A 528481-nucleotide genomic window follows, 5' to 3' on the forward strand; every position below is an offset into this window, starting at 1 on the left:
GTCAAAAATCATTTAAAACGTTTCTTTTCTATGTGAAAAGAAAAGAAAAGAAAAGAAAAGAAAAGAACCAGTGATGGTTAGAAGATGACAGCAGCATCTTACCACTGATGGTAAGAAGATGACAGCAGCAGGGAGAAAGTGGAACTGCTTAATTCATTATTTGCCCAAAAGGAAAAATTAGTCCAACCCATCAAAAGCAGTACCATAGATACAAGACAAAATAGACATGAAAAAGGTAAAATAACATGTATCTTACTCTAGCCAAGTTCAAATCAGCACAACCTGATGGATTACATCCCAGAGTTCTGAAGGAAGTAGCAGATAAGATCTTGGAATCACTGAGGGGGCGGGGCTGACATCGTGATGGGACGACGGAAGGTTTCAGTGCTCCGAGACCACCTGTTATTATTATTATTATTTATTATTTCGAATTTATATACCGCCCTTCTCCCTGAGGACTCAGGGCGGTGTACAGCCAAGATAAAAAACATAGAATACAAATATTAAAACATTTAAAAATATATATAAAATTTGGCCCAAAAAATTAAAAATCACAGACTAATTAAAAGGATTTAAAAGTTTTAAAATTTCTTCTTAAGCCAACCCGGCTTGCTGGAAAAGATAGGTTTTCAGGGAACGACGGAAGGCATTGAGGTCCTGGATTCTTCTTATCTCCGGGGGCAGCTGATTCCAGAGGGTGGGAGCCCCCACAGAGAAAGCCCTCCCCCTGGGGGCCACCAGCCTGCATTGTTTGGCTGATGGCACCCTGAGGAGGCCCTCTCTGTGGGAGCGCACGGGTCGATGGGAGGTCATCGGTAGCAGTAGGCGGTCTCGGAGATAGCTAGGCCCTATGCCATGGAGCGCTTTAAAGGTGATAACCAACACCTTGAAGCGCACCCGGAAGACCACCGGGAGCCAGTGCAGCTCGCGCAGGAGTGGTGTTACATGGGAGCGCCATGTTGCTCCCATCACTACCCGCGCTGCTGCATTCTGGACCAGCTGGAGCCTCCGGGTGCTCTTCAAGGGGAGCCCCATGTAGAGAGCGTTACAGTAGTCAAGGCGAGAGGTGACGAGGGCATGAGTGACTGTGCACAGGGAATCCCGATCAAGAAAGGGCCGCAACTGGCGAATCAGGCGAACCTGATAAAAGGTCCCCCTGGTAACAGCCGTCAGATGTTCCTCCAAAGACAGCTGCCTATCCAGGAGGACTCCCAGATTGCGAGCCCTTTCAGTGGGGGCCAAAGACTCGCCCCCAATAGTCAGTGATGGAGTCAACTGACTATATCGGGATGCCGGGAGCCACAGCCACTCAGTCTTGGAAGGGTTGAGCCTGAGCCTGTTCCTCCCCATCCAGATCCGCACAGCCTCCAGGCACTGGGACATCACTTCAAGGGCATCGTTGGGGTGGCCTGGGGTGGAGATGTACAGCTGGGTGTCATCAGCGTACTGGTGGTATCTCACCCCAAAGCCACGGATGATCTCGCCCAGCGGCTTCACATAAATGTTGAACAGAAGGGGCGAGAGGACCGATCCCTGCGGCACTCCACAAGTGAGAGGCCTCGAGGTCGACCTCTGCCCCCCTGCCAACACAAACTGCGACCGGTCGGAGAGAAAGGAGGAGAACCACCGTAACACGGTGCCTCCCACCCCCAACTCTTCCAGCCGGTGCAGCATGATACCATGGTCGATGGTATCAAAAGCCGCTGAGAGATCTAATAGGACCAGAACAGAGGAATAACCCCTGTCCCGAGCCCTCCAGAGATCATCAACCAGCGCGACCAATGCCGTTTCCGTGCTGTGCCCAGACCTGAAACCTGACTGGAACGGATCCAGATAGGATGTTTCCTCCAGGAATTGTGGAAACTGTTGCGCGACCACACTCTCAACAACCTTCGCAATGAAGCGAAGGTTGGAGACAGGACGATAGTTAGCCAATATTGCTGGGTCCAGGGACGGCTTCTTGAGGAGAGGCCTCACCACCGCCTCTTTCAGGGCAGCGGGGAAGTGACCCTCACTCAAGGAAGCATTAATAACGCCCTGGAGCCAGCCTCGTGTAACCTCCCGGGAAGCCAGTACCAACCAGGAGGGACACGGGTCCAGTAAACATGTGGCCGCACTAAGTCTCCCCAAAATCCTGTCCACATCATCGGGAGTCACAGCATCAAACTCCTCCCAGATAACATTCTCAAGACTGTTCCTCGTCACCCTGCCCTGATCTACCCAGTCAGAGTCCAAATCCCCCCGGATCTGAGCGATTTTGTCATACAGGTATTGTCCGAAATCCTCCGCCCTGCCTTCTAAGGGATCCTCCCGCACTCCCAGATGGAGCAGGGCGCGGGTCACCCTAAACAGGGCGGCCGGACGATTCCCTGATGACGCAATAGAGGCGGAAAAGTAGTTAGACTTTGCCGTCTTTATCGCCACTAGGTAGGTCTTAATATGCGACCTTACCAGTGTTCGATCAGATTCAGCGAGACTGGCCCTCCAACCGCTCTCCAGGCGTCTTTTCCGGCGCTTCATTTCCCTCAGCTCCTCAGTAAACCAAGGAGCCACCCGGGATCGGCATCGGGTCAGAGGCCGCAAAGGCACAACTCGGTCCAAGGCCCCACCAGCCGCCCGATCCCAGGCGGCTACCAGGTCCTCGGCCGAGTCATGTGCTAGATCCTCAGGAAATGGCCCAAGCTCCGTCTGGAACCTATCAGGATCCATCAGGCGCCTGGGGCGGATCCATCTAATTGGATCCGCCTCCCTGCGGCGAGGGGTCGCGGTTCGAAGATCTAGGCGAAGGAGTGAGTGGTCAGTCCATGACAAGGGTTCCATGTCTATATCCCCTATAACAAGACCACTCAACCACTGGCCAGAGACAAAAATCAGATCCAGAGTGTGACCTCCCCTGTGAGTAGGGCCATGAACTAACTGGGTCAGGTCCATGGCCGTCATGGAAGCCATGAACTCCCGAGCCACCTCAGACGTTTCACCGACAGATGGCAAGTTGAAATCACCCATGACTAAAAGCCTGGGTGTATCTACTGCCACCGTGGCTATCACGTCGAGTAGCTCAGGAAGGGCTGTTGCCACGCGGCAGGGAGCCAGGTACGTAAGCAACAAGCCCATCTGAACCCCACGGCCCCACCTCACAAGGAGGGACTCACATCCGGCTATCTGAGGCACAGTGGTCTCCCTCGGATCCAGATCCTCGTTAATAATAACCGCCACCCCCCCGCCCCTCCCCTGGGCCCTCGGCTGATGGAATGCTCTGAAGCCTGGTGGGCACATTTCAACCAGAGGGACGCCACCCTCCGGGCCCAACCAGGTCTCCGTAATACCCGCCAGGTCCGTTCCTCCCTCCTGTATAAGATCGTGAATGAGGGGGGCCTTATTAACCACGGACCTGGCATTGCATAACATCAGCCGAAGGCCCAGATCCTGAGTATCTAAGCCACCTAGTCTCCAAGAGGAGCCATGGGGACCGGGGCAAGCAATTGCTCTCAAACAGCGAGTGCGAGCCCCCAACACATGATATGGTCCCCTGCTCCCGCCATATCTGCCCCTCCCATCTACCGTGCTGATGGTACAAACCTCATAGGTATCGTCCCCCATCCCTTTCCCAGTCCCTCGACCAACACCTCCCAAATCGTTACCCTGTGCCGGGCTCGGCTCTGACCCTGGTGGATTTCCCCCCCCATCCCCCAGAGTCTTCTTCCCAATTTCTCTAGAAAGATCATTACAAACCCCCCTCCCAGAACCCCTTAAAATCTTAAAAAATTTCCCTAAAAAACCCCACAAATTCTTCCTTGCTCCATGCCATCTCTCTGGACTCCAAAGTCCGTCATCGAGATAGGCCCTCGATAATGTGGAGGGCCAAACCTGCGAGTGGGGAGAATCTCGCAGGGCGAGGAGTTCCGACACCGAATACATTTGTTACTGGGAGTAGTTATGGCTTATAACCAGGGGATCAATCATGATGATTTAAGAGTCCAACGGAAAAGTATATAAGTCTTAGGTAGTATACATTGGAAAACGCCACTGCCTTCATGGTAGTGGGAGGAGTCCAAGAATAGTCCAGAAACGATGGAAATAATAGCCGAGGCTGACTCCCTCAATACTCATACCTAAGGTAAACTTCTCCTTTCGGTTAGGGAGGACAGATAGAGCAATGCCAATCCATAGGCCCAGAAGTATAAGTCGGTTTACAGAGTTAGTGCAGTGGGCATATCAGGAGATGATCCAATGGAAAGTAGATGGAAAATGATGGTGGTATCCAGCTGAGACTGAAAATGGCCTGGATAGCGTGGGACCATCATACGGGCGAAATCCGGCAGAAAAGGGGGGGGAGCAATACAGAGCGTTTAGGGGGGAAACATCCCCATAGTCCTCTTCCGGTCCTCCACATCGCCCCCCAGGTCTTTCCCGGTCACAACGCTCACCCGGTTCAGCCTCCACCAGTTCATTGTGGGGCCTCTGGGCGTCAGTGAGCTGGTCACAAACGGCCACACACCTCACAGCCGCCCAGGTCAGTCTAAGATGATCACGCCGGAATTAGTTCCTGCCATCTCCCTCGCAGCCTTCAGGCTGCCGCCGCCGCCTCCACCGCCAGCCCGCAGCCGCCATCACAGCCTCCTCCCTGGCTGGCGCCACAACAGCTGCCAGCCTCTCCGCCATCCTCCTCGTCTTCCCCAAGCCCCGCCAACACCTCCTGGGCACCCAGGACTCCGACGAGGCTCCGACGAGGGGTCCGCCGAGAGCGCTGCGCTGCCGCCGTCTCCGCCGCTGCTCAGGCGACTGCCAGCTGATCGCAAAGGCCGCCGCCGCAGCCATCCGGGCCGACAACGCCCCCAAACGCCTCCTCCGCAACACCCGACTCCCTCTGGCCAGGAAGCGCTCCGGAGAGCTAAAAAGCTCTCAAAAGGTTGACAATAGCCTCCGCTAGCCTGGTAGGGGCCATAGTTGTTTCGTCTGGCCCCCAAAGACCCCCCGTGGTCCAAACAGCACCCCCTCGGTGGTAGCGGCTCAGCAGGAAGCCGCCATCTTGAGCATGCGCAGAAGAAGACTCAATTCAATGTTGATGGCTGACACCACCGCTGATATCTTCACAGCTGGACGGTCCAAATTGGACCTCACTGTCCCGTAGAGACAGTGATAGAGGGCACATCCTGCAGATCCCAGGGACACTGCAAAGTCCCTGGTTGATCCAGGAGAAGCCCTTTTTTCTGGCTCTGAAGAGGCAGCCATTAAGCTGCTGAAGTTGGGACAGCTCCAGAACAGAAGAGAATGAGTGAAAGTGTTACGATTTGGTGAGAGACTTTTAAATTAAGATTTTAAGAACACCCTGAAGTGAAAATATAATTACAATTGAAGATAGAAGAAATTAAGTGGCGAAATTGAGCCTGAATTTAAGTTAATTTTCCTGCAATACAATTTATTTTTATTTGTGGATGCTTGTGGAGAGTTCTACTTTTAAATTTGACTGGACTGGATTGGAAGGGAGATTTCCTTTTTTACCTGTTTAATTGCTAAATTTTTGGTGCCTTTTTTAGTTTACAAGATTTTGGATTAATTTTGTTACCTTTCCCTTTGGCCAAATTTTAACTTTTAATTCTTTTTTTCTTTTCATTGGCTTTATTGTATATTGGAGATAGAGGGAGAGTGGAAGAAGCAGGAAATATTACCATCTAGTGGACTGAAACATTGATAAATGATAAAAGAAAGTAGCAACTGTGTTATAATTCAAGGTCATTGAGCCTGTTTATAGATAAAACTTAGAAGAGCTTCAAAGAGTGTTTACAGGATTGTTTATGCAGGTGCTCTTTGGAGAAACTATTGTTGACAGGCAGATAAAACTTGAAAGAAGAAGATAACAGTGACTCTGGAAAGAGAGCTGTAAAATTGAGTGAGAAATATAAAAGAGCTTTTGAATACTACACAGTTGTGGACCTCTATATTAGATAGAAAGTTTTCTTTCTTTTTTTAATTTTATTGTGTGGGTGCTGTTTTTTATTATTCCACTTCTCCCCCTTCTACCTATTTTTAATAGGATTGTGTCTGCTTTTAGGAGACATTTAGTATTTTTAAGTTTTTGAAATAGTTTTTTTTCCCTTTTCTCTCCTTTTTTTCCGCTATTCTCCTTTTTCCTCTTTCATAATACGTTATTGTTTAATTGGATTAAGACATACAAGAGCCTGAAGAAATTATTTTTTGGTTTTTTCTTTTTCTTTTTTTCCCCTTTTCTCTTTTTTTCTCTCCCCCCCCCATTAATTGGAGACTGTTAATTAATTTGGTTGTTACCTCTCTATTTAATTGGATTAGGGCACACAAGAGCCTGAAAATTGTTTTCCTTGGGTTTTTTTTTCTTTCCTTTGCCTATGGTTATTTGGGATAATATTTGCCCTCCATAAAAACGGATTAGGATTGAGAAGAACCTGAAGTTACTTTATTTTTTTTAAAAAAATGAATAGATTGCAACTACTTTATAGATATGAGTAAAATGACAGCAGTTATTAGTTCTTCCAGATCAACTCCTTCTTCACCATCGGGAGGACAACGATCAATACAGGCAATGTTGCAGCAGGAAAAGGAGAAGGATTAGAGATATGGACAGTAGACTAGAAGAGGTTGAATGTGATAAGAGTGGATTAGGATGGGAGATGGACAAATAAGAATTTTATTTAAGATTTCAAAATGTTGAAGAAGAAAAAGGAGAAAATTTGGCAGAAAAAATGATAGAAATTTTGGCAGAAGCATTAGAAATCACCAAGGAAAAAATGTTTGATGGCATTGACGAGATGTATCGAGTATATACAAGATATGCAATGAGAAATAAACTACCAAGAGACATTCATATAATATTCACCAAGAAATCAATTAAAACACAAATATTGCAGATTACAAAAGAGAAAACACTGCAATACAAGGGCAAGGAAGTTGTGGTTCTGAAGCAAATACCGAGAAGAGTGAGAGAGATGAAAAGAGAATATCAATTTTTGACGAAAATGCTGCTTCAGAAAGGTGTGAACTATAGATGGCTGATACCAGAAGGTTTGGTGTTTACATGGCAACTTCAAAGATTTAAAATAGATTCAATTGATAAAGCCAAAGCATTTTATGCTGAATGTCTAAGAGAGAAGGAAGTAGAATTAAGAAGGGAAGAGTCATTGCTTCAATTACAAGAGGAGGATCTAGTGATGATTGAAAAAGAAGAAGGTGTAGTAGAAGGCGCAGTAGGAGGTATTGTAGAACATAAAGATCAACGTGAATTGTGATCCACTAGAGCAGTAAAGCTTTCATATAAAGTATAAATATGGAAGAGAAAAAATTGATTACAATGAATATAAATGGACTTAATATAGCAACTGAAAGAAGAAAGGTATTTCATAAATTGGAGAAATTAAAATTGGATATAATTTGTTTACAAGAAGTGCATATTAAAAAACAATATGAACAACTTTTGGTACAGCCTAAATTAGGGAAATTATTTGCTTCACTGCCACAATGCAAGAAAAGAGGAGTGGTTTTGTATATTAGAGATATAATACCAGCAGAAAAAAATTATGCAGATGAAGAGGGAAGAATCTTGATGGTGGAAATGATAGATAACAACAGGAAAATATTGTTAATAGCAATATATGCTCCAAACGATAATCAAGAAGATTTTTATAGAAGATTACACATGAAATTAATTGAGTTGGACTATGATAATATTTGCATGATGGGAGATTTTAATGGCATAGTGGGTGGGAAAATGGACTATAACACACAAAAGACAACAAAACAAAGTAGAAGAATTCTGCCGAAATCTTTTTTTAAGATGATAGAGGAAATAAATTTAAAAGATGTATGGAGAGAAAGAAATGCAAAAAATAGACAATATACGTTTTATTCTAATAGACATTTATCATGGTCTAGAATAGATATGATATGGATTACAATGGAATTGACTTCGAACATAGAAGAAATTGATATAGAAGCTAATACTTGGGTAGACCATAATCCAATGACGGTGAGAAGGAAAGGACAAAGGAGAAGGCCTAGATGGACTTTAAATATTACAGTATTAAAAGAAAAGGATTTTGTACAGAAAATGGAGAAAGAATTGGCTTTTTTCTTTAAAGAAAACAGAAAAGAGGATACATCATTGCAAAATTTGTGGGATACTATGAAAGCTTATGCCAGAGGCCTGATAATTGACTATACAAGGAAAAGAAATATTAAGAAAAGACAAGTCTATAAAACATTAGAGGATGATTATAAGGAACTTGAAAAAGAATTACAGAAATTCCCACAAAAAAGGATATTAAAATGAAAATGGATACAACTAAACATAAAATGGGATTAATAGAAAAAGAAGATTTAGCACAAAAAATTAGAAGTGCCAAACAGAACTATTTTGAAGATGCTAATAAACCAGGCAGATGGCTAGCATATAAATTGAAAAAAGAGAGAGATTCAAGGAAAATAACACAATTAGTAGATGAACAAGGACAAATTAGATTTGGGAATGATGAGAAGAAAAATATTATACAAGATTATTATAAAAAACTATATGAAAAAGAAAATATAGAGGAGGAAAGTGTTAAACAATATTTATACAAGGCGAACCCCAGATTTCAAAAGATACTGAGATAATGCTAGAAGGAAATATAACGATGATGGAATTGACTGAAGCACTTAAAAAACAAAAGACTGGGAAGGCACCAGGCCCGGATGGATTGCCTGCGGAAGACTTTACAGGAATCACTGAGTCTCCCACTGTTAGAAGTTATGAATGAAGTAATGTCAAAGGTGGAAATACCCAAATCATGGTTGGAAGCATACATTACACTTATCCCAAAAGAGGATGCTGATCCACAACAAGTCAAGAATTATAGGCCTATATCCCTGCTAAATTCTGACTATAAAATCTTTGCTTCAATATTGGCAGAAAGACTCAAAAGATATTTAAATAATTTTATACATTCAGATCAAAATGGATTTCTGCCAAAAAGGCAGATCAGAGACAATTTGAGGATAATTCTGGACACTTTGGAATACTATGAGGCACATCCTGAAAAGCAAATGGCTTTGATGTTTTTAGATGTACAGAAAGCCTTTGACAATGTGAACTGGCAATTTATGTTATTACAGCTGAAACAGATGGGCTTTGTGAGGAAATTTATTCAAGCCATAGAAGCCATATATCATAAACAAACGGCAAAAGTAACGATAAATGGAGAATTGACAGAATCTATTGAAATACAAAAAGGAATGAGACAAGGCTGCCCACTATCACCACTGTTGTTCATGTTAACATTAGAAGTACTAAATAGAAATATTAGAGAAGAAAAAAAAATAAAAGGAACGAAAATTCAAAATCAAGAATATAAATTGCAAGCGTTCACAGATGACCTGGTGTTTATTCTGGAAGAGCGGCTTGAATCAATAAATAAACTGATAGACAAAATAAGAGAATTTAGCAAGGTAACAGGTTTGAAAATAAATAAAGATAAAATGAAGATTTTGACAAAAATATATATTAAAAAAACAAAAAGAAGAATTGGCGGAAGTATCAAAGATGCAGGTCACGAACAAGTTTAAGTATTTGGGGATATATTTGACAGCAAGATGCAGTACACTTAAGGAGAATAATTACAATAAGCTTAAACAACAGATAGTGACAGATTTGGCTAAATGGGAGAATTTGCAATTATCATTGATAGGGAGGATATCAACTATTAAAATGAATATATTGCCTAGAATTTTATATTTGTTCCAGACAATTCCAATTAGGTTGGGGAAAGTTTATTTTGAAGATCTGAATAAAATTGTGTTAAAATATATATGGCAGGGGACTTCCGGTTTCCTTGTCTTCGGCGACGGCGGCGCTCTTTGAAGCTCCGCCAGCCCCGCCGCCTGTAGAGCCGCTTCGAGACGAAGAAGCGGCTCGAAAACTTCTAAATCCACAGGATTGAAGAAGGAGAGATCGCAGGGCACAGGTTGAGCCCCTGTAACCCCCCAGGGAAGTTTCTGGGGAGAGAACAGGCGTGGCTCCCTCCCAACCTGCTGGAACTCCGGGCGACGTGGGACGATTCTGCTTTTGCAGAACAAGCCGGCTGCAGGAAACTTAAAGCGAAAGAACCAGTTTTAATAAACAGCGAAACTACCTGAATCCTGAAATTTGGAAACGCAAGTATTAGCACTTTGTTGACTTTTCAATCTGAGAAAATGCGAATGAGTGAAAGTGCTTTGAAAAAATATGGCGCCTAGCTTCAGAGTTAACGAGCCAGCGAGTGTGGATTGGTGAAGTTACTTTGTTTTGCTACAAAGTTTCCAAGTTGCTACTAAGCTGCCTTGCTTGTTATAAGAGAAATAACTGGGAAATTTTTTCCCTTTTCAATATTGGACTTTGCTTTATTTTAACCCTTGTTTGATCAAATCTGGGGGACTTTTTTAGAAGTCTTTGTGCAGGAGGGAAAGGAAAAGGAACTTCCCTCTTTAGAAAAACTAGATTACGAGCCAGGATGGCTTCAAAGAAGCAGGAAGGGAAGGCATTAGGGGGGGGATCCCCCACACACAAACATCAAACGCAACTTCCCCCTGCTCAACAGCTACAAACCCAGAAAAAAGAATTTGATGTGGGAGATTTAAAAGAATTTATTTCTAAAACTCTGGATGACAAATTTCAAAAATCTCAACAGGGGATAGATGATAAACTTCAAAAATCACATCAGGAATTTATGCAGGAAATTAATGAAGTTAAAGACATGGTGAAACAGAATCAAAATAAGGTGACCAAAAAAATATCAGAAGTGGCGTCTGGCCTGGCAGAATTTATTGGGAAAGTTGATTTTAAAGTTGAAGAATTCAAATCAGAAGTTAATGTTAAGATGAAAGACAATGATTATAAAATTGATGAAGTTGACAATAAAATGCAGAGAATTGAAGATGAGATTGTTATGATACAATTCCGGGCGATGGAATTTGCCATACGGCTTCGGGGAATTCGAGAGGAGGAGAGACAGGACTTGAGACAGGTTTGCTCTGAAGCCTTGGCTAAGATTTTACAAGCTAATCCTGATTTGGTATTTCATAAAATAGATAAAATTTACAGAGTGAACTCTTGGGTGGCCAGACAAAGACAATTGCCTAGAGATGTGGTCATATACTTTACTGAGAGAGAAATTAGAAATGTTATCCTGCAAAAATCTTTTCACACTTCTGTACAAGTGGGGGGCTCACGACTTGAAATTTTTAAAGAATTACCTCCTAAAATGCTGAAAGCTAGAAAAGAATTTGGTTTTCTTGTTAAGGAATTGAAAAATTTACAGATACCCTTCCGGTGGGACGCACCAGCTGGGATAATTTTTAGATATAAGGGAGAAGGATATCGGTTGAATACCGTGGAGAAGGCACAACACTTTTACAGTACTATTCTTAAGGAAAGAACACCATCTCCACGTACATCTACAGTTTTGGAGATTAAGGAGAGTGAAGAGAGGCAATTGAAAGAACAGTCTAAGCAGGAATTAGAAAACGTGCAAGGTGCAGAAGGAGGTTTTCTGAGTGAACCCTTGTTGGATTCTTCTCCAATTTTGGATTTGATTCAGTTGACAGAAGTTAAAGATCAACGTATAACTAGAGCCCAATCCAAGCTACTTAAACAACAGCAACAACAACAACAGGAAAGACAAGACAAGAAGGCAGTTAAGAGTACCGTACAAGAGAGTGGAGCTATGGGAGGAGCGAGATCAAAGCTCTCGGATGAACTTCAAATATTTTGCTCTGTGCTCCAGAAAGAGGCTGATGACCTTTAAGTGTCTATCTTGGAATGTCAATGGGTTGAATTCAGCACAGAAAAGGAAGAAATTATTTACATATTTGAAACAATTTAATAATGATATAATATGTTTACAAGAAACGCATATCACAACTCAAGATCAAAAATATTTGATAAACTCAAAACTAGGAGCACATTATATATCTTCAACTTCGCAGAAAAAGAATGGTGTGGTTATTTATGTAAATAAAAAATTAACAGCGAAAGTTATAGAAGCAGATCAAGATGGTAGGTTTGTAGCAATTGAATTGCTCACAGCAAATGGTCAAATTCTTTTGATTGGAATTTATGCTCCCAACCAACAACAGGATAATTTTTATAAGATGTTACATATTAAAATATTGCAATGGGACTATAGATCTATTTTAATTATGGGAGACTGGAATGGAGTAATTGATTCTAAACTAGATAAAAAGAGCTTGGCAAAGTCTAGAATTAGACTACCACAGACTTTTTTTGATATGAAAGAAGATATGGAATTAAAAGATGTTTGGAGAATACATAATCCAAATGAATTGGACTACACTTTTTTTTCGGATAGACATAGATCTTTTTCTAGGATTGATTTTATCCTGTTGTCAAATGATCTACTTGTTAAGACAAAAAGAACAAAGATTTTTCCAAGAACTCTGACTGACCATAGCCCTGTATGGATAGAAATTGAGATGGATAAGGTTGAGAGACGTTCTTGGAGATTAAATGAGAACTTGTTTAGATATGAAAAAAATACAATAGAACTTAAAAAGCATTTGAAAGAATTTTTTGAAATAAATTTGAATAAAGGTACCCCAATTGAAATTGTTTGGGATGCAAGTAAAGCTTATATGAGAGGGGTACTCATCTACATGAATTCTAAACATAGACTGTTCCGACAAAAGAAAAGATTTGAGTTGGAAATGGAAATAAAGAATAAAGAACAGTTACTTATTAAAAACCCAACAGATGAAAGAATACGAAGTGCTATAAAACTTTTGAAAGACCAATTTCAAATGCTTATGGCGGAACAAGTTGCAACAAGTTTACAATATGCGAAGCATAATACATTTTGCAACGCTAACAAACCGGGCAGATGGTTGGCTTACACATTGAGGAAAAAACAAAGTATACGGACTATTGATAGTATTGATATTGGAGGGAAAGAAATCTTTCAACAAAAACTAATTAAAGAAGCTTTTGTGGATTATTATACTAAACTATATGCCAAAGAAGAGGTGCAGAATGGACTTATAGAAAAATATTTAAAGGATAAGAGAGTTACAAAAATTACTGATCAACAAAAGGAAAGAATGAATTATCCTATAACAGAGGAGGAGATAACAGTAGCAATTAAACAGCTAAAAACAGCCAAAGCTCCTGGCACGGATGGTTTGACCGCAGTGTATTACAAAACTTTACAAGCTGAAATGGTGGGACAACTTAGAGATTTATTTTGCAATATTCAACAAGGGGGCAAAATACCCCCATCTTGGACAACTGCTTATATATCTTTGATACCAAAAGAACAAGTTGGTCCTAAAAAACCAGAGAACTACAGACCAATATCTCTTTTGAACACAGACTATAAAATTTATGCGAAGGTATTAGCCAACAGGTTGATGCCAGTAATCCAAAAGGTGATTCATGCGGACCAAGCGGGATTTATTGAGGGCAGATATATGAAGGACAATGTAAGGCAAGTAATAGACTTATTGGAATATCTTGACAAGAATAAACAGATTTCTGCAGTGCTGGTTTTTTTGGATGCGGAGAAGGCCTTTGATAGAGTGGATTGGAATTTTCTATTAAAGACTTTAAAAAAGATGGGCTTTGGGGACCAATTTATACAGGCGATCTCAGCAATTTATCAAGAGCAAAAAGCACAGATTATTATTAATGGAAGTTTGACGACAGAGTTTAAAATTGAAAAAGGAACAAGACAGGGATGTCCGTTGTCCCCACTTTTATTTATTTTAACATTGGAAGTCTTGCTAAATACAATACGGGACTCAAAAATTTTGAAAGGCATAATGATAAGGCAAGAGGATTATAGAATAAAGGCATTTGCAGATGATCTGGTGGTTACCCTATCACAACCAATGGAATCAACAATCCTGATGAACGACATTATACAAGACTATGGTAGAGTTTCAGGTTTTAGAGTGAATTCAAAAAAGACTAAAATGATAGTCAAAAATATGACACAAGATCGTAAACATGAGTTTGAAAGGAGGGCAGGTTTTGAAATTGTACCTAAGGTAAAATATCTTGGAGTTCAGGTTGCAGAATCAAACATGAAATTGTTTCAAAATAACTATGAGGTGTTGTGGCGAGAGGTTCAGAAAGACATGGAGACTTGGAAAAAGCTGCAACTGTCTTTACTTGGAAGAATAGCAGCAGTTAAGATGAACATTTTGCCAAGATTTCTGTTTTTGTTTCAAATGATTCCGGTGCTTAAAAGTGATAAACAACTGAAAGTTTGGCAAACTGGACTTAATAAGTTTGTCTGGAACGAGAAAAAGCCGAGAGTGAAATTGAAAATTATGCAAGATGTTCCAGAAAGAGGAGGCCTTAAACTTCCAAACCTACAGTTATATTATGATGCAGCAGCTTTAACTTTAACAAGTGATTGGTTTGGAAGTAAAAAGGCTGGAATATTGAATGCAGAAAGTTTTGATCTTGAATTTGGATGGCATGCTTACCTATTTTATGATGACAAAGTTGATAAAGTATTTAAAAGTCATATACTTAGAGACTCTTTGATGAGAGTTTGGAAGAAGCACCGACTCAAATGGGATTATAAAATACCGCTATGGCTGGATCTTGGTCATACCTTGTGGAATACAAATATAATGTCACTCGGGGGGTTTTTATACAAAGAGGTTCTTTTTACAGATGCGGGCAGATGGCAGCTGAAGACATTGCAGACACTGTTGGACGAAGGGATTAATTTAACCTGGTTACAATATAATCAATTACAATTGAGATGGAAAGAGGACCAAAAAACTGGTATTATGTTGCATGAGGAAGAATTGGTTAGACATATAAGAGAGAAAGGTCCAATGCATATTAAAAGGCTTTATAATGTTTTGCTAGAAAGGGATTCAGAAACGGAATTAGTTAAAGATTGTATGATTAAGTGGGCACAAAATTTTGAAGAACCAGTGATGTTGGAAACATGGGAAAAAATTTGGGTTCAGAATGTTAAATTTACACAGTCGCAGAATTTGAGGGAAAATTTTTATAAAATGTTTTATAGATGGCATTTAGATCCTAAAAAGTTGTCATGTATGTACCCTAATGTTCAGCCAAAATGTTGGAGATGCGAATGTTTGGATGCTACGTACTATCATGTTTGGTGGACCTGTAGGAAAGTTAAGGCTTTTTGGATAAAAATATGGTGGGTCATGCAGAATGTTTTGAAGAAAAAAATTCAATTTTCTCCACAATTGTTTTTATTGGGTATAGTTAAGGGTTTCACACGGGGTGAAACAAAATTAATATTGTATATGATAACAGCAGCAAGATTGTTGATAGGTAAATATTGGAAGAATGAAGCTTTGCCTACTATCGAGGAATGGACTTTGAAGATGGCCAGTTTTGCAGAGATGGCGAAGATTTCAGCATATTTAAAAGATTGTTCACAAGAGACTTATGAATGGGAATGGAAAAGGTGGATAGAATATGTTCAGAACAAATACCAAACTAGAAAGTACCAAATAGCTTTTATTTGAAAACAATGTATTAGAAATATCTTAATGTGAAGAGATAAAGAGGGAAAATTATATAGGGGGAGGGATGGGTTCAGGTATATATATCAGTGTTATTAGTTATGAGTACATAATAGGGAAGTCGGGGGGGGAGGGTTAGGGAGGGTTAGGGAGGACGGGAAGTTTGGGGAGGGAGGTGGGGGGGTGAAAAAAGGGGTGAAAATGTAATTGTAAAACTTTTGCAATAAAAAAAAATATATATATGGCAGGGTAAAAAGGCGAGGATAAAATTAAAATTGTTGCAAGATATTAGAACAAGAGGAGGTTTTGGTTTGCCGAACTGGGAATTATATTATCAAGCTAGTAATTTGATGTGGATTAAAGAATGGATAATGTTAAGAAATATTAGATTGTTGATTTTAGAAGGACATGACTTGCTGTTGGGCTGGCATGCTTTCTTATGGTACAAGAGTACAAAAACACAGGGGTATTTTAGAAGACATGTTATACGAGAGTCTTTGTTATCAAATTGGGAGAAGATTAAAAGACATCATTATTTAAAAATTCCAGTCTGGATATCGACCATTGAAGCATTCTCATACTCAATAACATTTAGAAAGGAACAAATTGTTAGATATAGTGAATTATTGAATGAAAAGGGTGAACTTAAATCGAAGCAAGAATTAGAAGACCAAGAGATAAAGATGGATTGGTTTTCATACATGCAAATACAGTCTAGATGTGATAAAGATTCTAAGACAGAGGGTTTTTACAGTAATTTGACTAATTTAGATAAAATTTTAACAGGTTCTGATGACTATGTAATTAAAAAATTGTATGGTTATTTATTAGAAGTAAAATTGGAAGAAGAACAAGTTAAAGAAACAATGATTGCATGGGGGGAAAATTTTGGTCACGGGATTGATATAGAGAAATGGCAAAAATTGTGGTCACAAAATTATAAAATGACAATGTCAACAGCATATAAGGAGAATTTGTATAAGATGTTTTACAGGTGGCAACTACCCCCGACGAGAATAGCCAGAATGTTCAAGAACAAATCGGAGAAATGTTGGAAATGTCATCAGACTCCAGGCTCATATTACCATATGTGGTGGACATGTATAGAAGCTAAAAGGTCTCTGTAAAAGGTCCGCTCCCCCCTCCTGAATTAGCTCACAAATGAGGGGGGCTTTATTAACAACGGACCTGGCGTTGCACAACTACTGTCCTGTCTCCAATCTTCGCTTTGTGGCGAAGGTTGTCGAGAGTGTGGTTGCACGACAGCTCCCACAGTACCTGGATGAAGCTGTCTATCTGGATCTGTTCCAGTCCGGCTTCAGGCCTGGGTACAGCACGGAAACGGCATTGGTCGCGTTGGTCGATGATCTCTGGAGGGCTCGGGACAGGGGATGTTCCTCTGTCCTGGTCCTATTAGATCTCTCAGCGGCTTTTGATACCATTGACCATGGTATCATGCCGCGCCGGCTGGAGAGGTTGGGAGTGGGAGGCACCGTCCTACGGTGGTTCTCTTATCTCTCCGACCGGTCGCAGTCCGTGTTGGCTGGGGGGCAGAGATCGACCTCGAGGCACCTTGTTTGTGGGGTGCCGCAAGGGTCGGTCCTCTCGCCTCTCCTGTTCAACATTTATGTGAAGCCGCTGGGCGAGATCATCCGTGGATTTGGGGTGCGATGCCATCTGTACGCTGATGATACTGAGCTGTACATCTCCACCCCAGACCACCCCAACGATGCCCTTGAAGTGATGTCCCGGTGCCTGGAGGCTGTGCAGGTCTGGATGGGGAGGAACAGGCTTCGACTCAACCCTTCCAAGACCGAGTGGCTGTGGATGCCGGCGTCCCGATATAGCCAGCTGGTGCCATCTCTGGCTATTGGGGGCGAGTCATTGGCCCCCACGGAGAGGGCTCGCAACTTGGGCGTCCTCCTGGATGCACAGCTGTCTTTTTTTTTTTTTTTTATAAATAATTTTTATTGAATATAAATATTAAAAAAGACATACGTAACATATACACAACGAACATTTATACAACATATACACAAAAAGAATATAATTTCTTCTTAAGCATTTTTTCAGAGTGACGTTCTACAATTCTACTTATAATATATTCCTTCACCTTTCTGTAATCTAATAATATTTTTATTACATATATATGTATCAATCGGTAATATATCCCCTATATTTTTTGTGTATTTCTAATTTTTAACCAATTATACCAACTATTCCATATTTTATAATAGTCTGATTCTTCTTTTTCTTGTAATTCTTTGGTTAACCTATCCATTTCAGCGCATTCTAAAATTTTCCCTATTACTTCTGTTTCACTTGGTATTTTTTCTTGCTTCCAATTTCTTGCGTAGATTATTCTTGCAGCAGTTAATATGTGAATTGTAAGATATTTAATATCCTTAGGGTATGATTTGTTAAATATTCCTAATAAAAATGTTTCTGGTTCTTTTTCAATCTGTGTTTTTGTTATTTGTTCCAACCATTTTTTGATGTTAGACCAAAATTTCTTTGCTGCCGGGCATGTCCACCATAAATGATAGAAAGTCCCTTGTGCCTTTTTGCACTTCCAACAAATTGGGCTATTTTTAGGTTGTATTTTTGCCAATCTGGTTGGAGACATATGCCACCGATAAAACATTTTCAGTTGGTTTTCCTTGTACGCCGTTGCTTTCGTTAACTTTAGGTTTTCCTGCCAGAACTTTTCCCATTTTTCCAAAGGTATTGTGTGTTTGATATTTTGAGCCCACTTAATCATCGTTTCTTTGACTGTCTCTTCTTCCAATTTATAGCGTAGGAGAAATTTATAAATTCTACTAATTAGTTTATTTTCTGAATCTAATATAATTTTATCTATTTCTTGTTTTTGATTGTAAATTTCATATGTTTTTATATGCTCTCTATATTTAGATTGTATTTGAGTGTAAGTCCACCAGTCTATTCCTCTGTGTAAATCTGTCTCCAATTGTTGTTTTGTCTTTAGTTTGCCTTGATAGTCAATTATATCTTTATATCTAATTATTTTTGTCTTATCTGTTAAATTTGGGTGTCTAATTGATTCCGCCGGTGCTAGCCAATTTGGTATCTTCATATAATGTTGTTTTTTAATTTTAAGCCAAATTTGTAATAGTGAGTTCCTTATTGTATGTGTTTTAAAATATGAATGTGTTTTGTATTTCTCATCCCACATAAAGGAGTGCCAGCCAGTTTGAAGTTCGTGTCCCTCAATTGTTAAAGTTCTAGAGTCCTTTAATTCTATCCAATCTTTGACCCACGATAGTACTGCTGCTTGGTAGTATATCTCCCAGTCAGGGAGTGCAGCTCCTCCTCTATCTTTTGTATCCTGAAGCAGTTTAAATTTTATTCGTGGCCTTTTCCCTTGCCAAATAAATTTAGATGTTATTTTATTCAGCTTTTCAAAAAACGGTTTATCTATTTTAATTGGGGTGACCTGAAACAAATATAGAAATTTAGGTAATATAATCATTTTGATAGCCGAAATTCTTCCTAGGAATGAAATGTGTAAATTTTCCCATTTTTCTAAATCTTTCTTTGTTTGTTCTAGTAATTTATCATAATTATTTTCTTTAATTGCTGATGTTCTTGTGGATAAGCAGATTCCTAGATATTTTATTTTTTTTGTTGTTTGAATTTGTATATTATCTATCAAATCTTTTGTTTGGATTTCCGTAAGGTTTTTAACAATTAGCTTCGATTTATTTTTATTAATTTTTAGTCCAGCCACTTCTCCAAATTCTTCTATTTTTTGAAACAAATTAGGTATAGATTCCATAGGATTTTCTGTCAAAAACACTAAGTCATCAGCAAAGGCTTGAACTTTGTATTCTTCTCTATTAATCCTTAAACCTTCAATTCCTTGATCTTCTCTAATTTTTTTCAACAGGGTTTCCAATGATAGAATATATAGTAAGGGGGAAAGTGGACAGCCTTGTCTAACTCCTTTTGTTATATTAAATTTGTCTGTTATATCATCATTCATAATTATCCTTGCTGATTGCTTGGTATAGATTTCTGCTATAATTTTCCCAAATTTTTCCCCAATTTGCATATTTTGTAGTTGTTCAATCATAAATTTCCAATTTTGGTTATCGAAGGCCTTTTGGGTGTCAAGAAAAACCAACACTGCCTGCTTCTCCGGGTGTGATTCATAGTATTCTAAAGCATTAAGTATTATTCTCATGTTGTTCTTTATTTGGCGTCCCGGCAGAAATCCATTTTGGTCTGGGTGTATATATGTATTTAATACTAATTTAATTCTTTCTGCCAAGATTGCTGCAAATATTTTGTAATCGGCATTCAATAATGAAATAGGTCTATAGTTTTGTATTAACTGGAGATCTGTGTCTTCTTTTGGAATGATTGTTATTATGGCTTCTGTCCATGAATTTGGTATCTTGGCTTTCTCCATAGCTTCATTATATAATCGCAACATATTCTCTCCCAATACTTCTTGCATTGTTTTATATATTTCTACCGGTAGCCCGTCAGGACCCGGTGTTTTATTGTTTTTTTGCTTTTTCAGTACTTCGTCTAGTTCTAATTTGGTTATTGGCCTATTGAGAGTAATTCTTTGTTCTTCTGTGATTTTTGGCATTTCTGATTTCTCTATGTACTGTTTTATTTTATCTTCCTCTATTTTCCCCTGATTATATAGATTCGCATAAAATTTCTTAATAATATCTTTTTTGGCCTCTTTACTATGTTGAATTTCTCCTTTATCATCTTTCAATTGGTATATCATTCTTTTTTTCTGTTCTTTTTTCAGTTTATAGGCTAGCCATCTGCCCGTTTTATTTGCGTGCTCAAAATAGTTTTGTTTCGCCATTTTTATTTTTTGGGCTAGTTCTATTTGGTTTATCAAATTCAATTTATGCTTAATCATTTCCCATTCTTCTCTTATTGTTTTGTTCTGGGGCTTTTCCTGGAGTTTTTGTTCTATTTGTTTTAGGTCTTTCTCTAATTTATCTAATTGTTTTTTCTTCTCTTTATTCTTTTTCCTCGTATATGCTATTACTAGGCCCCTTATATATGCTTTTAAAGTATCCCATGTGTTTTGTAAAGAGGTTTCCTCTATTTTATTTATCTGAAAGAATATTTTTACTTCCTTTTCTAACATCAAATTAAATTCTTTTTCTTTACATAATCTTTGGTTCATTGTCCATCTCTTACGTCTTCTTTCCCCTTTCCAGTTTATGAATAGTGGATTGTGGTCTGCCCATTGGTTTGTGCCTATCTCAATTTTTTCTACTTCTGTTTTGATACTTGGGGTCATCCATGCCATGTCCAATCTTGACCAGGAGTTATGCGGATGGGAGTAAAAGGTGTATTGGGCCTCTTCTTCATGTGTTTCCCTCCATACGTCTGCCAAGTTTAGTTCTTCAGCCATAGTAAAGAATTCTTTTGGAAGTATTTCTTTTTTCTTTTGTTTTTTTTCCCCAGTTTTGTAGTCTTTCTTTGCATTTACTATTGCATTATAATCCCCTATTACACAAATATCATCATATTCTAATTCTGCTAATTTTATATGTAGGTCTTTAAAAAAAACCTGTAGTTTTTGGTTAGGTGCATAAATCCCTACAATTAACATTTTCCTTTTTCCTATTTCTAATTCAACCATCACCACTCTACCTTGCTCATCGGTATAAACTAGTTTAGATTGTATTTTTTCTTTTACGTAAATCACTACTCCTTTTTTCTTTTTTGGGGCCAGAGATAAATATAATTTTCCTAATTTGGGGTTTTCTAGGATTTTTTGATAATCTTTTTGAATGTGTACTTCTTGCAGACATATTACATCTGCTTCTAATTTTCGTAATTTTGTGAAAATTTGATTCCTTTTCTTTGGGGCATTTAAGCCATTAATGTTTACCGAAAAGAGTTTGATCTGTTCATCCATTGCCTATTATATCTGTTTTTTGGTGTTTCTTGTTTCCATCCGTTCTCTAGGTTTTGCACCTTCTCTCTGTTCTCTCTCTTTTTCTTGCCTCTGTCTTATTTCTTTTTCTTCCTTTGTTTCTATTGGTTCTTCTTCTTGACTTTTACTATCTGTTTCCTCCTTACTTTCCTGTTCTACTTCTAGTCTAAAATGTGTGTTATGAAATTCTCTTGCCTTTTCTAGAGTATCTATTTTATATCTTTTGTCTTCCCACGTAATTAAGATCCCCTCTATTGGCAACCATCTATACATTATCTTGTATTTGATCAGTAGTTGTGTTAAAAATTGATATTGTTGTCATAGATTTCTTACTCTTCGGGGTATCTGTTTTAAGATTATAATTTCTTTTCCATTATAGATCACCGTTTCTTCTCTAGATTTCTTATAGGCTTCATCTCGGATTGATTTTTTTAAAAATTTAACATGGACTTCTCTCGCCAATCTGTGTCTTCTTATATAATTTGTTTGTACACGATAAGTTTCTTCCAATTGTCCTTTTATTTCTTCTGGCTCTTTTTGTATCATTCCTGCAATAATCTCCACCATCTTTCCTTCTAAGTCCTCATTTTTTTCTTCTGGGACATTTTGAAAACGCAAGAAGTATGAGGCCTTTTCCATTTCGAGCATGGCCAAGGAATCTGACATTTCTTTGTTTAGTTGTAGGGTTTTTTGTTCCATTGCTTCTACTTTTAATTCCACGTGATCTATTTTTGTTTCCGTTTTCCTAATTCTCTGTTCATTTTCTGCTATAGAATTTTGAATGCCCCCAATTTTATCTTTCATGGTCTTAATATCTTCCTTAACTTCTCCTAATTCATTTCTGATCTCTGCATGGAACGTTCTCATTTCTTCCTGATTTTCAGCTATTTTTTCTTGTGTTTGAAGCAGTGTTTCCTGGATCTTTTGAAACATATCTTGTATTACATTAGGTGCCATTTCCAGTTTTTCTTTTTCTTTCCCCATCATGCTATCTATTGTTTTTTGTTGTGAGGGGGAAGGAGTCATTACTAACGTACTAGTTGTAGGTTTTTTCCCTGTCTTTGTTATGGTGGATGTTGTAGACATTTTTAATATTCGTGTAAAGCTTTCCAACCTTAACATCAATTATTAAGTTATTCCTTAATATCTCTTTTCCCCTCCAAATACTACTTATACACCACACAACTTATATATAGTTATATTATATTATATTATATTGCCAGTTATCCCAATTAAGCAATTAATTCTTGTTCACAGTATAAATCTATTTACTTATCAATCAGGATTTTAATTTAATTTTCTTAATTTTCTAATTAGCAATCTTTTCAGTTACCCCCTTTTTTCAATCAGTCTATCTCAGAGATATATAAAAATCAGTCTTTCGCTTTAACAATAATTCCTTATCTAACTACAATTCCACAATACAATTTATAGCTATAAAAATATTGTCAACTTATATATTTCTTTCAAATATTAAACTTATTAACTAATTAAACAGTTCAAAATTAATAATTCACTTAATTTTTATTTTCTTTAGTCCTTATTGTCTTCTTGCTTTACCTCTCTCAGTCTGTTCTTTCACAATCATGAAAAACGCAATCTGTGTCGTCTCAGTCTTTTTTTTTTTTTTAATTTCTTCTCCCAGTCATCGGATCTCTGCATTCAATTTTCAAATCTTTTTTTTTTAAACTTGAGTTCTTATTATCCAAAGTTATTTGTAAATCCAGAGTTCGAAAACCCGACAGATCTTCTGTATCCGTGAAATTCACCACTTAGTCCGGTATTTCAGTCTCTGCATTCGGTTTCCAATGTTTGGGGTTTGAATCAGTTATAATTCCCAAGATCAAACAGCTTGTCTCTATATCCACAAAGTCCACAGGCTGCTCCCTTTGATCAGCTGTAAAGGTCCGCAGTCAGACCGCTTCGAGCGCTATTTCTCCTTTTCTTATATTTGCTTAGTCATTCTATGGGATTCTCTCTTCCGCGCTATAATTATTCCCCCTTTTTTCCTTCTGCTCTTGTATCGCCGCTGTTGTAACTCACTTGTCTTTCTCTGATTCGCTCGCGCGTCCCATTTGCCGTCTCTGTTGTAGGTGATCTATCTGACAGTCACTCGGATTTGCTTCCACTTTTTGCTTCGATCTAGGCGGGCGCCATCCCTCCTGTCCGCCGATAAGGCCGACTTCTTCTCCACCAATTTAAGAGGTTGATCGCTCGACCTCCCTGATGACAGCGCAACACCAGGGGGCTTCGCGAATTCCTCTTTAATTTCCCGATCCCTCCAAGTTCGGGAATGCCCCTAAAGAGCAATTAATGAGGAAATTTGGGTTTCAGATGACGGCGGTGACGTCATCACGAATGGGTGAGGAAACGGAGGCTCCGTCTCTGAAACCCAAATTTGCACAGCTGTCTTTAGAAGAGCATATGATGGCCGTGGCCAGGAGGGCTTTCTATCAGGTTCGCTTGATACGCCAGTTGCGTCCCTTTCTGGATCGGGACTCCCTATGCACGGTCACTCATGCCCTCGTCACCTCTCGCCTGGACTACTGCAATGCTCTCTACATGGGGCTCCCCTTGAGGAGCACTCGGAAGCTCCAGCTGGTCCAGAATGCGGCCGCGCGGGTAATTATGGGTGCAACATGGCGCTCCCATGTGACACCTTGCCTGCGCGAGCTGCACTGGCTTCCAGTGGTCTTCCGGGTGCGCTTCAAGGTATTGGTTCTCACCTTTAAAGCGCTCCATGGCTTAGGGCCCGGTTATTTATGAGACCACCTTCTGCCACCGATAACCTCCCACCGGCCAACTCGGTCCCACAGAGAGGGCCTCCTTAGGGTGCCGTCGGTCAAGCAATGCCGACTGATGACCCCCAGGGGGAGAGCCTTCTCTGTGGGGGCATCTGCTCTCTGGAATGAGCTACCCCCAGGAATACGACTAATCCCGGACCTCCGGACCTTCCGTCGAGCTTTGAAGACCTTCCTATTTCAGCAAGCTGGGCTGGCTTGAAATTTTAATGGGTTATTTTAAGGGTAATGGGTTTTAATTTTTGGGAAGCCAATTCAATTTAATTCTGCTTTTAAATTATTTTAAATTTTATATTGTATGTATTTTAATTTTGGCTGTTCACCGCCCTGAGTCCTTTGGGAGAAGGGCGGTATACAAATTTAAATAATAAATAAATAAATAAAAGATATTGACTAAAATCCACACATGGTTGGAAAAAATGACAAAGAAACACATTGACTTTAAACCCGAGATATTTTTATTAGGGATTTTACCAGAAACATATAATAGAGAACTGAGATATTTAATTGTGAATGTTTTAACAATGGCTAGAATTATATTTGCTAAAAATTGAAAAAATGAGAAAATACCTACTGAAGATGAAGTTATTAAGAAAGTTATGGAATGTGCTGAAATGAGTAAATTGACATTTGAAATTAGAGAACAGGAAGATAAACAACATTATATGATATGGGATTTATTTTATCAATGGCTAGATAATAAAGCATGGAAATGAAGTATGAAATATGAAATAAATGTAATAATAAAATATATGAAGCATTTTTACGGGAAACAAGCCATTGTTAAATATTTGTTAAATGAGAATAATAGTATAAAGGGATATAATAAATTGTCAAATAAGAGAAATTAAATAACCTGTAAATTTTGGATATGGGATTAAGCACAAAAGAATTATAACCAATCGACACATTTTCTGTAATTGTAATGGATGATGATTGTTTTATGTTTTGATTTGTTTAAAAATAAAAAAAATTCAAAAAAAAAAAGATATTGAACCATATTTTTCAAAGATCCTGGCGCACTGGGAAACTACTACTACTAGAAGACTGGAAAAAAGCTGGTGTAGTTCCCAACTTCAAAAAATGGGGGAAATGGATAAAAAATACAGACCAATCAACCTGACATCAATACCTGGGAAAATCCTGGAAAAGATAAACAAGCAACAGGTCTGTGAACACAAAGCTATTACTAGAAGCCAGCATATGTTCATGAAAAACAAATCATGCCAGACAAACCTTATTGCATTCTTTGACAAAATAACTAAATGAACAGACTAGTGAAGTGGATGTAGTATACTTGGACTTCAATAAGGCATTTGACAAATTAGACCACAGCCTGGTTCTTGATAAGATAGAAAATTGTGCAATAGACAGTATCACTATCAGATGGATTTGTAACTGGTTAACCAACAAAAAAGATTTGTGAACATCTAGAAACAAATATCAAGAATGTTTGCAGGAATTGGGTATGGTCAGTCTAGAGAAAAAAAGAACTGGGGTGACACGATAACAGTGTCCAATATCTGAGGGGCTGCGACAAAGATGAGGGGGTCAACTCAGTTTCTAAAGCACCAGAAGGCAAGATAAGAAACAATGGATGGAAACTAATCAAAAAGAAAAGCATCTTGGAATTAAGACGGTGAGGACAATTAACCAATGGAACAGCTTGCTTTCAGAAGTTGTGGTGCTTCATCACTGGAGGTTTTTAAGAAAAGACTGGACAACCACCTATTTGAAATGGTACAGGATCTCCTAAGCCTGAGCCGGTAGTAAAAAAAAATGCTTTTAAAAGGTAAAAAAATGGTTCCAACGATCGCACAGCACAGCTGTGATCGTCGGAGCCTTTTTTAAAACCTTTTAAAAGCATTTTTTTACTACCAGCTCTGGTGAATAGATAGTAAAATAATGCTTTAAAAAAGTAAAAAAAAAAAAAGGCTCCGACAATTGCAGCTGTGGTGCGCGATCATCGGAGCCTCTTTTTTAAAAACTTTTTAAAGCATTTTTTTACTACCTATTCGCCAGAGCTGGTAGTAAAAAGATGCTTAAAATGGTATAAGGCAGAGGTGTCAAACTCAAAGCCAGCGGGCCAAATATGGCCTGTGGGGTACATAGATCTGGAAACAACAAAGGACCGGCCCGCGGTGCCCCTGCCAATGGGCTCTATTTTCAGCTGTGACACCCTAGGCCTCTCTGCCAGTGAAAATGGAGCTTGGGGGGGGCTGTGCAGCCGCTGCAAGTTCCATTTTCACTGGCAGAGGGTTGCAGGAGGTCATCGCTGCTGAAAAAAGCTCACGGGGGCCATGCATGGTCTTCCTGAGCTCCATTTTCGCTGGCAGAAGGTTGCAGGAAGCCGTCACAGCCGAAAATGGAGGTTAGGAGTCTGTTTTTGCTGGCACAGGCACCCCAACACAAGTTACATCAAGCTAGTGATGCCCACCCTGGCCACACCCACCCCAGCCCCCCAAGGTCAAACACAACCCTGATGTGGCCCTCAATTAAATTGAGTTTGACACCCCTGTTATAGGGTCCCCTGCTTGAGCAGGGAACTAAGCAAACTAGGTATGTCTAGTCTAACCAAAAGGAGTAAGGATGACATGATAGCAGTCTTCCAATATTTGAGGGGCTGTCACAGAGAAGAGGGAATTGACTTAATCTCCAAAGCACCTGAGGGCAGGACAAGAAGCAATGGGTTGAGACTTGTTAAAGAGATCCAACCTGGAATTAAGGAGAAATTTTCTGATATTGAGAACAATTAGTCAGTGGAACAGCTTGCCTCTTGACGTTATAGGTGCTCCATTGCTGGAGGTTTTCAACCGTTTGTTCAGGATGAAATAAAGTCTCCTGCTATAAGCAGAAGATTTCCAAGATGCCTTTCAGGGCTATGATTCTTTAGGTATTAATGCTATATGGTCCTCTATATACTTGTCTTGTATCTTTCCAGTCTGTAGAGTTTGGAATGTTTGCAACAGTTCATCTTCAAAAATGTTTTTAATGAGAGACTGGTAAAGTGTCTGGTCCAGGTACTTTCCCCATTTTGATCTTTTTTATATCTCCCTTGCTGTTATAGGTCCAGTCATTATTTCTGTTTTTCTGTGATCTCTGATAAATTTTGTTTCCTTAAATATTCAACAACATGTTAAGAGTGATTTGCTTTTCCACCTAGTTACTTCTTCACTCTCACCTTGACAACAATTGAGAGGGAGGTGGTGGTTGGAATGTCAGAGTGAGAATGGAATGCCAAGATTCTGTCTGCAGATCATGAGACCCTGCTGCCATGCCTGTTTGAATGTTTGATGTTTGAATGATCCAGGCTGTTCTCATAACAAAAGAAGCGGATGTAATCAGACAACACAATGAATTGAGGGGGGATGTCCAAAGGGAAAAAGCAATGGACCAGGAGGCAGTGCAGGCAGTGGTCGAATGGGCCTCTCCCCATATGCGTAGTCAGCTACAAAGTTTTCTGGTTTGCTAACTTCTACCGGCAATTTATCCTGCCGTTTGCCCAAATTGCGCTCCCAGTCACCAACCTGTTAAAAGCCACGGGGAGTGATAAAGCCAAGGCAACCTCTGAACTGGGCCATGGAATGCCAAGCGGCATTCCAAAAGCTAAAGAGATTGTTTTTGGCAGAACCAGTGCTGAAGCACTCAGACCCAGAGAAACCTTTTGTCATTCAGGCAGATACCAGCAATGTGGCAGTCAGGGTGATCCTCTTCCAAGAGAACAAACAGGGCTTGTTACAGCCATTTGTATACACCTCCAAAAAATCAACAGACACCTAACAGAGGAGGGCTGTCTGGGAGAAAGAGGGCCCAGTCCACTGGGCCCTCCTTACATGGAGGCATTTTCACACCTGGGAGTAAAATTCCTTTCCAGGTGTGGATCAATCACAAAAATCTGGAGGCCCTTAAGACCCCACAGAAACTATCCCCAAAGCAAGTACGCTGGGCCCAATACTTCAAATGCTTTGATTTTACCCTCAAGTACCTTCCTGGGGAAAAAAACTTCCTGGCTGATGCCTTATCCAGACTGCCGCAATATAATAGCACAAAATCAGAAGTAGTCAAACCCCTGCTCCCAACCTTTCAGTTAGCAGCTACAGTAATGACCAGAGCACAAGCGAAAACAGATCTCCCAATGGACAATGCCACAACCCAAGTGTTTAAACAACTCCTTCTCACTGACAAATGGTTCCAGGCCCATAAAGACACTTGTTTACTAAAAAATGGCCTGGTATGGCTGGGAAGGAAGTTGTATGTCCCAGCTAGCCAGAGGTTTAACCTTATGAAAAACTGCCACGATTCAAAACTAGCTGGTCACTTGGGATTTGTAAAAACACTATACCTAATAAAGAGACAGTTCTTGTTGCTGTCCCTAAAAAAGGACATAGAAAGCTACATGGTGAGCTGCCCAACCTGTGCAGCAGCAAAGAGGAGGCAGGGAAAAACTCCTGGGCTGTTACAAGCAGTCGCCAAGCCTTCAGCAATCTGGAGAGAGATCTCCATGAATTTTATCATAGAATTGCCTGAAAGTGCAGGAAACACTGTCATTTCGGTGGTGACTGACTTATTCCACAAGCAGATCCACTTTATACCATGCCAGAAAAAGCAAAAGCCCTAGCCAAGATGTTCCTACTTCATATATACCACCTGCATGGAGCTCTCCAAAGGATTATATCTGACCAGGGGGTTCAATTCACATCAGAATTTTAGAGAGCTTTCCTAAGCCTCCTGGGTACTGACTAGGGTCTGAGTTCGAGTCATCATCCTCAAACAAATGGTGGATTGGAACACATGAACTCGGTTCTGGAACAGTGCCTAAGATGCTTCATGAACTACCAACAGGACAATTGGACTGACCTACTGCCTTTTGCAGAGGTTCCCTACAACAATGCAGTCCACTCGAGCACAGGCTTCACCCCATTTAGAGTTGCTTCTGGTAGCCAGAACTACCTGTCAAGGAGCCTACAATACCTTCCCTTAAAGAGTGGATACAACAACTGCAAAGTACTTGGCCAGTAGTAAGAAAAGCACTCGAAGCCAGAGCAGCCTTTAAAGCACAAGCTGACAAAAAGAAAGTAGAACCCAAGCCATTCAAAGTAGGGGACAGTGTATACTTATCCACTAAGTTCCTACAGTCCTTACAACTGTCAAAGAAACTAGGGCCTAAATTTATAGGTTCTTTCCCTATCAAACACATTATAAATCAGCAGGCAATGGGGTGTGCGTGTGTGGCCGGTGCAAAGAACAGGATGGTGATGGCACTGCAGCGGTATGTTCGGCATGTTCGAGACCTCCAGTAGTTTTCAGCACAAGAAGCCTCCAACCAGCCGCTGCTGCTGGGAAGCGGCTGGCAAAGAGGCGGCAGCTGGGAGGCTTCTCACAGTCACACTGAAAAAGAGAGCTTGCTTTCCCCTCTGCCACCAGCCACTGCGAGAGGAAGGTAAGCCCAAAGAAAGAGGTGGTTGTGGGGAAGGAAGCGGGGCATTTTGCGACAAGGGGGTGTGTGAGATATGGGATTGTGGTGAGCCCAGCAGCGATGGCTCAGCCCTGGCTTGCCTTCCCCTCTGCCACCAGCCGCTGCGGGAGGAAGGGAAGCCCAAAGAAAGAGGCAGTCATGGGGGAGGAAGCGGGGCTAGGGCTGGGGCCTCTGAAGGAGGGGAAATGGGGTGACGCGTGCGACTGGCGAAGGGAGAGCTGGCAGCATGCAGGAGGAGGCCTTTGACAGATTAGGCCAGGCCTGGGCAAAAATAGGTAGAACGAAAGGCTGCAATAGGTGTAAGTTCAAATTTTTTCCCTACCGAGTTCTGTGGGTGTTGCTTGGTGGGGGCGGTCATGTGACTGAGTGGGAGTGGCCAAGAGTGATGTCAAGTTGGCCATGCCCACTCAATCACATGACCCCCCCCCAAGCCATGGCCACAAAACCGGTAGGAAAAAAATTGAATACCACCACTGCCGGTGTGTGTGTACAGTTCACTGCAACTGTAGCAGGAGATTTTGAACTTGATAGGTCTGGAGGGAGTTTTTGAGCTTCATCCCAATGGCTTAGCTTTGCCTTTTAGCCTAGTACTAACAGGGCAGCAGAGGGCAGCAGAGTGAGCTATCTCAATGGTGGAGCAACATTTAAGATGCTATGTAAACTATCAGCAGACTAACTGGGCTGAGCTGCTGCCGTTTGCTGAAGTATCTTACAATAACTCGGTGCATAGTAGCATGGGGTTTCTCACTTTTAAGGCGGCTACAGGGTTTGAATTCATAGCCATGTCGGAACTTCCCCAGGGGACCCATTCTCCACGACACTGGTAGTATCGGTGGACTCTCTGAGAGGCATATGGGTTACAGTGCTCAAGTAGGGCGGTATAGAAATGTGATTAATAAATAAATAAATAAATAAGGCACTAGGAAAAGCAAGGCAGGTCCAGAAAAAGCAAGCAGACTGAAAGAGACCCCCTCAAAGAGAGTTCAAGGTGGGTGATAGTGTACCTGTCCACAAAATATTTAAACTTAACGGCCCTGTAAGAAGCTGGGTCCCAAATATATAGGTTCTTTCCCCATTGTGCAGATTATTAATCCAGTGACAGTTGAGCTACAGATGCCAAAGAGTTCTAGGCGGGTCCATCCAGTGTTTCATTGTAGCCTATTAAAGCCCTTCTGAGACTCTACACCAAGGCCAGTTGGGGGACCCTTTCCGGTCCTCATAAAAGGGGAGGAGCACTATAAAATTAAAGATATCCTGGACTCCAGGCACCACCAAGGAAAGTTACAGTATCTTGTGTAGTGAAAAGGCTACCCCACAGTGGATGCAGTATGGGTGGTAACCAAAGCAGCGAAGCTAATAAAGAGATTTCATTCCAGATACCCGAAATGACCGAAGTGAGACTAAGGTTTTGTACAATGGATAATTGCTCATGCTTGTGTATGTTTATATGTATTTCAGATGTATCTTTCTTTTGGAGGGGGGGTTAGCCATGTCAACAGTGATTCTCTCTTTCACCTAGTTACTTCTTTGCTTTCAGCTTCACAACAATTGGGAGGGTGGTGGTTAGAATGTTGGGGTGGGAATGGAATGCCAAGTTTCCATCTGCTGCCACCCCCAAGGTCACACTGTGAAGATGTTTGAATGATCCAGGCTATTCTCATAACAAAAGAAGTGGATATAATTGGACAATTGTCAGGGTTCCCCAACCCCAACGAGGTGCAGGGCAAGATGTCCTTGACTTTCTGAGAAAGGAATGTTATTATGACTATATATCACCCTGGCTCCATACAATCTCCCCTCCCAGTTTCCCACAATAGGAAATGTGGCAGGCCTGAAGATCCAATGAAAAAGATGGCTTCCAGGCCTGACAACAATGCAATGAACTGAGGGGGATGGCCAAAGGGAAAACACTAATATTAAAACCATTTCCCCATTTTTCTTTTCCCAATTTATATACCAACAATTTCCCTAGTTATTTGCAAATTCATTTTTTGTATTGCATAATTTTTTGTATTGCATAATTCATTTATACCTCCATTTGTTTTACTGTTAACAAAGACAATTGCTGTTATAAAAGGTTAATTTGTTGTGAAATAATTTTCTTTTTGGGGAATTTTTAAAAAATAATTCTTTCATTTTTATCGAATCTAAAAATTTCTTGTTATCTGTTTTTTTTAGTTTCATATTATGCTGTATGAAATGTCCCCTCATAAAAAACTATAATTACACCCCAAACCATTCTTATATCTGTAGCTTTATTAAGATTCTTGTCAAAGAATTTGTTTAATTTTGTTTTACAGTTTTCCATTACTGTTTCCTTTTTCTACAAAGTTTCATTTATCCTCCATCTGAAGGAATTTATTTTCCTTTTAAGTATTAAAAAAACAGCACCTGCCCTCAAATGAAGACATGTTCTGGAACAAAGTCATTATATTGCAATGATAATTATACAACTACACGAAACACATTCACTTATAGAAATTGTTTCAAATTCTCAGAGACATCCAGGCATATGAAAGGAATACAATTATTTAAACAATAGGAAATCATTATCAAATGAAAAAGGAACTATTTGCCACATGTTGCTCTAAAGTTTAAGAGTTCAGAACAGTGGTGGGATTCTGCTGGTTTTTAGGCGGTTCGGCCGAACCGTTTGTTAAATTGCTGACTCACCCCACCCCTTGCCTCGCCCCTCCGCACCACTATTTATTGCCAATAAATAGTGGTGGGCGAGGGGCGGGCGAGCCAGCAATTTAACAAACGGTTCGGTGTTTTTTTGTAATTTTATTGTCCCGTGGAGCTTCAGCATAGGCTAATTAGCCCGTTAATTAGATCGGCCTCCCGACTCTCAGCTGATTTGCTCTCAGCTGTTTTGCTCAGGGCTCTGCTGCTTGCTTGCTTGCTGGAGCAGATTTTTTTTCCCCTAGCTATGCTGAAAAATGAAACTGAAAGTAAAGCAGGCTGTTGGCTTTGCTGTTGCTGCAACGTTGAAAAATTAAGCAGGCAGATTTCATTTCTTTTTCCTCACCAAAAAAGGTAGGTGCAACTACCTTTAGTGAAAAGGTAGTTTTCCCTAAAGAGGTAGTTCCTCTTTAGGGAAAAAGAGGAGAGTTCAAGATTTTAAAACACAAAAGAAAAAAAGCTCTATTTAACTAGGGAATTGTAATAATTGAGATACTATTAATTGTATATTGTGTTGAAAGCAGAAATGGTTAAGTTGTGGTTTGGAGGAATATATGGGGGAAATTATTTGGTTTATTATTATTGGTAAATATAATTAATTGATTTGTAAGAAATTGGATTGCATGGAAATAATTGGAATATTCATGTTCATATTGATTAATATACAAAAAAGATAGTTATATAACTAATTGATTTATATTAAAATGTTGAATTTATATTAAACAACTGTAATATTACATAATTAACCAATGTGAGGATGGATATAAAAATAGATGACAATGAGAAGGGGTATAATATAGAATAGAAGGGAAAAATTGAATTTGATTAAGATTAGAGATGAGGATGAAGGGTAATATTGGTTTTTTTAAAAAATAGATAAGGAATAAATATGGCAAAAAGGTAATATAGAAATTGTAAATTTAATTGAAATGACTAAACACTGTTTAAATTTGTGAACCGGCCAAATACTCTGTTCAAAGAAAATACATTGTATGTTTGTATGTGTCCTCACATTTTATGTTTTTCGCCCTATCTTGTCACCATGGTGAAGAGAAGCAGTTGTGAAATGAGTGACACGGTTGTTAAGAATGCTACAATGGGCATAAATGATGACCAGTCATAAGTGCAAAGACCGGTCAAAAGTGCGAAGTCCTGTCAGAAATCACTTTTTTCAGCCCTCTGGGTAGTCCTTTTGTGCATATGGACTACTCAGAGGGCTGAAAAAGTTATTTTTGACTGGTCCTCGCACTTTTGACCACTCCTTGAACTTACGACTGTCCTCACATTTTACGTTTTGCGCCCTATCTTGTCACCGTGGTGAAGACAAGTAGTGATGAAATGACTGACACGGTTGTTAAGAATGCCGCAACGGGCATAAATGTGAGGAAGGTCATAAGTGTGAGGACTGGTCATAAGTGCGAGGACCAGTCAGAAATGACTTTTTTCAGCCCTCTGAGTAGTCCCTATGCACATAGCCACGCCCATCCAGTCACATGACCAGCTAGCCATGACCACCCAGTCACATGACCACCAAGCCACACCCCCAACTAAGCCACGCCCACAGAACCGGTTGTTAAAAAAATTGAATCCCACCACTGGTTCAGAAATATACAAATGAGGCATTCTGCCTGAACAGGACTGTAGAGAAATTTATCTGAATCTTTCTCTTTTAAAAATGTATTCCTCTCAAAACATCTTTTCTCAGAACCTTTTATCCATGATGTTTGAGACAGGCAGACAGCTTTCCATCAGTATGATTTGCTTGTCATCTAATTTTAGTAGTCTTGTTTTTCTAGTCCTCTTCCATGTAAAAGAATGGATGAGAATACCACCTGAGCCTCTTTGAGCTTTCTTCTTACAGCTTCAATAGTCATGGATTACTACATGGATTAATAGGAAGGTATAATTGTCAATGGATTTACAAGTTATTTTATTATTTTGATAACTGATCTTCAGTTTAGGCAAAGAGTACCTTCCATAAACCAGTCAGGGACTCTGGTTGGTATTTACTTTTCAGTTCTTTGGAACAGTAAATCACAATTACTACAACCTTTTGTTTTCTTGTGAGGTGCAGTATATCTCTTCTGCTCTTCAGTAAACCAAACTTGTCTCCTGTTCCTCAGGGTCTTTTTTTTTCTTTTTCTTTTTTGTCTGAAGGCTTGAAGCCAGTTTTTTCTGCAAGAGTCTGTTTTTTAGTTCCAGTGGTACAGAGTACATTCTGCATCTCTCGCTTTTGTGACAGACTATTGTCCATTGAATGTGCTCCTTTGTTTGATTCTTAATTATGGAGAGTTCCTTTGTCTTCCAATTCCTGTTATAGCACCAGCTTTTTCTGATATATAAATATCTACCTCATTGCCATTCACTATTCCAATTCTTTAATGTTTTCTTCAAGGACTTGCTTCCAGTTCATGCCAGGTTGTTTTCAGGCAGGAACTCTATAAGCACAGAAAATTATGACTGTCCAGTCCAATTTATTTATTGATCTCCATCTTCAATTGTTAAGATTCTGCCTTTTATGCTTTTTATTTTATGCTTCTTCTTTTCTCAGGTTCTTAGGTTAGCTAATTACCGCAGTCCATTTAGAGAGAAAATTTGTTAAGAATATTCCTACTGAACTCTCCTGACTGATTCTAATTTTTTGATTAAAAAATGTCAAATGGTGATTTCATTGCAAAACATCCAAGTTAGAATTCATAGAGAGATGCATTTACATGCAACAATTTATACATACAACGACAAAAGTATATATGTAAGGCGAATGGGAAGTATTTATTTCTGAGCCTTTTACTTTCATACTTGAAATCTGTTGATGTATGAGTAGGATTCATTTTGTCCATGGCTCTCCTTTTCTGTCAGCAATTAAAGTACATTTCATTAAGAAAAGTATAACAATAGCTGATGGAGTTGGCTGAAATGGCAAAAATGACTACTTCAATTAAAGATAAGTACTTTTGTTTCCACATGGAGACTGCTTCTGAACTTCATAGTTGATGTGGAAAAGAATGAAACTCTGACTTTGGGTTTTACCTATTAGACTGATAGATTTTTATAGACATGCAAAAAATTGTGATTTGATGTTAATGCCTTATTTTACTGTAATAGAGAGTCAGAAGTCAAGGTTTCTGTTTCTTTTTTTCTTTCCTCTCTTCTCCTTTCCTTTCCACCCCCCTTTTCTATTTACTTTGTATTTTGTATTTTATGAAACTTTATAATTCAATAAAAATGTTGACTATGAAGAAAAGTATAATAATAACCTTTATCCAGCAAATTTCCTTTCTGGAGATGAACCAGCATATTCAAGCTATCACTATCATATTACCTTCATAATCAATTATGCCTATCTTATTAATAGAGCATGACTAATGATATATATTCCTTTTTTTCATTACTTACCTGAGCTTTCAGAATGCTGGTGACCCAGTCCCATAACTCCGATTGCCCTGTGCATGTTAAATACCTACAGAATAAACACTTGACAATTACTGTCAATTCTGGTGATCTTTGTCTCATTAACTTCTCTAATTCAACAAATAGCATAGGATTCACCAGAGCAGCTACAAAAAAGTCTGAGTTTTTCCAGAGAAAGAACTCACTAATGGAACATGAGAAGTGCCCAGAATTTTCTAAAAGCAGCCAAGAAAATAACTATTGTTATTGCTGATCTTTATGAACTCATGAATAGTATTCCATTTTTCCCCCTGAACTTGTAGTTATAACTTTCTTTTATTAAAGATTAAAGGAAATTTACCCTTCAAAGCTGTCAAACTTCTTGATTCAAAGGTTTCTAATAGGTTAAAACTAGTTAACGAGCTATTTTCTTAAGTGATTAGAAGGAAGTTATGTGAACTTAGTGTCCTTTCAAAGCTGCAACTGTTGTTTGAACAAGATGGCTATTTCCTTGTCTCTAAATCCACTAAAGCCTGCTATTTTGCAGTCTGGAGCACTTGTATAATGGTATGTAAGAAAGATGCTGCTTACAGAATGGTCAGATAAGAGACAGCATAGCTCACAATTGGATAGTGGGTGGGGCAGGAAGCTCAGAAGGGACCCTTCCTAATTTCTCAGCTGTAAAGATGACGGCAAGAAATTGTAGTTTCAGACTTGCAAAATTCTATTCATGTAGCTTTACAATAAATTAGAATTAGCTTATTTGGTTGTATTTCTTGTCTGGTCTACCTGGTAAGGCTGAAATCAATTTTGCATATTTCCTTTATAGCTTTAAAAACTAGGGAGGGTTCCTTCTGAGCCTTTGCCCTGCCCATCATCCAGCTGCAGGCTATGCTGTCCCTTATCTGACTGTGACCTAGGCAGCATCTCTTTGCCCCCTCTCCCAGGGTCCTTCCCACATACCATTACAACTTGTGGGAAATTAAAACTTTGATTTTAGAAAATTATGGACAGACTAAGGGGCCAGATAAATTTGAAATAAGATTGTGGAATTAATTATTAATTATTAAGAATCCTTCCTGTGGAAACATGTTTTTGTTTTGAATAAAAAAAAACCCATAAAATAAGATTTTAAAAATTGGACACTAGAGGGAACTAGAGGGTATTAAAGATTACAATTAATGGAACACATGCAGTTGACGTACAATTACAGCAAACAAAATATTCTAATGGACATATTGAAAGATATTTTTGAACAATGGATTCAGATGATATTTGCCTCTATGGAGAGACTGTGTCTAAAAGATGTTATGGAAGATCTAGCAAGATCTAGAATTGAATGTAGATTTATAAATGACAGGCTACAAGAATGATATGGGAAAAGATGTTACATTGGACATACAAAAGTCATCAGCTGATGATTTAATAATTAAAAGGGATATAGAAACAATAAACCAAGGATCACAACTTGGGTAATTTTTCTATTTTAAAGGATCTTTTGAGAAGGGACAAAGAAAAATGAAAAATAAAATCAAATTGTACAAAAGTATTTGAACAAATTTAAGATTAAGATTGTTAGAAATAGAAATAAGGAATATAAATCTGGTTTATTTGACCAAGGTTAAAATAAATATGTCATTATCTCTGGTAATTTTTAGAATAAAATAGAATTCAAACAACAATTGATAAATCATAAGAAACCAATAGGAGATGATAGCAGGCAAGATGAGAAGATGAGAAAAGATGAGAAATGAGACAGTGCTGTGGCGAATTAACTGTTCTGCAGAGTGATGGCACAGGGGAAAAACTATCTTTGTGTCTAGTTGTTTTGGCATGTAATTCTCTATAGTAGAAGTTGAAATACATCATGTCCAGGATATGAGAGGTCTGTAGTTATTTTCTCAGTCCTCTTTCTGGTTCGTGCAGTATATAGATCCTAAATGGAAGGCAGGCTGGTTGCAATTGTTTTTTTCTGCAGTCCTAACTTTCTGTTAAAATCTGTGTCTGTCCTGTTTCGTTGCTGTGCCAAACCAGACAGTTATTGAGATACAAATGACAGACTCAATAATTCCTCTGTAGAACTGTATCAGCAGATCCTTGGGCAATCTGAGCTTTCTGAGTTGATGCAGGAAGAACATTCTTTGTTGCACCTTTTTAGTTATGATTCTAATATCAAGTCTCTATTTCAAGTCCTTGGAGATAATGGAATGTAGAAACTTGAAGGTCTCTACTGTTGATACTGTGTTGCCTACCATGTTTCCCTGAAAATAAGACCACGTCTTATATTTTTTTGAACCCTGAAATAAGCACTTGGCCTTATTGCCATGTGCTCAAAAGCCCGATTGGGCATATTATCAGGGGATGTCTTATTTTGGGGGAAACAGGGTAATATTGTAAGAGAAGGTAGAATAGGAGAGCTTCTTCTAAAATCTACTATCATCTCTAAAGTTTTAAGTGTTCAGCTCCAGGCTGTTCTACTGTTTTACTGAAAATAAGACCCAGTCTTATATTTTTTCAGGCTCCAAAATAAGTGCTAGGCCTTATTTTTGGGGTAAGTCTTATTTTTTTTGATGTACAGGAAGTGCTGAGTGTGGGGGTTGTCACGAATGGGAGCACTGCTACTGTCAGGCCAGCCCCCTCTGTCCTACCATCTGCTTGCCCATGGCCACAATGGACCAAGCTCTCAGCGCATCCCAGCTTCTGCCCTGCCCTGCCAGCTGGCCCTGCTGCTGCTGGAACACTGGAGCTTGGGTCTTGCTCAGGCTGCTGCTACGACAAGGCAGTAGGCCGTGCAGCACAAAAGGATCGACTGCCCCTTCCCCTTGCCTCTGCCTGCTGCCGGTGCTGCCATGTGTTGGAATCACTTGCTTCCATTAATTCAGGTGTCAATCCATCCCACTGTCTCTTGGCTTGCCTGAAGCCACGAAAGGGCACAAGGCCACATGGCACATCAGGATTGCCTCCCCCATGCATCTGCCCAGCTGCTGGGCATGCTGCACTTGCTGCAGCTGGCCTCACTGGGGCTCTTCACTCTCCTAGCCATGCTGCTCTCAGCTGCCTTGCTGGGCTGCTCCTGCCTGGTTTGGGTTGATTCGGCTCAGATCTATGATCTCCAGAATGCCTTCCCTTGCTGTTGGCCTACCAGGGCCCCTTTGCCAGCGGTCGCCAGTGGAGCCATGTTGCCCATGCTGCCTTTGGGCTCTCAGCTGCTCTGCTGGGCTGCTCCTGCCTGGTGTGGGGTAAATCGGCCGAGATCTATCACCTCCAGAGTGCCTTCCCTCACCACTGGTCTGCCAGGGCCCTTTTGCCAGTGGTCACCAGTGGTGCATGCTGCCCATATTGCCCTCAGCCTCTACCACACCTGCAGTTGCTCTGCTGCTGCCGCCTCAACTTCCCCCAGCCCAGCCCATCCAGTGGGCCAGTGCTGCCACCACAAGATGAGGTAAGACAGGTGGCAGGGGGTGAAACTGCATCCCTCCACCTGCCAGACAGCAAAGGTGTGCATGCTGCCTGGCTTGTGGGATGCATGGGGCAGCTCCAATGGAAATTAAGCTAGTGGGGGCTGCTGGGTAGCAGCCTGGGCTTGGCTAAAGATGCCGAAGGAGTTGCGGGCAGTATGACTCCACTTGCTCTGCTTGCGAAGAGGCCCTGGCAGTGGCAGGGAAAAGCACTCTGGAAGTCATATGGTAAATCTGGGCCGATTTGCCCTATGCCAGAGAGGAGCAGCTCAGCAGGGTGCCCGAAAGCAGCACAGCCAGGAGGGCAAAGAGCCCCCATGAGACCAGCAGCAGCAGGTGCAGTAGGCCCAGGAAAAGGTGTGGGAGGAGGCAAGCCTGCATGGCCTTTTGTCCCATTGTGGCTGTAGGCAAGTGGAGAGACTGTGGGCCAGGTTGACACCCAATTTAATGGAGGCAGCGATTCCGACAGATAGCAGCACCATTAACAGGCAGAGGCTGTGTGGGGGGGTGGGGGGGGAGGTGATGCCAATGCACCACAGGGCCTTGTGCCTTGTCATAGCAGCAGCCTGAACAAAATCCGAGCTCCAGGCCTGGTGGCGTGCAAACTGTCACTCACCACTTCCTGTGCTGGCCACACTTACCCTCGTCCCCAGGCTGATGATGATCTTCACTAGGGCTTATTTTTTGGGTAGGGCTTATATTCAGTGCACACTTAAAAATTAAGCTAGGGTTTATTTTTGGGATAGGTCTTATTTTGGGGAAAACATGGTAGCTGCATCACAGGGCCAGTTTGTCTACCTCTCATCTATATGCAGACTCACCATCATTTTAAATAAAACCAATGACTGTTTTATTATCTGCAAACTTCAGTATTTTAACAGAGGGATCCTTTGGGATGCAGTCATTGGTATATAGAAAGAGTAATGGAGAGAACACATAGCCCTAGGGGGCTCCTATGCTAAGTGAGCAGGTATATGGTGTGAATATCCCTAGCTTCACCTGCTGCTTCCTATTCATTAAAAATCTTACAATCCATCTACAAGTGTAGGCACAGCTAGCTAAGGCAGTTTAGAGAGCTGGATTTCAGGAATGGTGGTGTTGAATGTCAAGCTGAAGTCTACAAAAAGGACCCTTACATAGTTCTTTGGGGATTCAAGATGTTGTAAGATGTAGTGCAGTGCCATATTGACAGCATCATCTGCCAATCTATTTGCACTGTAGGCAAATAGGGGTCTAGCAGCATATCTGTGATGGCTTTCAGGAAGGCCAACACTAACCTTTTGAAAGTTTTCATAATTATGGATATCAAAGCCACCGGTCTATAGTCATTCAACTCCTTGGGCACCAGAATGGTAGTAGAGCATTTGAAGCAAGAAGGGACAGAGCACATTTCCAGTTATTTATTAAAAATGTGGGTGAAGATGGGGTCCAATCAAGCAAGAGGGAATTACCCTGTCTGGTCCTGGTGCTTTTCCATCCTTTTGTCTGTGAAGTAGACCTTGCACATCTTTTTCCCTGATAACCAGAGATAGGGGATCCAGAGGGATGGAGTTGGATGTAGGAGCTGTTGTTGGTATATCTGAGATGGAGAAGGTAGTGATAGTTGACAGTGGTCTCCTCTCAAACTTACAGTAGAAACCATTCAGGTAATCTGCCAGTTACTGATTCTCTTCCACAAGGTTTGTTTTGGCCAGTGATATTTTAAGGCTTTTTCACACATTTGCTGGTTCATTTGTGGAGAGTTGATTACTCAGCTTTTCAGAGTAGCTTATTTTATCTGCCCTGATCTCCTTTGTTAATATATTCCTGGCCTGATTGTACAGTTTTCTATCCTCTTTCCTGTAGGTTTCCTCTTTGGCACAACATAGATGTTTGAGCTTAGCTGTGAACCAAGTTTTATTATTACTGTAGATGCATAAAGTTTTGGTTAACATACATAAGTTGTCACAAAAGCTAACATATGTTACAGTGTCAGTGAGTTCATCCAAGTTCACTGAGGCAGCTTCAAAAACATTCCAGTCTGTGCAGTCGAGGCAAGCCTGTAGCTTTAACTTTGCCTCTTCAGTCTAAGATTTCATTGTTTTACCTATTGGTTTTATGATTTTAAGCCTTTTTCTATAAACAGGTAGAAGGTGGATCATACAGTGATCAGAGTGTCCCACAGCAGTTCTTGGCAGAGAGCAATTGGCATCTTTTATTTTAGTAGTCTATAATATTCTTGCCTCTAGTGAGATAGTTGACATGCTGAATGTATCTTGGAAGCTCTTGGTTTAGGTTGGTACTATTAAAATCTAATACAATGAGTAGGGAGCCTGGAGATCTCTGTTCAGCTCACAGGATTTGGTCAATTAAAGTTTGCAATGCCTTGTTTATGCAAACTTGGGGTAATATGTAGACCCCAACTAGGATGAATGAAGAAAACTCTCGGGGGGAATTATAGGGTATGCAATTGATAAATAGTGTCTCTAAGTCCACATCACAAAATGTCTTTAGTGTAGTGACATTTTTACACCATCAGTTCTTAATATAGAAGCAGATACTTCTACCCTTCTTTTTATGGGATGTTTCTGCAATTGTATCTGCTCTATGAATCTGAAATCCTGGGATTTGCAAGCAGCTATCATTAACTGAATCATCCAGTTAGGTTTCAATGAAACAGAGGGCTGCTGAGTTGTAAAAGTCTGAGTTGTTCTTATTTAAAAGGAGCAGTTCTTCTATCTTATTTATGAGTGAGCGAAGATTAGTTAAATGAAATTCTAAGTTGCATTAATAGAGAGATTGAATCAAAGTCACGTGAAGTACTAGTACCACTCTATAAAGCCTTAGTAAGGCCACACCTAGAATACTGTATCCAGTTTTGGTCACCACACTATAAAAAAGATGTTGAGACTCTAGAAAGAGTGCAGAGAAGAGCAACAAAGATGATTAGGGGACTGCAGGCTAAAACATATAACGAATGGTTGCAAGAACTGGGCATGGCTAGTCTAGTGAAGAAGAAGGAGCGGGGTGACATGATAGCAGTGTTCCAAAATTTGAGGGGCTGTCACAGAGAGGAAGAGGACAACCTATTTTCCAAAGCACCTGAAGGCCAGACAAGGTATAATGGATGGAAACTGATCAAGGGGAGATTCAACCTAGAAATAAGGAGAAATTTTCTGACAGTGAGAACAGTCAATCAATGGAACAGTTTGCCTTCGGAAGTTGTGGGTGCTTCATCACTGGAGGCCTTCAAGAAGAGACTGGACAACCATTTGTCAAATACAGCAAGGGGAAGGGAGATTTTCTTACCCCATGATTCCCGAGTCTCTGAAAAATGCCTCCTTGCTTGCCCCTCCTTTTTCTCTTGTTTCTCTTCTGCCTTTTTCTAATTGCCATGTTGAGAGAGATAACTGATATTCCCTCAGTCAGAATTTCCTCCGCATTTGAAAAGAAGGGAGGAATAAACCCAGAAAACTGCTCATTATTAAAAGTCACTACCTGATTGTCAAAACCTCATTTCTTGAGTATGAAATTTGCGAGAGTCACAGAAAATAATAGAAAACATCAGTACTACTACTGATAGTTTTTGCTGATGTCAGAATTGAAATAAATATGCTTTATGGATTTGTTTATAGATAAAAATGGGATATAGGAAGAAGCAACTGTTGATTTTAAGAAAAGGTGATGTTACTAAAATTGTTTATACATGAAGATAGGAAATCACTTCTTTATATATTACTTTTCCTTTTATCATATTCTTAGTTTTCTTTCTTTTCTAATTGTATTTTTCTTTACTTCTTTCTTTTCTGTACATTCTATCTTTTAAAATTTGTATTAGTTTTTATTGTTTTTTTTATTTGAATTCTATAGCCACTCATCTCAACAAGTGACTCTAGGTGGCATACATCATAAAAACAAAAAAATGAAAACAATACAAAATAAATATATGAACATATTTATATTATAAATTATAATATTTAGTAAAATTATTTTTAAAAAAGGAAGTCATGAATGATCATCATCCTGGAGATGTTGCAGTTCTCCCACCTTTAGTTTATCAAAGAAACTATGTATTTAAACTTCTTTAAATCTTCTACGACAGCATAATAAACTACATCTCTGAAAGTAGAAAATAGTATACCATCATTGTTTCCATCTTTTAAAGTTGAATATTTACTAGTTATACTGCCTACATCTTCAGCGTAACCAGGAGCATTAACTCACCAAGGGTTTTCATCAATAATAGAAACTGTGCATTAAATTTTGAATGGTGACATTCGTAGATTGAAATGCAGCCAATCAAAATATGGTAAGGACATTATCTACTATTGTATAAATGAGATGAAACAATATTTGTGAATTCTACTGTCATTCCTTTCTCAACTTCTCTGTGCTTGAGATGAGAAAAGCCCCAAGAAGAAAGAACAAACTGAATGTAGAAATAAGCGTGGTCAGTGCTTGAACAGGGGGTTGGACTAGAAGACCTCCAAAATCCCTTCCAATTCTGATATTCTGTGTTCTTATAATGGACAGTCTTCAGTATGCATTGTATGATTCAAGTCCCAAACTACCCAACCCCAGATTTTTTTCTAGATAATATTGTAGATAATATTGGATTATAATGCACTGTATTTTAAGTTGTATGTTTAATTTTAGGTGCAGAATTATATAACTTTAGGTTTATATTCACTTCACTGATCATGTTTTTGTGAAAGATACTCACAATTGCTGTTTTTGAAGAATTAGAGTAAACCCCCATCTGTAATAGTGAGAAATACAGTATGATTATAGTTTAAACAAACTAATGAGCTGAAACTAAACACATCTGGGGCTATTCTATAGGCACTTAAATAAACAACCACATCCCCAAAACCTGTAATCCCTAAATTCTTGATAGAAAATTTTGTTGATAGTAATGCTTTTCTTTCTTTTTTGCGTGTGGAAAGGTTGGAGCGATAAAAGGTACCCTGAGCCATGCAGGCAATTAAGACATTTCACTCCTTAAAACTTCTCTCTGTCCCCAAATCAGGTTGATTTTTCCTGTTTTGGACATACTTTAAGGTGCTTGACCATCTTCTGTACCACATACAAGCACAAGGGCAAAGGATGATTCTAGGGAACAGAAAAAGTTGCCCCATCAAACACAAAGAACCTAAGAATGTATCTTCACAGAGAAATGCAAAAGCTTTCCAGATGTCTTGTCCCTTTGCTTTTTTTTTTTTTTTTTTGCTGTTGTTTCATTTCATGTATTAAATTATGAGAAATGTATATTAAGGCTTCTTGGCAGAACTGGAACTTACTATGTTCTATGCATAAAACTACAGATAGTCCTGTAGTTTGTTTAGTGACTGTTGAAAGTAACAATGGCACTGAAAAAAGTGACTGATGGCCATTTTTCACATTTCAAACCATTGCAGCAGCATCACGGTCACATAATCAAAATTCAGACACTTGACAATTGTCTTTATGACAATTGCAGTGTCTCAGGGTCATGTGATCTCCTTTTGCGACTTTCTGACAAGCCAAGTCAATGGAGAAGCCAGATTCACTTAACAATGTTATTAACTTAACAACTGCAACAATTCACTTAACAATTGTAGAAAGAAAGGTCATAAAATGGGACAAAATTTACTTAACAACTGTCTCACTTAACAACAGAAATTTTGGGCTCAATTGTGGTTATAAATTGAGGATCACCAGTATAAAGAATAGTAATCAGTGCTTGGACAGTTTTGACATTTGGATATCTACCAAGCTGTAAATATTGCATCTGATAGTCACTTGCCGTGAAGGTGGTTTCAGTTTTTTTCGGATCCCCAGGTAAACCTTGGCCGTATCCAGTAGCCACTCTCGCTGTGGCTTGACACTCTAGAGGTGTACAATAGAAAGACAACCCTCAATTCATAGATATAAAGAAAGGGTTACAGTGTAAATCAGGTAAATCATTGTCCATCTTTATTTCACTTCATCCAGGACATTTGACTAGACAATTACTATTCAAGCTTAATAAAGTGGAAATATTTTTTCTCTATATAAGCATACTTGAAATAGCTTTAGTCACTTGCATATGTAATCTATTATACCAATTCAACAAAAACTCAAGACTATTTCTGGGTTCTTGAGAAAGACAACATTCAATTTAGGGACTTAACTTTTCTATTTCCTTACTTTTATTTAAAATGCTCTTGTTCAATAACTTAAGATTACTTTTTGTCATAGGATTCATTTCCATAGGATGCCTCAACCAAGACCTGTGAATTAAATTTGTAGTGCCATATAAAAGAAGAGACCCCAGACTATCTTGCACTATCTTGCAGCATTGTAGCTAGGAGTTGCAACAGCCTGCCAATTAAGCCACACACAGGTGTGGGTCTGAGTGAAACTGGGCTCCCCATTCATGAGAAATCCCATGAATACCTATACAAATGTCTTTTTGCCCAATAGGGAGCAACTGCAATGACTTCAGATACATGTTCAGAAGATAGTCATCCGGATACAGTGGAAAGACATAGAGAAGCTCTTGGGACATTTCATTGTTAGGGCAGTCTCACCTGAGACTTTCTCTGTGGGGATCTAGGAGATATGTTGATCCAGGTTATGGTTGGCAACAATGTAAAGCTGCCTATTGGAGAGTGACAAATCTTGCTGTGATTTTATAAATTCACAGCAAACAGGTAGGGACAAAGCTGGATTGCAAATTTCATCAAAAAGGAGCCCATTGATTGGAGAAATTGCTGGATCTTCCTGTCTTTCTCTTTGGGCTCCTAGTAAACATTAAACGATGACAGTGTAACAAGCAAGAGAAAATAACTTCTGAGACTGAGATCTCACAGAACAAGGAATTCCCCCCACAAATGCAAGCAACTAGCAGGAAATGGGCTCATGGGGCGGGGGGGAGAGACACCCCTGATTTCTGCAAACCAATTTCTTGCAGCTCTCATTGTTTCCAGCAGTTCTTTGCTCAGTCATGCGTAAGCTTTTCTGATGCTATTCATGTATAACCAGATCTGTACTATGTGACCTTGGCTTGTTTCTGGCTTTTTCATTTATATTTCTTCATCTTGATCTTATTTAGCCTCTTTTCATGTATTGAAAAGTTTGACTGATATTTTATCTGGCTCTTTAAGAGATTCATTGCTACTGGGATCAAAGAAGAGAACTTGTCAAGGATGCCAGAATATTCACAAACTGGGATAGAGATGGCAAAAGGTCAGCCATGGGGGACTGGCTGGAATAGGACATGGTAACAAGGTCAGCCAATGTAACTAAGTTGCATAGAAACTAAGTCAGCCAATGAGGGCTGTTTGGGAGCTGAAACAGCTTGGAGCCTGGGCTTGGTTTAGGCTTAGTTAACTGCCCTGTATAGAGGAAGTTGTCTGTATTAAGCTCTGAGTCTGCTGCTGGAACTGAAAGCAATCTCTCCTCTTTACCACATTGGAAGAATCTGCTATTGGTATTGTACAATTATCTTCATGTGTTATATGTATATAAAGAAGTTAATGAATCCAGCTGAATCAGTTATCTGTTTGTGCTTTCTAAATTTGATTATTTCTGCAACAAACTCTGACGAAGGATTACTAATTTGATTCAGTAAAGACTCTAGATTGAGGATGTCCTATGTGATCATCAATGAAACAGAAAATCATACAATCACAGAATCATAGCATTAGAGCAGGTGATGTAGGCTATTGAGTCCAATCCCCTGCATGGTACAGGATTCCAGAATAAAGCCCTGAAAGATGGCTATGTAGCATCTAATTGAATCCATCTAGTAAAAGGTGTCATGACTACCTGTTTCGTTAATTGGTTCCACTACTAAATTTTGTATTGGCTGGAAGCTTTTTATGACATTCAACCAGAATTTACTTTTCTGTAACTTAAATCCATTATTCCATGTCCTATATTATGACTGAAAAGAAAATAGATCTTGATATTTTATATGTTATTCTTTCAAGTATTCAAAAAGTGTTATCATATTTCCCCCTTCAGTCATCTTTTCTGGAAGTTAACCATTACCAGCTTCTTTCATTGACTCTCAAAGGATTTGGTTTCCAGTCTCTTGAAAATCCTCAGTATACTTCTCTGAACCTGTTTCAATTGCTCTACACATAGCTCTGGTGAAGACTAAGCAGAGCTGGAAGGTGGGGAAAATTTGTGACATGACTGGAGGGCAACTATGAAAACCCTGACCTGGGAGAGGAACAAGAGGTTCTACCAACCTGGAGAAGGAACCAGAGAACCACAGCTGAGCCTGTCACCTGCCCTAAGACAGCCACACGAAGGCCAGAACCCTGCTCTGATTCCCCAAGAGACAGAGGTAGTGTCCAATGCCAAGGGATTGGCCCCAATAGTCTCTTGGCATCAGAAAATCAAGGAAGCACTGACAGGAGTGATCCAGAGGATCCAGAGCCAAGCCATGCCACCCAGAGGGGGGCTCCTGACATGACCATTGACCAGAGAGTCAAACTCATTAAAGAAATGCTTGGGGAGCTCTTGACTCAGTCTCCCATGGAGCAGCCCATTTCTGTACCTGGACTGGTAGCAGCAGCCCAACCTGCCAACCCAGCATCCCTGATTCCTGTGGGGCCAGTGAGGCAAAACAATTGCCAAATCCCAGAGTTGAAAGTAATATTCAGAGGAAAGGCAGAACATCTGAGGTACTTCCTCATCCAGGTTTGGAACTTCATGGCACACCATGGACTGAGCTTCCTGGATGATGAAGCCAAGGTAAATTGTATCACTGTGGTTCTGGAGGGGGAGGTGGCTAACTGGGTGGTTTCACTCCATGATGCTGGCACCAAAGAGCTCTATTTTATTTTATTTTTATTTAATTTGATTTATATGCCGCCCTTCTCCGGAGACTCAGGGCGGCTTACAGTGCGTTAAGCAATAAGCAATTGACTACTTCATGTTCACCCTGAGGTGATGGTCCGAGGACCCTCTGGCAGATCAGAAAGTAAAGAGAAGGATCAAGACCATCTGGCAGGGCAGATGATCAATCACGGCCTACATCCAAGAATTCCAAGGGTTTGTCTAGCTGGCTCCCAGACTGGCCACAAGACATGGAATGGAATACTTTCAACAAGGCCTCAACCTGGAGGACCTAATCACCTGCCTGTCCCAGGGGTCACCCAGAACCCTGTATAGTGGTACATCCTGGCTGGTGGGGGGGGGAATGACTTCGTCATTATCCACGAGACCATAGAGTGAGGTCTGTGGGGGCAGAGTGCTGGAGAAGAGGGTTTCCCTAAAGATAAGTAAGGGGGAGTCCAATCCCAAGCAGCACCTGGGTCTGCTTCCGTTGCAGCAGAGAGGGTAATCAGGCAGCTGATTGCTCAAGCCCTCATCCGGGGCCTATGACTAAGCACTCCTCACTAAAATGAGGGAAAGCTATGGCCAAACCCAAAACTACTGCCAGAGAAGGGGACAAAGTCAAAGAGTTTTTACTCTTCAGTGAGGAGGAAGATAACCTGGTGAAGAGCCAGAAAGGATGGCAGCAGTGACGATAATCCACTGGTGACTGGTGACTCAAAATTAATGGTAGTGAGAGTGCAACTAAAAGTAGCCTCTTCGGGGTGGAAAGTGTAACTTTAATAGTATCTGGATGTACCCGATATTTTATAAGTCCAGCTGTAGCAGAGGGCTTGGAATGCAATTCTGCAAAATAAAAGTACTGGTGGCATTCCAACAGTTGGACAGCTCCTTAGCGGCTCCTCTAGATTTGTAATAGAACTCTGATGAAGGACATGTTGGCCCACCTAACCAAAGGCAAAATCTTTACTAAGCTGGACTTGAGAGAGGCGTATTACCGGGTTGTGGATTAAAGCTGGAGCTGCCCATTGAGTTGTTTCCAGTTCCGGGTTCTTCATTTCAGCCTGCAGGGGCACCCACCATGTACATACAACTAATTAATGAAGTCCTGTATGAACACTTATTCAAGGGTGTCTTGGTCTATTTGGTGACATCTTAATTTATACCAAAACCTGGAGGAGCATATGAAGCTGGTAGAGACTGTCCTGCAAAAGCTATTGGTGGCACAGTTGTATGTGAAACATTCCAAATTTCACCAACCCAAATTGGACTATTTAGGCTACTGGGACTCCCATGAAGGAGTGGAGATAGAGCCAGAAAAGGTGCAAGCACACCTGAAAGCAGTTTCCTGGCCTTCGTGAACTTTTATAGACAATTCATTCCCACTTTACTCAGATTGCTCTGCCATTAACCAACTTGTTAAAAATTAAAGCGGAAGGAAGGCCTAAACCTGGAACCCCTCTCAAATGGTCCATGGAATGCCAGAAGGCTTTTGAAAAACTCAAGTGATTATTCTCAGCTGACCCAATTCTGAAACACCCAACCCCAATAAGCCTTTTGTCATATAGGCAGATGCAAGTGATGTAGGAATTGGAGTCCAGCAATCTGGCAATTCTCCAGAAGGACCCCAAGGGGCCTTGCAACCATGTGCTTACATCTCCCAAAAACTATCTGAGGCAAAATGTAGATTGATAGTTTGGGAAAAAGAGGCTTATGCGGTGAGATGGATGTTACTCACATGGGACACTTCCTGGAAGGGAACAAGGAACCTTTCAAGGTCTGGACTAAAGGCCTAGAAGTGCTGAACCTCCACCCCCGAAAGTTGTCCCCTAAAGTGAGGTGGGAGCAATATTTCAATTGATTTAACTTTATGTTAAAGTATTTGCCTGGGGAAGAAACTTTCTAGCAGATGCCTTGTCCAGAATGCCTCAGTGTAATATTACCAAGAAGAAGGTGGTGGACGTCATCATCCCTGCCAATCAAATAGCATCACTGGTCACCACCAGAGCTCAGCACAAAGCACTGCCAGATTTGTCTAAGGACATGATCTGGGAATAAAAATAGTCCTGCTCCAAGATGAATGGTTCTTAAAAAAACAAGGAAAACATGTGCCTGCATGATGGACTTGCATGGGTGGGCAGCAAACTGTATGTGCCAGCCAGCCAAAGGCTCTTAGTTTTGCAGAGGAGCCATGACTGTAAAATCACAGGACATTTTGTTTTCATTAAAACCCTATACCTGATCCAGCATCAATTTTGGTGGTGGGGCATGAAAAAGGATGTAGAAGCTACATGGCTAGTTGCCCTATATGTGCAGTAGCAAAAGGGATGGTGGGCAAGCCATGGGGGCTATTACAACAGGTGGCTAACCCATCAGCATCCTGGAAAGAAATCTCCATGGATTTCATTGTTGAGCTACCTGAAAGCTCTGGGAACACAGTGATTTGGATTACCACTGACCTTTTTTCAAAACAAGTATATTTCATGGTGTGCCCAAAGATCCTCTCTGCACAAACCCTGGTGTAGGGTCTCCTGTTTGACAGGGGTGGGAGTGGGGGGTGGACTAGAAAACCTCCAAGATCCCTTCCAACTTTATTATTTTGTACTATTGTGTTAATTTGTCAGATTACTATACCTGTTTCTCTTTGAGTAGAAGCAACTTTTGATCCTTGATGACAAAGTAGCGTTCCTGAAATTTGTTTCCCAGAAGCTTGGCCAATTCCTCACGGCATTTCAAAAGACCATATTTTGGGCTCTCACGTTTAGTATCTACAGCAAAATAGAGACATTGGGAATAAGTTTTACAAAGAGAACTTATATTTCAAATACATATACCAGGCAAATTAGTTATAGAATCATTATTTAGTAGTTATGTGACAGATGTGTGATATCTTTTTAATTTCACAATTCTTTGCTGAATCTGAATATCTTTTTCTAAAGAAAGATGGCAATGGGAATAAACACATCCTGTGGTGCTCCTGAAGATGGAGCTGGATTCTGCTGTTAAGTGATTATGCCCTGGTGAAACACTGAAGGGTCACCCAACACCCGAGTGATGACATAGGAGCTCTGCCACACCGAGTGATTTTAAACACAATATACAAAGAAATATAAAACAAATCCTAAGAAAGAAATCCTGCAGCCTCCAATCTTGGTGCCTCTCCTCCATTTCAGGAGCAATGTAAAGCAAAATGTTTTGAAATGGAAGCTTATGAAAGAGAGATCCAATCTAGAATTAAGGAGATTTCCTGTCAAAACAATTAATCAATGGAACAGCTTGCCTCTTTGAGTTGTGGGTGCTCCATTGCTGGAGATTTTCAAAAAAAGATGGGACAATCATTTGTCTGGAATGGAATAGCTTCTCCTGCTTGAGCAGGGGGTTGGACTGGAAGACTTCAAAGGTCCCTTCCACTCTGTTATTCTGTTATTGTGTTAATTCTTGAGTAAATACAATCATCAACATCAAAAGGATTTCACATTGCTGTTTTAGTGGGAGATGATAGATACTGGAAAACATGCATTGTACTATTTATTCCTCCTCCATAAAATACTTTTGGACATACTCTTTTATATTATCAGGCCAGCTAGGCCAATACTAGGCAAGACAGGAATGCTATAGAAAATGTTCTGATGGTTTTAAAAACAGTAACAAGTATACTTATCTCTTAAATAATAGGCTCACACACCTGTGAAAAGACAGCTTCCTTCCTCGATGGACAACTTTTTCACAAGTAAATATGCAGAGCTGGGTTTTGGTAACTTGCACCATTGCAGGGCCTGCTCTAGAACTTTCTCCTTGGGATGCAAAGGATGCTCTGAAAAATGATGTTCAGAAAAAGAGTCCAAAGTTTAGTATATGCGGGTATCAGGAGGCATCCAGGAAAATAAACATCAGAAGTATGTTAAGGATGTGGTATACTATATCTTTATGCCAGGGAAAACAGAATATCTGATGGAAAAATTGACCCAGACCCTTGAAGTTGAAAGGGACTGGATGAAGAAGAACAAACTCAGATTTAATCCCAAAACAGAATTAGTGTGTCTGCAGAAGAACTCTCAGATGTCAAGAAAATACTGTATTCTCTTTTGCTCTGGATGGGATGGCACACGCCCTGCAGAAGATGCAATATCTGGACTTCAGGTTGACGTCGAGGCGGGATCGGACACGCGGCAGGATCGGACACGTGAAGTGGTCTCCATGCTCCCGTGCTGAGTTCGTCCTGTTTATGGGCTCCAGAGGGAGCCAAAGATGCCCTGTAGGGGCAGTGAACCAAAGACAGGCACCCTGCGAGGTCAAGGAGAGTCTCAGCTCTCTTGTCTGGCCCGGGGTTCTTTTTCCCTCTCAGCCATGGCAAGAAGAAGAGGCAGCTAAAGATGAATGCTACAAAGCTGGGACAACCGAAGAACCACTAAGCCTGGTGCTGGAGAGAAGTAGATGAACGGTGTTGGAACTGGGGGAGAGGATTTTTCTTTTGCTCTAAATTTAACCCCAATAAACAATCTAGAGCTACTTGCTCAGAACTATGTGTTAAAGCAGCATCTAAGCATTTTGGGGCATTCAGAGGAAATACCTCTGAAGGTGGTACCAGAAATGAAGGTGCAGGAAAGTAAAATAATAGATTTTGAAATAAATAGAAAATTGGATTCCTAAATTTGGAAGATGTGGTACTGGGAAGGTATTTTAAATGCTGGAATTATTTAATTACAAAACTTATTCTACTTTTACAGCTGTTTTATAACCAAAATGACAATGGACGATGGACTAGTAAATTGAAATTTAAGTGGAGAGTGCCACCTGCTGCCGAAAGGAAAAATTACAAATCTGGGAATACCTATATCAGTGGTTCTCAACCTTCCTAATGCCGCGACCCTTTAATACAGTTCCTCATGTTGTGGTGACCCCCAACCAGGGGTGGGTTCTAATTTTTTTTACTACCGGTTCTGTGGGCGTGGCTTATTTTGTGGGTGTGGCTTGGAGGTCATGTGACTGGGTGGGCGTGGCTAGCTGGTAATGTGACCGGATGGCCATGGCTATGTGTATAGGGACTACTCAGAGGGCTGAAAAAAGTCATTTCTGACAGGTCCTCGCACTTTTGACCGGTCCTCACACTTATGACCCTCCTCACATTTATGCCTGTGCAGCATTCTTAACAACCATGTCACTCATTTCCCAACTGCTTCTCTTCAACATGGTATAAGATAGGGCAAAAAACGTAAAATGTGAGGACAGTCGTAAATTCGAGGACTGGTCAAAAGTGCGAGGACCAGTCAAAAATAACTTTTTCAGCCCTCTGAGTGGTCCCTGTGCACAAAAGGACTACCCAGAGGGCTGAAAAATGTGATTTCTGACAGGTCCTCGCACTTTTGACTGGTCTTCGCAGTTATGACTGGTCATCATTTATGCCCATTGTACCATTTTTAACAACCGTGTCACTCATTTCACAACTGCTTCTCTTCATCATGGTGACAAGATAGGGCAAAAACATAAATTGTGAGGACAGTCGTAAGTTCGAGGACTGGTCAAAAGTGCGAGGACCAGTCAAAAATAACTTTTTCAGCCCTCTGAGTAGTCCATATGCATAAAAGGATACAGCAATAGAGAGGGATGAAGGAAGGGAAGGGAAATTAGAGGAGGAGTGAAGGTAAGAGAGGGAGGAAGAGAGGAGGAGAAGGAGAAAGAGGAAGTAGGAGAAGAAGAAGTGGGGGAAGAGAAAGTAAGTAAGAAAGAAAAGAGAGAGGTGGTAGGTTTGAGGAGAAAGATTGCTGTACAATAAAAAAGATGAAAGGGAAGAAAGCCAACCCCAAACAAATATTAAGATATTAAGATAAAGAATGAATTGTTAAACGTTAAAGAATAAAAGAGAACAAATAGGAATAAATAGCAATAATTAGAAACACACATACAAACATACAACGTATTTTCTTTGAACAGAGTATTTGGCCGGTTCACAAATTTAAACAGTTGGAGGAGGTTAGCACCCACCCCTTTCCTAGAAGAATGAAATATTTTGGGAAATATTAAAAAGACAGAATATTATATTTCCCTGGATGAGAAATGGAGGAGCATATTTTACAGACAAAGCAGCTCCCACCTTCCTGCCCCCCACCCTTTATTAATGGGCCAGAGGCAGAAAGTCAATCCTTTGTCAAAGGACATTTGCAACACAATAGCAACAGAAACTAACACAATGGGCCCCATCAAGCCATGTGATCCTGTCCACCATTAAACCATCTTTCCAAGCAATCTCCATGTTTCCAGTGTCTTTTTCCCCACTTGGAGCAGAACCCAGAAGGATATTTCTTCCAACACAGTATTTAGTCATTTCAATTAAATTTACAATTTCTATATTTCCTTTTTACCATATTTATTCCTCATCTATTTTTTAAAAAAACCAATATTACCCTTCATCCTTATCTCTAATCTTAATCAAATTCAATTTTTCCCTTCTATTCTATATTATACCCCTTTGCATTGTCATCTATTTTTATATCCATTCTCACATTGGTTAATTATGTAATACAGTTGTTTAATACAAATTCAACATTTTAATATAAATCAATTAGTTATATAACTATCTTTTTTGTATATTAATTAATATGAACATGAATATTCCAATTATTTCCATGCAATCCAATTTCTTACAAATCAATTAATTATATTTACCAATAATAATAAACCAAATAATTTCCCCCATATATTCCTCCAAACCACAACCATTTCTGCTTTCAACACAATATACAATTAATAGTATCTCAATTATTACAATTCCCTAGTTAAATAAAGCTTTTTTTCTTTTGTGTTTTAAAATCTTGAACCTCCTCTTGCCCTAAATTTCCCATTGTTTGCAGTTTTGCACTTACCTTTTTTGGTGAGGAAAAAGAAAAAGAAATCTCTCTGCCTCATTTTGTCACATTGCAACAGAGACCCTTCTTTAGTTTCAATTTCGCTTTTCAGCATAGCTAGGGGGAAAAAAATTTGCTCCAGGAATTTACCTCTTTGCAGCTAGCTCTTTGAAGCCCCGCGGCAAGAATTTAAAGTTTTTTTCCCCTCTAGCCACCAGCTGGGACTCCGGAGGCAGCAATAGATTGGGAGTGGGCGGGGTAAGCGAATGGCGACCGGGCGATCCAACAGAGGCAGAGGGTGAGTGAAGGCATGGGGGGGGGTGAGAGAGGGCTTTGGCGACCCCTGTGAAATGGCCATTCGACCCCCAAAGGGGTTGCGACCCCCAGGTTGAGAACCGCTGACCTATATGAAGAACAGTGAAAATGCCCATTGGATTACTTCTAGCCACCCTATGACTACTGAGAGCCAAATATGAAAATGAGGAAGCTATTCAATTAAAGAGACACTTGAATGTTATACTAGAAGACTGAATCTGTAAAGGGGCTTTTGATAACCTCTGGGATTACTTAAATGGAACTGATTGTTAACCTATGGGACATAAAGAACTGGGACTAGTGTATTCCTTGAAGGGAAACTTAAAGACTGAATAAATAGTTCTTGGACTGCTAGATAAAAAATGATTTTTTAAAAATAAAACAGGATACTTAAGAAGGAAGAAATGAGTGGAATTGTGAAGGAGATGGACTTACTTTTTCTTTTTTTATTGAAAAGTTTTATAAGAAATACAAACAATTTTCTCCCCCCACCCTTTCCCCCTCCCCACATAATAAAAAATATGCATTTTCTTATACATAATAAATCCTACATATACATATTTCCCTTAAAGAAAGCATTAAAATAAAACAGTAATTAGGAAATGTCAATTAAAAATGACAAATGTATATGACCATATGAATTGCTGAGTTAACAGAATCCTTTGTCTAGAAGGGTATAAAACCATTGTACCTAATTTCTGTCTTTGTTCAACGCTTCATGTACAGAGCTTTGAACCTATTGCGCAATATACAAATTGTCTCTGATTAATCCAAAAGTTGTGTTTTTCTTATTAAATCCACAACATTTATGGCACCCTGCAGATGGGACTAAGGAGGAACTTTTGTTCTACCAGACAGCCTGCCTCAGCGGGAATCGACGCCTCCCCAAGGAAAATCCACTGGCTGGCCATTAGGACTCCTTTGAAGTCCACGGAGATTCAGTGAGGAGGTGCCGTAAACCCGCTGACGAAAACAGGCCAGTCAAGAATCCTTGAAGGTTAATCAGACACAGAGACTCAACATAAATACATAAGAAAGAAAGAAAGAAAGAAAGAAAGAAAGAAAGAAAGAAAGAAAGAAAGAAAGAAAGAAAGAAAGAAAGAAAGAAAGAGGAAAAGAAAACAGGTAAGTATAAATCAGAGAGTTAAAGTCTCTCTGTTTAGAGGTGCCTACTCTTTAAGGGGTAGAAGAGTGGGGCTTGATCAACCCCCTGGGGGACCAGGTGGCATCCTGAAGTCTCTGGAATTAAGTATTTAGGTATTGGAATTAAGGAACTAAGTATTGTGTGTAATCTTATGTGTGGTAAGAGAAAAACTAATTGCAGTGTTATAAAATTTCTGATAAACTGACATTCTTAAACAGCCAGAGAACTCTGAAAGAACTAAGAATAAAGAAGACATTGTTTACTGTTCTTCTCACCCAGGGTTTAGCAGGCAGTAAAAAGGTAAAGCCTGTCTAAATGGGAAAACAGATATGACTTGATCAATTTGGTGTGATTTCTGTTAAATATATATATGTATATATATATAATGATAGTGTGTAAAATTGAATGGAATTGAATTGATTGTGATATGTGTGGCTGCCAGCAAAGTGAGTAGATTTGTGCTTGAGGCTGTGGGAGATGTTTGAGATGATTGTAATGGTGGGATTTTTTTGTATGTGAAATTGGTTTAAACAAGAAGTCTGATTGCAGTACAAATGTGAAAGCCTGTGTGTTGATAAAGTGAGAAATTAGAGAAATACTGAATGTGTTGCTTTGTTGTAAGAATGCTGAATGGAGGAGGGAAGCGAGGCGTGCTTCCTTGCGTGCTGTAAAACATTTTTTTCCTCTCCCCCCTTTTCTTTTGTAAGAGAGAAACAGTTCCTTTTAACTTTTTTTTCTCCTTTCTCTCACACCCCCACCCCTCCTCCTCTTTCTGCGAAGCCTCTTTCATTAACATATGAAAGCTATGCAGATACATTCTCCTTTCTGCTCTGAATACATTTTGATTTTATTTTTATTTTTTTCTTTTCTGGCAATTTTTGGAGGTTTAATACGTTTAATTAAACCTGTACTCAAAATCCTGTTGTTTCGCCAGGCTGGGTTAGCAACATAATTTTAAATTGGATGTTTTAAATTTCTGGGGTTTTAAATTGAGCTGAATCCATTTAATATTTTTAATTATTTTAAATTGGTGTTTGTCTTGTTTTGTTTTCAAAAATAGGCTGGACACTGCCTTGAGTCCTTCGGGAGAAGGGTGGTATAGAAATAAAATTATTTTTATTCTTATTTTTATTCTATCTCAAAGAAATGATTTTGAAAGATTTTTTGAATCTGACTTGCATTTTCCGGGAGGCAGAGAATTACATTTTGCAGCTAAAGTTACTGCCCTTTTAGGAATTGTTACAGTGATGAGTTAGAAATTACAATATGTAGTAAGAGAGATTCAGTGGCATTTTTGTCTAAAATGTTAGATTCTGCCTCGAGAGTATGCTTGTTTTTGTTCACTTCAGTTTACAAGGAGATCAGATATTGGTGCTGAGGAGCTAATTTGTTTATAGAGGGATATACAATAGTTGAAGGAAGAGAGGAAGTTTAGTGGGAGCCAGAAGTTTGTCTACACAGACTTGTGCTGACAGCGGTAGGAGAATTGTATAAGAAGGAGTTAGAGAAAGTAGAATTGATGGGAGGGACAAGGTATGTGATGTGTTTTTGGAAAGTTATGGAAGTTGGCAGAATGAAATGTGGAAGTGCTAAGAAGTAGAAGAGAAGTGGTGTTTTTCGTTGACAGAGATCAGATTAAGTGAACAAAGCATTTGAATACACTTAATCAGTGAAGGGAGTGTTGGAAGATTTGAGAAGCTCAATATTAAAAGAGCAGGGAAATTCCCCTAAAGAAAATAAACAGAAACTCCGGCAAAGTTTCGGCCCCCACCTTTGCCAATGGGTCATTAAGAAACTGAGACGCCACCTTATTTTCCACAACAAAGGAAGAATAAAAGATGTGTTTGTTTGTTTCTTGCTTGCCTTACTAGGAACAATAAACTGATTCCAGGAGTTTTGAATTCAGGAAGGGAAAGCTCTGCCTTTCAGCAATCTTTAAAGGGAAAGACTCCCCCCCCCCCGGACAGGAGTAGTAAAAAAAAAAATCACTCCTGATAGAAAGGAGGGGTGGCATCTCCACCTCCATCTATAAACAAGCAAGAATTAAGATAATTCTATGCAAAATTAATTGAATCTGGACCTTGGAGTTTGAAATGGATGGGACATGAAAGAGGAATCCTTGAAAATTTGAAACAGGCTTTAACCAGGGCTCCTGTATTGGGTTTGCCAAATTTGGAAAAGCCATTCGGTCTCTTTGTAGACACACACACACAAACACACACACACACACACAAATTGAATTGCACGAGGGGTGTTGGCTCAGAAAGTAGGAAATTGACCTTTGGGGGAGCCCTCATTGTAAGCACCCCACATCAAGTCAGAACTATCTTTCAGTGGTGGTTATCTGATTCAAAATTCTAAACAAAAAGAAAACAATTTTAATGCAGCAGACAGATTTGATTTTAACTACAGATCACAATTTGAATGAAGCACAGTTCTTAACCAACACCAGATCAATGGATCACCTTGGATGAGAACATTATGGTGTTGAAATAATTGGTTTCCATACAAAAATAAGACCTGATTTGGAGGGACACCCCCTGGAGACAAATTGCTCGAAATTGGTCTGCTCAAACCTTTGAATTGTATTCATTAAATTAAGCTCTATGGACAGGGAGCCTGGATAGCTCAGTAGACAAATGCATTGTAATTTAACACCAGCTGTCTGCAATTACTGTAAATTCGAATCTCACCAGGCTCAAGGTTGACTCAGCCTTCCATCCTTTCTAAGGTAGGTGAATTGAGGACCCAGTTTGTGGGGGGCAATAAGCTGACTTTATGACAGCTATTGCTTAATGCATTGTAACCCTTAGTCTCTGGACATCATTTGGCAAAATATGGGTGGAGTCATTGGGGACTTCAAGCTATTGTAGATGAACTTTTAAACTAAGCTTTGGTTGTATTGGGATATATCCTTTAGTAACATCAATTATAAACAAATGTTTGGTTTGTAAAAAGGTGAATGAACATGCTGTCAGAAAACAACAGATGGGTAAGAGGTACCACCAGCTTTAAGACCATTTCAATGTATTCATGTGGATTTTACAGAATTACCAAAAGTGGGGAGTGTAAAATATTTATTAGTCATAGTGAACCACCTCACAGGGTGGGTTGCAGCTTTTCTCTGCAGTAATGCTACAGCAACAGTGGTGTCAAGAGTTTTACCCAACCTAGACAGATTATCATCATATGAACTGTTGTTTGGAGTAGTTTTCACTACAGGAAGCATATGCATTAATTCCCTGGAAACCAGAGACAAAGTATTGAAACAATATGTGTATAACCTGTCCAGATATTTTGAAGTTTTTAGGAAACAAGGACTATTAGCCCAAACACCACCTTTGAAGTTTCCAGTCCACAAATTCCACCACGATGATTGGATGTTAATCCAAACTGGACGGAAGTTAGACCCCAAGTGAACGGGCCCAATCTCATCAAGAAGGTCCAGTGAAGTTGATGATCCAAAGGATCCAAGGGACTGGTAGGCAGCCACCAGTGGGAATAGCGTTCTTCATCATCTGGACTATTTTTGTATTTTTTCTTTCTTAGGATTCAGTGGTTGCCTATGCTGTTTCCCAACTGAAAAGGACTACAACTGCTCAGATTCCTTTGCGCACTCACCCAGATGTATTGGTTTTGTAATTGTGCTTTTAAGATCTTAGGAGGACGATCCTGGATCCACTGGATGAGACTGATACCAGGTAACAAAAAACTGACAGGCCATTGGCACGGAAGTTTAAGAAGAATACACCCTGCTGAGTCCTACTGGCAACGGGCTCTCTACGCACGGTGGTGATCAACAGCCCTGCCAAATCACTCCGGAAGCTGATTCCCAGCGCACGGCAGAAGATTCATCAGGAGGAAACTACCTTCACATTGCACATATACATTTTCTTAGCTTTAATATAACACTTTCTTACACATGCTAATGTTATTAGGAGTTTGGGAGTGCGTTTTGTGGGTACTTGTTTTTCTAATCTTGCTAGTAATTTTGTTTTACATATATAAGGAACGTTTTTGTGATAGACCTAGGATTTTTCTTGCTACTGCTATATCCCAAACCACATGCACCACTAACCCTCTCCCTGACGTAGTGAGCTTCACACCATAGTTGATTATGATTTGTTTATGGCTTTGGACATTATTTGCACTAGGACTCTCAAGTGAACATAAAATGAACATTGATTCCGCAAGTAGAGACACTTTAGGTCAAGTTCGCTCCCACCAAAAATGCATTGTCTATGCACGGGGTTCTTACTTTAGACCTAAGTCAACTCCACCACCTAAGGTTGCACTATTGACATTCCCAGCTGAGGGGGGAATAGATAAGGAAAATGGGCCTCTACAACAATTGCATAGAGGAGACTATATATCACGGATTTTGGAATAAAGTCAAGATCTTGTTAAACAGTATGATCCTACCCTAGGTCAGAAATGCTGCTTATGTTTATCTGCTAGCCCTGCATCTTATCATGCTGTTCCTGTCAAACCACAACTCTGGGTTAGAACAAAGGCTACCAGAAATAAACTTTAAGAAGGGAAAGTGGGGTGGATGGAATCTGTCCAAGACCATTTCAACCTTCAGAATTTCCACTCTGGTTCAACTTAAAGTCCAAATCAGGTTTGTGTATCCTTTTTCCACCTGGAAATATTATCTCTCGATATGTTTTTGAAGGACCAATTCTCAGAGATAAACAGAAGGACCCCTCACTGGAAGTCCCATTGCAACCACTGGCAGGAATGTTTGTGGCAGGGACTTAGGGGTCTGGACTAATGCAAGGAACTACTGAGTGCATGCCTTTTCCATAAATCTTCTTATGTGGAAAGGATGCATATTTGTGTTTACCAACAAACTGGACAGGAACATGTAACGAATCAGGTGTGGTCAGAGAAATTGCCAAGGAATTGCAGGATAGGGCTTCCAAGATAGGTCAGAGGTTATAAACAACTGACATGTGGTTTTCTTGGTTGCCTGGATCCGGGTGAATTAATATGGCTGTGGCAGGCCTAGCTTTTATTCCTTGTGCAATCCCTATGCTGAAACAGCTATCAATAAGAGCAGTAAAGGAGATTCAAGTTGAAAAGGAACTAGCTTTGACAGAACATTTTCTTAATCAACTTGGTCCCTATCCTGTGGAAGAACATAAAGATTCTGAGGCAGACCCATATGAGGAAATGGAACTTGTAGAAAGAGGTAGAGAATCTCCCCAAGAATCAAGAGAGTAAAAAAACAATCAAGAACTACCTATCCTTTACTTTTATTAATTATATTTTGTTAGACCCTATATATGGTAGATTTGTTTATTGGAACCTTTTATACTCAGAAGTTAAACTTATAAGAGAATAGTGAAAGTTTCTGCATTGAAAAACTTTCAGAGGGGGGAATAATGTAAATGAAGCGGGCTCTGATAGATGACCACTGGATAACTTTCTATTCACTCTATTCTAAAAAGCAATGCATCCGGTTGGAAAAAGTACAAACTCAGCCAAAATCCTTTTGGTACCTCTAGGAGGCCTCTAAGTTGTCAGAAGAAAGGAACATTCTAATGACATACAGCTTAAAGGTTGGTTAGGTCAAGGGGATCCACATGAGTTAAAAGTTGTCTATCGTCAGAAGATGATTTGAGTTTATGCTTCAGTAATCTACAAAAAGAATTATAACTGTTTTGCAAAGAAACTCAGTAATTAGGAAATGTCAATTAAAAATGACAAATGTATATGACCATATGAATTGCTGAGTTAACAGAATCCTTTGTCTAGAAGGGTATAAAACCATTGTACCTAATTTCTGTCTTTGTTCAATGCTTCATGTACAGAGCTTTGAACCTATTGCGCAATATACAAATTGTCTCTGATTAATCCAAAAGTTGTGTTTGTCTTATTAAATCCACAACAGTATAAAGGCAAACTTTTAATTAAAGTCAGTACCAAATTCTTTCCCTTGGTGCCAAATCCTTTTCCTGGCCGCTTCCACTTTAAAACTTTCTCTTAAGGGGTAATCCAGTAGCTGTATCACTGTTGCAAATGTTAACAAGCATTAACAATCACTTTCCCTAGTAGCTTCCTCCTCCCGCTCTCAGACGCCATTTTCTGCATTTTAAAATGGAGTTAAAGTGTTACTTGCAATTTTTTTTCTTTTTTCTCCTGGTTTGCTCTGTCTGCAATCAAGGTAAGGATGTTAAAAGTCCCCTCATTTATTTTCAGCAGATTTTTGTCGCGGCTTCTAGCTCTGCTTTAGTGGAGTCGTCCCTGGTCCGGACCAGCTTGACAGGCTTCAATAGGGAGCCCACATCCTTCGCACCCCAGGATTTCTCCTAGCACACTTGGGGGGCTCTACCTCCGCCTGTCGACTCTTCTCTCTCCCCTTTGCCCGGGGAGAGGGTTCCAAGCCTCCAGATAGCTGTTTTTCGGCTGTTCTGGGGCTTTTATGGAACCAGGGATCGGGCGCTCATAAAGGAGTGTCTTCGAGGCTCGCGGAGCCAACAGGAAGTCGACTTACTTTTTCAAAATACAAAAGACATGGAGAAAAGATTTAAGGAGATTATGGAAAAAATGGAAAATACCATACGAGGAATGATGAGCATAGACCAAGATGCTTAGGAAAAGGAGGAGTCAACAGAAGAAATGAAGAAGGAAGAAGACAAAGAGGAGACAACAATGAAAATAATAGTGACTGATGAATTAAACCAGGGGGAAAATATATTAAGAGAGTGGGAAGACAGGGGCCTGGGTAGAAATGTTAGAAATTAGGCAGTGGAAGAGAGTACAGGTGGGAGGAATACCTAGTTTGAACATCCAAAAGCAGACATAGACAGAGACAAACATTTAAGAGGGGAATTTGGGAGGCAAGAAAAAAAAAAAGCATAGCAATTAAAGTATTGAAGCAGACAAGAGATGATGGATGGATGATTTCTCTTTTTTGTTGTTGTTCTGGGTTGCTTTTCCTTTTCTCTCTCTCTCTTTTCCTTTTTTTTCTTTTTTTAGGTAGGTGACATGATTAGAAATTAGATAGGAAAGAAAGGAAAAGTTTCTTAATAAAGGGTGATATGATTAAAAGCTCGAATAAGTGATAGAAATAAGAGAAGGGGGAATATTAGTGTATGCATTTTTATATCATAAAGTGAAAGTAATAAGAGAAAACATGGAATAATTGAACAATGATAGACTATAACGTAATACAAGTGTGTATTATTATGAGAAATACATAAGCGGATTGAATGTAATGATTATGATTAACCTGATTAGTTTTATTTGTATTAGAATGTATGACACCCAGGTGCCACACTGTTCACGCATTGATTTTATATTTTTATTAAAAAAACTTTTTTAAAAAAGAAGATGCAATATCTGGGGCTTTTCTTGGATTCATGATCCCATTAAAGCAGAATCCTACCTACATTACACAGTGATTCATTTCTTTGTTCTCTCTTGGTTACATCATTATGTTTTGTTCTACATGAAGCTGTTGTTGTTGATGTCTTGGAAGCTACAACTGGAGCAAATAGCAGCTGTTGATTGTAGAAGCCAGTTTAGCAGAATGGTAGTTACATTGTAGAACAGGGGTCCCCAACTCTGGGTTGCGGCAAACAACCAGGCTGTGACCTATTCACAACCGGACCATGTGAATGGTGGGTCAGTGTGCATGCATGCGCATGCAGTTCAACTTGTGCAAGCAGCAGGCTCGTATGCATGCACATGCAGCTCAACTTGCATGCGCACCAGCTCACCACTCATGCAAGTTGAGCTGCGCTTCTGCATGCCAGCCTGCCACTTGCATGGCCCAGTTCCCCTCTTCCCCAACTCCAGCCAGAACCACCAAGCTGGGGACTGCTGTTGTAGAAGGTATACTTGCTGCTGGTAGGCTTTAGGATGTAATTTAAAATGCTGGCTATCAAATGTAAGTTACTTTATAGCCCATAGCTTTCATACTTTGAGGTATGACAGATCATTTAACAACCATTCAAAGTTGCCAACAGACCTCCCAAACACTACATACAACCCTGTTTCAAAGTTGCAAAGCCTACAGTGCTCCCATGTCATTTGCCCTTATGACCAATTGTAAAGATGCTGCAGTGTGCCCACCCAACTAGTTCCTGCCCCATTCTGCGCTGCCAGATCCCCACAGGGATCTTTTCCACCTGATAGGGTTCCACCTGACAGGGTTCCACAGGCCTCTTCCCACAACCCCCTCACAATTGCTCGCTTATCTTCCAAAGATTTCCAGAGCCTAAGAGGTGGGGGAAGGGAAAGAGAACAAGCCATTCTGTTGCTAGGCCACATGGCATAATCCCACAAAATGCATCTTTTTCTGAGCTGCAAATTGCTTCAACTCAGTCACCTGTGCAGTCTAGCAATGAAGCAGTTTGCAGCTGAACAGGCTTGGAAAATAATGGCCACTTGTGGAATCCATGGACACCTGTACTTTGTGAAGAAAAGCTTAATTCACCAGCAAAGGCAGCCCATTTTCCTCCCTGCCAGTAATCTTAGCTCAGATTTCAAACCGGCAGAGAGCTGCTCCCACTCCCTCAGTGCTAGCTAGCCTAGTGCAGGGTGGGAAGGGAAAAGGGCTGCTTTAAAAATAAAATATGCGATAATCATACAGCCTTAACTTTATACAGAGAAAAAAGAAACAAAGTGTTTTTACTGACCTAGCTCTCCATTTTCTAAAACTTCAAAGGTCAGCCAAAGATCTCGGCTAGCTGTTACATTTCTCATCTTAAGCACTTGATTTGTTAGTTCTTCTGCTCTCATTTTGGGAGAAACCTGTAGGGTAATTAAGAAATAGAATTCTAATTTTCAGTCAATCCATTGTACAGTGTATATATTAATACCTTTTTGTCATAAAAATCAGTGATGCCTTAGTGATAGTTGTGAACCTCTTTTCTCCATCCAAGAGTGCCCTTGGGCAATTTGCACAAAGACACTCCATTGCTTACCTTAAGAGTAACACAATAGTCAGGATTCCTCTGCTCCAGATATACTTCCAAGATGATATCGCCAGCCTGTGAGAGCTGTAGAGAGAAAACTGAGGTTTGTGCACAAATGACATGCAGAGGCAACCGGGTCCCAGAGAGAGAGGACAACCAGATTGGAGACCACCCAGCTGATGGGATGCTGCAGTAACTCAGCTGGCCCCAAGACCAACCCTCCCCCGAGGCCAGTTGAAATGCTACAAATGCAGAGGGATAGGCCACTGTGCAACTCCAGCTCCAAAACCCAAGCCAGAGCCACCACCCAGGGCGCAACCTGAATGAGACCCCAGGCATGCCGCTCACAAATCCCAAAACGCCCTCCAGGCTGTAGAGGTCCCTCCCCACCCAGCCAAAGGGGGGGAACTTCAGCTAACAACGACCAATCACCGGAACCCTATGACAGTGAGGATGAGGGGGGAAACGACCTGATGGTGAGTGAACCTATTCACCCTTTCGTCTTCCTGATACATCTCACAGCCCCAAAAACAGGGACCCAGGGCACTTTTGAAGCCATAATAGACTCAGGTTGCACTAGATGTTTGATTAATTTACCCATGGTCTTGAAATTAGGGATCAGAATGAAGAAATTGGCCCACCCAATTAAATTCAAACAGGACAACGGGTCCCTATTGCGGGGAATCCATGCCACCCACCTGACTGAACCAGTGAGGCTAGAGCTAGTGGACTGCTGGGAATCAATTCAATTCGTAATAGCTCCAAAAATGACAGAGACTGTCATACTAGGGCTCTCTTGGCTAGACAAGTGAGGCCCGACCATCTGGTGGCAAGGAGGCAACCGGAGGCTGAGATTAGCAACCCCCTTCGCACCAGCAAATAGAGGCATCACCCACACAGGAATCCCCCCCTAGAGCGCCACCAAAACAACTGGCAGCTACCTCTGAGCAAACCCCAGAGGCTGAACGGATCCCTGGAGAATATTAGAACTTCACTGAAGTGTTCAGTGAAACCGAATGCAATGTCCTACCCCCCCCACTGCGCAACGGACTGTGCCATCAAAGTAATCCCCGGGGCTAAGCTTCCCAAACTCAAACTGTATGCCATGGCGCCTTGGGAAATGCAAGAAATGTGCAAATAAATAGACAAAAACCTAGCAAGAGGGTTCATTGAGCCGACCAAGCCACAAATTGCAAGCCCAGTCCTATTTAAAGAAAAAAAAGGTGGGACTATGAAATTATGCATGGATTTCATGGGATTAACAGCGTGTGTGTGCACAACCTATACCCCCTCCCTCTCATGAAGGACATGTTGTTCCACCTAGCCAAAGAAAGGTCTTTACTAAACTAGACCTCAGAGAAGCATATTACTGAGTCTGAATCAACGAGGGAGGTGAATGGAAAGCAGCTTTCAACTGCTCCCTAGGAAGCTTTCAATTCAAAGTAATGCCTTTCGGGCTGCAGGGCCCCCCAGCAGAGTTTATGCAGTTAATAAATGAAGTGCTCATTCTTTCATTAAAAGTTCTATTGGCTCAGATAAGGGGAAACAAGAAATTAAAAGGGTTAAAAATTAAGAAAGAGGAATATATAACATAGGCCTTTGCGGATCATATGGTGTTTATAATAGAGGACTCCTTGGAGACAGGAGAAGTCCTACTACAGGAAACAGAAAAATTTGGCATAATCGCGGTCTTAAAAATAAAAAAAAATAAAACGAAGATACTCACCAAAAATCTTACGAAAGGCCAAAATAAGAAATTAGAGAAGAAATTAAGAATTCAAATTGTAAAAAAAGTGAAGTATCTGGGTATTTGGATAATGGCAAGAATATCTTCAATAAAGGAAGATAATTATTTGAAGCTACTGCAGCAAATTCAAAAAGATTTAGAGAGTTGGGCAAAATTACAAATAACATTGATTGGAAGAATTGCTACTATAAAGATGAATATCCTACCAAAAATCTTATATTTATTTCAACAGTACCTATAAAATTGGGGAAAAACTTTTTCAAAAAATTGAATAAAACGATTAGTAAGTTTATATGGTTGGGGGAAAAGCCCAGAATTAAATTAAAACTCTTACAAGACTCTAGAAATAAGGGTGGCTTTGGTCTCCCAGACTGGAAACTTTACCATCAGGCTGCACTAATATCATGGTTCAAAGAATGGATAAATTTAAAAAATGGAAGAATTCTAACGATTGAAGGGCATGATTTACAGAGGGGTTGGCATCAGTGGTGAAATATAAAATTTGTTACTACCAGTTCTGTGGGCGTGGCTTGGTGGTGGTGGGTAATATGACTGAGTGGGCGTGGCCAACTTTTTTTTTTTTACTGTTAAAACCATTTTTTCTACAACCTCTTCAGCTGAAGAGGTTATTAAAAAAATGCTTTTACAAGCCTCTGACAATCCCAGCTGACTTGCCTGATCAGCAGAGGCTTTCTTTTTTTAAAAAAAGCCTCTGATGATCCCAGCTGATTTGCCTGATCGTCAGAGGCTTCTTTTCCTTTTAAAAACATTTTTTCTATAACTTCTTCGGCCGAAGAGGTTGTAGAAAAAATGTTTTTAAAAGCCTCTGATGATCCCAGCTGAGCTGCGCAATCATCAGCGGCTTTTTTTTTTTTTACTTTTAAAAGCATTTTTTTTGGCCAAAGAGTTTGTAGAAAAAATGCTTTTAAAAATAATTTTAAAAAGCCTCTGATGATTGTGCAGCTCAGCTGGGCAATGGGGGGGGGGGCAGGGATTTTTGCTACCGGTTCTCCGAACCACCCGCCTCCATCACTACCGGATCGGGCGATCTGGTCCGAACTGAGAACATTTCACCCCTGGTTGGCATGCCTTTATTTGGGAGGGAAAGAATAAAGCCCACACATATTTCCAAAGACATCAGGTGAGAGAAGTATTGCTAGAAATTTGGATGAAGATTAAAAGAAATTTTTACACAAAAGTACCAAGATGGATATCGATGATGGAAGCCTTGGTCTACCCCAATTTAATTGACTTAAACAAAATAGTAACCTATAAAGAGTTGCTAAATGGACAAGGAAATATGAAATCCAAACAAGAACTATTAGAAGAAGGAATTAAAATTGATTATTTACAGATCCAAACAAAATACAAAAAAGACTTAGAATTATATGGTTTTCAAAATGGACAACAAGAAATAGATAAAATATTAACAGAGACAGATGAAAAGATAATTACCAAAACGTATAACTGTCTCCTCAAATTTAAAATGGAAGAGGAAACAGTGAAGGAAACAATGATAATTTGGATGAAAAATTTTGGATACAACATAGAATTGGACTACTGGGAAAAAATATGGGGAACAAATTGTTGTGGCCCCGCCCTCTGAGCCTGTCCCATCGGAGGAAGAAAACTCCGAGCATGAGGAAGAGGAGTCAGCCAGGCCTCCCTCTCCAGGCCCCTCCCCTATGGCACTGTCTCAGGAGCCGGCCGAGGGAGAGGAGATGACAGGTGTCTCGGATGAGAGTGAGGGAGAGACGTCATTCCTGGATGCACGCCTCCGAAGGCATGATAAACGATTGCAGCAGCTCAGGAGGCGTGCTAGGGATTAGAACTGAGTCACTGGACCACACCCCAGAGACTATATAATAGAGGGTGGTGGCCAGTGATCCCTGTGACGAACAAAAATAAACCTTGGATAGTCACTAAAGCCTCGTCCGAAACTGTTGAGAGGAATATTAATTCTGTTGGACTCTTGTACACTGAGTATATTATCTTTCTGTTTCTATGGAAATAAAAGCACTTGGCAGATGGTGTGTATATCGCTGCCAAGTTGGAGATAAAGACCTGGGTGTGTGCCAAGTGCTTCCTTAACCCTCGGCTGGCTGTGTTTGTGTGTGTGTGTATGGATGGGGACAGATCACCAATTATAAAATGAAGTTGTCAGCCACCTACAAAGAAAATATTTATAAAATGTTTTATAGGTGGCATTTACCCCCGGTGAGATTGGCCAAGATGTCTCCAAACAATCCACCGCACTGTTGGAAATGTAATTATTCACAAGGGACATACTACAACATGTGGTGGACATGTCCCAAAGCAAGAGAATATTGGCTTAAAATTTAAAAAAAAATTGGAGGAAATGACTGGGAAAAAAATTGATATGAATCCTGAATTATTTTTGTTAGGGATTATAAAACAAAAAATGACTGAAGAAATTCAATACCTCATACTCCACATAATTACAGCCACTAGAATCTCATTTGTCCAAAACTGGAAACAACAACATGCTCCAACAAACACGATGATTATAAAAAAGGTGCTGGAGTGTGCAGAAGCAGACAAATTAATGATGGAACTTAAGGACAGAGAGGAAACAATTTATTATGAAACATGGAACAGATGGTATGATTGGCTGGAAAAGGAATCTAAAATTAATGGATAGTGTATAGCAAAAGAGATGATATTATAATGAAATGTTATATTTAATGTGTAGTAGGTATGTATATAAAATGTATTAATTATATGAATAAGTATGTAACAAACAAAATGTGTATGTATATAGTTGGCTGAAAGATAAATTGGATATTACTAAAAATGCCGGTATTGGAAAACTGTAAAAGTGTAACTTTTAAGATTTAAAAAATGTAAACATTGAATAAAAACAATTGCTGGGTAACAGTTTATATGAACTGTGAACCAGTTAAAAATAAAAAGGTAGGAGTGGAGGAAACTATACCTGGGGATCAATTGAAATATAATTGTGAACCAGTTAAAAATAAAGGTGGGAGCGGAGGAAAGCACTGCTGGAAAGCAACTATTTAAGTTGCAAACCAGTTATAAAATAAATATAGGAGGAGTAAAGGAGATAAGGTTGGTGTGTAGTTAAAATCATACTGTGAACCAGCCAAAATAATGTAAGGTCAGGAGTGGAGGTAAGCCTTGCTGGAAAGCAGCAGATCAAGATGTGAATCAGCTAAAAAATAAAATTAGGAGGAAGTGGAAGAAACTTTACAGGAGAATAATAATATAACTGTGAACCAGTTAAATAATCAGATTGGAGTTATATAAACTATGAATTAGCCAAAATAATTTTAATAGTGTAAGAGAATAACTATGGAGTAACTAAATCAAAATAAAATACTTTGGAAGTAATAAACTACAGAGCGAAATGTTGATTGATTTTGTAAAAATTCTAAGAGAAAGGGGAAATAAATTTTTGATAAGATTTGGATATTAGTTGTGATCAAGAAGAGGTGAAATATAGATTTGGCGTAATGGGTCTTAAATTGAGAAATGTATATGAAATATTGATTGTTTAAAATGATAGAGATTTAGAATGGTGTTTATAGTTTAGAATGTTGGGCGAAATAATTGAATGATAAATGTTTAGAATAAGATTTTTTTCTTTCTTTTTTTTAAAAAAAAGATGTAATTGGATAAAAATGGGTACAAAATTGATTGTGGGAATCTTAATAATTGTACTTATTATATGACGGAACAAGCACCTGCTCTAAAAAGATGTATTTTATGTTTTGTGTTTTGAAAAATAAAAAAAAAATTGGGAAAAAAAACAATTTTTTAAAAAAGAGTTAAAATCCCCAGAAGCCACTTCCGGAGGTGGAAAAAAAAATTAAATGAAGTACTGCATGAGTACCTCTATAAGAGGGTCTTTTCTACCTGAACAACATCCTCATCTTTACTGAGACCATAGAGGACCACATACCCCTAGTCCGCCAGGTGCTTGAAAAGCAGTAAACCTATACATCAAGCTGTCAAAATGTGAATTTCATCACTCGCGGCTAGACTATGTACATTACCGAGTGTTGAATGAGGGGATAGAGATGGACCCAGCCAAAGTACAAGCTTTCCTAGAATGGCAGCCCCCTCGCACCTGCAGACATACATATTTTCCTGGGATTCGCAAACTTTTCAGACAATTCATTTCTTCCTTTGTCAAATTGCCAAACCCATGATAGACCTCCTAAAGACAGGGAGCCCAGGGACAAAGCCCCACCTGGGGCAACCCCTACAGTGGGACCTAACTTGCCAAAAGGCATTTGAAACATTAAAAGAGCTTTTTGCAAAAGAACCTGTATTGAAACATCCTGACCCCGAACAACCCTTCGTCATCCAAGAAGATGCCAGCAAAGTGGCAGTGGGAGCTGTTTTACTCCAAAGAAATTGCCAGGGAAAACTACAACCTTGTGCCTACACCTCCCGTAAACTCACTGACATGGAAAGACGATGGGAAGCATGGGAAAAGAGGCTTTTGCAGTAAGATGGGCACTACTAACCTGGTGCCAGCTTTTGGAAAGGGGGGAGAAACCCTTTGAAGTCTGGACTGACCATAAGAATCTGGAGGCCCTTAGGACCCTGTGGAAACTGTCATCCAAACAAATCTGCTGGGCTCAATACTTCAACCACTTCAACTTTGTGCTAAAATACATCCAAGGGGGGAGGAATTTCCTAGCTATCACCCTCTCCTGAATGCCTCAATACAAATGTGGGAAGGAGGAGGTAGTAGATGCCATCATTCCCGTTATCCAAGCCACAGCCCAAGTAACCACTTGCCAACAATGCTGCAACCGGTAAGGCCAAGTGCAAGCAATCTAACCATGAAACTCAAAACCGAACTGGAAGCAGACTCTTGATTCCATGACAACCAACACATCTTGACAAAAAGGGAGGACCTAACATGGAAGGGGGTGAAACTCTACATCCCCGAGTCCCTACCTACCTCAATTCTCTGGAGAAGCCATGATGTTAAATCAGCAGGCTACTTTGGATTCTTAAAAACTTTACACTTAGTGAGGAGACAATTCTGGTGACCCAGCATGAAGAAAGATGTGGACAGTTAAATAAAAAGCTGCACCATCTGTGCCACCATGAAAAAGAGACCAGGAAACCCCCCCCCCCAAGGATGCTGCAACAGGTGGCAGAGCCAATGAGGGCATGGGTGGAAATTGCAATGGACTTTATAGTTGAGTTGCCAAAGTGCAGGAGGAACACAGTGATTTAGACTGTGATTGATTTATTCTCCAAGCAGGCACACTTCATATCCTGCAGCGGACTACCCTCAGCCCACTAGCTAGCCAAACTCTTCCTGAAGAACATCTACTGCCTGCATGGAATACTGCGCAGAATCATCTCAGACAGAGGGGTCCAGTTCACAGACCTTCCAAGTTTTGGAGGGAGTTTTTGCGATCCATTGGGTCATCCCAGGGCTTTAGCTTGGCCTTTCATCTGAGCACCAATGGCGGGGTGGAGAGACTTAACGCCATGGTAGAACAGTACCTAAGATGCTACGTGAACTACCAACAGTCCAATTAGGCGGGACCTTCTACCATTCACAGAGGTTGCTTACAATAATGCTGTTCACAGTAGCACGGGATTAACCCTTTCAAGGTAGTAAGCAGTATGGACTTCGTCCCAATGACGGAATACCTAAGGGAACCTCCCTCCTCAGTCAGGTTAACAGATTGGCTGTTAATGCTAAAAGTGGCATAGGAAAACATCAAGAAAGCGCTAGCTAAAGCGGCACAGACTTATAAGCAACAGACAGACAAACACTGAGCCCCACAATGGCCATTCCAGTTGGGGGAGAAGGTCTACCTCTCCACAAAATACTTGTCGTGGCCCACCAGCAGCCAGCAGAGCTGGCAGCAGATTCGGACAGTGAGGAGGTTGGGGAGAAACGTGGGCTAGTCCTGGAGTCTGGGGAAGGTTCGGACGATGGCTCTGAGCCAGAGGCAGAGAGGGGGCCAAGGCCATCTGATAGTTCTTTGCTGCCTCTGGAGTCTCTGGAGTCTCACATCAGCAAGGCAGAAGAACAACGTGAGCTTGTTCCCAGTGTGCGCATGCACAGAGCTGCCAGGAGACAGGAACAATTAAGGAAACAGGGTCGACTTGGGAGTAAGGCTTGGTGATGATTGGCCCCTCCCATAAGACATAAAAGAGAAGCGAACGGGACATGAGCTTTTGCAGGAAGCAATTAGTTCATCTGGCCGATTCAAGATTTGAAAATTCTGTTTGTGACTCTGTGCCAAGTTTGGCCTTGCCCTGCATCTGGAAATTAGCTCTTTGGCAGCGTTCCACATGAGATAGGTGGGTTTTGATAACCTTCCTCTGAAAGACTGTTTATCAAACCTTGCAGATTGTAAATGAAAGTAATTTACAGCCATATGAATTAAAGAGGTTTACCGGGACTAAGTTTGTGCTGTTTAATTTCTAAGGAAGCCTAGGTCAGAACAATACTTAAGGTTTAAACTCCCCAGCAAGACGCTGGGTCCTAAATTCACGGGGCCATTCCCCATAGTAAAGATTATCAACCTGATCATGGTGCAATTGAAACTACCCTGACTGCTGGGGAAAATACACCTGGTACTCTACAGCAGCCTCTTAAAACCTTTGGTCAGGTCGACCCTGAGACCACCACCCTGTGAGCCCCCAGATACAGTGGTCATAGGGGGCCAAACCCATTATGAGGTGCAATGTATCCTCGACTCTAGGTGTCACAGGGGGCAACTCCAATACTTAATCAATTGGGGCGGGGGGCTATCGTCTATCAGAGGCATCCTGGGTAAAGAGCAGAAACATCCAAGCTGATTGCCTCATAGCCAAGTTCCATGAAAGGAATCTAACCAAGCCGGGGTGGGGGGAATCACACCCCTAAAAGATACATCTGTACTCAAATTGTTTTTCCTTTGCACAGGTTGCCTTCAGGAAGTGAGGGAAGCTGAATGTCAACTCACGAAGCTTTCCTGACCCGCTACTGAATTGCCATAGGCAGGGGGATGGGAAATTGCATCTCACAGCTGCACCAAGGAATTTGCACCTCAGTCAAAACAAAACACATCCTAGCTGGCCGAAGTCAAGACCATTTCAACGGAGACCTGCAATGGCCAAAGGGAATGACTTCTACAACCCATGAAATTGCTTCATTGGGGAATGTGACTGGTGACACCTTGGGGGCAGGGGAAAACAGGGTCAGAGGCAAGGCGTGAACTGGGTGAAATCAGAGCTGGCTTCACTTTGTTTGTGCTGACATGACGTTCCTAATAAACAACTGGATTTTTCTTGAAAAATGGCTTGAGGCTCCTGCTTTTATTAGGGCATTGGTCAGAACCCTGACAGGTGCATGATTACAAAGCCTTGAATTCTATCATAGTAAGAGACCGCTATCCATTGCCAATAATTCCAGACCTATTAGAGACTACAAAAAATAAGAATTTTTACAAAACTAGATCTCTGCAATGCTTACAATCTTATTTGAATAAAAGAAGGCCATGAATGCTTAACCACCTTTGACACCAGATATGGCAAATATGAATAACAGTGCTGCCTTTTGGTCTGTACAAAGCTGTATTTTCCAGATTCATGAACCAAATTTTTGATAGATAAATTTGTGATTTTATATTTAGATGATATTTTAATCTACTCTGAGAATGAGGCTCAGCACACAGACCAGGCCAGAAAAATGTTTCTTTGATTTGCAACAGTTAGACTTCTTGGTCTACTGTATTTCCACAAGAGGCTTCCAGATTGACCCCCAGAAGGTCCAAGCTGTACTTGACTGGCAAGTCCCTCGCACAGCTAAGTTGTCAAATGCTTCCTGGGCTTTGCTAGCTTCTACAGGAAATTTATACCATGCTTTGCTCATAAAGTGAAACTATTGACTCAACTGACTAAGAAAGGAGTTACATTTGCTTGGACACACCAATCAGCCTTCAAAGAGTTAAAACTTTTTGCTTGCCAGCCCCTGCTTCAGTACCGGAATACATCCAAGAGATTTATAGTCCAGACTCCATACAGATGCATCAGTTGTAGCTGATGGAGATGTTCTCTTACAAGAGAGAGGGAGAGACAACAGTCTTCTTCCATGAACCTTCTTTTCTAGAGCCCTGATGCCAATTTCCTTCTTTTTGGGGGGGGGGGGGAGTTTTATTTTAAAAACACTTAAAAGTCCTTTAGTAACAGTATCTCACCCAGATTGTTCACACCTTCCATCTTCTCACTCTTCTGGTGACTGCTCCAGCTTCATAGTGGCTCGCACCAGCCACCTTCCCAGCTATCAGTTTAGGAAGCTATCTCTGGATCGATCAGGGAGTTGCAGACTCCCTGAGACCAACAGAGTGTGCTACCCTTGTTTATCACCCCTTCAAGGTGATTTAGGACCAGATAGGTCCACCCAGCAGCTGGGATTTCAATGACCCCATGGAGCTTTTGTGAAATACGTCATAACACTGTGAAGTCAGCCCCACCCCCCTGCACTTGTGTCAGATAGACGGGTGCAATTCCAATCTAGATTGTGGAGCGCACTTTTTCAGTTACCATATCAACATCAACCTCTACTTAGACCATCACCCATCCATGAATGGAGAATCTGAGAAGACTAACCAGCTCCTCCAACAGGTACTACAACCAAGACAACTGGCCATTGTCGCTGCCACTTGCAGACTTTTCTTACAATAAAATTAAAATTAAGATAACCTTTCTGTTACAGTGAGTACACTGGCACATTAAAAATGAAATTCTGTTGTCTGCTCTCAAAAGAAAGTATATGTCAGGTCCCATAATTTCTATAGGAATGCTGACATTCTGGTGGGAGGGGGAGGCTTAGGGGGATCTCTGTATGGGGTTTCTGTTTCTATTTCTTGCTTTGCTTTGCTGTAACTTTTGGGACCTTGGGAGGGGGAATGGAATATGCCTCATCTCTGAAGAGGTACAGCAGCGTTGCCTGGGAGATTGGCATTTATTACCTACTTGGCCAGAGTTTCTCATAACATTTTCATACACTGGGATTGGCTCAATGATGTATTGGACTTTGGGAGGGGCTCTGTCTGTAATGGTTTAATCTAACATTTCAGGTGGGAAAAGTCATGTCCTGCCTACATCTCTAGCTGTCACAATCTTCCAATAAAAGTTTCCTTTTGAAATGGATTTCATTTCAAGAGTTCTGCTTTCTTGAGAAGACTGGCAAGGCAGGACCTTACATTAGGCAGGAAGTGCAAACTGGTCAACCTGGAGAGGCAACAACCCTACTATGGGGACCGTACATATGATGTCTACCCAGGGCAGTGATCAAGAAGATGCTGAATGCTAGGGAGGAACCTCAACAAAAACCCAGCAGGAGGAGACCCTAAGTGCCTGGGCTGAGGAGAACATTGCCTCTAGTAGCTCTACAAAACTGAGGTGGTCCATCAGCATCAGAAAGAAAGGAGGCTGGGATGGCAGAACCAAGGGAGTCACCTTCACCCATGGGAGCCACCAGCAAGGCTGGAAGCGCAAGCTGGAGAACTTCTACAACAATGATGAATTGAAGGAGGCTCCAGGCTGATCCAACCAACTCCTGAGAGAAGCCATCCATGGCATGTGGATCCAAAGCACCTCGGCGCTGTGGGCAAGGACAAAGTGTGAGAGGAAACTACCGGTGAATGGGGGGAGTCCCCAATCCCAGGAATGTCTGCTGATAACACAGAAGCCACTGGAAAATCTACTGTCACCCCAGAAAATTTGGCTTGGAGGGACCATGACACAGGGCATGGCTTGCGGTTCAGCAGGAGGAGGCTTCTCCCACTAGAGTGAAAGGCACCCTCATGGGTATCAAGTTCAATGGGGACCGCCAACAACTAGGTTTTTTTCTTGAGCATGTACTAACCTACATGTATGGGAGGGACCTCCCCACAGAAGGAGTCAAAGTCAGGGTTGTCACCTTGTCCCTAGAAAGGGCAGTTGTGTGCTGGATGGTGACCATCCACAATGCAGATGCCCCAGAACATCAAAACTTCAACCGTTTTATGACAGCCCTGAGATGGAGATTTGAGGACCCCCTAGCCAGCTGAAAGGCCAGAGATCACATCAGATATGTCAGGAAAGGACGCCGACTGGTGAATTGAGGAATTCTATGACCTGGCTTGCCATGTGGATTAGTCAGAGGAAATACTGGTGAGCTGGTTCAAGGATAGGCTCAATGATGAGCTGTATAATGCCTGCATAGCCCATGGAGCCCCAGTCTGCCTGCGTGACTGGTACATTTTGGCTGAGGAAGCTGAAATCGACCAAGCCCGTAACCAGTACCATGCGAGTCACATCTGGAGGAGGTCCCCACCCAAATGGAGAAGGAAGACAGCTAAACCTTGCTCTGCCCTGCCATGCTCGACCACCTGATTCAACTGCGGAAAGGATGGCCATTGCGTGGCTGATTGTTGTGCAAAGGTCCTGCCTGACAGGGAGAGAAGCAAACCTTGGGAAGGCCTGCAAAACCACCACAGTGCCCCAGGGACACCGCTTTAAAGAGACGCACGGTCATGTAGTTCCCGCCAGAGTTGCCTCTAGTGCCGAAAACTCTGACCCCTCTGGCAGAAGAACCTGACGACTCAGGGAGTGACTATGATGACCAGTTGGTAAGTGGGACTGTCAAACCCATTTTAATCCCCATAGAACTATTAATCCCACTAATGGGAAGAAAAGTAAGAAGTAAGGCATTGTTGGACTCGGGATGCATGAGGAACCTAATAAGCCCTGCTTTACTTGGAAGATTGGGAATCCAACTGAGGACATTAAAAACTCCAGTTTCTTTTTGCCAACTTAACAGGTCCATCGTGGGAGGCACTCTAGCCATGTGCGCTACTGAACTGCTGGAGCTCACAATGGCAAACCACTCCGAAACCATTGCTTTCATAATGATGCCAGGAATGGAGTGGCCTCTAGTTTTGGGATTAACCTGGCTAAAGACATGGAACCTGAGGGTGGATTGGACCGAGGAGACCCTCTGATTCCCTAATGGTGAACTGGCTCAGATGGAGAAGCCTTACAAGGCAGGAATGTCACACTGTGAGGAAGTAGCTGCTGCCACAACAAACAGACCCTTACTGGGCATTCCCAGGGAGTACCAAAATTTAGTGGATATGTTTAGCGAAGCGGCTTCGGATGAACTCCCCTCATAGACTCACAGACTGTGCCATTGAGATTCTACCAGGGGCTAAATTACCTAAGCCAAAAATATACAAGATGACCCTTCGGGAGCTGGATGAACTGCACAAATTCATAGACAAAAACCTCAGGTGCAGCTTAATCAAACCTGCCAGACCCAAGGTGGCCACCCCAGTACTGTTCCGAGAGAAAAAAGACAGCTTGCTATGTCTATGCATGGACTATAGAAATTTGAATGCTATTTGCAAGGAAAATGTGTACCCCTACCTCTGATGAAGGACATGCTGGCCCACTTGGAAAAGGGCAGGATTTTTTTTTCAAATTAGATTTAAGGGAGGCTTATTACCAGATTTGAATTTGGGAGCGAGATGAATGGAAAACATCATTTAACTGCCCGTTGGGGTGTTTTCAGTTCAAAGTTTTGCTGTTTGGACTCCAAGGTGCTCCGGCCATTTTCATGCAGCTGATTAATGAAGTACTGCATGAGCACTTGTACAAGGGGGTTTTGGTTTATCTTAATGACATATTGATTTATACTGAAACTAAGGCTGAACATGTGAAATTAGTGCAGGAGGTCTTGAAAAAGCTAAGATCAGCTACGTTGTTTGCCAAACTATCCAAGTGTGAATTCCACCAAGACAAAATAGATTACTTGGGATACCGACTCTCCCACCAAGGAGTGGAAATGGATCCCACAAAAGTCAGAGTGGGAGTTGCAGAACTTCCTGGGCTTTGTCAACTTCTATAGGCAATTCATCCCTTCTTTTGCCCAGATAGTGCTTCCAATTACTAACTTATTGAAAACCAAAGCGATAGATAAGCTGAAACCCAGCCAGCCACTAAAATGGTCTATGGAATACCAAACAACAAAACTGAAAAGACTTTTTTCGGCTGAACCAGTGTTAAAACACCCGGATCCAGAGAAACTGTTTGTAATTCAAGCCAATGCCAGTGACATGGCAGTTGGAGCAGTCCTACTCAAAGAAAATGAAGAAGGCAAATTGCAACCATACATGTACACCTCTAAAAAAATAACTGAAACTGAACAAAGGTGGGTGATATGGGAGAAAGAGTCTTTTGCAGTCAGGTGGGCACTCCTGACTTGGAGACATTTCCTGGAGGGGAATAAAATACCCTTCCAGGTATGGACCCACCATAAAAACTTAGAAGCTCTCAAAACCCCGAGGAAAATGTTCCCAAAACAGGTCTGATGGGCACAGTATTTCCAATGGTTTGATTTTACTTTGAGGTATCTACCAGGGGGAAAAAACTTTCTGGCAGATGCCTTGTTCAGACTACCTCACTACAACAGTGCTAAAGTGGAAATAATTAAGCCCATGCTCCTGGCTTCCCAGCTGGCAGCCAAAGTTGTCACATGCACCCAGGTGAAGAAAGACCCCTCCGCCTTAGACATCATCACAGAGTTCAAAAAAGCATTGGAAATAGATGAGTGGTTTTGCACCCATAAACATACCTGCACAATAAAGGATGGGTTAGCTTGGGTGGGAGACAAACTGTATGTTCCAGCTAAGGAAAGATTGAAAATTATGCAAGCCTGTCACAAATCCAGATTAGCTGGTCACTTTGGGTTTGTGAAGACTTTACAGTTACTAAAGCAGCAACTCTGGTGGCCTTCATTGAAGAAGAATGTAGAAAGCTATGTAGCAAGCTGTCCCATTTGCACTGCTGCTAAGCGCAGGCAGAGAAAGACCCCTGGTCTACTCCAGCGAGTGGCAGACCTTTCAGCACCCTGGAGAGAGATCTCTATGGATTTTATTGTAGAATTGCCTGAGAACTCTGGGAGAGCTCATTTCAAGAGTTCTGCTTTCTTGAGAAGACTGGTGAGGCAGGACCTTACAATATATATCTATCCATATACATACATATACATAACACACATATGCTCTCACTCTCCCTCCCTCCCTCCCTCTGTCTCTCTGTCTCTCTCTGTCTCTCCCTTATGTGTGTGTGTGTGTGTGTGTGTGTGTGTGTGTGTGTGTGTGTGTGGCTTATTAGAAGAGCAACTTGCAGCCCAAGACCTGTTGAAACAGCAACTTGCACATCGGCAGGAGGGTCCACCCATAGCAGTAGGAGACAAGGTCTGGCTCTTTACTAGGTTCTTAGCCACTTCAAGACCTTCCAAGAAACTAGATGCTAAGTTTGTGGGTGCCTTCAAAGTTTTCCAACAAATCAACCTTTGGTCTTCCACCTACATTACCCCCTTCAGTGAAGGTGCATCCAGTCTTTCATTTAGCATTATTTGTCAAAAATGCCACCCCCCCAAGCACAATAAGATCCCAGTGACACCCACTACCACCAGTCATAGTAGAGGGAGAACCAGAATACAAGATGGAAGAAATCTTCGACTCTTGGAAAAGAGGCAAAGACCTCTTTTCTTGATTCATTGGAAGGCCTACCTGATTTCTGATTGCTCCTGGGAAAATGCATGGTATGTTCATGTCCCCAATTTGGTTTGTCAGTTCCACCAGCACTTCCCTGACAAATCAAAGCCAACCAAACTACCAGCACACCACTCAGTTTTGCCTGAGGAATCTCTCAGCATTTTCCTGAAGGAGGAGGGAGACTCACCTATGATGGGCCTTCCCCATCTGACCTTCAATTCCTGGGAAGAGGAGGGGAGGGAACCTCTAATGATGTTTGTATTAGAGCAACCACCACCAGGCTCACCAGCTGCTGCAGAGGAGTGTGAGGAGGATTCTTTTGAGATGGTCTCCCTTCTGCCCCTGACATGTTCCCATGAGAACTCAGACTTTGAAGCACAATGCTGGAATGGAAAAGCAGCATAGAAGAACCCATGGAAGAGGAGGGGGGGCCAAGATGAAAGGATGGATGATCTAGGAGATGACCAGGCTGAGCCCAAGGGAGGGGTCAAATATATAATAAGTTGTGAATCCCTGTGCACCCACAAGAGATCTAAGTCCAGCCCACCTTGGATGCCTCCCTTATCTTCCGCTCATTTCTCTTAATGGCAGGCTGGTCAGATTCTTGCACAGAAGTTAAGCTTGCAATAATTCGTTATACTCAATTGAACTGTCTGAATCTCCTGATTTTCTCAGCACTTGACATTACTATTCTTTGATCATATAAATATTGAAAAGGTGTACTATCCCTGTCTTAAGAAAATGTTTATTTAATTACTGGTGTGGTAGAATCACTTGCTGAAGAAGAAGAGGCTCCTCTATGGGAGTAAAAATACATTCCAGCCTGGAGTCAGTTCAGGGAGAAAACATCTGAGTTCAAACCCTTATCTGCCAATTCCCAAGGGAAGGTAGACAATTGGGTGAGTTTCTTGTATTATAAGTAATCAGCAATAAAGTGTCCTCATGGGCATATACACAAAGTGGTTTTGGTTACTAGCCCCTGATAGCTGATTTCTTGGTAAGCTAGAAAAAAGTGGGATAGATAGCATCACCATCAGATGGATTTGTAACTGGCTGACAAACAATAGTCAAGGAGAAGTTCTTACTGGTACTACATTTACATGGAGGGAAGTAAGCAGTGGGGTTAGTACTGTCTTAGGCCCAGTACTCTTCAATATCTTCATAAATGACTTAGATGAGGGAATAGAAGGGGTATTTACCAAATTTGTGGATGATACTAAGCTGGCAGGAATAGTCAACATCCTAGATGATAGGTTCAAGATCCAGATGGATCTTGACAGACTTAAACACTGGGTTTTATTTAACAAAATGAAATTCAATGTAGAGAAAAGTAAAGTCTTAGGCAAGAAAATCCAAAAGTACACATAGAGACTGGGTGAAACCAGGCTTAATAGCAGTAACTGTGAAAGAGATTTTGGAGTCTTAGTGAACAACCATTTAAATATGAGCCAGCCGTGTGCAGCGGCAGCCAAAAAAGCCAAAGGAACCCTAAATTGCATTAACAGAGGGATACAATTAAGATCAAGTGAGGTACTAATACCACTCTATAAAGTAAGACCACACCTAGAATACCGCATCCAGTTTTGGTCACCATACTATAAAAAAGATGTTGAGACTCTAGAAAGAATGCAGAGAAGAGCAACCAAGATGATTAGGGGAGTGGAGGCTAAAACATATGATGAACTGTTGCAGGAACTGGGCATGGCTGGTCTAGTGAAGAGAAGGACCAGGGGAGACATGATAGCAGTGTTCCAATATTTAAGGAGCTGCCAGAGAGGGGTCAAGTTATTTTCCAAAACACCTGAAGGCCAGACAAGGAATAATGGATGGAAACAGAACAAGGAGGGATTCAACCTGGAAATAAAGATAAATTTTCTGACAGTGAGAACAATCAACCAATGGAACAGCTTGCCTTCAGAAGTTGTGGGAGCTTCATCACTGGAAGCTTTCAAGAAGAGACTGGACTGCCATCTGTCAGAAATGGTGTAGGGACTCCTGCTTGGGTGGGGAGTTGGACTAGATGACCTACAAGGTCCCTTCCAACTCTATTCTGATGTTGTCAATATATCTGCTAAGCAATACACAAAAGGGAAGGATAGTAGGCACTGTAGTACCTTCACATCCTGCCAGGTAGTAATCAAACTGTTCTCCAAGTCCATTTGTAACACCTGGTCTTCACCGATCTAGAGTAAAAGAAAAGCTACAGTAAAATACACATAAAACAAATATGTAATGATACAGTGGGAAGGAGACTCAGATTCACATTAAAAATATGAACATAGTTGTCAATCAAATCCTCTATCACCTTGACTTCTTGTTCCCCTTTTCCATTTGTCTGGAAGAGACTGGGAGCAAATAGTAAAGCTAAGTTCTTGGTGCTCATGTGATTGAGATTGACGCATTTCTGTACCCTGCAGTGGAGAGCAAAAAAGACCGAATTAAAAACTGTGTCCAATAAGGGGAGGCAGTGAGCAGAGGGAAATCTGCAGGGTCTGTTATACTTGCAAACAGAAGTCTAGGTATAACTATCAACAAGAAAGGATGGAGTGTTAGTTACATGGTGCTCTTGAATAAGTAGGCTATCTATATTCATTTCAGTCTGGATTCAATCATGGGATGGAAACATGCTTTTTTTTTTGAGACCTGAATGGGGGGATACATTCCTTATAGTCCTTTTAGACTTCTCATGAGTGTTTGATAACACAATATCATTCAGCATCAACTGCAAGAGTTTGATCTTAGAATGAAACAGAACCACTGAAGCAAAAGTATCTCTAAGTGGATGGTATCAGTAGTAATTCTCATGAAGCTCAATGCTTCCCAGCCCCCCGCTGCTTTAACATTTACACAAAACATCTGTATGTGTTAATCAGTTTGGGTTGAGCTGATGATAGGCAGCTTTATATTCTCAACTTTGGCCAAGCCATAAATATTTTGAACAAATGTTTAGAGACTGTTGAGGCTTGGAAATTGAATACTAGCAAGATGAAGTAACTATCTATACAAATCTTCATCTGCTTCAGACATAATTCTGGAGCATTGGACTTGCTCTTGAAAGAGGAGTTATATGATATGGAGGTCTCCTTGGATTTACAGCTCCTGACAGATAAGAAGATGAAAGCTTTAGCAGGGGGCACTTTGTTCATCTCTGGATGTATCTTCCCTATTACAGGAGGCAAGGGAGTGGTCACTCATACATTTACTACCATACTACAATGTGATATACTGTATATTAGGCTGCTGTTGAGGATTACTTGAATATTGCATTGGTTCAAAAAGTAATAGTTTTGGCAAATGTAACTACTGTTATCATATATTTTACAATTGCTACACTGGCTACCAGTAAATTTCAAGATACAATTCAAAGTGCTGGTTTTAACCAATGAAGTCCTATAGCTTTCTTCTTCACGTAATGGGAACACCATTACTGTTGGGCTTCTGGAAATGTTTGAAAACTGGAAGCATTTGGGAGTAAGACCTGTCACCATTGCACATATTGCCACTAGATATTGTAGATTTGGTTATTTTAATCTGGTTGAATTTATTTATGACTGCTAATAATTCAATAGTTGATTGCAGCAGCGGGGGGACAAATCTTTTAGTAACAAACATGAAGGGCTTTCAGAAACAGATTTGTGTCTTAGAAAATAAAAATGGACCTGGGAAACAGATTCAAATCTAAGGTTCAAAAGACCAAGTGTAGCAACAACTACACTATAGAAAGTAGTAGTTTTTTTGTTTTTGCTGATTATTGTCCTTGATTTCTTTCTTTCTGCAGAGCTCAAATTCCACATTCTGAGGTCTTAATCTTCGAAACAAACGTATCAGTATATCTAAGGGGCACTTAAAAAAATAATATGTCATGAAAGTTCTGACAGGAACAAGTGAGGAAGAACAGACTAACCGATACAAGTGGCCAATCAAAGCAGCCAAGGTTCTGCGGTTGAGATGGGGCAAGCAGTTCATTAGCTCCTTGTATCTTTCCAGGCACTGGGGTTTCTGGGAAATTTCTAAGGAAGAGAACCATAGAATTAAATTTTAGTGACTATAGTTTGCATGAAATCAAAACATGTCCTATATTGATCAGAAATTTGAGGTACGTTCACCATATAGTTTGTGGTTTTTCTCTTTTTGCAAGATATATTGATTCAAGTGTAGAGACCAAGGGACAAATAAAATGGGTATCAGAAAACAAGGTTTCTATATGTGCATTGTTTATAAGAGGACTGTGGAAGACACATACAGTTTCTGAGAATTTTCTTCTGTGTCATCTGTTGATGATTCAGGTTACTTCTTAAGACAAAGTATATAGTTCTTATTTTTTCTTTCTTCCCAATTTCTCTTTTGTCAGTGAATAATCTTGCTGAGCTAGCCCTCACTTTTTTATTGAAGATTTTATTGAAGATTTATACACACTCAAGGTATTTTACTTAAAGCAAGCATTGGCAACTTTAATTATGACTGTGTACATTTTTTTTTTCTGACAGGGAAAATAGAATAATAAGGTTGGGAGTGACTTTGGAGGTCTTCCAACCCTCTTCTCCAGCAGGAAACCCTGCTGGAAACCCATTTCTGAAACCATTTCTGAACAAATGGTTGAGAACAAATGATCTCTTCTTGGAAACCTCCAGTGATAGAGCATGCACAACTTCCAAAAGTAAGCCATTCCACAATTAATTATTCTGTCAGGAAATTTCTCCTTAGTTTTAGGTTGGACCTCTGATAATTTTCCACCCATTACTTTTTGTCCTGCCTCAGGTGCTAAGTTGACTCTTTCTTCTCTGTGACAGCCCCTCAAATACTGGAAGAGTACTATCATATCACCCTAGTCTTCACTTTGTTAGATTAGACATACCCATCATGTTTCCGCGAAAATAGGACATGTCCTGAAAATAAGGCCAAGCCTGATTTTTGGGGTGGGCCCTCCCCCAAAAATAAGCCCTAGTGAAGGAGTGGGCATGGCCAGCACAGGAGGCAGCCTTCCCTTCCCCGGTCACCTCATTGAGGTTCGGCCCCTTAATTGCTGCCCACTGATCAGCTGAGCCAGCAAGGGCTGTGTAACTCGGCCCAGATCTCCACAGAACCTCCCCAGCTGCAGCCTCCTCCCCCTTTTCCTGCTGATCATTCTTTATTTGGGATCACAGCACAGACTGTGCTGTGCTCAGACATCCCCAAAATGCTCCATCCGAAGCCTTCAGCCTTCCAATCCTGCGAGGGGCATCTGTACTGTGATCCCAAAGAAAGAATGGTGTGTGTGTGTGTGTGTGTGTGTGTGTGTGTGTGTGTGTGTGTGTGTGTGAGAGAGAGAGAGAGAGAGAGAGAGAGAGAGAGAGAGAGAGAGAGAGAGAGAGAGAGAGAGAGAGAGAGATCCAATTCAACCTTGGAGAGTTATCCAGGGCTGGCAGCAATGTTCTCTCTGTCCCCCCCCCCTCTCACACACACACAGGTCCCTCCCCCCCAACCCTCCCAAGGTTCCTGCGAACTCCTGCACCCCACCTGCCCCTTCCGCTGCCCCCGCTGCCCACGGCATCAACCGTAGACCTCAAGTGCCCACTCCTGCACCACGATGGCAGCCCACACACTCTTGCTACTGAGCACCCGCAATAGCAGCACCAGTATCGCTGTCCCGGGGCTTCCTCGGCAGGGCAGCCAGCAGTGGCAGGGAGGCCTCCATACATGGCAGGTGGAAGTTGGCACATGCGCTTCTGGTGGAAGCAGAGTCGCACGGTGGGGCAGTCGCAGAGGACTACAACTTGCAGCTGGGCACGGGGCTCTCGGTGGGGATGGCTGAGGCACTGCGGGTGTTGCTGGTGCTGCCGCTGCCACCTGCGGAGGCACCGGCCGGCCCCCTGAGGCCAAACTCAACTGTGGGTGAGGAGTGCTGGCCATGGCTGGGCTAGCTGAGCTACGTTTGTCAGGGCTGCCTTTGGTGCAGCTGCCCAGCATCTCATTGCTGGGTGCCTGGGAAGAGTAAGCAGGGCCTGCAGGAGGAAGGGAGAGCAGCAGGGCCCCCACAAGGCTCCCCTCTCCAGGAAGAGTCCAGCCCAGTCACTGTCCCATCCGGTGACTCCCGAGGTGGAGGGGCTTGCCAGCGGGTGCTCTGGTCGATAACTGCTCAGGTGGGGGGACCATGGGATGATTGGAGTGGAGAGGAGCAGGGGGGAAGGGGAGGACTCCAGCGACCATCACCATAGAGTGGGAAGTACACTCCCAGAGTGGCGGCTGCCCTGGCTGGGGTTTGGAAGCTGCAGAGGCAGAGTTTGGGGGAGAAAAGGAAGACTTCTGCTGCTTCTGCTTTTGGCTGCATGCAAGGAAAGCAGCAGAAGTATTTCTTTTTCTCCCCCAAACTCTGCCTCTGAGCTTCCAAGTTTCTCTGCGGCCTGCCCTGCCCCATCCCCTGCCCCATCTGCCATCTCCAAATTGTACTCCACCATGAGACATGCGTCTTACCAGAGACTTGCAGCTCTGTCGCGTTCCTTGCCGTTGTGCCCAGGGAAACACATTGTAAAACCTCAAACTCACGAGTTTTCTTTTATAATGTGTTTCCCTGGACACAACGGTGAGAAATGCAACAGTGCTGGAAAGGTAAGACACACATCCTGCTTCTCGCCTGCCCCACTTGCCATTCCCAAATTGCATCCCTAAAGGGGGCGGGTGGCTAAGCAAGGGGCAGGAGCCCTGTCATGCCTGGTGAGGCAGGGAGAAGAGATGGCAAGGGAAGCCATGTCTCGCTTCATGCATCTCGCTTCTTCCCCACCCCACCTGCCAGAAATGAGTCTTTATGAGACTCGTCATGCTGCTGCCTCCGTCTCATAGAGCAGGACTCTGCAAGGCTTGTGCCATTGCACGCACGAATGGCAGCACTGCTGCGAGGTTCGACATACCGGTGCAGCCACAAGCTGCAGGACACCAGCTGTGCCAATATGATGAAGTTGCAGCGGTGTTGCTTTTCATGCATGCAACGGCACAAGCCTTGCAGAGTCCTGCTCCATGAGGAAGCGGCAGTGGGACATGTCAGGGCAGCGGTGGCCAGCCGCTTGGCTGGCATGAAGAATGGGGAGGGGAGGCAATGGCAGTGACGGGACATCCAGTCCCATGCTCACCGCCTCCTGCACCCCCAAAATAATAAGACCCCCCAATAATAAGGCCAAGCCCTTATTTGGGGGGGGGCAAAAGAAAATAAGTCCCTCAGGGAAACACGGTAGTTCCTTCAGACGTTTATCATATGATTTAAACTCCAGACCCATTATTATCTTTGTTGCTCTTCTCTGCACTTTTTCTAGGGTCCCAATATCTTTTTTGTATCATAGTGACCAGAACTGGACACAGTATTCCAAATATGGTCTCATCAGTTCATTATAAAGCAATACTATCAATTCATGTGATCTTGAAACTATCCTCTGTTGATGCAACCCAGGACTGCATTGGCTTTTTTGACAACTGTTGAATCACGTATGACCTATTCTATACTTGTGCATTTGCTTTTTCTTGTTCTTGTGTAGGGCCACCACTGAATTGTGTTTTGTTGGATAACGCCCAGTGTTTGCCATTGAATTTCAGTGATATCATCTAGGATGGTTTGGAGGAACTGTAGGAAAGATTCTGGATGGGTTGCATGCACACTGCAAGGCATAGTTGCCCTCCTCTGTTTTGAAATATAGATAAAAATATGTTAATTAAATTTAAAAATAGTTTCCCAAGGATTTACATGGATGATGGAGATGGGCATTTCAAAAATGTAACAAATAAATAAAATGATAAATTGTATAATTTTTGGAGGCTCAAGACAAAGATTCAAGAGAATGGCAGCTTCGCAATGAACTAAGTAATACAGACAACCAAAAAATGGTCTGCTGTCATAGAGACCCAAGTGGCTTGATAAAGTAGGGCAATATAAGAAAGAAGGATGAAACCTGTGGTCTCATTCCACTGGGGATGTAAATGTGTAGTGAAGATAGTATCATCAAGCTCCCGGAAAAATCTCTTCAACACATCTGTGACATCTTCAACGAAATTGTTACTGATATGCAACTTGACATTTCTTGCATCTCGTCGGAACTCCTCCATCAAAATTTTGATACGAGATTTTGCTCCATTCTTCCGATAAATACCTTCATGCTGTAACCCTGATGGAGAAGAAAGGGAAACAGGCTTTATAATAATATGAAATGTATATAGACATTCTCAGTCATCCAGGTCATGATTGTCCCAAAAGTGCTTTTTCAAAAGGCAATTGGACTTTGGGGTTTTTTTTAAGCTGAAGAAGTTTCTTGGATGAGAAGAGAATGTCTTCAAAGAAACAACAAAGTCCAGTTGCCTTTTGAAAAAGCACTTTTGGGACAATATGAAATGTAATATTTAATATTAAATGTTAATATACATATAACATAATATCTTAATCCTCACCAGTGTAGAAAAAAGAAACAAGCATGTAATAGCTACTTCACCAATCCAAGCAATGTTGCTATCTGAAATGGCTTTCTTTCCTACTGGCTACTGTACGGGCATTGGTCAGAGAGGGGGGTCTAACTCTCCTCTTCCTCCCTGAACAGGTGCTGCTGGCCAGCAGCTACCTTGTAAATGACACTTAGAGAAGTTAAATTGAAAAACAGAATTGGGGGACTTCCGGGGTGGCGCCACGCTGGTGCGGTGCAGGGGAACTAGACTCCGTTCTCCCTGCCTGATTTTTTGCATTTTGGAAGCCAATAACGGCAAAGCAGGTCCTTGGAGGGGACAGCTATAGTGAGGGGAACATCCAGAGGTGATGGGGAGAGGAGTGATCCCCCGTTACGAAGGGTGAGAGCCCTGAATACCGGCGTAGAAGAGACCAGCTGTCAAGGCGAGGTCCAGAGACGTGGTGGCCTGACAAAGATATGAGAGGAAGCAGAAAGTGAGAAGAGCAGAAGTATCAGTGGATAGGAAAAAGAAAAAACGTGGGACACCGAACTATCTCTCTGGTGGATGGGATTTACAAAAACTACTGAATAGAAGTGAGTCTCCGAGGTGGAGGTGGTGGTGCCTTAGCGGTGGGAGCGGAAAATGAAGAAGTTGGAATTCCTGTGGATTGGTGAGGAGGGAAAGCGATTGTGAGTGTGGATTGAACAGTTGATACCTTGGAAACAGGGTTTTGAAAGAAAAAAACCTGCAGTGAAATTCAGCAGGAAGAAAGAAAAGGCTACCTTTTGGGGACAGTGGTGATTGAAGTGAAGGAAAATAAAAAAAAAAGTGAAGAGAAAGACAGTGACAGTGCAATTTGAAGGCAGCCACCGTTCTGGAAGCAGAAAACAAGGAAGTTGCAGAGTGAACAGAGAGACTAAAGAAAAGAACTGCGGTAACTTAAATGACTTTGAAGGAGACCTCTTCTTAAAGAATTGTATATTGTGAATACCTGGATATTTCAAACTTTTATTGTATATTCTAAATACTTAGATAAGCCCGAAAGAGACTTACTACTGAGAAATTTACATTGAATTATTAGCTCTAAACTTTAATAGTTTATAGAAATATATTGCTTTTTCTGATTTCAAACTTTTGATTGATTGATATGTATATTTAAACAAATTAACTAGTCTTAAATACCTACTGTTGATTAATAATTGTATACATAGAGATCCTTATATTTACTCATAGGTATAATAGTTATAAGAAATTTTAAGAAATTGGATGCTAACACTGTATTATTATTGTAAGGAAGGTTTAGAGTGAAAAACGTGACAATTGATGGTATTGTGGAATAATTTTTTCAAAAATTTAAAAATGTCAAATACATCCACAGTAACTAAGGTGGCAAAAAAAAAAAACCAATGTCAATGACAGCTTCTCTAGCAGGGCAAAAGTTAATTACAGATATGGCGTGCAGTGAAAAACCAGGACCAACACCAACCCTGCAAAGTCTACAATCTTCATTAAATATGATTCAGGAGTTTATGATAAAAATGCAGGAATCAATAACAAACAATCATGAGGATATGAAGAGTGAATTAGGAGAAGTAAAAGAAGACATAAAGAAACTGGATAATAGAATGGGAAAAATTCAAGATTCAATAACTAAAAATGAACAGAAAATAAAAGCGATAGAAGTAAGAACGGATCAAACTGAAAAGAAACTAGAAGAAACCAAAGAAAGATTGACAGCGGCAAATAGAGACTTAGTAGAGGCAATTACTCATTTGGAATTAGAGAGATCTTCCTTTATCTGAGGTTCCAAAATATCACAGAAACAAGAGATGAAGACCTACACAAATTGATGACAGACATTCTAGCTGACCCACTACAAATAGATAAAAATGAATTAATGATGATTGATGAAATATATAGGGTGCAAACAAATTATGATAGGAGACACAGACTACCACGGGAGATACATACAAGGTTTGCAAAAAGAGCAGTCAGGGACAAAGTTTATAGAAGAACGATGGGTGATCAATTGGCCTACAAAGGAAGAGAGGTCATAACTCTCAAACAGATACCAAAGAGAATAAGAGAGAAACAAAGAGATTACCAGTTCCTTACAAAACAATTAATAAAAAATAAAATAATATTTCGCTGGTTGATGCCAGAAGGATTGTTAATAACATGGCAGGATAAGAAAATAAGGATAGACACAATGGATAAAGCTCAGGAATTTTATGCACGATATATAGAGGAAGAATCAGACAGCAGAGAAGAACTGGAAACCCAAAGTCAAGAAGAACAACAGCTAGAGGAAAAGGGACTGGAACAAGATACGAGAGAGAGAAGTGATACTGAGACCCAGGAAAGAGAAGGAATGAGAACAAGAAAGCAAAAGGAAATGAGACAAAGGAGGGAAGTAAGGGTGACAAATAAGTAGTGGAATGGAGGAAGAAGTGACATTATTTTCAGTTAACATAAACGGATTAAACTCACCGATAAAGAGAAGACAAGTAATTGCTAAACTCCAAAAACAAAACACAGACATTATCTGTTTACGGAAGGTCCATACGAAAAAAGGAGAAGGTAATTTTTTGGAAGCCCCTAAATTAGGTAAAATATTTTTGGCCCTAACAGAAGTAAGGAAAAGAGGAATTGCAGTCTATATAAAAGATTGGTTAAAACCCAAACAAATATATGCGGATAAAGAGGGAAGAACGTTATTGATTGAGGTACTAATAAAACAGAAAAGAATATTAATTGCAGTCATATATGCACCAAACACACAACAGAAAGAATATTACTGCAAATTACATAAACAAATTGTAGAATTGGAAATAGATAATGTATGCGTATTAGGAGATTTCAACGCGGTGGCTGATCCCCAAAAAAGACTACAAATCAGGAAGTAAAAAAAAATTATGAAAGGAGAACATTACCAAAGACGTTCTTTGAAATGACCCAAGAGTTAAATCTGAAAGAATTTGGAGAGAAATTAACCCACAAAAAAAATATATATCAATATACGTGTTTTTCCAACCCACATAACTCATAGTCCCGGATAGACATGGTCTGGATGGATTCAGAAACAGGAAAAACCGTAGAGCAAATAGAGACAAAACTGAATACCTGGGCAGATCATAACCCAATAATAGTCAAATGGAAGGGGGAAGAAAAAAGAGATGGACCATGAATCAAAGGATAATGAAAGAAAAAAATTACGTTTAACACATAGAAAAAGAATTAGGGTTATTCCTACAGGAAAATTGGAATGAAGAAATAACTATACAAAACCTGTGGGACACAACTAAAGCTTACATCCAGGGTCTTACAATAGCATATACTATATGAAGAAATAAAAATAAAAGAAAACAATATATAGAATTGCAAGAGAAATTGGGAAAATTAGAAGATAAAATGCAGAAAGAACCCCACAACCAGGAAATTAGAGATGAAAAAGATAATTAAACATAGACTTAATCTAATTACACAAGAAGAAATAGCGCAAAAAATTAGAGCAACCAAACAAAACTACTTTGAAAATGCTAATAAACCGGGAAGATGGTTGGCTTATAAATTAAAAAAAGAAAAAGAAAAGAAATTAATACAACAACTAGAAGATGAAAAAGGGATAGCACACCATCAGAAGGAAGAAAAGGAAAATATAGCAGTAAGATATTATCAAAACCTATATAGTCGGGAGCATATAGAGGAAGATGACATTAAAAGATATTTACAGCAGAGAAACCTCCCAACACTACCAGAAAACATAAAAGAAACATTAGACAGAAAAATAACGATGTTAGAACTAAAAACGGCAATCCAAAAACAAAAAAGCAATAAAACACCGGGCCCAGATGGAATCCCAGTGGAATTTTACAAAGAATTACAAAGACCACTGGAGAATTTAATATTACAAACATATAACGAAGTACTAGAGCGAGCAATGATACCAAAATCTTGGATGGAGGCACTGATAACCTTAATTCCCAAAGACAATGTGGAAAAGAAAAAAAATCCAAAATTATAGGCCAATCTCGCTGCTGAATGCTGATTATAAGATATTCATGACAATAATGGCAGAAAGGATGAAACATATACCAAACGAAATCATACAACGAAACCAGAATGGATTCCTACCCACCAAACACAAGAATAATATAAGAACGATAATGAATACACTAGAATATTACGAAATACATCCAGAAAAACAGGCAGCTTTGATATTCTTTGACGCACAAAAAGCATTTGACAATTTAAATTGGGATTTTTTAATTAACCAACTAGGAGTAATGAATTTTGGTGAGAAATTTATTAGAACAATAAAGCAATATACTCAAACCAGAAAGCAAAAATACTATTGAATGGAGAAATAACAGAAGGTTTCAGTATAACAAAAGGAGTTAGAAAGGGATGCCCCCTATCTCCTCTGTTATTTATTTTTTCAATAGAAATACTGTTGCAACAAATTAGGCAGAATCAGGAAATCAAAGGATTAAAAATTAGAGGACAAGAATATAAAGTACAGGCCTTTGCTGACGACTTGGCATTTATTATAAAAGAACCCTTAAAGACAGGATTAATACTATTACAGGATATAAACTGATTTGCAAAGTGGTGTTCTGTCCCCGTCTCACACACGCACACAAACAGTCAGCCAGGAGTTAATAAAACCAGCAGTCAGGAATTTCTTTGAGATAACAGCATTGGCAGCAACCCAGTAGCTGCTTGCCAAAAACTTTACTCACAAAGGGAGGTTTTCCTCCTCCGTCGGATAAACCAAAATAAGTTCACAAAGCCAAAGAATTGTCAAGTCCAGTCCATAATAAATCCAAGGAAGGCATATAACGAAGTTCCAGAAATGCAGTATGACTTGCTAGCTTTTCAGTTTTGTCCATCACAAAGCCTGAATGGCCACCACACCCCTTTTTATCCCCTGTGGGGTGTGGTCCAGTGACTCAGCTTAATCTCTGGCACACCTCCTTCTCTGCTGCGTGCGCTTATCTTTCCGACGCTGTCAGGGATCCAGCCAAGACTTATCTCTGTCGCTGTCTAACTGCGGCTGCTCGGAAGTGCCTGGCTCCTAGCCTATCTCTTTTCCTTTGGAAGACACCTGAGGCATTGCCAGAGAGGAGGGTCCTGGAGAGGGAGGCCTTGCCAACTCTTCTCCTTCACTTTTGGAGTCTCCTCCCTCTGATAAGACGGGCTCGGGGGTCAGAGTCACAACAAGTGGCAGGTCTCAAAATAAATAAAGAGAAAACTAAAATAATAACCAAAAATTTAACCAAAACACAAAATGAAGAACTAGAGGAGAAAATGGGAATTTTAAGAGCAAAAAACATTAAATACCTGGAAATATGGCTGTCAGCAAAATGTAGTACGATAAAAGAGGATAATTATAATACACTGATAAAACAATTACAAAAAGATTTGGAAAATTGGAAGAAATTATAGATATCACTAATTGGCAGAATTTCAACAATTAAAATGAACATATTACCCAAACTGCTATACCTTTTTCAAACGATACCAATAAGATTAGAAAAGAATTTTTTCGAACAAATAAACAAAATAATATCTAAATTTATATGGGCAGGTAAAAAACCTTGCATTAAATTTAAGGTGTTACAAGATAGTAGGAACCACGGGGGTTTCGGTCTCCCAGACTGGGAGCTCTACTATCAGGCAGCAGCGCTGACATGGTTAAGAGATCGGATTCAACTTAAAAACAAAAGAATATTAGCATTAGAAGGGCACGATCTCCAAATAGGTTTCTATGGGAAGGTAAAAATAAAACACATTCATATTTTCAGAGGCATATAATAAGGAATTCTCTATACAATGTCTGGGTAAAGATTAAAAAACACCACTATATGAAAATGCCAAATTGGCTATTGACAATGGAGGCAATGACACACCCAAATACAATAGACCTCAGTAAAATGGTAAGATATTCAGAAATTTTAGACGAGAATGGAGAATTAAAATCAGTGCAAACATTGAAAACAAAAGGAATAAATATAGAATGGTGGCCCTACCTACAAATCAAAACAAGACTAAAAAAAGATAAAGAACAATTCGGCATATATGAAAAACAATTGGAGTTGGATAAAATTTTATTGGGAACAGAAGGAAAAATTATTACAAAATTATATAAATTTCTACTAGGACATAAAATGGAGGAGGAAGTTGTAAAAGAAACGATGATTTCTTTTGGGGAAGGAATTTTCTTTTTGGGGAAGGATTTTCTAGTTGGGGAAGGAATTTTGGCCACAACATAGAATTAGAACAGTGGGACAAACTATGGGAAAGGAACTACAAACTCACAACAGCAGTTACCTACAAAGAAAACCTCTATATAACAAAGCCGGGGCAAGCTCGGAGGAACTTTTTGCCATTACGCCGACGAGATGCGAGATATCCATTTGTTGTTGGATATATTAACTTTATCCTGAGAGGATGTGTATGTTTGTGGGTGTGAATGGGTTAGGGATAGGTTAGAATTTAATTATTAGAATGGAAGGAATGGGTTTGGAGTGGCTGGAATTGGGAAGAATGAGGGAGCCAGGGGCAGGAAATGGAGTCCCCTCTGCTGAGTGTACAAGCAGAAGCAGATGGGGGCTCAGATGGGAACCCTGGTTTGGTATGAGTGGGATGCCTTGCTTGCTGGAGAGGTGAGGGGCCACTGAGGTGGGGAAGGGGATTTCTAGGGGGATGGAGAGCCGGAATATCACAGTTATGACTGGGAGAGGTATGGTGGGAGCCAAGGGGTAGGCCGCTTTCGGGGAACTAGGACTCACTATTATTATTTATTTATTTATTATTTATTATTTAAATTTCTATACCGCCCTTCTCCAGAATAGGACTCAGGGCGGTGAACAGCCAGAATAAAAAGACAATACATACAAAATTTAAAAACAATTTAAAATAATTAAATATTATTGGCCGTAAATTAAAATAACCCAATTTAAAATCAATTTAAAATTAACTCAAGCCAGCCCCGCTAGTTGAAATAAATGGGTTTTCAGGGCCCGACGAAAAATCCGGAGGTCTGTTATTGTACGTATCTCTGGGGGGAGGTTGTTCCAGAGGGTGGGCGCCGCCACAGAGAAGGCTCTCAAAGCCTTCTCAACTACCTCAAAGCAATTACTTGTTCCAGCCCCTTTGGTTCTGGTTCACCGGGCTCACCTCCTATACCTGGTGGCTTGGGATGTCAGGGCCCTGGCCTCAGGCTGCTGCTGTTTAATGCCAGGTCTGTTGTTAACAAGGCTCCCCTCGTTCGGGACTTAATCCTGGAGGAGGGGGCTGACCTGGCATGTGTAACTGAGACATGGCTGGGCCAGGAGGGGGGGCGTTCCCCTCTCTGAGATGTGCCCAGACGAGTTTCAGATACTGCATCAGCCGTGACTCCAGGGAAGGGGCAGCTATTGTGGAAGAGGAGTGGCAGCTATTGTCCGGAAGAGCCTTTGTCCTCACAGGATCCCTGCCCCAGAGATTGTTGGGTGTGAGTCTCTCCTCTTGAGGTTGGACTCAAGGGTTCAGTTGGGCTTGTTGTTGACGTACCTGCCTCCCAGCTGCATGACAACAGCCCTGCCTGTGCTGCTAGAGGCAATAGCCGGGTTGGCGGTGGAGTTCCCCAGGCTCATGGTACTGGGGGACTTCAACCTACCGTCACTTGGCGATTCCTCAAATGGGGCTCAGGAGTTCATGGCTTCCATGACAGCCATGGACCTGACCCAAGTAGTTCAGGGTCCGACCCATGAGGGGGGACACACACTTGACCTGGTATTTCTCTTGGAGCAGTGAAGATATGATCTGGAATTAAGGGGTATAGAGGTCTCTCCCTTGTCGTGGTCAGATCATTTCCTGTTGAGGTTGGACTTTAAGACGCCATTCCTCCATCGCAGGGAGGTGGAGCCGATTAAGTGGTTCCGCCCCAGACGCCTAATGGACCCTGAAGGGTTTCAGAAGGAGCTTGGGGAAATACCTGACTCCCTTGTCCATAGTCCAGCCAAAACCCTAGTGGAAGTGGACAAGGCTGTAGGGGCGATGAGCTCCTCCACTTGCTTGTTGGACCCGTGCCCCTCCTGGCTGGTTTTGGCCAGCAAGGAGATGACATGAGGCTGGCTCTAGGCTTTAGTTAATGCTTCCTTGAGGGAGGGGTCCTTCCCGCAGCCATTAAAGGAAGCGGTTGTAAGGCCCCTCCTCAAGAAGCCTTCCCTGGACCCAGCAGAATTAAAAAACTTTCGTCCAGTCTCCAACCTACCCTTTGTGGGAAAGGTTGTAGAAAAAGTGGTGGCACTTCAGCTCCTGCGGTCATTGAATGAAACGGATTATCTGGATCCTTTTCAGTCCGGCTTCAGACCTGGCTACAGCACAGAAACTGCCTTGGTCATGCTGATGGATGATTTCTGGTGAGCCCGAGACAGGGGTCATTCCTCTATCTTGGTGCTACTTGACCTCTCAGCGGCTTTCAATACCATCGACCATGGTATCCTTCTTGGGCGACTAAGAGAGCTGGGAGTGGGAGGCACGGTGTTGCGGTGGTCCACCTCCTATCTCTCTGGTCGATCACAGTTGGTGCTGGTAGGAGGACAGAGGTCGTCCCCTAGGCCCCTCGTCTGTGGGGTGCCTCAGGGCTCGGTCCTCTCTCCCCTCCTATTTAACATCTACATGAAACCACTGGGTGAAATCATCTGACGACACAGGGTGGGATATCAGCAATATGCTGATGATACCCAGCTGTATATCTCCACCCCTCATCAGTTCAGTGAAGTGGTAGATGTGATGTGCCGGTGCCTGGAGGCTGTGAGGGTCTGGATGGGAGTCAACAGGCTCAGACTTAACTCAGACAAGACCAAATGGCTCTGGGTATTGCCCCCTAAAGACTATGTCGATTGTCCATCCTTGGTTCTGGGGGGAGAGAAAGTGCCCCCCCTCAGAACGGGCTCGCAATTTGGGTGTCCTTCTTGTCACTGCGTTTTTGTATTTACCAGCTGAGCTCATATTTTTGGACTTTAAGATTTTCCGTAGCTTGCCAAACTTCTTATCAGTAAGCTAACCACGCATGGCCGCATTCCTTTCTTTCTACTTCACACTTTTCTTTGTTCTCTTGCCAAAGAAGTCCGGCTGCTGAGAGGTAGCTGGCAGGAATGTTGCTAAAATGTAATTATTTTAGATTAGTAAGATGTTTTACTTTCTTTATAACAAATAAATGAGTTTATTCTTAGAAAAATATATCTTCGGGGTTTATTTTCTTACAAAAGTATACACAAGGAAAATGCCACAATCCACGTCTCTAAATCAAGGTGCGATTACCCAAAAGCAGAATGGGATTAATCAGCACCCTGACACTTCTAGACTCACAGCTGAGATTGGAACAACATCTGACAGCACAAGGGACCTTTGCACAGGTTCGTCTGGTGCGCCAATTGCGACCCTACTTGGATCAGGAGGCTCTCCTCACAGTCACTCATGCCCTTGTCACCTCACGGTTGAACTATTGCAACCCGCTCTACATGGGGCTACCCTTGAAAAGTGTTCGGAGTCTATAGTTGGTCCAGAATGCAACCACACAAGTTATAGTGGGTGCACCTAGATACACCCACATTATACCAATTCTCTGCGAGCTACAGTGGCTCCCTATCGGTCTCTGGGTGCAATTCAAGGTGTTGGTTATTACCTTTAAAGCCCTACATGGCTCAGGACCAGGCTATCTTCGAGACCGCCTTCTACACATAGCTCCCAGTGACTGGTAAAATCCCACAGAGTCTGTCTCCTCCGGGTCCCGTCAGCTAAACAATGTCGGCTGGCGGGCCCGCGGGGGAGGGCCTTCTTTGTGGCTGCCCTGGCTCTCTGGAACCAATTACCTCCTGAAGTCCGGACCGCCCCCACCCTATTGGCCTTCTGGAAAGCGGTGAAGACCTGGCTCTTCCGGCAAGCCTGGGGCCGTTGATCTTGTTATAGTGATCTTGCGAGACCTGGCCACAAATTGGAGTGTATGTGTTTTAACGTTTTAATGTTTTAATGTCTTCTTTTAACTTTTGTATGGGATATTTTTGCATTGTTTTATTCTCTGTTGTAAGCTACCCAGAGTCCCTTGGGAGTTGGGCGGCATAGAAATGCGACAAAATAAATAAATAAATAATGTTTTATAGGTGGCATTTGCCACCTGAGAGATTGGCCAAGATGTATCCCAACTTATCACCTAATTGTTGGAGATGTAACTCCAGGAACATTCTACCATATGTGGTGGATGTGCCCCATCACAAGGAAGTATTGGTGTCAAATTCAAAAATGGTTGGAAGAAATTACAAAGCAAAAATTTGAAGATTTGAAAGATTTGAAACCTGAATTGTTTTTATTAGGAATACTGGACCTGAAAATGAATAAAAACCTTCAATACATTATATTGCACATACTTACCGCAGCAAGAATCACATTCACAAAAAGTTGGAAACAAAAAAATATACCGTCAGATGAAACTAATTAGGAAAATTCTAGAATGCGCAGAGATGGATAAAATGACTATGGAGTTGAAAGAGAGAGAGGATTCGGACTATTATGAAATATGGAATAAAATGTACACTTGGCTCGAAAATAGAAATCAGAACAAGAAATGTTTAGCTTAATATTGATGAAACTTAAAGTAACTGAACAACATTAAATAAAGAGAGGTAAATATAAACGAATATAAATGTGTAGATAAGAACAAATGAATATTATAATGTATATATATATATATATATATATATATATATATATATATATATATATATATATATATATATATATATATATATGTATGTTGGAGTAATGCAATTATTCTACTATTGAGTAGTAAATAGAAATGATAGAATAGAGAACTACAAAAGCAAAGTACGTAAGTTAATACAAAATGCTGTAAAATTACCATTAATGTTATGTAATGTTCAATACGTTATGTTTTGACATGTTTCGTTTTTATATATGCATGATTGTTTTTTGTGTTGTTTTTAAAGACAAACTGTTTAATAAAAATTATTTTTTTAAAAAAAAATAAAAACAGAATTGTTTCTGATGTTATAAGCCAGACTTCCCCAACATTTCTGATTTTGCGGACCAGCAGGGAGGCAGGGGGCAGACAGAGGATGGTTTCACATGAGTGGCTATCAAGTGCACATGCAGTTCCATTTGTGTGAGCAGTGGGCACGTGCCTCCCTGCTTGCATAAATGGAGCACACACTCACACACTGCTCATGCAAGTGGAGATGTGCATGAGCACACACTCTTGCCCATTGCATCCGTGGCCCAGTTCCAAACAGCTCATAGCCCAGTAGTGGACCGTGGACCGCAAGTTGGGAACCCTTGTTCTAAGGCACCCAGAGCCACTTGGATGAGTTGGGCAGTTATAGAAAATGAATAAATGAATTAATAAAACAATGAGAACTTTCTTACCAGCTCTACTACAGTTGGTAGCATGCTAGTGAGAAGGTGAGTGACAAGGAACACCTTTGTTTTGCATTCTGCACTGTGTGCCAATTTGCTTCTGAGTCCAATCCAAGGTGTTAGTTGTGACCTATAAAGCCCTACAAGGCATGGGACCAGGCTATCTACAGAACCATTTTTGCCCCATTAGATTGGCCCCTCCCACCAGTCAGGCAGGGAAGATATGTTGTAGATCCTGTCAGTTAAAATAATTCCAATTGACGGGATCTAAGCAGAGGGACTTCCCTGCTGTTGTCCCTGCTCTTTGGAATATTCTCCCCTTGGGGATGAGGCAGGCCCTACTCTCCTGGCCTTTTAAGAAGGAGTTTAAAACATGGCTTTGCGGTGACTTCCGGTTTGGCATTGCTGCGGGATGGTCATGGGTAATGGGGCTCCAGGAACACAGGCCAAATTCTCCTCATTGGGGGGCCCTTAAAGGGCTAGAGTCACCCTGAAGCTACCTCGGGTTTGCCAACTTCTACAGACAGCTCATCTCCACTTTTGCAGAGATGGCACTCTCTCTCATGGAATTGTTAAAAATGGGAGGGGGATCCCAAGTCGAAGCCAAGTCAGCCTTGGCCTGGACCCTAGATTGCCAATGAGCCTTCGAGGCCCTAAAGAAAATATTCGCTGAGGAACCAATCCTTAGGCACCCTGAACCAGAGAAACTGTTCATGATCCAAGTGGATGCCAGTGACATGGCCGTACAGTGGTGCTATTGCAAGAGAACCCCCAGAGACAGTGACAACCCTGAGTTTACACCTCTAAAAAACTCACTGACACTGAGAGATGATGGGTGGCAGCAATGGAGGAAGCATAATTACATCACAGGGAGTTAAAAGAAGAGAAAAATTGCTATTAAAGTAAGATAAATGATAGGAGGAGAGGTGGAGAGGGAAAGACAAATCATAGAATAAATCATAGAGAAAGAAAAATAAGTGGAGAAAGGAAAAGGAGAGGAAAGACTGGAGAAATAGGAGGAAAATGATCCACAGTGAACTTGGGCTGCTGAGAGAAGCCCAGCTACACCTGAGCAGCCTACCCAAGAGCACGGAGGCCCATTGAAGTGAGGTGAGCGGAGAAGCAAAACACGCCAGCGGAGAACAATTAGGCATGTGGGGCCCAGCTGTGGAGCAGGGAGGAAAACAACCCATGGGGCAGAGAGGAGAGCTGACTGAGGGCAAAGCAATGACTGGCAGAGAAGGAAAAGGTGAGCCGGTTAGAGAGACAAAGGAGCAGGGAGGAGGATGAGGAGAACCGGCTGTGGAGAGGAGACAAGAGGCGAGCTTGCCATGGGCTACCCAGTTGGTTCTGTTGCTGGGAGAAGCAGCACAAATGGGAGCCATGTGGCGGAGGAGCCAGGAGCAGCAGCAGTGCAGCAGAAGGGAGAGCTGGCAGTGAGAGGCAGCACAATGAAGCAGATCCTGAGAGGAGCGTGGAAAGCAATGGGAGAGCATTGGTGCAACTGGAGGCTGTTGGTGTTGGTGGAGCATTTCAGCACAGTGGATCAGCAAACCGGTGACTGAGAACAGCAACAGAACAGTGTGGGAGACCAACAGGCAAGGTGGGAGGGGTGGACTGAGAAAAGCAGGGAGAGCTGAATACCCGGTAGTGGCAGGAGAAAAACAAATCGGAAGGGAGGATAAAAAGACAACACAGGACACAAGGCAAAAGAAAATCAAAGGCAAGTAGACACTAGCAAGTACAGAACATATAAAAGCAGAGAAGTAAGAGATAATTAATTTTTATAGTTATGTATTTGATCTTGGCTGTTCACCGCCCTGAGTCCTTTGGGAGAAGGGTAGTATATAAATATAATAAATAAATAAATAATAAAATTTATGAAACAGATCAGGCAGGTTATACATTAAGAGATCAAAAAATAGAATTGGATAAACAGAAAGACATTCCATTTTTTTTATTCAAATTCTTTTTAAATATAATAATTCCAATGTCAGGCATGCCTCCATTCAAAAGTCAAGAAAGGAAAACTCCAACTCCATATTTGTAGAGAAAGGAACTTTTACTGAATTTGAACTGATAGCAATGAAAGAAAAGCAAGATCTGAAGCAAAAGGCGTGAAAGGTACATATTGAAAGTATCCCCAAATCCCTCCCCCAAAGACCCAGGGTAAATGTCCCATCCCCATCCCAATTGGTTTCATGTGGGCAGCATCTTCAGGTGTTTTCTTCCATCTGGTATTCCAGAACGGTTGACTTTGACTGGGCATTTTGACCAAAAAGCTTCCAAGTTAGTCAATATTATATTTGAGGTCCCCAGTCCAGCTTCCTAGTTTCAAAGTTCTTTCACTCTTTTAAGAGGTTCTCTAGTCTTTTTTTAGAAGCATGGTTAGGTGACTCAGTGGCTAAGACACTGAGTTTATCGATCAGAAAGGTTGGCAACTCATTTTTTCTAACCAGGTGTGTATTTTGGTCCAGTATTTTTTTGCTTTTGAACATGTCCACCACATGTGGTAATACGTGCCTGGGATTTGGTTGCCCTTCCAGCACTTGGCAGACATATCCTTAAACATTCTGGCTAATCTTGCTGGTGGGAAGTGCCATTTATAAAATATTTTGTATAAATTTTCTTTATATGCAGTGGACAATGTCAATTTATAGTTTCTGTCCCACAACTTTTGCCATTTGTCCAATTCTATGGAATATCCAAACTTTTTAGCCCGTGCTGTCATAGTTTCTTTTACTTGCTCCTCTTTCATTCTAATAATCAATAAATAATTATAGAATTTTTTAATCAGTTTGTCCTCTGGTCCTATTAAAATTTGACCCAATTCTGTTGGTTCTTTATAAAAAACATATGTTTTGGCATCTTTATGGTATCTAAATTGTATCTATGCATGCGGCCACCATGCTAAGTTTATCCCTTGGTTATTCAATTCCTGTTTGTTTTTCAATTCCCCCTTCTCATTTAAAATATCTTTGTATCTTACAGTTTTTCCAATGTCCATCACATTTGGGTATGTTAGTGCCTCTATCGTGGAGAGCCAGACTGGTATTTTCAAGTAATGTTTTTCCTTGATTTTTGCCCATACTGAGAGTAGGGCATTTTTAATGTAGTGTTCCTGAAAGTATTTATGTCTTTTCCATTATTTTCTTAATAACTTCGTCTTGCGTTGGCATTTTCTCATTTTTCCAATTTTTAGCAAACACAATTCTAGCCATTGTTAATACATTCACAATAAAATATCTCAATTCTCTATTGTATATTTCAGGTACAATCCCCAATAAAAAAAATCTCTGGTTTAAAGTCTATGTGTTTTTGTGTCATTTTTTCCATCCATGTGTGGATTTTAGTCCAGTATCTTTTAGCTTCTGTGCACGTCCACCACATATGGTAATATGAGCCCGGTATCTGATGACATTTCCAACATTTTTCAGATTTATTCTTGAACGTTCTAGTGATTATCGTCAGGGGTAAGTGCCACCTGTAAAACATCTTATACAAATTTTCTTTATATGCAGTTGACATTGTCATTTTATAATTTTGCGACCACAATTTTTGCCATTTCTCTACGTCAATTCCATGTCCAAAATTTTTCCCCCAAGCAATCATTGTTTCTTTAACTTGTTCATCCTCCAATTTAACCTCTAATAGATAACCATACAATTTTTAAATTATGTTTTCATCACTACCTGTTAAGATTTTATCTAAACTAGTCAGGTTGTTATAAAAACCTTCTGTCTTATAACCTTTATCATGTCTAGACTCTATTTGCAAATAAGAAAACCAATTCATCTTTATACCTTGTACTTCTAATTCTTGCAAAGATTTAAGTTCACCCTTTTCATTCAGTAATTCACTATATCTAACAATTTGTTCCTTTCTAAATGTTATTGAATATGAGAATGCTTCAATAGTTGATAACCAGACCGGAATTTTTAAATAATATTGTTTTTTTACCTTCTCCCAGTTTAATAGCAAAGCCTCTCATATGAAATGTCTTCTAAAATACTTCTGTGTTTTTGTTTCCTTGTACCATAAGAAGGCATGGCAACCCAGTAACAAATCATGCCCTTCTAAAGTCAATAATCTGGCATTTCTTAGCATTATCCATTCCTTAATCCACATCAAACTTGTCGCTTGATAATATAGTTCCCAATTAGGCAAGCCAAAACCACCTCGTATTCTGGCATCTTGCAACAACTTTAGTTTTATCCTCGTTTTTTTACCCTGCCAAATGTATTTCAGCACTATTTTATTCAAATCTTCAAAATAATCTTTCCCCAATCTGATTGGGATTGTCTGGAACAGGTATAGGATTCTAGGAAATATATTCATCTTAATCGTTGATATTCTCCCTTAAATAAATTTTAAATAAAGTATTTAACTTTATTTGTGACCTGCATCTTCGATATTTCTGCCAATTCTTCTTTTTGTTTTATTAACATATTTTTTGTCAAGATCTTTGTTTTGTCTTTATTTATTTTCAAACCAGCAACTTTTCCATATTCTCCTATTTTGTCTATCAATTTAGTTGTTGATTCTAATGGATCTTCAAGAATAAAAACCAGATCATCAGCAAATGCTTGCAATTTGTATTCTTCCTTTTGAATCTTTATTCCCTTTAGATCTTTATCTTCTCTAATATTTCTCTAATATAGTGTTTAGCACTTCTAATGTTAATACAAACAATAAAGGTGACAGTGGACAACCTTGTCTCGTACCTTTTTTTATTTCAATAGACTCTGTGAATTCTCCATTTATTATTACTTTTGCTGTTTGTTTGTAGTATATGGCTTCTATGGTTTGAATAAATTTTCCACCAAAGCCCATCTGTTCCAGCTGTAATAACATAAATCGCCAGTTCACATTTTCAAAGGCTTTCTGAGCATCTAAAAATATCAAAGCCATTTGGTTTTCAGATTGTGCCTCATAATATTCCAATGTATCCAGGATTATTCTCATATTGTCTTTAATCTGTCTTTTTGGCAGAAACCCATTTTGATCGGAGTGTATGAAATTATTTAAATATCTTTTAAGTCTTTCTGCCAATATTGAAGCAAAGATTTTATAGTCTGAATTTAGTAGGGAAATAGGCCTATAATTCTTAATTTGTTGTGGGTCAGTATCCTCCTTTGGAACAAGTGTAATATATGCTTCTGACCATGATTTAGGTACTTTCTTCTTTGACATGACTTCATTCATGACTTCTAACAATGGGAGATTCAGCGATTCCTGTAATGTCTTGTAATATTCTGCTGGTGTCTGGGCCTGATGCCTTCCCATTCTTTTGTTTTTTAAGTGCTTCAGTTAATTCCATCATCGTTATATTTCCTTCTAACATCACTTCAGTGTCTTTTGAAATCTGGGGTAGTATATTCATCCTCTAATGTTTTATAAGCTTGTCTTTTCTTAATATTTCTTAGTCTATAATCAGGCCTCTAGCATAGGCTTTCATTGTATCCCAAAGGTTTTGCATTGATGTATCTTCTTTTCTATTTTCTTTAAAGAAGAATGCCAATTCTTTCTCCATTTTTTGTGCAAAATCCTTTTCTTTTAATACTGTGTTATTTAAAGTCCATCTAGATCTTCTCCTTTGTCCTTTCCATTTCATTGTCATTGGATTATGATCTACCCAGGTATTTGCTTCTATGTCAATTTCTTCTATATTAAAAGTCAATTCCCTTGTCATCCATATCATATCTATTCTGGACCATGATGAATGTCTATTTGAATAAAAAGTATATTGTCTATTTTTTGCATTTCTTTCTCTCCATACATCTTTTAAGTTTATTTCCTCTATCATTTAAAAAAAGGATTTCGGAAGTGTCTTTCTACTTTGTTTTGTCATCTTCTGTGTATTGTAATCTAATTTCTCATCCACTATACTGCTGAAGTCTCCCATCAAGCAAATATTATCATAGTCCAATTCAATTATTTTCATGTGTAATTTTCTATAAAAATCTCCTTGATTATCATTAGGTGCATATATTGCTATTAAAAATATTTTCATATTGTTGTTTGTTATTTCCACCATCAAAATTCTTCCATCTTCATCTGTATAAATTTGCTCCACTGGGATTATGTCTCTAATAATAAAACAACTCCTCTTTTCTTACATTGTGGCAATGAAGTGAATATTTTCCCTAATTTTGGCTGTACCAATATTTGTTCATGTTGCTTTTTAATATGCACTTCTTGTAAACAAATTATATCAAACTTTAATTTCTCTAATTTATGAAATATCTTTCTTCTTTTAATAGCTAAATTGAGTCCATTTATGTTTATTGTAATCAGTTTTTTCTCTTCCATGTTTATATTTTATAAGAAGGGTTTATTGCTCTACTGGATCTCAGTTCACATTGCTCTTTGTATTCCCCCTTGCCACCCTCTGCACCTTCTTCTTTTTCAATCATTGCTAAGCATTGTTCTTGCAATTTGATCGTGATTCTTCTCTTCTTATCTCCTCTTCTTTCTCTCTAAAGTATTCTACGTAAAAAGCTTTTGCTTTATCAGTTGAATCTATTCTGTATTTTTATTGTTGCCATGTAAACACCAGGCCTTCTGGTATCAACCATCTGTAGTTCACACCTTTCTGAAGTAATATTTTGGTCAAAAAATGATATTCTCTTCTCATCTCCCTCACTCTTCTTGGTATTTGCTTCAGAACCACAATCTCCTTATCCTTATATTTCAATGTTTTCTCTCTGGTAATCTGCAGTATTTGCGTTTTAATCGATTTCTTAATGAATCTTATATGAACTTCTCTTGGTAGCTTATTCCTCATTGCATATCTTGTATAGACTCGAAATATCTCATCTATACCATCCGTCATCTTTTCTTTAGTTATTTCTAATGTTTCTGCTAAGATTTCTATAATTATTTCAGCCAAGTTTTTACTCTTTTCTTCTTCTATATTTTGAAATCTGAGGTAAAATTCTGATTTGGCCATCTCCCATCCTATTCCACTCTTATCTCGTTCAACCTCATCCAATCTACTGTCAATATCTCTGATTTTTTTTATCCCTTTGTTCTTCCTTTTCTTCAATCTTTTGGAGTCTATCCTTATATTTCTTGATCATTTGGTGTATGTTCTCCACTTTTTCATCTGTTTTTTCTGTTCTTTGTTCAATTTTTTCTGCTCTCTGCTCAATGTTCTCTACTCTTGATTGTATGTTTTGAATTCCTTGCCAAATCATCCGCTTCCTTATCCTTCTCTCGTTCCTTCTGCTTTTACTGTTGCAATATCATCTGTATTGATCGTTGTCCTCCAGATGATGAAGAGGAAGGAGTCAATGAACCAATAGCTGTTGCCTTTCTGCTCATTTCTGTGAAATGGTTACAGAAATTTCAAACAAATAAAAAATCTTCAGGTTCTTCTATACCTTAATCCATTTATATGTAGTACAAATATTGTCCCAAATAGCAATAAGAAAAGGAAAAGCCCCCCCCCAAAAAAAACCCTAAAAAAAAAAGAAAGAAAAAAAGGAAAGAAAAAATCTTCAGGCTCTTGTATGCCTTATTCCAATTAAACAAAGGGATATTAAACACATTAACAGTCTCCCATCAAAGAATGAGAAAAAGAAAAATCAAAAAAGGGAAAAAAAGAAGAAAAAATAAACACTAATAAAAAAATCTATGTGTATATAAAAAATTAAAAATCTTTCAAAAAATCACAGTCCAACTAAAAATAATTAAATAGGGGAAAAGTGGAGAAGTGACACCAAAAAAAAAAAAAAAAGAAAGAAAGAAAGAAAGAAAGAAAAGAAAGAAAGAAAGAAAGAAGAAAAAATAAACTTTCTGTCTGAAAGGAAAATCCACAACAGTATAATACCCAAAAGTTCTTTTGTTAATTCTCACATAATATTTACAGCTCTTTTTCCAAAGTCACTGCAATCTTCTTTCTTTCAATTTCAGACTCCTGCCCTTAATAGTTTCCCAGAAGAGCACCTGAGTAAACAATCCTGTAAACAGTCTCTGATGCTCTTCCCACTATCTTATCTATGAATAGGCTCAGAGTCCTTGAAATGTAGCACAATTGTTACTTTCTTCTTTTTTTAAAAAAAAAAAAGATACAATATATCCAATCCACTAGATGGCAGTGTTACTTATTTTCTCCACTTCCCCTTCCCTCTATATCCAATACATGATAAAATAACAATGGAGAGAAAAGAAAAATAAAACAGTAAAACCAGTAAGAATTTGTGCTAAAAAGGCACTAAAAATTTAGCAATTAAATAAATAAATAAATAAATAAATCCAGTCCAATCTGGTCCAGTCCAGGTTAAAGAATAAAATTGTCCATAAACATCCACAAGTAGAAGTAAATTAAAAAATAGGAAAAACTACCTTAGACTCAGGCTTAATTCCGCGCTTAACTTCTTATGTCTTCAATTTTAGTTGTCTTTTCATCTCAGGGCGTTCTTTCAAATAATCTATTTAAAGAGTCTTTCACCAAGCTGACACACTTTCTCGTATTCTCTTCTGTTCCGGAGCTGTCCCAATTTCAGCAGCTTAATGGCTGCCTCTTCACCGCCGGAAAAAAGGGCTTCTTCTGGATCAACCAGGGACTTTGCGATGTCCCTGGGATCAACAGGATGTGCCCTCCACTATCACCATCTCTATGGGATGGTTAGGTCCAAAAAGGACTGTCCAGCGGTGGAGCAGGGGTGAAATGCTCCCGGTTCGGACCAGTTCGGGTGAGTAGGTAGAGATGGCAGCGGGTAGTTCAGAGAACCGGTAGCAAAAATCCCTTCCCCGCCCCCCCCCCCCAGCCTCCACCTTGCTTACCTTAGCTGCTGGTCGCAACGCCTGCTTCGCTTCGCTTGCTGTAATCCCTGCAATCCATTTGCATCAGCAAGCAACTTAATCTCCCTGCCTGCAATCAAGCTCATCGGTGAGCAGCTCTATCTGCCTGCCTGCCTGCCTGCCTGCTTGCCTTGTCCCAGTAAGTTTTTTTCCCCTTTGGGAGCTTTAAAAAAAATAGTTAATTGGGGTTTTTTTTAGTTGTTCTTTTTTTAGACCTAGCCATTTAAAGTTTAGGAAGTTTTAAATTTAGCTGCTTTTATATAAAAATAAAAATAAAATAAAATAAAATAATATTTGTGCAGGTTTCTGAGATTTTGTGTGTTTCTGTAGGGTTTCACTCTAACTACACAAACATACAAAATCTCACAAAGCTGTATGTGGAATTTTGTGTGTGTAAAGTGTGAAAGTTGGTTTTTTGGGGGTTTTGTGGCTGTGAGAGGTTCCTGCTTGTTCCAGGGGGCATTTTGGGTCTAGCACAGCTGCTTTTACATTGTGGGTGAGCCAGTTGTATTGTGTTGTGTTTTATAGGTTAAAAAAGGACAAAGAAATGACATCGACCTGGCCACGCCCACCTGATCAACAAGCCACACCTACCCAGTCACCTTACCACCGAGCCACGCCCACTAACTAAGCCACGCCCACAGAACCGGTAGCAAAAAAATTTAGATTTCACCCCTGCGGTGGAGATATCGACGGCGATCTTGGAGCTTCAAGATCGTCTGTTGTACCGTCGCGATGTCAGCTCCTCCCCCTCTCTCTATCTTATCTATTTTTACCAAATGCTTTTTTCTCCTTCGCTTGGGTCTGTCAGCAGGTCATGTATTTAGTTGCTGCCATTCCAGAGAGGTGAATAAAGACCTAAAGGCCTCTCCTTTAGAGTCTCATTCTCAGAAAGATGTCAATTTCTGGGGTAAATTCCTCAACAGGAGTTGGAAATTAAGAGTAGCTCACCCAGATCAAACAAGCTGTTTTCCACTCATCTCCTTTATTGCTCTTTCATCGGAGCTGTCACAGCCTTGGTCCGGCCAGCTTAATGGTAATCTTCCCCCCCCCCCCGTCAGGATGAGAGGTTTTCCGGGATCAAACAGTGAGGTTGCAGACTCCCTGTGATGTGCAAAACTTCCCCCTCTGCCTCCACCACTTCTCCAAGGCAGCTTTGGTCCAATTGGACCTCCTGTCAGGTAGAATACAGCAGCTTAACACAGAGCCCTGTGAAAGCTCACCGTTCTTTTGTTTATTTATGTATTTATTTATTTGCTTTTATATCGCAAATTCCATTTCTAAATTGAACAGTGTGTTTTCTAGGTAACAAAAGTGTTAAAATTTAAACATCCTCATGATCATTATGATCATATCAACATACAAACATATAGTAGATATTATCAATCATTGTTATAAAGTATACTATCTTCCATATTGACATCAATTATATAAGCATCAAAATGTTTACTAATCAATTTTTCTTTCTCATATAATCCATATTTTCACATAAATCCATCCCTCTGACCTCTATCGATTAATCATTTGTAAAAAAGTTTCCATGTCATAAAATATTCAGAATCTTCTTTTTTTTTAATTCTTAGCATTAACCTGTCCATTTCTGCACATTCCATTATTTCTTTGATTATATTCTCATCTGTGGGGGTTTCTTCATTTTTCCAATATTGTGCATATACAATCCTGGATGCTGTTAAAATATGTAGAATTAAATATGTATTACCTTTATTATAATTTTCTGGTAGCATGCCCAGCAGGAATATCTCAGGTTTCAAGTATGTGTTGTTTTATCATAGCTTCCAGCCAGGGGTGCAATCTACTTATCTTCCTTACCGATTCGGAATTGCATGCATGCACTTGCGCGCGCAGACCCTCTGCGCATGCACAAAAACTCCTGCGCATGTGCAGAGGGTAAAAACACATTAACACAGTAATGACACCCGGGCGGGTGGGCAGAGCCTTGCACTGCCATCGCTACCAGTTCTCTGAACCACCTGCCACAATAGCTACCGGATCGCCTGATCCGGTCCGAACCTGGAGCATTTCACCCCTGCTCCCAGCCATATGTGAATTTTCTTCCAAAATTTTTTTGCTTTGGGATATGTCCACCACATGTGATAATATTGTTGTGACCTAGGCTTCCTGAGTCATTAAAACAAATGAGTAGTCCCAAAAACCTCTTTTATTGCAACAGCTGTGAATTACATTCATTCACAGCTGAGTCCCAATTAGTTGCAAAAAGTCCTTCGGGAGAAATCCTTTGGGATAATCACCAACCTTTATCTCCCTTGACATTCTGCCAAAGACCTACTTGGCAAAGCCACACGGATTCCAGAATCAAACAGAGATGCTGACTGGGAACAGAATTAACAATGTTGCTTTTCTGCTCCTCTTTTAAGTCTTATGGGAGGGGCCAATCATCTCGAGGCCTTATTCCTGAGTCATCCCTTTTGTTTTAACTGTTTGTGCCTTCTGGTAGCTCTGCGCATGCATGCACTAGGAATGGGCTCCTCCTGTTCCTCTGCCTCTCTGCTGTCCGACTCTGGAGGCTCTGGAGTCTGCGCATCACTCCCAGATGGCCATGGCCCCATCTCTGCCTCTGACGCAGAGCCCTCATCCGGGCCTTCACCAGACTCCAGGACTGGCCCACGTTCCTCCCCAACCTTCTCACTGTCCGAATCTGCTGCCAGCTCTGCTGGCTGCTAGCAGACCACAACAAATATGAATCTGGTATTTGGTTGCATTTCTAACATTTGACAGATTTATCTTTGTACATATTCACTATTCTTGCAGGTGACGTGCCACCTATAAAACTTTTTATAGAGATTTTCTTTATACGCTGTTGACATTGTAAGCTTGTAGTTTCTATTCCATAATTCCTGCCATTTGTCTAATTCGATTGTATAGCCAAAATTCTTAGCCCAAATTATCATAGTTTCTTTTACTTGTTCTTCCTCCAGTTTAATTGTTACTAAATAATTATATATCCTCTTAATTATTTTTTCATCTGCTCCCATTAGCATTTGATCTAGCTCATTTGGTTCTTTATAAAACCCATACACCTTCCTATCTTTTTCAAATCTGGATTGTATCTGTAATTGTGGCCACCATGATAGGTTAATCCCTAATCTATTTAGTTCTTGTTTAGTTTTTAATTCTCCCCTTTCATTTAGTATGTCCTTTTATCTTCCCCATATTTATGACATTTGGGTGTATCAATGGCTCCATTATAGATAACCAAACTGGTATTTTCAGATAATGTTGCTCTTTGATTATGGTCCATACTAGCAGTAATGCCTTCCTAATGTAGTGCCTCTGGAAATAGCTATGTATCTCACCCTTCTCATACCATAAAAAGGCATGCTATCCCAATGGCAAGTCATGACCCTCCAGTGTTAGTAATCTTGTATTCCTCAAATTAATCCACTTTTTCACCCATGTAAGTACCAATGCTTGGTAATATAGCTCCCAATCCGGAAGACCAAAACCTCCTCTACTCTTAACATCTTGTAGCATTTTTACTTTTATTCTTGCTTTTTTACCCTGCCATACAAATTTTAATATTACCTTATTTAATTCTTCAGAATATTTTTCCCCAGCTTTATTGGGATTGTCTGAAACAGGTACAATGACCTTGGCAGGATATTCATCTTAATTGTAGGAACAATAGTAAGTTTTTCCAGTTTTCCAAGTCCATTTTAATTTGTGCTTTCAGTTTATCATAGTTATCTTCTTTGAGAGATACACATCTTGCTGTTAATTGGATTCCTAAATATTTAACTTTCTTTACAATCTGCATGTTCAACATTCTTGTAAATTCTCTCTTCTGTTTATTTTTAAAGTTTTTAACCAATATTTTCATTTTCTCTTTGTTTATTTTCAGTCCTGCAACTGCACCATATTCTTCTAACTTTGCAATTAATTTACGTCCTGTTTCCTGTGGATCTTCTAGAATAAATACCAAGTCATCAGCGAAGGAGTACTTCTCCTTCTTTATTCTCATGCCTTTTATTTCACTATCTTGTCTAACATTTCTAGCTAACACCTCTAAGGTTAATATAAATAAGAACGGGGATAAAGGACAGCCTTGCCTTGTATATCGTTATATTAAAGCTCTCAGTCATATCACCATTTATAATCACCTTTGCTGTTTGTTTATGGTATAGTGTCGTAATCATACTAATAAATGTATCTGAAGTCCATATGTTTTTATTTTAAGAACATAAACTGCCAACTCAAATTGTCCAAAGCTTTCTGTGCGTCAAGAAAAATCAATGCCATCTGCTTTCCGGAGTGCATCTCATTATTATTCCAATGTATTCAGGATCATCTGCATATTGTTTTTAATTTGCCTTTTGGGTAAAAATCTGTTCTGATCTACATGTATAAAGTCATTCAAGAATCTTTTCAGTCTTGCAATTATTGAGGCATAAATTTTATAGTCTACATTTAACAATGATATCAGTCAATAGTTTTCATTTGTAGTAAATCAGAGTCTTCTTTAAGTATCAGTGTTATAATTGCCTCTGTCCATGTTTTGGGAATCTTTGCTTCAAACAGTTGTAGACTGTAGGTCTTCGTTGTAGATTTCAAATATAAATGGACCTAAGGTGTATTGTAAGTACTTGTAAAATTCTGCCGGTTAGCCATCTGGTCCTGGTGTTTTGTCATTTTTTTGCCTTTTAATTGCTTCCATTAATTCCATCATTGTTATTCTTTCCTTCAACATTATCTTCACTTCTTCTGACACTTTGGCTTCTTCCATATATTGTTTAATTTTATCTTTTAGTATGTTTTCTAGTATAGTTTTTCATAAAATTCTTTTGTTATTTTTTTCTTATCTTCATTTTTGTGTTGAATTGTACCCGTCCCGTCTCGCAGTTTATGTATCAATTTCTTTTCTTTCTCTTTTTTAAGTCTGAGTGCCAACCATCTCCCCAGCTTGTTTGCATTTTTGGGAAAAGTTCTGTTTGACTGCTTTAATTTTTTGTGCCAGTTCCTCTTTCTCTAAAATGTTTAATTCATGTTTTACTAATTCCATTTGGTTTTTACCATTTAGTTTTTGTGGGTCTCTCTGTAATTCCAATTCAAGTCTTTTATAGTCTTCTTCTAATCCCTTTCATCTTTTCTTCTTCTCCTTATTTTTCCTTCCTAAATAGGAGATCACTAATTCCCTAAAATATGCTTTGACCGTATCCCATACATTTTGCAGGGACGTTTCTCCATTTTTATTCTTTTTTAAAAATAAATCCTTTTTCTTCTCCATTTTTTGTATAAACTCTTTATCTTTCAGTGCTGACTGCTTTAATGTCCATCTTGGTTTTCTTATCTGTCCTTTCCATTTAGCTTTTATTGAATTATGGACTGCCCAAATCCTTGACTCCACTTCTACTTCTTGTATATTCTCTTGCAATTCCAATGACATCCATATCATGTCAATTCTCAACCATGATTTATGCATATTTGAATAGAAAGTGTATTGTTTTTTCTCCAGTTTTGATTCTCTCCAAGCATCTTTAATTCCTATTTCCTCCATCATTTTGAAAAAGGTCTTTGGTAAGGTTCTCCTAGCTTTTTGGTTTGTTTTACTACTTTTATAGTCTGATTTTATATCAACAATTGCATTGAAATCTCCCACAATACAAATGTTATCATACTCAGTTTCTATAATTTTCTTATGTAGTTGTTCATAAAAGACTTCTTGCTTGGTATTTGGTGCATATGTTACTGTTAATAGTGTCTATTTAAAATTTATCATTACTTCTACCATCAGAATTCTCCCCTCTTCATCTTTGTTGATTTGTTTTGATTCTATTGATTCTTTGATGAAGAGGGCCACCCGTCTTTTTCTGCTGTGCTAATGAGGCATATAGCTTCCCTATTTTAGGATTCTCCAAAAGTTTATAATGGTCATTTTTTATGTGTACTTCCTGGAGACAAATCAAATCTAAGTTCAATTTTTTAAATTTGTTAAAAAAAAATTCCTTTTCGCTGAAGAGTTCAATCTGTTAACATTAACTGACATTAAAGTAATTTCTTCTTAAAGAGAGGCACCTTGGAAGACCAAGAGGAACAGACAAGTTCCTCGAAGGTCTGAAGAAACTCTCTCTGACTCAGCAGTGGGGGCGGCGGCCATTGTGGCTGCCAAGAAGCTGAGGCAACCAGTCTAAGTACAGAGCAGGAGCAGTGACTGGAACAGAGTTTTGAAGCCGGATGAGTGACAGCCAACTCATAGGCAAAATAACAGAAAAAGATTTTTAAACTTGAAAGAGTCCCTGTGTAAGAACAGCGGCTAACAGGCATGGGGGGAAAGAAAAGAAGATGTTTGAAGCGGAAACTTAAATTGACAAAAACCCGAAAAGAAAATTGACTTTTGAATAAAAATACTTGGAGAACTTAAAAAATTAGAAGAAATAACCCCAAAATTGGCTAAATTGGCTAAAGGATTGGAAAGAAAATAAGCAGATCCTTTTCCTTTGAATGTTAAGAAAAACAAAAGAGAAATTGGAATTTAAGCCCTGTAATAGAAGTGCTATACTAAAAGAGAGAGAGAGAGAGAGAGAGAGGGAGGGAGGGAGGGAGGGAGAGAGAGAGAGAGAGAGAGAGGGAGAGAGAGAGAGAGAGAGAACCTATTGTTTAATTTGGACTGGACTATAAAACTGATTTGGCATTTTCAAAGTTAAAAAAAAGAAAAGAGAAACTAGTAAAGATTGTTAACGTGGATTGAAACAAAATAGATACTTTGTTAGACTGCTAATTGGAATTATGGATTGTAGAGAGACATCTTTAGGAGGAATAAGAACATTGCAATTTGGAACTTTTCTTTTGGAAAACTCTGAACTTTAATAGTGATAACAGCCATGAGAATTTTTGTGGAGGATTTCTTTGTCTGCAAGTGGCTTGACTATGGGTGGGGGGGGGGAAGAGGAATACAACAAACTTTTAAATTGGAATAATACCACCTAGAAAGAATAAAATGGTGCAGGAAATTAGAGAAATGATGAAAATGATGTATTCGTCATGGAAAACAGAAATAAGGGAAATAATTATAATGTTATATGGAGAACCGAAACCTGAGGACCCAAAAATTGTGATAGGGCATACTCAAGCAGATAAGGAAATAATGATGGAGAAGCAAAAAATTGAGATTGAATATAAAGAAGATAAAGAGAAAGAGATTGACTGTGGAAAATTAAATGATTATGTGGATAGTAACAATAAAAAGGAGGCTTTTAGAGATTACATCGGGATTTACAATGGAAAAAACAGAGAGGGTGGAAAGAGACAAAGAAGGAAAGAAGGGTGGAATAGAAAGAATACAAAACAATTTAAATGATTACACTGGGATTAACAGTGGAAAGACAAGAAAGAGAGAAAAAGGGTGGAAAACAACAGGAAATACAAGGCAAAATAGAAGAGTCCAGGACTTTGAAATACAAAATGATTACACTGGGATTAACAGTTGGAAAATAAGAAAAAAGGAAAAGAGATGGGAAATAATGGGAAATATAGGGCAAAATAGGAGACTTCAAGATTTTAAAGTACAAAAGAAAAAAAGGGGAAAGAAAAAGGCAAAAATAAAAATAGAAAGGGAGAAAAGGAGAAAGAAATGAAAGAGAAATATGTTATATATATTTAGAATTGAAATTTGAATTGAAGTAAAAAATAATGGAAAATCATATGAATATATAAATGAATTGAACAATAATTGGAGTTTCCGGAAGCGAGCAGCGTGACTGGTTGGGAAAATACCAGGCTCCAATGAGCCTGGTGAAACCCAGCCAGACGAACCGTCACCGGGGGGTCTTCGGACCGGATCTGTCCTGTAGGGACAGTGAAGAAGGAGAGGTAGCTCGGTAGTTACAGAGGAACAGGCAAGTTCCTCAGAAAGCCTGAGAAAACTCTTTGATCCGGCAATGAGGGGTGGCGATCAGTGCGAATTGCCATGAAGCCGGAGCATCCGGAATAAGTGTTGTGCAGGAGTGAAGATTTGGACAGAGTACTGGTATCGGGTGAGTGATTGGCGAACTCACAGGTAATAAAAGAAAAATTGGAAAATTTTAGAATTACCCGGACATTAAACTTTCTGTTTTGAGGGAAAACTTTGAAGCAGTGAGAAAAAAATAATAAAACCTTGAACTTTTAAAATGATAAGCTGTGAGAACTAAGGAGGATTTGTGTGTCTACAAGCAGTTAGTCTTTGATGATTAAAAAAGGAGGATTATAATGTGGATTTAAATTGAAATAATATCAACCCAGAAAGAATAAAATGGCACAGGAACTTAAGGAAATGATGAAGATGATGTGCTTGGAAATAAAGGAAATGATTACAATCTTGCATGGAAAATCGAAACTTGATTAATCTAAGACTGAGCTAGAATACATGGAAGCTGAAAAGGAAATGACCAATGAAAAACAGGAAAGAGAGATCGACAACAAAGAAGAAGACAAAGACAGAGAGACTGACTATGGAAAATTAAACAATGAAATACGTTGTAATAATAAAAGGGGGAACCTTAAAGATTACAGTGGGACTAATAATGGGGAATATAGAAAAAAGGGAAAGAAACAAGGAAGGAAAAGAGGGTCGAAATGAAAAAATATAAAAAGATTAAATGATTACACTGGGATTTACAGTAGAAGTACAAGAAAGAGGGAAAAGAGATGGAAAATAATGGGAAATAAAGGGCAAAACAAAAGATTTTATGATTTTAAAATATAAAACAAGTATATTGGGATTAACAATGGAAATATAAGAAAAAGGAAAGAGAAAGGAGAAAGAATGAGAAATATAGGGCAGAATAGGAGAGCTCAGAATCTTAAAACACAAAAGAAAGGAAGAGGAAGGAAAAAGAAAAAAATAGAAGAGGAGAAAGGAAGAAAGGGAGAAAGAAATGAAAGGGGGAATAAATTTAGAATTGGAAGTTTTAACAGATAAGATGAATGTTAGAAAAAAGATAAAATAGTGATACCAATTAAGTGACTTAAAATGATGGGAAATTATAGAGATGTATGAAGTAAATGAAATAAGATTTATGTTTAATGTTTTATGTTTTAAATATGCTCTATTGAAAATTTGAGAAATTGAAAGAATTGTCATATTTTTAAGTGCAGTGTTGGGAGGCCGAAACACCATCCAGTACACAAACCCAAGATATTTTTATCTCACCTAAGGTTGTCTTTTGCAAAGAAGAAAAGGGTGTCGGCACTCAAGGGCAGGCAGATCTAACCATAATTTGCAAAATATAACTATCAATGGACGGCACAAGGTGAACGCTCCCGGTAGGCCTGCTTTTAATGAAACTCTATCAGCTTTTTAGTTTCTTTCTCCCACATATTTCTTTCTCCCACATATTTCCCCTGTGAAATAATTTAAACAATTTAAACAATTCTGAAAATAGAAGATAGCAAAGAAGTGGGAGTGGAAGATAAGCCGCTGTTTGGAAAAGAGATTGGTTTTTACCTCTGTGGTGCCTCAGCTGAGACCATCATCAAGGCCTACTTTAACTACGATTGCTGAGGGAGGATAAATTGTTGCGATATTTAATTTCGCTGAGAGATACTGGATCAATTATCTACCAAAATGGTAAAGAAAAGTAAGAGGCAGAGATCTTACTCTCTCTCCCCAAAATCTATGACAGAGTTTAACTACTCCAAGCCTCTTAAACAGCTTAAACTGGATGACTTTATGGAGAGGTGTAATCCAGAACCCCAAGCCGAACTTCGAACTTTGTCTCCATCGACTGTATCATTGGGAGAGGGAGATACAGAAAGGGAGCTTTTTTTTCAGATTTAAACTCGATGATTTTTCAAGCTTTATCCCCTCTCCTACTTCTAGCTGTTTAGGAGAAGTTCCGACATATTCAGACCTCGGAGAGATAGTCTGTACTCAGAGCATGTTAACTGCGCATACAGTAGATTCAATATATGACCTACTGACATCGATCAAAAGAGACATCGAGAGGATCTTTCAATATTTAAATAACCCTCACCCTGCAGCTAAGGAAGATGAGACTGCACACCTTCCCGATGCGCGGAGAGAGTGGAAGGGTTTAAGATCTCAATCCAAACAACAAAGCATTCCAAGTACTGATGTCAACCCTCATCAAGGAAGAAGGTTGTTAAATTGCTTTAAGGATAAGGAAAATCCCATGCAACAGAGGACAATGGACTTCAAAGGAAAGGATAATTCTCTCACTTGCACAGCTATTGAAATCTGATCCTTTACTAATAGATCTACTCAGATACAAAAAACTTCCCCAGCATAGCAATTGTGTTCGACTAATACTGCATTTTGACAGCAATACTATTCTGAATGCTGTAATGAAAAGAAAAGGATCCCTGCTCAGATTTGAAGTCATTCCTACAAGAGTCTTCTCGAGTGGGTCTATTAAACCGCTTTTACAAGGACTCAACCAAACATCAAAAATGGTATCTAGGAACCACTTTGCTACCTCCAGGGTCTTTCCTCTAGAATCCGGAGAAACTATGGAGACAGACCAGACCAGGGAGGTCCCATATATGAAGGCAAGTACCGATAAGCCCGAGGATGTTATTGTGGAGTTGGGATCGTAGAAACACCCAGGAGCATAGAAGAGTTCAGAGGCAGATGCATAAATAAATGTCTTAAATGTATTTATTGATATGATAAATCATATTAACTATGTACAACAGAGATCAAGTCTCATGAGGAACAAACATGAAAAGAGAGAGATGGAGAGAGCAAGGTGGGAAAAGGTTGGAGGGGGTTTTATACTCAGGGTAAGCCCCTCCTTTCCACATAGGGGTGGAGACACTCTCTGCCTCCACTGGTGTCTATATGACATAGGTGCCAATGGCTTGCAAATACTTGACAGCTATAATCAGCGAATTTGTCTCCTTGTCTCCAAAGGAGCAAAGGTCAATGTTAATTGAATTTGACTTGTTAAGATCTTCGCTAGCAGAAGCCTGCAGTTTAACGAGAAGGCTGTCCAAGTTGGAAGAACGGGGAAAGCATGATCAGACAAGGCCTAAAGTTGTTAAGTCCGTCCAGCGGGATAGAAGGGAAGGCAAAAGACTTTTCAAAGAAACAAAGACCATGAACGTAGCGGCAGAAGTTCACTCTCCCCCAAGTGTGCAACTGCCCTCACCTGTCTTGTCTCCCTTAAGAACGGGTGAGACACTTCCGCAACACGGCCTTGTCACCTCACGCCTGGATTATTGCAATGCTCTCTACATGGGGCTCCCCTTGAGGAGCACCCGGAGGCTCCAATTGGTCCAGAATGCGGCCGCGCGGGTGGTGACAGGAGCGATGTGGCGCTCCCATGTGACCCCCCTCCTGCGTGAGCTGCACTGGCTCCCAGTGATCTTCCGGGTGCGCTTCAAGGTTTTGGTTACCACCTTTAGAGCGCTCCATGGCTCAGGACCAGGGTACTTACGAGACCGCCTTCTGCCACCAGTAGCCTCTCACCGACCAGTTCGCTCCCATAGAGAGGGGCTCCTCAGGGTGCTGTCGGCCAAACAATGTCGACTGGTGGCCCCCAGGGGGAGAGCCTTCTCTGTGGGGGTACCTGCCATCTGGAACGAGCTCCCCCCGGAGATACGGAGGATCCAAGACTTACGCATCTTCCGCCGCGCCCTAAAAACGTTTTTATTCCAACAGGTTGGTCTGGCCTAACTCTCCCTTCTAAATTGGCTTTTAAATGGGTTTTAAATGTTTTTTAGATAAATTGGATGTTTTAATTTTTTGAGTCTAAATTATTTAATCTGTTTTTAATAGTTTTTAACTTTTGTATGTCTTTGTATTTTATTTTTGGCTGTTCACTGCCCTGAGTCCTTCGGGAGTAGGGTGGTATACAAATATGAAAAAAATAAAATAAATAAAATAAAATAAAATAAATAAACAACCAGAGGCCACTTTTGACTCCTTTGGCACTCCAGAGAAGGCGGTGGTAGTAATTCCGGGCCCCTCCTCCAGAAGGGTGGAGGGAGAGACACAAGGAGTAGTGCCTTGGGGTGATTGACTAGACAACAAATGGCCAATAACTAGGGCATCTTATATCCCTAGCCTTTCCCTCCTGTCCTGGAATATAGCTGGCTGGAAAGGCACTGCAAACCGGATGGATCTTATAAAACTGATTTCAACACATCATCTCATCCTCCTTCAAGAAACCTGACTGACTACTAATGATCTACAGATCAGCTTACCGGGTTTTGCCTCATGGCATAAACTGGCAGGCAAAGTCAATTTAAGAGGGAGGGCAATCGGGGGCCTAACCACGATGGTCAAAAGGGATATGGGATGGAAGGGTGAAGAAATTTCTTTAGACCCTCAATTCCAATATATTCTGCCTATTAGATTTTCGTTCAGGGGGATGGACTTACTTAATTAATGTATATATTGCTCCTTTTTCACTCCACCTACTAGGAAGGGATTTGTGGGATGAATTAGATTCAGTATTAGCTACTTTAAAGGGATGTTTTCCCCAAGCAAAAATTATATTAGCTGGAGATACTAACGCAAGACTAAGCCCCTCAATGAAGAGCTATGCTAAGCGAGGCCTGGTACCAACTGGATACCTTTATAATGAGTTCACCTGATCCTCAATGGACAAGAGGGCCAATAAATATGCCCAGAGGTTAATTTCTCTGCTGTTTATGAATGATATGCAAGTACTTAGTGGCCTGAGTGAGGGGTATATATATCCCTATACTTTCTTGTCCAACAAAACATCAACCTCTATTGATTATATTTGCACTTCCTCTAGTTTAGTACACCATTTTTCAGATGTAAGAGCTATATTTAGAGAGGAAAGTGACCACTTTCCCATCACGGCTCTGGTTTCACTCTCTTCAGAAGTTAGGCCTCATTTAAGAGAGGAAATTGATACCTTAGTAAATGCCCGGGTTTATAACTACAAAAGGTTATATTGGCACAGACTTGATGTTGAATCTGACCACTTATCTGGGCTCAGACGAAGCCAGACAGCTAGCAAGGGCAATTTCCCAATCTAAGCCCGGAGACAACACCCTAATACCAGTTTATATAGAGCTAACTTCTACTCTTAAGAACTTAATGATCAGAATGATAGAAAAGTAGATGGGATCTCTAGAAAGTGGTTTGATGACGATTGCCATAGGCTGAGGGCAAATCTAAGAGCCGCAGTTAGGAAAGTTAACTGGTCCAGACAGGATGGTGATTATTCAAATATGGTTCAACTCAGGAGAGCATACAAATCCCTCCTGAAAAACAAGAAAAGTAGCAATAACACCAGGATATGGAAAGAGGTAGAAATGGCAGCAAAATCCCAATTCCCTACGATCTTTTGGCACAAGATAGTCGGTATATTAAAACAACGTTCCCCATTCATGGACACTGATATATCAGCAGTAAAATGGGAGAAGCACTATCTTGCTTTATTTGACAGTAACAATACAACGAATGTCTTGCAACTGGATGTACTCCAGCAGGAATTAAGGAAATGTCCGGAATGGACACCAGTTACCTCTACTGAAGCTAAACATATAATACAATCCTTAAAGGCCGGGAAGGCCCCCGGAGAGGACTTGCTGCCTCCCGAACTCTTTAGGTCCAACATTGATTTCTGGGTACTGGTGCTGGTAGCACTGTTTACTTATATCGATAAAGTAGGGATAATCCCTGAAGGGTGGAGGTTAGCTATAGTTTTTCCAATTTTCAAGAAAGGTGACAGAGCCGCCCCATCTAACTATCGCCCCATCAGCCTTCTCAATATAATTTCAAAAATGTATATGAAGCATCTGCTAAATAAAATAGAGGACTGGTGCTTGGATAAGGAAATTCTGGCAAATGAGCAGGCAGGTTTTAGATCGGGTAGGTCTACTATTGACAATTGTTTTGTCCTTTCCCACTTAATTAATAAATACAAGACCCAGGGGAAAAAACTATATACCACCATTGACCTTACCGCTGCTTTTGATTCTATAGATAGGAACCATCTGTGGAGGAAATTACAAGCCATGGGGATGGACCCCAGACTTATTTTGTTGATCAGGACTCTCTATACTAATACGGCAATTAGAGTCAGATATGCGGCAAATGGGGCCTCAACAAACAGCATACCGACAACTAGAGGAGTGAGGCAGGGCTGCCTGCTGGGCCCTACTCTTTTTAACCTTTATATAAATGATATCCCAACGCAGATGGAAGATCTTCTGATGCATAGCCCCCAAATAGGCTCAAGATTTATTAATGTATTAATGTACGCCAATGACTTAGTGCTGTTTTCTAGAACCCAAATAGGGATGAGGAGACTTCTTGCCAAGCTCTCACGTTATTGTACTACAAACCATTTGACTATAAATGTAGCTAAATCAAAAGTTTTAGTCTTTGGCAATAAGAATAAAAAGCATAATTGGCATATTAATGACACAAATATTGAGCAAGTTACCCAATATACCTATCTTGGAATTGTTTTTTCCAGTGCAGGTGGTTGGACTCCACACCATCAATACCTTTCTCAAAAGATCAGAGCTGGGGCAAGCCTTGTATCCAAACTAAGTAAACGTATTCAACCAACCTCGATTTTACCAATTCGTAAAGTCTTTCAGGCTAAACTTGTTCCGATTATGCTCTACGGTGCTGAAATCTGGAGTCTTACAGAGGCCCCCATATTGGAGAGAACTCAAAATAATTTGTTAAGGAGGATGCTGGGGGTAAACAATTCCACTTCGGCGGCAGCCGTCAGAGCTGAATTGGGACTTTTTTCACTGCACACCTGCACAATTACTAGGGCGGTAGCCTACTGGCTAAAAATGACTCAGATGGAAGCCAGCAGACTTCCCAAAATCTGCCTAGAGGAACAGCAGATTTCAAATCCTCAAAGGTATTCCTGGCTAACTCGGCTGTCAGAAATATTGAATTGATATGGCGTAGGGTTCCCATTGTGTGACACACTGAAGCAAGTTAAACAACGGATTAAAGATATACATGGGCAAATGGACATGGCAACTCTTTCAACTAATCACTCCCTTAAGCTTCTGACAGCAGTTAAAACAACTTTTACCCTGGAAAAATATTTACATCTAGAAATGTCATCAGTGGAGAGAGAGCTATTTGTTAAGTTTAGATTTGAACTTTTAGACACCAACGTCAAATTTGGCCGTTACCGGAAAATCCTGTATGACGAAAGAACATGTATATGTGGGGCAAACGTCGTGGAGTACACGGTGCATATAATATTTGAATGTAGGTTGTATGAGGAAGTAAGAAAACAATATCTGTCCCCAATTATAAATAAATTTCCCCACTGGAATGTAAGGCATAAATTATCATTTCTATTGAAGGCAGACTCTCCTCCCCTGGTAAGGGCTATCACTCGCTATCTTAAAAGGATGACAGCAATACGAGCCAGTTATATCGAAAAGAATTTCATTGATTGTAAGAAAGATGAGCTGAGTTAGAGAGGAGCTATCTTATTTGGGTTATCTAGTTTTGGAAATCTAGTTATTGAACTTCAATATTGTTAAATTTTAAATGTCATATATCATATATTTTTAGACTGTTATTTCTGTAACTGTTTGTTTTACCTTTTTCTTTCTTACTTTTTTTTTTTTGAAAAGGCCTTCAGGCTATTCAATAAAAGAATACACTGCTAAAAAATGCAGTGTTGGAGGTTTATAAAATGATAAGTTGTAATAATATGAATAAATTTAATTGGGGGAATTGTAATAAATTGGAATATTTTAAATTATATATTTGAAATGTAATAAAAAAGGGAAAGAAGGCAAATTAAGATTAAAATAAGAACTAATTAGATTGGGGCAATTAGAAATGATTAAGATGTGAATTATAAATATATATTGTTAACAATTAAAAAGATAAGAAGAATTTTGAGAAAGATATTTAATAAATGAAAGAAAGGTCGGGGTTGCCTGGATATCATAGTGAAAATATTAAATTGAAAATCTATACAGCAATAGAGAGAGATGGAAGAAGTAGAGAGATGGGAGAGAAGGGAAAGAGAGAGAGGGATAGAAGAGAGGGGAGGAAGGAAGGGAAGGGAAATCAGAGTAGGAGAGAGGGTTAGTCAGGGAGGAAGAAAGGAGGAGAAGGAGAAAGGAAGGGGAAGTAGTAAGGAGCAGGAGAAGAGAGAAAGAAAGGAAGAAGGAAGGAAGAGAGGGAGAGGGAAGAGACGGAGAAGAAAGATTGCTGTATAACAAAAAAGAGGAAATGGAAGAAAGGCAACCCCAAACACACATATGAAGATAAAGAAGAAATTGTTAAAAAATAAAAGAGAATAAATGTGAACAAACAGGAAAATTAGAATTTGAGAGTGACTGAAAATGTTATTTATATAAATAAATATAGAAATATTGAGATATGAATTAAAGAAAAAATAGGAAAAAAAGGAAGGTTTTGGCAAAAATTGTAATTGAGTAAAATGTATTTGAACTTGAAAAATTGTATAAGATAAGAAATGGCCAATACTCTGTTCAAAAAAAGATGCGGGTGAATGTGGGGGGGGAAATCAATAAAACTTGATTAAAAAAAAAGAATTGAACAATAATTGGGACATTTTTATCTGCATTTCTGGAATTTAGATAATGATAAGTCTTAGAAATATGAATAAGTTTAGTAAATTAGAGGAAGACAGCTAGAATATTTTCAAACTTAATTAACGGAATTGTAATAATTGAAATATTTTTAATTGTATATTGTGATGAAAGTAGAAATGATTAAGTGGTGGTTTTGAGGAATATATGGGGAAAGCTATTTGGTTTATTATTATCATGTAAAGAGAAAAAATGGCTACATAATTAACTGACTTTTTAAGAAGTTGGATTGTATGGAAATTGTAATAATTGGAATATTCATGTTTACATTTCTGGAATTGATATAAAGAAATACATGGGGAAAGTTATTTGGTTTATGATTATTATATAAAGAAAAAAGATAGTTATATAATTAATTGATTCTTTTTTTTAAATTTTTTTTATTGAATTAAAAACCATACACACAGAGAACACAAACAAGTACAAAATAAAACAATACACAACATATACAACATTTAAACATAATATCTTATTTCTTAAGAAAATACATCGATAAATTGTATTTCTCAATATATATTCCCACATCTCACCTTATATAACGATATTTTTTGAGATTTTGTCGTAATTCTATTGAATTTCCTTGGTACACGATTTGGTTCAAATCTTTTAGGATCATCTTTTTATTTGGTTTTCCTTTTCTGTAGCCATTGATACCACTTTTGCCAAACCAGATAGTATTCAGATTCTTCCTTTTCTTGTATTTCTTTAGTGAGTTTGTCCATCTCAGCACATTCCATTACTTTTGATATTATTTTATCTTGTGTTGGGATTTCTTCCGATTTCCAATTTTGTGCAAAGATGATTCTTGCTGTGGTCAGAATATGTGTAATCAAATATATTGTTTCTTTTTCATAGTTATTTGTAAGTATACCCAGTAAATATGTTTCCGGTTTTAATGGTATTTTTTGTGCTGTTATTTCTTCCAGTTGGATTTTGATTTTATTCCAAAATTGTTTTGTTTTTGGGCATAACCACCACAGTGGTAGTATGTCCCTTTTTGTATTTTGCATTTCCAACAAACTGGGGAAGTGTTGGGAAACATTTCTGAAATCTGTGCTGGGGAAGATGCCATCTGTAAAACATCTTATAAGCATTTTCTTTATATGATACTGATAATGTCAATTTACTGTTGACTTTCCATAGTTTTTCCCATTTGTTTAGTTCAATGCTATATCCAAAGTTCTTCGCCCATGTGATCATATTTTCTTTTACTATTTCCTCTTCTAATTTGTATGCAAGTAAAAAATTGTAAATTTTAGTTATTAATTTCTTATTTGGGCCCAGTAGTATTTTATCGAGTTCATTTGGTTCTTTTTGAATTCCATAATTCTCCATGTCTGTTTTGTATCTGGATTTTAATTGTAGGTATGGCCACCAGTCAATTTCTACCCCATGTTCTCTTAATTCTTCTCTTGTTTTTAGTTTTCCTTCTTCATTTAAGAGTTCTTGGTATGTTTTCATTTTATTTGTATCCATCGTATTTGGGTATATTTGTGCTTCCATTGTTGAAAGCCACCGGGGGATTCTATCATAGTGAATCTTCCTAATTTCAGTCCAAATCTTTAGCAATATGTCTCTCACAATATGTCTTCGGAATTGTTCATGTTTTTTGGGTTTCTCTTCCCATAGATATGCGTGCCATCCTTTCGTCAAATCAAAGCCTTCTAGTGTTAGTATGTATTTGTTTTTGAGTTCGATCCACTCTTTAATCCATGTTAGTGCTGATGCCTTGTAGTAAATTTGCCAATCTGGAAGCCCCATTCCTCCTCTTTCTCGTTTATCTTGTAAATATTTTAGTTTCACTCTTGCCTTTTCCCCCTGCTAGATATACTTTAATATCATCTTGTCTAAATCTTTGAAATAATTTTTTCCTGGGTTGATTGGTATCACCTGGAATAGATACAGCATCCTTGGCAAAATCTTCATTTTAATGGAGGCAATTTTACCTAGGAATGATAACTGTAATTTAGACCAAAATTCTAAATCTTTTTCTATTTGTTTGGCCAATTAGTATAATTATCTTCCTTGAGTGTTGATATTCTATTGGTGAGCCAGATTTCTAGGTATTTCACCTTCTTCACTGTTTGTATTCCTAGTATGTTTTCCAGTTCTTTCTCTTGATTTTTGGTGAGGTTCTTCGTTAGCATTTTTTTTATTCTTTTTTTTTATTGAAAAAGTTTTTCAAATACAGATTTTTCCCCCTTCCCCCCCTCCCTCCCCCTCCCCTCCCCCATGGCTTCTCCAAGATGAAATCCAAATTGATATCACATTGTATAATACTTTACCACCCTTTTACACCACCCCCTATGTGCTAAACATTTCTTTCTAACATTATTATTATATCCCCCGTATACTATACATTTCAAAACAGCATTCGGCTATAAAACTATATAATAGATCCTAATTTGGCATTTATTCTACTCATAAGCTACTCATTTCCTCCACCCCCATACGTATATCTCTTAATTCAAATCTTTTAAGTATATTAATATTTAAACATAACATCCTTTTTCCTAAACTAAGCAATCAGTAGCCTAACCTATCTCCTTGTACCATATCAATTTTTTTTCACCCACTTTCCTGCAGGTCTACCATACATAATATATTTAATATCTTTATTCTTCTGCCCGTATCACTAAAAGATATTTCCATATATAAATAAAATCCTCAAATGACTTTAAATTTGTATTCCATATAGTATCTTCTGTAATGTCTTTCAACTAGATTGTTAATTCCATCGACCATGTTCGGGTAACATCAAATCCTGCTTCCAACAGTGTATTTAGTATCTTCAATTACCATCTGCCCGCATCATTGATAAGTATTTCTGTATATAACCCCCCCCCCCCCGAGTGACTTTATATTTGTATTCCATATGGTATTTTCTATAATGTCTTTTGTCTAGATTATTAATTCCAACAACCAAGTTAGGGTAACAACCAGATCATCTGCATGCTCCTATTCCATAGTTCTCTTGCCTTGAAGCTCAACATATGCGTAGTCCCTCTTTCATAGAGTCCATAATAGAAAGTTCCAGTCCACTCAATCACAGGCCATCTTCCACATCCCAAAGACACCAGCACTGCAGAGATCTGTTATTCTTCTCAAAATAGTATAAGTCTGTAATTTGCCTCCGTTATGTTTTCATGTATCTGCCTTCTATAAGTCCCGCTTATTATATTAAATCGTCTCTAAATAACTGGTATTAGTCTGTTGGATAAAAAAGTTTTTTTTAGTTTAAAATTTTTAAGTTTTGTAGAACCTGCTTTTTCTTTTCTTAACTTGTTGTGGCTTAGATCCCCACCATGGTTGCTTTTTTAAGACTTGTATGTTAACTGATTGAATTACATGCTGGTCTTTAACTTGATAAGACATCAAATCGAGATCCAAAGCCACCTCTCTTATATTTATAGGTGATCCAACTATAGCCTCTGAGGGTGAATCCAAAAGTGGCTCATCCAAAAAGCCCTCTGTAACTTGTTGTTTTTCCATTACCTCCATCTCCATCTGCTTACCCTGAGCTGCAATCTCTTGTTCATTTTGCTTTTCTTTGTCACCCTCCTGTATTCCTGACACTGATGACATACGTGGAGATGTTGGGCCCATTTTAAAAACCTTGTAGTAAAATTCTTCCGCTTTTTCAACAGTGTTTAATTGATATCTTTCTCCTTGATATCTCAATATTATACCAACTGGAGCATCCCACCTAAATGGGATGTTTTGTTTCTTTAGCTCAGTCACCAAAAATCCAAAGTCTTTTCTGTCTTTTAACATCTTAGATGGCAGCTCTTTATATATCCGGATCTTCATTCCATTCACTTCTAGAGTGGAGTTAAAAGACTTTTGCACAATATCATTTCTTATTCCTTTATCAGTAAAATAAATCACCACATCCCTAGGCAATTGCCTTTGCTTTGCCACCCAAGAATTTACTCTGTAGACCTTATCAATTTTACAGAATACTTCTTCAGAGCTGCCCTTTAAAATCACAGCCAGAGCTTCAGCAGACATCTTTCTCAAATCCTCTCTTCTATTTTCCTTTATTCCCCTCAGTCTAATCGCAAATTCCATGGATCTGAATTGCATCATTGTAACTTCATTTTCAATCCTTTGCGTTATATTATCTACATTGTAAGTCTTGTGATCAGCTTCCTTCACTTTTGACTCTACTTCTAAGCTATTTTCTTGAATCATTGTCAAATCATTTTCAATTCTTTGCATTTTATTATCCAAATTATAAATCTTATAATCAGCTTCCTTCATTTTAGACTCTATTTCTAAGTTGATTTCTTCCAATTTTTTATCCATTTGTACAATTACTTCTGAAAAGCCTTTCAAAGCTATTACAATATATCGCTTCAGGTTATCATACTTTTGTTGAACCAACTCTTTAATTTCCTGTCTAAATTTTTCAAAATTCTGGTTCATAATCTCATCATGTCTTGCCAATGCCTCCACAACAAATTCCTTTAAGTCTTTAAAACCATTCTTCTGCGTCTGTAAGTTCAAAAATTGCTCTTGTGATTTATAAATGGGGGAACCCCCCCCCCCGGCAGCTTTGTTGTCTGGCTTTGTCAGCTTTAGCGCCATCCTGCCACGCAAACAGACTCTTTTTAAAGAAAAAGTCTTCTCTCCACACAATATCAATATCAAATCTCTAAGAAAGGAGAAGCATGAAGCAGAAATTTTTCCCCTTCTCTTCTAGCCAGCGCTATTACTTCAGATACTTTGTAGCATATTAAGCCATTCAGACAGAAGGACTTTCGCTTTCAGCTTTCTTCTCAAGCCTCTAAAGCCAGCCACCATTTTAAACTTTTTTTCCCCCTTTCACTCTTTCTTCATTCTTAAAATCATGATTGTGGAATTTCAGCTTCTAGAAGTGCATCATTAAAACTTGTATTAAAATGTCATCTAGTGATTGCTGGAATGTCTTATAAAATTCGGATGGTATGCCATCTGGACCCGGTGTTTTGTTGTTTTTTTGTTTCTTCCTTGCTTCTATTAGTTCTGACATGGAAATCGGTCTATTCAATAATTCGGTATGGTTTTCTTTTAATTCCTGAATGTTCATTTTGCTTAAATATTCTATAGTGTCTTCCTCGCGAATTTCTTCTTTTGCATATAGGTTTTGAAAGAATTCCCTTGCGATTCGTTTTTTATCCTCATTGTTATGGTATATTTGTCCATCTTCATCTTTTAATTGCTGTATCATTTTCTTCTCTTTTTCTTTTTTCAGTTTGTAAGCCAACCACCGGCCAGTTTTATTTGCATGTTCGAATTGGTTTTGTTTAGCCATTTTAATTTTCCTTACTATGTCCGTTGTTGTGATTAAGTTTATTTTATGTCTTGTGAGCTTAATTCACTCTTTAATTTCTTTATTATGTGACTGTTCCTGTAATTTTAATTCATATTGTTGCAAGTGTGTCAATAAATTCTCTTTTGTTTGTTGTTTGTCTTTATTTTTTTTATTTTTTTTTCTATGTAGGCGATTGTTAGGCCTAACAATCGCCTACATAGTTGTGTCCCATAAATTTTGATGTATGTTCTTTTACATTAATTTGAAAAAATATTTTCAATTCTCTTTGGATCATTTCCACATATTGTTTGTCCTTTATAATGTCTTTATCCATCATCCATCTTTTTCGTGTTTGATGACCCTTCCATGTTATTACGATCGGACTGTGATCTGCCCATGTATTTGTTGCAATTTCTATTTGTTTGATGTCTAACCTAAGGTCTGCTGTCATCCAGGCCATGTCAATTCTGGACCATGATTGGTGGGGAATCGAATAAAATGTGAATTGTTTTTTATTTTGATTGATTTCCCTCCAAGCGTCTTGTAGTTGAAATTCTTGTACCATATCCTGAAATGTATCCGGTAGCGATTTTTTCCTGGATATTTTTTTTTTACTACTTTGATAGTCCTTCTCTATATCTACGATTGCATTATAGTCTCCAATGAGACATATATTTTCATAGTCCAATTCTTTAATTATATTATGTATTTTTTTGAAATAATCGGTTTGGCTTCCATTCGGCACATAGAGTGACTCTAATAGTATGGTTTTCGTTCCTGTTTTTATCTCAATCATCAGGGTCCTACTCTCCTCATCTGCAAATATTTGTTTTGCTTGTATATTATTTTTAATATATATTGCTATGCCTTTCTTTTTTTGTTCTGATAGTGCGGTATAGAGTGTTCCCAGTCGTTTATTTTCTAGTAATTTTTGATGTTGTTTTTTGATGTGGACTTCTTGTAATGTTATGATATCTGTCTTCAATTGCTGTAAATTTTTGAATATACGGGTTCTCTTTGATGGGATATTTAAGCCATTCATGTTAATTGATATCAGTTTTAGTTCCTTCTCCATTCCAATCTTCTATTTCCTTGCTGTCCTAAGTCTTCTTGTGTTTTTTGCGATAATTTGTGTTTTTTCCCTTGCTCCCTCTCTTTCCATCTTCTCTTTCTCCATTCTTGTTCTTCCTTCTCGTTCTCTCTGTACTTCATCTGGTGAGCCCTCCTTATGATGAGGTCTTGTTGGACTTCAGTTTGTTGTTCCTCTTCTAATGCAAAATGCCTGTCAAAAATTGTTGTGCTTTTTCTAAGGTGTCAATTCTGTGTTTTTTGTCTTGCCATGAAACAAGGATTCCCTTGGGTGTCAACCACTGGAACATTATTTTATGTTTATTCAATTATGTTGTTAGAAAGTTATATTTTTTTTTGTTTCTCTTATTCTTCTCAGTATTTGTTTTAATGTTATTATTTCTTTATCTTTGTAAGTGATTACTTCCTCTCTCATTATTTTATATATTTCTTCTTTCACCGATTTCCTTGCAAATCTAATATGGATCTCTTTAGATAATTTATTCCTTCGGGCATAATTTGTATATACTCTATAGACTTTGTCTATTTCTTTACTAATTTCCTTCTTATCTTTTGGGTCGCCTCTGCTAGAATCCCCACCATCAAATCTCTCAGATTCTCTTCTCTGGTCTCAGCGATATTTTGAAATCTTAGGTAGAAGGATGCCTTCTCCATTTCTAAGTACGAAATTGAATCTTCCAATTCTTTATTCCATGCTATTTGATCACTTTCCATATTATCCAGGTTTTTTTTCTGCTTGGTCCATTTTTGTTTCGATGTTTTGGATCCGTTGTTCATTTTTTTGCGATGTTTTGTTGTATCTTTTCCATCTTATCATCCATTTTTTAAAAATTGTCCTTTATCTCTCCTACATCTGATTTCAGTTCTTCATGATTCTTCCTGCTTTTCTCGTGGTTATTAGCTATTGATTCTTGTGTTTTATTCATCCCCTCTTGTATCATCGCCAAAACTGAATGTATATTTTGAATATTGAATGCTGGGGGAGTTTTCTCTTTTTCTATAGATAGCATTGTGTCTATCGTTTTCTGTTGTATCAGTGATGCAGTGGTCGATGTCTGGTTGGAAATTATTCTTTTACTTATTTTAGTTGTCGCAGATGGGCTGTAGTTATCATCTTAATTTTCTGTTTCACCATTTCCCAAATTTTCATACACAGCCTACTTTATAAAGTCAATTCGTTGGAATTTCTTGTTGGTAAATTGTTTATATGAATTATGTTGATTGTGGGAATAGGATATAGTTGTTTAACTTTCAAATCGATTTTCAGGAGTTTTCAGGAGTTTTCAATATCATTATATAAGGATCAAAATATCATTAGAGGGGAGCAGGGAAAAAGTCAAATGTTTCAGCAAATCATGTGTCTATTCTATCTTAAATATACTATTAAATTTTATTAAATTCTTACTTATTTGTTAAATCTTATCAGTATTTAAATGTCAATTCTTATCTTAAACAATAGTATATGTATATTCTATTTCGGTTTGTCAATATACTAATATATCAATGACTCAAGTTTATAATAAGTTATATCAAAAGAACAGGGGAAAGACAAGAGAAAAAAAAGAAAATAAGAAAATAAGAAAATAAGATATTTGATTATAATATTGTTGTCTATTCAATTCCTAAAATATTATCAATAAATTACTACAGTCAAATACTATTCTATCTTTCCTCCTCATATTTCTATAAGTAAATATGTACTGTTTTCTTATTCTCTTAGTTTATCAATTCAATTTGCTATATACTATAGATTTAATCTTATAAATTATAATACAATATAATATAAATATAGAAAATTAGAAGAGGATAGAGAAGGTTTGATTAACTGAATTAATTAATTGAATATATCACTAAATCAACTTAAGTAATAATTACTATACAAATCTTAATAGCTGCATTCAGTTTCCAAATTCGTGGTCATTGTAATTCTCAGCTGATCTTGCATCATTCAAACTTGTCTCCCATAGAAATTATTGCAAGTGTCCTTCAATTTGCTTTCCAGTAGTGTTAATATCACAATATCAAAATCCCAGTGTCACTTAGTTATTTCAGGGTAAATACCCTAATATTCTTGTTTGAGTCCACCGTTTGTTCGTTAATTCCAAATACAAAAGTTCCATAGGTCCACTCTCACTTTCAGTGACTACCTCTCCTCAATTGCCTCAGCTCCGTTTCTGTTTGTAATGAGTCCAACGTTTCCTTCTTCAAGTCTATGCTGGATGCCATTAATAACCCCAAAGTTTAGTTTAGTTTCCCGTTTCCTTGTCTTTAATTACTGTTCTTATGGTCTCTTATAGTCTTTTATTCCAATCGCCTTGTAATGTTCTTTAATATTCCTGTACTCCTTTCGCAGTCCAATCAATCCTCGCCAGGTTCCGAATCCCAATCAAGTCAAATTCAATATATTTTATAATCCAATATATCTTTAATGTATATTCTTTTGAATCCACATTATTTCCGTTGCCTATCAATTCCTCTTAGTCACCCTCTGGTTGGTTTCTCCACTCCGCTCTGTTTACTTTCACTTCGCCGCTTTCTTTTTGGCTCCGCTTAGCCAATTAGTTTGGAGACTCTCTCTTAATTATATTCTTTTTTCCCCCTCCACTCTATAGTTGTACCTTTTAAAATTTTTGCTTTGTTCTTGTTTTTTGCCGATGTCTTCTTTATTTGATCTTCGCTTCCTTCTTAGTCAGCTGTCAACGTTCAGGCCAGCCAGGAATGGCTGGGTTTTTTCCAATCGGAATTAAGGGGTTTTCCCTGAACCTTCGGGGCGATTGCTGCTGCCTCCGAGGTCCTCGGGACTTCCCCTTTAATCTATTGACCTCTTCGTGGTCAATAGCACTGAGAATCGGCTTCCAGATCGAAAATTTGGAACTTAGGGAATGGAGCTCAGTCCCCTTTGTTCCTGGCACGGTGATGTCACCGCCGGAAGTCAATTAATTGATTCTTATTAAGATGTTGGATTGTATTATTTAAGGAAATGTATGCTATAAAGCAATTGGGTTTATTATTCTTATAAGAAATGAATGATTGTAACACCACATAATTAATTAATTTATATTAAGATGATGGATATTGAAATAGATGACAATGGAAAACATCAGTAACTATAATAAAGGAATCATATTAGATTAGAGCCTTGATGGTACAGTGGTCTAAGCACCCTGTTATTAACACAGCTGCCTGCAATTACTGCTGGTTCGAATCTCTCCAAGGCTCAAGGTTGACTCAGCCTTCCATCCTTTCTAAGGTAGGTGAAATGAGGACCCGGTTTGTGGGGGCAATAAGCTGACTTTGTATAAAATATACAAAAGTATGAAGGCTATTGCTTAACGCATTGTAAGCCGCCCTGAGTCTCCGGAGAAGGGCGGCATATAAATCAAATAAAAAAAAAATTAGATTAGATCTTAAATTTGAGGGGTACAACATAGAATGGAAAGGAAAAATTGAATTTGGTTAAGATAAGAGGGTAGGATGAAGGGTAATATTGGTTTTTTTAAAAAATAGAGAGAATAAATATTATGGCAAAAATGAAGTATAGAAATTGTAAATTTGGTTGAAATGACTAAAAATTGTTTAAATTTGTGAACCGGCCAACACTCTGTTCAGAAAAAATACATTGTATGTTTGTATGTGTGTTTGTGTAAAAAATAAAAAAAAACATTTTTTTTTAAAAAAAGTAATTTCTTCTTCCATCTTTTTACTTGTAAATAGGTCTAATTGTTCTAGTGGTTCTTATTTCTCTCTGTTCTTTTGCTCTAACTCCTTCCCATTCCACTCTTTCTTTTTTTCCCATTGCACTCTCTTTTAACTGTAGTAGTTTCTCTCCAACTGATATGTCTTGTCTTCTTGTTTTCTCTCTTTTCTCGTTCTCTTCCTCCATGGTGAAGTATTGATCATCAAATTTAATTGCCTTGTCTATTGAATCTAACCTGTATCTCTTCTCATGCCAAGTCACCAATAAGCCTTCAGGTTTCAACCATCTGAAGTGTACATCATATTTAATCAATTTTCTTGCCAAAAATTGATATTCTCTTCTTAAAGCTCACACTCTTCTTGGTATCTGTTTTAGAATAGTTATTTCTCTCTCTTTATACACCATTGGCTTTCCATTAGCTTTTTGAAGTATTTCCATTCTCGTTGTCTTTTTCAAGAACCTAATGTGTACTTCTCTTGTGAGTTTATTCCTCTTTGCATAGCCTGTATGGACCTGAAAAATTTCACCCATCTCTGATAATGCCTCCTGCTTGCTCATTTCCAAGATTTCAGCCAACAATTCTGCCATTTTATCGGGGAGGTCTACCCCCTTCTCTTCATCTATATTTTGGAATCTTAGGAAGTATTCAGCCTTTTCCATCTCCAAGGAGATGGAAGCTCCTCCAAGCTCTTCTCCACCTGAGTTAATCTCTTGTCCAGAGGTGAGTTTCAGCAGGTTCTGACCAGTTCTGAAGAACTGGTAGTGGAAATTTTGAGTAGTTTGGAGAATTAGTAAATACCACCTCTGACTGGCCCCACCCCCATCTATTCTCTGCCTTCTGAGTCCCAGCTGATCGGGAGAAAATGGGGATTTTGCAGTAACCTTCCCCTGGAGTGGGAAGGGAATGGAGATTTTACAGTATCCTTCCTGTGCCACACCCACCAAGCCACACCCATAGAACCGGTAGTAAAAATTTTTGAAACCCACCACTGCTCTGGTCCATTTCCACCATCTTTTTCTCCATTTGTTCTGATTTTTCCTCTACTTCTTTAATTCTGTCTTCATTCTTTATCATTATTTGTTGGATATTTTCTACTTTATCATCTATTTTTTGTATTCTTTCATGTAGTTTAGTCATTGACTCCTGTAGTGATTGAAACGTTGCTTTTGTTTCTTTCCTGCAGCAAAAAAATTATCCAAGGAACTCTGGCTTGCCGAACTTGGGGCAGCAGATGATGTTGCTGAACAGGGAGCCAAAGTATTTTTCTTCATCTTTCAATATTAACACATAGGATATACAATAACTTCACAACACACTCCCAACTATTCCACCATTCCCTCCCAGTTGCCTCCCAACTTCAACAACCTTTTTATAACCATTTGCTAGATTCCTCTATCAGTCTTTTTACCACTTCTCTCCAGCTAGCCTATAATATATCAGTTCAAAAAGTACTTTTAAATATGGTTTTTCACCCTTCTTCTCTTCTTTTTTTATCACAATGTTATATAGAAATAGAATATGGATATGAGTACTAATTACTTTCCTAAAGTCCACAAAGTCCAAGATATGCCTCTAAAAGATTTTATGATTTTATAGGACAAACCAACATATCTTTCCCAAGTCATCTTTGATTCTTCTTCTCTTCCTCTTTAGTAAATAGGCTATCAAAGTTTATTTGTAATCCACTTAAGCCCACATATGTCCCCAACAATCTTTCACAGAATATCCCAAGAGATCTTGTAAAACTATTTTAGTCTCTTCTTTTCTTCTCCTTCTACAATTATGATATCAAAGATTAATTGTATTCCACCAAAGTAATTTATACTCCAGCCCAATTTGGCAACTCTCTAGTTACCAGACTTCTGGGTTTTAAAAGTCTCAAGGGAAAGTAGGAAGGAACAAAAGAAGGGAGAAAAGAAAAAATCCAAAGGCATTCTATTCAGAATGTTCCCAGCTGCAACCTGCTTGCTTATTTATTATCTGTTAGAACCTGAGAGCTGCTAATTTTGCACTGTCATAGTTCTTTCACTCTCTGCTCCAGCCTTCCAGACTAAACAAATTGCAGGTGTCAGAAGGTTGTTCTTATTTCATTTATTGTAATGCACATTCCAAGATCATGTCTATTCAAAAGTCCTTTCACTTCTTAAACACTTTATCTGCCAGCAGGTAACAGTAGATGGCGCACGTGTTCTGTTTCCTCTATTTTAATCCCATCATTCCTTAATTTTAATGCTTAAAGTTTTTCTTTTTACAGTCAAAAGTTTCCAAAGTTAATTAAAAGGGGCTAACAGAACTTCACCCCAGTTAATGCCTTAGTCTCTTCTTTCTATCTCTTCCACAATTTCTTTTAACAAAATAATAATTTCTTCTATGTCTTTTTCGTTAATGACTAATGATCTCTTCGCTACCAAATCCAGAGGTGGAAAGTTTACAATCCCACCTCCTATTCTTTAGTCTCACTCTCAATTAGATCCAGTTTTGAGGGAGAACCAAGTCTTTTCTTTTAAAGCAGAGTTCAGAAAAATCTCACCTAGGGCAAACACACAGCTTGATGCTCTTCTTCTTTTAACTTTCCAGTCTGGCTGCCATTTTCTGACATCTTGTAATGACCGTCTATCACTCCTCACCAGTCTGAGAGGTTTTCCTCTGTTCCCACAGGGATTTGCGGGTTCACAGGGTATCCACTCTTCTTCACCCACCCCTACAGGGTTAGCTAGGGTCCAGTGGTGGGTTTCAAAAATTTTCACTACCGGTTCAGTGGGCATGGCTAGGTGAGGGGCATGTGACTGAGTGGGCATGGCCAACTTGATGTCACTCATGCCCATGCCCATTCAGTCACATGATCTCCCCCACCTAGTTTTTTAGTTTAGTTTATTTGATTTGTATACCGCCCTACTCCCGAAGGACTCAGGGCAGTGAACAGCCAAACAATAAAATACATAAATACAAAAAATTTAAAAACCAGATAAAATCAAATTAAATCATTTTGGCCCGGACAAATTAAAACACCCCAATAATTTAAAAACAGATTAAAATTTACATATTAAATATTAATATATACATATTACATATTAATTACCTAGCCACACCCACAGGAAAAGGTAGGAAAATTTTTGGAATTTCCACCTATCTCCCCCTGCCTCCCCATTTCCCCTCCTTTAGTGACCCCAGCCCTAGCCCCACTTCCTCCCCCACCACCATCTCTTTGTTTGGGCTGCTTATCTTCTATGGCAGTTAGTCCAGAGTCCGGAAGGCAAGCTGACTGGAATTTTCTGCAGCCCTCAGCCAGCCGCTGCTGCTAGAAAGTGGCTTGCAAAGAAGCCTCCCAGCTGCCGCCAAAAAGTACTGGAGGTCATGGAAAAAGCTGCTGCCATCACCGCCCATTGCCTTGCAAGTCCAATGGAATCTGCATGCACAAATGTTATTTGTGCATGCAGATTCCATTGGACTTGCAAGGCAATGGGATGCGCGTATGCAGAGAACATGGCAGAGATAAACATGGCAGGCGGGGTGAGCAAGCGATGACTGGGGGACTGGTTCGAGGGCATGACCAGCTGGCCATCGCTACCAGTTTGGTGATCTTGGTTAAATTTCCACCAACAATTCGCATGAACCAGTGCAAACTGACTGAATACCACCTCCCTATGGACCTCTAAGTGGGGGGGGGGGGGATTTTGATGTTTTCCACGGAGCCCCGTGGAGTTCCGTTGTATCGCTGTGGCACTAGCCACCTCTCCTCCTAAGCTCACTATTCTTGCTGTGACATCAGCTCCGCCCCCCCCCCCCAATTTTTTTCTGTTATCCTGATGCTGTGATTTAATGTTACATATCTATTCATCTAAAATGCCATATCTAAACACAAAGCTTAAATATTTGTGGCACTAACAAGTTTATTACATCTCTGACAAGTGGTGACTTACTCAAACACACAGTGAGAATCTACAGTTGATGCAAAACCCTGAGAAAATGATTAATATCAAAATATAATCTATTTTTTAACACTAATGTTCTGCTTAGAAAGTCAAGTATGACTAAGGATGGATGGGAGAGATGTTAGATCATTTCTATTGTCATAATATTTTTCTGTTATTAATAAAAATGGCTGTAATTCTATTTAATGTTAAACCTTGTGTACCAGGATATAAAAGTATTGTATCCTAGATCAAACCATGAAGTTTATACAAGAATTGCTCCTGAGAGAAGAGGAAAATGAAATGGGCACTGGAATAGTATATAAAAACACCTCCATATAAAGGGTAGCTAAAAGTGGCATATAAAGAGAAAAACAAAGAAACAAGCAGGGAACAGCTTCTTATAAGTTTCAATAAAGGATGGAGAACAAGTAGTGGTATCTGTCAAAGAAAAGCAAACCAAAGCTGAAACAACTATGGAACAATCTGAAATGTCTTTCTGTTATGCATTAGCAACTGCTAAAGCATTATATAAATGTTTAATTTCAACCATGATCCCTACGAATCTCATTCTGCATTAACCTCATACAAAATATGCCACAAATGTTTACAACATTTAGACCATAGACCATCCACATCAATGGTATCAACATAAATAGTTGTTTTTCTTTTTTCTGTATTGGTCAGACTACACCTAGAAGTTTGTATCCAGGTTTGAGACACATAGTGGAGCATGTCCAGAGGAGACGAAGCAAGGTGAGATATGGCTAGAAGGAAAAACTGAAAAAGAACATCTGAAGGTGCTGAGGATAATTTGATACACTTGATAGCAATCTTCAAGTACATGAAAGCCATTGTTCATATTTGTTTCCAGAAGATAGAAGAAGCAGATAAAGAAATAGATTTCAGTGGAGCATCAGAAAAAAAAATTCCAAATGATAAGAGCCATTTAACAATAGAACCAAATATTCAGAAATGGTTGACTTCCTCAGTGGCATAAATGGCATTTGTCAGGGATATTGAAATAATGGATTCCTGTCCCACACAAAAGATTGAACTAAATGATCTCCAAGGTCACTTCCAATTCTTACATTCTAAGGTTCTGTCAATTTATTTGAAATTGCTGGTCAAGAAACTGGCTCAGTTTTCCAAAGATGCAAACACTGATAAAGAATTACTGTAGAAAAGCTATTAAGATATTATGAAAGAGGACTTCCGGTTTGCTGGCCGCCAGCGAAGACGGTCTCTTCTTAAGGACCGCCAGCCCCGCTGTCTGTAGAGCCGCTTCAACATAGAGAAGCGGCTTGAAAACTCCAAAATCCGAAGGATTGTAGGAGGAGAGAAGGCAAGGCACTGGTTGAGCCCCTGTGAGCCCCCAGAGAATCGCTGCTGGGGAGGAAACAGGCGCGGCTCCCTTTCAACTTGCCAGACTCTGGACGGCGTGGGACGACTCTGCTTTCTGCAGAACAAGCTGGCTGCTGCAAACATTTTAACTGAATGAAACCAACCTTAACAAATAGTGGAAGTATCAACTTGAACCCCCAAACTTGAAAATCGCAAGTATTAATGCTTTGGTGACTTTTTAAATTAAGAGAAAGTACGATCGAGTGAAACTGATTTGAAAAAAAAATGGCGCCCAGCAGCAGAGTTAACGAGCTAGTGAAAGTGATTCTGTGAAGCTACTTTGATCTGTTACAAAGTTACTCTGCCTGTAATACAGAGGAATAGGAGAAGAGGAAAAACTCTTTCTTTAAAATCTGAGTCTGCTTCAGTCTAGCTTCTATTTGATTAAACCTGGGGGACTTTTTTAGAAGTCTTTGTAGAGGTGGAAAAGGAAAAAGGATTTCCCTTTTCAGAAAAACTAACCTACGTGGCAGGATGGCTTCAAAGAAGCAGGAAGGAAAGGCAGCGGGGGGGGATCCCCCACACACAAACATGAATTACAGCCTCCTTCCACCCAACAGACTCAGAAAAAAGACTTTGATTTTGAAAATTTAAAAGAATTTATCTCTCAGGCTTTGGATGATAAATTTCAAAAATCTCAACAGGAAATAGATGATAAACTTCAAAAATCTCAACAGGAAATTATGCAGGAAATTAATGAAATCAAAGATATGGTGAAACAGGATTATGGCAAGGTGACTAAAAAAATATCAGATGTGGCGTCTGGCCTTGCAGAATTTATTATTAAAGTGGACTCCAAAGTGGAAGAATTCAAATCAGAAGTCAATGTTAAGATTAAGGACAATGACTATAAAATTTCTGATGTTGATGATAAAATGCAGAGAGTTGAAAATGAAATTATAATGATGCAATTCAGGGTGATGGAATTCGCTATAAGGCTTCGAGGAATCAGAGAGGATGACAGACAGGATTTGAGACAGATTTGTGCTGAGGCTTTGGCAGTGATATTAAAAATTAATCCTGATGTGGTTTTTTACAAAATAGACAAAATTTACAGAGTGAATTCCTGGGTGGCCAGACAAAGACAATTGCCTAGAGATGTGGTGATATATTTTACAGACAGAGCAATAAGAAATGATATCCTGCAAAAATCTTTTCTCTCCTCTGTGCAAGTGGGGGGGGGGGCTCAAATTGGAGTTTACAAAGAATTGCCACCCAAAATGCTGAAAGCCAGAAAAGATTTTGGCTTTCTAGTAAATGAACTGAAAAAACAAGAGATACCATTCCGGTGGGATGCCCCAACTGGTATAATTTTGAAATATAATGGAGAAAGACATCGCTTGAATACTGTGGAGAAGGCGGAGCATTTTTATTCTACTATTCTTAAAGAAAGAACACCATCTCCACATACATCTACAGTGCTGGAGATCAAGGAGAGTGATAAGAAGCAACTCCAGCAAGAATTGCAAGAACAGTTTAAGCAGGTGGAGTTAGAGGAAACGCAGGGTGCTGTAGGAGGTCTTTTGGAGGAGCCCCTGTTAGAATCTTCTCCAATCTTGGACCCGGCTCGAATGGTTGAAGTTAAAGATCAGCGTATAACTCGTGCAAAATCTAAGCAACTTAAAGAAAAGCAACAACAGGAAAGACAATACAAAAAGGGAGCTAAGAGTACTACACAAGAGACTGAAGCCATGGGGGGAGCAAAACCGAAGATTCCGGAAGATATTCGGCTATTCTGCTCGTTGCTTCAAAAAGATAAAGATGACAATTAAGTGCTTTTCCTGGAATGTGAATGGGTTGAACTCAGTACAGAAAAGGAAGAAGTTATTTGCATATTTGAGACAATTTAATAACGATATAATTTGTTTACAAGAAACTCATATCACAACTCAAGATCAAAAATACTTGATAAATTCTAAATTAGGAACACATTTTATAGCTCCAACTTTGCAAAAAAAGAATGGTGTGGTTATTTATGTAAACAAAAGATTAACAGCTAAAATTATAGAAGCAGATGAAGATGGTAGATTTATAGCAATTGAACTGCTTATAGTAAACGGCCAAATTCTTTTGATTGGAATTTATGCTCCCAACCAACAACAGGATCACTTCTATAAAATGTTACACACTAAAATACTGCAATGGGACTATAGATCTATTTTAATTATGGGAGATTGGAATGGAGTAATTGATTCTAAACTAGATAAAAAGAGTTTGGCGAAATCCAGGATCAGATTACCGCAGACTTTTTTTGATATGAAAGAAGATTTGGAATTAAAAGATATTTGGAGAATACATAACCCAAAAGAATTGGACTATACTTTTTTTTCTGATAGACATAGATCCTTCTCTAGGATTGATTTTATTTTGTTGTCAGATGATCTACTTGTTAAGACAAAAAGAACAAAGATTTTCCCAAGAACTTTGACTGACCATAGCCCAGTATGGATAGAAATTGAGATGGGTAAGACTGAGAGATGCTCATGGAGACTAAATGAAAACTTGTTCAGATATGAAAAAAATATAATAGAACTTAAAAAGCAGCTGAAAGAATTTTTTGAAATAAATTTGAATAAGGGTACCCCAATTGAAATTGTGTGGGATGCGAGCAAAGCTTATATGAGAGGGGTACTCATTTATATGAATTCTAAACATAGACTGAATCGACAAAAGAAAAGATCTGAATTGGAAGTAGAAATAAAGAACAAAGAACAGCTACTTATTAAAAACCCAACAGATGAAAGAACACGTGGTGCTATAAAACTTTTGAAAGATCAATTTCAAATGCTTATGGCGGAACAAGTTGCAACAAACCTACAATATGCGAAGCATAATACATTTTGTAATGCCAATAAACCAGGCAGATGGTTGGCCTACACATTAAGGAAAAAGCAGAGTATATGGACTATTGATAGTATTGATATCGGAGGGAAAGAAATCTTTCAACAAAAGTTAATTAAAGAAGCTTTTGTGGATTATTATACTAAATTATATGCTAAAGATGATATGCAGAATGGACTTATAGAAAAATATTTAGATAATAAAAGAGTTACAAAAATTACTACTCAACAAAAGGAAAGAATGAATTATCCTATAACAGAGGAGGAGATAATGGCAGCAATTAAACAATTAAAAACAGCTAAAGCTCCTGGAACGGATGGCTTGACCGCAGTGTATTATAAAACTTTGCAAGCAGAAATGGTGGAACAACTTAGAGACTTATTTTGCAATATTCAACAAGGGGGTAAAGTTCCACCATCATGGACAACAGCTCATATTTCTTTGATACCAAAAGAGCAAGCAGGTCCTAAAAAGCCGGAGAATTATCGACCAATATCTCTTCTGAATACTGATTATAAAATTTATGCAAAAGTACTAGCCAACAGATTGATGCCAGTAATTCAAAAGGTGATTCATGATGATCAAGCAGGATTTATCGAGGGTAGATACATGAAGGATAATGTGAGGCAAGTAATAGATTTATTGGAATATCTTGAGAGGAATAAACAGGTATCTGCAGTGCTGGTCTTTTTGGATGCGGAAAAGGCCTTTGACAGAGTGGATTGGAATTTTCTATTAAAGACTTTAAAAAAGATGGACTTTGGGGACCAATTTATACAGGCGGTTTCAGCAATTTACCAAGAGCAAAAGGCACAGATTATTATTAATGGAAGTTTGACAACAGAGTTTAAAATTGAAAAAGGAACAAGACAGGGATGTCCGTTATCCCCACTGCTATTTATTCTAACACTAGAAGTCTTGTTAAACACAATTCGGGACTCTAATATCTTGAAAGGTATAATGATAAGGCAAGAGGACTACAGAATAAAGGCATTTGCAGATGATCTGGTTGTTACCCTAACACAGCCAATGGAATCAATAATCCAAATGAAAGACATTATACAAGACTATGGTAAAGTTTCAGGTATTAGATTGAACCAGAAAAAAACTAAGATGATAGTTAAAAATATGACACAAGACCGTAAATACGAGCTTGAAAGGAGGGCAGGTTTTGAGATTGTATCAAAGGTAAAATATCTAGGAGTTCAGGTTGCAGAATCAAATATGAAACTGTTTCAAAATAATTATGAGGTATTGTGGCAAGAGGTACAAAAAGACTTGGAGACCTGGAAAAAACTGCAGCTGTCTTTACTTGGAAGAATAGCAGCAGTTAAGATGAACGTTTTGCCAAGATTTCTTTTTTTGTTTCAAATGATTCCGGTGCTTAAAAGTGATAAACAACTGAGAGAATGGCAAAGTGGAGTGAATAAGTTTGTCTGGAACGAGAAGAGACCTAGAGTGAAATTGAAAATTATGCAAGATGTTCCAGAAAGGGGAGGTCTTAAACTTCCAAACCTACAATTATATTATGAAGCAGCAGCCTTGACTCAAGCAAGCGACTGGTTTGGAAGGAAAAAGACTGGAATATTGAATATAGAAAGTTTTGATCTTGAATTTGGATGGCATGCTTATTTATTTTATGAGAACAAAGTGGATAAAGTATTTAAAAGTCATATACTTAGAGACTCTTTGATGAGGGTTTGGAAGAAGCACCGACTCAAATGGGATTACAAAATACCGTTATGGCTGGATCTTGGTCATATTATGTGGAATACAAATATAATGTCACTCGGGGGGTTTTTATATAAAGAGGTTCTTTTTACAGATGCGGGTAGATGGCAGTTGAAGACATTAGAGACACTGTTGGACGAAGGGATTAACTTAACTTGGTTACAATATAATCAACTAACACTGAGATGGAAAGAGGACCAAAAAATTGGTATTATGCTGCATGAGGAAGAATTGGTTAGACATATAAAAGAGAAAGGTCCAATGCATATTAAAAGGCTTTACAATGTTTTGTTAGAAAGGGATTCAGAAACTGAATTGGTTAAAGATTGTATGATTAAGTGGGCACAAAATTTTGAAGAACCAGTGATGTTGGAAACATGGGAAAAAATTTGGGTTCAGAACGTTAAATTTACACAGTCGCAGAATTTGAGGGAAAATTTTTATAAAATGTTTTACAGATGGCATTTAGACCCCAAAAAATTGTCGTGTATGTACCCTAATGTTCAGCCAAAATGTTGGAGATGTGATTGTTTAGATGCTACATATTATCATGTTTGGTGGACTTGTAGGAAAGTTAAGGCTTTTTGGATAAAAATTTGGTGGGTCATGCAGAATGTTTTGAAGAAAAAAATTCAATTTTCTCCACAACTGTTTTTATTGGGTATAGTTAAGGGTTTTACATAGGGTGAAACAAAATTGATATTGTACATGATAACAGCAGCGAGATTGTTGATAGGTAAATACTGGAAAAATGAAGCTTTGCCCACTATCGAGGAATGGACTTTGAAGATGGCCAGTTTTGCAGAGATGGCGAAGATTTCAGCATATTTAAAAGATTGTTCACAAGAGACTTATGAATGGGAATGGAAAAAGTGGATAGATTATGTGCAGAACAAATATCAAACTAGGAAGTATCAAATAGCTTTTATTTGAAAATGCTATATTAAGATAGAAATATTTTAATGTAATGAAGATGAAAAATTATATGGGGGAGGGAGGGGTTCAAGTTTTATACAAAGGGCTTTTTTTACTTTTGAGTATATTGTGTGGAAGTCTGGGGGGAGGGGAGGGTTAGGGAGGGTTAGGGAGGTTGGGAAGTTTGGGGTGGGTTGAGGGGGGGAAAGGGGTAAAAATGTAATTGTAAAACTTTTGCAATAAAAAAAAGATATTATGAAAGAACTTTAGCAATTGTTGTATATCAAATACAAGCCTACTTATAGTGAAATCAAGGTTCACATTCTTATGCTTTATTTTCTTGCTCATGCAGAATAATAGACTTAAAGCCACTATTTTTCAGGCAGGAGGGATGGTTTGATTTATCGTATTTTTCGGAGTATAAGACACACCTTTTTACCCCCCAAAAGGGGGTGAAAATTTAGGTGCGTCTTATACACCAAATGTAGCCCTGCCCACCCACTGGCCCCCACCCTTTGGCCTGTGCCTCGCAGCAGTTACCTCCTTGCAAGCAAACAGCAAGAAAAAACAGCCCCTTTCAGCTTCAGCATAGGTTAATTAACACAAGTTGATTAGATCGGCCACCCAACTCTCAGCTGATTTGCTCTCAGCTGTTTTGCACGGGACTCTCCTGTTTGCTGCAAAAAGTGCTGGAGCAGATTTTTTTCCCTTAGTTATGCTGAAAAAACAAAACTGAAAGTAAAGCAGGTTCTTTGCTGCAACGTGACAAAATGAGGCAGAGAGAGATTTTTTTTTCTTTTTTCTCACCAAAAAAGGTAGGTGCAAACAATGGGAAATTTAGGGCAAAAGAGGAGAGTTCAAGATTTTAGAACACAAAAGAAAAAAAAAACTCTATTTAACTAGGGAATTGATATACTATTAATTATATATTGTGTTGAAAGCAGAAATGGTTAAGTTGTGGTTTGGAGGAATATATGGGGGAAATTATTTGGTTTATTCTTATTGGTAAATATAATTAATTGATTTGTAAGAAATTGGATTGCATGGAAATAATTGGAATATTCATGTTCATATTGATTAATATACAGTACAAAAAGATAGTTATATAACTAATTGATTTATATTAAAATGTTGAATTTGTATTAAACAACTGTAATATTACATAATTAACCAATGTGAGGATGGATATAAAAATAGATGACAATGGGAAGGGGTATAATATAGAATAGAAGGGAAAAATTGAATTTGATTAAGATTAGAGATGAGAATGAAGGGTAATATTGGTTTTTTTAAAAAATAGATGAGGAATAAATATGGGAAAAGGGAAACATAGAAATTGTAAATTTAATTGAAATGACTAAACACTGTTTAAATTTGTGAACCAGCCAAATACTCTGTTCAAAGAAAATACATTGTATGTTTGTATGTGTGTTTGTCTAAAAAAAAAAAAACCTTTAAAAAAACAACAACAACCAAAAAAGGTAGGTGCGTCTTATACTCCAGTGCATCTTATACTCTGAAAAATATGGTACTTTGATCACAATAAGGTATAAATTATTTTTGGTTGATTGAAGGAATCTCTGAGTAACTTACCATATTGAGTGATAAATGAAATACAACTGCTCACAATAATGGGGATGCCATTTTTGCTGAGCTGCTGGTCTTGCAAGGCATTCCCTTGACTTCCTGCTGAACTCTGAATAGCTATGCACCATGAAGAAAAGTCTAGTTGTGATGCTCCTTGAAAACAGAATGTCCTAAAATGGAAGCATGAATAAATGTGATTACGGCAATCAGAAATCATGTGTTACTTTTTGTTTCCTGGAGTATTGGCCTTATTTTTTTACCATAACATTACCCTCTTACTCTAGGATGTCCTCTCCTTTCCCAAATATTTCACTATCTTGTCATAGTCAACACTATCTGCTCCCTGTGATTCTGTATTCCCAGCAATCATTCCACCCCAATAATCAGTATGTCTTTAATATGGCCTTCTGCAACAGTATGTTGCTGCCCAACCCTGCATACAAATTATTCTCTAAAGTTGTATCTGTTTTTACACAATGAATAAATCTGCGTAGTGCTTTCAGTTACATTAACAGGTCACATTGTACCTGTTAATGTAACTGAAAGCACTACGCAGGTTTATACATTGTGTAAAAACAGATAAATTGTTGGAAGTCACATAAAGCCTGTGTGGGCAAGATATAACATTTATATCTCTCTGTGAGAATGTGACCAATCTTTAGCATCTTTAGAATCTAATCCTAAGCATAAACCCCAACAACCAATCAAACAAGGAGGTAGAAAGTGATTGGAAGGAAGAAAAACTCAGATACAAACTAGGAGATGTAGGAAGCATACCTAGAGTCAGCCATAAAGGACTCAGATGTCTATAGGCTAATGCTGAAAAATTAGGGAACAAACAGGGTGAACTTGAAGTACTAGTACATGAGGGCAAGTATGATATAGTTTAGATTACTGAATCTATAGTTTAGATATAGATTACTGAAACTTGATGGGATGAAATTCATGACTGGAATGTACCGATGGAAGGATATAAACTGTTCAAAAGAAACAGACCTAACAAAAGAGGAGGTGGAGTTGCATTATATAAGAGATCACAAAATCTCTACAGAAATGCATAAAACCAAGGATGAAAGCTTTATTGAATGCATATAGGTCAATATAAAAGGATAAAAGAGTGACTGTCAGCATTCTAAGTAATGCGCCTATTGAAAGTAGAACTCTGAGGCAGGTAGATCCCTCAAAGAACAGGTTTATTGGATACATTATATTGGTACAACTGGTGAAAACTGACTCTAAAAGTTCCTGCAGTTTTCACCTAATTAAAAGTGAAAGTTCCCCCTTTCCCCAGGCCATCAATCACATGGTCCAATGAGGTGCTGGCTGGTCACTTGGTTACTTCACTCCTCTACTCTCAGCCACCTGTTGAAATGACCTTGGGTCCCACAGGAAACTTTTTGTTTTGACAGCCAAGCCAGGCTATCTACTTCCCCCTCCCTTTCCCCCTTCTGGGGTGGAGATGTAAAGTTGGGTATCATCAGCATACTGATGATACCTCACCCCAAAACTACGAATGATCTCACCCAGCGGTTTCATGTAGATGTTAAAGATCAGGGGGAGAGAACCGACCCCTGCGGCACTCCACAAGTGAGGGGCCTCGGGGAGGATCTCTGACCCCCCGCCCATACAAACTGCGTACAGCCTGAGAGATAGGAGGAGAACCACTGTAGAACAGTGCCCCCCACCCCTAACCCCCTGAGTTGTCACAGTAAGATACCAGTAAGATACCATGGTCGATGGTATCAAAAGCTGCTGAGAGGTCAAGTAACACCAGGATGGAGGTATAACCCCCATCCCAGGCCCGTCAGGGATCATTCACCAGGGTGACCAATGCTGTTTCTGTGCTGTGTCCGCGCCTGAAGCCTGATTGGTATGGGTCTAGATAATCATTTTCCTCCAGGAATTGCGGAAGCATTAAAAGATGGCTCCAGCTAGGTTTGCTTCAGGGTTGACAGTGACATTGCCATAGATGTATACTACAGGCATCCAACCAAGTGGAAGAAATAGATGAACTTTTTGCTAATCAGTTAACTAATGTATGTCGGAAACACACCACAATAGTAATGGGTGACTTTAATTACCCTGACATCAACTGGGAAATAAATTCTGCATCAGATGGGAGATCAAACAGGTTCTTGACCAGCCTAACATATAATTTTGTCATCCAAAAGGTAGAGCAGGAAACTAGAGAGATAACTATACTGGACTTAATTCTTACAAACAGAGAAGAAGTGATAGAGAGAGTTGAAACCACAGGAACCTTGGTGAGAGTGACCATGTCATACTAGAATTCAACATAATGTAAATACAAGCAATAGAACACAATGATACCAGAATCCTAGATTTTAAAAGAGCTGATTTTAACAAACTCAGAGAGAACTTGGGAAAGATTCCTTGGATGAAAATCCTTAAGGGAAAAACAATTCAAGAAGCTCGGGAAACTCTGAAAAATATGATCATAAAAGCCCAGTCCAGCACAATACCACTGAAAAAGAAAAACAAGAAATCCAATAAGAAACCAGCATGGCTGCACAAAGATCTCTCTGACAAATTGAAAGACAAGTACAAAAAATGGAAAGAAGGACACATAACTAAGGTAGACTAGCAGCAGACAGCCAGAATCTGCAAAGACGAAGTCAGGAAAGCAAAGGCTCAGAATGAAGACAAAGATAATAAAAAAAACTTTCTTCCAACATATAAATAACAAGAAAAAAAATCAAGGAAACAGTCGGTCTACTAAAGAGAGAATACAACAAAGAAGTAAGCAGCAAAGAGAAAGCAGAGCTGCTTAGCTCATTCTTTGCATTGATCTTCACGCAAAAAGAAACAATAGTCCAACCTACCAAAAACATAACTATAAAAGACAGACTAGAAATCAAAGTTAAAATAAGCAAAAAAATGGTAAGAGAACACCTGTCTGATCTTGATGAATACAAATCACCAGGACCTGATGGATTACATGCCAGAGTTCTAAAGGAGCTGGCAGATGTCATCTCAGTACCACTGTACCACATCTTTTAAAAATCCTGGAGCATCAGGAAACTACCAGAGGACTGGAAAAGAGCTGATGTGGTTCCCATCTTCAAAAAAAAAAAAAAGGGTGGGGGGAGGGGGAACAGATCCTGGAAACTATAGACCAATTAGCCTGACATCAATACCTGAGAAAATCCTGGAAAAGATAATCAAGGAACAGAACTGTGAACACCTAGAAGCAAGCAAGGTTATAAACAGAAGCCAAAATGGGTTTCTCAAAAAGAGATCATGCCAAAGAAATCTTATTTTATTCTTTGACAAAGTGACTAAATTAGTGGATCATGAAATGCTGTGGACATAGTATACTTAGACTTCAGCAAGGCATTCAACAAAGTAGACCACAATCTACTTCTTGGTAAACTAGAAAAAAGTGAGTTAGACAGCATCAACACCAGATGGATTTGTAATTGGCTGACAAACTGTACTGAACAAATAGTCCTTAATGTTACTACATCTACATGGAGAGAAGTAAGTAGTGGGGTACCCCAGGGTTCTGTCTTAGGTGCAATAATCTTCAATATCTTCATAAATGATTTAGATGAGGGAATAGAAAGGAAATTTTCAGGTGACGCTAAGCTGGTACGAATGGCCAACACCTGAAAAGATAAACTCAAGATCCATCTGGATCTCAACAAACTTGAATACTGGGCCTTATCTAACAAAGTGAAATTTAGTGGTGAGAAAAATAAGGCCTTACATTTTATAATGTTTTGGTAAGACCAAATGTGGAATACTACATCCAGTTTTGGTCATTACAATATAAAAAAGATGTTGAGATTCTGGAAAGAGTGCAGGGATCAGCAACAAATTGGGAGGGGGGAATGGAGGCTAAAACATTTGAAGAATTGGGTATGCCTAGTCTAGTGAAAAGGAGGACTAGGGACAACATGATAACAGTATTCCAATATTTGAAGGGGTGCCACAAAGAAGAAAGGGTCAACCTATTTTCCAAAGCACCAGAAGGCAGGACAAAAAGCAATGATTAGAAACTAACCAAGGAGAGAAGCAATGTAAAACTAAGGAGAAATTTCCTGACAGCGAGAACAATAAACTAGTGGAATAGCTTGCCTTCAGAAGTTGTTGGGTGCGCCATCACTGGAGGCTTTTTAAAAAGAGACTGGACAGCCATTTGTCTGAAATGGTATAGGGTCTTCTGTTTGAACAGAAGGTAGACTAGAAGACCTCCAAGGTCTCTTCCAACTCTGTTATTCTGTTCTGTTCAGTCCAGAGTACTCCTACCATTAGCGATCACTTTGGCCATTACTTTCCACATCCTCTCTAGTTCCTTCTTCAGGCCCTGGTACTTCTCCAGATTCTCATATTCCTTCTTCCTGAAGTTGCTGTTACTTGTCACCGTTACATATTTTACCACCACTATCTTCTGCTTCTTGTCTATTATCACAATATCTGGTTGATTGGCCAGTACCCATCAGTCCCACTGGATTCCTGCAGAATCTTAGTTGTTATTTTCACAACTTTCTGTGGAATCTCCTGTTAGAACTTTGGAGGATCTAGCCCATACAATGTGTAGATGGTCCTGCACACAATGCCATCTACTTGGTTGTGCCATTCAGTGTATGCTATTCTTGCCTGTATATTACATTCTGTCACTATGTGTTGTCTCTGAGGCCTTATCTGCACCTAGACTCTCTGCTTCTATAGTTCTGGTGCTTAATGCCTGTTCTTGTGCTACTATGATGAGTGCTTTGGTGCTGTCTTTTAGTCCAGCTCTTTCCAATCTCCCAGTGTCTGCCACCTCAGTTATCTGTCAATTCTACATCCCATGCAGTGTCTTGTCTTGCATTTCCATATAATTTCCTCTGCTTGGTTTTCCTTCCATCTCTGCTGCTACCTTGGGCATTCACAGATCCATTTGTGTGGCATTGAATCATAGACTTTCCTATAGTTAAGCCAAGTTGTGCTCAGACTGGTCTGTCTAGACCCTGAGTCTTGGGCTACTGCTCTGTCTATGAACAAGTAGTGTTTTGAACCTCCAGTATGGTTCCCAATGCTCTTCTGTACTCATTTACTGGCCCCTATGATGCTGTAGCTTGGCAGCTATAGTGTCTCATAGGAGTTTCCATGTTCTAAGGAGGCAGGTTATTGATTGATATTTGACTGGTGCTGTTTCCTTGTGGGGGTCTTTTATGATCAGCACTGTCCTTCCTTTGCTAGTTTGGATGGGAGCCTGCTGCTAGCAGCTGGTTTGATGGCTGTGCTGTTATTGGATTGTTGCACAGTAGTTCAGAGTACACTTTAGATGGTTCTTGGAGGACAGGATATTTATATTCTTGGCCTCTACTTCTCTAATATATTTCCTTAGCTTAGCAGTCAATGCTGTGAGCGTTTGTTTAACAATCTCTTGGTCTTCAGATGAAGTCTGCCCCTTATATTTTTTTTCAATAGCCAAGTCTTATCCTTAATCTTCACACCCTTCTGTAATTCCATCAATTGTCTAATGTCTATCCAAGTTGCCTTGATCTCAGACTGTAACTTCATTTCCAGGAGTGGTGTGGTGGTGAGGTGGGTTGTTCTATTTTTCTTCTTGATCATGTAGTCAAGCATGTCCAGGATTATTGTGGCTATAGTGTATACCAGTCCATTGGTTTCAGTTATAGTGGTAGACAGGGTTATTGTGAGGGCTCTATTAGCATCTTCTAGCATACTATGTGATGCTAGACTCTCCACTGAGCCTTGGTAACTGAGTGTTGACTGTAGTAGTTTATCCATGAACTTATGCCTCATATCAGCTGCTGTGCCCTATAATGGAGGGGTTGGCAGTGATTATCCAGCTTCATGTGTTGGTTGCACATCCAATTGTTCTTCCAGATCTTCTTGAATCTGGCATGTACTGTGTAGTTGGCCTATCTCAAATTGTGAGAGGAGTTTCCTTTCCACTATGTTGAAGTATTGGGTAACTAACTAGTTCACATTTAGTGTGGATGAAGGTCTTCTGTCCATCCATAGTTCCTCATATGTTTCATATATTCCCTCTCATTAGGTCTACTGTTATAATAGCATTCCATCAATTTCAGATTCTTGTCTCATCCATTTATGGTTTCTTCCAGTAGTCTATTTATTGTCCTGGTTCCCCAACATCTGACATGGACTGTGTTAATCTGGGCAACAGCTGAGCTGGAATGATACTCCTAGCTCATGTCATTCTCATATTTGAAGTAGGCAGGTGAAACATTAAGGGGTCCTTGCCCAAGGACCCCTAATTGTAAGATAGGTAACAACTGGGATTTGAATCCTGGTTTCCCACATCAAAGGTGGTGCTCTAACCATTATAGTATCCCACCACTCAAACCAAACACCCCCCAGTGTGTGTGTGTGTCCATTTGACTCCTTAAAGATCTTACTGGAAAATACAACATCCTAAAAGCTTATCTCACTTTTGTTATTCTATTTTGTGACTGATTATGCCTTCTATAGTAGCCATTGTCAGTTAGCCTGCTGCTTGCTGCCATAGAAAAGGCGGGAGGGATCAGTGGAGAATTTTTCATTGCAGCTTTGCAACTACACCCTGAACTTGGCTTATCTCTCCAAGGTCAGTTCTTACAGTGTTGGTACACAGAAGCCCTCTGGTTGCCTAACTACAAGGGGGTTGGACTGTTTACAGTTTGTTTCAAGTTGCTATTTTCATGCGCTTTGCCTCAGAGCTTGCCTGGAATTTCTTGCTTTCGGGTTCGTTCCTGTTAAAATTACTTTTCTCTAAATCTATGGAGTAAACTTTATCCTTTTTTTAAAAATATTTTGAATAATCCACCATATTTTTATCCAAAATGCTTTAACTTTTTTACAAGTCCACCAACATGAAAATAGGTAGCATCAACACAATCACATCTCCAACATTTAGGTTGAAGGTTTGGGTACATACAAGCTAACTTTTTGGGATCCAAATGCCATCTATAAAACATTTTATAAAAATTTTCTCTCAAATGTTGAGCTTGTGTAAATTTTACATTTCTTACCCAGATCCTTTCCCATGTTTCCATCATTATTGGTTCCTCGAAATTTTGTGCCCATTTTATCATACAATCTTTAACTAACTCTGTCTCCGAGTCTATTTCTATCAATATATTATACAACCTTTTTATGTGCATTTGACTCTGGTCCCTAATTTGTTTTATCAAATTTTCTTCACTTTGTGTAATACCAATTTTCTGATCTTTTTTCCATCTATTCTGCAGCTGTACGTACTGAAACCAGGTTTGAATTGCCCTTTCCTCTCTTAATACATTCAGAGGCTTTAACTGTAGTACATTTCTTTCTGTAATCAGAAGTTCTTTATAAGTAATTACATCCTGTCTTTGTTCTACACTTATATTTTCTATCGCATGTCTGGGTACTACCCACATGAGTATCTTGCCATTCAATTTATATTGGTATTTTTTCCAAACACGCAGGAGGGCATTCCTTAATATGTGACTTTTAAAAGTCCTATCCACCTTCTTCTCATAAACTAAGTAGGCATGCCAACCATATAGCAAATCATACCCTTCAATATTCAGTATTCTTTCATCTGTTAAATTAATCCAGTCACTAATTGCTGACAAAACAGCTGCTTCATAGTACAATTTTATTTTTTTTTATTGAAAAAGTTTTCAAATACAAATTTCCCCCCCTTTTTTTCCCCCTCTCCCTCCCCCTCCCTAACCCCCCCTCCCCACCCATCCCCCCCTGTGACTTCTTCATAACAAAAAAAAAACCTAATTCATAACAGATTACTTACTCCCTCCTCTAGATATTGACCTTTACTTACTAAAAATATTATTAATATTATAACATCCCCCTTTATCCATACATATCAAAAAAGAGAAAAGAAAGGAAAAAAAAAAGACATTATACTATGACATTATAAAATAACTTCTCCATTTTAAAACTGTACGATAAGTCCTACTTTAACATTTAATCTTCTATATATATTACTATAACATTCCAAAGCGGCCTTCCCCATAAAATCTAGTTTAACATTTATTCCACTCTATCCATTTCCTCCACTCCCCTAAATATAACACTTAAAAATCCCTTTTCTTAGACTAATCAATCTACTAAATAGCTTATTCACCCACTATCATGCAAAATTGCCATACACAACATTTCTTAACATCTTTGATTCACTGCCCACACTTCTTAAAAATATATGTCTATATTTTCCATTATATCTAAATAAAAAAAAAGAAAAGACAATGACTTTAAATTTATAATCCATATAGTATCTTCTTTGAGGTCTTTCCACTGGATTGGTAGAACCAACATCCATAATCGGGTAACATAGCTTACTGGTGCAACAGTTTATTCAGGATCTTCAATCATATCTGCCCCCATCAGTAGTAAATATCTTCTTATATGTATAAAAGTAAAAACAACCACCCGAGTGACATTATAATTATATTCCATATAGTAATAATTGTGGGTTTCATCAGGATTATTAATTCCCATCATCGTAGTGGGTAACAACCCGATCTTCTGCATGCCCCAGCATAATTCTCTTGCCTTGTGATTCAAGATAATATAATATGTTTATCAACACAAAAAGAAATTCCAAAATGGATAATTCAAATCCATCAGTTTAAGGCTCGTTTCACGTCCCCAGATTACGGCCATGCAGAGATCTGCCACAAACCTCAGGATGATATTAACCAATACGTCGCCTCTTCTGTGTTTACACATAATCGTTCATATTTTAAAGTCACTGGCTTCACTGTTGCCTGATTAGAAATTTCTGTTTTTATGCCACCTATTTCTTTTTTTCTTTTCTTTTTGTGGGTTTGGTTTCCATCCTGGTTCCCTTTCTATAAAGTGTGTATCATCTGGTCGGTTTTTATTCTGCTTTGTAGATTGGTCTTGTTGGTTTTGCTTTTGTATCTCATATTTCTTTTTTATCCCTTGTATATCCCCTAATTGGTTTCCATGTTTATCCTTGCCTTGATAAGTCATCACATTAGGATTAGATGCCTCTTCTCTCAAATTTGTAGATAGTCCAGCTGGGGTATCCAATAAATCCAAAGGCAATTCATCTGGTACAGTCTCTGTAATTCGATATTTTACCTTTATTTCCGTCTCCTTCTGCTTATCCTGTATTATACCTGGAGATGTTAAGTTCATTTTCAACCTATTTTGATAAAATTCTTCCGCTCTTTCAACAGTATTTAGCTGATATCTTTCTCCTTGGTATCTAAATATAATACCCACTGGGGCGTCCCACCTGTAGGAGATATTTCTCTTTTTTAACTCATTCACCAGAAAACCAAATTTCTTCCTTTCCATCAATATCTTAGGTGGAAGTTCCTTGTAAATCCAAATCTTTCTTCCATACAATTGCAAATTAGAATTGAAGGAGTTTTGAACGATATTATTCCTAATCTCCTTATCTGTAAAATAAATCACCACATCTCTAGGCCATTGCCTTTGCTTAGCAATCCAGGAGTTGATTCGATAAACTCTGTCGATCCTACAAAACACTTCGTCAGGTTGAACCTTTAGAATCCCAGCTAGAAATTCAGAAGATATTTTCCTTAAATCATCTCTATTATTTTCCTGCAAACCTCTTAATCTTATCGCATATTCTGTAAAATTATATTGTACCATTAAAATCTCTTTTTCAATCTTCTGTTGCAGATTTTCTGCATTACCATACTTTTGATCAGCATCCATTTTAGGTTTTTCTTCTAAGCTATTATCCTGAGTGTTTGTCAAATCATTTTCAATTTTTTGAATTCTATTGTCCAATTTATCTTGAATTTCTTCCATTTTAGACTCTAGTACATTAGTATTTGCGTCCAACTGTTTCATAAATCCTGTAAAACCATTAACCACTTTTGAGAGTTTTTTCTCCAAAAAATCAAACTTAGATTTCACCAATTCTTTAATTTCCTGCTTAAATTTTTCAAATTGCTGATTCACAATCTCCTCCCTTCTTTCAATCTCCTCTATAAAAAATTCTATTATATTAAAATCAGGTTTCTGAGACTGAAGAATTAAGACTTGTTCCTTTAAGTTGTTGGTGGGGGGATCCCCCCCCTTCTTGTTTATCTGACTTTATGAGTCTCAGTGCCATGTTTCCGCCCAGGCAGGCTTTGTTAAAAAAAAAAGCAAGAAAAAAAAAAGGGACTTCTTTCCAATCAACAACAATATCAGGTCTCCAAGGGAAAAAAAAAGAGAAAAAGACACAGGAGCAAAGTTTTGTCTACAAATGTAGCCAGTGGTATTTATTCTGCTACATTGTGGTAATAGAAAACGGAAAGACTTCCCTTTCAGCCTCTCCTCCAGCCAACGCCATTTTAAAAGGCTTCTTTTTTTTTCCTCTTTCTTTTCCTCCTCTCTCTTAAGTAATTTTTTAAAAAAAAAAAAAATCAGTAAAATACTTGCAGTTCAATATTACAGGTCTAGCTCACATTTTCTTTGAGTAGTCTGTTAAATTTGCAGGCTTGCTTTTGACGCCTGGCTCTGCATCAGCAGAAGTCTCCCAAAGCCCGGAGCGGCGGCTGGGGATACGGGGCATCTCATCCGCTCCATCCCAAAAGTAAAAAAAAAACTTTTGGGACTCCGCAGAGAGTTCTACCCACCCCTGCCGGCTCTATCTCCGTTTCCTCATGGAAACGGAGTTTTTTCGAGCCGCCATTCCATTGTGAAGGCGGCTCTAACAGGCGATGGAAGCTGACGATCCCAAAGGAACGTCTGGCAGCGGCAAACAGCAACCCGGAAGTCCATAGTACAATTTTAGATTGGGCAATTTCAAACCTCCTCTTTCACGTATATCCTGCATTATTTTTAATTTAACTCTTGGTCTCTTCCCTACCCAAACAAAGTTATTAATGCCTTTCTGCCATTCCTCCAAATTTGCATCCTTTTTAAGTATTGGTATCATTTGAAAGAGAAATAGAAACTTGGGCAAAACATTCATTTTAACTACTACTACTACTACTACTAATAATAATAATAATAATAATTTTATTTCTATACTGCCCTTCTCCCGAAGGACTCATGGCGGTGTACAGCCTATTTAAAAACACAAGACAAAACAGCAGTTAAAAATTAAAATGATTAAATAGGTTTGGCTCAATTTAAAACCCCAGAAATTTAAAATACCCCAATTTAAGATTATTATGTTGACAGGCCAGCCTGACGGAACAACAGGGTCTTCAGTGCGCAGCGAAACACCCGGAGGTCGGAGATCTTACGTATTTCCGGGGGCAGTTCATTCCACAGGGCTGGGGCTCCCACAGAGAAGGTCCTCCCCCTGGGTGTCACCAGCCGACATAACTTGGCCGATGGCACCCTGAGGAGACCCTCTCTGTGGGAGCGGACTGGCCGGTGGGAGGCTATTGGTGGCAGAAGACGGTCTCGAAGGTACCCGGGTCCTATGCCATGGAGCGCTTTAAAGGTGGTAACCAACACCTTGAATTGCACCCGGAAGACCACTGGGAGCCAGTGCAGCTGGCGCAGGAGGGGTGTCACATGGGCACAACGAGTTGCACCCATAACCACCCGCGCGGCCGCATTCTGGACCAGTTTTTGTTTTTTTTTTATTTATATGCCGCCCTTCTCCGGAGACTCAGGGCGGCTTACAATGCGCTAAGCAATAGCCTTCATTCTTTTTATTTATTTATTTTTTATTTTATATTGGATTTCTATACCGCCCTTCTCCCTGAGGACTCAGGGCGGTGTACAGCCAGATTAAAAAAACATGCAGAACAAATATTAAAAACAATTAAAAGATATATAAATTTGGCCCAATTAAAACTCATTTACCAATTAAAAACGTTTAAAACATTTAAAAACAGTTAAAAATTTCATCTTAAGCCAGCCCGGCTTGTTTAAATAAATGGGTTTTAAGGGCGCGACGGAAGCCACTGAGGTCTTGGATTCTCCTTATCTCTGGGGGGAGCTGATTCCAGAGGGTAGGTGCCCCCACAGAGAAGGCTCTCCCCCTGGGGGTCACCAGCCTACATTGTCTGGCTGATGGCACCCCGAGGAGGCCCTCTCTGTGGGAGCGCACGGGTCGATGGGAGGTCGTTGGTAGCAGCAGGCGGTCTCGAAGATAGCTAGGCCCTATGCCATGGAGCGCTTTAAAGGTGATAACCAACACCTTGAAGCGCACCCGGAAGACAACTGGGAGCCAGTGCAGCTCGCGCAGGAGCGGTGTTACATGGGAGCGCCATGCTGCTCCCGTCACTACCCGCGCTGCTGCGTTCTGGACCAGCTGGAGCCTCCAGGTGCTCCTCAAGGGGAGCCCCATGTAGAGAGCGTTGCAATAGTCAAGGCGAGAGGTGACGAGGGCGTGAGTGACTGTGCACAGGGAATCCCGATCAAGAAAGGGCCGCAACTGGCGAATCAGGCGAACCTGACAAAAGGTCCCCCTGGTTACAGCCGTCAGATGTTCCTCCAAGGACAGCTGCATATCCAGGAGGACTCCCAGATTGCGAGCCCTCTCTGTGGGGGCCAATGACTCGCCCCCAATAGTCAGTGATGGAGTCAACTGACTATATCGGGATGCCGGGAGCCACAGCCACTCAGTCTTGGAAGGGTTGAGCTTGAGCCTGTTCCTCCCCATCCAGATCCGTACAGCCTCCAGGCACTGGGACATCACTTCAAGGGCATCGATGGGGTGGCCTGGGGTGGAGATGTACAGCTGGGTGTCATCAGCGTACTGGTGGTATCTCACCCCAAAGCCACGGATGATCTCACCCAGCAGCTTCACATAAATGTTGAACAGGAGAGGCGAGAGGACCGATCCCTGCGGCACTCCACAAATGAGAGGCCTCGAGGTCGACCTCTGCCCCCCTGCCAACACAAACTGCGACCGGTCGGAGAGAAAGGAGGAGAACCACCGCAACACGGTGCCTCCCACCCCCAACTCTTCCAGCCGGTGCAGCATGATACCATGGTCGATGGTATCAAAAGCCGCTGAGAGGTCTAACAGGACCAGAACAGAGGAACAACCCCTGTCCCGAGCCCTCCAGAGATCATCAACCAACGCGACCAATGCCGTTTCTGTGCTGTGCCCAGACCTGAAACCCGACTGGAACGGATCTAGATAAGATGTTTCCTCCAGGAATTGTGGAAACTGTCGTGTGACCACACTCTCAACAACCTTCGCCATAAAGCGAAGGTTGGAGACAGGACGATAGTTGGCCAATATTGCCGGATCCAGGGACGGCTTCTTGAGGAGAGGCCTCACCACCGCCTCTTTCAAGGCGGTGGGGAAGTAACCCTCACTCAACGAAGCGTTGATAACACCCTGGAGCCAGCCTCGTGTAACCTCCCGGGAAGCCAGTACCAACCAGGAGGGACACGGGTCCAGTAAACATGTGGCCGCACTAAGTCTCCCCAAAATCCTGTCCACATCATCAGGAGTCACAGCATCAAACTCCTCCCAGATAACATTCTCAAGACTATTCCTCGTCACCCTGCCCTGATCTACCCAGTCAGAGTCCAAATCCCCCCGGATCTGGGCGATTTTGTCATACAGGTATTGTCCGAAATCCTCCGCCCAGCCTTCTAAGGGATCCTCCCGCACTCCCGGCTGGAGCAGGGCGCGGGTCACCCTAAACAGGGCGGCCGGACGATTCCCTGATGACGCAATAGAGGCGGAAAAGTAGTTAGACTTTGCCGTCTCTATCGCCACTAGGTAGGCCTTAATATGCGACCTTACCAGTGTTCGATCAGATTCAGTGAGACTGGCCCTCCAACCGCTCTCATTTTCGTCAAAATATACAAATGTTTGTATATTTATACAAAGTCAGCTTATTGCCCCCACAACTGGGTCCTCAATTTACCTACCTTAGAAAGGATGGAAGGCTGAGTCAACATTGGAGCCTCCGAGTGCTCTTCAAGGGGAGCCCCATGTAGAGAGCATTACAATAGTCCAACCGGGAGGTAACAAGGGTGTGAGTGATCGTGCGCAGGGCATCCCGGTCCAGAAAGGGCTGCAACTGGCAAATCAGGCAAACCTGATAAAAGGCCCCCCTGGCCACGGCCGTCATATGCTCTTCTAAAGACAGCCGTGCGTCCAAGAGGACACCCACATTGCGAGCCCTCTCTGTGGGGGGCAAAGATTCACCCCCAATAGTCAGCGATGGCACCTGCTGACTATATTGGGGCACCGGAAGCCACAGCCACTCGGTCTTGGGGGGTTGAGTCTGAGCCTGTTCCTCCCCATCCAGACCCGCACGGCCTCCAGGCAGCAAGACATCACATCAAGGGCATCGTTGGGGTGGTCTGTGGTGGAAATGTACAGCTGAGTATCATTAGCGTACAGATGACACTTCACCCCAAAACCACGGATGATCTCGCCCAGCGGCTTCACATAAATGTTGAACAGGAGGGGCGAGAGGACCGACCCTTGCGGCACTCCCCATGCGAGACGCCTCGAGGTCGACCTCTGCCCCCCTGCCAACACAAACTGCAAGCGGTCAGAGAGGAAGGAGGAGAACCACCACAAAACGGTGCCCCCTATTCCTAACCCCCTCAACCGCTGCAGCATGATACCATGGTCGATGGTATCAAAAGCTGCTGAGAGATCTAATAGGACTAGGACAGAGGAGCAACCCCTGTCCCGAGCCCTCCAGAGATCATCCACCAACGCGACCAATGCCGTTTCTGTGCTGTACCCCTGCCTGAAGCCCAACTGGTACGGGTCTAGATAGATAGCTTCATCCAGGTGCCGGGGAAGTTGTCGTGCCACCACGCTCTCAACAACCTTCGCCACAAAATGAAGGTTGAAGACTGGACGATAGTTGGCTAATTCTGCCGGGTCCAGGGAAGGCTTCTTGAGGAGGGGCCTCATTACCGCCTCTTTCAAGGCGGCAGGAAAGGCACCCTCACTCAGAGAAGCACTTATAATTCCATGGAGCCAGCCTCGTGTAACCTCCCGGGAGGCCAGTGCCAACCAGGAGGGACACGGGTCCAATAAACACGTGGCGGCACTAATCTTACCCAGAACCCTGTCCACATCCTTGGGAGTCACAGAGTCAAACTCCTCCCAGATAACATTCTCAAGACCTGCCCTCGTCTCCTCCTGTGGACTCATCCAATCGGAGTCCAAGCCATCCCGAATCCGAGCGACTTTATCATGCAGGAATTGCACAAAATCCTCAGCACGACCCTGCAAGGGATCTTCCCGCACTCCTCCCCGAAGAAGGGAGTGGGTCACCCTGAACAGGGCGGCTGGGCGGTTCTCTGCAGATGCGATAAGAGCGGAAAAATGGTTAGATTTTGCCGCTTTTATCGCCACTAGGTAGGTCTTGATATAAGATCTCACCTGTGTCCGGTCGGAATCAGATTGACTAGTCCTCCAAATGCTCTCTAGGCGTCTTTTCCGATGCTTCATCTCTCTCAGCTCCTCAGAGAACCAAGGAGCCAATTGAGATCGGCATTGGGTCAGAGGCCGCAAAGGCACGACGCAGTCCAAAGCTCCAGCGGCCACCCTTTCCCAGGCGGCCACCAGCTCTTCAGTCGAGTCGTGTGTTAGAGTCTCAGGAAATGGCCCAAGCTCCGTCAGGAACCTTTCGGGGTCCATCAGGTGCCTGGGACGGAACCATCTGGTCGGTTCCGTCTCCCTGCGGTGGGGGAAGGCGGTAGGAAAGTCTAAGTGGAGGAGCAAATGATCTGTCCATGACAAGGGTTTGATATCTAGGTCCCCTCTACCAAGATCATTCAACCACTGACCAGAGACAAAAATCAGGTCCATAGTGTGTCCCCCTATGTGAGTGGGGCCTTGAACTAACTGGGTCAGGTCCATGGCCGTCATGGAAGCCATGAATTCCCGAGCCACCTCTGACGCCTCACCCGCAGATGGAAGGTTGAAATCCCCCATGACAATAAGTCTGGGGGTATCAACCGCCACCCCGGCAATGACGTCGAGTAGCTCAGGCAGGGTTGCTGCCACATGGCAGGGAGCCAGGTACGTAGTCATCTGCACCCCACGGCCCCACTTCACACAAAGGGACTCGCATCCGGCTATCTGAGGAACAGTGGTCTCCCTCGGACAAAGACTTTCCCTAATAATCACCGCCACTCCCCCACCCCTCCCTTGGGCCCTTGGCTGATGAAATGCACGGAAACCTGGTGGGCACATCTCGACGAGGGGGACCCCCCACTCTTGGCCCAACCAGGTCTCTGTAATACCTGCCAGGTCCGCACCCCCCTCCAAAATAAGATCACAAATGAGGGGGGCTTTATTAACCACCGACCTGGCATTACACAACATCAGCCGCGGACCCTGGGCCTGAGACTCTGCACAGCCCAGGACACGAGTCACGCATTGGGGGCCGGAGTGTGCAATCGCTCGAAGACAGCGCATGCGCACCCCTGACACTTGATATGACCCCCTGCACCCATCATACCTGCCCCTCCCACTCATTATTTCAATTACACAGCCCTTCCTGTTGTCCTGCTGCTCCCCGGTTAAATTTCCTTTCGCGACCCCTCTGCTGCAGCTAATCGACCCATCATCCTGCTCAGTCGCTATCTGGACACCCCCAGGTCCGCTTTTACAACCCCCTCCCTCCCTCCTGGGTCCCCTTAAAATTTTCCTTAAAAATTTAGCTAAAAAACCCCTCAACCCCCTCTTCGCTGCATGCCATCTCTCAGGGTTCCAAAGCCCGTCATCAAGATAGGCCCTCGATAACGTGGAGGGCCAGGCCTGCGAGAGGGGGGAGTCTCGCAGCGCAAGAAGGTTGGTTGTAAAATACATCCAGTATAGGCCCAAGCTTTGGGATGGTGATAAATATGGCTAGGGAGTCCGCCATGCTGGTATAAAAGGGGGAAGCAATCCTGGGTGTAACTGGAAATTCAAGAGTCTCAAATAAGTCCCCACTGTCCTCTCACTACAGCAGGTAGGAATCTTGGCATATCGACCAACCGGGGGTAGGCCTCCAACAGCCACCCTCTCACGGTGGTTGGCCCCATTTGGCCAAGGAGCAGATGAAATGGCCCCACCGGTGACGAAAATGCAGTTCTGAACCAGTTCCTTCAGTACATCCCTATAATTACCCCACTCTATGTGGTAAGCGAACAAAGATAGTTAAGATGGTAGATAGATAAATAACGCCAGTCCTAGGCCCAGGAAAAATCAGTCCATGTTTCCTCAGGCCGATAAACATGCCTTGGAAGGGTATCATCGTCGGTCGCTGTTGCCTGGCCACCGGCTATCCTCTCGGCCAGCTGTTGCACCGCCGTCCATGGCATTGTCAGCGCCCCCATAGGAATCGACCGGGCACCGCCCACACCCCCGCCAGCACCCGCGTCCATCCGCCGTTGTCCTCGCCCCGTGAGGCTTCCGGCTCCGACAGAGAGAAGGTCGCCCATGCTGCCGCCGACACTGGCGACGCCCATGCCCACACCCATGCCGCCACCGCTGCAGCCAATGCCAGCGCTGCCTCAGCTGTTGCCGGAGCCGACATTACTTCAATTGCCGGCATCATAGCTCCCCAGCTGATCTTCTCGCTGGGAAGCCTCAGGAAACTAGCCGGGCCAGCTAACAAGCAGCCGACGAGCAAGTTGTTATTGCCGCCGCCACCGCCCATAAAGCCGCCGCAGCCACCGCACTTCAATGCCGCCCCTCCATCAGCGTCGTGGATTTCGAGAGTGTTACAACACTCTCCTGGCTGGCATAATGTTCTGCTTACTGGGGTGGTGGCCATAGATGGTCAAAGCGGCGCTGGGGCTCCCAAAATCCGCCCGATATCGCCCATCCCTCCGCAGAGCTTCAGGGCACAACCGCCATCTTAGGCATGTGCAGTGTTGGTCTGTCGGTGGTGGAGAAGCACAATGGGATTGTAACTACTGCTATTCTTCCCAACAAAGACAGTTGTAATTTTTTCCATTTATCCATCTCTATCTGTATTTTATGCCATAACAATTCATAATTATACTTGTATAATTTCCCATTTGACATTGTAATAAAGATTCCTAAGTACTTAACCTTTTTCACTATCTCGCATCCTGTTACTCTTTCCAATTCTTCTTTTTGATTTGTATTCATATTCTTAGCTATCATCTTTGTTTTCCCTATATTTATTTTAAACCCTGACACTTGACCATATTGCCTAATTATATCCATCAAACCTGTAGCTGAATTTACTGGTTGGGTTAAAGTTACAACCAAATCATCTGCAAATGCTCGTAATCTATAATCATGTTGCCTGATCTTAATACCCTGTATGTTATCCGAGTCCCGTATGTTATTCAGCAATACTTCCAAAGTTAAAATAAACAATATTGGGGACAAGGGACATCCCTGTCTTGTTCCTTTCTCAATTTTAAAAGTTTCTGTGAGACTACCATTAACTATTATTTGTGCTGTTTGTTTCTGGTATATTGCCTTAATAGATTGTATGAAATGCTCTCCCAACTGCATCTTTTGTGCTACTTTCACTAAAAACTGCCAATTCAATCGATCAAATGCTTTCTCTGCATCCAAAAATATAAGCACTGCAGGGACTTGGTTGTTCTTCCCCAAATACTCCAGTATATTAACAATTTGTCTTACATTACTTTTCATTTGTCTCCCTTGTATAAATCCAGTTTGATCTTTATGAATCACTTGTTGCATAACTGACATTAATCTATTTGCCAAATTTTTTGCGAAGATCTTATAATCTGTATTAAGCAATGATATGGGTCTGTAATTTTTGGGTTGACTATGATCTTGATCTTCTTTCGGAATCAGGGAAATAAAAGCTGTTCTCCAGGATGGTGGCATCTCTCCTCCCTGTTGTATTTTAGCAAATAACTCCTTAAGAGGTTCTACCATTTCTAATTGAAAATTTTTATAATACACTGCTGTCAAACCATCTGTGCCAGGAGCCTTTCCAATTTTTAATTGTTTAATTGCCAGAAGAATTTCCTCAGTGGTTATTAATACATTCAATCTTTCCCTTTGTTCATCAGTAATTGCAAGAATATTCTCCTTCTGCAAATATCTCTCTATATCATTACCTTGTATATTATCACCAGCATATAACCTCGTATAAAAATCTAAAAATGCTTTTTTAATCATATTTTGTTGATATACCTCTTTACCTTTATACTCTATTTTTTCTATTGTACGAGATTTTTGTTTTTTCCTTAACATATATGCTAACCACCTGCCTGGTTTATTTGCATTGCAAAAAGTATTATGTTTAGCATATTGCAAGTTCGTTGCAACTTGATCTGACATCAACATATTAAACTGTCCTCGCAATATTGTAATGGCTTCTTTTATATTCTTGTCATCTGGTTTATCCACTAATGCCTGTTCCTTCTTTTTTATTTCTTCTTCCAATTCCCTCCATTTTTTCCTCTGTCTACGTCTTTAGGAATTATTCAAATTTATTAAAACTCCTCTCATATATGCTTTACTTGCATCCCATACCATTTCCACAGGTGTACCCTTATGCATATTTAAAACAAAAAATTCTTTCATTAACTTTTTACATTCTATCACATTTGCCTCATATCGAAATAAGTTTTCATTCAGTCTCCAAGATCTCCTAGACCCCTCCCCAAACTCTAATTCCATCCACACCGGATTATGGTCTGTTAAAGTTCTTGGACATATCTTCATCTTCTTTACCCTGGAAAGAAAATCATTTGTAATTAATATAAAATTAATTCTAGAAAAAGATTGGTGCCTATCAGAAAAAAAAGTAAAATCCTGTTCTTTAAAATTTTGTTCACGCCATATATCTCTCAACTCCATATCATCCATCATGTCAAAAAAAGATTTAGGCAATTTAGCCCGTATTTGAATATTTGGCAAAAGGGTCTTTTTGTCTTTTTTAGTGTCCAATACACCATTCCAATCACCCATCATTATACATGATTTGTAATTCATTTGTATTAATTTTTTATGCAAAAGTTTATAAAATTTCTCTTGTTGTTGATTAGGTGCATATACTCCCACTAAACGTATTTTCTTCCCTTCTATTAATAATTCAATCATTATATATCTTCCTTGTGGATCTGCTTCAATTAATTTAGCCATTAAATCTGTTTTTAGGTATATAACTATACCATTTTTCTTCTCAGGAGCTGATGCAACAAAATGTTTGCCCACTCTAGCATTTATTAGGTATTTCTGATCACTGGTTCTAATGTGTGTTTCTTGCAAACGAATTACATCATTTTTAAACTGTTTCAAATAGTGAAATATTTTCTTCCTCTTTTGTGGTGAGTTTAAGCCATTAACATTCCAGGTCAAAAATTTATTTGCCATCCTTGGCCCCTGAAAGCTTATGGAGCACCGACTGGAAGTCCTCCTGGAATTTGCTCTTCGGTCTAGCTCCTCCCACAGCTTCCATATTTGTAATTGCAATTTCTTGGGTTATTATCTGACTTTGTTCCTTCTTTAATTCTTGTTCTTTACGTCTGGTTGCTGCTCGAGTTTGTCTTTGATCCTTGGGGTCTTCCATTTTTTCAAATAAATCCAAAAGTTGAACATCCTCTGAAAGTTGCACTAATTCTTGTTGAGTAGTCAAAACACCTCCTTGAGCTTGTGCCTGCATAATTTCCTTTTCCCCCTTTCTGGCCTTTTTTGCTTCTTTCCTTCTTCTGGCTTCTGGAGATGGTGGGTTTCCAGCCTTTAGTATGGTAGTGTAAAAGTCTCTTGCCTTCCAAACTGAGTTAAGACGATGTCTCTCACCCACATAATTCACCACTAAGCCAGCTGGAGCTTCCCATCTGTACTGCAACTGATGCCTTCTAAATTCATCGACTATGCATTTTAGATCTCAACATTTTTGGGGGAATTTCCTTCATTACTGAAACCTCCTGTCCTGCCACTTGAAGTTTCTTCTTATAAGAAACTTGTAAAACTCCATTTCTTGTTCTCCTTGTAACAAAGTAGATCACAATATCTCTTGGTAGTTGTCTCTGTCTGGCAATCCATGAATTAACGCGATAAATTTTGTCTATTTGCCAGTCACACTCTGCTTTAGATTCTCCAGTAAACTGAGCAAGGGCTTCTGCAAAAATCTCTCTGAGATTTTCCTGGTTATTTAATCCCTGCCAGGTCAGCACCCCCCTCTGAAATAAGATCATGAATGAGCGGGGCTTTATTTACCACTGACCTGGCATTACATAACATCAGCCATAGACCCAGGGTCTGAGACTCTGAACAACCCGGGAAACGAGCAATGCTTTGGGGGTCGGAGTGCGCAATCGCTCGTAAACATCGAGTGCGCACTCCCAAAACATAATATGGCCCCCTGCAGCTGTCATATCTGCCCCTCCCACTTACTATACTAATGCCCATCACTTCATCCCCCTGCATCCTTGTCAGATTTCTGTCCCCATCCTCCCCACCATGATCATCAGACCCATTACCCCTTTCAGTGGATTTATGGATCCCCCCAGATCCATTCCCACAATCCCTCCCAGAACCCCTTAAAATAGAACTTAAGATTTATCTAAAAAACCGCAAAGCCGTCGGTTTTTTGCAAACCACCTCTCGGGGTTCCAAAACCCATCCTCAAGGGTGACCCTCGATAACTGAGAGGGCCAGACATGCGAGAGGGGGGAATCTCGCAGTGCAAGGAGCTCTGCAGTTGAATACATCAAAGATAGGAGTGAGTTGAAGGAGATAAAGGATCATTTTCTTCTAAGAGTGTTAGAGATGGTTAAGACAGGTAATTTAAAATAAGGGAGGAAATAGATGTTAAAGGAAGACCAGTATGTTACAAATGTCAATACATCGGAACATCATCACCCTCTCATGACGATGGGAAGTCTTGTGGTTGTAGTAAGTCCATCCAAAGGAGGTGGGGGTAGAGGTCTCAAAGGGTCGCCCTCTCATGGTGACCAAACCATTTGAAACAAAAAGAAGGTGGTCTATCTCCCCATAATCCAAGACTCTCGATGTCAGTATCTCCTCCAGTCCTGATACCAGTGATGGCCGAGGATTAGATCAAAAAAGTAAGGCAGAGCCACTGGACAAAGTACTTAGGGTTAAATAATCAGGGTAATCTTGGGGAATAGGTGGTAAATAAAGCTGCAGATCGATCTAAGATTGCAAGTTAACCCTGAGTGGTTGTAATAGACCTAGATCTAATAAAGGAGAGAGGGACAGTTGAGGGGGAGAGTAAGTCATCATCTCCAGTTTGTAATCCTCAGTCCCTATCCATCACCTTGCTCAGGCTACTTAGTTCATTAGTTTAATAAGTCCTCAGAGTTTCAAGAAAGAGGAGTGCAACAGATCCCTAGAGGTTGAAGGGATCCTAACATTTATAGCCTTTGCAGCATTGCCCTCTCCTCTATTAACAACAAGGGCTTCCTTGCAGCCTCCTAGTGTTGCCGTCGCCGTCGCTGCCGTTAGCGCCATTCCCCTCGCCATTGTGGTAACCCCCCTTGCCGTAGTCATCATTGCCGCTGTGTTGCTACACACAGCGCCTATTAGCCCAGGCATCATTATCAACACCCTATCCGGAGTCACTGTTGCCACCGTCTCGCCAACCATTTCATCAGCTGTATTAGACTCAGTGGTTGACCCGGTCGTGACAGCCAGGCTTTGATGTTGACGTCCTCCGCGCCGCCCTCAGTCTTTTCACCAACGAACAGCTGATCTTTGGGCTCGGCTCGGGTTTTATCCTTGGGCTCCATCCATGGCTCTATTGAGCCGAAAATACCTCAGCTTGCTGGGAGGAGGTCTATGGATGGTTAATTGACCCCCACACTCTTGAAAATGTCGAAACATCTCCCTCCTAGTCTCGGAGTTTCAGCTCCGAGCTGCCATTTTGTTTTGCAACTGTCAACGGAATATATATATCTTTAGCCAGGTTAGGTAGAACCTGGCTAAAGAGAAATACACATAAAACCTACGAAAAAGAAAGAAAAACAAATATTGTACCTTTACAAGGAGAATACATGAAATGAGGGTGTGGCTAACTGATGAGGCCTTATAAGGCCGAAATAGATCTATCTTAGTCTCCCAATGGGCAGCAAAGGGTCTGCTGGCTGCCAGAAGAAAAAAAGCCCAGAAACTAGTGAATTGTGATTTCACTGAACTAGGGCTGCATAATATCTTGGTTTACGTAGGTAGAACCTGGCTAAAGAGAAATATATATATATTTCTTCTTAAGTTTTCGCGGGTGTGTATATGCAAAAAATTAAAATCTCGGGTGTTTTCCCACGTCATGTTAAATAAGTTAGTTAAAATGTTTAAAATTCTGGTTAAAATCCTAGCTTAAAATCTTCTAAAAATCCTTACAGAGCACTCTGCAAGGTCCTTTAAAACCTTAGCTAAAATCCTCCCAGTACCTTAAAAGTTTTTCTTATAGCAACGTTTCGAAAGGCTCACAACCCTGTCATCTTCAGGCTCTTATCTAGTTTAGAAGCTGTGGGTTTGTTGCGAGGTCGGAGCTGTCGCTTTTCTATGTTTGCTGCTGCTGACATATGCTGGTTAGCCTGTAACTCTATGTTGTGATTGGAGGACAGCAGTTTTTCTTCCTGCTTCCTCATCCTGGCTGTTTGGCTACGTGTTACAGGCCCAACTTTCTCAGGTTCTCTATTATTATCTGTCTGCTGTAGAGGGGAAAGGATTCTGGTAGGCATCCCAGCACCCTTGATTGTTAGTTGAGATCTCAGCCTGTCTTCTGGCTCGATCCTCTCTCTCTCCCTATTGCTAGCCACCCTCTGCAAAGAAGGAAGAATTCTGGCAGGCCTTACAACACCACTGGTTGCTTGTTGGAATCTCTGCCTCTCTTCTGATGTTAACACTCAAGTTTCTCTCAATGCAGTTCCCCAAATACTTGATAACTTAGAGGCGTCGTCCCATCTGTTCATATTCTGTGGCCTCTTTTCAATTTCGATGGCCTCCCTGATTATTCTTTTATTGAGATGTTCCTCTTTCACCACTGTTCTGGTTTTATTAAAATCAATATTGTGTCCATGGCCTTCATGTGTTGTACCAAAGAAGAAGTTTGCTCTTCTTTCTTCACTGCATTTTTATGTTCTTCTAAACGCACACTTATTTGTCTATTTGTCTGTCCAATATAAGATGACTGACAGGAGGCATATGGCACTTCGTATATCCCCTGGTTTTCCAACTCAATTTTATCCTTAGGGTTTCTCACCATCATCAATATTTTTCTATCTGTACGGAACACTGTTTTTATTTTTTGTTTCTGTAATATCTTACTAATTTTGTTGGTGGTCCCTTTATATAGGGGAGGATGGCAGTTCCCATATTCTGTTCTTCTTCTTGGGTTTTGCTCTGTCCTACTGTCCCTTGCTGGATTATAGTTCTAATTCTATTTTCGTGGAACCCATTTTCCATTAATACTTCTGTGAGGGTCTTAAGCTCTGTTTGTACATGTGCCTCATCTGCTAGACGTTTAGTTCTAGTGATTAAAGTTTTTGCCACTGAACTTATTTCATGTACGGAGGGCAAAGATATAAACAAAGGCAAGGGGCACCAATGGGGTCACCGCTCTCCCCAGTTATTGCCAATCTGTTCATGGAAGGATTTGAAATTAAAGCGTTGGAACAAACTATCTATAAACCAAAATTATGGCTCAGATATGTAGATGATATGTTTGTCATCTGGCCTCATGGAAAAGACAGGCTAGACAATTTTCTAGCACACTTGAATAACATGCACCCGAAGATAAAGTTCACTATGGAAATGGAGAAGGAAAATCAACTCCCATTCCTAGATGTACTAATATATAAGAGAAGTGATGGCACCCTAGGACACAGTGTTTACCAAAAGAAGACACATACAAATTATTACCTGAACGCACACTCACACCATCATCCCTCACAAATAAATTCAATCCTTTAGGCATGGAGATTGGCCCAATGAAGGTGTGATAAACCCTGATAGAGGGTAAGAGAATAGGTTAGGGAAACAGCAGAATGAGGAAGATAGGGGGGGTAAGGAAGAACAACGCAGACCCATCACAAGATCATGGGTAAAACAAATGGGTTTAGAGGAGGCAACGTGTATGCCTAAAAGGGAAAGGCATAACAATGAGGGAGAGGGGGCTGGGAGAAATACCTTCAAAGCAATGCCTGATAACCCTGCATTACACCCCCCCCCCGGGAGAGAAAGAGGCAACACACAATGGGGAAGGAGGCAGGGGGAAGTGCATCGTCATCTGTTAGCATGACTAAGGCAGAAAAAAAGATAATTACAGGGGGAAGGCAAGGGTGTGGGCCTGTTACATGCACAATGGCTAATATAGGTCTTTGGTTATTCGGGTCTTCTCCCACGTAAAATTGGAAGTGTCTTGGCGACGTTTCGATGAAGTCTCATTCGTCATCTTCAGGCTGGTGTTCTCGGCTTCGTGCTTCCAGGAGCAATGTGAGATCGCAGCTGTCTCTTCCTTTTAACTGCTAGTGGGGGTGTGAGCTGATTGGGTGGGAACTTGGCTGTGTTCTGATTGGGTGGAGGTGTGTTCTGATTGGTTAGGGGCTTGGCTGTGCTCTGATTGGCTGGGGGTGTGTTCTGTTTGGGTGGGGGCTTGGTTGTGCTCAGCTTAGTCTGAGTTGCAGGGGGATTTGAGCTGGTGAGCTGCGTTGTTGTTGTTTGGCTTCGTGTTTGTGGCCGTGCGAGCTCTTCATGGTGGGTGTCAGTCTGCTTCATGTATGGATCTTATTCAAGAGGGGGGACCGGACCTGGCAGGTATTACAGAGACCTGGCTGGGCCAAGAGGGGGGAGTCCCCCTCGTAGATATGTGCCCATCAGGCTTCCATGCATTCCATCAGCCGAGAGCCCAGGGCAGGGGCGGAGGCGTGGCGGTTATTATAAAGGAAGGTCTTGATCCGAGGGAGACCACTGTTCCACAGATAGCCGGATGTGAGTCCCTTTTTGTGAAGTGGGGCCGTGGAGTACAGATGGGATTGTTGATCGCGTACCTGGCTCCCTGCCATGTGGCAACGGCCCTGCCTGAGCTGCTCAATGTCATAGCCGAGGTGGCGGTTGGTACCCCCAGACTTTTAGTCATGGGGGATTTCAACCTGCCATCTATCAGTGAAATGTCTGAGGTGGCTCGAGAGTTCATGGCTTCCATGACGGCCATGGACCTTACTCAGTTAATTCATGACCCTACTCACATAGGTGGACACACTCTGGACTTGATTTTTGTCTCTGGTCAGTGGTTGAGTGGCCTTGATATAGGGGATATAGTCATCGAACCCTTGTCATGGTCTGACCACTCGCTCCTTCGACTGGACTTTCTAACCGCTGCACCTCGCTGCAGGGAGGCGGGACCGACCAGGTGGTTCCGTCCCAGGCGCCTGATGGATCCTGATAGGTTCCAGATGGAACTTAGGCCATTTCCTGAGACTCTGGCTCATGACTCGGCTGAAGACCTGGTGGCCGCCTGGGATAGTGCGGCCACCGGGGCTTTGGACCATGTCGTGCCTTTGCGGCCTCTGACCCGGCACCGAACTCACTTAGCTCCTTGGTTCTCTGAGGAGCTGAGGGAGATGAAGCGCCAGAAAAGATGCCTGGAGAGTAGTTGGAGGACCAGCCACTCCGAATCCGACCGAACACTGGTGAGGTCTCATATTAAGACCTACCTAGTGGCGATAAAAGCGGCGAAATCTAGCTATTTTGCTGCTCTTATCGCGTCATCAGATAATCGCCCAGCCGCCCTGTTTGGGGTGACCCACTCCCTCCTCCATCTGGAAGCGCGGGATGATCCCTTGCAGGGTCGAGCTGAGGACTTTGTGCAGTATCTGTATGACAAGAGCGCTCAGATTCGGGAAGGCCTGGCGTCTGACTGGGTAAGTCTGGATGGGATGACTGAGGCAGGTCTTGAGAGTGTTATTTGGGAGGAGTTTGATCCTGTTGCACCCGAGGACGTGGACAGGATCCTGGGACGGCTGAACGCGACCACATGTTTATTGGACCTGTGTCCCTCCTGGTTGGTACTGGCTTCCCGGGAGGTTACACGAGGCTGGCTCCAGGGGATTGTGAACGCTTCTCTGAGTGAGGGGGTCCTGCCGACCGCTTTGAAAGAAGCGGTGGTGAGGCCCCTCCTCAAGAAGCCCTCCCTGGATCCGGCTATTTTGGCTAACTATCGTCCAGTCTCCAACCTTCGCTTCGTTGCGAAGGTTGTTGAGAGTGTGGTGGCGCGGCAGCTTCCCCGGTACCTGGATGAAGCTGTCTATCTGGACCCGCTCCAGTCCGGTTTCCGGCCTGGGTACAGCACGGAAACGGCATTGGTCGCGTTGGTGGATGATCTCTGGAGGGCTCGGGATAGGGGTTGTTCCTCTATCCTGGTCCTGTTAGACCTCTCAGCGGCTTTTGATACCATCGACCATGGTATCATGTTGCACCAGTTGAAGGGGCTGGGGGTGGGGGGCACCGTTCTGCAGTGGTTCTCCTCCTACCTCTCTGACCGGTCGCAATCCGTGTTGACAGGGGGGCAGCGGTCAACCCTGAGGTGCCTTGTTTGTGGAGTGCCACAAGGGTCGGTCCTCTCGCCCCTTCTGTTCAACATTTATGTAAAGCCACTGGGTGAGATCATCCGTGGCTTTGGGGTGGAGTTCCATCAGTATGCTGACGACACTCAGCTGTACATCTCCACCCCAGGCCACCCCAACGATGCCCTTGAAGTGATGTCCCAGTGCCTGGAGGCCATGCGGGCCTGGATGGGGAGAAACAGGCTCCGACTCAACCCTTCCAAGACCGAGTGGCTATGGCTTCCAGCGTCCCGATATAGCCAGCTGGTGCCATCGCTGGCTATTGGGGGCGAATTACTGGCCCCCGCAGAGAGGGCTCGCAACTTAGGCGTCCTCCTGGATGCATGGCTGTCTTTAGAAGAGCATATGACGGCCGTGGCCAGGGGGGCTTTTTATCAGGTTCGCCTGATACGCCAGTTGCGTCCCTTTCTGGATTGGGACTCCCTACGCATGGTCACTCAAGCACTCGTCACTTCCCGCCTGGACTACTGCAATGCTCTCTACATGGGGCTCCCCTTGGGGTGCACCCGGAGGTTGCAGTTGGTCCAGAACGCGGCCGCGCGGGGGATTATGGGAGTGACGGGGCGGGCACATATAACACCTCTCCTGCGCGAGCTGCATTGGCTTCCTGTGGTCTTCCGGGTGCGCTTCAAGGTGTTGGTGACCACCTTTAAAGCGCTCCATGGCTTAGGGCCGGGGTATTTGCGAGACCGCCTTCTGCCGCCTTCTGCCTCCCACCGACCGGTTCACTCACATAGAGAGGGCCTCCTCAGGGTGCCGTCGGCCAGGCAGTGCTGGCTGGCAACCCCCAGGGGGAGAGCCTTCTCTGTGGCAGCACCTGCCCTCTGGAATGTCCTGCCCCCTGAGATACGCACGATATCAGACCTCTGGACTTTTCGTCGGGCCCTGAAGACACACTTGTTCCATCTAGCTGGGCTGGCTTGATCCCATCCTCTTACTTTTTTAATCGAAATTCGGTTTTAATTGGGTTGTTTTAAATTCAGGCCAAAATTATTTAATTGTTTTTTAAATGTTTTTAAATTTTATATGCTATGTTTTATCCTGGCCCTGAGTCCCGCAGGAGAAGGGCAGTATAGAAATATAATAATAATAATATTAAAAAAAAATTGCATTTTTTTTCTTCTTTTTTCTCCTGATTTGCTCTGCCAGCACTCCAAGCCCAAATTTAAACTTGTGTTGCTGGAATGGTCGCGGCTTCTAGCTCCGCTTTAGTGGAGTCGTCCCAAGACGAGCAGATTGACAGGCTTCTAGGGAGCTCTCACCCTTCACGCCCCAAGATTTCTCCTAGGGTGCTTGGGGGGCTCTACCTCCGCCTGTCCATTCTTCTCTCTCCCCTTTGCCCGGGGAGAGGGTTTCCAAGCCCCAGACAGCTGTTTTTCGGCTGTTCTGGGGCTTTTACGGTGCCGAGGATCAGGCGCCCACAAAGGAGCGTCAGTGAAGCTCGTGGAGCCAACCGGAAGATATCTCACATGTTTTATTGTACTGTGAGTTATATACAGAGTATGTAGATCAATATATATTCTCCCCTTACTAGAGAGATTGCCAGGGAGCAAAGGCGACTTTTATGTAGACTTTCTCCTCCAAGACTCAAACCTGGCTACCATGTGTGCAGTAGCAAAATTTTGTGTCATTGCAATGTCCACAAGAAAAAAATTGGTTACAGAATTATAGATGTCAACTGGTGCCAATTTTTTAGAGATATGTACAACAATTTTTGGAAAAATACATTTATTCACATACTTATCAGCTCTCCACTCATGTAAATTAGGAAATGACCCTAATGGTTTGAGATCATGTATTTTCATAACAGGGATGTTATTATTCACGATTAATGTCAGTATTATTTCTAATTTATTGTATATTTATTGCTGGTTGATGACTGTAATAAAGTTTATATTCTATTCTATTCAATTCTTGTTGATTTTTTGGCATGTTTTCCATACCCCATCCTTGGGATTTTGTATTAATTACATTAATCATACTCACATCATTATAGAACATTATAAATATTACAATTAAAGTTGTTAACATTGTAGTGTTTGCTCCACCATGTATATAATTCATCATTTAATTATTCAGTATTTTAATACACAATACTAATAACCATAATAATGTTGTTTACGTGTATATAATACAATCATCTTTCAACTTCTTTTTTTAATCAAGTTATTTTTTTTTATAAATGTAACAAATCAATGCACGAACAGTGTGACATCTGGGTGTCATACATTGTAATACAAATAAAACTATCAAAGTTAATCATAATTATTACATTCAATCAACTTATATATTTCTAGTAAATAATATGCAGTTGTCTTAGATTGCAATCTATCATTGTTCAGTTATTCCATGTTTTCTCTTGTTATTGCTTTCATTATATAAAAATGTATACATTGATATTCCCCCTTCTCTTATTTCTATCACCAATTCTAATTTTTAATCATATCACCCTTTATTAAAAGACTTTTCCTTTCTTTCCTTTCTAACGTCTAATTATGTCACCTACCAAAAAAAAGAAGAGAGAGAAAAGAAAAGGGAGAGAGAGAAAGGGAGGAGTAACTCCTAACAACAACATAAAAGAAAAGATCCATACATCGTCTCTTGCCCGCTTCAATACTTTAATTGCTATGCTTCTTTTTTTTTTGACTTGCCTTCCACTCTCCTCTCTTAGATTTTTATCTCTGTCTACATTTGTTTCTTGGATGGTCAATCTGGATACTCCGCCCGCCTCTCCCCTCTTCCACTGCCTAATTTCTAAGATTTCTACCCAGATCCCTATCTCCCTTTCTAACACCTCTTTCAACTCTCTCAATATATTTTTCCCCTATTTTAATCAGCGGTGAAATGTAAAATTTGTTACTACTGGTTCTGTGGGTATGGCTTGGGGGGGGTGGAGATAATGTGATTGGGTGGGCGTGGCCAACTTTTTTTTTTTTTAGTTTTAAAACCATTTTTTCTACAACCTCTTCGGCCAAAGAGGTTGTAAAAAAATGCTTTTAAAAGCCTCTACCAATCAGGCAACTCAGCTGGGATTGTCAGAGCCTTTTAAAAGCATTTTTTTCTACAACCTCTTCAGCCGAAGAGGTTGTTTAAAAAATGGTTTTAAAAGCCTCTGACAATCCCAGCTGAGTTGCCTGATCGGCAGAGGCTTTTTTTTCTTTTAAAAACATTTTTTTCTACAACCTCTTCGGTCGAAAAGGTTGTTAAAAAATGCTTTTAAAAGCCTCTGCCAATCAGGCAACTCAGCTGGGATCATCAGAGGCTTTTAAAACCATTTTTTCTACAACCTCTTCAGCCAAAGAGGTTGTAGAAAAAATGCTTTTAAGAGCATCTGACGATCCCAGCTGAGGCGCATGATCATCAGAGGCTTTTAAAAAAACTTTTAAAAGCATTTTTTGGCCAAAGAGGTTGTAGAAAAAATGCTTTTAAAAATTAAAAAAAGCCCCTGATGATTGCACAGCTCAGCTGGGCATGGAGGGGGGGCAGGGATTTTTGCTACCAGTTCTCCAAACCACCCGCCGCCATCGTTACCAGATTGGCAATCCGGTCCAAACTGGCAGCATTTCACCCCTGGTTTTAATTAATCAATCACTATTATTTTCATTGTTCTCTCCTCTTTGTCCTCTTTCTTCATTTCTTCTATAGTCTCCTCCCTTTCCTGGGCGTTTTGGGCTTCGCTCATCATCCCTCGTATGGTATTTTCCATTTTTCCCATAAACTCCTTAAATATTTTCTCCATGGCATCTTTTGTATTTTGAAAAAGTAATTCCATCTCCATCGAAAATCCACACTCCAAGAGCTATTTATTCAGTCCTTCTGCTACCATTCAAGGAGTGCACTAGTCCCAATTCTTTATGTCACATAAGTAAACAATCAGTTCAATATAGATAGTCCCAGAAGTTATTAAAAAGCCTCAATAAGTATTTGCAATGTCTGTCATATAGGCATTTCCAAATTTGTAATTTTTCTTTTCATCAGTAGGTGGCACTCTCCACTTAAATTTCCATTTCAGTTTACTCATTAAGAGTTAATTATAAAAGAGTTATTAAAGCAGGATAGGTTTTGTAGGTAAATAATTACAACACTTTCAAATTCGAGTGAAAAAGCAATGTTAATTTTTTAAGTCCATAGTTCCAGCATTTTAAAATGTCTGTGTTTTTAAAGAATAAATTGTTTCCTCTGTCTTTAAATCTCCTCCTTCCAGTTGCTAATCACTTAATCATTTTCCAAAGCGCTTGTCTGCCTTTTTTTTTTTTAATTTGATTTATATGCCGCCCTTCTCCGGAGACTCAGGGCGGCTTACAATGCGTTAAGCAATAGCCTTCATACTTTTTGTATATTTTATACAAAGTCAGCTTATTGCCCCCACAAACTGGGTCCTCATTTCACCTACCTTAGAAAGGATGGAAGGCTGAGTCAACCTTGAGCCTTGGAGAGATTCGAACCAGCAGTAATTGCAGGCAGCTGTGTTAATAACAGGGTGCTTAGACCACTGTACCATCAAGGCTCTTATTTAACAGATAGCTCTATGTCAGATGTAAATGCCTTATTCTCTAATGTGTAAATAATATATGAACGGGGTATCAGGGGTTAACTTATTCTTCACTTCTTAATGTATTCATAATTCACCACTCCCACTTATAGCTCCACCCATTGTATATATAAGGAGCCACCTACACCCTTTTCCCCGCTTCTATCTGTGAATATTCAGTGAATATAGAATGCCTATTGTAAATAAAAGGAAATATATTTAAACCTTTAACTCTTACTAATATTATTGAGTCTGATCCTGAAAATATTGCAACAAGCTGGTAGCAGAGGATGGTTAATTGACTCAATAAAAAACTTAAAAATGTCTAAGAAAGATAGGCCCAACACCAGGGCCTACAGCAAAGAAATGGAAACAGAACAAGAAATAATCAACGAATCCACAAACGCAATTTCGAGAGAATCCGAAGAATACACCACTGAAGACGAAGAAATAATAGATGAAATTGATGACCAGAAGGAAATCGAAATAGAGAATAACGAACTCAGGTCAGAGATATTAAAACTATTAAAGAGCCAGAAGAATGATGAAAGCCTCATCGCGAAACTCCAAGATATGCTGAAGAACAGCGGAGCAGCGAGAGAGAAAAACATCACTAATGAAAAGTCTAAAGACCCAAAAATAGTGAGTGATATGACTGCAGAGAAAGTCATTACGAAGAAGAAAAACGGTGATCCCGCGCGAAATTTTGAATGGCAGCCATCTTGGTTTCAACAGGCCTCCAGGGTGAGCGAAGCAGAGCCAATCAAAATGCTCAATTCAAAATTTCTGGCGCGAAAAACGTTATCAAACAACGAAAATGAAAAAGAAGATTCAAACTCCTCAGAAGAATCAGAATCAGAAAGTGAAGATGATTCAACAAACTCCCAAATAAAATCAGCAATGAAAACGCTTTTTGCTGCATTTGGGCCAAAACTAAAAATTAACAAACAGCTACCGAAGAAGCGAGCAAGCAAGCCGATGCCTCAAGACCTGCCCGCTCCCATCCTGACTACGAGAACGCCGACGCCCGAACCCAGAGGGCCCTGCCGGTACCGCCCTACGCCACAGACCGAAGCAAGCACCAAAGCCCTCAGGGGAAGAGGAAGAGCAGCCGCCGTCGTCAAGACTCCCAAAATCGAACCAGAGACCGATTCATCTGAAGAGGAGCAGAACGAGCGAGCCACAATGGAGAGAACCTTCCACGACGACTCCAAAGAAGAAATGGACAACGCGCATGCGCAAAACTACGCAGACGGTCCGGGAAGACATGAACTGGCGAGGAGACCATGCAGACTCGTTGCGAGCATCCCCATGCCGTTTTGCAATTTTCTACACTTGCGAGACCACGGACTACCTCAGGTTGTAAGTAATGGACACAATAATGTCGGAAATTTACCCAGTGACTTCCCAAAGCTAAGGGTTGATGGCGTTAATTTGCAAGAATGGTATCAACAGCTCCAGGTTGTCTTTATGAAGGAAAACTTATTATTTTTTATCACTAGTCCCCCAAAAAGACCTTGGACTCTAAAAATAGATTGTTTACACCATAGAGCATTTTTCTTAATAATATCTAGTGTGTCTCCTGCAATGTATCATAGCATTAAGCCAAATCTGACTGTTTCAGAAATCATTCAATGCATGTTTAATTTGTTTCACAGTGACAGTGTAGCTACCACCACAAGGATGTCTAAAGATTTCTTTTCATCTAGGGTAAAACCAGGGGTTTCCATAAGTGAGCATTTAATATATTTAAACAAAATAAGAGCTGAGCTGCATTTGAGGGGGGAGGTGATTTCAGACCAAACAATGAAAAGTGTTATTATCAACTCACTTGATTCATCATGGGACAATTTTATGTCACATTTAGACACTATCAATCTAGGATATTTATCCATAGAAAGTCTATCCAATAAATTGATAGCAGAAGACAATTCAAGAAGGAATCGTTCTAGCAATCACACAGAACACAAACCATATAGGAAAGTAGCTTTCCAAGAAAAATATAATGAAACATTTAAATGCCACAATTGTGGATTCAGGGAACACAATAGAAGAGACTGTCCCAAAATTTCAAGAGAAAGGCATAGGTCAGAATATAGAAACAAATACAATTATAGACAGTCTCCCATAGATAGACATAGATATATGAGCCCACCAAATTACAAAGAGAATAGAGGGGGCAGAGATAATTCAAAGGATAGAAAATCTGGCTCACTGAACGGGCTAAATAAACAAGACAACACTAACATACAGCAAAATGAGAACAATAATTGGCTTATTGATTCTGGAGCAACTAATCACACCACTAATAACAAAAATATATTGTCTTCATTTGCAGAAGATAAATTTGTAATAAAGGTAGCTAACCAAGAAAAGGTGCAAGTATTAGGTAGAGGGAATGTAACCTTGCCTGGTCTAGGAAAAATAGAGGGGGTATTGCTAATACCTGAGATACCTCATAACATATTAAGTGCTATAAAACTAAGTAGAGATTCTGACATTAACATTGTTTTTTCAAAAGGAAAAGCGATTTTGGAGAAGAATAAAATAAATATAGGCACAGTGATGATTAAAGGAGGCCTACCTTATCTGATAACTAAGGAAAAATGGTTGCATAACATTGACTCAAATATGGAAGATTGTATTGAAGTAGATGATGAAAATATTAGCAATAGTGACAATGATGAGTGTAAAACATCTCATGATCACAAAGATGCACACAATGAAAAAAAACCAAAAATAGGTAAGCCAATTCATGATGAGTGTGCTCACATCTTACATAGGAAGTTAGGACATGCCAGTTTTCCTGTAGTACAAAAAATGACTGAACACGCAGAAGGTGTTAAAATAAAAAATTGTGAAAACTATTTGGAATGCTCAGTATGTAAATCTACAAAACTAAAAACTAGCCCCAGGCCAAGAAAATCTACTAGATCAACTAACAAAATTTTTGATTTAGTACACATGGACTTAGTTGGTCCATTAACTCCATCAATCACTTATAGAAAACGTTACTTCCTAACAATAGTGGACGATTATAGCCGCTATGGGTTTGTTTATACATTAAAACACAAAGATGAAACATTTCAAAAATTTAAAGAATTTTACAAACGCATAGAAACACAACACAACATCAAAATAAAACAAATTATGACAGATAGGGGATGCGAATTCATGTCTAAAGAATTCTCCCAATGGTTAAAAGACAAAGGAATGTTACATTACACATCTAGTCCATTTTCTGCGTTCCAGAACGGGATTGCAGAGAGGAAAAATTCCACATTACAAACCATGATTAGATGCACATTGGAAGATGCTGGCTTAAGCAAACAATTCTGGTCAGAAGCCTTACATTATTCAAATTACACACAAAATAGAACATGGTCCAGCATTGTAAATAAGACACCATATGAAGTGATGTATAATAGAAAACCAAAATTAGCACACATGCATATATTTGGAGTCACTGCAGACGTACACATACCTAAACAATTAAGAAGAAAGGGAGAAAACGTATCCAGAAGACTCAGATTTATGGGATATGAAACCGGTACTAAAGGGTACAGATTCATTGATAACAATAACAAATTTATAGTCTCCAGAACAGCTGTGTTCCATGAACAGGCTAACTGGTCTAAATTACATCTTAATGAAATATTTCCAAATAAATATAAAGGTACAAAATCTCATGAAGAAGGGATCATAGAAAAGCAAAATATCAACAAAAATAAGAACAAAACCAAAATTTGGACAAATAGCCAACACAAAATTAAGACAGACACATTAACAAAAAAGGAAGCAAGATATTTGCATGATAACGATAGTAAACCTGAAAAAACCATTAGAAACACCAGAAATCAAATGCCAAATAAATACAAGGATTACATAATGCATATGGATGGTGAGCCAACAACACCCAATACATATGAGGAAGTGTTAAAACTCCCTCGTGAAGAAAAGGAAAAATGGGAATTAGCGATGAAAAAAGAGATGGAAAGTTTACAAGGATTAAATGTATTTACACCTGCAATTGCACCTAAGGATAAAACAATTATTGGTACCAGGTGGATATATAAAATTAAGAACTTAGAGGGAGGCAATACTCTATACAAAGCTAGACTAGTTGCACAAGGTTATGCACAGAAATATCCGGAGGACTATACTGACACGTATTCCCCCACAGTAAGAACAGAGAGTGTCAAAACAGCTCTAGTGGTAGCATCAGCACTCAACCTTGATGTATTTCAATACGACATACAGACTGCGTATCTACACGCTAAACTAGATAAAGAAATATACGTAAGAGCACCTCACAGTCAATACACAAACAAAAATGAAATTTGGTTGTTAAACAAGAGTTTATACGGGTTAAAACAATCTGGTAAACGATGGTATGATTGTTTAGTGAAAGTACTTAGAACCATGGACTTCAACGCTACTACTGCTGATAACTGCTTTTTTGTCAAAAAGGATGATGATTACATTGAATTTGTATTGATTTATGTGGATGACATTTTATACATAGGAAAACATAAAGAGAGAAGAGAAACCTTTGTAACCAAACTAAATGAACATTTCTCGTTAAAATCTCTAGGTAAAGTAAACAAATATCTTGGTGTCCAAATTAATAAGACTAGAAGGGGATTCAAACTTACTCAGAGAGATAAGATTGTAGAACTTTTAAATAAATGCAATTTAAACAATGCCAAACCTTGTGATACTCCTATGCAAACTGATTTTCTAAGAAATACTGATGAATCTTCCCCCGAATTCAAGGATAACACATTTTATAGATCAATCATAGGTTCACTTCTTTATATATCTAATTGGACTAGACCAGATATCGCCTTACCACTCAATCTATTATCCAGACATGTCAGCAAACCAACAATGTATCACTGGGAAGCTGTTAAAAGAATTTTAAGATATCTGAAAAGTACACTAGACTTTTGCTTAATATTAGAACCTAAAGACAATAAAGAACCAAAGCTTACATGTTATGCAGATGCAGACTGGGCTGGAGACACCTCATGTAGAAAAAGTACATCTGGTTATATATTTCTCTTAAATGACTGTCCAGTTTACTGGTACACTGGTAAACAAGAACTAGTGGCCACTTCAACGACAGAAGCGGAATATGTTTGTTTATCCAAAGCTGCAAATAACCTTGTATGGTTTAATGATTTAATTTCAGATGTTTGGAAAAAACCTGTTTTGCCTTTTGTTATGCATGAAGATAATAAAGCAGCCATTGAAATATCTAGATCTGATGCCATTGGACAAAGGTCCAGACATATAGATATAAAATTTAAACATGTGAGACAATTATCTCAGGATGGATTTATTAAAGCAGTGCATTGTGATACCTCAGAACAATTAGCTGACATATTGACAAAGCCTTTACCTTCTAAGCAACACAAATATTTAACTTCTAAGTTGTATGTATTGTATTGTCCTGAATCTGAGTGTAATTGATGTTGTATAACGAATCGGCATTTAGAGGGGGATTTGTCAGATGTAAATGCCTTATTCTCTAATGTGTAAATAATATATGAACGGGGTATCAGGGGTTAACTTATTCTTCACTTCTTAATGTATTCATAATTCACCACTCCCACTTATAGCTCCACCCATTGTATATATAAGGAGCCACCTACACCCTTTTCCTCGCTTCTATCTGTGAATATTCAGTGAATATAGAATGCCTATTGTAAATAAAAGGAAATATATTTAAACCTTTAACTCTTACTAATATTATTGAGTCTGATCCTGAAAATATTGCAACACTCTAAGTCAATAGTTTCTCCATGTTTCTTTGGGGTTAAAATTTAAATAAAAAGAATTCTTCTCACCCAGTTCACACACTGTTCACAAGGTCCTTCTGCACTGTGCTTAGATGGTCATCTACTATCCCAGCTTAGTAGCAGCCATCTTAGGCTGTCTCTTCTTCCCATCATGGCATAGAGAGATAAAGAAAAAACCCTGGATTTCGACAGGAGAGTTGCGTTCTCTCCTGGGAGCTCACAGGGTGCCCCTCCTTAGCTTCGCTGCCCCCACAAGGCAGCTTTTTGGCTCCTTTTAGAGCCCACTAACAGGGAGAAGCCAGCACAAGAACGAAGAGCTTTGTTCTTCATGACTGGTATTGTGGGAAGCTCCACCCCTTTCTCATCTTTCAACTTCTGATCCTTTCCTCTACATACTGATTTTAAATATTATATAAGAATATGCATAATAATATTTCCCCTTTTTCTAATTCCTACCTCTATTCTAAATCTTAATAGCACAAATCTTATATTAGTAGGTATTCTATTTCTATCCATCATCTCTTGCTCATTTTAGTATTTCAATTCTTGTTGATTTTTTGGCATGTTTTCCATACTCCTCCCTTGGGATTTTATATCTCAATGTATCATTCATATTTGATCTAAATGTTTCCTCTTTCTCTTTCTCTACCTCTTGTTGCCAAACCTTCACTACACCTATCAGTGTCTCTATCCTCACTTCAGGAATGTCTTTCTGTTTATCCAGTTCTATTTTTAAATCTTTTAATGTATAATCAGCCTGGTCTATTTCATCTGTTTTAATTATCTCTTCCTTCTCCTTGTGTCAGATCTGTGTATCTGCCATTCTTCAGAGGAAGGAGAGGAAGTTTGGATTTTGATACATTTAGTTTCTCTTTCCTTTCTGCGTACCCTAGGTATCCTATTTCTTGCCTTGTCTTTTGTATAAAAGGTTTTTCACCTGATTTATAACCATTGCCTGGTGCCTTAGATGCCTGAAAAATTCTCACCTCTTGAAGAATGCAAGGGCAGAGAGGGCCATGTGGATTGCAATGCCAGAAGATGAGCCTGAGAAACTTTTCTTATCTCTTTCTCAGAGAGGCCAGTACAATAACATCTTCACACCTGCGGATTGGCGGAATCCATATTAGATTGTTGGGAGGGGTTCCTACTTTCCTTTTTCCTAGTTGTATGCTCTGAGGAACCTCAGAGCCTGCTCTGAATCTGTTCTCCTTTCACCCCTTTTCAATAAAAGGTTCCTTTTGAAATGCAAAGTTTCAAGAGTCTTTATTTTCTTGAATAAGGGGGTGAGGCTAGGCCTTACATAAAGAAGGCTCTGCAAAAGTGGTCAATCCAGAGAGGATTTTTTTTCCTTTTTAATTTTTACTCTACTGAGGGGACCCTGCAACAAAGTCTGAACAGAGCAGCGAGCAAGGGGAAGCTTAATGCTGGGGAGAAACTTCATCAACTACCTAGCCTGACACCGGCTCCATATGTCCCATTGAGGACATCAAAGCTGTCCTTGAAAGCTCCATGAAGCCCCAATGGTTGATTGGCATAGGGAAAAGGGACATCTGGGATGGAAGAACCAGGGGGTGACCCTCACCTGTGGTAGCCACAAGCCCAGGTGGAAAATGGAACTGGGAGCTCTGTCTGATCAGGAAGAGCTGATCGAGGAACCCCTGGGAGATGACCGATTGAAGTGGCACATCAACCATCTTGTGATGGAAGCCCTGGAAAATCTCCACATTTGAGGTGAGCCCAGTTGCCAATAGAGGAGAGCGGGCGAGCCACAAGCCGATGAGGAAGCCCAAGCAGTCACCCCTGATCCAGCTGCAGCCGATCAAGCAGGGGGAGCAGCAGCCGCACCAGGGATCCAACCTCCTGCCATTCCAGCCCAGGCGATTGTCCCCAGCCAACCCAGGGGACCACAGCTGGAGAGGAAAACCCCTCCCCTTGGGGTGAAATTCTACAGAGACCCCCAAAAGTTGGGCTTTTTCCTGGCTCAAGTCCTCACCTATATGCAAGAGTACAGGCAGAATTTCCCAACCCAGGGGATGCGAGTACGATTCGTCATCCTAGCCCTGGAAGGGGTTGCTGCCAGGTGGATGGTAACCCTCCAAATACTAATGCTCCAGAGCTGCAAAACTTTGATTGATTCATGACAGCCCTGCACCACCACTTTGAAGACTCCCTCACCGATTGCAAAGCCTGAGACCACATTAGAGTCATAAAGCAAGGCCGCTGACCCATAGCCAAATACACCGAGGAATTCCGAGACCTGGCTGGCTGAGTAGATTGGCCAGAAGATATATTGGTGTTCTGGTTTAAAGATGGGCTCAATAATGATCCATACACTACATGCCTGGCCCAGCCCCCCCCCAATCGCCTACATGAGTGGTATCTGATGGCAGAGGAGGCAGAGATTGACATGATCCAAAACCAGTACAACACTGGCAGACCTTGGAAAAGATCCCCACCCCAAGGGAAATGGGAGCTGTTCAAGCCGCAAACCGCCACAGCACCAAGGCTGTCAGGCTGCTTTAAGTGTGAAAAGGAGGGGCACTACGCCATGGAGTGCCATTTGAAAACCCCCACCAGAAAGCCTGATCTCCTGTCAGGGAGGAAGTCTGCAAAAACCACCCGCCTGAGGAAAAGAAACCCCACTGAGAAGCCGAGAGGCTGTGGAGTTCTGTTTGTTTGTTTATTTATTTGTTTGTTTGTTTGCTGCCTGCAATTACTGCAAGTTTGACTCTCACCAGGCTCAAGGTTGACTCAGCCTTCCATCCTTTCGAAGGTAGGTAAAAATGAGGACCCGGATTGTGGGGGCAATAAGCTGACTTTGTATACAAAAGAACACCACTTGGGGGGGCCAAAAGCCCTACTAAGCAGGTATATACAAAAGTATGAAGGCTATTGCTTAATGCATTGTAAGCCGCCCTGAGTCTCCAGAGAAGGGCGCCATATAAATCGAATAAATAAATAAATAAATAAATAAATAAATAAATAAATAAATAAATAAATAAATACTGGACTCAGGGTGCACCCAATGCCTAATCAGCCCAACCCTGGTGGGGAGACTGGGAGTACACTTGAGGAAAATGAAAACTCCCATCACTTTCTGCCAACTAGATGGGATTGTAGCGGGGGGGGGGCAGCCATTTTTGCCACAGAACTGTTACAAATAAATTTAGGGGACCATAGGGAGACTCTCGTGTTCATAGTAAGCCCAGGAATGGAATGGCCACTAGTCCTAGGGCTCACATGGCTATGGAAGTGGAACCCTAAAATAAACTGGAAAAGAGGAACTGTGAAATTCCAGGGGCACGTAACATTCGTGAATGTCCCAGAGGAAAAACCCAGAGAAAAAGAGAACAGGGAAACAGCTATGGCCAGACACCCTGCTGAGACTCCAAGCATTCCAAAAGAGTACCAAGATTTGGCTGAAGTGTTTAGTGAGCAGGCTTCTGATGAACTTCCACCCACTGTGCCATGGATTGTACCATTGAAATTCTGCCAGGGGCTAAACTTCCAAAACCAAAAATGTACTGCATGACCCCCAGAAAACTAGACAAACTCAGGGCATTTATTGACAAGAATTTAGAAAGGGGATTCATCGAACCCACCCGACCAACAATATCTGCCCCGGTGTTATTCCAAGAAAAGAAAGATGGCACTTTGTGCCTTTGCATGGATTATTGAAATTTAAATACGATCAGCATGCAATATATATACCCCCTCCCCCTTACGAAAGACATGTTGGCACACCTTTCTAAAGAATTTTTTTTTTTGAAACTAGATTTGTGAGAGGGGTACTACTGCATCAGAATCAGGGAAGGGGATGAGTGGAAAACCACTTTTAACACTCCATTGGGATGCTACCAATTTAAAGTACTTCCTTTTGGATACAAGGGACTCCTGCCGTATTCATGCAATTAATTAACGAGATGCTCCATGAACATTTGTACAAAGGGGACCTAGTTTACCTTGATGACATTTTAATTTACACTGAAACAAAAGCAAAGCACATAAAACTAGTTCGAGCGGTTCTGCAAAAACTCCGAGCAGCCAAACACTATACAAAACTCTCTAAATGTGAGTTCCATCAGGAAAAAAATTGATTACCTTGGATATAGAATATCCTATGAGGGCATAGAGATGGATCCACAAAAAGTGGATGCTGTCATTAATTGGGAACTGCCCCAACATGCAAACAACTACAAAGTTTCCTTTGTAGTTTAATAGCTTCACAAATTTTTCCCGCCAATTCATTCCAGCTTTGGTGAAAATCGCTCTCCCCATTACAAACTTGCTGGGGAAAAGGGGTGGGGAGGGGAGACCAAAACTCTGAGGGACCTCAGAGCCTGCTTTGAATCTGTCCTGCTTTCACCCCTTTTCAATAAAAGGTTCCTTTGAAATACAAAGTTTCAAGAGTCTTTACTTTCTTGAATAAAGGGGCGAGGCTGGGCCTTACACCTTGTCTTTTTGATTCATTTGTTGTTTTATCTGCTCTATCCTTTCCTCTGTTTTTTCTATTTTCTCCTCTACTTCTTGGATTTCCTGTTCATTTTTCATTGTTGTTTGCTGAACATTTTCTAGTCTCACAACTATATCATGTATCAAATCCTTTATCTCCCTGTAGTTCTTTGTTATAGTTTCATAAATATTTTGAAACATCAATAATATTTCTTTTTGAAGTATACTTGTTTTTCCTTGTTGAAGCATTTTGTCTTATTTTAATGAGTCAAAAGGTTACTCAATAATCTATCAAGGTCCCAAACTCTTGGTTGTCTGTAACATCAAAAAGCCAATATTAAAACAATTCACTCAGTTCCAGAATTACTCCTCAGGATGCACAATATTTATAGTTCTTTATAGTCCTTCACCAGTCAATTTACCCCTTCCAAGTTTTCCAATGTCTTTTTTTTTTTAAATCCTTCTTTTGCCTCTTTATGTAGTTATTAGACAACATTTATAATCCTAGGTAATCCAACAGGTTTTTCCATGTCTTCGTAAGCCACATAGTCAACTCTTTAATTTCAATGATAATTCCAGTTATTTGTAAGCCACTCTACTTAGCAATCTTCAAAAGTCTCAAATCTTTTTCCTTCTTAGCTGTGAAACAAATAGGTATCAGACAATAGGGGGAAAAAATCCTCCAGTCTTCCAGGTGTTATTTATCTCCACTCTGTATTACAGATTATTTCAAGGATATTTCCAGCCTTGTAAAAATATAGTGTATTTTCTTTCACCAATCTAACAGCTGAAAATCTATTCCAATTTTCTTCAAGCAATTTTTTCCAATCTCTTCCAATAATAAACCAAATGTTTCCAGCATTTTAAAATGCCTTTTCAAAATATTGCCAATAAAATATTCCACTCCAATTTTTCTGTATTTTAAAAAATTTGTATTCTCTCTTAGGTTTCACTTTCTTTCGGGTCTGTAATCTTTCTCTAAGTGTTTGTTTGGCACTTTTTTACCACTTTAGAGAGTCTATCTTTTCGGAGTTTCTTTTCTTTGGGGTTTAATCTCTAGTATAGAAGTTGAAAATCACCTCACCTGGTTCCAGTCGACACTGCTCCAGCACATTTCTTTCTTCAGTTGTCCCAGCTTCACGGCAGCCATAATGACTGCCTCTCCTCTTTGTTGTTGGATGGGAGGGTAAGCCTCTGATCAAGCAGGAGAGTTGCCACTCTCTGGGACCTGCAAGGTTCCCCTCCTTTCTTCATCACCCTTCAGGGTAACTCTAGTCCTTTAAGGACTAATGAGGAGGGTTCAGCGTAGTTTCATGGAGTTTCAGTCCCTATGACTGTCCCATAGCAACGCCAAACCGGAAGTCAAGATAAGTAATTCTTACATGTAAAGAATTACTGCACCTCTACAAAAATATACAAAACAGGTAGTCCTCAACTTACAACAGTTCATTTAGTGACTGTTCAACAGCACTGAAAAAAGTGACTTATGACCATTTTTCACACTTATGACTGTTGCAGCATCCCCATGGTCACGTGATTTATATTTGGATGCTTGACAACTAGTTCATATTCATGATGGATGCAGTGTCCCAGGGTCATGTGATCACCTTTTGTGACCTTCTGACAAAGTCAAAGGGGAAGCCAGATCCACTTAACAACTGTGTTACTAACTTAACAACTGCAGTGATTCATTTAACAAAAGTGGAAGAAAAATAATAAAATGGGGCAAATAAACAAATTTAACAAATTTCTCACTTAGCAACCTAAATTTTGGGCTCAATTGTGTTTGTAAATCAAGGACTACCTGGGATTAAACCCTTCTTGAAAGTATTTGGGTGAAAAAATGACATTACTATAGGTATGTACTACAGAAGGAGGCGTGGCCAGCATCATAGTGGTACGATGGACTCTTTGGGGGCTCCCAAAGAGTTGTTGATATCCCCACTGTCTGAGGGTCCTCTGTGACCTAAGTCGTCCTCTAGGGATGACCAACAAGAGGAGCACATACCGGTCAACACAGGGAGATTGCAAACACCCTGGAGAGTCTGAAAGAAGCTCCCTAAATCGGACAACGAGGAAAGCGACCTAGAAGTTGCTAAAAAGCTGGGGCGGCTGCAACAAAAGAGAAAGTAAAGAGCCAGCCTATGACATGGAGGTGAGATCGATTTAATTCTGTTTGCTTTAGAAAGTTTCTCTTTAATCCACCTGGAAGATCTATAGGGTGGAGAAGATTGGCTGAGAGTGAGGAGTGGGAGCGGGTGTGTGTTCGCACCCACATCCGGTAATTTGGGCAGCAAGGAATGCATGATTGGAAGCCTATTAAATTTTTACCAAATTTCTATTGAAAAAAAAGATTTGTGGACTTTAAAAATAATTGGACATTAAGGTTCTGAATGAACTGAATGGAATATACATTTCTTTTGAACGGATTGTTACAGACGCTGATTGCAAAGGATACTTTGAAAAAACTTTAAAGAAGTGAAAGTACTGAACTGAGACAAAAAGTTAACCTGCAGTGCCATCTAGTGGCAGAAGAAAAAGTAAAAGAAAGACATATATTTTGGAGAAAATTCAACGAATAATTGACCTTGACATTTTGAATAGAAGATAATAGAACACTGTGAAGAGTGAAGATTAGACTTTAAACTTGCTTTGAATTTTTTTTTGTCCCTTGGCCTTGTGGATTGTAACTTTTTATTTTTATTTTTTCTCTGGACTGATTAGTTTTGTTTTGAGAGCTAAAAGAAAAAAAGCCTTCAGATTTGCTTTTTTATTTTTTCCATCTCTTTTGGTTATATTTAGAGACTTTTTATTGAACTTAATGGAATTGGATTTTTAAGTATTGTCTTCCTTTGGATTAATACTTGAAGAGTCAGAAGAATTTTTAAAAAAATTTTTTTTCCCCTCTCTCTCTTTGCCAAACTGATTTTCCTTTGGATTTTTTTTTTTATGTTTATCTTAAAAAACAATTTTTTTTTAGATAGATGGATTATACTTTTTCTTCTTATCCTCCCTTCTTTTATTATTTTTTGCTCTTTTTACATTTTTGGCATCTTCGATTGGCACTCTGCAGCTTGGTGCCCCTCCTTCCCGCACTTTTTATTTATTTATTTATATGCCGCCCTTCTCCGGAGACTTAGGGCGGCTTACAATGCGTTAAGCAATAGCCTTCATACTTTTGTATATTTATACAAAGTCAGCTTATTGCCCCCACAAACTGGGTCCTCAATTTACCTACCTTAGAAAGGATGGAAGGCTGAGTCAACCTTGAGCCTGGTGAGATTTGTACTTACAGTAATTGCAGGCAGCTAGTGTTAATCACAATGCTATCAGTCTGCTGAGCCACCAGGCCCTGGTGGCTTAAAACAAGCTGATGACCTCGGGGTGAAGAGGGGTGGCAATTTGAACTACTCTCTTTTTCCCTGGGGTAGGGATCTCTTCCAGCTTTGGCTTGGTCGATATGGGTTTCTAACCATGTCGATCTCAGCTTCCTCCACAGTGAGGTACCACTCAGGCAGGCAATCTGGTGCTCCTCTGGCGACACAGGCACTGTAGAGGTCATCGTTTAATCCATTTTTGAAATAGCTCACCAGGATGTCTTCCGGCCAGTTGATGCAGCAGGCCAGGTCCCAGAATTCCTCAGTGTATTCAGCTACGGATCATCGCCCTTGCTTCACGACTTTGATTCAGTCTCTGGCTTTTCCGTCGGCTAAGGGGTCTCTGGCTTTTCAGTCGGCTAAGGGGTCCTCAAAATGGTGACATAGAGTCATCATGAATCTGTTGAAGTTTCTCAACTCTGCGGTGTCCACGTTGTGCAGGGTGACCAACCATCTGGCTGTGGCTCCCTCTAACGCGAGTGTCACAACTCGTACTTGAGCGCCTTGGGTTTGAAATGTGCACCTGTATATAGGTGAATACATGTGCCATGAAGAATCCCAACTGCTGGGGGTGTCCACTGAAGTTCACTCCTAAGGGTGATGCCTGTCCCTCCAACTGTGGGCCCCTGGGCTGACCAAGTGTATTTGCGATAGCTCAGATCATGGGGGGGGGGGTGTTGCGGAAGTGGCTATTTCAGCGATGGTGGCTTGATCCCCTGTGGCGGGATCTTGGGAATTCACCCGGTTGTTGTCTGCGACTTTGGCTCCTCTGGGTGGCGTTCCGGTTCCCCCCTCAGGTTGATGTTTTCTAGCACCTCTATTAACAGCTGGTTGATGTGGTGCTTCAGACGGTCCCCTCCCACCCCCCACCCCCCCGGGCCTGGTTTCTTCAAAAGTCAGACAGGGCTTCCAGCTTTAATTTCCAGCCGGGCTTTTGACTGCCTTGGGTTAGGGTGACTCCTTGGGTCCTCCCATCCCAGCTGTCTCTCTTTCTCCCAATTCTGAGTGACCAGCATGGTTTCTTGGAGTCCTCTTTGGGTAACCCCAACTCCATGACTGGCTATGAGGAATATGCTTTGGGTTGAGTGATGGTGGAGATATCTGCATAGCATTTTATTTCTCCTTGTTCGCTGCTTTGCTCGGACATCATTGCAAGGTCCCATGGTAGAGCAAAATGTGCTTCTCCAGGTTGACATACTTTGCAGAGTCTGCTTTCTGTAAGGACCCGTCTCTCCTCATTTCCCAAGAAAATATAGACACTTGAAATGTGGTATTTCCAAAGGAACCTTTTATTTAGAAGAAGTGATAGCAGAACAGGTGAAGCAGACTTTAAATTCCCTCCCAAAATATACAGTTAGAAATAGGGCTTTAAAATCGCTCCCCTCCAGTCCGAATGTGGATTTAGCCAATCCACAGGTGTGAAGATGTTTATTGCAATTGTCATCCGGAGAGCCAGATAAGGATCCATTCTCATGGTCTTCTTCCATTTCAATCAACTGACACAATTCACATGGCCCTCCCTCCTTATTTCATTTCCAAATGGTGAGAATATTGCAGGGTGCTTAGGCACCAGGAAAAAGGTTATAAAATACATCTTATCCCCATGCTCCCCCTTCCCTCCATTTGGATGGAGTATCACGTTAGGGATCTGACAGTTGCACTTAGATATGAAAAACCAAAAGCACAAATTTAGTATAGATAGTAAGAGGCTGAACAGTAATAAGTGCCAGAGAGATCTAGGATCCTAGTGGACAACCACTTAAATATGAGCCAGCAGTATAATATAGCTACCAAAAAAAGGCAATGCAATCCTAGGCTGCATCAACAGAGGGATAGTATCAAGGTCACGTGAAGTGTTAGCATCCTTTGTACTGCTTTGGTAAGACCACATTTGAAATATTGCATCCGGCTTTGTTCACTGTGATACAAAAAGGACACTGAAACCTGCTTCCTTGTCGCAGTTGAGCAGAAAAGCACACACTATATTTAATGCTTGAAATCTATTAAAACTGGAGATGGTGCAGTATATTAACATTTGTGGTGGTTTTTTAAAGGCTAATGCCTTATGTTCACTCAAAGGCCACAAATACAGTACAGGTTTCTGAAGTCGCCCTTTGTCTAGTAAAATATCATAAAAGGAAGGGAAGTCTAATTACTCACCTGTATTTTAGGGAAAATTCAGATTTAATCTTAAATTTAAATAGCATTTTAAAAACTCCCCATTTCACTGTCATGCCTAGTTCTCTCAAATTTCCAGGACCACAAATTTTTCAAAGTGTAATTCTTATCACAAAAGCCCATCTTAAAAATCCCAGGTCTCAGGCACCTGAAACTGAAAGTTATTTTGAACTGTATGAAAAACCAGCCAGGAACCTCAAGGTTGCAAGTTAAGTTGGGAAGCCAGGAAAAACATCTTAGAAGAAAGCGGTGCCAAATCTGTTTCATTTTCTTTACTAAGAAACTGCATGAATGTACCCATGCAGTCATTAGGACTACATTCTTGAATTGTAGCTGATCCACTAACTTGTACCTTCCAGAAGAAACTGTTGTTGACTTCCCCATTTAACCAAGAAATGGGCAGTGGAAGCTAGAAAGTCAGTGTTGTATAGTGGTTGCAGCCCAATCCACTTTGAGTTGGTGTGGTGAAAAGAGGAGGCAGGAACATTATGTATACCACTTGAAGTTCTTCAAAATAAAGGTAGGCTATACATCAAGCAATCCTTTAATAATAGCATGCCTACAATTCTGCATTAAGCTACAGAAACATACATTTCATCAGCTTGCATTAAATAGTGGAGTTTGGGAGTAGTTGGGTAATGGAATTCCTTGGAAAGTCTTCAGATAAATCCAGCTTCAGCATTGTACATGTACATATTATTTTACTATTAAGGATACATGCACTTTCTGCTATTTGCCCATTTTCAGAATAAATTTGGTTTTTCATCTTTTACCCCACCCCCAAAATCATTGATCTTAGATTAGATTTCATTTTGATTTCATGTTCTATAATTAAATTGTTATAATACCTTTAATCACTCTGTAGTTTTACCATGTTTTCCCGAAAATAAGACCCTTTCTTATATTTTTTTGAACCCTGAAATAAGCACTTGGCCTTATTGCCATGTGCTCAGAAGACCGATTGGGCTTATTATCAGGGGATGTCTTATTTTGGGGGAACAAGGTATGTAAGATACTAGAGTCTGCATCTGCATCTGTGCTATTCTGTATCTGAAATGAGAAAGAAAAAGAAGCAATTACAAACCAGATCCAGACAATAAAGTCTATAGAAAGTTACTAATCAATGGACAGAATACATCCTAGCAGTGAGTTTATAAAAGTGAGGAGACCACTCAAATAGATGTTGTCCACAGTACCTCTTTATTTATTACTATCAGGTATGCCAATTACAAAAAGATAAAACTTCATGAGTCACAAGAGAAGGCAAATTTGTCAATAAATGAATGTTCCCAAACAGGTAATCTCCGTAATTTCATAGCAAAACAGTATTGGCAACAGAAACACAATTGCAACATCCCTCCCCCTTCCCCCAAATAGATTGTATTATGGTGAATCAGATTCAGCTTCATGTCTCCCCAAACTGTCTCTCTGAAAATTGAACTGAGGAAGGGGGGAATACCTGAGCCCATCCAGAAAGATTTCTACATTAGCAACAATATTGTGGGTAATTAGACAGAGGATGGTATGGAGAAAGGCTAGGCTACTTTAATGATTGCGAAAACTGATTAATTATTAAACTTTACTACATGCTATTTTTTCAATCAGAATAACATTAACAGGGGCAGGTATACCTCCTAGAAAAAAGTAATGTGTTCTCTAAGTCAGCTTCTTGTCTGTCCAACATTCCAAGTAGTTTACTATAAATGGAGTGCATAATTATATTGAAATTTAATTATCCAATTAGTCCTCTAATGCTTTTTTAAAATAATAATTCCCTGTGTTTTTTACAATACAACAATAGACCATTAAGCAACAGACATGATGTGTCAACCAAGGCCAGATTTATATCTCACCAAGCAGTAATCCTACTAATAATTTTGAGACAGATTCTAATGCAGCTTTGAAGAGCAGAAGCAAGGACTGTGCTAAATATCCTTTAGAAACATCTTATTGCTTCAAATCCCGTTAGTTTCAAACGAGGAGGAAATTGAACTATTAACAATTAGAAAACCTAAAGGGTCTCAAGCAGGGTTTGGACTATGTTCTATGTCCACTTAAATCAGCCCTCAAGATGTGATATGGAGAGTATGAAAGCAAGTGGCCTTCCAGATTTTGTCTGAGGAAAAAGTGCCTGTTTGGCTTAGATCAGACATGTCAAACACAAGGCCTGCAACGTGGTTAGATCTGACCCGCAGGGCTGCCCTGGACCCAGTGAAGGACTGGTTCCCGGCGCCTTGGCCCCAGCCCAGCCCGGCGCTGATCTACAACTTGGTGGCGGCCACCCAGGCCAGAACATAGTTAGCTTTAGATCTGCCGGGTCACCCTGGAGTCAGCAAGGGACCAACCCCGCTGCCTCAGCCCTGTCCCCTGGGCATGCACATAGGAGCAGTGAGCATGTGTGGCCTGGGGTCCCTGGTGACTGTCTTGCCCCATAGGCTGACTGCATTCTTTTTTTTTTTGAATTTTTTTTGAATTTTTATTTCTTATACAAATAATGTAAATGTACATTCTCTTATACATAATTAATCATACAGATACATATTTTCTTAAAGACAGGATACAAATAAGACATTTTTATTGCATTTGGGGTTGCTCTTCTACCCTTTCTTTTCCCTCATTTCACAACAAACCTTCTTTTTCCTTTCCCTTCCCTCCCTCCTCTCCTCTCCTACTTTCTTCCTCCACCTTTCCTTCCTCTTTTCTACTTCCCCTTCCTTTCCCCCACTCATCCCCCTTTCCCCTAGATTTTTATTTCTTTTTTTATCTCTCCATCATTTACCTTTCTATTATCTCCATCATTCATCTATCATTTTTTATTCATATTTCTTTTCTAACCATTCATAAAATTTCCCCCATGTTTTGAAATACACCAATTCCTCTCTATCTTTTATTCTTAAAGTTAATCTATTCATTTCCGCAAAAAATCTTTTTTATTACTTCACCTTCTGACGGGATTTTTTCTGTCTTCCAGTTTTGTGCAAATACAATTCTTGCTGCTGTTACTATATGTATAATTAAATACACATCTTCTTTACTATATCTCTCTGGCAGAATACCCAATAAAAAAACTGGTTTTAATTCTATAGGTTTATGTAACATTTCCTCCAACCATGTTTGTATTCTAGACCAATATTTTTTTGCTTCTGTACATGACCACCACATATGATAATATGATCCTGGCAAATGTGAACATTTCCAACACTTGGCTGATTTATCCTTAAACATTTTTGCTAATCTTTCCGGTGGCATATACCATCTGTAAAACATTTTATATAAATTTTCTTTATATGCAGTTGCCATTGTCAATTTATAATTCCTTTCCCATAGTTGTTGCCATTTCTCTAATTCTATTGCATAGCCAAAGTGTTTTGCCCATGTTATTATTGTCTCTTTAACTTCTTCATCTTCTAGTCTAATTTGCAACAAATTAGTCTTTTAATCATTTTTTCATCCTTTCCAGTCATTATGTGGTCCAACTCTGATTCCCCCAAATTAAAACCATATTGTTTCAAATCTTTATCATATCTTGATTGCATTTGCAGCCATGTATACCAATCAGCCTCAATCCCTTGTTTTTCTAAATCTTGCTTCTGTTTTAGTTCTCTCTTCTCTGTTAAAATGTCTTTATATCTTACAATCTTGTCCATTTTAATCATATTTGGATGTGTCAACGCTTCTATTGTTGAAAGCCACATTGGTATTTCCATGTAGTGTTTTTCTTTTACTCTCTTCCATACCGCTAACAAACTATTCCTTATGCAATGTCTCTGAAAGTATTTATTTATTTATTTATTTTGTTGCATTTCTATGCCAACCAACTCCCAAGGGACTCTGGGTGGCTTACAACAGAGAATAAAACAATGCAACAATATCCCATACAAAAGTTAAAAGAAGACATTAAAACATTAAAACACATACACTCCAATTTGTGGCCGGGTCTTGCAAGATCACTATAATGAGATCAATGGCCCCAGGCCTGCCAGAAGAGCCAGGTCTTCACCGCTTTCCGGAAGACCAATAGGGTGGGGGTGGTCCGGACTTCAGGAGGTAATTGGTTCCAGAGAGCTGGGGCAGCCACAAAGAAGGCCCTCCCCCACGGGCCCGCCAGCCGACATTGTTTAGCTGACAACACCTGGAGGAGACCAACTCTGTGGGATCTTACCGGTCGCTGGGAGCTATGTGGTAGAAAGCGATCTCGAAGTTAGCCTGGTCCTGAGCCATGTAGGGCTTTAAAGGTAATAACCAACACCTTGAATTGCACCCAGAGGAATAGGAATCCAGTGCAGCTCGCGGAGAATTGGTGTAATGTGGGTGTATCTAGGTGCACCCACTATAACTTGCGCGGCTGCATTCTGGACCAACAGTAGTCTCCGAACACTTTTCAAGAGTAGCCCCATGTAGAGCGCGTTGCAATAGTCCAACCATGAGGTGACAAGGGCATGAGTGACTGTGAGGAGAGCCTCCTGATCCAAGTAGGGTCGCAATTGGTGCACCAGATGAACCTGTGCAAAGATCCCCCTAGCTACAGCTGTCAGATGTTGTTCCAATCTCAGCTGTGAGTCTAGAAGGACACCCAAATTGCGAGCCCGTTCTGAGGGGGGCACTTTTTCTCCCCCCAGAACCAAGGATGGACAATCAACATAGTATTTAGGGGGCAATACCCAGAGCCATTTGGTCTTGTCTGAGTTAAGTCTGAGCCTGTTGACTCCCATCCAGATCCTCAAAGCCTCCAGGCACTGGCACATCACATCTACTGCCTCACTGAACTGACGAGGGGTGGAGATATACAGCTGGGTATCATCAGCATATTGCTGATATCCCACCCCGTGTTGTTGGATGAGTTCACCCAGTGGTTTTATGTAGATGTTAAATAGGAGGGGAGAGAGGACCAAGCCCTGAGGCACCCCACAGATGAGGGGCCTAGGGGATGACCTCTGTCCTCCTACCAGCACTGAATGTGATCGACCAGAGAGATAGGAGGTGAACCACCGCAACACCATGCTTCCCACTCCCAGCTCTCTTAGTCGCCCAGGAAGGATACCATGGTCGATGGTATTGAAAGCCGCTGAGAGGTCAAGTAGCATCAAGATAGAGGAATGACCCCTGTCTCGGGCTCGCCAGAAATCATCCATCAGCATGACCAAGGCAGTTTCCGTGCTGTAGCCAGGTCTGAAGCTGGACTGAACATTTTTCAAAATGTTAAAAAGTAATGATATTTATGTAGTTACATAACAAGCACATCTAAACTGTATTAAACTAACCAAAATATCTTTACAATCCCCAAGGCATGTCAAAACTTTTGAGCAGCCCTAATGTCTGGAAATTAAAAGTTGAAAAATTTGACACACCCTCGCGTGCACACAGCTCCATTTGCACAAGCTGCAGGCTAGTGCACCCACCACTTGCATACATGGAGCACATGCACACATGCTCACCTTTTGCTTGCACAAGTGGGGATATGCACATGCACACACTCTCACCCACATCCCAGTTCCAAACAGTTCAAGGCCCGGTAGTGGGCCATGGCCCAGGACTTGGAGACCCCGCGTTTAGAGTTGATAGGTGTTGTCTTACCTGCCTATTTTTACTTATGTACTTAATCTATTGTCAGGATTCCAAGTAACAGAAGGAATGAATGAAAGAAGACTCTGAGGCTAGAAATTTCTCAAAGTTCCATTTTATTAGAGATATCATATTGGCACATTTGGAAAAATCCAAATCTGAAAGCTTCCAGGTTTTCCCCACCCATAGGAAAGTCCAAGTCCCTGCCCAACACCCATATGCCCATCACATGGCCCAATCAATGCACCATCCCAACTGGAGATGTCTCCCAGTCACACGACTCCAGGTGCTGGGCAAGATGTCCTTGACTCTCAGAGAAAGGAATGTTATCATGACTATATATCTCCCCTGCTCCATACAATCCCCCCTCCCAGTTTCCCACAGCACTAAATGTGCTGTGCATTGGCCTGAAGATCTAATGCAAAAGATGGCTTCCAGGCCTGACAGGCCACCCCCGCTCATCCGATGATTGTGTCCTGCAACAAGAGGAACATAGGGGGTTAAATCAATATTCCCTAACCACCCTCTCACCCGCCCCTCCAGGGAGACCATTTGGCTTATCAGGGTATATTATCATGAAGTTGCTTCACTAGCCTATCTGCTTTTACATCCCAGCTTTTAACGCAGATAGCTTCAGACAATGGGGAACCCTTTTCAATGAACTAAATATTGCAATCAACCTCTATATAATCTAGAGTCTAAAATTCTTATAACTTCATAATGGGTTTCCCCTTGCACCACTATAGGTTTGAGAGCTGGTTGGGTCTGTGGTCTCAATCTTGACCCGACCACTGGCTTTAGCAGACTACAGGATGCACTTTCCCTAGAATGCGTGGGAGGCTAAGCTGAACTGTCACTGGGTTAATTACTTTCACTATTGGGAATGGACCTAAAAACATAGGTCCCAGCTTTTTACTGGGCTGGTCTTATGTATTTAATTGATAGATAAACCCGATCTCCCACACAGAAGGGGGGGGGCTTTGAAGAGATCGGTGTTTGTCTGTTTGCTTTTTATATGTCTCAGCAGCTTCTGCCAGTGCTTTGTTAGTGTTCTCCCACCCCTTCCTCAGCGACTCCATCCACTCAGTCAGAGTCACGGAGGATGGGGGTTCTCTGGGCAGTTTGGGCATGGGGACAAAGTCCATGCCGCTGGTGACCTGGAAGGGGGTTAATCTGGTGCTGTTATGCATGGCGTTGTTGTAAGCCACTTCTGCAAATGGCAACAGCTCCGCCCAGTTCTCTTGTTGGTAATCCACATAACATCTTATATATCACTCCACCATTGTGTTCGCTCATTCCGCAGCTCCGTTTGTACTCAGATGGAAAGCCGAGCTAAGTCCTTGTGTGGATCCGACTGATCTCAAGAACTCTCTCCAAAACTTAGCAGTGAATTGGACTCCTCGATCTGAGATTACCCGGTGGGGTATCCCATGCAGTCAGTAAATCTGTTTAATGAACATCTTACCAGCTTCTTCACTGAGGGCAATCCCAAGCAAGCAGTGAAGTGGGCTTGCTTTGAAAATAAGTCGATTACCGTCCAAATCACTGTATTTCCCCCATTCTCTTGTAGCTCGACTATAAAGTCCATTGCAATTTCCTCCCAAGACCGGTTGGGGCTAGCCACTTGCTGGAGAAGCCCAGGAGGCTTCCCTGGTCTCATCTTCATGGCAGCACAGGCGGCACAGCTTTTTATATAATCCTCCACATCTTTGGCCACCAAAACTGTCTCTTGGCCAGGTGAAGGGTTTTCAAGAACACTGTTAGGATATGGTTTGAGCCTAACAAGTTGTCCAGGCAATATATGTGTTCTGTGACTTTAATATGAATATGTATTGCGTGACTTTAAAGTTTTCCTGCTGATTCATTGTAATGCTGAGTCATGCTGTAATTAGATAATCCCTGGTTGTGAACATATTTAAGAAAGGTACTGTAAAGTATTGAGTTGATGATAAGCTACCATTGTGTGTCGAGTTGCAACCATTGTGCTATCATTGGTTGGATGGATCTGCTACCATCGTGGTTTGTGAACCAGAGTGAGTTTGTTATTCTAACCAACTACTGTTTATGTGGTAAGAAGAGATTTTTGTATCACTGGACTGATTTAACTGGCAAAGACTTGGATTTGTTTAAAGACTATGAGATTGTTTTTTCACTATAAAGTAAACTTTTGATAAACCAGTTTGCACATCTCTTATTCATTGCTCTCAGCAACGTTTCTCTGTGCTCTACACTCTGCTGGTTGGTAACACAACAACAATATCCTTAACAAACCCAAAATGGCTGGACAGTTGTGAGTCGTGGCTGCGCTGTAGTACTTCCAGTCTCAAGCTGCTGGGGACATATAGTTTGGATCCCTTCCAAGTCAGTCCATCTCTCATGGCCAAGATATCTTTATTATCTGTGAGCCATTTCAGTGCTGCTGTCAGCTTGTCCTGTCTGGGATCGGGTTGTCATCTTGCTTGACCCCTGGTGGTAACTTGTGTGGCTTGTTGTGAGGGGGGAATGATGACATGGATGACTTCTTCCCTGTGGCTATTGAATTGTGGTTTTATCAATAAGGCATCAGCTAGCAGATTTTTCCCAGCTTGGATGTACTTCAGTTCAAAATTAACTCGCCTGAAGTATTGTGCCCAATGGATTTGTTTGGGAGACAGCTTTCTGGGGATTTTTAGAGCTTCAAGGTTTTTGTGATCAGTCCAGACATCTAAAGGCACTTTACCCCCTTCCAGAAAATGTCTCCAGGAGAGAAGGACCCAGCAGACTACGTAGGCTTCTTTTTCCCAAATAGCCCACCTCTTCTCAGTGTTGGTGAGCTTCTTGGACACATAGGCACAGGGCAGGAGTTGTCCTTATAGGTCCTTCTGTAGGAGCACGGCCACTATTGCTACATCACTAGTGTCTGCTTGGACAATGAACTGTCTTTCTGGGTCCGGGTGTTGGAGGATCGACTCCTCAGCAAAGAGCCGTTTTAATTTCTCAAAGGCTCTTTGGCAGTCCATTGACTAGGTGAGCAGTTGACTCATCTGTGGTTTTGTGGGAGGAGGCCCTGTTCTGTCAAGGGTAGGGCAAATTCTGTGAATGCTGGGATGAATTGCCTGTAAAAGTTTGCAAACCCCAGGAAGCTTTGAAGCTGTTTGCAGGTGTGGGGGGGTTGCCAGTCTGGCACCACATTCACTTTTCCTGGGTACATTTCCACCTCTCTGCTGGATATTCTTTAGCCTAGGTAATTTAGGGAGGTCTTATGGAATTCACATTTTGACAGCTTTGCGTAGAGCTTTAAGGCTAGGAGTTTTTCCAGCACTTGTCACACTAGCTTTACATGCTCTTCGAGAGTTTCACTGAATATAAGGGTGTCATCTAGGTAAACTAGGACCCCTTTATATAGGTGCTCATGTAGCACCTCATTTATTAGTTGCATGAAAACTGCTGGGGCTCCTTGCAGACCAAATGGCATGACTTTGAATTGGAAGCTGCCAAGCAGATAGTTAAAGGTGGTCTTCCATTCGTCTCCTTCTTTGATCCTCAAGTCCAGCTTGGTGAACACCTTGGCCTTGGCTAAGTGACTTAGCATGTCCTTCATGAGGGGGAGGGGGAGGTGTTCTCCACGCACACGGCATGAATTTCACAAAAATCAACGCAAAGCCTCATCCCCCCCCATATTTTTCTTCCTTAAATAGTACTGGGGCTGCCACTCTGGATTTTGTGGGCTGAATAAAAACCCTGCACTATATTGGCATCAATGTATTTCCATAGTTCTTCCATTTCCTTGGGAATCATGATGTACATCTTTAGTTTAGGCAACTTGGCTCCCAGTACAAATTCAATTGCACAGTCTGTTGAGCAGTGAGGGGGGGAGGAGGTTGCAGTCCTCCTCGCTAAAGACCCCCGACAGGTCTCGGTACTCCCTTGGCACCTGTGAGCTGCCAGGCAGTCCGTCTGTGGTGGGGGCTGTGGTTTCTGGCTTGCTGAGGCTGTTGGGGTTTGTGGCCTTTTGGCAACGGTCTGGCTTGATGGCAGTAACAGTCCAATGCCTATTTTTAGTTTTCTATAGCCATCTTCCCATGTGATGGTCGATCCCCATTTGTCTAACCACAAGAGGCCCAATATGATTGATTCAGTCATTTTGGGAACTATGTCAAATAGGATGAGTTCTCAGTGGTGGCCCATTTCTGACCTAACAAGTTCTGTGACTTGTGTCCTTGTGTGGCTAGGGCGCTGCCTATTAGCGTTCCCTCAACCTGTTCAAAATGGATGGAGCGTGCTAGGGGTTTCATGTCTATGCCTAGCTGGGGAGGCTGATTAGGCATCTGGTGCAGCCAGTGTCTATGACAACGTCTACCTCCCCTTGGGCCACCATTTCCAGCACTACAATCCAGGTTTTTTTTTTTTGAAAAAGTTTTCAAATACAAATTTTCCCCCCTTTTTTTCCCCCTCTCCCTCCCCCTCCCTAACCCCCCCTCCCCACCCATCCCCCCCTGTGACTTCTTCATAACAAAAAAAAACCTAATTCATAACAGATTACTTACTCCCTCCTCTAGATATTGACCTTTACTTACTAAAAATATTATTAATATTATAACATCCCCCTTTATCCATACATATCAAAAAAGAGAAAAGAAAGGAAAAAAAAAAGACATTATACTATGACATTATAAAATAACTTCTCCACTTTAAAACTGTACGATAAGTCCTACTTTAACATTTAATCTTCTATATATATTACTATAACATTTCAAAGCGGCCTTCCCCATAAAATCTAGTTTAACATTTATTCCACTCTATCCATTTCCTCCACTCCCCTAAATATATCACTTAAAAATCCCTTTTCTTAGACTAATCAATCTACTAACTAGCTTATTCACCCACTATCATGCAAAATTACCATACACAACATTTCTTAATATCTTTGATTCACTGCCCACACTACTTAAAGATATATGTCTATATTTTCCATTATATCTAAATAAAAAAAAAGAAAAGACAATGACTTTAAATTTATAATCCATATAGTATCTTCTTTGAGGTCTTTCCACTGGATTGGTAGAACCAACATCCATAATCGGGTAACATAGCTTGCTGGTGCAACAGTTTATTCAGGATCTTCAATCATATCTGCCCCCATCAGTAGTAAATATCTTCTTATATGTATAAAAGTAAAAACAACCACCCGAGTGACATTATAATTATATTCCATATAGTAATAATTGTGGGTTTCATCAGGATTATTAATTCCCATCATCGTAGTGGGTAACAACCCGATCTTCTGCATGCCCCAGCATAATTCTCTTGCCTTGTGATTCAAGATAATATAATATGTTTATCAACACAAAAAGAAATTCCAAAATGGATAATTCAAATTCATCAGTTTAAGGCTCGTTTCACGTCCCCAAATTACGGCCATGCAGAGATCTGCCACAATCCTCAGGATGATATTAACCAATACGTCGCCTCTTCTGTGTTTACACATAATCATTCATATTTTAAAGTCACTGGCTTCACTGTTGCCTGATTTAGAAATTTCTATTTTTATGCCACCTATTTCTTTTTTTCTTTTCTTTTTGTGGGTTTGGTTTCCATCCTGGTTTCCTTTCTACAAATTGTGTATCATCTGGTCGGTTTTTATTCTGCTTTGTAGATTGGTCTTGTTGGTTTTGTTTTTGTATCTCATGTTTCTTTTTTATCCCTTGTATATCCCCTAATTGGTTTCCATGCTTATCCTTGCCTTGATAAGTCATCACATTAAGGTTAGATGCCACTTCTCTCAAATTTGTAGATAGTCCAGCTGGGGTATCCAATAAATCCAAAGGCAATTCATCTGGTACAGTCTCTGTAATTCGATATTTTACCTTTATTTCCGGCTCCTTCTGCTTATCCTGTATTATACCTAAAGATGTTAAGTTCATTTTCAACCTATTTTGATAAAATTCTTCCGCTCTTTCAACAGTATTTAGCTGATATCTTTCTCCTTGGTATCTAAATATAATACCAACTGGGGCGTCCCACCTGAATGGGATATTTCTCTTTTTTAACTCATTCACCAGAAAACCAAATTTCTTCCTTTCCATCAATATCTTAGGTGGGAGTTCCTTGTAAATCCAAATCTTTCTTCCATACAATTGCAAATTAGAATTGAAGGAATTTTGCACGATATTATTCCTAATTTCTTTATCTGTAAAATAAATCACCACATCTCTAGGCAATTGCCTTTGCTTGGCAATCCAGGAGTTGATTCGATAAACTCTGTCAATCCTACAAAACACTTCGTCAGGTTGAACCTTTAGAATCCCAGCTAGAAATTCAGAAGATATTTTCCTTAAATCATCTCTATTATTTTCCTGCAAACCTCTTAATCTTATCGCATATTCTGTGAAATTATATTGTACCATTAAAATCTCTTTTTCAATCTTCTGTTGCAGATTTTCTGCATTACCATACTTTTGATCAGCATCCATTTTAGGTTTTTCTTCTAAGCTATTATCCTGAGTGTTTGTCAAATCATTTTCAATTTTTTGAATTCTAGTCCAATTTATCTTGAATTTCTTCCATTTTAGACTCTAGTACATTAGTATTTGTGTCCAACTGTATCATAAATTCTGTAAAACCATTAGCCACTTTTGAGAGTTTTTTCTCCAAAAAATCAAACTTAGATTTCACCAATTCTTTAATTTCCTGCTTAAATTTTTCAAGTTGCTGATTCACAATCTCCTCCCTTCTTTCAATCTCCTCTATAAAAAATTCTATTATATTAAAATCAGGTTTCTGAGACTGAAGAGTTAAGACTTGTTCCTTTAAGTTGTTGGTGGGGGAATCCCCCCCCTTCTTGTTTATCTGACTTTATGAGTCTCAGTGCCATGTTTCCGCCCAGGCAGGCTTTGTTAAAAAAAAGCAAGAAAGACTTCTTTCCAATCAACAACAATATCAGGTCTCCAAGGGAAAAAAGAGAGAAAAAGACACAGGAGCGAAGTTTTGTCTACAAATGTAGCCAGTGGTATTTATTCCGCTACATTGTAGTAATAAAAAACGGAAGAACTTTCCCTTTCAGCCTCTCCTCCAGCCGACGCCATTTTAAAAGGCTTTTTTTCCTCTTTCTTCTCCTCCTCTCTCTTAAGTAATTTTTTAAAAAATCAGTAAAATACTTGCGGTTCAGTATTACAGGTCCAGCTCACATTTTCTTTGAGTAGTCTGTTAAATTTGCAGGCTTGCTTTTGACACCTGGCTCTGCATCAGCAGAGGTCTCCCAAAGCCCGGAGCAGTGGCTGGGGATACGGGGCATCTCATCCGCTCCGTCCCAAAAGTAAAGGAAAAACTTTTGGGACTCCGCAGAGAGTTCTACCCACCCCTGCCAGCTCTATCTCCGTTTCCTCATGGAAACGGAGTTTTTTCGAGCCGCCATTCCATTGTGAAGGCGGCTCTGAGAGGCGATGGAAGCTGACGATCCCAAAGGAACGTCTGGCAGCGACAAACAGCAAACCGGAAGTCCTACAATCCAGGTTTTGATAGTGAAGGGGTGGGTGGCTTCACTTACCATCAGGTTGTCTTCGCCGCTACTCCCCTCAGTGGAGCCTGGAGGGGTTTCTTTGGCTGGAGTTCCCTCATCTTCAGTTGGAAGGAGAGGAACCTCAACAGCCTCCTTGATTATTTTCCCTTTGTCTGGTGGCTTCCGCAGGATCCTTCTACCCCAAGATATGGAGGGGGTCTGGGTTTGAGGGACTGGGGCAGGAGCCAGGCATTTGGATGCTCTGTGTCCATGCTGGTCACACCGGTAGCATTTGACCGTCCCAGACTGTGTGGGTTGCAGCGCTTTGGGTGGTTTAGCTGGGGTTCGGTGGCCCAGGGGTCTTCTTGCTGGTTTCTCTACAGTCAACTTCCTATGGCAGTGGAGCTCCATGGCCCCTGCTGTGCTGTACCAGGTTTGTATACATTCTGGGACTTCCCTGATGCTGCAAGCTTGTCTGAGGTCTCAGTCAAGGGCTTCTTTGAGGTGATAAATGAGGAGACATTCAGGCCAGTCCCTCAGTTTTCCAGCCAGCCTTTGGAATTCCTACACTAATTCCTTGGGGAGCTGATCTGCTTGCTTCAAGGCTTTAATCTGGGCTTTGGCTTCTATTCGGTGGGCCGTGTCCTCGAATTGGCCTTGGAGCAGTTGGACAAATTTGTCTGCATTGTCTAGCTTCAGGGCTCCCTCATCGTATAGCTCGCTCTCCTTTATTCATGCCATTTGCAATTGCTGAGATCAAGTCTCGATCAATTAGGCATTGGTCCCCATAATGATAAATGTGGGCCCAGACCCGATTGAGGAAGTAGGCCAGCTTTCCTGGGGTCCCATCAAATGTTGCTCTAAATCACGTGGGGGAGCGGCTGACAGGACCAGTTGTGGGGCCGGCTGAGGGGCCGGCATGGTCTTCTGAGCCTGTACTGGTGGCTGGATCGGTACTGGTGGTGGGACCATGACTGGTGGCTGGACCTGCACTGTTTGCTGGGCCAGCATGGGCTGCAGGACTGGAACTGACGTCCATTGGTATTGCACCCACCCCTGGCCAGGGTAGAAAGCCCAGCCAGGAGGGATCTGGTCGGCTGGAGGCAATCTGAGGATCGGTTGCTGAGGTGGGGTGCTGGGTCCCAACAGTCCCAATTGTGGTCCTTGTGTCAGGGTTCCAGAACGATCCAACTCCATTGTCAGCCTCATGCTGCTTGATTGCTTTCTGCTGCCATTGTAATGGGAGGGGGGAGGTAATGATGGTATTTGGGAGGGGGGGAAGTTAGCTGGTGGAGACGTCTCGGAAAAGGGAGAGATATTCTTGCTGTTTCTTTAGCAGCTGCAGAGAAGAACTGATAACTACCAAGATCAATGTTCCAGCATACCAGATAGATGGGGCCGCCTAAAGAAGTACCCCATATGACACCTTGGGGAGATGTGGATTGGACATTTGCCTTGGGACTGTGGGGAGAGGGATCTGGGGGAGGTATTCAATATGTAATTTTTGCGCCTATTGCCTCAGACTTTGCTTTTCTTCTGCTGCATTCAGTTCATACTCAGTAAAAGTACCTTTCTCTATAAACATGGAGTTGGGGTTTTTCTTTCTTGACCTTTGAATGGAAGCAAGCCTGACATTAAGCAAAGTCTGCTTTAACAGCTATCCTGAAGAAACCTCTACCATGGGGGCTGAGCCAAGAATGTCTGATCAAAACAGCGACCAAGAGGACATGGGAGCCGCTGGATCCACCTCTCCTCTAACCAAACGAAGTGGGGAGGTTTCGGACTGGATGTCTGAATTACAGCTTGAAGAAAAGCCAGTCAGAGCTAGCTGGTCACTGGGTGTGGGAAGGATGGACCCTTCAGAAGGAATCCCCTTGGGGATGACAGTTACCAGACGCCAGCAGGGAGAGCCAGCTTGGCAAGAAGACAACAAAGAAGACCTCCTGCTGACTCAAGCCTTGCAACTTCTGAAAGAGGCTTTTGAAAGTCAGAAAGCCCATGAAAGGTATGCATTGCTGGCCCAGAGGGAGACTGAACAACCGGGAGGGGGGGAGTAGCAGTTGCAACGAGCACAGGAGAGGTTCCCAGAGTTCAGCCAGAGAGAGAACAAGTGGCCGGGGTTCAAGCTGCGGCTGCAGCCCAGGGCCCCCCTGGGTGGGCAGGAATAGGGAGATGTCAAATGCCAAAGGCTCCTCCACTTAATGTAAAATACGGAGGGAATCCCAAGAGATTGGCATTCTTCCTGTCCCAAGTGTGAAACCACATGGAGGAGTATGGGGAGGATTTCCCGTCAGATGCCACCCGTGTGAGATGCGTCACCATGGCCCTGGAAGGGACTGCTGCTGACTGGTGGGTGGGCCTCCATGATGAGAATTCTTACCTGCTGAGGAATTATGATCAGTTCATAATGGAACTCAGAGAGCGTTTTGAGGACCCCCTAGCTGAGCAGAAGGCCAGAATCAGGTTGAAGTCGTTAACTCAAGGGCGGAGATCAGTGGCTGAATACACCCAGGAGTTTCATGAGCTGGTGCGCCACATGAGGGGGTGGTTACGCATCCCCTCCATCCCACCGGGGAAAGAAGGGGGTAAACCTTTCTGCACAGCTGAAACGGCAAAAGAGTGGGCAACAGTGATGACCAAATATATTGCAGGGAAGGAGAAAATCCCTAAGGAATATTGGGACCTCAGGGGGGCTTTCAGTGAGAAGGCATCAGATGTGCTCCCACCCCACCAACTGTGGCATAGAGATTCTCCCAGGGGTGAAACTCCCTAAACCAAAGATCTATTCCATGACCCCATGCGAAATGGAGGAGCTGAGAAACTTTATTGATAAAAACCTAAAACGAGGCTTCATCCAACCGGCAAGGCCCCGAGTGGCCGCCCTGGTTTTGTTTCGGGAAAAGAAAGATGGCTCTCTTCACTTGTGTGTTGACTATAAGAACCTTAACACAATTTCTGTGGAAAATGTCTACCCATTACCCCTTATGAAAGACATGCTAGCTCACCTGGCAAAGGGGAAGATATTCACTAAACTGGATCTGAGAGAGGCTTACTACAGGGTCCGGATTAAGGAGGAGGATGACTGGAAAACTGCTTTCAATTGCCCCTTGGGTTGTTTTCAATTTAGGATGCTCCCCTTTGGTCTACAGGAGGCCCCGCCAGTGTTCATGCAATTAATCAATGAGGTGTTACATGAGCATCTTTACAAGGGGGTCCTGGTCTACCTTGATGACATACTTATCTACACAGAGACCATGGACGAACATGTGAAATTGGTGCGGTCCATTCTGAAAAAATTCAGAGAGGCTGAACTGTATGCAAAATTGTTGAAATGTGAATTCCATCAGAGTAAGATTGACTATTTGGGTTACCACATATCTCATGAGGGGATAGAAATGTATCTGGAGAAAGTCAGGGAGGTCCTGGAGTGGGCACCCCCCATACCCACAAGCAACTACAAAGCTTCTTAGGCTTCACTAACTTCTATCGGCAGTTTATTCCAACATTTGCCCAGATTGCCTTGCCCATTACCAACCTCCTGAAAACCAAGGGGGAAGCCAGGCCAAAGCCTAATAGGCCCCTCGAATGGACCATAGAATGTCAGGCGGCTTTTGAGAAACTGATTGTTTGCCGCTGAGCCGGTTCTGAAGCATCCTGACATGGAGGCCCCTTTCATTGTCCAGGCTGATGCAAGTGATGTAGCTATTGGAGTGATGTTACTTCAAGCAAATGCTGATGGGTCTTTACAACCCTGTGCTTACACCTCCCGCAAACTATCTGAGACTGAACGGAGATGGGCGATTTGGGAAGCTTTTGCTGTCTGCTGGGCCTTGCTAACCTGGAGGCATTTCCTTGAAGGGGCGAAACATCCTTTTGAGGTGTGGACCGACCATAAAAATTTAGAAGCCCTAAAAACCCCTCAGAAATTGTCGCCAAAACAGGTCCGCTGGGCACAGCACTTCAATCGCTTCAATTTCTCCTTGTGATACCTACCAGGAGGAAAGAACTTTATGGCTGATGCACTCTCACATTTGCCTCAATACAATGGTGCACAGCTAGAGGTGATCCTCCTCGTTATCCCTTCGAAGCAGTTGGCAGCTCCTGTTGTTACCAGAGCCCAGGCGAGAGGAGAACCGGACCTACCCACTAGTCTAAGGGAGCAGTTAAAAGGAACACTACAAACTGATGACTGGTTCACCTCTCACAGCAACGAGTGTACTGTTCATGATGGTCTTGCATGGGTGGGGGCCAAGCTGTATGTTCCGGCCAGTCTGAGGGGGGCAGTGATGCCAAAATGGCTGGACATTTTCAATTTGTTAAGACTCTACATTTGGTCAAAAGACAATTCTGGTGGCCCTCCCTAAAGAAAGATATTGAAGCATATATTGCTAGCTGCCCAGTATGTGCTTCGGCAAAGAGGCTGCTAGGAAGCCACCCGGGTTACTCCAGATGGTAGCTAGACCAGGGGCTCTGTGGAAGGAGATATCCATGAACTTTGTTGTCAAACTACCCAAAAGTAATGGAAATACAGTCATTTGGGTGATAACGGACTTGTTCTCCAAACAAGTGCACTTTGTACCCTGTTCAAAAATTCTCTCAGCGAGAGCATTGGCTAAATTATTTATTCAACATGTTTATAGATTACACGGGGTTCCAGAATGAATTATTTCTGATAGAGGGGTTCAATTCACCTCCCACTTTTGGAGGGAATTCCTGAAGCTTTTAGGCTCTGCCCAAGGTTTAAACTCCGCTCACCATCCTCAGACTAATGGGGCTTGTGAAAGAGCTACTTTGGTGTTGGAACAATACCTCAGATGTTATGTAAATTACCAGCAGGATAACTGGGTAGATTTACTACCATTTGCAGAAGTGGCTTATAATAATTCCATACATAGCAGTACTGGGTTTACACCGTTCAAAGTGGTGTCGAGCCAGGACTTTGTGCTAATCCCGGAGTTACTGCAGGAAAAGCCTCAAATTCCTTCCTTGGTTGGAATGGATTGAACAGCTACAGGTTACTTGGCTGGTAGCACGTAAGGCGTTAGACGAGGCTCATAGAGCCGATAAGAAGCAGGCGGATAAGAAACAGGATACACCTAGGAATTACCAAGTTGGGGATAGGGTTTTCCTCTCCACTAAGTACTTACGAACTACCCAAAAGTCGAAAAAACATGGGCCTACATACGTTGGTCCGTTTCCCATTGTGAGAATCGTAAACCTAGTTACCGTACAATTGGAGCTACCCAAAACTCTCAGGAGAATCCACTCGGTGTTCCATGTAAGTCTGCTGAAACTTGAACATGCCTTCTCGATTCGTATGGACTCGACCCCCCCACCGGTCCCACTTCTTATTGAAGAGGAGCAACATTTTGAGGTCAAAGAAATCCTTGATTCCAGGAGACATAGAGGTAGGGTACAGTACTTGGTGGCTTGGAAACATTTCCCTTCCTCACAATCAGAATGGGTGAATGAGCAAGATGTTAGAGCTCCTATACTTCTACAAAAATTTCACAGTAAATACCCTGATAAACCGTAACAAGTTGGGATTTATTTGTATTATATGTATATTGGATATTGTATCATTTCATTCTACTCTGTCTATTTCCATTTGTTTTTCTTTAGGACTAATGTCTCTTCTGCAGGAGGGCCGAATGTCAGCCTCATGCTGCTTGCTTGCTTTCGGCTGCCATTGTAATGGGCGGGGGAAGGTATTGATGGTATTTGGGAGGGGGGGAAGTGAGCTGGTGGAGACGTCTTGGAAAAGGGAGATATATTCTTGCTGTTTCTTTAGCAGCTGCAGAGAAGAACTGATAACTGCCAAGGTCCAGCATACCAGATAGATGGGGCCGCCTAAAGAAGTACCCCACATGACACTTTGGGGAGATGTGGATTGGACATTTGCTTTGGGACTGTGGGGGGAGGGGTCTGGGGGATGTATTCAATATGTAATTTTCACGCCTATTGCCTCAGACTTTGCTTTTCTTCTGCTGCATTCAGTTCATACTCAGTAAAAGTACCTTTCTCTATAAACATGGAGTTGGGGTTTTTCTTTCTTGAGCTTTGAACGGAGGCAAGCCTGACATCCATTTAAACACTCCAAGACAATCTCCATCTCAAAATCTTCATTTATTGGAATAGATATACTGGCACATCTGGGGAAACCTGGATCTGAGAGTTCTGGGTTTTCCCTCAATAAATCAAAACCCCATATCTAGCCCCTGCACCCATCAGTCCATCACATGGCCCAATCACCATCCATCCCAACTTGAGATACCTCTGCACCCACTCCTCCTCCAGATGCAGGAGCACCATGACCTTGACCGAAAAGAAAAATGCTATTATATCTAATAAAAATCGCTTTATGAAATCCCCCCTCCTACTTTCCCAAGTGCAAGAAGGTGGTAGCGTGGAAGCTTCTGAGTTTAATATGGCTTCTAAAACTGACAGGCGTTCCCCCCCACCCCCAAAGGGAAAAACACAACCTAGAAAATAAAACATACAAAACACAAAAAAGGGGTTAACACATTGTTCATAAAACTGCTTAACCCCCTCTCCCCTCTCCCGGAGGACCCTTTGGCTTGTCCGGGAATTTATCATGAAACTGTTTTACTAGTCTGTCAGCTTTCATATCCCAACTCTTTGCCCACTTAGCTTCTGACAATAGATATCCTTTCCAGAATACTAAATACTGCAATCAACCCTGTTGTTATCTAGAGTCAAGAATCTTCTTGACTTCATAATGAGCCTCCTCCTGCACTATCATAGATGGAGGGGGAGCAGCTGGTAAGGGTCTTAAGGTGGATCCTAGTGCTGATTTCAACAAGCTGCTGTGAAACACAGGATGTACCTTGCCTAGTATACGAGGGAAGCTAAGCTGGACAGTTACCGGGTTAATCACTTTCACTATAGGGAAAGGACCAATGAACTAAGGTCCGAATTTCTTGCTGGGTAGCCTCAACCTTAGGTACTTAGTTGCTAAATACACCTTATTTCCTATTCGAAAAGGTGGCTGGAGAGACCTGTGTTTGTCTGCCTGCGTTTTATATTTCTCTGCTGCTTCTGCTAGAGCAGTGGTTCTCAACCTTCCTAATGCCGCGACCCTTTAATACAGTTCCTCATGTTGTGGTGACCCCCAACCAGGGGTGGGTTCTAAATTTTTTACTACCGGTTCTGTGGGCGTGGCTTATTTTGTGGGCGTGGCTTGGAGATCAGGTGACTGGGTGGGCGTGGCTAGCTGGTCATGTGACCGGATGGCCATGGCTATGTGTATAGGGACTACTCAGAGGGTTGAAAAAAGTGATTTCTGACAGGTCCTCACACTTTTGACTGGTCCTCACACTTATGACCATTCTCACATTTATGCCCGTGCAGCATTCTTAACAACCATGTCACTCATTTCACAACTGCTTCTCTTCACCATGGTGACAAGATAGGGCAAAAACGTAAAATGTGAGGACAGTCGTAAATTCGAGGACTGGTCAAAAGTGCGAGGACCAGTCAGAAATAACTTTTTCAGCCCTCTGAGTAGTCCATATGCATAAAACGATACAGCAATAGAGAGGGATGAAGGAAGGGAAGGGAAATTAGAGTAGGAGTGAGGGTAAGAGAGGGAGGAAGAGAGGAGGAGAAGGAGAAAGGAAGAGGAAGTAGGGAGGAGAAGAGAAGGGGGAGGAAGAGAAAGTAAGAAGGAAAGAAAAGAGAAAGGCGGTAGATTTGAGGAGAAAGATTGCTGTACAATAAAAAAGATGAAAGGGAAGAAAGCCAACCCCAAACAAATATAAAGATATTAAGATAAAGAATGAATGGTTAAACTTTAAAGAATAAAAGAGAACAAATATGAATAAATAACAATAATTAGAACACACATACAAACATACAATGTATTTTCTTTGAACAGAGTTTTTGGCCGGTTCACAAATTTAAACAGTGTTTAGTCATTTCAATTAAATTTACAATTTCTATATTTCCTTTTTGCCATATTTATTCCTCATCTATTTTTGTAAAAAACCAATATTACCCTTCATCCTCATCTCTAATCTTAATCAAATTCAATTTTTCCCTTCTATTCTATATTATACCCCTTCCCATTGTCATCTATTTTTATATCCATCCTCACATTGGTTAATTATGTAATATTACAGTTGTTTAATATAAATTCAACATTTTAATATAAATCAATTAGTTATATAACTACCTTTTTTGTATATTAATCAATATGAACATGAATATTCCAATTATTTCCATGCAATCCAATTTCTTACAAATCAATTAATTATATTTACCAATAATAATAAACCAAATAATTTCCCCCATATATTCCTCCAAACCACAACTTAACCATTTCTGCTTTCAACACAATATACAATTAATAGTATCTCAATTATTACAATTTCCTAGTTAAATAGAGCTTTTTTTCTTTTGTGTTTTAAAATCTTGAACTCCCCTCTTTTGCCCTAAATTTCCCATTGTTTGCACCTACCTTTTTTGGTGAGGAAAAAGAAAAGAAATCTGCCTGCCTAATTTTCCAACTTTGCAGCAACAGCAAACTGCTTTGCAGCAACAGCAAACTGCTTTACTTTCAGATTCGTTTTTCAGCATAGATAGGGGGAAAAAATCAGCACTCTTTGCACGCAAGCAGCAGAGCCCTGAGCAAAACAGCTGAGAGCAAATCAGCTGAGGGTCGGGAGCCGATCTAATCCAGGGCTAATTAACCTATGCTGAAGCTCCGTGGGCCAATAAAATTACAAAAAAACACCAAACCATTTGTTAAATTGCTGGCTCTCCTGCCCCTCGCCCACCACTATTTATTGGCAATAAATAGTGGTGCGGAGGGGCGGGGCAAGCCAGCAATTTAACAAATGGTTCGGCTGCACCACTGGCTATAGGGCGGCCCTTTGAAGCCCCGCGGCAAGAATTTAAACAGTTTTTTTTCCTCTAGCCATCAGTTGGGACTCCGGAGGCAGCAATAGATTGGGAGTGGGTGGGGTAAACGAATGGCCGGCGATCCAGCAGAGCAGAGAGTGAGGGTGAGTGAAGGCATGGGGGGGGGGCAGAGAGGGCTTTGGCGACCCCTGTGAAATGGCCGTTCGACCCCCAAAGGGGTCGCGACCCCCAGGTTGAGAACCGCTGTGCTAGAGTTTTCTTAGTATTCTTCCAATGAGCTTATCCATTCCATTAGGGACATGGAAGTTGGTGGTTCTCGAGGTAATTCAGGCATAGGCACAAAATCCATGCCAGTAGTTATTCAAAAGGGAGTCAACCTGGTACTACTGTGCAGTGCATTATTGTAAGCCACTTCAGCAAATGGCAATAAGTCTGCCCAGTTTTCTCGTTGATAATTTACATGTATTGTTCCACCATTGTGTTAGATCATTCCGCGGATCCGTTGGTAGCCAGATGGAAAGCTGAGCTAAGCCCCTGGGATGACCCAATGGATCTCAGGAACTCCTTCCAGATCTTCGCAGTAAATTGGACTCCTCAATCTGATATTATTCTCCGCGGAACACCATGTAGCTTGTAGATGTGCTTCATGAAGAGTTTTGCCAGCTTTTTGGCAGAGGGTACTCCGTTACAGGCAGTGAAGTGTGCTTGTTTAGAGAACGAATCAATGACAGTCCAAACGACTGTATTTATCCCACTTTCCAGAAGTTCAATGATAAAGTCCATTGCAATCTCCTCCCATGGTTTGGCCACTTGCTGGAGAAAACCAGGGGCTTTCCCCGGTTGGGATTTCATGGTGGCACAGATAGTACAGCTTTTTACATAGTCCTCTATGTCAGCTTTCATCCTTGGCCACATGAATTGCCTTCTAACCAAATTAAGGGTTTTTAAAAACCCAGAGTGGCCCCCTAGTCAAGAGTCATGACTATGCTTCAGCACTAGCAGCCTCATGGAGCTGGGAACATAAATCTTACTCCCTTTCCAAGCCAGTCCCTCCCGCAACATTAAGTCCGTTTGGTTCTCCTTAAACCATGTATCATAGTCTGATAGCATAGATTTTAACTCTGCTGTCAGCTTGTCCTTGGGGAGGTCAGACCAGAGTCTGGTTTGTGCCCTACTGCATGCTTGGGCAGCTGGTTGAGCTTCAGAGACCATGGCATGTACTATTTCTTCTCGTTGGCTGTCAAACTGGGGTTTTCTGGACAATGGATCAGCCAGTAGGTTTCTTTCCCCCAGGATGTATTTTAGGTTGAAGTTAAAGCATTTAAAATACTGAGCCCAGCAAGCTTGCTTTGAGGAAAGCTTCTGAGGGGTCTTTAGCACCTCAAGATTTTTATGATCAGTCCACACCTCAAAAAGCTCCTTAACCCCTTCTAGGAAATGTTTCCAGGATAAGAGAGTCCATCACACCACAAAAGCCTTCTTTTCCCAAACTGCCCATCTGCATTCCATGTCTGTTAATATTTTCAACACATAAGCATAAGGCGTTAATTCTTTTTGAACATTCCTCTGCAATCAAACACCCGCTGCTTGATCAGCCCAACCCTAGTAGGGAAGTTGAGGATTAATGTAAGAAAGCTGAAAAACCCCATCGCTTTCTGCCAACTAGATGGGTCAATAGCAGTGGGGGGGAGAGCCAGCTTCTTTTGCCACAGAGCCTCTACAAATAGGCATCAGGAGCCATGAGGAAATACTTACATTTATAGTGGCACCTGGCATGGAATGGCCATTAAGTCTTGGGCCTTGCATGGCTGAAAAGAAATGGAACCCCAAAATTAATTGGAAGCAAGGCATCATAAAATTTCAGATGCATGTGGCTTTTGCTGAGAATCCACATAAAGAAACTGAGGGGGAAGAGCATCGAGAAACAGCCATGCCTGGTCACGCCATGCCAACCGAAGGCATACCCATAGAATACAAGGATTTGGCTGAAGTTTTTAGCGAAAAAGCCTCAGATGAGCTCTCCCCCCCACCGCGCCACAGACTGTGCAATAGAAATCTTACCTGGCGCTAAACTCCCTAAACCCAAGATGTACAGCATGTCCCCGAGGGAGCTGGAAGAACTGACAGCATTTATTGAGAAAAACCTAGCAAGGGGTTTCATCGAACCAGCCTGACCAAAAATCGCAGCTCCAGTGTTATTTAGAGGAAAAAAACGATGGCTCAAAACATCTCTGTGTTGATTTAGGAATTTAAATACAATCAGTGTGGAGAACATGTACCCCCTCCCCCTTATGAAAGATATGCTAGCACACCTCGCTAAAGGGAATTTTTTTTTCAAAGCTGGAGTTAAGGAAGGCTTACTACCATGTCAGAATTAAGGAGGGGGATGAGTGGAAAACAGCATTTAACACCCCCCTTGGCTGCTACCAATTCAAGGTGCTCCCCTTTGGGTTACAAGGGCCCCCCGCAGTGTTTATGCAATCAATAAATGAAGTGCTACATTAGCATTTGTATAAGCGGGTGCTGGTGTACTTGAACAACATTTTAATATACACCAAGACCAAAGCAGAACATGTAAAACTAGTCAGGGCTGTCTTAAACAAACTCGACTCTGTCAAACTTTATGCTAAACTTTCTAAATGTGAATTCCACCAAGAAAAAATTGACTCAAGGAGCCTTGAGTGGTGCAGTGGACTAAGTGCTGTTAAAGTAGTACTTAGCTGCCAGCTGCCTGAAATTACTGCAAGTTCAAATCTCCCCAGGCTCAAGGATGACTCAGCCTTCCCTCCTTTCGAGGTAGGTAAAATGAGGACCCGGATTGTGGGGGCAATAAGCTGACTTTGTATAAAAAAGAACACCGCTTAGGGGTGTTAGCAGGTATATATAAAAGTATGAAGGCTATTGCTTAATGCATTGTAAGCCACCCTGAGTCTCCGGAAAAGGGCGGCATATAAATCAAACTAATAAATAAATAAATAAAATAAATATTTGGGGTACCGCATTTCACACCAGGGCGTAGAAATGGATCCTCAAAAAGTGCAAGCTGTACTTGATTGGGAACCACTGCGCACACGTAAACTGTTACAAAGCTTCCTGAGTTTTGCCAACTTTTACCGCCAGTTTATCCCTGCTTTCGCTCAGATTGCCCTTCTCATTACCAAGTTCTTAAAAATGAAGGGGGAGGGCAACCCTAAACTGAAACAGCCTTTGAACTGGACAATGGAATGCCAAGCGGCATTTGAAAAACTTAAATGGCTGTTCTCAGCAGAACCAACTCTAAAATACCCGGACACAGAGAAACCATTTGTCATACAAGCAGATGCCAGTGATGTGGCAATAGGAGCAGTCCTGCTTCAGAAAAATGAGCAAGACCAGCTACAACCATGCGCTTACACATCCAAAAAGTTGAATGAGACTGAGCAAAGGTGGGCCATTTGGGAGAAAGAGGCTTATGCAGTTCGTTGGGCATTTTTAACCTGGAGGCATTTCCTCCAAGTTAAAGGAGTAAGACCCCTTTTGAAGTCTAGACTGATCATAAAAATTTAGAAGCCCTAAAGACCCCAAGGAAACTCTCCCCAAAACAAGTATAATGGGCTGAGTACTTTAAATGGTTTGATTTTACTCTCAAATAACACCCCCCCGGGGGGGGAAAGCTTTCTGGCAGATGCGCTCTCCAGAAAACCCAAGCCGTTCCATGTTGGAGACAGAGTATACTTATCTACAAAATTCCTGAAATCATTACAGCCATCAAAGAAACTAGGGCCAAATTTCATTGGACCTTTCCCTATCACTAGGGTCATTAATCCAGTAGCAGTTGAACTACTCCTTCCAAAGACACTCAGGCAAGTCCACCTAGTATTCCACATTAGTTTACTCAAGCGAGAAGTAATCTCATCCCTCAGACCACCTGCATCCACACCATCTGTTCCCATGATGATTGAAGGTGAACAACACTTTGAAATCAAGGAAATCCTTGACTCTAGGATCCACAGGGGGAAAATCCAATACTTAGTTGCTTGGAAACATTTACCCTCATCCCAAAATGAATGGGTCACTAAACACCATGTTAGGGCTCTTGCCTTTTGACAAGTGGTTCAGCAAGTCTTTCATTAGGGGCAGGGGTAGATATTTTGTATGCAAATTTCATTAACACCTCAAAAATCAATGCATAATCTCAGCCCCCACATCTTTTCTTTAAACAATATGGGGGCTGCCTAGATTTTGCAGTCTCGATGAATCCTCTGGCTAAATTGGTATCGATGTACTTTCTCAGCTCAGTCATTTCTGCAGGTGTCATGGAGTACATTCTGGGTTTTGGTAACTTGGCCCCAGGTTCTAGTTTGATGGCACAATCAGTGGCTCGATGAGGGGGAAGGATATTACACTCCTCCTCACCAAATGCCTTGGCTAGGTCTTTATATTCCTTAGGGTCTGGGGCTTGCCTGGAGGTGAGTCTGAAGCGGCTGCTTCTGCTTCTGGCAGTTGACCCCTATAGTTTGGCGGGGTGGATGGACCGGGGGCAGTGGGCTGACACCAATTATGATCTTCCAGTATCCATCTTCCCACTTAATGGTAGGGACTCATTTGTCAAGCCACGCAAGCCCTAATATGACGGATTCTGACATTTTTGGCGCTACTATAAATCGTATAAGTTCATGATGCACCCCCATTTCTAATTTAACAAGTTCTGTAATTTGGGTGGCTGGAACCCCTCCAATTAATGTTCTACCCACCTGTTTAAATTTAACTGGGCATTTTAGGGCTCTAGTTTTTATTCCTAATTGTTCAACACCCAATTAAACATCTGGTACAGCCTGTATCTATTACTGCTTCTCCTTCCTCCCGAGTCTCAGGCATCACTAATTTAACTTTAATTGAAAAGGGGGGGGGGGTGGATGCACTCTCCATCGGGTCATTGTCATTGTTAGGCTCTTTAGGAGGGGCTCCTTTGGCCGGAGATTCCTCGCTCACTTCGGTGGGGAGGGGATTCCAAAGGAAAGCATTTTTGGGCGGCAGACCCGTGATCCCCTTCCCGATTCCAAACATGGGGTGTGCAGAGGCAAAAAAAGTGCATCGTGTTTCAGGCGGCGGATCTGGCCAGGACTGGGTGGAGGCGCTTTGGTTTTCTTCACCTGGGTCCGACGTCCGACGTCCGAGTGGTCTCCTGACAGGTTTATCTGCAGTTGGTTTCCTGAGAGGGTGAATCTCCAGGTCCAGAACGACGGCTGTGTTGTACCACGATTGTATCCGGTCCGGTACTCCCCTAATGCTGCAGCCTTACCTGAGGTCTGGGTCAAGGGCCTCTTTGAAGATATGCACCATTAGGCGTCCTGATCAGTCTCACAACTTTCCAGCAAGTCTCTGAAACTCCCATATTAATTCCTTTGCGGGTCTGCCAGCTTGCTTCAGTGCTTTAATTTGAGCTTCAGCTTCCACTTGTTGGGCAACATTATTTAATATGACCCGAATCAACTGGATGAATTCATTGGCGTCCTCCAGCTCAGGGGCTTCTTCGTCGTGAAGTTCCGCTATACATTCCGACGCCACTCCTTTGTTCATGCCATCCGCGATGGCGGAAATTAATTCCTGATCGGGCGGATATTGATTTCCATATTGGTCGATGTGGGCCCAGATGCAATTGAGAAAGTATGCCAACTTCCGGGGAGTCCCATCAAATGTCGCCTGGAACCATGGGGGAGGAGCAGCTGGAGAGGAGCTTGCTGCGATGCAAAGCTGGCTGCTGGAAGGAACCAAGCAGTTGAAAAGGCATCAGCTATTGGGTTGGGGCTGGTGTCCACTGGCATTGCATCCATCCTTGCCCCAGGTAGAAAGCCCACCCTGGAGGGATTTGGCTCGCTGGTGGCAACACGATCCAGGGTTGATGCTGTGGGGCAGGTAGACTCCAGAATCCCTGCGGCAGGTCCTGCATTCTGTGGCTGGGCTGGCTCAATAGGGCTGGTTGCTGGGTCATTTGTGCCCCGGGGTAGATGGAGCCCATAGCCGGCTTGGTTTGAGGCATGAGGCTGTGAGTCGAGCCGCTTGGTGCTGAATAGAAAGAGGCTGATGCTTTGCTCCATTGGGCTACAACTCCTTGGCTCAGGAAGGTGAATGTTGGTTGCAGCAAGGTTCACTTAAGCTGCTCAGTGCTGAAGGGCTGAGTCATTCCGCTCATTCTGAGTTGGCTCAACTGCTCCAGGAGACCGACCAGCAACTGGCTGCATGACGGCGGTGGGAAGCCCCATTTTCCAGAATGCCTATGGTGCATCTGCTGTGGCCTCTCTACCTGGGGGTTGAGGCTTGCCCCGCACCCATCCATGGTTCCAACAGCAATCCCTGGATCGGGGTAACTCCCATGGCTTCGCCCTGCAGAATCAGGTCCAGTCATGATCTCCGCTCTGGCATCGGCTCCTTGCATCAGGTGGCCAGCTGGCATTTGGCTTCTGCGGCTTTTATGGCTTGCTCCATAGCCAGGGAAGGAGAGTAGAGGGTCTCAACAGGGGTTCTTGAGCCATTGCCTGCTACCTCCTCTGTGGCCTTCTTTTCTTCCTCCATCTTCCCCTGAGTCTTCGGGCTGCCTGAGGTCTGGTCAAAGCTTGGGGCTCAGGACCCCGGACAGCACCCCAAAATTCAGGGGGAACTGCTTTAGTTAGAAAGGAGATTTGGGTTAATGTTAGGGTTCCAAGTAACACCCCCAACGAAATCAAACTTCGAGGCTTGAATTTCCTCAAAGCTAATTTTTATTAGAGACGTCATATTGGCACATCTGGGAAAACTCGAATCTGAGAGCTTCCGGGTTTTCTTCACCCAAAAGAAAGTTCAAGAGCTTGCCCTTCACCCACATGTCCACCACACATCCAATCATGTACAGTCTGGAACAGAAGATATCTTCCCAGTCTTCTCAGCACAGCTGCAGGGCACCTTGGCCTTGACTTTCTATAAAGAATTTTGTTTTGACTACATGTCTTCTTCACTCTGTACTATCCTGGATTTCAGCATAGGTCTGTTGGAAGAAATATCCATCTGGTTCAGTTCCAAGCAGGGAGAAAGACACTGGAAACATAGAGGCTGCTTGGAAAGATGGTTTATTGATGAACAGAACCACAGGGGTTTGAGGTCCTGGGCAGCTGACCACATGGAGTTGAGAGAGAGAGAGGTATTTCTACCCTCTCTTGCGCTTTGCCTTTGAGCTTCCTGTTCCTATGCAAGAAATGTATTTTATTGGCTGTAGTCAGACTTCCATGGGGCCATGTGGGATCAGGTTTGTCTGAATCAAGTTTGATTGAAGCCTTGAGGGTGATGCAATGATGCAATGTCCCCAGGTGATTTTGCAATGAAGTTAATGTAAATGAAGCGGGCTCTGATAGATGACCACTGGATAACTTTCTATTCACTCTATTCTAAAAAGCAATGCATCCGGTTGGAAAAAGTACAAACTCAGCCAAAATCCTTTTGGTTCCTCTAGGAGGCCTCTAAGTTGTCAGAAGAAAGGAACATTCTAATGACATACAGCTTAAGGGTTGGTTAGGTCAAGGGGATCCACATGAGTTAAAAGTTGTCTATCGTCAGAAGATGATTTGAATCTATGCTTCAGTAATCTACAAAAAGAGGGTATAAAACCATTGTACCTAATTTCTGTCTTTGTTCAACGCTTCATGTACAGAGCCTTGAACCTATTGCGCAATATATAAAATTTGTCTCTGATTAATCTAAAAGTTGTGTTTGTCTTATTAAATTCACAACAAAGTGAGCCCTGCTGCTAGCTAATCCTATTATGTCCTGGAGGGACATGTCTTAATCCCATCACCCTGGAGCTGAAGGTCTTTTGTTTTGTAGATAGGCTGGCCCAGTCCTTCTCAATGGGCACCAAATATCTGCTGGGGGCAGGGAGCTGAAGCTGTGAGATTCTGTCTCCCTTAAGATTTCTATTTCTCTTTTAGGGGAAATATAATATTCTGCTTTTTTAATATTTTCTAAAATATTTCATTCTTCTAGGAGGGGTGGGTGCTAACTTGTACAGCTCAAACATGTCATGGTAAAACTAGCAGAAAAAGTAGGTCCCCGTACATTTTTAAAACGTCTATGTTACGAAACATATTTTGAGTCTTGAGTAATGTTGGCATCAGGGCCGGATTTTCCTATAGGCTAACTAGGCTTCAGCCTAGGGCCTCAAGATCAAGAGGGGCCTACACAGTGGTGGGATTCTGGGGGTTCTAGGGGGTTCAGCCGAACCCTTTGTAAATTGCTGGCTCGCCCGCCCCTCGCCTCCCACCCGCGCGGCGCCAGCCTACCGTAGCCAGGGGTAAGCAATTGTGGCTCTTTTACAACCTGTGGACTTCAACTTCCAGAATTCCTGAGACAGCTTGGCTGTCTCAGGAATTCTGGGAGTTGAAGGCCACAGGTTGTAAAAGAGCCACAATTGCCCACCCCTTCCCTAGCCTGAGTTCCACTGCCTGGGATCCACGTGGGCTCCGGACGCAAGAGAGCAGGATGGAGAAAGCAGCTTCCACGCCTTCACTCACCCTCACTCTCTGCTCTGTTGGATCGCCGGCCGTTCGCTTACCCCGCCCACTCCCCATCTATTGCTGCCTCCGATGGCTAGAGGAAAAAAAAACCTTCAAATTCTTGCCGCGGGGCTTCAAAGGGCCGCCCTAGAGCCAGTGGGGCAGCCGAACCCTTTGTTAAATTGCTGGCTTGCCCCGCCCCTCCGCACCACTATTTATTGCCAATAAATAGTGGTGGGCGAGGGGCGGGGGAGCCAGCAATTTAACAAAGGGTTCGGTGTTTTTTTTGTAATTTTATTGGCCCACGGAGCTTCAGCATAGGCTAATTGGCCTCCCGGCTCTCAGCTGATTTGTCTCAGCTGTTTTGCTAAGGGCTCTTCTGCTTCCTTGCAAAGAGTGCTGATTTTTTTCCCCTAGCTATGCTGAGAAACAAAACTGAAACTGCTTTGCTGTTGCTGCAAGGTTGGAAAATTAGGCAGGCAGAATTCTTTTCTTTTTCTTCACCAAAAAAGGTAGGTGCAAACAATGGGAAATTTAGGGAAAAAGAGGAGAGTTCAGGATTTTAAAACACAAAAGAAAAAAAGCTCTATTTAACTAGGGAATTGTAATAATTGAGATACTATTAATTGTATATTTCTGAAAGCAGAAATGGTTAAGTTGTGGTTTGGAGGAATATATGGGGGAAATTATTTGGTTTATTATTATTGGTATATATAATTAATTGATTTGTAAGAAATTGGATTGCATGGAAATAATTGGAATATTCATGTTCATATTGATTAATATACAAAAAAGGTAGTTATATAACTAATTGATTTATATTAAAATGTTGAATTTATATTAAACAACTAATATTACATAATTAACCAATCTGAGGATGGATATAAAAATAGATGACAATGGGAAGGGGTATAATATAGAATAGAAGGGAAAAATTGAATTTGATTAAGATTAGAGATGAGGATGAAGGGTAATATTGGTTTTTTACAAAAATAGATGAGGAATAAATATGGCAAAAAGGAAATATAGAAATTGTAAATTTAATTGAAATGACTAAACACTGTTTAAATTTGTGAACCAGCCAAATACTCTGTTCAAAGAAAATACATTGTATGTTTGTATGTGTGTTTCTAATTATTATTTATTCATATTTGTTCTCTTTTATTCTTTAAAATTTAACCATTCATTCTTTATCTTAATATCTTTATATTTTTTGGGGGTTGGCTTTCTTCCCTTTCATCTTTTTTATTGTACAGCAATCTTTCTCCTCAAACCTACCACCTCTCTCTTTTCTTTCCTTCTTACTTTCTCTTCCTCCCCCTCTTCTTCTCCTCCCTACTTCCTCTTCCTTTCTCCTTCTCCTCCTCTTCCTCCCTCTCTTACCCTCACTCCTACTCTAATTTCCCTTCCCTTCCTTCATCCCTCTCTATTGCTGTATCCTTTTATGCATATGGACTATTCAGAGGGCTGAAAAAGTTATTTCTGACTGGTCCTCGCACTTTTGACCAGTCCTCGAACTTACGACTGTCCTCACATTTTACGTTTTTGCCCTATCTTGTCACCATGGTGAAGAGAAGCAGTTGTGAAATGAGTGACATGGTTGTTAAGAATGCTACAATGGGCATAAATGATGACCAGTCATAAGTGCGAAGACCAGTCAAAAGTGCGAGGACCTGTCAGAAATCACTTTTTTCAGCCCTCTGGGTAGTCCTTTTGTGCATATGGACTACTCCGAGAGCTGAAAAAGTTATTTTTGACTGGTCCTCGCACTTTTGACCAGTCCTCGAACTTACGACTGTCCTCACATTTTACGTTTTTGCCCTATCTTGTCACCATGGTGAAGAGAAGCAGTTGTGAAATGAGTGACATGGTTGTTAAGAAAGCTGCACGGGCATAAATGTGAGGATGGTCATAAGTGTGAGGACTGGTCAAAAGTGCGAAGCCCAGTCAGAAATGACTTTTTTCAGCCCTCTGAGTAGTCCCTATGTACATAGCCACGCCCACCCGGTCACATGACGAGCTACCCACGCATACACAGTCACGTGACCAGCTAGCCACGCCCACCCAGTCACATGATTGCCAAGCCACACCCCCAACTAAGCCACGCCCACAGAACATGTTGTTAAAAAAATTGAATCCCACCACTGGTGAAAGGGCCTCATAAGTGGAATAGCCTAGGGCCTCTTTTCATCTAAATCCGGCCCTGGTTGGCATCACAAGTCAATTGATCCAAGACTTTTAAAAGCAACCAAATGCACCAGTTGGACTGTGAGATGTGTTTGACCTAAAACGCTATTTCTTTGGGAGATTTTGCTGGAAACTGACCAAAAATTGTTTACAGGGTTTAAAAACTGTATTTAAACACACTTTTTTTCAAACGAAGGAAAAAATGAATGAGAAAAAAAATTGGCTTTCAATAATTGCGTTGATTAGATAGTTTCATTTTTGATCCCGGAAAGAAAAAACAAAGGGAACTTGGAAGTTTGATCCCCAGCCTTTCTACAAGATCTATCTCTATAACAACAGTACCTGTTCAACCACAGATAGGCGGCTTCCCGCTTTCTCATTTTTGAGGAACCTACTTTGTGGAACGCGATGACGACACAGTGGGCGTGGCGTACATACCGAACTACAAGGAAGCAGTGGCTGTGTGGGGCCGGCGCAGCGGTTTATAGTGGAGTCAACCGTTGGTGAGCGACTCCTGCTGCGAGCGCCGGTCTCCGAAGTAGCTGGGCACCTTCAGCTTTGATCGCTGCCGCGCTGCTGGTTCTGCTTGCTGCTCGTGTCATCTACCTTGCTAGTCCAGTGCAATGGAGAGCGGCGGGAGCGGGTCGGTGTCCGTGCGCGGAACCGGCCGAGAGAAAAAGAAAGGCAAGAATGCTGACGAGTCTTCGGTAGCTGCAGTAGCAGGAGAGCCTGGTGGAAGCGGCGGCGGCGGTAAACCGCGGAAATTCGTAAGTAATGTTGAGAGAAGGGTGGCCACCTGCCTTATTGCAGAGGGATTTGGGGGTAGTCCTTAGCCGAGCTGCCCTACCTGCCTTTTCTTTGGTTCCCTGCGCTGGTAGAGCCGGCTCGGCCTTGCATACGGATGCAGGCATTGTCCCATCAGTTTCTCGACGGGGCGAGGCAGGAAGTTTCCTTTCCTCCTGGGTCCGTCCAATAACAGAGTCTGAATTCTGCCTGCATGGATGTGATTCAGGCCTCGGTTCACGCCTTGCCTCACCAACTCTTTTGGAAAGTTTTTTCCTATAGATTTAGTAAGTTTTCCGCGTTTGCAGGATTCCTGGGCTGTATCTTGATTAACTTTAACCCCAATCTTCACTTGATTTTTTTTTAATGGCATGTAACATCTGCAATTTGCACCGTTCAACTTTCTATTCTGCTTTAAAACTCAGTTTCTATATCATGCCTGGATTAAGGTCCATTGAAAAAGTAAACATACATAACAGGCTGACCTTTACCTGCATTTTTTTAGCCAGCAGTAAAGTCTCCTTCCAGAGTGCTCTGAAACTGTTCTTAGAGTACTTTTGAAGGGATCAGGGCAGATTAGAATATAAGAGTTGAATCAGGCAAGAACCAGCTTAATTCAGCATTTGGTTTCCAATAGGAGCCAGCCAGATGTCTCTAGTTCCTCCAAGCAAGAGGCGGAAAAGTACCTTTCACTTGTTCCCTTCCCTTGTAACGTATATTTGGAAGCAACTATCTTCCTGGAGATAACTCTTTGATAGCTCTTTAATAAAGTTAGCCTTGTTGAATCATGCAATCCCTTTTAAAAGCAGTCCAAATTAGGGACTATCTTGAGGAAATGAAATTCACAACTATCTGTTCCACATCTTCTAATTAGCTTCACTGATCAACTTGTCTAAGTGTTTATTATTCATTCGATTTGTATTCTGCCTTTATTTTGTGCAACTCAGGGTTGTGTCTGTAATGTTCCCTTTTCTTCCAATTGCAATCCTGTGAGGTGGGTTGAGTGAGAAATAGCAACTGATTTAAAATCACCCAGCTTCCTTCTGCACCTCATGGAGTACTAGAACTCATAGTCTCCCAGTTTCTACTCCAACTCCTTAACTGGTAAAACAGGTTGCCTTTCTGGGGGCGGGGGAATTCTCCATTTTCACTTTCTAATGTCAGACATAGTTTAATATAACTCATTCATGTCTCCTCTGTTTTCCCAAACCTCAGATCCCGATTTCTTGCCTTTTCTTGAAGGGACATTTGGAGTCCTTTGATCATTTTGATTGCAATCTTCTACATGTTTTGCAGCTGAATTATATTAATTTTTCAAATATAAGCAGCACTGCATTGAGATGCAGATATAACATACATTTGTATAAGCTGCTTTATTTTTCAATGCATTTCTAAAGTTCTCTAGTATAGGATATTTTTTTCACAGCTGCTTCATACCAAGCTGATATTTTCATTGTCCTATTACGCTTGATTCCCAATTCTTTTTTCCAGTTAATTCCAGACAGCTCAGACTCTTATCAGCTTATATATGCAGTTACTTTTTGTGCATCATTTTATACTTACTTACTTGATCCTGTATTGATGCATACTTTGCCCGTTTAAATAGGAGTTGGAAGGTCATTGACTGCATTTCTGAGTACCTAGAAATGAACAAGGTGATTACTAAAAGCCAGCATAAGTTTTTGTTAAAAAAGATCATGACAGACAAATCTCATTGCCTTCTCTGATAAAGTGACTTAAGTTAGTGGATCAGGGAAATGCTGTGGATATAGTTTACTTGGACTTCAGTAAGGCATTTGACAAAGTAGATCACAGCCTATTTCTTGGTAAGATAGAACAATGTGGGATAGACAGTACCACCACTAGATGGATTTGCAGTTGGCTGACCAACTGTACTCAGCGTGTAGTGCTCAGTGGAATGACATCTATATGGAGGGAAGCATGCAGTGTTCTGTCTTGGGCCCAGTGCTCTTCAGCATCTTCATAAATGATATATATGACAGGCAAAAGGGGAGCTCATCAAATCTGCAGGCAATACCAGGCTAGAAGGAATTGTGACCACTTTGGAAGTTAAGCTCAAGATTCAGAAAAATCTTGATGGACTTAAGCATTGGACCATATTCAGCAAGATGCAGTTCAGTGATGTGAAAAGTAAGGTCCTACAGTTAGGCAGGAAAAACCAAATGCACAGGTATAAAATAGTTGTAGCTATCTTAACAGTAGTAACTGTGAGAGAGATCTAGTAAACCACCACTTAAGTATGAACCAGCAGTGCACTATAGCTACCAAAAAAGCCAGTGCAGTGGTACTTTGCATCAACAAGATCATGAGAAGTGATAGTACCGCTCTATATTGTACTTAGAATATAGATAATCCTTGACTTAAGATCACAATTGAGCCCAAAACAATGAGACATTTTATATATTTATATTTATATTTCATATTTTATGACTATTCTTGCAACAGTTAAGTGAATCACTGCAGCAGATAACATGGTGGTTAAGTGAATCTGGCTTCCCCATTGATTTTGCTTGTCAAAAGATTGCATAAGATGATCACATCATCACAGCAACAGTCATAAGTACGAACCAGTTGCCAAGCATCTGAACTTTGGCCACATGATCATGGAGATGCTACAAAGGTCATGTGAAAAAGGGTCATAAGTTACTTTTTTTCAGTGCTGTTGTAACTGAACAGTCACTAAATGAACTGTTATAAGTCGAGGACTACCTGTATTGTAACCAGTTCTGGTCATCATGATATAAAAAATATGCTGAGACTGTAGAAAGAGTACAGAGAAGAGCAGTAAAGATGATAACAGGTCTGGAAGCTAATGTGTATGATGAACAGTTAAGACAACTAGGTGTGTGTAGCCTAATGAAAAGAAGGATTAGGAGTGAAATGATAGCTATCTTTCAGTACTTAAGAGATTGTCACAGAGAAGAGGCGGTTGACTTGTTCTTCAAAGCCTGGTGGCTCAGCAGACTAAAAGCATTGTGATTAACACCAGCTGTCTGCAATTACTGTAAGTTCGAATCTCACCAGGCTCAAGGTTGACTAAGCCTTCCATCTTTTCTAAGGTAGGTAAAATGAGGACCCAGTTTGTGGGGGCAATAAGCTGACTTTGTATAAATATACAAAAGTATGAAGGCTATTGCTTAACGCATTGTAAGCCGCCCTGAGTCTCTGGAGAAGGGCGGCATATAAATCAAATTTAAAAAAAAAAAAGCACCTGAGGGCTGGACATAGAGCAATGGGTGGAAGATCATTAAAGAGAGATCCAACTTAAAACTAAGGAGAAATTTCATGATAATCAATGGAACAACTTGCCTCACGGAATTGTGGGCGCTCTGTTGCTGGAGTTTTCAAGAAGACATTGGACTGACATGATGCAAATGATGGATATTTCCTTGTAAGAAGCTAAAATAATTTTCTCAATTGTGAGGAAATTATCTGACACTATAATTATTGCTCTTTGTATCGAATTCTATATTTGAGCAAGGCCCTGTAAAATCCAAGCTGTTTTAGCCAATGAAGGTTATGTATATCCATTACTGTCTACCATTTGAGTTGCTTATGGAATGAAAATAGTGATAAAGATTACTGAGTTGGGTTGATTGTCCCAGAGATTGCATGCGGTATATACAAACCTATTACTAGCACTAGCACTTAGACTTATATACCACTTCACAGTGCTTCACAGCACTCTCTACAGAGTCAGCACATTGCTCTTAACAATCTGGGTTCTCATTTTACCAACCTCGGGAGGATGGAAGGCTGAGTCAATCTTGAGCCTGGTGAGATTTGAACTGCCAAACTGCGGGCCACTGGTAGGCAGCAGAAGTAGTCTGCAGTACTGTATTCTAACCTCTGCACTTAATTTGAGCTGCTTGAGATTTTTTGAATATTGTTAGCCAAATTTACTCATATATTGGTACCTTGGTATTCGTCAATAATTGGTTCTGGAAGATGTGACGAATACTAAAACCAACTAGTACTGTGACTTACCGTGTGACCCACTATTTCGGCCAGAAGAAATAATAATAATAATAATAATAATAATAATAATAATAATAATAATAATAATAATAATAATAATTTCTATACCGCCCTTCTCCGGAAGGACTCGGGGTGGTGTACAGCCTATTTAAAAACACAACATAAACATCAATTTAAAATTTAAAATTATTAAATAAATTTGGCTCCATTTAAAACCCCAGAAATTTAAAATACCCCAATTTAAAATTATCATGTCGATAGCCCGGCCTGGCGGAACAACAGGGTCTTCAGTGCACAGCGAAATACCCAGAGGTCGGGGATCTTACGTATTTCCGGGGGCAGTTCATTCCACAGGGCTGGGGCTCCCACAGAGAAGGCCCTCCCCCTGGGTGTCGCCAGCTGACATAACTTGGCCGATGACACCCTGAGGAGACCCTCTGTGGGAGCGAACTGGCCGGTGGGAGGCTATTGGTGGCAGAAGTCGGTCTCAAAGGTACCCGGGTCCTATGCCATGGAGCGCTTTAAAGGTGGTAACCAGCACCTTGAATCGCACCCGGAAGACCACTGGGAGCCAGTGCAGCTCGCGCAGGAGGGGTGTCACATGGGCACAACGAGTTGCGCCCATAACCACCCGCACGGCCGCATTCTGGACCAGTTGGAGCCTCCGAGTGCTCCAACTTGTCCAACGGAGAGGAAGGAAGAGAACCACCGCAAAACGGTGCCCCCTATTCCTAACCCCCTCAACTGCTTCAGCATGATACCATGGTCGATGGTATCAAAAGCCGCTGAGAGATCTAATAGGACTAGGACAGAGGAGCAACCCCTGTCCTGAGCCCTCCAGAGATCATCCACCAACGCGACCAATGCCGTTTCTGTGCTGTACCCCTACCTGAAGCCCGACTGGCACGGGTCCAGATAGATAGCTTCATCCAGGTGTCGGGGAAGCTGTCGTGCCACCACGCTCTCAACAACCTTCGCCACAAAACGAAGGTTGGAGACCGGACGGTAGTTGGCTAATTTAGCCAGGTCCAGGGAAGGCTTCTTGAGGAGGGGCCTCACCACCGCCTCTTTCAAGGCGGCAGGAAAGGCACCCTCACTCAGAGAAGCAGTTATAATCCCCTGGAGCCAGCCTCGTGTAACCTCCCGGGAGGCCAGTACCAACCAGGAGGGACACGGGTCCAATAAACACATGGCGGCACTAATCTTACCCAGAACCCTGTCCACATCCTCGGGAGCCACAGGATCAAACTCCTCCCAGATAATATTCTCAAGACCTACCCTCGTCTCCTCCCCTCGACTCATCCAATCGGAGTCCAAGCCATCCCAAATCCGAGCGACTTTATCATGCAGGAATTGCACAAAATCCTCAGCACGAATCATGAGGCAGCCAATGTCAAAAAGTTCTTTCTTGCGCGTTGACTACTGGGAGAAAAATGATGTCGAGCCCAGCCATGGCTTGACACATGATCCTTGAGGGGAACGACACACAAGCACAGCCCTCAAGCCAATGCTTCCAGGGGGGGCCCTAAACACCGGGTGGTTAGGCTTCGCTTCACGGTGATGGTTCACTTGGTGGTGGTGCTACTTAGGGGAAGTAACTAGGGAGTGGTACAAGATGGTGGATCGGGGTCGTCGCGACTACAATTTCTGGCTTCGATGGACGCTTTGATGGACGCTGGACCAGCGCAACACAGGAAGTTGCTGGAAGCCGCCAAAACTCAAGTCAGCTGCGACACACTGCCGAGAATCGGGTGCGGGGTGGCGCGGTACATTTAAAAGGCGCTGAGAGGCGGTAGCTCTCAGCACTGACTGAACAGCTCGTACTCGTCTTTAACTGATACCCGTTTGTAGCAAATTAAACGAACACTGGTGAAACAAGTAAGACCGAATTTGATTGTGATTCAGCGTTTGTTCGCATAGATGTGGATTAGAAAGCCTAGAGATAGTTTGAATACAGCCTCATGCTACATAACTAAGGTCTGTAGAGGCCAAAAACGCGAGGCATGGAGGCGGTGATGTGCTGTGGCAATCCTCGCAGCCTGGAACAGGTCTAAAACAGCATGTGGAGGCCAAAAACGCGATGCACGGAGGCAAAACGGCTGAAAGGTGGGGGCAGGCGGGTGGGCAGGGCTACATTTGGCGTATAAGACGCACCCAAATTTTCACCCTATTTTAGAGAGGAAAATGTGTCTTATACTCCGAAAAATATGGTAATTTTAATAACATTTTATAAAACTTAGCAATATGTTCATAACTACCACACAGTAAGATTTCCAATTCATTTTTAACGAAATCAAACCATAACTCTTTTTCTCTAATTAAAATCTTTCAGTTGTTGATATGTAAACCAATGGCAAACATAACCTCCTGATTCAAGTTCTTCCCTTGACTTTAGTGTAGAGTCGCCAGAGTTGAAAGATAGTATTTTACAATATGTCCACCAGTCTGGCGTTGCCACCATTTCTTTTCTAAAAAAAGATTCCTGTGGGGACACCCAAAGAAGCAATTTTGTAGAGAACCTTGTTTTCTATTTATTCCAAACTCTTAGTATGGCATGTCTAGCAAAATGTTTATTAAAATCAACATTAACTTTAGTTTTATCATACCATAGATAACCATGTCATCCAAACCTTAATTCATGGCCCTCTAATTCAAGTAGCCTCTTGTTCTGGAGGTTCACCCACTCTTAATCAGGCCAGACAGCGAGCAGCATGGCGTGACTGGCTGGGAAAATGCCGGGCTCCAACGAGCTTGGCAAAAACCAGCCAGACGAACCGACACGGGGATCTTTGGACTGAACCTGTCCTGTAGGGACAGTGAAGAAAGAGAGGCAGCTTGGTGTCTAAAGAGGGACAGGCAAGTCCCTTGGATAGCCCGAGAAACTCTCTCCGAGCTGGTGATGGGGGAGGCGGGGCGGGGCGGCGATCAGAGTGAATCACCATGAAGTTGGAGCCTCTGGAGCAAGCGATGTGCAGGAGGGAAGATTTGGACAGAGTGCTGGTGTTGAGTGAGTGATTGGCTAACCCACAGACAATAAAAAGAAAATTCTAAATATTTTTAACTACTAAACTATTACTAAAATTGCCCTGGCTTGGAAATTGCGGCTAAATAGCGGCGGGAGGAGATGGCGGATGGAAAGAGAAAGTGAGAATGACATGCGTGCCATAGAAAAATCCGAATAAAGAATTAAAAGTGAGTGACAAATGGAAATGTAAATCTGGAACTTGGATTCAATTTGGATTGGATTATAAACTGATTGGTGATATATAAAAGTGAAAGAAGAGGTGAAAACTGGCTTTTTTCTCTTTTATGACTCGATAATCACGGATGTGGATTACAAATAAAATGGCGATTTGTTAATTAGTCGAGTGGAACTGTGGATTATAGACATCTGCAGGAGAAGGAAGAGCATGACATGGAATTGTTTACTTTGAGAAAACCTTTGAAGAAATAAAACCTTGAACTTTTAAAGAGATAACTGGCGAGAACTAAGGAGGATATGTTTTTCCTACAAGAGGATAGACTGATGATTACAAAAGAGGGACCTCAATGCGACTTAAAACTGGAATAATTCAATCCGGAAAGAATAAAATGGAACAGGAATTTAATGAACTGATAAAGACGATGTGTTTGGAAATAAAGGAAATGATTATAAATTTGCATGGAAAATCGAAATCTGAGGAGGCAAAGACAGCGCTAGAATGCACTGAAGATGAAAAGGAAATGACTAATGAGAAGAAGACAAAGACAAAGAGACTGACTATGGAAAATTAAACAATTGTAATATTAAGTATGGACAAAAAGAAAAGAAAGAAGGAAAAGAGGGTGGAAAAATATAAAAAACTTAAATGATTACACTGAGATTTACAGTGGAAAGATAAAGATGGAAAAGAGATGGAAAATAATAAGAAATAAAGGACAAAATAAAAGATTTTATGATTTTAAAATATAAAATAAGCATACTGGGATTAACAATGAAAAGATACAAAAAAGAGAAAGGAGAAACAATGGGAAATATAGGGCAGAATAGGAGAGTGCAGAATTTTAAAATACAAAAGAAAGGAAGAAGAAGGGAAAACAAAAGGCAAAGAAGGAAAAGAGGGTGGAGGAGAAGAAAAATATTAAAAACATAAATGATAACACTGGGATTTACAGTGGAAATATAAGAAAGAGGGAAAAGGGATGGAAAATAATGGGAAATAAAGGGTAAAGATTTCACGATTTTAAGATACAAAATATTAATAATGAAAAGATACAAAAAAGGATCAGAAAAGTAGAAACAAAGGGATAACTGTAATAAATGTCACATGCTCAATAATATTGGAGGTTTATAGAATGATAAGTTTTAACAATATGAATAAACCAGTTGGGGGAAATGTAATATTTGGAATATTTCAAACTATATATTTGAAACACAATTAAAAAGAGAAAAGACAAATTAAGATATTTTAAGAACTAATCGGATTGGGTAAAATGAGAAAGGATTAAGATGCGCTTTATAAATATATATTTGAATAAGTGGAAATTTATTGTTAAGATGTTTTGAGAAATATATTTAATGATTGAAATTGAATGTAAAACTGAATGAAATTGAAATGATAAAAATGATTTAAATGTTATACTTGCAAGAAGTAAAGCAGAAAAAATATATTGGTAAAAGTAAAAAAGATAAGAGATTAGAAAATTGTTTGAGTAAAGATTTGAAGGAAAAAAGAGAACAAGATGAAATATATTGTTAATAATTAAAAAGATAAGGAATGGGGGCTGCCTGAACTCCACAATGGAAAACATTAAATTGAAAATGAATACAGCAATAGAGAGAAATGAAGGAATTGGAAGCGAGGAGGAAGGAGAGAGAGGGACGGAAGAGTAGGGAGGAAGGAAAGGAAGGGAAAGCAGAGTAGGAGAGAAGGTAAGACGGGGGAAGAAAGGAGGAGAAGGAGAAGGGAAGGGGAAGTAGAGAAGAGAAGAAGAAGGTGGGGAAAGAAAGTTGGAAGGAGAAGAGGGAGAGGCTAGGTTTGAGGAGAAAGATTGCTGTACAATAAAAAAAAAGATGAAGTGGAAGAAAGGCAGCTCTGAACAAACATATAAATATATTAAGAAAAAGAATGAATTGTTTAAGAATAAAAGAGGACAAGTATGTACAAATAGTAAAGTTAGAATTTAGGGATAAATGAAGGTGTTTATGTATGCAAGTATAGAAATACTGAGGTATATTCAAAAAAAAGGAAAGGGGGGAAGATGATATTGACAAAAATTGTAATTGAGTAAAATGTATTTGAATTTGACTAATTGTATAAGATAAGGAATGACCAACACTGTTCAAAAAAAAAAGAAAGATGTGGGTGAAGGTGGGAGAGGAGAAAAGAAAAACAAACAAACCAATAAAACTTGTTTTTTTTAAAAAATCAGGCCAGACAGCATGCATTGAAATACAGTTTCAAGTCTGGTAAACCCAAACCCCCTCTTTCCTTAGCATCTTGCAATGGCTTGTATCTAATTCTTGGGTTTTTTTCCTTGCTGTATAAACTTGGAAATATCCTTCTGCCATTGTTTAAATGGATTACCGGTTGTGAATATTGTAATGTCTGGAATAAAAAGAGCATCTTTGGTAAAATATTCATCTTAATTACAGAAATTCTACCCAATAGTGATAGGTGCAGTTTGTCCCATCTTTGTAGGTCCTGTTTAATATCCCTCCAAAAAGGCACATATTTAGGTGAAATAAATAGAGATTATGTTGACAATATAAATATTATTTTATATTTGTATTTGTCAACATAATCCCTATTTATTTCACCTTTTTGTTGACCCTAAAACCCAACTTGTTGAGCCAGGTACCACCTGTTCTATACTTGTGCATTTGGTTTTTCTTGCTTATGTGTAGGACCTTTTGTCACCACTGAATTGCAATTTATTGAATAGGGCCCAGCATTCAAGTCTGTTAAGATCCTTGACTTTGTCTTCCAAAGTATTAACTATTCTCCCTAGGCTGGTGTTGTCTGTAAACTTGATGAGTTCCCCTTGATGAGGGTGGATTTGATTTAAATCACTAGTAAAAAGGCTCTTTTATGAAAATGTTCTAGGCCCAACAGAACCTTGAAGTACAACACTGCATGCTTCTTTCCATGTAGCTCAGGGGTCCCGAACACAGGTGGCAGGCAAGTGCGCAAGGCTGCATTTATACCAGTGGCACACACGCATGAAACCTTCCCTCCCCACCCCACTCCACAGAGCCAGAAAGGCTGAAGTAGATGTAGTGCCATTGAGTACAGTTGGTCAGCCAATTGTGAATCGATCTGGTGGTTGTACTGTGTGTCCCATATTGTTCTATCTTACCAAGAAGTAGCCGCTGCTCTACTTTGTCAAATACCTTACTGAAGCCTAGGTAAACTGTCCATAGCATTTCTCTGATCCACTTTAGTCATTTACTTTTCTGCTCTGATTACCTTCTTACTGCATTAAATCACTAAATCAGGAATTCTTAGTGTAAATATTGCAAGCAAATTAAGGAGTTTGCATTTTATTTGTGGAGGGTGGCATGTAAAGCATTCCACTGGACAAGCTTGCTGCCAATTCATTTGAAGATGGGAAAATGAAAATGTTCCACTTTTGCCTGAGCAAGTGGGAAAAAAGTTGCTGCAGCAGCTGCTGTTTCTGCCCCATAGAAAAACCTGCTGGATCAAGTGCAATGTGGACAAGCTGCCAGTGTGTTTCAGTGAATCCCTGTTGCAGAGAAAGTGAGAAAAAAGCAAAGACACACATTGATGAACTGAAAGAAATAGGGGCTTTAAGGCAGTAGTCCCCAGTCCTATCCTGCTGTGGCTGCTGGGGATATTTGCTGAAAAAGCTTTCAAAAATGAAAGACCAGGGAGGGGTGGGTGGGTGGGAGAGAAGTTATTTTCTTTGTAAAGGAGGAGTCTGATGGTGCACATCCCCCCCCTTCCATCCCAGGTTTTCCTTAAACCCACATTCTGGGCAGAGAGGACCACTGGTTTGAAAGAGGGTTAAAAGAGGCCATCTATGTTAAAATTGAACAGCCCTCTCTCATCAGAGGGGGAGGAATATGACACTATCACTTGTTTACAACATAGTCCTTTCAGTAGTTCCAAGAAGGTTCCATACCCATTGCACTCTGATTCAGGTGACCCTGAGGGCATAATAAACTCCCAAGGTTCCTTAATGACTCTTGGAGACTAATGTCTGACTTTCAAAGTGCTAACACTAGATGATTGCCAGGAATATAAACCCTTCCATTCCCCACCATTCAGTCAGAACTGAAAATGCTTCTTGAATGAGAAGCAAAACGTCTTAAAGAGAAAAAACAAAGAAAAAACCCAGTGGCCTTTTGAAAAATTATCTTTGGGACAACCATGACCTGGATGACTGAGAATCTCCATAGACAAACAGATTTCTGTCATATCTGTCTGTCTATCCATCTTCTCTCTCGCTCTCTGTCTCTCATGTACAATAATACGGTATATCAAGGAAGCAGCTACTTAGTTGATACTGCTTATGTAGTAATTCATCATGAGAACCCATCATCACAAGACAACCTGGAGTTCCTTTTCTTTGAGTAGTTGCATAATAATGACTGCCTCAGTCTAGGTGTGATTTGCATTTTTTTTTTCTGTTGTTGGGGCTTTTGCCTTTTATGGTACATCTGTCAAAAGTTTAAAATGTTGATGTGTTACAGCAGTGCTCATTTTAGACAGGGCAGAAGTACAAATGAGGCAGTCATAATGCTTTAGTCAGCCATCAGTAAATGATTTCTACTTTTAAAGTAATATTAAAACATGCTGGATACTCCTTTGGGTGTAACAGTTTCAAAAGTGCTTGCTTGCTAACTCATTTCATCACTGCACTGTTCCGTTAGCTGTAAGCCTTTGGGTGGGTAGCCTGTTTCCTGTATTTGAAACCACAAAGGGAGAGAGAGAATGTCTTAGTCAGATATGAAATGCTAAAACAAGGGAGGTTGAGTTCTTTTACCCAAATGAGAAGTATGAGAAGTGTGTTTTGCTCAAATAGAATTTAAGCTTGAGGCTGCAATATAAAGTGAAGTAAAATACTGCTATAGTCAGCAGTGTATAGAAACATGGAAGATCTAATGTGAAGTTCTGATCAGCTCCCTTGATTTCTTGTCCCTCACCATCTATGGGTTAGAAGGTAAATTGCTGTTATGATTGCCAGCTTCCATATGCTAGTTCCTTTTTCCTCAGTCCCATAATTGTGTATCCTGAACTTACAGCTAAACTGAGAGGAAACAAAATTCCTGAGTTTCTAAGTGTGTTAGTCTGAAAACAGATATTAAAATTAACGAACCCAAAAAATAGAATTTCATACACGGGGATTAAAGTGAGGATTAGATGGAATACAGAAAGAAAGAAAAATTGTAGATCATTTATAACTTTGCAGGTTCCAATCGGATTGGGTCCTGCAACATTATCCTGGGACACGTATTTTCATTCATTTATAATTTTGTGGAATCTAAATATAGTACGTCTAAACCATGGGGTGATTTTACTGAGCCACAGTTAATATTTTTTAAAGGCCCACCAGTCATAGACAAAGAGCCAAGTTACATGCATGCCTAAGCTGTTCTACTTCCTGAGTTTGAGAGGGGGATCTTTGAGAAAACATAGAAGGATATAGAAAAAAAAGATAACATAGTAGCTAACAAATCAAGCAAGAGAAAGGTAAAAGGGGACATAGAACCACCAAGAGCAGGGGTGTCAAACTCAATTTTATTGAGAGCCACATCAGCATTTTGGTTGCCCTCAAAGGGCCAGTTGCATGTAAGACTATGATGACTCACAGTGGCCAGGTGGACATGGCTGGTTGGGGTGGCTGGATGGTCACAGCCGGGTTGGCGCAACTAGGTGGGCATGGCTGGGTGGGCGTGGCTGGCTCGATGCCGCTCACTGGGCACAGGTGACTCAGGATGGCTGTGTCAGGACGGAACAAGTCATTCTGGCTAACTCAACATGGGGACAGTTCAGTACCTCACAAGCTCCTCGCCTCCCCAAACTGCTGGCAGCCAAGCGCGCGCGCACACACACACTGCATTCTACGTTTGGGGATTTTATCCACAGAGAAAGGAGAGAGCCTTCTCCCCAAGCCCAGGCATGTTGCAAGCTCAGATGTGGATAAAAGTCTCCAAGCTTGGAATGGTGTCTCTCTGTGTGTGTGTGTGTGTGTGTGTGTGTGCATGCATGCGTGTGCACAGCATGCCAAAGAAGATGTTCCCCTCCCAATCACAGACATTGTTGATGTTTCCCTGTTTGGTGCCCCCTCCCAGCATAACAGGAGGCAGAGAATGCTGCTGCTTTGTGTGTAAGTGTGGAGGAGAAAGTTTGCAGGAAACAATTCCTACTGAGTCCAACTTCTACCTTGACAGATCTCTGGAGAGCAAGAGGAGGAGGCAGGGGAGCAACGCTCCCTGGTCTTGCATGAGGGAGGCTGGCCCTTCTTGAAAGGGAATCCCTGTTTTCAATCGTGTATGGTAAGGATGCTATCTTGTTGAGGCAGCCTTTCCTCATGCAGCTCGGCCACCAGCCCCTCCTCTCCAGAGATCTGTCAAGGCAGAAATTAGACTTGGAGAAAACGCCTTCCTGCAAACTTTCTCCTCCACGTAGCAGTGGTATCCTCTGCCTCCTGGAGGGGGGGGGGGCAGCCAAGGCTGGGAGGGGGGACCCAGAGGTCTCCAATGGAGGAAGGTGAGACCAGAGTGAGCCTCAAAGCCTCATCCACTAGAGAAGCCTCGCTGTCCCTCTTAGGCCATTGTGGAGGATTCGTGGATGGCAGCGCAGGCTGCCCAAAGCCCTGGGCAGCAGAAGGCCAGTGCCCAGCCTGGCCCTTGAGCTCTGGGGACACTGGGACATCGCAGCCCAGCCAAGTCCAGCCCTGCTTCCCTGAGGCACCTGGCTACATTTACCTCCTCCTCAAGGCTGCTGCTGTGCTCACTCTCTTTGGCCAGGTTGCTCATGGTGGATGCAGAAGGGCAAAGTGTGTGGGTCAGAGAAAGACCCACTCTCTGTCCATGCACAGAGACAAGGCTTTGTAAGCAAAGCATCCTCAGCGATAGGATGGGAGACCACCAGGAGAGGCCAGGAGTTGGGGGCAAGGGGATGGCGAAAGGGCAGCAGGACTCCTGGTGGCCAAGTGCTAAGGCAGGACTTCCCTCAGACCCTCCCTTCCTCTCATTCCAATCTCCTCCCTCCCTCCCTCCCTTTTCTTTCCTGCCTCCCTCCTTCTCATTCCGATCCCCTTCCCTCCCTTCTTCCCTCCCTCTCTCAGTGCCCAGGAAGGGACGAGGAGAAGGGGAGAGAGTGGCAGCGGTGGTTGTGGCTTTACTGGGTGGGGAGGCAGGGGGTGTCCCAGTGAAAGGTAAGTGCTTGCAGGTGGCAAGTGTGCGCTTCTGCTTGGGCTCTACTACACCCTGATGCACAACAATTTTGTGGCAGCCCCTGGGCCGGACACAGTCAGCCTTAGAACTGGTTCGTGGGGCTGCCCTGGAGACAAGTGGCCAGTCCCCGCCGTCTCGGCCCCAAGCCCTGCTGGGCACTCCCCCTGGCCATGTGCATAGGAGGCAGCGAGCGCATGGGGACTAGTGTCCCCAATGACTGTGTTGTTCTGCAGGCTACTGTGTTCTGAGTGCTTCCCTTTCAATGGGGTGCTGCCTCCTGTGTGCGCACTCAAGGAGAGTGCCAGGCTGTGGTGGGCAGGGACCGGCCCCTCAATGTCTCCTGGGCAGCCCTGCAGGCCAGATCTAACCACGTTGTGGGCTGGATCTGGCCTGCATAGACCTAAATTTGATATGTCTGATCAAGAGAGTTTTATACTCCACTTTGGCTGCTATTCTACGTCACATGCTACACAAAGACTTAATGTTTTTGCATTTCTGGTTTAAGGAGATTATCTTAGCCTTTATTCTGTGTTTATAACTTTTTTAAAAAAATAAAGAGTGATAATTTGCATTTTCTTTTTGTTTGCTTTGGCATTGTAAACATGTTCTGCTTATAGAAATCATCATGTATTAGTGGATTCTTGCACTGGACAGGGGTTGGACTAGATGAGTTTCACAGATTCTCCACAGTACCTTTTAATACTTGTATGATTATATGAATGGTGGTTAGTGTAAGGATTTGAACTGCATGGTGCTTACAATGCTATTTGCAATCCTGATAAGGCATTGTTCTGTATGGCAGATGTATTTAGTCAAACAGACTCATAGCTTGTAGCTGCTTTTGTGATCTATCTAGCTCTATGCACTAATCTCTGTAAGCAGCTATCTTTCAGATCTGTGCAAAGATTGCTGTCAACAGCAGTGACATTGGAACTGCAGCTTGCATGCCTGACTGTGAACTCCAATCTGTCCAATGCCCATTTCAAATACAATATGCATCCCAATATCTTACTGTACTATATATGCTAATGCTTATGTTCTGGAAGGCTGAAAAAGTTTTTATTCTTTCTAAGTAAGTTTTGTAAGATACAGATGAGGGAAAATATGAAGTTCCTCCTTTGTGTTGAATTGACTACACCAAAAGATGTCGATATATGAGCCATGAAAAAGTTTGTGGTTTAAAAACAATCTTCAAAGTGTCTAAAACAGACAATCCTACAATTCATACTTAGCTTTTTATTTTGTATTCAGAATATTTGCCTTTACAAGTTCTTTAGGTTCTTTAAGTGCTACAGTATTCTAGTGATATTCAGGTTTGCCAGATCATAACGATACAGTGAGTAATGCCATGTTGGAGGCTTGTTTAAAATTTCACAGGTTTGGAAAAGAGTTTTCATGTTTGATCATTAATTGGAAATGAGTAGCTTTTATGTTCTCTATGAGCTAAAGATGGGATTGTGAAGAATATATTGTAGCCAGAGCAAAAGAGAAAGTTGAGTCTGCCAGGGATGGTAAGCTGAATTCAGAAACTCCAAGGTCACATTTGCAAACCGGTAGGGAAGGTAAGTGTATCCCACCTCTGAGCGGTATATAAGTGTAAATGCTATTGCTATTATAAATGTTAGCAATAATATGTTCATCACTATCACACAGTAAGATTTCAAATTCATTTTTAACAAAATCAAACCCATAACTCTTTATCTAATTTAAATCTTTCTTTCAGTTGTTGATATGTAAACCAATGGCAGATGTAGCCTCCTAATTCAAGGCTCTTCCCTCGACTTTAATATAGTCTCACTGGAGTTGAAAGATATTATTTTACCATACGTCCACCAGTCTGGCTTTGCCATCATTTCCTTTCTAAAAACGGCTTCTTGTGGGACACCCAAAAAGGCAACTTCATGGAGAACCTTGTTTTATATTTATTCCAAACTCTTAGTATGGCACGTCTAGCAAAAAGTAATTATTAAAATCAGGGTGAATAAAAATCAATGATTTTTTTAAAAAAATCAAAAAAATCAGATTTTTTAAAATTTAAATTGGATTTTTTTTATTTAAATCGGATTTTTTTTAAATAAAATGCTTTTTGAGGGAAATATGTTACCATCCAAAGGTTATTCCATCATGAAATAAAGATTAGTTTTTTAATTATGTAGAATAAGGCTGTATATGTTTAATTTTTTTGGTAAATAAATTCCATTAATCCATTCACAATGTCATGCTCTTCCAGAGGTTTTTGTAAGATTATTGGGCAGTTTCTCTGCCTACAAGATATTATCACAGGTGCTTGGTTTACTTTTGCAGGTCTCAAAACTGAATTTGACTCAACAGAGATCACATGCCTCTTCTTCACAGCAAAAATGTTATAACATGAACAGAGTTGAGAAAAAGACCTTAATCCTATTGTTCTACAAACCTATGAATACAGAATCAACCCCTTCAGTGCTAAGTTTCAAGAAGTTCAGTGAACAGAATAGAAACAATATTTTTCTGATTGTTTGGAGTAGAATAGATCTGCACAAGAAGAAAGTGAAACTAAGTGTGAGGAGGAAGGGGCAAGCAGACAAGCAGTACAAAATAAAAGTGAAACTTTCTGAGCACAATACTGCACAGCCACAGACAGACAAGTCTTTGGATCTTTTTGTGTGTGTGACCTGAGGTTTATCACATTCTTTCCTTGGAGGAAAAAACCTATAATGGCAGCAGGCTGTAAAAGAGACCCAGTTTGGCAATATTTTAATGAAGTTCCTTTACCTATGCCTACCTAAGGCAGGCATGAGTGCAAACTGCAAACACTGCAACAAAGAAATGCAAGGCCTGGTGGCCCGAATGAGGCAACATCATGAGAAGTGCTGTGATGAAGATGACCAAAGAAATACATTTGAACAGGCAGGATCTTCAGGTTGGTAAACATTTTTATTGAATCATATTTCTAAAGACTGCCTTGAACTGTCATGTTTGAGCAAAATTATATTTCTTATTACTGCATGTTACTGTCATTTGGTACAGTTATGAAGAAAAGCAAATATTCCTTTTGGGGCAGTGCTGTGTACAATAAGCAGAAATTGTATAAACAATAAAATAACAGCATTGACTTTTTTGTTTAGGGGAATTCATGGATTCTGGAAACTATCCACCTTCAAGATCACCATCCTCCTGTTCTACAGTTTCAGAGTTATCCATCCAGGATAGTGCTTCATTAGCATCATCATCATCAGACACCCACAGCCACATATCACTATCACCTAAAAGAAAGAAAAAACCCTTTCCTCCTAGAACCACCATAGATAAGTTTGTGATAAAAACTAGCAGATTAGAAAAAGAGTTAATTGATGAAAAAATTGCCCAGTTTGTTTATGCAACAAACTCTTCTTTCCGTCTGACTGAGAACCCATATTTCATTAATATGGTTCAGTCACTGAGACCAGAATACAGTCCACCCAGCAGAGCAGATGTTGCAGGGAAACTGCTGGATAAAGTGTATGACAGAGAAATGGAGCAATGTGCAACAGCTCTGGAGGGTAGAATTGTTAACCTAAGTATTGATGGGTGGAGTAATGTCCACAATGATTCTATTGTATGTGCTTGTATAACAACAGAAGAAGGGAAAGTCTTCCTTGCACAAACAATTGATACGTCAGGAAATGCACACACAGCAGAATACTTAAAAGAAGTGGCAGTAAAAGCTATAATAACATGTGAACAAAAATTCAAATGTCTAGTACGCAGTTTGGTCACAGACAATGCTGCAAATGTATCCAAGATGAGAAGAAATTTAGAAGAGCAGGAAGGGAATACAAAGCTAATAACATATGGTTGCAGTGCTCATTTGCTGCACCTCTTAGCCAAAGACTTAAGTGTTCCAGAAATAAAGACTAATGTTGAAATTGCTAAATACTTCTGTAACAATCATTTTGCTGCAGCAGCTCTGAAAAGGATAGGTGGAACCAAGCTAACGCTCCCACAAGATGTTAGACGGACCTCAATGGTGGATTGTTTTGAGCAGTAGATCAAGAACTGGCCTATTCTGATGACAGTTTGTGAAGAAAATCGAGATAAAATAGATGGCACTGTCACGGCCAAAATCCTCAACATTGGGCTTAAGAGAAATGTTGAACGTATGCTGAGCATCCTAAAACCCATCTCTGAAGCTTTAAACAAAATACAGAAAAATAGCTGTTTTATTGCTGATGCTGTTGAAATTTGGAAGGAACTGAGTGAACACTTAAAAACAGAACTACACATGGACAGAATTAAATTACAAGCATTAAAAAAACAAATGGGACAAGTACTGTCTCCAGCTCATTTTTTGGCAAATATTGTCAATATCCAGTATCAGGGTCAAAACTTAAGTGCTGAGGAAGAGGAGTTAGCTATGACATGGGTATCCAGCAATCATCCATCTGTAATGCCAACTATAATAAACTTCAAAGCTAAGGGGGAACCATTCAAGAAATATATGTTTGCTGAAGATATTTTAAAGAAAGTCACACCAGTGAACTGGTGGAAGTCACTTAAGCACTTGGATTTAGAGACTGTTCAAGTAATGATTTCACTTTTAACAGCAGTAGCTTCTTCTGCAGGCATTGAAAGAATATTCTCTTCCTTTGGACTCATTCATTCTAAATTGAGAAATCGTTTGGGACCCGATAAAGCAGGAAAGCTTGTTTTTCTTTTTCAGATTATGAACAAAGAAGAAGATGAAGATGACGAGTGAGCTACAGAGGACAGTATTTAAGTTTTTCATGTGTAGGCTGGGCTGACAGTCCAAGTTTCTTAAATATATATATATATATTTTAGCCAAATTAGTTAACAAACATGGATGTTTGTTTAAGCAAATAACATATGTTATTGTTTCAGTTGAATAAATCTATTTAAATTGTTATTATTAAGGTAATGATTATTTTTCTCCTTCCTAAGTACAACAGAAAAGTTGTCCAAATATGAATGATTAACCTATTAAACTGGGGATAAAAAAACTAATATGAAAAGTTGTTATTCTAAAAATCTTCATCTACTTGCATATTAAAGTTATACCAGCAAGAATTAGTCTTTATGTAGAAAACTGTGATTTAAATCAAGCCTTACTGACTAGTGATTTAAATCGTGATTTAAATCAAATCCACCCTGATTAAAATCAACATAAACTTTTTTTTTTTGAAAAGTTTTTTTTATTTTTTAAAGCATAAAACATAAAATATATCTTTTTAGAGCAAGGATTTGATCCGGTATAAAGTAAATACAATTATTCACATTCCCTCAACCAATTTTGTTCCAAATTTTATCCATTTACCTCTTTAAAAAAAAAATTAAAAAAGAAAAAGAAATCTTATTCTAAACATTTAGATTTTATTTTTATTTTTATTTTTTTTATTAAAAAGTTTTACAAAGATGATTTCCCCCCCCCAATATTCCCCCCACCCTTTTCCCCTCCCCATCACCCCCCTTCCCCCCTTCCCATCCCACCCGCCTCCCCAGACTTCCCAGAGCAAAATACAGGGTATTTCAATTAACAATCATAAGCTAAATTAACCCAACTATTCTTAAACTACCAAATCCCCCCCTGAAACCTTAACTCCACTATAGATAACATAATACTTCTAAAATTTAACATTCATTCATAAGCTATTTGATATTTTCTTGTCTGATACTTATTTTGAACATAATCAATCCATCTTCTCCATTCCGATATATATATCTTTCTTGTGTATAGTCCTTCAAATACGCTGAAATTTTCGCCATTTTAAATTCGCTACTTTCAATGTCCATTCTTCAATAGTAGGCAAAGAGTCCTTCTTCCAGTATTGCGCTACCAACGGCCTAGCTGCTGATATTAAGTTTAAAATCAGTTTAGTCTCTAATGCTGTACAATCCGTAGTTATACCCAATAAAAACAATTGAGGAGTAAATTTCAACCTTTTTTTTTTAGATTTTAAACATTCTACTATGTCACCCTAAATTCTGAACAATTATTTCCAAATAGACATCATTCCAAATCTTTGTCATTTTAACAATCAATATTTCATATATATTCCTCATTTCTAAGACCCATTACATCGAGTCTATATTGTACCTCTTTTAAATGGCAACTAGTATCCATAATCTTGACAAAGAATATTTTCCTCCTCTCTTAATTGTTTCTAAATCAATCAACCTTTCCATCTAAAATTTGTCACTCCCAAAATACTTTATTTTAAAGTCTAATATTTAACTGATTCATAATTTAAATAGCTATTTCCCAACAGTGTTTTCCGCCACTTCTATCTCTTATTTATTTAACTGGTTCACAGTTTGGCTTAACTATTCTCTAGTATTGTCTCCTCCACTTCCTCCTGAGTTTATTTTTTGGCTGGTTTGCATCTTAATCAGTTGCTTTCCAGCGATGCTTTCCTCCACTCCTAACCTTACTTATTTAAGCTGGTTCACAGTATAATTTAACTGCATACCAACGTTATCTCCTTCAATCCTCCTAAATCTATTATGAAACTGGTTCGCAACTCAAATAGTTGCTTCCCAGCAATGCTTTCCTCCGCTCCAACCTCTATTTTTAACTGGTTCACAACTGTCTTTCAGTTGCTCTCCAGGTATATTTTCCTCCACTCCTAACTTTTTATTTTTTGGCTAGTTCACAGTTTTGCTTTAACTGTTACCTAGCATATGCTTTCCTCCACTCCTAACTCTAATGGCTGGTTCACAGCTTTACTTTGGCTGTTTTCCAGCCCGTGCTTTCCTCCACTCCTAACTCTTATTTTTATTTTTAACTGGTTCCCAGTTTTGCCATAACTGTTCTCCAGTATGCTTTCCTCCACTCCTATCTTATTTGTAAGACTAGATCACAGCTTTACTTTCACTGTTCTCCAGAATCACGCTTCCCTCCACTCCTAATTTCATTTGTTTAACTAATTCATAACATTTTATTTTAATTATTGTCCAGCTTTATGTTTTCCTCCATTTCTACATCTCTTATTCAATTATTTAACTTTAAATTAATTCACAATATATTACTCATATTCATTTTTAAATCCATTCTCCTCCATATCTTTAACTGATTTAAAATAAAAAATTATATCGACAAATATCTTAGCTCCTATTCTCTCCTAGGCTTTCTCCCATGCCATATTTATTTCCAGTGAATATCAACATTTTAAATCACTTTAAAATCAATTTTCTATAATTATTAAATCTGTAATTAATTCTTCTTAATATCCAGCACCTTAGAGAACATCATCTTCTAAATTATTAGGTCTGTAAATAGAGCTTAAAAATTCCAAGTTTAAAAAGGTATTAAAACATCCAAAAATCATAATTTTCAATCATTTGTACACTCATTTTTTCCTAGTCAAATTGTTGTATATTCATAAAATCAACTTAGATAAAAATAATAGTGAAAAAAGAGAGAGAATAGTAACAATAATAATAGTTAAAATAAAAACAAAAGAAAAAACAAGAATAAAAATAGGAAAGAGAATAGAAATATAACAAAAGAATTTGAAAAGAGAATTAGAAAAAATAGAGAGGGGAAAAGGGACAAAAGAAAAAAGAAAGAAGTAAGAAAAAAAAATTGAGAGAGAGCCCAGAGAAGAATGAAGGTATCTCCTAAAATTATTCAAAGATCAAACTCCCAGACACCATTACATCCATTTAATTCAAACTATGGTATTTTGTTATCTTGTTACTTTATATTCCATTTTTTTTCCTTTTCCAATCTATCTGAGTATATTTATTTTCCATTTCAATGTCCTCAAAGTTATAAGTTCTATAAAGTTAATTCTGAATTGACTATTCCATATATGGTATCATCATGTTCTTCTTTTGTTGCCATGCCCTTTTTCTCTTGTTGTCACGCTTAATAAATCAGTTTTCATTATTCCATTTAGTTTCTTCTTTCTGATCTTCAATATCCTCCAATAAACAGATTATATGTCCAATTATATGTCCAAAGTCAAGCCTCTTGAAATTTTTCTCAAAATAATCCACTTTAAGTAACAGGTAACAAAGTTTCTCTTTCAAGTAACAAGCAGTCTGGAGTTTACACTTTCACTTTTCAGCTGGCGGCCATCTTTTCCATCTCCGTTTGTCTTTTATCTTTACTTTTAAAAGCATATTTGTTTCCTCTTTTCCTTCCTCTCTCTCAAACGTAATCCAATCTCGTTTATCCACAAAAAATAAAAAAAGAAGACCAAATCTGTAATAAAATCATTTCCAAAAAGTCTATAATTAATGCTATCTATCAACAGGTCTTTTCTCCACCATTCATTTGAGTCTTTTTGCCCCGATGTTTCTCAGCCGCTGTTAAGGCTGGGGCACACTTTTTATAAATCCAGCATTTACGGGCAGTTCCCGCCTGGGCAGAAGTCGACTCACCCGGCTTTCAAACTCCCTGCTCCACTCTCCGCTTCTCACTTCTCCTCCTCTCCTCCAGCACGATCTTTGTTCCTGGTTGCTGCGGTTTTGGGACAGCCGCTATGGCTGTCGTTCCACTGCCGCCGGCGTGAAAGGAAAAACTCCGGGCCCGAGGAACTTGCCCATTCCTCTCGGCTGCCCAAGGGGTCCCTTCTTGTCTCCCTGTCCCTTCAACACAGGGGAGGTCTGAAGACCTGTCGGCGGCAGCTTGGCAGACAAGGTTTTGGCAGAGCTCTGCGGAGCTCGCCATTTCCCCGTCTGTATCCCCGCGGCGCCAACCAGAAGTCCAAAATCAACATTAACTTTAACATTTATCATAGCATAAATAACCGTGCCATCCAACCTTAAATCATGGCCCTCTAAATAGAGTAGCTTCTTATTCTGAAAGTTCACCCACTCTTTTAACCAGGCTAGACAGCATGCATTGAAATACAATGTCAAGTGTGCTTCCTTCAAAGTCCAGGAAAGAATGACCCAAACTCCATTGTTTATATAGAAAGGTACTTTTACTAGAAAATGAAGTGAACGCAACCAAAGGAAAGCAGAATCTAAGGCAATAAGCGCGAAAATTGCATATAGAAAGCATCCCCTCCCACTGTCCACTGTAAATCCTCCAATCCAAAGGTCTCCTGGGGGTCAGGTGGAAGCACACATCTGGCAGTGTCATCAATCAGGAATGCCACGACCGTTGACCCGACAGCAGCTTCAAAGATACAGTCCGGTGGCTTAACTATCACTTTCGATTTCTCCAGATTCCTCCAGCATGCTTCCCCCCTCATGCTACCTAGCTCTCTCCCCTCCCGTTACTATGGCAGCCAAAGCAGTAAAGGCGGAGGCTGACATACAATTTCAAATCTGGTAAACCCAAGCCCCTCTTTCCTTAGCATCTTGCAATGGCTTGTATCTAATTCTTGGTTTTTTCCCTTGCTGTATAAACTTGGAAATATCCTTCTGTCATTGTTTAAATGGATTATCAGTTGTGAGTATTGGTAATGTCTGAAATTTAAAAAAAAAATCATCTTTGGTAAAATGTTCATCTGAATTACTGAAATTCTACCCAATAGTGATAAATGCAGTTTGTCCCATCTTTTGTAAGTCCTTTTTAATATTCCTCCAAAGAGGCACATAATTATTTTCAAACAATTTTATATTTGTATTTGTCAATATAACCCCTAAGTATTTCACCTTTTTCTCAACCTTAATTAAAACCTGACTTTTTAGTCAATATATCACTGTCTTGAGATGACATATTCTTGATCAACATTGTTGTTTTCTGTTTGTTTCTTTTAAAGCTTGCTAAAGCCCCAAACTCATTTAATTTCCTCATCAAATGTCCTATATTATTTTTTGGGTCTTATAATATATAATATATTTGGTTATAGAATAATAACCAAATCATCAGCAAATGCCCTCAATTTATAAACTTCTTTCTTGATACTTATAACCCTTATTTTATCATCTTGCATCCTTGTCTCGTACCCTTTTGAATTTCACATGAGTTAGTTAAATCACCATTAATGACAATTTTTGTTTTCTGTGATGTGTAAACTGTTTTGACTCCTAAAATTCTATCCAAAGTCCACTTCTTCCAGCACTTCAAACATAAAAACCCAATTTAAATTGTCAGAGGCCTTCTCTGCATCTAAAAATATTAAGGCTGCTTGTTTCTCATGATATTGTAAACATTCAATAATATTCAAAACAGTCCTCACATTATCTCTTAGCTGTCTTTTTTACAGGAAGCCTGGTTGATCTTCATGCATATATGAGTATAGAATTTTCTGTAGTCTTTCAGGCAAAATTGCAGCAAAGCGTTTATAATCATTATTTAATAATGAAATTGGTCTGTAATTCTTTGCCTTTGTAACATCTTGACCCTCCTTTGGTAACAACACAATATTGGCTTCTTTCCATGTCTGTGGTATCTTTCCCCCCTGTAATATATCATTCATTGTATGTATACTTCAGTGGTTGAAGAAGTTCGTTCTCAAAAAACTTAAAATATTGGCTTGTAAGGCCATCTGGGCCTGGGGCTTTACCTGATTTCATTTTTTAAAATGGCTTTTGATATCTCAAAGGCAGTTATTGGATCATTCATAAGTTTTCTCTGAGTTTGTGATAATTAAGGCAGCTGTTGTTTCATCTATTTTTGACATATTTAACTCCTGTTTTTTATACAGATTTCAAAAGAAGTTATGAAAGGACTTCTTGATAAGTTCATTGTCTGTTATTACATTACCGCCTTCACAAATTTTCTCAATCATTGTCTTTTCTCTTTCCTTTCTTAATTTATAAGCCAGCCATGTTCCTGGTTTATTTGCAAACTCAAAGTGTCTTTGTTTTGCATACTTCAATTTTGCTTCTATTTCCTGTACTGTTAACATAAGACAGTTGTTGCTGAAACAATTTAATTTGATGTAAAGTTTTAGGATCCGTAGGTGTCTTTTGCAATTCAATTTGTTTGTCTGATTTCATCCAGTATCCTTTGCATCTCTTCCTGAGATTTTTTTCTTCTCTAAACAATTGTACTGTATAAAATAGCCCCTCATAACAGCTTTACGAGCATCCCATACAGTCGTTAAACTTGTCGCTTTACCTAAATTATTATCAAAGTATTCATGTAGTTTCTTTTTACAGTCTTTTACAATCTTTTCCTTTTGCAGAATAGATTCATTTAATCTCCATCTAAAACTTGAACACTTTCATCTAAGAACCAAAAGCACTGGGTTATGATCAGAAAAAGATTTAGGTAAAATATCCAGTTTCAAAATTTTGTTTGTGAGATTTTTATTTTTATTTTTTTTTGAAAAAAGTTTTTTATTTTTATTTCTTATACACATATTGTAAATGTACATTCTCTTATCCATGACTGATCATATATATATACATATTTTTTCTATCGAAAGCATAAAAATAAGACATTTTAATTACATTTGGGGTTGCTCTTCTACTCTCTTTTCCCTCTTTTCACAACAAACCTTCTTCTCCTCCTTTCTTTCCCCTCCCTCCCTCCCTTCTCCCCTCTTCTACTTTCTTCCACCTCCTCTCCTCTCCTCTCCTCCCCTACTTCTCCTTCCTCTCCCCCACTCCTCCCCTCTTTCCCCGTTTGCGAGATTTTTAGAAGTCCATATTATGTCAATCTTTTAAAAAGATTGATATCTTTCTGAAAAAAAGGGTATATTTACTAGTATAACAATTTTTATATCTCCATGAATCTATTAGTACTAAATTGTCCATCATCTCAAAGTCTTGGTAGTTTAACCTGGGATGGTTTAATTCCCTTGGAAGATGTTCTATCCAAAGCTGGTACAGTCACTCTATTCCAATCCACCAACATAAATCAGTTTGTATATAAAAAAGCCAATAGCTGATCTATTAAGAATTTTAAAAATATGCTTTTATTATCATTTGCCTATACATGCCAACCACTATTGATTTTATTCCATTAAGTTCAATTTCCACTGCTACAAATCTACCGTATTCATCTGCTTATAAGTAGCTTAGGTTTAAATTGAGGTTTTTTATATAAGACAACTCCATTAATCTTTTTTAAACCAGCAGATATAAATTCCTCCCCTAATCGCTTATTAATTATTTCTTTTTTTAAAATTTTTTTCATTGAAATTTATTATAATACAATACAGTATAATCAGTCAGACAGTGTTATTTTTCTACACAGGTTAGATTGATTTTTCTTTTACTTTTCATCGTAATATAATGTAATTTACATATGCATCTTAAGATTTATATTAACTTTTACCTATTCTTTATTCTATTATCTTTTTTTTATTGAAAAAGTTTTTCAAATACAAATTTTTCCCCCTTCCCCCCCGCTCCCTAACCCCCCCTCCCTCTCCCCTCCCCCCATGGCTTCTACAAGATGAAATCCAAATTAATATCACATTATATAATACTTTACCACCCTTTTACACCACCCCCTATGTGCTTAGCATTTCTTTCTAACATTATTATTATGTCCCCCGTATACTATACATTTCAAAACAGCATTCGGCTATAAAACTATATAATAGATCCTAATTTGGCATTTATTCTGCTCACAATCTACCCATTTCCTCCACCCCCATACATATATCTCTTAATTCAAATCTTTTAAGTATATTAATATCTAAACATAACATCCCTTTTCCTAAACTAAGCAATCAGTAACGTTACCTATCACCTTATACCATATGAATTTTATTTCACCCACTTTCCTACAGGTCTACCATACATAATATATTTAATATCTTTATTCTTCTGCCCATATCACTAAAAGATATTTCCATATATAAGTAAAACCCTCATGACTTTAAATTTGCATTCCATATAGTATCTTCTGTAATGTCTTTCAACTAGATTGTTAATTCCATCGACCATGTTAGGGTAACATCAAGTCCTGCTTCCAACAGTATTTTCAGTATCTTCAATTACCATCTGCCCCCTTCATTAATAAGTATTTCTGTATATAAAAAAAAAACCCCCGAGTGACTTTATATTTATATTCCATATGGTATCTTCTGTGATGTCTTTTGTCTAGATTATTAATTCCGACAATCACGTTAGGATAACAGCCAGATCATCTGCATGCCCCAATTCCATAGTTCTTTTGCCTTATAGCTCAACATATACGTAATCCATTTTTCAGAGAGTCCAAAATAGAAAGTTCCAATCCGCTCAATCACAGGCCATCTTCCACATCCTAAAAACACCAGCACTGCAGAGATCTGTTATTCTTCTCAAAATAGTATAAGTCTGTAATTTGCCTCAACTGTATTTTCATATATCAGCCTTCTATAAATCCCGCTTATTTTATTTAATCGTCTCTTAAATAACTGGCATTAGTCTATTGGCTAAAAAAAAATATTGTAGTTTAAAATTTTTTAGTTTTGTAGAACCTGCTTCTTCTTTTCTTAACTTGTTGTGGTTTAGGTCTCCACCCTGGTTGCCTTTCTAGGACTTGTATGTCAGCTGATTGAATTACATGCTGGTCTTTAACTTGATAAGACATCAAATTGAGATCCAAAGCCGCCTCTCTATTTATAGGTAATCCAGCTATAGCCTCTGAAGGAGAATCCAAAAGTGGCTCATCCAAAAAGCCCTCTATAACTTGTCGTTTTTCCATTACCTCCATCTCCATCTGCTTGGCCTGAGTTTCAATCTTTTGTTCATTTTGCTTATCTTTATCCCCCTCCTGTATTCCTGACACTGATGACATACGTGGAGATGTTGGGCCCATTTTAAAAACCTTGTAGTAAAATTCTTCCGCTTTTTCCACAGTGTTTAATTGATATCTTTCTCCTTGATATCTCAATATTATACCAACTGGAGCATCCCACCTAAATGGGATGTTTTGTTTCTTTAGCTCAGTCACCAAAAATCCAAAGTCCTTTCTATCTTTTAACATCTTGGACGGCAGCTCTTTATATATCCAAATCTTCATTCCATTCATTTCTAGCGTGGAGTTGAAAGACTTTTGCACAATATCATTTCTTATTCCTTTATCAGTAAAATAAATCACCACATCTCTAGGCAATTGTCTTTGCTTTGCCACCCAAGAATTTACTCTGTAGGCCTTATCAATCTTACAGAGTACTTCTTCAACGCTGACCTTTAAGATCACAGCCAGAACTTCAGCAGACATCTTTCTCAAGTCTCTGTTATTTTCCTGTATTCCTCTCATTCTGATCGCAAATTCCATGGATCTAAATTGCATCATTGTAACTTCATTTTCAATCCTTTGCTTTATATTATCTGCATTGTAAGTCTTGTGATCAGCTTCCTTCATTTTAGACTCTACTTCTGAGCTATTTTCTTGAATCATTGTCAAATCATTTTCAATTCTTTGTATTTTATTATCCAGATTATGAATCTTGTGATCAGCTTCCTTCATTTTAGACTCTATTTCTAAATTGATATCTTTATCCATCTTTAGAATTATTTCTGAGAAACTTTTCAAAGCTGTTACAATATATCGCTTCAGGTTATCATACTTTTGTTGAACCAACTCTTTAATTTCCTGTCTAAATTTTTCAAGATTCTGATTCATAATCTCATCATGTCTTGCCATCTCCTCCACAACAAATTCCTTTAAATCTTTCTGCATCTGCGAGCTCAAAAATTGCTCTTGTGATTTATAAATGGGGGAGCCCCCCCCACAGCTTGGTTGTCTGGCTTTGTCAGTTTTAACGCCATCCTGCCACACATACAGACTCTTTTTAAAGCAAAAGTCTTCTCTCCACACAATATCAATATCAAGTCTCTAAGAAAGGAAGAAGCATAAAACAGAATTTTTTTTTCCTTCTCTTGTAGCCAGCGCTATTGCTAGATACTTTGTAACATATTAAACCATTCAAACGGAAAGACTTTCGCTTTCAGCTTTCTTCTCAAGCCTCAGCCAGCCGCCATTTTAAACTCCCCCCCCCTTTTCACTCTTTCTTCATTCTTAAAATCAATCATAGGGTTGTTACAAATACTTGCGATTTAGAGTCCCAAATCCGGATTTCATCCTGCTTATTCAATCAATCTGTTAGTTTTCGCTGATTAGGTTGGTCACATCGTCTAGCTCTGCAAAGCGCAGAGTTCTCCCGCAGCCCGGAGCAGCGGCGAGCTGGATAGGGAGCCTCATCCTGCTTCCTCCCCAAGAGTAAAAAAAAAACTCTGGGGGGACTTCGCAGAGGGCTCTACCTGCTCTCACCTCACATTTCCTTAAGGAAACGGAGTTTTTCGAGCCGCCTCCCATCTGTAAGGGCGGCTCTTTACGGGCGGCGGGGGTGGCGGTCCCAAAAGACTGTCTAGCGACGATGGAAGCCAAACCGGAAGCCCCTTTATTCTATTATCAATCCACCTGTACTAATCATCCCACATTGTATAATATTCTGAGTCTTCTTTCTCATTTAATTCTAACGTTAATTTGTTCATTTTGGCACATTCTAGAACCTTCTGAATAATATGTTCCTCTAGTAGTGTGTCATTTCCTTTCCAATATTGGGCGTAAGCTATTCTTGCTGCAGTGAGTATATGTATGATTGGATATCTTTTTCCCCCTGATATTTCATCTTTAGCATTCCAGGAGGAATGTTTCAGGTATCAATTCGATTTTTTCGTTGGTTGATTCTTCTAGCCAATTTTGAATTTTTCTCCAATATCTCATCGCTTCGGGACAGGACCACCACATGTGAAAGAAGGTACCTTGCTGACGTCCACATTTCCAACATTTGGGGCTTACATTTGGATAGATTTTTGCTAATCTCGTGGGCGCTAGGTGCCATCTGTATAGTATTTTATATTGGTTTTCTTTGTATGTTGCCGCTTTTGTTAATTTACAGTTACTATTCCAAATCATCTCCCATTTGTCCAAATTCATATTATGTCCAATATTTTTGGCCCACGCTATCATTGGCTCTTTTACTACCTCTTCCGCTCTATTGAATTCTAATAAATAATTGTATAATCTAGATAGTACTTTTTTTTTCAGGGCCTATTAGTAATTTGTCTAATCTGTTTGTTTCCATCTCAATGCCAAATTCTTCCTTATCTTTTTTGTACCTAGATTGAATCTGTAGGTATGGCCACCAGTCAATATGTATTCCCTGTTCGCCTAGCGATTGATTACTTATAAGATTTCCTTGATTATCTAGAAGCTCTTTGTAACTAATCATTTTATTAATCTCTAATGTATTTGGGTATATCATGGCTTCCATCGTCGATAGCCAATTTGGGATTTTCATGTATTGTTTTCTTCTAATTTCCTCCCATACTTGTATTAATACTTCTTCTATCCTGTGCCTATGGAAATACGGTTTTGGTCTTTTTCTTTTTGTCCCACAAGAAGGCGTGCCTGTCAGGGCATTTATTAATCCCATGTTTGGCTCTGGGACTAATTACCCTGGTTTAGAGGAGAGGAGATGTATCGTGGCTTATTCCAAGTTGTAATAATCTGAAAAGAAACGTGAGGAAGGTTTCTAATAAAACTCATTTATTTGTTATAAAGAAAATAAAACACCTCACTAACTAAGAAAAGTTAATTGTTACATTTTTGAAAGTAATTCTTGCCGGCTATCTGAGCCGGACCTCTGGCAAGAGAACAAAGGAAGAGAGTGTGTGAAGAGCAAGTGAAGGAATGTGGGTGGATACGGAAACACGTAGCTTACTGATAAGAAGTTGGCAAAGCTACGGAGAGTCTGACAGTCCAGAAATAATGAGCTCAGCTGGTAAATAAAATAACGCAGTGACATTCCCCTTCTTTGCCAGTTGAGCGAATATCAGTACATCATCAAATAAGGCACATCTTCTCACGCAGATACTCGTGTTGAGCTGCTGGAAGTGGTTTGTTGAGCATATCAGCAATTTGATCATGTGTAGATACATATTGCATTTTGACAAAACCTTTTTTCACTAAATGTTTTATGTTTTGGTAACGAATGTCAATGTGTCTGGACCTAGAACCTGTGAAATGAGATTCAGAAATATAAACCACCGATTCATTGTCTTCCATCACGGTGATCGGTCGGATCGGGTGTGTCCAGATATCTGTGACTAAAGCATCAAACCAAGTTAGAGAATTACATGCATCTGAAACACAAGCATATTCAGCTTCAGTAGATGAACAAGAAACAAAATTCTGTTTACGTACTTGCCAATAAACAGGACATCCATTTAAGAACATCATATAACCTGAAGTACTTTTACGTGATTTCTTATCACTTGCCCAATCAGAATCTGCATAACAACATAATTCTGCATAATCAGTATGTGTTGGTTCTAACAATAACTTCATGTGTTTAGTGTATTTTAGGTATCTCAATAATTTCTTAATACATGTCCAGTGAAACTGTTTTGCTTTCCCTACGTGTCAAGATAAGAGATTAACACTAAGTGCAATGTCGGGTCTGGTCCAACTACTAATGTACAATAGTGACCCAATGACTGAACGATAAAGTGTTTGATCCTCGAACTCAGGACTTTCTTCTTGTGTCAAGTTGTGAAAATCTGTTTGCATGGGTGTCTTTGTTGTGTTAGCATCTTTCATGTTGCAATGATGCAAAATTTGTTCAATTTTATCTTCTTGTGAAAGACTAAACCCCTTCTGTGTTTTTTCAATCTGAACACCTAAATAAGTGCTAATGTGACCTAATGATTTCAATGTGAAGTATCTCTGCAAAGCTTTGGCAAAAATTTCACTCATTTGCTTATTTGGACCAATATAAACAATATCATCAACATAAACAAGAACTATCTCATATGCATTGTTAGATCTTTTTGTGAACACGCACTCATCAGTTTCGGACTTAATAAAGCCCATTGAATTTAGTTTGTCAGTAAGACATAAGTACCACATTAAACCAGATTGTTTTAGACCATAGAGACTTTTGTTTAGGAACCAGGTATCCCCTTCTTGCTGTCGGAACCCTGGAGGACTTCTCACGTAGATCTCTTCGTCTAGGTCTGCATGTAGATAAGCCGTGTCAACATCAAACTGGAAAACTTCTAAACCAAGGATAGTTGCAGTTGCTAAAGCAATTTTTACACTCTCAGTTCTGACTGTCGGTGAGTAAGTATTTGTGTAGTCCTCAGGATAACGTTGAGCGAAACCCTGAGCTACAAGTCTGGCTTTGTACAGTGACTCACCATTTGGTTTCTTTTTGATTCTGTAGACCCATCGAGTGCCAGTGACCTTTTTGTTTGCTGGAGGTTTTGCAGGTGTAAACACTTTAAGTTTCTTTAGACTGTCCATTTCAACCTGCATTGCTTCATACCATTTGTCTTGCTCTGAATCAGGGAGCTGCTTGATTTGTGTGAAATTATCAGGTGGAAGTGTAACATTGCAAATCAAAGGCAAGGGTGCTTTTGTCAGTTGCCAAGAATATCGTTGTGGAGGGATCCCTTTTGTGGCCCTCTTGGAACGTCTCGGGACAACTGTCCAGTCTTCTTCTGCTTCGTCCTCGTCCTCACTTTCGTCGCTAGCGTCAGCATCCGCGGCTTGCGAAGACGGAACATCGGGTTGAGAAGGATCAGTGGAATCTTGATCATCAATCTGCGTGGCATCGGCAGTATCATCTCTGGTAAAATAAACTCCAGGATCATTGGAATGAATCCTGGACCAGTCAATATCTTCTTCAAAATTAGCAGATTGGGAAATCACAATTACATGTTTAGAGTCAATAAATTTGCTCCATTTTGAGTTATCATCAATACCCATAAATCTCAGTCTCTTTGCCGCTGGACCTCCTTTTCTTCTTTGAGCTAAGGGAATGTTCACCATAGCATATGAACCAAAAATATGGATGTTTTTAAGATCGGGCTTGTAGCCATACAACATGAAGAAAGGAGTCTGATTTGTTACACTGCTCCAAGTACGGTTGACAATGTAATTTGCATACTTGATAGCTTCCCCCCAGTATATCATATCAAGGTTGGCGTCTTCTAGGAGACAACGCATCATGGTTTGCAGTACCTCTCCGTTGTGAGCCGGTATGTCAGGGGGTGAAGTCTGATGAATAATTCCATTCTTACGCATCCAGTCCTGGAAACGCTGAGACATGAACTCGGCACCACGATCACTCTGGATTCTGGCGATGCGAACTTGGTGTTGGGTAGAAACAAGGGTTGCAAAGTCTTTAAAGATCTGAAAAGTCTCTGATTTTTCTTTCATAGGATATACATATCCATATCTAGAGTAATTATCAACAATTGTTAGAAAATATTTTCTACCACCAAATGATGGCGGGAAAGGACCAACTATGTCAATGTGAACCAAATCAAAAATGCGTGTTGACAGGCGTGTAGCGCGTTTGGGAATGGCTGCTGCTTTGGATTTGGCCTTTTTGCATACAGCACAATCCAAAAACACCTTACACCCCTTTAGATCCAAACCTTTTGTGAATTCCGGCATCTTCCTAAGAACACGGAAACTGGCATGCCCCAATCTTCTATGCCATTTGTGGATACACCTGGAATGCAAAGGTTTACCTGTTAGTGAATTCTCAACATTAACATTTTTATGCGGAACCTCAGGCTTGCTCTGAGCAACCTGTTTACCAATTCTATTTTTGTTGGCTTTAGGAGCCTTTGGAATAGCAACAGGATCTCTCTCTGGAGCATCTCTCTCTGGGCCTGTGCTCTGCCTTTTTGGAGTTTGCATACTTGCCTGTGTTTGTGTTTTAGGCTTTGGCTTTAAGTAATAAACACCACCAATTAATATGGTTTCAGCAACAATATCTCCATCTTTAACTATGTAACTTGCTTTTTCAAGGTGGTGAACCTGAAACTTTAACATTCTAGACAAGTGACTCTGACTAAGCAAATTACTGGTTGCTGTTGGTATGTAATAAACATCAGGAATGAATGCATCGAGCTCTTCAACATAAACAGTTCCTTTTCCTTTGACCTGACAAGGATGATTGGAGAAAGAATAAAGTTCACGTAGTTCAGGTTCAGGCTCGTGCATTTCTGTGAAAAGTTCCTTTCTGTAGGTAACATGCAATGCTGCACCACTGTCCAAAGTCCACAGGAGTCGTCTGTCGTACTCTGGTTGAGGTTGTGGATCATTGGTTAAAGCCAATGTGGCGAGTGGAGTTTGTGGATCACGCCGGGGACCACGATGACCTTGTCTTCCGCCTCTGCCTCTGCCTCTGGAATCTGTTCCTCTGGGCTGGTACGTGACGGGAGCTGGAACTCGTTGGGGACAATCCCGGGTGGCATGTCCCACACGATCACAGGTGTTGCATCTTGGCGTCCTTGGAGCGTAGGTCCTTCCTCGGAAGGGGCGTCTAGCTGGAGCTCTTGATGCGGGTGGTCCTCTCAAATGTGGTGTGGCTAGCATGAATGCCTCTTCTTCAATTAAAAGCCTACAGACATTGTCCACTGTGCGTTGAGCAATTGGGACTTGGTTAATTTTTGTAACAGCATCTTTCCATTCATAATTCAAAGAGTTAATAATGATGCTGATCATTTGAATATCTTCAATGTTATGGCCTCTTTGTCTCAATTCTGTTCTCAGACCTTTCAGTTTGGTCAAATGTCCTCCAATTTGTTCACTAGGTTTCAATCTCGAACCGTGGAGTTCAGACATGAGTAAACATGAAGATTCAATTGAGATAGGACTGTAGCAATTTTCCAATTCAGCCCAAATTTATCGGGCTGTTGTACTTGGTGGAAAAGTGACCTGCAGTTCAGTATCCATGGACATCAATAATGTTGTGCGAGCCCTTATCTCTAAATCTCTTATTGCAAAGTCCCATGGTTGAGCAGGTGGGTTAAATACCATACAATGACTGCCTTCTCTAAGAAGCAATAGTGTAATCTCACTGACCCAGGCTTTGTAATTGTGTCCTGACATTTTTAGTTTTGACTCACCAGTTAGTGGAGAGACAGAAAATGCCTGGTGAGGAGCCTGCACTTGGTACGCTGGCTGTGCTGGCAGAAATGCCTGTGGTATTTGCTGTGCCTGTTGTGGACCTAAAAATGGTCTTGGTTGTGCCATTGGAGGTGGGCCAGGAGGTGGCCCTCTTTGCACTTGTGGCTGGGGCACATATGCAGGCATTTGTAGCTGCTGTGGCTGATGCACTGGAATCTGCTGTATTCCAGTTGCCATTTGTGCTTGAGCTGCAATATTGGCATGACCTGCTGGAGATGCAATCATTTGCCTTTGCTGTGTTCCATCTAAAATGACACCAACACCGCCAGGGGGTGTTTGAGTTCGGGCCTGTGGAAACACTTGTGGCATTTCAGCTTCCTGTAGTAAATTACTTTTGCCAGCAGATGGCGCTGCACCTTTGGGCAGCTTTGCATACGTGGCATTGTATGCTTTAGAGTAGGAGTGGTTATGTAAGACATGTGACTTACAACTTGATCAGGGAGACTTTCATGTGACGTATGCAGTGCTCTTTGCCTTAATTGGCCTGACACAGAATCCACCAGGGGGAGTGTCTTTGGCTTTGAGCAAGAAGACAATATGGCGCTTTTTGAAAAATTTAAGTTATCTCCCATATCTTGCTCAAGCATAGATATAGCCATTTTTGCCTGGGATAGCTGCTGTTCATAGAGTTTTATACGGTAGGCTTTCATGGCCAGCTGATCCAGGGTGAGCTTAGAGCTTCGAGGAGAATAATGAATTGTTTCTCTCTCTGCGTGGGAGGAATTTTGCTCAGCAGTGCTTGCACCGAGCTTTACAAATTCAGAAGGTTCTGGGGAGACTTTTTCAGAGCTTGGAAGATCAGAAGAAAATGTTACTGACCTCAGTCGTAAATCATCATCTTCAAAAACAGCTTCTGTCTTATCTGTCTCCATTTCTGTTCCCACGGCTTTTTCTTGTTCCAGGCGTGTGGCTGTAGTAAGGGGCTGGAAATCTGGAAACCTCCTGTCTGCCACCTCTTCGTTGGAAAGATCAATCAAATCATTTACGAAGAGTGGTCTTGGTTTCACTTTGCCTTTTTTCTTCTGTTTCGGCATCTCAGCAATATAATTAGCGTACCTCAGTAGCTAAAAACTAATTGCCTATGCGCTCTTATCAGAAGTAACAAAAACAAGGAAAAAGCCATAAATCAAACCATCCTCTGCTACCAGAATGTCAGGGCATTTATTAATCCCATGTTTGGCTCTGGGACTAATTACCCTGGTTTAGAGGAGAGGAGATGTATCGTGGCTTATTCCAAGTTGTAATAATCTGAAAAGAAACGCGAGGAAGGTTTCTAATAAAACTCATTTATTTGTTATAAAGAAAATAAAACACCTCACTAACTAAGAAAAGTTAATTGTTACATTTTTGAAAGTAATTCTTGCCGGCTATCTGAGCCGGACCTCTGGCAAGAGAACAAAGGAAGAGAGTGTGTGAAGAGCAAGTGAAGGAATGTGGGTGGATACGGAAACACGTAGCTTACTGATAAGAAGTTGGCAAAGCTACGGAGAGTCTGACAGTCCAGAAATAATGAGCTCAGCTGGTAAATAAAATAACGCAGTGACAGTGCCACCCTTTTTGTAGATCGTGCCCTTCCAAAATTAGGATTCTTTTGTTTCTTAAATTAACCCATTCCCTTATCCATACTAGGATGGCCGCTTTATAATATACTTCCCACGTTGGGAGTCCGAAACCTCCCCTGCTTCTGTTGTCTTGTAATGATCGCAAATTAATTCTTGTTTTTTTCCCCAGTCCAAATGAATTTTCTAATAATTTTGTTGATTTCTGTGAAAAAATTTTTGTCTAAAATGACGGGTATCGTTTGGAATAGGTATAGTAAATTGGGCAGGATATTCATCTTTATCGATGCTATCCTGCCCAAGAGTGATAATTGCACTTTCTCCCATTTTTCCAAATCCTGTTTTATTCTTTTAACCAGAGGCATGTAATTATCTTCTTTCAGAGCTGAGCATCTAGTTGATATCCATATCCCTAAATATTTAATTTTTTTTACTATTTGCAGGTCTAATTCCTTTTCTGATTCTTTCTTTTGCGTTTCTGTTAAATTTTTAACTAACAATTTAGTTTTCCCTTTATTCAATTTAAGTCCGGCTACCTCCCCATACCTTCCTATTTCCTCCAAAATTCTCGGGCCCATTTCTAACGGTTCCTCTATGATGAGTACTACGTCGTCCGCAAAAGCCTGAGTCTTATACTCCTCTCCCCTAATCTTTAATCCTTTTATTTCGCCGTTTTTCCTAATTCTATTTAATAGTGTTTCTAATGTCAAGATGAATAGCAGAGGTGATAACGGGCATCTTTGTCTTACACCTTTCTTAATTTGAAATGAATTTGTCATATCTCCATTTATTATTATTCTTGCCCTTTGTAATTTATAAATTGTTTCTATCATTTTCTCAAACTTGGTTCCGAATTTCATATCTGTCATATAATGAGAGTTTGAACATTTTGAGAGCACAAAATGATTTTCACCGATGGAAATACTGTCTGTAAGCGTTTGGAAAGTCGATGTTTTTATGTTGTTTTTGTTTAAAAAAAAAAAACTTTTTGGAAAAAAAAATTGGTTCCGAATTTCATTATTTTAATTTGTTCAATCAAAAATTTCCAATTAAGGTTATCAAAAGCTTTTTGGGTGTCTAAAAATACAAGAGCCATTTGCTTCTCCAGGTGGGCTTCATAATATTCGAGAGCATCCACAACTATTCTTATGTTATTCCTTATTTGTCTATCAGGTAAGAAGCCGTTCTGATCCAGGTGTATAATGGAATTTAATATTCTTTTTAGTCTTTCCGTGTCAGGGCATTGATTAATCCCATGTTTGGCTCTGGGACAATCACCCTGATTAATTAGAGGAGATGGGTCGAGGCTTTCTCCAAGTTGTAATATTCTGAAAAGAAACGCGAAGAAAAGTTCTCTAATAAAACTCATTTATTTATTATAAAGAAAATAAAACACCTCACTAACTAAGAAAAGTAATTGCTACATTTTGAAATAGTTCTTGCCGGCTATCTGAGCCTTTCTGGCAAGAGAACAAAGGAAAAAGTGTGAAGGAATGTGAAAGAATGCGGAAGCACGTAGCTTACTGCTAAGAAGTTGGCAAGCTACGGAAAGTCAGACAGTCCAGAAATGATTAGCTCAGCTGGCAAATAAAATAACGCAGTGACATTCTGCAATTATGATCATGAAAATTTTATAATCTCTGTTTAAAAGGGAGATTGGTCTATAATTTTTAATTTGTTTTTGGTCTATACCTTCTTTCGGAAGTAGTGTGATATATGCTTCCCTCCACGAATCTGGTATTTTTGCTTCCAATAGAGCCTCATTACATATCATTACATATCTGTGAGTTGGCCAGTCATTCACCCGGTACCAAAACTCCGCTCAAATCTTTGCTCCTGCACAATTCTTATTCTGGATGCCCCAGCTTCATGGTGATTCGCAATGTCCACTGCCCACCACCGTCGGAGCAAAGAGTTTTCTCTGGCTTTTCGAGGAACTTGCCTGTTCCTCTTTAGCCAACAGAGATGCCTCTCTTTCTTCACTGTCCCTACAGGACAGTTCTGGTCCAAAGACCCCCTGACAGTGGTTCGTCTGGCTGAGTTTTTGCCAGGCTTGTTAGAGCCTGTTGTTTTCCCAACCAGTCTCACCGCAACGCTTCCAGGTCTTTGCTCTACTGAGGGGACCTTGCAAACCATGTCCGAACGAAGCAGGGAACAGGGAGAAACCGAATGCTGGGGGGAGACATCAACCACCACCCAGCAGGATGCCTGTTTCATACACCCCATTGGAGAGCATGAGGTAACCCTGGAAAATCCCAAAAAGCCCCGCTGGTCAATTGGCATCAGGAAGAAAGATAGCTGGGATGAGAGAACCAGAGGAGTCATCCTCAGCATCAGTAACCGAAAACTGGGGTGGAAACTGAAACTAGAAGCCCTTGCTGATCAGGGGGAACTAACTGAAGCACCATTGAGGGAGGATCGTCTGAAGAGGCATATAACCCAATTGGTGATGGAAACTTTGAAAAATCTCAACATCTGAGGGGAGCCAGGACGACAGCCAAGGAGGGCGGAAAGGGCAGCAGCTGCGGATGAGGCCAGGGGAGGCCCCCCCTCTGGAGCCCGCCTATCGAACAGATGGCAAAACAGCAGTGGCAGAAGACCTAGCAAACCCTCCCCTCCAGGCAGCACGCACACTGGCGCCCATTCCCAACCAGCCCTGAGTCCCACAACTGGAAAGAGAAACTCCCTCCCTTGGGGTGAAGTTTGATGGGGATCAAACAATTAGGATTCTTTGTGGCACTCGTGCTCACCTACATGCAAGAATACGGGCATGATTTCCAAACCCAAGGATCCCGAGTGAGAGTTGTGACCCTAGCCCTGGAGGGTGCCACTGCCAGATGGATGGTGACCCTGCATAACGCTGATGCATCAGAACTGCATGATTTCAACCGTTTCATGATGGCCTTGTGAGGGTTTGAGGACCCCCTAGCAGATCGCAAAGCACGTGACCGCATTAAGGTGGTGAAGCAGGGGTGACGGCCAGTAGCAGAGTATACTGAAGAATTCCGGGACCATGCGTGTCGTGTGAACTGGCCAGAGGATATATTGGTGAGCTGTTTCAAGGATGGGCTGAGTGATGATCTATACAATGCCTGCGTGGACCCAGGCACACCGAATCACCTACACGAGTGCTACATCACCGCTGAAGAAGCCGAGATCAATATGACCAGAAACTGGTACCGAGTGGGGTGAGTACGGAAGAAATTCCCACCCCAATGGAAGCAAGAGCCCCTTAAACCACAAACCGCATTTTCTCTGAAATCCTCAACCTGTTTCAAGTGTGGAAAGGAGGGGCACTGAGTTGCAGAGGGTCGTTCGCAAACACCCGCCCAGAGGGGAAACTTGTGAAACTTGCGAAACCTGGCCAGCGCGGGAAGGAGACTGCCCTGAGGAGCAGGAAGATCATAGAATTTCCATCCCCCCCCCTTTGGGGAGGAAACCCCAGCATCTCAACAGGAGGAATCACACTCATTCAGAAGCGATCCAGAAGATGAACCACTGGTAAGCAAATTAACTAAACCACTTACCCTCCCCTTAAGACTATTTATCCCAAACCGGGACAGGGAGACAAATATCTCCATTTTAGTGAACTCAGGGTGCACCTGCTGTTTGATCAGCCCAACCCTAGTATGGAAGTTGGGGATTAACATAAGAAAGCTGAAAAACCTCATCATTTTCTGCCAACTAGATGGGTCAATAGCAGGGTGGGAGCCAGCTTCTTTTGCCACCAAGCCTTTACATATAGACATCGGGAGCCACGAGGAAATACTTACATGTATAGTGGCACCTGGCATGGAATGGCTGTTTGTCTTGGGCCTTGCTTGGCTGAAAAAATGGAACCCCAAAATTAATTGGAATCAAGGCATCATAAAATTTCAGATGCATGTGATTTTTGCCGAGAATCCACATAAAGAAACTGAGGGGGCAGAGCACTGAGAAACAGCCATGCCTAGTCACATCATGCCAACCGAGGGCATACCCATAGAATAGAAGGATTTGGCTGAAGTCTTTAGCAAAAAAGCCTCAGATGAGCTCCTCCCCCACCGCGCCACTGACTGTGCGATAGAAATCTTACCCAGCACTAAACTCCCTAAACCCAAGATGTACAGCATGTCCCTGAGGGAGCTGGAAGAACTGACAGCATTTATTGAGAAAAACCTAGCAAGGGGTTTCATCGAGCCAGCCTGACCAAAAATCGCAGCTCCAGTGTTATTTAGAGAAAATAAAAGATGGCTCAAAACGTTTCTGTGTTGATTTTAGGAATTTAAATACAATCAATGTGGAGAATATGTACCTCCTCCCCCTTATGAAAGATATGCTAGCACACCTCGCTAAAGGGAAAAAATTTTCAAAGCTGGACTTAAAGGAGGCTTACTACCGTGTCAGAATTAAGGAGGGGGATGAGTGGAAAACGGCATTTAACACCCCCCTTGGGTGCTACTAATTCAAGGTGCTCCCCTTTGGATTACAAGGTCCCCACGCAGGGTTTATGCAGTTAATAAATGAAGTACTACATCAGCATTTGTATAAGCGGGTCCTGGTCTACTTGGACAACATTTTAATATACATTGAAACCAAAGCAGAACATGTAAAAGTCTTAAACAAACTCTGCTCTGCCAAACTTTATGCTAAACTTTCTAAATGTGAATTCCACCAAGAAAAAATAGACTATTTGGGGTACCACATTTCACACCAGGGCTTAGAAATGGATCCTCAAAAAGTGCAGGCTGTACTTGATTGGGAACCATCGCACATGCGTAAACAGTTACAAAGCTTCCTTGAATTCGCCAAGGAATACTGCCAGTTTATCCCCACTTTTGCTCAGATTGCCCTCCCCATTACCAAGCTCTTAAAAACGAAGGGAGAGGACAACCCTAAACGGAAGCAGCCTTTGAACTGGACAATGGAATGCCAAGCAGCATTTGAAAAACTTAAACAGCAGTTCTAAGCAGAACCAATTCTAAAACACTAGGACACAGAGAAACCATTTGTCATACAAGCAGATGCCAGCAATGTGGCAAAAGGAGTGGTCCTGCTTCAGAAAAATGAGCAAGACCAGCTACAACCATGCACTTACACATCCAAAAAGTTGAATGAGACTGAACAAAGGTGGACCATTTGGGAGAAAGAGGCTTACACAGTTCGTTGGGCACTTTTAACCTGGAGGCATTTCCTAGAGAGGAATAAGATGCCTTTTGAAGTCTGGACTGATCATAAAAATCTAGAAGCCCTAAAGACCCCAAGGAAACTCTCCCCGAAACAAGTACGATGGGCTCAGTACTTTAAACAGTTTGATTTTACTCTCAAATTTCTCCCTGGGGGAGAAAACTTTCTGGCAGATGCACTATCCAGAAAACCGCAATACAATGGTGCAAAGTCAGACATAATCAAACCCATAGTACAAAACAATCAACTGGCTGCTAAAGTAATCACCAGATCCCAGGCAAAACAAGAAACATTGACGGACAATGACACCACCCAAACTTTTAAACAAGCATTGGCCACCAATGAATGGTTTTTGAACCACAAATCCAGCTGTCTGATGAAAGAGGACTTGGCTTGGGTGGGAGGGAAGTTGTATGTTCCAGACAGCCAAAGACTATGCTTAATGGCAAGGTGCCACGACTCCAAATTAGCTGGATATTTTGGTTTTGTGAAAACTTTACACCTAATTAAAAGACAATTTTAAGAGCCTGTAGTACAGTGGACTAAAGCACTGTTATTAACATCTGCTGCTTGCAATTACTGCAAGTTCAAATCCCACCAGGCTCAAGGTTGACTCAGCCTTCCATCCTTTCAAAGGTAGGTGAAATGAGGACCCAGATTGTGGGGGCAATAAGATGACTTTGTATAAATATACAAAGGTATGAAGGCTATTGCTTAACACATTGTAAGCTGCCCTGAGTCTCTGGAGAAGGGCGCCATATAAATTAAAGCAAAAAAAAAAAAAAATTGGTGGCCATCACTAAAAAAGGACATAGAAAGCTATGTAGCAAGCTGCCCCATTTGTGCAGCAGCAAAAAGACGTCAGGGGAAAACCCCAGGACTCTTACAGAAAGTAGCTGAGCCTTCAGCGCCATGGAGAGAGAGTGCTATGGATTTTATTGTAGAATTGCCAGACAGTGCTGGAAATACTGTTATTTGGGTTGTGAGAGACCTGTTTTCAAAACAGGCACATTTTATACCTTGCCAAAAGATCCCAACTGCTAAACATTTAGCCAGATTATTCCTAATACACATTTATCGGCTTCATGGAGCTCCACAAAAGATCATCTCTGACAAAGGGGTCCAATTCACCTTCAAATTTTGGAGAGAATTTTTGAGCTTACTTGGCATTGCCCAGGGGTTGATCTTATCTCATCACGTGTGTACTAACGGAAATTCTGAGAGGATGAACTCGGTGCTAGAACAATATTTAAGATGTTTTATTAATTTTTAACAGGATAACTGGACAGAACTTTTACCTTTTGCTGAAGTTGCATTTAATAACTGTACACTCAAGCACTGGTTTTACTCCTTTTTGAATAGCAACAGGCCAGGATTTCAGCCCCATGCCTGAACTACCCACAGAAGAACTCACCATCCCCTCACTTAAGAAGTGGATGGATAATTTGCAAAACACATGGCCAGTGGTTAGATTGGCCTTAACTGAAGCTAGAGAGGCTTTTAAAATTCAAGCTGACAAGAAAAGGATGGAACCCAAACCGTTCCGTGTTGGAGATAGAGTATACTTATCTACAAAATTCCTGAAATCATTACAACCATCAAAGAAACTAGGGCCAAAGTTTATTGGACCTTTCCCCATCACTAGAATCATCAATCCAGTAGCAGTTGAACTACTCCTTCCAAAGACACTTAGGCAAGTCCACCCAGTATTCCATATTAGTTTACTCAAGAGAGAAGTAATCTCATCCCTTAGACCACCTGCATCTACACCACCCGTTCCCATCATGGTTGAAGGTGAACAACAAGGAAATCAAGGAAATCCTTGACTCTAGGATCCACAGAGGGAAAATCCAATACTTAGTTGCTTGGAAACATTTACCCTCATCCCAAAACAAATGGGTCGCTAAACACCATTTTAGGACTCCTATCTTACTGAGAAAATTTCACTCCCAATACACTAACAAACCTTGTTAATATACTATAATGGATTTTTTTCGTTTATATCTTTTCATAGATGGATCCTTTCTTTTTCTAAGGAGGCAGCATATCAGATCCCTAAAAGTGATACTGCCATTCAATTGGGAGAAGGGTGGGTGGGCTTGGATTCGATTTATTAGCATTGCCTGTGCCAACAGATATTTTACAACCTATATCCTGGCGCCAAAGAGCCCTGAAATCTCCTTAATTTTGGGGCAATGTTTATGACGGTCATGTGGGCTGTTTCACTTTAAAGGAAATGGAGGATAGGGATAGGAATACATACTTATCTGGTTCTCAGGGCAGCTGGTAAAGAAAACATCTTCATACTTGTGTATTGGCTAAAATCTGCATTCTGGCTAAAGGGGTGGTGTTGTCTCTACTGCTTTAATCCTACTTGTCTTGCCTAAGGGTATTCAGATGTTGCTTTGAATCCATTGCTGTCACTTTTGCTTAATAAAAGGTTCCTTTTGAAATACTACATTTCAAGAGTTCGTAGTTTCTTAAGTTAGAAGGCGAGGCAATCCTTACAGATAGTGAACTTGTATGGTTGCCCTGCTCTCCAGCCAGGGACTCACCCAATTACTACTACTTCTTCAAGAAGCAGTCTGAGAGCATCCAGCTACTCAGGAGAGCAAAAGGGTTGATTTCAAGTCCTCCCCTTTCCTGGTGTGTGTATGTTGTTCTTCTGGCTTAGAAAATATTCTAAACCTGTAACTGTGGAGAAAATTTAACAGAGATCAACTATCTCTACTACTTCAAGAGCTGGAGGCTCTGCCGGAAGTCCAATTGCGTTTTGTATAAGAAGAAAATATTTGTGGACACTAATGTCTATTTTATGTGTATTCCTAGCCATTTCTCATTTGCTACTGGTTTTTTTGTGGTCTATTGATTCATTTTTTTCTTTGTTTTCCCCAATTGTAGAACTTGAAGCGTGTAATGGCAGATGAGGTAAGAGCAATTGTGCTATATATTTTTGGCATTAACTGATTTTGTGAGTTATCTATAAATCCTGATACAAATTTTGTGCATTCTCTTCCCTGGGTTGTTATTAGCTTTCTGATTGCTAATTTTTCTCTTTTGTGTTTTCCTTGATAGAGTATATTAACCATTTTTAAGGATGGTATAGTATTCTTGTCTCTGTTACTGTATTCCCTGATGTTATTTTTTTTTGCAAGGGATGTGTGTACATGTTTAATGATATCATTTAATGGTATCTTTTGTGGAAGCTGAGTCACTTTGACTCTGGCTTCCAGTTTGCTCAATGGATAAATCTATAATCTGCACCAACAGATTGAAAGAGAGCTTCCTTGGTTATTTTTTTAGAATGGGCCTGGAAGATAACATATGTTACCTCCCTTCTTTATAAAAATCTGATTCTCTGAACTATTCCTATACATAATAGGCATTATGATGATAGGCAAGCACAAGAGTCCCCATTGTTTTCTCTTATCTTTAAGTATCTTGATACTTAATTTGGAGTATTGTTAGTTCTTAAATATGCTTCTAGTGAAAAAAATAGAAATTCTAAATAAATCTTTGTATCCCAAAGGTGGTGGTAATCAGGGTGGATTTGATTTAAATCAAGTCGATTTAAATCATGATTTAAATCATGATTTAAATCACTAGTAAAAAGACTTGATTTAAATCAACTCGATTTAAATCATAATTTTTAAAGAGCAACTGTCATCTCTGCTACTCCTTTGATCCGCTGTTGACTCACCGATAGTCCTGGTGTTGCAGAATATACAGCCTTGTGCTACATAACTAAACTCCATTTCATGCTGAATAAACTAAATTATTTATGTATCTTAAATAGAAAACTATCTTACGATAGATTTTTACCCCAAAAGTTTTTTATTAAAATAAATTCAATAAAAATAAAAAAAATCTGATTTAAATCAAAAAATCCCATTTAATTCAAAAAAATCCGATTTAAATAAAAAAAAATCTGATTTTTTTTATTTTTTTAAAAAAATCATTGATTTTTATCCACCCTAGTGGTAATGGATTGTTCATCAGTAAACAAACTGAAACTTAATTTAGATGAGAGTGAACTCTGATGGTTATAAAATGAACCTATTCAAGGACAGGATACTTTGCTTTGGATAATGTTGCATGCCTCTTTAATATAGAAATTGAGAGAGACTGCTTTTAGCTGGTTGAGTGACACAATGAAAACTGCAGAAACTGTCCTATCCCATTTTAAAAGAAAACATTTCAAATATTATTCAAAAGGTAAGCATTTTGTTTCCACCCATTTTTCTGAGGTGCCAGGCTTGGTATAAAACTGAAGAATTTTAATTGATTTACCCCTATAGAGTACTGTATCTTTGTTGTGTCTGGGTTTTTTTGGGGGGGGGTTCTGGGATACAAAGAGGCATGGCATAGCTAGTTGGCAAGCAAATTCACAAGCTGGAAAGGGGTTAGAAGAATCAGGATTGTCTTAGTATAGTGGCTTGTGAAAATATACTATATTATTCAGAGAAGCAATAGGAGTAAGCTGAAACAATGAGATAAATTAAAAAGTGGCATTCATAGTTTTGCCATCCCTAATCCTAGAAACACATACAACATTGTTTTAAATGTGTTATAGCTACCAATTTTAGCAAAAGAATAAAAAGCAGTACTTTAATCATACGTTTATTCTTTGAAACTCATGCTAATGCTTGGGATAGTCCCTATATTATACACTTGTTCAATCATTGTCAAAAAGTTTAAATCTGCCCTAATAAAGAGTTTGACCCAAGAGTGCATATTGAGTTTCCTTGAATCAATCCTCCATCTTGAGCCCATATGGATTGTAACATTATTGTCACAAGGGACAATGAGTTTATTTTATTTCTTTATTTTTATTTTATTAAATTTCTATACCGCCCTTCTCCCAAAGGACTCAGGGCGGTGAACAGCCAGAGGATAAAACACAGAGATACAAAATTTAAAATAGATTAAAACAAATTAAATAATTTAGGCTGAATTTTAAAATACCCCATAATTAAACAGATTAAAATTTGTGTTAAAAATTTAAATTTAAAAAAGGAGAAGATTTAGGCCAGGCCAGTTTGATGAAATAAAAACGTTTTAAGCGCGCAACGGAAGGTGCGAAGATCCGGGATCCTCCGTATCTCCGGGGAGAGCTCGTTCCAGATTGTAGGTGCCCCCACAGAGAAGGCTCTCCCCCTAGGGGCCGCCAGTCGACATTGTTTGGCCGACGGCACCCGGAGGAGCCCCTCTCTATGGGAGCGTACTGGCCGGTGGGAGGCTATTGGTGGTAGCAGGCGGTCCCGTAGATAACCAGGTCCTAAGCCATGGAGCGCTTTAAAGGTGGTAACCAAAATCTTGAAGCGCACTCGGAAGACCACCGGGAGCCAGTGCAGCTCGCGCAGGAGAGGTGTTACATGGGAGCTCCACGTTGCTCCCATCACCACCCACGCGGCCGCACTCTGCGCCAGTTGGAGCCTCCGAGTGCACCTCAAGGGGAGCCCCATGTAGAGAGCGTTACAATAGTCCAGACGAGAGGTGACGAGGGCATGAGTGACTGTGTGTAGGGAGTCCTGATCTAGAAAGGGACGCAACTGGCGGATCAGGCGAACCTGAGGAAAAATCCTCCCGGTCACGGCCGTCAAGTGCTCTTCTAAAGACAGCCGTGAATCCAGGAGGACGCCCAAGTTGCGAGCCCTTTCCGTGGGGGCCAATGATTCACCCCCAATAGTCAGCGAGTTAAGACTTAAATGGCACATCAAAGATATTGAGAGGTGAGAAAGTAAATACAGTTCAAAATAATATTAGCTTTGCCATCCCAAAAGAGTCAATTTAATAGTTTAATAAAACAACTCCTTAAAGTGGGCATAATTTCAGTAACAGATTATTCATTAGCCATTCTGCATTTAATCTTCTCACTGGCCTCTCTGTTTGGAATTGCAACAGTGTTGTGTGGATGTGTGTGTTGTATACAGCAGCAGAAAAGAAATCAATTTTGTAAAGCATTTTGCAGACGTTTGATTCAATACTTGTGAATCTCTACTTTGATATGTAATCTCTTTTAATGGAATGATTCAGTTGAAACTTTGGTGAAAGGCCCACTAGAAGCTTTGCACAGACAGCCCTGGTAATTAGCAGAATTGCATGAAGAGATTTAAAAGAACATTGATTTTGATTTTTCCAATATATTGCCAAAGTACTCACACATTATAGTTAAGAAAGTAGCACAATTTAAAATTGAATGGAAAAGAATTGAAAAAGAACACTGATGTTAATTTTATATTTTATTAATCAGCTTGAAAGGTTCACCAGTATGAGGATAAAGAAGGAGAAGGAAAAACCCAATACAACATATAGGAATTCATCTACTTCATACTCAGATATTTCTGGGTCAGGTCAGACATTGCAGGATATCTCTGATGAAGATGTGCTGGTTCTCTTTGAGCAGATGCTGGTAAGTACCATTACAATTATATCTTGAGAATAACAAAGCTAAAAGTTTCCTATGCTTATAGTTATTCTGAAATGAAAGTGTGATTTCTGTGATGTGAAAAATTCTTTCTGCTCTGAGAAGGAAGACTTTGATTTGTTTTTCTACTACAGCAAGTAAACAAAAATCCTAAAACCAGAATTCATTTGGGAGAAATCAAGTATTGTAATTTTGTCAAAGGAATATAGCTTCACCTAGTAGGGATGGTGTATGGAATCATTCCTGCAGTGTACATGAGGATAGACTTGATGATTTCCTAGATACCTCCCAACTCGATAATTCTATGACTATTTTTATGCTTTCTTTGCTAGGTGGATATGAATCTAAATGAGGAAAAGCAGCAGCCTTTAAGGGAGAAAGACATTAGTATCAAGAGAGAAATGGTGTCTCAGTACCTGCATACTTCCAAAGCTGTGAGTTCTTGGATTGTGGTCAAATTTATAGAATACTTCTAGGGTTTGCTTGATTTATGTTGCAGGATAAGTGAAACTGATTAAAGATAATCAAGCAGCACATTTGTGAGCATGGAGAAAAGAGCAAGAAGATTACTAGAAGCAGGCATGGGTTTGTAAAAACAACATACTAGACAAACCTTATTGCCTTCTTTGACAAGGTGATTAAATTACTGGATAAGGTGAATGCTATGGATGTACTTTACTTAGACTTCAGTAAGGCATTTGACAAAGTAGTCTATAGCCTACTTGGTAAGATAGAAAAATGTGGAATAGACAGTACCACCAACAAATGAATTCCAATGGAATTACATCTACATCAGCGGTTCTCAACCTGGGGGTCGCGACCCCTTTGGGGGTCGAAGGGCCATTTCACAGGGGTCGCCAAAGCCCTCTCTCCCCCCCCCCCACGCCTTCACTCACCCTCACCCTCTGCGTTAGATTGCCGTTCGCCGTTCGCTTACCCCGCCCACTCCCAATCTATTGCTGCCTCCGGAGTCCCAGCTGATGGCTAGAGGGAAAAAAACTTTAAATTCTTGCCGCGGGGCTTCAAAGGGCCGCCCTACAGCTGATCAGTGTTAAAAGAAAAATGAATAGACCGGTGCCTGCAAAAATAGAAAAAACAGCCCCTTTCAGCTTCAACATACCGTATTTTCCGGCGTATAAGATGACTGGGCGTATAAGACGACACCCAACTTTTCCTGTTAAAATATAGGGTTTGGGCTATACTCGCCATATAAGACTACCCCTCTTCCAATGCACACCAAATAAAAATTAAAAAACATCAACTGGCTCACCTACAATGTAAAAGCAGCTGTGCTAGTCCCAAAATGGCCCCTGCAACAAGCAGGAACCTCACACAGCCACAAAAAGCCCCCCAAAAAACTTTCACACTCTACACACACACACAACACAACTGGCTCACCCACAATGTAAAAGCAGCTGTGCTAGACCCAAAATGGCCCCTGCAACAAGCAGGAACCTCACACAGCCACAAAAAGTCCAAAAAAACAACTTTCACACTTTACACACACAAAATTCCACATACAGCTATGTGAGATTTTGTGTGTTTGTGTAGTTAGAGTGAATCACTACAGAAACACACTAAATCTCAGAAAGCTGCACAAATATTATTTTATTTTATTTTATTTTTATTTTTATATGAAAGCTAAATTTAAAACTTCCTGAACTTTAAATGGCTAGGTCTAAAAAAGAACAACTAAAAAAAACCCAATTGACTATTTTTTTAAAGCTCCCAAAGGGGAAAAAAACTTACCCAATAGAACAGGGGTCTCCAACCTTGGCAACTTTAAGACTTGTAGACTTCAACTCCCAGAATTCCTCAGCCAGCTTTGCTTTGCTGGCTGAGGAATTCTGGGAGTTGAAGTCCACAACTCCCTGCTTGCTTGATTGCAGGCAGAGAGTTGCTTGCTGATGGAATAGATTCAGGCAAGCGAAGCAAGGCAAGCGTTGCGACTAGCAGCTGAGGTAAGCAAGCTGGAGGGGGAAAACTTTTTCCCTTTTACATGGCTCTGGCGATCCCAGCTGAGTTGCAGGGAACTCAGCTGGGATTGTCAGAGCTGGGATCATCAGAGCTGGGACCATCAGAGCCATGGTTCTGGCGATCCCAGCTGAGTTGCAGGGAACTCAGCTGGGATTGTCAGAGCTGGGATCGTCAGAGCTGGGACCGTCAGAGCCATGGTTCTGGCGATCTCAGCTGAGTTGCAGGGAACTCAGCTGGGATCGTCAGAGCTTGGATCGTCAGAGTAAAAGGGAAAAAACTTTTTTCCTTTTACATGGTTTCTGGCGATCCCAGCTGAGTTGCAGGGAACTCAGCTGGGATCGACCGTCAGAGCTGGGACTGTCAGAGCCATGGTTCTGGCGATCCCAGCTGAGTTGCAGGGAAATCAGCTGGGATCGTCAGAGCTTGGATCGTCAGAGTAAAAGGGAAAAAACTTTTTTCCTTTTACATGGTTTCTGGCGATCCCAGCTGAGTTGCAGGGAACTCAGCTGGGATCGTCAGAGCTGGGATTGTCAGAGTAAAAGGGAAAAACTTTTTTCCTTTTACATGGTTTCTGGCGATCCCAGCTGAGTTGCAGGGAACTCAGCTGGGATTGTCAGAGCTGGGATCGCCAGAGCCATTTAAGGCTCGTCAGAGCCTTTCGGGCTGGTCTGCCTGGTTACAGGAGAACGACACCCGGCGTATAAGACGACCCCCGACTTTTGAGAAGATTTTCATGTGTTAAAAAGTCGTCTTATACGCCGGAAAATACGGTAGGTTAATTATATAAGTTGATTTGATCAGCCTCCGGACTCTCAGCTGATTTGCTCTCAGCTGTTTTGCGGAGGGCTCTTTTGCTAGCTAGCTGCAAAGAGGTAAATTCCTGGAGCAGATTTTTTTTCCCCTAGCTATGCTGAAAAAGCGAAATTGAAAGTAAAGCAGGGTCTTTGCTGCAACGTGACAAAATGAGGCAGAGAGAGATTTCTTTTTCTTTTTCCTCACCAAAAAAGGTAGGTGCAAAACTGCAAACAATGGGAAATTTAGGGCAAAAGAGGAGATTCAAGATTTTAAAACACAAAAGAAAAAAAGCTCTATTTAACTAGGGAATTGTAATAATTGAGATACTATTAATTGTATATTGTGTTGAAAGCAGAAATGTGTTGTGTTGAAAGCAGAAGTTGTGGTTTGGAGGAATATATGGGGGAAATTATTTGGTTTATTATTATTGGTAAATATAATTAATTGATTTGTAAGAAATTGGATTGCATGGAAATAATTGGAATATTCATGTTCATATTGATTAATATACAAAAAAGATAGTTATATAACTAATTTATATTAAAATGTTGAATTTGTATTAAACAACTGTATTACATAATTACATAATTAACCAATGTGAGGATGGATATAAAAATAGATGACAATGCGAAGGGGTATAATATAGAATAGAAGGGAAAAATTGAATTTGATTAAGATTAGAGATGAGGATGAAGGGTAATATTGGTTTTTTTAAAAAATAGATGAGGAATAAATATGGTAAAAAGGAAATATAGAAATTGTAAATTTAATTGAAATGACTAAACACTGTGTTGGAAGAAATATCCTTCTGGGTTCTGCTCCAAGTGGGGAAAAAGACACTGGAAACATGGAGACTGCTTGGAAAGATGGTTTAATGGTGGACAGGATCACGTGGCTTGAGTTCCTGAACAGAAAAGGAGCAGATACAGTAAATCCTCGGGTTTTTATGCTCTCTCTGGCTTTGCATTTCTTTGGGCCCCGAAAGAGTATCCTGATTGGTTGTCAGACTCCCAGGGGGTGGGGGTCTTAGCTAGCCTTGCTGGCTGATGGTCACATGTGCTTCCCAGGTCACATGCTTCCCAGGTCACGTGTGGTGAGTTTCGGTTGCTAGATGGGGCCCATTGTGTTAGTTTCTGTTGCTATTGTGTTGCAAATGTCCTTTGACAAAGGATTGACTTTCTGCCTCTGGTCCATTAACAAAGGGTGGGGGGCAGGAAGGTGGGAGCTGCTTTGTCTGTAAAATATGCTTCTCCATTTCTCATCCAGGGAAATATAATATTCTGCCTTTTTAATATTTCCCAAAATATTTCATTCTTCTAGGAAAGGGGTGGGTGCTAACCTCCTACAACTGTTTAAATTTGTGAACCAGCCAAATACTCTGTTCAAAGAAAATACGTTATATGTTTGTATGTGTGTTTCTAATTATTGCTATTTATTCCTGTTTGTTCTCTTTTATTCTTTAAAGTTTAACAATTCATTCTTTATCTTAATATCTTTATATTTGTTTGGGGTTGGCTTTCTTCCCTTTCATCTTTTTTATTGTACAGCAATCTTTCTCCTCAAACCTACCACCTCTGTCTTTTCTTTCCTTCTTACTTTCTCTTCCCCCCCTCTTCTTCTTCTCCCTACTTCCTCTTCCTTTCTCCTTCTCCTCCTCTCTTCCTCCCTCTCTTACCCTCACTCCTACTCTAATTTCCCTTCCCTTCCTTCATCCCTCTCTATTGCTGTATCCTTTTATGCATATGGACTACTCAGAGGGCTGAAAAAGTTATTTTTGACTGGTCCTCGCACTTTTGACCAGTCCTCGAATTTACGACTGTCCTCACATTTTATGTTTTTTGCCCTATCTTATCACCATGTTGAAGAGAAGCAGTTGTGAAATGAGTGACATGGTTGTTAAGAATGCTGCACAGGCATAAATGTGAGGATGGTCATAAGAGTGAGGACCAGTCAAAAGTCCGAGGACCTGTCAGAAATGACTTTTTTCAGCCCTCTGAGTAGTCCCTATACACATAGCCATGGCCACCTGGTCACATGACCAGCTAGCCATGCCCACCCAGTCACATGACCTCCAAGTCACACCCACAAAATAAGCCACGCCCACAGAACCGGTAGTAAAAAAATTTAGAACCCACCCCTGGTTGGGGGTCACCACAACATGAGGAACTGTATTAAAGGGTCGCGGCATTAGGAAGGTTGAGAACCACTGATCTACATGGAGGGAAGCCTGCAATGGGATACCTCAAGGTTCTGTCTTGGGGGACAGTAATCTTCAACATCTTCATAAATGATCTAGATGAGAAGATAGAAGGGAAACTCATTCCCTTAGCGAACATTCAAAGTTACACGATATGCGTCTCCTAGCATTTATTTATTTATTTAAATTTTAAAACAAAACTTTATTCATTCTTAAAAAACATTTAAAACATACAAGTTTCTCTTAATCAAAAACAAATTTACATATACAGTACACAACTTCACCTACTGACTAATTTCTATTATATATACATATATACATACATACAGTGACTTATTTCCTTTTCTATCCATCTGACAGTGCTATTTTTAATTGTATTGATTTCTTCTGGATTTCATCTTTACCCATTCCCCCTCCTCTGGTTTATCCACTGGTATCATCTATTCCATATTGTAAAATATTTTGAGTCTTCCTTGTCCTGTAACTCTAAAGTTAATTTGTCCATTTCTGCGCATATATAGATTTTTTGTATTAGCTCCTGGTCGGTTGGCAAATGATCTATTTTCCAGAGTTGTGCTAACGCTAGTGTAGCCGCCATAATTATGTGAAGTATTAAATATTTTATATCATTTCTAATATTCTTTTTAATCATGCCTAATAAAAAGATTTCGGGTTCTAATTCAATTTCGTAATCTGTTATTTCTACTATCCATGTTTTTATTTTGTTCCAATATTTCTTAATTTCTGGGCAAAGCCACCAAGCATGGTAAAAAGTTCCCCGTGTTTTTTTACATTTCCAACAGGACGGATTTACGTTCGGGTACATTTTTGCTAACCTTGCGGGGGCCAGATACCATCGGTACCACATCTTATCGTGATTTTCTTTATAAGCTACCGATTTTGTCATGCTGTAATTGTTTTCCCATGCTCTTTCCCATTCTTCTAACTGTATACTGTGCCCGATGTTCCTCGCCCACGCTATCATCTGCCCTTTAACCAATTCTTCTGTCAAATCATATTCAAGTAAGTATTTATAAATTTTCAAAATTAACTTCCCTTCTTTAGATTCTAGTAATTTGTCCAATCGATTTTGTTTTAAGTCTATTCCTCCCTCCTCTTGGTTCTTTTTATATCTTATCTTTATTTGTGAATAGGGCCACCAGTCTTTTACTATTCCTTGTTCTTTAAGTTCTTCCCTAGTTTTCAATTTTCCCTGTACATCTACTATTTCTCTGTATCTTAACATTTTTTGTTTTGATAATATATTGGGGTGAGTTATTGCTTCTATCGTTGATAGCCAGCTGGGAATTTTCATGTAGTGTTTGCATTTGATTTGTTGCCATGTGTTGATTAAAGATTTCCTGATAGTGTGGTTGTTGAAATGTTTGTATATTTTATTTCCAGAGCTCCATATAAAGGCATGCCATCCCTTCATTAAGTCATGTCCTTCCAGATTTAACAGTCTTTGGTTATCCAGGGTTATCCATTCTTTGATCCATAATAGGCTTGCAGCCTTATAGTATTTTTCCCATGCTTGTGACCCAAATCCGCCTCTAATTTTGTCGTCTTGTAATATATTTAATTTTATTCTTGATTTTTTCCCCTCCCACACAAATTTTGTAGTTATTTTGTCCAAATTATCAAAAAATTTCTTATCTAATTTTATTGGAATTGTTTGGAATAAATAAAGGAGTCTTGGAAGTATGTTTGATTTTATCGCTGCTATTCTCCCCAACAAGGACAGTTTTAATTTCCCCCATTTATCTAAGTCCTCTTTTATTTTCTGGACTAAAGGTTCATAATTATCTTCTTTTATTGTTGCAGTTCTAGCCGTCAAATTTATCCCTAGATATTTCACTTTTTTAACTGCTTGTAATCCTGAATCTTTTACTAATTTCTCTACTTGTTTTGTTGTCATATTTTTTGTTATCATTTTTGTCTTTTCTTTATTAATTTTTAGGCTTGCTACCTTTCCAAATTTTTCAATCTCTTTTATTAATTTCGGGGTTGTTTCTATTGGATCTTCTATGAAGAAAACAAGGTCGTCCGCAAAAGCTTGGACCTTGTAATCCTCTCTCTTAAACTTTAATCCTTGTATTTCTTTGTTTGCCCTAATTCTAATTAACAGGTTTTCCAAAGTTAAAATAAAAAGTAGGGGTGACAGCGGGTATCCCTGCCTTACTCCTTTATTTATTCCAAAAAATTTTGTTGGATCCCCATTCACCAAAATGCATGCTTTTTGGTTCTGATATATTGATGTTATCATTTTTGTGAATCTCTCTCCAAAGTTCATACTTTTAATTTGCTGTTTCATGAATTGCCAGTTTACTTGATCAAACGCTTTTTGTGCATCCAGAAAGATCAGAGCCACCTGTCTCTCTGGATGCACCTCGTAATATTCTAAAACATCCATTACCATCCTTAGATTATTTTTTATTTGTCTTGTGGGCAAAAAACCATTTTCATCCTGATGTATTTTGTTGTGTAATAATTTTTTCATCCTATTGGCAATTATACTCATGAAGACTTTGTAATCGGTATTCAATAAAGAAATCGGCCTATAGTTTTTTATTAATGTGATGTCTGCCTCCTCTTTGGGTATTAGGGAAATATATGCTTCCTTCCATGTGTTTGGTAATTTTGCCTCCATCAAAGCTTCATTATATATTTCTAATAATATTCCATTTAATGATTCTCCAAATGTTTTATAAAACTCCGTTGGTAGACCATCAGTCCCCGGAGTTTTATTATTTTTCTGTCTCTTCAGCGCTTCTTTTAGTTCCCTTATCGTAATCTCCTTATCTAATAATTCTTTTTCTTCCTCTGTTAGTGTTTGCAATCCCTCTCCTTTTAAGTAATGTTCAATTTCAATTCATAGCTGTTACTATGTCCTTCTCGTAAAGTTTTTGGTAATATTGAACTATTATCTCCTTTTTCTTCTCTAAGCTCTGATGGATCCCTCCCTCATCGTCTTGTAGCTTCTGAATTGGTCTTTTTTCCCTTTCCTTCCTCAGCCTGTACGCCAACCACCTCCCTGGTTTATTTGCGTGTTCAAAATAATTCTGCCTTACATATTTCAAAGTCATCGTATATTTCCCTTGTTCTAATATATTCAGCTTGTGTTTTGCCGCTATCCAATTTATCCTTATTTGTTCATCCCCTTGGTTTCCTTGCAATTTACATTCCCAATTTTGAATTTCTTCTCGTAATTTATTATATTCTTTTTCTCTCTCTTTTCTCCATTTTGCATTATAAGCTATTGTGAGGCCTCTTACATATGCCTTAGTTGTATCCCTTAAGTTTTGTAGGGAGGTGTGTTGTTTTGTATTTTCCTTATAAAACAATTCTAACTCCTTTTCCATATATTTCTTATATTCTTTTTCTTTTAATAGCTGTGTATTCATTGTCCATCTATTTTTCTTTCTCTGCTGCCCCTTCCACGTCAGCCCAATTGTGATCAGCCCAATTATTTGATAACATTTCTACCACTTCTATTTCCATCATTAACATATTGGTTACCCAAGCCATGTCCAACCTAGACCAGGACTTGTGTGGATTCGAATAATATGTAAAGTTTTAATTTCGGGGTTATAGAATCTCCAACTATCTACCGTATTTAACTCTTCCACCACATCTGTAAAAGTTCTGGACAATATATTTTTCTTATTTTTATTTTGCTGACCACATTTATAATCTTTTCTTACATCTAAAATAGCATTAAAGTCTCCAATCAGACATACATTTTCCATTTTTTGATCCATAATTTTCTCATGCACTTTTTTTATAGAATTCTGATTGTTGACTGTTTGGAGCATATATTACTACCAATAATATATTTTTGAAATCAAGTTTTAGCTCTATCATCACTATTTTACCTTCTGTATCCACATATCTTATATTGCTATCTATTCCTTCCTTGATATATACCACTACTCCTCTTTTTTTCTTCTGCCAATGATGAATATACTTTACCTAATTTCTTACATGGTACATATTTTATATCTTGTTTTCTTATGTGTACCTTCTGGAGGCACACAATATCTGATTTTTGTTTCCAAATTTTTTTGAAAATTTGGTGTCGTTTGGATGGTGAGTTGAGGCCATTTACATTCACCGGTAGAATTTTTAGGGTTTGTTCCATTTCTTACTGACTTTCCTGTTGTTTCTTCTTTGTTTCTTCCTGTTCCTTTTTTTTGCCTCTTGTTTGCACTCCTTCTTCTTCCTGAGTCTCTCCTTCATCTTCTTTTCCTCCTTGTTGTGGGGTTCTTTCACGTTCTCGTCTCTGTTTTCCTTTGGTGTTCCGTCCTCCCTCTTCTTTACTGCCACTTGTTGTCTCGATGCCCGTCATTTGATCTTATAGTTCCCTTGCTTTACTCTGCGAATCCACCTTTATTTTCTTTCCCTGCCACGTTACCAGCATTCCTTCTGGCGTTGTCCATCTAAAGGGTATATATCTTTTATTTAGTAATGTGGCCAAGAACCAATAATCTTTTTGCAAGTCTCTTATTCTTTTGGGAATTTGCTTTAAAGTAATTATTTCTTTGTTCCTATAGAAGATAAGTTCATCCTTTGTTATCTTATATACAATATCCCTCACCTTCCTTCTTACAAATCTTATATGTACCTCCCGGGGAAGTTTGTTTTGTCGGGGGTAATTTGTATGAACCCGGTAAACTTCATCTAATTCATTTATTATTTTGTCCTTTTCTCTTTGGAGTGCCTCTGCTATCATCTCCGCCATTACCATTGTCAGATCTTCCTCCCTGTCTTCACCTACATTTTGGAAACGCAGATAAAATGCTGCTTTTTCCATTTCCAATTGTGCCACGGTATTCTCAAGTTCCTTATTTAATCCCGTCATTTTTGTATCCAATGCTTCCAATTTTTCTTCTGTCAATTCGGTTTTTTGTTCTATTTCTTTTATCCTTTGATCATTTTTTTGGATGATTTCTTGTATCAGATCCATTTTTTCATCTATCTTTTGGATGTCGTTCTTCTCTCTTTACCTCATCCATGTCTTTTCTAAATTGTTCGTGATTTCTAGTCATGCATTCTTGCATTTTGGCCATGGTCTCTTGGATTGTCATAAGCGTGGTCTGCATTGTTGGCATTTTGGGTGTGCTAGGTTGCTTCTCTGATGCAAACATTCCCTCCAAGGTTTTCTGCGTCATTGGGGAGGCCGACGTTCCCGCTAGAACTGATGTTGTTTTCTTCCCTTTCTTCAACGTTGTTGTCGTGGTGCTAGTCATTTCTTTCAAAATTCTATATTGTTCCACCAATATTTTATCAACTTTCTCCCAAATCACCATCCAAATTCTATATAATTTCTTTCTTTTCCTTTTCTTTTCTCTCGTAAAAGTTCAAATCAATAACCTCTCAATCACTTGGTCTCTTTTCTTTAAATAAATTCCTTTAAATAATTAATTATCTCTATAAAATACTCCGTAAAAATGTAACAGAAATATAAATATATATAAATATATGGCTTAAATAATCAAAGACTTAATCAGTCAATTCTTAATACTTAATATTTGATTATTCAGTAATTAGTAACTGTAATACTTAAGTTATATAAAATCAAGAAAAGAAATATTTTCTTCTTTTTTTTTACTATTTCAAATTTAATTATTTCCCAATAATTACTTCTAAATCTCTATGTATATTATAAATTTTAAATATTTTTCTAGATTGTTAAATACTGTTTTATTTGCTAATAAATAAGTATAAATAAATAAATATCACTATAATTCTTAATTGATTCCAATAAATGCCAGTAACAATTTATCTATGTCTAAATAAAAAGGACAAATAGCAGTATATTTTCAGTGTTCTATGAATCTTGTTTGTTATATTTTCAGCGAAGGAAAAAGACAACTTCGTTTTATTACTGCTGGAATCTTTTCCGGTTTCAATATGGCGATCTCTAATCTGCACACTCACAATATGCAATTCTTACTTTGCCAAACTACCTCTCTCCTTCCATTAGGGCAGCTAAAAAGAGGATACAAGAGATGTCCATTCTTTTAATCTCCACAATTTAAATCCACTTCTCCTCACCTTCGTCTTCACTGTTTTAATGTTTTTTAGTCTTTCTTCACTGATCTATATTCCGTCCTCTTCCTTTTTGCTCGCCTCTTCAGTTGCCGCCCATTTACGCTCTGAGCTCTTCTTTTTTCAGCTGCCCCTCCGAAAAATACTTTCTCCTCGATTTTGTGCCAAAATAATCCAAATTAATTCTCACTTTCTGCTTACCCTCAGCGATCTTGCACTGTACTCACTCCTCTGCTCCCGATGATCTCATTCGGCTCGTCGGGCCTCTGGGCCAGCTGCACTCGCTGCGCCAGCTGGCTTCTTCCAAGCCTGGATTAAGGGATCTTCTCGGTACGGCGGGTGATTGCACCTCTCCTCGCCTCCCCCGAAGCTTCCCCTCCTTATTCCTGATCTCTCCAGGACCAGTCTTCGCCGAAAAAGGCACCAAAAGCTTAGAAATCTGACACTAGAGAGAGAGCACTTCTCTCCCGTGCCGTCACGACCTTACGTCACCGCTGGAAATCTCGTCTCCTAGCATTTATGAACAAGTCGTGAAACTACGAATGTTGCAGCACCACGGCAGTTATTCGCTCTTATGAACAACTGCAGAGGCTCTGCAACATTTGCCCTGTCTATTCCCCACCTCCCTCCCTCCGCGCCAGGTCTCCATAGGTATTAGGCCTGTGGATACTCACCTTGTGAAGATCTAGAGAGCCTTTGCTTTCTTGGCCTGTTTTGGCACTTCAGGCCTTTGGTGAGTATGCGGAGAATGGAGGCCTAAATTACTGCAAGATCACACTAGTTCAGTAGCATGAGAACTCACACTATTGATCTCGTGTGATCTCACGTACTTTAGGCCTCTGTTCTCTGCAAACTGAGGCCTGGATGAGAGCTGCAGCAAAAGGCTCTGCAAATGGTGGGAAGGCCTGAAACATTGAAGCTTTCCCTCTGTTTCCAACGCCTTTTGCAATCTTTGCAAAAAGCCTTTGCTCCCTCCCAGAGGGAATGTGCGCTGCTCTGAAGCTCTGTTTTTGCCAGGACAGGCCTCTCCTCAAGGCCTCTGCTGAAGAGAAGGTCCCTTTTCAAGTGCCCCATTTCCATGCAGACAAAGTTTCCGTCAGGGCACCAAGTGTTTCAGCGACCCTGGGGCAGTGGGAAACAGAGTGATCTGCTTTGTTTCCAACTGTCCCAGGGTCGCTCAAACACTTGGCACCCTGACGAGACCTGACAGAGACTGGAGATTTCTTCTGCATGCAAAAGGGGCAGTTGGAAATGGAGCGAATAGTGTCCATTTCCAACCGCCCCAGGTCCATGCAGATGACGTTTCCAGTCTCTGTCAGGACACCAAGTGTTTGAGTGACCCTCGGGCGGTTGGAAACGGAGCGATTTGCTCCGTTACCAACTGCCCCAGGGTAGCTCAAACACTTGGTGCCTTGATGAGACCTGACGGAGACTCCAAACTTCGTCTGCATAGAAATGGGACATTTGAAAACGGAGCTTTTCGCTCCGTTTCCAACTGCTCCAGGGCTGCTCAAACACTTGTCACTCTAACAGAGACTAGAAACTTTGTCTGCATGGAAATGGGGTGGTTGGAAATGAAGTGAAAAGCTCCATTTTCAAGCTCCCCGCTTCCATGCAGACAAAGTTTGCAGTCTCCATCAGAGTGATAAGTGTTTGAGCAGTCTAGGGCAGTTGGAAACGGAGCGAAAAGCAATTCCCTCCAACATCCCCAGGGCCGCTCAAACACGTTTAACCCAGACGAAGACTGGAAATGTTGGGGGTGCATGGTCTCGCATGAGTTCAGGCACCCATCTACTTTTGTAGAGAATGGGTGCCTGACGTCCCACAGAATCAGGGCACCCAGAAGGTTCCAGTCTCTGTGGAAAAAGTGATTGCACGCTAATGAGGTGCTTGGAGCAATGCGAGTTTGCTGCCCCAAAGCCTCACTTTGTGCAAATGGTTTTCCGCATGGAACTTGGAAGCCTTTGGAGGAGAGTCACTGAGACTACCCACCACTCCAAAAATGGCAGGCAAGTTCAGTGATCAGAGAATCCGAGCAGGGCGTGCTTGTCCTCCTCTCCCTCTGCTCTCGCTGCTGGCCAGGAGCAGGCAAAGAAACAAACGCTGGAGTGGAGACAGATCTTCACAAGGTAAGTGACCCGGCACGGCAGGTTTGGAGGGGAAAGAAACAATTGTGGGGAGCATGAGGTATTTCAGTGGGTTGGGGGAGGCCTTGGGTGGCCTGTTCCATCACTAAGTCCCTCCCAATGGCCTTCCCCACCCCAAGATATCTCATATGCACTTAACGAGGCTCGCATTTGATTAGTGGATGCGTGGGTGAAAGGAGAGAGTGATCACGTTCAAAGTATGGGCAGGCTCCATTACATTTGTAATTCGAGGACTACCTGTATAAGGGATCTGGAGGCTAAACCATATGATGAATCATTTAGGGAACTAGGTATGTCTAGTCTAGCGAAGAGAAGGACTAAAGGTTAGGGTTAGGGGCTGTTACAGAGAAGAGGGTTTTTTGACCTATTCCCCAAAGAACCTGAGAGCAGGACAAGAAGTAAGAGTGGAACATCCATTTGGTGTGGACGTGGATCCACGTTTGCGCATGTGGATCACACGCAAATCGCATGCACAAAGCAAACCAGTGGTAACACCAGTTGAAACCCATCACTGGTGAGTACCCTTGTAAATTTTTGGAAATTTCAGTTGGTGTATAAGCTAGGCAGTATAGGCTGTTAAGAAGTACAAGGTGCAGAAACTATGCAGTACTTCTACTGAAAAATTGGTTGCTGGCAGTTTACTGAACATATTTTGAGAGCTCAATTTAAAGTCTTAAGTAGCTTGATGCTGACTACCTAAGTAACACTCTTTCCTGTTAAGATAAATATTTGGATCCTACTATCCTATTTAGAACATTTGTAAATCCCATCTTTTTTGCCAAGCTTTTAATTGTTAATTGATTTTAATATTTTATTATTAAACTCAATTTATAATAAGTTTATATTCCATTTTTTGTTTTAGTCTAACTTAACAAGTCTCACTTGTTTTTTTTTTTTTATTAAAGAGTTTTACAAAAAAAATTTTTTTTTACGGATATTTCCCCCTCCCCCCTCCCCTCCTTACCCCCCCCAACCTCCCCCCCCGAACTTCCCAGAACAAAATACAGGGTATAACAATTAATAATCATATTAAACTAAGCTAACTAACTATGGATTCCTATCCCCCCTTCACACTTTAACTCCCCTTTTACTTAACTAAATATAAATACTCTTAATTTTTCTATTCATTCATAAGCTATTTGATACTTTTTAGTCCGATATTTGTTTTGAATATAATCAATTCATTTTCTCCATTCGGATATATATCTTTCTTGTGAATGATCTTTCAAATATGCTGAGATTTTCGCCATTTCTGCCAAATTCGCTACTTTTAATGTCCATTCTTCAATAGTAGGCAAATCTTCCTTCTTCCAATATTGCGCCACCAAAAGTCTAGCTGCAGTTATTAAATTTAAAATCAATTTAGTCTCTATAACCGTACAATCCGTGATTATACCCAGCAGAAACAATTGTGGAGTAAACTTTATCTTCTTTTTAAGAATATTTTGAATAATCCACCAAATTTTAATCCAAAATGCTTTAACTTTTTTACAAGTCCACCATATATGATAATAAGTGGCATCATCACAATCACATCTCCAACACTTAGATTGCAAATTTGGATACATACAAACCAACTTTTTAGGATCTAAATGCCGTCTATAGAACATTTTATAAAAATTTTCTCTTAAATTTTGTGCTTGCGTAAATTTTACATTTCTAACCCATATTTTTCCCAAGTTTCCATCATTATTGGTTCCTGAATGTTTTGTGCCCATTTTATCATACAATCCTTAACTAACTCCGTTTCTGAATCTATTTCTATCAGTATATTATATAATCTTTTTATATGCATTTGACCTTGATCTCTAATTTGTTTTACCAAATTTTCCTCGTTCTGCATGATACCAATTCTCTGATCTTCTCTCCATCTAGCTTGCAACTGACCATACTGAAACCAGGTTTGAATTATTCTTTCTTCTTTTAATGCGTTTAAAGATTTTAACTGCAATATACCCCCTTCCATTTTACGAAGCTCTTTATAGGTAATCACCTCTTGCTTTTGTTCTATATTTATATTCTCTATTGCATGTCTGGGTATTGCCCATATAGGTATCTTATAATTTAACTTATATTGATACTTTTTCCAAACTCGTAACAAGGCATTCCTTAGTATATGGCTTTTAAAGGTCTTATCCACCTTTTTATCATATAATAAATAAGCATGCCAGCCATATAACAAATCATATCCTTCAATATTCAATATTCTTTCTTCTGTTGAATTAATCCAGTCACTAATTATTGTTAGGACAGCTGCATCATAGTATAATCTTAGATTAGGCATTTTAAGACCTCCTCTTTCACATATATCTTGCATTATTTTTAACTTTATTCTCAGTCTTTTCCCTGCCCTAACAAAATTATTAATACCCTTCTGCCATTCCCTCAAATTTTCATCTTTCTTGAGTATTGGTATCATTTGAAACAAAAATAAAAACCTAGGTAAAACATTCATTTTTATTGCTGCTATTCTTCCCAGCAGAGATAATTGTAATTTTTCCCAATTCTCCATCTCTTTTTGTATTTTTTGCCATAACAATTCATAATTATTTTTATATAATTTTACATTTGAAGCTGTAATATATACCCCTAAATATTTAACCTTTTTTACTATTTCAAATCCTGTTAGTCTTTCTAGTTCTTCTTTTTGCTTTACCGTCATATTTTTAGTTATTATCTTTGTTTTCTGTTTATTTATTTTAAATCCAGACATTTGTCCATATTGGCTAATTATATCCATTAAACCTATAACTGATTGTACTGGTTGAGTTAAAGTAACAACCAAGTCATCTGCGAATGCTCTTAATCTATAATCATGATGTCTAATTTTAATTCCCTTTATTTTATTTGACCCTCGTATTTTATTCAATAAAGGTTCCAAAGTTAAAATAAACAATAATGGTGATAAAGGGCAATCCTGTCTTGTTCCTTTTTCAATTTTAAAAGTTTCTGTTAAACCACCATTAATTATTATTTGTGCTGTTTGTCTCTGATAGATTGCCCTAATAGATTGTGTAAAGAATTCTCCAAACTGCATCTTTTCTATTTTCTACTTGTTTTTGTCTTCTTGAGTACTTGCTGGACAAGAAATGTACATATTAAACAGTAATAACCGATTCCACGTTCCTGAAATCAATCCTAGACTGACATTTTTACAAGAAAATCTGAGTAACAAATTTCTATTGTGAATTATAATTATAAGGTAAACATGCAATGTATTGCCAGCTATATTCTAATATATTTTTGGAATGAAGTATAATAATAATAATAATAAAACTTTTTAGGATGGAGAAAATAGTAGAAAGTCAGTATTCAAATACTGAATAATAAATAGCCCTAAATTATAGCAAATAGAAAAGGAATATAATTCTGGAATGTAATTGGATATAGCTCAACAATATCCAATTGAACCATTTTTAAAAACTGAAACTTCGTTGTATTCATCTGTTGAGTATTAGAGAAAAAATCAATTAAAGAGTTTTATTCTGGGCTGTTGAGACATACAGTATTTAATTTAGAAATAATGGACATACATTTATCATTATTTTTTCGTTTGTAGGGCATGAGTCAAAAGGAGAGCTCGAAGTCTCCTATTATGTATATTCAGGAACTAAAATCTGGTCTTAAAGATGCACAGCTTCTTGGATGTTTAGAGTCTCTACGTGTGTCACTCAATAACAATCCTGTCAGGTAATGGTTCAGATAAAACTTTCTTGATTGCTAAATACTGCAAAGTTTAAAATTTGTGGGCATGATGCATGTCTGGAGACAGATGTAGAGGTAGTCCTCGACTTAAAACTGTTCATTTAACGACTGTGTAGAGTTATGATGGCCTCAGAAAAAGTGACTTATGACCTGTACTCACACTTATGATGGTTGCACCTCCCCCACAGTCACATGATCACAATTTGGGCACATCTTATCCAGCTACTGGGTGCAGCACTCTGTGGTCATGTGATTGTGATTTGCGATCCTTTTTGCTAATTTCTGGCATAAAAACAACTCATTAGAGAAGCTGGATTCACTTAACAACTGCATGATTTAATTAACAATTATAATGCTTTGATTAATGACCACCATAAAAAATGTGTTTACCGTATTTTTCGGAGTATAAGATGCACCTTTTCCCCCCTAAAAGGGGGTGAAAATTTAGGTGTGTCTTATACACCGAATGTAGCCCCGCCCACACACTGGCCCTACACCCTTTGGCCTCTGCCTCCCAGCAATTACCTCCTTGCTGCAAGCAGCAAGAAGAAACAGCTCCTTTCAGCTTCCGCACAGCCTAATTAGCACAAGTTGATTGGATCGGCCTCCCGACTCTCAGCTGTTTTGCTCTCAGCTGCTTTGCCCGGGCCTCTGCTGCTTGCTGCAAAGAGGTAAATTGCTGGAGCAGATTTTTTTTTCTTGTGCTAATCAAGCTATGCTGAAAATGAAAGAAAAGTAGACTATTTGCTGTTTGCTGTAACGAGGCAAAATTGCTGGGAGGCAGAGGCAGAGGCAGAGGCAAATTTCTTTTTCTTGTTTTCCTCACCAAAAAAGTTAGGTACATCTTATAGTCCGGTGCAAGTTATACTCTGAAAAATATGGTAATCAGGTCCAGATCGACTTATGACCACAGCAGTTTACAATGGAAATTCCGGTCCCAATTGTGGTTGCAAGTCAAGGACTACCTTTATGCAATCGCCAGTGCAATGAGAAGATGAAGTGGTAATTATTTTATTTAGGTAATAATGTGTTTTATTCTGCAACAATTGCAGCTGGGTGCAAAATTTTGGAGCTGAAGGTCTGAATTGCCTGCTGGACATATTGAAAGGTCTTCATGATGAGAAGGATGAGTTTTCTGGGTAAGGAGCATTTGAATTAAAATAGTTTAAATTGTGGTAAAATGATGATAAAATCTATCCATTTGTATATGGATAGATTTTTATATGTATTTATTTAAACTAGTATAGATAATAAACTTAATATAGTATAATATAGATAGAATATGCTTAATTCACAATCCCCCTAGATGGAATGCTTGCACACACATATGCATCTGGATAAATTTGTGTATACGCCCACACATTCTGCCTCATTTGTATATACGGATTATACACAAATTATATGGATTGTAATCTACCATGCTGGTTGGTAGAGAGATGTTTTTTGACTTCTCAGAAGTGTAGGGCTGAGAGGGTGTTATTGGCCCAAAATCACCAAGTGAATTTCTGTGCCTAAAGGAGGTCTAGAACCTGGGTCTCCATACCTATTCCAGGACTTTAAATACACTGGCTTTCATAAAGTAGATAGGTTGGAAGGTTGAATGAATATAACTTTAAATACAGATGGGTGGATGGATAAGATCATATTTGCATGCTGGAAATATGTTTTAATTGTGTGTTTTATTTGGGTATACAAAAATTAAAGGAGAAAAATAAGGACATCTGGATAGGATAAGGAGAATAGAATAGGAAATAGGAATAGGAGCAGAACAGAACAGAACAGAACAGAATAGAATTCTTTATTGGCCAAGTATGATTGGACATACAAGAAATTTGTCTTGGTGCATATGCTCTCAGTGTACATAAAAGAAAAGATACATTCGTCAAGAGTAGCAATAGCAATAACACTTAGACTTATATACCGCTTCATAGTGCTTTTACAGCCCTCTCTAAGTGGTTTAGAGTAAGCATATTGCCCCCAACAATCTGGGTTCTCATTTTACCTACCTCGGAAGGATGGAAGGCTGAGTCAACCTTGAGCCAATGAGATTTGATCTGCTGAACTGCAGCTAGCAGTCAGCTGAAGTAGCCTGCAGTAGTGCACTTTAACCATCGCGCCACCTCAGATATGGTAAAACACTTAATGATAGTCATAGGGAACAGATAAGCAATCAAATCATATTAGGAAACAGTCAATATAAATCGTAAGGATACCAGCAAAAGGTTACAGTCATACAGTCATAAGTGGGAGGAGATGGTGATAGGAACGATGAGAAGATTAATAGTAATGCAGACTTAGTAACTTGACAGTGTTGAGGGAATTATTTGTTTAGCAGAGTGATGGCGTTCGAGAAAAAACTGTTCTTGTGTCTAGTTGTTCTGGTGTGCAGTGCTCTATAGTGTCATTTTGAAGTTGAAACAGTTTATGTCCAGGATGCGAGGGGTCTGTAAATATTTTCACAGCCCTTTTTTTGACTCGTGCAGTATATAGGTCCTCAATGGAAGGCAGGTTGGTAGTAATTGTTTTTTCTGCAGTTCTAATTATCCTCTGAAGTCTGTGTCTGTCTTGTTGGATTGTAGAACCAAACCAGACAGTTATAGAGGTGCCAATGACAGACTCAATAATTCCTCTGTAGAACTGTATCAGCAGCTCCTTGGGCAGTTTGAGCTTTCTGAGTTGGCACAGAAAGAACATTCTTTGTTGTGCTTTTTTGAATGGATGTATGGATCCATAAGATTGTGTATAATGGAATTTGTCTTCTGCGTAGTATTCTTATCCTGTCATATCTTTCCCTGACTCCTCTACTGAATTTTGATATAGTTAGGATCACTCTGCTATAATTTCTTATGGTGTTGCATGTTTTTTTTAATGTTCTGGGATGGAAGGCCAATTGTATAAATAGATAATTCTGTGTGTATAATTATTATTTCAGTTTTGTTTCTTGTTTTTACCAGGTCATATGACTTCAGGATTGAACATGAAATTATTAGATGCTTAAAAGCTTTTATGAACAACAAAGTAAGTCCCCTATTACCATATTTTTCAGAGTATAAGACACACTTTTTCCCCCTAAAAGAGGCTGAAAATTTGGGTGCGTCTTATACTCCGAATGTAGCTTTTTCAAAAAAAATTTCATCTCTAACGAGGCGCTAGGAAGAAATCTTCCAAGCTTTGCCTGCTCCCTCTGACTCTCAGCTGTGCTTTAGAAGCTTTTTTCAGCCCTAACAAGGCGCTAGCGAGTGAAGTGATCTCTCTGCTTTGCCTGCTTCCTCCGACTCTCACGTGTGCATGAGAAGCTTTTTTCAGCCCTAACAAGGCGCTAGCGATCTAGTGAAGCGATCTTCTGAGCTTCGCCTTCTTTTCTCATTGCTTCTCTCTCCAAAGATCAGCTGTGTTTTAGAAGTTGTTTTTATTCCCCCAAGCAGGGGAATAAAAAACATGCGCAAAACCAGCAAAGTAATGGGAACATATTCCCTTTCTCTTGTTTTCTGAACATCTAATGTAATGTTTTTGTTAGATTTGCATCATTTTGTGTCATGAGTATTATTTCTATAATCTAAATTATTCACCCGAGGGTATATTGATTTTTACTTTTTAGTTTGGAATTAAGACAATGCTTGAAACAGATGATGGGATTCTACTTTTGGCAAAAGCAGTTGATCCTAAAGTCCCTACAATGATGATTGACACTATCAAGCTACTCTCTGCTCTCTGCATCCTGCCTCAGCCTGTGGATATGTATGTGACAATGAGTAGTTTATGTTTTGGTTCAGTTGTATGCTGTAGAAGAATGGGTTAGTTTACTGATTTAAATGTTTGGAAAAATATATTAAAATATGGTTTCTTTATCAGTTATGCCTCCTAATAAGCACATAATTGGTGCAATAGATGAGTTCTGAATATCCCAAGGAAAAAAAAGTTGAAGCAATATGCTCTTCCTTCTCTTCCTGAAGCCATTACCCTTATCCCATGTTTCTTAAGGAAGTTTTACACCTATAGCTTTTCAGAACATAAATGGAAGTTATGGCAAGAGATGAAGAAACAGCAAAGTTAGTTTCACAAATTTACTTCTGTTTACATATCTTCCTAACTTTTACTTGTTATGAATGGTTAATTCAAGTAAAATATTTTTTGTAACATCAATTAGATTCCTCGCCCATCACTTTTGCACAATTTTGTTCAAAACATTTTTGATATATGAAGAGAAATAAAATATGTAGCTATATTTAGGAAGGCAGTATTTTTCCCTCTTCAAGAAAATAAAACAGAAAAATGTAATAATGAGAGAAAAATGAAGTGTGTGCTACAAGGACTCAAAGAGATTTCACATGTTTTCAGTTTATATCCCTAAAAGGTAATAATTTATTAATTGAGCCTTTTGTAATGAAGAAATGAAAGTTTAATTTTTTATTTAAACATTTAGTTAATGGAACTATATTTACATGGAGAGAAGTATTCATTAGATACTTCAAAGTTCTGTCTTGGACCCAGTACTCTTCATCATCTTCCTAAATGATCTAGATGAGGGATAGAAAAGGAAGTCATCAGATTTGCTGGAGGGAATTGCTAATACTTTGGAACAGGGGTCTTCAAACTTTTTAAACGGGACCAATTCCTCAGACTGTTGGGGGGGCGGACTATAGTCTTATCTGTCTAATGACCGGCAGGGTGGGCGTGGCTAGATAGTCATGTGACTGGGTGGGTGGGGCCAATTTAGCAGTCCATTTTGCCTTTGTCCTTTCTTAGCTGTACTTGCTCAAAGGCATCTATTTATTTAATAAGACCCCCCCTCCCCGAAGGGAAAAAGAGCGCAAACTTTCTTGCCATTTGCCTAACTTTATTACAACAGCAGCTTCAAGTTCCTTAAAATAGGCCATTAAAAAAAGAATAAAACAAACAGGATTTCCTTCAAAATAACTCCTGATCATATGTTTCAGATGACCACACAATAAACCAGACTGAGAACTGCATCAATTAAGACTGTAACTAAAACAGAGATTTCTCACGAACAAAAAAGGAGGGAGAGGAAGAAAGAGAGAACACACACAGACACACACAAACCCCCAGCTCACTTCAGAGTCTCCCCCAACCCCTCCCCCCAAGCCAGACCTGCCACTGTTTCAAAATAACGTTGACTACATAGAAAGTGGGTGAGGATCCTCCTCACAGCTTCAGGCTTGCAGACAGATTCGGGCAAAGGGGAAGTGCAGCGTGCTTGGGGCAAGGTGTTTTTTTCCCCTTCTCCCCTTCTTCTTGGCCCCCTCCCCCAGCCTGCATTTCCAGCCACGGTGAGCAGAGCTTTGCAAGCCCTGCAGGCTGGAAGGTAAGGATCCTTGTAAGAAATTCACCAGAAACTCATACTTAATTTTGTTAATACTTTGAGCATTTTATGATGTCTATGCTAATTGGGAGAAGGATGGACTGAGAATCTGGCAAGAAGCTGGTGCTTGGCAATTTCTGAGATACTACAACGTGTTGTAGTTTCAAACTGGTTTGCATTTTGACAATCGAGACACTGTGCATTCATCTGATAATAGCTTTGATCACTCTAGTCTAATCAGATCATTAAACGGGGCAGACAGCGAGGAGAGAGAAAGAAAATAAATCACGCAGCCTCTTACCCCATATCTATCTGTCTCGCTGTCTCTGTCTCTGTCTCTGTCTCTCTGTCTCTGTCTCTGTCTCTGTCTCTCTCTCTCTCTCTCTCTCTCTCTCTCCCTCTCCCTCCTTCCCTACCTACCTACCTAGCTCTCTTCGCTTTCAGCAGCAACCCCTGAAGAAGGCAGTGCTCAGCACAAGCTGACTAGGTCTAGCAAAGCGGAGGGCCACACTGCCCACTCTGTCGCAAGAGGGGAACAGTGGCAGGAGGGCAGGTGCATCTTTGAAAGCGAAGCGAAAAGAGCAAGCGGCAGCGCCATTGTGTTGCCCTCTGATGCCCTCCTCTCCAGCCCTAGCAGCGCCTAACGCTGCCTTTCCAGGGCTTCCTCCCGCCCACTCTAGTTGCACACAACGCGATCGTGTCTCCCTCTGGGTAAGTTGGCACTGACTAACCCTAACCGTAACCCTATGGATCACCACTTAAATATGAGCCAGCAAAGTTTTGGCAGGATAGCATCAACATCACGAGAGATTTTAGTACTGGTAATACTATAATAGTATAATACTATACTGGTAAGTTCACAAATAGAATACTGGTACAGTTCTGGTCACCATGATAGAAAAAAGATGCTGAGACCTTCAAAAGTGTGCAGAGAAGACAACAAAGATAATACGTCTGGAGGCTAAACTGTATGAGAAATGGCTGAGGGATTTAGCCTGTCAAAATGAAAGATGCGGGGGAACATGATAGCTGTCTTCCAAGTATTTGAAGGACTGACTTAATCTCCAAAGCACCTGAGGGCAGGACAGAAAGTAATGGCTGGAAGCTTGTTAAAGAGAGATCCAACCTAAAAGTAAGGAAAAAATTTATGACAGAGCAATTAATCAGTGGAATAGCTTGCCTCAGTGGCTGTGGGTGTTCCGTCACTGGAGGTTTTCAAAAATAGACTGGACAACCACTTGACCAGGATACTGTAAGTTTTCCTGAGTTGAGCAGTGGTTTTGAGTCTATGTTCTAGGGGGTACAGTACATTGCCTGCTGAAGGAAGACAATAAAAAATTAATAAAAACACTGGCAGCTGTGAGCAAACTTTGAATTTAATAAACTTGATGATTAATTATTTGTACCCTTTACAAAAACATCAAATGCCAGATATAATCTGTGAGTACATCCCAGTTGTACAATTGAGTCTAAATTTGATACATTCAAATTCAGAAGGATTTGATTGGCATCCTAAATTTTAATATTGGATCTTTAAAATGCCACGTCAAAATAAGATTTTTTTTAAAAAAATGCAGACTTGGTATCTAACAATGATAAAAGCTGGTTTTTATTTCCCTCCTTTTTCTTCCTTTTTTCTTTCTATTTTTTGTGATTCCTTTATTTTTTGTTAGGCATGAGCAAGTTTTGGGAGCATTGACTGAACGTGCAGAAATGGTTGAAGTAGAACGATTTAAACCCATTGTGGATGGCCTGAAAAGTGGAACTTCAGTGGCATTAAAGGTAATAGGAAGCTGGAAAAAGAATATAACAGTCTATCTATCTTATCTTTCATAATATTCTAGTGCCTTTTGTTTTCTCTTTCATTTCACCATTACTGAGTACACTTGATTTCTCAATGGATTTTTATCCTGAAATTCTTTTTGTATATCTTCAGAACCAGCCCAAGGTAGCAATCAGGCAATTTGTTTAGAATAAGGTAATAGGAAGATGGTTTGATTAGCTTAACAAACCCTAGAAGAGCATATTAGCTATCTTATTAATTATAAAGCATTTTGTAAGCATTGTGAGTCTAAAATTCTACATTCTGGTTTTGAGATAGAAAAGGAGGGAGAAGTCTTTTCAAGTTGCTCTAGGTATATTATTCCAAGGTTACTCGATTCCCTGCATATATATAATAGGAACAAGAGACACCATTGGCAATAAGTATTAATCAATTACTTTTATAGAGAAGATTTCTGTTCTGGAGTAGACTTAGAATATGAGCTGGGTTGCCTTCAAATCATTGTCTGGTGTTTAATTGAAACATGTTCTTTTCATTTGGTTTCTTGTGTTGTTTTTAATCTATGAGATTTCAGAATTCCAACTATCAGTGTTGATTCCTTACTTGTTTTTGTTTTTTCTCAACACTATTTGTACTGTTTACCTGAATTTCACTTTTAGGTTGCTTTGCTGTGATAAAATTTGGTGGAAAAAAATATTTTGTCTGGCAGTTTTTCATAGTTGTTCTGACAAATTAGCTAGCTTATAATGAATGAAGGAAAAGAATTTGTTGATCCAACACATATTTTTTCTTTGACTTTCTTAGGTAGCTTGTTTACAGTTGATCAATGCTCTAATCATCCCATCAGATGAGCTTGACTTCAGAGTGCACATCCGCAGTGAATTAATGCGCTCTGGACTGCAGGAAATCCTCAAGGTTAGAAATATATCTCCTTTCTACTGTGATAACTTTGCTATATTGGGAAAGATAATACCTATAATCTTAAGACTCTGTTTAAAGTGTAAGTGATTTGATAGGGTTAATTATACTTCAACATTATTTTGGGGGGGGGGGTTACGGGTAATTCTTGACTTATGGCCATAATTAACACTGGAATCTAGCACATTGAGCGAAGTCATTCAGCAAGACACCCATATGATTGCCTTGCTCAAAAAGTGCATTTCCAGCTCTTCTAGTTTTAAGTTGAACAAAGTGAAAGCACTGTGCCTGCCGAAAGAGGGCAGGCAGCTCCCCTCTGTGAATAGAAGAGAACTCCTGTAGTGGAGTGTGGGAACAGAGCTGTGGGATTCTTATTTTGTTTCTCTAGGTCAATGAAGGAATTCCCCTCCCCATCTTGCGCAGGAGGAAAGTCTTGTGCTGGAGAAACAGAGCTTGGATCTTTGCTTCATTTCTGCAGCCCAGGGCAAGATTTCCTTTCCATTTTGTGGCTTCGTTTCTGCAGCCTGGCAAAGGATTCCTCCTCCCCACATGCATGAAAGGAAAGAAAAATCTTTTGGCAGACTTCCAGTTGATGTCACAGCGGGATCGGACATGCGGGGCGGGTTTCCACGCTCCCGTGCTGAGTTCTTCCTGTTTGTGGGCTCTGAAGGGAGCCAAAGCCCCTCCCTAGGGGCAGTGAAGCAAAGAGGGACATCCTGCGAGGTCGAGGAGAGTCGCAGCTCTCCTGTCTGGCCTGGGGTTCTTTTTCCCTCTCAGCCATGGCAAGAAGAAGAGGCAGCTAAAGATGGTTGCTACAAAATTGGGACAACCGATGAACATCTAAGACTGGTATTGGAGTGAAGTAGGTGAACAGTGACTGGAACTGGGGGAGAGGATTTTCTTTTGCTCTAAATTTAACCCCAAGAAACAATCTAGAGCTACTTGCTCAGAACTATATTTTAAGCGGTGTCTAAGCATTTTAGGGCATTCAAAGGAAATACCTGACCGGAAATGAAGGCGCATGAGAGTAAAATAATAGATTTTGAAATAAATAGAAAATTGGACCCCTAAATTTGGAAGACATGGTACTGAGAAAGCATTTTAAATGCTGGAATTATTTATTTACAAAACTTATTCTACTTTTATAACTGTTTTATAATCAAAATGACAATGGATGATGGACTAGTAAATTGAAATTTAAGTGGAGAGTGCCACCTGCTGACGAAAGGAAAAATTACAAATCTAGGAATACCTATATGAGAACAGTGAAAACGCCCATTGGATTACTTCTAGCTACCCTATGATTACTGAGACCCAAATATGAAAATGAGGAGGCTATTCAATTAAAGAGACACTTGAACGTTATACTAGAAGATTGAATCTGTAAAGGGGCTTTTGATAACCTCTGGGACTACTCAAATGGAACCTATGGGACATAAAGAACGGGGACTAATGCACTCCTTGAAGGGTAACTTAAAGATTGAATAAATAGTTCTTGGACAGCTGGATAAAAATTGAATTTAAAATAAAACAAGATACTTAAGAAGGAAGAAATGAGTGGAATTGTGAAGGAGATGGACTTACTTTTTCAAAATACAAAAGACATAATGGAGAAAGGATTTAAGGAGATTATGGGGAAAAAAGGAAAATACCATACGAGGGATGATGAGCAAAGACCAAGATACCCGGGAAAGGGAGGAGTCAACAGAAGAAATGAAGAAGGAAGATGACAAAGAGGAGACAACAATGGAAATAATAGTGATTGGTGAATTAAACCAGGGGGAAAATATATTAAAAGAGTGGGAAGATATGTTTGAAAGGAAGACAGGGGCCTGGGTAGAAATTTTAGAAATTAGGCAGTGGAAGAGGATAGAGGTGGGAAGAATACCTAGATTGAACAGTCAAGAAGCAGACAGAGACAGAGAAAAAGATTTGAGAGAGGAATTCGGGAGGCAAGTTTTAAAAAAAGCATAGCAATTAAAGTACTGAATCGGGCAAGAGATGATGGATAAATTATTTTTGTTGTTGTTTTGATTTGCTTTTCCTTTTTCCTATTTTTCTTTTAAAGCATAGCAATTAAAGTATTGAAGGGGGCAAGAGATGATGGATGGATGATTTCTGTTTGTTGTTGTTCTGAGTTGCTTTTCCTTTTCTCTTTTCCTTTTCTTTCTTTTTTTAGATAGGTGACATGATTAGAAGTTAGATAGGAAAGAAAGGAAAAGTCTCTTAATAAAGGGTGATATGATTAAAAGCTCGAATAAATGATAGAAATAAGAGAAGGGGGAATATTAGTGTATACATTTTATATCATAAAATGAAAGTAATAAGAGAAAACATGAAATAATTGAACAATGATAGACTATAATTTAACACAAGTGTGTATTAGAAATACATAAGCGGATTGAATGTAATGATTATGATTAACCTGAAGAGTTTTATTTGTATTAGAATGTATGACACCCAGATGCCACACTGTTCATGCTTTGATTTGATATCTTTATAAAAAATAAAAAACTTAAGAAAAATTGTTTGGCAAGCGGCAGCAGCAGCTTGCAACCTTTCCTGCCAGCTTCCCCATTGTCTTTCTGAACTGGCATAACAATTGGTCATAAGTCAAGGAATACCTGTGTTCTTTTATAACTGGCCATATTTCAAAAGAATAACTGCCTTATTTACCTAGGATTCTCAAAAGGAAGAATGGTACAGAACTAAAATAATAAGGAATGTATAGTTATGCAAATGAAGTAGTCTCCGTGGTTGGAAATGTAATGGATTATTGAATGAAGATGAGAACTCTGCTGTTAGCCCTTTTCATAGAAGCTCTTACATACCTATCCCTTGTACGGAAAGGATAGAACTGTGCTTGGTATCCTCAGCCTCACATCTTTTTTTATTAATTAAGATCCGTATACAGCTAGTCCTCAACATACAATCATTCAGTTACTGTTTGAAGGTACAACAAAAGTTGCTTACAAATTGTCCTCACACTTATGACCATAGCAGTTTCACCATGTTCACATGACCAAAATTTGGGTGCTTGTTGACTGGCATGTGTGTACAATGGTTGCAATATCCAGAGGTCATGTGATACCATTTACGACCTTCCCAGATGACTTCCAACAAGTAAAGTCAATTGGTAAAACTAGGTTGCTAAAAGCTGTGTGATTTGTTTAAGGACATGGTAAAAATATTGTGAAATCAGGTGCAACTCACCTATCAACTGTTTTGCTTAGAAATGGAAATTCTGGTCCCAACTGCGGTCATAAGTTGAGGACTACCCTGTATGTCATTTGTGCCCTTGAGCAATTTGTGTTCAATTATGAATTGTCTATATATAAATAATACAATAGCTTCTCTTCTTATGTCCTGGGTGTTTGGACAGGGACATTGTCATCAGTTTTGTGTTTATCAACTTTTCTCTTGTCTCAAGTAATTTCATCAAATTAGTTCTCTTATTGGGGGGGAGCAGGGAGGGGAGAAAGGAAAGGGAAGAGAGAAAACAAAACAATCATTAAATAATCTGAAGTTTTCTTGGAATAAAAAAGGGTCATAATGTCTAGTGGATATTCTCTGAAGTGACAGTGTCCTTTACAGGAACTGCATGCTCAAGACAATGAGGAGCTGAAACTACAGCTGCAGGTGTTTGAAGAATATGGTGAAGAGGATTCTGCAGAACTCAGAGGCCGCTTGGAAGACATTCGAATAGAAATGGAATATCCTTTTATTTCAAAATATATGACTCACTCATCCAATAACTCAGCATATAAGACAAAGATAATAAGGGGTCTAGTGGCTAAACCATACAATGAACAGTTGTGGGAACTAGGTTTGTCTAGTCTAAAACAAAGAATGAGGGATGATATGATAGCAATATTCCAGTATTTGAGGGTCAACTTATTCTCTAAAGCACGTGAGGGCAGGACAAGAAGTAATGGGTGGAAGAGCATTAAAGAGAGATTCAACCTAGAATTAAGTAGAAATTTCCTAACAGAACAATTAATTAATGGAAGGTTTAATTATTGGAGGTTTTTAAGAAGAGATTGGACAATCATTTGTCAGAATGTTACAGGGTCTCCTGTTCAAGCAGTGGGTTGGACTAGAACACCTCCAAGGTCGCTTCCAATCCTATTGTTTTATGTTATTTTATGTTGTTATTGTCTCCAAGATTCTCTTGTTACAGTAGGATTATAGTTTGTCAGATTTATATCCTGTTCTCTCAGCTCTAGGCAGCAGGCAATGGCAAACCACTTCTGAGAAACCTTGTCAAGTTAACAGGCAGTCACGAGGAGTCAGCACTGACACATCACCATGTTATATCTTATGTCAGTGCTGACTCCTTGTGACTGCTTGGACTGGTTAGTCCCTGAACTTGACAAGGGTTCTCAAGCTCTGTGTGTGTGTGTGTGTGTGTGTGTGTGTGTGTGTGTACATATACAGTACATACTTACACACACAGACACACACACACAAACACACAAATACTCTAGAAAATATTCTTCCCTAAGGAAATATATTTTAAGCTTCCAGAACAAGAACAGAAAATGTGGCATAATCCTTGAAGGTATATGTGGGAACTCCTACTGAAGCAGAGAGATAGCTAAGTGATCAGAAATCAGGTTTTAATTAAGTAAACTAGGTCTCTTTTATGAATTAGCACTGTGCATCTGTATTTCTTTTGAATGGTTTTTGAATCCTTAATTTTTTTTACTGATTTCAACGAAATCTTCCAGATTCTCCTGAATACAGTAAAGGATTCTAAGGCAGAACAACATTTCCTCTCAATTTTGCAACACTTCCTGCTAATCCGCAATGACTATGAGGCCAGGTAGAGAAGGAAACCCTTTATAATATTGTGAAAAGATATTGATGTGTGGATGTATGTACCGTGTTTTCCCAAATATAAGACCTACCCTGAAAATAAGCCCTAGCATGATTTTTCATGCTGCTTGCAAAATACAGGTGAAACTCGAAAAATTAGAATATTGTGCAAAAGTTCATTTATTTCAGTAATGCAACTTAAAAGGTGAAACTAATATATGAGATGGACTCATTACATGCAAAGCGAGATAGTTCAAGCCTTGATTTGTCATAATTTTGATGATTATGGCTTACAGCTCATGAAAACCCCAAATTCACAATTTCAGAAAATTAGAATATTACATGAAATCAATAAAACAAAGATTGTACATAGAACAATATCAGACCTCTGAAAAGTATAAGCATGCATATGTACTCAGTACTTGGTTTGGGCCCCTTTTGCATCAATTACTGCTTCAATGCGGCGTGGCATGGATGCTATCAGCCTGTGGCACTGCTGAGGTTTATGGAAGACCAGGATGCTTCAGCTCTTCTGCATTGTTCGATCTCATGTCTTTCATCTTTCTCTTGGCAATGCCCCATAGATTCTCTATGGGGTTCAGGTCAGGCGAGTTTGCTGGCCAATCAAGCACAGTAATCCCATGGTCATTGAACCAGGTTTTGGTACTTTTGGCAGTGTGGGCAGGTGCCAAGTCCTGCTGGAAAATGAAGTCAGCATCCCCATAAAGCTCGTCTGCGGAAGGAAGCATGAAATGCTCCAAAATCTCTGGTAGACAGCTGCGTTGACCCTGGACTTAATGAAGCACAGTGGACCAACACCAGCAGATGACATGGCTTCCCAAATCAACACAGACTGGAAACTTCACACTGGACTTCAAGCATCTTGCAGTGTGTGCCTCTCCATTATTCCTCCTTGGTTTCCAAATGAGATGCAAAAGTTGCTCTCATCAGAAAAGAGGACTTTGGACCACTGAGCAACCGGCTGCGGTCATCCCTGCTGCTTCTGCACCTTTTTCTTCCACACTTTTCCCTTCCACATAACTTTCTATTAATGTGCTTTGATACAGCACTTTAGGAACATCCAACTTCTATTGCAATCACCTTTTGAGGCTTTCCCTCCCTATGGAGGGTGTCAGTGATGTTTTTCTGTCAGCAGTCTTTCCCATGATTGTGATTCCTACTGAACCAGACTGAGAGAACATTTAAAGGCTCAGGTGCCTTTAAAGGCTCAAAAACACCTTTGCACGTTTTATGGCTTAATTAGCTGATTAGAGTGGGACACTTTGAGCCTAGAATATTGAACCTTTTCACAATATTCTAATTTTCTGAGATTGTGAATTTGGGGTTTTCATGAGCTGTAAGGCATAATCATCAAAATTATGACAAATCAAGGCTTGAACTATCCCGCTTTGCATGTAATGAGTCCATCTCATATATTAGTTTCACCTTTTAAGATGCATTACTGAAATAAATGAAGTTTTGCACGATATTCTAATTTTTCGAGTTTTACCTGTAAGCCCTACCCCAGTGGTGGGTTTCAAAAATTTTAACTACCGAACTTCCAGTGGCACTGCAGGCGTTGGCGGCAGCTCCCTTGGGAACACTAACCCCCGCAATCTCATAAAGCCGCTAGAGCAGCGAAAATCAGCTGTTCTAGTGGCTTGGAACTTTCCCCTCGGGAGAAGAGGGGAAGGCGAGCAGGCAGGTGTGGGTAGAGCTCCCCAAGACCTCCAGGATTAATCCTGGGGTGCGGAGGGTGAGAGCTCCCCAAGCACCTGAAGAAGCTCCGGATCCGGGACCTTTCTGTTTCAAACAGAACAGGGCGCCACGACCACCCCTGCGAACTAAATGATTTTACATCGATTGGACTTTAAAGCAGGCAGAGCAAAGACAGGAGAAATCACAACTGCAAGTACTAAACTTTAACTCTAATAAATTACCACTTCCTTCGGAGCTTGAGATGGGAGAAAGCTTAAAAAAGATGGCGCTGAGTTGCTTAAGGGCGTGAAAACGAAAGTTAAAAGAGAAAGTGCTTGTTAACGCTCATTAACACTCGTTAACGCTGTCAGCACCTTTTAAAAGACTGTTGGGGAATTTTGAGGATTGGAAATTAAAGAATACAATATTGACTTATCAACAAGCTATAATAATTATTAAGGACTGAGATTAAGAAGACCTGTTGGTTCTGTTGAGTGGCTGGTGGGAAAGTGTAGTTTGGAGATGGCTGCGAAGCAAATAAAAACTGTTGTGACTAAAAGTGCGGGGACTTATCCAGCTCAAACATCAAAAATGCAGTCTTTATTAGCCCCACCAGATACACAAACACTGACACTAGAAGTTCTTCAAGGAGCTTTAACGAAACTGTCTACTGATTTGGAAGAAAAAATCACACTCCGTTTTGAGGAAAAAATTAAAGAAGTGTCTGAGGAACTGCTTGAAATTAAAGAAACAATTCAAACCCAAAATGATGCAATAAGATAAGATATTGTTGAAGCATTTAAGGGACTGGTGGGTCATGTTACATCATTGGAAGAAAGGGTGGATGAAATTGACCAGTTTAACTTGAATGTGGAAGCTAAATTGGGAGAGGCTCAAAATAAGATCGAAAAGGCGGAAGCAGAACTCATAATGACACAATACAGAGCGATAGAATGGGCAGTGAGGATCAGACGCTTGAACGAAAATAACCAGGAAAGCCTCAGAGAGATTTTTGTAGAAGCCCTTGCTCAGTTTACTGGAGAATCTAAAGCAGAGTGTGACTGGCAAATAGACAAAATTTATCGCGTTAATTCATGGATTGCCAGACAGAGACAACTACCAAGAGATATTGTGATCTACTTTGTTACAAGGAGAACAAGAAACAGAGTTCTACAAGTTTCTTATAAGAAGAAATTTCAAGTGGCAGGACAGGAGGTCTCAGTAATGAAGGAAATTCCCCCCAAAATGTTGAGATCTTGAAAGGACTATGCATTTTTAGTTGATGAACTTAGAAGGCGTCAGTTGCAGTACAGATGGGAAGCTCCAGCCGGATTAGTGGTGAATTATTTGGGTGAGAGACATCGTCTCAACTCAGTTGGGAAGGCAAGAGATTTTTACACTACTATACTAAAGGCTGGAAACCTACCATCTCCAGAAGCCAGAAGAAGGAAAGAAGCAGGAGAGGCCAGAAAGGGGGAAAAGGAAATTATGCAAGCACAAGCTCAAGGAGGTGTTTTGACTACTCAACAAGAATTATTGCAACTTTCAGAGGATGTTCAACTTTTGGATTTATTTGAAAAAATGGAAGACCCCCAAGGATCAAAGACAAACTCGAGCAGCAACCAGACGTAAAGAACAAGAATTAAAGAAGCAACTAAGTCAGATAATAACCCAAGAAATTGCAATTACAAATATGGAAGCCGTGGGAGGAGCTAGACCGAAGAGGAAATTCCAGGAGGACTTCCAGTCGGTGCTCCATAAGCTTTCAGGGGCCAAGGATGGCAAATAAATTTTTGACCTGGAATGTTAATGGCTTAAATTCACCACAAAAGAGGAAGAAAATATTTCATTATTTGAAACAGTTTAAAAATGATGTAATTTGTTTGCAAGAAACACACATTAGAACAAGTGATCAGAAATACCTAATAAATGCTAGACTGGGCAAACATTTTGTTGCATCAGCTCCTGAGAAGAAAAATGGCATAGTTATATACCTAAGAACAGATTTAATGGCTAAATTAATTGAAGCAGATCCACAAGGAAGATATATAATGATTGAATTAGTAATAGAAGGGAAGAAAATACTTTTAGAAGGAGTATATGCACCTAATCAACAACAAGAGAAATTTTATAAACTTCTGCATAAAAAATTAATACAAATGGATTACAAATCATGTCTAATGATGGGTGATTGGAATGGTGTATTGGACACTAAAAAAGACAAAAAGACTCTTTTGCCAAATATTCAAACACGGGCTAAATTGCCTAAATCTTTTTTTGACATGATGGATGATATGGAGTTGAGAGATATATGGTGTGAACGAAATTTTAAAGAACAGGATTTTACTTTCTTTTCTGATAGGCACCAATCTTTTTCTAGAATTGATTTCATACTAACTACAAATGATTTTCTTTCCAGGGTAAAGAAGACGAAGATATGTCCAAGAACTTTAACAGACCATAATCCGGTGTGGATGGAATTAGAGTTTGGGGAGGGGTCTAGGAGATCTTGGAGGCTGAATGAAAATCTATTTCGATATGAGGCAAATGTGATAGAATGTAAAAAGTTAATGAAAGAATTTTTTGTTTTAAATATGCATAAAGGTACATCTGTGGAAATGGTATGGGATGCAAGTAAAGCATATATGAGAGGAGTCTTAATAAATTTGAATAATTCCTATAGACGTAGACAGGGGGGAAAACGGAGGGAATTGGAAGAGGAAATAAAAAAGAAGGAACAGGCGTTAGTGGAGAAACCAGATGACAAGAATATAAAAGAAGCCATTACAATATTGCGAGGACAGTTTAATATGTTGATGTCAGATCAAGTTGCAACGAACTTGCAATATGCCAAACATAATACTTTCTGCAATGCAAATAAACCAGGCAGGTGGTTAGCATATATGTTAAGGAAAAAACAAAAATCTCGTACAATAGAAAAAATAGAGTATAAAGGTAAAGAGGTATATCAACAGAATATGATTAAAAAAGCATTTTTAGAGAGATATTTGCAGAAGGAAAATATTCCTGTAATTACTGATGAACAAAGGGAAAGATTGAATGTATTAATAACCACTGAGGAAATTCTTCTGGCAATTAAGCAATTAAAAAGTGGAAAGGCTCCTGGTATAGATGGTTTGACAGCAGTGTATTATAAAAATTTTCAATTAGAAATGGTAGAACCTCTTAAGGAGTTATTTGCTAAAATACAATGGGGAGGAGAGGTGCCACCATCCTGGAGAACAGCTTTTATTTCCCTGATTCCAAAAGAAGATCAAGATCATAGTCAACCCAAAAATTACAGACCCATATCATTGCTTAATACAGATTATAAAATCTTCGCAAAAAATTTGGCAAATAGATTAATGTCAGTTATGCGACAAGTGATTCATAAAGATCAAACTGGATTTATACAAGGGAGACAAATGAAAAGTAATGTAAGACAAATTGTTAATATACTGGAGTATTTGGGGAAGAACAACCAAGTCCATGCAGTGCTTATATTTTTGGATGCAGAGAAAGCGTTTGATCGATTGAATTGGCAGTTTTTAGTGAAAGTAGCACAAAAGATGCAGTTGGGAGAGCATTTCATACAATCTATTAAGGCAATGTACCAGAAACAAACAGCACAAATAATAGTTAATGGTAATCTCACAGAAACTTTTAAAATTGAGAAAGGAACAAGACAGGGATGTCCCTTGTCTCCATTATTGTTTATTTTAACTTTGGAAGTATTGCTGAATAAAATACGGGACTCGGATAACATACAGGGTATTAAGATCAGGCAACATGATTATAGATTACGAGTATTTGCAGATGATTTGATAGTAACTTTAACCCAACCAGTAAATTCAGCTACAGGTTTGATGGATATAATTAGGCAATATAGTCAAGTGTCAGGGTTTAAAATAAATACAGGGAAAACAAAGATGATAGCTAAGAATATGAATATAAATCAAAAAGAAGAATTGGAAAGAGTAACAGGATGCGAGATAGTGAAAAAGGTTAAGTACTTAGGAATCTTTATTGCAATGTCAAATGGGAAATTATACAAGTATAATTATGAATTGTTATGGCATAAAATACAGATACAGATGGATAAATGGAAAAAATTACAACTGTCTTTGTTGGGAAGAATAGCAGTAGTTAAAATGAATGTTTTGCCCAAGTTTCTATTTCTCTTTCAAATGATACCAATACTTAAAAAGGATGCAAATTTGGAGGAATGGCAGAAAGGCATTAATAACTTTGTTTGGGTAGGGAAGAGACCGAGAGTCAAATTAAAAATAATGCAGGATATACGTGAAAGAGGAGGTTTGAAATTGCCCAATCTAAAATTGTACTCTGAAGCAGCTGCTTTGTCAGCAATTAGTGACTGGATTAATTTAACAGATGAAAGAATATTGAATATTGAAGGGTATGATTTGCTATATGGTTGGCATGCCTACTTAGTTTATGAGAAGAAGGTGGATAGGACTTTCAAAAGTCACATATTAAGGAATGCTCTCCTGCGTGTTTGGAAAAAATACCAATATAAATTGAATGGCAAGATACCCATGTGGGTAGTACCCAGACATGCAATAGAAAATATAAGTATAGAACAAAGACAGGATGTAATTACTTATATAGAACTTCTGATTACAGAAAGAAATGTACTACAGTTAAAGTCTTTGAATGTATTAAGAGAGGAAAGGGCAATTCAAACCTGGTTTCAGTACGTACAGCTGCAGAATAGATGGAAAAAAGATCAGAAAATTGGTATTACACAAAGTGAAGAAAATTTGATAAAACAAATTAGGGACCAGAGTCAAATGCACATAAAAAGGTTGTATAATATATTGATAGAAATAGACTTGGAGACAGAGTTAGTTAAAGATTGTATGATAAAATGGGCACAAAATTTTGAGGAACCAATAATGATGGAAACATGGGAAAGGATCTGGGTAAGAAATGTAAAATTTACACAAGCCCAAAATTTGAGAGAAAATTTTTATAAAATGTTTTATAGATGGCATTTGGATCCCAAAAAGTTAGCTTGTATGTACCCAAACCTACAACCCAAATATTGGAGATGTGATTGTGTTGATGCTACTTATTTTCATGTTTGGTGGACTTGTAAAAAAGTTAAAGCATTTTGGATAAAAATATGGTGGATTATTTAAAATATTTTTTAAAAAAGGATAAAGTTTACTCCACAGTTGTTTTTGTTAGGTATAATTACAGATTGTACGGCTATAGAGACTAATTTGATTTTGAACCTAATAACTGCAGCAAGACTCTTTGTGGCGCAGTACTGGAAGAAAGAAGATTTACCTACTATTCAAGAATGGACACTAAAAGTAGTAAATTTAGCAGAAATGGCGAAAATTTCAGCATATCTAAAGGACCATCCAAATGAGAAATATATGTTAGAATGGAGAAGATGGATTGATTATATTCAAGGCAAATATCGGACTAAAAAATTTCAAAAGCTTATGAATGATCAAAGAGATTTTATAAAGTACTTAAATTTAGTTTAGTAAAAGGGGAGTTAAAAGTTCAAGAGGGGGATAGGAGGTTATAGATAATTAGCTTATGTTAGTTTATGGTTGTCAAATGTTATACCCTGTATTTTGCTCTGGGAAGTGGGGGGGGGGAGGGAGGGGAAGGGGAGGGGAGGGTTGGAAGGGGAGGAGGGAGGGGGAAGGGGAAACGTTTGTAAAACTTTTAAAAACTTTTCAATAAAAAAAACTACCGATTCTGGGGTGTGGCTTGGTGGGCATGGCAGGGGAAGGATACTGTAAAATCTCCATTCCCTCCCCAATCCAGGGGAAGGTTAATGCAAAATCCTCCTGACCACCTCCTGTGGTTGCTGACCACAGCAGTGGGGAAGGCAGAAGGCAATCCTGCCCACCAGACTAGCCTGGCGGGGGTGGGGTGGGAAATCAAGCTGAAAGTGTGGCGTTCAAGCCCTGGAAGATTGTTTGAAAGGGACAGCATTTCCTGCAATTCTCATTACTGAAAGAGGCTGCACATTGCTTCTAAACACATGCTTCCCATAATCTTCCAGGGCTTGATTATACAAAGGCAATTTGCTCTGGGGTTAGGGCTAGGGTTAGGGATTGTGAGTTAGTGTTAGGGGTGTGTGGCCTGGTTGCGCGGGGCCTGAGGTAAGTCAGCATGCGCATGTGGCAGCTCCACCCCCTCCCCTACCTTTCCTTATCCTCCACCCCCTCCCCGGCTTGCCTCGTGGCTGCAGCACCAGCGAGTATGGTGCTGGAAGAAGGGGGGCTGTGGTCCCATGGGCTCTTGCTGCACATGTTTGTTGGTGCTGCCGCTGCAAGCCAGTTGTCGGGGCATGGAGCCACAGGGGCCCTCAGGTAAGCTGGTGTGTGCATTGGGTATCTCCACCTCCCCACCTCGTGGCAATGGCACTCAAAAGAAATAAGACAATCCCTGAAAATAAGCCCTAGTGTTTATTTCAGGGCCTAAAAGAAAATAAGACTGGGTCTTATTTTTGAGGAAACACGGTACATACTTTTTTGAGTAGGAAGCTTTACTTCTGATTATCAGCACTAATATCTTTTTTTTAATATCTGTTCTTGCCTTAGGCCTCAATATTTTAAACTAATCGATGAATGCATTTCACAGATAGTTCTGTTCAGGAATGGGGCTGACCCAGACTTTAAGCGCAAACACTTTGACTTTAATGTTGAGGCCTTAATAGGTGAGTCTGATGCCACTGATAGCTATATTTATTTTGCTAATTGTCCAGGAAAAATGTATTTTTCTGTTTGTTACTATTATATGAGCTGACAGAAAGTGAATATATTTGTATCATTTTTTGTCCCATTGTAAAAACTAAATCACTCAGCTTAAGTATATTAATTGATTAGATTTTTAATATATTAGTATATTAGATTTTTTTAAAGAATAAAGATGCAGAATACTTCTTACTGTTTACTCAAAGTACCTACAATCTATTGAAAGCATTGCCACAATTGTACTTTTATTTCATGGTGAAAACCTCTCCAGCATGACATTTTTTGCTCTTTCAGTTATACTGAGACACAAGAAATGATCTATTTCTGATCTGTTACATGAGTGAAAAGTAAAAGACATGAGTGAAAGACAGATATGTACATATTCAGCTATGTCTGGTAAATCAAGGACGTGTTCTGCCCCAGCTACGGATCCCAAAGAATGTAGCACACAAACTCCGAACAAAACTCAGTTTACTTCAAAACACAGTCTTTTTGCAAATGCAGGCTATTAATAAAACATTCTTAACAACCTGCCAGAAATTCCACAGATAAGATAGAGTCTTACTAGAGTTGGCAGAAAGCCCAGAAGCCAGGTTTGCAGAGAAAATTCAAACTCAATGATCAGCGAACACACGTTGTTTCCTGCAGTTTTTTACAAGCTGTGTGCAAACTTAAATAGGCTAAGGGAGTGGCCAATTAGCCCCAAGCCTTACTCTTGAGGAGACCTCCTCCTGAGTAACCACTCCTGTCTTTTGGCAGCTCTGTGTGCTTGTGCATTGAGAAGAGGCTCCTCCACTTCATCCTCTTCACTTAAAGCAGCCTCTGGAGGTTCTGAAGGCCCTGGCTGAATCCCTGCCTCTGGCACCACATCTTCTTCAGCCTCCTCGCTGTCCGACTCGAGCGCCGGCTGCACAGGCTGCTGGCGCAACACCACACCAGCCTCCTCATAATCGGGATCAGCAGCAATCCATGTAGGCCGCTGGTGGGCCACAACAGGACGTAACAAAGCAATGCATAACCTTGAGTAAGGCTTTACAATAGAGCTGTGCTCCGACCTATATTTGCCTCCTGAAAGCTTTGAGTGTGGCTTTCAAAGATTTCAGTAGTAAATTATAATTTTTAGTTTGGTAATTGCTATAGCATTTACACCTGCAGCTAAGTACAGTATAAATGTGATGCAATTAATAATTAAATAGGTGGCCAGAAATTAACTACATTCACTAAATTTAAATTAAATATAAATAAAATAAAATCCAGTTCAGTTTTTCCCCTACGTCTATACAATTGCACAACCTGAGGATGCCACTCAAAGAATGAAAAAGCCCACTCCTTCCCCAAAAGTATGCACCTCTATTCTATAGGGTTGCTTAGTGTAAAGGGGAATTTTTCTCACAGTATTCTTACTTTGGTTTTTTTTCCCTGTAGATAATTTCATTGATCAAACTAAGGTGGCAAAAAGTGAAGCTAAAACCCTGGAATTGGAGAAGAAGGTTACAATCATATTTTTTTCTTTATTTCTTTATTTCTTTACTTTATTCTTCCTTTATTTTACTGGCTTTTTCCTTACTCAGAACAGTTTAAATTTACTTTTGTGTTTTTAAATATCTTCATTTTTTAAAAAAACTCCTTTGCTGTTTATTTCTGTTGAGTTCTTTTTTCTTGATGCCTCTGTTCTTTAGTACTCATAGACTACTATTTATAAGTATGCAAAGAGGAGAAGTATTTATAAGTATGCAAGAGGAGTATTCCCTTGGCTTTCTCCCAAACATTACAGGTCTGTATTGATACTGGTTTCATCTTCAGAAGTACATTCTTTTTTTAAAATTCTGCAGCAATAACAGCAATAACAGTTAGAACATTGCTGCAATACTGTTTTTTCATGGGGTGCCATAAAAGTCATTCCCCAAATAGGAAGTGGTATGCCAAAGTTTTCACTGAGTAGCATGCTATCATAAACTTTTATTTTCATTGTCCTTTATTTTTAACATTTCTGAATTAACTAACTATATATTTATAAACAGGTTTATTTTTTCTATTTCTCATCGTGGTGCATTTGAAAAGAAAAATATGTATAAGCTTAAACATTCTAAAGTAGGTTATATGTATAATTCATGTATTAATCTTAAATACACATCATCCTGTATATTTTTAATTTGCTAGAGGATTTTTACTATTGCTAGCAAACATTTAACAGTATATAGACCAAGTCCTACCAAATTTACTTGTATATTTAATGCCAGAAAAGGCAGGTGGCAGCAACAGTTCAGTACTTTTAATTCAGTGATCCCTAGCCTTTGCGGCTTGGTGGCCCAGCATGGGGGGGGATGGTTCCCTGTGAGTGGCAGGTGTGTATGCATGAGCACGTACAACTACAATAGCACGAGTGCAAGTGCCTGGCGTTGGCACAAGTGGAGCTTCACGTGTGAAATCCCGCCACTTGTGCAAGTGGAGTTGCATTTGTGAGGGGCTGCGCACATGGGCGCAAGCACTCACCACTCGTGAGTGGAGTTTCTTGCATCATGACTGCCAGTTCGGAACCAGGCCGCCGCTTGTGTGGCCCTGTTCCGAACTGGCTGTGGTCCGGGAGTTGGGGACCCTTGTACTAATTGATAGAAGGAAACAACATTGTTCTTCATTGATAAAGTGGAAAACTATCATTAAATCTAGACTTTATAGACCAGGGGTAATTGTTCACACATCATTCTGAATATCTTATCTTATAAGAAAATTGTATTAGGAATCAAGAAGAGATATTAATTTATTAAAGAAATTAATTTTAAATGTATCAACTAAAAAGAAAAAACAAATCCTACAGCCAAGAGAGATTTGCAAAAGGTTCTGATTCAGTCCTTGTCACCTCAAGTAAAAGGACCTTGAATAGCAGAAGAGGGAAGGATTTCTGGTAAATCACGGCTGACCAAGATAAAACCAAGCTACATAGAATAGTGACCTGATATGTCAGCATCACTTAAGAATTTCATTTGCTTTCCTAGCATGTTGCACTTATACTAATACAAGTTACCTCATCTTCTTTTTGTCCAGGGTTTAGAACTGCCAGTGCTCTGAAAATGTCACTCATTCATTCATCCATCTATATTAAAAGCTATATTCTGCTTTTTTTTACAAAGACAGTATAAAATTGGCTTATCTTTAAAATGTTCACCAAAGTAAAATGTAACACAGAAAACACAAACATTGGAACATTTTTCTTTACTATTTTTCTTAAAAGATTACTGTATATTTCAGAATTTTATAATAATGGTTTTGTTATTACATGTAAAACTTCCTTTTATTTAATAATTTCATTTTTGACCTGGATTATGACAAACTAATTAACGCATACTCTGCTGAAATGTTTTCATATTTAGTAGTATTAAATTTTATCTCCTTGTCATCTAATCAGCATTGTCTGTTGTACTCCCCAAGAAGGAAAATATTATCTCGCTTGAGATTTAACCAATATGGCATATGGAGTATATTGGCATGATTATTGTGCATAATTCTTTCTTTCAGCTGGAATCTGAGTTGACTGCACGTCATGAATTACAAGTTGAAATGAAGAAGAAGGAAAGTGATTTTGAGGAAAAAATTCAAAATTTACTTCAGGAGAAAGAAACAGTGGCAGCTGAGAAACAGCGTATTACCTCAGAGAAGCAAAACTTAGAAATTAATAGCTCTTTGTTGAATGATGAGGTAATGAGCAATGGTATAAATAAACTGATTACATTAGAGAAACGTGCCATTTAATGTTTAAGTCCTAAGTCTCAAGAATCATAAAATGGAAGAAGAAATATTGCTATTTTCTTGGAGAAAGAATGGGTAATGGGACATCAAAAGCTGTACTGTAAAATTTTAGGATATTGGGATGTTAATGGATGCATGTAAATGTTGCTATTCCACACTATATGACATCCCTTTTATTATGATGTTCAAGAGAGGGAGTCAGGATAGTTGGTGGCATGATGTAAAACATTTGTTTTGTTCTTTGTGAATAAAATGAATTGGATATAAATTCTGGGATTGAAGCAGATCATTTATTTATGGATTTATATCCCACCACATCCAATTATGTCTTGACAGTTTATAGCAAATATAACAAGTTGCTAGTTGAGAAATATGAGCGCCCTATAATAAACCCTGGGTTACTGGTGTGGTCCAATGCATTGCAGTATGTCTGACAGCATCTCCTATAGTGCCAGTCTGGCTGTGTTCAAAGCTTTTTTTCTACCATAAGTTCTGCTGGCAACAATAATTTGGTCTCCCTGTGACCTCCAGAATTATTTTTAGAAAATAAAATGATAGTTGCCCACTACAGCATGCTTTTTCTGGAAATTTGCACATCCTTAAAAAATTGGAAAGTAAGCTGACATGATAAAAAGTTGAAGTAGTAGTAAAAAGCAATCTTTCCAATTTCTACTTTCATCATGGCAGCTGTTTTGTGAAAATACCTATAATTTACTCTGAAAATCCTAATTGTATCTCTTAGGGCAGAAACATTGAGAGCCCCACATACTAACCATCTACAACTGGGTTAGGTTGAAATGTTAAATCAGATGTGCAATGTGTTACAATCTGAAAAAAAGATTTTCTGAACCAAGCATGCTTTAGGAACATTAATAGAGTACTTTTTGAATCATATAATAGGTTTGTCTTTTTCCATTGTGGGCGCTAACCAGTTTACACAGTGTCTCCTCACACTTTGCTTGCACAGCCACTTTGTTCTGTATTGTTCATGCTTGGTTCAGAAAAACCATGATCAGCTTCCAGAGTAGCTTTGTAAGCCTGGAAAAAAGTCCTGCTTTGACCATTCAGAAAGCTGTGTTCCAAAGGATCTCTTGTGCAGGAATCACACAGCCCTAAATCAGAATAAGACTACCAATTCAGTGTGATCTGCCTATTCTTGTATCTGTTGCATTGGGTTACACAAAGAGCAATCTCAAAACCCCAAAGGAGTAAAGGAAATATCAACAGGGTAGTTGTTGTTGTTGTTGTTGTTGTTGTTGTTGTTATTTATTGAATTTGTATACCGCCCTACTCTCGAAGGACTCAGGGTGGTGAACAGTCAAATAAAATACATATAATACAAATGTTAAAAAACCCATTAAAATACAATTAAATAATTGGCCCGAAAAATGAAATTTAAAACACCCCAATTCATAGGACAAATTTAAAAATTTTTAAAAAAGTTTAAAAGAGAGGTTAGGCCAGGCCAGCCTGCTGGAAAAGAAATGTTTTGATGGCACAGCAGAAAGCGCACAGGTCCGGGATCCTCCGTATCTCCGGGGGGAGCTCGTTCCAGATGGCAGGTGCCCCCATAGAGAAGGCTCTCCCCCTGGGGGCCGCCAGTCGACATTGTTTGGCCGACGGCACCCTGAGGAGCCCCTCTCTATGGGAGCGTACTGGTCGGTGAGAGGCCACTGGTGGCAGAGGACGGTCTCGTAGATACCCCGGTCCTAAGCCTAGTGAATAATAGTGAATAATGGCTTAGAGATGGGCAGTCTGTTTATTTTTGTGGTTTAGAAATGTGACTTTTCCAGTCTGATTTGTTCTACTTCTTTCTCTAAAGATTGCTCTTCTGACCAAAGAACTTGAAGAACTTAAGAAGAAAATGAAGCATGTCATTTCATCTACGGGTTTCCCATCACAGCAACCATTACCTACCGGGACAGAAAGTCACCAAATCCCTTCATCCCTTTCTTCACAAACTGTTTCCCCTCCACCTGCTCTACCTGAGATGTCAGGGCCTCCTCCCCCACCTTTGCCTGGGATGCTGAGATTACCACCTCCCCCACCCCCTCCCCTACCTCTACCTGGGATTCCAGGGTTGCCACTTTCCCCACCACCTCTACCTGGGATACCGGGGTTGTCCCCTCCCCCACCACTTCTACCCGGTATGCCAGGATTGCCCCCTCCTCCACCACCTCTGCCCGGTGTGCCAGGGTTGCCCCCTCCCCCACCACCTCTGCCTGGTATGCCAGGATTACCCCCTCCCCCACCACCTCTGCCCGGTATGCCAGGGTTCCCCCCTCCCCCACCACCTCTGCCCGGTATGCCAGGGTTGCCCCCTCCCCCACCACCTCTGCCTGGTATGCCAGGATTACCCCCTCCCCCACCACCTCTACCTGGGATGTCAGGGCTGCCCCCTCCACATCAGTTTGGGATACCAATGCCGCCACCACCTCCTACTCTATCTGGTTTTGGAATTATGTCAGCCCCAATTCTTCCATTTGGATTGCCTCCCAAGAAGGTTTACAAACCAGAAGTTCAGCTTAGGAGAACTAACTGGTCCAAGGTGATTTCTTGTAATTGATAATTAGATATATTTTACCCATTGTCAATGTTTCCTTTTCCTTTTTCAAGCTCCTCAGTCTACCAGTGCTTTTTCCCGTTAATTACTCTGTGTTCAAGATTTTGAATGCTGAGGACTAGAAAAGATTATTTACTGGTTGTTGCAGAACTAATTCATTTTGCAGAATTTTATGAGATATAAAGTTGGATGTATTCTTGATACTTAATAAATGTGTCAATTTACCTCTATGTATAATCTTTTAAAATGATGAAAAATTTCTTTTGATATTTAATACTGCTTTTAATTTTTTAGAAATAAAATTCAATGTATGAATTTTAAACAGCACAGTTATTGTGGTCTTAAGTTTTTTAAACTTTTAGATATTTTGTGAATATCCTTATCAGTTGGAAAATGTAGTTGTACATATCCTAACCGTATATAATTTAGGACCAGAATATTTTAAGGCTTACAGTATCTGTTATTGAATGAAACCTTGCAGAAGGTTTCTGGTTTAAAAATCATTAGCTAGAATATTGGGTAATACATACACCCTGGAATTTTCTCCATTGGCTTCTCTGTTTAAAATCTTTTGATGCCTGCCAGTTTTTGAGATGCATTTCCTTGCATGTTTGTCTCTGCTAATCAGAACTATTTTATTTTCTGCAACATAAGAGCTAGCATTAAGCATGTAATTACATTATTCTTTTTTTATTTGTGCCCCACTTATCTGACCTCTTATGGGTAGAAAGGTAGCCAGCCACCTCTTACATTTCATGATGATATGAAAAATGCATAATAAATTAATCCCACAAATTGATAAATGTAATTCAGCAATATTATCTCCAGACTAACACTATTTATGAAATGATTTTTGTTTCATAAAAGCTTATGAACAAATAAATAACATGTTTTCTAACAGGCATATGGTCTTTATGCTTAAAATATGTACAGGACACTTAAACTGCAATAGGAATCTGCAATGGTATTTATAGGGATTATGCCATGTTATATGTAACCTTTACAGATTACAGTACAGGAATTATCTGAAGGCTGTTTCTGGGTGAAAGCTAAGGAGGATCGTTATGAGAGTGATGATCTTTTTGCCAAGCTAACACTTCGTTTCTCAACTGCACAGACCAAATGTAAGTAATGCACTTTGAGCAACAATAAGTAAGGAATGTGAGATGGGCAGCTATATAATTTACCAAATAAATAAAGTAATAACTTCATAGATGTACACTGAAGACAGGAATGTGTTAAGGATGGTTTATGCTTTTGTGGGGAAAATAAATTGAGTTCGCAGCAGGGCCAGTGGCAGCTGAAAATTAGGAGGGTCACACTTTTTTAAAAAAAATTATTTATTTATAATGCCGCCCTTCTCCGGAGACTCAGGGCGGTTTACAATGCTCATCCAACAAACTTCCTTAGACTTTTAGGCATAGACGGTTACCTTACACACACTTCTAAATGGTGCCCTCATTTGGCAGCAGGAAGGGACATGAGATCAAACTCACCACAACACTCACCCTATACGGCGCCCTGTTGTCATCTGGTTGAAGCTTGAAGGTTGTGAATTTTCTGATGTCAGTTTCTGTAGAATCAAAACAGGACCCAAAGCAAATAATCAAGCTCACTGTAGTGTTTATTAGATAGTACTTACTGGAGAGGGTCTTCTTTAAAACAATAGTGAGAGACACACCCCTGCAGACAAAAAGATGCATTCTTTTATACATTTCAGAATGGAGGGGGAAATGAACATGCCTACATGTTCATGAGTGTTAGTGTAATAGATCTCAGTTTACTTTCTGCCCTTCTGTTATCTACATAGGACAACAGTCTTAAAAGAAACATTTGCATCTTGAAATTCAGTGATTGGATAAAGATAAAACTTAACCATGGGGCCACTGTGAGTTGCAAGGGCACATTCCTTATGTCTCAATTTGCCTATTAAATACTCCCATTCCTCTGAAAGCGCATTTTGTAATCAGTGAAGTTACCACTCCATAATTTTAACAGTAAACCCATATCCATAAAGTCTCTACAGTATATTTACATCTTTTGGATGTGTAGGTGTTCTTGATATATAAGTGCTTGTTGTAAAGTAGGTTAGACTGAGAGAGAGTGACTAGGTCACAGTCACTTGGAGTTCTGTGACTAAAGATAGACTTGAATCCTGTGTTTCAATCTCATTTCCCTAAAGTAGAAGTTAGCTCAATTGTAGCAGAAGATGTGATGGAACAGTTTGACCTTCTTTAAGGAGCTGATGTCAGATAAAGCTAGGTTACTCTAAGCCAGTGCAGGAAATTGTCTGCTTGGCATCCCTGATAGCCATTTGTCACTATTAATAACCATCTTCCTCTAATAGATTCTGTGAAAAAAACCGATCCCTTGATGAGTTTTTGATGAGTTTCTTAAGCAAGCTAATGGAAGGTAACAAGTAAATCAATTCCTTTTGGAACCAAAAGGAATATCAATTTAAAATGTATTGGTGAACTAGGGACAAGTCATAGAAAGATATATAAAATCATCATCTATTTAAATCATACTAAATGAGATAGCTCAATACAATTGATTAAAATGATTAAATTATGCAAATAGTAAACTATTCAATGGTATGTATTGACAGTGTAGATATTGGTAGCTTTTGGGATCAACCATTAATAGTAAATGAATCAGCAATCAAGAAATACACTACAGATTAGCACTTGACAGAAGAGCCATCAAAAAGGCACTAGTGAATGACTTTCATTGACAACCTTTTTCATTCTCAACTGCTTTCTTTGTACTATCAGGAAATTTTCCTAGTATTTCATCTCTAAATTCTTTCTTGTAAACTTTTAAAATTAAACTGTATTTTCATTCTTCTCTTTGAAATAACAGAAAACAAAGTTGCTGTACTTCATAGCTACAGTATTTTCAGATATTTGAATGTTAATTTTACTGCAATTTTCTTCAAGCTGAACATAGCCAGTACCTTCATATAATTCGTATGTTCATATAATTTGGTCTTCAGTTCCTTCTTGCTTTGTATCAAGCTGAGTTTTAATCAATGCTTTATTACCTCGGCAGTATCTGTTTTGTAAAACGTGCAAAATATTTGTAAATAATAACTTCTATTCATATAAAACAAACCAGCATATAGTAGCTGCTTATAATATCACCTCATGCAAGTGTTTTCTTAATGTAGTTGTATATTTGTGTTGTATATATACTAGTTTATGTAAGGCCCTAATTTTTCATGTAGAAAATAACTTGAAAAATTATATTTACCCTCTAGTGGATACAACTGAATATTACAAAAATACGTTCTATAAGTTTCATACATTTCAAACAAATTCTATAAAACCTAATTTAATTAAAATTAGAATTCACATAAATTAGACCAGAGCATCTCAAACTCTGAGTAAATTATCCAAAGTTGGGTGAAAGTGTTTTTTCTTTGGGTAACAACACACAAACTCATTACTCAGTCGAAACAGGGACATTTAAATAAGGACTTCTTTGATAAGCTGTAAAAAGAACATTCCAATAAGCAGTTTTGAATAATGAGGCAAAAGGTTTAGGAAGCACTAGTTTAGACTTAATTCTGACTTTCTTCAGTTATCCGCTTTTCTATTTTTTTATTCTGTTGCTTTCTAAAATCTGTACTTCGCTTTCTAATTATCTCTTCATCCTAGAACCCTCTGAAATTCAATTACTGTTTTTTTCCTCTCTGATCTTTCTGTACATACTGTTTTGGGGTGCCCACTTTTAGTTTTAGCTTGTGATTGAACAGTTTTGTTTCTGTTATGATTTAAAATCAGTCACTTCTTTCAATCTCTCCCTTTTCTCATAATGAGGAAGAAGTTAATCATTACACATAGTCCTCAATTTACAACCACAATGGAGCTCAAAATTTATGTTGCTTAGCAAGACAATTGTTAAATGAGTTTTGCCCCATTTTACAACTTTTCTTGTCACATTTGTTAAATGAATCACTGTAGTTGTTAAATTAGTAACATTGTTAAGTGAATCTGGCTTCCCCATTGACTTGGCTTGTCAGAAAGTTGCAAAAGGGGATCACATGACCCCAGGACACTTCAGCAATTATAAATATGAGTCCGTTGCCAAGTGACTGAATTTTGATCACATGACCATGGGGATGCTGCAATGGTTGTAAGTGTGAAAAATGGTCATAAGTCACTTTGTTCAGTGCCACTGCAACTTTAAACGGTCACTATATGAATTGTTGTAAATCGAGGACTACCTGTATGTAATTCTGGCAATGATGTTGATGATAGTTTAAAAGAGGAAGTGTTATAATATAAAGGTTAAAATTTGTATAGTTTTAAAACTACCAATGAAAAAAAGAAACTAAAGACAAATGGTTAATTTAGTAACAATTCAAAAGCATAATGTAGATGTTTCTTTTTTGCATAATATGGAATATTATGTTTATAATTGTGCTAAAATTTGCGCAAGCTTCCAAAATGCAGTTAATGAAATTTCTAGCATTCCTAATCTGAGTAACAATCTTTCAAGTATGTGCTTTGGATGCCATCTGCTGGCGGGAAAATAATGCTTGTTTCCCTTCATTCTTTTAAAGACTTTTTCTTCCACCTAGTCCAGTGATGGCAAACCTTTTAGACAACGAGTGCCCAAACTGAAAGGTGTGCGCACTCGCAAATGCGTGTGTGGACATGCACACATGCACAGACATACGTGCGTGAATGTGTGGACATGCGCGCATGTGTAGCAGAGACCCGAAGTCCAGGTGGGAGGCGGGACATCCCAACACAGGCAGCACAGCAAGAGTTAAGATCTTTTTCTTTCGTGAGCTTCTGTTTCATTATTTGCAGGGAAACAGAAGCTCACGAAATAAACACCACAGAGATCTGACCTGGGACGACAGCACGCGTGCCAGCAGAGAGGGCTCTGTGTGCCACCTGTTCACCATCACGGACCTAGTCTTTCTCTTTGGCCTTGCAAAATAGAAAAGATAGGAAGCTACTTTTTAATATGTATTGCTTTACAAAAGACAGAAAGAATATGCTGGCCTATATCTTTCTTTTGAAAGTTTCTTTAGATACTGAAACAGGAAAAGTAGCATGCCGCCACAAACAAGAATAATTATTGTTTTGCTGCCCTGGGAAGATATTTTACTTTCCACTAATTTCATTAGAGTATTAAAACATTTCAGACTTTTGGCCAAAAGAATAATATATTTCTTCCATCATTTTCATACCATAATATATACTTTCTGGTCAGTTCCCTGGTCTCTAAAAATGTAAATTGGAAAATAGCTTTTGTAATATGTACAACATTGTCTACTTTGAAAGGTTTTTTCTTGTAACAAAATAGTATCAGAGGTGAAATGCAGTTCTATTAAAGAAAGTTTGTTTTGTTTTGTTTTGAGTCGGTTTGAAGAGGATTTCATCTCTGTAGTCTCCATTTGATACAACTATCCAGACTCCCAAAAAGGAGCTATAATTGGACAGGTTAGCATGATAACTTTTCTCACATACTGTTTATCAGTATGAATTTACAATTCATTCATGGCTTGGGACTGGATTATCTGAGGGAATGTCTTTTTCCAAGAGTTTCTACCTGTCCAATTAGATCCAACAGATTGGACATACTACAGCAGGGATGTCAAACTCAAGGGATCCAGCCCGCGGAGTGCTTATCTGGCCCATGGAGCCGCCCTGGAAACAGCCAAGTACCGGCCCGCGGTGCCTCTGCCAACAAAAATGGAGCTCAGGAGGGCCGCATGCTCCCTTTTCTCTGGCAGAGAGTTGCAGGAGGCCATCCTAGCCAAAAACAGAGCTCAGGAAGGCCACATGCTCCCTTTTCACTGGCAGAGAGTTGCAGGAGGTCATCCTAGCCAAAAACAGAGCTCAGGAAGGCCACATGCTCCCTTTTCGCTGGCAGAGGGTTGCAGGAGGCCATCCCATCCAAAAACTGAGCTTAGGAGCCCGTTTTTACTGGCAGAATGTTCAGGCCACCACAGGTGCCCCCGACATGAGTGACGTCAAGCTGGTCACGCCCACCCTGGCCCTCTGAGGTCAAACACAACCCTGATGCGGCCCTCAATGAAATAAGTTTGACATCCCTGTACTACAGATTCGGTAAGCCAAAGAATGCCGACTGGTGGAACTAGGAGATGGGCTTTTTCTGTTGTAGCCTCTGCCTTATATCCTCCCCTCAGAGATTAGAATCACCCCAATCTTGTTAGCTTTTCACAAAGCTCTAAAAACTTGGCTATGTATCCTGGTCTAGGTGTAAGGATTGCCTCTCCTTCCAATTTAAGAAAGTAAAAACTCTTGAAACATGGTTATTCAAAAGGATCCTTTTATTAAGCAGAAGTGATAGCCACCCAGTTAAAGCAAGATCTGAATACCCTTAGGCAAGACAAGTAGGGTTAAAGCAGTAGAGACCCCTCCCTTTAAGTCAGAATGCAGATTTTAACCAATATACAAGTGTGAAGATGCTTTCTTTCCTAGTTTCCCTGAGAACCCGAACAACCATGCATTCACACTGTTATCCTTTAAAGTGAAACGACCCACATGGCTATCATAAAAATTCCTCCAGGTAAAGAGGATCTCAGGGCTCTTTGGCGCCAGGATATAGGTTGTAAAATATCTGTTGACACAAGCAATGCTAGTAAATCGAATCCAAGTCTCCCCCTTCCTCCAATTGAATGGCAGTATCACTTTTAGGGATCTGACACTAGGGCTTGGAATGTGTGAAGGGCCGCATTACTTGTCTTTACTATTAGCTGATTAATCATCAAGACTGCTGTTTATTTTTATATTTACTTATTTTGTGGATGGTTTTATTATTTTAATGTCTTTTAAATTGTTTAAATTATTTTAAAATCTTATACTTGTAAACCACCCAGAGACACTTGGTTGAATTGGGCAGATATAGAAATTGAATAAATAAAATGAATTAGGTTTCTTTATATATTATGCTTCCATGTGCTCCATCTGAAAAAGGGGCAGATATGATATAATGGATAGTACTAAAATATAGGACTGAGTATCATTTAAAGTTGTCTTCAAAATATAACAGCATGCATATTATGGTCTACCTTGTAAATAGGAAGGACATATGCCACCACAGTGCACTCCATGACTATTGAAGGATTACTGTAATGCTGTGTGAAAGATCAAATACTTTGTAAGATGTAGGATGTTACTGAAATATAATTTTAAAAAAATATCTGTTCTCTTATTATAAAACTTAACCATTCATTCCCATTTTGAATGGGATAAATTTAATTGCAGGTGCATGAATATCTATGATCATCTATAGCTTTCTGCTCCATTATTTGCACTGAGACATTCCTTGGTATGATTGTGTGTGTCTGTATGTCCAGGTCTCAGTTGTACCATTCTTTTCCCCTTGTATACTTGATGGGTAAAATATACAGAAGGATTCAGCCTAGGACTCTAGGCTACTGTGAATGTGTCCTTTCATTTTGTAGCTATTTCTTCTGGTGCAGTCATTCATACTTTCTTCCAAACATTAGTAGAAATATTTATTTCACATTTCCATAGTGCCCATCTCCCTCAAATATAATATAGCTTGTTCAATGGGATAAAGCTTTGGTGAATTTCAAGACAAGACTTAGGAAGGATGCCTAATATCTCAGTGAGTAAATAAGTTAATACTATCACCGTACGTTATCTGGCTATTTTGATTAAAATTGGAAGCAATGGCATCTTATAGATAGTTTGATAATGTATTTATCCCAACAGCTTGCCTCATTTTGACAAGTATTTTCCTATATATGTGGAAACATAAATGTTTTCATAGTAACTTTTTTACGAAGGAAATCTACCACTGAAAGTGAGTATGCAAAGATTGGACAAAATGTTTGAAAAAAGGTATTTTCCTATTTGCTTTAATATAGATGAAATATCTCTTTTGAAATCATTAAAATAGCCATATTCTTTGTAAGGCTCATGCAGCTGCTTCAGTTGGTTGGGCATATGTGTGCAATACAGTCACTTTGTTTCATTTCTGTTGTTGGTTCAGCACATGCAGACATAGGTAGTTTGAAACAGCTTTCTTGAAAGCTAGCAAAGATAGCTTTTATATTACGGGAAGAGGAGCTTTGTTTGCACCTTTTCCAGATCCTTTGGACAGCCTCATGCAGAATTGTCAAGAAAGAAGATGAAGATAAAATTGTTCCTATGCCATTGTTGTATTTTTTTTGGAACATAAAATGTGAGACATTGAAATACAGAATTGCAGCAGAGACCCATATATTTATAATTAATTTCACTCCCCTATTTTCTTTCTAAAGAATTCTTATTGGTAACATTTAATTATGTTAATTAATTAAATTAGCTTTTAATTATGGGGCCAAATATATATATATATATATATCTTTTTAATTGTATTTTAATGTTTGTAGTTTTTAATGTTTTTACTTTGGCTGTACACCGCCCTGAGTCCTTAGGGAGAAGGGCGGTATATAAATTTGATATAAAATAAAATAAAAATAAAAAAATAAACAGGATCAAAACGATGCTGCATTGATACAGGAGTGCAAATCTATCAACAACTATATGATTGGTTCATACAATTCATTTAAATTGTTCACTTATAGAATTAGTTGCCCTATTTGCCCAATAAGTGAAATTTCATTAATTTTGTTTGCAGTGTATAAATATCTTGTGTGAACCAACCTATTTCTGTAATTGAAAGTTTCAGTATGTTGCATATTATACATTTGTCCATCTGTGAATAATCAAGGCTATCCATTTTTGATAAGTGGTCTGTAATTAGCATCTAAGTTGTTTTATTTTTTAAATACAGCTTTAAAATGCTCAGAGATACCCCTAATAAACTCTTCCAAGTAGGCTATTATTTGTTTCCCAGTTCTGTGCCTCTCTTGCACTGATAAGGCATAATTCAAATCCAACTTTTCTTAAATTTCTTGCAGTGTTTTTTTCATCCACCAGATGTGCGCAGTTGAGTAATTTTGGCTCAGTTTCAGGGTGGTGATGTCAGAGCCACTGGATTGGAAGATGAGATCTCCTGACATTGTGTCATCAGGGTGGTGGCCATTTCCTCCCCTCCCTCCTCCCCCTTTTCCTGCCCCCTCCCTTTTTGCTGACCTCATTTCTCAGGAACAAAGAAAACAAAGGGGGGTGTTCCTTTTCCTCAGATAAAGGATTTTGCTTGGCTGCCAGAGCATCTTGTTATTCCCATCTGTTTCTTTCTTTTTATAGTGCATTTCCCATACCAGGAAGCTTTAACAGCATCCAGACTGTATTTTAGAGAGTTAAGTGTAATCAAAGAGATTTATCAGCTTTATCTTTGGAGTGGTGGTGGTGGTGGTGGAGAGTAGGGAGAAAGATCTAGTCAGAATTTAAAACTCTTATGCAGATTTTCCATCTGGTACCTGAACAGTTGTAAATTGTTTCACTTTTCCATATTCCATTATGGAATATATTGGAGATAATTAATTACAACATGTGCTAGGCTTTTTATTCTGATACTGTAATACTTCACTTTGAATTTTCTATTCAAAGGGAAGTTTGCATTTTAGCCTTCCATATAGTTGTATTTTACTTAAACCCCACACGTCTATATAATGGCTTAGGTTTATGACATTCTCAAGTTCACACTGCAAAATGAAATGTGTAATTTTGCAATTTTCCTGGGTAATTCATGCAGGCTAAATTGGGAAAATAAATTTAAATTTATTTCTGCAAATCCTAAATCTGAAATTCAGTAGAGACATTTAATGCTGTCATGTGGCTCTTAAAAGTCTTAAGCATTTTCAGCTGGACCTACAGTTCTTAACAAGAATTTCCATGAGCTCGTATCACTTTCCAAACTACTCTTGAAATATAATAATATCACAGAAAGCCAAAATTTGGAAGTTGAAATAATAATCTTCCTATTCAAATTCAAATTCATGATACATAAATACTGCATTTATATAGCATATAATAATAAGTCTCTACAATATTGTGTGTAATATTTAATCTGGCAGAGTTTAAACATAGACCTTTATGGATTATAATTGCAGAAGAATTTGTGGCTCAAAAATAGAATAGATATAAATCAGAGAGAGTGATTTTACAGATTTCACATTTACTATCAGGTCTTCTTATTTCCATTGCAATTTATGCTTCTCAATTCTAAAGCATCTCAATGCCAAATCAGGTTTTTTTTAAAGCACCAGATGGTGCTATTGCCTTATTTTACTATTCTCTATCTTCCTTTGCCGCATTCAGCCATTTTAGGGAGGATGTTTGCCTTCCCTTTAGACTCCATTTTGTATTGATGGCGCAGAAAAAAATAAAATTGAACAAAGGAGGAGTCTGCAGGAAGAAAACCATGCTGAGTCAAAGGCTGCTATTATTTGATGGCTCTGCTTCCTGCTTTTTTCATGCTCACTCAGCAGACACAGGCCAACAAGCAAGCTTTATTTCATGAAAAGTAGTATTTGTGATCAATAGCAGTTAAAAATTACATTTAGCCACTCTGAACATTTTTTTCTGTCAAGTCAATGCTGACAAACCAAGCAAATGGTTGGTTTCTTTTCATTCATATCTTTCAGTTATTTTTCAGGAAAATGATTACATGTCAGACTAAATCTTTTGCTATATTTAGCTAAGGAAAGGTATGAATCATAGTGGGGGAAGGTTTAAGGAAGCAACAAACAGAAAGTAATAATTATCAGAAACAGATTATTGGTAATTTTTGAAAGTAAAAGATGCTTTCCCATGAATATGACGACATATTAATACATTGTTTTATTTAGTTTTGATATGCAGCATGTGAGCTCCCCTCTCCGATTCATATTTCAGGTTTTGCTATCAGGTAGAGGATATAGGGGCTCTTAATCTCCTTTTATTGATGGAAAAACTGCATCAACACTGAGTCAAAATTCATTATTGCAATATTTGAGAGTGATCAGCTTATTGTAATAGCCAAAAACCCAGAGCTCAAACTATTGTTTCTTCATTATTGAGTTTAACTTCAGGAAGTTACTGTGACATGGACCTCAGACATTATTTTCAGAAGAGCTGAATATGCTTTCTCAGGTCTATTTCAGTCTCTAAATTCAGGTTTTGTGTTTTTTTTTAATCTGTTAATGAACCAAATTGTTTTCCTCTTGCCTTCATTAACTGATTTCAAAGGAGTAACTCTATCTTTTGGAGAGGAGAAAAATAGAAGGCAGAATATAATTATTTCCTTAGAGATGACTGAACATGAAGCACCAATTTATGTGTGACACAGATATTATTACATTAACTAGCTGGTAAGCATAAGTAACATGATGAGAAAAAATAATCCTTATTTAATCCATGAGAAATTGTGTTACATCTAACGAATGCTTGAATTCCTAGTTACATAAATCTGTCAATTCCTTTTCTTGTTAATATAATAGAGCAGTGATGGCTAACCTTTTTGCTATCGCGTGCCAAAAGTGGGGGGAGCGCGGTGGAGTCACACTCATGCGTGCCCACATCCATAATTCTATGCGCCCCGCCCCCCCGTGCTCCCCTCGCTTTTGGCACGTGATGGCCCGGTGGGCATGGTAGGCCCGTTTCTTGCTCTCCCCATGCTCCAGAGCCTTTCTAGGAGCCTGGGGAGGGCAAAAACGGCCTCCCCCCCCCGAGGCCCTTTGGAGGCCGGAAACAGTGTGTTTCCTGAAGGCCCGAAAATCAGATGGCTGGCGCACGCATGCGTGCCGGAGATGAGCTCACGTGCCCACCGATATGGCTCCGTGTGCCACCTGTGGCACCCGTGCCATAGGTTCGCCATCACGGTAATAGAGTATATACTCACATCTAACTGCTAATATAGGATTTGTCACCTCTAAGGCAATTCTTTTTTTATTAACATTCCTCTTTTTCCTTCCTTTCCCCAACAAACAGCTGTGATAATATATCTAATAGGATTATATTCCATGCACTTGATGTGGTAGTTTGTGATTCATAAAATTTTATGTAATAATGTATTTATTACTCTTCAGAGTATGACAAGGCAATTTCTAATAACTATGGTCATGACTGTGTCATTCTTAATGAGCTGGTGAATCTGTGGCCTATCTACCATTTCTCAGGGCAGGTCCAAACTCAGATAATAGATATCAATATGTTTTATCATGTACTGTATTTCCTGTACATAGAAAATTAAACTGGTTAAATGGTTCCCTCCCGTGTAGTTATCTCCATGAAGGGAATATTTTTATCCATAGGGGCATTTCACTTTGTATATTCCTGGCTTTGTACCATTATTGCAGGTCATCTTGGTAATTATTTGTGATTCTAATGCCCCAATTTGATATATCTTCCATTTGTACTTTAGGGCAAGATCCTATTTTCTAATTATGCTGTGCCTCTTTTTTTCTATAAGGTTTATATCCTATCTAAATTGCTTATCTAAATCTTATCCATATTTTTTAAAGTTTTTTTTTATTTTGATTTTTTGAATGTACATCAACATCAGTATCAATACACGAACAGTGCAGTATCTGGGTATCATTCATTTTGGGACAAATGACACTAATAATATTAATAGTATTTGTTACATTAATCAAATTCATGAAATCCTAGTATTAATATACATATTTCTTTTAAAGTAGTTATTCAATATTTCAATGTTCCATTTTAATGCCAATCACAATATTATTTGAGTTTACATAGTACTGCCCTCTTTCAACCTCTAATCTTTCCCTCTAGTTATTGCTTTTATTCTATTGTATGAAAAATATGTGTGCTAATATTCCCCCTATTTCTTATTTCTGCCTCTATTCCAGTGGTGAAATCTAAAATTTGTTACTACCGGTTCTGTGGGCGTGGCTTGGTGGGGGTGGGGGTAATGTGATTGGGTGGGCATGGCCATTTTTTTTTTTTTACTTTTAAAACCATTTTTTCTACAACCTCTTCGGCGAAGAGTTTGTAACTGACAATCCCAGCTGAGTTGCCTGATCATCAGAGGGTTTTTTAAAAACCCTCTGCCGATCAGGCAACTCAGCTGGGATTGTCAGAGCTTGGATCGTCAGAGGCATTTAAAAGAAAAAAAAGCCTCTGATGATCGCGCGGCTCAGCTGGGCATGGGAGGGGGGCAGGGATTTTTGCTACCGGTTCTCCGAACCACCCGCCTCCATCGCTACCGGATCGGGCGGTCCGAACCGGGAGCATTTCACCCCTGCTCTATTCTGGCTTCTAGTCAGGCCACCATTAGTAATCCTAGTGTTAATACACTTGTTTATATTAAGATATAGTCCTTTATTATTATTCAACGTTTCAATGTGCCATTCTAGTGTTGTAACGTAGTCCTTTATGTATGAGCACATAAATGGATCAGTTGCTGCTTTCAAATAATAAATGGGAGAATAACAGTGTAGTTTTGTTTTGTGAGGGGAAGTTTGAAAGATACCTCCTGATATTAGACACACCTATTATAGCAGGCATACCTTATCTTTTTATCACTCTTAAAATCCTTTCAGTGATTAAGAGATGCTCTGAATTTCTTTGAGAAATTGGTAACTATGGACAGTTCTGTTGAAATTATCTGGGTCGCTATGATCTTTAATTCTTCACAGCAAAAAAGCAACCTGAGAGTGGAGAGGAAAAGAACCAACCTAAGAAGAAAGTCAAGGAGCTGAGAGTGCTAGATTCAAAAAATGCTCAGAACCTTTGTGAGTATGATTTGATATGGTTAAGGAGAAATTTCTTTTTTTTAAAGTTTTTATTTTTATTTCTCATAAACACATTTGCATGTACAGTCATTTCCATCGTTTTTCATTCATCTTTTCTTTTAATTTTAATTTTTACTTTTTTGTGGCTGCTCTTTTACCCTTTACCTTTACTCCAACCTTTCTTCTTCTCCTCCCCTTCTCTTCCTTCCTGTTTCTCCTCCTACTTCCTTCGTTCTTCCTCTCCTTCTCTTTCCTACTTCCCCTTCTCTTCCCCCACTCCTCTCATCTTCCCCCCTTCTAACCTTCTCCTCTGCTCCTGTATCCCCTCCTTTTCTTCCTCTCCTTTTCCCTTTCTTCTTTCTCCTCTCCTCTCCTCTCCTCTCCTCTCCTCTCCTCTCCTCTCCTCTCTACACCTTCCTCTCTCTCCTGTTGTTTCCCTTTTCAGTTCAATCTAAAGTGGTATTCAAGGAGCCCCGATTTTCTAATTATCTTTATTCTCATTTCAATTTCTTATTCAATTATTATTTAATTTTATTACATCATTTGCATACATTTTATGATATCTCACTTTTTTCCTTTTTACCCCCCCCCCCTTTCTCCTTTTACTTGACATCATCTGGGTATCTATTTTTCTAATTGTTTTCTCCCATCTATTCTCTATCTAATTTATCTCTATAGCCTTATTCATATTTCTTTTCTAACCAATCATAAAATTTATCCCATGTCATGAAATACATCGACTCCTCTTTATCTTTTATTCTCAATGTTAATCTATTCATTTCTGCACATTCTAAAAAATTTTTTATAATTCTCCTTCCAATGGGATTTTATCTGCTTTCCAGTTTTGTGCAAATACAATTCTAGCCACTGTTATTATATGAACAATCAAATATGTATCTTCTTTACTATAATTCTCTGGTAAGATTTCCAATAAGAATATCTCTGGTTTTAACTCTATATGTTGCTGCAACATTCCCTCTAACCATGTTTGTATTTTCACCCAATATTGTTTTGTTTCTTTACACAACCACCACATATGATAGTATGATCCCGGCAACTGGTGACATTTCCAACACTTAGCTGATTTATCTTTAAACATCTTAGCTAATCTTTCTGGTGGCATATGCCATCTATAAAACATCTTATACAGATTTTCTTTATAGGCTGTTGCCATTGTTAATTTCTTTCCCAAATGTGTTGCCATTTCTCCAATTCTATAGTGTATCCAAAATTCTTTGCCCATGCTATCATTGTTTCTTTTACTTCTTCATCCTCTAGTCTATTACACAATAAATAATTATATAATTTCTTAATCATTTATGCTCAAATACTACAATGGATTGTATCAACAATAAATAATAGAAGAAGATGAGAGAGAAAAATATTTGAAGAAATTGGAACTCTCTAGAATCCCGGAAAAGTTCAAAAAATCATTAGAAGAAAGAATATCTATGATGGAATTAATGGAGGGAATTAAAAGACAGAAAAATAGGAAGACACCAGGCCCATGGATTATCGGCAGAGGTATATAAAACCCTACAAGATGTACTAAGCAACGTGATGCTGCAAGTATTCAATGAACTATTACTTAAAGCTAAAATTCCGGACTCATGGATGGAGGCATATATAACTTTAATACCAAAAGAAGAGGCAGATCTGCAACAGATAAAGAATTATAGACCGATATTTTTATTAAATGTGGATTATAAGATTTTTGCATCGATCATGGCTGAAAGATTAAAAAAATTAATAAACGAGTTTATACATTTGGACCAAAATGACTTTTTACCAAAAAGACAAATTAGAGACAATATGCGAACTAAATTAAATATGCTAGAATATTATGAATTACACTCAGAGAAACAAATAGTGTTGTTATTTTTAGATGCACAAAAGGCTTTTGACAATGTGAATTGGCAATTTATGATGAAACAGTTGAAAATTATGGATTTTGGAGACAGATTTATAAATATGATCCAAACAATATATAGAGACCAAGCGGCAAAGGTGATGGTAAATGGTGAAATGACAGAGAAAATAGATATTAGAAAAGGAACAAGACAAGGATGCCCTTTATCTCCATTATTATTTATATTGACATTAGAGATTTTAAATAGAAAAGTGAGGCAGGAAAAGGAAATACACTGGGACCTCTGCCACCCTTTCTCCCAGATCTCTGTTGCTATGGCTGCATGGATTAGGAGTTTTCATCGATCGCCTTGGACTCCCCCTGCAGCCCGAAATGGCCATTGCCCCGAGATGTCAACATCCGCCGCCGTGAGAGGGCGGCTGTGGGGTCTTTTTCAGCTGACCCGGCCCACGCTGCTGTGAGAGAGCACCGAGGACTGGGATCGCCGGCCCTGGGGTCCACCCAGCATTTTACATCGACCTTGTCTTGGTGACAGGGAGGCAAGGGTTGTGAACATTGTATGCCCTGGATGTTGTGAGAGAGTACCGGGAGTGGCTGTTCCAGAAAGCTGGGTTGTGTTTTGGCCTTACACCTATTGTGACATTGACTGTTCCCCATTTGCCGTTGCCATATCCGTTCCATGGCTGATGAAGGCATCTCGAACTTATGCAACCGCTGAACTGCATGCCCTCAGGAATGCCCCCCATTCCTGGGTTTGGCCGACCAGCCTCGCTAAGAACTGCCTTAAGGACGGGTCCTGGGATCCCGAGAGGTGGCACAAGAGCCTTAAGGGTTTTACTAAAGAGGCTTTATATAATTTTTTATGTAAATTTTTAAGGAGACTGGGGAGGGGGGAGGGTTGTGATTTCTGGCAGGTAGTTGGGGGGCTCCTCTGGATCAATGTCAGTCCAGGCCAAGGGAGGAGAGCGGTGGGGCTGGAGCGGGGATGGGGGCCGATGGCGCCCCAAGGGAGAGGATGGGTACTTCGATTCCGGTTGCAATTGGGAATGGAGGCAGGTGGATGAACAGAGGGCCATATCGGTATTTGGGAGTGCGCCCCGGCTATCTTCGAGCGGTGGCGTGCTCCAACCCTTCTGGTTCTGTCCGACCGCCCGGGGGTTTGAGAGAGAGGGTCCCTAGCCTTAGGCTGGTTTATTTTAATGCCAGGTCTGTGGTTAACAAAGCTCCCCTCATCCGTGAGTTGATTGAGGAGGAGAACACAGACCTGGCCTGCATTACGGAAACCTGGTTGGGCTCGGAGGGAGGAGTCCCTCTGACAACTCTGCCCACCAGGTTTTTGGGTGCTACACCACCCGAGGGCCCAGGGCAGGGGTGGGGGAGTGGGAGTTGTTATTAGGGAGTCCCTTGGTCCACGGGAGGTCACTTTTCCTCAGATAGACAGGTGTGAGTCCCTCCTTATGAGAAGGGGTCCGCAAGGGCAGTTGGGCCTGTTGATTACGTACCTATCTCCCAGCTGCGTATCAACGGCCCTGCCCGGGCTGCTTGATGCTCTCTCGGGGCTGGTGGTTGAGTTCCCTAAACTTATTGTTCTGGGGGACTTTAATCTGCCGTCCCTGGGTGGAGTTCGGGGGCGGCCCGGGAGTTCATGGCAGCCATGGACCTGACCCAGATAATTCAGGGCCCGACTCATGAGGGGGGCACACCCCCGATCTTGTTTTTATCTCGGAACAGTGGCGTGATGATCTCAGTGGGGGAGTACCAGTTATTCATCCCCTGTCATGGACCAATCATTATCTCCTGCGGCTGGGCTTCCAGAATGCCAATCCCCCGCTGAAATGCGGGACCGACCATCTGGTTCCACCCCAGACACCTGATGGATCTGGAGACGTTCCAGACGGAGCTTGAAACAATACCTCTCTCTCTCTCTCACGCCCCAGTTGAGTCTCTGGTGGATGCCTGGGAAAAGGCGGCCTCCGGGGCACTCGACCGTGTCGTGCTTTTGCGGCCTCTGACTGACACAGATCCCAGTTGGCTCCTTGATTCACGGAGGAGCTCCAGGAGATGAAGCACCGTAGGAGAGGCCTAGAGAGCGGTTGGAGAGCCGAATCTGACTGTTCCCAGTTGAGATCGTTCACACGATCTTATCTGGTAGTGATGGAGGCGGCGAAGCGGGCATACTTCGCCCTCATCGCATCCGCAGATAATCGCCCGGCCGCCCTGTCCTGAATCGGAGGGCGGGGGAGGATCCTTTGTGGGGACGTGCCGAGGAGTTTAGTCAGCATCTGCTGGATAAGATCTCAGATTCGGGACGGTCTGGACTCTGACTGGGCAGGGTCTGACGGTGAGGAGGCAGCTGGTCTGGGGATTTGGGAAGAGTTCGATCCTGTCACCCCTGAGGAAGTGGACAAGATTATGGGAAGGCTGAGTGCCACCACGTGTGTACTGGACCCGTGTCCCTCCTGGCTTGCTTATGCGGCCTGAGAGGTGACACGGGATTGGATCCAGGCAGTAATAATGGCATCCTTGGAGGAGGGGATCTTCCCTGCTGCTTTGAAGGAGGCAGTGGTGAGACCCCTCCTCAAGAAACCTGCCTTGGATCCAACCATACTGAATAACTTTCGTCCAGTCTCCAACCTTCACTTTGTCGCGAAGGTTATTGAGAGCGTGATGGCACGGCAGCTCCCGTTGGCCCTGGAGGATACAGACTATCTCGATCCGTACCAATCAGGTTTCAGGCCGGGATACAGCACGGAGACGGCATTGGTCGCGCTGGTGGATGATCTTTGGAGGGCTCGGGACAGGGGATACTCCTCTGCTCTGGTCCTCTTGGAACTTTCGGCGGCTTTTGATACCATTGACCATGGTATCTTGCTGCGACGGCTCGAGGGGTTGGGAGTGGGAGGCACGTTTCTACGGTGGTTCTCCTATCTCTCGGGCCGTACGCAAGCGGTGTTGGCAGGGGGACAGAGGTCGGCTATGAGGCCCCCTCACTTGGGGGGTGCCCCAGGGGTCGGTCCTCTCGCCTCTACTGTTCAACATCTATATGAAGCCACTTGGGAAGATCATCCGTGGTTATGGGGTGCGGTATCATCAGTACGCTGATGATACCCAGCTTTTTATATTCACCCCAAACCAGCCCAGTGATGCCCTCGATGTGATGTCCTGCTGCCTGGAAGCGGTATGGACTTGGATGAGGAGGAACAGGCTCCGACTCAACCCCACCAAGACCAAGTGGCTGTGGGTACCAGCATCTTGGTCCGATCGAGATCTTCCATCGGGGGTGAGGTGTTACCCCCTGTGGATAGGGCTCGTAACTTGGGTGTCCTCCTGGATTCACGGTTGTCTCTGGAAGATTATGTGACAACCGTGACCAGGGGGGCATTTGCCCAGGTTCACCTTGTGCGCCAGTTGCGCCCTTAACTTGGACCAAGATGCCCTACGCACTGTTACTCATGCGCTGGTCACCTCCCGTCTTGACTACTGCAACGCTCTCTACCTAGGGCTGCCCTTGAAAACCACTCGAAGGCTTCAGCTGGTGCAGAATGCGGCCACACGGGTTGTGATGGGAGCGTCCCGACACTCCCATGTTACACCCCTCCTGCGCGACTTGTATTGGTTACCGGTTGCCCTTCAGGTGAGGTTCAAGGTGTTGGTTATTACCTACAAAGCCCTTCATGGCCTAGGCCCGGGATATTTGTCGGACCCCCTGCAGCCAGCGACAATTCCCAATCGCCCGGTGCATTCCCACAGACGGGGCCTCCTCAGGGTGCCGTCAGCCAGACAGTGTCGGCTGGCAACCCCCAGGGGGAGTGCTTTCTCTGTGGGCGCACCCACCCTCTGGAACCAGCTTCCTTTGGGGCTCTGGATGGCCCCTGACCTTCGTTCGTTCCGCCGCGATTTGGAGACCTGGTTGTTCCGTAACCTGGACTGATGGGGGGTTTCTTAATAAATTTTAAATTGTTTTAAATTGGAATTTTAATTTTATATTGGCTTTTATGAGGAACTATGCATTTTACCGTTGTGAGCCGCCCTGAGTCTTAGAGATAGGGCGGCATATAAATTGCAATAAATAAATAAATATAAATATAAATATAAATATAAATATAAATATAAATATAAATATAAAAATAAATAAATAAATAAATAAATAATTAATAAAGGAATGAGAATTAAAAAAGAAGAATACAAACTACAAGCATTTGTGGATGATTTGGTGTTTATCATGGAAGACCCAATAGAGACAATGCCAAAACTATTAGAACAAATAGAAGAATATGGGAAAGTAGCAGGTCTGAAAATTAATAAAGATAAGACAAAAATATTAGTTAAAAAATATGAGAGAAAAGCAAAAAAAGGAGATGATGGAGCAACTGGACATCCAAATTGTGAAGAAAGTGAAATATTTGGGCATTTATCTGACATCAAGATGTGCAATGCTCAAGGAAGACAATTACTGTATCATAAACTGAAAAAACAAATTGAAATAGACCTGGAGAAATGGAGAAACTTGCAATTATCACTAATGGGGAAGAATAGCATTAATAAAAATGAATGTATTACCAAAAATATTATTTTTATTTCAAACTATACCAATAAAGCTGGAGAAAAAATATTTTGAAGAGTTGAAGAAAATAACGTGGACATATGTGTGGCAAGGAAAGAGAGCAAGGATCAACATAAAAATGCTACAAGATGCAAGAAGTAGCGGTGGGTTTGGCTTTCCGAATTGGGAATTGTATTATCAAGTGGCAGCGTTAACATGGATTAAAGAATGGATTTTATTAAGGAATACAAGACTATTGATATTGGAGGGTCATGATTTACAACTGGGTTGGCATGCCTTTTTATGGTACGGGAAACAAAGGATACATGGATACTTCCAAACACATTATGTAAGAAATGGTTTGTTATCAGTGTGGGAGAGAGTGAAAGAAAAACAATATTTGAATTACCAATGTGGCTTTCTACAATAGAAGCGGTGACATACCCAAATATTGTGAACATGGGGAATATTGTTAGATATAAAGACATTTTGACAGATCGGGGAGAACTGAAACAAAAACAAGAACTAGAGAGTCAAGGGATTGAGATAGATTGGTATACAAGACTGCAAATATAATCAAGATATGAAGCAGATCGTAGACAATATGGCTTCAACTTGGAGAAATCTGAACTGGATGAAATATTGACAAGAACGGATGAGAAAAAAGGAGAAATTTCTATCAATGAAAAAGCAGTGGAAGAGCTTGCTTCCAGAAGTTGTAAATGCTCCATTAACTGGAGGTTTTAAGAAGAGACTGGAGTTGTTTGGATTAGTATAGATTCTTCTGCTCAAATGGGTTGGATTAGAAGACTTCCAAGGTCACATCCACTGTTATTCTGTAATTCTGGTGGGAAAGTTTGCCTAAGTTACCTGTAAAAACTTTCAGAAATATTTGAATGTTTATTTGAAAGAAGAAAGGAAAAGTCAGGAAAGGTACATTTCTCTGATTTTAATATTTGGATATGCCAATAATTTGGTTAATTGTGCTTCTCTTTAAATGTGGCAGCAATTTTTTTGGGCTCCTTTCGTTTGCCTTATGAGGAAATCAAGAATGCCATCTTGGAGGTGAATGAAGCTGTGTTGACTGAATCCATGGTGCAGGTGAGAAAGACTAGAATGTGTGATCATATTTTCTCTCTAGAGTGTAAGTCTTCACAGCCAGTATCCATTAAGCTGAACTCAATCTTCAGTAATTCTGGCAACTAAAAAGTGCTTATTTTGCTATCCAGGATTGTAAGAACAGAGAGAGATTGTCAAGTACTGGCAGCCCCAAGGTTTCTGTTTGATAGATCATAAATTATTCAGGTTTGGGTATATAATAATCAAGAGATTTTATGATATCATTGGATCCCTTGTATTTGAATATTTGCTATTTAGAGGCATATCAAATTATGTCAAAAGGTTTAAAAGACTCATCCTTAGACTAGTTTTTCCTAGGTCAATATTATCATATTAAAAGCTATTCCAAGCAACTGTATCCTTTTAACTTCTTTCTCAGAATCTGATTAAGTTAATGCCTGAACCAGACAAATTAAAGATGATCGCAGGACTAAAAGAAGAATATAATGAACTAGCTGAGTCTGAGCAATTTGGAATTGTGGTAAGTGATTATCCATTGCAGAAGAGGAATCATATCTCTTTCAGAAAAGAAATTGATAACAAACCCACAATAATACAATGTAAGTTTCTCCCTCTTATTTATCAGTGTGTCACATCATTTGCTAGGACGTCCCACTGTTATGTCTACTATTTTATTCTAAATGCTTCATTTTTTTCCCCTTAGCTTTAAGTATAGTCCTTATGTTCTAACTATATGTCTCATGAGCTATTTGAAATTCTAAAATTTTATTTTGTGCTCTAGACAGAAAAAAATGAAATTCTGATTTTAGGATTTGCTGATTAGATTTATTTGTTGCTATAAAAATGGCTAGTATATATTCAGTATGCAAAACCAAAAAGTTGTAATTTTATTGCCTTTATTCTACTGCGCTGAAGAGTTGGAAGCTAATGTTTTTTTCTTCTTTTTTCTCTTTATCCCATACTTTTCTCTTCCCCTTTTTTCCTTCCCCCACTTTATTTTTCTTTATTTTCACTTATATTTTATAGAAATATACATTTTGTCTTTCACACTTCTGAAGCTTAAACAATAAGGTGATGAGTATACTGCTATTCAAGGGGAAACTTTAACAGTTGGGTCCAACACACTGGTCAAGAGAAGACCGTATACCTGTGATGGCGAACCTATGGCACGCATGCCACAGGTGGCACGTGGAGCCATATTAGTGGGCACGCCAGCTCAGCTCTGGGGTGCATGCGCGCGCCGGCCAGCTGATTTTCGGGCCTTCTGGGCCCACCAGAAGTAGGGAAACAGGCTGTTTCCTGCCTCTGGAGGGCCTGGGGGCGGAGTGGGGAAGGCCCGTTTTTCTTTCTTACCTGGTTCCAGATCCTCTCTGTGTATCTGGGAACGGCGAAAACAGCCTTTCCCACTCCCTTGGAGGCCCTACGGAGGCTGAAAGGGCCCATTTCCTGACTCCCGTGGGACAGGAAGTGACGTTTTTTCCTGTCCCCAGCCTCCAGAGACTCCTAGAGAGGTTCCTATAGACTCCTAGAGAGGCTCCTATAGACTCCTAGAGAGGTTCTGGAGGCTGGGGACAGCAAAAAATGTTACTTCCTGTCCCACCGAGAGTTGGGAAATGGGCCCTTTCAGCCTCCGTAGGGCCTCCAAGGGAGTGGGAAAGGCTGTTTTCGCCCTTCCCAGATACACAGAGAGGATCTGGAACCAGGTAAGAAAGAAAAACGGGCCTACCAGGCCATCATGTGCCAGGAGCGGGGGGGAGGGGGTTGCGCACGCATGCGCGTGGGCACGTGCGTGCGCGACCTTTCCCCGCCCCCCCTCCTGGCACGCGATGGCAAAAAGGTTAGCCATCACTGCCCTATACCATTCCAAACAAAAATGGTTAAAAACCTTCAATAATGGAGCACCCATAACTTCTGGAGGCAAACCATTCCATTGATTAATTATTCTCACTGTCAGGAAATTTCTCCTTAGTTTAGGTTGCAACTTTCTTTAATCTTCCACTTGTTACTTCTAGCTCTGACCTCAAAAGCTTTGGAGAATAGATTGACTGCCTCCTCTGTTGTCAGCTCTTCAAACATTGGAAAATTGTTATCAAGTCACTCCTAGTTCTTCTCTTCGTTAGACTAGACATACCCAATTCCTTCAACCATTCATCATATATTTATCTTCCTAATTGTCTTTGTTGCTGTTTTCTACACTCTTTCAAGAATCTCAACATCTTTTTTGTATTGTGACTAAAACTGGATGCAGCATTCCAAGTATGGTCTTACCACTGAAGTACAAAGCGGTACAATTCACATGATCTTGATACCTTGACCCATCTATTGAGGCATCCTAGTACAGTGTTGGCTTTTTTTTTGGCAACTGTAGTATAATGCTGGCTCATACCTAAGTGTTTGTCCACTAGGACACCTAGATCCCTCTCACAGTTACAGCTGTTGAACCAAGTACCACCTATTCTATACCTGTGCATTTGGGTCTTCCTAAGTGTAAAATCTTATTTTTTAGCCACTGAATTGCATTTTGTTAGATACAGCCTAGTGTTCAAGTCTGTGGATATCCTTCCAGATCAGGGGTGTCAAACTCGATTTCATTGTGGGACGCATCAGGGTTGTGGTTGACCGGGGGGGGGGGGCAAGGGGGCATGGCCAGCTCGACATCACTGTGGTGGCCCGGATGGGGCTGGGGGGATCCATTGTCTTCAGCAGAGGTAGGTGAGACCAGGGCAAGCGCCAAACCCTTGCCTATCAGAGGAGCCTCACCGTCCCTCTCAGGCCACGTGGAGGACCCCCGGAAGGCAGTGCAGGCTGCTTGGAGCCCTGGGCAGTGGAGGGCAAGCGCCCAGCCCAGCCCTTGAGTTCCCAGGGCACCGGGACCCCACAGCCCAGCCCAGCCCTGCTTCCCCTAGGGGGCGCTTGGCTGCGCTTACCTCCTCTTCAAGGCTGCTGCTGCTGTGCTCGCTCTTCTTGGGCAGGTTGCTCATGGTGTGTGGAGGAAGGCAAATTATGTGGGTCAGAGGGAGGCCCATTCCCTCTCCTTGCAAACTGGCTTTGTAACCAAAGCATCCTCAGCTATAGGATAGGAGACCACTAGGAGAGGAGGGGGCAAGGGGATGGCAAAAGGGCAGCAGGACTGCTGGTGGCCAAGTGCTAAGGCAGGTCTTTCCTGAGATTCTCTCTCCCTCTCATAATCTTCCTTCCTTCCTTCCTTCCTTCCTTCCTTCCTTCCTTCCTTCCTTCCTTCCTTCCTTCCTTCCTTCCCCTTTTCTTCCTTTTCCTTCCCTCTTAATTCTCCTTCCTTCCTTCCCCTCTTTCCTTCTTTTTCCTTCCTTGCTGTCTTCCCCTCTTTTCTTCTTTTTCTTTGTCTTTCCTCTTTCCCTTTCTCTTTTCCTGCCCATTCTTGGATGCTCAAATGCAAAAGGAGAAACATTTCTCAATGCCTCCTTGCCTTGTGATCAAATGCCACTTTTGCTAGTTGTTTGTGGCCAGTTAAAAGACTGAGAACAAACTAGACTCAGTTTATCCCATGCTTTCATTTAGTGGGGGTGTCCACAGACAACAGTACAGCAAAACTGTCAAAATGGTGGCTGTGATAGTTGATCAGAGCTCTCCTGTTTTTTAGCATTTAGCTTTAGCATTTAGGAATACAGCTTTAGCATTTAGGAATACAGGTAAGTTAGTTGCTTTTCTATTAGTACATAATCTTTAAAAGGGCTCTCCTGTAGGGACCCTGCATGGTCTAATTCAGACTGGAAATATAACAAAGGAAAATATTTTCCCCACTCTGCTTTGTCCTGTTTTCCCCAATGGAAATGGCTGTTCGTAACACACAAGGAGGGGATACTTTCATGAGAGCTCACAATTCAAGAATACCAATGTTAACTTGGATTGCCAACAAAGTCCCATCTGTGACAAAACAGAAAACAAAATTGCTTTCTCCTTTGAACCCAAGTCTCAATGGATCCAAGACTGATACAGAACTGCATAAACTGGGGCATCTCCAACCAAGTTGCCTCTCCTTCCTTCCTTCCTTCCTTCCTTCCTCTTTCTTTCTCTCCTTCCCTGCCTCCCTGCTTCTCATTCCCATCTTCTTCCTTCTCTGCACTCAGGAAGGGACGAGGGGAAGGGGAGAGATTGGCAGTGCTGCCAGTGGAAAGGGAATCCTTGCATGCTGCAGGGCCAGATCTGCAAGCAGGGCATGGAGGCTTGTGGTGGTCATCCAGGCCGGAATGCAATCAGCCTTATATCTGACCCGTGCAGACCTTGGAGCCAGCGAGGGGCCGCCCACTGCCTTGGCGAAAGGGAAGCCTCACGGGCTGTGAGGCCAGGCTGGCGAGCGGGGCATGGAGGAGCTGATGCAGATGCAGCACTGATCTACAACTTGTGGAGGCCATCCAGGCTGGAATGCAGTCACCCTTAGTGTCAGTCGTGGAAACCATCTTTTACTTTGGATCTTCAGGACTGCCACATTTAGTGCTGTGGGAAACTGGGAGGGGGGATTGTATGGAGTGAAGTGATATCTAGCATAATAACATTCATTTCTTTGAGAGTCAAGGATATCTTGCCCTGCACCTGGGGTGGTATGACTGGGAGCCATGTCCAGTTGGGACAGTGCATTGATTGGACCATGTGATGGACATGTGGGTGTTGGGGCAAGGACTTGAACTTTCTTTTGGGTGAGGAAAACCTGGAACCTTTCAGATTTGGGTTTTCTCAAATGTGCCAATATGACATCTGTCGAGCCCCAGATGGGTCTCGCCATTGTTGGGGAGGAAAATGAGAAGGGGCCGATGAGCGGTTGGGTGGACAAGCCGAGAACATCTCTAATAAAATGGGACTTTGAGGAACTTCTGGCCTCAGAGTTTTCTTTCGTTGGGGGTGTTACTTGGAACCCTGACATTTAGATCTGACCCATGAGGCTGTCCTGGAGCCAGCAAGGGACCGCCCCACCACCTCAGCCCTGCCCCCTGGGTGTGTGCACAGGAGGCAGCAAGGGCTGGCGTCCTGGGTGAAAGGGAAGCATTCAGAACATGGTCAACCTGAAAATGTGACTTCATGGCGAGAACGGCTGGAAAATAGCAGAGCTCCCCGGGCTCCCTGAAATGCAGCCAGCAACTGCTTGCTGGGAGACCCTATAGGGTTAAGCCTCCCTGGAGGGGAGGGGAAGAAAGGAGAGGTGCTTTGTCGATCGCAAGGGAAACACAATTTCCTCGCTGATCCAAAGAAAGCTCTTCGGAACAGCAGCAGGGACGACGGCCATTTTTGGTCAATCACAAGCTGGGACAACCGTGTTGTGGTCTGCTAGCAGCCTGCGGAGCTGGCAGCGGAGTTTGGACAGTAAAGAGGCTGGGGAGGAACATGGGCCAATCCTGGAGTCTGGGGAAGGCCGGGATGAGGGCTCTGTGTCGGAGGCAGAGATGGGGCCAGGTTCATCTGGGAGTGATGCGCAGACTCCGGAGCCCCAAGAGTCAGATATCAGAGAGGCAGAGGAACAGGAGGAGCCTGTTCCTAGTGCATGCATACGCATAGCTGCCAGAAGGCAAGAGCAGCTAAAGCAAAAGGGACGACTCGGGAGTAAGGCCAGGAGGTGATAAGGCTTAAAAGAGGCTTAAAAGAGAAAGGCACTTGGGCCTTTTTGCAGGAAAGCAATGTTGCTAACTCTATTTCCAGTCAGCATCTCTTGTTTGTTTTTGAACTTTGTGGGGCTTTGCCAAGTAAGGCCTTTGGCAGGGTGTCAAAGAAGATAAAGGTTGGTGATTATCCCAAAGGACTTCTTCCTAAGGACTTGTTTTGCAACTAATTGGGACTCAGCTGGGAATGAACGTAATTCTCAGTTGTTACAACAAAATAGGTTTGTTTGGGACTAATTGTTTCTTGTAATGACTCAGTAAGCCTAGATCACAACAAACCGGGACACTAAGATTTTGTGCTGGAGCGGTGTGTGGACAGAGCAGTGACACTGGGTGAGAAAATTTCCAACTCTTACTTTAGAGCTAAACTTCCAAAATTATCTCCATTTATGGAGAAAAACTAAAGACTAAAAACTATGGAGGAAGATTAAAGATGAAAGATTTAGAAGTAAAAGAAAAACCTAAAGGATGATTCAAAACATAGAAAGCCTGGAAAAGCCAAACAACATTGTGAAAAGTGACTGTTGGGAGAAATTGCTTTTCTAAACTTTATCTCTAACTCCCCTGACTGGATGACAGTCAGCTGTTTCTGGTTTTTTATATTCTGTGGAACACTGGAATTGGGAGCAGGGGAGCCATCTACTGGAGGAAGAAGATTACTGCATTGTACAAAAGGAAATGAAGAGAAAGTACCATATTTTTCGGACTATAAGACACACCGGACTCTAAAACACATCTTAATTTTTGGGGAGGAAAACAAGAAAAAAAGAATTGTGCCTCTGCCTACCAGCATCAGGATCAGCTGCGTCTTCACTTTCACTCGGATTTTGATAACGAGTAGCACAATCTTTTTATCCATTTAAAACAAACCTAGGCACATTTAACTGGGGTGGGTGGGGTGGGGTGGGGTATGATTTTCATGGGGGCAGAAGAGGGACTTGGCACCAAAGGATCCACTCTCAGGATGCCCCCGTCTTCCTACCTATAGCTGTAGGTGTTGAAAGCCTGGTTTTCTTGCAACAAGGCCCGATAGAGACATAGCACTTCAGTCCTCCTGGATGCTGCCATCTCGTAAACACGGTGCCGCGCTTCCTGGCAAGTCCTTGCACCTTTGCTGCCTCGGTCGGAGCATGATTCCGGAAACAGCCCGGGGAAGTGGGGAGATCGATACTCAATTGGCAAAGCGGGCACTGTGCAAGGGGCGTAAAGCAAGGTACTGCCACCCAAAAACACTGTTGCCGCGATCTCCGCTGCCTGGAACTGGCAGCGCAAGCCAGGTCCCATGCGCGCGTCGCCTCCTGTACACGTGCCTGTTGGCCGGGGTGGATCTAAGCCACCAAGTTGTAGATCAGCACCCAGTTGGCCTGAGCTCAGCCGAGGTGCTGCGGGCCAGTCCTTTGCTGTTTCCAGGGCAGTCCCTTGCACCAAGTATAACCACATTGCAGGCTGGATCTTGCCCATGGGACTTGTGTTTGACATGTCTGTTCTAGATCTTGAGCCTATCAAATTTGATGAGTTCCCCTTATATCCCTTCATCTAAATTGTTATGAAGATATTGAAGAATACTGTGCCTAAGGTAGAACCTTGGGTTACTCCACTGTTTCTGTAAGGATTGCCTCTCCTTCCAACTTAAGAAAGTAAAAACTCTTGAAACGTAGTATCTCAAAAGGAACCTTTTATTAAGCAGAATGGATTCAAAGCAACATCTGAATACCCTTAGGCAAAACAAGTAGGATTAAAACAGTAGAGACCCCTCCCTTAAACCAGATTTTAGCCAATACACAAATGTGAAGATGTTTTCTTTACCAGTTGCCCTGAGAACCGGATAAGTATGTATTCACATTGTTTCTCTTTTATCCTTTAAAGTGGAACAGCCCACATAGCTGTCATAAACATTCCTCAACGTTAAGGGGATCTCAGGGCTCTTTGGGGCCAGGATATAGGCTGTAAAATATCTGTTGACACAGGCAATGCTAATAAATTGAATCCAAGTCTCCCCCTTTTCCCAATTGAATGACAGTATCACTTTAGGGATCTGACATGCTACCTTACTTAGAAAACGAAAGGGTCCACCTGTGAAAAAATATAAACAAATATTTCATGATAGTATATTAACAAGGTTTGTTAGGGTATTGGGAGTGAAATTTTCTCAGTAAGGTTGGAGCCCTAACATGGTGTTTAGCGACCCATTCGTTTTGGTATGTGGGTAAATGTTTCCAAGCAACTAAGTATTGGATTTTCCCTCTGTGGATCCTAGAGTCAAGGATTTCTTTGATTTCAAAATGTTGTTCACCTTCAATCCTGATGGGAACAGGTGGTGTGGATGCATGTGGTCTGAGGGATGAGATTACTTCTCGTTTGAGTAAACTAATGTGGAATACTGGGTGGACTTGCCTGAGTGTCTTTGGAAGGAATAGTTCAATTGCTACTGGATTGATGACCCTAGTGATAGGGAAAGGTCCAATGAAATTTGGCCCTAGTTTCTTTGATAGCTGTAATGATTTCAGAAATTTTGTAGATAAGTATACTCTGTCTCCAACATGGAACAGTTTGGGTTCCATCCTTTTCTTGTCAGCTTGAATTTTAAAAGCCTCTCTAGCTTCAGTTAAGGCTAATCTAACCACTGGCCATGTGTTTTGCAAATTATCCATCCACTCCTTAAGGGAGGGGATGGTGAGTTCTTCTGTGGGTAGTTCAGGCATGGGGCTGAATTCCTGGCCTGTCGCTACCCTAAAAGGGATAAAACCAGTACTCGAGTGTACAGAGTTATTAAATGCAACTTCGGCAAAAGGTAAAAGTTCGGTCCAGTTATCCTATTGAAAATTAATAAAACATCTTAAATATTGTTTTAGCACTGAGTTCAATCTCTCAGAATTGCCATTAGTACATGCATGATGCAACGAGCTAAACCCTTGGCCAGTACCAAGCAAATCCAAAAATGCCCTCCAAAATTTGAAGGTGAATTGGACCCCTCTGTCGGAGCTGATCCTTTGTGGAGCTCCATGAAGCCAATAAATGTGTATTAGGAATAATTTGGCTAAACATTTAGCAGTTGGGATCTTTTGACAAGGCATAAAATGTGCCTGTTTTGAAAACAGGTCTGTCACGACCCAAATAACAGTATTTCCCGCACTGTCTGACAATTCTACAATGAAATCCATAGCAATCTCTCTCCATGGTGCTGAAGGCTCGGCTACTTTCTGCAAGAGACCTGGGGTTTTCCCCTGACATCTTTTTTTTATTATTATTTATTTATTTATATGCCGGCCTTCTCCGGAGACTCAGGGCGGCTTACAATGCGTTAAGCAATAGCCTTCATACTTTTTGTATATTTATACAAAGTCAGCTTATTGCCCCCACAACTGGGTCCTCAATTTACCTACCTTAGAAAGGATGGATGGCTGAGTCAACCTTGAGCCTGGTGAGATTCGAACTTACAGTAATTGCAGACAGCTGGTGTTAATCATAATGCTATCAGTCTGCTGAGCCACCAGGCCCCTTTTTGCTGCTGCGCAAATGGGGCAGCTAGCTACATAGCTTTTTATGTCCTTTTTCAGTGATGGCCACCAAAATTGTCTTTTAATTAGGTGTGAAGTTTTCACAAAACCAAAATATCCAGCTAATTTTGAGTCGTGGCACCTTTCCATTAAGCATAGTCTTTGGCTGGCTGGAACATACAATTTCCCTCCCACCCAGGCCAAGTCCTCTTTCATCAGACAGCTGGATTTGTGGTTCAAAAACCATTCATCGGTGGCCAATGCTTGTTTAAAAGTTTGGGTGGTGTCATTGTCTGTCAATGTTTCTTGTTTTGCCTGGGATCTGGTGATTACTTTAGCGGCCAGTTGATTGTTGATACTATGGATTTGATTACGTCTGACTTCGCACTATTGTATTGCAGTTTTCTGGAGAGCACATCTGCAAGAAAGTTTTTTCCCCCCAGGGAGGTATTTTAGAGTAAAATCAAACCGTTTAAAGTAAAGAGCCCATCGTACTTGTTTTGGGGAGGGTTTTCTAAATTTTTATGATCAGTCCAGACTTCAAAAGGGGTCTTACTCCTCTCTAGGAAGTGCCTCAAAAGTACCCAATGAACTGCATAAGCCTCTTTCTCCCAGATGGCCACCTTTGCTCAGTCTCATTCAACTTTTTGGATGTGTAAGCGCATGGTTGTAGCTGGTCTTGCTCATTTTTCTGAAGGAGGATCGCTCCTATAGCCACATCGCTGGCATCTGCTTGTATGACAAATGGTTCCTCCGTGTCCTGGTGTTTTAGAGTTGATTCTGCTGAGAACAGCCGTTTAAGTTTTTCAAATGCCGCTTGGCATTCCATAGTCCAGTTCAAAGGCTGCTTCGGTTTAGGGTTGCCCTCCCCCTTCATTTTTAAGAGCTTGATAATGGGGAGGGCAATCTGAGCGAAAGCGGGGATAAACTGGTGGTAAAAGTTGGTGAAACCCAGGAAGCTTTGTAACTGTTTACGCATGCGCGGTGGTTCCCAATCAAGTACAGCCTGCATTTTTTGAGGGTCCATTTCTACACCCTGGTGTGAAATGTGGTACCCCAAATAGTCAATCTTCTCTTGGTGGAATTCACATTTAGAAAGTTTACCATAAAGTTTGGCAGAGCAGAGTTTGTTTGAAATAGCCCTGACTACATGTTCCGCTTTGGTCTCGGTATATATTAAAATGTCGTCCAAGTAGACCAGGACCCCCTTATACAAATGCTGATGTAGCACTTTATTAATTGCATAAACACTGCGGGGCTCCTTGTAACCCAAAAGGGAGCACCTTGAATTGGTAGCATCCAAGGGGGATGTTAAATGCAGTTTTCCACTTGTCCCCCTCTTTAATTCTGCCTTAAGCTGACTTAAGTCCAGTTTAAGTCATTAAGTCCAGCCTTTAGTGAGGTATGCTAGCATATTTTTCATAAGGGGGAGGGGGTACATGTTCTCCACACTGATTGTATTCAAATTTCTAAAATCAACACACAGACATTTTGAACCATCTTATTTTTCTCTAAATAACACTGGAGCTGCGATTTTTGGTCGGGCTGGCTCGATGAAACCCCTTGCTCAGTTCTTCCAAGTCTCTCGGAGACATGCTGTACATCTTGGGTTTAGGGAGTTTAGCGCCAGGTAAGATTTCTATTGCACAGTCGGTGGCGCGGTGGGGAGGGAGCTCGTTTGAGGCTTTGTCGCTAAAAACTTCAGCCAAATCCTTGTATGCTTTTGGTTGGCGTGGTGTGACCAGGCATGGCTGTTCTTGGTGCTCTTCCCCCTCAGTTTCCTTATGTGGATTCTCGGCATCTGAAATTTTATGATGCCTTGTTTCCAATTAATATTGGGGTTCCATTTTTTCAGCTATGCAAGGCCCAAGACTAATGGCCATTCCATGCCAGATGCCACTATACATGTAAGTATTTCCTCATGGCTTCTGATGTCTATATGTAGAGGCTCGGTGGCAAAAGAAGCTGGCTCTCCCCCTGCTATTGACCCATCTAGTTGGCAGAAAGCAATGGGGGTTTTCAGCTTTCTTATGTTAATCCCCAGTTTGGTTACATTAATTAACCAAATGTTAATTGGTTTGCTCTACCAGTGGTTCATCTGGATCACTTCCGAATGTGTGTGATTTCTCCTGCTGAAATGACAAGGTTTCCTCCCCAAAGAGCGGGGGGGGGGGGATGGAAATTCTAAGGGTATTCAGACTTTGCTTTCTGTAAGGATTGCCTCTGCTTCCAACTTAAGAAAGTAAAAACTCTTGAAACGTAGTATCTCAAAAGGAACCTTTTATTTTTATTTTTTTATTGCAAAAGTTTTACAATTACATTTTCACCCCTTTTCCCCCCCCACCTCCCCCCCCAGACTTCCCAACCTCCCTAACCCTCCCTAACCCTCCCCTCCCCCCAGACTTCCCTATAACATACTCATACTCATAAAAAACCCTTAATATAACACTTATATATAAACTTAAACCCCTCCCTCCCCTGTATAATTTTTCTCTTTACCTCATTACATTAAAATATTTCCAATACATTATTTTCAAATAAAAGCTATTTGATACTTTCTAGTTTGATATTTGTTCTGAACATATTCTATCCACCTTTTCCATTCCCATTCATAAGTCTCTTGTGAACAATCTTTTAAATATGCTGAAATCTTCGCCATCTCTGCAAAACTGGCCATCTTCAAAGTCCATTCCTCGATAGTGGGCAAAGCTTCATTCTTCCAGTATTTACCTATCAACAATCTTGCTGCTGTTATCATATACAATATCAATTTTGTTTCACCCAATGTAAAACCCTTAACTATACCCAATAAAAACAGTTGTGGAGAAAATTGAATTTTTTTCTTCAATACATTCTGCATGACCCACCAAATTTTTATCCAAAAAGCCTTAACTTTCCTACAGGTCCACCAAACATGATAATACGTAGCATCCAAACATTCACATCTCCAACATTTTGGCTGAACATTAGGGTACATACATGACAACTTTTTGGGATCTAAATGCCATCTATAAAACATTTTATAAAAATTTTCCCTCAAGTTCTGCGACTGTGTAAATTTAACATTCTGAACCCAAATTTTTTCCCATGTTTCCAACATCACTGGTTCTTCAAAATTTTGTGCCCACTTAATCATACAGTCTTTAACTAATTCAGTTTCTGAGTCCCTTTCTAGCAAAACATTATAAAGCCTTTTGATATGCATTGGACCTTTCTCTCTTATATGTCTAACCAATTCTTCCTCGTGCAACATAATACCAGTTTTTTGGTCCTCTTTCCATCTCAATTGAAGTTGATTATACTGTAACCAATCTAGATTAATCCCTTCGTCCAACAGTGTCTGCAGTGTCTTCAGCTGCCATCTGCCCGCATCTGTAAAAAGAACCTCTTCGTATAAAAACCCCCCGAGTGACATTATATTTGTATTCCACAAAGTATGACCAAGATCCAGCCATAGCGGTATTTTATAATCCCATTTGAGTCGATGCTTCTTCCAAACTCTCATCAAAGAGTCCCTAAGTATATGACTTTTAAATACTTTATCAACTTTGTCATCATAAAATAAGTAAGCATGCCATCCAAATTCAAGATCAAAACTTTCTGCATTCAATATTCCAGCCTTTTTACTTCCAAACCAATCACTTGTTAAAGTTAAAGCTGCTGCATCATAATATAGCTGTAGGTTTGGAAGTTTAAGACCTCCTCTTTCTGGAACATCTTGCATAATTTTCAATTTCACTCTCGGCTTCTTCTCGTTCCAGACGAACTTATTCACTCCAGATTGCCAAACTTTCAATTGTTTATCACTTTTAAGCACCGGAATCATTTGAAACAAAAAAAGAAATCTTGGCAAAATATTCATCTTAACTGCTGCTATTCTTCCAAGTAGAGACAGCTGCAGTTTTTTCCAAGTCTCCATATCTTTCTGCACCTCTCACCACAACACCTCATAGTTATTTTGAAACAATTTCATGTTTGATTCTGCAACCTGAACTCCTAGATATTTTACCTTAGGTACAGTCTCAAAACCTGCCCTCCTTTCAAGCTCATGTTTACGATCTTGTGTCATGTTTTTAGCTATCATTTTAGTCTTTTTTAGGTTCAATCTAAAACCTGAAACTTTACCATAGTCTTGTATAATGTCCTTCATCAAGATTATTGATTCTATTGGTTGTGATAGGGTAACAACCAGATCATCTGCAAATGCCTTTATTCTGTAATCCTCTTGCCTAATCTTTATACCTTTCAAGATATTAGAGTCCCGTATTGTATTTAACAAGACTTCTAGTGTTAAAATAAATAAAAGTGGGGACAACGGACATCCCTGTCTTGTTCCTTTTTCAATTTTAAACTCTGTTGTCAGACTTCCATTAATAATGATCTGTGCCTTTTGCTCTTGATAAATTGCCGAAATCGCCTGTATAAATTGATCCCCAAAGTCCATCTTTTTCAAAGTCTTTAATAGAAAATTCCAATCCACTCTATCAAAGGCCTTCTCTGCATCCAAAAAGACCAGCACTGCAGGGATCTGTTTATTCTTCTCAAGATATTCCAATAAATCTATTACTTGCCTTACATTGTCCTTCATATAACTGCCCTCGATAAATCCCGCTTGATCATCATGAATCACCTTTTGAATTACTGGCATCAACCTGTTGGCTAGTACTTTCGCAAAGATTTTATAATCTGTATTCAAAAGAGATATTGGTCTATAGTTCTCTGGTTTTTTAGGACCAATTTGTTCTTTTGGTATCAAAGATATGTAAGCTGTTGTCCATGATGGGGGTATTTTACCCCCTTGCTGAATATTGCAAAATAAATCTCTAAGTTGTTCCACCATTTCAGCTTGCAAAGTTTTATAATACACTGCGGTCAAGCCATCCGTGCCAGGAGCTTTGGCTGTTTTTAACTGTTTAATTGCTACTATTATCTCCTCCTCTGTTATAGGATAATTTATTCTTTCCTTTTGTTGATCAGTAATTTTTGTAACTCTTTTATCATTTAAATATTTTTCTATAAGTCCATTCTGCACCTCCTCTTTAGCATATAATTTAGTATAATAGTCCACAAAAGCTTCTTTAATTAATTTTTGTTGAAAGATTTCTTTCCCTCCAATATCAATACTATCAATAGTCCGTATACTTTGTTTTTTCCTCAATGTGTAAGCCAACCATCTGCCCGGTTTATTAGCATTACAAAATGTGTTATGCTTCGCATATTGTAAGTTTGTTGCAACTTGTTCCACCATAAGCATTTGAAATTGGTCTTTCAAAAGTTTTATAGCACTACGTATTCTTTCATCTGTTGGATTTTTAATAAGTAACTGTTCTTTATTCTTTATTTCTATTTCCAGTTCAGATCTTTTCTTTTGTCGGAACAGTCTATGTTTAGAGTTCATGTAGATAAGTACCCCTCTCATATAAGCTTTACTTGCATCCCACACAATTTCAATTGGGGTACCTTTATTCAAATTTATTTCAAAAAATTCTTTCAAATGCTTTTTAAGTTCTGTTGTATTTTTTTCATATCTAAACAAATTCTCATTTAATCTCCAAGAACGTCTCTCAACCTTGTCCATCTCAATTTCTATCCATACTGGGCTATGGTCAGTCAAAATTCTTGGAAAAATCTTTGTTCTTTTTGTCTTAACAAGTAAATCATCTGTCAACAAAATAAAGTCAATCCTAGAGAAGGATCTGTGTCTGTCAGAAAAAAAAGTATAGTCCAATTCTTTTGGATTATGTATTCTCCAAACATCTTTTAGTTCCATATCTTCTTTCATGTCAAAAAAGGTCTGTGGTAATCTGATCCTAGACTTTGCCAAACTCTTTTTATCTAATTTAGAGTCGATTACTCCATTCCAGTCTCCCATAATTAAAATAGATCTGTAATCCCATTGCAATATTTTAGTATGTAACATCTTACAGAAATAGTCCTGTTGTTGATTGGGAGCATAAATCCCAATCAGAAGAATTTGGCCATTTGCTGTAGACAATTCAATTGCTACAAACCTACCATCTTCATCTGTTTCTATAACTTTAGCTGTTAACTTTTTATTTACATAAATAACCACACCATTCTTTTTTTGCGAAGTTGAAGATATAAAATGTGTTCCTAGTTTGGAGTTTATCAAATATTTTTGATCTTGAGTTGTGATATGCGTTTCTTGTAAACAAATTATATCATTATTAAATTGTTTCAAATATGTAAATAATTTCTTCCTTTTCTGTGCTGAATTCAACCCATTAACATTCCAGGATAAACACTTAAACATCATCAGCCTCTTTCTGGAGCAAAGAGCAAAATAATTGAAGGTCATCCGAAAGCTTCCATCTCGCTCCTCCCATGGCTCCAGTCTCTTGTGCAGTACTCTTAACTGCCTCCTTGTCTTGTCTTTCCTGTTGTTGTTGTTGCTTTTGTTTAAGTAACTTAGATTGAGCTCGAGTTATACGTTGATCCTTAACTTCAATCATCCGAACCGGGTCCAAGATTGGAGAAGATTCCAGCAAGGGCTCATCCAGAAAACCTCCTTCTGCACCTTGCACTTCCTCTAATTCCTGCTTAGACTGTTCTTGCAGTTCTCGTTGAGGTTGCTTCTCTTCACTCTCTTTAATCTCCAAAACTGTAGATGTACGTGGAGATGGTGTTAGTAGTGTAGAAGTGCTGTGCCTTCTCCACAGTATTCAAACGGTATCTTTCTCCCTTGTATCTGAAAATTATGCCAACTGGTGCGTCCCACCGGAAAGGTATCTGTAAATTTTGCAATTCCTTAACAAGAAAGCCAAATTCTTTTCTAGCTTTCAGCATTTTAGGAGGCAATTCTTTATAAATTCCAATTCGTGAGCCCCCCACTTGTACAGAAGTGTAAAAGGATTTTTGCAGGATATCGTTTCTTATTTCTCTATCTGTAAAATATATGACCACATCTCTAGGTAATTGTCTTTGTCTGGCCACCCAGGAGTTCACTCTGTAAATTTTGTCTATTTTGTGAAAAACCACATCTGGATTAACTTGTAAAATCTTAGCCAGGGCCTCAGAACAAACTTGTCTCAAATCCTGTCTTTCCTCCTCTCGAATTCCTCGAAGCCGTATAGCAAACTCCATTGCCCTGAATTGTATCATGACAATCTCGTTTTCAACTCTTTGCATTTTATTGTCAACATCAGCAATTTTATAATCATTGTCTTTCATCTTAACATTAACTTCTGATTTAAGTTCTTCAACTTTAAAATCAACTTTCCCAATAAATTCTGCCAGGCCAGATGCCACTTCTGATATTTTTTTGGTCACCTTGTTTTGATTCTGTTTCACCATATCTTTAACTTTATTAATTTCCTGCATAAACTCCTGATGTGATTTTTGAAGTTTATCATCTATCTCCTGTTGAGATTTTTGAAATTTGTCATCCAAAGTTCTAGAAATAAATTCTTTTAAATCTCCCACATCAAATTCTTTTTTCTGAGTCTGTAGCTGTTGAGCAGGGGGAAGCTGCGTTTCATAAAAGGAACCTTTTATTAAGCAGAAGTGACAGCAATGGATTCAAAGCTACATCTGAATACCCTTAGGTAAGACAAGTAGGATTAAAGCAGTAGAGACCCCTCCCTTAAGCCAGAATGCATATTTTAGCCAATACACAAGTGTGAAGATGTTTTCTTTACCAGCTGCCCTGAGAACCGGATAAGTATGTATTCACATCGTTTCTCCTTTATCCTTTAAAGTGGAACAGCCCACATGGCTGTCATAAACATTCCTCAACGTTAAGGAGACCTCAGGGTGCTTTGGCGCCAGGATATAGGTTATAAAATATCTGTTGAAACAGGCAATGCTAGTAAATCGAATCCAAGTCTCCCCCTTCTCCCAATTGAATGGCAGTATCACTTTAGGGGTCTGACAGTTTCGTTCCTTCCATGTAGATGTACTTCCATTGAGGATTATGTTAACTCGGGTTGGTCAGTCAGCTACGAATCCATCCATACAAAGCTGTAGATTTGTATCCCACATTTTCTGTATTAGTAGCTTTAGTCTACTTTAGTCTACTATGTCAGATGCCTTACTGAAGTCCACTTATACAATGTCTACAGCATTTTGCTGCTTCACTAAATTACTTTGTCAAATGACATTAAGGTTTGTTTGGCATGATCTGTTTTTGATAAACCCATGTTGGCTTCTAGTAATAGCTTAATTCGTTTCTAGGTGTTTGCAGATCTGTTGCTTGATTATCTTCTTCAGGATTTTCCTAGATATTGATGTGAGATTGATTGCTCTACTTTCCTGGATCATTCTCCTCCCCCCTCTTTTCTTTTTTTTTTAAAGATGGGAGCCATCTTCAAAATCTCTGATCTTCAAGAAGTTTGCCAGGAGTGGCAAAGTTTATGAGTGAATATTAAACTTCAAAAGTATTATCTTATCAATAGTGGAGTTAAGGTTTCGGGGGGGATTTGGTAGTTTAAGAATAGTTAGGTTAATTTAGCATATGATTGTTAAACAGAAATACCCTGTATTTTGTTCTGGGAAGTCTGGGGGGGTGGGTGGGATGGGAGGGGGGAAGGGGTTTGGGGGTGGAGGGGAGGGAACTGGGGGGTGAATTTTTCTTTGTAAAACTTTTCAATAAAAAAAAAAAGAACTTTGCCAGGAAACAACTCTTGGTTTGAAGTGGAGTTAGACTTGAATGGAACTGTTTCACCAATCTATTTGCCTTCACCTCTCAACTTTTCACCCAGGAGGTCTCAGAGACAGGGTATCCTTTCCAGTACACTAAATGCTGCAACTGCCCTCTATGTACTCTAGAATCTAAGATTGTCTTTATTTCATAATGTGTTTTCCCTTCAACTACAAGTGGCTTGAGACTTCCGGTTTGGCGTCGCGGGGATGCAGTCAGGAAAATGGCGGGGCTCCAATGAGCCCCTCCAAAACCCCGACTGGCTAACTGCCGCTGACAGGTCTGTGGACCTACCCTGTCCTGAAGGGACAGGGGAAAAGAGAGGGACCCCTTGGGTGGCCGAGAGGAATGGGCAAGTTTCTCGGAGGCCAGAGGCAATCCTCCAAGCGGCGGGGGATGGCAGCCATGGCGGCTGCCTCGAGACTGTGACAGATCGGGACAAGCAAAGTGCAGGAGGAAGGAAGAAAGGACGAAGTGCTTTGGAGCCGGGTGAGTGACACCAGCCCAGGCGAGAACAACGCATTAATGAGGACATTTATAAATAAGACCCCCAGCCTTACTAGCGTCTGAAGATCTGAGGGGCTTGAAGATTTGGGGGGGGGGGGAAAGGGAAAGAAGTTTCAAACCCTTTAAGAATTTTATTTCACCACTGATCGATTGGAGGGAATTGCTTATTAACTAATTAGAGCTAGATACTTGAACTTTTTTGCTAAAACTGAAATGAACTTGAAAAGAGAAAAGCGAAATTAAGGATTTGCCAGCTTTAAAAGCCAAACAAAGAGATCAAACGGATTGCTACATAAATGCTTTAAAATGGTGATTGAAGCTGTGACTAAGTGACTTAAGTGACTAAGTGAGAGTGTTGATTGTGGAAACTTGTTTTTTTTTTTCCTGAAAAGAACCTACTTGACTTGTTACATATTGTGGATTACCTTGAAAAGAACTATGGCTTTTTGAACTTTGGAGATTCCTATTCTGTCGTTTGATGGCTTTACAAAGAAAGAAGAAATATAATGTTTAATAAACTTTTAATTAGCGCAGCCACAGAAGTCTTGGCGCAGGACCAGAATTTGAGAAGCTCATGTTTTACTGGAAACAGACTTTATAATAGAATCAAAAGGATATGCAGAGTTTTAAGCGTGGAAGTATTGACTTTGAATTGAAATGTATATGGACAGATAAGGAAAAGAAAAAGAAAAATAGATAAATTGAATAGCAATGTTTGAATGTTTAATTGTTTAAATGCTTCAAAATTTAAATGAGCTTTAAATAAAAACAAGAAGTGTTTATGGTAAACAAAGATAGAAATATTATAAAAATAGAAATGGGAAGCTAAGGTGACTAAAAGTGATATGTTCCTAAAACCATAACTTGTTGTAACATGCTTAGTTTTAATTTGATAACAAAGTGGTGGATGATAATTATGATTAATTGTTAATGATTTTTGATGATGTATTAAGGTACACAGATGGAAGTTATAATTTTTTTTTTAATTTGATTTATATGCCGCCCTTCTCCGGAGACTCAGGGCGGCTTACAATGTGCTCAGCAATAGCCTTCATCCTTTTGTATATTTATACAAAGTCAGCTTATTGCCCCCACAACTGGGTCCTGGTAATTGTGATTGCATTTAATATATGTTGGGAACGATTAATATTAAGAAATAAATGGGGAAACACCCTGAAAGAGTACAGTTGGAAATAGTGGATTAATAGATAACATATGGAAAAAGAAATTTTTAATAAGTTAGTAGAATAGAAGTTGGAGTTAATGGAGGAGAATATGCTGAGATATCAGCCAAAAAATGAAATGCTGGAAATCAGCCAAATAATAGGTGGAATTGAGGAGGAGAATGCTGTTAATCAGCCAAATAATAGGTGGAGTTAAGGAGGAGAATGCTGTTAATCAGCCAAAACAAAATATGCTGGAAATCAGCCAAAACAATGGAAAATGCTGGTAATCAGCCAAATAAAAGGGGGAGTTAAGGAGGATAATATGCTGAAAACTCAGCCAAAATATGCTATGCTGGAAATCAGCCAAATAATAGGTGGAGTAATGGAGGAGAATGAGGATAATATATTGAAGAATAATTATTAATAAGGGGTGAAAAAGAAAATTTTGGGTGATAATTAAAATAAAATGGTAAATTTTGAGATTTCTGTGTAAAAGTTTAAGAACATGATAGGATAGATTGGGTTTAGAAAACGAGAAAAATAGAAATTTTGATTAAAATTGAAATAAGAATTGAGTTGTATACACTTGGAAATTAAGATTGGTGATAAAATTGTAAGGTAAATATATAGATTAATAGAATTGATTGTCTTTGTGTTTAATGCTGATGCTAAAAAGAGAAAGGGATAAAAAATTTAGACAAAGTGGTATTGAATTTTGATTTATAATTGAATTTATAATTGAATATAAAAAGGAGTTTTGCTTTAGTAGGAGATTAGGATGTATGATGAGATAATAGAAAAATTTATTAAGATGTTGGAATTTATGTTAAAATTGTTTGTTTTTTATTTGTTAAATTAGTGTACCCATTTGTGACCAGACCAAGACTTCGTTCTTGAAAAAAAATTATTTTTTATATTTATGTTGGGAAAAAAATAAATTCTTTACAAAAAAAGAACAAAAAACTACAAGTGGCTTGGGAGCTGCCCATCTACCAACCTGATCTGAGAGCTTACTGCTGATTTCAGAAGGCTACAATGGAAGACAATGGATGCACTTTCCCCAACAGCCGGGGAAGCCTTAATTGTACCGTAACAGGGTTAATCACTTTCACTATGGGGAAAGGTCCTACGAACTTCGGGCCCAGTTTCTTAGAGGCCAGCTTTAATTTTAGATATTTTTTTTTATTTAAAAAGTTTTAACAATCATTACAACAATTTTTCCCCCTCCCACCCCTCCATCCCCCCTCTCCCTCCAACCCCCCCCACCCACCCCGGACTTCCCAGAGCAAAAACAGGGTATAGCATAACAAACATAAGCTAAAAAAAGCTAACTTTCTGTGGTCTCCAAACAGATATTTTGTAGACAGGTAAACTCTATCTCCTACTCGGAACTGTGGCTAAAGAAACCAGTGCTTGTCTGCCTGCTTTTTATATGTTTTTGCCGCCTCTCTCAAAGCACACTTGGTATTTTCCCACGATCCTTTTAGGAATTCCATCCATTTAATGACATGGATGAGGGGGGTTCTTTGGGTAATTCTGGCATAGGGATAAACTCCATTCCAACAGACCTGGAAAGATCACAATCCTGTGCTACTATGCATCGCATTGTTGTATGCCACCTCTGCGAACGGCAGTAATTCTGCCCAGTCGGACTGTTGATAGTCTACATAGCATCTCAAGTATTGTTCAATCATTGCATTGGTCCATTCCGCTGCCCCATTCGTACTTAGATGGAAAGCCAAACTATGTCCCTGCTGTTGTGACTCCGACCCCGAGCCCGTCTTATCAGAGGGAGAAGACTCTGAAAGTGAAGGAGAGGAGTTGGCAAGGCCTCCCTCTCCTGGACCCTCCTCTCTGGCAATGCCTCAGGTGTCCTCCGAAGGCCAAGAGATGGGCCAGGAGCCAGGCACTTCCAAGCAGCCGCAGTTAGACAGCGATGGAGATGAATCTTGGCTGGATCCCCGATAGCGTCGGAAAGACAAGCGTGTGCAGCAGAGAAGGAGGCATGCCAGAGATTAAGCTGAGTCACTGGACCACACCCCACAGGGGATAAAAGGGGGTGTGGTGGCCATTCAGGCCTTGTGACAAACAAAACTGAAAAGCTAGCAAGTCATACTGCGTTTCTGGAACTTCGTTATATGCCCTCCTTGTATTATTTATGGACTGGACTTGACAATTCTTTGGCTTTGTGGACTTATTTTGGTTTATCGGACGGAGGAGAAAAACCTCCCTTTGTGAGTAAAGTTTTTGGCAGGCAGCTACTGGGTTGCTGCCAATTCTGTTATCTCAAAGGAATTCCTGACTGCTGGTTTTATTAACTCCTGGCTGACTGTTTGTGTGCGTGTGTGAGATGGGGAGAGAACACCTGCGATAATCCAATGGACTTCTAAAACTCCCTCCAAACTTCTGCTGTAAATTGAACCCCCCTGTCTGATATGATTCTACGGGGGACTCCATATAGCCTATAGATCTGTTTAATAAAGCTTTTCTGCTGATGGGAGCCCTGGGCAGGCAGTGAAATTGGCTTGTTTTGAAAACAAATATACTACGGTCCATATGACCGTGTTCCCTCTGCTGTTAGGAAGCTCCACAATAAAGTCCATGGCAATTTCCTCCCAAGGTTGGGACTGATCTGTCACTTGTTAGAGGAGACCTGGGGTCTTCCCTGGTCTCTTTTTCATGGTTGCACAAGCAGCACAGCTTTTCACATAATCCTCAACATCTTTCTTCATTTTTGGCCACCAAAATTGCTTCCTGGTGAGATACATGTGCAACTGGTTTAACGTAGCTTTTTTGAAGCACTTCAAGCCATAGGCTCTGCGGCAAATAGATTTTGGATCCCTTTCATGGCAGCCCATCCTTGAGGGTTAGTGCTCCTTTATTCTCTTTGTACCAGAGGTCTGTTAGCAAGTCATTCTTGAGGTTTTGGCTCATGCCCCCCCCTCCCCTAGTCCATGGGGTTTTGATACCTGGCTTATGACCGAGTGGTGGCTTGTGCTGCTGGTTGGGAGGGGGGAATCATTGCATGAATTACTTCTTCCCGCTTGCTATTAAATTATGGTTTTTTGGGCAAGGCATCAGCGAGCAGGTTCTTTCCCCCGGGATGTACTTTAGTTCAAAGTTAAACCATTTGAAGTATTGTCCCCAGCAAACCTGATTTGGGGAATGTTTCTTGGGGAGATACCTCTATTTTCCATACTGCCCACCTCCTTTCAGGGTCAGTCAGTTTTGGAAGTGTAAGCACATGGTTGCAGGTCTCCATTTGCATTTCTTTGGAGTAGGATAGCAGCAACTGCGATGTCGCTGGTGTCTGCTTGCACTACAAATGGCTATTTGGGGTCGGGGTGTTTAAGGGTGGGTTCCTCAGCAAACTTTTTAGTGATTCAAATGCCCACTGACATTCCAACGTCCATTTTAAGGGTTGGCCGGTCTGGGGATTCTGGTCACCCCCCACCTCCCCGGGTTTTAATAGTTCTATGATGGGCAAAGCTATTTTGGCAAAGAAGGGGATGAATTGCCTGTAGAAGTTGGCAAACCCTAGAAAACTTTGGAGTTGTCTGTGAGTGCGAGGGAGCTGCCAGTCTAGTACTGCTTGCCAAGTCTATTTCCACCCCCTCATTTGACACTTGGTAGCCCAGGTAGTCTAGAGCAGTCTTGTGGAACTCGCATTTTGACAGCTTGACATATAGTTTTGCCGCAAGTAGTTTTTTCAGCCCTTGGTGCACCAACTTCACATGTTATTCTATGGTTTCACTAAAGATAAGAATATTGTCCAAATAGACGAGGACCCCTTTATATAGGTCCTCATTTAGCACCTTGTTAAGTTGCATGAAGACAGCAGGGGCCCCTTGTAATCCAAACAGCATTACTTTGAATTGTAAGCTGCCTAGTGGGCAGTTAAAAGCGGTTTTCCATTCGTCTCCTCCTCTGATCAGCACCTGCTAGTATGCCTTCCGCAAGTCTAGCTTGGTGAATACCTTCCCTTTGGCCAGTTGGGACAGCATGTCCTTCATTAGTGGCAGTGGGTAGGTGTTTTTCATGCACACTGTGTTTTTCCTCTAAAATCAACGCAGAGCCTCATCAACCCATCTTTCTTCTCTTTAAACAGGATGGGGGCGGCTACCTTAGCTTTTGCTGGTTGTATGAACCTCTGGGCTAGGTTGGCTTCAATATATTCCCTTAACTCTTTCATCTCTTTAGGAATCATGGAATACAGCTTTGGTTGTATGGCATGAACTCAATTGCACAGTCTGTGTGTGGAGGGGGGTGGAAAGAGCATTACATTCCTCTGCTAAGTCTTGGTGTTCTCTTGGGATCTGGAGAGTCCCTGGGAGTGGCTCTAATGTTGCGGCAGCTTTCTCTTTTCTGTTAGTGTCATTCAGCCGCTGAAGGGCTTCTCTTTCTGTTAAGATTGGGGGAGGGTTTGGACCAGTGGTGAAATTCAATTTTTTTTTTATTTAAAAAGTTTTAACAATCATTACAACAATTTCCCCCCCAACAACCCCCCATCCCCCCTCTCCCTCCAACCCCCCTCCCCCCACCACTCACCCCCCGGACTTCCCAGAGCAAAAACAGGGTATAACAAACATAAGCTAAAAAAAGCTAACTTTCTGTGGTCTCCAAACTCCCTCTTGCTCTTTAACTCCCCTTTTAACTAACTAAACATATTCCAAAAAAAAAAAAAAAAAAAGGTTTCATTCATAAACTATTTGAAACTTTTTAGTCCGATATTTGTTTTGAATATATTCAATCCCTCTTCTCCATTCCAATATATATCTTTCATTTGAATGGTCCTTCAAATACTCTGAAATGTTGGCCATCTCTGCTAAATTCACTACTTTTAGTGTCCATTCTTCAATAGTAGGCAAGTCTTTGTTCTTCCAATACTGTGCCACCAAGAGTCTGGCTGCTGTTATTAAATTTAAAATCAACTTAGTCTCTATAACAGTACAATCTGTAATTATGCCTAACAAAAAGAACTGTGGAGTAAATTTTATCTTCTTTTTGAGAATATTTTGAATAATTCACCATATTTTTATCCAAAATGCCTTAATTTTTTTACATGTCCACCATATATGATAATACGTGGCATCATCACATTCACATCTCCAACACTTAGGTTGCACACTTGGATACATACAGGCGAACTTTTTAGGATCCAGTGTCATCTATAAAACATTTTATAAAAATTCTCTCTTAAATTTTGGGCTTGCGTGAACTTCACATTTCTAACCCATATTTTTTCCCATGCTTCCATCATTATTGGTTCTTCAATATTTTGTGCCCACTTTATCATACAGTCCTTAACTAACTCCGTTTCTGAATCTATTTCTACCAACGCATTATACATCCTTTTTATGTGCATTTGACTTTGATCTCTAATCTGTTTTACCAGATTCTCCTCATTTTGCAGAAAACCAATTTTCTGATCTTCTCTCCATCTAGCTTGCAACTGTACATATTGAAACCATGTTCGAATTGTCCTTTCTTCTCTTAATTGATTCAAAGATTTTAATTGTAGTATACCTCTTTCCTTGTTAAGAAGCTCTTTATATGTAATCACATCCTGCCTTTGCTCTACACTTATATTCTTTATCGCGTGTTTGGGTATTGCCCACAATGGTAACTTCTCGTTTAGTTTATACTTATACTTTTTCCAGACACGCAATAGAGCATTCCTTAATATATGACTTTTAAAAGTCTTGTCCACTTTCTTATCATATAATAAATAAGCATGCCACCCGTAAACCAAATCATATCCCTCAATATTCAATATTCTTTCTTCTGTTAAATTCATCCAATCACTCATTGCTGATAGGAAGCTGCCTCATAATATAGTCTTAAATTAGGCATTTTGAGACCTCCTCTTTCACGTATATCCTACATTATTTTTTGTTTTATTCTCGGTCTCTTCCCTGCCCAAACAAAATTATTAATACCCTTCTGCCATATCTTCAAATTCTCATCTTTTTTAAGTATTGGTATCATTTGAAAAAGAAACAAAAATTTAGGCAAAACATTCATTTTTCATCTCTCTCTGTATTTTTTGCCACAACGGATCATAATTATACTTAAATAATTTCGCATTTGATGTCATAATATAGACCCCTAAATACTTAACTTTTTTTACAATTTCAAATCCTGTTAATTTTTCTAATTCATCTTTTTGATTTGTAGTCATGTATTTAGTTATTATCTTCGTTTTCCCTGCATTTATTTTAAACCCAGATACTTGTCCATATTGATTAATTATATCCCTTAGACCTACAACCGACTATAATGGTTGGGTTAAAGTAATAACCAAGTCGTCTGCGAATGCTCGTAATCTATAGTCATACTGCCTAATCGTAATTCCACTTATTTTGTCCGACCCACGTATCTTACTTAACAAAAATTCCAAAGTCAAGAGAAACAATAATGGAGACAAAGGGCATCCTTGTCTTGTTCCTTTTTCTATATTAAAAGTATCTGTTAAACTACCATTAATTATTATTTGCGCTGTTTGTTTCTGATATATTGCCTTAATAGATTTTGTGAAATGTTCTCCAAACTGCATCTTTTCTATTATTTTCAATAAAAGTTGCCAATTCAATCAATCAAATGCTTTCTCCGTATCAAGAAATATTAGCACCGCAGGGATTTGGTTGTTCTTCCCCAAATACTCCAATAGGTTAACAACTTGCCTTACATTACTCTTCATTTGTCTACCATTTATAAAACCAGTTTGATCATTATGAATCATTTGTTGCATGACTGTCACTAACCTATTTGCTAATATTCTAGCAAAAATCTTGTAATCTGTATTTAAGAGTGATATGGGCCTATAATTTTTTGGCTGGGTGTGGTCTTGCTCCTCCTTTGGAATCAGAGAAATATAAGCTGTCCTCCAAGATGGGGGTACATCTCCTCCAGATTGTATATTAGTAAATAATTCTTTAAGTGGTCCCACCATTTTTAACTGCAAATGTTTATAATAAGCGGCTGTCAAGCCATCCATCCCAGGAGCTTTACCCCCATTATGTTTGCTTAATTGCAAACATAATCTCCTCAGTGGTTATTGGTTTATTTAAACCCTCCCTTTGCTCTTTTGTAATTGTAGGAATATTCTCTTTCTGTAAATATCTATCTATATCTATACCTTGAATTTTATCACTAGCATACAACCTCGTATAAAATTCTAAAAATGCTTTTTTAATCATATTTTGCTGATAAACCTCTTTACCTTTATATTCTATTTTCTCTATGGTCCATGACTTTTGTTTTTTCCTTAACAAATATGCTAACCACCTCCCTGGTTTATTAGCATTACAAAAAATATTATGTTTAGCATATTGCAAATTAGTTGCAACCTGATCTGCCATTGACATATTAAATTGCCCTCGCAATAAATTAATTGCCTCTTATTTTCTTATCTGCTGGATTCAATATCAAAGCTTGTTCTTTTTTTCTAATTTCCTCTTCTAAATCCTTCCTTTTTTTTCCTGTTTGCGTCTATATTTATTATTCAAATATATCAAAATGCCTCTCATATATGCTTTACTTGCATCCCAAACCATTTCCATAGATGTACCCTTATGCATATTTATGGTAAAGAATTCTTTCATAAATTTTTTACATTCTTTTACATTTTCCTCATATCTAAACAGATTTTCATTTAACCTCCAAGACCTCTTAGATCCCCTTCCATACTCTAATTCCATCCAAACTGGACTATGATCCATTAAAACTCTTGGACAAATCTTCATCTTCTTCACCCTGGAAAAAAGATCATTTCTAATTAATATAAAATCAATCCTAGAGAAAGATTGATGTCTATCAGAGAAAAAGGTAAAGTCTTTTTCTTCAGGGTTTCTCTCTCGCCAAATACCTCTCAGCTCCATATCCTCCATCATTTCAAAAAACGAATTTGGCAATCTGGCACGCGTTGAAATTTTCTGCAAGAGCCCCTTATCTTTTTTAGTGTCCAAAACTCCATTCCAATCACCCAATAAAATACATGATTTATAATCCCATTGTAATAACTTGGAATGTAAAAGCTTATAAAAATTTTTCCTGTTGTTGGTTCGGTGCGTAGACTCCAATTAAAAGTATTTTTTTCTCCTTTTATTAAAAGTTCAATTGCTATAAATCTTCCTTGATCATCTGCTTCAATTAAGTTGGCAATTGTCTTTTTTTAGGTATATAACTATACCATTCTTCTTCTCAGGAGCAGATGCAACAAAATGTATACCTAACCTTGCATTTATTAAGTACTTCTGATTTTTACTTCTAATATGAGTCTCCTGTAAACAAATTACATCATTTTTAAACTGTTTCAAATAATGAAATATGTTTCTCCTCTTTTGTGGTGAATTTAGGCCATTAACATTCCAGGTCAAAAATCTAGTTGCCATTCTTGGCCCCCTGAAGCATTTGGAGCATATGCTGGAAATCTCCATGCATTTTACTTTTTGGCCTTGCTCCTCCCACTGCTTCTGTTTTTGTAGTATCTTGAATCATTTGAAGTTGCTGCACTCTTAATTCTTCTTGACGCTTGGCTGCCGCTCGTGTCTGTCTTTGATCCTTAGGTTCTTCTATCTCCAAAGCTTGAACAGTAGTTGAAAATTGTATTAATTCTTCTTGAATAATCAAATCACCCTTTAGGGCCTGTGCCAACAATTCTTCTTTCTCCCCCTTTCTTGCCCCCTCTATTTCCGTCTTCCTTCTAGCTTCCTGGGGCTGTGGGCATCCAGCCTTTAATACATTGGTATAGAAATCTCTTGCCTTCCACACTGAATTGAGACAGTATCTTTCTCCTGAATAATTCACCACTAGACCAGCTGGAACTTCCCATCTATACTGTATCTGACGGTTTCTCAGTTCTTCCACCAGAAAGGCATAATCCTTTCTGGCTCTCAACATTTTGGGGGGAATTTCTTTTGATGTTAAAACCTCCTGCCCCTGCACTTGAAGTTTGTTTTTAAAAGTGACTTGTAGGATTTCATTACGTAGTCTCCTTGTTGTAAAATAAACTACAATGTCTCTTGGTAGATGTTTCTGTCTGGCCACCCATGAATTGACACAATAAATTTTGTCAATTTGCCATTCAAAATTTGCTTTTTGATCTCCCATTATCTGTGCAAATGCTTCTGAAAAGATCTCTCTCAAATTCTCTTGCTTATTTTCCTTGAGGCCTCTTATTCTCAGAGCAAATTCCATGTCTCTATATTGTATCATTATCACATCAGCCTCTGCTCTTTCCATCTTGTCCTGGACCTCCCCCATTTTATTTTCCAAGTTCTCGTTAGACTGTTTAATTTCTTCCACTTTTTCATCTATTGCTTCAATATGTCCTGCCAATCCTTGTACTGCCGTGATAATATCTTCTCTAATTTCTTGGTTTCGTTTTTGAATAGTCTCTTTGACTTGAGCTATCTCTTCAGCAACCTCTCGAGTTTGCTCCTGAAACATTGAAGGAGTTTTTTTTTTCTGTAACAGAGGCTTGTGTTTTGAGGGCTTCCTGCAACAGTTCAAATGTTAATATTGTTGGTTCTGTTGGAACAGAGACAGATTGCAATCTGGACGTTTGAGCTGGCGAAGTCCCAGCACTTTTGGGAACAATAGCCTTAATTTGTTTTGAAGCCATTTTTAGTTTCCAATTTAAATTTAATCAGCTGCCAGAACAATAAATCCACCAAATCCAGAAATCAGTCTTTAAATAATATCAATCCTTTTTTTAAAAATCACTGCTGTAATCTTTGATCTTCTCCTTTTTTTAAAGCACAAATCTCTAATTTTGAACAGGGGCTGCCAACACTAAAAGAAACTTCCTTTTTAACTTTCGCTTTCACGCCCCATTAAAGCTCAATCGCCATCTTGGTTTCACTTTCTCCCCTTAATAAGTCAGAAGGAAGTAATACACATTTGGAGTTAAAGTTCAGTACTTGCAGATCTAATCTCTCCTGAGTTTGCTCAGCCTGCTTCCGAATGATGTTTATTCCAAGCGTTGTTTGCAGGGGTGGTTGCCGCGTCTTCTGCTTAAAGCAGAAACGTCCCAGATCCGGAGCTCTGTCGGGCTTCCAAATTTTTTTACTACCGGTTCTGTGGGCGTGTGGCTTGGTGGGCGTGGTAGAGGAAGGATACAGCAAAATCTCCATTCCCTCACCATTCCTGGGGGAAGGATATTGCAAAATCTCCATTCCCACCCCACTCTGGGACCAGGCAGAGGTGGTATTTGCTGGTTCTCCAAACTACTCAAAATTTACGCTACCGGTTCTCCAAACTACTCAAAATTTCTGCTACTGGTTGTCCTGAACCTGTCAGAACCTGCTGGATTTCACCCCTGGTTTGGACCCACCACTAGCCTTAATTTTCGGTAGCCCCTGTCGAAGCGGATAAGGTTCTCTGGCCAGGCTACCGTAAGCCTTAGGATGGAAGCTCAGCTGGCAAACACTTAACACAGTGACAGCCCCCTTCCCAGGTAATCATTGGGCTCCATTTGTCTAACCGAGGCAGTCCCAGTATGATGGACTCTGTCATTTTTGGCACCACTATGAACCGAATCAGCTCCCAGTGGCATCCCATCTCTAGTTTGACGGATTCGGTGACAAGCGTAGCTGGGCTCCCCCCTACTAGTGACCCATCGACCTGCTCGAATCGTAAAGGGCTTGCTAGGGGATTTGTCTTGATGGCCAGCTTAGCGACTGTGAAGCGGCTTCCCGGCAATGGGTGCAGCCCATGTCTATGATGGTCTCCACTTCCCCTTGGCCTCCTGTCTCTGGCTCCATTATTTTTGACTTAATAGTGATGGCTTCACTTACCATCGGGTCATCCTCACTGTCGTCACTGCTATCACCGCTCATAAGTGGTGCAACCTTAGGGGCCGTAGTTCCCTCTTCCCCTTTTTGGGGAGGGGAGACCTCAATGACTTGTTGGGTGAATTTCCCTTTCTCCGTGGTCTTTCCCAATGGTCTCTTTGGCTTTGCGGCAGTTTGATATCTCGCTTGTGGCACTGGGGTTGGGGCCAAGCACTTAGACGCTTGGTAACCCTGTTGTCCACACCGGAAGCATTTAATGGGCATCGTGGAGTTCCTCTTAGTGGCATGGGCTATATCACCGTTCCAATTGCTTCTTAGGTTTCCGCTCCGGGATCTCCTTTGGTGTCACCGTAATTCGAGGTCCATTGCTACAGCCATCTGGTACCAGTCATGGATGCGATCTGGAACTCTCCGGCAAAGGCAGATTTGGAGCAGTTCTTTGTCCAGGCCCTCTTTAAAGTAAATGGACCAGCAGCAGTTCGGGCCACCGCCTCAGCTTCTGGCGATTCTCCAAAATTCCTAGACGTATTCCTTGAATAGGTGGCATCTCTGTTTGATTTTCTTGATTTCTGCCTTTCCTTCTTGCCCGTGGGATACATCCTTGAATTGGCTCCTTAATTCTTGTAGGAAATCATTGACAGTCCCCAGCTCAGGAGCCCCCTTGTTGTCAGTGAGGGTGGAAACTATTTCTCAGTTGTCTTGGTAGTTGTCTCCATAGCGGTTGATGTGAGCCCATGCTCGGTTTAAAAAGAAAGCCAATTTATCCAGGCTCCCATCAAACACCACTCAAAAATGCAGTGGAGCCTCCCCTCTGGGCCGAAGTGGCTGTGGCGGTGCCAGCGGGGCTGGAATCTACTATGCCTGGACCTGGACCCAGCCTTGTCCAGGGTAGTAGGCCCATCCAGGGGGCACCTCCCCAGATGCTGGCAGCGGGGTTTGGCCTGGGGGCTGGCTGGTCTTCTGTGCCTGGGTGGGCTTCAATAAGAACTGGGACTCAACCAAGCTGATGGCGGTGGTGGAGGGCTGGTAGTTCGGGTCATCCAAAGAGTTGATCGGTTCCTCCCGGGCAGTCTTGGCTACATCCCATGTTGCACTGAATGCAGGGCTTGAGGCATTGCACCTTGGGTAGACTGGTCCTGCTCCAGGGGAAATGTAAAAGTCAGCTGGTCAAGGACTGCCATCACATGGCCGGTTTGCTGCAACTGGCCAATGCTGCTGGGATACATCTGTTTGAATCTTTTGGGTAATCCCTCCAGGGTTTGGCTGCGAGTCTGGTATTTCCATTCTCCCGACTTGTTTAAATCCAGGGGTCCTGTCGACCTCCACTCCAGGGTCACCATTCTCGCTTCCCTCATGGATGTGACCGGTCTCTCCCTTATTTGGCCCTGGGAAGCTAGTTGGATTCCAGATCCTCCTCCACCCGGTAAAGTTACTTGGAAGCCAGCCATTTGATGTCCACCTTGGGCCGGGTCCCCAGCTGGCACTCGACTTCGGCTGCAGCCACTGCTACTAACTGGGGCGTCAAGGGGAATGGTGGGCTCTCCACTCCCCCACAGGCTTCGCCGGCACTTGTCGTCTCTCCGGTTTCTTTCTCCATCTTCCCTGAGTCTTTTATGCTACCTGGGTAGACCGGATAAGCGACCAGAGTTCAGGACCCTTGACAGCAACTCCGATTTAGAGCCTTAGAGTTTGGTCAAGGTTCCAAGTAATACATCACCAACTATGAGAACTCCTAGGCAAGCATATTCCTCGAAGAACATTTATTGGGACATATCACACTGGCACAAACTTGGTGGAAAACCAGCTCTAAGTTCCCACCGGTTTTACACCCAATTAAAAGTAAAACTTTGTCACTTCCCCCCAAAGTCACCAGTCACATGGTCCAATCAGCACATAGTCCAGTTGCTAGGTGACTTCTGTCTCTACCTTCCAACACCTGCATGAATGCCCTTAATTCCCAGGAGAAAATTTTTTATTTTGGCTACAACACCCCTTAGCTCCAGGCTGTGTCAGCCTTGAAGTAATGCGAAGAGAAACCTCCTTAGAGGAAAGTTACAGAAAAGAAAATGGCTACAGTTAGGCCAGCTTCAGAGTTGACAGGTAGACTACTGCAGAGCAAAATGAAATGATTTAGAAACTAAGTTTCTACTGATGCAGCCAAAAATTTCTTTTTTTGGTTTTTGAAACTATTGTCATACAGCTGCATAATTCAGTGTATAACCAAAGAACTTTTTCACAAGTAATAAATCAAATCTCAAATTCCAAACCAAATTTGCATTATTCAAATAATGCACACAATAGTCCATTTGAATTTTTTCTATATGTTTAATATTGTTTTCCTCTCTCTTAAATTGCATTCCTTTACCTTACTTACTTTAAGTATTATTTCTATCTTTTAGGGTGTTAGCTATCCCATCCAATTTTGTGCCAAGTGCAAATTGTTACAATAAAAATGGTGAAGAGTGCAGAGCCCAGGACTGAATCTTGTGGTGTCCCATTCGATACGTACTCCAGCTTGAGGAAGAAGCATTGATGAGCATTCTTTGAGTACAGTTTTCAGATCAGCTCTATTTCTGCTTAATTGTCATGATATCCAGCTCATCAAATATAAGATAAGGTTAGTCTAGTAAACCTTGTTCTTGATGAATACACACACAGACTTCTAGTGATCGTAATATTGTTTTCAAGATGGTTACAGATTACTTCATGACCTGCTCTACAAACCTCCCAGCTATTGATGTCAGACTGACTGGTGTGGATTTCTTTAGATTCTCTTTTTATCTCTATATAGTAATATTTGCCTTTATCCTGTCATCTGGCACTTCATCGGTTATCCTGGATTTCTCAAATAATATACAAAGATGAAGCTGGTCCATAAGCAACTTCTTTCAGTGCTCTAGATTAAAACATTAAAAGTGAATAATTACTCCCTGACAAAATTTTTTTATCAATGTCAGGCTTTAATCCTGCCTCTTAATTCTGCTTTGAGGAACACATCCTCTTATTGGAAAAAAGTAAAGCAAATGTTCTTTCACAAATGAAGGCAAATGTTCTTTATTTCCTATTAGCATTTTGCCATTCCTTGAAAGCTGATGTATAAATTATTATTTTTTTATTTTAAACCTATGAGGAAGCATTTTATTAACTATTGCATGCTTTGGCAAACTCAAATCATTCTAAATTTTATTTTGTCTGATTGCATGTCTACAATTCCAAACTACCTGTGTTTCTTCTTTGGTAACCTATCTTGATTTTTACTCTTTATAAATGCCATTTTTATTTTAGATTTTCACTTAAGTGTTTTGTGCTTCCATATTGGCACCCTCTGCTTCCTCCTCCTTCTCCTCTAGGTTGTTTGCTGTTGTGGTTTTATTGTATTTTCCTGAATTCCTACCATGTAGAATCCAGCTTTAAATTCTACTTATAATTTATCTCCAGTGGTTAAAGTCCACTTTCTTGGTACCTGGATTTAATTTCCCTTCAAATCAATATCTCCAGTATTACATGGTCACTTTCAGCCAGCATTCATTCGCCTTCCATTTTCTTAATTAAGTCATCTAGGTTGGTTAACATTGATTTAAGGATAGTTGATCACTTGTATCGGGTGGGTTTCAAAACCCGTCGCTACTGGTTTCCTAGTGGATGCACTTGCGTGTGCACGCAACATTTCTGCCCATGTGCAGAAACGTCCGGGCAGGTAGGCAGAGCCTCCCGCCGCTACCGGTTAGCCCGATCTGGGGTGAACCGGTAGCAACCCACCACTGACTTTTTTTTTTTTTTGAAAAGTTTTTCAGTTTTATTTCTTATACACATAATATAAAATGTACATTTTCTTATACATAATTAATCATACATATACATGTTTTCCTTAAAGAAAGCATTAAAATAAGGAATTTTAATTACATTCAGAGTTGGTCTTCTACTCTTTCTTCCCTCATTTCGCAACAAACCTTCTTCAACCCACCACTGACTTGTATGTTGCTTCACTCTTTGAAGAAGCAAATTATCAGCAAGACAAGTCAGGAATTTCCTAGAAGGATCACATGTGACATTTCTGGAAGCATCATCATCTTTTTTTGGATGGCAGTATCTGATGACAATAATAGTGTATCTTTTATTTATGCCTCCTCTTATTTTAACTCTGATTTCCTCAATAATCTTGCTAAGTTTATTTATTTTAGGATTCTGAATCAGCAGTAGATAATTCTAGTATTATAGTGCAAATTCTCTTCCTTTTGTATTATTTGTGTGCATTGTTCAGTTCTCTTTTTTTTTTAGCCATCTCAATCCTTTTTATTATTAGTTTATAATATAAAATACAAAAATACAAGACAAAATAATAGGAAAAATAGGAGAGGGAAAAAGAGAAGAAGGAAAAAAGGCATTGACTTCTGACTCCCTTTGGTGCAGTAGAATAAGAAGTAACATCGAATCTCAACTTTTTACTTTTGCATAGCAGTATAAACTAGCCATTTCTATAACAACAGATCTATCTAATCAATAAAACCCAAAATCAAATTTTCATTTTTTTCAACCTCAAGCACAAAGTCCAGAAGCGGTTTCCAAGTAAAAACAGAAGTACTTGTGTGAACATTGTTCAGTTCTTATATTCCATTTTTGTTAATAATTTTATTGAAGTTTTTAATAAACAGAGAAAAAAAATAGAAACTAAACTAGAAAAAAAATCCAGAAGGTGCAGGGGGAAATAGTTGAAAAAAAGAAAGAAAAAGGCAATATAGACAATAAGGAAGAAGTGGCATCCAGCCTTTACCATACCAAGCATAAGCTAATATATTTTCACCCTTTTGTAAAGTTACAAATAAGAAAACTCTTCTCCCCAGAGCCTAATTTTTATGGATACACAATTCAGAAATCATCTTTTCAATCCTAGTTTAGCAAAAGGTCCATTAGGAATTACCTGATGAACAGTTTTGACCTTTAAATCATTATGGTATCACAGGATTTGATCTTTCATCACTTTTTGGCATTTGAAAGGAGTCCTCAGAGCTTTCACCAGCCAACTAGTAAATCCCATAAAGAAGTATCATCCAGAATTTCTTTCTGCATGTCCTGTTTTTCCCATAGTAGCATTGTCTAGAATTTCTTGTTGCAGCTGTTCCATGTTCAAATCCTTTTTTTATTTGTCTTTTGTATTTCCATTTTGGTAATCACAATTATGTTTTCCATGTCTTCAAATTATAATGTCCAAGATGAATGTGTTTAGTTTTTCTCATCTTCTAAAGGTTTGTCTATTGAAATTTGTATCCTTTCTATTATTAATATTTCAGTTTTAAGATAAAAAAAGTTATAGCTGGCTTAACCATTTTAACTCATTTCTGCCTGGTCCTTTAGTTCCTTCTAGTATCCATTTGCAAGCTTCATCAAGCCTCAGTTATTAATTATGGAATTACAAGTAGTCCTCGACTTACAGCTGCAATTGAACCCAAAATTTCTGTTGCTAAGTGAGACATTTGTTAAGTGAATTTTGCCCCATTTTACAACCTTTCTTGCCAGAGTTGTTAAGTGAATCACTGAAGTTAAGTAATGATATACTTGTTAAGTGAATCTGGCTTCCCCATTGACTGCTTGTCAGAAGGTTGCAAAAGCTGATCACATGACTCCAGGACATTGCAACCATCATAAATATGAGTCGGTTGCCAAGTGTCTAAATTTTGATCACTTTACTATGGAGATGCTGCAATGGTCATAAGTGTGAAAAATGATCATAACTTTTTCAGTGCTGTTGTAAGTTTGAATGGTCAGTAAATGAACTGCTGTGAGTCAAGGACTACCTGTAGTTGCATTTCAGTTGTTTCCCATAAATACATTATTTAATTATATATTTGGTTTTCAAATCTTACAGCAAAAATAATACACCAAACCATTTAAAATGTTCTTAAATCAAAATATTTTATTTTATTTGGTTTTTGCCAGTTGTGTATTACTTTAAATTCTTGTTCAAAATTTCTTAAATTCAAAATAGGTAAAACTCCCCAGATGTCAACTTAAGCTTGCAATTTTGAAGATCTCTACTATCAATAAAGAGATTAAATTGAATATTTCTGAATGTGATTAGAAAGTGGGTTTGGATGGTTTACTATCCTTATGAAAGGCTTTGAGAGCAAAGAGCAAAGATTTTACTGAAGAGCAAAGATGTCTCTTGGCTCCTTGTGCTTCATGAAATTTTTATTATCTTTTCATGAGCTGCCATTCAGAGCAGTTGTGGATGATCTCCCATACTCTCCTTCACTGGAGTTATTTGAAAGACCAGCTACTCGCAGATCTTTTATTTTTTACAGCAATTATCATCTATGTTCATTCTTATATTCCAGTCATGGGAGCTATCCCACAATATTTCCCTAATGTCCATTTTTGTTTATACCTGCTAAGAGTTCAATTCCTCTTATTCCTTTTCCCATACTCTAAAGGCCAGTATAAAACACAATAAGTTTTTATCTGAGAAGAGAGCACTACCATCATTGTTGAACTCAGTCAAGGTCTTTCCGATCATCCATATACTACTTTTTCCTAATATTCAACATATTATTTTATATCAAATTCATTGAGTAAATACTGCAAATTTTCTCAGATTAGATTCTTAGACTTTTAGTTGCTGTGGATTTGGGAGAGGAAACAATAGAGTGTTTTTGTCTATCTTCTACACTCTCTTTCCAAATATAGCAACAAATTGATGCTTCCCATTCTTACCCATTCTGTTCTCTTGTTATTACAACTGGAAAAAGCTATGTATTTGTTTCTATATATAGGTTTTACCAGGGCTGTTAGATCTCAGTTGCAAAATCAGGACAATGACTAGATGGCAAAAAAAGTTTTCTCTAGATTTTGCTGCTATCTAGCCATTTTTGTACCTCTGAATTTTTGTACCTCCAGGATTTGCAAATTCCTTTAAGCCATCTAATATTTCTTGGGAATGTTTTTCAACTTCATGTTGCTACATTGTATTCAATGAATTCATCTTTGGTAAACTATACTTATGTGGGTCTTCTCTTGCTCAGATCTCCTGTGTTCCTTCCTTTAAGCTAATATCCTTATTCCTTTCTCTTTGTGTAACTGTGTCTCTTTTTCTTCACAGATTAGTTCAGTTTCCCGTCTGCTATCAAGACTCAATGCTATACTCTTCAAGCTACAGTTTAATGAGCAGGTAGAAAACATAAAGCCAGATATTGTTGCTGTTACAGCAGCCTGTGAGGAACTTCGCAATAGTGAGAACTTTGGTAGTCTTCTCTCCATTATCCTCCTTGTGGGCAACTACATGAATTCTGGCTCTATGAATGCTGGTGCCTTTGGATTCAACATTAGTTTTGTTTGCAAGGTAAATATGAGGAGAAAAGCCTGGGGAGGAATAAAAAAATAATAAACATCTGCCTCTGCATTGTTCACCAGTAGTCTTGTTCATATCTTCTAGCTTCGTGACACAAAGTCAACTGATCAGAAGATGACCTTACTTCACTTCTTGGCAGAAACATGTGAACTGCAATATCCAAATATCCTGAATTTTCCTGATGAACTCATCCATGTGGAGAAAGCTTGTCAAGGTACTGTTTGGCATGTGTATGTGTTTTAAGATTGCAACCTTTTCTTTGTTGTCACCATATAGGCATTTTGTTTGGAATTCTGTTCAGAATACTATTTGAAACTCTGTCACATGCTCTTAATGATGAATCAAAGTATTTTCAACTCTCCCCAATTCTTGTTTCTTCCTTAGTTTCTCATAAACATTTGAAAAAAATATGCCAAATTAAATTGAAAATAACAGAATAACAGAGTTGGAATATCAGCAGATTGCTGATATTATGTATTGCCTACTGCCTCGGCTTGTGATTTTTTATAATGCATACAAGTAGTGTAGCTGGGATTTATTTATTTATTTAATTTAATTTATATGCTGTGTATCTCACTATTCAAAGTGACTCATTTAAAGATCTCTTGTCATTTCAAAAAGGAACTTTTCACTTCCTACACTTATCACCCTGTCATTTGTTTTTGTTTATTATTAAATTTGTATGTTGCTTAACTTCCAATTACTTTAAAGTTGGCCCTTGGAAATCCATGAATTCAATACTACTAATTCCTAACCAAGTAGTTGAGGAGCAGTTTTGAGCCAAAAAAGATTTTTAAAAATCTTAAATTTCGACTGCAGCACAATATCCTGCCCATTCCATTGTATGCTGGAGCTGCAGTCCATATATTATAGGCAGAGTTCTAAAATAATTTTTGAATTGGAAATAAGACAAGTTAGAAATACATACTTTCTATTACCCTATTTTACATCAGATTTGAGTTTTATACCAAGTAGGGAGCATAACCCTACTTTTTTCTACTACTGTAAGTTTTTTTTTTACCTTTCCTAAGTTTTCTTTCCTGTTCAACTTGACAGTAGAAACTGTCCCATGAAATAATATTAATCAGACTAACCCTTCCCATTTAAGGGAAGCGGGTAGTCCAAAGAATATACTTGCATGGCTTCCTAGAGAATGTGACTACAATAAATAAAACCTATTATTTTAGTTGATGTTAATTGTTTCTGCAATTCTGCTACATTGTCTCTTCCCCCCCCCCCAAGTTTCTGCTGAAATTTTGCGGAAAAATCTGGATCAGATGAACAAACAGATTTCAGATCTACAGCATGATGTTAACAATTTTCCCAGTAGAACAGAAGAGAAGGACAAATTTGTGGAGAAAATGACCATATCCTTCAAAAATATGCACTGAGAAATGTTGAAAATAACCTATGAAAGAAAGAATCTTATATATGATACTGAGGGATAAAATCACTGGTTTCAGAATGAGGAAAACACTGAGCAGAGTGCTCAGCAGTGGGATGGTTGCAAAGATCAGCTGTTAGAAAAAGCAAGTTCTCTAAAGCTATCAATATAGGTACTTACTGATGCAAGTATTACCAGACTTTGAATAATGAATTCCCATTCTTGTATTATTTTTTCTGAGAATCCTCATTTTCATTATAAAGCAAATTTTATATTTTAAGGTTCTTAAAGTGGCATTTATATATCACTGTTTATTGACATACTTTAATAGTATTAGAAAGATACACTGTATCAAAAGAGGAATTGTCTCATTTTTCACAAGGTAATGACAGTAATAGGAACCCTTAGCAAGTAACATATACCGTTTCCCCGAAAATAAAACATATCCTGAAAATAAGCCCTAGCATGTTTTTCCGCATTTGCGTAATATAAGGCCTACTTAAGAACCTGCGCAGCCGACCACCTGCCCATCCTGTCTGGTTGCTTGCGATGTCATGTCCACAAGGAGAACCAGGGTGGTGGTGGAGCTGCCCCACGCACCCTGCACTGGCTTACCTCAGGGCACCCGCAGCCAGGCTATCCATGCCCCGACACCTGCCTCACATGTACAACACCAGCAACCATGTGCAGCAGGAGCCCATGTGGCCACCGACCCACTTCTGCTTGCTTGTGGAGGAGGTTGAGTGGTGTGCCGCAAGGCGAGGCAGCTATCTGGCCTGTGAGGCGAGGCAGGTATCAGGGCATGGATGGCCTGGCTGTGGGGGCCTTGAGGTAAGCTGGTGCGGGGCATGTGGGGCAGGTCCCCCCTGCCTTGCAGCAGGGGCACTGGCGCATCATGCGGCCTCCTGCCCCACCACAAGCAAGCAGAAGTGAGCCCTCCCATATGTGGAAAAAAAATAAGACACCCCCCCCCAAATAAGCCTTATTTTGGGGCCCAAATGAAAATAAGAGTCTTGCTTTGAGTAGACTCCCATTCAAACAGTTGAAAGCACAAAGTGTAAACTCCTTCCTGGTGTCTCTTTGGGTGATTTGCAGGCAGTAGAACTAGGTATGAATAAATAAAGCTTATTTGTCATAGTCTATACATCTGGGGTTGCACCTGCGTAACCTATTCTTCCAAAATATTCCATAGCTGAACTCACAGAAATCCTGGATACATCAATGTAGCATGGACATTTAGTTTATCATCCTGTGGTTAATTGATACTAGGCAAAATGGCACAATTTATTTATTTATTTATTTATTTATTTATTTATTTATTTATTTATTTATTTATTTATTTTGATTTGTATACCGCCCTTCTCCAGCAGGACTCAGGGCGGTGAACAGCCGAGATCAAACAAAGCATACAAAATTTAAAAAATAGTTTAAAAGGTAATTAAATAATTTCGGCCCCAATTGGTTTTAATTGGTTTTAATTGGGTTGTTTTAAACCCAATTAAAACCAATTTCAAATTAAAACCGAAACGGATGGGATCAAGCCAACCCGGCTAGGTAAAATAAATGAGTTTTCAGGGCCCTACGAAAAGTCCAGAGGTCTGGTATTGTGCGTATCTCTAGGGGGAGGTTGTTCCAGAGGGCGGGTGCCGCCACAGAGAAGGCTCTCCCCCTGGGGGGTCGCCAGCCGACATTGTCTGGCGGACGGCACTCTGGGGAGGCCCTCTCTGTGCGAGCGTACTGGCCGGTGGGAGGCTATTTGTGGCAGAAGGCGGTCTCATAGATACCCCGGCCCTAAGCCATGGAGCGCTTTAAAGGTGGTCACCAACACCTTGGAGCACATCCGGAAGACCACCAGGAGCCAGTGCAGCTCGCGCAGGAGAGGTGTCACATGGGAGCGCCCCGTCGCTCCCATAATCCCCCGCGCGGCCGCATTCTGGACCAGCTGGAGCCTCCAGGTGCACCCCAAGGGGAGCCCCATGTAGAGAGCATTGCAGTAGTCCAGGCGGGAAGTAGGGAGTGCCTGAGTGACCGTGCGTAGGGAGTCCCGATCCAGAAAGGCGTATCAGGCGGACCTGATAAACCCCCCCCCTGGCCACAGCCGTCATATGCTCTTCTAAAGACAGCCATGCATCCAGGAAGACGCCCAAGTTGCGAGCCCTCTCCGTGGGGGCCAGTGATTTGCCCCCAATAACCAGCGATGGCACCAGCTGGCTATATCAGGACGCCGGAAGCCACAGCCACTCGGTCTTGGAAGGGTTGAGTCGGAGCCTGTTTCTCCCCATCCAGGCCCGCCCGGCCTCCAGGCCAAATTATATCCTGAAATACCATAATTAAATCCTCACTTGAGATTTTGAGTAATTTTAACATAATATATAAATCACTTGATCTCTGGCTACCATTTCTCTTTGGTTGTTTACAAAAATTTGTTTTTGATAGTGGTCTTGGAGTGGCAAACATCTTTCCCTCTAGATTTAGGTATCTTAGTAATCATGGAACAAAATGATACTGTGATTAGAAATTACTCTCATATAGAAAGTTAATATCTGTTTCTCATTTCAGCAGGGCATTGTTTTCTACCATTCTCCCAATAGTGAAAGAGAAAGAGAATTTGCTCACTTGCTTAATGAATTTAGAGGTAATTTCTTATAAAGGAACAAAACTGGCATGGCAACATTTTTTTAGTAAGCTAATATTTTCTTGCCTCTCATATGTGCCTGCCATCTAAGTCATTTTCACAAGAACAACTTCTACAAAATTTGCTGAAAGATGCTTATTACATTTCTAAGATGTAACTTTAGACAGCCCTAGAAAGGGTTGGAACATCTTTTATTGAGGACTTCTTGGCCCACCTCCTAGGTAATTTTGCTATACTCCAATGTGAGTGATACATAGAGATGAATGAAGTTGATGAATAACAATAGATTGCTTACCTGTAACTGGCTTATTTGTTTATTTTGAATGGTTATTGGATTTTACATGATGTGCCCATCTTTCTTTGCTGCAGGATGGAGTGGGGATGGAATTCCTACCAAAAATTCAATTACTGAATGTTGTAATATAATGGTTTGGAGAGCCACAGGCCTACACATTAATACATAGATAATTATTTTTTTGAATGAATAAATGCTGAGAGGAGGATAACTAGAAACATTCACTTGTAATAGAGAATGCTAAGTCCCGTTCCCCACCCCCCCACCCCCCAAGCATTTTTCACTTTGGAATGCCATTTCTTCGTGAATGCTTCCCTAGCAATTAATGTGGTAGACCTCTTGAATATGGTTTTAGAAAATGCTTTGGACATCACAGGAGCACACCATCTTCATTTATATATTACAGCCTTTGCAAGGGAGATTCAAAAAGGACTCTGGGAAAAAAATAGTAGCCATTAAAACCAATAGAAAGGATTCTCTTTATTGTAATCTTGAACATATGAATTAAGGGTATTATTATCACCAGAAGTGTAAGGAGTCATGCCTCTAGAAATAAACTTCTTTTGGTGTTCAAGAGAGCCCAATGAACTGGAGAATGTGCAGGTATCCCTCACATTTGATGCTATTCCAACAGATGATTATTGATAAGATAAGGCAGCAAGTACCCAGATGATCTTGTGTAATGAAAGGCTGCTTATTCATGTACTGAATTTTACTTTGCTCTTTAAAATTACGAATTATTTCATATAAATTATGGATTAATAACCTGCAGTATATTTAAAATAGATTTAATAATAAATTAACACTTGATTGATACAATCATTTCAGTAAATTGAAATTTTAAAATAACTATGATTGCTTAAAGCCCCCCTAGGTAAAGCAGCTGTAGCTGAGTCCTCCCTTTGTGCCCTATGAAGAGTTGCAGTCAGGGAAGTAAATTATTTACAGTCAGCGATGGTATTTCCAATGGCTAGAAGTCAATGGAATATAAAAATGAGGTGAATCACAATGACCTAATCAGAATTTATTTTTGCAAAAAAGAGCTTTGTTACATTAGTACTGTGTTTAATTCCTCATAGTTAATTATATGGTGTTATTTTGTCAAACTGCTTTTTGCATAAAAGGATGGGATAAGAATCTGAAACTAAAAATACAAAAGCCAAACTCTTAGCAACTTCAAAGCAATTGACTTATTGTCATAAAGTATGTTTACAATTTGTTAGAAGTCTTTAACTCTAGTCTTACAGCTTTGTTAAGGAAGCCCAAGAACAGTATGAGAAGTTACGAATGATGCATGCAAATATGGAAAATCTTTATATGGAATTAGGACAATACTTCCTCTTTGACACCAATAAGATATCTATTGAGGAGTTCTTCACAAATCTGCGCAATTTCAAAAATATGTTTGTGGTGAGCATCCATCTGTTTTAATTACAATATGTAATTTCATATTACGTATTTAATTACAATATCAGCCACTATTTATTTGAACTGTGCTTTTTACATCAAACAAAGCAACAGGTAAAATACTTTGAAACAAACTCAAATTGTATGACATAAGAAGGTGGCTATTTTCTGTTGCATATGTTGCATATTTTGCTCCTATTGTGTTTTTATATGTTCTTGGACCTCCAGCATTTGGTTCTCAGGGATACATTACCTATATATTTTGTGATTCCATTAATTTTTATGGATAAAAGTAGTAAATAAATCTATCATTCATAAACCCATCACTGTTTACTTTGTTTTGCATGGTAGCCAGCACTGCAGTCTTTTATTCTGCTAAATGAAAAATATGATCTATATCATAACAACACAGCAAATTCGTTGTTATGATTCTCCATTTGTGTATCTTATCACCATCTTATTTTTAGCAAGCTGTGAAGGAGAATCAGAAAAGGCGTGAGATGGAGGAGAAGATGCGCAGAGCTAAATTAGCAAAAGAAAAAGCAGAGAAAGAACGTCAGGAAAAGCAAAAGAAGAGAGAACAACTGATTGATATGAATGCAGGTACTGAACCATGAATATTGCAGTTTGTGTAAATTTCTTATCTCAGTGGAAAACTGAGATGGGAAGAAGAGACTTCTCTTACTTGGTAATATCATAAGGGTACTATTTGATTGTGGCTCAGGGTCCATCCAGTCTTCACAATGGGCTTTGACCCAAAGTCTATAGGGATTTCCCATCTGGTCTACAAGTTCTTTTTAAGGTCTCCCAGTCCTTGTCCACTTGCCTTTTACTCCCTATCCAAATTCTTCCCAGCAGAAAAGGGATAATTTCTGGTCAGCAGCTATAGTACTTGACCGTGATAACTACTGACTGTGCTTAATAGATTTAAAATAGACTGCATTGGCCTCATTAGAGGGCATTTACTTTAGGGATCATCTGTCTCCATAGTATTTGCCTGGCCAATTTGATCTTGCAAGGTTGGCATGCTCTTGGTTCCTTCAGTTAAATAATGTCTATTAGGCCCCTGGAAGTGTGTTATCTCTGTATTTAATGCCTTCCCTCTGCAATGAGGTTCCTCCCTCCCATATCTAGATTCTGCTATTGTTCAGAATAGCCATGAAGACCTGGGTCATCATCCACGTCTTTGGTGAGAGAGAATGAGACTCTTTGCTTTTTTCCATCTAGTCTGAATCAATTTCCTTGATTCTTGTGAGCTGCTCCAAATTGCTGGGAATCAGGCAGTATTCAAGTTTAATACATTATTATTAAAGGTTCTCCTTGATTAATAACCATAACTGAGCCTGCAATTTGGTTGTACATTATAAGGGTTGTAAAGTAGGTCACCACGTGACTATGCCCAATTTTATTACCTTTTTTGTGGTGGTGGTTAAGCAAATGCTGCATTTGTTAAATGAACCCATTGTTTGACATTGGGTGTTTTTTGCCAGAAACTGGAAATAAAATAAGATTTCTGTCAAAAATATCATAAATCATAGTCATGTGACTGTTGGACGCTGCAAACAGCCATAAATAAGGACCAGTTGCTGAGCACCCAAAATACTGTCACATGACGTTTGGGGAAGGAGGGATGTCAGAACATTGAATTTGGGTTATAAGTCCCTTTTTTGGAATCTCATAATTTCAAATGATAAATTTCAAATTTCAAACAGCTCGTGATAAGTTTAGGACTACTGGTATTTTTAAAGTCTGCATTAATTAGAGAAAAAGGATGCCTGAATATGGCATATGTAAATATAATGTGGACAAAATTGTGAACCATATGGCTTCAGAGCCCAAAATAAATCCTGTACAATTGTAGTCAGACTGCTCCAGAAAGCACTCAAAAGGGATATGGAGACCATAGCAGTTTCTATATTCTTTGTCACCTAGCAGTTGGTATTCAAAGGTGGAGTAATTCTGTACATATACATGAATACGTATATTCATCTCTCAGACTGACAGCTGTACATCTGTATATTTTTATCTCACTTTCAAATTCCATAATCTCTCAACGGTATGTAATGTTTAAAGATGCTTCCAGATGGACAAATATTTTTAATTAAAATATTTTTGTGATATGCAGACATTCACTAATTCATGTTTGAAAATCCAAAAGGATACAAGTTGGAAAGTTGGAAAATGCATAGCAAAACCTCCTCTTGAAGCATACTTAATACGTGCTATGTATTATACTGTTGTTCTATTTCTATATAATTCTATACATGATATATAATAGAAATTTAAGGCAGAAATTAGTATTAGTATAGGAATAAACTATTTGAATGCAGCTTTTTGGTACATGATTACCATGTTCATATGCAGCAAAAGTTTTTATCTGTGAAATATAGTTAATTCTTGTATTTAATGTAATTATTAGGAAATTGCCCCTGTTCATTTTTTAGAATATGACTGTTAGTACATTTTATGAGTACATTGTGTAGTATAAATGCAAGCACATTGCACAATGTTTGTCTAATTGATAAAAAACAGGTGAAAGATTTCTCAGGATCTTATTTTCATATTGCAATGAACATTCCCTTGCTCTTATTTTTGGAAGTCATTAATGAAGACTATGTTCTGTGGATCCATTGGCTTATATTAACATTTCCAGTTGAAATTTTTCATACTAATCCTTGACTTTATAACCACAACCAAGCTCCAAATTATAGTTGTAAGTTGACATGACTGCTTCCCTCAATGACTGCAATTCTGGCACTCCTAGGTTTTGATTGTGCAGGTCATTAAGTAGAGTACTGGGTGCCTTGGGGTGGGGCAGTAAAGGCTCAGGGGCATTAGTAACCTCAACCAGTTGCCACATCAGCCGTGTTGCCACTGCTGCCATTCACAAATGTCACATCATACCAGTCACCTAGCACTCTTGAGGATCTGCTGCACACCACTTATCTTCAGGCATTTCTTTCCTGCTGTCAAGAAGTTCTTGCGGCCCACAAGAAGCAGCTGCTGGTTCCACACAGGCCTTGTTTCCCGGAGCATGTTTGTGTGGAGATTCCAAATTCTTTGGAATTCTTTTATGGAAGCTCCAGCTTCCTAAGTTGTGCAAGGCTTCCAAAATCTCCAGAAACCACAACTTTGGAAGGCCCTGGAGACTCCATGACACTTCACACAAAATCTCTGAAAGCTTCTTAAGGATCTGGAAGCCCAGCACAACTTCAGAAGGCTTCAACTTGTGCCTTTTGAAAGCTCTGTGTAAACTCCAAAACCTTCTGAAGTTGTGTGAAAGTTCAGAAAGCTCTGAAACCCTGGCAGAACTTCAGAGGCTCTGGAACCCTGGCATGACTTTGAAAGGCTTCAGAGGCTCCACAAGAGTTTGCATGCAACCACCAAAGGCTTCCCAAATCATGTGAGGCTTCCAAAGCCTGTTGAAGTTGCACTGGGATTCTAAAGTTTTCAGAGACTGCATGCAAACTCTGTGGAATTTCTAAAGGCTTCAGAAGCACAAACAGTTTCTGGGAAAGAAGGCCTGGTAGAGAGCCTTTGCTTTCTTGGCCTGTTTTGGTGCTTCAGGCCTTCGGTGAGTATGCAGAGAAAGGAGGCATCAAGTACTGCAAGATCACACTAGATCAGTAGCGCGAGAACTCACACTATTGATCACGGTACTTTAGGCCTCTGTTCTCTGCAAACTGAGGCTTGGATAAGAGCTGCAGCAAAAGGCTTTGCAAATGGCGGGAAGGCCTGGAACATAGAAGCTTTCCCTCCATTTGCAAAGACTTTTGCCATCTTTGCAAAAAGCCTTTGCTGCCGAGAATGGCGCCCTCGGAGGGAGCGTGCGTCACTCTGGAGCTCCATTTTTGCCAGGAAGGGCCTTTTCTCAAGGTCTCTGCTGAAGAGAAGCTCCATTTTCAAGCACCCCATTTCCATGCAGACTACGTTTGCAGTCTCCATCAGGGTAACAAGTGTTTGAGCAACCCTAGGGCAATTGGAAATGGAGCAATACACTCCATTTCCAACCCTCCCAGGGCCACTCAAACATTTGTCGCCCTGATGGAGACTGCAAACGTAGTCTGCATGGAAAGGGGGTGCTTTTTACTCCATTTTCAAGTCCATTTCCATGCAGATGAAGTTTCTGGTCTCTGTCAGGGCGACAAGTTTTTGAGCAGCCCCGGGATATGTGTGTTGGAAACAGAGTGAATTGCTTGAAAACAGAGCTTTTTGCTCTGTTTCCAAAATCCTCCCACCCACCCCACGGTTGCTCAAACACTTTTCACTCAGACAAACATAGGAAACTTCTGGGGTGCATGGTCTTGTGCGAGTTCAGGCACCCATCCGCTTTTCCAGTGAATGGGTGCCTGACGTCCCACGGAATCAGGGCACCCAGAAGGTTCCACTCTCCACGGGAAAAGTGGTTGCATGCTAATGAGGGGCTTGGAGCAATGCGAGTTCGCTGCCCCAAAGCCTCACTTTGTGCAAACGCTTTTCCGCACAGAGCCTGGAAGCCTTTGGAGGAGACTCACCGAGATTGCCCGCCGCTCCAGAAGTGGCAGGCAGGCTTGGTGATCAGAGAATCAGAGCTGGGTGCACTCGTCCTGTTCCCTGTACTCTCTCTGGGAGCAGACAAAGAAACAGAGATGCTGGAGAGGAGACAGATCTTTACAAGGTAAGTGACCCAGCGCAGCAGGTTGGGATGGGGAGAACCAATTGTGGGAAGCATGAGATATTTCAGTGGGTTGGGGAGAGGCCTTGGGTAGTCTGAAGCAGGTGGCCTGTTCCACATCACTAGGCCCCTCCATGGCCTTCCCCACTCCGAGATACCTCATATGCACTTAACAAGCTGTGCATTTGATTATTGAATGCGTGGGTGAAAGGAGGGAGTGATCACGTTCAAGGTATGAGATTCACTCGCACAAATCCTTGGGTTACAAATGGAATGGGCAGGCTCCATTACATTCATAACTTGAGGCCTACCTGTATTCCATTTTATGCTATTTTTTGTACAAAATGATAATTTTTTTTGCTGCGAAATACATTCCTTTACTTAGATTTAATGGACTTTGGGTTGATAAAAATCTGCCAATTTTGCTGCAAAAATCTGACAGGTGGAAAGAAAAGTCTGTTCTATTTTTACTGTTATTCATTATTAACATCTAAAACTCCTTTTTCCTTGTCTCCCATCTTTTGAAACAATCCTGCCTTTTCTCTCCTTCCCCCTACTTGTCCCCTCCTCTGCCCTAAAAATTAATTCTGCATACATAGGCAATCCCTCTCTCAAGATCTTTCTTCGTGCATCTGATGAATTGGCCTAGAAGCACAAAAAGCTTGTGATGATACATTTATTAGTGTTTCAGATGCCATATGATTCTTGGTTATTGTTTTTTTACTTCAACAAAAAAACTGGCTACCACTTTCTTGGAACACACTGACTCAATTACCATCCCTCTCTATTTCCTGACTCCCACAATTTCCTGCCAGTTCTGTCTCCTTTTGAGTTGCTTGAAGTTGTGCTGAATGACATGCCATTTGGTTTTTTTCACATTCTTTTCCCCTTCCCCCACAACCTTGTCTTGAGTTACTGTGGTGAAACATTGCAATGTTTAATATTTCTGCAAAGTATCTGCACTTGGCAGAATGAAGGAAAGACTCCATAAGTTTCAGGGAACCATTCCCATTCTAGCACAATTATTTCTTTCTGCTTGTAATGACACGTCTTTATTTCTCTTGGGAGGGGCTCTTCCTCTGTTTCTGCTTTTCCTTCTTTTAACTTTAGGGACAGAGCTTTAAAATCCTTGCCCTGTGTTGTAATAATAATTTTCTGTGGTTTTTTTTACTCTTATCCATAAGGACCAAATTAATTCTTTAATGTCTCTTTTATCAGAAAACATTCCTGTCTGAAATTCTGCACATTTCTTAGCACTACTATTCTTTTTTTTTCTTTTTGTACTTTTTTGAGAGACCCAAAATATAATGCAGGTTAGATAATCAAGATGGAAGAGCAAGAGTGAAAAATACGAGAGCATTTAAATTTTGCCTTTGATAACTGACTTTTCCTCAAATGTGTCAGCAAGCAGATGGAATGCCTATTTAGCTGCCTCTGTCACTTGTGGTTTTTTCCATCATCATGTGGCCCTTTTTGATTGCCAGATGATTCCAAACTCCTTTGTATCCATTTCTTTCAGGAGATGCCTAAGCACAATATATTGCTAAAGGCAGTGTCAACTTGAGATAAGATTGGGGGATGTGAATGTACACAAATACATTGACAACTTGTCACCTTGTCACTTTTATTAAAAAGACAGTAATTGAAATTACAAATCAGAAGCTTAATCCATCATTTCTTGTACAATTAGATCATTTATGTGATGTTCCACATGAGGTTGCATCAGCAAAAATATTGAGTGTGAGTATGCACACATGTAAATGTAAGGCTAAACATAGCTTTCAAAATATCTACCCTACATACACTACTTCCTTTGCTTAAATAATGGGAAATGAGCAACTGCATTGTAAATGCCTTTTAATTCCAGTGCTGTAAAACTGTACTTCATAATCACTATTTGAATCATTTGTAATTGGAGCCTATCTCTTTTTACTAACCATGCCATAGACTTTCTGATGGAATTGGAAAAATGAAGGTTTCTGTGGCAATTTCTCTCCATTTTTGTTTTCTGTTCTTGAAGGCATTAATGAAGGCTTCCAGAATATATTGGTAACATTTGGCCATTTATTTTGTCCAGCAGGTGGCAGTACAAACAATGGATTCAGTCTACCTAAAACCAGAGCAGATGTTCTAATGTGATTTTATAGGTTTATGTTTTGTCAGGAACTGTTACTATGGAAACCAGATTTTGCAAGCTCCTCATGAAGTTGCAGTTAACACATTCAGTGCCAGGTTGATGAGAGTTGGGGGAGGCAAACATTCAAATGGAATAGAAAATATTGTAGTCTTCAGGGACTTTTCTTTTAAATGTATACTTGTAGAGTCTGTGTTGAAGAGTTTGTACAATTTTATTTTCAAATGTTTTACACACAAACACACCAATAGTTCTTCTCACATGTACTTCTCTGCCCTCTAAGACAGTGCTGGCTTTGTTGCTCCTGTTGAAAGAGATGCCAAGTTATGGTTTATACCCATTTGTTCTTTTTCTAATGCCTGCAATTAAGTAAATACTTGGTTGTATGGTATTGTTGTCTCCAAAGAGGCTCAGCTTCTTGTCTAGCAGAAAGCAGCATTGGCAAAACATAGTTTTCATCACAGGAGCAATGTAGGTGCTCTTCCTCTTCCTGTTTTTGAGACGAGAAATATGCTTGTTGCTAAGGAAACAGCATTAACTGGCCTGTTTCAGCCAGTCTTCTTAATACTCTGACTGTTGTATAAAGTGAAAAGTAGATCAGTGGAAAATGCATAACTCTAAACCCCTCAGGATACTAATGATTTCAAGGCATCAGAGTAATACCATATCTGTACTATTAAACCAGAATGTCTGTGACATATAAAGGAAGAGATGAAATGTTATAAGGAATTTCTCTTTGTTTTATATCCAAATTGGAAATTGTGTGTTTATAAAACAGCTACGTTGATAGAAGGAAAAATGCCTCAGAAACTTCCAGGAAGTATTTTTTAAAAAAATTCTTCTTTAAGCCCTCCATTGTGCAATTTTATATAAGGTTTCTCCCGATTTAAGAGAAAGGAAGATTTTTGTGTATTGTTGTCTTCACATAGTAAATTTTCACACATGACCAGCTCTTCTTTGTTTTTATCAAGAAATATTTTAATGACAATGTTATTCGCTTTTCTACAGTACACATTCCAAAACACACATAGTCTTGAGTCTATAATGCTACTTCTTAGATGGAGGTGCCAATGAAAATAACAAGAAATCTCTATTTTGTGTTCTTGCAGAAGGAGATGAGACAGGAGTTATGGACAGCCTACTAGAAGCCTTACAGTCAGGTGCAGCCTTCCGTAGAAAAAGAGGACCACGCCAAGGTATGGTTTTGCTTAAATGTCTTCAAAGCAAGTGTGAAATAATCATTTTTCTTAGCACCATTATGAACCAACTCTAGGTTTTGGAATATGAAGACAGAATTGAATGGGAAAAAAAATTCCACTTGCCTTTTGAAGATAACAAAGCTTTGATGTCTCTGCCATGTACTTCATACATATAATATATTATATAATATAATGTAGAATATAGTTATTCGATCAATTAGTTAAATCTTGTTTATCCATAAAATTCAGTATCAATCATTGGCTCAAAATAGCGGCTGTAGGGATAAAATAGAGAAAGCCCGACTAGCGGTCAACGGTCCGACTAGCGAACCCAAGAAAAATACACTCAGGAACATTTAAATTCCAAAAGCATAACACCATTTCAGCACTGAAGAATCAAAACCAACTCTGTTTTTTCCTGTGCAATGCACAGATTGGTCACATTGTCCAATTATGAATTGTCCGATTCTTTTGAGAACAGTTCACTTCTCTGTCGGACACCTGCATCAGTGTCCTTGGTGGGATATTGGCTCTCATGGTCTGTCTCTAGAGTGTCTGCATTCTTTCACTCTTTCCTCCCCTCAGTTTTTTGGCAAGTTGAAGAGCGATAAGACCTAAACATTTCAAAAGCAGTTCAACCTTGACATGCCAACCTCCTGGGAAAAAGAGGAGACCTGGAAAAATATCAAACATAGATATCAAACATCCTTATTCATGTTCCTTGAGCCTTCAGTCCCCTGTTTTTCATGGTTGCTTAGCATGGAATCTTCTCACTAACCTATGAGCGTTAACATCCTGTTCTTTCACCCATTCTGCTTCTGACATCGGGTACCCTTTCTGTCAACCCTGAAGCTGACCTGACTGGCATGGGCACAAACTCTATTCCTGTAGCCAGTTTGAATGGGGTAAGCCCAGTGCTGCTATGAACTGAGTTGTTATAGGCTATCTCTGCAAATGGTAAAAGTTCCACCTAGTTCATTTGCTGATAGTTCATATAGCAATGTAACTATTGTTTGACTATTTCATTGGTCGGTTCTGCCACCCCGTTAGTATTCAGATGGAACCCTGAACTAAAGTTGATAGGGAGGAACCTATCAACTTTAAAAACTTGCACCAGAACGTTGCAGTGAACTGTACCCCCCGGTCTGAGATGATGCATTTCGGAACTCCATGTTGCCGGTATATGTGTTGTATGAACAGTATGGCTAGCTTCTGGGCTGATGGAAGCTTGGGGCACACAATGAAATAGGCTTGCTTTGAAAACAAGTCGAATACAGTCCAAATCACCATGCTTCCCCCGCTCTCCGACAATTCCACAATAAAATTCATAGTGATCTCTTCCCATGATTGGCTAGGATCAGCCAACTGCTGCAGCAGCCCAGGGGTTTTTCCTTGCATTTATTTCATAAATGCACACACTGGGCAACTCATCACATAGCTCTCTATGTCCTTGTTCTCTTTGGGCCACCCAAACTGTCTCCTGACCAGGTGGAGGGTCTTTACAAAGCCAAAGTGGCCAGCTGATTTTGCATCATGGCTTTGGTGTAAGAACTGGGTTCTTAGACTTGCCAGGATGTAGTTTGTCTTCCTTCCAAGCCAGGTCTTCCCTCATTGTCATCTCATCCCAATGGGCCACTCATCCTTTTGTAGGGCTTCTCTCAGTTGACGAGTCAACCCTTTGTCAGGCACCTGAGGAGTGCTCAGTGGCTGCCACCTGTCAGAGGTTTTGACTGCCAGTTGCTTGGCAGGGATGATAGAGTTAACTATTTCCTTCTGGGTGTTTTTATACTGGGGCATCTGGGAGAATGCGTCTGCCAGAAAGTTCTTTCCTCCAGGCAAGTACTTAAATATAATCAGTTAAAATATTGAGCCCATCATACTTGCTTCAGAGAAAGCTTCTTCGGTATCATCAGGGACTCTAGATTCTTGTAGCCCGTCCATACTTCAAATGGGATCTTACTGCCTTCTAGGAACTGCCTCCAGGTCAGTAGTGCCCATCAGACCACGTAAGCCGCCTACTCCCACACTGCCCAACACCTCTCAGTGTCCATGAGTTTACGGGATGTGTAGGCACATAGTTGCAGCTTTCCTTCAGCATTCTTTTGAAGTAGGGCAGCCCTCATCACCACATTGCTGGCGTTGGCTTGTATGACGAACAGTTCATCTGGGTTCGGGTGTTTAAGGACTGGCTCTGCCACAAACAGATGCTTGAGCTTCTCAAAAGCCGCTTGGCATTCCATGGTCCACTTCAGCAACTGACTGAGCTTGAGCTTCACTCCCCCGTCCACCCATCTTTAGTAGCTTGGTTGGGCAGAACAATTTGGGCAAATGACGGAATAAACTGTCTATAAAAGTTGGCAAAGTCCAAGAAACTTTGCAGCTGTTTTCTGGTTTGGGGGGCTTCCCACTCCAGTATGGCCTTCACTTTCCCAGGGTTCATTTCTACTTGCTTACTTGACACCTGGTAACCCAAATAGTCCATGCTAGTTTTATGGAAGTCACATTTTGATAGTTTGGCATAGAGTTTAGCATCTAGGACTTTCCTTAGCACCTCACACACTTTTCGAAGTAGATGAGGATGTAAGACACCCTTGTTTTGATGCTTATATGAGCACCTCATTTATTAATTGCATGAATATGGCTGGGGGCCCCTGTACCCCGAACAGCATCACTCGGAACTGGTAGCATTCCAGAGGACAATTAAAAGCTGTCTTCCACTCCTGCACATTCTAATATTTTTTAAATCACATTTTCATCTGTAGGGATCTCTTCACTTTTCCATTGTTGTGCAAATACAATTCTGGCTGCAGTTAATACATGTAGGATCAAATATATATTCCCCTTATTATAATTATCCGGAAGAATACCCAACAAAAATATTTCTGGTTTTAAATCAGTATGTTGCTTTATCATTTTTTCCAACCATGTATGTATTTTTGTCCAATTTTTGTTGCTTTTGGGCATGTCCACCACATATGACAGTACAAACCAGGTATCTGTTGGCATTTCCAGCATTTAACCAACTTATCCTTAAAACATCTTTGCCAACCTCGAGGGCAAGAAGTGCCATCTATAAAACATAAGTTTATATAAGTTTTCTTTATATGTAGTTGACATCGTTAATTTATAATGCCTATTCCATAATTTCTGCCACTTATCTAACTCTATTGTATATCCAAAGTTTTTAGCCCATACTATCATTGTCTCCTTTACTTGTTCATCTTCCATTTTAATATTAATAGATAACTAAACATTTTCTTTATTAGTTTTTCATCTGGCCCTGTTAGTATCTGATCTAGTTCTGTTAATTTTTTTTTAAAAAACATACATTTTAACATCTTTCTCATATCTAGATAGTATCTGCACTTGTGGCCACCATGCTATCAATCCCTTGACCATTCAGTTCCTGTTTACTTTTGAGCTCCCCCTTTTCATTCAAAATATATTTGTATCTAATAATATTTCCCAGATTGATAACGTTTGGATAGATCAGTGCCTCCATTGTGGAGAGCCAGACTGGTATTTTCAAATAATGTTGTTCTTTGATTTTCTCCCATACTAGTAATAATGCATTTCTAATATAATGTCTTTGAAAATAACCATGTATTTTGTTTTTCCAATACCATAAAAATGCATGCCAATCCAGTTAAAGATCATGTCCCTGCAAAGTTTTATGCCTCAAACCAATCCATTCTTTCACCCAAGTAAATACCAAGGCCTGATAATACAACTCCCAATCTGGCAACCCAAAACCACCTCTATTTTTCGAGTCTTGCAACATTTTCAAGCTTATTCTTGCTTTTTTCCCTTGCCAAATATATCTTAATATTATTTTATTTAATTCTTCAAAATATCTTTTTTCCAGCTTTATTGGAATTGTTTGAAATAGATATAGTAGTCTCAGCAGGATATTCATTTTTATAGTAGCTATTCTTCCTGTCAGCAACAGTTGCAGGTTTTTCCACTTCTTCAAGTCTATTTTAATTTGTTGCATCACTTTATAGTAATTATCTTCTTTAATAGTTACACATATTACCATTAACTGAATTCCTAAATATTTTACTTTCTTAACTATCTGAATATCTATTCTCTTCATTAACTCTTTTTTCTGTATATCTGTAAGGTTTTTGACCAAAATCTTAGGTTTTTCTTTGTTTATTTTCAGTCCTGCAACTTCACCATATTATTCTAATTTTTTAATTAATTTGGGTCCTGTTTGTTGTGGATCTTCCAAAATAAAAATCAAATCATCTGCAAACGCCTGTAGCTTATATATTTTTTTTATTATTTCCATGCCTTTTAATTCTATATCTTGTCTAATATTTCTGTTTAACACTTCCAATGTCAATATAAATATTAGAGGGGATAGTGGAAATCCTTGTCTTGTGCCTTTTTTTTTAATATTAAAGTTCTCTGTCATATCTCCATTTACCATCACCTTTGCCGTTTGCTTGTGATATATTGCCTTAATCATATTGATAAATCTCTCCCCAAAATGCATAGTTTTTAATTATAATAACATAAACTGCCAGTTTATATTATCAAATGCTTTCTGTGCGTCTAGGAAAATCAACAACATTTGTTTTCCAGGGTGTGCTTCATAATACTCCAGTGTGTTTAAAATCATTCTCATATTGTTTTTAATCTGTCTCTTAGGCAGAAATCCATTCTGATCTGAATGTACAATATAAATTCATTCAAAACCCTTTTTAATCTCTCTGCTATTATTGAGGCATATATTTTGTAATCAGCATTCAGTAAGGATATAGGCCTATAGCTTTTTATCTGCATTAAATCTGAGTCTTCTTTTGGTATAATAGTAATATATATGCTTCCATCCACAAATTTGGTACCTTCGCATCTAACAGTACTTCATTATGAACTTCCAACATTGACGGGCCTAAAATATTTTGTAGATCTTTATAAAGTTCTGCCAGTAGTCCATCTAGTCCTGGTGCTTTATTACTCTTTTGCCTCTTGATCGCTTCTGTTAATTCCATCATTGTTATACATTCATTTAACATGGATTTCACTGTCTCGGGTATTTTAGGTAATTCAGCTTTTTCCAAATATTGTTTTATTTTGTCTTCTGAAATTTTCTCCTGATCATACAGCTTTTCATAGCAATCTTGAATTATTATTTTTTTATCATCATTTTGATAATGGAGAGTTCCTTTCTCATCTACTAATTGATGTATCAGTTTCTTTTCTTCCTCCTTTTTCAATTTATATGCCAACTATCTTCCTGGTTTATTTGCATTTTCGAAAAATTTCTGTTTAGCACTGTCAGCCTCCGCCTTTTTATTGCTTGATTGCTCGGCTGCCATTGTAATGGGGGGAGCTGTTTGAATGTCTGGGAGGGGGGAAGTGAGCTGGTGGAGAAGAGGGAAGAAAGTTTTCCTCAGCGTTTTCTATGCAGCTGGGAAGAACGCTGATAACCACTCAAGGTCAACTATCATGGCATACCAGGAGGATGGCACCATTGGAAGCTGCACCCCACATGACCCTTGGGGGAGATGTGGATTGGATAATCCTGACAGGACAATTGGGGGAAGGATTTTAAGGATGCTTTCTATATGTGATTTTCGCGCCTATTGCCTCAGACCTTGCTTTTCTTTGGTTGCATTCAGTTCATACTCAGTAAAAGTACCTTTCTCTATGAAAATGGAGTCGGGGTTTTTCTTTCTTGAGTAATGAAAGGAGGCACACCTGACATTAAGCAAGGTCTGCAATTAGCAACCATCCTGGAAAACTACTGTGGGGGCTGAGCAAACAATGTCTGACCAAGACAGCGACCAGGAACAGATGGGAGCTGCTGGCTCCGCAACCTCCCCATCATACCCCGGCTGGGAGGCTTCAGAGTGAATGGCTGATTTACAGCTGGAGGAAAAGCCAGAGAGAGCCAAATGGTCGCTGGGCATGGGGAGATTACCGGAGCTGGAGAAGACCCTCCAAGATGTAACAACTACTAGAAGCCAAGGCGGAGATGCTGCCTGGCAGCTGTCAGCATTCCAGAAAACCCCCGACTCCCAGTAAAGACACGGAAGCAGGCATTTTCCAAAGTTCTCTTTACTAGAAATAGGTAAACTGGCACATCTGGGAAATCCCGAATCTGAAAAGCCCGGGCTTTCCTTCAGTAATTCAAAGCTCCCAAAACCACCCCCTTTCTCCTCAATCGATCACATGCTCCAATCATCGTCCGTTCCACCTCAAGCCAGCCCCTGACCACTCCTCCAGATGCTGGCTCACCCTGACTTTGACCGATAGGAAGAACGCTATTATGTCTACTAACTCCCCTCTCCTAAATCCCCCCTCCTACTTTCCCACACATGAGGAGGTGGCAGCATTGAAGCTTCCGGCCTAATATGGCTTCCAAGGCTGACAGCAGCAAGAGCAGAAAGAAAATCTTCTGATCACCCATGCTTTGAAACTACTGAGAGAGGCTGCTGAGAGTCATAAAGCCTGTGAAAGGTATGGATTGCCTGCCAGGGGGGAGGATGAACGCCCCGGGGGTGAAACAGAGCCTGCTGCTTGTGTGGAAGAGAGAGCCCAAGCCCGGGAAGAGACCGCTCAGGCCTCCGGAACTCAAGCGGCTGCTGTGGCCCAGGGCCCCCCTGCTGGACAGGCCCTAAGGGAGGCGAAGCAAGCCCAAAATTCCCTTACTATCAGTAAGTTACGGGGGAGATCCGAAAGGACTGGGATTCTTTTTAACCCAAGTGTGGAACCACATGCAGAACTGGGGGGAGAATTTCCCCAGATGCCACATGCATGAGGTGTGTTACCAGGGCCCTGGAGGGGGTGCCAGCTGAGTAGATGATGGGACTCCATAATGAAGATTCCCCCCTGATGAGGAATTATGACCAATTCATGGCAGCCCTCAGAACGCATTTTGAGGACCCGTTAGCTGAGCGAAAGGCGAGAATTAGAATGAAGTCCTCGCCTCAAAATCTCTGGGATACTCTAAAAGCTTACATCAGAGGGGTCTTGATTGCATATATTGCAAAGAAAAGGAGAGAGAAAAGTCAACAACAAAATAAACTATAGGAAGAACTCCAAAAATTAGAAGAAAAATTATGTAAAGATCCCCAAAACAAGAAAATTAAAGAGGAAAGAATTAGCCTGGAAAATAAAGACAGCGAAGCAAAACTATTTTGAGCATGCAAATAAAATAAGTAGGTGGTTAGCCTACAAATTGAAAAAAGAAAAGGACAAAAGAACGATACAATGCCTGAAAGATGAAGAAGGGGCAATTCGATACAGAAAAGAAGATAAAAAATGAATAATCTATAATTTCTTCTATAAATTATATACACAAGAAAAAAAAGAAGAATCAGAAATTAAAAAATACTTGGAGGAAATAAATGTTTGTAAATCGACAGACGAACAAAAAAAAATACTGAACAGACCAATTTCTGAAACTGAATTTGGGATGGCTATAAAAAGACAAAAAAATAATAAGACCCCAGGCCCTGATGGATTACCGATTGAACTATATAAGAATACAATAAATCAGATAGGAGGGCTAATGTTAGAAATATTTAATGATGTATTGCAGGAGACAAATATTCCGAAATCATAGTCAGAGGCATTAATTACACTTATACACAAGGAAGATTCGGACCAACAACTAATACAAAACTACAGGCCTATCTCTCTATTGAATTCTGATTATAAAACATTTATGTTAATAATTGCGGAAAGACTAAAAACGATTCTGAATAAGCATATTCATCTGGACCAAAGCGGATTTTTACCAGGACGCCAAATTAAAAATAATACACGTACGATGGTTGACATATTAGAGTATTACGAAATACACTCGGAGAAGCAAAGTTCACTGGTTTTCCTTGATGCACAAAAAGCTTTCGACAATCTGAACTGGAAATTCATGACAAAATTGATAAGGAAAATGGAATGTGGACAAAAATTTGGAAAAATGGTTGAAAAAATATATTCAAAACAAACAGCAAAAGTAGTATTTAATTAAGACACGACAGAGGGATTTGAGATAACAAAGGGAGTAAGACAAGGTTGCCCACTCTCCCCACTTCTTTTTATCCTATCACTAGAACCACTCTTAAATAGAATTAGGGAAGATCAAGAGATTAAAGGATTGAGAATTAAGAATGAGGAGTATAAAATTCAAGCCTATGCAGACAATATGGTTTTTATAATTGAAGACCCGCTAAAATCAGACCCTAAATTGATGAGAAAAGTAGAGGAATTCGGTGCAGTGGCGGGTTTAAAAATAAATAAAAATAAATAAAAATTATTAACTAAAAACTTTACAAAAGAACAGGAGATAGAATTAGAAAAGACTATGGATATACAAACTACTAGAATGAAGTCCATACATCAGGGGCGGAGATCGGTGGTAGAGTACATCCAGGAGTTCTGCGATTTGGCACCCTACATGTGAGGGTGGTCAGAAGTAGCCCTGCTGGAGAGCTATAAAAATGGACTAAATGAGGATGTCTACAAGGATTGATGCTCCCGAGGGGCCCCTAGGGATCTGCAGAGTTGGTACGTGCTGGCTGCGGACGTGGAGATCGACTTGGCCAGAGATAGTTTCCGTGGTGGGCGCACCTGGAACCAACCACCCTCCTCATCCCACAAGAGGGCTCCAAAGGCTGCAGTGGGGCCGGCAGACTCCAAGCCGAAGTCCTCCGCAAGTTTCAGATGTGGGAAGGAGGGGCACCAAGCAGCTGAGTGTTTCTCTAAGCCTGAACACAAGGCGACCCCTAGTGGAGGGAAGAGAGCTGACAAAGTGCCCGCAAAATCCCACGAAGCCACCCTAAAAGGGGTAGAAGTCGTTGAGTTCACTCCCCTGAACCAGGGTGAGTTGGGAACTCCGACCATTGCCGATGACAGCGAAACCAAAACCAATTCTGACAAGGACCTCCTGGTAAGTCAGAATGGGGGCCCCATGACCATCCCAGTAGAACTAAAGGTACCATCCACTGGGGCCCACGGGAAGATGCTAGCCCTTCTAGATTCGGGATGCACTAGGTGTGTCATCAGCCCGGACATTGTGGAACAGATGGGTCTAAGACTAAAAACGATGAAAAGGCCCATCGCATTCTGTCAGCTAGACGGATCGGTAGCTGCGGGGGGGGCAGCCCATTTTGTAACCAAACCAATTGAGATGAGGATGGGGGATCACCTAAAGACTGAGTTTTATTGTGGCCCCTGGCATGGAATGGCTCCTCCTACTTGGGTTGCCCTGGCTCTGAAAATGGAACCCACGTATAAATTGGAAAACGGGCATGTTGCGCATCTGCTCTAATCAACAAGGGAAGAGACGGGAGAACCCCTATTGCGTGGCCAAAGTGGTGAGCGACGGGACGGCGACTGCAACGGACCACATTGTGGGAGAAGAAAAGATCCCAAAAGAATACTGGGACCTCCGGGAAGTGTTCAGTGAAAAGGCATCAGATGTGCTGCCCCCCCCCCACCGGCCTACAGACTGTAGCATAGAAATCCTTCCTGGGGTAAAACTCGCTGAACCAAAAATCTACCCCAGGACCCCCAGGGAGTTGGGGGAACTACGAGACTTTATTGATAAAAACCTGTTCTGTCCCCAACCCCACGCACACACACCAACAGACGTTCAGGAGTTAAAGACCAAACCAGCCGGCAAAATCCTTTTCCTTATGATAACGGATCTTGGCAACAACCTAGTGGCTGCCTGCCAAGAGTTTATTATTTACAAAGAGGAGAGATAACTTCTCCCCACTTCTGATATATCAAAGGAAAGCAGCTCAATAATTACAATCAAGTCCAGAGATAATCCCGTCAAGTCTTAAACCAAAAGTCCGGCAATGCAGAATGGCGTGGAAGCTTTCAGCTTTGTTCGTCACAAGGTTTGACTGGCCACCATGCTCCCTTTTATATCCTGTGGGGTGTGGTCCAGTGACTTAGCCTAATCTCGGGCACGCCCTTTCTTCTGTTGCGCGTGCTTATCTCTGCAACGCTGGCGTGGCTCCAGCCAAGACTCATTACCCTCATCACTGTCCATCTGTGTCTGCGTGGACGTGCTTGGCCCTGGCCTTATCTCTTGCCCTTCGGCGGACACCGAAGGCATTACCAGAGAGGAGGGTCCTGGAGAGGGAGGCCTTGCCAACTCCTCCCCTTCACTCTCGGAGTCCTCTCCTGACGATGACACAGGCTCCGGTAACAGAGCCACAACACTATCCCCCACCGCAGGGCCCTTCCCCCACGGCTGACGGTCGGGATGCGGTCAGGACGGGAACTGGTCATGGAAGGCCCGTACCAGGTCAGGGGCATGGACGGAGGAAGCGTCCTCCCAAGTGAAATCCGCGGGCCCGTACCCCTTCCAGGCAATCAGGTACTGGAAACACCCCTTTAGCCAATGGGAGTCTCAGATGCTGTCTACCTTGTATGTCGAGGAGTCGTCCTCGTCGACTGGGGCTAAGGGGGCAGGAGTTGTCGGACGCCGGAGGTGGCACGCTGGGGCTTCAGGGACCAAAAGGGACCGATGGAAAACATGGTGGAGTTACATGGAGCGTGGCAGAGTCAACCGGCAGGCCACCGGGTTGATGACCGCCTCGACCGGGAAGGGACCAATAAAACGGTGGTCGAGTTTCTTTACCGGCCGGTCCGTGAGGAGGTGTTTCGTGGACAGCCATACCCGGTCACCCACTTCCAGCGGTGGCGTCACCTGTCGAGAGCGGTCGGCGACCCGCTTGTAGTCCTCCTTCGCCCGGATCAGCTGCCGCCACACCAGCTGCTGCACTGCTTGCAGTTCCGAGAGGAAGTCCTGGGTCTCGGGAACAGGGGAGTCCGAGATGGACAGCGGGAAAAGCTGTGGGTGGTATCCCACATTGGCATGGAACAGGGTCATCTGGGTGGAGGTGTGTTGGGAGTTGTTAAAGGCAAACTCCGCCAGGGAAAGGTACTCGGCCCAGTTGTCCTGCTTCTGGTTGACGAAACAGCGGAGGTACTGTTCGAGGATGCCGATGACCTTCTCCGTTCCCCAGTCAGTCTCCGGATGGTGCGACGACGACAGGCACACCTGCACCTCCAACACGGCCATCAGGCTTTTCCAGAAGCGGGCCGTGAATTGGGCCCCGCGGTCCGAAACCACCCGGTCCGGCAGGCCGTGGAGGCGGAAGATGTGTTGCAGGAACAGGCGGGCTGTGGTGCGGGCCGATGGCAGTCCATGGCACGGGATAAAATGTGCCATCTTCGTGAGCGCATCCACCACCACGAGGACGGTCGTGAACGTAGCAGATGGTGGCAGGTCCGTCAGGAAGTCCATGGAGATGGCTCCCCACGGTCTCTCCGGTGTCGGCAGCGGCTGGAGGAGTCCAGGAGGTGGGCCGGATGTGGCTTTGGCCTGTCGGCACGTCACACAGGACGTCACGTACACGTGCATGTCGTGCCGTACCCGAGGCCACCAAAAAGTCCGCGTCACCAGATTCAGTGTCTTAAAGAACCCGAAATGTCCCGCCACGGGGTTGTCATGGCACTGGTTCATGATGAGGGCTCGGAGCGGACTCGTGGGCACGTACAACCGGCCCCGGTGCTTCAACAAGCCCTCCTCCAAAGTCCATGGGGACGCGGGGCTGACTTCCGCTCTCTGCTGCTGCGACCAGTCATCCTGGCGCTGCGCTTCCAGCACCTGAGCCCGCAAGTCCGTAAGTTCCTGGACCGTGGCCAAGCACTCCGCTGGCAGCACCGTCCGTGGGGGAAAGGAATCCTTAGGGCAAAAGTACTCAGGCTTGCGGGATAGAGCATGTGCTCTCTCGTTGTGGCTGCTCGGGATATAAGTCACGTGGAAGTTGAACCGGGCGAAAAACAAAGACCACCGGATCTGCCGCTGGTTCAACTTCCTGGCTGTCGTGAGGTGCTCCAGGTTCCGATGGTCCGTCCACACCTCCACCTGGTGTCGGGCCCCTTCGAGGTGATACCGCCAAGCCTCGAACGCGGCCTTGATAGCCAGCAACTCCTTTTCCCAGATGGTGTAGTTGCGCTCGGAAGGATTGAGTTTTCGTGAGTGGTACGTGCAGGGAAAAAGGGTGCCGCCATCCACCGGGGCCTGTAGCAGCACCGCCTCAATCGCCACATTGGACGCATCCGTCTCAACCACAAACGGACGATGTGGATTGGGGTGCCTCAGGACAGGCTCCGTGACGAAGGCTTGCTTCAGAATCTCGAATGCCTGCTGCTGCGGGGGCCCCCACTGGAGCGGGACCTTCCTGCGAAGGAGTTGGGTCAGCGGCAAGGTCAGGGTGGCGAAGCCTGGGATGAAGGTCCGGTAGTAGTTGGCGAACCCCAGCAGACGCTGGACGTCCTTCACCTGACGAGGGGGTTCCCAACTACACAAGGCCTCTACCTTGTGCGGGTCCATAGCGATGCCTTCGGGGGAGATGATGTGCCCAAGGAACTCTATGGAAGTCTGGAAGAAGAAACATTTCTCCAACTTCGCATAGAGTTGGTGCTCCCGCAGGCGCTGTAAGACCTGGCGGACATGCTGGAGGTGGCTTTCCTGGGTCCAGGAATAGATCAAAATGTCATCCAGGTAGATCACCACAAACCGATCCAACATGTCCCGGAAAATGTCGTTCATTAGGTGCTGGAAGACTGCGGGGGCGTTGGTCAGCCCGAACGGCATGATGGTGTACTCGAAGTGGCCGTATCGGGTACCAAACGCCGTCTTCCACTCGTCCCCCTCTCGCACACGGACCAGATTGTAGGCCCCTCAGAGATCGAGCTTAGTGAAGATCGAGGCCTCCCGCAACCTCTCCATCAGCTCCGGGATGAGCGGCAGGGGGTAGCGATTCCACACCGTGATGGCATTCAAGCGCCGGTAATCGCAGCACAGGCGTAAATCCCCCGTCTTCTTCTTCACAAAGAGGCCCGGGGCCGAGAGGGGAGGACGAAGGCCAGATGAACCCTCGGGCCAAGTTTTTGTCTAGAAAGTCCCGTAGGGCGGCCAACTCGGGCTCCGGCATGGAATACAGGCAGTGGAATGTTGGGGATCAGGTCCACCGGGCAGTCATAGGGTCGATGCGGGGGTAAGCGGTCCGCCTCCTTTTCGCTGAACACGTCAGCGAAGGGCGTCAGCTCAGGAGGCAAGGAGATGGCAGGGGTGGAGACATCCTGGCTGGCACAGGTGTGGCGGATGTGGTCGACGCACTGCAGGCTCGGGAAGGAGATGGCATTCCTTGACCAGGCCACCTGCGGATCGTGGGCCCGAAGCCAGGCCATTCCCAAGACCAGCGGGAAATGCAGGTCCGCCGTTACATAAAATTGGATCGCTTCCTTGTGGGCCCCAATGGCGAAGCGCAAAGGCTTAGTCGTGAACTTAATGGGCCCCGCTACAAGTTCCCGCCCATCAATAGTCTCGACCCTCAATGGAGGGTCCACCGGAACCAAGGGAACCTTAAAATGGGCCACAAAGGCCTGGTCCATGAAGTTTGTCGTGGCCCCCGAGTCCATCAGCGCATGCGCTTGAAGCCTCTCTGACCAGTTGGCAAACAATACCCGGGTGTCCAGAATCAGGTGCCAAGGGGGCTCACAGTCCACATCCGCTAAGTCCGACGGGGCGTTGACACGCACCCGGCCTAGGGTTTCCCCTAGGCCGGGCCTGCCCGGTTTCCCGGCTGCTCACGCCGAGATTCCGGAACAGGCATGAGCGCCCCATTTCGCTTCCTGGGACACGACGTGGCAAAATGTCCAGCCTCTCCACAATAGAGGCACAATCCCCCTTGGCGTCTCCGCATACGCTCCTGGGCCATCAGGTGCGGTCTGGCTGCTCCAAGCTCCATGGGCTCCTCAGCCATCGCCACGAAATGCGGGGTGACCCGGGACGCTGTTGGTGTGGGACGCGGGGGTGCAGAAACGGTCAGGGGTTCCTGGATGGGCTGGCGGATCTTGCGCCGTTTGAAGCGGGCGTCGATGCGCAGACACTGCGTTACGAGGGCATCGAGGGTCTGAGGCGCCTCCACCTGAACCAGCTCGTCCTGCAGGTCATCGGAGAGGCCATCCTGGAAAGCGTCCCTTAACGCTGCATCATTCCAGTCAGAGTCCTGGCCCAGAAGCCGAAATTCAGCCACATATTCCTGCAGGGGGCACTTCCCTTGACGGAGGTCCTTGAGGCGCCTGGCTGCCATCTGAGTCTTCAGGGGGTCCTCGTACATCACCCTCAGATGTTGCCAAAAGCCCTGATCATCTGCCAACAAGGGGCTATTCTGCAGCAATAGGGGCGTGGCCCATTGGGCGGCATTGCCAGAGAGGAGGTTAATTACGAATGCCACCCGAGCCCGGTCATCCGGAAAGTCCTCTGGCCTCATAGCCATAAACAGTTGGCATTGTCCCATGAAGGCCGGGAACATCTCCTGCTGCCCAGAGAACTTACTTGGTACGTTGATAGGGCCATTTCCGACGGGGAGTAGGAGGGTGTGGGGGGACAGCTGCAGGAGCATTTCCCAAAGCCAGCTGCGCAGTTAGCTGGCCGACTTGCTGCTGCAGGAGCTGATTATCAGCTTGTAGCTGCTGTATTATTTGTTGCAGTTGTGGGTCCATCTCGGTTAGAGATGGGTTAACATTTGTGGTGACGAACAAGATGTTCTGTCCCCACCCCCATGCACACACACCAACAGACATTCAGGAGTTAAAGACCAAACCAGCCGGCAAAATCCTTTTCCTTATGATAACGGAACTTGGCAACAACCTAGTGGCTGCCTGCCAAGAGTTTATTATTTACAAAGAGGAGAGATAACTTCTCCCCACTTCTGATACATCAAAGGAAAGCAGCTCAATAATTACAATCAAGTCCAGAGATAATCCCATCAAGTCTTAAAGCAAAAGTCCAGCAATGCAGAATGGCGTGGAAGCTTTCAGCTTTGTTCGTCACAAGGTTTGACTGGACACTACGCTCCCTTATATATCCTGTGGGGTGTGGTCCAGTGACTCAGCCTAATCTCGGGCACACCCTTTCTTCTGTTGCGCGTGCTTATCTCTGCGACGCTGGCATGGCTCCAGCCAAGACTCATTACCCTCATCACTGTCCATCTGTGTCTGCGTGGACGTGCTTGGCCCTGGCCCTATCTCTTGCCCTTCGGCGGACACCGAAGGCATTGCCAGAGAGGAGGGTCCTGGAGAGGGAGGCCTTGCCAACTCCTCCCCTTCACTCTCGGAGTCCTCTCCTGACGATGACACAGGCTCCAGTAACGGAGCCACAACAAAACCTAAAACGTGGCTTCATCCAACCAGCTAGGCTGCGTGTAGCCACCCCGGTTCTATTCCGGAAGAAAAAGGATTTGTCTTATCGCCTGGTGGTTGACTATCGGACCTTGAATGCAACCTGCGTAGAAAACGTCTACCCCCTGCCCCTCATGAAGGACATGCTAGCCCACCTGGGCAAAGGAAAGATTTTTACTAAGCTGGACTTGCGGGACGCGTATTATAGAGTTCTGATTAAGGAAGGTGATGAATGGAAAACTGCTTTCAACTGCCCGCTGGGATGTTTCCAGTTTCGGGTGTTCCCTTTTGGACTGCAAGGAGCTCCTGCAGTGTTCATGCAACTGATCAACGAAGTACTGCACGAACACCTTTACAAAGGGGTGCTGGTCTACCTTGATGACATTCTTATTTACACCAAGACCATGGACGACCACGTAAAACTGGTGAGAGCCGTCCTGAAAAAAATTAGAGCTGCTGAATTGTATGCTAAGCTATCAAAATGCAAATTCCACCAGACTAAAATTGACTATCTGGGGTATCGCATTTCGCATGATGGGATAGAAATGGATCCAGAAAAGGTCTGGGCCGTGTTGGAATGGGCTCCCCCATGCACCAACAAACAACTACAAAGTTTCCTGGGTTTTGCTAATTTCTATCGACAGTTCATCCCCTCGTTTGCAAAAATTGCCTTACCGATTACTAACCTTCTGAAAACAAAAGGAGAGATGAGGCCAAAACCCTGCCGGCCTCTTGAGTGGACTATGGACTGTCAGGCGGCTTTTGAGAAACTGAAATGTCTGTTTGCTGCCGAACCGGACCTTAAACATCCTGACATGGAAGCCCCGTTCATTGTTCAGGCCAATGCCAGCGATGTGGCCATCTGGGCGGTGTTACTCCAAGCAAATGCCGAGAGGCATTTGTATAGGCAACCCTGTGCCTATACTTCTCGGAAATTATCGGAGACTGAGAGGAGGTGGGCCATATGGGAGAAGAAGGCTATTGCTGTTCATTGGGCGCTGTTAACATGGAGGCATTTCCTTGAAGGGGCGAAGCACCCTTTTGAGGTGTGGACTGATCACAAAAACTTAGACGCTTTAAAAATGCCATGAAAACTGTCGCCTAAGCAAGTCCGCTGGGCCCAACACTTTAACCGATTTAATTTCTCCCTGCGCTACCTTCCTGGAGGGAAGAACTTTATGGCAGATGTCCTCTTGAGACTGCCTCAATATAATAGGGTTCGAGAGGAAGTAACAGATGGCCATAACATCGATACTGTAGGTGGGAGGGGCAGATATGGTGGGAGCAGGGGGCCACATCATCTTGCGGGAGTGCGTCCTCGCTGGTTGCAAGCGGTGGCACGCTCCGACCCTCAAAGCTCTTCTCGTTCCCCAGGTTGTACGGAATCTCGGACCCCAGGCCTTCGGCTGATGCTATGCAACGCCAGGTCCGTGGTAAATAAAGCCCCCCTCATTTGTGACCTTATTCAGGAGGGGGGTGCGGACCTGGCGGGTATTACGGAGACCTGGTTGGGCCAGGAAGGGGGAGCCCCCCTTGTTGATATGTGCCCACCAGGTTTCCGTGCTTTCCATCAGCCAAGGTCACAGGGGAGGGGCGGAGGGGTGGCAGTTGTTATTAACGAAGGTCTTGGACCGAGGGAAGCCACTGTTCCTCAGACGGCTGGATGTGAGTCCCTCCTTGTGAAGTGGGGTCATAGGGTGCAGTTGGGCTTGCTAGTCACGTACCTGGCTCCCTGCCACGTGGCAACAGCCCTGCCTGAGCTGCTTGATGTTATAGCCGCGGTGGCAGTTGACACTCCCAGGCTTATGGTCATGGGGGATTTTAACCTGTCATCAGTCGGCGAGACGTCTGAGGTGGCTCGGGAGTTCATGGCTTCCATGACGGCTATGGACCTGACCCAGTTAATTTATGGCTCTACTCACATGGGGCGGACACACACTGGACCTGGTTTTTGTCTCTGGACAGTGGTCGAGTGATCTAGAGATAGGGGATATAGCGATTGAACCCTTGTCATGGTCAGATCACTCCCTCCTTCGCCTGGACCTCCGAACCGCCACACCCCGCCGCAGGGAGGCGGAACCAACTAGGTGGTTCCGCCCCAGGCGCCTGATGGATCCTGAGAGATTCCAGATGGAGCTTGGGCCATTTCCTGAGGTTCTGGCACACGACTCGGCTGGAGACCTGGTGGCCACCTGGGATAGGGCGGCGGCTGGAGCTTTAGACCGAGTCGTGCCTTTGCGGCCTCTGACCCAGCGCCGGTCTCACCTGGCTCCTTGGTATACTGAGGAGCTGAGGGAGATGAAGCGCTGGAAAAGACACCTAGAGAGCAGTTGGAGGGCTAGTCGTTCTGAATCCGATCGAACACTGGTAAGATCTCATATTAAGAATTACCTAGTGGCGATAAGAGTAGAGAAGAGTAACTACTTTTCTGCTCTTATTGTGTCATCAGATAATCGCCCAGCCACCCTGTTTAGGGTGACCCGCTCCCTGCTCCACCAAGGGGCGCGGGAAGATCCCTTGGAGGGTAGAGCTGAGGATTTTGTACAATATCTGTATGACAAAATCGCTCAGATTCGGGAACAGCTGGACTCTGACTGGGTTGATCCAGGGGAGATGACAAGGGCAGGTCCTGAGAATATTATTTGGGAAGAGTTTGATCCTGTGACTCCCAAAAGCGTGGACAGGATACTGAACAGACTAAATGCGACCACATGTTTATTGGACCCGTGTCCCTCCTGGTTGGTACTGGCCTCCCGCGAGGTGACACGAGGCTGGCTCCAGGAGATTATAAATGCTTCTTTGAGTGAGGGTGTCTTTCCCGCTGCCTTGAAAGAAGCAGTGGTGAGGCCCCTCCTCAAGAAGCCCTCCCTGGACCCAGCTGTGTTAGCAAATTATCGTCCTGTCTCCAACCTTCGCTTTGTTGCGAAGGTTGTTGAGAGTGTGGTTGCACGACAACTGCCTCAGTACCTGGATGAATCGAATTATCTAGATCCGTTCCAGTCGGGCTTCAGGCCCGGGTACAGCAGAGAGACAACATTGGTCGCATTGGTTGATGATCTCTGGAGGGCTCGGGACAGGGGTTGCTCCTCTGTCCTGGTCCTATTAGACCTCTCAGCGGCTTTTGATACCATCGATCATGATATCATGCTGCACCGGTTGGAAGGGTTGGGGGTGGGGGGCACTGTTTTACAGTGGTTCTCCTCCTTTCTCTCTGACCGGTCGCAGTCTGTGTTGACAGGGGGGCAGAGGTCGACCCCGAGGCCCCTTATATGTGGGGTGCCGCAAGGATCGGTCCTCTCGCCCCTTCTGTTCAACATTTATGTGAAGCCGCTGGGTGAGATCATCCGTGGTTTTGGGGTGAAGTACCATCAGTACGCTGATGACACCCAGCTGTACATCTCCACCCCAGACCACCCCAATGATGCCCTCGAGGTGATGTCCCGATGCCTGGAGGCCGTACGGATCTGGATGGGGAGGAACAGACTCAGGCTCAACCCATCCAAGACCGAGTGGCTGTGGTTTCCGTCGTCCCGATATAGTCAGTTGGCGCCATCTCTGACTATTGGGGGCGAGTCGTTGGCCCCCACAGATGGAGTTCGCAATTTGGGTGTCCTCCTAGACTCGCGGCTGTCTTTAGAACAACATATGATGGCCGTGGCCAGGAGGACTTTTTATCAGGTTTGCCTGATTTGCCAGTTGCGTCCCTTTCTGGATCGGGACTCGTTACGCACGGTCACTCACGCCCTTGTCACCTCACGCCTGGATTATTGTAATGCTCTCTACATGGGGCTCCCCTTGAGAAGCGCCCGGAGACTCCAACTGGTCCAGAATGCGGCCGCGCGGGTGGTGACGGGAGCAATGTGGCGCTCTCATGTGACCCCCCTCCTGTGCGAGCTGCACTGGCTCCCGGTGGTCTTCCGGGTGCGCTTCAAGGTTTTGGTTACTACCTTTAGAGCGCTCCATGGCTCAGGACCAGGGTACTTACGAGACCGCCTCCTGCCACCAGTAGCCTCTCACCGACCAGTTCGCTCCCATAGAGAGGGGCTCCTCGGGGTGCCGTCAGCCAAACAATGTCGACTGGCGGCCCCCAGGAGGAGAGGCTTCTCTGTGGGGGCACCTGCCATCTGGAACGATCTCCCCCCGGAGATACGGAGGATCCAAGACCTACGCATCTTCCACCGCGCCCTAAAAACGTTTTTATTCCAACAGGCTGGTCTGGCCTAACTCTCCCTTTTAAATTGGCCTTTAAATTGGCTTTAAATTGGGTTTTAAATCTCTTTTAGTTAAATTTGGATGTTTTAATCTTTGAACCTAAACCTAAATTATTTAATATTTTTAATAGTTTTTAACTTTTGTATGTCTTTGTATTTATTTATGGCTGTTCACCGCCCTGAGTCCCTCGGGAGTAGGGCGGTATACAAATATGAAAAATAAAATAAAATAAAATAAAATAAAATAAATAAATAAATAAATAAATAAATAAATAAAATAATTCGTCCGGTTATCCCCTCGAAACAGCTGGCGGCACCAGTGGTTACCAGAGCCCAGGCAAAAGTAGATCTAACCTTGTCTGGTGACTTGAGCAAGCAGTTGAAAGAAGCACTAAAAACTGACAAGTGGTTTTTAGCCCACTCCAATGTGTGTACACTTCAGAAGGGTCTCGCCTGGGTGGGAGCCAAACTGTATGTCCCCGCCAGCCTGAGTGGGACAGTATTACAATATGCCCATGATGCTAAAATCGCTAGGCATTTTGGCTTCGTGAAGATGTTACACTTAGTTAAATGACAATTCTGGTGGCCGGAGCTGAAGAAAGACATAGAAGCATACATGGCGAGCTGCCCCATATGTACTTCAGGAAAGAGGCCTCCTGGGAAACCACCTGGTCTGCTTCAGAATGTAGCCAGGCCAGGAGCCCCATGGAAGAAAATCTCCATGAATTTTATTGTTGAGTTGCCTGAAAGTGGAGGAAATACAGTCATTTGGGTGGTTACTGATTTGTTTTCTAAACAAGTGCTTTTTATTCCATGTTCCAAGAGCCCTTCGGCTAAAACTCTGGCAAAATTGATTGTCCAACGTGTACAGACTACACGGGGCTCCAGAGTGAATAATCTCAGACAGAGGGGTCCAGTTCACCTCCCACTTTTGGAGGAGTTCCTGGGGTTGTTAGGCTCCACCCAAGGTTTAAGCTCCGCCCACCACCCTCAGACCAATGGGGCTTGTGAAAGAACTAACTCGGTGTTGTAACAATACAGATGTTACATAAATTATCAGCAAGATAACTGGGCGGACTTGTTGCCATTTGCAGAGGTCGCCTATAATAACTCTATACACAGCAGTACTGGGTTTACCCCCTTTAAGGTAGCCTCCGGCCAAGACTTTGTGCCCATCCCGGAGTTACCTCAGGAAAACCCACAGATACCTTCTTTGGCTGAATGGATTGAACAGCTGCGTGGTACTTGGTCCGTAACACATAAGGTCCTCGACGAGGCTCACCAAGCTCATAAAGTCCAAGCTGATAAGAAAAGACTTCAGGGTAGAGATTATAAGGTAGGAGATAGGGTTTTCCTTTCCACCAAGTACTTACAAACTACCCAAAAGTCAAAGAAACTTGGGCCCAAATACGTGGGCCCTTTCCCTATCATATGCATAGTTAACCCAGTTACGGTGCAATTAGAGTTGCTTAAAACCTTGCGAAGGATTCATCCGGTGTTTCATGTCAGTTTGCTGAAACCAGAGCGTTTGGCCCCTTTGCGTCCAGACCAAGAACCTCCTCCTGTCCCCATACTCATTGAAGGGGAACAGCATTTTGAAGTCAAAGAAATATTGGATTTGAGGAAACATCATGGTAAGGTGCAGTACTCGGCCTGGAAACATTTCTCTTTAGCTTAGTCTGAAGGGGTAAATAAGCGAGATGTTAGGGCTCCGAAGCAGCTGCAATTATTTTATTCCAAATATCCTGATAAACCTTAATCTTGGAGCTGTACTCATATTCCTGCTTATGTAATTATCTATTTTCCCTTATTCTGTTTTTCTTGTAGGAATAATGTCTCTTCTGCAGGAGGGCCGAATGTCAGCCTCCGCCTTTTTATTGCTTGATTGCTTGGCTGCCATTGTAATGGGGGGAGCTGTTTGAATGTCTGGGAGGGGGGAAGTGAGCTGGTGAAGAAGAGGGGAGAAAGTTTTCCTCAGCATTTTCTATGCAGCTGGGAAGAACGCTGATAACCACTCAAGGTCAACCGTTGTGGCATACCAGGAGAATGGCACCATTGGAAGCTGCACCCCACATGACCCTTGGGGGGGATGTGGATTGGATAATCCTGACTGGACAATTGGGGGGAGGGTTTTAAGGATGCTTTCTATATGTGATATGCACCTATTGCCTCAGACCTTGCTTTTCTTTGGTTGCATTCAGTTCATACTCAGTAAAAGTACCTTTCTCTATGAAAATGGAGTCGGGGTTTTTCTTTCTTGAGTACTGAAAGGAGGCACACCTGACAAGCACTTTTAATTTTTTGTGTCAATTCTTCTTTATCTAGTAAATTCAGTTTATGTTTTGTTAATTCCACTTGATTTTTAGATCCTTTGTGGTTCTTTTTGTAATTCTATTTCTAGTCTTTTATACTCTTCTTCTAATATTTTTTGGTTTTGTTTCTTACTATTGTTCATTCCCATCTAGGTTATGACTAATCCTCTAATAAACGCCTTAGCAGTATCCCATACATTTTGCAGTGAAGTCTCTTCTTTCCTATTCTCTTTAAAAAAAAGAAAGCTAGTTCTTTTTCCATAGTTTGAATAAATTCCTTATCGTTTAATATTGATTGGTTCAGCATCCATCTCAATTTTCTCTTTCGTCCTTTCCATTTAACTTTTATTGGGTTAAGGTCTGCCCAAATGCTTGTTTCTATTTCTATTTCCTGCAAACTTGATTTTAATGTCAGCCCTGGAGGCATATCTTCAGGGCTGCCACACTTAGTGCTGTAGGAAACTGGGAGGGGGAATTGCATGGAGTTGTAGAGATATCTAGCCATAATAACGTTCTTTTCTCTCAGAGTCAAGGACATTCTGCCTGCACCTGGAGTGTGTGACTGGGAGGCATCTCCAGTTGGGACAGTGCATTGATTGGACCATGTGATGGACATGTGGGTGCAGGGGAAGGGACTTGGACTTCCTTTTGGGTGGGGAAAACCTGGAAGCTTTCAGATTCGGGTTTTCTCAGAGGTGCCAATATGACATCTCTAATAAAATGGAACGTTGATGAACTTCTAGCCTCCGAGTCTTCTTTCGTTGGGGATGTTACTTGGAACCCTGACATTTAACTCAGGTGACATCCATATCTTATCTATTCTTGACCAAGATGTATGTCTATTTGAATAAAATGAATACTGGTTTTTCTTAGGGTATATCTCTCTCCATACATCTTGAATGCCTAATTCTTCTGCCATTTTGAAAAATATCTTTGGAAGTGTTTTCCTAGCTTTTTTGCTTACTTTACTACTTTTATAATCCAGTTCTGCATCTACAATTGCATTAAAATCTCCTACCACACATATATTTTCATATTCCAATTCTATTATTTTCTTATGGAGTTTTCCATAAAAGTTTGTTTGTTTGTTGTTTGGTGCATATATTGCTACCAAAAGTATATTTTTATAGGAAAAAATTCTTTTTTCTTTTTTCTTCCACTGCCTGGTTTTTCTTTTTCTTTTTTTTCTTTTTTTTCTTTTTTCTTTTTTTTTCTTATTTCAGTTTCCATTTAGGGGGAACATTAGTGTTTGGTTTTGTTAATATTTTTTAAACTTATGGATTAGGGTATCAAGAACCTGAAGATCTGTGGTGACCAGGACAATAAATGTGGATTATAAATATTGATTTACGAAATTTGGATTATAAATTGGGCGATTTGAAAGTAAAGATTAAAATGAAGAAGCAACCACAACATTTATCATCACCATCAATAACAGCAGCACCAAGCTCCGCAGCACAAAAAGCAGCAGAAACAACAAGACAACAAGACAAAACCATGGAATTAAAAAGCATGGTACAAGCAATGCATGATGACCTTAAGTAAATGAAAGAAATGACGGGCAGAAATGAACAAAGATTGATAACAGTGGAAGATAAAGCAGAAACGACAGAGAAAAAGGTGGAATTGATGGACTATAAACTCACAACTACAGATAAAAGCCAGGAAAAGACAATTATACAGCTCAAGATGGACAGGGCAGATTTTTACTTAAGATTCCAAAATATAGAGGAAGAAAAAGGTGAGAATTTACTAGAAAAAATTGCTGGAATATTAGTGGAAGTTATGAAAGTCCAGAAAAGATAGATAAAATTTACAGAGTATATACAAGATATGCGATGAGGAATAATCTACCCAGAGAAATATATGTTAGATTTACCAAAAAAAAAAAAACACTGAGAACAGAGATTTTGCAATTTATGAGGAACACAACAATACAATATAAAGGTAGAGATATAGTGGCATTGAAACAAGTTCCAAGAAGAGTGAGAGATTTAAGAAAAGAATACCAATTTTTGACGAAACATTTGATTAAAAAAGGAGTGAGTTTTAGATACTAGAAGGAATCTTGGTGAACTTACAAGAACAAAGGCACAGATTGGATACAGTAGAAAAGGCAGAGCTATTTTATCGGCAATATATAGAACAACAAGAAGAAGCAAAAGTGAGAGAAGAAGAAGGGGCAAGCTGCCAGGAAGAGAAAAGAGAACAACTAACTGAGACAACCAAGGAACAAGAGGAAAGAGCATTGAGAGGGGGGGCAAAAGCAAAAGAGATAAAAGAACAAAGAGAAACAAGAGTGACTAGATCTACTAAACAAATAAACAAGTAACAATGGAAGAAGAAGTAAAAGTAATATCAGTGAATATAAATGGACTAAATTCAGTAATAAAAAGAAGAAGAATATTCAATAAATTAGAAAAATTAAAATTAGAGATTATATGTCTACAAGAAGTTCATATTAAGAAACAACATAAGTATCTATTGGAGCAAAAGAAATTGGGAATATTATATACAACACTTGCCAGTCAAAGTAAGAGGGGTAGCATTATATATTAAAAAAAACAATTCAATCCAAACAGGTTTTTGAAGATGAGGAAGGAAGGATATTAATGGTCCAAATAACTATGAATAAAAAAAAAACATTGTTAGTGGCAATATATGCTCCAAATGATAATGGGAAATTTGGGAAATTACATAAATTACATAAAAAAATAATAGAATATGAATATGAAGAGATATGTATATTAGGGGATTTCAATGCAATAATAGACAATGAGTTGGACTATAAACCTACAAAATTAAATAGGAAGATAAGAAAAACATTGCCAAAAACTTTTTTCACAATGATAGATGAATTAAAAATACAAGATGCTTGGAGGTGAAGCCATCCAAAAGAAAAGCAGTACACATTTTACTCAAATAGACATCTATCGTGGTCAAGAATAGACATGATGTGGATGTCAACAGAATTAATAGCTAAAATACAAGAAATTGATATTGGAATAAATGTATGGGTAGACCACAATCGAATAATAATGACATGGAAAGGGGGAAAAGAAAAATGAGATGGACTTTAAATCAAAAATTACTAAATGAAAAAAAATTTCAACAATATATGGAAAAAGAATTTACTTTCTTTTTTAAAGAGAAAAAGAAAGAAGATACATCTTTACAAAATGTGTGGGATACCAGTAAAGCATACATTAGAGGATTGGCAATGACATATTTAGGAAAACGAAATAAACAAAACAGACAAATGCAAAAGAATTTAGAGGAAGAATATAAGAGATTAGAGATGGAACTACAAAAAAACCCGCACGACAAAAAGATTAAAAATTTGTTGGATTTGCAAAAAACATAAGATGAATTTAATGGAAAATGAAGAATTGGTGAATAGAATAAAAGCTACAAAGCAAAACCTTTTTTGAAAATGCAAATAAACCAGGACGATGGTTAGTATATAAAATGAAAAAAGAGAAAGAAAAGAAATTAATAAGTCAATAGATCAAGATGGAAAGATATGTTATAGAAGTGAGGAAAAGAAGAGGATAATTAAGAAATATTACAATGGATTGTATCAACAAGAAATACTAGAAGAAGATGAGATAGAACAATATTTGAAGAAAATGGAACTGCCTACAATCCCGGAAAAGTTCAAAAAATTATTAGAAGAAAGAATATCTATGATGGAATTAATGGAGGGAATTAAAAGACAGGAAAAAAAGTATATTTTTATAGTTCATTGTTACCTCCACCATCAAAATTCTCCCATCTTCATCTGCAAAAATTTGCCTAGCGTTTATTGTTTCTTTTATGTATAAAGCTACTCCTTTTGCTGCGCTAAAGAGGAATATAATTTCCCAATTTTCGGATACTCCAGTAATTTATTGTTTTGTTTTTTAATATGGACCTCTTGAAGACAAATTAAATCTAACTTTAATTTTCCATATTTATTGAAAGTCCTTTTCATGGGAGAATTCAGTCCATTTATGTTAATTGACAATAGTTTCATTTCTTCTTCCATAATTTTACTTGTAGATAGGTCTTGTTGTTCTAGTCATTCTTGTTTTTCTCTGTTCTTTTATCCTTGTGCCTTCTTGTCTTGTTCTTTCCTCTAGTTTTGTTTCATCTTCTTTTTGTTGTATGTTTCCCCCTCCTGTAGCTTCCTCTTGTTTTCTTTCTTCTATTTCCTCTCTTGATCTTTTTTCTTCGTATGGCCCAAAATGTTCCGCTTTTTCTATAAAGTCCAGAATTGTTCCGCTTTTTCTATGGAGTCCAGTCTGTGTCTTTGTTCCATACAAGTCACCAGTATTCCCTCTAGTATCAGCCATCTGAAGTTTACTCCATGCTTAATTAGTTGTCTTGTCAAGAACTGGCATTGTTTCCTTGTATCCCTTACACTTCTAGGGATCTGTTTTAGGACTACTACGTATTTCTTTCCCTTTATATTTCAGTGGGTCATCTCTTACTCTTTGTAATATTTCCACCCTTATTGCTTTCTTGGTGAATCTCACACGTACCTCTCTAGGAAGTTTCACCTCTAAAGTCTCCACCAACAGTTCTGCCATTATCTCTGCAAGGTTTTCCCCTTTTTCTTCCTCAATATTCTGGAACCTCAAGAAATATTCAGCCGTAGCCATCTCCAATGTGATTTATTATTTTCTCTTGATTTTTGTCTGTCTATGTGAGTCTATAGTCCCGTGATGGCGAACCTATGGCACATGTAGCCATATCGGTGGTCATGCAAGCTCAGCTCCGGCGCGCATGTGAGCGTCGGTCAGCTGTTTTTCGGGCCTTCTGGGCCCACCAGAAGTAGGGAAACAGGCGGTTTCCTGCCTCCGGAGGACCTTGGTGGGAGTGTGCAGAAGGCCCATTTTTCTCTCTCCCCAGCCTCCAGAGCCTTTCTAGGAGTCTGGGGAGGGTGAAAATGGCCTCCCCCCCGAGACCCTCTGGAGGCCAGAAATGGCCCGTTTCCCAACTTCCGGTGGACCGGAAGTCCCATTTTTTGCTCTCCAGAGCCTTTCTAGGAGTCTGGGGAGGGTAAAAACGGCCTTCCCCGCCTCTCCCCCCCCCTCGGAGGCCAGAAATGCCAACAACGGGCTGTTTTCAGCCTCCAGAGGGCCTCTGGGAGGGTGGGGAAGGCCGTTTTCGCCCTCCCCAGGCTCCTAGAAAGGCTCTGGAAGCTGGGGAGAGCAAAGAATAGGCCTACCATGCCATCCTGTGCCGGGAGACGGGGGTCACAGGGGCAGGGCACATAGAATTATGGGTGTGGGCACGTGCACACGCGACCACACACACACGCTCCTGGCACGCAATGGCAAAAAGGTTAGCCATCACTACTATAGTCCATCTCCATTTTTTCTCTGTTTGTTCTGCTTTCTCTTCTACTTTCTGAATCCGTTGTTCATTTTTATTATTTGTTGAATATTCTCCATTTTATCATTCCATCTTTTCCATTCTTACCTTCATGTCTTCATGCAGTAATTGAATCATTGATTTCATTTCTGCCTGCATCGTATTCATTTTTTCTTGCTACAACATAGTGTCCAAAGTTCTTTGACCTACTGGGCTAGATGCTACCAATACTTGTGCTGATGATGACCCAGATGCATTTTCCCCTCTAATTTACTTAAGTTTGAAGTGCTTGTCATTTTGGGCAGCCTTAGAGGATTTAAGTAAGTTAAAGGAGGTAATTAATACTAACCCAGATGTTATAACACAAATTTCACAATCACCTACCAACTTTCCTCTTTTAAAAAGTCTTTTCAACAATCAAAATACCACAAAACCCCTTTTCTTTTTTCCCCCTCTTCTTATTTTCAATCTTGAAACAATTTCACTTTGTTATTGTAATCCAAAAAAAGTTGTTCGTTAGTCCGAGTTTTTCAAAAAATATTCTCTTCTTCTCTTGATAAATTTGTAATCCACATAGGCCCACCAAGCCCCAAAGCTTAGTCATCAAGGCTTATAAATCACCAAAAGGAGAGTTCAAAAAGGAGACGTTCCCTGCTATTCCCAGCTTCTGCTCACTTTATCTGTTTAGCTTCCACATAAGTTCAAAGAACTCCACTGTTTAAAAAGTCATGTTTCACTTTCTGTCTCAGCTATCCAGTATAAACAATTTGCTGGTGCAGGTGTTGTTTATAACAGCCAAGCTTATCTTCAGCAGACCTTCAAGGTCATATTTTTTCTCACTTTCACTTCTTCCTTTCACTTCTCTTGTGTTTTTCTCCACCAGTAGATGTCGCTGCTGCTCTATTTCTCTCCCTTTTCTCTCTCTTTAATTTATTTGATACTATTCAGTCCAAGCTTTTTTTTTCCAAAAAAGTTCTCTGGGTCAGAATTCCATAATCTAAAAAGTTTTCAACTTAGTCAATATTATAGTTAAGTTCCCCAGTTCAGCTTCCTAGCTTCAAATTTCTTTTTCTCTTCTGAAAAGTTCTCTTTTTCCAGATCTATAGATAGCTTGCTCACCACTTTTCTTGAGGGGTGGAAAACAAACAATTCCACCTCATCCTCTTTTCACCAAGGCTAGCTTTAAGGGGGCTCTTTCCTCAGCAGAAGTTGAAAAATCTCACCCAGATTGACCACACTGTTCCTCAGTCTTTTATGCTTTCTATATCGGTCGGCTGTCACAGCTTCATGCAATGGCCATCTTTTTCTTCCCACCAGATTGAGAGTTTAGTCTGGATCAATCAAAGAAGTTGCTTGTCTCCTTGTGATCTACGGAGTGTCCTCTCTATCTTCATCACCCCTCCAAGATGATTTGGGTCCCTCAGAACCTCCTAGCAAGTCAAATTTGGTGCAATTCCATGGAGCCCCTTGGAGATGTGCCATTTTGCTGTGATGTCAGCCCCGCCTCTCTTAGATGAATAGATTAACACTTGCAATTAAGAAAAAGGAACAAACTGAATATTTTATGATATGGGATTTATTTTATCAATGGTTAGATAACAAAAACAGAAGTTAGAAACATGGAAATATAAGGAAAAGATTAATGAAATAAGGGAAATTTGTTAAAATAGAAAAGTAAATATGATTATTATTTTTATTATTACAGAATTAATATCAATGTAATGAATATTGTTGTAAACATTATGATTACTATCTTTCAAACTATTTATACCCAGACAACACACTGATTGAATGAAAGACTTCCACTCATCTCCCTTCTTAATCCGTATTCAGTAATATGCTTTCCTCAAGTCCAGCTTAGTGAATACCTTCCTTTTGGATAGGTATCCTAGAATGTCCTTCATGGGAGCGGGGGGGAATACATGTTCTTGACACACACACCCCATAAATTCCACGCAAATCCACGTACAGTCTCATGGATCCATCCTTCTTGTTGAACAGTACAGGGGCTGGCACCTGGGATTTTTCTGGCTGAATGAATCCTTTCACCGGGTTCTTGTCCACAAAATTCCTCAACTCCTCCATCTCCCTGGGGGTCATTGCATACATCTTGGGCTTAGGCAGTTTCATCTCAATTGCACAGTCTGTAGGACGATGGGGAGAGAGCATATTGGACTTCTCACTGAACACTTCCACCAGGTCCCTGTACTCTCTTGGGATGTGTGTGCGCGAAGCAAACTGGTAGTAACACCGGTTGAAACCCACCATTGGAACAAGTATAAACTAAAGTATTTGAGAGAAAATGGCTAGTATATTAGGCATTGTACTAATACACTAAGACAGTGTACACTTCATTTTTTGTTTTTTAATATTTTAGCTTTTGTTTGTTTCTGTGTCATTCCAGGAAACAAAAATGTTGGCTGTGCAGTCACATCATTACTTGCTTCAGAGTTGATCAAGGAAGATGCTCTTGGTGCAAAAAAACCACGCAGAGGACTTAAAAAGGATGATGATGTAGAGGTCACTGAAGAAACTCTTGATGAAACCACTATGGGGGCAAGCAGTCGTCAAAACTAGAGCTGGGTGACACCTAGGACCAATGTCTTTGGCATGAAACCTGTTTTACAAAGGAGTTGAAACAACACTAAGTCACTTTGCAGTTTTCCCTTTCACACTTATATACATGGGATAAAGAGGCAAATAATTTAATCACTTCAGCCTGTGTCATTCTAGAGCTGTTTTGCAAGATCTTTAAATTTGTGATCATATTCTTTGAATCTTAAATTTGCTTTCTTCCTTCTTGTCTCAGTATCAGAAATGCAAAGGTTTTTGCTGATTTAGTAACATGCTTGGAACAAATGTGAGAGTTTATGCCTGTAGTTACCTACTTCCCTGCAGGCAGGATTGGGAACACATTCCCAAGAAGAAAAATATGGCACAGAAGAGAGGCTAAAGATCAGAACCTAATCTGCCCATGTATCTCACTGTATTGATGTTGCCAAAGCAGGAATGCAGCAAGCTGCCTTAATTATGACTTTTTAAATGTTTTGATTGGGCATCTGCATCCCAAGATTTTTTTTCTCAAAAGCCTTTTCTTCATTAGTGATAATAGAATGAACTGATCCATTCAAATATAGGAGGGAGGATTGTTGGATATCTTAGCTAGATTTGTCTTTTTCCCTTGCACTGTGCATTTTCTTTTCTCACTTGCTTATCATATACTGGGAAAGAAAGTGACTCAGAGATCATTTTATCACTGTGGTGACAGGGTTCTCTGCAAGCGTTGTGAAGAATTTTTTCTTTGAATTGAAATACTTTTACTGTTCTGCTCAGCTGCTCTTCCCCTTTTTAACACAAACTTACTAGTGAAATGGTAATATCAATGACCTATTGAGAAAGAAAGTATGGATAGTTTGCTGTTGCTGCACTTGCATGCTTTTGAAGTAAGATTAATAAAGTGATTTACTCAGTCTCAGAAAGGGATTTTAAGCCCTCTTTAGTTTGAGTGAAAATGCTCACTGCAACTGCAAAGGAATGAAGCTGAGATTGTGTTTCTTCACTGAGAATCAGTCATGGAAGACTGATTAGTAAAATTATGCATACATTTAATCTTTTGTGGCAAAGTCCTTTGTATAGTATAGCACATGGTTCCAAATATGCCATGTAAATTTCACATAAATTAAAGCTTGCTTACTTGCTTGCTTTAATGGGTAATATGTAAATCAATGTATGTTAATTGCTATATGGTGGTGGAGGTGGACTGGAGCCCCCTCCCCCCCCGCCTGCCCCCCAATCCCATAAGGCCACTTTGACAGTAGAACTAATTTTTAATGAAATTTGTTTAACAACGAACTTCAGTGAAGATAAAAGAAAAATAACAAATATATACATACAATTAAAATTGTGTATTCTCTGGTATTTCAGGGCAACCAACCACTATCTGCCAATAGACTTTCTCCCATAGCATGTAGCCAGCATGTATGCGTGGCAGAAAGAGAAATTTATAACATTGGCTGAATATGATGGGTCTCAGATATATGTTATGAACATCTGAAAACTTCCAGGGCAAATCATTGGATGCAGCCAATGTACAATTTTTAATGAAATTGATGCTATTCACTAGATAAAAAAATTAAGAAATATATTTTCATACAACTTATCTGGAATTGCCAATAGTCACGTGAATCTACTCGACTCATTTTTACTTTCCCCCCCCTCACAGATATAATACATAATCTCCCATATGAGTACTAAATAGCATACAGTATCTGAAAAATTCTGCAACAAGAAAAAGCAAATGTACACATAGAAGTCATAGAATCATAGTGCTGGAAGGTACGTTGGAGGTCTTCTACTGTAGTCCAATCCCCTGCCCAAGGCAGAAGTCCTTATACCACCCCAAATAAATGAACGTCCAATCTTTTCTTGCAAACCTCCAGCTTCCAGAACTCCAGAAGGTAAGCGGTTCCATTGGCTAGTTGTTCTCACTATCAGGAAATTTCTTGTTAGTTCCAGGTCAGATCTTTCTATAACAAGTTTCCCCCTAATGCTTTTCATCCTGCCCTCAGGTGTTTTGGAGAATAAATCAACCCTCTCATCTCTGTGATTGCCCCTCAAATCCTGGAAGACAATGTTGTCAGCCCTAATCCTTCTCTTTATTAGGCTAGACAGACCTACTTCCCTTAATTGTTCATCATATGGTTTAGTCTCCAGACCCCTTATTGTCTTATTGTCTTTGTTGCTTTTCTCTACACTCTTTCTAGGATCGCCAACAGCTTTTTTGTAGCATGAGATAGTACTGGACATAGTATTCTAAGTGTGATCATAGAGTGCCGTATAACATGCTACTATCACTTCCCATGATCTTGATGCTATCCCTCTGTTGATGCAACCTAGGACTGCATTGGGTATTTTTTGGGGGTGGGGGTGGTAGCTGAAGCACGCTGCTGGTTCATACTTAAGTGGTAGTCCATTAGGAGTCCTAGATCTCTGTCACAGTTATTATTTAGCCCAGAACTGCTTATTCTATAACTCTGCAATTGATTTTTCGTGCCTGAGTGTAAGATCTTAGTTTTCTCACAACTGAACTGCATCTTGTTGGATAATGCCAGTTTCTCTAATCTGTCAAGATCCTTCTGAATCTTAAGTCTGTCTTTCAAATTGTTAACATAATGAGTTCTCCTTCTATCCCTTCTTCTAGATCATGGGTGTTAGACTCAAGGCCTGTGGACCGGATCTGGCCCGTGGGGTGCTTAGATCTGGCCCACAGGGCTGCCCTGGAAACAGTGAGGGACCAGCCCACAGTGCCTCTGCCAGTGAAAACTGAGCTCACGAGGGCTGTGGGTGACCTTCCCGAGCTCCGTTTTCACTGGCAGAGGTTTGCAGGAGGCCGTCCCAGCCAAAAACAGCACTCAGGAACCTGTTTTCACTAGCAGAGTGCTCGGACCACCACAAGCATCCCCTGACACGAGTAACGTCAAGCTGGCCACGCCCACCCTGGCCCCCCAAGGTCAAACAACCCTGATGCGGCCCTCAATTAAATCGAGTTTGACACTCCTGTTCTAGATCATCTATGAAGATGTTGAAAAGTACTGGGCCCAAGACAACCTTGAGGTACCCGTCCTCATGCTTCCTTCCTTGTAGATGTAGGACCATTGAGGATTATATACTTGGTGTATGTGGTCAGCCAATTGTGAATTCATCTGGTGGTGGTACTGTCTAACCCACATTTTTCTGCCTTACGAAGAAATAGGCTGTGCTCCACTTTGTCAAATGCCTTACTGAAGTCCAGTCATACTATATCCACATCATTTCCCGAATCAACTAATTTACCATTTTATTAAAGAAGGCAATAAGGTTTGTTTGTCATGATCTGTTTTTAACAAATTCATGCTGGCTTCTATTAATCTTCTTGTTCATTTCTAGGTGCTCACAAATACACTGCTTAATGATCTTTTCTAGGATTTTCCTGGGTATTGATGATAAGGTGATTGGTCTGTAATTTCCTGGTTCCACTTTTTTTCCTTTTTTTGAAAATTGTAATAGTGATAGAGTTGGAAGGGATCTTGAAGGTCATCTAGTCCAACCACCTGCTCTCACACGAGATCTATACTATTTTTGATAGATGGCTGTCCAATCTTTTCCTAAAAGCATCCAGTGTTGGGGAACCCACAATTTCTGGAAGACTGCTATTATGTCACCCCTGATCCTTCTTTTCACTAGAATAGGTATACCCAAATTCCTAAAATCATTCTTCATGTTTTAGTTTCTAGGCCCCTAACTTTGTTGTTCTTTTCTGAACTCTTTTCAAAGTCTCAACATCTTTTTTTGTATTGGGGTGACTAAAACCGGATGCAGTATTCTAAGTGTGGTCTTGCCAAGGCTTTGTAGAGCAGTACTGGTAGTTCACGTGATCTTGATTCTATTCCTCTATTAATGCAACCTAGGATCAGACCCACATCAGCTCTTTTCCAGTCCTCTAGTAGATCCCCTGTGCTCCAGGACCTTTGAAAGATTTTATTCAGTGGTTCTGCGATCCTGTCTGCCAGTTCCTTCAGTATCCTGGCATGTAATCCATCTGGTCTGGGTAATCTCATCTTATCTAGAGTTGATAGCAGGGGTGAAATGCTCCTGATTCGGACCAGATCGCCCGATCCAGTAGCGATGGAAGGCGGGTGGTTCGGAAAACTGGTAGCAAAAATCCCTGCCCCCCCCATGCCCAGCTGAGCCATCAGAGGCTTTTTTTTTTTTACTTTTAAAAGCATTTTTTCTGCAACCTCTTCGGCGGAAAAAATGCTTTTAAAAGTAAAAAAAAAACCTCTGATGATCACACGGCTCAGCTGGGATCATCAAAGGCTTTTAAAAGAAAAAAAGGGTTTTTTTTCTTTTAAATGCCTCTGCCGATCCCAGCTGAGTTGCCTGATCGGCAGAGACTTTTTTTCTTTTAAATGCCTGTAACGATCAGGCAACTCAGCTTGAATCATCAGAGGCATTTAAAAGAAAAAAAGTCTCTGCCAATCAGGCAACTCAGCTGGGATCGTCAGAGCCTTTTGAAAGCATTTTTTACATGGTTTTTACTTTTAAATGGTTTTAAAAGAAAAAAATAATAATTGGCCACGCCCACCCAGTCACATTACCCCCCCACCAAGCCACGCCCACAGAACCGGTAGTAACAAATTTTAGATTTCATCCCTGGTTGATAGGTCTTCTCTTACCAATTCCTTGCCTACCTTGACCTATATTCCTGTTCTGTCTCCTATGGTGCTTCTTTTGATAGGTTGGACTATTTTTGATAGGTTGGATTATTTATTATTTACCATCTCCCATCAGTGGACCTATCATTTCCTTGCCTTGCTTCTTATTCCTTACATACTGAAAGAAACTTTTTTTGGCATTTTTGGCATTTTTTTGCATGTCTTAGTTCCTTGGTTCACCTTCCTATCACTTCATCAAGAAATATCACTCAAGTATTACCTTTTCTGCCTCACATTTTCAAGAATATGCTGTTTATTTTAGAATGGCCATGAATCACATACATATATTTCTTTTTCATAAATACCCAGCTCCCTGTTCAACCACAGCAGGTTTAATGGCATTTTCAAGTTACTTTTGGTTTGGAGAGTAAGGACGGTAGTAATGTCATTTCCTCCCACCCCCCAAATTAATATGCTGCCTCATGAAAGAAAATAAATGACTGCATTTAGGGAAATGACTATGGAACAAAATACTTCTGCTGAACTCCCTTTGGCAAATACCAAACTTGTTCTCTATTTCTCAAATGCAGTCTTCATGTTCTTCCCTAAATAATTGTTAGGGAATTGTCAGTCCTATAAAATGGATAAAAAGCAATGGGTGGAAGCTTGTCAGAGGGAGATCCAGCCTGGAAATGAGGAATTTCCTGATTGTAAAAACAATGAATTAGACAGCTTCACTCTCAAAGGTGGGGGTGCTCCATCCCTGGAGGTTTCCAAGAAAAGATTGGACTGTCATCTGTCCAGGGTAGACTCATAGGGGTGCTCTTGCCTTGGGCAGGGGTTGGACGAGAATATCCCTTCCAGCCCTATGATTCTATGATTTTATGAAAAAAATGTGTACTATATTTGAGGATCCTTGCTGAGTAAAATTGGACTACTGCATATGACAGCTGGCAGAAAGTCAGAGCTTTTTCTTCCATAGCAATAGTAATAGCTCTTAGACTTTTATACCACTTCACAGTGCTTTACATTCCTCTCTGAGCAGTTTACAGAGCCAGCATATTGTCCCCAACAATCTGGGTCCTCATTTTACCCACCTCGGAAGGGTGGCAGGCTGAGTCAACCTTGAGCATGGAACTGCCAAACTACAGGCAGTCAGCAGAAGTAGCTTGCAGTACAGCATTCTAACTACTGCGTCACCATGGCTCATATAAATGAATAGCTTTAACTGTTACTCAGGCACACATAATAGCTGATTTAAAAGCCAATGACTGAATCAGGCTACAGATTGCTTCCATTCCCCTCCCATTACTAACAAACTTGTTATTTATATGTTAAATAACCAGTGGTGAAAGTCAAAGTTTTTCCCAGAAGTTGTGAATGCTCCAACACCGGAAATTTTAAGAAGATGGCTTCACATGGTGTGTTTCCATGCCGCCATTCATTGTCTTCTTGAAGAATAAAAGGATACATTCACTTCTATGGAAGAAAATGCTTTGTAGTATTGGGGATCACATTTTGAGCAATCAAAATTCCTTCATGGCCTATACATAAATGTTTTATCACATTTGAGGCAAGTCTGATCTTTCTACATATAACCTTATTTTTCTGGCCTAAGAATTCATTTTTTTATTTCAGAAGATGGTTTTTGTTGTTAGTTGCGAAGTCGTGTCCGACTCTTTGCGACCCCATGGACAACGTTCCTCCAGGCCTTCCTGTCCTCTACTATCCTCTGGAGTCCATTTAAGCTCACGCCGACTGCTTCAGTGACTCCATCCAGCCAGTTCTCTGTCGTCCCCTTCTTCTTTTGCCCTCAATCTTTCCCAGCATTAGGCTCTTCTCCAGTGAGTCCTTCCTTCTCATTAGGTGGCCAAAATATTTGAGTTTCATCTTCAGAATCTGGCCTTCTAAAGAGCAGTCAGGATTGATCTCTAGGACTGACTGGTTTGATCGCATTGCAGTCCAAGGGACTCGCAGGAGTCTTCTCCAGCACCATAGTTCAAAGGCCTCAATTCTTTGGTGCTCAGCCTTTCTTATGGTCCAACTTTCACAGCCATACATTGCAACTGGGAAAACCATAGCCTTGACTATACGCACTTTTGTTGGCAGGGTGATTTCTCTGCTTTTTAGTATGCTGTCTAGATTTGCCATAGCTTTCCTCCTAAGGAGCAAGCATCTTTTTATTTCTTGGCTACACTCTCCATCTGCGGTGATCTTGGGGCCCGGAAAATAAAATCTGTCACTACCTCCATTTTTTCCCCATCTATTTACCAGGATCAGAAGGTGGTACATCGTGTTAAAAAAACAACCCTCCCCCCCTCCCAATCCTCACACTGAAATGCAAGCATTTGACCATGGCATTTCACCCTGAGTTGGTACAGCAAGGGCCTTTCACCCACAATAAGATGATACTAAATGGGTGGGATTCAAGCAGTTTGGTTGAAAAAGCTTTATCATCAGTCTGCATGATGTTCTGCTCCCTGGAGTTAATCTTCTAACTGTTCTGCTCCCTGGAGTTAATCTTCTAAATACTGAATATCAGTGACTGGGAGAGGGGGGATTTGTCTGTTAACCACTTTGTTACGTTTCCGCATGTATTTAATTCCCCACTCTCTTCATGGGTCAAGATTTAGCTTTCTGATAGTTCTCAGGGAAAAGCAAAGCAATAAGATAATTTCTAGTGTGTAAAAATAATTTGTTGCAAATTGCCAGTCAGAAAAAAGATTTAATAGAATATTTTCTGCTACAGATTGGAAAATAGATTTAAGCTCTTTAAATAATTTCACCATGTTTGGGGGAAGTGTTATACATCTTACTTCCAAAGCTTATGATGTGCCACTGGGAAGTTTGCAAATCTTTTTTATTTTAGTTTATTATTTTTCATAAAATAAAAATAAGTCTTATTTCATTGTTCTTTTCCCTTAGAGTGAGTTTGTGACACTGGAATCTTATGTTTTGTTGTTATATTTCAAAAGAGTAAAACATATAATAGATAATAGTGGTTGTGGGAGGAATAGTCTTTACTAACTATTCAAAATTGTTAATAAAAATATTTTCTTCCCATATTATTTTAATTTAATTTAGTAACTTGATAGGGTTAGATATCCATCTAATTGTAAGGATCGCCTCTCCTTCCAACTTAAGAAAGTACGAACTCTTGAAACGTAGTTGTTCAAAAGGATTCTTTTATTAAGCAGAAGTGAAAACCATCCAGCTAAAGCACAATCTGAATGCCCTTAGGCAAAGCAGTAGGATTAAAGTGGTAGAGACCCCTCCCTTTAGGTCAGAATGCAGATTTCAGCCAATACACAAGTGTGAATATGTTTTCTTTACTATTTCCTTTGAGAACCCGAACAAACATGCATTCCCACCACTTCCCTTTAAAGTGAGACAACCCACATGGCTATCATATAAATTCCTGCAGGTAAAGGGAATCTCAGGCTTCCTTGGCGCCAGGATATAGGTTGTAAAATATCTGATGACACAGGCCATGCTAGTAAATCGAATCCAAGTCCCCCCTTCCTTCACTTGAATGGCAGTATCACTTTTAGGGATCTGACATAATTCTAGATAAGATTTTTTTTTGCATATAAACTTATACTAGATATGGAGCTGAACTACTTTAAATTCTCACTGATTGCCAGAGAAGACCATAGGCCAGCACTCTTGTCAAAATGCAAAGAGGTCACAGCTCCACTTTTTCACATTTGCTATTTTGTGAGAAGGGGCTAGTACATATGTGCATTCCTAGAATACAAGGAGTTTTCAGTTTAGAATTCACCTGAAAAGTATTCCGGGTTAAATATCACACAAGTGCCACAAGGTTCCATTTTAGGCCCAGTACTCTTCAGTATCTTCATAAACGATTTAGGTGAGGGAATAGAAGGGGAACTTACAAAATTTGCAGATGATACTAAGCTGGCAGGAATAGCTAACACCCTAGAAGATAGGCTCAAGATCCAGATGGAGCTTAACAGACTTGAAGACTGGGCCCTATCTAACAAAATGAAATTCAATGTAGAGAAATGTAAAGTCCTACACTTAGGCAAGAAAAGCCAAAAGTACACACATAGATTGGGTGAAACCAGGATTAATAACAGTAACTGTGAGAGGGATCTTGGAGTCTTAGTGGACAACCAGCTATAAAGCTATTCTATAAATGGATGGAAACTGACAAAGGAGAGATTCAACCTAGAAATAAGAAATTTTCTGACAGAACAATCAACCAATGGAACAGCTTGCCTTCGAAAGTTGTGGGAGCTCCATCACTGGAGGCTTTCAAGAAGAGATTGGACTGCCATTTGTCAGAAATAGTATAGGGTCTCTTACTTGGGCGGGGGTTGGACTAGATGACCTACAAGGTCCCTTCCAACTCTGTTTATCTTCTAGAAGATTTCTGCCAATGTGTCCCACAAATGCCTGAGAGTGCCACAAAACTCTTGAGTAGGGATACAGTTGTTCCCGCAATCATTGTGTTTCAGAGTTTTATTTTGCTACATCTTTCTACTACTAGATTTATAGTTTATTATGTGTTTTCTCATTTAATTGGTAAACTCTGTTATTTCTAATCCTGATTCTAAACATTAAACTATTGGATGTAGACAAGTAAAAGTTCAAAAAAGCCTTTAAAGGGAATCCATTTATAAATGTTTTGACCTCACACCCCAAAATATCATCTGTTTGATTATATTTATATAAAAGCTAGTCCAAGTTAATGTACCATCAACACAGCTCCACAAATCTACTTCAGTAATACTTAGAAGAGGAAAGGCTCTTTGAAGTCTCTTATATCAATGCTTTTCATATATTTTATAGAATCTCAGTAAACAGCAAGACTGCACACTTGCTAAAGTATTAAAAACCATACCATTAAAAACAATTATCAAACAACATACACAATCCATGGCAAGCAGATATCTTCATCACAACAGAAGAAAGGGGGAATTGTACTGTATGTAAAAGAGAGTATTTTGGCCAAACAAATGTATAAAGATGAAGAGGGCAGAATATTGATAATAGAATTAACTGTGGATGGGACAAAACTGATGTTAGTTGGATATATGCACCAAATGAGGGCCAAAAACTATTTTATAAGAAACTATAACATGATTAGAGACCTAGAATGCGATAATTTGTGTATAATTGGTTATTTCAATGTGATTGTAGATAGAGAATTAGTCTATAGAAATGACAAACAAAAGAAAAGTGTTAGAAGGATATTACCTAATTGATTTTTCAAGATGGTGGAAGAATTAAGCATAAAGGATTGTTGGAGGGAAAGAAATGGGGATAAGAAACAATATACTTATTCAGGTAGACATCAATCTTGGTTTCAAATTGATATGGTTTGGGCATCGACAGATTTGAATCTAGGAATTGAGGAAGTTAATATTGACATAAATTCATGGGCAGATCACAATCCCATTAAAATTAAATGGAAAGGGGCAAAAAAAGACAAGGAGGTGGACCCTTAAAAGAGCAATCTTGAATCAAAATGAATTTAAATTAAAGATGGTTGATCAAATGAGTTTGTTTTTTCAAAGTAATAAAGAGGATACGAACAATCAGAACCTGTGGGACATGGCAAAAGCTTCTTATGAGGGGTATCGCAATATCATACATGGCCAAAGACAACAAACAAAAAAGACAACGGCAAAAAAAATTAGAGGAAGGTCTTAGCAAACTGGAAAAAGAGCTGCAGAAAGAACCCATAAAACGGGAATTGAAACAACAAATAAACACAAACACAAATATCATTGAAAAGGAAAATATGGCACAACAAATTAAAAGCATTAAACAATTTTTTTTTGAGAATGCAAATAAGCTGGGAAGATGGCTGGCTTATAGATTAAGAAAACAGAAAGAAAAGAACCAGATTAGTAAATTACATAATAAAGAAGAGTTAATTTATCAAAATGACGTGAACAGGAAGGTAGCGTATGAGTTTTTAAAAAACCTATATGAGGATAAGGAGAAGATAGAAGAAGGTTAAGATAGGGCAACAGAATTGCCCAGAATCTCGGAGGAAGGTAAAAATTTATTAAATAATGAGATAACAGCATGGGAGATATCCCTTTTTCTTTTCTGTTTTGTTTGAAAAGGCCTTTGGGCTATTCAATAAACAAATACAATACAATACAATACAATCTGAGGCAATCAAAAAACAAAAAAGTAACAAAGCACCAGGCCCAGATGGTCTACCTTCAGAAATTTATAAAAATCACCAGGAATTATTAAGCCCACTGTTATTAGAGGTGTATAATGATGTACTTAATGAAGCTAAGATACCTGAATCGTGGAAAGAAGCAACAATCACATTGATTCCCAAGGAAAATTCCGATTTGACTTATATTAAAAATTAGGCCGATATCCCTACTAAATTCGGATTATAAAATCTTTATGACAATTATGGCAGACAGACTAAAGAAAATTTTAGAGAATTTCATTCATACTGATCAAAACGGTTTTCTTCCCGGACGGCATATAAGGAACATCATCAGGATTATCTTGGATACGATAGAATACTATGAAGTCCACAATGAAAAACAGATGGCGTTGATATTTATCGATGCGCAAAAAGCATTCGATAATGTTAAATGGGACTTCATATTAGAACGATTAAAATGTATGGATTTCAGGGGGAAATTTATAAAGATGTTTTAAAACAATCTACTCCAGACAAGAAGCCAGAGTGGTGATAAACGGGGAAATGACAAAGAACTTTTTAATCCAAAAAGGTACAAGGCAACATCCACTATCACCACTGCTTTTTATTTTATCACTAGAGGCTTTAATTAGAACAATTCAAGAAGACAAACAAATCAAAGGTTTAAAAGTAAGAAAAGAAAGTTTTAAGGTACAGGCATTTGTGGACGACCTTGTATTTATTACTGAAGAGCCTGTACAATCTGGTTTTAGGCTGATGGAAATGCTGGAGGACTATGGGGAAGTAGCAGGCCTGAAAATAAACAAGGATAAAACAAAAATAATAGTTAAAAATATGACTAAAGAACAAAAAAAAAGTGGAGGGAAAGATAAATATTCAGACTATGAAAAAAATAAGATATTTGGGAATTCAATTAACAGTGAGATGAATCACACTTAAAGAAGATAACTATGACAAATTAATGGCCTAAATTAGGTCTGATTTGGAAAAATGGGGAAAATTACAGCTATCTCTAATGGGCAGGATAGCCACCTTCAAAATGAATGTTCTTCCGCAAATGTTTTTTTTATTCCAATGCATACCAATTCGGCGCAAAAAAGATTTTTTTACAAATTTGGACAGACTCATTTCAAAATTCATATGGCAAGGGAAACGACCGAGAATCAGATTCAAATTATTACAAGATGCTAGAGAAAGAGGAGGATTTAGCCTACCAGACTGGACAAAGTATTATCAGGCAGCGGCGTTGGTTTGGCTAAGTGAGTGGATGCATCTTAAAAACACAAGACTATTGGCACTAGAAAGTCATGACTTAAAGACGCTGGCACGCTATTCTATGGGAGGAAAAACATTTAGTCCATCAGTACTTCCGGAGGCATTATATTAGGAGAGCACTATTGGATATTTGGAAAAAAACAACAAGAAATAATTATATGGAAATTCCTAATTGGGTGTCAACATTAGAAATGTACACACATCCAAATTTGACAAAACGGGGAGCTGTCACCTATAAAGATATTTTGAATGAGAAAGGAGAATTAAAAGCAAGAAATACTTTAAAGAAAGAAGGAATCGAATTGGAATGGTGGGCGTATCTCCAAATTCAATCTAAATTTAGCAAAGATAAAAAGGAATGGGGCATAAAGCAAGAATAATCAGAATTAGATAAAATTTTATTTAGCAGGGAAGGCAAAACCATAAGTAAACTATATCGATATTTATTAGAACAAGATCTGATTGAGGAACAGGTGAAAGAAACGATGATAATTTGGTGTAAATATTTTGGGCACAATATCGATTTGGATAATTGGCAAAGTTTATGGGGAAAAAATTTAAAAATCACACTAGCAACTTCCTACAAGGAAAACCCCCGAACAAGATTAGCACGAATGAATAAGGGGAAATCCTTGATATGCTGGAAGTGTGGAGAGACCGTTGGGAATTACCATGGTGAGAATGCCCAAAGGCGCAAAAATTTGGGAATTTACTAAAGAACTGGCTGAAAAATTTTTTGTCAACAAATATAGAAGTCAAACCGGAATTTTTCTTACTGGGAATTATAGAAAGAAAATATAAGAAAGATACAAATTATTTATTACTCCATATATTCACAGTGCTACGAATAGCCTTTGTTCAAAAATGGAAAGAGAAAGATATTCCAACTAAAGAGGAAATATTACTGAAAATCTTTAACTGTGCAGAAATGGACAGACTCACTTTGGAACTCAAGGATAAAAGCGAAACTAAGTACTACAAAATCTGGGAACAATTTTATGATTGGATAGATAACAAGAGGGTAGCCAAGACAAATGTATTGTGTTAAAACAAAAATATAGATGTTATTATAGATAAATATGTTTAAGAACTATATGTTTATATGAGTACTAATATTATTGTAAAGTGACGGAAGATGTTTGGAACCAGTGATGTCATATCTATGTCCAATGTTTTATTAATTTTGTATTATTAATAAAAAACTTTTTTAAAAAAAGATCAAGTGAGGTACTAATACCACTCTATAAAGCCTTAGTAAGACCACATCTAGAATACTGCATCCAGTTTTGGTCACCACACTATAAAAAAGATATTGAGACTGTAGAAAAAAATGCAAGATGATTAGGGAGTGGAGGCTAAAACATATGAAGAACTGTTACAGGAACTGGCATGGCTTGGCTAGTGAAGAGAAGGACTTGATAGCAATGTTCCAATATTTGAGGGGCTGCCACAGAGAGGAAGGGGTCAAACTATTTTCCAAGGTACCTGAAGGCCAAACAAGGAATAATGGATGGAAACTGACAAAGGAGAGATTCAACCTAGAAATAAGAAATTTTCTGACAGAATAATCAACCAATGGAACAGCTTGCCTTCAGAAGTTGTAGGAGCTCCATCACTGGAGGCTTTCAAGAAGAGATTGGACTGCCATTTGTCAGAAATAGTATAGGGCAGTGATGGCTAACCTTTTTATCGTCACGTGCCAAAAGCGGGGGGAGCAGGGGGAGGTCGGCCACATGCATGCCCACACCCATAATTCAATGCAACCCGCACATGTGCATGTGAACCCCATGCCCCTCCCGCTTTTAGTGATGGCACGATGGGCCCGGTAGGCCTGTTCTTCACCCTCCCCAGGCTCCAGATGCTTTCTAGGAGCCTGGGGAGGGTGAAAACAGCTTTCCCCACGCCCACCCTGAGGCCCTCTGGAGGCTGGAAACAGCCCATTTCCCAACTTCCGGTGGAACCAGAAGGCCCAAAAATCAGCTGGCTGGCACACGCATGTGCGCTGGACCTGAGCTACGACAATGCTCGCATGCCCACAGATATGGCTCCGTGTGCCACCTGTGGCACCCATGCCATAGGTTTGCCATCACGGGTATAGGGTCTCTTGCTTGGGTGGGGGGTTGGACTAGATGACCTACAAGGTCCCTTCCAACTCTGTTTATCTTCTAGAAGATTTCTGCCAATGTGTCCCACAAATGCCTGAGAGTGCCACAAAACTTTTGACTAGGTATACAGTTGTTCCCGCAATCATTGTGTTTCAGAGTTTTATTTTGCTACATCTTTCTACTACTAGATTTATAGTTTATTATGTTTTTTCTCATTTAATTGGTAAACTCTGTTATTTCTAATCCTGATTCTAAACATTAAACTGTTGGATGTAGACAAGTAAAAGTTCAAAAAAGCCTTTAAAGGGAATCCATTTATAAATGTTTTGACCTCACACCCCAAAATATCATCTGTTTGATTATATTTATATAAAAGCTAGTCCAAGTTAATGTACCATCAACACAGCTCCACAAATCTACTTCAGTAATACTTAGAAGAGGAAAGGCTCTTTGAAGTCTCTTATATCAATGCTTTTCATATATTTTATAGAATCTCAGTAAACAGCAAGACTGCACAACTGCTAAAGTATTAAAAACCAAACCATTAAAAACAATTATCAAACAACATACACAATCCATGGCAAGCAAATAGCTAAAATAAAACACAACTGTATTTGGTCTTAATCAATTGCCAAAAATACTGAATTATTCTTCAAATGACTGCATGAAAAACTGTAAAATAAAGAATCTCCTCTACCTCTCCATATCCCTTTGAAAACGCTCTTATTTTTAATGGAAAACAATATTTTCTTACTTGGAAAGAGATAAGTAGATGCCAGCCATGGTGTTTTTCCACTTATTTTACCCAGAGATTTCAACAAGGCATGTCAATATCAGTGTTGATACTTTAACAGGTAATATGGCTATTGTCTCAATTATTTTAGTTCAGTAATAGAAGTTATTACATCTCAGTTGCCTTTCTGCACTGAGACTTTGTCAGTGTTTTTATTGTCAGCTCCACTGGTAGACCAGGCCAGGAAATCAATTTCTCAAGAAAAGTAAAACTACTTTTATTGAGATAATGAAGCATGATGTCATGCTTAATGACTGTGTTGCTTAATGGTGGAGTTGCTAGTCCCAATTGGGATAATTAAATGAGGACTTCCTTTATCTTGTTTCTCTGTACTTAAATGTTTCAGCTCCATTTACCTAGATTACAGTTCCTACAAGGTCAGGTACATTTATTTCTTCCTGAGCTGGGAGAGTGGCTCCAGCAGGAAAGACAGAGGTGAGAGCCAGAGGTGTCCAGAAAAGTGCAGTGCTAGGAACAGCTAATATACTACATAGAACCCTCAAATTCCCAGACCTCTGATAGAAGATACATGATTGAGGAAGATACATATATGGGGGTGTGGGTGTAGGTGGGTGTGAAAAGGGTTTATTTTTATATGCAATCTGCTGGGTCATTTCACATTAAACCCTGTTAAAACATGTTTATACTCTCCATGCAAAGCTCACAGGGGGGAAAGGGTCAGATTGAAACCCTTAAAAATAATTGCCACAAAGGAATCTCTGATGTGCCAATCAGGTGTTTGGCAGATAGAGATGCAGCAACAGCATTGGAGCTGTCATTTCTGTGAGGCCTTCAGTAACGATTTCACCTTTCAAAGCTTTTCTCTCTTATCACATGGCAAAACTAGAACTTTCTGCACAAATGCTGTCTCTTGAGTAAAAGCCTTTGTGACATGAATAAAGTATTTGCTATAGAAAAAGTAATGATATGTCCTACTTTGGCAAGTGGAGCCAAGAGGCTGAGTGGCATTTCTCCTGCAGCATTTGCCAAAATCTGTTAAATGCTGCTACAGAAGCTGTGCTGAGGAAGAGCTTGAAGCTGTTACATATAAATGCCTAACATTGCTTCCCCATGGCAGAGTAAGGGTTAACCTCATTCACCCACCTGGCCCTTCCCCTGATCCCTCCTTACCTTAGCTCCGCCTCCCAGGTATATAAGGTGTGGTCCAGGGATCCACTTCCACTTCCAGACATTTACCTGTAATAGAAATAACTGATCAATAAAGAACTTTGATTCAAGAACATTTCGTGTTGGAGTTATTGGGTAAGATCCTTGGAAACATGCCACAGATTGGTAGCAGAGGATGGTTAACCCACAACTCACAGAAATGGCAGAATCAGGAATCCAATCCGAAGCAGAAAGCAGGATGTGCACCAGAGCCTATACCAAGCAGAGGGAAGAGCTGCAGGCTCTCAAAGGCGCCACAGTGAGAATTGCCACGAGCGAGTGTGAGCAGGACTACGACCTGAGCCCACTACTCTGGGACAAGGAACCGAGAGACGAAACCTGCAGCCGCGAAAGGAGTGAGCCACCGAGCAGAGACGACTTCCGATCAACCATACTGAAGATGCTGGAAACACCCGCCAGCAAAGAGGAGCTCATCGCGAAACTCCAAGGCCTCCTAGAAAGCCATGGAGCAGCGATGAGTACCCAGGAACAAGACAATGAAGTCGCCAGTCCAGCAAGGGAAAGGCATTCCCAAGCTGAAGCTCTGGACATGGACAATTTCATTTCCGCGCCATGCTCCCGGCAGCCATCTTGGAATGGCCAACAACCAATGGGGAGCCAAGATTCAAACAAAACGGCGCAAAACAACGAAGACCCCAATACAAATGGGGAAGAACCCGAAAACTGCCCAGAAATAATAACACAAGCCTGCAAGAGCCCACCTACTGGGCCTGAAGTGAAAAAAGCGATTGAGACTCTTGCGGCAGCACTCGGCTCCGCATTCAAGCCTCCTGCGCTTGCTAAAAACCACCCCAAGGCACCCCAAAGCCAAAGGGACAACAGGGTGGCCACCGGAAACCATGCACCAACCCAGCCAACCCTCCGAGAAACAACGCGCCCAGAAAGCGAGCACCGGAACCCGATCACCTGCAGGATCGACCAACCACAGGATTCGCACTCGCCACCCGCTGCACCAACAACGCAAGACCAGGGAATAGAAAGGCAAAACAACTACTCACCAACCATACGACCTCCGCCAGGCTTCTCTACTCACCCGGAGACCAACCAGCACCGACCAGGATCCACCGGCGCTGCCGCCGCTGCAGCCGCCGCTGCCACACTGCCGAATCCAGGAGATCCTCGACTTACGTCCATCACCGCTGCTGCGCCGCCGAGCTTCGGAGGTCCTCGACCTACGACCGCTTCACCTCCTCACCTCCTCCCGTTCTTCGCCAGGGATCCAGGGGTCCAGCCATGGCATCCATTGTCCAGGGAGGGCTACGGACCCACCAGGGGTGAATCCAGCCTCCCACCGGCAGGCCTAGGCCTAGGCCTAGGCCTGAGAACAGCAGCAGAGAGTTCCTCACCCGACGACCTCCGGCGCGAAATGAGCTTCGTGCATGCTCAGTCACCGCCTGTAAGAAGAGAGAGGAACATAGAGATAAATCCATACAGACTAGCAACAAGCATTCCCCCAGCATATTGTGAGTTCCCTCACCTACAAAACCATGGACAGCTCCAGACTGTGAGTAATTTACCATACAGCTCAATGACTTTACCAGCTGATTTCCACAAGCTAAAACTAGATGGGACTAATTTCTTAGAGTGGAATCATCAGCTCAAAATTATCTTTCTAAGGGAAAATATGTTGTTTTTACGTAATGACCCACCTAGAAAACCCTGGACCTTTGATGTAGATTGCCTGCTCCACAGGGCTTATTATTTGTTAATGGCAAGCTTATCACCCAGCATCTATCCCAGCCTTGGCCACTACTTGACTGTGGCAGAAATATTACAAAAAATATTTAACTTATTCTATAGCAAGAGTGCAGCCACAACCACCAAGATCTCTAGAGAGTTCTACTCAGCCAGGCACAAGGCTGGAACTCCCATGGGTGAGCATATCCTAAATCTGAATGCTACCAGGGCAGAACTTATACAAAGGGGGGAGACCATCTCTGAAGATAGCATGAAAAGTATAATTATAAATTCCCTGGATTCTAGTTGGGAAAACTTTATAATGCAACTGGATAGCCTCAACATAGAGCACCTCTCCCTAGAAACACTCACCAACAGGCTGATAGCTGAGGATAGCCTAAGAAGGGACCACTCCATGAGCCACAGAGAGGGTAGACCAGTAAAAAGGGTAGAGTTTCAAACTAGGAATCACAAAACTCCCGAATGCTTTATCTGCGGCTCCAAGAATCATTATAAGAGAGACTGCCCCAGAAACTCAAGGGACAGAGACTACACTCACCGCAGGGAAAGGCAAGGCCGGAGGTCAGGGTTCCCAGACAGGCACTCACCAGATAACAGATTCAGACACAGAGACTCCCCCAATCCCAGAGACAGGAGGAGACAGAGAGACAGCTCCAGGGAAAGCCAGCCAGGGTCATTGTATGGCCTTGGAGACCATCGACCCACACACATGCAGCCAGGGAAAGGGAACACATGGCTCATCGATTCAGGAGCCACCAACCACACTACCAACAACAAGAACATACTTACATCATTCACAGCAAAGAAGTACCACATTAAGGTAGCAAATCAGGACAAGGTCCTGGTAACGGGAAGGGAACACATACATAAATGGGATAGGAAGAATAGAGGGGGTACTGCTCATACCTGAGATACCTCACAATATACTAGCCACACTCAAACTCAGCAAAGACTTGGGTACCGAGACAACTTTTAAAGGAGGAAAGGCATACATGACCAAGGGTAATAAGGACGTAGGCAAGATCATCATCGAAGGAGGGCTCACATACCTACAACCCCAAGAAGATTACTATCCAAGCACAGACATGCAACTAGAAAGTAGGAAAGGCAAGACAGGTACTCCCGGGGAGACAAAAGGGGTTATGGTTGAACACACCACTGAAGACAAACACACTTCTGACACAGCACACAAGGGGAAGCCCTCTATTGACAAACCCATCCATAATGACTGCGCCCACCTGCTTCATCGGAAGTTGGGCCACGCCAGTTTCCCAATTGTACAAAAAATGACTGAATGTTCAAGTGGTTTGCAAGTAAAAAACTGTAACAATTACCTAGAGTGTTCCGTGTGCAAATGTTCTAAACTCAAAACTAAACCTAGACCAAAAAAGGCCTCTCGCACCACCAATTCAACCTTCCAGTTAGTACACATGGATTTGGTAGGCCCCATGAAACCCTCTATAAAGTATAAAAAGAGGTTCTTTCTAACTATAGTTGACGACTTCAGTCGTTACGGGTTCGTATATACACTCAATCACAAAAATGAGGTGTTTCAAAAGTTCAAAGAATTTTACAGGAGGGTAGAAACACAACACAACACCAAAATAAAACAAATAATGACGGACAGAGGGTCAGAGTTCCTATCAAGGGACTTCTCCAATTGGATAAAGAAACATGGAATATTACATTTTACTTCTTCGCCGTTCTCCACATTCCAGAACGGAGTGTCAGAACGAAGGAATGGTGTATTACAAACCATGGTAAGATGCATATTAGAAAACGCAGGGCTGGGGCAACACTTCTGGGCAGAGGCACTCACATACTCGAACTACACCCTGAACAGACTATGGTCCAGCATGGTAGGCAAAACTCCTTATGAGGTTATGTACAACAGGAAACCCCAAATAGCTCACCTACACATATTCAGGGTCATAGCGGATGTGCATATACCAAAACGATTAAGGCGCGAGGGGGACAAGGTATCAAGGAGACTAAGATTTATGGGATACGAGTCCGGGACAAAAGGGTACAGATTTATTGACAAGGACAATAAATTTTTCATATCCAGAACAGCAGTATTCCATGAAAACACAAATTGGTCAAAAATACACCTCAACGAAGTGTTCCCCAGGCAGGAAGTCACAGACAGTGCAAGGGTCACGAGTAGACTAGACACATCTGAAACGGAGGCACACGAGAAACACAAACCTAGACACCAAGGGGTAACCACCAAGGGATGGAAAGAGGACCACCCCATCATAAAGGTAGATGCACTTACAGAAAGGGAAGCCAGGTACATGCATGACACAGAAACACAACCCAACAGGCCCGTTAGACATAACAGGAACAAAATGCCAAAAAGGTGTGAAGATTATGTACTATCAATACACACAAACACCACGACACCCAACTCTTACGAAGACATACTTAGGTTGCCACGGGAAGAAAGGATTAGGTGGGAAGAGGCCATGGAGAAAGAGATGGCCAGCCTGAGAGAGCTAAATGTGTATACTCCATCCAAGGTACCAGACAACAAAGTACCCATTGGGACAAAGTGGGTTTTTAAAATCAAGGAGCTTGAGGACAATAAGACGCTGTACAAGGCTAGGTTAGTAGCGCAGGGATTTGCGCAGAAATACCCGGAGGACTACACCGATACATATTCACCCACAGTCAGGGCTGAAAGTGTCAAGAGCGCCCTGGTGATAGCAACAATTCTAGGCCTAGAAATTTACCAATTTGATGTGCAGACAGCTTATCTCCACGCGGAACTAGACAAAGAGATCTTTGTCAGAGCACCCCCCGGAATAAACACACAAAAGGGAGATACCTGGTTGTTAAACAAGAGTTTGTATGGGCTGAAGCAATCCGGTAAGAGGTGGTATGAGTGCCTAGCGAAAATTCTCAGGGACATGGGATTCACAGCCACCTCTGCCGACCTATGCTTCTTCATCAAAAAGGAGGACACATCTATTGAATACGTGCTTGTTTATGTGGACGATATTTTATACTGTGGCCAGCACAAACAGAAATGTGATGATTTCGCTGATAAATTGGGGAAGCACTTCGCACTAAAAACTTTGGGAAAGGTAAACAAGTACCTGGGTGTCCAGATCGACAGAACACAGAAAGGATTCAGAATCTCCCAAAAGGAGAAGATATTGGAGCTGCTACACAAGTGCAACATGAAGGATGCCAAGCCATGCGAAACACCCATGCAAGTTGACATTCTAAAACACATGAACGAAGAAGGTGAAACATTTAAGGACAATACCCTCTATAGGTCTGTCATTGAGTCACTACTATATATAGCCAACTGGACTAGGCCAGATATCATCCTAGCGGTCAACCTCTTGTCTAGGCACGTCAACGAACCAAAAACATACCACTGGGAAGGTGTAAAACGCGTGCTCAGATACCTAAAGTACAGCACAGATGCCTGCCTACGCCTAGAGCCGGTGAGTTCCAAAGAGCCCATATTAACCTGTTATGCTGATGCTGACTGGGCAGGCGACACAAAGAGCAGGAAAAGCACGTCTGGCTATGTATTCCTCATCAACGGTTGCCCAGTGCACTGGTACACCGGGAAACAAAACCTAGTGGCCACATCTACAGCAGAAGCAGAATACATCTGCCTCTTGAAGGCAGCCAACAACCTGACATGGTTCGATGACCAACATCTGGACTGAGCCAGCCTACCCGATAATAATACATGAGGACAACAAGGAGACATATCCATGGCAGACGCCGTGGGCAAGAGATCAAGGCACATAGACATCAAACATAAGCACGTCAGACAGTTAACAAACATTGGTTTTATCAATGCCATACACTGCGAGACTGTTGAACAAATCGCTTGTGAGGGATCTCACGAAGAATGATAGTTCATTGAGGGCACTTCCAAGAAAAGGTCAGCACACAAGGATGCAATCAAATTAAGTCTTTATTTAGAAGTAAAAGTGGAGTAAAATAAGGTCCCAGGCATGGAGACATCCATGCCTGGATTGAGCCCATGGGTCAGTCCCATAGGAGACTAGAACAAGAGCAGGCAAAAGGGAACGGGTAAAAAGGGAGGGTAGAGCAGCCCCTGTGCAGGGGTTCTTATAGGGGCCCCTGGCCCCTCCCTTACAAGGTGTGTGAGGGGGCCGGAGGGCCATTAACTTTCCCCAATGGGGCTGCAGGGGCCGGAGCCCCTTGACCCACCAATGGGATCAAAGGTGCCTCTTTGCCCCCATCTGGTGGCCTTTGAAGAGACTGCCATGGCTGGCACAAAACACCTAACAATTCCCCTTCTTGCCAGCCAATGACAGGTGATGGTGAATGTGTGTGAGAGGGTGAGCAGGTGTCATAAACATACAGATGCATCGTTTACAGGATCAAACACAAACGCTTACACAGAAGGTTGTGTCGGTCAATAGGCACAGGTTTTGTAAACAGGTCAGCTAACTGGTCGGTAGTGTTACAATGTTTGATTTGTACAAACCCCATTCTGGCAAGCTGCCTGACATTCTTGTAACGGATGTCTATGTGGCGGGACCTAGAGCCCACCGCGTATGCCCTGGAGATCCCAATTGCGGCCGTATTGTCTTCCTGAATTTGGATGGGCAGAGTAGGAGGTGCCCAGATGCTCGTTACCAGAGCATTGAACCAAATTAAGTCATTTGCAGTGTCCGATAGGCTGGCATATTCTGCCTCAGCCGTGGAGCAAGAAACAAATTTTTGCTGCCTAACATGCCAATGGATAGGGCAGCCATTTAGCAGTATGAGGAAACCAGAGGTGCTCCATCTACTCTTGGTGTCACCAGCCCAGTCTGCGTCCGAGTAAGCGGAGAGCTGGGCTGGCTTCCCCTTCTCTGGCTCCAGCATAAGGAGGGCATCAGCCATGCCCCTGAGGTACCTAAGTACCCTCTTGACAGCATTCCAGTGGAATTCCTTTGGGTTTTCCACGTGCCTGGACAATAGATTTACAGCTAAAGCTATGTCAGGCCTGCTCCAATTGCTAATGTATAGCAAGGAGCCAATCACAGATCTATATAATTTGTTGTCTGTGAAGTCAGGGCTGTCTTTGTGATTGTGGCTGTAGTAATCACTTTGCATGGGGCTACGCGTTGGGTTAGACTCTGCCATTTTACATTTGGCCAACAATTCCTCAATTTTTTCTTTCTGGGATAATGCAAATCCCTTTTTAGTGGCCAAGATATGTACACCCAGGTACCTGTCAACCCGCCCCAAGGACTTCAGGGTAAACTTTTCCCCCAGGGCCTTGGCAAATTCATCACACCTATCCTTGCCAGGCCCTATGTATAGGAGGTCATCCACATAAACCAACACCCGTTCTGTATCACCTTTGGTGTCACATGTAAAAACGCACTCATCTGCATGAGATGCCCTGAAGCCAATTAGCTCTAAACCCTTTTTGAGGCAGTTGTACCAGAGTTTCCCCAACTGCTTGAGGCCATATAATCCCTTTTGGAGTAGTCATGTGTTTTCCCCCTCCTGCTGGTAACCAGGAGGGGCCCTCACGTAGATCTGCTGGTCCAAGTTGGCATGGAGGTAGGCCGTCTGGATGTCAAATTGGTAGACTTCCTTCCCCAGAGCGGCTGCAGTTACGAGGGCGGCCTTGACACTTTTTGCCCGGACAGTTGGAGAGTAGGTCTCAATGTAGTCCTCCATGTAGCGTTGGGCGAACCCCTGTGCTACCAAGTGGGCCTTGTACAGGTAGCAGCCATTGGCAAGTGGTTTGGCCTTGAAAACCCACCTTGTGCCAATGACCTTCTTCTCCTTGGGTGGTTGCCCGGGGGTGAAGACCTTGAGTTTTCTCAGGCTCTCCATCTCCTGTTCCATCGTGAGCTGCCACTTCTCCTGTTCTTCGACGGGCAGCTCCTGGATGTCAGAGAAAGTCTTTGGGGTGACCACAACGCTGTTGATGGATGCGACGTGCCCAATGTCAATTCTCTTAGGTGAGACCCCCTTGTTGGACCGCTTTGACCTTCTGACCTCCTGCCACTCACCACCCTTTTCCTCTGTGGGTTCCTCGCCAACTGGCTGTTCACAACCGGGATGTGGAGGCCCTCGGTCCCAGACGTTGGGCATCATGGGCTTCTGGAGCGTCACTGGAGGCGAAGAGTCAGGTGAAGATGGCGTGTCTTTCCCCTCAGGACTGGACGGCTCATCCTCCTCATCTGGAACAGGTAGGCTGACCTCTTCATCCTGTTCCTCGCTCTTGTCGGTAGCAGGGTCTGGGCGGTGTCATGGTTGGTGCACCCTTGCTGGGCTGGTTAATGTATGGACCCAGATCATTTGAGTGGATCTGGGTCCAATTGGAGTCCTCTTTGAAGGAGGCAGATTGGGAGGTCACAATCCTGCCCCCTTCTCCCAGGAATCGGTAGGCCTTGGAGCCAGGGGCATAGCCCAAGAACCTCAGTCTCTGGGAGACGGATCTCCCCTTCTTCCGCAGCTGCTTGGGGATGTGCACCCAAGCGTAGGAGCCAAACACACGCAAGTGTCCCAAATTTGGCTTCCTACTGTGGACCAGAAAATATGGGGTCTGGTTCACAACACTGCTCCAGGTGCGGTTCAGGGTGTAGTTGGCGTAGTGTACCGCCTCCGCCCAGTACGATTCCGCAACCCCAGCATCCGCAATCAGGCTGCGCACCATGGTCTGCAGAATTCCATTGCGTTTTTCTGACACACCGTTCTGCACAGGTGTAAAGGGCGCTGTACAAAAATGGTGTATGCCCTTGTGCCTTATCCTGTCCTGGAATTTTCGGGACATGAACTCAGCCCCACGGTCGCTCTGCAGCTGCACGATCTTTGTCTTGTACTGAGTTTCCACATAGTTGTACAATGATTTTATGGCATCAAAGGCTTCAGACTTTTCTGTGAGGGTATACACATGGCCATACTTCGAGAAATCATCGACGGCAGTGAGGAAATACTGCCTTTTTCCTAGGGACGGTGTAAATGGCCCAACCAAATCAACATGTATTAATTGATATGGGTATTGAGTTTTACGCAGTGACACCTTAGGTATTGGGGCGGCCTTCCTCTTTGCCCTCTTACAGATGGCACAGTCCAGAAACACCTCACAATCCTGGAGATGAATCCCCTCAGCGAATTCCCCCATCTTTTTAACCACTGGGAAGCTCGCATGGCCTAACCTCTGATGTAAGAGGTGGGCACATTTAGTGTGCAGTGGCTTTCCCACTGACACCCCCTTGGCTCTGGTTGCCTTGGGCGGTGCTGGCACCTTAGGCCCTTCTTTGGGCTTACCTGCCTTAGGTGCCTGCTGAGGCTCGGGTTTCTTGCCCGCATTGGCCTTGGAGGGCCGTGGTACTGGTTGAGGCGGCGTGGGCACAACTGCCTCAGTCTTGTGCATCTTTGATAGCCTGGGAGCTGGCTGTGGAGCCTTTCTCTCTCTCTGCGCGCAGGCCCCCGTGAGCTGTCTCCTGTGGCTGGGTACTTGGGGGAGAAATATGGCAAACCATTTATAATGGTAACATTCCCGATGACCCTTTTGTCTCGAGTGACATGACCTCCCCCTTTGCGAAACAATACCTCCACCCTGCCATCATCACATAGCTTGGTTATGCTTAACAGGTTATTGGCTATAGAGGGAGTGTGTAATACACCTTCGACATTGCCCAGCCCTGGTACAGAGACACTGCCCTCCCCAACAACCAAAGCATTGTTACCATTTGCAACCTTAACAGAGGAGTTAATTCTCCTTAACCTCTTAAAGCCTTGCCTCAAGTTAGCAATGTGAGATGAAGCCCCAGAGTCCAGTAACCAGAGGCCAGTAGGGCCATCAGCCTTTGTGGCGGGGGTGAAATAGCTAGTATTCACAAAATTGCCCTTAGCACCACCTTTGCCCCTGCCAGGCCCCCTTCTCTGCCCCCTGCCCCTTCCTTGATTGGAGCCACGCTTAGGTCCTTGCTGGTAATGGGGGCAGTCCTTCTTCAAATGCTCCTCAGAGCCACAGATGAAACACTTGGGTAGAGCATTAACCTGCTCTGAACTCTGGTGCCTTCTGTTGATTTGATGAGTTGTGGCCCTGGTGTACTCTCCCACATCTCTACGCCTCCTGTCTTCCTCATTGAGCCTCCCTGTGAGGTAGGACAGAGTCATGGCTTCCTTTCTGGTTTCCTCTAGTGAGACAATAAAATTGCCCCAACTTTTGTCCAGGGATGCCAGAATGACAGCGATCATGTTGGTCTCAGTCACAGGGTAGTCCCTGAGCACCAGCTCTGCCCTGAGTGCCTTCAACTTTCCCAGGTGCTCAGCCATGCTAGCCCCAAATTTTAGCTTGGTGTTATAGAACTCTGTTGTGAGTCTTGTGGTGGAGCCCAAGCTATCACTATTAAATAGGCTATATAACAACCCCCAAATTTCACCAGCTGTGAGCCCATCTGGAATGCTAGGGTACATTCTAGCATCCAGTGAGCTCAGTAGAGTGGTATAGGCTCTCCTGTGGTACCACTCTTCTTGAGGTCCCCAAGGGAAAGATGGGGGGTCTAAAACCATTTCTAGGGTCCCCTCTTTTAAGAGACATACCTGAATCTCTTTGTTCCATATATTATAATTTTCCCCTGCCAGATGTAATTTCTGGAAATTATTTGAGAGAACAGACACAGCTGGGGCAGAAAATGCTGATATATTTTGCTGTCTAAGGTATCTTTGCTTTGGTTCCATTGAAGTAAATGGGAGAGGGATCCCTCTGCTGGCCGGTGTAGGTATTTTTCTCTGATTATTCTTTTCTTTTTCAGGTGGAGCCAACTGAGCATGTGCGAACTGCTGAGCATGCTCAGATCTCATTCCAGCCCAGGAGCCAACGGGGGCGGACCTCTCCCTCTGTGCTTCAGAGCCAGGCCTGGGCCCAGGCCTGTGGGGCTCTGAAGAGTCTTCTGGAAGCCCCCCTGGTACTGGAACACTTACCAGGGGACGAAGGCTGCAGGATGGGGCCGGAAAAGCCCAAAAATGCTGAGGATCGCCTGGAGGGGCCCACTGCTGGTCCTGAAGACTCCGGAGGAGGCATCCATCTTGGGAGGTGAGAGGCTCGGCTGGAGGCCCCCTGAAGTCATCCAGGTGAGTCCTCCATTGCCTTGGTGGGGGTGTTGGGAAGGCTGGAGCCCCCAGGGGTTCTTCTGGGGCTCTCTGGAGGCCTGGGTCCTGGCTGGGGGGCTCCGGACTGGACGCCCCCCCTCGCTGGTCCCCTGGGGGTGTTGAGGGAGGCTGGCTGCCCCCGAGGTTGAGGCCTCGGTCATCGTGGCCTCCAGGGCTGCGACCAGGACTTGGATTGCAGCCCTGATGTCCGCTGCAGCAGGAGCGGCTGGGCAGACTTCGAGGCTTGCCTGTGGGGGGGACCGAGCAGTTTACATGCTGCTTTGGCTGGCTGCCATCCGTTGCTGGGCCTCGTGGCCTAGCTGAGGCCTACCAAGCCTTGCTGGAGTAGGTGGTCTGGAGGCCGCCATGTTGCTTCCGGTTGGCCCCGGAAGCTGCAGGTCACAATTTGGTGGGAATTTTCCTGCCAAAAGCTCCGGGGCCCCGGGGGCCCCCAGGGTGGCCGGCGCCATGTTGGGGAGCCTCCTGGGTGCTGGGGAAGGACTTACCCAGTGTCCAGAGGCCCCCTGCGCTGGTGTCCCACATGGCTGGGCTCCTGGCGTCCCTCGGGTTGCTAGGAGCAATCATAGCAGCTCTCTGCATTCCTCACCAGTGAGCTGGTCTATGCTGGGGGTGGCCTGGTCCCTGGCCGCATCCCCGGTGTCCTGGCAGTCCTGGGTGGACTGCTGGTCTTCCATGCCTTCCTCTGTAGCTTGCAGCTGCAAGGAAGCATGTGAAGGGGTCCCTTGCATTCCGCTGGGTCCTCTGGGGGCATAGAGATCATCTGTACCCTCCTCTGGATCGAAGCTCGCATCAGGAACTGGATGCAGGGCTGCCAACCTTGCTTGGAGACTCCTGGTCATGACCGGTGAAGTCCTGCCATCCATCTCTTGGGGGTTCTTGCTGGAACCTCCTGGCATCTTGCTTCTGCTGGCTTGGAAGCGTTGCCTCAAACCATCCTCGGCTACCACTTTGTGAGGGATCTCACGAAGAATGATGGTTCGTTGAGGGCGCTTCCAAAAAAAGGTCAGCACACAAGGATGCAATCAAATTAAGTCTTTATTTAGAAGTAAAAGTGGAGTAAGGTATCCTTGCCTGGATTGAGCCCATGGGTCAGTCCCATAGGAGACTAGAACAAGAGCAGGCAAAAGGGAACGGGTAAAAAGGGCAAAAAAGGGAGGGTAGAGCAGCCCCTGTGCAGGGGTTCTTATAGAGGCCCCTGGCCCCTCCCTTACAAGGTGTGTGAGGGGGCCGGAGGGCCATTAACTTTCCCCAATGGGGCTGCAGGGGCCAGAGCCCTTTGACCCACCAATGGGATCAAAGGTGCCTCTTTGCCCCCATCTGGTGGCCTTTGAAGAGACTGCCATGGCTGGCACAAAACACCTAACATCGCTGACATCCTGACCAAACCTTTGCAGAACAAACAGCACGCCTACCTAACTTCAAGATTAGGTGTACACATACAACACATACACACAGCTCCAACTGTTAGGCATTTAGAGGGGGATTTGTTACATATAAATGCCTAACATTGCTTCCCCATGGCAGAGTAAGGGTTAACCTCATTCACCCACCTGGCCCTTCCCCTGATCCCTCCTTACCTTAGCTCTGCCTCCCAGGTATATAAGGTGTGGTCCAGGGATCCACTTCCACTTCCAGACGTTCACCTGTAATAGAAATAACTGATCAATAAAGAACTTTGATTCAAGAACATTTCGTGTTGGAGTTATTGGGTAAGATCCTTGGAAACACGCCACAGAAGCAAAGCAGAGCAAAGCAATGTATTACATACTGTAAAGAGAATATTCATTCAAGTTACTACCACTAAGGACATTTATTTCTTGTTCCCTTCACATCCTAGCTAAGTTAGCAATGCCCACTTTGAGGAAATTACAGAGTTTGGCCGGTAGATCCAACCATCTGCTGAAGAATCGCTTCCTGGCCTTCACAAACATCTGCTGAAGGGGAGTCTACCACCTTGCTGGGCAGCTTTTCTGTCAGTTTGTTGCAGAAATCAAACATCCAGAAAGCACACACAGGTAACTGATTCAGCAGGATTCATTAACTTCTCTTTATATACAATATAACACATGAAAATAAATATACAATCTGAATATCTAGTTTTTCCATTAACTTCCTTTTCTGCTTCTCTGTGATGTTTTTCACTAATATTTTCATTTTATCTTTATTGATTTTCAACCCTGCCACTTCTCCATATTCTTCTATTTGTTCTATTAATTTTGGCCCAACTACTTGCGGCTCCTCTAAAATAAACACCAGATCATCTGCAAATGCCTGTAAGTTATATTCTTCTTTCTTAATTCTGATATCTCTTATATCTTCATTTTGTCTTATATTTCTATTTAATACCTCTAATTTCAACACAAATAATAACAGGGATAAAGGATAACCCTGCCTTGCACCTTTTTTTTAATTGCATTTTTACAATTAAACAAATCTTACATCTTATGCATAACTGCAACCATTTACATACCGTAACATTCCAATTCAAATACATTCTATACATTTTTACTATACATTTTAATTCTACTTCTATTTTGTCTATTTCTTTTCCATTTTTCTGTTCTCAATCCAGTTATACCACTTCTCCCATGTTGTGTAGTATTCCAAATCTATTTGTTCTTTCAGTTCAATTGTCAACTTGTCCATTTCTGCACAATCAAATATTTTTTTATTACTAAGCCTTCGGGAGGTATGTTTGTATTTCTCCAGCATTGTGCGAAAGCTATCCTTGCTGCAGTTACATGTAAAATGATTTATATTATTCTTTTTTCATATTTCCTTTTAACTATCCCTAGGAGAAATAGTTCCAGAGTGTATTCTATCTGAAGTCCTGTTAATTCCTGTAACCACCTGTGTATTTTCTTCCAGTATTTTTTCGTTTCAGGGCACAACCACTATGTATGATAAAAGGTACCATGTTTCTGGCCACATTTCCAACAATTCGGGGTTAGGTTTGGGTATATCTTCGCTAGTCTAGAGGGTGCCAAGTACCAGCAATAAAACATTTTATACTGGTTCTCTTTCTATTTTGATGATTTAGTTATTTTATAATTTCTATTCCAAATTTTCCCCCAATCTTCCAATTCAATATTATGCCTGATGTTTTTTGCCCGCGCTATCATAACTCCCTTCACTATATCTTCAGCTCTATCAAATTCTAATAGGTAATTATAAATTTTTGTTATCAATTTTTCATCTGGGCCAATCAATAGTTTATCCTATTGTTGCGGCACCATTTCAATTCCATATTGATCTTTGTCTTTTTTATACCGTGATTGAAGTTGCAAATATGGCCAGCAATCTATGATTATACATTATTCTTTCAATTCCTGTCTATTTTTTAAGTTCCCTTGGCTATCTAGAATTTTGTTATATTTGGCCATTTTACCTATATCCAGAGTGTTAGGATATATCATCGCTTCCATTGTCGATAACCAACTGGGGATTTTCATATAATGCTTTCTCTTAATCTCTTGCCATATTTGCATCAGAACTTCCCTTACTTTATGTCTAAAAAAATATAAATGAGATTTATCTCCCTGTCCCATAAGAAGGCATGCCATCCTTTTTGTAGGTCATGTCCTTTCAGAGTAAGCAGTCTTCTATTTCTCAGGTTAATCCACTACCATATTAAAGTTGCCACTTTATATTAAAGTCGCCAATCTGGGAGCCCTAAGACACCTTTGTTTCTACTATCCTGAAGACCTGTTAATTTTATTCTTACTTTCTTACCTGCCCATATAAACTTTGTTATAATTCTATTCAAATGTGTAAAAAATTTCTTGTCCAATTTTATAGATATAGTTTGAAAAAAGTAGAGCAGTTTCAGCAAAATATTCATCTTGATGGTTGCAATTCAACCTAGTATAGATAACTGTAATGTCCCCCATCTTTCCAAATACAATTTTAATTGTTGTATTAATTTCACATAATTATCTTTTTTTTTTTTTTTTTTTTTTTATTGAAAAGGTTTTCAAATACAAATTTTTCCCCCTTTTTCCCCCCCTCCCCCCCCTCCCTAACCCCCCCTCCCCACCCTTCCCCCCCTGTGACTTCTTCGTAACAAAAAAAAACCCTAATTCATAACAGATTACTTACTCCCTCCTCAAAATACTGACCTTTACTTACTAAAAGTATTATAAATCCCCCTTTATCCATACATTTCAGAAAAGAAGAAGAGAAAAAAAAACAAAACAAAAAAAAACAAACACATTATACTATAACTATTATAAAATAACTCTAATTTAGCATAATAGTGTTTTATATCTATGCATTATTGCAACAATTCAAAACCACCTTCCACTTTAAAACTATACAATAAGTCCTACTTTAATAACATTTCAAAGCGGGCTCCCCATAAAATCTAATTTAACATTTATTCCACTCTATCCATTTCCTCCACTCCCCTAAATGTATCACTTAAAAATCCCTTTTCTTAAACTAATCAGTCTGTAGCTAGCTTATTCACCCACTGTCTTACAAATTTACCATACACAACAATTCTTGATATCTTTAATTCACTACCCACACTACTTAAAAATATATATATATATATATTCCATTATATCTAAATAAAAAAAAGAAAAGACAATAACTTTAAATTTATAGTCCATATAATATCTTCTTGAAGTCTTTCCACTGGATTGTTAAAACCAACATCCATAATAGGGTGACATAGCTTGCGGATGCAACAGTTTATTCAAGATCTCCAATCATATCTGCCCCCATCAGTAGTAAACATCTTCTTATATATATAAAAGTAAAAACAACCACCCGAGTGACATTATAATTGTATTCCATATAATAATAATTGTGGGTTTCATCAGGATTATTAATTTCCATCATCGTATTGGGTAACAACCCGATCTTCTGCATGTCCCAATGTGATTCTCTTGCCTTATAATTCAAGATAATTATAATATATTTATCAACACAAAAAGAAGTTTCAAAATAGATAATTCAAAACCATCAATTTGAGGCTCTTTCCATGTCCCAAAATTACGGCAATGCAGAGATCTGCCACTATCCTCAGGATGATATTGACCAATATGTCGCCTCCTCTATGTTTTCACATAATCATTCATATTTTAAAATCACTGGCTTCACTGTTGCTTGGGTTAGAAATTTCTATTTTTGTACAACCTATTTCTTTTTTTGTTTTCTTTTTGTGGGTTTGACCTCCATCCTAATTTTTTGTGTCTCGCATTTCTTTTTTATCCCTTGTATATCCTCTAATTGGTTTCCATGCTTGTCCTTGCCTTGATAAGTCATCACATTAAAATCAGATGGCACTTCTCTCAAATTTGTAGATAATCCAGCTGGGGTATCCGATAAATCCAAAGGCAATTTATCTGGTACAGTCTCTGTCTTTAGTTCCAGCTCCTTCTGCTTATCCTGTATTATATCTGAAGACGTTAAATTCATTTTCAACCTATTTTGATAAAATTCTTCCGCCCTTTCAACAGTATTTAACTGGTATCTTTCTCCTTGATATCTCAATATAATACCAACTGGGACGTCCCACCGGAATTGAATATTTCTCCTTTTTAACTCAGACACCAGAAAGCCAAATTTCTTCCTTTCCATTAATATCTTAGGTGGGAGTTCCTTGTAAATCCAAATCTTTCTTCCATACAATTGCAAATTAGAATTGAAGGAATTTTGCACAATTTTATTCCTAATTTCTTTATCTGAAAAATAGATTACCACATCTCTAGGCAATTGCCTTTGCTTGGCAGTCCAAGAGTTTATTCGATAAGCTCTGTCAATCCTACAAAACACTTCCTCAGGTTGAATCTTTAAAATCCCAGCTAGAAATTCAGAAGATATTTTCCTTAAGTCATCTCTGTTATTTTCCTGCAAACCTCTAAGTCTTATTGCATATTCTGTGAAATTATATTGTATCTTTAGAACCTCTTTTTGAATCCTCTGTTCCAGATATTCTACATTACCAGACTTTTGGTCAGCATCCATTTTAAATTTTTCTTCTGAACTATAATCCTGAATATTTAACAAATCATTTTCAATTTTTTGAAATCTATTGTCCAATTTATCTTGAATTTCATCCATTTTTGACTCTAGTAAATTAGTATTTGTATCCAACCGAATCATGAATTCTGGCAATTTTAAAATTTTTTGCTGCAAAAAGTCAAACTTGGATTTCACCAATTCCTTAGTTTCCTGCTTAAATTTTTCAAGTTGCTGATTCACAATCTCATCCCTTCTTTCAATCTCCTCTAAGAGAAATTCTATTATATTAAAATCAGGTTTCTGGGACTGAAGAGTTAAAACATATTGCTTTAAATTCTTGGTGGGGGAATCCCCCCCACCTATTTGTTTGTCTGACTTCACAAGCCTCAGTGCCATGTTTCCGCCTAAGCAGGCTTTGTTAGAAGAAGAAAAAAAAAAAAAACAAGACAAAAGACTTCCAGCCAGCAACACTCAAGCCTCCAGGGAAAAAAGAGAAAAACAAAAACAGGAGCGGAGTTTTGTCTACAAATGTAGCCAGTGGTATTTATTCCGCTACATTGTAATAATAAAAAACGGAAGAACTTTCCCTCTCAAACTCTTCTCCAGCCGCGGCAGACGCCATTTTAAAAAGAAACTTTTTTCCTCTTTCTCTTCCTCTATTCTCTTAAGTAATTTTTAAAAGATAAGTAAAATACTTGCGCTTCAGTATTACAGGTCCAGCTCACATTTTCTTTGAGTAATCTGTCAAATTCGCAAGCTTGCTTTTGACGCCTGGCTCTGCATTAGCAGAGGTCTCCCAAAGCCCGGAGCAACGGCTGGGGATATGGGGCATCTCATCCGCTCCATCCCAAAAGTAAAAGAAAAACTTTTGGGACTCTGCAGAGAGTTCTACCCACCCCTGCCGGCTCTATCTCCGTTTCCTCATGGGAACGGAGTTTTTTCGAGCCGCCGTTCCGTTGTGAAGGCGGCTCTAACAGGCAGTGGAAGCTGACGATCCCTAAGGAACGTCTGGCGGCGGCCAGCAGCAAACAGGAACAATTATCTTTTTTAATCAAGGAACAACTCGCTGTCAGCCAAATTCCTACGTATTTAAGTTTTTTCATGCTCTGTAGTCCGAATTCTTCCTCTAATTCTTTTTTCTGTTTTAATGCTATATTTTTAACTATCATTTTTGTTTTTGTTTTATAAACTTTAAGGCCCAATACTTCTCCGAATTTCTCTCTTTCCCATATTAAAATAGGTCCTGTCTCCTTTGAGTCCTCAATAAAAAATACCAGGTCATCCGCAAACACCTGTATTTTATACTCTTCCTTTCTGATTTTGGTTCCTTTAATCTCTGGGTTTGCTCTTTTTTTTTTTTTTAATAATGACTAATGTCAGAATGAAGAGCAGAGGTGACAGTGGGCATCCCTGGTGGACTCCTTTCTTTATTTCAAATTATTTCTTGTAATATCTCAATTTATTATAATACTTGCTTTTTGGGAAGAATATACTGCTTCTATCATTTGTTCAAATTTGTCTCCGAATTTCATTTCTCTAATTTGTCGAATCATGTATTACCAATTCAAATTGTCGAATGCTTTCTGGGCATCCAGAAAAACAAGTGCTTCTTATTTCTCTGGATGGACTTCATAATATGTTCAATACTGTTCTTGTATTATTTCTGATTTGTTTCAATGGGAGAAAACCATTTTGGTCAGGGTGAATAATCTCATTTAATATTTTTTTTATCCTTCTTGCTATAATAGTCATGAAAATTTTGTAATCAGCGTTCAGAAGTGAAATTGGCCTATAATTTTGGATTTGCTTTGCTTCTGTACCTTCTTTCATAATCACCGTGATATATGCTTCCCTCCATGAAACAGGCATTTTTGCTTCCAACAAAGCCTCATTATACAATTCTAAAAGTATTGGTTCTATTAGTTCCCCCATGTTTTTATAAAATTCCCCTGGCAGACCATCTGGTCCTGGAGTCTTATTGTTCTTTTGTCTTTGAATCACTTATTTTAGTTCCATAGATGTTATCTCCCTATTTAGAATAGAATAGGATAACAGAGTTGGAAGGGACCTTGGAGGTCTTCTAGTCCAACCCCCTGCCCAGGCAGGAAACCCTACACCACTTCAGTCAAATGGTTATCCAACATCTTCTTTAAAATTTCCAGTCTTGGAGCATTCACAACTTCTGCAGGCAAGTTGTTCCACTTATTAATTGTTCTAACTGTCAGGAAATTTCTCCTTAGTTCTTTTTTTTTTTTTTTTTTTGATTTTCAAACAAAAACAACATAAAAACATCATCCTTTCAAACAATTACAGACAGTGTTTCGGTCGGTTAAAATCCTTTCGTGCTCCCAAAATCTTCGAGATATCAATATATGACACATTTCTTTTCCCTTAAAAAAACCCAAATTTTTACACATTTCATCTTAATTTCATTTCATTATATTATGTTTCATCTCCATGTTTTATTATCTATCCATTGATAAAATAAATCCCATATCATATAATATTGTTTATCTTCCTGTTCTCTTATTTCAAATGTCAATCTACTCATTTCAGCACAATCCAACATTTTCTTGATAATTTCTTCATCAGTTAATATCTTCTCTCCTTTCCAATTTTTAGCAAATACAATTCTAGCTGCTGTTAAAATATTCACAATTAAATATTGCACTTCTTTATTAAATGTCTCTGGTAAGATCCCTAATAAAAATATCTCTGGTTTAAAGTCAATATGTCCCATTATCATTTTTTCCAACCACGTGTGTATCTTAGTCCAATATCTCCTTGCTTCTACGCATGTCCACCGCATATGGTAATATGATCCTGGGGTCTGATGACACTTCCAACACTTCTCTGATTTATTCTTGAACATCCTGGCTATTCTCGTTGGGGGTAAATGCCACCTGTAAAACATCTTATACAAATTCTCCTTATATGCTGTAGACATTGTCATTTTATAATTATGCGACCACAATTTTTGCCATTTCTCTAAATCAATACCGTAACCAAAGTTTTTCCCCCACGCTATCATTGATTCTTTAACTTGTTCTTCTTCCAATTTTACCTCTAACAAGTATCCGTATAACTTTTTAATTATATGATCATCAGGAGCCATTAAATCTTATCTAAATTAGTCAAAACATTGTAAAAACCTTCTTGTTTGAGATCTTCTCGATATCTAGAAAATATTTGCATATATGAAAACCATTCCATCATGCATCCCTGATCTTCTAGTTCCTGCTTTAATTTAAGTTCACCCTTTTCATCCAATAATTCACTATATCTAAAAATTTGTTCCCTTTTAAATATTACTGGGTATGAAAAAGCTTCAATTGTAGATACCCAGACTGGAATCTTCAAATAATAGTGTTTTTTAACCTTCTCCCAATTCAACCATAAAGCTTCACGTATCTGATGTCTTCTAAAATATCCCTGTATTTTAGTTCCTTTATACCATAAAAAGGCATGCCATCCCATTAATAAATCGTGTCCCTCCAAGTTCAATAATCTAGTATTTCTTAAAGTTATCCATTCTTTAATCCACATTAAACTTGTTGCTTGGTAGTATAATTCAAAGTTAGGAAGACCAAAACCACCCCTCATTTTAGCATCTTGTAACAACTTTAATTTTATTCTCGCCTTCTTTCCCTGCCAGATATATTTCAATATCATTTTATTCAAGTCTACAAAAAATTCCTTACCCAACTTGATTGGAATTGTCTGAAATAAGTACAGAATTCGAGGCAAAATATTCATCTTAATAGCTGAGATCCTACCAATCAAAGATCAAACATTTCCCCATTTCATCAAATCTTGCCCTATTTGTTGTCTAAGCTTATTATAATTATTTCCTTTAAGTGAGCTACATCTTGCTGTCAAATATATCCCCAGATATTTTACCTTGTTCGTGACCTGCATCTTTGAAATCTCCTCCAATTCCTTTTTGCTTTTTCAACATATTTTTAGTCATTATCTTCATTTTATCTTTATTAATTTTCAAGCCAGCTACTTTCCCAAACTCTCCAATAGTTTCTATCAATTTATTTATTGTTATTAATGGTTCTTCAATAATAAAGACCAGGTCATCTGCAAAGGCTTGTAATTTGTATTCTTCTTTCCATATTTTCATACCTTTTATCTCTTTTTCTTCTCTGATATTTCTGTTTAAACTTCTAAATTCAATATAAAGAACAATGGGGACAGCGGACATACTTGTCTAGTACCTTTTTCTATTTCGATAGAGCCAATCAATTCACCATTTATCATTACTTTTGCTGTCTGTTTAAAATATATAGCTTCAATTGCCTGAATAAATTTCCTACCAAAGCCCATCTCTTCCATTTGAAGTATCATAAATCGCCAGTTGACATTGTCAAAAGCTTTTTGTGCATCTAAAAATATCAAAGCCATTTGCTTTTCCGGATGTGCTTCATAGTATTCTAAAGTATCCAAAATTATTCTTATATTGTCTCTAATTTGTCTTTTTGGGAGAAATCCATTCTGGTCTGTATGTATAAAATTATTCAAATATCTCTTGAATCTTTCTGCCAGTATTGAAGCAAAAATTTTATAATCTGAATTTACCAGGGATATAGGCCTGTAATTTTTGATTTGTTGTGGATCTGTGTCTTCCTTATGTATCAATGTGATGTACGCCTCAGTCCATGATTTGGGTATTTTCTTCTTTGTCATCACTTCATTCATAACATCCAATAATGGGAGACTTAAAGCTTCTTGTAATGTTCTATAATATTCAGCAGGTAGACCATCTGGCCCTGGTGCCTTTCCATTCTTCTGTTTCTTGATCGCTTCTGTTAATTCCATCATTGTTATGCTCCCCTCCAACATCTCTTCAGTATCTTTGGGAATCTGAAGTAATTTTGCATCCTGTAAATATCTTGCCACTTTTTCTTCCTCTATCGTCTCTTTCTTGTAAAGTTGTCCATATAATTCTTGTATTATTTTCCCCATAGGGCCTGGTGGCTCAGCAGACTGATAGCATTGTGATTAACACCAGCTGTCTGCAATTACTGTAAGTTCGAATCTCACCAGGCTCAAGGTTGACTCAGCCTTCCATCCTTTCTAAAGTAGGTAAATTGAGGACCCAGTTTGTGGGGGCAATAAGCTGACTTTGTATAAATATACAAAAGTATGAAGGCTATTGCTTAACGCATTGTAAGCCGCCCTGAGTCTCCGGAGAAGGGCAGCATATAAATCAAATTTTTTAAAAAATTCTTTATTTCCAAATTTACTTTGCCCTTGATCATCAACTAATTGAGTTATTTTTCTTGATTCTCTTTCTTTTTTCAATTTATATGCTAGCCATCTTCCTGGTTTATTCGCATTTTCAAAGTAATTCTGTTTTGTGTTTCTTATTTTTTGAGCTAATTCTTCTTTCTCCAATAGGTCCATTTTATGCTTTATTATGTCCATTTTCATTTTGATATCTTTCTTATATGGACCTTTCTGGAGTTCCTTTTCAAATCTTTTATAGTCATCAGTCAATATTTTAAAGTTCTATCTTTTCTTGACATTTCTTTTCCTTGTATAGTCTATAATTAATCCTCTGGCATAGGCCTTCATTGTATCCCAATGATTTTGTGCCGATGTTTCTTCCTTCTTGTTTTCTTTAAAGAAAAAATCCAACTTTCTTTCCATTTTCTATACGAAGTCTTTCTCTTTTAATATTGTAGTATTTAAAGTCCATCTGGATCTTCTTTTCCGCCCTTTCCATATAGCTATCACCGGATTGTGATCTGCCCATAAATTAGGTTTTATTTCCACATGTTCTATATTCAACATCAAGTCCATTGTTGTCCATATCGTATCCAATCTAGACCAAGATGAATGTCTATCAGAATAGAAGGTATATTGTCTATTTTTTCCATTTCTCCTCCTCCATACATCTTTCATATTTATTTCTTCTATCATCTTGAAGAAAGATTTTGGTAATGTCTTTCTATTATGTCTTATTGTTTTATGTGTTTTATAGTCCAAACAAATTGCTACTAAAAGAATTTTCATATTATTATCAGTTAGTTCCACCATCAGAATTCTACCTTGTCTGCATATTTTTGCTCCACCAATATTACATTTTTAATATATAAAGCAACTCCTCTCTTTCTGCTTTTTGATAATGATAAAAAGGGTTTTCTAAGTTTTGGTTGTATCAATAATTGTTCATGCTGTTTTTTAATATGCACTTCTTGTAAGCAAATTATGTCAAATTTTAATTTCTCTAATTTATGAATTACTTTCCTTCTTTTGATATCTGAATTTAGTCCATTTACATTTATTGAGATTAATTTCCTTTCTTCCATATTCATACTTTATATGTAGGTTTTGTTGCTCTAGTTGATCTTACTTCTTGTTGTTCCTTTTGTTCCATGACCCCACTGACAGCACCCTCTGTTGATTCAAGCATTGTCAATTCTTCTTCTGTGAATTTATTTGGAATCACTGCAGCTTGTGTTTCAACTTCCATTACTACTTCTTTTTCTTTAAGGAATTCATCATAAAAAGCTCTTGCTTTCTCAATTGTATTCAACCTATATCTTTGGAGCTGCCATGTAAAGATTAATCCTTCTGGGACCAACCATCTATAGTTAATTCCTTTTTGAATCAAGATTTTTGTCAAAAATTGATATTCTCTTCTCAATTCTCTAATTTTCCTTGGTATTTGTTTCAAAACAGCCACTTCTTTCTCCTTATACTTCAGGGTTTTTTCTCTAGCTGACTGAAGTATTTGTGCTTTTATTGATTTCTTGGTAAATCTTATGTGTACTTCTTTTGGCAGTTTGTTGCGCATAGCATATCTAGTATAGACTCGATAGATTTCATCGACCCTGTCCATCATCTTCTCTTTAGTAATTTCAAGTGCCTCGGCCAGCATACCAATCATGATATCCGCCAGATTTTCTCCTTTTTCTTCCTCCACATTTTGAAATCTTAAATAAAATTCTGCTTTGTCCATCTCCCATCCAATGAAAATACTTGTTTCTTGTTCAACCTCTCCCAATCTATTCTTTATTCCTTTAATTTTTTCCTCTTTTTGATCATCTTTCTTCTCTAAATTTAACATTCTTTCTTCATATTTTGACATTGTTTGCTGAATACTAATTACTTTTTCATCCATCTTAAGTAGTTGTTGTTCCATTCTTTGAACTTTCTCATCTGTCTTAAGTAGTTGTTGTTCCATTCTTAAAACTGTTTGGAAAGTCGTTTGTAATGAAGGATCTTTCTCTTTCTCCTTCTCTTGCTGCAACATTGCTTGGTTAGATCTTTGTCCAGATGGTGATGAAGACGGCCTGGTTGCAGCAATTCCAACTGTTGCTACTTTTCTACTCATTTGGTAAAATATCCAACCAAGGCAACTTCCAAAGTTAAAAAAAAGAAAAAGCCAAACAAATAATAAGGAAAAAAAAATAGACAGAAAAATCAAAAAGAAAAAATCAGATTCTTCAGATTCTTTCGAACCCTAATCCTTTAAACCAGTGGTTCCCAAAGTGGGCAGTACCGCCCCCTGTGGGGTGGGGGGGTGGGATGCCTTAGGGGGGCGGTAAGAGGCAAGGGGGTGGCAGGGGGTGCTAGAGGCAAAAGGGGGTGGCAGGGGGGCGCTAAGTGGCAAGGAGGGTGGCCCCCACCCTTTGAGCTGTGCCTTGCAGCAGTTACCTCCTTGCAAGCAAACAGCAAGAAAAAACAACTCCTTTCAGCTTCAGCATAGGGTAACTATGTTGATTAGATCGGCTTCCCAACTCTCAGCTTATTTGCTTTCAGCTCTTTTGCGCAGGGCTCTGCTGCTTGCTGCAAAGAGCTAAAATTGCTGGAGCAGATTTTTTTTTCTCCTTGTCCTAATCAAGCTGAAAACGAAACTGAAAGTATAGCAGGCTGTTGGCTGTAACGTTGGAAAACTAGGCAGAGGCAGATTTCTTTTTCTTTTTTTTCCTCACCAAAAAAGGTAGGTGCAAACAATGGGAAATTTAGGGCAAAAGATTTTAAAACACAAAAGAAAAAAAGGAGAAAGAAAAAGGCAAAAATGGGAAGGAAGAAAAAGAAAAAGAAATGAAAGAGAAAGATGTTATACATATTTAGAATTGAAATATGAATAGTAGTAAGAAATAAATGGGAAATCATGATTGTAAAAATGAAATGAATAATAATTGGAATATTTGTCTTTGTATTTTTGAAATCTAGACAATGATAAGTTTTTATTTTTTTATTTTTTTTTAGAAATATGAATAAGTATAAACTGTAACAATTGAATTACCTTTAATGGTGTATGGTGGTGAAAGTAAAAAGGATTAAGTTGTAGCTTGGATAACAGCTAAAACATTTTAAAATTTAATTAGGGAAATTGTAATGATTGAAATATTTTTAATTATATATTGTGATGAAAGTAGAAATGATTAAGTTGTGATTTGGAGGATTATATGCGCAAAACTATTTGGGTTATTGGGAGAGTTTAAGATGTAAAAATGAGTAACATAAGGAGAAAGCTCTATTAAACTAGGGAATTGTAATAATTGAGATACTATTAATTGTAAATTGTGTTGAAAGCAGAAATGGTTAAGTTGTGGTTTGGAGGAATATATGGGGAAAATTATTTGGTTTATTATTATTGGTAAAGATAATTAATTGATTGGTAAGAAATTGGATTGCATGGAAATAATTGGAATATTCATGTTCATATTGATTAATACATAAAAAAGATAGTTATATAACTAATTGATTTATATTAAAATGTTGAATTTGTATTAAACAACTGTAATATTACATAATTAACCAATGTGAGGATGGATATAAAAATAGATGACAATGGGAAGGGGTATAATATAGAATAGAAGGGAAAAATTGAATTTGATTAAGATTAGAGAAGGGTAATATTGGTTTTTTAAAAAAATAGATGAGGAATAAATATGGCAAAAAGGAAATATAGAAATTGTAAATTTAATTGAAATGACTAAACACTGTTTAAATTTGTGAACCGGCCAAATACTCTGTTCAAAGAAAATACATTGTATGTTTGTATGTGTGTTTCTAATTATTGCTATTTATTCATATTTGTTCTCTTTTATTCTTTAAACTTTAACAATTCATTCTTTATTTTAATATCTTTATATTTGTTTGGGGTTGCCTTTCTTCCATTTCATCTTTTTTATTGTACAGCAATCTTTCTCCTCAAACCTACCACCTCTCTCTTTTCTTTCCTTCTTACTTTCTCTTCTTCTCCTCTTCTTCTCCTCCCTACTTCCCCTTCCTTTCTCCTTCTCCTCCTCTCTTCCTCCCTCTCTTACCCTCACTCCTACTCTAATTTCCCTTCCTTCCTCCCTTTTCTTCCTCCCCCCTCTCTTCTTCCTTCTTCCATCTCTCTTCTCCTTCCTTCATCCCTCTCTATTGCTGTATTCATTTTCAATTTTATATTTTCCACTATGGAGTCCAGGCAACCCCGGTCTTTCTTTCATTTGTCAAGTATATTTCTCAAAATTTCCCCTCATCTTTTTAATTATTAGCAGTATATTTCATCTTATTCCATTTTTTCTTTTAAATCTTTACTCAAATAATTTTCCAATCCTTAGACTTTTTACTTTTAACAATATATTTTTACTTTACTTCTTACAAATATATCATTTGAATCATTTTTTGCATTTCAATTTCATTCAGTTTTACATTTAATTTCCATATTCCATTTTATTCAATTAATTCTTATATTATAATTTATTCTCTCCTTGTAGTGCTTCTTCCAATATCATTCTTTCTTTCACATTACATTGTTCTATTTTTCATTTAACAGCATTATCACATATAATTTCTACAACTAGCATCCTTCTCTTTATTAACAAATTAACGTTTTCACTGACTCTTAACCATTTTCTCTTAGTCTCTCCACAGTTCTCTTTCTTGATGTTTTCCTCCCTTTCTCCCATTTCTTTACCTTCTTCTTTTTCCTGTTCTTATATCTCCCCTTCAGCCTTTTTCCTTTAATTTTAACTCTATTACTTTTCATTCTCAATCTTACCCCATTTATTTCTCTTTTCTTTGTATTTTCCCATATCCATTTTTATTCTATCACTATTGAACCCAGTGTAATCATCTTTATCTTTTTTTCAATTATTTCCTTTTCAATATTATCTCCTTGTTTCACTTGTTTCTCTTGCTTCTCATTCATCTTTTCTCTTTCTTCTTTTTGCAAGCTAACCAATTCTCTGCTTCTTTATTTCCCTTAAATGCCTCCCTTACTTTTTGAAACATCTCCCTTAGTGTCTCATATTCATCCTCCCAATTCTCCATATTTTCAATTTTAAAAGGCTAGGATTTTTAAGCTTATTCTTTTGATTTACATATGTGGGGGGGATGCTTTTCAAGGAGCCACAAGGGGGGCTGAGAGCAGAGTCATTCTGACAGTGTCTTTTAAAATTGCTTGGAAGACCCATTTTTTCCCTAACAATAATGGTTTGTATACTTTGGAATAAAACATACCTAGGAAAAGTACTTGCAAAACTTGGACAGAAGGAAAAGAAAGGCAGGACTGGACTCATTATCAGTAGCTAGTAGTTCATTGTTATCAGTGACTCCCACTGATTCTAAACTCATTTTAAGACTGGGATTGGTGACTACTGAAATTTAAGTATTCAACATTGGTCTCAGAAATCTTTGATTTGAACTATCAAATCTCTGATTTGAACTATCAAATCTTTGATTTGAACTTTGATTTGAACTATGGCAAGAAAAATCATAAAATGGGGCAAAACTCACTTAACCATAATAATTTCTAGATATTTTAAGTGTAGAGAATTCAAGTGTTGAGAATGACCCATTATTTCATCTCTTTTTCCGCACTAGGTACCACTATTTGATTTCTTTTCATTTTATTCAAATAAAAACAGAAAACCCAATACAGTTCAGTATGAATTGGCTTTCCAGTCCTTCCTTGATGCACTTTTTCACATTGGTTATCGAGTTTAAATGCCAAAGAAAAATCAGTGATATATTTTTCAGATCTTTGGAGGATCACACTGTCAATTGTTCACACTGCTCAAGCAAAACTAACAGGTGTGAATTAAGTTTTAGCTTAAAAATGGAGCTTTAATTCCAGAAGTCCATTCTTTAAACTTGGACTTCTGGAATTAAAAGGCTCTGGATTAAATGGTACTCCAGACAAAAGATGGAGAAGAGCATCTTGCATTTAGACATGATAATAGCTGTCTAGAAAGGTGAGTTATGGGCTATTTTTACATCATCAGAAATTTAATTTATTACCCGTTAAAAATGCAAAGACAAGGAGTACAAGGAGCAAATAAAAGACCTTCATGTTGGGGTTGGTTCTGGACCAAATCTTACTTGTGGGACAGAAACCAGCTCTCAGCCCTCCTTGTGACTTCTTGAAAAGCATCCCCCCCCCACACGCTCCACTGCCTGAGGAGACGGGGGAGGGCTGCAGGTTGATCCCAAGGGGGTCTGGGAATGGGTGTGAATTCATCCCACAGTGCTCTTCATACCCTCCTCTGTGAGGGTATGAAGAGCACTCACTGGTGGTCAACAAATTCAAAAGGAACCCCCAGCTGAGAATCACAGCTCTAGATTGGTTGATTCAGGAGATTTCTTTAGTGTTAACTAATAGTGTTAGCTATTTTTGTTACAGGGATAGATTTATATTGGAGCAGCCTGCAGGCCTCCCAAAGGCTCTGCACACCCTGTTTTTGCAAAAAATTGGCCCATTTTTCACAAAAACATGTGGGGCAGGGCTTCAGGAGGCTGTATTGCTGTATTACATGGCTGTATTCCATGTATTTTACTGTTACTATCTTCCTTAGTGGGTCGTGCAAACTGCTATTCTGAACAATGCTATTTATAGGGGGTGGGGTGGGGGCAGTGGTGGGTTGCCCCGGTTCTCACCGGTTCTATAGAACTGGTAGTAAAACCGGCAGGAGGCTCTGCCCACCGACCCCAACATCACCAAAATGCTTCTGTGTATGTGCAGAAGAGTGCATGCATGCGCGAGCGAAGTGAGTGTGCGCGCCCGGCCCCACTGCAAACCGGTAGTAAAGGTAAGTAGAACCCATCCCTGGGTGGGGGGCACTGAGGATGAGTTTGTAGTACCAAGGGGGAGGTGGACTGAAAAAGTTTGGGAACCACTGCTTTAAATGTAGATCCAAAGAGAGAGAAAAAAGGACAAAAAAGGAAAAGGAAAAAATATAACAAAAAGCAAAATCTTCAGGCTCTTGAATACCTTAATCCAATACTGTTGTAAAAAATCCCAAAAACAATAAAAATGCAAAATATAAAGAGAAATACAAACAACAAAAAGGTTAAAAAAATTGAAAAAGAAAATCCTTCAGGCACTTTTATATCTGGAAAGCATTCACAAAGTGATTTCTTGAAAGCCACAAGTTAAAGAAGGATAAGAGAAAAGCAAGTAGCAGCTCAAAAGAGAACAAAAGCCATCAACAAAATTTCTAGGCTCCTACTCCATGCAAGTACAAAAGAGACACCTGTATAAACAATACAGATCCACTTTCTTAGATGTTCTCCACTCTTATCAGGATGCCAGTACAGAGCCACTTGTTTATAGCTACAAAGTATCTCTAGGCTGTTACTTGAAAAAGAAAATAGAAACAAAATATCTTAACCAGTAGGTGGCAGTCTTAAACACTCTCCTATCTTCCCTATTTTAAAGTCCAAAACTTTTCCATTTAAAATTAAAACAAAATTACAAAAAAAGAAGGGAAAAAAAGAATAAAGCTTCCATCAAAAAATCAAACCAATTTCTTCAATTATTTTCTTTTAAAAAGGCTGAGTTTTAAAAAATTAACAATGCTAATCTTCTCGCTTTCAATCCAGTCCCGGTCAATAAAGAAAGTAAAACACTTAAGTCTTTCAAATTGAATAATTGGGTTAAAAAAAAAAACTATTCAATTCAATTTGCCGCTTCTCCTCTCTTACTCCTAGTCTCCAATTTCCAAATCTTTTCCCCTTTAGGGTGTTCTTTGTATCATTTAAAAAAGTAAAACTCTCTCACCGATCCAATTCACTGTCGTTTCTTTCTCTCTTCCTGAAACTGCCCCAGCCTCGGCAGCCGCGATGGCTACAGCTCTGCCACTGGAAAAAGAGCTTTCCTGGGTCAACCAGGGACTTTGCGGTGTCCCTGGGATCCACAGGATGTGCTCTCCACTACCAAAGTCAAAACTAGACTGTGGGGTCCGAGATGGACCGTCCAGCAGCGGAGTTTTCGATGGGAATTCTGGAGCCCCAGAAAATTCCTGTCCGTCTCGCCGCGACGTCAGCTTCCGGTCCTGAAATTTCTCCTTAGTTCTAAGTTGCTTCTCTCCTTAATTAGTTTCCACCCATTGCTTCTTGTTCTACCCTCAGGTGCTTTGGAGAATAGTTTGACTCCCTCTTCTTTGTGGCAACCCCTGATATATTGGAATACTGCTATCATGTCTCCCCTAGTCCCATTAAACTAGACATACCCAGTTCCTGCAACCGTTCTTCATATGTTTTAGCCTCCAGTCCCCTAATCATCTTTGTTGCTCTTCTCTGCACTCTTTCTAGAGTCTCAACCTCTTTTTTACATCATGGCGACCAAAACTGAATGCAATATTCCAAGTGTGGCCTTACCAAGGCATTATAAAGTGGTATTAACACTTCATGTGATCTTGATTCTATCCCTCTGTTTATGCAGCCCAGAACTGTGTTGGCTTTTTTGGCAGCTCCTGCACACTGCTGGCTCATATCTAAATGGTTGTCCACTAGGACTCCAAGATCCCTCTCACAGTTACTACTATCGAGCAAGGTACCACATATACGGTACCGGTGCATTTTGTTTTTCTTCCCTAAATGTAGAACCTTACATTTTTCACTGTTGAATTTCATTTTGTTAGATAGCGCCCAATGTTCAAGTCTGTCAAGATCCTTCTGTATCTTGAGCCTATCTTCTGGAGTGTTGGCTATTCCTGCCAGCTTGGTGTCATCTGCAAATTTGATGAGTTCCCCATCTATCCCCTCGTCCAAGTCATTGATGAAGATGTTGAAGAGTACTGGGCCTAAAAAAGAGCCTTGGGGTACTCCACTGCATACTTCCCTCCATGTAGATGCAGTTCCATTGAGGACTACACGTTGAGTGCAGTTAGTCAGCCAGTTATGAATCCATCTGGTGGTGATGCTGTCTAACCGACATTTTCTACTTTATCTAGTAGTAGGTTATGGTCTACTTTATCAAATGCTTTACTGTCCAAGTAAATTATATCGACAGCATTCCTCTGGTCCACTAATTTTGTCACTTTGTCAAAGAATGCAATAAGATTAGTCTGGCATGATCTGTTTTTGACAAACCCATGTTGGTTTTTGGTTATTACTTTATTTTGCTATGGGAGCAATATCATGGAAGGGATATTCAAGGAAACTGTATTAATCAGGGTATTGATCACAATATACAATGTAACACTCTGATTGACACTCAGAATAGGGCAGCTCCGGTGTTTAAATATCTTAATTCTCCGGGTTATTCAATGATCTTAATAGTGTTGTCCACATTGTCCACTCCGCCTCTGTCCGTTTCTCTGTTTAGTCACTCAGTGTTATATCGGGATCTCTCAATCCCTATAGTTCCTCTCTCTTCTCTTCTCTGCCCGCTCATTGTCTCTTTCTAGCATCTTTACTTTCACTATTAGGCTCCAGATTACCCAAAACATTTGCCTTTCACTTCGTTGTATATCGCCATTCTCCTCCACTGAAAGCCGTTCTCACCAGGTTATTCCCGGCTCTGTCTGTTTCTCCAATCCTCTCCAGACTCCTCTCCTTTCACTCTCAAGTACTCCCTGGTAACCTGTTCTTCTTCTGTCTTGGCTCATCTTTTTCCAACCCCTGGTTCTCTTGTCGGTTACCAAAATGTAGGTTTCTGCCTTTCTCCTTTCCTTCTCTTTTCCTTCCTCCATCATCTTACACTCTCTCGCTTTCGCTCTCGCTTTTACAATCTTTTCCTGGTCTTTTCTTTCTTTTGGCTCCTCTCTCTCGGCAATTGTTTTTTAATAAATCTTCTCTTTAAGTCGCCACTAGTTTTCTACCGAAGCTTCCTTCCTTTTTGCCAAATGTTTTAAAATTACTCACTTTGACAGTTCAAGCCTCTGCACATGTGGGAGTTCCTCACAAACTGGAATGGGCACAGTCTGCTAGGAACACTTTCTCTTCCAAGTCTATTGTGGCTTGTCATGGCCTCGAGTCCGCCATGTCAAAATGACAGGACAGGACACATTTGTGCTGGGTTAAAGAGAGTTTCCCTCATTCTAGCGGGTGATTGCTTTCCACCTCGCTGTCCCCTGGGCTTCCCCTCTGCTTCGCGTGGCTCTTCAAACTCAATGCACCTTCGAAGGGTCCCCAGACATGGAAAGATCAGAGTCAAAGGACAGAGCTCGTCCTTTTCCCTCTGCACTGCCCTGACATCACCACCAGAAGCCCTGCCTTGCGCCTTTCATGATATTAACCTTCTCTGTCTCGAAACCTGCGCACGTTTCGCCGTGCTCTCAAAACTTTTCTATTTCAGCAAGCTGGCCTGGCCTAACTCCCATCTTTTAAATTTTTTAATTTTTTAATTCGTGATTTTACAAATTGGGTGTTTTAATCTGTGTTTCGGCCGATATATTTAATAATTTTAAGGGATTTTTTAATATTTGTATTATCTGTATTTTATCTTGGCTGTTCACCGCCCTGAGTCCTTCGGGAGTAGGGCGGTATAGAAATTTGATTAATAAATAAATAAATAAATAAATAAATAAATAAATAAATAAATAAATAAATAAATAAATAAATAAATAAATAAATCTGTCATATCTCCATTTACCATCATCTTAGCTGATTGCTTATAATAAATTGCTTTAATCATGTTTATAAATCTCCCCCCAAATACATAGCCTGTAACTGTTTTATCATAAATTGCCAATTCACATTATCAAATGCCTTCTGTGCATCAAGAAACATCAATGCCATTTGTTTTTCTGGATGTGCTTCATAATATTCCAAAGTATTCAAAATTATTCTCATAGTCTCTAATCTGTCTTTTAGGTAAGAAACCATTTTGGTCTGTGTGTATAAATTCATTTAACAATCTCTTTAGTCTATCAGCCATTATTGATGCAAATATCTTATAATCCACATTTAGCAGGGAGATTGGTCTATAGTTCTTTATTTGTTGTAGGTCTGTGTCTTATTTTGGTATTAGGGTAATATATGCCTCCATCGATGAATTTGGTATCTTTGCTTCTACCAGGAGTTCATTAAATACTTCCAGCATTGTGTTGCTTATTACATCTTGTAATGTTTTATATAACCCTGCTGACAATCCATCTGGGCCCGGCGTTTTCCCATTCTTTTGTTTTTTAATCCCCTCTGTTAGTTCCATTATCGTTATTCTTTCCTCTAATGCCTTTTTGTAGTCTTCTGGTATTTTGGGTAGTTCAGATTTTTCTAAATATTGTTTTATCCTTTCTTCTGATATTGTCTCTTGTTTATAGAGTTTCTCATAATATTTCTGTATTATTTTTTTCTTTTCTTCATTTCGATAACATACAGTTCCCTCCTCATCTGTTAGTTGTTTAATTAACTTTTTTTCTCTCTCCTTTTTCATTTTGAATGCCAACCATCTTCCTGGCTTGTTTGCATTTTCAAAGAAATTTTGCTTAGAAATCTTTATTTTGAGTGCCAAATCCCCTTTTTCACTTAAATTCAATTCATGTTTTTTTAGGTCCATTTGATTTTTAATCATCTTATTTTGTGTATCTTTCTGCAGTTCCATCTCTAATTTCTTATACTCCTCTTCCAATTTTTTTTTGAGTTTGTCTTTTCTTTTTGTCCCTTTTTGCATTGCAAATAATTTCTTCCTTGCAAACAGTTTTTTTTTTTGCAAACAGTCCTTCTTTAAATGTGTTTTTTCATCACAAATGAAGCACTGCCTCTGTTGCGGGGCTGTAATTTGATCTCTTCTGCTGCTACTTATCTCTTTGCAGGCATCTTGTCTGTTGCTCTGCTCCTTGCAGATAGCCAGTCTGTGGAACTTTCCGTTGCTCTTCTCTCTCTGCTCCTTGGGCCCCCACCTCAGGAATTCCTCCTCGTGGCTTTTTCTAAAATGGCGCTTGTTCTCCTCAGCAATCAAACAAGTCTTTAAAGCCTCCAGATGCAACTCCTGCTCTGGTTTGCACTCAAAAACCGCGGAAACAATGCCCCATGTTTCATCCAGACTGTTTAACACCAACAGCACTTTTTGGGACTCAGGAAACTGCAATCCATGGTGTTCCAACTCCACAAACAAAGTTTGCATTTTTACAAAATGCTGTTCCACAGATTCTCCTGTTTGCAAACGGGCTGTGTATAACTATTTTGATAATTGTACAATATTGCAAGCAGACACACTCACATGCACACTTCTCAACTTCAGCCAGACTTCATGTGCAATCTTTAAGTCAGCTACATTGATAAATTGTTCATCTTCTAAACTTAAGATGATATAGGCTATTGCCTTATCATGCTGCCTTTGCTCTGCAGCTGCTAATGGTGCTTGGGATGGATTAACAACAATATCCCAGAGCTCCTTAGCCTTCAGGAAACATTCCATCTTTGCAGCCCAGATAATATAATTCTTCTGTCCCAATTGAGGAAGAGAGCTCTCCTTAAATTCAACAGCAGCCATCCTGCAAGCTTTCTCTGCCTTGTTTCTCCTTTTAAACATAGGCAGTCTCTCAGCTTAATTACAATTCAGTCTTTCTGTGCGCTCTGGGCCCATAACCTGTCAGAGTTTGTTGCAGAAATCAAACATTCAGAAGCACACACAGGTAACTAATTCAGCAGGATTCATTAACTTCTCTTTATATACAATATAACACATGAAGATAAATATACAATACCAATTGCTGATTCTTCCAATGTGGTGGAGAAGAGATTGTAAGTACAAACACACACAGAGTACAGCAGAGATGAGTTTCAGTTCAGAGCAGACTAGTTTCATTTTAGAGCTGAGCACAGAGCTAAGCCACGCACAGACTTCTTTCTTAAATTTCTGTTTCTAAGCAGCCCTCCTTGGCTGATCCAGTTGCTATGCCTATTCATTGGCTGACCTTGTTAACATGTCTCTGCCAGTTCATGAATATTCTGACATTTTCCCTTTGCACTGCTCTTACTGTTTAAAAAATTATTAATATTAAATCAGATTTTGACTTCAGAGTCTTGATCTTTTTCTGTGGGACAACCTTTCCAATATTTGAAGCAAGTGATCACATGGCTGTTAAGTTGGTTTTTTTTCAGGTTTATTTTACCACCCAGCTCATTCAGGAGATTTTGTTTCTGGTGCCCTGATCATCCTTGCTCCTTTCCTCTGAACCTGTTTCAATTTCTCCACATTTGTCTTAAAAATTGGTACCCAGACTTAAATGCAATGCTCAGTGGTATATGGCCAATGCAGAAAAGTAGAATTATTACTTCCCATGAATACACTTATATATAGAGCCTAAAATGTATTACTCTTTTGCAACTTTAAGTCACTGCTGGAATATGTTCAGTTTACTTTCAACAATCTTTTTGGCGGACTTCCGGTTTCCCTGTCTTCGGCGACGGCGGCGCCCTTTGAAGCTCCGCCAGCCCCGCCGCCCGTAGAGCCGCTCCGAGACGAGGAAGCGGCTCGAAAACTTCTAAATCCGTAGGATTGAAGAAGGAGAGATCGCAGGGCACAGGTCAAGCCCCTGTAACCCCCCAGGGAAGTTTCTGGGGAGAGAACAGGCATGGCTCCCTCCCAACCTGCTGAAACTCCGGGCGACGTGGGACGATTCTGCCTTTGCAGAACAAGCCGGCTGCAGGAAACTTAAAGCGAAAGAACCAGCTTTAATCAACAGTGAAACTATCTGAATCCTGAATCTTGGAAACGCAAGTATCAACGCTTTGTTGACTTTTCAATCTGAGAAAACGCGAATGAGTGAAAGTGCTTAGAAAAAACATGGCGTTTAGCCTCAGAGTTAACGAGCCAGCGAGTGTGGATTGGTGAAGTTATTTTGCTTTGTTACAAAGTTTCCAAGTTGCTACAAAGTTGCCTTGCTTGTTATAAGAGAAACAATTGGAAAATTTCTCCCTTTCAAAATTTGACTTTGCTTTACTTCAACCTTTATTTGATCAAATCTGGGGGACTTTTTTAGAAGTCTTTGTGCAGGAGGGAAAGGAAAAGGAACTTCCCTCTTTAGAAAAACTAGATCACGTGGCAGGATGGCTTCAAAGAAGCAGGAAGGGAAGGCAACAGGGGGGGGATCCCCCACACATAAACATGAAATGCAACTTCCCCCTGCTCAGCAGTTACAGACTCAGAAAAAAGAATTTGATGTGGGAGATTTAAAAGAATTTATTTCTAAAACTTTGGATGATAAATTTCAAAAATCTCAACAGGAGATAGATGATAAACTTCAAAAATCACATCAGGGGATAGATGATAAACTTCAAAAATCACACCAGGAATTTATGCAGGAAATTAATGAAGTTAAAGATATGGTGAAACTGAATCAAAACAAGGTGACCAAAAAAATATCAGAAGTGGCATCTGGCCTGGCAGAATTTATTGGGAAAGTTGATTTTAAAGTTGAAGAATTTAAATCAGAAGTTAATGTTAAGATGAAAGACAATGATTATAAAATTGCTGATGTTGACAATAAAATGCAGAGAGTTGAAGACGAGATTGTCATGATACAATTCAGGGCAATGGAGTTTGCTATACGGCTTCGAGGAATTCGAGAGGAGGAAAGACAGGATTTGAGACAAGTCTGTTCTGAGGCCCTGGCTAAGATTTTACAAGTTAATCCAGATGTGGTTTTTCACAAAATAGACAAAATTTACAGAGTGAACTCTTGGGTGGCCAGACAAAGACAATTACCTAGAGATGTAGTCATATATTTTACAGATAGAGAAATAAGAAATGATATCCTGCAAAAATCCTTTTACACTTCCGTACAAGTGGGGGGCTCACGAATTGGAATTTATAAAGAATTACCTCCTAAAATGCTGAAAGCTAGAAAAGAATTTGGTTTTCTCGTTAAGGAATTGCAAAATTTACAGATACCTTTCCGGTGGGACGCACCAGTTGGCATAATTTTCAGATACAAGGGAGAAAGATACCGTTTGAATACCGTGGAGAAGGCACAGCACTTCTACACTACTATTCTCAAGGAAAGAACACCATCCCCACGTACATCTACAGTTTTGGAGATTAAAGAGAGTGAAGAGAAGCAACCTCAACGAGAACTGCAAGAACAGTCTAAGCAGGAATTAGAAGAAGTGCAAGGTGCAGAAGGAGGTTTTCTGGATGAGCCCTTGCTGGAATCTTCTCCAATCTTGGACCCGGTTCGGATGATTGAAGTTAAGGATCAACGTATAACTCGAGCTCAAGCTAAGTTACTTAAACAAAAGCAACAACAACAACAGGAAAGACAAGACAAGGAGGCAGATAAGAGTACTGCACAAGAGATTGGAGCTATGGGAGGAGCGAGATCGAAGCTTTCAGATGATCTTCAATTATTTTGCTCTTTGCTCCAGAAAGAGGCTGATGATGCTTAAGTGTTTATCCTGGAATGTTAATGGGTTGAATTCAGCACAGAAAAGGAAGAAATTATTTACATATTTGAAACAATTTAATAATGATATAATTTGTTTACAAGAAACGCATATCACAACTCAAGATCAAAAATATTTGATAAACTCCAAACTAGGAACACATTTTATATCTTCAACTTCGCAAAAAAAGAATGGTGTGGTAATTTATGTAAATAAAAAGTTAACAGCTAAAGTTATAGAAACAGATGAAGATGGTAGGTTTGTAGCAATTGAATTGTCTACCGCAAATGGCCAAATTCTTCTGATTGGGATTTATGCTCCCAATCAACAACAGGACTATTTCTATAAGATGTTACATACTAAAATATTGCAATGGGATTACAGATCTATTTTAATTATGGGAGACTGGAATGGAGTAATCGATTCTAAATTAGATAAAAAGAGTTTTGCAAAGTCTAGAATCAGATTACCACAGACCTTTTTTGACATGAAAGAAGATATGGAACTAAAAGATGTTTGGAGAATACATAATCCAAAAGAACTGGACTATACTTTTTTTTCTGACAGACACAGATCCTTCTCTAGGATTGACTTTATTTTGTTGACAGATGATTTACTTGTTAAGACAAAAAGAACAAAGATTTTTCCAAGAACTTTGACTGACCATAGCCCAGTATGGATAGAAATTGAGATGGACAAGGTTGAGAGACGTTCTTGGAGATTAAATGAGAATTTGTTTAGATATGAAAAAAATATAACAGAACTTAAAAAGCATTTGAAAGAATTTTTTGAAATAAATTTGAATAAAGGTACCCCAATTGAAATTGTGTGGGATGCAAGTAAAGCTTATATGAGAGGGGTACTTATCTACATGAACTCTAAACATAGACTGTTCCGACAAAAGAAAAGATCTGAACTGGAAATAGAAATAAAGAATAAAGAACAGTTACTTATTAAAAATCCAACAGATGAAAGAATACGTAGTGCTATAAAACTTTTGAAAGACCAATTTCAAATGCTTATGGCGGAACAAGTTGCAACAAACTTACAATATGCGAAGCATAACACATTTTGTAATGCTAATAAACCGGGCAGATGTTTGGCTTACACATTGAGGAAAAAACAAAGTATACGGACTATTGATAGTATTGATATTGGAGGGAAAGAAATCTTTCAACAAAAATTAATTAAAGAAGCTTTTGTGGACTATTATACTAAATTATATGCTAAAGAGGAGGTGCAGAATGGACTTATAGAAAAATATTTAAACGATAAGAGTTACAAAAATTACTGTTCAACAAAAGGAAAGAATGAATTATCCTATAACAGAGGAGGAGATAATAGTAGCAATTAAACAGTTAAAAACAGCCAAAGCTCCTGGCACGGATGGCTTGACTGCAGTGTATTATAAAACTTTGCAAGCTGAAATGGTGGAACAACTTAGAGATTTATTTTGCAATATTCAGCAAGGGGGTAAAATACCCCCATCATGGACAACAGCTTACATATCTTTGATACCAAAAGAACAAATCGGTCCTAAAAAACCAGAGAACTATAGACCAATATCTCTTTTGAATACAGATTATAAATTTTTTGCGAAAGTACTAGCCAACAGGTTGATGCCAGTAATTCAGAAGGTGATTCATGATGATCAAGCGGGATTTATCGAGGGCAGATATATGAAGGACAATGTAAGGCAAGTAATAGATTTATTGGAATATCTTGAGAAGAATAAACAGATCCCTGCAGTGCTGGTCTTCTTGGATGCAGAGAAGGCCTTTGACAGAGTGGATTGGAATTTTCTATTAAAGACTTTGAAAAAGATGGACTTTGGGGATCAATTTATACAGGCGATTTTGGCAATTTATCAAGAGCAAAAGGCACAGATCATTATTAATGGAAGTCTGACAACAGAGTTTAAAATTGAAAAAGGAACAAGACAGGGATGTCCGTTGTCCCCACTTTTATTTATTTTAACACTAGAAGTCTTGTTAAATACAATACGGGACTCTAATATCTTGAAAGGTATAAAGATTAGGCAAGAGGATTACAGAATAAAGGCATTTGCAGATGATCTGGTTGTTACCCTATCACAACCAATGGAATCAATAATCTTGATGAAGGACATTATACAAGACTATGGTAAAGTTTCAGGTTTTAGATTGAATCCAAAAAAGACTAAAATGATAGCTAAAAACATGACACAAGATCGTAAACATGAGCTTGAAAGGAGGGCAGGTTTTGAGACTGTACCTAAGGTAAAATATCTAGGAGTTCAGGTTGCAGAATCAAATATGAAATTGTTTCAAAATAACTATGAGGTGTTGTGGCGAGAGGTGCAGAAAGATATGGAGACTTGGAAAAAACTGCAGCTGTCTCTACTTGGAAGAATAGCAGCAGTTAAGATGAATATTTTGCCAAGATTTCTTTTTTTGTTTCAAATGATTCCGGTGCTTAAAAGTGATAAACAATTGAAAGTTTGGCAATCTGGAGTGAATAAGTTTGTCTGGAACGAGAAGAAGCCGAGAGTGAAATTGAAAATTATGCAAGATGTTCCAGAAAGAGGAGGTCTTAAACTTCCAAACCTACAGCTATATTATGATGCAGTAGCTTTAACTTTAACAAGTGATTGGTTTGGAAGGAAAAAGACTGGAATATTGAATGCAGAAAGTTTTGATCTTGAATTTGGATGGCATGCTTACTTATTTTACGACGACAAAGTAGATAAAGTATTTAAAAGTCATATACTTAGAGATTCTTTGATGAGAGTTTGGAAGAAGCACCGACTCAAATGGGATTATAAAATACCGCTATGGCTGGATCTTGGTCATACTTTGTGGAATACAAATATAATGTCACTCGGGGGGTTTTTATATAAAGAGGTTCTTTTTACAGATGCGGGCAGATGGCAGCTGAAGACATTGCAGACACTGTTGGACGAAGGGATTAATTTAACTTGGCTACAATATAATCAATTACAATTGAGATGGAAAGAGGACCAAAAAACTGGTATTATGTTGCACGAGGAAGAATTGGTTAGACATATAAGAGAGAAAGGTCCAATGCATATCAAAAGGCTTTATAATGTTTTGCTAGAAAGAGATTCAGAAACCGAATTAGTTAAAGACTGTATGATTAAGTGGGCACAGAATTTTGAAGAACCAGTGATGCTGGAAACATGGGAAAAAATTTGGGTTCAGAATGTTAAATTTACACAGTCGCAGTATCTGAGGGAAAATTTCTACAAAATGTTTTATAGATGGCATTTAGATCCCAAAAAGTTGTCATGTATGTACCCTAATGTTCAGCCAAAATGTTGGAGATGTGAATGTTTGGATGCTACGTATTATCATGTTTGGTGGACCTGTAGGAAAGTTAAGGCTTTTTGGATAAAAATTTGGTGGGTCATGCAGAATGTTTTGAAGAAAAAAATTCAATTTTCTCCACAACTGTTTTTATTGGGTATAGTTAAGGGTTTTACATTGGGTGAAACAAAATTGATATTGTATATGATAACAGCAGCAAGATTGTTGATAGGTAAATATTGGAAGAATGAAGCCTTGCCCACTATTGAGGAATGGACTTTGAAGATGGCTAGTTTTGCAGAGATGGCGAAGATTTCAGCATATTTAAAAGACTGTTCACAAGAGACTTATGAGTGGGAATGGAAAAGGTGGATAGAATACATTCAGAACAAATATCAAACTAGAAAGTATCAAATAGCTTTTATTTGAAAATAATGTATTGGAAATTTTTTAATGTAATGAGGTAAAGAGAAAAATTATACAGGGGAGGGAGGGGTTCAAGTTTATATATAAGTGTTATATTAGGGTTCTTTATGAGTATGAGTATATTATAGGGAAGTCTGGGGGGAGGGGAGGGTTAGGGAGGGTTAGGGAGGTTGGGAAGTTTGGGGGGGTGGGGGGGAAAAGGGGTGAAAATGTAATTGTAAAACTTTTGCAATAAAAAAAAAACAATCTTTTTGACAATTTAATGCAAATTGCAAAAATTGAAATAATGTGATGGCGCAGTGTCCTAAAATTGCAGTATAGCAGTGTGACTAGAGATTTTAGCCCTCAGTCTCACAGGAAATAAAAATCTAATGTTTTAATATTATTTATTTATTGGATGGTACTTGCACCTGCCTGTGAAGCTCCACTTGCATGAGCAGCAGTCACTTGCACTCGCATACGAAGCTCCACATGTGAGTGGAAGGTGCTTGAATAGAGGGTGCTTGCATACAAAGCTCCATTTGTGTGAATGGAGCTTCATGCACAAGAGCAAGCACCATCCACTCACGCAAGTGGAGCTTCGTGTGTCCGCCCATTTCTCCTGTGGCCTGGTTTCGAACAGGCCACGGCCTGGTAATGGACCACAGCCTGCGAGTTGGGGACCTCTGGGCTAGAAGACCTGCAAGGTTCCTTCCAAGTCAGTTATTTTATGTTAAAACAGATTAAAATTACAAAAGATTAAAAGACCATGAGTTCTGAGCAGAGTAGCGGTGGCACTTTCTTTGTCACTGCACCATCCACTACCAGCCTACAATTCTTCCATCAGGGTCCCACACCAACCAGTACCCACGTAAAATTGGAAGTGTCTTGGCGACGTTTCGACGAAGTCTCATTCGTCATCTTCAGGCTGGTGTTCTCGGCTTCGTGCTTCCAGGAGCAATGGAAGCACGAAGCACGAAGCCAAGAACACCAGCCTGAAGATGACGAATGAGACTTTGTCGAAACGTCGCCAAGACACTTCCAATTTTACGTGGGAGAAGACCCGAATAACCAAAGACCTACATACAAACACCCGCGAAAACCTGAGAAAACAAATATATATATTATATATATAGATATAGATATAGATATAGATATATATATTTGTTTATGTAAGTTTTCACGGGTATGTATGTGTGTATAGTTAATATTCCGGGTTTCTTCCCGTGTAATTGTGGATATATCCCTAAAAGGGTAGAAGCGACGTTTCGGCAGAATCCCATCTGCCATCATCAGGCTTATGTCAGCAGTCATTTTGCACTAACTGACGTTGGTATTTCAAATCTGATGCTGGTATTCTGGGATGGCTCCACCTTTTCATTCTGATTGGTTGGGAGTCCCAGTATGTGTTTATTGGCTTGGCTTCAGGTGTATGGTCGGTTTTTCTCCACTAGGTGGCAGGGCTTCATCTTTGTGGCTGGTTTGAATATGATTTGGTTGGGATTTTTTTGTGTAATGTTTGGTTTATGTTTTATATATGGTGTTAAGATTCGTCTATCTATGAGAGCAGGTTTCCAAATAGTAGGCAGACGTGAAGTGTCATCCCGTTTATTCATGCAATATGGTCTTTTTTCTATTTCTATTGCTTCTCTGATTATCCTGCCATTGAGATGTTCTATTTTTGCAACTGTTTTTGTTTTATTAAAATTAATGTTGTGTCCTGTTGTATTTATATGTTGAACTAATGATGATGTGTGTTCTTGAAATACCAACGTCAGTTAGTGCAAAATGACTGCTGACATAAGCCTGATGATGGCTGAAAAGCAACAACTCTGTGCTGCAATTTGAGAGTCTCCCAAATGATGAAATGATTTCTGAATTCTTCTTCCAAGGATATAAAGAATGCTTACTTTTGGCTCTGAGTTTAAGACTATAATAAAATGTCCATTTTCCCCAAAGAAGAAAAAGAGAAATAAAATAAAAATAATTGAATAAGAATTATTAAAAATAATTATTTTACCCCTTTTTAAATTTTAACAATCATCAAATCCATATGTCCAAATATTTTTCCACCTCCTGAAAAAAGTCTATAAGGTGCTACAGATTAATTTCTTCAGTAATTTTTCTCTCACATGGGCAATTAACTTGGCCATTGTTGCCAATTCTGTCATCTTTATTAACTATTCCTGTATTGTGAATATCTTAGAATCTTTCCAATGCTAAGTATATGAAAGTCATTCATCTGTTTTCATATATAACAATAAAACACCATGTATTTTTCCCCACTGTTTTATCCATAAATCCTAACAAAGTTTCTAGTGTAAATTCATGAATTTTCAAAATTATCTGAACTACATTATTCATTTCCATCTAATGTTGTTTAGCTCTTTTACAAGTCCAGCAAAACACACTTTCTTTCTTTCTTGCAAATCTTGTATGAACTTCTTGTGGCAGTCTATTGCGCCTAGCGTAGTTTGTGTGAATTCGGTACGCATCGTCAATCTCCAATAATATTTCTTGCCTATCCCTTTGTAATGCTCCCGCTATCAGCCCTGCCATAATAGTGCCCAAGTCTTCTTCCTTTTCTTCCATTACATTCTGGAATCTTAGATAGAATGCAGCTCTCTCCATTTCCAGGTGGATAATTGATTCTTCAAGTCCCTTGTTCATTGCCATCAATTTTTTGTCTATTACGTCCACTTTTTCCCCATTTGTTCCGACCTCATTTCCACTGTCTTTATTCTTTCTTCATTTTTCTCAATTGTTTGTTGTATCGTCTCTATCCTATTGTCCAATTTATTCATAACTCCTTTCAATTCTATACGATTTTTAGACATTGTTTCCTGCATCTTCATCATTATTTCCTGAATGGCCAATAATGTTGTCTGCATAGTTTACATGTTTGATATTACGCTCTGTTTTTCAGTCCCCAGCATTCTTTCTACTGTTCTCTGCCCTGATGGGGATGAGGGTGTCAGTGATGGGCTTGATGTTGTTTTCTTTCCTGTTCTCAATGTTGTTGTTGTAGTGCTTGTCATATTACTCAAGTTTATAGTGCTCTTTTAATTAATTCTCAACTTAATTCAAATCTACTCAATTCCCTTTATAATCAATCTTGACAGTACCTTGAATACAATGCTGTTTGTTCTCTTAACTCACTCTTCTTTATACCTTTATACCTTAATCCCCTCTTAATCCTTTAACTTAATCCTCTTAGCCTCTAATTATTCATTACCACTATATATTTATATGAATATCTATAAGTATTATTTTCACAATACTCAAATTAATTTATATATATATATCAGTCAGTTAATTGTAAATAAAATATACATAGAGTTACTTATAACTCTAAATCAATTATTATTATTTTTTGTAAAAAGTTTTTTTTTTATTTTTTTAAAAACATAAACATAAAATAATCTTTTTAGAATGAAGCATTGATCCAGTCATAAATTGGTACAATCACAAATTCATCTTTAACAACAACTCATCTCCACTAATCATCATCTTATAAAAATAATAAAAAAATAAAACAGAGGGGAAAAAAGACCAGCTTGCAATAACTCGCTCAAAACAATTACCTTTTTATTATTTCACCTCAGATCTTAATTTCCAAATAACACAACTTAATGTTTTACACAATTGTTTCCCTAAATTCTATCTATTTTATAATACCATTATCCAAGAACCCGTTACTTAAATCTTTAAATCCTAACTCAATATCATTTCAATATCTTTTCTTTTTATTTAGATGAATGTATCTTAAAAATATAAATCATTACTATTATCATAAACAATATCTTAACTATCACTCACAGCAAATCATCTTCATTACTGTTTATCAACATAATCATCCTAATTTTACTAGTAATCACAACATAATCATCTTTAATTGTTTATCACAGCACATCATCTTCATCTTAATCCTCATCTTTACTTTTAATCCCAACGTAATCACTTTTATTTTTACTGTTGAACCCAGCATAATCATTTATTTTTACTGTCATTCCCAGCAAGATCATCCTTATTTTTACTGTTAAACCCAGTATAATCATTTTTGTTTTTGCTGTCAGTCCCAGCATAATCATCTGAATTTTACTGTCAAACCCAGTATAATCATTTTTCTTTTTGCTGTCAATCCCAGCGTAATCATCTAAATTTTACTGTTAAACCCAGTATAATTATTTTTATTTTTGCTATCAATCCCAGCATAATCATCTAAATATTACTGTTAAACCAGTATAATCATTTTTAATCTCAGCATAAGCTTCTTTAATTTTACTGTTATACCCGGTATAATCACCTTATTTTACTATCAATCCCAGCATAATTATCTCTATTTTTACTGTTATACCCAGTATAATCATCTTTACTTTTGCTGTCAATCCCAGTATCATCACCTTAATTTACTGCCTGTCCCAGCATAATCACTTTTTTTATTTTACCATCCATTTTTACATTATTTATTCATATTCAATCGCATTATCATTATCATCTTTGTAACAATTTAACAATGAGACTTAGTTCTTACACCAAACACATCCTTATATGAGTTAATAAATTTCTGTTAACATATTCTGTTCCTTTCATATTCTAACTTCCCTCTTTATTTCAATTTTTTAAATAAATCTATAACAAATTCTTCTTATATTCATATTCATTCTTATTCATCTATAAAAACCTCCTTTTTATGATTACTTTCCATCTATACATTGCTTTTTCATTTTTAATCACATTATTTTTATCTTCTTTTTTCCCAGCCGTTTGTATCTTGTTCCTCGTTTTCTTGTCTGTTAGCATATGTTTCATTTCAATTTCAAAGTTCTCAATTTTAATTCTCCATGTATCAATTTAGTTCTTTTTCTTACTTCTATTTCAAGCAAATTACATCAATTTTCTTCTTTTGTTCCTGCGCCATTTGACTTATTTTGTTCCTGCACCAATTAATACCAATTATAGGAGTTCCGTTATATTTTCCTTTTCTTTTCGCCAAAGTCAAGCCGCTTGCAGACCAAGAAAAAACACCTCCACCGCCAAAGTCCCACGGTTGTTATCTGTAATATTTACAATGTTCCCCAACAAAGAGCAAATTACAATGTTTCTTTTTGAATCAGAAGGTGTCTCTCTGCAATCCACAATTTCCATTAGTCACATAAGTAGCCATTTTGTTTCAATTATTTAACGTTTTTGCTTGATTCTCTCCTTCTGTGTTTTGAAAATAATAATTCTTTTTTCTTTTTTTCTTTAACAGTCCAATTCAAATTTGAAACTTTGCTCAGTTTTTGAACCAAATCTCAATGTTTATTTTTTGGATTTGTTCTATTCAAACATCAATTTTCTATCGGGTCTTTTTTTTTTCTTTTAAAAATTGCATCCTGAAATCTTCTAGGCCCTGTAGTTCCCCAGCCACTGTTTTAAGGCTAGGGGTCTTACAAGTAAAAAACCATTGCTCCAAATGTTGTTTCGAGTTTGGGTTGGTTGTCACTCACCCAGCTTCAAAGAGCATTGTTCCTTTCCGCTTTCCTCCTGCACATCACTTAGCTTGGTTTGTCCCAGCTTTGTGGCAGCCACCATGGCTGCCGCCCCCCACTGCCGACTTACAGAAAGTTCCCTCTGACCTCTGAGGAACTTGCCTGTTCCTCTTTGTCGTCCGAGATGCCTCTCTATCTACCCTGTCCCTGCAGGACGGTTCTGGTCCGAAGACCCATCAGCAGAGGTTCAGCAGTCGATGTTGTGGCCCATCAGTGGCCTATACAGATTGTAGCTGATTCCGACAACGAGGAGGCTGGTGTGGTGCTGCGCCAGCAGCCTGTGCAGCTGGCGCTCAAGTCGAACAGTGAGGAGGCTGGAGAAGATGTAGTGCCAGAGGCAGAGATTCAGCCAGGGCCTTCAGAACCTCCAGAAGCTCCTTTAAGTGAAGAGGATGAAGAGGAGGAGCCTCTTCTCAATGCATGGGTGCTCAGAGCTGCCAAAAGGCAGGAGTGGCTCCTTAGGAGGAGGTCTCGAGAGTAAGGCTTGGGGCTAATTGGCCACTCCCTTAACCTATTTAAGGAGGAACACCGTTTGCAGCAAGCTGTAGGGAACAACTTTAGTTCAATCTCCTTCACATCTGGATTCTCTGCAAAATTGTTTCTGGGCTTTCTGCCAACTCTAGTAAGACTGTGATTACCTTATCTTAGAATTCTGGTAGGCTGTTAAGACAGTTTATTAACAGCTTTTGGTTGATAAAGACTAAGTTATTTGAGTAAAATAAGCTTTGTATAGAGTTTGTGTGTGCTGTGTTCTTTGGGGTCCGTAGCTGGGGCAGAACAGTCGGGGTTTTCGCTGGGCTCCTCAGAGCCCGTTATTCCCCGGCTGTCTTGCCATGACGCCAAACCCAAAGTCTCTAAATCAATTATTGATATCTCTTATCTGTATATTAAGTATCTATATATACCCTATACATTTAATCCCTTTAATATTTCCTTATTTAGCTAGCAGCCTATTAATTTCACACTTCTCTCCGAACCTCTGTTTCTTCATTTTTTCTTTCTCTTCTATATCCACTGTCCCTCCTTTCTCTTCCACTCCTGAACCTCTCTTCTCCTTCTCCAACACATTTTCACTTTCTTTTTTTCCTCCTACTCGGCTCACAGTCTCTCTAAGGAGGCAGTTTCCTTCTCCAATTTTCCTCTGTCTGCTGCCAATCCACTCCTGTCACTCTTGCCACCGCATCTCGTCCCTTCTCTGTTTCTTTTACTTTCTCTGACCTTCTGTTGCCTACCGCTCCTTCCACGTCGCCATTTGTATTCTCTCTGTTCCTCCAATATATCGCTTCTTCCTTCTATCTCTTCACTCACACCTGTCTCTCTCGTCGCTGCGTCCCGGTCTCTCTCCATCTTCTCCACTTTCTACAACCTTCTTCTACGTACTGCTCCTTCTCTGTCTCAATTTGCTTTCCTCGATTATTTCACTTCTCTTGCTGCTCTCCTGAACCACCAATTTTTCTCCTCCTTCTAGCTGTCTGTCACCCGTCATCTCCTCTTGCTCACTCCGCCATCTCTCATCTTCGCTGTACCACCTCCCTTTTCTCTTTCCTCTATTTTCACTATTTCTTCATTCTGGGTTTCAAATTACACCTTCCAATCCTCTCCCAGCCACTTTCTTGCTACTCCTCTCCTCCTAAAGCTTTTGCCACAAAGTTCTTTGTCTCCCTTCTCTCAATCTTTAGTTATTTTAATTTGCTGACTCACAGCTCTTCCTGCTGGGTCACCACTTGCTTTGAGGATTCCCTCGCAAATTGAGCTTCCTTTTTTCACCAGAAATCATGGACTTACTCTTTCTTTAGGCTCTTCTCTTCTATTACAGATTTGGGATATTTTTACTCACTTCAATGACACTGTCTGTTAAATATCTCCTTGCTTCCGCATCATCTGTGACTAGTCATGGCCTCGGGTCTGCCATCTTGCAATAGCAGACGCTTTCACACTGGGTTTAAGGGGTTTCCTTTCATTGCAGTGGATGATCGCCTTTTACCTCACTACCCCCCAGGCTTACTCTTTATTTCGCGTGGCTCTCCAGGCTCTCCATGCCCCGAAGGGTCCCCAATTGTGAAAAAATCAGAGTAAAAGGACGGAGACTGTCCTCTTTCCTCTGCACTGCCACAACATTGCCACCAGAAGTCTATGCGGTGGTGAACGGAAAAAAAAGGACTATGTTACGAGCATGAAAAATAAAAAGAAACAAAAAATACTACCAGGGTCATTCTTTGATATGGTACATGGTCAATTTATTCAATCAGTGGAGGGAATTGAATCCAAAAAAAAAAGGGAATATACTTTTTTCTCAAACCTACATAAATCCTGGTCCCAGTTAGATATGGCATGGATGAATGGAGATGTAGGAAAGGATATAGAAACAATAGAAATAATGCCAAATATGTGGGCTGACCACAACCCCTTAAAAATGGAGGGGGTGGGGAAATTGTTTGTAAAAAAATTTTTTAAAAAAACTTTTCAATAAAAAAAAAATAATTTGGAAAGGACAGAAAAAAGTTAGGAGAAGGTGGACACTGAATCCCCAAATTTTAAAAGAAAAAGAATTTATTTTAAAGATTAAAAAAGAAATGGAATTATTTTTTAAGGAAAATATAAAACAACCAACATCATTACAAATTATATGGGATATGGCTAAAGCGTACCTAAGGGTATAGCGATAGCTTATATAGCAAAAAAAAAAAAAAAAAAAGGAGAAAAAGCAAATGCAAAATACACTAAAGGAGGAGATTAAAAAATTAGAAACTAAATTACAAAGGATGAAAAAATTAAAGGGAAAATGGTTCTGGCTAAACATAAACTAAATGTAGTGGAGCAAGAGGAAAGGGTAAGGGAATTGAAAGTGGCAAAACAATTTTTTTTTGAATATGCAAACAAGCCCGGGAGGTGGCTAGCCTATAAATTTAAAAAGGATAGGGAAAAAAGTTTGATTCAGGAATTACAGGATGAAAACAGAGAGTTACAGTACAAAATGGAAAAAAATAAAAAAATAATCCAGAATTACTTTGAGGTGCTATATAAAAAAGAAGAAAGACAAGGAGAACATAAAACAATACTTAAAGGTTAATGGTTTGCTGGAACTAAAAGAAGAGCAGAGGGAAATATTAAATAAAGAGATAACAGCCACAGAATTAAGAAGAGCAGTGCAAAAACAAAAAAGTAATAAAACCCCGGGGCCAGACAGACTTCCAGGGGAGGTATATAAGAGTTTGTATGAGGATTTTGAAATGATAATACTGGAAGTGTATAATGATATATTGGAGAAGGCCAAATTACCTGACTCCTGGACTGAAGCTTATATATCCCTTTTTCTAAAAGAAGGTACAGACCACAAACAAATAACAAATTACAGGCCAATCTCGCTGTTGAACACAGATTACAAAATTTTTACTACTATAATTGTGGAAAGGTTGAAATTAATATTAAATGAAATAATACATTTGGAACAAAATGGTTTTCTACCTACAAGGCAAATTAGGAACAATATAAGAACGGTGTTAAATGTCTTAGAGTATTATGAAACACATCCTGAAAAACAGGTGGCACGGGACTTCCGGTGGCACCGAAGGCGTCGAAGACGCTCCTTTTGTGAGCGCCAGCCCCACGATCGTGTAAAGCCGCTAGAACAGCGCAAATCAGCTGTCTAGCGGCTTGGAAATTTTCTCCCTGGGAAAAGGGGAGGAAGAGAGCAGACAGGTGCAGGTAGAGCTCCCCAAGAAGCCCCAGGAACAATTCTGGGGCTCGAAGGGTGAGAGCTCCCTGGAAGCCGGACAGAGCTCCGGATCCGGGACGTTTCTGCTTTAACCAGAAGAAGATGCTGCGACCACCCCTGCAAACAATGCTTTGAATAAACATTGGATTTGGAAGCAGGCTGAGCAAAGCTAGCAATTTGCAAGTACTAAACTTTAACTCCAAATGTGTATTACTTCCTTCTGACTAAAGGGAGAAAGTGAAACCAAGATGGCGATTGAGTCTTGGTAGTACAGGGGTTTAAGGCACCCTGTTATTAAGCTGGTTATTAAGACCAGCTGCCTGCAATTACTGCAGGGTTCGAATCTCGCCAAGGCTCAAGGTTGACTCAGCCTTCCATCCTTTCTAAGGTAGGTAAATTGAGCACCCAGTTGTGGGGGCAATAAGCTGACTTTGTATAAATATACAAAAGGATGAAGGCTATTGCTGAGCACATTGTAAGCCGCCCTGAGTCTTCGGAGAAGGGCGGCATATAAATCAAATTAAAAAAAAATGGGGCATGAAAGTGAAAGTTAAAAAGGAAAGTTTTGTTTAGCACTTGCAGCCCCTGTCTAAAATTTTGCTTTGAAAGAAAGAAGATTAAAAGGCTAAAAAGACTATAGCAGTGCTTTTAAAAAAAGGATTGATATTATTTAAAGACTGGAAATTTCTGGATTTGGATGATTTGTTGTTCTGGTTGCTGAATAAACTCAAATTGGAAACTAAAAATGGCTTCAAAACAAATAAAGACTATTGTTCCTAAAAGTGCTGGGAGCTCCCCAGCTCAAACGTCCAAATTGCAATCTCTCTCTGTTCCAATGGAACCACCAGAATTAACACTTGAAATGTTGCAGGAAGCCCTTAAAACACAAGCCTCTGTCACGGAAAAAAAATTACTTCGGTGTTTGAGGATAAAATTCGAGATGTTGCTGAGGAGATGGTTCAAATTAAAGAGTTCATTCAAAAATGAAATCAGGAAATTAGAGAAGATATTATCATGGCAGTCCAAGGTCTGGCAGGCCATATTGAAGCAATAGATGAAAAAGTGGAAGAAATTAAGCAGTCTAATGAGAACTTGGAAAATAAAATGGGAGAGGTCCAGAATAAGATGGGAATGGGATTACAAATCATGCATTTTATTGGGCGATTGGAATGGAATTTTGGACACTAAAAAAGATAAGAAGGGGCTCTTGCACAATATCTCAATGCGTGCTAGATTGCCAAAATCATTTTTTGAAATGATGGATGATATGGAGTTGAGAGATATCTGGCGAGAGAGGAACTCTGAAGAAAAAGACTTTACCTTTTTTTCTGATAGACATCAATCTTTCTCTAGGATTGATTTCATATTAATTACTAATGATCTTTTTTCTAGGGTGAAGAAGACGAAGATCTGCCCAAGAGTTTTAACGGATCATAGTCCAGTTTGGATGGAATTAGAGTATGGAATGGGATTTAAGAGGTCTTGGAGGTTAAATGAAAATCTGTTTAGATATGAGGAAAATGTAAAAAAATATAAAAAATTTATGAAAGAATTTTTCATTATAAATATGCATAAGGATACATTTATGGAAATGGTTTGGGATGCAAGTAAAGCATATATGAGAGGTATTTTGATATATTTGAATAATAAACATAGACGTAAACAGGAAAAAAAAAGGAAGGAGTTAGAAGAGGAAATTAAAAAAAAAGAACAAGCTTTGATATTGAACCCAGCAGACAAGAAAATAAAAGAGGCAATTAACTTACTGCAAGGGCAATTTAATATGCTAATGGCAGATCAGGTCGCAACTAATTTGCAATATGCTAAACGTAATACTTTTTGCAATGCTAATAAACCAGGGAGATGGTTAGCATATCTGTTAAGGAAAAAACAAAAGTCACGGACTGTAGAGAAAATAAAATATAAAGGTAAAGAGGTTTATCAGCAAAATATGATTAAAAAAGCATTTTTAGAATTTTATATGAGGTTGTATGCTAGTGATAAAATTCAAAGTATAGATGTAGAGAGATACTTACAGAAAGAGAATATTCCTATAATTACAAGAGAGCAAAGGGAGGGTTTAAATCAACCAATAACTTCCGAAGAGATTATGTTTGCAATTAAGCAGTTGAAAATGGGTAAAGCCCTTGGGACGGATGGTTTGACAGCTGCTTATTATAAACACTTGCAGTTAGAAATGGTGGGATCACTCAAAGAGTTATTTACCAACATACAATCTGAAGGAGATGTACCCACATCCTGGAGGACAGCTTTTATTTCTCTGATTCCAAAGGAGGACCAAGACCACACTCAGCCAAAAAATTATAGGCCTATATCACTTTTAAATACAGATTATAAGATTTTTGCTAAAATATTAGCAAATAGGTTAATGACAGTCATGCAACAAATGATTCATAATGATCAAACTGGTTTTATAAATGGTAGACAAATGAAGAGTAATGTAAGGCAAATGGTTAACCTATTGGAGTATTTGGGGAAGAACAACCAAATCCCTGCGGTGCTAATATTTCTTGATGCGGAGACAGCATTTGATCGATTGAATTGACATTTCTTATTGAAAATAATAGAAAAGATGCAGTTTGGAGAATATTTTACACAACCTATTAAGGCAATATATCAGAAACAAACAGCGCAAATAATAATTAATGGTAGTTTAACAGATACTTTTAATATAGAAAAAGGAACAAGACAAGGATGGAGACATTACTTGAAAGTCATTACTTGACTTTGGAATTTTTGTTAAGTAAGATACGTGGGTCGGACAAAATAAATGGAATTAAAATTAGGCAGTATGATTACAGAGTACGAGCATTCGCAGACGACTTGGTTGTTACTTTAACCCAACCATTACAGTCGGTTGTAGGTTTAATGGATATAATTAAGCAATATGGACAAGTATCTGGATTTAAAATAAATGCAGGGAAAACGAAGATAATAACTAAATACATGACTACAAATCAAAAAGATGAATTAGAAAAATTAACAGGATTTGAAATAGTAAAAAAAAGTTAAGTATTTGGGGGTTTATATTATGACATCAAATGCGAAATTATTTAAGCATAACTATGATCCGTTGTGGCAAAAAATACAGAGAGAGATGGAAAATTGGAAAAAATTACAATTATCCTTGTTAGGAAGAATAGCAGCAGTAAAAATGAATGTTTTGCCTAAGTTTTTGTTTCTTTTTCAAATGATATCAATACTTTAAAAAGATGAAAATTTGAAGACATGGCAGAAGGGTATTAATAATTTTGTCTGGGCAGGGAAGAGACCGAGAATAAAACAAAACATAATGCAGGATATACGTGAAAGAGGAGGTCTCAAAATGCCCAATTTAAGACTATATTATGAGGCAGCTGCCCTATCAGCAATGAGTGACTGGATGAACTCAACAGAAGAAAGAATATTGAATATTGAGGGATATGATTTGGTTTATGGGTGGTATGCTTATTTATTATATGATAAGAAAGTGGATAAGACTTTTAAAAGTCACATATTAAGGAATGCTTTATTGCGTGTCTGGAAAAAGTATAAGTATAAATTAAACGAGAAGTTACCAATGTGGGCAATACCCAGACACGCGATAGAGAATATAAGTGTAGAGCAAAAACAAGATGTGACTACATACAAAGAGCTTCTTAACAAGGAAAGAGGTATACTACAATTAAAACCTTTGAATCAATTAAGAGAAGAAAGGATAATTCAAACATGGTTTCAGTATGTACAGCTGCAAGCTAGATGGAGAGAAGATCAGAAAATTGGTATCTTGCAAAATGAGGAGAACTTGGTAAAACAAATTAGAGATCAAAGTCAAATGCATATAAAAAGGTTGTATAATGCATTGGTAGAAATAGATTCAGAAACGGAGTTAGTTAAGGACTGTATGATAAAGTGGGCACAAAATATTGAAGAACCAATAATGATGGAAATGTGGGAAAAAATATGGGTTAGAAATGTGAAGTTTACGCAAGCCCAAAATTTAAGAGAGAAGTTTTATAAAATGTTTTATAGATGGCATCTAGATCCTAAAAAGCTAGCCTGTATGTATCCAAGTGTGCAACCTAAGTGTTGGAGATGTGAATGTAATGATGCCACGTATTATCATATATGGTGGACATGTAAAAAAATTAAGGCATTTTGGATAAAAATATGGTGGATTATTCAAAATATTCTCAAAAAGAAGATAAAATTTACTCCACAGTTCTTTTTGTTAGGTATAATTACAGATTGTACGGTTATAGAGACTAAGTTGATTTTAAATTTAATAACAGCAGCCAGACTTTTGGTGGCACAGTATTGGAAGAAGGAATACTTACCTACTATTGAAGAATGGACACTAAAAGTAGTGAATTTAGCAGAGATGGCAAAAATTTTGGCATATTTGAAGGACCACTCAAATTAGAGATATATATCGGAATGGAGAAGATGGATTGACTATATTCAAAACAAATATCGGACTAAAAAGCTTCAAATAGCTTATGAATTAAACCAACTTTTTCTTTTTGAATTATGTTTTGTTGTTGAAAGGGGAGTTAAAGAGCAAGAGGGAATTTGGAGCCTACAGAAAATTAGCATATTTTAGTTTATGTTTGTTAAATGCTATACCCTGTATTTGCTCTGGGAAGTCCAGGGTGAGGGGAGGGGGGTTGGAGGGAGAGGGGGGATGAGGGATGGGGGATGGGTGGAGGAGGGAAGGTGGGGGAGGAGGGATGGGGAAAAATTGTTGTAATACTTGATAAAACTTTTTAATTAAAAAAAAACAGATGGGACTAATATTTTTAGATGCCAGAAAGCATTTGATAATCTTAATTGGCAGTTTTTGTTCCAACAGATCAAAGATATGAGATTTGGAGGGAAGTTCGAGAAAACAATAAAGGCGATATACACAACACAAAAAGCTAGAGTGTTAATTAATGGGGATAACACAGAGAAATTCGAAATAAACAAAGGAGTAAGACAGGGATGCCCAATTTCACCTCTGCTTTTCATCTTGACATTAGAAGTGCTGCTAATCCAAATTAGATACAATGGAGAGATAAAAGGACTAAAGGTAAAAAAAGAAGAATATAAGACACAGGCATTTGCGGATGACCTAGTGTTCTTCATAGAAGAGCTGCTAGAGACAGGAAACACCTTAATGAATGAAATAGAAAAATTTGGGACAGTGGCAGGACTGAAAATTAATAGAGAAAAGACTAAAATGTTAGTAAAAAATTTAACTGAAAAAGAATAGAAAGAATTAGAAAAAGATTTGGGATTGCAAATTGAAAAACAGATTAAATATTTAGGAATTTGGCTCACTGTAAGGTGTTCTTCAATAAAAGATGACAATTATAAAAAACTGATACAACAAATGAAAAAAGATTTAGAGATCTGGGGAAAATTACAATTATCATACTAGGAAGGATAGCAGTGATTAAAATGAACATATTGCCAAAATTATTATATCTATTTCAGACAGTCCCTATAAAATTGGAAAGGAGATTCTTTGAGGAATTAAATACAATAATTAAAAAATTTATTTGGCTGGGTAAGAAAGCACGGATAAATATGAAAATGTTACAAGATAGTAGAAGCAGAGGTGGCTTTGGACTCCCAAAATGGGAACTTTATTATCAAGCTGCGGGGCTATTATGGATCAGAGACTGGATAAACTTAGACAATAAAAGGGTTTTAACAATTGAAGGACATGACCTACAGGCAGGTTGGCATGCCTTCCTATGGGATAAACATAATAAGGCACACTCATTATAAGGATTGCCTCTCCTTCCAATTTAAGAAAGTAAGAACTCTTGAAACGTGGTTGTTCAAAAGGATTCTTTTATTAAGCAGAAGTGATAGCCACCCAGTTAAAGCAAGATCTGAATACCCTTAGGCACAACAAGTAGGATTAAAGCAGTAGAGACCCCTCCCTTTAAGTCAGAATGCAGATTTTAACCAATACACAAATGTGAAGATGCTTTCTTTTCCAGTTTCCCTGAGAACCCGAACAACCATGAATTCACACTGTTATCCTTTAAAGTGAAACAACCCACATGACTATCATAAAAATTCCTCCAGGTAAAGAGGATCTCAGGGCTCTTTGGCGCCAGGATATAGGTTGTAAAATATCTGTTGACACAGGCAATGCTAGTAAATCGAATCCAAGTCTCCCCCTTCCTTCAATTGAATGGCAGTATCACTTTTAGGGATCTGACATGCATATGACTCATATTTTTACCGACATCAAATAAGAGAAGCATTGATATGGACATGGGGAAAGGTTAAAAAGAAACATTATATGAAATTGCAAACTGGGTTTCACCAACGGAGGCAACGATTTATCCGAACACATTAGATAAAAAAAAGATGATAAGATATAAAGAACTATTAGATAGCCAGAGGAAGCTTAAATCAAATGAAGAATTAAAAGAACAGGGTATAATTATAGACTGGTGGCCATATCTACAGACACAGTCGAAATATAGAAAAGATATGGAATTGAAGGGGTACCATAACAATTGGATAGAATATTGACAGGCAAGGAAGAAAAATTTATAACAAAAGCATATAAATATCTATTAGAGGTAGAAATGGAAGAAGAAATAGTGAATAAATAAGTTCAATGATAGCATGGGCACAAAACGTAGGCTGTAATATAAATTTAGAGGAATGGGAAAAATTATGGAACAAAAACTGTAAATTAACATTGTCGACCACATATAAAGAAAATCAGTACAAAATGTTTTATAGGTGGCATTTAACACCGGCAAGATTGGCTAAAATATACACAAATATGAAACCGGACTGCTGGAAGTGTAAATATAAGGACGGAACATTTTATCACATGTGGTGGCAATGCCCCAAAGCAAAGAAATATTGGGAACAGATAAGGAGATGGTTACAGGAGATAACAGGAGAACAAATTGAATTTAAACCTGAATTATTTTTATTAGGAATAATTAATCAAAGGATAAAGAAGCAACTCCAACATATCATTTTACATATAGTAACAGCAGCACGAATTGTTTATACCCAATCTTGGAAACTTGAAAATATACCAGCCAATAAGAGGATTATACATCAAATATTAGAATGTGCTGAGATGTATAAGGTCACGTTAGAAATAAAAGGAATCTGACTCATTTATTTTACTAAAAGCAGAGAATTAACACTAAAGATTGACCCAAATATATTTCAGAGTATTGACTCAAAATACCTCATTTAGATTGTTTGTTTTATTTTTGAAGCTATTCTTCTTTTAAAAAAAACCCCTTTTATGTCTTTATGTCTGCATCAGAGGTAGTATTCAACCCGTTCAGACCGGTTTGGGCAAACCAGTAGTGGAAATTTTTTCATGGTCTGCTGTACCAGTAAATACCACCTCTGGCTGGCCCCTCCCACATCCGCCCACTCACCCACTCACTCCTTGCCCCTCCCAGTCACTTGTCCCTCCCAGCCACTCGCTGCTTGCCCCTTCTGGCCGCTCCCCGCACGCCCCGCACACCCCTGCCCTATATATGTTGCCTTTGCCATGTGGCCCAGGTAATCACCTTGTCAGTTGCCTCAGTTCACTCAGTTGCCCACTCAGTTCAACTCAGCAAAGGTAATCAATCAATGCCACTCACTTGCCCTTCACCTTGGGTCGGGGGCCGGGGCCCCAGAGACGTGCCATTCCCCAAGGCCCTGGAGCCCCCGCCCACCTCGACTGGGTCAGGGAATGCACCATTCCCCAGCTCTGGCCTTGCCCCAGAGGTCTGCCCACTCGCTGCCCACCTCGGCTGGGTCAGGGAATGCGCCATTCCTTGGCTCCGGCCTTGCCCTGGAGTTGCCACCCACTGCCCCATCCCTTCCCAGTCACATATGTTGCCCCATTTCCCCTCCTTCAGAGGCCCCAGCCCTAGCCCTGCTTCCTCCCCCACAACCGCCTCTTTCTTCAGGCTTATCTTCCTCCCGTGGTGGCTGGTGGCAGAGCGGAAGGCAAGCTCTCTTTCTTGGTGTGACTGTGAGAAGCCTCCCAGCTGCCGCCTCTTTGCCAGCCACTTCCCGGCAGCGGTGGCTGGCTGGAGGCCACTGAAAACTACTGGAGGTCTCGAACACACTGAAAAAGCTGCTGCAGTGCCATTGCTGCCTTGTTCTTCATGCTGGCCATGGACATGCATTCCATTGCTTGCTGTGCCAGAGGGACTCCTCCACTCAGGCGCAGCTGGCAATGGGATGTGCGTGCGTGGCCGGTGCAAAGAACAGGGCGGCGATAGCACTGCAACAGCTTTTTCAGTGCGTTTGAGACCTCCGGTAGTTTCCTGCGGCCTCCAGCCAGCTGTTGCTGCCAGAAAGTGGCTGGCAAAGAGGCAGCAGCTGGGAGGCTTCTTGCAGTCTCACTGAAAAAGAGAGCTTGCCTTGCCCTCTGCCACCAGCTGCCACAGGAGGAAGGTAAGCCCAAAGAAAGAGGCAGTTGTGGGGGAGGAAGCGGGGCTAGGGCCGGGGCCTCTGAAGGAAGGGAAATGGGGTGATCCATGTGATGTGTGCGACTGGCAAAGGGAGAGCAGTCAGCATGCAGGAGAAGGCCTTTGACAGATTAGGCCAGGCCTGGGCAGAAAATAGGTAGAAAGGCTGCAATAGCTGTAAGTTCAACTTTTTTTCCTACCTGTTCTGTGGGTGTGGCTTGTTGGGGGGAGTCATGTGACTGAGTGGCCATGGCCATGAATGATGTCAAGTTGGCCACACCCACACAGTCACATGACCCCCACCCCACCCACCCACCTAGTTACAACCACAGAACTGGTAGGAAAAATTTTGAATATGACCACTGGTCTGCATGCATTTTGAATGCTTCTGAGTCAAGGTGCTCCATCCTATGGCATTTTGTTTGTTTGTTTGTTAGCAGCACAAGTTGGTGCCCTTATAGGAATTGTTACAGAGATGAGTTAGAAATTACAATATGTAGAAAGAGAGATAAAATACTTAGGACATTTGATTAATGAAAGAAGTAACAAAAATCACACTTGAAGGAGTTGAGGAAATTTCTAGAATTGACTGGATATTGTAGGCTGTGAATAGATAATTATGCTATTTTGAAAAAGGCCTGGTATGCAAAGAGCCTAGGGAATGGCTTTGAGGGTTTGAGTATTAAGGGAATGGCTTTGAGGGTTTTAACCTAGAAGTGGGGAGGAAAGAGAGAGTCAGTGGCATTTTTGTCTAAAATGTTAGATCCTGTCTGTTAAGGATTGCCAGATTGTGTTCAAGCAGTGGCGGCTACGGCAGTGTTAGTGAGAGAAAGCAGAAAATTGACTTTTGGAGGAGCCCTACTGCCCCTCCTCAAGTGAGGGTGATCTTAAATCAAAAAGCCAGTCCTGAGCCACTCCAAAAGTGACCTGGAAGATGACTCGCTGGTAAGTAACCCTATTGAACCGCTCATCCTACCCCTAAGACTTTTTATCTCCAGCCGAGGGAAAGGGGAAGAAGTAGCAGCATTGCTGGACTCAGGGTGCACCTGATGCCTAATTAGCCCAACCCTGGCAGGTAGATTGGGAATTCAACTAAAGAAAATGAAAACCCACATCACTTTTTGCCAGCTAGACAGAACTGTAGCGGGTGGGGGGGGGAGTCAGCCAATTTTGCCACAGAACCATTGCAAATGAAGCTGGGGGATCTTAACAAAACCCTCATGTTCATAGTAGCCCCAGGAATGGAATGGCCACTAGTCCTAGGACTAACGTGGTTGCAGAAGTGGAACCCAAAAATAAACTGGAAGAGAGGAACCGTAAAATTCCAGGGGCATGTAACTTTCACGAACATGAAAGAGGAAGGAAAGGAAAGCAGGGGAACGGCAATGACCAGCCACCCTGCTGCACCCACCAGCATCCCCAAAGAATACCAGGATTTGGCTGAGGTATTTAGCGAGGAGGAGTCCAATGAACTTCCACCCCATTGTGCCACGGACTGTGCCATTGAGATCCTACCAGGAGCTAAATTTCCAAAACCAAAAATGTACTGCATGTCCCCCAGAGAACTAGACGAACCTAAAAAGGGGTTTCATCGAACCCACCCGATCAAAAATAGCAGCCCTGGTGTTATTCTGTGAAAAGAAAGATGGCTGTCTACGCCTCTGCATTGACTACTGTAATCTAAAAATGATCAGCATAGAAAATATGTACCCACTTCCCCTCATGAAGGACATGCTGACTCACGTCTCTAAAGGAAAAATCTTTTCAAAGCTGGATTTATGAGAGGCATACTACCACATCAGAATTAGGGAAGGGGATGAGTGGAAGACTGCTTTTAACACTCCGCTGGGGTGCTACCGATTTAAGGTACTCCCTTTCAGATTACAAGGGGCCCCTGCCATGTTTATGCAATTAATTAATGAGGTGCACCATGAACATTTATACAAAGGGGTCCTGATTTATCTTGATGACATTCTTATTTACACCAAAACAAAAGCAGAACACATAAAACTAGTCCGAGCGGTTCTTGTTAAACTCCATGCCACCAAACTCTATGCAAAACTCTCTAAATGCAAGTTCCACCAAGAAAGGATTGACTACCTGGGGTATAGAATGTCCCACAAGGGGATAGAGATGGATCCACTTAAAGTAAAAGCCATCATCGATTGGGAACCACCCCAAACCCATAAACAACTACAAAGTTTCCTTGGTTTTGCTAACTTTCACTGTCAATTCATTCCAGCCTTTGCTAAAATCGCCCTCCCCATTACGAACTCACTAAAGATGAAAGGGGGGGGGAACCAAAACCAAGGCAACCCTTTAACTGGACAATGGAATGCCAAGCGGCATTCGAGAAACAGCTATTCTCAGCTGAACCAATCCTAAAACACTCAGACCCAGAACACCCTTTTGTCATCCAAGCAAATGCCAGTGACCTGGCAGTAGGAGCAGTCCTACTTCAAAACAATGAACAGGGATAATTGCAACCATGTGCATACACACCCAAGAAATTGACAGAAACCAAGCAAAGAAGGGCCATATGGGAGAAAGAGGCTTATGCAGTACAATGGGCCCTCCTCACATGGAGACAATTCTTTTTTTATTATTGAAAAGTTTTACAGAAAAAAAAAGATTCCCCCCCCCAAAGTTGTGCTTTCTGTGTCACTACTGACACCACTGGAGAACCTCCTCCTCCTCTAGTAGCTCCTGGCTTAACTTGTTTAGAAGCCATCTTTTTTTTTTAAAAAAGGATCTTTTTTCCTTTCACAACCACAAAGTCCTTTGAACAATTTTCAAAAGCTTGTAATTTATAGTCTCTAATTTATCAGGCAAAATAGTCTTTTCTCCACAAGCTCTCACTTCCCAGCAGCTTTAATCCACTCTCACAGTGCAAAGTTCTCAATAACCACTTTCGTTTCTGACTTTCACTTTCACACCCATAACAAAGGTGCCATCTTCAGCCTCCAGCTCAAAAGGATTCAATTAGAAACAATGTAAATCCGGAGTTAAGCACTGTTACTTTTAAAGCTTGTTCTCCTGTTTCCGCTCTGCCTGCGCTTGTAATCAATCAAACTCACTTTTGACAGCAGGATTGGTCGCAGCACCTGGCTCTGTTTAAACAGAGTTGTCCCGGATTCAGAGCTTCTTAGTGGGCTGACTGGGGAGCTCTCACCCTCCGAGCCTCTGGAATTATTCCAGAGGACTTTCGGGGAGCTCTACTCGCACCCACCGGCTCTCCTCTCCTTCTTCTCCTGATGGAGAGGTTTTTAAGCCGCCAGACAGCCGATTAATGTTGTCAAAGCGGCTTTTACGAGATTGTGGGGCTGGCGGTCTGAGGAGACCATCCACGACGCCTGTGGTGCCAACCGGAAGTCCTCATGGAGACAATTCTTAAAAGGGAACAAAGTACCCTGTGAAGTCTGGACTGATCTTAAAAACTTAGAAGCTCTGAAGACCCTATGAAAACTCTCCTCCAAACAAGTACATTGGGCACAATACTTTAAACATTTTAATTTTACCCTCAAATATCTTCCAGGAGGGAAAAACTTCTTAGTTGATGCCCTGTCCAGGAAGCCCCAATACAATAGTAATAAGACTGAAATTGTGAAACCTATGCTCCAAACACCCCAGCTAGCCGCCAAAGTTGTTACCTGTGCACAAGCCAAAAAAGAACCGCTTTAATGCAACAGTCTTAAAATTTAAGGAGGCACTTCTTAAAGACGACTGGTTCCAGGCACACAAACACATTTGTTTGCTTGAAGATGATTTAGCCTGGGTTGAAAACAAACTTTATGTCCCTGCTAGCCAAAGATTGGAGCTTATGAAATGATTCCATGACTCCAAGATAGCTGGACATTTTGGATTTGTGAAAATGCTACACCTAATCAAAAGGCAATTCTGGTGGCCATCCCTTAAAAAAGACATTGAGAGCTACGTGGCTAGCTGCCCCATCTGCGCAGCTGCAAAAAGACGACAAGGAAAGTTCCCAGGGCTCTTACAAACTGTAGCAGATCCTTCAGCACCTTGGAGAGAGATTTCTATGGATTTTATAGTGGAGCTGCCTGGCAAGCTCGGGAAACACAGTTATTTGGGTTGTAACGGACCTCTTTTCAAAACAGGTCCATTTCATACCCTGCCAGAAGATCAGTCAAGGCATTAGCAAAAATGTTTTTAGCCCACATTTATCACTTCCATGGAGCACCTCAACGGATTATCTCAGACAGGGGGGTCCAATTCACCTCCAAATTTTGGCGGGCTTTTTAAAAATATATTAGGGTCCACCCAGGAGCTGTCCTCTTCACACCACCCCCAGACAAATGCGGGAGTTGAAAAAATGAACGGCATATTGGAACAATATTTAAGATGTTTTATTAACTACCAACAGGACAATTGGACTGACCTGTTACTTTTTGCTGAAGTAGCTTACAACAACACAGTAGCACTGGTTTCATCCCTTTTCAGGTAGCCACAGGACAAGAATTTAACCCCATGCCAGAGCTACCAGCTAAGGAACCTGATATCCCCTCCCTTAAGGAGTGGATAAATAACCTACAAACCACTTGGCCAATGGTCAGACTAGTGCTACAAGAGGCTAGAGCAGCTTTTAAAATTCAAGCTGACAAAAAATGCTGTGAACCCAAACCATTCAAGGTTGGGGACTGTGTATATCTAGCCACAAAGTTTCTGAAATCCTTACAACCATCTAAGAAACTGGGACCAAAATTCATCAGCCCATTCCCCATCACCAGAATCATAAACATTGTCATGGTAGAAGTCCTCCTTCCTAAGACATTTAGGCAGGTTTATCCAGTGTTTCACTGCAGCCTACTCAAGCCAGAAATCACTTCAAAAGTCGGACCTCCTTTGCCCACACCTCCAACCCCCATTATGATGGAAGGAGAACAAAATTTTGAAATCAAAGACATCCTTGACTCTCACACTCACCACAGCTCCACACAATATTTAGTGGCATGGAAACACCTACCATCCTCTCAGAACTAATGGGTAGCCAAAAAAATGTAAAAGCCCCCACACTGTTACAGAAATTCTACCTGAAATACCCACACAAACTATCCTAAATCTTACCATATTATATGTTTTATGTCTTTCTAGGTGGATTTTCCTTTTTTCTGAGGAGGGCAATATGTCAGATCCGTGTATCTTCCATTCTTCGTGGAAGAAGGGGGGGGGATTTGGAGTGTCACATTTAGTTCTTTTCCTATGTATCTAATTTCTTGCCTGATCCTCTTTGTATAAACTTTACCCTGATTTATAATGGTTGCCTGGTGCCAGGAATCCCTGAAGAAATCTCACATCTCAGAAAAAGGGGGGAATGGGTGGATTGTAAAATGACCCTGAGAAACTCTTCATATCTGTTTCTCAGAGAGGCTGATGCAATTCGTATTCATACCTGTGGATTGGTTGGAATCCACATCGGAAGGTGGGCAGGGGTTCCTAAATTCCTTTATCCTGAACTGCATGCCCTGAGGGACCCCAAAGCCTGCTTTGAGTTTTGACTTGCTTTCATCCCTTTCAATAAAAGATTCCTTTTGAAATACAAAGTTCTCAAGAGTTCATACTTTCTTGGAAGAGGGGGAGAAGCTGGTCCTTACATTTAGAATGTTATAGTCTACATGAAGTGGCTTTTGGGGACTAGGATTAGAACAAAAGACTGAAGTATTGCTGAGCACATTGTAAGCCGCCCTGAGTCTCCGGAGAAGGGCGACATATAAATCAAATTTTAAAAAAAAAAAAGTAGCAGAAAGTTACAAACAAGGAGGAAGTATTACAGAAACTCTAGTTTTATTGTATATACTATCATAGGGCTGAAAGGGATATTTGGTCTTCTAGTTCAACCCCTGGCTCAAGGCAGGAGACCTTATACCATCCCAGATAGATCCTTATCTAATCTTTTCTCTAACAACGGAGCACACACAACTCTAGGAAGCAAGCTTTTCCATTGATTAATTGTTATCATTATTAAGAAATTTTTCCTTATTTCCAGGTGGGATCTCTCTTTAACAAATTTCCACCCATTGTTTCTTGTCCTACTCAAAGGTGCTGGACTAGAAGACCTCCAAGGTCCCTTCCAGCTCTATTCTATTTTAAACCCCCATTCTCTGTGATAGCCGCTCATGTACCGGAAGACAGATATCATGTCATCCCAAGTCTTCTCATTGTTAGGCTAGATGCACATTGTATGATTTAGCCTCCAGATCCCTTATCAGCATTGAGAGAAATAAGAATTATTCCTGTAAAGAAAAGAGCAAGAGTGGAGCCATATTTATCCTATATGTAACCTAAGACACCAGCTGTTAGACATTAGTTGTGTAAGAGGGACTTTTGAGGGGGAAAACAGAATTATAAATTGATTAGTACATTTCATGTCAGGTCAGGCTAACATTGGCAAGACGACCAATGTCATGCTGAAAATGATAGTTTTGTTATGATGTGGCAACTATCAGGAGAATTACTTGTCTGGGAAAAACAGGTGTTATGTAGTCAAAACTTATCTTATGTAAGAGAATAAGGGGCATTGAGGGGGTGGAGGTTTTTACTCCGAAACTGTATTTAAATCTGGAATTCATATGTATTCTTTGCTCTCTTTTGTTGCTCTACACATGAGCACAAGGAGGGGGGGCCACTTTTGCAAAAGTTAAATAAAGCTCTTTTTATTGTTCATGGAAGTCTCCTGATGTTTAACTGAGAGGGTTAAATCTCACAAGTGTTATTATCACGTCTCATGATCTTGATGCTATCCCTGTTGATGCAGCCTAGGATTGCTTTGGCTCTTTTGGCAGCTGCTGCACATTATTGGCTCATACTTAGTGGTTGTCCACTAGGACATCTATATCTCTCTCACAGTTACTACTGTGGAATTGCTTATTCTATATTTTTGCATTTAGGTGTCAGGGATTCTGACCGATGCCCTAATTAAATTATGAGCCTCAAGCCAAGCTTCAAAAGCAATTCAGTTATTTATTAGGAGCTTCATGTCGGCACATTCCAAGTGAAGCCAACTGTGAACCCATGTAATTTACGTTCCAGCTCTGACCCTCTTTCCCCCCTCCTCCCAAGGTGTATCATCAGTCGCATTATCCAATTTAATTTTAATTTAATTTAATTTATCATATTTCTATGCCGCCCAACTCCCAAGGGACTCTGGGCGGCTTACAGCAAAAATAATACGAACAATGAACATAAAAAATTATTTAAAAACATTATAAAAACATTTAAAAACATTTAAAGCCCATGCACACCATTCATGGCTGGATCTCGCAAGATTGCAACAGCGAGATCAACAGCCCCAGGCCTGCCGGAAAAGCCAGGTCTTCACTGCTTTCCGGAAGGCCAATAGGGTGGGGGTAGTCTGGATCTCAGGAGGTAACTGGTTCCAGAGAGCTGGGGCAGCCACAGAGAAGGCCCTCCCCTGCAGGCCCGCCACCTGGCATTGTTTAGCTGATGGGACCCGGAGGAGACCAACTCTGTGGGATCTTACTGGTCGCTGGGAGCTATGCGGTAGAAGGCGGTCTCGAAGATAACCTGGCCCTGAGCCATGTAGGGCTTTAAAGGTAATAACCAACACCTTGAATTGTGCCTGGAGACCGGACTTCCGCTTGGCTCCGCTAGCCTCGAAGACGCTCCTTTACGAGCGCCCGTTCTCTGGTTCTGTTAAGGCCCCAGAACAGCCGAAAAACAGCTGTCTGGTGGCTTGCAACCCTCTCCCCGGGCAAAGGGGAGAGAGAAAAGCAGATAGGTGGAGGTTGAGCCCCCCCAAACACCCTAGGAAGGATCCTGGGGCGTGAAGGGTGTGCGCTCCCTAAAAGCCTGTCAAGCCGCTCCGGACCAGGGATGAATCCACTAATGGCTTCCATGACAGCTATGGACCTGACCCAGTTAATTCATGGCCCTACCCACACGGGGGGAAACACGCTGGATCTGGTTTTTGTCTCTGGACAGTGGTTGAGTGATCTCGAGATAGGGGATATAGTCACTGAGCCCTTGTCATGGTCTGATCACTCTCTCCTTCGTCTCGACCTTCGAACCGCTACACCCCACCGCAGGGAGGCAGAGCTGGTAAGATGGTTCCGCCCCAGGCGCCTGATGGAGCCTGACAGGTTCCAGATGGAGCTTGGGCCATTCCCTGAGGCTCTGGCACATGCCTCGACTGGAGACATAGTGGCCGCCTGGGATAGGGCGGCCGCTGGAGCTCTGGACCGGGTCGTGCCTTTGCGGCCTCTGACCCGGCGCCGATCTCATTTAGCTCCTTGGTTCACTGAGGAGCTGAGGGAGTTGAAGCGCCAGAAAAGATGCCTAGAGAGTAGTTGGAGGGCCAGTCTTTCTGAATCTGACCGGACACTGGTAAGATCTCATATTAGGAATTACCTAGTGGCGATAAAAGCAGCGAAATGTAGCTATTTTGCTGCTCTTATTGCATCATCAGATAATCCCCCGGCCGCCCTGTTTAGGGTGACCCGCTCCCTGCTCCACCAGGAAGCGCGGGAGGACCCCTTGGAGGGTAGAGCCGAGGATTTTGTTCAATATCTGTATGACAAAATCACTCAGATTCGGGAAGATCTGGACTCCGACTGGATAGTCTCAGGGGGAGGGACTGGGGCAGGTCTTGAGAATGTTATCTGGGATGAGTTTGATCCTGTGACCCCTGAGGACATGGACAGGATTCTGGGTAGACTGAATGCGACCACTTGTTTATTGGACCCGTGTCCCTCCTGGTTAGTGCTGGCTTCTCGGGAGGTGACACGAGGCTGGTTCCAGGGGATTATAAATGCTTCGTTGGGTGAGGGTGTCTTTCCTGCCGCCTTGAAAGAGGCGGTGGTGAGGCCTCTCCTCAAGAAGCCTTCCCTGGACCCGGCAATGTTGATTTCTGCGCATGCTCAAGATGGCGGCTTCCTGCTGAGCCGCTACCACCGAGGGGGTGCTGTTTGGACCACGGGGGGTCTTTGGGGGCCAGACGAAACAACTATGGCCCCTACCAGGCTAGCGGAGGCTATTGTCAACCTTTTGAGAGCTTTTTAGCTCTCCGGAGCGCTTCCTGGCCAGAGGGAGTCGGGTGTTGCGGAGGAGGCGTTTGGGGGCGTTGTCGGCCCGGATGGCTGCGGCGGCGGCCTTTGCGATCAGCTGGCAGTCGCCTGAGCAGCGGCGGAGACGGCGGCAGCGCAGCGCTCTCGGCGGACCCCTCGTCGGAGCCTCGTCGGAGTCCTGGGTGCCCAGGAGGTGTTGGCGGGGCTTGGGGAAGACGAGGAGGATGGCGGAGAGGCTGGCAGCTGTTGTGGCGCCAGCCAGGGAGGAGGCTGTGATGGCGGCTGCGGGCTGGCGGTGGAGGCGGCGGCGGCAGCCTGAAGGCTGCGAGGGAGATGGCAGGAACTAATTCCGGCGTGATCATCTTAGACTGACCTGGGCGGCTGTGAGGTGTGTGGCCGTTTGTGACCAGCTCACTGACGCCCAGAGGCCCCACAGTGAACTGGTGGAGGCTGAACCGGGTGAGCGTTGTGACCGGGAAAGACCTGGGGGGCGATGTGGAGGACCGGAAGAGGACTATGGGGATGTTTCCCCCCTAAACGCTCTGTATTGCTCCCCCCCCTTTTCTGCCGGATTTCGCCCGTATGATGGTCCCACGCTATCCAGGCCATTTTCAGTCTCAGCTGGATACCACCATCATTTTCCATCTACTTTCCATTGGATCATCTCCTGATATGCCCACTGCACTAACTCTGTAAACCGACTTATACTTCTGGGCCTATGGAGTGGCATTGCTCTATCTGTCCTCCCTAACCGAAAGGAGAAGTTTACCTTAGGTATGAGTATTGAGGGAGTCAGCCTCGGCTATTATTTCCATCGTTTCTGGACTATTCTTGGACTCCTCCCACTACCATGAAGGCAGTGGCGTTTTCCAATGCATACTACCTAAGACTTATATACTTTTCCGTTGGACTCTTAAATCATCATGATTGATCCCCTGGTTATAAGCCATAACTACTCCCAGTAACAAATGTATTCGGTGTCGGAACTCCTCACCCTGCGAGATTCTCCCCACTCGCAGGTTTGGCCCTCCACATTATCGAGGGCCTATCTCGATGACGGACTTTGGAGTCCAGAGAGATGGCATGGAGCAAGGAAGAATTTGTGGGGTTTTTTAGGGAAATTTTTTAAGATTTTAAGGGGTTCTGGGAGGGGGGTTTGTAATGATCTTTCTAGAGAAATTGGGAAGAAGACTCTGGGGGATGGGGGGGGAAATCCACCAGGGTCAGAGCCGAGCCCGGCACAGGGTAACGATTTGGGAGGTGTTGGTCGAGGGACTGGGAAAGGGATGGGGGACGATACCTATGAGGTTTGTACCATCAGCACGGTAGATGGGAGGGGCAGATATGGCGGGAGCAGGGGACCATATCATGTGTTGGGGGCTCGCACTCGCTGTTTGAGAGCAATTGCTTGCCCCGGTCCCCATGGCTCCTCTTGGAGACTAGGTGGCTTAGATACTCAGGATCTGGGCCTTCGGCTGATGTTATGCAATGCCAGGTCCGTGGTTAATAAGGCCCCCCTCATTCACGATCTTATACAGGAGGGAGGAGCGGACCTGGCGGGTATTACGGAGACCTGGTTGGGCCCGGAGGGTGGCGTCCCTCTGGTTGAAATGTGCCCACCAGGCTTCAGAGCATTCCATCAGCCGAGGGCCCAGGGGAGGGGCGGGGGGGTGGCGGTTATTATTAACGAGGATCTGGATCCGAGGGAGACCACTGTGCCTCAGATAGCCGGATGTGAGTCCCTCCTTGTGAGGTGGGGCCGTGGGGTTCAGATGGGCTTGTTGCTTACGTACCTGGCTCCCTGCCGCGTGGCAACAGCCCTTCCTGAGCTACTCGACGTGATAGCCACGGTGGCAGTAGATACACCCAGGCTTTTAGTCATGGGTGATTTCAACTTGCCATCTGTCGGTGAAACGTCTGAGGTGGCTCGGGAGTTCATGGCTTCCATGACGGCCATGGACCTGACCCAGTTAGTTCATGGCCCTACTCACAGGGGAGGTCACACTCTGGATCTGATTTTTGTCTCTGGCCAGTGGTTGAGTGGTCTTGTTATAGGGGATATAGACATGGAACCCTTGTCATGGACTGACCACTCACTCCTTCGCCTAGATCTTCGAACCGCGACCCCTCGCCGCAGGGAGGCGGATCCAATTAGATGGATCCGCCCCAGGCGCCTGATGGATCCTGATAGGTTCCAGACGGAGCTTGGGCCATTTCCTGAGGATCTAGCACATGACTCGGCCGAGGACCTGGTAGCCGCCTGGGATCGGGCGGCTGGTGGGGCCTTGGACCGAGTTGTGCCTTTGCGGCCTCTGACCCGATGCCGATCCCGGGTGGCTCCTTGGTTTACTGAGGAGCTGAGGGAAATGAAGCGCCGGAAAAGACGCCTGGAGAGCGGTTGGAGGGCCAGTCTCGCTGAATCTGATCGAACACTGGTAAGGTCGCATATTAAGACCTACCTAGTGGCGATAAAGACGGCAAAGTCTAACTACTTTTCCGCCTCTATTGCGTCATCAGGGAATCGTCCGGCCGCCCTGTTTAGGGTGACCCGCGCCCTGCTCCATCTGGGAGTGCGGGAGGATCCCTTAGAAGGCAGGGCGGAGGATTTCGGACAATACCTGTATGACAAAATCGCTCAGATCCGGGGGGATTTGGACTCTGACTGGGTAGATCAGGGCAGGGTGACGAGGAACAGTCTTGAGAATGTTATCTGGGAGGAGTTTGATGCTGTGACTCCCGATGATGTGGACAGGATTTTGGGGAGACTTAGTGCGGCCACATGTTTACTGGACCCGTGTCCCTCCTGGTTGGTACTGGCTTCCCGGGAGGTTACACGAGGCTGGCTCCAGGGCGTTATTAATGCTTCCTTGAGTGAGGGTCACTTCCCCGCTGCCCTGAAAGAGGCGGTGGTGAGGCCTCTCCTCAAGAAGCCGTCCCTGGACCCAGCAATATTGGCTAACTATCGTCCTGTCTCCAACCTTCGCTTCATTGCGAAGGTTGTTGAGAGTGTGGTCGCGCAACAGTTTCCACAATTCCTGGAGGAAACATCCTATCTGGATCCGTTCCAGTCAGGTTTCAGGTCTGGGCACAGCACGGAAACGGCATTGGTCGCGCTGGTTGATGATCTCTGGAGGGCTCGGGACAGGGGTTATTCCTCTGTTCTGGTCCTATTAGATCTCTCAGCGGCTTTTGATACCATCGACCATGGTATCATGCTGCACCGGCTGGAAGAGTTGGGGGTGGGAGGCACCGTGTTACGGTGGTTCTCCTCCTTTCTCTCCGACCGGTCGCAGTTTGTGTTGGCAGGGGGGCAGAGGTCGACCTCGAGGCCTCTCATTTGTGGAGTGCCGCAGGGATCGGTCCTCTCGCCCCTTCTGTTCAACATTTATGTGAAGCCGCTGGGCGAGATCATCCGTGGCTTTGGGGTGAGATACCACCAGTACGCTGATGACACCCAGCTGTACATCTCCACCCCAGGCCACCCCAACGATGCCCTTGAAGTGATGTCCCAGTGCCTGGAGGCTGTGCGGATCTGGATGGGGAGGAACAGGCTCAGGCTCAACCCTTCCAAGACTGAGTGGCTGTGGCTCCCGGCATCCCGATATAGTCAGTTGACTCCATCACTGACTATTGGGGGCGAGTCTTTGGCCCCCACTGAAAGGGCTCGCAATCTGGGAGTCCTCCTGGATAGGCAGCTGTCTTTGGAGGAACATCTGACGGCTGTTACCAGGGGGACCTTTTATCAGGTTCGCCTGATTCGCCAGTTGCGGCCCTTTCTTGATCGGGATTCCCTGTGCACAGTCACTCATGCCCTCGTCACCTCTCGCCTTGACTACTGTAACGCTCTCTACATGGGGCTCCCCTTGAAGAGCACCCGGAGGCTCCAGCTGGTCCAGAATGCAGCAGCGCGGGTAGTGATGGGAGCAACATGGCGCTCCCATGTAACACCACTCCTGCGCGAGCTGCACTGGCTCCCGGTGGTCTTCCGGGTGCGCTTCAAGGTGTTGGTTATCACCTTTAAAGCGCTCCATGGCATAGGGCCTAGCTATCTCCGAGACCGCCTACTGCTACCGATGACCTCCCATCGACCCGTGCGCTCCCACAGAGAGGGCCTCCTCAGGGTGCCATCAGCCAAACAATGCAGGCTGGTGGCCCCCAGGGGGAGGGCTTTCTCTGTGGGGGCTCCCACCCTCTGGAATCAGTTGCCCCCGGAGATAAGAAGAATCCAGGACCTCAATGCCTTCCGTCGTTCCCTGAAAACCTATCTTTTCCAGCAAGCCGGGTTGGCTTAAGAAGAAATTTTAAAACTTTTAAATCCTTTTAATTAGTCTGTGATTTTTAATTTTTTGGGCCAAATTTTATATATATTTTTAAATGTTTTAATATTTGTATTCTATGTTTTTTATCTTGGCTGTACACCGCCCTGAGTCCTCAGGGAGAAGGGCGGTATATAAATTCGAAATTAAATTAAATTAAATTAAATTAAATTATCGTCCGGTCTCCAACCTTCGTTTTGTGGCGAAGGTTGTTGAGAGTGTGGTTGCGCAACAGCTCGCCCAGCACCTGGATGAAACAACGTATCTGGATCCGTTCCAGTCGGGCTTCAGGCCCGGGTACAGCACGGAAACGGCATTGGTCGCGTTGGTTGATGATCTCTGGAGGGCTCGGGACAGGGGGTGCTCCTCTGTCCTGGTCCTGTTAGATCTCTCAGCGGCTTTTGATACCATCGACCATGGTATCACGCTGAACCGGTTGGAAGAGTTAGGGGTGGGAGGCACTGTGTTGCGGTGGTTCTCCTCCTTTCTCTCTGACCGGTCGCAGTCTGTGTTGACAGGGGGACAGAGGTCGACCCCGAGGCCCCTCATATGTGGGGTGCCGCAAGGGTCGGTCCTCTCGCCTCTCCTGTTCAACATTTATGTGAAGCCGCTGGGTGAGATCATCCGTGGTTTCGGGGTGGAGTACCATCAGTACGCTGACGACACCCAGCTGTACATCTCCACCCCGGATCAGCCCAACGATGCCTTTGAAGTGATGTCCCGGTGCCTGGAGGCCATACGGATCTGGAAGGGGAGGAACAGGCTCAGGCTCAACCCATCCAAGACCGAGTGGCTGTGGTTTCCGACGTCCCGATATAGTCAGTTGATGCCATCACTGACTATTGGGGGCGAATCATTGGCCCCCACGGAGAGGGCTCGCAACTTGGGCGTCCTCCTAGATTCACGGCTGTCTTTAGAAGAGCACTTGACGGCCGTGACCGGGAGGATTTTTCATCAGGTTCGCCTGATTCGCCAGTTGCGTCCCTTTCTGGATCGGGACTCGTTACGCACGGTCACTCATGCCCTCGTCACCTCCCGCCTGGACTATTGCAATGCTCTCTACATGGGGCTCCCCTTGAGGAGCACCCGGAGGCTCCAACTGGCGCAGAGTGCGGCCGCGCGGGTGGTAATGGGAGCGACATGGCGCTCCCATGTAACACCTCTCCTGCGCAAGCTGCACTGGCTCCCGGTGGTCTTCCGGGCGCGCTTCAAGGTTTTGGTTACCACCTTTAAAGCGCTCCATGGCTTAGGACCTGGTTATCTACGGGACCACCTACTACCACCAATAGCCTCCCACCGGCCAGTACGCTCTCATAGAGAGGGACTCCTCCGGGTGCCGTCAGCCAAACAGTGTCGACTTGTGGCTCCTAGGGGGAGAGCCTTCTCTGTGGGGGCACCTACCATCTGGAATGAGCTCCCCCCGGAGATACGGAGGATCCCGGATCTGCGCACCTTCCGCCACGCTGTGAAGACCTTTTTATTCCATCAGGCGGGCTTGGCCTAATCTCTTCCCTTTTTTAAATATGTAAATTTTAATCTGTTTTTAAATTATTGGGGTGTTTTAATCTGTCTGGGCCAAAATGATTTAATTTGATTTTATCTGGTTTTTAAATTTTTTGTATCTATGTATTTTATTGTTGGCTGTTCACCGCCCTGAGTCCTTCGGGAGTAGGGCGGTATACAAATCAAATAAACTAAACTAAACTAAACTAATTAGCGGATTTAGAAGCTGCGACCAAGTCTGCCAATGGAAATGAGGGGATTTTAACATTCTGAACCAGCAGCAGGCAGAACAAGCAAGGAGAAATCAGACTGCAAGTATCTTTACCTAACTCCAATGTTTGTAGCCTCTTTCGGAACTAACAATTAGTACTTTGCAACACAATGGCGATTGAAGCCTGAAGGGGCGGGAGAAAGTGAAAGCCTGAGAAAGTTTTGGTTTGCTGGCAGCCCTTTGTCTGAAAAGAATTTTGTACTGACAGGAGGATTTAAAAACGCTAACTAAGACTGGGACTTTTCTTGAGGAACTTTTCTTTCTGGCTTCTGATTAGAATATAAAGAATTTTAAATTGGAAATGGCCTCAAAATCTGTAAAGACTGTTCCTATTAAAGGAACAGGAAGTGCTGGTAGCTCCCCAGTTCATATTCCTAGATTGCAAGCCTCTGCCCCTCCAGCAGATCCACAGACTTTAACGTTGGAGATGTTACAACAAGCCCTCCAAGTTACACAAGAGAAACTTGCTATTTTGATTAATGAAAAAACTAATGAAACCAATGAAAAAATACAGGCTGTGTCAGATGATATTGTAACTCGGAACCAGCAAATTAGGGATGATATTATAAAGACATTTAAATGTTTGGCAGGCAATATTGAAATGGTGGATGATAAAGTTGAAGAAGTTAAACAATCTATGGTAATCTTGGATAATAAATTAGATGAAGCTCAGAACAGAATTCAAAGGGCTGAAGATGATGTAGCTATGATACAATACAGAGATATGGAATTTGCTTTAAGATTTAGAGGGGTGAAGGAGAACAAACAAGAGAACTTGAGAAAAATGATGTCTGAGGCATTGGCACCGTTGGTGGGGGAGTCAAAAACGATCTGGGCTGGCAGATTGACAAGCTGTATCGCGTTAATTCTTGGGTTGCCAGACAGAAACATTTACCAAGAGACATTGTGATATATTTCAATACAAGGAGAGTACGCAATGAAATTCTACAGGCCACTTTTAACAATAAACTCCGGGTTGAAGGCCAGGAAGTGATGACAATGAAAGAAATCCCCCCTAAGATCTTGAGAGCCAGAAGGGAGTATGCATTTCTGGTGGATGAACTGAAAAAATGCCAGATACAGTATAGATGGGAGGTGCCGGCTGGATTGGTGGTGTCCTATTCAGGAGAGAGGTATCGGCTTAACACAATATGGAAGGCAAGAGATTTTTATATTAACGTATTAAAGGCTGGCACACCCAAATCCCCCAAATCACCAGAGGGCAAAAGAAAGAAGGATGTGATGGAAGGTGAAAAAGAAGAGCTCCTGACAGTAGTTCAGGGGGGAGTTTTGACAGGCAAAGGAGAAGAACCATTACAAATTCAGATGGCTGTTCAAGAGTTGGAATTAATTGATTTATCGCAACCCAAGGATCAAAGACAGACCAGATTGGTGACAGCTAGGCTCAAAGAAGTATCAAGACAGCAACAATTCCAGATGGCAACTCAAGAAACAATTCAAGAATCTACCAAGACAGAAGCAGTGGGAGGAGCAAGACCTAAAGGTCAAATGAGACAAGACCACCAGAATCTGCTCCAGTTGCTTCAAGGGTCCAGAGATGGGAACTAGATTTTTGACTTGGAATGTTAATAGTTGGAATTCTCCACAGAAAAGAAGAAAAATATTTCATTATCTTAAACAATTTTAAAATGATGTGATTTGTTTACAAGAGACTCACATAAGAGTACAAGACCAAAAATACCTGATAAATGCAAGACTTGGTACACACTACGCAGCAGCAGCACCAGAAAAGAAAAATGGTATAGTCATATATTTGAAAAGAGACTTAGTTGCTAAATTAATTGAAGCAGATGACCAAGGAAGATTCTTAGCGATAGAACTTTTAGTTAAAGGAGAAAAAATACTTGTAATTGGAGTCTATGCCCCGAATCAACAACAAGAAAATTTCTACAATTTGCTACACTTGAAGTTGACATAATGGGCATATAAAACTTGCATTCTGTTGGGGGATTGGAATGGTGTCTTGGATATTAAAAAAGATAAGAAGGGACCTAAACAAAATGTTTTAACAAGAGCAAAATTGCCCAAAGCGTTTTGGGAGATGATGGATGATTGGGAGCTGAGGGATATTTGGCGTGAAAGAAATCCGGAAGAAAAAGATTTTACTTTTTTCTCAGACAGACATCAATCCTTTTCAAGGATTGATTTTATTCTAATTACTAATGATCTTTTATCTAGGGTGAAGAACACGAAGATTTGCTCAAGAATATTGACAGACCATAGTCCAGTATGGTTGGAATTGGAGTGTGGAAAAGGGTCTAGGAGGTCCTGGAGGTTAAATGATAATTTGTTTAGGTATGAAGAAAATGTAAAAGAATGTAAAAAATTTATGAAAGAATTTTTTGTTATAAATATGCAAAAGGGTACATCTATGGAAATGGTATGGGATGCAAGTAAAGCATATATGCGAGGAATTTTGGTATATTTGAATAATAAACATAGAAAGAAACAGGGGGCAAAAAGAAAAGAATTAGAAGATGAGATTAGTAAACAGGAACAGGCTTTAATAGTCAATCCAACAGATAAGAAAATTAAAGAGGCAATCAATTTATTGAAAGGTCAATTTAATATGTTAATAGCAGATCAGGTGGCAACTAACTTACGATATGCAAAACATAATACTTTTTATAACGCCAATAAACCAGGCAGGTGGTTAGCATATCTGTTAAGGAAAAAGCAAAAATCAAGGACAATAGAGAAAATAAGATATAAGGGTAAGGAGGTTTATGAGCAACAACTGATTGAAAAATCTTTCCTAGAGTTTTATTCGAGGCTGTATACTGGTGATAAAATTAAAGATATAGATATAGATAGATATTTGCAGAAGGAAAATATTTATACAATCTCAAATGAACAGAGGGATAGTTTAAATCAAATGATAACTTCCGAGGAAATTGTGTTAGCAATTAAGCAATTGAAAGTAGGTAAAGCTCCTGGGACGGACGGTCTGACAGCTATTTACTATAAAACTTTACAGGACGAAATGGTGGAACCATTGAAAGAATTATTTAATAATATACAACAGGGAGGAGAGGTGCCTCCAACTTGGAAGACAGCATTTATCTCGTTGATCCCAAAAGAAGGGCAAGACGAAACAGACCCTAAAAATTATAGGCCGATCTCATTACTGAACACAGACTATAAGATTTTTGCTAAAATTTTAGCAAATAGACTAATGACAGTTATGCAGCAAATGATTAACCATGATCAAACTGGATTTATAAATGGCAGACAAATGAAGAGTAATGTAAGGCAAATTGTTAACTTATTAGAGTATCTGGGAAGGAACAACCAGGTCCCCGCAGTGTTAGTGTTTTTGGATGCTGAAAAAGCCTTTGACAGATTGAATTGGCAATTTTTATTAAAATTAATAGAAAGGATGCAATTTGGAGAACAATTTGTACAATCTATTAAGACAATATATCAAAAACAATCAGCACAAATAATAGTTAATGGTGGCTTAACAGATTCTTTTAATATAGAGAAAGGAACAAGGCAAGGTTGTCCCCTGTCTCCATTATTGTTTGTGTTGACGCTGGAAGTTCTACTAAATAAAATACGTGAGATGGATACAGTAAAGGGAATTAAAATTAGACAGCATGAGTATAAGTTACGAGCATTTGCAGATGATCTGGTTGTTACCTTAACCCAACCGGTACAATCGATTACAGCCTTGATGGACATAACCTGCTTATATGGACAAGTATCTGGTTTTAAAATAAATGCAGCAAAAACGAAAATAATAGCTAAAAATATGGTGAGAAGTCAGAAAGAAGAGATAGAAAGGTTAACAGGATTTGAGGTAGTTAAGAAGGTTAAATACTTGGGGGTTTATATTATGACTGCAAATATGAAATTATATCAGCACAATTATGAACCACTATGGCATAAAATACAAAAGGAGATGGAAAATTGGAAAAAACTACAATTGTCTTGGCTGGGAAGGATAGCCACTGTAAAAATGAATATTTTACCAAAATTCTTATTTCTTTTTCAAATGATACCTATACTTAAAAAAGATGAAAATTTGAAAGAATGGCAGAAGGGCATAAATAAGTTTGTGTGGGCAGGGAAGAAACCTCGAGTTAAACAAAAGATAATGCAAGATATTCGAGAAAGAGGTGGTCTTAAAATGCCCAATTTAAGATTGTACTATGAAGCCGCTGCCCTCTCAGCAATTACAGACTGGATAAATTTAATGGAGGAGAAGATAATGAATATTGAAGGATATGGTTTGGTCTACGGCTGGCATGCTTATTTAGTCTATGACAAGAAAGTGGATAAGGCTTTTAAAAGTCATATTTTAAGAAATTCCCTATTGCGTGTCTGGAAAAAGTATAAATATAAATTAAGTGACAAGTTACCAATATGGATAGTACCCAGACACGCGATAGAGAATATAAACTTAGAGCAAAAGCAAGATAAGATTACATATAAGGAACTTCTTTATAAGGAAGGAGTTAGATTACAATTAAAATCAATGGAGCAATTAAAAGAAGAAGGAATTATTAGGACATGGTTTCAGTATGGACAGCTACAGGCCAGATGGAGAGAAGATCAAAAAATTGGTATTTTGCAGTAGGATGAGAATTTGATAAAGCAAACAAGAGATAAAGGTCAAATGCATATAAAAAGGTTATATAATACATTAGTGGAAATAGATTCAGAAACAGAGTTAGTTAAGGACTGTATGATAAAATGGGCACAAAACGTAGGTGAACCAATAATGATGGAAACATGGGAAAAGATATGGGTTAGAAATGTAAGATTTACACAAGCACAAAATTTAAGGGAGAATTTTTATAAAATGTTTTATAGCTGGCATTTAGACCCCCAAAAATTAGCCTGTATGTATTCAAACTTACAACCTAAGTGTTGGCGATGTGAGTGTAAAGATGCTACATATTTTCATATATTAATTAAGGCTTTTTGGATAAAAATATGGTGGATTATTCAAAACATTTTAAAGAAAAAAATCAAATTTACGCCACAGTTTTTTCTGTTGGGAATAGTCATGGATTGTAATGTAATAGAGACTAAGTTGGTTTTGAACTTAATAACAGCTGCCAGGTTACTGGTGGCACAGTACTGGAAGAAGGAAGATCCACCCACCATTGAGGAATGGACATTAAAAGTTGTGCACTTGGCAGAAATGGCGAAAATTTCATCATATCTTAAAGACCATTCAAATGAAAGATACATATTGGAATGGAGAAGATGGATCGATTATATACAGAAGAAGTATCCGAATAAGAACATTCATATAGCATATGAATGAAGTAATCTTAAGTAATTTATGTTTGTTTTTTGAATTATAAGGAGTTAAGAATCAAGGGAGAATATGAAATGTAATAATTTGTTAGCATATTTTAGCTTTTGATTTGTGAATGCTATACCCTGTGCTTGTTCTGGGAAGTCTAGGGAGGGGGGGGGAAGGAGGGGAAGGGGTGGGTGGGAAAGGGAGGGGGGTTGAGGGGGGAAGGGTGGGGGGATGAAAATGTTTGTACTTTCTATAAAACTTTTCAATAAAAAAAAAGAATTGTGCCTGGAGACCAATAGGGAGCCAGTGCAGCTCGCGGAGAATTGGTGTAACGTGGGTGTATCTAGGTGCACCCACAACAGGTCACACGGCTGCGTTCTGGACCAGCTGCAGTCTCCGAATACTTTTCAAGGGTAGCCCCATGTAGAGCGCGTTGCAATAATCTAACCGTGTGGTGACAAGGGCATGAGTGACTGTGAGGAGCGCCTCCTGATCCAAGTAGAGTCGCAATTGGGGCACCAGGCGAACTTGTGCAAAGGTCCCCTAGCCACAGCTGTCAGAGGTTGCTCTAATCTTAGCTGTGAGTCTAGGAAGACACCCAAATTGCGAGCCCATTCTGAGGGGGATGATTTCTCCCCCCCCAGAACCAAGGATGGACAAGCAACATAGTCTTTAGGAGGCAATACCCGCAGCCACTCGGTCTTGTCTGGGTTAAGTCTGAGCCTGTTGACTCCCATCCAGACCCTCACAGCCTCCAGGCACTGGCATATCACATCCACTGCATCACTGAATTGATGCGGGGTAGAGATATACAGCTGGGTATCATCAGCGTATTGCTGATATCTCACCCCGTATCATCGGATTATCTCAGCCAGTGGCTTCATGTAGATTTTAAATAGGAGGGGAGAGAGAACCGAGCCATGAGGCACCCCACAAATGAGGGGCTTAGGGGTTGACCTCTGTCCTCCCACCAACACCGACTGTGACTGACCAGAGAGATAGGAGGAGTACCACCGTAACACGGTACCTCCCACTCCCAACTCCCTTAGTCGTCCCAGAAGGATACTTTGGTCAATGGTATCGAAAGCTGCTGAGAGGTCAAGTAGCACCAAGCTAGAGGAATGACCCCCATCTCAGGCTAGCCAGAGATCATCCATCAGCGTGACCAAAGTAGTTTCTGTGCTGTAGCCAGGCCTGAAGCCAGACTGAAAAGGGTCCAGATAATCCGTTTCATCTAATGACCACAGGAGCTGAAGTGCCACCACTTTCTCTACAACCTTTCCCACAAAGGGTAGGTTGGAGACTGGACGAAAGTTCTTTAATTCTGCTGGATCCAGGGAAGGCTTCTTGAAGAGGGGCCTTACAATCGCTTCCTTTAATGGTTGCGGGAAGGACCCTTCCCGCAAGGACACGTTAACTAAAGCCTGGAGCCAGCCTCGTGTCACCTCCCTGCTGGCCGAAACCAGCCAGAAGGGGCACGGGTCCAACAAACAAGTGGAGGAACTCATCACTCCTACAGCCTTGTCCACTTCCTCAGGAGTCACAGGCTCAAATTCATCCCAAACAATAGGACTAAGATCTGCCCCCGTCATCTCGGTTGGAACTGCCCAATCAGAGTCCAGGTCCATCCGAATCTGAGCAACTTTATCCGACAGAAACTGCACAAACTCCTCAGCTCTACCCTGCAAGGGCTCCTCCACTCCCACTACATTAAGGAGGGAATGAGTCACCCTAAATAGGGCAGCTGGGTGCGAATCAGCGGATGCAATAAGTGTGGAAAAATGCGAACATTATGCCGCCCGTATCGCCACTAAATAAGTCCTAATAAAGGCTCTTAAGAGTATTCGGTCAGATTCGGAGTTACCGGTCCTCCAGTGTCACTCTAGACATCTCTTCTGGCGCTTCATCTCCCGGAGCTCCTCGGTAAACCAGGGAGCTTTCCTGGATCCAACGCAAATGAAGCAATTTTGCGGGTTGTAGAGATCACTCCCCTCCGGCCACTGTGCGTAACTGTGGAGACAGCCTTGACAAAGGTATGGCTGGAATGTGCTTTTGTTTTGACTGACGTGCTGCCTTGCAGCAGCTGCAGAGTTCATTTTCCCATCCCCCTTGCCTACAGCAACTCGAGAGCAGGCCAGGGATGCTTTGAGAGTTGACATTTGGCTTCCCTCACTTCCTGAAGGCGACCTGTTCAAAGCAAAAACAATTTAAGCACAGGTATAGATTTTAGGGTTGCGATTCCCCCTCAGGATTGTTTGGGTTCTCTGTGTGGAATTTAGCTATGAGGCTGTCAGCCTGGATGTTCCTACTCTTTACCCAAGATGCCTCTGATAAGGGATAGCCCTTCCACTTGATTAGATATTGGAGCTGTCTCCTGTGCCATCTTGAGTCGAGGATTTGTTGCACCTCATAATGGGTTTGGCCCCCTATGACCATGAGGGTTCACTGGGTAGTGGCCTCAGGGTTGATCCAACCATGGGTTTTAAGAGGCTGCTATGGAATACCGGGTATATCTTCCCTAGCAGTCAGGGCAATTTTAATTGCACCGTGACGGGGTTGATGATCTTCACTATGGGGAATGGCCCCATAAACTTTGGTCCCAGATTCTTACTGGGGAGTTTCAACCTCAAGTACTTTGTGGAGAGGTAGAACTTCTCCCCCAGCTGGAATGGCCATTGCAGAGCTTGGTGTTTGTCTGCTTGTGTCTTATAGGTCTGCACTGCTTTAGCTAGCACTTTCTAGACATTCTCCCAGGTTGCTTTCAGCGTTGACAGCCAGTCTGTCAAGCTGACTGAAGAGTGGGGATCCCTTGGATATTCTGGCATTGGGACAAAGTCCATGCCCAGGGCCGGATTTTCCTATAGGCTAACTAGGCTTCAGCCTAGGGCCTCAAGATCAAGAGGGGCCTACACAGTGGTGGGATTCTGGGGGTTCTAGGGGGTTCAGCCGAACCCTTTGTAAATTGCTGGCTCGCCCGCCCCTCGCCTCCCACCTGCGCGGCGCCAGCCTACCGTAGCCAGGGGTAGGCAATTGTGGCTCTTTTACAATCTGTGGACTTCAACTTCCAGAATTCCTGAGACAGCTTGGCTGTCTCAGGAATTCTGGGAGTTGAAGGCCACAGGTTGTAAAAGAGCCACAATTGCCCACCCCTTCCCTAGCCTGAGTTCCGCTGCCTGGGATCCACGTGGGCTCCGGACGCAAGAGAGCAGGATGGAGAAAGCAGCTTCCACGCCTTCACTCACCCTCACTCTCTGCTCTGTTGGATCGCCGGCCGTTCGCTTACCCCACCCACTCCCCATCTATTGCTGCCTCCGATGGCTAGAGGAAAAAAAAACTTAAAATTCTTGCCGTGGGGCTTCAAAGGGCCGCCTTAGAGCCAGTGGGGCAGCCGAACCCTTTGTTAAATTGCTGGCTTGCCCCGCCCCTCCGCACCACTATTTATTGCCAATAAATAGTGGTGGGCGAGGGGCGGGGGAGCCAGCAATTTAACAAAGGGTTCGGTGTTTTTTTTGTAATTTTATTGGCCCACGGAGCTTCAGCATAGGCTAATTGGCCTCCCGGCTCTCAGCTGATTTGTCTCAGCTGTTTTGCTAAGGGCTCTTCTGCTTCCTTGCAAAGAGTGCTGATTTTTTTCCCCTAGCTATGCTGAGAAACAAAACTGAAACTGCTTTTCTGTTGCTGCAAGGTTGGAAAATTAGGCAGGCAGAATTCTTTTCTTTTTCTTCACCAAAAAAGGTAGGTGCAAACAATGGGAAATTTAGGGAAAAAGAGGAGAGTTCAGGATTTTAAAACACAAAAGAAAAAAAGCTCTATTTAACTAGGGAATTGTAATAATTGAGATACTATTAATTGTATATTTCTGAAAGCAGAAATGGTTAAGTTGTGATTTGAAGGAATATATGGGGGAAATTATTTGGTTTATTATTATTGGTATATATAATTAATTGATTTGTAACAAATTGGATTGCATGGAAATAATTGAAATATTCATGTTCATATTGATTAATATACAAAAAAGGTAGTTATATAACTAATTGATTTATATTAAAATGTTGAATTTATATTAAACAACTAATATTACATAATTAACCAATCTGAGGATGGATATAAAAATAGATGACAATGGGAAGGGGTATAATATAGAATAGAAGGGAAAAATTGAATTTGATTAAGATTAGAGATGAGGATGAAGGGTAATATTGGTTTTTTACAAAAATAGATGAGGAATAAATATGGCAAAAAGGAAATATAGAAATTGTAAATTTAATTGAAATGACTAAACACTGTTTAAATTTGTGAACCAGCCAAATACTCTGTTCAAAGAAAATACATTGTATGTTTGTATGTGTGTTTCTAATTATTATTTATTCATATTTGTTCTCTTTTATTCTTTAAAATTTAACCATTCATTCTTTATCTTAATATCTTTATATTTGTTTGGGGTTGGCTTTCTTCCCTTTCATCTTTTTATTGTACAGCAATCTTTCTCCTCAAACCTACCACCTCTCTCTTTTCTTTCCTTCTTACTTTCTCTTCCTCCCCCTCTTCTTCTCCTCCCTACTTCCTCTTCCTTTCTCCTTCTCCTCCTCTTCCTCCCTCTCTTACCCTCACTCCTACTCTAATTTCCCTTCCCTTCCTTCATCCCTCTCTATTGCTGTATCCTTTTATGCATATGGACTATTCAGAGGGCTGAAAAAGTTATTTCTGACTGGTCCTCGCACTTTTGACCAGTCCTCGAACTTACGACTGTCCTCACATTTTACGTTTTTGCCCTATCTTGTCACCATGGTGAAGAGAAGCAGTTGTGAAATGAGTGACATGGTTGTTAAGAATGCTACAATGGGCATAAATGATGACCAGTCATAAGTGCGAAGACCGGTCAAAAGTGCGAGGACCTGTCAGAAATCACTTTTTTCAGCCCTCTGGGTAGTCCTTTTGTGCATATGGACTACTCAGAGGGCTGAAAAAGTTATTTTTGACTGGTCCTCGCACTTTTGACCAGTCCTCAAACTTACGACTGTCCTCACATTTTACGTTTTTGCCCTATCTTGTCACCATGGTGAAGAGAAGCAGTTGTGAAATGAGTGACATGGTTGTTAAGAAAGCTGCACGGGCATAAATGTGAGGATGGTCATAAGTGTGAGGACTGGTCAAAAGTGCGAAGCCCAGTCAGAAATGACTTTTTTCAGCCCTCTGAGTAGTCCCTATGCACATAGCCACGCCCACCCGGTCACATGACGAGCTACCCACGCATACACAGTCACGTGACCAGCTAGCCATGCCCACCCAGTCACATGATTGCCAAGCCACACCCCCAACTAAGCCACGCCCACAGAACATGTTGTTAAAAAAATTGAATCCCACCACTGGTGAAAGGGCCTCATAAGTGGAATAGCCTAGGGCCTTTTTTCATCTAAATCCGGCCCTGTCCATGCCGCTCACTACTTTGAATGGAGTTAGTCCCGTGCTACTGTGAACAGCATTATTGTATGAGACCTCAGCAAAAGGCTGAAGGTCTGCCCAATTGGACTGCTGATAGTTCACGTAACACCCCTTAGGTACTGTTCTATCATGGCATTCAGTCGTTCCACCCCCCCCATTGGTGCTTGGATGAAAGGCCGAGCTAAGGCCCTGGGATGACCCAATGGACTGCAGGAACTCCCCCCAGAACTTAGCAGTGAACTGGACCCCTCTGTCTGAGATAATTCGTCAAGGTACTCCATGCAGGTGATAGATGTGCTTCAGGAACAATTTGGCTACCTTGTGACCGCTCACCAGGGTAGTCCACTGCAGGGTATGAAGTGTGCCTGCTTGGAGAATAAGTCTATTATAGTCCAAATCACCATGTTTCCCCCACTTTTTGGGAACTCCACTATAAAGTCCATTGTGATTTCCTCCCATGGACTCGTTGGATCTGTCACTGGTTGCAGCAGTCCAGGGGTTTTCCTGGTTGTTTTTTCATTTTGGCACAGATGGTGCAACTTTTCACATAACTGTCCACATCTTTCTTTATGCCGGGCCACCACAACTGCCTCTGTGCTAAGTGTAAAATCTTTAGGAATCCGAAGTGTCCTGCCAATTTGACATCATGGCTCCTCTAGAGGATTAGGGTGTGTAGGGATTTGGGGACATAGAGTTTCATCCCCTTCCATACTAGGTCATTTCTTTTTGTCAAGATGTGTTAGTTGTCCCGGAACCAGGGGTCTGCTAGCAGTTTGGTTTTGAGTTTTGTGGTTAGATCGCTTGTGAATCGATCTTGCCGGTCACAGCAGTGTCGTCTGGTGGTCACTTGGGTCCATCTCTATGCCCTCATTTGACACTCAGTAGCCCAGGTAGTCTAGCCATGTGCAGTGAAATTCACATTTTGACAGCTTGATGTATAGGTTGGCCATCAGAAGTTTTTCCAGTACCAGGCAGACTAGGGGTCTGGTCGTTCATGGTCTCAGTGTAGATGAGGATGTCGTTCAAGTAGACAAGGACCCCCTTATAGAGGTGCTCATGCAGCACCTCGTTTATTAATTGCATGAACACTGCCTGGGCCCCCTGCAGTCCAAAAGGCATCACTTTGAATTGGAAGCTTCCTAGGGGGCAGTTGAATGCTGTTTTCCATTCATCTCCCTCCCTAAGGCAGACTCGGTAGTATGCTTCTCTGAGGTCTAATTTGGTAAAGACTTTTCCCTTGGCTAGGTGAGATAACATGTCCTTCATAAGAGGAAAGGGATATAGGTTGTGTATGCACATGCAGTTTATACCTCTAAAGTGAATGCATAATCTCATAGGGTTTTTTTGTTTTTTCTTTGAACAGGACTGGGGCTGTGACCTGTGGCTTGGCTGGCTCGATGAACTCCCTTGCTAGGTTTTTGTCTATGTATTTGTGCATTTCCCGAGGCATCATGGTGTACAGTTTGGGTTTGGGTAGTTTTGCCCAGGGGATGATTTCGATGGCACAGTCTGTCTCGTGGTTGGGGAGGGGTAGGACGTCACACTCGGCCTCACTGATTACTTCTGCGAGGTCCTGATATTCTCTGGGGATCTATTCAGCCTCTGGGGTTTTGTTGGAGGTGGCTGCCAGTTGTTCTGGTGGCCCCTTAGGGTTCCCTGTGTGGGTGATGCTTCTATTTGCTGGTGTGGAGGGGGTTGGGGTCCCCTTGCTATCATCAGCCTTCAGTTGCCCCGTTGCCACCAGATGATCACCAATGGCAGCTATTGTCTGGAAGAGCCCTTGTCCTCGCAGGATCCCTGCCCCGGAGATCGTTGGGTGTGAGTCTCTCCTCTTGAGGTTGGACTCAGGGGTTCAGTTGGGCTTGTTGCTGATGTATCTGCCTCCCAGCTGTGTGACAACAGCCCTGCCTGTGCTGCTAGAGGCAGTAGCCGGGTTGGCGGTGGAGTTCCCCAGGCTTATGGTACTGGGGGACTTCAATCTACCGTCACTTGGTGAATCCTCAGAATGGGGCCCAGGAGTTCATGGCTTCCATGACAACCATGGACCTGACCCAAGTAGTTCAAGGTCCGACCCATGAGGGGGGACACATGCTCGACCTGGTATTTCTCTCGGGGCAGTGGAGATATAATCTGGAATTAAGGGGTATAGAGATATCGCCCTTGTCGTGGTCAGATCATTTCCTGTTGAGACTGGACTTTAAGATGCCACTCCTCCATCATAGGGAGGCGGAGCCAATTAAGTGGTTCTGCCCCAGACACCTAATGGACTCTGAACGGTTTCAGAAGGAGCTTGGGGAGATACCTGACTCCCTTGCCCACAGTCTGGCCGAGACCCCAGTGGCTGCTGGCATAAGGCGGCATCTGGGGCATTGGATCGGATTGAGCCTTTGCGGCCTCTCAATGGCAGTGGATCCAGGAAAGCTCCCTGGTTTACTGATGAGCTCCGGGAGATGAAGCACCAGAAGAGACGTCTAGAGTGATGCTGGAGGACCAGTAAATCCGAATCTGACCGAACACTTTTAAGAGCCTTTCTTAGGACTTACTTAGTGGCGATACGGGCGGCAAAATGTTCATATTTTTCCGCTCTTATTGCATCTGCTGATTCTTGCCCAGCTGCCCTATTTAGGGTAACTCACTGCCTCCTTAATATTGGGGGAATGGAGGAGCCCTTGCAGGGTAGAGCTGAGGAACTTGTGCAGTTTCTGTCGGATAAAATCACTCAGATTCGGATGGACCTGGACTCTGATTGGGCAATACTGACCAAGATGACAGGGGCGGGTCTTAGTCCTATTGTGTATGAGGAGTTTGAGCCGGTGACTCCTGAGGAAGTGGACAAGGCTGTAGGAGCGATGAGTTCCTCCACCTGTTTATTGGACCCGTGCCCCTTCTGGCTGGTTTCGGCCAGCAGGGAGATGACACGAGGCTGGATCCAGGCTTTAGTTAATGCATCCTTGAGGGAGGGGTCCTTCCCACAGCCCTTAAAGGAAGCGGTTGTAAGGCCCCCTCCTCAAGAAGCCTTCCCTGGATCCAGCAGAATTAAAGAACTTTCATCCAGTCTCCAACCTACCCTTTGTGGGAAAGGTTGTAGAGAAAGTGGTGGCACTTCAGCTCCTGCGGTCATTAGATGAAACGGATTCTCTGGATCCTTTTCAGTCTGGCTTCAGGCCTGGCTACAGCACAGAAACTGCTTTGGTCATACTGATGGATGATCTCTGGCGAGCCCGAGATGGGGGTCATTCCTCCATCTTGGTGCTACTTGACCTCTCAGCAGCTTTCGATACCATTGACCATAGTATCCTTCTGGGACGACTAAGGGAGTTGGGAGTGG

General features: G+C 40.6%; 1 protein-coding gene, 1 long non-coding RNA gene, 1 other non-coding gene and 1 pseudogene across 4 annotated transcripts; 2 read left to right on the forward strand and 2 right to left on the reverse strand.

The window, feature by feature from the left end:
• Window positions 1-65000: 65000 nt before the first annotated feature.
• Window positions 65001-82762, reverse strand: LOC117660689 (uncharacterized). Its single transcript, XR_015733538.1, has 3 exons — window positions 82694-82762; window positions 65289-65363; window positions 65001-65115 (listed from the first exon to the last, which is right to left on the reverse strand). It is a non-coding gene; the product is annotated as an uncharacterized LOC117660689 (transcript).
• A 146305-nt stretch (window positions 82763-229067) lies between these two features.
• On the forward strand, window positions 229068-425293 carry DIAPH1 (diaphanous related formin 1). 2 transcript variants are annotated; one of them, XM_060686588.2, is made up of 27 exons: window positions 229068-229421; window positions 274287-274313; window positions 277639-277797; window positions 278145-278246; window positions 294539-294669; window positions 295737-295823; window positions 297639-297702; window positions 298283-298422; window positions 301678-301786; window positions 302592-302702; window positions 306300-306418; window positions 307414-307530; window positions 315812-315927; window positions 317390-317454; window positions 319478-319657; window positions 321531-322256; window positions 323278-323395; window positions 335815-335910; window positions 343330-343424; window positions 343822-343923; window positions 380749-380988; window positions 381082-381211; window positions 382240-382363; window positions 386556-386721; window positions 387186-387321; window positions 394616-394702; window positions 424219-425293. In XM_060686588.2, exons 1-27 carry the CDS (start codon window positions 229278-229280, stop codon window positions 424389-424391), a joined length of 3864 nt encoding a protein of 1287 aa, XP_060542571.1. In that variant the 5' UTR covers window positions 229068-229277; the 3' UTR covers window positions 424392-425293. The 2 variants fall into 2 exon arrangements, with proteins under 2 accessions (XP_060542571.1, XP_087747339.1); XM_087891213.1 differs by lacking the exon at window positions 424219-425293 and adding an exon at window positions 415972-416162.
• Window positions 307635-310939, forward strand: LOC148114792 (uncharacterized; annotated as a pseudogene).
• Window positions 425294-438545: 13252 nt separating the features above from the next.
• LOC148114793 (uncharacterized) lies at window positions 438546-452998 on the reverse strand. The gene is made up of 3 exons (XR_015733539.1): window positions 452933-452998; window positions 441568-441928; window positions 438546-440543 (listed from the first exon to the last, which is right to left on the reverse strand). It is a non-coding gene; the product is annotated as an uncharacterized LOC148114793 (long non-coding RNA).
• Between the last annotated feature and the right edge of the window lie 75483 nt (window positions 452999-528481).

Source organism: Pantherophis guttatus, chromosome 3 (genome assembly GCF_059756535.1).
Source record: "Pantherophis guttatus breed Tessera chromosome 3, ASM5975653v1, whole genome shotgun sequence".
Classification (NCBI taxonomy): Eukaryota; Metazoa; Chordata; class Lepidosauria; order Squamata; family Colubridae; genus Pantherophis; species Pantherophis guttatus.

Bases quoted from the DNA above. Each gene is read 5' to 3' on its own strand.
- DIAPH1 (XM_060686588.2), top strand. From the start codon at position 229,278: ATGGAGAGCGGCGGGAGCGGGTCGGTGTCCGTGCGCGGAACCGGCCGA. The intron at 274,314-277,638 runs GTAAGAGCAATT...TTTATTAATCAG, and splicing joins AGCGTGTAATGGCAGATGAG to CTTGAAAGGTTCACCAGTAT. The intron at 382,364-386,555 runs CATATCCTTCAA...ACTCTAGTCTTA, and splicing joins AAATTTGTGGAGAAAATGAC to CAGCTTTGTTAAGGAAGCCC.